At 43.2% G+C, this 576,716-nt stretch overlaps 1 protein-coding gene across 1 annotated transcript; it reads left to right on the top strand.

The window, feature by feature from the left end:
- The first annotated feature begins 205,078 nt into the window (after positions 1–205,078).
- On the top strand, positions 205,079–568,500 carry BANK1 (B cell scaffold protein with ankyrin repeats 1). The gene is made up of 20 exons (XM_075849764.1): positions 205,079–205,475; positions 224,649–224,782; positions 226,269–226,410; positions 233,480–233,622; positions 278,131–278,242; positions 298,037–298,233; positions 447,242–447,332; positions 449,187–449,417; positions 460,826–461,062; positions 468,077–468,325; positions 469,981–470,232; positions 471,522–471,776; positions 487,302–487,541; positions 531,405–531,461; positions 549,938–550,119; positions 551,702–551,765; positions 559,820–559,849; positions 561,267–561,340; positions 563,216–563,289; positions 567,673–568,500. Exons 1-19 carry the CDS (start codon positions 205,079–205,081, stop codon positions 563,285–563,287), a joined length of 3,159 nt encoding a protein of 1,052 aa, XP_075705879.1. The 3' UTR covers positions 563,288–563,289; positions 567,673–568,500.
- Positions 568,501–576,716: the final 8,216 nt, after the last annotated feature.

The following is a 576,716-nucleotide window of genomic DNA, read 5'->3' as shown; positions in this document are numbered from 1 at the left end:
CAAAAGCGGCCCGAAAATGCCTCCCGTCGATTTCAATGGGAGGCCGGGGCGGTTTTCTCCCGCGAGTAGTAAAACCGGCTCGCAGGAAAAAGAAGCGACATGCCCTATCTTCGGGCGTTTACGCCTCTGACCTACCATTGACTGCAATGGGAGGCAGAGAAAGCGTATTTCGCTGCGTTTTATGCCCGCAGCGCCCAATGGCCGCGGGCGAAAAACGCTGTGAAAATCGGCATGCAGGGAGAGGAAAATCTGCCTCAAACTTCCAAACGGAATTTTGAGGGAGAAATTCTGCCTGCAAAATACTCCGTGTGAACATAGCCTTAGGCTGGGTTCACACAGAGTTTTTTGCAGGTACAAAATCTGCCTCAAAATTCAGTTTGGAATTTTGAGGCAGATTTTCCACTACCTACACGCAGTTTTTCGCAGCGTTTTTCGCCCGTGGCCATTGAGCGCCGCGGGCATAAAACGAAGATAGGGCATGTCTCTTCTTTTTCCCTCCAGCCGTTTTTTCCGCTCGCGGGAAAAAACGCCTCCGCCTACCATTCAAATCAATGGAAGGCATTTTCGGCCGTTTTTTTACTCGTTTTTTGGCGCGTTTTGCGGTGCGGTTTCCACATAAAAAAACTGGCCAAAAAACTCTGTGTGAACTCCCCCTTATTGTAGTCATATTTTTTTATATTTTCAACAAATTTGTCATGCACTCAAAATCACCCGAAAGTCAAACATATCATAAAAGGCACTTACATATATCCATCACATAGAAAAACAAAATAGGAGTGAACTGTATTTCAAGATTGTGGCAAAGACATGATGGCTACATTCACACAACAGTGAAAAAAATGGCAATTAAAAACTGATCGACTGTTGGTTTTTCATGGTCGTTTTGCATCAGTGTGTCTCCAAATTTTCATCCATTTTCAGTCCGTCTGTCCATTTTTAATGGCGGTTGGTTATCCATTTGCCCTCCCTTTTTAATGGCCGTTAAAAGAAATGTATGGATTTAATTTGTCAGGGTTTTTTTATCCAAATCCCCTGAAAATACCACAATGCCCATGTAGTTAGTGCCACAATGCCCATGTAGATAGTGTTACACTGCCCACTGTAGATATAACCCAAATATATAGTGCCAGTGCTCACATAGTGCTACAGTGCCCATGTAGATGGGGCGCCACACACTGTCCATGTAGATAGCGCCACACTGTTCCCTCTAGATAGTGGCTATAAAGTACCCATGTAGATAGCATCACACACCCCACCCTGTGGATAGCCACCCATAGCTCACCCTGTGGATAGCGCTACACACCTGTAAAGGATCTGCCAGACACAGCTTCTGTGTCGACGCCCGTGGTAAATTAGTCTGCATCTGCTCCTAGGTCTGTTAGAGGGACTAGATATGCTACCACTCAGGCTGGTAGGCTGAGGAGTGGGAGAACCTATCACAGCCTGGCCAGACGGTTTTAACTCCCGCCCCCGGTCTATGTATACCTTCATTTGCTTCTTGTCTTTGCCTGTGATTCTTCCTTGTTTCCTGGCTCTGCTGTTCCAGCTATTACTATTGACCTCAGCTTCATTTTGACCCTGGCTTTACTGACTATGCTCCTGCTCTGCGTTTGGTACCTCGTACACTCCTGGTTTGACTCGGCTCGTTCACTACTCTTGTTGCTCATGGTGTTGCCATGGGCAACTGCCCCATTTCCCTTAGCTTGTGTGTACCCTTGTCTGTTTGTCTGTCGTGCACGTATTGAGCGTAGGGACCGTCGCCCAGTTGTACTCTGTCGCCTAGGACGGGTCGTGCAAGTAGGCAGGGACTGAATGGCGGGTAAATTAGGGCTCACCTGTCTGTCTCCTTACCCCGTCATTACAACACCCCTCCCGTGTAGATACCACCATTGGGGCTGCTTCTAGAAGCGGAATCCCCACAGCATTGCCGATAGTGATAGTGATATATGGATAGTGATGGCAGACGCCTCCTCCATGTGCAGAATCCCCCAGAAAGAGCACCGGCAACGATCTGGCCGGGAATTCCACTCCAGGAGGAGCCCCTGATATCACTCTCCATATATGGACGGTGACATCAGGGGCTCCCTCAAGAAACGGAATCCCCAGCCAGAGCGTCATCAATGCTCTAGCCGGGGATTCCACTCCAGGAGGATCCCCTGATGTCGCTATCCATAATTGGATAGTGACGCCAGGGGCTCCTCCAGGAGTGGACTTAACGACCAGAGCGTTGGAAATGCTCTGGCCGAGTTTTCTGCTCCAGGATAAGCCCCTGACGTCACTGTCCATTTATGGATAGTGATGCCAAGGGCTCCTCCAGGTGCGGAAGCCCGTGGGGGATCTCCCTAGGAGTGGAATACATTGTTGAAAATCTGCAGTGTATCTGGCCCCTGGGAACATACATACCCTAACATGTTGGTCTGTAAGGTTAGGGCCGCTTTGGCTTTTACTAGTCATTGCAGCAACTTTGTCCATGTGATCTCTTCTATCTCATTGGCACAATCAGTTTAATTGGGCTAAGCTACAACTCAGAGGCAATAACAAATGGAAGTGGGGCTCTTTCATGATGTCTATGAAGACTATTGTAAATTAAATCATTTTTTGCTTCTGGCAACCAGAGTTCAGATTTTTTTTAATAGCGTTTGGTTGCAATGGGCAACACCACTTAGTAATATTTGTTGAATGTTTTAGACTTTCCCGGATATAACCATATAAATAGAATACGCTTTTCAATATCCATGCAGGTTGGATTGATTTTGACGATCTACTATAAGCAGTATTTTAAACAAAAAAGTGAGAACAAAGAGTCACAAACCCATAGGTAAATAGAAAATAGTATACATTTTATTACAGTATCATAAAAAGACATACAATATAAAAACAAAAGCGAGGATCTAAGAACACAGTCTGTACGTGGACCACTCAAAGAATGATAATACAATCACGGGTAGATGTTACTATTGTACTCAGAATAAAGTGTGCACCATGCAGCTAAAAAGAACACCTTAATCAATTGTAAGTACCATTATAGTATCATAGTTCTAAAACATACAATGTAGTTTAGCAGCAGGTACAGCCTGTATGTCAGAACCTTTATGAAAAAAGGCAAGCTGCCCAGACTACCGGAAATGGGTCAAGGAGAGATGTCCTGAGATAACCTGGAGTATAAGTCTATACCCACCTGGTAAAACCAGGGGGGTCCGTGTCACAAATCTTTTCCATAGAGATGGAAGAATGGGGTGGTCCACAGAGTGATTGCAACGCCCCGACGCGCGTTTTTCTGGTACAGCTTCTTCAGGGGTTTCTGCAGACCCCCTGAAGAAGCTGTACCAGCGAAACGCGCGTCGGGGCGTTGCAATCAAATCAAATCAGTTAAGTGATTGTGACTAAGGCCTGGGACGTCTCAGATTCTAGTTGATTTTACTCTTTTCTTCTCCATCCGGTCCAGACCTCTATGATGACTTCTCCCAGTCACAGCCGATTGCTGCTGAACTATAAAAAGGGCTCTGCCCACTTGATCCTTGCCTGAGCGTTGTTGTATAAGTTTGTCTTGCAAATGGTTTCCCAGTGTTTTCCAGTTCCCAGTGTTACCCGTTCCTGCTGCCTGTACCCTGTATCCCATGCTATCGTATCTACAGTGAGAGTCAAGTCGTGTATTCCGCTGCATCTACTGAGCCATCTACAGTGAATGTCAAGTTGTGTTTCCGCTACTGTCTACATTGCCTCAGGTACCCGTTCTGGACTATAGACATTGTTTTGTACATAGTTGGCCAGCTGCTATCCCACTACGCGGTACGGCCCAGTGGGTGCACACCCCATGTCGTGACACCCTTGTAGATAGTGCCCCACATAGAGCCCCCTGTAGATAGCCCCCTGTAGATAGTGCTCCACATATAGCCCCACCCACTGTAGATAGTGCTCCACATATAGCCCCCACCCCCTGTAGATAGTGCTCCACATAAAGCCCCCACCCCCTGTAGATAGTGCTCCACATAAAGCCCCCACCCCCTGTAGATAGTGCTGCACATATAGCCTCCACATACAGCCCTGCCCCCTGTAGATACTGATGCACATATAGCCCCCACATACAGCCCTACCCTCCCTTTATATCATGCTGCACATATAGTCCCTCACACTTTTAGCAAAAAAAAAACAACTTTACAGACTCACCTAAACCCGTTCCCATGGATGTAATTGTATCTGAGTCCTAGAGAGGATTTACTAAATCTCACCCACTTTGCTGCTACTGTAAACGCTGCGGAGTTTCCGCATTACGTTGCAGAAATTCCACAGCGTTTATGTTACGTGGGAACCTGGCCTAAAGGGTTTAACCCCTTAATGGCCAGCCTATTTTAAACCTTAACCCCTTCCCGCAATTTCATGTACAGTTACGTCATGGGAGATGGCCCTTTCCCGCATCTCCACGTAACTGTACGTGATGGAGATGAAGCTGGCTCAGGAGCTGAGCCAGCGACATCACCGCCGGGTGACAGCTGTATGTTACAGCTGGCACCCTAAGGTATCGGCCAGGACCGGAGCTAGCCTCCGATCCGACCGATTAACCCCTCACATGCTGCGTTCAATAGAGATCGCAGCATTTGAGGAGTTTATAGCCACCGGCGCCCCAGCAACGTGATCGCTGGGTTGCCGGTGGCTGCAAAGGTGATCGGAGGGCTAATACTTACCTCCCGGTCCACCAGTAACGGAATCCTTCTATGCCCCGTCGTCGGCGGGGCCCAGGAGGCTTCCGGTACCATCGGCAAGATGGTGCCGGCTCAGCTTCCGGCTCAGAAGCTGAGCTGGCGTCATCAGCAGTGGGTGTCCACTGTATGTTACAGCGGACACCCCGATCTATCAGCAGGAACCGGAGCTAGCTCCGATTCCTGCCATTAACCCCTTCAATGTAGCGATTCAATGCAATCGCTGCATCAAAGTGGTTTGTATGCAATCGGCAGCCTTGCCATGCGATGGCAAGGCTGGCGACTGCTACTATGGCAACAGGATGCCTAACAACGGCTTCCTATCTGCCATTACGTTAGCCGATTAGGCCCCGCCCGGAGGCGGAGCCTGATCGGCTTGCTGTCAGTGAACAACTGACAGTTCTAATACATTGCACTACATAGGTAGTGCAATGTATTAGAACATCAAAAAAACAGTTGGACCTTCAAGTCCCCTAGTGGGACTAAAGAAAAGTGTAAAAAAAGTAAAAATAAAAGTAGTCAAAAATACAATAAAAGTTTCAAATAATAACACAAAACACAATCGCGCTTTTTCCCTTATCAAGTCATTTATTATTGAAAAAAATAATAAAGCCATACATATTTGGTATCGCTGCGACCGTAACGACCTGAACTATAAAAATATTACGCCGTAAAAAAAATAACTAAAAAATACTGACATAATTGCAATTTTTTGGTCACTTTGTCTTACAAAAATTTAAATAAAAAGTGATCAAAAAGTTGCATGTACCTAAAAATGGAATCTATAAAAACTATAACTCGTCTCGCTAAAAACAAGCCCTCATACAGCTCCATCAACGAAAAATTTAAACCCGTTATGGCTCTCACAACTTGGCGACAGAAAAAATCCATTCTCTTTACAAAAGTTATTTTATTGTGCAAAAAGTTGTAAAACATAAAAAGTGCTATAAATTAGGTATCACCGGAATCGGACTGACCCGCAGAATAAAGATAACATGTAATTTATAATGAATGGTGAACGCTGTATAAAAATAACTAAAAAAATATGCCAGAATTGCTGTTTTTTGGTCACCTTGCCTCCCAAAAAAAAAAGGATAACAAGTGATCAAAAAGTCACATGTACCCCAAAATGGTACCAATAAAAACTACAGCTCATCCCACAACAAACCAGCCCTCATACCACTACGTCTATGAAAAAATAAAATTAGTCAAGGCACCAAAAACCCAGGAAATAAAAATATGCAGTTGTGCCGGCCCGAGGGGAACGTTTCTTCTGTTTCAAGTGGCGAATTATCAAGGCCCCTAAAATTAGGGAACCAGGAAGGGGAGGGCCCAAACATATCTGCTGGAAGTGAGGTCGCCCGTATTATACCAGGACAACACTTTCCCAGCAAAATTCCCCAAACTTCAAAGGTGCGGAGTGCGGACCAAAAGGGGAATAAGTAAAGACCATTTATTAGTGCGACACCGGCCTGTGCAGAAAGGATTGTGTCACAGCGTAACACACATCTATGGATCATTTTATTGTTTTTTTTTACCCCACTATACCACCTGACTATGCCCCTTATATACTCAAAATTAGATTGAAGGATAGAGGTTTCCCCATGGGTGTAATCAGGAAGGCCTATGAGGGAGCGAGGGACGCAGACAGGCAGAGTCTCCTTGTTCCTAAAAAACGAAAAGAAGAACGAGTTACGAGACTCATAGGTACTTATGATTCGAAACAAAATGATATCATGCAAATCCTTAAAAGGTACTGGCGTATTCTCAGTGCTGATACAGATTTGGCAGACCAGATCACACAATGGCCCTCAGTCACGTATCGTAGAGGGAAAAACATTAGGGATAGAGTCATGCATAGTTGCTTCGACCCCATTATACCGAGGGGCACATGGCTGGATAGACAAACACCAGGTACATATAGATGTGGTAGGTGTAAGGCCGGCGACTTCATCCTTAAGGGAAACAAGTTTACGAGTGTCGCAACAAAAGAGGAGTACGATATTCGTGATTTTGTTAACTGCAAAACAGCGGGGGTGGTTTACCTTATCACATGTCCATGCCCCCTTAATTATGTGGGTAAAACGGTGCGACAATTTCGGCGCCGGATAAGGGAGCATGTTGGAGATATTGTCCATGCTAGGGATACCCCGATATCGAAACACGTACATGCTAAACACCAGGGTCGTGCAGAATGTTTAAAGTTTCAAGCAATTGAACTTATAAGACCTCCAAAAAGGGGAGGCGACTGGGATAATCTAATTCTGCGCAAAGAAGCCCAGTGGATCCACAGACTGGCATGTATGCAACCAGCGGGTCTAAACGAGCAGACTAATTATACGTGCTTTATTTAACATGCAACTATACTATCCATCTTCAAGCAGCCAGGTCAATATGGTTGCTTTGACGGGTGGGGGGGTGTTTGTGTAGTGCACTCTGTTTGATATGGCCAACTGGCTAGGTCGTGTGCAACAGGTTTTTAATCAAAACTTCATAATGTGAAGGACACCGCATTTATCTATCCAATATGTGGTTACAGTAAAAGAGTTGGTTTAAGGTAGTCCACTTGCGGTGTGGAACTGACCCGCAAGATATATCCTATATTCTATATCGTTCTGCTCTTACCTTGCTTTTTCTTGGCAGCATGGGCGATGTGTCCGTGGCTTCCACTGCGCCTGCGTGTTCGTTCTGATGCGGTCGATGATGGTTCCGGGCTGTCAGCTGACGGCCGGGAGTCACATGGACAGGCGTCACGAATTCAGGGGGAGCTGTGATTGGTTAGTTCGGACAGCGCCGCCAAGTACGAGGGGTGGAGTTTGGTGCTTATAGCAACTCAGTGCCCGAAATGAAGTATGCCGCTGACATCGACGCGAGCATCCTTCCGTGATGCACAGCAGAATACCTGCTGCTGAATATTTATCGCCGGTAATTAGGCCAGAGTGACCAAGATACAGACCCCTGAGGATGAGTATTTGAAACGCGTAGGGTCGTTTTTGTATGTGGGATTGTTGCATAGGGGACAGTAGCATTGTAGTGGACCCAGCACTAGGAGACTCCGGTGTTTGATCACGGACCCTGGTGTGTTCTTGGGGCTCGTACTATTGTTGTGCCCAGTTTAAATGCTGATTCCGGTGAATATCTATACAAACACTGAGATATACTTATCTAAATTACTCAGTGTTTATTGTTTAATACATTTTTTAATATACACGGTGGGGCTTTTTTCACAGTGGTGTGTTACCCCTGTTTTTAGCGAGTTACTATAATAAAAGGTATATTTTACTCAATTGTCACTTCAGTGAATTTAATAATTTTCTATATTGTGGGAGCACAATTATATACATCATTTAATACAGTGAATTTATATTAATCCATACAGTTCATTATATTTTACATTACATCTGGGTATGGCAGCCTTTGCACTCTCTGTGTTAAACACAGAAGGGTGGATAAGTGAAGCCAAAAGCGTCTTTTCTGAATGTGAACTGGTGTATACAGCACAGGGTGCGTCCCTTAAATCCACTTTCAAGAACCTGACTAGACTACATAAGGACTATACTAGGAGCTGGTGGGAGATTCAGAGTCTGGAGAACTATCTGAAAAACAATATAGTTCCCAGAGGCCTGAGAGTCCCTATTGTCCCAGCCTCAAGATTAAAAACCACTAACATTAAAGAGAGGTGGGAACAGGAGATTACAGGGAGTTCACTGAGGCTTATGCAAATTTTAGTTGAGGAAGAAAAAGTCCAGTTTGACTATATCAGTGTTGAGCTTAAAAAAGAAATTGAGACAGTCAAGTCTCTGGTTGACACCCCTGGCTTCGATAAAAAAGACAAAATCCTACAACAAACTCTAGAAAGGTTCACTAATCATCTAAAAGAGCGCAAGCACTTCCAGTTTCAGAGAGACCTACAGGAATTTAGGGAGAAAAAAGCTTACGATTTTGTTAACGCTCAACAACAGCAATATCAACAGTCAAATAGGGTACCAAGGGAATCTGACCCATCTACATCAGAGAGTGAAACAACAGACTCTGAAAGAGTGGGCCCTTTCTTTGGTGCTAGTGGTGGGAGACATAAATTTAGGGGAGGAGCCAGAGGTAGGAATAGAGGCCGTGCCAGAGCTTCTTCCAATAGTGGCAATAATTTTTTATCCAACAATCCCCCCATTTCCCGCTACATGCTGAGGGGACAAAAGGATTAGTGAAGGGAAAAGGTACGGATAGGCTACAAATTATAAACCTATCTGAACACAATCTGAGCGCATCTGAGACTATGTTACTAGAAAAGGGGCTTTCTTTTGTCCCCACAGTGAAGTTCGATTAATTTACCTGGATAAAAGACCTTAATTTGTTTGCTCGCAAGCTTAAATGGATTAAATTCTTCAAACACCATAATAGGAAAAAATGCATGGAAATGGGATTGGAAGAATCGGATATGGAAGGCCTTGAGGCCTTAGAGGGGTTACTAGAGGAATCTGGTAGAACCCCAGGTTTAGGCCCATTCACCAATCTTAAGATGAAGAGTAGGAAGCTGCCACCAATAGGAGACTTTACCAATGTGGATTTATTTGTAGACATGGTGGGAGACGAGATTAAAAGTCTTAGTCAGGACATGAGGGGCATAGACAACAATCTGTCTTGGTCCGAACAATTAGCTCTGACCACTCTGGAGAAAAAACAAAACATTGTTCTGAAAGCATCCGATAAGGGTGGGAACATTGTGGTTATGAGCAGGGATGACTATAAGAAAATGTGTGAGGACATTTTACTCAATCCTGACTGTTACACCATTTTAAAGGACAATCCCACAGCACTGTTCAAAAAGGAGCTTCTGGGCATTTTAAGTGATGCGAAAAGCAGATCCTTGATCAGTGCTAGTGAGTTTGGTTTTTTGTTCCCACAGTTTCCCATCATGGCATGTTTTTATAGCCTGCCCAAAATCCACAAAGTGTATCCCCCCTTACGTGGCAGACCTATTGTTTCAGGCATTAACAACTTAACCCAGAACGTGAGTACATATATAGATCAGGTGTTGCGTCCGTTTGTACTGGGTCTCACATCATATGTACGTGACACCATGGATGTTCTGAAACAAATTGAAGGTATTACTTTGGAACACAACACATTGTTGGCTAGCCTGGATGTAGAGGCGTTGTACTCGTCCATTCCACACAAACTGGGGTGTGAGGCGGTAGAGTACTTCCTTAGATCTAGGGGTACTCAGTTTGTGGCCCATAACCAGTTTGTTTTGCAGTTACTACACTTTGTTCTGGAAATTTTTTTATTTATCTTTGAAGACAAGATTTTTCACCAGCAATGTGGTACAGCAATGGGGAGTCCCACTGCTCCCACCTATGCAAATCTATTTCTTGGCTGGTGGGAAGAGACAATTGTCTTTGGGGATAAATTTGCCAAATGGACTTCGTCAATTGGAATATGGATTAGATATATTGATGACGTGCTGTTGTTTTGGAACTCAACAGTTGAGGAGTTCAATAGTTTTGTAGCAGCCCTCAATACCAATGATCTAGGGCTAAGGTTCACGTGCGAAATTAGTGACCAAGAACTGTCCTTTCTAGATCTGAAAATTATAAAAACAATGGAAGGCACAATTCGCACCAAAGTACACCGGAAGGAAACAGCAACCAATAGTTTCTTACAATGGAACAGTTGTCATCCCTATCCCCTCAAACGTGGCATTCCTAAAGGCCAATTTATGAGAGTGCGCCGGAATTGCAGCTCCATGGACGATTTTGAGAGTCAGGCACAGGAGCTCAAAATTAGATTGAAGGATAGAGGTTTCCCCATGGGTGTAATCAGGAAGGCCTATGAGGGAGCGAGGGACGCAGACAGGCAGAGTCTCCTTGTTCCTAAAAAACGAAAAGAAGAACGAGTTACGAGACTCATAGGTACTTATGATTCGAAACAAAATGATATCATGCAAATCCTTAAAAGGTACTGGCGTATTCTCAGTGCTGATACAGATTTGGCAGACCAGATCACACAATGGCCCTCAGTCACGTATCGTAGAGGGAAAAACATTAGGGATAGAGTCATGCATAGTTGCTTCGACCCCATTATACCGAGGGGCACATGGCTGGATAGACAAACACCAGGTACATATAGATGTGGTAGGTGTAAGGCCGGCGACTTCATCCTTAAGGGAAACAAGTTTACGAGTGTCGCAACAAAAGAGGAGTACGATATTCGTGATTTTGTTAACTGCAAAACAGCGGGGGTGGTTTACCTTATCACATGTCCATGCCCCCTTAATTATGTGGGTAAAACGGTGCGACAATTTCGGCGCCGGATAAGGGAGCATGTTGGAGATATTGTCCATGCTAGGGATACCCCGATATCGAAACACGTACATGCTAAACACCAGGGTCGTGCAGAATGTTTAAAGTTTCAAGCAATTGAACTTATAAGACCTCCAAAAAGGGGAGGCGACTGGAGTAATCTAATTCTGCGCAAAGAAGCCCAGTGGATCCACAGACTGGCATGTATGCAACCAGCGGGTCTAAACGAGCAGACTAATTATACGTGCTTTATTTAACATGCAACTATACTATCCATCTTCAAGCAGCCAGGTCAATATGGTTGCTTTGACGGGTGGGGGGGTGTTTGTGTAGTGCACTCTGTTTGATATGGCCAACTGGCTAGGTCGTGTGCAACAGGTTTTTAATCAAAACTTCATAATGTTAGGGACACCGCATTTATCTATCCAATATGTGGTTACAGTAAAAGAGTTGGTTTAAGGTAGTCCACTTGCGGTGTGGAACTGACCCGCAAGATATATCCTATATTCTATATCATTCTGCTCTTACCTTGCTTTTTCTTGGCAGCATGGGCGATGTGTCCGTGGCTTCCACTGCGCCTGCGTGTTCGTTCTGATGCGGTCGATGATGGTTCCGGGCTGTCAGCTGACGGCCGGGAGTCACATGGACAGGCGTCACGAATTCATGGGGCGCTGTGATTGGTTAGTTCGGACAGCGCCGCCAAGTACGAGGGGTGGAGTTTGGTGCTTATAGCAACTCAGTGCCCGAAATGAAGTATGCCGCTGACATCGACGCGAGCATCCTTCTGTGATGCACAGCAGAATACCTGCTGCTGAATATTTATCGCTGGTAATTAGGCCAGAGTAACCAAGATACAGACCCCTGAGGATGAGTATTTGAAACGCGTAGGGTCGTTTTTGTATGTGGGATTGTTGCATAGGGGACAGTAGCATTGTAGTGGACCCAGCACTAGGAGACTCCGGTGTTTGATCACGGACCCTGGTGTGTTCTTGGGGCTCGTACTATTGTTGTGCCCAGTTTAAATGCTGATTCCGGTGAATATCTATACAAACACTGAGATATACTTATCTAAATTACTCAGTGTTTATTGTTTAATACATTTTTTAATATACACGGTGGGGCTTTTTTCACAGTGGTGTGTTACCCCTGTTTTTAGCGAGTTACTATAATAAAAGGTATATTTTACTCAATTGTCACTTCAGTGAATTTAATAATTTTCTATATTGTGGGAGCACAATTATATACATCATTTAATACAGTGAATTTATATTAATCCATACAGTTCATTATATTTTACATTACATCTGGGTATGGCAGCCTTTGCACTCTCTGAGTTAAGCACAGAAGGGTGGATAAGTGAAGCCAAAAGCGTATTTTCTGAATGTGAACTGGTGTATACAGCCAGGGACGTAACTAGGAAAGACTGGGCCCCATAGCATACTTTTGACTGGGGCCCCCCCTCCCCTGGGTGTCACAGAACCCCCCCCCTTGTAGATAGTGCCTTTTTTACAGCCCCCCCCTGTAGATAACGCCATACAGCCCCCCCTCTGTAGATAGCGCCATACATCCCCCTGTAGAGAACGCCATACAGCCCCCCTGTAGAGAACGCCATACAGCCCCCCTGTAGAGAACGCCATACAGCCCCCCCTGTAGAGAACGCCATACAGCCCCCCCCTGTAGAGAATGCCATACAGCCCCCCCTGTAGAGAACGCCATACAGCCCCCCCGTAGGGAACGCCATACAGCTCCCCCCTGTAGGGAACGCCATACAGCCACCCCCCCCTGTAGGGAACGCCATACAGCATTCCCCCCCCTGTAGGGAACGCCATACAGCGTCCCCCCTCCCAAAAAAATGCGACCTACAGTGTGTCCTACAAAATACATATATCCCCTCTCCACAGTATCTCCACAGGATAGGGGATACATGAGTGATCGCTGACTGAAAGTCCCCTGAACTTCTCCATGACAAACCTCTGACTCCGGCGTCTGCGCAGCTCAATAAAATTGAAAGGAGCGCTGGTCACGCATGCGCACAAGCACGACCGGCGCTCCATTCATTTCTACGGAGCTGCCGACACAGACCCCGGAAGTCCGAGGTTTGTGATGGAGAACTTCAGGGGACTTTCAGTCCCCTGTTCTCCCTATCAGTGCCAGTGATCACACATGTATCCCCTGTCCTGTGGAGATCCTGTGGAGAGGGGATACATGTCTTTTGCTCTATTTTGCGCCTTCAGGACCAGACACCGTTTAGCCATTTTTAGCACGTGTTGGGCTAATGACGTAATTTTTGCGATGTTTTTTTCCGTAGATAATGCAGGTTTCTTTTTTTTATCATTTTTATACACACCTTTTTTGCTATTTTAGAATTTTTATTCATAAAGTTTAAAAATAATAGTAAAAAAATAAGCTTTTTTACATTTCAGCTATTTTTTTTTTGGTAATAACATAGTTTTACCCTAAAATAGACCTTTTATTTGTGATCGTCATTGTCTACCGTAAATTTTTATATATTACATGTCTATATTAGGGTAATTGGGTCAGCGCTAGCATTACAACAATGATTCGCAGGGGGGAACGTTTTTTTGGGGGGGTGGGTATTTTATGTGTATTTATTATTTAATTTTTTTTTGCACTTTACTTTATTATTTTTTTATTACTATGGTCTGTCCCTCAAAGGTCAAAAAAGACCTCTGGGGAAATTTACAGGGGAAATCAGCTCTCTCATAGTGACTATTGTCACTATTGTCATTAATAGGGCTGTGCTGGGTCTAGTAAGACCCAGCAGCAGTCTGCCACTAACGGCACCCGGCGATCATGTGACCAGTCACATGATCACCGGGAGGAATAGAGACAGCGCCGCTGCTGCTGTCTCTATTCCTGTACACAGCGCGCATTCAGCGCTGTGTACAAGTGATCAGAGAAGACAGAAGCAGCGAAAGCTGCTTCTATCCTCTCCTCAGGGTCCCCGGCAGTCACTGACAGCCGGAGACCCGACATTCAGCTGCCCGATCGCGCGGGCAGCAAGTTAAAACCCGAGCCGTAGAAAGTCTATGGCCCGGGTTTTAAGGACCCTGACCGCTGGCCGTAAAAATACAGCCAGCGGTCGGGAACCAGTTAATGGCAGAGCGGGGAGATACCTCCCTGCTCTGCTGTAGTGTTCAGTGGCGTCCCGCTGTAGCAGCCATAGCGGCTGCTAGCGGAGCCTCCGGCCATGGTGGGGGCCCGTGCCGGCGGGCGACACGGGCCCCCTCATGCCGCGGGCCCCGTAGCAGCCGCTACTGCTGCTATGGCGGTAGTTACGCCACTGTATACAGCACAGGGTGCGTCCCTTAAATCCACTTTCAAGAACCTGACTAGACTACATAAGGACTATACTAGGAGCTGGTGGGAGATTCAGAGTCTGGAGAACTATCTGAAAAACAATATAGTTCCCAGAGGCCTGAGAGTCCCTATTGTCCCAGCCTCAAGATTAAAAACCACTAACATTAAAGAGAGGTGGGAACAGGAGATTACAGGGAGTTCACTGAGGCTTATGCAAATTTTAGTTGAGGAAGAAAAAGTCCAGTTTGACTATATCAGTGTTGAGCTTAAAAAAGAAATTGAGACAGTCAAGTCTCTGGTTGACACCCCTGGCTTCGATAAAAAAGACAAAATCCTACAACAAACTCTAGAAAGGTTCACTAATCATCTAAAAGAGCGCAAGCACTTCCAGTTTCAGAGAGACCTACAGGAATTTAGGGAGAAAAAAGCTTACGATTTTGTTAACGCTCAACAACAGCAATATCAACAGTCAAATAGGGTACCAAGGGAATCTGACCCATCTACATCAGAGAGTGAAACAACAGACTCTGAAAGAGTGGGCCCTTTCTTTGGTGCTAGTGGTGGGAGACATAAATTTAGGGGAGGAGCCAGAGGTAGGAATAGAGGCCGTGCCAGAGCTTCTTCCAATAGTGGCAATAATTTTTTATCCAACAATCCCCCCATTTCCCGCTACATGCTGAGGGGACAAAAGGATTAGTGAAGGGAAAAGGTACGGATAGGCTACAAATTATAAACCTATCTGAACACAATCTGAGCGCATCTGAGACTATATTACTAGAAAAGGGGCTTTCTTTTGTCCCCACAGTGAAGTTCGATTCATTTACCTGGATAAAAGACCTTAATTTGTTTGCTCGCAAGCTTAAATGGATTAAATTCTTCAAACACCATAATAGGAAAAAATGCATGGAAATGGGGTTGGAAGAATTGGATATGGAAGGCCTTGAGGCCTTAGAGGGGTTACTAGAGGAATCTGGTAGAACCCCAGGTTTAGGCCCATTCACCAATCTTAAGATGAAGAGTAGGAAGCTGCCACCAATAGGAGACTTTACCAATGTGGATTTATTTGTAGACATGGTGGGAGACGAGATTAAAAGTCTTAGTCAGGACATGAGGGGCATAGACAACAATCTGTCTTGGTCCGAACAATTAGCTCTGACCACTCTGGAGAAAAAACAAAACATTGTTCTGAAAGCATCCGATAAGGGTGGGAACATTGTGGTTATGAGCAGGGATGACTATAAGAAAATGTGTGAGGACATTTTACTAAATCCTGACTGTTACACCATTTTAAAGGACAATCCCACAGCACTGTTCAAAAAGGAGCTTCTGGGCATTTTAAGTGATGCGAAAAGCAGATCCTTGATCAGTGCTAGTGAGTTTGGTTTTTTGTTCCCACAGTTTCCCATCATGGCATGTTTTTATAGCCTGCCCAAAATCCACAAAGTGTATCCCCACTTACGTGGCAGACCTATTGTTTCAGGCATTAACAACTTAACCCAGAACGTGAGTACATATATAGATCAGGTGTTGCGTCCGTTTGTACTGGGTCTCACATCATATTTACGTGACACCATGGATGTTCTGAAACAAATTGAAGGTATTACTTTGGAACACAACACATTGTTGGCTAGCCTGGATGTAGAGGCGTTGTACTCATCCATTCCACACAAACTGGGGTGTGAGGCGGTAGAGTACTTCCTTAGATCTAGGGGTACTCAGTTTGTGGCCCATAACCAGTTTGTTTTGCAGTTACTACACTTTGTTCTGGAAAAATTTTTATTTATCTTTGAAGACAAGATTTTTCACCAGCAATGTGGTACAGCAATGGGGAGTCCCACTGCTCCCACCTATGCAAATCTATTTCTTGGCTGGTGGGAAGAGACAATTGTCTTTGGGGATAAATTTGCCAAAAGGACTTCGTCAATTGGGATATGGATTAGATATATTGATGACGTGCTGTTGTTTTGGAACTCAACAGTTGAGGAGTTCAATAGTTTTGTAGCAGCCCTCAATACCAATGATCTAGGGCTAAGGTTCACGTGCGAAATTAGTGACCAAGAGCTGTCCTTTCTAGATCTGAAAATTATAAAAACAATGGAAGGCACAATTCGCACCAAAGTACACCGGAAGGAAACAGCAACCAATAGTTTCTTACAATGGAACAGTTGTCATCCCTATCCCCTCAAACGTGGCATTCCTAAAGGCCAATTTATGAGAGTGCGCCGGAATTGCAGCTCCATGGACGATTTTGAGAGTCAGGCACAGGAGCTCAAAATTAGATTGAAGGATAGAGGTTTCCCCATGGGTGTAATCAGGAAGGCCTATGAGGGAGCGAGGGACGCAGACAGGCAGAGTCTCCTTGTTCCTAAAAAACGAAAAGAAGAACGAGTTACGAGACTCATAGGTACTTATGATTCGAAACAAAATGATATCATGCAAATCCTTAAAAGGTACTGGCCTATTCTCAGTGCTGATACAGATTTGGCAGACCAGATCACACAATGGCCCTCAGTCACGTATCGTAGAGGGAAAAACATTAGGGATAGAGTCATGCATAGTTGCTTCGACCCCATTATACCGAGGGGCACATGGCTGGATAGACAAACACCAGGTACATATAGATGTGGTAGCTGTAAGGCCTGCGACTTCATCCTTAAGGGAAACAAGTTTACGAGTGTCGCAACAAAAGAGGAGTACGACATTCGTGATTTTGTTAACTGCAAAACAGCGGGGGTGGTTTACCTTATCACATGTCCATGCCCCCTTAATTATGTGGGTAAAACGGTGCGACAATTTCGGCGCCGGATAAGGGAGCATGTTGCAGATATTGTCCATGCTAGGGATACCTCGATATCGAAACACGTACATGCTAAACACCAGGGTCGTGCAGAATGTTTAAAGTTTCAAGCAATTGAACTTATAAGAGCTCCAAAAAGGGGAGGCGACTGGGATAATCTAATTCTGCGCAAAGAAGCCCAGTGGATCCACAGACTGGCATGTATGCAACCAGCGGGTCTAAACGAGCAGACTAATTATACGTGCTTTATTTAACATGCAACTATACTATCCATCTTCAAGCAGCCAGGTCAATATGGTTGCTTTGACGGGTGGGGGGGTGTTTGTGTAGTGCACTCTGTTTGATATGGCCAACTGGCTAGGTCGTGTGCAACAGGTTTTTAATCAAAACTTCATAATGTGAGGGACACCGCATTTATCTATCCAATATGTGGTTACAGTAAAAGAGTTGGTTTAAGGTAGTCCACTTGCGGTGTGGAACTGACCCGCAAGATATATCCTATATTCTATATCGTTCTGCTCTTACCTTGCTTTTTCTTGGCAGCATGGGCGATGTGTCCGTGGCTTCCACTGCGCCTGCGTGTTCGTTCTGATGCGGTCGATGATGGTTCCGGGCTGTCAGCTGATGGCCGGGAGTCACATGGACAGGCGTCACGAATTCAGGGGGCGCTGTGATTGGTTCATTCGGACAGCGCCGCCAAGTCCGAGGGGTGGAGTTTGGAGCTTATAGCAACTCAGTGCCCGAAATGAAGTATGCCGCTGACATCGACGCGAGCATCCTTCCGTGATGCACAGCAGAATACCTGCTGCTGAATATTTATCGCTGGTAATTAGCCCAGAGTGACCAAGATACAGACCCCTGAGGATGAGTATTTGAAACGCGTAGGGTCGTTTTTGTATGTGGGATTGTTGCATAGGGGACAGTAGCATTGTAGTGGACCCAGCACTAGGAGACTCCGGTGTTTGATCACGGACCCTGGTGTGTTCTTGGGGCTCGTACTATTGTTGTGCCCAGTTTAAATGCTGATTCCGGTGAATATCTATACAAACACTGAGATATACTTATCTAAATTACTCAGTGTTTATTGTTTAATACATTTTTTAATATACACGGTGGGGCTTTTTTCACAGTGGTGTGTTACCCCTGTTTTTAGCGAGTTACTATAATAAAAGGTATATTTTACTCAATTGTCACTTCAGTGAATTTAATAATTTTCTATATTGTGGGAGCACAATTATATACATAATTTAATACAGTGAATTTATTTTTACCCCACTATACCACCTGACTATGCCCCTTATATACTCCGTCCGCCTTACATGTGCCCCCCACATTTTAAACGGAAACACCAGTAAGACTCCAAACAAAACTACTACAAGCAAAATCCACGCTCCAAAAGCCAAATGGCGCTACCTCCCTTCTGAACCCTACAGTGTGCCCAAACAGCAGTTTACTTCCACATATATTGCATTGGCATACCCGGAAGAACCCTGTTAACAATTTTTGGGGTGTGTGTCTCCAGTGGCACAAGCTGGGCGCCACATATTGGCATATCTATTGAAAAACCATTTTCACTCTGCAACATCGCGTGCACACCAATTTCTGCCAATCACCTGTGGAGTTAATATGCTCACTACACCCCTAGGTGTACCTTGAGGGGTGTAGTTTCCAAAATGGAGTCACTTCTGGTGGGGATCCACTGTTTTGGTCCCACAGGGACTTTGCAAATGCGACATAGCGACCAGAAACCAATCCAGCAAAATCTGTACTCCAAAAGCCAATTGGCGCTCCTTCCCTTCTGAGCCCTACTCTGTGCCTAAACAGCAGTTTATGACCACATATGTGGTATTGCCGTACACAGGAGAAGTTGCTTTACAAGTGTTGGGGTGCTTTTTTCATTTATTTGTTGAGAATATGAAACATTTTCAGCTAAAACTACGTCTTATTGAAGAAAAAGGATTTTTTTTATTTTCACTGCCCAATTCTAATAACATCTATGAAACACCTGTGGGGTCAAAATGCTCACTACACCCCTAGATGAATTCCTCAAGGGGTGTAGTTTCGTGAATCGAGTCACTTTTGGGGAGTTTCCACTGTACTGGTACCTTAGGAGCTTTGCAAAAGTGACATGGTGTCAAGAAACCAATCCAGCAAAATCTGTGCTCCAAAAGCCAAACGGCACTCCTTCTCTTCTGATCCTTGCCGTATGCCCAAACAGCAGTTTATGACCACAAATGGGGTACTGCCGTACTCCAGAGAAGTTGCTTTACAAATGTTGGGGTTCTTTTATTCCTTTATTTGTTGAGAAAATGAAAAATGTTGAGCTAAAGCTACGTCTTATTGGAAAAAAAGGATTTTTTTTATCTTCACTGCCCAATTCTAATAAAATCTATGAAACCCCTGTGGGTTCAAAATGCTCACTACACCCCTAGATGGATTCGTCAAGGGGTGTAGTTTCCTAAATGGAGTCACTTTTTTGGTGTTTTCACTGTTTTGTCCCCTCAGGGGCTTTGCAAATGCGACGTGGTCTCCGCAAACCATTCCTGCTAAATTTGAGCTCCAAAAGCCAAGTGGCACTCTTTCCCTTCTAAGCTCCGCCGTGTGTCCAAACAGCCGTTTATGACCACATGCGGGGTATTGTTTTACTCGGGAGAAATTGCTTTACAAAAGTAGTGGTGCATTTTCTCCTTTTAGTCCTTGTGGAAATTAGAAAAAATTAGCTAAACCTACATTTTCTTTGAAAGAATGTAGATTTTAATTTTCACGGCCTACTTCCAATAATTTCTGCAAAAAACCTGTGGCGTCAAAATGCTCACTATACCCCTAGATAATTTCCTCAAGGGGTATAGTTTCCAAAATGGGTTCACTTTTGGGGGATTTCCACTGTTTTGGTGCCGCAAGAGCCTTTCAAACCCGACATGGAGCCTAAAATATTTTCTAATAAAAAGGAGGCCCCAAAATCCTCTAGGTGTTCCTTTGTTTCTGAGGCCGGTGCTTCAGTCAATAAGTGCACTAGGGCCACATGTGGGGTATTTCTAAAAACTGCAGAATCTGGGCAATAGATATTGAGTTGCGTTTCTCTGGTAAAACTTTCTGTGTTACAAAAAATATAGATGAAAAATGAATTTCTGCAAAAAAAAAAAAGAAATGTGAACATTTCACATCCACTTTGCCTTAATTCCTGTGAAACATCTAAAGGGTTAAGAAACTTTGTAAATGCTGTTTTGAATACTTTGAGGGGTGACGTTTTTAAAATGGGGTGACTTTTTGGGGGTTTCTAATATATAAGGCCCTAAAATCCACTTCACAACTGAACTGGTCCCTGTAAAAATAGCCTTTTGAAATTTTCTTGAAAATGTGAGAAATTGCTGCTAAAGTTCTAAGCCTTGTGATGTCATAGAAAAATAAAAGGATGTTCAAAAAACAATGCCAATCTAAAGTAGACATATGGGTGATGTTAATTAGCAACAATTTTGTGTGGTATTACTATCTGTTTTACAAGCAGATACATTTAAATTTAGAAAAATGCTAATTTTTGCAATTTTTCGCTAAATTTTGTTGTTTTTCACAATTAAATACTTAATGTATCGAGCAAATTTTGCCAGTAACATAAAGTCCAATGTGTCACGAGAAAACAGTCTCAGAATCGCTTGGATAGGTAAAAGCATTCCGACGTTATTACCACATAAAATGAAACATGTCAGATTTGAAAAAATTGGCTGTGTCCTGAAGGCCAAAACAGGCTGTGTCTTGAAGGGGTTAATGACCAAGCCATTTTTTGTTTTTCCATCGTCGCATTCCAAGAGCTATAACTTTTTTATTTTTGCGTCGACATAGCTGTATAAGGTCTTTTTTTTTGCACGTCAAGTTGTATTTTTCAATTTTGAGGTACATATTATTTATTGATTAACTTTTATTAACTTTTTTTTGGGGGGAAAAGAAAAAAACCTGAAATTTTGCCACACTTTTTTGCGTCCTAAATCAACGCTGTTTACCGTGTGGTATAAATAACACAATAACTTTATTCAGCGGGTTGTTGCGATTGCAACGATACCACATTTGTATAGTTTTCGTTTGTTTTACTACTTTTACACAGTAAAAGCACTTTTTTTTTTTTTAATTATTTGTTTTTGTGTCTCCATATTTGAAGAGCCATAACTTTTTTTATTGTTCCGCCGATGCAGTTGTATGAGGTTTTTTTTTTGCGGGAAGACTTGTAGTTTTTATTGGTACCAGTTTGGAGTAGGTGCAACTTTTTGATCACTTTTTATCACATTTTTTTAAGTCAGGATTCACAGAAAACAGCAATTTTTAAATAGTTTTTTATTTATCTTTTTACGGCGTTCACGGTGTGGATTAAATAATGTAATAGATTTATAGTAGGGGGCGTTACGGACGCGGTGATACCAAATATGTGAACTTTTTTACATTATTTTGTTTTTTAATAGTAAAGCATTTTGTAAGGGGAAAAAGTGGGTTTTTCATTTATTTTGTCAATTCTTTTATTAACTTTATTAAACTTTTTTTAAACTTTTTTACTAGTCCCACTAGGGGACTTTAATATGCGATCATCCGATCGCTATTATAATACACTGCAATACTTTTGTATTGCAGTGAATTACTGCCTGTCCGTTTAAAAGGAGAGACAGACACTCGGCGAACTTAAGTTCGCCGGGTGTCGGTGGAAGAGAGGGAGCTCCCTCCCTCTCTCCAAAACCACTCAGATGCGGTGCACGCTATTGAGCACCGCATCTAAAGGGTTAAACGGGTGAGATCGATACTAATATCGATCTCACACGTACGAGCAGGGACGCCCCCCTCTGGCAGGTGAGAGCAGGGAGATTTGACAGCTCCCTGCTCTGTTTATTTATCCTGATGCAGTGCCATAAAAAGGCTTATGCATCAGAATAAAGCCCGTTAGTGACCGACGTGAAAAGGCGTATTAGCGGTCATTAACGGGTTAACATCTGGAGTTGTCTGCAATCCCAACCATTGCAGCAAAATGTCAGCTGTGATATACAGCTGAAATCCACGGCCAATGACGCAGGCTGAGCCTACGGCATTACATCACCATACATGTATAAGTGTCGCCACGGTGTTAATAGGAGGGAATTCTTTGTGAAGAGCGTCTCTCTCTCTGAAGGACCTGGCTTGTTCCTGTATTAGGCCCTGTTCACATCATGTTTATGACGTCCAAAAATTAAGTTATCTGATTTATACTCATTACTCTTGTGCGGTCTGTGATAGAGCCGAACTAGTCTACTGATTTTGGTACGTTAAGGAGGTATGCCGCACATTATCAAGAACTGTGGGTTACCTCACCAGTTAAACCAGCCTCACAATTTGAAAAGCTATGGTGTACACTATTTTGCAGTTTGAATGTAGATATAATCTACGTAAAAAGTTGAGAAACTTTGTAAATACACTGCATTACTTATCTTCTACAGGTTTAATCTTTACAGCAGGCATTGTAGAGTGAAACGTTGTTGAAAATTCTGGATTTTTGTTACTTTCCATGACAAAAAGATCCAGAGAAAAAAAATAATCTTGTGGAAAACAGTTATAGCAGGTAAGAGGGAAAAAAATTGGGCGATTGTTGTGTCTATCAATGAACATGAGGAAAAAATAATTTTACAGTGAGTAACAAAAATCAATTTTTCGCATCTGTGTCATTTGTCACGTTCAAGAGCAGTCCCTTGGGGTGGGAAAAGAGACATGAGTACAATCCATGCACTGTTGCCTGTAAAAATCTGTGTAATGAGCTGTGAGTCGGAAAGGGAAAGCTCTAGCTTATTATGCAGTGCAAATGGCTATATTAAGCTGTGAAATTGTAGTAGTCTTGGACGTTATCCAGGGAGTTGAAATGATAGCCCACTGGTGGAAGGACACTGTTAGAGACAAAAAGGTCTGAATGCAGAGGACATGCCAGCTGCAAGCATATCCAGGTAGAAAACACTCCCTAGAATGGGAGAGACCACCTACAGCATAAAGGAGGGAACTGGACAGAAAAAGAAACTTCCAATTCAGACACATGACAAATGGAAGAGACACTTGCAAAGGCTACCTACAAAGAAGAAGTTGGGGAGAAAGCTCACCTAACTCAAGGGCCAGGAAGAAGTCTCCAGGAGTTCTGAAATGTTAAGGAGATCCGATTGGCGACCCCTCAAAGAAAAGTCCGGACGTCAGGGAGGAACTTAAGGCCAAGCCCAGATCTAAACCCAACTGGAGAAAAAAAGAAAAGTTTGGACAAGGACAAGAAAAGAGAAGGAAAGAGTCACTCCTCATAGTGGCGGGAAAAAAAACTTGTCGGTGCTGAGAGAAATACAAGATGGTAGCCTGAAACCTGAGGGAGCCAGGGGATGTAAAGAGGGCCCACCAGTGGCGTAACTACCGCCGTAGCAGCCGTAGCGGCTGCTTCGGGGCCCGCGGCATGAGGGGGCCCGTGTCGCCCGCCAGCACGGGTCCCCACCATGGCCGGAGGCTCCACTAGCAGCCGATATGGCTGCTACAGCGCGACGCCACTTAACACTATGGCAGAGCAGGGAGGTATCTCCCCGCTCTGCCATTAAACAAAAGACATGTATCCCCTATCCACAGGATAGGGGATACATGTGTGATCGCTGGCAGCGATAGGGAGAACGGGGGACTGAAAATCCCCTGAAGTTCTCCATCACAAACCTCGGACTTCCGGGGTCTGTGTCTGCAGCTCCGTAGAAATTAATGGAGCACCGGTCGCCAGCGTTCCTTTCATTTTTATTGAGCTGCGCAGATGCCGGAAGTCAGAGGTTAGTCATGGAGAACTTCGGGGGTCTTTCTCCCTATCGCTGCCAGCGATCACACATGTATCCCCTATCCTGTGGATAGGGTATACATGTCTTTTGTAGGACACACTGTAGGTCGCATTTTTTTGGTAGGGGGGATGCTGTATGGCGTTCCCTACAGGGGGGGGCTGTACGGCATTCCCTACAGGGGGGGAGCTGTATGGCGTTCTCTACAAGGGGGGCTGTATGGCGTTCCCTACAGGGGGGCTGTATGGCGTTAGCGCCATACAGCCCCCTCTGTAGAGAACGCCATACAGCCCCCCCTGTAGAGAACGCCATACAGCCCCCTGTAGATAATGCCATACAGCCCCCTCTGTAGATAACGCCATACAGCCCCCTCTGTAGATAACGCCATACAGCCCCCCCTGTAGATAACGCCATACAGCCCCCCTGTAGATAACGCCATACAGGCCCACCCTCTAGAAAACGCCATACAGCCCCCCTGTACATAGCGCCATACATCCCCCTGTAGAGAATGCCATACATCCCCCCTGTAGATAACGCCATACAGCCCCCCCTGTAGGTAACGCCATACAGCCCCCCTGTAGATAATGCCATACAGCACCCCCCATGTAGGTAACGCCATACAGCCCCCTGTAGATAACTCCATACAGAACCCCCTGTAGGGAATGCCATACAGCCCCCCTGTAGATAACGCCTTACAGCCACCTCTGTAGAGAGCACCTTACAGCCCCCACTGTAGAGAACGCCATACAGAGTCCCCCATGTAGATAACGCCATACAGCCCCCTCTGTAGATATCTACAAAGGGGGCTGTATGGCGTTATCTACAGGGGGGGCTGTATGGCGTTCTCTACAGAGGGGGCTGTATGGCGTTATCTACAGGGGGGAGCTCTAAGTAGTTAGGAACTGCATGTTTAGTTAGTGACCAGACGGCCTAGGATTTACTTTATGTATTCATTTGTTTTCTGCTACGGCTTTTTTACCTAATAAAACTGGCTGAGGCCAGTAGTACCACACTGTGACTGGACTGAAGTCTGTTCTTACTGTGCCAAAAGTGCCTGTCTACCCCAGGAGACAGTGATCCGGTGGGCTGCCCCTTTACAAATGGTGGAGAATGCGGGCACAGTAAGATCAGCATTGGCGCAAGAATCTTGCCAGTTTGATGTTCTGGGTTAAATCGACTGTTCTAGTTAAAAAGTCAAACACGGCAGATATGGAGGAAGCTGTTAAACAGCTGATCCAAGCAAATGCTCTGCAGCAAAAGACTAATACTAACCAGCAGGAAACAAATCGTTTGCTTCTAGAGTCTACACAGAGAGAGACTTTCAGCAGATCGGTGGGCGGATACAGTTGCTCCGTTTCTCACTGGAGAGCCCCAAAAAGCCTACTTTGACTTAAGTGAGAAACTGGAGTAAAAAACAAACAAAAAGGAGACTCATTAGAGAGCATTTGAATGAGCTGCTTATACTTGGAGCTGAACGCCACTATATGTGGAGTGGGTATTTTCCTGCCAAGGAAAATTGATCTCACCAATTTCATCAGTGGGTTCCAAACAATATGCCCTAGCAGGTCCAAAAAATTAGTGTCTGCCATTGGGATAAAGGAAGCCACGGACAGCCAAGAGATCCGCAGGCCTATCCTAGGCAAAGCAAGCTACTTGGCTGCTTTTTATATCTAGAAGTTAGAGAAACCCCTGTCTGAGGGCTTCAACTCTTTGAGAGGACGGTGTCAAAATCCGAGTGGTTAAGAAAAACATTGGAGACCTTATAATGCTCCAAAAGGGGAAAAACTCACTTTTGAAGTTGAGAATCCAGAGATCTTAATCTGGAGAAGCTCTAGGACTCCAGGGATAAAGTTGTCCACCGTTAAAAATATATTTTGGCTCTATTTAGCATTTAAGTCTGACTCGGAACCTCCCGTGCAATGAATCCTTTCCCTGTGGAGAGGATGTAACAGAGCCAACCTCTGGACGATGGAGAGAAGAGACAGAGGGTTAGAACTTTGGGCTTCTTCATGTTGTGTTGCGAGGAATGACATTCAACTAGTCAACTAGGGAATCGGTGAGAAGCCTTCTTTGAAGGGATTGGTCAGTTGGTAGACCGAGGATGGCCGTCATTTCTAGAAGGCTCAGGCACTGTCAGAAATAAGGAACGAGTCCCGGCCTGCGTAGCACAAGGGCGTCAATCTGGGGGTGCAGGACCACGGATGACATTCTCAGAGCCAGACAAGCATGGCAGAGGGGTCAAGACTGACCACATTGGGAATTAATGTTGCACCTAGGGCAAATAAAAAAAGAAGGTGGTTACGAAGACCTAGTGGGACAACTTACCGCTAGGTTCTGAAATTTCAAATTAGCAGTCAAATACAGCGTAGCAGAAAAGAGAAAACGCAAACAGTCTACCTATGGAGGAGGGTAATGTAACTATCTGATGCTTGCAACAACTGTGTAGCCGTGTCAGTTATAGTGACAAGCTGAAGATGGTAACTGCAAAACAAAAGGTAATGTAGCTGCCTGGTGCATGCAATATCTTCGTATAACCCATAGAGATGGTGATGTCTATGCTGTGGTCAAAAGCCCAAAGAGACTTATAAAGAGAGGTCCTCCGTAGAGTGGAACAACTGAGGAGTCACAAGAGGTTTGAATATTGCCCTAAGGCCCCATTCACATCGCGTTTGTGCTATCTGCCGAGCGTATAAGTTTTTAAACACTAAAAAACTATTGAAACATGTAGCTCGACATGTAAAGTTAGGTCCACAATTATTTGAACAGTGATACAAATTTTGGTATTTTAGCTGTTTACCAAAACATATTGAGTATACAGTTATATAATCAATATGGGCTTAAAGTGCAGACTCAGCTTTAATTTGAGGGTATTCACATCCTACTTTTAGAAAGGGTTTAAGAATTACAGCTCTTTAATATGTAGCTGCCTCTTTTTCAAGGGACCAAAGGTAATTGGACAATTATCTCAAAAGCTATTTAATGGTTTGCATGGGCTATTTCCTCATTAATCCATCATCAATTAAGCAGGTAAAAGATCTGGAGTTGTTTCCAGGTGTGGCATTTGCATTTGGAAGCTGTTGCTGTGAACCTACAACATGAGGTCAAAGGAGCTGTCAGTGCAAGTAAAACAGACCATCGTTAGGCTGAAAAAAAATGAAGAAATGCATCAGAGAGATGCACAAATGTTAGGAGTGGCCAAATCAACAGTTTGGTACAATCTTAAAAAAAATAAAAAATAAAAAAGCGTACTGGTGATTTCGTGAACTCCAAAAGACCTGGACTTCCACGGGAGACAACACTGGTGGATGATCGCAGAATCCTTTCCATGGTGAAGAAAAACCCCTTCACAACATCTACCCAAGTGAAGAACACAATCCTGGAATTAGATGTATCAGTATCTAAGTCTACCATAAAGAGAAGACTTCATGAGAGCAAATACAGAGGGTTCACCACAAGGTGCAAACCATTAATCAGCCTCAAATATACAATGGCCAGATTAGACTTTGCCAAACAACATCTAAAGAAGCCAGCCCAGTTCTGGAACAGCATGAAACTAAGCTCAACCTGTACCAGAATGATGGGAGGAAGAAAGTATGGAGAAGTCTTGGAACGGCTCATGATCCAAAGCACACCGCATCCTCTGTAAAACATGGTGGAGGCAGTGTGATGGCATGGGCACGCATGGCTGCCAAAGGCACTGGGTCACTAGTGTTTATTGATGATGTGACTGAAGACAGAAGCAGCCAGATGAATTCTGAAGTGTTCAGGGGTATACTTTCTGCTCAGATTCAACCAAATGCAGCAAGGTTGATTGGACTTCACTTCACAGTACAGATGGACAATGACCCAAAACATACTGCGAAAGTAACCCAGGAGTTTTTTTAAGGCAAAGAAGTGGAATCTTCTGCAATGGCCAAGTCAATCACCAGATCTCAACCCGATCGAGCATTCATTTCACTTGCTTAAGACAAAACTTAAGGCAGAAAGACCCACAAACAAGCAACAACTGAAGACAGCTGCAGTAAAGGCCTGGCAAAGCATCACAAAGGAGGAAACCCAGTGTTTGGTGATGTCCATGGGTTCCAGACTTCAGGCAGTCATTGCCTGCAAAGGATTCTCTACAAAGTATTAAAAAACCATTTTATTTATGGTAATGTTAACTCCTTGAATTAAATCTGAAAGTCTAAACTTCAATTGCATCTCAGTTGTTTCATTTCAAATCCAATATAGTGGCATTAAGAGCCCAAATCATGAAGATTGTGTCACTGTCCAAATAATTTTGGACCTAGCTGTACATAGATTATAATGGGTCAAACGTAAACAAAATAGCATCCGTTTGGTCTAAGTTTGTCATGGTTTACGTTGGGATACTGTTTTTTTAACCCCTTAATGACCAGCCTATTTTAGACCTTAAAGGGAACCTGTCACCAGCATTTCACCTATTGAACTTTACTTATACCTCACTGGCCGCTGCTATCAAAAGTTCATTGCCGTTATCCCCTCTCCTAAACTCCTCCTCCCACTGTAAATAACGGTCTGCAAACATTTTGCGCCTTTTATCGTAATAATCCGGTGTCCCTTTGTGCGCACCCACCAGAATAGGACATCAATGCACAAGCGCAGGATTTTGTGAGCTGGGGGAAAGCGAGGAGCTGTCAATCAAAAGTAAGGAGGCGGGGTAAATTCGGAAAGACTTGAGGAATGAAGATTTCACTATTTTCAAACGAAGATTTGACTCTTTTCAAATGAAGATCTGACTCTTTTCTGCTCATTTGCATACGGTGTGGGAACACTAAAAAACTGAATACTAAAGCTACAGAGCCGACTAAGAAGACAATTATAGGTTATATAGAAATGATTTTTCACCCACTACCACCAGGGATTGCTGGTTTAATAGGTGAAATGCTGGTGACAGGTTCCCTTTAATGACCCAGCCATTTTTTACGTTTTTCCATCGTCTCATTCAAAGAGCTATAACTTTTATATTTTTGCGTCGACATAGCTGTATAAGGTCTTGTTTTTTGAGAGACAAGTTGTAATTTTTAATAGCACCATTTTGGGGTACATATAATTTATTTATTAATTTTTTTTTAGGGGGAATAGAAAAAAACTTCAATTTCGCCACACTTTTTTGCATCCTAAATTTACGCCGTTTACCAAGTGGTATAAATAACACAATAACTTATTCAGCGGGTTGTTACGATTGCAACAATACCAAATTTATATAGATTCTGTATGTTTTACTACTTTTACACAGTGAAAAAAAATGTTTTCCAAAATTATTTGTTTCTATGTCTCCATATTTGAAGAGCCATAACTTTTTTATAATTTCGCCGATGCAGTTGTATGAAGGCTTTTTTTTTACGGGATGACTTGTAGTTTTTATCGGTACCATTTTGGAGTAGATGCGACTGTTTGATCACTTTGTATCACATTTTGTTTAAGGCTGAATTCAAAGAAAACAGCAATTTTTGCATGTTTTTTTATTTTATTTTTTAAGACGTTCACCGTTTGGGTTAAATGATGTCATAAGTTTATAGTTGGGGTCGTTACGAACGCGGTGATATCAAATCTGTGTGACCTTTTTACTTTATTTTGTTTTTTAATAATAAAGCAGTTTGTAAGGGGAAAAAGTGGGTCTTTCATTTTGTTTTATTTATTTATTTTTTTCATTTTTTTATTAAACTTTTTTTAAACTTTTTTAGTAGTCCCACTAGGAGACTTCACTATGCGATTATTCGATCGCATTTATAATACACTGCAATACTTCTGTATTGCAGTGTATTATGCCTGTCCGTTTAAAACGGACAGGCATCTGCTAGGACATGCCAGAGGCATGAACTAGCAGGCATTCACTACAGGCAGACCTGGGGGCCTTTATTAGGCCCCTGGCTGCCATTGGAGACACAGACACTCGGCTATCTTATCGCCGGGTGTCAGTGGGATGAGAGGGAGCTCCCTCCCTCTCTCCAAAACAACTCAGATGCGGCGCTCGCTATTGAGCGCCACATCTGAGGGGTTAAACGGGTGAGATTGATACTGATATCGATCTCACCCATTCGAGCAGGTATAGCTCTTCAAATATGGAGACACAAAAACACATAATTTTGAAAAAAAAGTGTTTACTGTGTAAAAGTAGTAAAACATAAGAAAACTATATAAATTTGGTATCGTCCCAATCATAACGACCCGCTAAATAAAGTTATTATGTTATTTATATCCCATGGTAAATTGCGTAAATTAAAGACGCAGAAAAAGTGTGGCGAAATTGCTGGTTTTTTTTTCTATTACGCCCCAACAAAAGTTAATAAAAGTTAATCAAAAAATTATATGTACCCCAAAATGGTGCTATTAAAAAATACAACTTGTCTCACAAAAACAAGACCTTTTACAGCTATGTCGACGCAAAAATAAAAAAGTTATAGCTCTTGGAATGCGACAATGGAAAAACGCAAAAAATTGCTTGGTCATTAAGGTTTAAAATAGGCTGCTCACTAATGGGTTAAAGCTCACTGGGGATCTGTGACAATGTATTTATGCCACTGTTCTGGCATAAATACAATAACAAATATGGCGTTTTGGCCGAATGCCATATTCATAAAACTATTGTGCCACTTTTTCTTACATGTGCAACTGTAATTCTGTAACTCAGGCGTAAACGAGGCGTATTATGCCTCGATTTACGCCTGAAAATAGGGCTACAATACGTCGGCAAACATCTGCCCATTCATTTGAATGGGTTTGCCGACGTATTGTGCAGACGACCTGTAATTTACGCGTCGTCGTTTGACAGCTGTCAAACGACGACGCGTAAATTGACTGCCTCGGCAAAGAAGTGCAGGGCACTTCTTTGCAACGTAATTTGAGCCGTTCTTCATTCAACTCAATGAAGAGCAGCTCAAGATTTACGAGCGTCACAGACGCCTCGCATAATACGAGGAGGAGGAATTACGGCTGAAACGAGGCAGCTGTTTTCTCCTGAAAACAGTCTGTCATTTCAGCCGTAAAAGCCTCTCATCGTGTGCACATACCCTTAGGCTGGGTTCACACGACCATGTTACGTCCGTAATGGACGGAACGTATTTCGGCCGGAAGACCCGGACCGAACACACTGCAGGGAGCCGGGCTCCTAGCATCATAGTTATGTACGATGCTAGGAGTCCCTGCCTCTCCGTGGAACTACTGTCCCGTACTGAAAACATGATTACAGTACGGGACAGTTGTCCCGCAGCGAGGCAGGGACTCCTAGCATCGTACATAACTATGATGCTAGGAGCCCGGCTCCCTGCAGTGTGTTCGGTCCGGGTCTTCCGGCCGAAATACGTTTCGTCCATTACGGACGTAACATGGTCGTGTGAACCCAGCCTTACAGATTTATTTTTTTTGCTATTTATTTCCTGTGGGACCCTATGATTTCTTTGTGTGCCCCTGCTACGTGATGCTTGCAATAACTGCAATATAGTGTACTGCATACACTATAGTCTATAGTCAGATATGGTGTACTGCATAGCACCATTAAGGTATGTTCAGACGGTTAACAAAATACGACTGATAATACGCAGCTGTTTTCAAGGGAAAAAAGCTCCTGATTTTCAGCCGCTTTTTAATCAAACTAGCGTTTTTCACGGCAGTTTTTGGAGCTGTTTTTCTATAGATTCAATGAAAAACAGCTCCAAAAACAGCTCGAGAAGTGACATGCACTTCTCTTGCCGTCTTTTTACGCGCCGTGTTTTGAAAATGAGGCGTAAAAAATGCCCCGTCGGCACTGAGCGCCATAACTTCCGATTTTTCTGCCGTTTTTCGGGACGTTTCACGGCCAAAAAAACGGCTGAAAATAGCCTGTGTGTACATACCCTTAGGCTGGGTTCACACGACCTATTTTCAGGCGTAGACGAGGCATTTTACGCCTCGAATTATGCCTGAAAACACGGCTCAAATACGTCGGCAAACATCTGCCCAGTCATTTTAATGGGTTTGCCGACGTACTGTGCCGACGACCTGTAATTTTACGCGTCACTGTCAAAAGACGGCGCGTAAAATAGCAGCGTCGTCAAAGAAGTGCAGGACACTTCTTGGGACGTAATTTGAGCTGTTTTTCATTGACTTCAATGAAGAACAGCTCCAAATTACATCCGTAATTGACGCCTCGCAAAACGCGAGTACGAGCAATTACATCTGAAATGCAGGAGCTGTTTTCTCCTGAAAACAGCTCCGTAATTTCAGCCGTAATTGTCGTTATCGTGTGCACATACCCTTACTCCGCATTTGGAAGGGGACAATGTAGCTGCCTGTGCTCACAAAAAGGGTATATTCACACGCTTATGTTTGAAGCAGACAAATACAAGGCTGATTTGAAGAGAAAACAGCCTCTGAATCCAGGCATGTTTGGAGCTGATTTTCAAAGTGTATTCGATTTTTGCAAGCATTTCTTAAACGTATTTTGAAGCATTTTACAAGCGTATTTTGTCTGAATGAGCCCTAACTCCTTGCAGTGCTGTTATAGGAAGAGGCAGTCTAAACTTTTTGGCACAGCTCAGTTGCACACTGCCAGTGTGTGAGTTGTGGGCAGGGTGGGGCCTTGCATGTTTTAAGAAGCCGGGGGCCTCACGCAGGGCTGGCCTTGGGGTGTGTGACCTGTGCCATTGCACAGGGTGCATCACTCCAGCAGGTGGAAGGGGGCGCTGCGCTGGCTCTCTTGCCCTGCTTGTTTTATAAGCGTCCATGCCAAGTGAATCAGCAGCTGTCTTTCCGCCCAGGCCCTTCTTCTCTCAGTGGCGTCGCTACCGCTGTAGCAGCTATAGCGACTGTTAGCGGTGATGCCGGGCTTAAGGACGCCCGTGCCGTCCGTCGGGATGGGCCCCCCTATAGCCGGCTGCACCTCTAGCAGCCGCATTCCATAGAGTCCTTAGGATGCAGGTACTATTGAATACTATAACAGAGCAGGGAGGTATCTCCCTGCTCTGCTATCTACTAGATCCACTGTAGCTCCTTGAAGGAGCGGAATCCCCGCGTGGCCAGGGATTCCGCTCCTGGACGGAGCGCTTGATGTCTGTCCATATATGGACAGTGACATCAGGGGCAACTCCTGAATCCCCGTCCACAGTGTTGCCGATACTGTGACCGGGAATTCCACTCCAGGAGAAGCCCTTTGTGGGGGCACTATATAGGCACTATATAGGCATTTTTTTATAATAGGGGTAGGGCGCCGAAAGATAATATCGCACGGGGCACCATCTATCCTAAGGCCGGCCCTGCCCTCACGAGGTGCAAAAAAAAACATGTGACATGACCACAGGAAGCGGACACGACCAGGGAATAGAAGAGAGATATCTAAAAAGGAGGGGAGCTGAGGAGGAGCAAAGGCCAGACAAGCAGAGTAAGTGTATTGATTCCCAGGAGCGCAAAAGAGCTGATTTTGTAAGTTTACTCACTCACTTGTAAGATTACTCACTCCATCTTCATCCTCTTCGATTTAGCTCCCCTGGGTGACCAGTAGGGTCACCACTTCAGCTACTTTCACTTGGTTATGAGCATACGCTGGTAGGAGGTGAGAAGGCAGGAACAGCGGATGAGCCCATTATTGGAGGGTAACAGAGGAGTTAGGCGGGATTCACACGACAGGGTCCCGCCCGAGCCCGAGTGTCGGCCGGTAAAATCGGCCATTTTGCGCGGCCGGTTTGCATACGTTTTGCATCCGTTCCGGGCCGGGCAGATCTGGACAGTGACATCAGCGGCAACTCCTGAAGGGGAATTCCCATGTGTTCGGGGATTCCGCTTCAGGAGTTTCCCCTGATGTCACTGCCCAGATATGGACAGAGACATCAAGCGCTCTGTCCAGGAGCGGAATCCCCGAAAATACGGGGATTCCGCTCCTTCAAGGAGCTAAAGTGGGGCTGGCACATAGCAGAGCGGGGAGATACCTCCCTGCTCTGCTATAGTGGCATCGCTACAGTAGTAGCAGCCGCAGCAGCAGCAGCTGCTAGCGGCGCCATGGAAGGTGTCGCCGGGCCAGGGCGCTTTTAAAACAAGCAGGGGAAGGGAGCCAGCGCAGTGCTCCCTTCCACCTGCTGTACACCCCGGCCCTGCCACACAGTGTTCAGTGTACAGCCATTCGTCCGAATGGCATGAACTCCTCCTCCTCACATGCACTATGCGCTGTGAGGAGGAGGAGATAGAGCGCAAGCGACGGAAAACCTGGCCATCACTCGGGACACATTCCGGTGATGGCCGTGTATTACCCGGCCCCATAGACTTCTATGGGAGCCCCGGCCGAAAATAGAGCATGTCCTATTTTTTGACGCCCGGTTTTCCCGGCCGTCAAAAAATCGGTCGTGTGAATAGCCCCATTAGGGGTTTATTATTCCTAATGCAGCCGGGTGCCGGCCGATTTATGAACGGCCGGCACCCGGCCGGGAAACCCTGTCGTGTGAATGAGGCCTTAGGCTGCTCTCTTCCCCTTTGTTTTCATGGGAGTAACAGCATGATTATGTTGACGCTGTTGACCTACATACTTGGGGACAACAGGGAGATTATGTCGTTCTGGTCTCCCACCTAGAATGAAAAAGAGATAAAATAACAAATGAAAATAGTTGAAGCAGATAAGACCTGGAAAAGCAGGGAGGTCTGCCTCCTATGGACACTAAGCTCGGCAGGAGGGTATAGCATGGTAGGAGGAACAAACACCTTATGTATTGTCCGACTCATAGTGGCAGTAGCTGTACCCAAGGTCATCATCTGTGTCCCCCAATGACAAAGACAAGAAAAATAAATCCCACAGAATGGATTGCAGTACAGATTATTACACAGGGTATTACAGATTATATCTATATATAATCTGTAAAATGGAGTTCAGAGGTGATCATAAACTTTAAATAAAATATTAATCATTCAATGTACAGTATTAATCATCCTACGTGCAAAACTAGTTGAGCAGAGTATGGTGGTAGCAGAAAACTATTTGTAACAAATTCTTAGTTGTAATAAAAATAAGGAATGTTCATTTAAATTGACACCTCTATATACCGGCTCTTCAGGCCACCTACAGAATTTATAAATTCACTAATGTTACTATTACTAAAACACGTTTTACAGGGGTATAACCATCAGAGAATGTTCTGGCATATCGCTAAGATTGATTCCTCCTGCTTTTCTCTTGCACACAGCCTCTGTGCTATAGTGCCTGCTCCATAGAAAAGCTAATGGTGCAGGAGCTGGGCTGTCTTTCTGTTCTTTATGTTTGTAATAATGTAATAATTAAACATCTTCTGCCAGACTCCTATACTGAACATCTCAGGGCAAGTTGGATTCAATGGGTTAAAAATTCAAAACCTTACCCGATACTCATAGACATGACGTTGTTAGTAGAAGGCATCTAAATTGCCGGTATCCGACGACAAAAGACTTACGTTACAGCATCTACTGCAGGGGTGCAAACCTTTTCTTTTCTGAGGGCCACATTCCAAGTGTATTACTTCCAAGGGTCGCAATAAAATTTAGATTAGCACTTTGAGTTAAAGGATATGTTCATACGGGCTATTTTCAGCTGTTTTTCCGGCTGTAAAAGTCCCAAAAAAAGCTGAAAAATCGGAAACAGAATTCCTACAAAAATCTGCCCATTGATTTCAATGGGAAAAACGGCGTTCTATTCCGACGGGGCGTTTTTTTACGCCTCATTTTAAAACAAAAAACGCGCCCAATAAAAAGAAGTGCATGTCATTTCTTGAGGCGTTTTTGGGATCGTTTTTCATTGACTCTTGAAAACCACTCCGTATTTTCAGACTTTTTTTGCTAAGCGTGTGAACAGACCCAAACTTATACACTTAGGCCTTGTTCACACTTTTTTGTAGTCAGAAAATATCTGCATCAGAATTCCTTCAGGAATTTTGAGGCAGATTTTGAAATGCCTGCACATATTTTTCCACATTTTTTTTAGCGCTTTTACACGCAGTCATTGGAGCTAGTGCAAGGACCGCAGACAAAAAATGCTGCGAAAAACACTTTTTTCTGCCTCCAATTGATTTTAATAGGACGTCAGAGGTGGAAACAGTGGCAAGAAAGGACATGCCACTTTTTTTTCCCACGATTCATCGATTTCAGAAGTTTTTTGGCACTGATTCCGACTCGGTATCTGCGCCAAAAAAAACTGTGTGAACTGGGCCATTTTGGCACAATTTGGGTCGTTTTAGTTTAGTCTAATTTAAGAACAGATTTTTGCGCCCCACTAGACCCTTTTAAAAATTGTCTAGAAAAGGGCTTATGGCATAGTGGGGAAGGTGGCTTATAATGCGCCAAAAGAAAACTGAGCCAACCAAGAGTGGGTATAAGGAAGAGAAAAATGTCTAGCAAGATACGCCAAATTTATCATACAGCGTCACATACACCACTATGTTACATTTAGTTTAGTTTAGTCTAAATTTATTCTGTCTAAATCTTAGACAGCTTAGTAAATCTGTCCCACTGTGTTATGCCTAGTACAGGTCCTACGATGCCAGTGCATGACACAGTGATTTAAAAAGTTCTAAAGAAAAAATCCCTGTGGCATGCACCGCCCCCTCAGGTCCCTTAAGTAGTTTAAAATAGTAAAGTGACATACACATTGCCCCCATAACAGTGATGGCTATAATGCCACCCCGTAAAAGTGACAGCCATAATGCACCTATTGCAGTGGCAACCACAGTGCCATCCCATAACTGTAACAGCCACAATGCCATCCATAACTAACAGCCAGAATGTTGCTCATTACAGTGAAAGCCCTATAACAGTGACCGCCATAGTGCCCATAACAAAGACAACCACAGTGCCCCATAACCGTGACAGCCTTAGTGTCCAGCATAACAAGGAAGTCTGTGTCTCGAAGATCGTGGGTTACACAGAAGAGAACGTTGCATAGGTTGAATGTGTTTATTTTCCATGGCATGGGTTTTAGAAGAAAAAGAAAAGAGCAAAATGGTGGGCCTCCGCTCCATTATCTAGGACTTGGCATGTCTAACAACTATAAGACAAGGGAATAATAATCTGCTTGCTGTATTGATTGTGTTTTTTTAGAATGCAAGCAGAAAGTACTCAAACTGCTTATTCTGCATTCTGACAAAAGCACTTACACAGCCTACCCGATATACATCAAGGAGAATATTTGGTTTCTAGAGTGGCTAATATTGTGCTAGCGCTATATACTTTTACTCATGTGCTACCTAATTTCATTCCTGTGATGTATTAGGAACGCATAGCACACAATAAGTTATATTATTCTCATCTTTTTAATTCTATATTACCCCGGACTAAGCGGGTATATCCCACGAAGCGTTGAGCTCTTTTACTTCATTTTATTATTTTTTTATGTTTTCATTTATTCAATAAATAATAGTAACTCTGATTGCTGAGTGAGACTGTTACTACCAACGAGCAAGCATTGCCTTGTGGACCATCACGATCGAAAGATCAGGACCACTTGGAATATAGCGAGGCCATTGTGTGCATCGCAGATGAGGAGATCGGAAGATCCAACCTCAATGTCTACGTCTGAGAACATTCCTCTGCTTATATGTGAGTACAGCATTTCTATACTGAATTCCTATCACCTATATATTACACTGTAGCGCGGGCGCTCTCTGCTTGATACTCCTTAGGGTATCGTAGTGTTTTCAGCCATTTTTCGGTCCGAAAAACTGTTGAAAAATCAGAAGCAGAACGCCTACAAACATCTGCCCATTTATTTCAATGGAAAATATGGTGTTCTGTTCTAACGGGGCGTATCGTAAAGTGCCTGGTCTTAATGCGCCAGTACGCACACATGCAGAATATCTGCAAATCAGCCCAGAATGCCTCTGCACTATAAAATTGGCTCTGCCCTTCTATTCATTGCCTGAGCATTGTTGTCGTTACGCTAGTTTGTCTTTGCAAATGGTCTCCTAAGTTTTTTCCAGTTCCCAGTGTTTCCCGTTCCTGCTGCCTGTACCCTGTGTCCCGTGCTACCGTGCTCCTGTGCCTTGAAGTGTTGGAGTCGTATTGTGCTCTCTGCTGCATCTGCTGTGTTGCACCCCGCTAGGTGTCTGTCTCCTGCCGGAGCCTCATCTCAGCCTGAAACCACCGCTACTATCTATGTTGCCTCAGGTACCCTTTCCAGAAGCTATAGACATTACCTATACCTGTTTGGCCAGCTGCTATCCCGCTACGCAGTACGGCCCAGTGGGTCCACACCCCGCGCCGTGACACCAAGTAGCACTCCTGCCATTCTGAGCCTTGCGGTGTGTCCAAACAGCAGTTTATAACCCCATATGGGGTATTGCCGTACTCGTGAAAAATTGCTTTACAAATGTTGTGGTGCTTCTCCTTTATTCTTGTGAAAATGAAAAAATTCAACATTTTAGTGGAAAAATTTAGATTTTCATTTCACTGCCTAATTCCAATAAAATCAGCAAAAAAAAAACTGTGGGGTCAAAATGCTCACTATACCGCAAGATAAATTCCGTGAGGGGTGTAGTTTCCCAAATGGGGTCACTTTTGCGGGTTTTGCACTGTTTTGGCCCCTTGGGGGCTTTGCAAATGTGACATGGTGCCGCAAACCATTCCAGCAAAACTTGAGCTCCAAAAGTCAAATGGTGCTCCTTCCTTTCTAAGCTCTGCCGTGTGTCCAAACAGCAGTTTATTACCACATACGGGGTATTTCTGTACTCGGGAGAAATTTCTTTACAAATGTTGGTGCTTTTTCTCCTTTATCTAGTGTAAAAATGAAAAATTCTGAGCTAAAACTACATTTTATTAGAAAATAATGTGATTTTCAATTTCATGGCCCAATTCCAATAAATTCTGCAAAAAACCTGCGGGGTCAAAATGCTAACTATACCCCTAGAAAAATTCCTTGGGGGTGTAGTTTCAAAAATGAGGTCACTTTTTGGGGGGTTTGCACTGTTTTGGTCCCACCAGGGCGTTGCAAACACGAAATGGCACTGAAAACCATTCCAGCAAAATCTGCGCTCCAAAATCCAAATAGCGCTCCTTCCCTTCTGAGCCCTGTCATGGGTCCATACAGCAGTTTATTACAATATATGGGGTACTGCCGTAATCGGGAAGAATTGCTTTACAAATGTTGGGTTGCTTTTTATCCTTTTATTCCTTGTAAAAATTACAAATTTATAATTTTTTTCAGAAAAAAAAGTAGATTTTCATTTTTACAGACTAATTCTAGTAAGTTTAGCAAAAAAAACTGTGGGGTCAAAATGCTAACTATACTCCTAGATACATTTCTTGAGGGGTGTAGTTTTCAAAATGGGGTCACTTTTGGGGGGTTTCCATTGTTTTGGCACTACAAGACCTCTTCAAACCCGACATGGTGCCGAAAATCTATTAAAATTATTATAAAAAAAAGGAGGCCACAAAATCCGCTAGGTGCTCCTTTGATTCTGAGGCCTGTGTTTCAGTCCAATAGGACACTAGGGCCACATGTGGGATATTTCTAAAACTGCAGAATCTGGGCAATAAATATTGATTTGCGTTTCTCTGGTAAGTCCTTCTGTGTTACAGAAGAAAAATTTATTACAAATGAATTTTGGCAAAAAAAAAAAAAATAGTAAATTTCACCACTAATTTGCTTTAATTCCTGTGAAACGCCTAAGGGGTTAAGAAACTTTCTGAATGCTGTTTTGAATACTTTAAGGGGTGCAGTTTTTAAAATGGGGTGATTTATGGAGACTTTCTTATATAAAAGGCCCTCAAATCCACTTCAGAACTGAACTGGTCTCTGAAAAAATAGCCTTTTGTAATTTTCTTGAAAATGTGAGAAATTGCTGCTAAAGTTCTAAGCCCTGTAACGTCGTAGAAAAAGAAAAGAATTCTGAAAAAATGATGCCATCATAAAGTAGACATATGGGAAATGTTAACTAGTAACTATTTTGTGTGGTATTTCTATCTGTTTTACAAGCAGATACGTTTAAATTTAGAAAAATTAAATTTTTTCCAAATTCTCTCTAAATTTTGGTGTTTTTCACCAAAAAATACAGAATTTATCGACCAAATTTTTTCAGTAACACAAAGTACAACATGTCAGGAGAAAACATGGGTAAAAGCATTCCAAAGTTATTACCACATAAAGTAACACATGTCAGATTTGAAAAAAATCTACAGTGTCCTGAAGGCCAAAACAGGCTGTGTCCTTAAGGGGTTAAAGGGGTTATCCGACGTAAAAGAAAAAAAAATGCATCAAACACCTCTAATATTGTTTTACACTATATTTATATTGTTTTCAACCCAAAAAAATGAATCCAAAAGTTCCTACTAGAGATGAGCGAACTTATCAAAAGTTCGGTTCGGCTAGTTCGCCGAATTTCACAAAAAAGTTCGGTTCGGACCGAACTAGTTCTGACCGAACCTGTCACTTACGTGCGCCGAGCATGCTACTGTCCAGGGTGCTGATAGAGTTAATGGGCTGCACTAACTCTTTCAGCAACCTTCACAGTACATGCTCGGCGCGCGGAAAATACCATTTAAATGTAATAAAAAAATAAAAATTATACGTTCGTACTTACTTTCCTCCTGTCCGGCCTCCAGCGATGACGTTTCATCCCTTTCGCCGCTGCAGCCAATCACAGGCTGTAGTGGCGGTCACGTACGTCAGGATGACGCTTCATCCCACGTGACCGCCTCTGCAGCCAATCACAGGCTGCAGCGGCGACATGAATGAAACGTCATCGCTGGAGGCCGGACAGGAGGAAAGTAAGTATGAACGTATTATTATTATTTTTTGGCATGTATGTATGTTGGCATGTATGTATGTATGTATATCTGTGCATGTATGTTTGCATGTATGTTGGCATGTATGTATATATGTGCATGTTTGTATGTATATTTGCATGTATGTATGTATGTATGTTTGCATGTATGTATTTTTGCATGTATGTTGTCATGTATGTATGTATGTATGTTGTCATGTATGTATATATGTGCATGTGTGTATGTATATTTGTATGTATGTATGTTTGCATGTATGTTTGCATGAATGTATGTTTGCATGTATGTATGCATGTTTGTATGTATATTTGCATGTGTGTATATATATATGTATGTATGTATGTTGTCATGTATGTATGTATGTATATATGTGCATGTATGTTGGCATGTATGTGCATGTGTGTATGTATGTATGTATATTTGCATGTATGTATGTTGTCATGTATGTATGTATATATGTGCATGTATGTTTGCATGTATGTTGGCATGTATGTATACATGTGCATGTTTGTATGTATATTTGCATGTATATATGTTTGCATGTGTGTATGTATGTTTGCATGTATGTATGTTTGCATGTATGTATGTTGTCATGTATGTTTGTATGTATGTTGTCATGTATGTATGTATATATGTGCATGTATGTATGTTTGCATGTTTTTATTTTTGCATGTATGTTTATATATATATATGTGCATGTATGTAATTATGTTTGCATGTATTTATGTTTGCATGTATATTTGTGCATGCTTGTATATATGTATTATGTATCTTTGCATGTTTGTTTGTATGTATGTTTTCATGTGTGTGTGTGTATGCATGTATGTATGATAGTTTGCATGTATATATGTGTGTATGTTTGCATGTATGTATATTTGCATGTATATATGTGCATGCTTGTATGTATGTATGTATGTATGTTTGTATATATGTATGTATATTTGTATATATGTATGTATGTATGGCCATGTATGATACTGTCTGCTGGCGCCCTGTATCTAAGTCAACTTCACGGCAGGCTTCTATACATGGTATAACAGTCAGTATCACACATTAAACTGAATCTAAGCCTACGACATGTTTTATTTCATTATTTTATTTTTTTACAGGTTTGGTGTTTGGACTACGTCGGTTTCGAGGACTACTTCGATGACGGTTTTTTTTCTACAATAAAATGGTTAATGAGGGTTGTGTTGGGGGTGCTTTATTTCAATAAAATATTTTATCTATATCTTTGTCTTTTTCTTTTCAAATTTTATTATTACCACTTTAGTAATGGCCGCTGTCTGAGTGACAACATCCATTACTAATGCGAGGCTTAGTGTTAGCCGGTGCAGAGGCTAACACTAACCACCATTATTACCCCGGTACCCAAAACCACCAGGGGTGCCGGGAAGAGCCAGGTACGATCCAGTACCCGACCATCTGTTGTGATGGTCGGGCTCTGGGGCGGCCGCAGGCTGGTATTATGAGGCTGGGAAGGGCCAAAAACAGTGGACCTTCCCACCCTTGTAATGCTAGGCTGCTGCTGCTGTGTTGTATCTGGCTGGTTATAAAAGTGGGGGGGACCCCACGTCATTTTTTTAAATTATTTATTTATTTACATTTTTTTTTTTTAAAAAGACATGGGGTTCCACCCAATTTATCATAACCAGCCACATACAACACAGTGTTATTAGCCTGGGAATGGACAAAACCAGTGGCCCTTCCCACCCATGTAATGCCAGACTGCTGCGGCCTTGTATATGGCTGGTTATTAAAAATGTGGGGGACCCGTCTATTGCTAAATTTGTTAAATTCCAAAAAAAAAACGACGTGGGGGTCCCCCCCATTTTTATAACCAGCCCGATACAACACAGCAGCAGCAGCCTAGCATTACAAGGGTGGGAAGGTCCACTGATTTTGGCCCTTCCCAGCCTCATAATACCAGCCTACGGCCGCCCCAGTACCCGACCATCACAACAGATGGTCGGGTACTGGATCGTACCAAGCTCTTCCCGGCACCCCTGGTGGTGGTGGGTACCGGGGTAATAATGGGTGGTTAGTGCTAGCCTCTGCACCGGCTAACACTAAGTACCGCCTTAATAATGGACGCTGTCAATCAGCCAACTGCCATTATCTAGGCACTAATAAAGTTTGAAAAAAAACCACAAAGACAATTCTTTTTTATTGAAATAAGAAATCCCCAACAAAACCCTCGTTAACCATTTTATTAAAATTTGAAAAAACGCAGATCTACGCAGTAGTCCAACGAATCGTAGATGTAGTCCAATCGGTACATCAAAATCTGCAACAACATAAAAAAACAGTTATCAATGTGAACAATACCAATACTTCTACTCTCCTACACACATATATACACGCACACACAAACAAACAACCATACACAGACACACATATATACACAAACACAACAAGATATACACACACACATAAACAGACAAACACATATACACGAACTCACACATATCCAAACACACACACACACACACACACAGTTATACACACATACACGAACACATATACACAAACACATATACAAACAAAAACACACATACCCAAACACACATATACACAAACACATATACACAAACACACCCATATATACACACAAACACACACCCATATACACACATATACACATATACAAAAACACACACAAACATCTACACACAAACATATACACAAATACACCCATATATACACAAACATATACACAAAACACATATACACAAACACACCCATATATACACACACACATATAAAAACAAAAACAGACAAAGTCACATACCCAAACACACATATATACACAAACACACATACACAAACACGGTTTCTTTTAAATGCTGCTTGGGAACCCGCTCGATCCACTATATAAGGCTGCGCTACAGTGCAGCATTTAAAAGAAACAGGATCCTGACCTGTCCATAGAGTTTAAGGCAGCACAGAGTATTTCAGGAGATGAGCGTGCAGATTCAGTGCTGCTGCGAACTCTGCTCTTACCATTACGTAGCTCTCAGTCTGTTACCTCTCCTCCACTCCTGTCCTCCAGAACACCTTCACATGATTGGCAAGTCACCACGTAATGGTAAGAGCAGAGTTCACAGCAGCACAGAGTATTTCAGGAGATGAGCGTGCGGATCTTGTGCGGGGTGGTGACTTGCCAATCATGTGAAGGTGTTATTGAGGACAGGAGTGGAGGAGAGGTAACAGACTGAGCTACGTAATGGTAAGAGCAGAGTTCACAGCAGCACTGAATCTGCACGCTCCTCTCCTGAAATACTCTGTGCTGCTGTGAACTCTGTTCTTACCATTACGTAGCTCAGTCTGTTACATCTCCTCCACTCCTGTCCTCTATAACACGTTCACATGATTGGCAAGTCACCACCACGCACAAGATCCGCACGCTCATCTCCTGAAATACTCTGTGCTGCTGTGAACTCTGCTCTTACCATTACGTGGTGACTTGGCAATCATGTGAAGGTGTTCTTGAGGACAGGAGTGGAGGAGAGATAACAGACTGAGAGCTACGTAATGGTAAGAGCAGAGTTCACAACAGCACTGAATCTGCACGCTCATCTCCTGAAATACTCTGTGCTGCCTTAAACTCTGTGGACAGGTCAGGATCCTGTTTCTTTTAAATGCTGCACTGTAGCGTAGCCTTATATAGTGGATCGAGCGGGTTCCCTAGCAGCATTTAAAAGAAACAGGATCCTGACCTGTCCACAGAGTTTAAGGCAGCACAGAGTATTTCAGGAGATGAGCACGGGCAGCCGTTCGTTTTTCCGAGCCGTGCTCCCATCATGCACACGACCGTAAAAACACCCGTTATTGCGGGTCGTAATTACGACCCGCAATAACGGGCTCATAGACTTCTGTTACCCACGGGTACCTTTCCGTATTCTCACGGGAAGGTGCCCGTGCCGTTAAAAAAATAGAACATGTTCTATTTTTCTATTTTACGGGCCGTGCTGCTATAATTATAATGACAGCACGGTTCGCAAAAGCGGCCGGCTGCCCGTGGCCGGCCGGCCGTGCTCGTAGTTACGAGTCGTAATTACGAGCACGGCCCGTAAAATAAAAAAATAGAACATGTTCTATCTTTTTAACGGCACGGGCACCTTCCCGTGAGAAAACGGGAAGGTACCCGTGGCTAACAGAAGTCTATGGGCCCGCTATTTCGGGTCGTAATTACGACCCGTGATAACGGGTGTTTTTATGGTCGTGTGCATGAGGCCCCGTAATGACGGGTGGCTACATGTGTGCACCCATCATTACGGCAGCGTTGCTAGGTGACGTCAGTAAGGGTATGTGCACACACACTAATTACGTCCGTAATTGACGGACGTATTTCGGCCGCAAGTACCGGACCGAACACCCTGCAGGGAGCCGGGCTCCTAGCATCATATTTATGTACGATGCTAGGAGTCCCTGCCTCTCCGTGGAACTACTGTCCCGTACTGAAAACATGATTACAGTACGGGACAGTTGTCCTGCAGAGAGGCAGGGACTCCTAGCATCGTACATAAGTATGATGCTAGGAGCCCGGCTCCCTGCACTGTGTTCGGTCCGGTACTTGCGGCCGAAATACGTCCGTCATTTACGGACGTAATTAGTGTGTGTGCACATACACTAAATAGTCACTGTTCAGGGTGCTGAAAGAGTTAACTGATCGGCAGTAACTGTTTCAGTACCCTGGACAGTGACTACCGATCACAGTACCTGTAAAAAAAAAGACGTTCATACTTACCGAGAACTTTCTGCTTCCTCCAGTCCGGTCTCCTGGCCGTTGCCTTGGTGACGCGTCCCTCTCGACATCCGGCCCGACATTCTTGATGACGATGCAGCCTTGTGAGCGCTGCAGCCAATCACAGGCTGCCGCGGCCTCTGCAGCCAATCACAGGCTGCAGAGGCCTCTGCAGCCAATCACAGGCTGCCGCGTCAGAAAAGGTCGGACTGGAGGAAGAAGAGGGACTCGTTAACAAGACAACGACCGGGTACGTATGAAATGCTTTTTATTTTATTTTTAATCAGCAGCCTCTTTTCTCTATCAGTGATTGATAGAGATAAGTGGCTGCCGATTTGTATAATGTTTTTGACCGGGTTCGGTCAAAACGGGTTCGGCCGAACCCGGTGAAGTTCGGATTCGCTGCGAACCGAACTTTACCGGAAGTTCGGACCGAAACCGGGTTCGGTTGTCCCGGTTCGCTCATCTCTAGTTCCTACCATTAGATCCTTATCTCAGCTTACACGCTGTGTTACTTCCTGGTTCTAGGCAGGACCTGAAGTTTTTTTTTAGTACTTCTCCTAGATGTCCCATGATGCTTTTCATTACTCTTCTCAAAGTTATCTCCGCCCCCAAGAAATCCCTCTGCCCTTCCTCCTTTATTCATCTGCCCTTTCTATCCTGAATGTGCCACATTTCTTTCATCCCTTTACCTCCACAGAAGAAATAGATGTCACATGTAAAACTTGTTGGTTATATTTGTTATATTTATTAGTGCCATGTGACGGATGACTCGACCGCCGTGTACTTTACGCTGCTGTCATGTCTCCTCAAGCAGGCGTTGACGATGCTCACTTCAAGCATAACATTGTCTAGCAGAGTAGGTGGCATGACTGACAATATATAGGGGTGGGCTGTGGTACAATCTACATGTGGTGCTTCTGTGTCACTATGTACAGGTGTTCACAATTTGAATGAGGGGGGCCATTGATGACACTATGTTCACTGGGCGGTTTGTGTGGCACAATATACAACTGGGTATACAATATACAACTGAGCTACGCTGTTTCCGTAAATCCCATAGAACTGAATGGTAGTTACAGAAACAACTTACTGTAGTTCGCATGTTACACTGCTTCCGTAACTGCCATTCACTACTATTGGAGTTACGGAAACAGTGTAGCTCAGCGAGCTACACTGTATCCGTAATTCATGGTTGGAAATCACACGATTCAGCCACAACACAGAGCAGTAGAATGGGGTTTAGGGGGCAGATAGGTGCAGGCCCCAGATTTACTACATATCCTGTGGATATGTCATAAATGTCTCTGGTGGGAAAACCCTTGTAATTGATCAGTAGAGGAGTCTGTGAGGCTAGGTTCACACTGCATTTTTGTTCTTGCGTTTTTAACATGCGTTTATTTTGTTTTGGTTGAATAACTCCCATTGAGATAAGAGTTTATCTACCAAAACTAAAAAAAAAACATGTTAAAAAACGCAAGAAAAAGCGCAGCGTGAACCCAGCCTTTGCCATCACACTCAAACCGGCGGTGTAATTGTTTGACAAAGAAAAGTGGTACGTAACCCACTGAATCACTTTCTGACTTACACCTCTTGCACACGATCGTGTTCGGGCCATGGAAAATGGTCTGTCTGTCGGCCGGATACAGGTGAATGGGACTCCTGGCATCATAGACATTTTTTGATGCTTGGAGTCCTTGCCTTACCGAGGAACTGCTGTTCCGTACTGAACTAAATGATACAGTACGGAACAGAAGTTCCGCGGGAAGGCAGACACTCGGACGCCTAGCATCATAAAATGTCTGATGGCAGGAGTCCCGTTCACCTGTATCATGGCCAGCCAGCTTGAAAACAGTTCATGAGTGGTGCCATCTTCAGGTTGGCAGCTCAGCATGATGTATTCAAATAGGACACCCCCCCCCCCGCCCCAGATATCAGGCTTGTATGCTCTGCAGCCTCAGACTCTCATCAGAAGCAGCTTTGCACAGTCTTGTTATTGCTGCACCCATGTATCTAATCCCATGATACTTCCGATAGTCCTTCTTATCTGGTATATCTAAGTCTATCTTGTTAATGTGCCACTGAGCCAGTGTATCTATTCCCTTTATACTTCAAATAATGCTGCTTATCTGGTAGATCTACACCTATCGTGTCACATTATCCTACTGAGCCAGTGTATCTAATCCCTTAATTAAGACAGTACAATTTTTCCAGTGTATCTGGATAAGGCAGTGTACCTAATCCTATAATGTGTGAAACTGTCTGCTGAGCCAGTGTATCTAAGCTTATTATATATAAAACTGTGCTGCGGAGCCAGAGTAGGGACCAATTGAGATCACGTTAATGGCCTCTGCTCAGTGTTTATCCTGGGGAAATCTACCGACATACTGTACACACTATAGGGGTTCCATTATCCCGATGGAGGCCAAAGAGTGTTCTTTTGGCTTCCGTCGGGCCGGTATGCTGAAAAAAAAGTATAAAAAAGAATTGCAGACTACGCTTTTCAATACATGGATATTCAGTAAAAAAAACGTATACTGCATTGTATAATTTTTTTTAAAATCACAATCCCTATCACCAGTCCACACATATACAAGTAACTGCAGCTATTCCAGCTAGTAAGTAATTTGGATTCACACATTGGAGAATATTTATCAATACTGTCTTAAGATATGTCAAGCTAGGAAAATGGTGCAGATAAAAATGGTCATCATGATAAAAATTGATGGACATGTTACACTCATTTCTCTTTTTTATGTCATCTCGTTGCTGCCATGCACGAACGCCAGTATTTTGCATCAAAAAATGGTGCACGTCTTTAATACCTATAGACCATTTTACTACTCTTCTTAGCCATATACTATTTCTAGACACTTTGAAAACTGTCGAGGAACCCTATACGCTGCATATTCAATGTTGTTTGCATTTTGCTTATTACATTGTTTTCCCTTTTTCACTATAGATGGCCTTTTATACAACTATTGTGGTGGTACATTTTAAGGCCCCATGCATGTAAAAACGCCCAAAATTACGGGCCCATAGACTTCTATTGGCCACGGGTACCTTCCTGTTTGCGTACGGGAAGGTGCCCGGGCCGTTCAAAAATATAGAACATGTCCTATTTCATGCCGTAATTACGGCATGGGCAGGCCCATAGAAGTCTATGGGGCTCCTGTAATTACGGGTGGCTACGTGTGTGCACCCGTAATTACGGGAGCGTTGCTGGGCGACGTCAGTGGATTTCAATTTTTGAATAAAGAGAAGCAGAGAAAATGGCGTCTGAGCGATCATGTGACCCTTTTAAGGGGTTTGGACATGATTGTGACATCACTTCCAGGCCCCCTTTTTTTACTGGTCCGTATATACGGGTGGAATACGGATGACAACGGACCCATATTTATGAGCACGTGTCTGTAAATACGGGTTAAAAACGTGTGACAAAGGACCCGTATTTACGGCCAGTATTTACAGGAGGGAAAAAATATGGTCGTGTGCATGGGGCCTAAATGTGTAATTACAAAAAGCTAACTGATCTCCTCATTCACATGTTCCGCACTTAAAAATGCCTGATGCTTGTTTTTGGGCACTTAACCAACAGTTTATATTATGTCTGGGTGGTATTGTAAAGTAGGTTTTATTCAAAGGGAGCTACCTAACATGTTCTCATGTCATCAACATGCCTGGTTTTATTGACCTTATTTTGTATTTTTTGCGTTGCTAAGAAATCTTATGTAAATAATTCTGTAAATATCATTTTGAATAACATAGGCTTTGCATGTTTTGTTCTTTGTATGTTCTTTATATTAATACTAAGGGAGCATTAAGTGTCCTCAAGCACCTCTGTAAAGAACTTAAGAATTCAGGATTTGTATTTCTCCTCTCCAGAGTGCTTGATGCTTTATTGTCAACACATACCATATGCCAAGTTTAGCAATTCCTTCAAAGCTGCTATATCTGTGCCAAATTACGAACATCTCCTAGCATCACCAAGAAACAAACAAGGAATATCACTTTTGCAAGTATCTGTCAGGCACTGAATCACGGCTAGCAAGAAACTCCTATATGTTAAATTATTCTTATTGGGCTAATCATATTGGGAAAATATAAGGATGAAATTATATGCATTGAAGCAAATATAAAATTGTTATATTATACTTTGAATGCAATGTTAATGATATAATAAAGTGTAATTACCTCTGGAGAAATGTATGGCCTTAATATTTTGCTAAATGATAATCTATATCGAAACATTATTTTCTACTAATCTGTTTTTAATTTTGGATTGTATATTTTGTATTCTATTTTCTATACTAATTATGAGGGCAGCTTTCTATGCTGAGTTGCTGGAACATCAGTTCTAGAGATTTGCTTAACAGATGGCACCTGGACATAAGAAAAATCAGTCAAATGTATTGGGGGGTATTTATCAAGACTGGCGTTTTCTACACCAGAAAACTGGTGTAGAGTGCTTAATAAATTCTTCCTATTGATTTCTATGGTAGAGTGTTGTGGGCATGCTCTGTGACCTGTGCAGGGAGTGTGTGCGTTTGTGGGGGGGGGGGGGGGGGTGTGGCTGAGTTCTTGCAAATATACAGTTACTGCAGTTTGATCTGCTAATGTATGCACTGCATATCTGCTATAAAAAGTCATTTCCTTATATATTTTCTTCTTTACTGTAAAAGTGTACTGTATATCCTACAATTTAACTGGTCATTGCACATGACTACTTAATTAAACAATCACTTGCATCATTTTTTTTGAATGCGCATGAGCTCTCCACTGATTTGAAAGGACTGTTTCACAAAGCAGTAATATAGATTCATGTTAGCGTCTATCTTACGGATGTAGCACAGAGCCCCCCCCCCACTCCCACATGATTCTACTGATCCGAACTTAGGTCACTATAGGTTTCCAAGATGATCTAAGTTTTGTTCAGTATAACCGCACGTTGTCCAGGTGTTGTGTCTTAATGCGGCCATATTGCAATAAATTAATATAGTTAGTCTACATCTTTGTGGAAATCCGGAGTTGTTGAGATATCAAGAAAATGACCTCTAATTTGACTTAAAATAGGGTTACTTTGTTTTTATATGGATCATTTATTCATTGTTGATTCATATATAGCACCGTATAGTTCTTTGCTTTTATGTTTGTCTCATAATCAGTAAGACAAATGCACGTATCCATCTTTTCTTAGACTGCCAATGTTTCTGTATTTATACAAAATCTATGAGCGTTTAATAAAAAAAATAAAAAATAAAAAAAATGTAAGCGCTATAGCTTTATATCAGTTGAGTACATTAAGGCTCCAGGACAAAAATGAAAACAGAGTCCTCTGTTGGTGCGGGTTAATTCCATTGAACATGATAGCTCAACGCCATCTCCCGATCTGGCCGCTTACTTGTCAGCCTCAATGCAAAATTCAGTAAAAAGCCATTCATTTGTTTTAACTGTTTGGGGGATGTGGAGACCCATTTCTTTAGGTCTACCCAGCTATAGTGATTTTCTGAGAATCAAACAGTAAAGTAAAAAAAAGAGACTCTCTGTACTTTTGCACATCCTCTCAACCGAGGCCCTGGGATTCACTACACCTGAGGCATACCCAAACTAGGATTATTGGGACATTAACCATTACATTTTTAGTTTAATGAATTTTAGACTATTGTGCTACTTTTTGGATTTATTTTTGTCCATCAGACAACTGAAGTGGTGACATCTGTAGGCTAGTACTGGGAACTGCACATATCCCTTCTATCTTTGCCATCACCTTCTCCCTCTCTTGCTTTAGCCTTAGTTCCATTTAACGTGTCCTGGAAGATTGGGAGTTCATTTCCCTTCGTAGCTGTTACCTGGAAATATAGTCACTTTTCCCTTCGCCTTACCACATTAAACAATATTGGGACTGTGGATACTAAAGAAAGTCTTCTCTTGAGCTACTACATTTATTAACAGGTGACACAATGTTACTCAAGACTTCAAAGAATGCATTGTGGAAATATTTTACTTTCATGGGTATTATCTCCAGAAAACATAGAATGAATGTATCTTGTGAATACATAGCTGTTAATCTTCTTCTCTATAATGAAGTGACTAATCTGTAACTAAACTTCAGTATTGTGTGTGCAAAGTAATCCATTCATTTGTACTGTTAAATATAGTGACTGATTTCATCAAAAGGCAAATAATCCCTTACATACGCACGGCGCGGAAAGTCTCATCTATCATCCGGCTCAATTAAGAATAGAGCTATTTGCTAACAACCCTAAATAACTTGTTGTAGGTTTATTTAAAGAGGCTCTGGCACCAGATTTTGCAACCCCTATCTGCTATTGCAGCAGATAGGCGCTGCAATGTAGATTACAGTAACGTTTTTATTTTTAAAAAACGAGCATTTTTGGCCAACCTATGACCATTTTCGTATTTATGCAAATGAGGCTTGCAAAAGTCCAAGTGGGTGTGTTTAAAAGTAAAAGTACAACTGGGCGTGTATTATGTGCGTACATCGGGGCGTGTTTACTACTTTTACTAGCTGGGCGTTGTGTATAGAAGTATCATCCACTTCTCTTCAGAACGCCCAGCTTCTGGCAGTGCAGATCTGTGACGTCACTCACAGGTCCTGCATCGTGTCGGCACCAGAGGCTACAGTTGATTCTGCATCAGCATTTGCAGGTAAGTAGCTACATCGACTTACCTGCAAACGCCGATGCTGCTGCAGAATCAACTGTAGCCTCTGGTGTCGATGTGTCCTCGCTCGTCTGACACGATGCAGGACCTGTGAGTGACGACACAGCGTGATCTCTCGAGAACACGCTGTGTGTCTGTGCACTGCCAGAAGCTGGGCGTTGTGAAGAGAAGTGGATGATACTTCTCATCAGAGCGCCCAGCTAGTAAAAGTAGTAAACACGCCCCGATGTACGCACATAATACACGCCCAGTTGTACTTTTACTTTTCAACACGCCCAGTTGTACTTTTGCAAGCCTCATTTGCATAAATACGAAAATGGTCATAACTTGGCCAAAAATGCTCGTTTTTTAAAAATAAAACCGTTACTGTAATCTACATTGCAGCGCCTATCTGCTGCAATAGCAGATAGGGGTTGCAAAATCTGGTGACAGAGCCTCTTTAAGGTAAATTATCATTGAAGGTGGGGATTCCAGGAAATTATAGCTTGCTGAGCAAACCATGGTCTTCATCCAACGGACTCATATTTTGTATGTACTGTTGATTCTGCTGAATTTAGATATACTGTAGTTATGTTACTTCCCCACAGTAGTTACCTACAACAGTAACACTTTTAAAAAACATATTTTATGCGTTGTTTTTTTTTCCCCCTCATACATATTTTGGCAGAAAGTGAAGTTTAAGACAATCCGATTTGGGGACACATTTGTAAGCAATTATTTGCCACTAAAGTCTATTTCTTATGGGATGATTCACAAATAACCTATTAGAATTCATTGATGATATGTCCAGTGTATACAATGATAACTGATGCAATTAAAAATAGATGTGCACATGTTCTGTACTTATGGAGGCTGGGCCCTCAGAATCATTTCCTCTGGTAGGGCAAGAAACCCCAATGCAACACTCGGAACAACATAGTTTGATATCCCAATGTGTTATTCGTGGTTTCCTATAAGACTGCATTTTAAGTGATTTTTTTTGTTTGTTTTTTCATTTTTGTTTTTCACTTGCCACCTTCCACGAGCCATAACATTTTTAATTTTCCAAGTGGTGTGAGGGCTAATTTTTTACAGGAGGAGTTTTAGTTTCTATTGTCACTATTTAACCCCTTAAGGACGCAGCCTAGTTTTGGCCTTAAGGCTCAGAGCCCATTTTTCAAATCTGACATATTTCACTTTATGTGGTAATAACGTGGGAATGCTTAAACCTACCCAAGCGATTCTGAGATTGTTTTCTCGTGACACATTGTGCTTCATGTTCGTGGTAAAATTTGGTCGATATATTCAGTGTTTATTGGTGAAAAATTGCAAAATTTTGCGAAAATTTTGAAAAAATTGCATTTTTCAGAATTTAAATGCATCTGCTTGTAAAACAGACGGTTATACAACCCAAAATAGTTACTAGTTCACATTTCCCATATGTCTACTTTAGATTGGCATCGTTTTTTGAACATCCTTTTATTTTTCTTGGACGTTACAAGGCTTAGAACATAAACAGCAATTTCTCATATTTTTAAGAAAATGTCAAATGCCTTTTATTTAAGGTACCTGTTCAGTTCTGAAGTGGCTTTGAGGGGCCTATGTATTAGAAACCCTGATAAAACACCCCATTTTAAAAACTAGACCCCTCAAAGTATTCAAAACAGCATTTAGAAAGTTTTTTAACCCTTCAGGCATTTCACAGGAATTAAAGCAAAGTGGAGGTGAACTTTGCAAATTTCATTTTTCTTGCGGAATTTCAATTTTATTCATTTTTTTTTCTGTAACACAGAAGGTTTTACCAGAGAAACACTACTAAATATGTATTGTCCAGATTCTGCAGTTTTTATAAATGTCCCACATGTGGCCCTACTGCGCTCGTGGACTAAAACACAAGCCCTAGAAGCAAAGAAGCACCTAGTGCATTTTGAGTCCTCTTTTTTATTAGTATATATTTTAGGCAGCATGCCAGGTTTGAAGAGGTGTTGAGGTGCCAAAACAGTAGGAATCCCCCAATAGTGACGCCATTTTGGAAACTACACCCCTCAAGGAATTCATTTATGGTTGTTGTTACCATTTTGACCACACAGTTTTTTCACAGCACCTATTTGAATTGGGCTGTGAAATGAAAAAATTTTCATTTTTTCCAATAAAATGTCATTTGTGATCAAAATTTCTTATTTTCACAGGGAACAAAATACCCAATTTGGTTGCCCAATTTGTCCTTAGTGTGGCAATACCCCATTTGTGGCAATAAACTGCCGTTTGGGCCCATGGGAGGCCTCAGAAGGGAAGGAGCGCTGTGTGTTCTTTGGAGTCCAGATTTTGCTGGATTGGTTTTCGGGTGCCATGTCGCATTTGCAGAGCCTCAGGGGTATCAAAGCAATGGAAACCCACCAAAAGTGACCCCATTTTGGAAACTACACCCCTCAAGGAATTCATTTATGGTTGTTGTTGTTAGCATTTTGAGCACACAGTTTTTTCACAGCACCTATTTCAATTGGGCTGTGACATTAAAAAAATGACATTTTTTCCAATAAGATGTAATTTTTTAGCAAAATTTCTTATTTTCACAGGGAACAAAATGCTCAATTTTGTTGCCCAATTTCTCCTGAGTGCAGCAATACCCCATTTGTGGCAATAAACTGCCGTTTGGGCCCATGGGAGGCCTCAGAAGGGAAGGAGCGCTGTGTGTTCTTTGGAGTCCAGATTTTGCTGGATTGGTTTTCGGCTGCCATGTCGCATTTGCAGAGCCCCAGAGGTATCAAAGCAATGGAAACCCACCAGAAGTGACCCCATTTTGGAAACTACACCCCTCAAGGAATTCATTTATGGGTAATGTGACCATTTAGACCCCATAGTTTCTTCACAGAACTTATTTGAATTGGGCTGGGAATTAAAAAAATATATATTTTTTCCAATAAAATGTCATTTTAACTCAAAAATTCTTATTTTCACAAGAAATAAAATACTCCATTTTGTTGCCCAATTTGTCCTGAGTGCGGCAATACCCCATTTGTGGTGATAAACTGCCGTTTGGGCCCATGGGAGGGCTCAGAAGGAAAGGAGCGCTGTGTGTTCTTTGGAGTCCAGATTTTGCTGGATTGGATTTCGGGTGCCATGTCGCATTTGCAGAGCCCCAGAGGTATCAATGCAATAGAAACCCACCACAAACGACCCCATTTTGGAAACTACACCCCTCAAGGAATTCATTTATGGGTGTTGTGACTATTTTGACCCCATAGTTTTTTCACCGAACTAATTTGAATTGGGCTGGGAATGAAAACAAAATTATTTTTTTCAAATAATATGTCGTTTTGGCTGAAAATTTCTTATTTTCACAAGAAACAAAATACCCCATTCTGTTGCGCAATTTGTTCTGAGGGCCGCAATACCCCATTTGTTGTGATAAACTGCCGTTTGGGCCCATGGGAGGGCTCAGAAGGAAAGGACCACCATTTGGCCTACTGGGGATTTTCTAGTGCGAAGTCATGTATGCAGAAGCACCTGAGGTACCACTACAGTTGAAACCCGCAAGAAGTGACCCCGTTTTAAAAACTACACCCTTAAGGCATTCATTTAGAGGTGTAGTGCGCATTTTGACCGGAGACCTACACCCCATAAACTGTAATGTTGGTTCTCCCGGGTATGGCAATACCCTACATGTGGCTGTTATCAGCTGCCTGGGCACACAGCAGGGCCCAGAGGGGAAAGACGAGGGGGGATAAGCTGTGCGGAGTACATCAGGGTAAGTAAAATTGGGGTAAATTATAAACCAAGGGATGTATGATAAATTTTAAAACACTCTTTCATACAGAGCTCTGGTTATTCGGGACACGTGTCACATTGATATATTGTGTCATCCCTTATCGCCCTCTTATAGCAGACTTTGCACCTCTTTTGACTTTTTCCCTTCTTGCCAGTTTGGGGAACTTCCCCTGGAAAGTGTTGCCCTGGTACGATGCGTGTGGCCCCGCTTCCAGTACTGGGTGCCCCCCCTTCTTGGTCCCTAAAGATTAGGTTCTTGATAATCACCTCTTGAAATTCCAGGAAAGTTCCCGTCTGGCCTGCACATCGACGTAGCACGTACGCATTGTACAAAGCCATCTGTATGATGTGCACGGCCAGCTTCTTATACCACACCGCATGGCGCTGTAGGGCTTCAGGATTTGATCTTACAAGTCCATCCCTCCCATGTACCTATTGTAGTCCAGGATGCAGTCTGGTTTGGGGGTGGCCTTTCCTTCATATATCCTAAACCTGTAGGTATACCCTGATGCACTCGCACAGCTTATACATCTTCACGCCATACCTTGCCCTCTTACCCGGCAGGTACTCGCGGAATTGAACCCTCCCTTTAAAATGTACCAGGGACTCATCAATAGAAATACACTTCTCGGGGGTGTATGCTTGGGAAAACCGGGCACTGGAACGGTCTAATAGGGGTCTCCGTTTATACAAACGGTCAAAACTGGGGTCATCTCGGGGTGGGCACGGCTCATTATCAGTATAATGTAAGAAGCGAAGTATTGCCTCATTTATTTATTTTTTTAGGTTCCAGTTCAGTTCTGAAGTTGCTTTGAGGGGCCCATATATTAAAAACCCCAATGAAATACCCCATTTTAGAAACTAGACCCCTCAAAGTATTCACAACAGCATTTAGAAAGTTTATGAACCCTTTAGGTGTTTCACAAAAATTTAGAGCAAAGTAGAGGTGAAATTTCCATTTTTTTTTTTTGTCAGAAAATCCTCTTTATACCATTTTTTTTATAACACAAAAGGATTTATCAGTGAAACGCAAATTAATACGTATTACCCGGATTCTGCAGTTTAGAGAAATATCCCACATGTGGCCCTAGTGCAGTAATGGACTGAAGCACCGGCCTCCGAAGCAAAGGAGCACCTAGTGGATTTTGAGGCCTCTTTTTTATTAGGCACCATGTCCGGTTTGAAGAGGTCTTGTGGTGCCAAAACATTGGGAACCCCACAAAAGTGACCCCAATTTGGAAACTAGACCCCTTGAGGAATCCATTGTAGTTTTCTTGGGGTGCATGTGGCTTTTTGATCAGTTTTTATTCTATTTTTAGGTGGCGTGGTGACTAAAAAACAGCAATTCTACTATTGTTTTTTTATTCTTTTTTTTTTTACTGCGTGCACCGTGCGCTATAAATGACACATTCACTTTATTCTGCGTGGCGATACGATTACGGCGATACCAGATGTTTATAGTTTTTTGTTATGTCTTATGGCGTTTGCACAATAAAATACGTTTTGTAAACAATCATTTACTTTTTGTGTTGCCTTATTCTAAGAGCCAGAACGTTTTTATTTTTCAATCAATAAAGCCGTGCGAGGACTTATTTTTTGCGTAACGAACTGTAGTTTCGATCAGGACCATTTTTAGGTACATGCGACTTTTTGATCTCTTTTTATTCCATTTTTTGGGAAGTGAAGTGACCAAAGAATTGTGATTGTGGTACGGTTTATTATTATTTTCTTTTACGGCGTTCACCGTGCGGGATAAATAACGAAATAGTTTTGTAGTTCAGGCCGTTACGGACGGGGCGATACCAATTGTGTATAGTTTATTTGTTTGTTTATATATTTTTATTAATAATAAAGGACTGATAAGGGAAAAGGGGGATTTTTAATTTTATTACTTTTAAAACTTTTATTTTCTTATTTTTACACATCTTTTTTTAACTTTTTTTTAACTTTATTACTTTGTCCCACTAGGGGACTTGAGGGCAGGAGGCCCTGATCGCTATTCTAATACACTGCACTACATGCGTAGTGCAGTGTATTAGAACTGTCAGCTACTCACTGACAGCAAGCATAGTGGGTCCTGACGTTGTCAGGACCCACTAGGCTTCCGTCTATGGCATAGCCGGACGCCATTGTTTGGTGTCCGGTTTCCATAGTCACCATCGCCGGCCGCTATCGTGTAGCAGGCTGGCGATTGCAGCTTAACCCCTAAAAAGCCGCGATCTCTATAGAACGCGGCTTTTAAGGGGTTAATCGGCGGGGACACAGCGATCGGTCCCCGCTGTAGGAGCTGTGACAGCTGCTGAACAAGACAGCAGCGTCACAGCTCCTGTATGTGTCGGGAGGACGGCCGAAACGGCCGTTACTCCCGTGACGTACTATTACGTCATGGAGCGCGAACGATACAGCTGCCATGACGTAATAGTACGTCAAGGAGCGGGAAGGGGTTAAAGTAATGTATAACAAACTGGGATACTGAAAAAAAATTCTTTGTGGGGTTGAATTTGATAAAACTGCAATTCATCCATTGTTTTTTGGGTTTCTTTTTTACGGCTTTCACCATGTGGTAAAAATGACAACTTAATTGCATTCTGCAGCTCAATACGATTACAGCAATATCAAATGTATATATAGTTTTTGAAGTTTTACTTTTGTGTCACCACATTCTGAGAGCCATAACATTTTTATTTTTCCGTCATTTGAGCAATGTGAGGGCCTATTTTTTGTGGGACGAGCTGTAGTTTTTATTGATACCATTTTTAGGTACATACAACTATTGATCACTTTTTATTAAAAAAATTTCGAGCGCTAAGGTGATAAAAAAACAGCGATTTTGGTGTTTTAAATGTTTTTTTTTTACGGCGTTCACTGTGTGAGTTAAATTTTTTTATATTGTAATAGTTTGTACTTTTACGGACGCGTTGATACACATTTTGTTATTTTTTTTTCTTTTTAACGTTACTTTAGGGGAAAAAATGGGAAAAGAGTCTTTTTTTGAACTTTTAATATTTTTTTATTTTTTGTACACTACTGAAAACTATATTTACCTGTTTTTAAAAAATTGTTAGTCCCCCTAGGGGATTTGCACCAGCGATCGTCAGTATTGCAGTATATTGTTATTTTTACAGGCTCCTGTTAAGACTTAAGAGACAGAAATAAGGCAGATCTGGGGGCCTGCATTAGGCCCCCGGGCTACCATGACATCCATCGGCACCCTGCAATCGCGACGCAGGGGACTGTTGGAGGGGGCCATCCCCTTTTTCCAACGGCTTAGATGCCGCAGTCGCTGTTGACCACGGCATCTAAGTGGTTAAATGGCCAGGATGAGAGCGATCTCTGTTGCTGCCCATTAGTGTGTCTGTAATACATGCTGACACCCACAGCATATCGAGCAGGCTCAGCACGTGAGCCCGCTTCATACTTCAACCCCAGCACTGCGATGTGCAGTTACGTCCAAGTGCGTGAAGGGGTTAACTCGCTAACTTATTATGGTGCTGAAATGAGACAGTTAATTCACCACACCAGCTCTGCTAAACCTGCACATTATTTTACTGGCCTTCAATAGATTGAGGCCATGAGAACTGAAAAACTAAGGCTTAAATGGATCACTAGCTGGTAGCCACATGAGATCTCAATTGATCTTTAATTAAAATGTAGGGTAGCCAGGAGCAAATAATATTAATACACTGATATTGGTGGGGACTGATGTATGGATCTACGTTTAAAAAAAATGGAACGCAAATGAGAGAACAAACTTTTATATACATTCAACACTGTATATCTATTAACATATAGATAAGTCTTCAGACAAAGTTCTCAGACAAACTCTCCATATATAGGATGCTCCCTGCTTATCGCTTTCTAGCTGCGCTATCACCAGATAATATCATGCACAAATCATAATTGGCTCTTGGCCATAATTGTCAAACTAGTCTTTAGACAAGTACAACATCGCTGCCACTTTATGTTTTACAGATTGAAGTTCAGTCGAATTTATAACCAAATTGTAGTAAATTGCTAAAACATTTATTGGAGTTGTCCCATAAAGACAACCCCTGTCCATATGACCTAATAGAAAAGGGTCCAGTCAATATGCTCTAAGAGCCAGAATGTAATATACCTAAATGAGTGGGTAGATGTTGCTCCCCTCTGGCGATAACAGCTCTTGGGGCCCCTGTTCTCTTGATCGGTGGGACTCCAAGCGATCAAACACATCACCTATCTTGTGGATAGGTGAGAAGTTGTTGTAGTGGGATAACCCCTTTAAAGGATCTGCTGCCTATGGTACGTCTTGGTGCCAGATACCACAGGAAACCTTAAGAGGTCTTGTGGAGTTTAAGCCTCGACTGGTCAGAGTTGTTTTGCAGGACTGAAGGGGAACCTACAAAATATTAGGCAGAGGTTTTTAAAATTATGTCTGAATGGTGTTACTGTACATCATGTTAGTGCTCAGTAGCTCTAGTGGTGGACCTTGAAGTATTATTCACTTACATTTCAGATTAAATAGGCACTGCACAAATTTCGCATAAATCTATAGTACAAGCAAATATAAGAAACTTTGATAAATGGAGAAAGAGGCATTTTTCTCTAATAAAATATATTACCGACTAACCCCCATTGTTCTCTCATTCTGAATTTACTTGTTTTTCGGAATTCTCAAGAGAAGACAAACAGCTTACTGTCAGCTCACTGAGGGATCAGGTTACAGCTGTCCATAGAAGTCTCTGGAGAGTGGAGGGAGATGGGAAATTAGGTGCAGAGTGAGAGACAGAGAGACAAGCTCAGGTGCTGATTAAGCTTCCTAGTAAGTGTTATATCTCACCCCAGTGCTGGATTCACAGCTACACTGCTCATTACTGCATTGCAATGTCCTCCATGCTGCTGCTGCTGCTGCTGCTTCTATATATATATGACAGACAGACAGATAGGGATAGGAGAGCAGGAGTCTCCTCATCTGTGTACAGTGTATGGCAGACATGATAGCCGTTAGGCTCTAACCACTTGCTCAGCGAAAACTGAGAATTAGAGATACAGCCTTCAGAGGGGAAAACTGCTAAAAAATGCAGGATAATATAATGGCCAGAAATAGTGTTATTCCTCATGTACACACATATGACAGCTTATTCTGAAAAGTCATCTTAAATTACAGGTATGCTTTAAGTTAAAAAAAATATATTGTATACTGTAGTAATACTGACACTATTTCACTTATATGATGCAAGTCATAGATGATTTACGAAGCAATAAACAATATATTTTAGAAGCACATTCTAGAAATGTGTTTGATTATTAAGTACTGTACAGTCACTGTAGTTTTATCTAAAATAGGTCATAGTAAAATAACCTCATTAGCTCTGTGCAAGGGAGCAAGCAGGGATTTGCATTAAGATAATACACTAGTAATGATCTACTTAGAGTTCTCAGTGCCTTTTAAAGCATAGAGTCACTTAGGAGGTATCTGTACTAAAAAGGGAAATTGGTTTAGGTGAAATATTTAGTAAACCAATTAGAACAGCATAATTAATTTTGAGATATGTTTAATAGCTATGTGATTTTAGGCCTGAAACATAATTGCAAAAACGAAATCTCTGAGAATAACAATATCCAATTTCTGCTATCAGTGTTGAATTATAAAAGGATGAGAACTGTATATTTATTACATTGTGTTAGAGGCACCTCGGTAAAGTAGCACTTAATAATCACACCTAAAATATTACTCCTGCAGTAAAGCCACTATATTCTTAATATATGCAATATACGATATGTTAAAGTGGACTTTGCAGATATCCCGATACTATATATATATTTTTGTTATATACAGGGTATTTTGGAAATATATGGGTTCATATTAATCCCTGGTCTTGGATAAATATTGCTCTGTGCTGGGCAGACAAAGAAATACAATATATCTAATATGGACAGCACGGTTACTCAGTGGTTAGCACTTGGGTCCTTGGTTTGAATCCAACCATCTGCATGTAGTATGTATGTTCTTTCTTTAGGTTGGTTTCTTTCCACACACCAAAAACATAATTTGCTTAGTACAAAAATGTTCCTAATTTGTATATGTCTGAGATAGGGGATATTAGATTGTGAGCCCCAGTGGGAACAGAGACTGATATGTATGATAGCAAGCATTGTACAATGATGAAGAATATGTTGTGGCTATATAAGCAACAGGAAAAAAATTGTAATGTCGGGGTAGGGAAACAGACAAGTGAGCCCTAATCTACCCGCCACTCAGTCCCTGCCTACTTGCAACGACCCGCCCTAGGCGACGGGGTACAACTGGGCGACGGTCCCTACGCTCAATAAGTGCACGACAGACAAACAGACAAGGGCATACAGAAGCAAGGGAAAAGGGGCAGTTGCCCACGGCAACACCGTGTGCAACAAGAGTGGTGAACAAGCCGAGTCAAACCAGGAGTGTACGAGGTACCAAACGCAGAGCAGGAGAGTAGTGAACAAGCCGAGTCAAACCAGGAGTGTACGAGGTACCAAACGCAGAGCAGGAGAGTAGTCAGTAAGCCAGCATCAATATGAAGCAAGGTCAAATAGTTCAAGAAGCTGCAGCAGGGCCAGGAAACCACACGAGAAGAATCACAAGCAAGGAGGAACAGGAAAGGCAGGTATAAATAGACAGAGGGCGGGAGCTAGCTCCGTCTGGCCAGGCCGTGATAGGCTCTCCCACTCCTAAGCCTGCCATCCTGAGTGGTGGAGGATGGAGTCAGTCTCACAGACATAGAAGCAGGTGCAGACTGATTACCTATGTGCCTGGCAGATCCTTAACAAAAGGGATGAATTGTTTACATCACTGGAAGATTTACAACACATTGTAATCTACCTTGAGCAACGATGAACTTCTGTGAATGTCAGAAGCATCTGCAACCAGCCTGATACATGTCCCAGAACATGAGATCAGGCAAGAATATTGAGCCGTTTGAAGTCAACTTATTCAACTTATTCAACACAAATCAGTTAAAAAGGGGCATTTACCAAGAAGTATGAATATTTGTATGAAATGTCAATTGTTCAAACGGACGCTAACTTTTCAAACAACTTCTATGGAGAGGGAACAATTAATTACATGTATACTGTACAGCTTTATTTAATTGGGTACTGTTGTAGAAATCAAAAAATATGAACAAAAATAGTTTTGAAGAAGGGTCCTATAGTTTCAGGGACGTTGTAAGAGCAAGGGTAAAGTCAAGAAAGTTTATAGGATATCGATCATTACGAACAAAAAGGATTTTTTGGTTGCCCCCATTAATATATGGTATATATAGAATTTTAGAAGCGGTTTTATTTGATGTATCAAAGTAGGAATAATTTGACAAAGCATGCTTTGCCGGTTGCAAGCATACCTAAGCTGGCCAGTTTGGGAACGTGTTAAAAATTTGAATCCCATCCCTGTCCTAATGAATAAATACATTGGGACATTTTTTTTTCACCTTACAATTAACCCCAAAACTTCTAAAATGCTATAACAATCACCCTAAGGCCCCCATGCTCATGACCATAGAAATGATCCGTAATTGCAGACTGTAATTACGGTCCGCAACTATGGACATGTCTATTCTTTTGCTTTTTTATGGGCCGTGCTCCCATACTTTGTATTGGAGCAGGGGCCGAAAATGAGGGTGGCTGTCCGCAGCCGGTCGTGCCCGTAATCGTGGGCCGTGATTACGGGCACAGCCGTGTGCATGAGACCTAATTCAGTAGTATTAACTATTAACTAAGGGCAAACTATTCTCCCATTTACCATTTTGAGATATGTATTACTTCTTCCTTAGTAGACAAAATCCAAACCTTTATTTGTATTTTACTCTCACCTGAGAATTTACAATTGTACTCTTATGATTGAATTACAGTGCTGAAGCATTTTCTATTTTCCTGCAGCTGAATTTTAATCGCCTATTCAGAATATACAATATTAAATAATATAATTTTCTCTTGTGAGAATTTTCCTCTTGATTTGTATTAGAAGCTGTTTTTTATTTCGGACAAATGGATTGCGTAGCTGAATATAATAATATTCTAAAATAATCTCTAGACAATGATGAAAGACATAGACAATTGATAATAATACTTGATAGTAATAATTCCAACTGGGGTTTTTTAAACTATCTATCTATCTATCTATCTATCTATCTATCTATCTATCTATCTATCTATCTATCTATCTATCTATCTATCTATCTATCTATCTATCTATCTATCTATCTATCTATCTATCTCATATCTATCTATCTATCTCATATCTATCTATCTATCTATCTATCTATCTATCTATCTATCTATCTATCTATCTATCTATCTATCTATCTATCTATCTATCTATCTATCTATCTATCTATCTATCTATCTATCTATCTATCTATCTATTTATCTTCTATCCATTTACTCACATGCAAAGGTATACCTTCGCCAACACACTTGTAGCGGCTGTTTACAGTATTACAGTTTTCTGGGAGAAGGCTTTAATAAAAGGCTGTAATGCTGTGAATCGCCGCTACAAGTGTGTCAGCTATTCACAGTACGAGCAGTGACAGGACTTAAGGGGAAGCTGATTTTCTTTTAACTGGAAAACCCTATAACCTATAATATAGAGATATTTTTCAAACTTTCATAGGGTTGCTTCAGACTTTTTACTGCTCAACAGTTTACAACATGGAGAAACCAGACAAGTTAACATGTAAGAAAATAAAAACAAAGCAGTCACATTGCAAATATGTATAAAAATAAACCTAAAAGCTGAAACGAGTCTTGTATCCAATCTCACTTATAGAATCACAGTTTATTTTGAGGTTAAACAGTAATATTATGGCATTATGGAATATAAGGAATCAAATGAACCTCCAACCCATTGCATATTTGAAGGAAAATAGCACAATATCTTGTTATCATTTTTAGGACCCTGATGTCCTGTTCTGTTTCTTCTCTCCTGTCTACATAGGCTGGTTTCACTGACTCACTCCAAAATATACCATTGTCTTACTCTAAACTGTGAGTAGGTTGCAGGACACCAGAGACATAGTTTAACCCCATAAGGACATGGACAGAACAATATTTTTAGGGTATGTTCACACGAGGGCGTCCGTAACGGCTGAAATTACGGGGATGTTTCAGCCTGAAGACATCCCCGTAATTTCAGCCGTACCGGCATGTGCAGGCGCTTGAACGCCACGTCAATTACGGGCGTAATTAGCGCTGCTATTCATTGGAGTCAATGAATAACGGCTCTAATTACGGCCAAAGAAGTGACAGGTCACTTCTTTGACGCGGGCGTCTATTTACGCGCCGTCTTTTGACAGCGGCGCGTAAATATACGCCTCGTGTGAACAGACAAACGTCTGCCCATTGCTTTCAATGGGCAGATGTTTGTCAGCGCTATTGAGGCGCTATTTTCGGGCGTAATTCGGGGCAAAAACGCCCGATTTACGTCCGTAAATAGGCCGTGTGAACATACCCTTATACGTATTTCCCGGCGCTCATAACTTTATTTTTTGTGCGACGTAGTATGAGGCTTAGTTTTTTGTGGGACGAGTTGTACTTTATGTAGGTACCATTTTTTGGTATGAATAAATTATTGTTTAATTTATATACATTTTAATTTTCGTGAAAATGCAGAAAGAAAAATAAAGCAGTTCCGCTGCAGTTTGATTGATTTTTGTTTTTCTTTACACTATACACAGATCAGAAATAATGTTATACATTTGTTGTACAGGTTGATACGGTCGTGGCAATACAAAATATGTATATTATTTAATGTTTTGGGATTTCTATTTTAAAAAGTTTATTCATTGTTAAAAATGTGTATTTGTGTATTTTTGTAACCATTTTTTTTATTTAACAATTTTTTTTTTTAAATTGTACTATTTTTTTTAATCCCATAGAGGGATTTTTGATATTTATTATTTAACTGTCTTGTACTGGCATATATCTATATACCAGTACACCATTATACCATGATTGTACACAGGCAGTTGTTAGGGCATACACAGGGAAAATTACAGCCGGTTTACAGAACCGGGTGAAGCGGGAAGCCGGAAGCCGGTCCCCTGCACTCAATTGTATTCATGTCCTTAGGACATGGGTACAATTTAATTCACTAGCGCTGCCCTGGCGAAGCACATGTTGCCTCGCCATTCGGCGTTTTAGTGATGATGCAGTCAGCGTGATGATGTCATCGCGCCGCTGCGTCATTACGCTGGACTGGTGGGCTGGAGGATGGCGCGGAAACGGGACAGGTAAGAATATAATGTTATTTTCCTTTTATTGTGGGCAGTGTTGGGAGCCTTAACTATAGGGGACAATAACTACAGGGGAGGACTGTATAGGGACAATAACTAAAGGGGAGGACTATATAGGGGACAATAACTACAGGGGAGGACTATATAGGGACGATAACTACAGAGGAGGACTATATAGGGGCACTAACTACAGAGAACGCTACTATCTACACAGGACACTATAGGGAGCACTATCTACAGGGAGCTCTATGAGAGACACTATAGGGGGTTTTACACTGGGCAACTATCAGGCAGATCAGCTTTCTTAGACAGGGTGTTGTATTTATGTACTTGGCTTGGTTCTGGTGTTGTATTTATGTACTGAGCTTTGTTCTGGTGCTGTATTTATGTACTGAGCTTTGTTGTGGTGTTGTATTTATGTGCTTGGCTTGTTCTGGTGCTGTATATATGTACTGAGCTTTCTTCTGGCAACGTATCTGTGCATTGGCCGGAAGAGTTGTCGTGGTTTATTGCATACGCTGCACTGTCCTCCACCCTTTTCACAGCCTAACTAAATGGGCTGAGCATGCTTAGGATATAGAATGTGCGCATACAGGCCTATACGTAATGGGTGAGTTTAATATAATGAGCGTCGGTAGGTAGGTAGGCATGTACACTTATGTAATTATATACATAGTGTGAAAATCCACACTAAAACATTCTGGACAGGGAATTTCTTTATTTAGAGTCCACTTTAATATAGGGCGTATTTGGAATATTGTAATTGCTTTATTTCATGATTAGAATAATTTTCCATGGCACGATACACCGCAAAACGCAGCGAACCCGCCCCCCATGCATATATCTTTGTCCACAAAACAGGGAACCTGTTGTTAAAAATTTGAATCCCATCCATGGGCATACCTCAGTAATCAATAATAGGGAATATGGACAATGGACCCCATGGTCCTTCAATGGACCCTGGGCTGTCTAGCCATACAAGTTATGAGCCATGATCGCATCACATGGATTTCCTGTGACGCAATTAAAGGGCAGTCCCCCCTTCTCCTATTCACTTTGAATGCCACGATCAGCTTTGAAGGGGTTAACGGTGGAGAGAAGATTAGTATTACAGCCATTGAAATGTAAGAAAAAAGGAAGTTTCTCGGCACATCCATAAAATATAAAAAAATCTTTATTTGGTCATCTTAAAAAAAAATCCATAGAGGACACAGGTAAGGCGTGTTACAGCTTACGCGTTTCAAACAAGACTGTTCTTACTTATAGCATACGTAACACATTCTATACATGTGTTTTAAAATCATGGTTAGCCAATCCTGAAACATCATCTCAGTAACAGCTCTACACACCACTTGAAAAAGAAGCAGGTTTCATGTATAACAAAATCACAATATATGTGTGTGCATATAGAAACCTATGAAAGTTTTACTTTGTAATGAGATTACATATAGTAAATTTTTTTGTTTCTAAATGGAATATAAGAACGAAATATATCGAGAAAAATACCATTAAACAGAAAATGTAAAAAATGTTTTAAGATTATCATTTGAAACAAAAATTTAGACAAAAAATTTCTGTGCATTTAGACACATTTTTGCTAGTATTTATCGGTATTAATGTATGAAACATTTTGTTATGGAGCTGTGCTGCTAAAGATTATAAGTTAAGGCCCCATGCACACGAACGTGCTTTTGCGGCCGCAATTCCCCGAAAATCCACGGGAGAATTGCGGCCCCATTCATTCCTATGGGGCCATGCACACGACCATGGTTTCCACGGTCCGTGCATCGCCCAAGAGCCCAGACCGCAGAAAGAATGGGCATGTCTTATTACGGCCGTGTTCTGCGGTCCAGGCTCATAGGAAATAATGGACGCGGCCATGTGCATGGCCCGCGATTTGCGGGCGGCTCGCGGGTGACCCGAAAATCACGGCCGGGCACATGGCTACGGTCGTGTGCATGAGGCCTTAGAGTGATAGAACTGCATGCATCCATTTTAAAGACAAACTTTCTGACTAAGATGTATTATATAGAATATATAGTGTCAACTATAAGATATGTTCAGGAGCGTTTATATAAAGAACACAGCTATTATCCCTATATAGGGCAGAGAAAAGCAAAAAGAATTCATATATCTTTCAAATTACAGGTTAGGAGGAGATAAAGGGGCCTCAATAAAGATATAGGAGGTCTCCTCTCCAATTTAACCCTTTGGGGTAACGAGTCTCGATTTGGAGAATCCAAAAGGCCTCCCTGTTAGAGATGTATTTTCCAGTCACCCCCCTAAGAGGTTTCCCTACTGACCCAATACCATAAAACCTGAAGAATTCAAGAGAGTTATTGTGTTTGTCAATGAAATGTTTAGCAGCACCAGAAGTTTTTGAAGTTCATAACTTATGAGAATAGAGAAGATGCTAGCAGCACTGAAGAAAATCAAAAATATTTGGTGCACGCCTGGAGGGTACCAGATTAAAAGTACCTTAGTAATAAATTCAAAGTCCAAGGTCAGGCAGCACTCAGTCAAAAAAGTGGTTTGTTTATTCCAAAAGAAGCGACGTTCATAACTTAGATGTGATCGATTACAGGTGGATCCTGCATGTCAGAGACACGTAGAACCCTCTGGCACTGAACCCATCAGCCGCACAGACCTGATGGATTCAGGTCTAAGCACACAATACAGCTGCTCTGTATACAGAATACAAAGCAGCTGTATCTCAAAAAATAAACAATTTTTTTTAATAAAAAGTATTTTGAAAGTAAAATGAAATTTTAATAAAGAGTATTTTGAAAGTTTCACCATTCAAACGAAAAAAATTTCAAAGGTGTACATGGCCTTTAAATACTTTTTATTTTAAATTTGGTGGGGTTTACATTTTTTACTATTTTTCCATGTAACTAGATAAAAAAAAAATTCTTGAACTCTTGCAGTTTTCATGCTGGCAACTGAAGCTCACAATAGACTGACACTTCCTGTTCTGTAGAGATCACTTCTCAGCAGTCATCTCATTATCATCACAACCAGGATTACAGAGACAGGTAACACCTCTATACAGATAACATAGGATTCACCTTGATAATAGGTGATGGTCACATCTCACCTCTTCCCCCTCCCGCCACAATGACTTCTACACAGGTCAAAGAGCATGCCTATAACTCTTTCCCATAGAAGGTTTCCTATGTCCATGTGGCTGCTGTAATGCAAATCTCTGAACTGCAGCTCAGACTAGAAGAGCAGCTCAAGCAAGATGGCTGCCCTCATAATTATGTACAAAAAATAAAAACATACAATCAAAACAGTGTACAAAAAAAAAAAATGTTTCAATATGTAGTTCTAGTAATAAAATTCTAAAGGTGATACATTCCCTTTAATCCCTTCCCACAAAATGACATGCCTGGTACGTTGGGATTGCAAGTGATTTAGTGCAATCCGACGTACCAGGCACGTCAGTACTTTAAACTGCCACTGTGTCAAGCGACAAAGTGACAGAACCGGCAACTCAGCTCTAAAGCAAAGTTGCCGGGCAGGAGATGCCTGCATGGGACCAATCAGAATGGTCCCGTGCTGGTGAGCCCTGTGATTGGCCAGTCTGTACTGGCTGGCCAGTCACAGCGCAGAAGGATCGCTTTGACGGCATCTCCTGCTCTGTCAAGCAACTTGTGTCCCGGAGCATGACAGAGCCAGACGCAGCCTTCAATAGAGTTAACAATTTAAAATAAATCTGGCGATCAACCCACTCACCTGCTGCAAAACCACCACAACCACCATGATCAGTGTCACCAGACTTGTCAGACCTGTCATGGCCTGTACCCAGCTGTATACCCCTAGATTGCCCACTGCCCGAGGTCCCGGTTAGATAGCAATGACACCTCTCATTTCGAATTTGGTAGGTAGGTAGGGTATCCTCACTTTCAAATACAGCAGGGTCACCTGACACAAATAGCATTATACAACGCCTTTGTTTTGGCAGATATGTTGGCAGTGGGAATACGTTCCTACAATTTCAGGAAAGGTTAATCAAATGCCTGTTATTTGCTTACCAGGAAGCAGAGGGCAGTACATCTAGTAGCAATTTCAGCAGGATTGTTTCCAGCCAACATTTCATCGCAGATGTCCCCCCACTGAAAAAAAACAAAGGCCCCCAAAAAAAATGCTGCATGTGAAAGATGCCGCGTGTGCTCAAAATAAGGCATCAGGAAGGACACAAGATATATGTTTGAAACATACCCCACAAACTCTGGATTGGGTCTTCAGTGTTTAAAATTTACCACACTTCTTTACATTTTTAATTTTCTTTTTTTTTTTTAATTCTTCATCTACCCTCCTATCGTGCATATTGGCCATAAAATTTTTTTTTTTCACTGACAAGCCCCTTTGCTCATTGTAATATTAGTAAAACCCCCAAAATAAACTAAGTATTCTCAGTATACCCAGTACACTATACCCTGTAGGCAGCTGGAATAGTAATGGAGTGAGTGTCCCTCTCACCCTGGTTGTAAAGCTGGTTGAGATGATAAAATGCAGAGTAGATGTGTTACCTCAGCCAAAAAAATTTGTGGAGGTTTTTAATACATTTCTTTTCTGGGCTGCATTTTATGGAATAGTGGGTAGGTTGGCAGTGGGACCTGCCATTCCACCTCCCTCCAGTGTGGGATTTCCAGGCGGCCCACTTCACACCTAATAATTCTCACTATACCACTAGATGAATACCATGAGAGGTGCCAATTCACAAACTAAAAATTCTCACTGCACCCCTCTAGATGAATACCATGAGAGGTGTCCGTCACATACTGACAATTCTCATTATACCCTTAGATGAATTCCTTGAGGGGTGTAGTTTCTAAAATTGGGTTACTTCTGTAGGGTTTATAATATTTTGACACCTCAAATCCTCTGTAATCATGGCCCAATGTGATAAATAAAAATGGGAACTCAGCCCTCCAAGGTATTATGCAATAAGTGATATTTTATTTCACATATAGAGAAAAGTAGTAATCCAAAATTGGTTTAAAATTTCGGTCCATACATCCGACCTTCAGACACTACGAAATAATAATATACACAGAAATCAAAAATAGTAAGATCAAATCCACAAATATATACATTCAATATTAATCTCCCTTAGGCTTAAGTGGAGATGAAAAAATGGAACTGAAGAGTACATATCTCTAAATTGGTCCACACCATGTACTCCAACTGGCCTAGTATGAGCAGTGTGTCAATTATAAAGTCAAGGAGTATATGATCCTGGATGTAAATGCTGCTTACCGGATTACGTCCAAGGATAGGGATATGCGGCGCTTGCGACCACGGTCGCTGTTAGGTAATGGCGCTGTCCAGGTCTGCACTCGTGTGCTATATATGGATCATGTCATGTGACCGCTAGCAGCTGTCTTGACATCGATTGCGTCAGTCCAGGTGTGACACGTCATATGTTTGGGGCAGGATGAGATTGCAGCATATCCTCTGATAGGATAAAGATTATGTCCATCAGAGATAGGGCAGGATGAAATTGCAGCGTGTCCTCTGAGAGGATAAAGATTATGTCCATCAGAGTGTGTGCCCTCTGATAGGATAAAGATTAAGTCCATGAGAGTTTGGGCAGTATGTGACTGCACTGTGTCCTCTGATAGGATAAAGATTATGTACATCAAAGTTGTAGGACAGGTGTTAAACCCTCCATTGCCGGAGATTAAAATGGTGATGGGATCCTAAGTGGAAGCATAGCTAGGCATGTTAACATATGAAAATTACACTTTAAACTTATACTAGATGTAGGATACACAGTTCATGTTGTATTAATACTTATACCACTGGTAGAATGGTCAGTATATAAGACTCGGAGGTCAATTTTTTTTTCTCTTTTCTTACGCAGCTAGGTCCATGTGGACTCTCAAAATAGGCGTAAACCCAGTATTAGCACATCTGCAAAGATAAAGTTGTATGTTCATGCTAAGCAATTATAATTCAAAGATCCAAAATCTATATTTATATATACCCTCCCATAAGTACACAGAATGTGATGCGATATACGGTCCACAATATGAAAAGCAATTTGAAGCATATTTTACATGAAGCTCGAGATTTCATATTCTCTGTTCAATACTAGTGGTTCTAATGATTGTAGTCGATGGATCCAAAAGGCCTCCCTAGTTTTAAGTCTTTTGATCCTTTCTCCACCCCTGCATGATCCTGGGACATGTTCTAGGACTTGAAAGAAAAGCTGTGCTTAAGTGTGTCTATCTTGATGGAAATGAGCTGGTAATGATAAGATTATTACAACAGATAGTGGACTTGTGTTGTGAGATCCTGTCCCTTACGTGTTGGGTGGTTTCACCCACATACACTCGGCCACAAGGGCATTTTATCAAATATACAACGTAGTTTCTGTCACAGGAGAAGAACTCGTGAATCAGGAAACCTTGGCCCGTCTGAGGGTGTCTGACCTTATCTCCTTTTAGAACGTTTGAACACTGCATGCAGTTGTCGACATGCAGAAGTGCTCTTCTTAGGGGTGCGCAGAAACATCTGTCTTGGTACAGATATATCAGACCGCTCATTAGCTTTAATTAGCTTGTCCCGTAGATTTTTTGGGCGTCTGTTACATGGGAGTATGGGACTACCAAACTCCTCGACTGTGAAATAAGCTTTCCCAAGGGGTTCCCAATGTCCACTGATAATGTTGAGGATTTTAACTGTAAATGGATGATAGGTGTGTACGAACGGTATTTGTTTATTAGTTTCTCTCCTCTCTATATCTGGGTTTTTGGGCCTCTCTGAGTATGTGTGATGGATAATCACTTTGTAAAAATCTGTGGGTCATTTCTTCCATGCAAACTATTTTCTGGCCTATCGTACCCACAATTCTATCTAGCCTGTCGTATTGTGATCTGGGTAGTGATTTTATGGTAGTGGCAGGGTGAAAGCTAGAGTATAGCAGTAGACTGTTCCAATCTGTGTCCTTAGTATAAAGGTCAGTGCTCAAGTGACCTTGTGCGTCCTTAATAACAAGTATATCCAAAAAGCTAACTTGACCAGGATCTATGTGTGCAGTGAATTGAAGTTCAGGCCAGATGTTATTCAAGTAATGGCAGAAAGTCTCCAAAGTCTCTCTGGGGCCCCCACATATGCAATTTTTTTTATCTATATAACGTTTCCATGTTGTGGCATGTTTATGGAATAGTTTGTTGGGGTATATGAATGTTTGAGTCACCAAGTAGTCTGTAGGCTTGATTGTTTTCGTTTCCCTGATTAAGTTTAAAAAAGCTATAGTGTCTAGTTGAAAATAATTTGTTTGCTTGACTAGAGGGTGTGAGCTTTCTGTACTAGTATGGACAGTGGTGATAAGATGGAATCCGTGGATGCCACGATCGGACATCCAGGGGGATTGTGTAATGTTTTATGGACTTTGGGGAGCACATAGAAGACTGGAATAATGGGATGGTCATTGGTCAGACACTCAACTGTTGAGTTAATAGTGTTTAGGGCCCTATGATGTTCGAGAGTGCGTTGGATTTTATCCCTGACCAATTGTGTGGGTTTATTAGGTAATCTGCGATATACCTTATTGTCTCCTAATTGTCACAAAATATAATCCTTCCTATCCATCACTACCAAAGGTCCTCCCTTATCCACCGGTTTTATTATGATATTTCTATCATCAGTCAATTGTTTTAGTGCTCTCCTGTCTAAGCTATTTAAATTGCTCTGACGTCTAAGGTGACCTCTGTTGATGTCTCCAGTGTATCTCTCGACATCACGTGTCACTAAACAGATAAAAGTCTCGACCACTGGAGAATTCCTCGGGGGCATGTAAGTACCCCTCTTCTTGAGACCTAATGATTTCAGGTTCACAAGTGAGAGATTGGGCGTTGAAGGGTGTGTCATGGTCAGATGGTTGGGGTCTGCGAAATAAACTTTAACCCCTTCCCCCTGCTTGCATTCTGGGCCTTAATGACCAAGTAATTTTTATAGTTTTTCCATCGTCACATTCGAAGAGCTGTAACTTTTTTATTTTTGCGTCAACATAGCTGTATAAGGTCTTGTTTTTTGTGGGACAAGTTGTATTTTTTAATAGCACCATTTTGGGGTACATATTATTTATTAATTAACTTTTATTAACTTTTTTTGGCGGGGTATATAGAAAAAAAACTGAAATTTCACCACTCCTTTTTGCATCCTAAATCCACGCTGTTTACCGTGTGGTATAAATAACCCAATAACTTTATTCAACGGGTTGTTATGATTGCAACGATACCAAATTTGTATCGATTTTGTATGTTTTTGTTATGGCAGGAAGGAGGGGAAGGGAACAAGTGAGCCCTAATCTACCCACCGCCCTGTCCCTGCCTACTTGCAACGACCCGCCCTAGGCAACGGGGTACAACTGGGCGGCGGTCCCTACGCTGACTAAGTGCAAGGGAATACAAACAGGGAACAAGCAAGGGAAGGGGCAGTAGCCCACGGAACACCGTGAGGAAACCAGAGTGGTGAACGAGCCAGTCAGGATCTGGATGTCACGAAGTATACGAACGCAGAGCAAGGAGCAGGAAGCAAGCCGGGGGCAGAGCGAAGCAGGATAAGCGGAAGCTGTAGCAAGGCTGAAGCAAGGAAGAAGCAGGCTGGAGCAAGGCTGTAGCAAGGCCAGGAAACCAGGGAGAATCACAAGCAATGAGGAAGAGAAAACGGCAGGTATAAATGGACAGGGGGCGGAGCTAACTCCGACTGACCAGGCTGCGATTGGCTCTCCCACTCCTGAGCCTGCCACCCTGATTGGTGGGAGCCGGAGTCAGTCTAAGAGGTCCGGCCTCAGGTCGATTGATTAATCCTGGGAGTATCCACAGACGTAGTGCCTGGCAGATCCTTTACAGTACCCCCCCTTTTATGAGGGGCCACCGGACCCTTACTAAGAGGACCTGGTTTAGTGCGGAAGAGAAGATGGAACCTCCTGACCAATACCCCAGCGTGAACATCTTGAGCAGGTACTCAAGTCCTCTCCTCCGGCCCGTATCCTCTCCAATGGACCAGGTACTGGAGGGAGCCCTGGATCATCCTACTGTCCACAATCTTGGCCACCTCGAATTCCACCCCCTCAGGGGTGAGAACGGGAACAGGAGGTTTCCTCAAGGGGGACCAGGACGGTGAGCAGCGTTTAAGGAGGGAGGCATGAAAGACGTCGTGTATGCGAAAGGATGGGGGCAGCTCCAGACGGAAGGATACAGGGTTGAGGACTTCAATGACCTTATAAGGCCCAATAAATCGGGGAGCAAACTTCCTGGACGGGACCTTAAGGCGCAAGTTCCTAGACGACAACCACACCAGATCCCCGACGACAAACCGGGGGTTAGCAGAACGTCTTCTATCAGCCTGAATCTTTTGTACGCTCTGGGACGCCTCTAGGTTCTTCTGAACCTGGGCCCAGACTGTGCACAGTTCCCGATGAACGTCCTCTACCTCGGGATTATTGGAACTACCAGGAGAAACGGAGGAGAACCGTGGATTAAACCCGAAATTACAGAAAAACGGGGAAACCCCTGACGAGTTACTGACCCGGTTATTCAGGGAAAATTCGGCGAGGGGAATGAATGAGACCCAATCAAATTGACAGTCAGAGATGAAACACCTTAAATATTGTTCCAGGGATTGATTAGTCCTCTCCGTTTGGCCATTAGTTTCGGGATGGAAGGCGGAGGAGAAGGACAGATCAATCTCCAACTTTTTACAAAAGGCTCTCCAAAATAAAGAAACAAATTGTACCCCTCTGTCAGAAACTATATTGACTGGGACCCCATGGAGACGCAGAATTTTTTTAACAAACAAAGAAGCTAACGTCTTGGCGTTAGGTAGTTTCTTAAGGGGCACAAAGTGGCACATCTTGCTGAAGCGGTCTACTACCACCCACACCACCGACTTGCCTTGAGATGGAGGCAAATCGGTGATAAAATCCATGGAGATATGGGTCCAAGGTCTCTGGGGAATGGGCAAAGAACGTAGTAAGCCCGCAGGTCGGGACCTAGGGGTCTTGGACCTAGCACAAACCTCACAAGCGGCGACGTAAGCCCTAACGTCTTTAGGCAACCCAGGCCACCAATAGTTTCTGGTAATGAGGTGTTTGGTACCCAGGATGCCTGGATGACCAGATAGTGCGGAGTCATGGTTTTCCCTAAGTACCCTTAGCCGGTATTGCAGGGGGACAAACAGCTTGTCCCCAGGGAGGTTCCCGGGAGCTGAACCTTGATCAGCCGCAATGTCAGAGACTAAATCAGAATCAGTGGCAGAAACGATTATACCAGGGGGTAAAATACACGCAGGATACTTCTCCGAAGGAGGATTGGCCATGAAACTACGTGACAGTGCATCAGCCTTAATATTTTTGGACCCAGCCCTATAGGTAACCAAGAAGTTAAATCTGGTAAAAAATAGCGCCCATCGAGCTTGTCTCGGATTAAGCCTCCGGGCAGATTCTAGGAAAACCAGATTCTTGTGGTCAGTAAAGACCGTTACCTGGTGTCTGTCCCCCTCCAGGAAGTGACGCCACTCTTCAAAAGCCCATTTAATGGCTAAAAGTTCGCGGTTGCCAATATCATAGTTACTCTCCGTGGGCGAAAACTTCCTAGAGAAGTAAGCACAGGGGCGGAGATGGGTGAGGGACCTGGTACCCTGGGACAAGACGGCCCCCACTCCCACCTCGGACGCGTCAACCTCCATGATAAATGGCTCCCTTTGGTTGGGCTGAACCAGCACGGGGGCCGAGATAAAGCACTTCTTGAGGGTCTCAAAAGCCTGGACGGCCTCAGGAGGCCAGTGGAGGACATCAGCACCCTTGCGAGTGAGGTCCGTAAGAGGCTTAGCGACGACCGAGAAGTTGGCAATAAATTTCCTGTAATAGTTAGCGAACCCCAAAAAACACTGTAGCGCCTTCAGGGAGGCAGGTTGGACCCATTCCGCCACAGCCTGAACCTTGGCAGGGTCCATGCGGAATTCATGAGGAGTGAGGATTTGACCCAAAAATGGTATCTCCTGTACCCCAAACACACATTTTTCGGTTTTCGCAAACAGATTATTTTCCCGGAGGACCTGGAGCACCTTCCTGACATGCTCCACGTGGGAGGACCAGTCCTTGGAAAACACCAGTATGTCATCAAGGTACACTACAAGAAAATTTCCCAGGTACTCTCTCAGAATTTCATTAATAAAATTCTGGAAGACGGCAGGGGCATTACACAACCCAAAGGGCATGACCAGGTATTGGAAATGACCTTCGGGCGTGTTGAACGCAGTCTTCCACTCATCCCCCTCTTTGATGCGGATAAGGTTATACGCCCCCCGTAGATCAAACTTAGAGAACCATTGGGCCCCCTGAACCTGATTAAAAAGATCCGGAATCAAAGGAAGGGGATACTGGTTCCTTACAGTGACCTTATTCAAGTTACGATAGTCAATGCACGGCCTTAGACCACCATCCTTCTTCCCCACGAAGAAGAAGCCAGCACCTACAGGAGAAGTCGAGGGGCGAATGAAACCCTTGGCCAGGCATTCTTGGATATATTCCCTCATGGCTTCACGTTCAGGACATGAAAGATTAAATATCCTACCCTTAGGAAGCTTAGCACCTGGTACCAAATCGATGGCGCAATCGTAATCTCTATGAGGGGGCAACACCTCGGAGGCCTCCTTAGAGAAAACATCAGCGAAGTCCTGAACAAACTCAGGTAGCGTGTTTACCTCCTCACGGGGAGAAATAGAGTTAACCGAAAGACGTGACATCAGGCATTCACTACCCCATTTGGTGAGATCCCCAGTATTCCAATCAAACGTGGGATTATACAACTGCAACCAGGGAAGACCTAATACCAGATCGGACGATAATCCCTGCATCAACAGTACAGAGCACTGCTCCAAATGCATGGAGCCAACAAGGAGTTCAAAAACAGGAGTATGCTGAGTAAAATAACCATTAGCAAGAGGAGTGGAGTCGATACCCACTACCGGGACAGGATAAGGCAAATCAATAAAAGGCATTTTTAGAGACATAGCAAATTCCACAGACATGATATTAGCAGATGAGCCTGAATCCACGAAGGCACTGCCGGTGGCAGACCGACCAGCAAACGAGACCTGAAAGGGAAGCAACATTTTATTGCGTTTCATATTAACGGGAAATACCTGTGCGCCCAAGTGACCTCCCCGATGATCACTTAGGCGCGGAAGTTTTCCGGCTGCTTATTCTTGCGCCTGGGACAGGTGTTCAGTTGATGCTTGTCATCCCCACAATAGAAGCAGAGACCATTCTTCCTGCGGAACTCTCTACGTTGTCGAGGGGACACGGAGGCCCCGAGTTGCATAGGTACCTCCGAGTCTTCCATGGAAGAACGAGGAGACGGGACCTCGGGGGGAATCGCAGGGAAGTCAGAGGGGAAAACACTGAAACGTTCAAGCTGTCGTTCCCTGAGACGTCGGTCAAGTCGTACTGCTAAGGCCATAACCTGGTCTAGGGAGTCAGAAGAGGGGTAGCTAACAAGCAGATCCTTCAGGGCGTTAGATAGGCCTAACCTAAACTGGCACCTTAGGACAGGGTCATTCCACCGAGAAGCTACGCACCACTTTCTAAAGTCAGAACAGTATTCCTCAACAGGTCTCCTACCCTGACGTAAGGTCACCAGCTGACTCTCGGCTAAGGCAGTCCTGTCAGTCTCGTCGTAAATGAGTCCGAGGGCAGAGAAAAAACGATCAACGGAGGAGAGTTCAGGGGCGTCAGGAGCCAAGGAGAAGGCCCACTCTTGGGGCCCTTCCTGGAGTCGGGATATAATGATTCCCACCCGCTGGTTCTCGGAACCTGAGGAGTGAGGTTTTAGATGGAAGTAAAGTCTGCAACTCTCCCGAAAGGAGAGAAAAGTCTTACGGTCCCCTGAGAACCGGTCAGGTAACTTGAGGTCAGGTTCTAGAGGTGAGGCGAGGGGTACTACTATGGCAGCGTCAGGCTGGTTGACCCTCTGAGCCAGGGCCTGGACCTGTAGGGAGAGGCCCTGCATCTGCTGGGTCAGGGTCTCAAGGGGGTCCATGATAGCGTAGAAGAAAGGGTAGACTAGGTATGGGCTTGTGATTATGTTATGGCAGGAAGGAGGGGAAGGGAACAAGTGAGCCCTAATCTACCCACCGCCCTGTCCCTGCCTACTTGCAACGCCCCGCCCTAGGCGACGGGGTACAACTGGGCGGCGGTCCCTACGCTGACTAAGTGCAAGGGAATACAAACAGGGAACAAGCAAGGGAAGGGGCAGTAGCCCACGGAACACCGTGAGGAAACCAGAGTGGTGAACGAGCCAGTCAGGATCAGGATGTCACGAAGTATACGAACGCAGAGCAAGGAGCAGGAAGCAAGCCGGGGGCAGAGCGAAGCAGGATAAGCGGAAGCTGTAGCAAGGCTGAAGCAAGGAAGAAGCAGGCTGGAGCAAGGCTGTAGCAAGGCCAGGAAACCAGGAAGAATCCAAGAAGCAATGAGGAAGAGAAAACGGCAGGTATAAATGGACAGGGGGCGGAGCTAACTCCGACTGACCAGGCCGCGATAGGCTCTCCCACTCCTGAGCCTGCCACCCTGATTGGTGGGAGCCGGAGTCAGTCTAAGAGGTCCGGCCTCAGGTGTCGATTGATTAATCCTGGGAGTATCCACAGACGTAGTGCCTGGCAGATCCTTTACAGTTTTACTACTTTTACACAGTAAAAACACTTATTTTTCAAAATTATTTGTATTTGTCTCCATATTTGAAGAGCCATAACTTTTTTATTGTTCCGCCGATGGCTTGTTTTTTGCAGGGCGACTTGTCGTTTTATTGGTACCATTTTGGAGTATGTGACTTTTTGATCACTTTTTATCACATTTTTTTTATTGTCAGGATTCAAAGAAAACAGCAGTTTTTCCATTGTTTTTTTATTTTATTTTTTTATGCCGTTCACCGTGCGGGTTAAATAATGTAATAGATTTATAGTTGGGGTCATTATGGATGCTGCGATACCAAATAAGTGTAACTTTTTTGCTTTATTTTGTTTTTGTAGTAAAGCATTTTGTAAGGGGAAAAAGTCGATTTTTCATTTTTTTTTTCACATTTTTTTTATTAACTTTATTAAACTTTTTTTTTTACTTTTTTTACTAGTCCTACTAGGGGACTTTAATATGCGATCCTCTGATCGCTTTTATAATACACTGCAATATTTTTGTATTACTGCCTGCCCATTTAAAACGGACAGGCATCTTCTAGGCCATGCCTCTGGTATGACCTAGCAGGCAATTACTACAGGCAGACCTGGGGCCTTTATTAGGCCCCGGCTGCTATCGGAGACACAGACACTTATCGCCGATCTTATCGCCGAGTTCCGGTGGGATGAGAGGGAGCTCCCTCCCTCTCTCCAAAACCACTCAGATGTGGCGCTCGCTATTGAGCGCCGCATCTGAGGGGTTAAACGGCTGAGATCGATACTAATATCGATCTCACCCGTTCGAGCAGGGATGCCCCCAGCCCACAGCTACCGCTGGTAGCTGAGAGCAGGAACATTTAATGGTTCCCTGCTCTGTTTACTTATTCTGATGCAACGCTGTGAAAAGGCTATTGCATCAGAATAAAGCCCACTAATGACCGCCGTGAAAAGGCGTATCGGCAGTCATTAAGTCTCAGGTTCCTATATAACCTTTGTAAGTCCATGTCCTGTTGAAAACCGGTATGATGGACAGAACGACAGCTCTTTTTGTAATAAAGTCATAAGGGCAGGGCTAAGTGATTAAGACGAAATATTAATTACTAATCACACCGGAGCCCTATTTTTCTAATCTGACATTAGTAACTCTATGTGGTAATAACTTTAGAATTCATTTCCATATCCAAGTGATTCTGAGATTGTTTTTTCATGACAATTTTGTACTTTATGTTGGTGGTAAATTTTTGGCATTATGCTTTGCCGTCATCTCTGCTGAACATTTTGCCACACATTTTAAATACAAGATTGGTAACATTAGAGAAAGCTTCAATCTACAGTACTTGCAGCCCCTATCCACAACTGCTTAGTGCTCTTCCCTCATAACCTGTTTCACCACCATTAATGATGGAAAGTTTTCCACCCTACTCTCCAAATCACACCTTACCAAATGTGAACTTGATCCAATTCTATCCTACCTCAACCCTAACCTTACTACTGTGTTTATCCCAGCCCTAACCCATCTCTTCAACCTATCACTAACCACTGACATCTTCCCTTTTTTATACAAACGTGCAACTAGAAGTCATCCCTTGACCCATCCTCTTTGTCCAACTATCGCCAACCCCACTTCTCCCATATGCTTCAAAACTCCTTGAATAGCATGTCTGCCTTGAACTGTCCTCTCACATGTAATCCAACTCTTTTTTTGACCATCTATAATCTGGCTTCAGACCCCATCACTCTACTGAAACAGCTCTAACCAAAGTGACTAAAGATTTTTTAATTGCGAAAGCCTCACAACATTACGCTGTGCTGCTCATTCTAGACATATCCTCTGCCTTCAAAACAGTCAACCACTCCCTCCTGTTACAAAGTCTTTTGGTATCACAGACTTGGCCCACTCCTGGATCTCCTCATACCTCACCAACTGAACATTTAGTGTCTCCCACACACAAACCATCTTCTCATCTCGACCTCTCTGTTGGAGTCCCTCGAGGCTCTGTTCTGGGACCCTTGCTCTTCTCCATCTACACCTTTGGCCTGGGACAGCTCATAAAATACCTCTTACTATACTGACAACACAAAAATTTACCTCTCCGGTACAGAGTTCCAGAATGTCTAAGAACTATATCCTCCTTCTATTCCTCCAGCTTCCTTAAACTCTACATGGAGAAAATTTAGTTCATCATCTTTCCCCCATCTCACTCAACCTCCTTACTAGATCAATCAGTTAGAGTTAATGGCTTCACACTTTCCCCAGTCTTAAAAATCTGCTTCCTTGGGATAACCATTGATTCCGCTCAGTCCTTCAAACTGCACATTCAAGCCCTTACCACCTCTTGCTGTCTCCGCCTCAAAAACATTTCTTATATTCGCTCTTTCCTCAACATTGAGTCAACAGAAATGCTAGTATATGCCCTTATTATCACCTTTCCAGACTACTGCAACATCCTTCTCTGTGGCCTCCCATCTAAAACTCTAGCACCTTTCCAATCCACCCTCAACTCTGCTGCCAGATTAATCCATCTCTCCTCTCTGCCAATCCCTGTATTGGCTACTCAATGCCCAGTGAATTCAGTTCAAAATATTACCAATGACATACAAGGCTGTCCACAACCTGTCCCCTTCATACATCTCAGCCTTAATATACCGATACTTCCCCACATGTAATCTCTGGTAATCACAATACTTTCTGCTCTCCTTTTATCTGCTTCTCATCTCATCGTCTCCAAGATTTCTCCTGTGCATGCCCCATACGCTGAGACTCTCTACCCCAATACATCAGACTCTCTCCCACCATCCAAACCTTCGAAAGCAACCTGAAAACCCACCTCTTCAGAAAAGCTTGCAACCTGCAATAACCCTGCTGCCACAACTCTACCAGATGAACAGCTTCTACCCTCACCTTCTATCTCCTTTCCCCTTGCCTTGTAGATTGTAAGCTCTCGTGGGCAGCGTCCTCTCTCCTTCTGTACCGGTCTGTGATTCATTAAGCTCATGTTTATTGTACTTGTTGTTTTCACTGTTTGATGTCATGTACTTAACCCCTTCCCGACATTTGACTTTATCCATACGCCAAAGTCGGGTAGGGGTAGTATGGAACGGGCACACGGAGTGAACCCCGCTCCATATGATGCGGGTGTTGGCTGTTTGTTACAGCCGACACTTCAGAGTAACGAACGGCATTGCACTCGAGCGAGATCCCGCTCGTTTAACCCGTTAAATACTGCGGTCAATAGCGACCGCAGCATTTAAATTGTTAGAGTGGGGCGACCCCCTCTAACAGCTCATTGCACCCCCCCCGCAATGCAATCGCGGGGGGGGGGGCGAAGGTTGCTATGGCTGCCTGGGGGCCTAATGAAGGCCCCCAGGTCTGCCATCTTTGTGCACCCTCCGGCAGGGCCTTTATAGTTGCCTGTCATAACCACGATATACTGATAGTATTGCAGTATATCGTGCAAGCGATCTAACGATCGCTGGTTGAAGTCCCCTAGGGGGACTAATAAAAAAAAGTAAAAATTTGTTAAATAAAGTTTGTTTTGTTTGTGTAAAAAAAAAATTTAAGAAAAAGTTAAAAAAAAAACCCTTTTCCCATTTTCCCCCTAGAGCATAGTACAAAAATAAATAAATAACCATAATTGGTATCGCCACGTCTGTAAAAGTCTGAACTATTACAATATATCTTTATTTAAGCCGCACGGTGAACGCCGTAAAAAAAAATTGTAAACGCCAGAATCTCAATTTTTTGGTCACCTAATCTCCCACAAAAAATGAAATAAAAAGTGATCAAACCGTCGCATGGTATTATTAAAAACTACAGCTTATCCCGCAAAAAATAAGCCCTCATACCACTTAATCGACGGAAAAATAAAAAAGTTATGGCTCTCGGAATTTGGCGACACAAAATAAATTTTCTTTTTTACACTTAGGTTATTACTTGTAAAAGTAGTAAAATATAGAAAAAACTATATATATTTGGTATCGCCGTAATCGCATTGACCCGCAGAATAAAGTTAACATGTTGTTTTAATTGGACAGTGAATTCTGTAAAAACGGCGCGAAAAAAAAAATGGAGGAATCCGTGTTTTTTTCATTTTCTACCCCACAAATAATTTTTTGCCCGTTTCCTAGTACATTTTATGGCAAAATAAATGGTGCTACGAAAAACTATAACTCATCCCGCAAAAATCAACCCCTTATAGTACTATAACGATGGAAAAATAAAGACGTTATGGCTTTTGAAAGGTGGGGAGGAAAAAACGAAAATGAGAATCTGAAAAAGGGCTGCGGCTGGAAGGGGTTAAACCCCTTTTCCTACGTACAGCTCCCAGTTTTTCTGCTCGCGGGATAAAAACGCCTCCGCCTCCCATTGAAATCATCGGGAGGAATTTTCGGACTTTTTTTGGCGCATTTTCTTGGTAAGTATTTTATTTTGCTAACTAGTTACTTATTTATATGGATAGTGATAATTTCCACAAAATAAGCTGTTCAGTGGATCCCACAATACATATGTCCTTAAATGATGTAATGTATATTTTTGTTTAAGAGTAGAGCGGCATGCACTATTTTGTTGGCCCCTCTTTCTCAAGCCATATGTTAAAACATCCAACACATTGTCAGCCATATGCAGTCTGTTAGCCATTATGTTATTACTCCGTGCTTTATAAAATATAGGGTAGGGATATAGTTAGTGGAAATATATAGTGCTTCCACAGCCTCGTCTTATCTAGCTGAGTTTATTTTAGGTGTTTTGTATTTAAAGATTCTTGTTATAATTTTTTAAGATTTGCATTTCTTCATCAGTGAAAACATTATGATTTTCTCATTAGGACTTACATAAAAACCTCATTATCACAGAGTATTAATTGTTTGTCTTCAGAGGTGGAAGAATCCAATGGCTAAAATTCCTCAATATGTCTTAAAAGGGGTATTCCTATCCTTTAAAAACATATTGCTAGGGTATGCATCACTAAATGATCCCTGGGACCCCTGTTGATCCTGAGAATAAAGGGACCGCAGCAGAACTGAAATGAATGGGGCACGCTGCAGTTCCCTGTGCAGCCTAGTGACGGGGAAAACTTAGGAGGGGAACAAAGTCCTAAGTGCTGCGGCCCCTTCATACTGCAGGATTCGCGGCAGAAATCCGAGGCTTATCTTGAATTTCTACAATGGATTTGCAGTTTGATGTTCAGCGTATTATCCAAGCAATAAATTAGCTACATCGCAATATCACAACAATACCCGGACACCTGTTTATTACAGCTGAATTAGCAATAATTAGAAATTGGAAGGTGCTGAATATGAATGCTGTTACAAGCTCCCTGAATACAACATATATATCTATATATATATCTATAGATATATATATAGATATATATGAACAAATGTGGGCCTATACAAATAATAACACTGTTACTACATTTGGTGGGGAATTCAAACTGTGGAAGAAGAATCCACAAACGTTTTGTAGCATGAAGGAATGGACTTATTTGACCCCTTAAAGAGGCTCTGTCACCACATTATAAGTGCCCTATCTCCTAGATAAGGAGATGGGCGCTATAATGTAGGTGACAGTAATGCTTTTTATTTTAAAAAAAAACAATCTATTTTTACCACTTTATTAGCATTTTTAGATTTATGCTAATGAGTTTCTTAATGCCCAAGTGGGCGTATTTTTACTTTAGATCAAGTGGGCGTTGTACAGGGGAGTGTATGACGCTGACCAATCAGCATCATGCACTCCTCTCCATTCATTTACACAGCGCATAGGGATCCTGTTAGATCTCTATGTGCTGTCTTATACTTACACATTAACGATACTGAAGTGTTTAGACAGTGATTAGACATTCCACGGAATGTCTATTCACAATCTCTGCACTTCGTTACTCTGTCTGTGGTAGTTACAGCAGAGGATGCGTAATCTCGCGAGATTACGCGGTAAATGACAGGTTACAATGAGATCACGCTTCCTCGGTTGTAACTACCATAGAAACAGTAACGAAGTACAGAGATTGTGAATAGACATTCAGTGGAATGTCTATTCACTGTCTAAACACTATCAGTATTGTTAATGTGTAAGTATAAGACAGCACATAAGGATCTAACAGGATCCCTATGCGCTGCCTAAATGAATGGAGAGGAGTGCATGATGCTGATTGGTCAGCGTCATACACTCCCCTGTACAACGCCCACTTGGTCTAAAGTGAAAATACGCCCACTTGGGCATTAAGCAACTCAGTAATATAAATCTAAAAACGCTCCTAAAGTGGTAAAAATAGATAGTTTTTTTAAAATAAAAAGCATTACTGTCACCTACATTATAGCGCCCATCTCCTTATCTAGGAGATAGGGCACTTATAATGTGGTGACAGAGCCTCTTTAAGGACACAGACGATTTTTTCAAATCTGACATGTGTTACTCTATGTGGTAATAACTTGAGAATGCTTTTACCTAGCCAAGCGATTCAGAGATTGTTTTCTCGTGACATATTGTACTTGATGTTAGTAAAATAATTTGGTCGCTAAATTCAGTATTTATTTGTGAAAAACACCAAAATTTAGAGAAAATTTGTAAAAATTAGCATTTTTCTTAATTTAAATGTATTTGCTTGTAAGACAGATAGTAATACCACACAATATAGTTACTAGTTAACATCCCCCATATGTCTACTTTATGTTTGCATTGTCTTTTGAACGTCTTTTTATTTTTCTAGGACGTTGCAAGGCTTAGAACTTTAGCAGCAATTTCTCACATTTACAAGAAAATTTCAAAAGGCGATTTTTACAGGGCCAGTTCAGTTTTGAAGTGGCTTTGGGGGCCTTATATATTAGAAAGTCCCCATAAATCACCCCATTTAAAAAAATGCACCCCTCAAAGTATTCAAAACAGCATTTAAAAGGTTTCTTAACCCTTTAGGCGTTTCACAGGAATTAAAGCAACATAGATGTGAAATTTACTAATTTCATTTTTTTTGCCAAAATTTATTTGTAATAAAAACATTTAGTACCACAGAAGGTTTTAGCCAAAAATTGCAACTCCATATTTATTAGCCTGATTCTACAGTATTTAGAAATATCCCACATGTGGCCCTAGTGTCCCCTTGGACTGAAACATGGACCTCAGAACCAAAGGAGCACCTAGAGGATTTTGGGGCCTCCTTTTTTTAGAATATATTTTAGGCACCATGTCAGGTTTGAAGAGGTCTTGTGGTGCCAAAACAGTAGAAAGCCCCCAAAAGTGACCCCATTTTGGAAACTACACTCCTCACAAAAATTATCGAGGAGTATAGTTAGCATTTTAACCCCACAAGTTTTTTGCTAAATTTATTGGAAATAGTTTGTAAAATTTAAAATCCACCTTTTTTCCTGAAAAAACTTAGAATTAATTAGTTATTTTTTACAAGGAATAAAGGAGAAAAAGAACCACAATGTTTGCAAAGCAATTTCTCCCGATTACGGCAATACTCCATATGTGGTATAAACTGCTGTTTGGACCCACGGCAGGGCTCAGAAAGGAAACAGCGCCGATTTTGGAGCACAGATTTTGCTGGAATGATTTTCGGTTCCATGTCGCGTTTGCAACGTCCTGGAGGTACCAAAACAGTGGAAACCCCCCAAAAGTGACCCCATTCTGGAAACTACACCCCTCAAGGAATTTATCGAGGGCTATAGTGAGCATTTGACCCCATAGGTTTTTTGCGGACTTTAGTGGAATTAGGCCGTGAAAAGGAAAATCGAAATTTTTTCGAATAAAATGTTGACATTTTTTATTTTTACAAAGCATAAAGGAGAAAAATCACCCCAACATTTGAAAAGCAATTTTTCCTGATTACGGCAATAGGCCATAAGTGGTCATAAACTGCTGCTTGGACACACGGCAGGGGTCAAAAGTGAAGGAGAACCATTTGGAGCTCAAATTTAGCTGGACTGGTTTTCGGGTGCCATGTCACATTTGCTAAGTGCCTGCAGGACCAAAACAGTAGGAACCCCCCAAAAGTGACCCATTTTCGAAACTACACCCCTTAAGGAATCTATCTAGGGGTATAGTAAGCATTTAGACCCCACTGGTCTTTTGCAAAATTCATTGGAATTAGGCTGTAAAAATGAATATCAGCGTTTTTTCCACTAAAAAGTAGAATTTTTGAAGGGATAAAGAGGAAAAATCACCCCAACATTTATAAAGCAATTTCTCCCGAGTACGGCAATACTCCATATGTGGTAATAAACTACTGTTTGGACACATGGCAGGGCTCAGAAAAGCAGGAGCGCTATATGGCATGCAGATTTTTCTGGCTTGGTTTTTGGGTGCCATGTCGCATTTGCAAAACCCTGAGGTACCAGAGTACAGTAGAAGACCCAAAGAAGTGACCCAATTTTGGAAACTACACCCCTCAAGGCATTTGATGTTTGCCTGGACATATGACAGAGCTCAGAAGTGAAGAGCAACATGCACATTTGAGGTCCATTTTGGTGATTTTCACAGCATTGGCCCACAATTGCAGGGCTCTGGGGTCAAATAGCAAAACAAACCCCCAAGAAGTGACCCCTATTTAGGAAACAACACCCCTTGAGGCATTTTAAGGGGTGTAGTGAGCATTTTGCCCCCACAGGTGTTTTTACATCAGTAATTAATGCGCAGCGGATGGTGCAAAGTCAAAATTGCAATTTTCCGCTGAGATGCCATTTTAGTGCGCAATATGTTGTGCCCTGTTTGTGTCACCGAAGACACACATCTCGTAAACTGCTAAACTGGTTCTCCCGGGTATGGCGATGCCATATATGTGGACGTAAACTGCTGTATGAGCACGCTGTAGGGTTCAAAAGGGAGGGAGCTGCATTTAGTTTTTGGAGCGCAGATTTTGCTTAGCAGTTGTTCTGTTTGGGGTTTTGCTGGTATTTCAGTTTATAATGTGGGGGCATATGTAATATGTGCGGTGTACATCAGGGCATAATAAGAGGGTATAATAATGCGGTAAATAAATAATATTTCAGAGATATCTGGCCGATGTCGCACTGATAAATGGGGCCAGACGTTATCCGCTTTTGGACACTCTGCACATTATGTGTCGCTATATTCTGAGAGCCAGAACTTTTTTTATTTTTCATTCAAAATAGCTGTCTAAGGGCTTGTTTTTTGCGTGACGGGTTGTAGTTTTTATTGGTACCATTTTGGGGTACATGCGACTTTATGATCTTTTTATTCCATGTTTTGTGAGGGGTGGTGATAAAAAAAAGTGACTCTGGCGGGTTTTCTTTTTGTTTTTTTGCGGCGTTCACCATGCGGGAAAAATAATATTATAGTTTTATAGTTTGGGTCGTTACGGACGTGGCGATACCAAATATGTGTACTGTTTTTAACATTTTCACTTTTTTCCAATAATAAAAGGCTTATTATAGGAAAAAGGCAGTGTTTTAACTTGAAACTTTTATTTTTACACTTTTATGAAACTTTTTTATTAACTTTTTTTTTTGTCCCACTAGGGGACTTGAGGTCCTGCACCTCTGATCTTTACTCTAATGCATTGCACTACCCACGTAGTGCAATGCATTAGAGCTGTCAGTCATTCACTGACAGCAAGCCTATTAGGTCCCGTCTGTGGGCGGGGCCTAATAGGCTATCGTACGTGGCAGACCAGGAGGCCATTATTAGGCATCCGGTTGCCATAGCAGCGAACGGATTCGTCACGATAACATCGTGTCAATCGATACAAACCACTGAGATGCCGCGATCGCGGCATCTGAGGGGTTAATGGCAGGGATTGGAGCTAGCTCCGTTCCCTGACGTTACAGCACGGTGTCAGCTGTAACATACAGCTGACACCAACGGCTGATGTCGCAGGTTTAGCTTCTGAGCCTGTGCCATCTTGAAATTGCGGCCGGGTGACCTTTAGGCCCCGCCTCTGGGCGGGACCAATCAGGCTTCCGTACTTGGCAGAGCAGTCATCGTTAACCCCACAACTTCATTGCAGGGTTCCGATAGGCTTGTAAACACCATATATGCAGCTCTCAGTTTTGAGGGCTGCATCTAAGGGGTTAATCGGCCGGATCGGAGGCTAGCTCCAGTCCTGGTCTTAAAGCAGTAATAGTGTTAAGCTATCACTGCTTTAAAACTGTGTCTACAGACATGTCGGCCGAGACAGTGCCCTGTTAATGCTGTGACGTAATAGTCCGTCAGTTTGCGTTAACAGGACAACTCCTATGACGGACTATTACGTCACATAGCGGGAAGGGGTTAAAGGGGTTTTCTGGAGATATCAAATTGATGGCCTGTCCTCAAAATAGGCCATGAATATCTGATTGTTGGGGATCCGACTCATGCCACTCCTGCCGATTAGCTGTTTAAAAAGCTTGGATTGTGGTAGAAGGCTGTAATACTGTGAACAAGTGTTTCGGCGTTTCACAGTATGGAGCATTGAAAAGAATGAAGGGGAAGTAGCGCTCACACGAGCTCATTGGCCCCGTCAAACAGCTGATTGGTGGGGGTGCTGAGAGTCAGACGCTCACCGATCAGATATTGATGGCCTATAGGAGGACCCAAATGTGGATTTATTTTAATGTTTACTTTCTATTCTTTTTATTTTTTATATTTTTCTTTTGTAATGTATTTATCTTCTACTTCAAACCCTATGGCCCTCATTTATTAAGGTGTTGATGCCAAAAAAAGTCGCAAACGTTGGCTGTCTTGCGCAAAAGTTTTTGACTTTTTCCCTTTTTACGCCGCTTCCAAAACTTTTACAAAAAGGGATGTGTGGTTTAAAAAGGGTCTGGTCCACCACATCCTGTCAGATTTAACTTTTACACCAGGGAGTGGTGTAAAGTCTAGCAGAAATCTACATCCGCCTCCTAATAAATTACTCGCATCTTACTGTTACAGCCTTCTGACTAATACTGGTATAAGAAACGCCAGTCTTAGCACATTTGGTCTGATGTTTCTTAGTTGTTGTTTTGACAGGCAAGAGTACATTTTGTCACTATGTATGTGGATCTTATTTTCTGGTAAAGATTGTCAATAGATTTAAGGCCTCATTTACACGAGCGTGTGCGTTTTGCGCGCGCAAAAAACGCTGCGTTTTGCGCGCGCAAAAGGCACTTGGCAGCTCCGTGTGTCATCCGTGTATGATGCGCGGCTGCGTGATTTTCGCGCAGCCGCCATCATAGAGATGAGGCTAGTCGACACCCGTCACTGTCCAAGGTGCTGAAAGAGCTAACTGATCGGCAGTAACTCTTTCAGCACCCTCGACAGTGAATGCCGATCACAATATACACCAACCTGTGAATAAAAAAAGATGTTCAAACTTACCATGAACTGCCTGCTTCCTCCAGTCCGGTCTCCCGGCCGTTGCCTTGGTGACGCGTCCCTCTCTCGTCATCCGGCCCCACCTCCCAGGATGACGCCGCAGTCCATGAGACCGCTGCAGCCTGTGATTGGCTGCAGCCTGTGCTTGGCCTGTGATTGGCTGCAGCCTGTGCTTGGCCTGTGATTGGCTGCAGCTGTCACTTGGACTTAACTGTCATCCCGGGAGGTCGGACCGGAGTTATCGGTAAGTCAGAACGTCTTTTTTTTTTTACAGGTTCATGGATTTTCGGAGCGGAAGTCACTGTCCATGGTGCTGAACCAGTTTAACGCTTTCAGCACCGTGGACAGAGACTGTCTCCTGACGTCGCGTACCCGAACATTTTTTACCGGTTTCGGGCAAAACGAGTTTTGCCGAACCCGGTGAAGTTCGGTGCGCTCATCTCGAATTTGACACTCCGTTTGGATGTTTGTAAACAGAAAAGCACGTGGTGCTTTTCTGTTTACATTCAGGAGTTTGACAGCTCTTGCGCGAATCACGCAGTTCGCACGGAAGTGCTTCCGTGCGGCATGCGTGGTTTTCACGCACCCATTGACTTCAATGGGTGCGTGATGCGCGAAAAACGCACGATTTTAGAACATGTCGTGAGTTTTACGCAACGCACGCGCACTGCGCAAAATTCACGCATCGTCTAAACAGCCCCATAGACTATTATAGGTGCGTACGACACGCGTGAAAAGCACGCGCGTCGCACGCGCGTATAATACGCTCGTGTAAATGAGGCCTAATACTGACTTTTGATGTAATACATTCTGTCAACCTGTTATGCATGTCAGTTATGATCCTGTCATAGTTTTCAGTTTTTTCCTCCCAACATTCTGCGACCATAATTTTTTTAATTTTTACTATACGTGAATACAGTATATAGCCAAAAATATGTGGAAACCCCTCCATCACTCGCTAAAAAGTTCCAAACTGCCACTGAAAGTAACATGAGCACAAGAACTGTGTGTCAGGAACTTTATGAAATGGGTTTTTATGGTCAAGCAGCTGTGCACAAACCTAAGATCAGCATGCACAATGCCAAGCGTCAGCTGAAGTGGGGTAAAGCTGCCTCTGGACTATGGGGCATTGGGAATTGAGGCCCCTAATTTCCAGTTTAGGGTAAGGTTTTTGTCACAGCATTTAAATATATTATAGACAATTGTATGCTTCCAACTTTGTGGGAACATGTAATGTGGTGATGCTGCCCCTTTAAATTGAACTGTCTGCCCTGTGCAGCCCCCATGTTTGTTGGTACCTACCTTGTGTTCCCTCCTGTGTGAGCTGATGTTTACACATATGTGTTATCCGTTGCATGAATGCCATGTTGTGTGCAGCCACTAGGAGTCACTGCAGTATGATTGAGATAGAGCTGCCTGGCAGGAAACAGGATGGAGTGTGTGTGTGTGTGTGTGTGTGTGTGTGTGTGTGTGTGTGTGTGTGTGTGTGTGTGTGTGTGTGTGTGTGTGTGTGCGTGCGTGCGTGCGTGCGGAGAGTGCGGCCTCCCAGCACCGGAACCTGGGAAGAAGCTGCAGGATGGAGGTCCTCCCTAAAAGAGAGGGACTGTGGGGAAACAAGGAGGTTACACTGTGAGTAGTAGGAAGGAATTAGAAATTGGTGTAAAGCAACGGCAACTATTTTGAGCAGTCCTTAAAGAGACGTACCCGATTCAAAGACTTGGATTAGAACTATGTACGCGTGTTACTCCGTGGCTGGGACCGTTCTCTGAATGTTGTGTGAACAGTACAAGACGTGCACGTTGCACGTACGCAGTCGAGGGAGTCAGAATCTATGAAGGTAGGGGCGTAGTGGCCACCGTGACCCACGGAGGCCCAGAGCATTCCTCCAAAGTGACTGGTGCACCCTAGGCATAGCAGGGCAGGCTGTGGGTAGAGGGTAGCCCCTCAGCAACCACTATCGGCACGGTGGGAATAGGCTGCGGAGCCTGCAGTCCCTTTGGTGCAGCCCGACCTGGTAGGAACTCCTCCAAAGTGGAGAGCCCAACCCCGGTTTAGGACCGCTCTTGTTGTTATGCCACTTGTTTAAATAAAACCCATTTAACACTTTGGCGTGTCGGCAAAATCACAGAGAAAAATGGAGCAGTCAGCAGTGGCTGATGACCGAAACATGATGTTCCTGGAATTCGCTAAAGAAATTGTGGACTTAGTGAAAGAGCTTGCAGCAGAGATTGACCGACTTAAATGGGCCGTTGCAAGTATTGGAGACCGCGCCCATAGATACAGGGGTAGTGCAGCTGAGCCTCCCTTGTGCTGGAGGTGCAATCGGCTTGGACATTTTGCCAGGGAATGCTGGGACCCAAGGGGCCATAGAGAACAAACGGCTCACATCAAACAAATAAGGACAACTGCTGTGGGCAGAGCGGTAGAAACCCCAAATAGAGACCAATCTACATCCTTGCACAGACTTTCTAGTCACTGCTCCATGGTACTGGCAGGTCAGCCGATGAACCGGCTGTTTAACCAAACCGGAAAGAGAGTTCTTGCCACCAAGGTACAAGGTACATTGAGGTGGTTCCACATATGCAAAGGATACGGCTTTATCCAACGGAACGATATCAATAGTGATGTGTTTGTCCATTGGACTGCTATAAAGCGAAACTATAAACGCAAGTGCTCTCATAACTTCTGGAGTGGAGAGCTGGTGGAGTTTGATGTTGTGGAAGGTAAAAGAGGAGTAGAGGCTGCCAATGTGACAGGTCCAGGTGAGGCCTTGGTAAAAGGGAGCAGAACTACTCCCAATAGAAGGCGGTTCTATAAGTGCTCGTTTCGGCTGAAGGCGGCTAGTGCTGCTGAGAGTCCAAGAGATAAAGACTTCACTGCTGCCGCCAAGCCGAGTCAACAAGTCACCCACTCGGGGCTGCTCTTGGAAGTACAACTGCCTAGTCGACAGCGGCTCTGAGCATAGGGTGATGGCCACATGCCACATTGACTCATCTGTTCAGCCCAGTGAGCAAAAGGTCCAGCCGTTAGCAGTTGCTCCACCGCCAGTGGAGGCTTCAAAGGTCATCAGAGTGGGGGAGCCATTGTGCCAGAAGGCTCCAATAGAATCTGCCCTCCTAGATGTTCAGCGACAGAGTCCAATGCCAGCAGATGCACAGACTGAGGTGCGGCTGCCGAAGGTGGGGAAGCCCCAGAACGACACTGAAGTGAAGAAATCTGCTCCACAAGAGTATGAGACTGTTACCGCAGCACAGATGAATGCTTGGTTCGCGTCTGTGAGTGCAAGGGACTGCACTCGAAAAGCCCTGGGGAAGTGTAAGGGGGTGATGCTGCCCCTTTAAATTGAACTGTCTGCCCAGTGCAGCCTCCGTGTTTTTTTGCTACCTGCGTTCTGTGTTCCCTCCTGTGTGAGCTGATGTTTACACCTATGTGTTATTTGTTGCATGAATGCCATGTTATGTGCAGCCACTAGGGGTCACTGCAATATGAGTGAGATAGAGCTGCCTGGCAGGAAACAGGATGGAGTGTGTGTATGTGTGTAGCACAGAGGGAAGTCATAGAGAACTGCTGCAGCTTGGAAGGGAGAGAGTGCGGCCTCCCAGCACCGGAACCTGGCAAGAAGCTGCAGGATGGAGGTCCTCCCTACAAGAGAGGGACTGTGGGGGAACATGGAGGTTACCCTGTGAGTAGTAGCAGACGCCTAGGAGGAATTAGAAAGTGGTGTCCATGTTGGAGTATGACCCAGGAGAGATAAGTGGGTAGATGGCTGTTGCCTGTACTCCTGCATTATTGAGAAGAGACCTGTCAATGGGTGAATTAATGTAAAGCAACTGCAACTATTTTGAGCAGGCCTTAAAGAGACGGTACCCAATTCAAAGACTTGGACTTAGAAATTTCTGCACGTGTTACTCCGTGGCCTGGGACCATTCTCTGAATGTTGTGTGAACAGTACAAGACATGCACGTTGCACGTACGCAGTTGAGGGAGTCGGAATCTGTGAAAGTAGGGGCGTAGTGGCCACCGTGACCCATGGAGACGCAGAGCATTCCTCCAAAGTGACTGGTGCACCCTAGGCATAGCAGGGCAGGCTGTGGGTACAGGGTAGCCCCTCAGCGACCACTATCGGCACGGTGGGAATAGGCTGCAGAGCCTGCAGGCATTGTGGTGCAGCTGACCTGGTAGGAACTCCTCCAAAGTGGAGAGCCCAACCCCAGTTTAGGACTGCTCTTGTTGTTATGCCACTTGTTTAAATAAAACCCATTTAACCCCTTCCCGCCCAATCACGTACAGTTACGTGATTAAAACTGGTGGCTTAACGCCTTTTCACGTAACTGTACGTGATGGAGATGAAGCTGGCTCAGGAGCGGAGCCAGCGACATCACCGCCGGGTGACAGCTGTATGTTACAGCTGTCACCCTGAGGTATCGGCAAGGACCGGAGCTAGCATCCGATCCGGCCGATTAACCCCTCAGATGCTGCGTTCAATAGAGATCGCAGCATGTGAGGAGTTTATACCCACCGGCACCCCAGCAACGTGATCGCTGGGTTGCCGGTGGCTGCAAAGGCGATCGGAGGGCTAATACTTACCTCCCGGTCCGCCAGTAACGGAATCCTCCTATGCCCCGTCGTCGGCGGGGCCAAGGAGGCTTCCGGTACCATCGGCAAGATGGGGCTGGCTCAGCTTCCGGCTCAGAAGCTGAGCCGGCGTCATCAGCAGTGGGTGTCCGCTGTGTGTTACAGCGGTCACCCACGATCTATCGCCAGGAACCGGAGCTAGCTCCGATTCCTGGCATTAACCCCTTCGATGCAGCGATCCATTGTGATCGCTGCATCCTAGAGGTTTGTAGCAAATCGGCAGCCTTGCCATGCGATGGCAAGGCTGGCGACTGCTACTATGGCAAGAGGAGCCCTAACAATGGACTCCTGTCTGCCATTACGTAAACTTCGGCCCCGCCCAGAGGCGGAGCCTGATCGGCTTGCTGTCAGTGAACAACTGACAGTTCCAATACATTGCACTACATAGGTAGTGCAATGTATTAGAACATCAAACAAACAGTTGGACCTTCAAGTCCCCTAGTGGGACTAAAGAAAAGTGTAAAAAAAAAAAGTGTAAAAAAAGTAAAAATAAATATTGGAAAACATACAATAAAAGTTTCAAGTAATAAAATAAAACACAATCGCCCTTTTTCCATTATCAAGTAATTTATTATTGAAAAAAATAATAAGCCATACATATTTGGTATAGCTGCGACCGTAACAACCTAAACTATAAAAATATGATGTTATTTATCCAGCACAGTGAACGCCGTAAAAAAAAACCCTCAAAAACACTGCCATAATTACTGTTTTTTTGGTCACTATCTTCCAAAAATTTAAATAAAAAGTGATCAAAAAGTCGCATGTATCCAAAAATGGTACCTATAAAATCTATACCTCGTCTCGCAAAAAACAAACCCTCACACAGCTCCATCGACGAAAAAATGTAAAAGTTATGGCTCTCACAACATGGCGACAGAAAAAATACATTCTCTTTCCAAAAGTAATTTTATTGTGCAAAAAGTTATAAAAAAGTTCTATAAATTAGGTATCGCCGGAATCGTACTGACCCGCAGAATAAAGGTAACATGTAGTTTATAACACATGGTGAACGCTGTATATTAAAAAAAAACAAAAAAAAATCTATGGCAGAATTGCTATTTTTCTGTCACCTTGCCTACCAAAAAACGGATAATAAGTGATCAAAAAGTTGCATGTACCCCAATATGGTACCAATAAAAGCTACAGCTCGTCCCGTAAAAAAACAGCCCTCATACCACTACATCTATGAAAAAATAAAATAAGTTAAGGCTCCAATAATTCAGGAAAGAAAAATATCCAGTTGTGCCGGCCCGAGGGGAACATTTGTTTCAACCTGTTTCAAAAGGCGATGTATCAAGGCACTAATATTAGGGAACCAGGAAGGGGAGGGCCCAAACATATCTGCTGGAAGCGAGGGCGCCCGTATTATACCAGGACAACACTTTCCCGGCAAAATTCCCCAAACTGCAAAGGTGCGGAGTGTGGACCAAAAGGGGGATAAGGAAGGACATTTATCAGTGCGACACCGGCCTGTGCAGAAAGGATCGATCACAGCGTAACACACATCTATGGATCATTTTATTATTTTTTTACCTAATTATGCCCCTGATGTACTCTGCCGAGCTCACATATGCCCGACATTATAAACGGAAACAACAGTGATAGTCCAAACAAAACTATTACCAAGAAAACTCCACGCTCCAAAAGTCAAATGGCGCTCCCACCCATCTGAGCCTTACAGCGTGCCCAAACAGCTGTTTACTTCCATAAATATGGCATCGCCATACCCGGGAGAACCCTTTTAACAATTCTTGAGGTGTGTGTCCCCAGTAGCATAAGCTGGGCACAACATATTTGACAATGAATTGGCATATCTAGGGAAAAATTTTAATTTGTACCTTCCGCAGCGGAATCATTTATGGAAAAGACACGTGGGGTGAAAATGCTCACTACACCCCTTATTAAATGCATTGAGGGGTGCAGTTTCCAAAATGGGGTCACTTCTCAGGGGTTTCTTTTATTTCACATCAAAGCCCGTGCAATTGTGAACCAATACTTTATATGTCGCCAAATTAGGCCTCAATTTTACATGGTACTCTTTCACTCCTGAGCCCTGTCGAATGTCCAGACAAATTAGATTAGGGCCACACGTAGGGTGTTTCTAAAACTGGGAAACACCGCATAATAATTGAGAGTTGTCTTGTTATGGTGGCACAAGCCGGGCACCACATATTGGCGTATCTAAGGAAAAATTCCCATATTCACTCTCCCACATCGTGTGCACACGAATTTCTGCAAAACACCTGTGGGGTTAACATGCTCACTACACCCCTAGGTGAATACCTTGAGGGTGTTGTTTCCAAAATGGGGTCACTTCTGGGGGGATCCACTGTTTTGGTCCCACAGATCGACTTACCTGCAAACGCTGATGCTGCTGCAGAATCAACTGTAGCCTCTGGTGCCGATGTGGCCGACACGATGCAGGACCTGTGAGTGACGTCACAGATCTGCACTGTCAGAAGCTGGGCGTTCTGAAGAGAAGTGGATGATACTTCTCTTCAGAGCGCCCAGCTAGTAAAAGTATTAAAAACGCCCCGATGTACGCACATAATACACGCCCACTTGGACTTTTACTTTTAAACACACCCACTTGGACTTTTGCAAGCCTCATTTGCATAACTACAAAAACGGTCATAACTTGGCCAAAAATGCTCGTTTTTTAAAAATAAAAACGTTACTGTAATCTACATTGCAGCGCCTATCTGCTGCAATAGCAGATAGGGGTTGCAAAATCTGGTGACAGAGCCTCTTTAAGTTCTAAGCCTTGTGACGTCATAGAAAAATAAAAGGACATTCAAAAAACTATGCCAATCTAAAGTAGACATGTGGGGGATGTTAATTAGCAACAATTTTGTGTGGTATAACTGCCTGTCTTACAAGCAGATACATTTACATTTAGAAAAATGCTAATTTTTGCCATTTTTCACAAAATTTTGGTGTTTTTCACTGATAAATATTGAATTTATCGACAAAAATTTTTCCACTATCATAAAGTCCAATGTCTCACGAGAAAACAATCTCAGAATCGCTTTGATAGGTAAAAGCATTCCGGAGTTATTACCACATAAAGTGAAATATGTCAGATTTGAAAAAATGGGTCTGGTCCTGAAGGCCAAAATGAGCTTGGTCCTGAAGGGGTTAAACTGCTGCCCTCTGTGATTATTGAAGAACTACCCTGTAACAAACAGTTTGGGGAAGAGCCTTTTCTGTTACATCTTGACTGTGCCCAAGTGCTCAATGCAAGGTCCATAAAGACATGATGTGATGAGTTTGGTGTGGAGGAACACGAGTAACCTGCACACCTTGACCTCAACCCCATCAAACACATTTGGGATATATTGGAACGCTGATTGTGAGCCAGGCCTTTTCCACCAACATCAATGTCTGACCTCACAAATGCTCTTTTGGCTGAATGGGCACAAATTCCCACAAACACATTTCCACTCCATATTAACGCCCATGGTTTTGAAATAGGATGTCCAGCAAACTCATATAGGTGTTATGGTCATGTGTTTAAATACTTTGACCCAAATAGTGTATTTGAGTACATGATTTTTTCATGGTCAAATGAGTCATAAATTATTTCGCCATCATTACTGTGTACATAAAGCATTCACCATTCACTTTAACTCCTTAACGCCGAAGGACGGATATATCCGTCCTCAGCAGCTGCTAGTTCGCGCAGGAGGACGGATATATCCGTCCTGTGATCGCACGGGTACTGTCACTGTACCCACGCAATCAGCGGCAGGAGCACGGCTGTTATACACAGCCTGGCTCCTGCTGCAACTGCCGGAATCGAAGCGCGCTCCGATTCCGGCAGTTTAACCCATTAAATGCCTTTGTCAATAGTGACAGCGGCATTTAATGTGTTCGACAGAGGGAGGGAGCTCCCTCTGTCACCCGATCGGCGCCCCCGCAAACAAATCGCGGGTCGCCGTCGGGTTTCCATGACAGCCGGGGGTCTAACAAAGACCCCCAGGTCTGTCTTCAGCATCTGCCTGTTAGGCGATGCCAGAGGCATGACCTAACAGATTGCCTGTCAGTTTTACACTGACAGGCAATAATGCTTCGGTATACTAAGTATACCAAAGCATTATATATGCGATCAACAGATCGCATAGTGAAGTGTCCTGACGGGACTTAAAAAAAAAATGACAATCAGTTAAATAAAGTTTGTGAAAAAAAAAAAAATAATAATTACAGTCAAAGTCAAATAAAACTATTTTTTTGGCCCAAAAAGTGGTTTTATTTAGTAAAACTGTCAAAACAAATCACACATACACATATATGGTATCCCCGCGATCGTAACAACTTGACCAATAAAATGAACACATTAATTAAACCGCCGGATGAACGGCGTCCAAAGAAAACGCAAAAAACTACGGCAAAATTCTCTCTTTTCTCCCATTCCCCCCATAAAAAATAAAATAAAAGTTAATCTATAAGTCCTATGTACCCCAAAATAGTACTAATGAAAACTACACATTGTCCCGCAAAAATAAAGCCCACATACGGCCACATCGACGGAAAAATAAAAACGTTACGGCTGTTGGAATGCGGCGATGCAAAAACAAGTAATATTTTTCTAAAAGGGTTTTTATTGTGCAAACGTAGGAAAAACATATAAAACCTCTACATATTTGGTATCTCCGTAATCGTGCCGACCCATAGAATAAAGTTAACATGTTATTTACGCTGCATAGTAAACGGCGTAAATTTATAACGTGAAAATTAATGCTGGAATAGCTGCTTATTTTCAATTCTCTCCTAAAATAAAGTTAATAAAAGTTAATCAATATGTTATAAGCATCTAAAAATGGTACAATTACAAAATACAACTCGTCCCGCAAAAAACAAGCCCTTATACGGCTATGTCGACGGAATAAAAAAAAGTTACAACTCTTGGAATGCGACCGTGAAAAAACAAAAAATAATCCTTGGTCATTAACGTGCAAAATGGCCCGGTCATTAAGGGGTTAAAGGGGTTATCCAGTTTTTAAATATGTGCAGATGGTTTACATACAGGAAGATGTTTCTCTTACTAATGCACTGTCTGTAGGTGAGATGTTGCCTAGTGTGAGGTTTGGTATCCTGAACACATGCTATGGTAATAGCATAGCCGCCTGTGTTGGTGTCAAGAAATTGAGTAATTACAGCACTACCTTACACGTTGTAGTAGAGAGGCATGCCGGAAGCTGTAAATATAGGTACTGATAGGAATATATTAAGACTGGAGTTTCAAACGCCAGTCTTAAACTAATTTACGTCAGCAGAAAATGCGTCAAAAATATTAAGAGGTGCACAATTCCTAATATATGGGGCGCATCTTTGGCTTTCCATGCAACATAAATGCAAATCTACACAGGTGTAGATTTGTTCCATAATGTACACCAGTTTCTGGCATAAATTTTGAGAAATCTGTCGTTCCGGTGGAGGCTCCGCCGCCTTCAGCTAAATTCCAACTTTTTTTTCTCACCACTTTCTGAAAGTGAAAAGTAAAAAGTTGCAAATCTTAGCGCAACTATGGCGTGCGCTAAATTTTAAGAAAACTGTCAGAAACCTTTTAATATAATGCCCACAATGTCTGTGAGAGGAAAGAAGAATCATAGGAACTGTAATCCTTTACATGATAATCCCACCCACGTCATCTCACCAGCGTCAAAACAGCAGTATTGCACAGAGCTGGGTAACTTAATGAAAATGAAAAATAATTACTTCTGAGCTACGGTGGCATCACCTGGTGACCATTCAGACACAAACAGGTACTTTTCTGTATGTTTCATAATCTCAGATATTTGTGCTTTTGAAATGCCCAAGCATCTGTTAGGGCATCCCTAAAGTTTGCCTAAAATATGCGCTAAAATGCATTAATACTGGACAGCCATGGGGTATTTTGCTAGGTCGAAGGCTGTCAGTATTAAACCGTCGGACATGGTAATCGCATCATTCCCTGATGATTACTTTTCTATTTACCTCAATTTAGATTCCTGAAGGAAAATTTTCATGTGCTGCACCCTGTAAACTTGGTTTTCAATAGCACGCGGAGTTTACAGGCAGCACATGTTTAACACATTTCCTCACTCCATCAGTAATGTCATTTCTATGTAATGTCTATGGCAGTTTTATGCAACTTAGAAAGAATTCTAAACCATTTAGTTGCTTGTAGTTAATAGTCTTTCTATTCTTAGGCCTTATTCACACGAACGTGTTAAACGTCCACGTGACAGCCATTAAAACAACGGCCGGCACACGGACCTATATAATTCAATGGGGCCGTACACACGTACGTTGTTTCAACGGACCATGTGAAGGGTCCGTGAGAAAATAGGACATGTCCTATTTTTTCACACTTTACACATCCCTCCATAGACTCTAATCTATGGGGGATGCGTGATATCGCATCCCGCAGCGCAGAGCACGGATGCACCTTGGACATGAAAAACAGCCATTTTTCCCATTCGAGATGCGCAAGGCCCCAGTGAATCTAGCCTTAATGTAGTGAAAATCAGCTCTACAGGTAATCACTTGCACCTGAACTTGTGGTGGGCTTGTGCAGTCAATACTAGCACATATAGCTGCAGTGTAAAGCATAAGGGACGGGGCAGAGCATCAACCTGAGCTTCTGATGAGACAGGAGATGTATTTCAGAATACTTCAGACCATTAGTAGACAATGCAGTTAAATTGTATTTCCAGGTCATAACATTATCCTTTAGGATAGTCCAGTAATGTGTGATTGACAGACCCTTTATTTCAGTACCTAACACAGTCGACATTAATGGGGCTGAGCTGCAGTACCATATACAACTGCATAGCATAGATAAGAGCATCAGTTTGGTGGCTACTGCAATAAAATGGACACTTTCCTCTTTCTGCAGGTAATACCGGGAGTCGGCCCCCACATTAATTTCCTATCTTCATAGATTTTAGGAAACCTCTTTCAGCTCTAACGTAAAGGAACAAGACTAAAAAGCAGCTAATAAAGAAAATAAATAGTCGGTTGTGATTTATTGGTATTTCACAATAAAAAGTTTATTTCAGGAGCTGTTTGAGGCATTGTTTCCTGTTAACTGTGATTGTGTACATTCTGCCCAGGGGGGTAGTCAGTGGCGGAACTACCGCCATAGCAGCCCGGCACATAACACTCATGCCGGGTGGCGTCGCTAGCCTCTGGCATCCGGGGCCCCAGGTGAATGCCACATTCAATTGTATCTGCATCCTTAGGACGCAGATACACTTGAAAGCTATGCTGGAGCTGAGAGCTAGCGCCCTGCTCTGCCATTCACTAGGCTACAGGACATGTTAGGCCTGCAGCCTATAAGGTGCTGAGACAGGATCACAGCGCAGGCCGGCGCGATGGCATCACTGGATCATGCCGGTCTATGCAAGGGTCCTGTCTCGGCATGCTGCTGAGGAGGCTGTGGAGCAGTTCTGTTTGTCGCGGGGAGGGGGGCCTAGTCAAAAGTTTGTACTGTGTCCCAGTCTTTCCTAGTTACACCCTGGGGGTAGTTATAAGGGGTGCCGTGGTAGCAGTCACACCAGACCTCTGCCACATAAGAAGATGCCAGTATTATAAATTAAACATGATAGGTGGGGGCTCTGTTAGAAATTTTGCACTGGGGCCCAGGAGCTTCAAGTTACACCTCTGATTCTGCAGCTTCCCTGCCTATAGTGGATACATACTTTGAAATCATTGGGGGAATTTATCAACCCTTCTATGTCCATTTTCTGTGCCGCCCTCGCCACTTTTAAAAACAGGTGCATGGCTTAACAAAAGGGACAGGGCTACTGCATTCTAACAAATTTATTAGAATTTACAATTGAAAACTGGCTTGAGTTATATTGGATTTCACTCTGTGTGGCATAGCAAGGTAGAGGTCCGTGAGGGGCCCTATACCTTGCCTCCCCAATCAGACTAGCCTCCTTATTCATTGGATAATAATAAAAAAAAATGTGCGCTCACATCGCCACTCCTTTTTGCTTTCCCCCTCTCGATTCCCCTCAGGCTCCGTCAGAAGGCCGCAACTCATACAATGTACTGACGTCGAGCAGCGTCAGGACGTTGTAAGTAATGCAGCACTGATGACGTTGAGGGCTGTGTCGCATATAAGACTCTGAAGCTGCTTGGCGGGTGAACCTTGTATGAGCTGCGGCATGCTGAGGGAGTCGGAGGGAAGAAGTTAAGAGGAGCAGTGAGGTGAGTATACATTCTTTTTATATTGTAGAAGAATGATCGAGGCACTCACCGAAGCTGGCAAAACAGTTTCTTTATTGCAAAAAGATCTCGGTCAGGATGTGGAATTGCCTACGGCCGTTTCACGTGCGTACACGCTTTCTCAAGGCCCTGGCGTCACTTCCTTCACCTGCCCTTTTATTTACAAATTAGTACACATTGTTACATAACAAAGAAAGGTTAAAAAAGACAGGAAAATGCACAGTATACTTTTGTGATTCATGCATCAAGAATATATATTCATCTTAGAATGACAATATTTTTATATTAAATTTTATTATTTTATCTAAAAACAACAAGGTTCATGTTAAGAACGAACTAAGATCGTTCCGGTCATTGAGACCGAGCTGTCCTAGCGCACCTGTCTGAGAAATTATCTCTGCCTCTTTTTGCAATAGAGATTTATGTCTGTCTCCTCCTAACGCCGATGGCTTAATGTGAACTATGCCCACAAATCGCATACATCGAGCGTTATTTTCATGTTTCTCCGAAAGATAAATTCATCCGAGATAAAGGAGATTTTGATACCGGTCATATCTTCAGCTGGGGTAATCGGAGGATATGAAAATTCAGATGTCAGAAGACCCGGCATAAATCAACTGATTACTGGACTACCGATTCAGGATCAGATTCTAGCCATGGGGAAGAGGTGACCAGGCATGGTCCGTTGATGGACATTTCTACAAGTCCTGTAACTGAGGGGAATAACAACCCTTTAGGAGGAACATCAGAAGGGGTCGCCAAAGGCAGAAGAGGCAATTACGCAGGTGTCAAGCGAAAGCAGGTCTCTTGGAGACAATAAGAGACTGCTCTTCTAATAATGCAATGTCTATATCTGGTTTAGATGTACCTGTTTCTACCAATGTAGTTACTGTGATTAACCTGTCTGATCTCACTTTAACTTCAGATTGCCTTTCCTTGCTTTCAAAGGGTTTGAACTATTGTATAAATTCCGAATTTGATTATACGAAATTTGAAATAGATCTTTATAAATCAATACGTAAGATGAATTTGCATCGGGTATTTTCTGGTAATATCTCTACAAAACTACCTCCTATTGGAGAAAGGAAGGTTACTGTAGGTACACTTGGTTTTAGTTTAAATGATAATTTTTCTGCTGAAGATAGAAAAATGTTACATATTCTAATGGATGTTCCTATAGAAGAAGTGGATTATGAATCACAATTGTATAATATGGAAACATTTCAGGGTGGGAAACCATCCACTTTTAACCCTCCTTTACCTGCCGGTTCACAATTGGATTTATTTCAAAAAGAAGTTTTACGTGATGTAAAATGTTTGATTTATCCATCAGCCACTCCTAATCTATCAGTAGATGAAAGGAAAGCATTAAAATGGCTAAGTTCTAACAAGAATGTTATTTTAAAACCGGCAGATAAAGGAGGGAACATAGTATTACTGTCCAAAGAATATTATATTCAGGAGGCCCATCGCCAGCTAGATGATAATATGATTTATGAAATCCTTAAACAGGAACCAACATCGTTATATCTTAGGGTATTGAGATCACTATTGAGAAAAGGGGTCGAGGGTGGTTTATTTTCTGAAAGTTTCGGAGAGAAATTAATTATACCATTCCCTAACAGACCATATTGGTACTTCATCCCAAAGGTACATAAATCAATTGAATCCCCTCCGGGCCGTCCAATCATAGCGGGAATTGGATCAGTTACTGAGCCACTTTCACGCTATTTGGATTGGGTTATGCGCCCATTATTAAAGCATATTCCCTCCTATTTACAGGATACACAAGATTTCCTGTCAATAATTATGGATTTTGGTTGGCAAAAAGATTTCAAATTGGCCAGCATTGATGTCGAGAGCCTATACACCCGTATCCCTCAGGATGCCGGTGTACAGGCTGTTAGACGTCAACTGCAGTATACTAAAAGTGATCACACGTTCATTGACTTTATCTCTGAAGTATTACAATATGTGTTGAGTCATAATCCCTTCCAGTTTGATGACATTTGGTATCGACAAAAGTCGGGAACGGCTATGGGTACTCCTGTAGCTCCGACTTTTGCGAACTTATTTTTAGCGGATTTTGAAGAACAAATGATATATAATCTATCAAATTCCTATGCCAAATACCTACAGCTATACCTGCGTTATATAGACGATATTTTTGTAGTGTGGTCAGGTACCCAGCAAGAGTTTCTAGATTTTGTAAAATACCTAAATACGAACACATCGAATATGAGTTTTACACATAAATTTGGTAATCAAGAAATTGAATTTTTGGATGTATACGTAACAATAGAAGGGGGTGCAATTCAGACTAAAGGTTATTGAAAACCTACAGCCACCAACACATTGTTGCGATATGATAGCTATCACCCTAGACATATAACTAAATCCTTACCTTATGCTCAATTTTTAAGTTTAAGACAAATTAATAGTAGTGATTTGACATTTTATGAGCAGGCAGATGAGATGAGTCAAAAATTGAAAGCAAGAGGGTATCCAGCACTATTGGTAAAAGAAGCTTTAAATAGAGCTAGCAAGATCAAACAGACATCGTTATTACACCATAAAAAACAGAGTCAAAAATCTCTTATTAAAAAAGATCAGAGATTTATTCTATCCTTCGGTTATAGCCCAATGAGTGATGTTATTCGAACCAGTATCCGTAAAAATTGGCATCTAATTGAAAACGAACCATTACTCATGGAGGTCGCAATTAGGAAACCAATAGTATCCTTTCGTAGATGTAAAAATGTAAAAGACATATTGGTTAGGGGCCGTTTTTGCCAAAAAGAAAAGTGTAAAGAGAATTGGCTGACAGCTAATAGTCCAAAGGGTAATCACAAATGTGGACAATGCAATTATTGCAATTCCATAATACGTACAAGGAACCTGACTTTAGGGGGCATTACGTTTGAAATTAATGGATTAATAACCTGTAGGACCCAATATGTTGTATATGCAGTGATCTGTAATTGTGGTAGATTTTATATAGGAAAAACTATACGACCTATGTATATAAGATTTCGTGAACATATACGATCACTAATTACATGCGAGGGATGCCCTAGGTTGATACAACACATGCAGGAGAAACATGAAAATAACGCTCGATGTATGCGATTTGTGGGCATAGTTCACATTAAGCCATCAGTGTTAGGAGGAGACAGACCTAAATCTCTATTGCAAAAAGAGGCAGAGATAATTTCTCAGACAGGGGCGCTAGGACCGCTCGGTCTCAATGACCGGAACGATCTTAGTTCGTTCTTAACATGAACCTTGTTGTTTTTAGATAAAATAATAAAATGTAATATAAAAATATTGTCATTCTAAGATGAATATGTATCAGATGCAAGAATCACAAAAGTATACTGTGCATTTTCCTGTCTTTTTTAAACTTTATTTGTTATGTAACAATGTGTACTAATTTGTAAATAAAAGGGCAGGTGAAGGAAGTGACGCCAGGGCCTTGAGAAAGCGTGTACGCACGTGAAACGGCCGTAGGCAATTCCACATCCTGACCAAGATCTTTTTGCAATAAAGAAACTGTTTTGCCAGCTTCGGTGAGTGCCTCGATCATTCTTCTACAATATATTGAGCTGGTTGTGCTACACTTTCGATGAGCAACTCCGTGGCAATTTTCCTGCATTTATCCAAATAGAAAGAAAAGCCATTCTTTTATGCTCCCATTCCGATTGTGCGGTTTTGGCAGTGCCAGCCTTTTTCCTTCTTCCCATTTCATTGAATACATTCTTTTTATTATATGTCTGAAGTGGGGGGGGGGGGGGTGTTGGATGGTGCCTCTTAATAAATGCGTTGCATCTTACGCCAACAAATTGTTTATTAAAACTGACAAATGAAACACCAGTCTTAATAAATCTTCCCCTATGTATCTAATGTCAGCATGTCTGCATAAGCAAACCCTACAAAAAGCGCTAGTTTATACCAAAGAGGGTTTAGAACACTTATACCATATTGATTATAGTGCATTATGGTTAGTACGAAGCAACTGCAAAATTTGTAAATGCTCATGAAATTTCCCCATAGGTGGCGGTTTCCTTCATTATGCAAAAGGAAATTATTTTATTAACTGTGTCTCATGTCTGAAGCTCCTAACATTTTATTGTGTAATTCAACATTGTATCATTCTGTGTGGTTAAGGGTATGTTCACACGGCCTATTTACAACCGTTTTTCAGGCCGTAAACGCCCCGAAAAATGGCTAAAAATACGGAGGTTGAATGCCTTCAAACATCTGCCCATTGATTTTAATGGGAAAAACAGCGTCCTGTTCCCACGGGAAAAAAACGGCCGTAAAAAAACGGCTCGTAAAAAGAAGTGAATGTCACTTCTTGACCCGTTTTTGGCCGTAAAAACCGCTTGATGCATAAAAAACGGCTGAAAATCAGAGGCTGCTTTCCCTTGAAAACAGCTCTGTATTTTATAGCCGCTTTTTTTTAAGCGTGTGAACATACCCTAATTGCACAAAAATGACTCAAGCTTGCTTCATGACTTCTCAGTAATGTATCAATCTGCAACTGTGCAAGAGAGACCTTGGATAATATACTTATCTGCTTCCACCACATTACCTGCACTGTGTTCATGGTACCACTGGCAGACATTACCCAACAAAGCAGGCTAGATATACAGTGAGTGTATTAAATATATTTAGAATTGTCGAAAATGAAAAACATTTCTGACTGCTCAGTTATGATTTCAGTGACCATGGAAACATGCAGTATATTGTTTCTTGATTCAAAAGCTTACCACCCTTCTGAATGTAACATCTATCAGCTACTACAAAGCACAATATACTGTATTTATTTGCCAAAAAAGACATGGAAGCACGAGGAGATTTATCAAAATTAGTGCATGAGAAAAGTAGAGTTGTCCATAACTACTAATAAAATGTAATCTCTAATTTTTCAGAAGCCTTTTGAGATATAAAAATAGTAACCTATGGGTGATTGGTTTCTATGGGTAAATGGGTAATTGGTAAAACTTTTGATAAATCGCCCCCCTCTATTGAGTGCAAATAAATCCCCCTCCCTTCTATGGGATTCCCTGAAGCAGTGGCCTCACTTATGCCGCTGCTATGGGGCCCGGGCTACTTGTCACCACTTTCAATTGTATCTGCATCCTCAGCAGTGGCGGATTAAGTAGCCCATAGGCCCTGGGCTGTTCCACAAACTTGAGCGCCCCTTCCCCACTCTGCCGTGTCTATAGTGAACACCACCTTTCTGTGCGAGCATTGGCAAACGGGTGTTACAATTTCCCTTGTCAAAAGGCTGTGTCCCTACATACTGACAGTCTCCAACCATTGCTGACAGTATCACACTGTGTAGGGACATATCGTCTTGACAATGGGAATGGTAACATAAATTTGTCTATTAGTCCTTGGTACACAAAGACTTCATGTAGAATACAAGGATTTCCTACAACAGACATGTCAGGAGAGGGGACAGATCCTCTATAGATCCAGTGACTCACAAGTGATGTCTTCTCTGATGGGAGTCGTTTTCTTTTCTTCTCCATCTGACGCAGAACGTTATGGCGACTTCTCCTGAGCCATTTCCAGCCTCTATAGAAACACACAAATTTAGACATGAAGACCCAGGCCCATACATTAAAGGAGTTGTCCAGGCACGGACCGTTTTTTTATACTGATGACCTATCGATGTGCCCGGACAACCCCTTTTACTCAGACTAATATATTCGGACCCCAGACCAGATCCTAGAATACATACAGACCCCAGACCTTCTAAACTATTGCAGTCCCCAGACCAGACCCCCCTAAACAAATACAGACCCCAGAACAAGCACCCTAAATAAATAAAGACCCCAGTACAAGTACCCTAAATAAATATAGACCTCGGACCACACCCCTAAATATAGGCCCAAAACCTCACCCTCTACACTAATAATAACCCCAGGCCTGACCCCCTACACTAATAATGACCACATTCCTGAATCCCTTAAGTAATACAGACCCCAGACCGACGCCATAAGCTAATACAGACCCCAGACCCCCTAAATACAGACCCCTAAATAAAGACCCCTAAACTAATATAGACCCCAGACCGGGCCCCCTAAATACAGACTCCATAAACTAATACAGACCTCAGACCAGACCCCTAAATACAGACCCAAGACCAGACCCCCTAAATACAGACCCCTTAAACTAATACAGACCCCAAACCAGGCACTAAAGGGGCATCACTACTTTTTGGGGGCTACTAAGGGAGCATCACTTCTGTATAGGGAGCACTAACAGGGAATTACTACTTTGTGGAGCCCACTAAATGGGCATTACTACTGTGTGGGTTCACTAACGGGGCATCCCTACTGTTGGGCAGTAAGGGGCATCATTACTATAAAGGAGGCACTAAAGGAGCTTCACCACTGTATGAGGGCACTGTTACTGTGTGCCACACAAAGAGGGCACTATGAAAGTAACACTATTACTGTGTATTAATTGGCACTATTACTGTGTAAGGCACTAAGGGGTCACTATTACAGTGTGGGGCACTGTCTGTTTTCCACTTTTATTTTGAGGGGCACTATCTGTGCATCACTACATTTGCAGCACTGGGATACTGTTAAAGGGGACAGTGGATGGGAAGTTTGAGGTAAAGGGTGAGGAGTGTACTGGAAAAGTGAAGATAAAAAATAAACTCCAGTTCCACTAAATAAGGTACATTCATATATAGAACCAATTCTGTACAGTTTGACAATTATGGAACTACATTTATTCTGTCTGTGTTAACATTTTAGCTACATTCACATGACAATGAAAAAAATTGGCTATTAAAAAACTGATCAACTGTCAGGTTTTCCTGGCCGTTTTGCATCAGTGTGTCTCCAAATTTTCATCCATTTGCAGTCCATCTGTCTGTTTTTAATGGCCATTTGTCATTCGTTTTCCATCCGTTTTTCATGGCCGTTAATTTGTGAGTTTTTTTTTTATCCAAACCCCCTGAAAACACCACAGTGCCCACGTAGATTGTGCTACAATTCCGCTGTAAGATAGTGTCACAGTGCCCACTGTAGATAGTGCCCACATAGTGCCACTGCCCACATAGATAGTGCCAGTGCCCACATAGATAGTGCCAGTGCCCACAGTGCTACAGTGTCCACTGTAGATAGTGCCACAGTGCCCACATGGTGCCACATTGCCCACATATAAAGTGCCAGTGCCAAAGATAGTGCCGCAGTGGCGACGTAGTTAGTGCCACACACAGTGCCCATGTAGATGGAGCCACAGTGTCCTCTTTAGATAGTGCCCATATAGTTCCAAAGTGCCCATGTAGATAGTGCCACACAGTGCCCATGTAGATAGAGCCACAGTGTCCTCTTTAGATAGTGCCCATATAATGCCACAGAGCCCATGTAGATAGTGCCGCACCCCTTTGAAGATAGCATTACACACTCCCCTCTGTAAGGAGCGCCAGCCCCCCTACCGATAGTGCCACACGCCAACCCCTGTAGATAGAGCCACATTTTCCCCCTGTAGATAGTGCCTCATCCCCCTGTAGATAGTGTTATACACACCCTACCCCTGATGTTGCTGTCTATATATAGATAGTGACGCCAGGGGTTCCTACAGGAGCGGAATCACCGACCAGTGCATCTGCAACGCTCCGGCCAAGGATTCCGCTCCTGGAGGGAGTCCGTGAAGTCACTGATGTCAGGGGCTTCCACTAGGAGCGGAATTCCCGGCCAGAGCATCAGCAACCTTCTGGCAGGGGATTCCGCGCCAGGAAGAGAGCCTGGCGTCACTGAAAATATATGGACCGTGATGTCAGGGAATCCCTCTAGGAGCGAAATACCCTGCCAGAGCGTCGGCAATGCTTTGGCCGATGATTTTGCTCTTGGAGGAGCTTCTGACGTCACTGTCCATATGTGGAGAGTAACATGAGGGGCTCTCTCTAGGAGCGGAATCCCTGGCCAGAGCTTTGCCGACACTATGGCTGGGGATTCCGGCATCACAAAGGCCCCAACGTCACTGTCCATATATTGACAGTAGAAAGGAAAAGGAAGCAGCACTCCAGAAAAGATTTCAGGAATCCAGTTTTATTCTCCCATATGTGAAACAGAGATGATGCAATGTTTCAGCTGCACAATGCAGCCTTTGTCAAGCAGGCTGCATTGTGCAGGTGAAATGTTACATCATCTCTGTGTCACATATGGGAGAATAAAACTGGATTCTTAATCTTTGCTGGAATGCTGCTTCCTTTTCCTTTTTGCATCTACATTTTGGGCATCTATCAGTCGGATTCCTGGAAGCTGGCACCCATTTTGACCTTGGAGGTTTAGTTCTGCTGGGCTGCACACATTTCTACTTTTTTGCCATATATGGACAGTGTTGTCAAGGGCTTTCCCAAGACAGGAGTCCCCTGCCTGAGAGCTTGCAATGCTCCGGCCAGGGACTCCATAGTTGAAAGCCATGATATCACTGTCCATATATGGACAGTGACGTCAAGGACTTCCCTGGGTTCAGCGCAGAAAGTAGCGTTGTGCCCAGGAAATCCTCTTGTGAGGGCCAGGATCAGTTTTTAACGGCCGTCACAAGGATTGATTCCTGAAAAAAATCTATTGAACTCTATGGGGCCCGTCTGGCCGTGAATATGGCCAATAATAGGACATGTCCTATTTTTTAACAGCCGATATTCACGGGCTGTTAAAGGAACGGCTGTGTGAATACATCCGTAGAACTACATTGTTCTGAAAACGGCCGTGTGACAGCCGTTAAAAAAGCGCCCAACACAAGGCTATTTGTCCCAATCGTGTGAATGTATCCTAACTAAATGGTGACATTAGCACAAACAGTAGGCATCGTTACCAAGAGCTTGTGGCAACTTGTAATTCGCTTTGGGCCACTGAGCCTCTTCTCTTTTATGTGGGATTTTAAATGAAATGTGTTCACACGAGATAGTGATTTTTTTTTCATAAGTGCTATATTTTGTGGCACCATGGAGAAAGCTGCAGTTGCTGGCAGGAGGGAAAGTACGGCATTCACTTTTAATCCCAGTTAAAAAAAGACACATTGATTTCTTCTATTACAATTTTCATTATTTCATCAAATGCTAGTCACCTGTGGCGAGGTGCAGATTGTTCACAATATAATTATTCTCTTTGCTTCTATGATGTATAATACCAAAATAGCAGACTTAAATGCACATTATTTATCAAATCGACATAAAAATAACTGCTTATAATTTTTATAATGTTAGCTTTGCCTGTTGTTAGCAATCTTTGGTTACATATGGGGTATAGGGTATCAATAGCAGATGTTTACATTTTACCTTTAATTCAGAATTTGACATTCGTGTTATAAATATTTATATGAGATTTCAAATGTCAGTGATATATATAATGCGATCAGTGTTGTTTATATGACACATTTGTTTTAATACTAATAACCCTGAACCTGAAATATACTGTAATCATGTTTTCAGCGCGTGACAGTAGTTCCACGGAGAGGCAGGGACTCCTAGCATCGTACATAAGTATGATGCTAGGAGCCCGGCTCCCTGCCGTGTGTTCGGTCCGGGATTAGCGGCCGAAATACGTTCCGTCCATTACGGACGTAATGTGCTCGTGTGAATCCAGCCTAATTCCTAAGTTCAGGTGTTCCATCCACACCCATATAATCAAGCACACAGCCATGCACTCTCAATAGACAAACATTGCTAGTCGTTTGTGTCATACTGAACAGCTCAGTGACATTAAACTTGGCACTGTCATAGGATGCCACCTTTGCCACCAGTCAGTTCATGAATTTTTTTATCTGCTAGATAAACCCAGCTCAATTATAAGTGCTATTATTGGGAAGTGGTTGCATCTAGGAGTAAGAACAGTTCAGCCATGAGACCATGCAAACTCACAGGGTGCCCTCGAGTGTTAAAGAGCTTGGTGCATAAAAATAGCTTATCCTCTGTTGCATCATTACAAAAGTTCCAAACTGCCTCTAAAAGGAACTGTGTGTTGGGAGCTTCATGAAAAGTGTTTCCATAGTCAAGCAGCTGCACCAAGTCTAAGACCACCATATATAATGCCAAGTGTTGGGTGGAGTAGTATAACCCCTTCCCGCTTTGGCCACTTTTGACCTTCTAGACAGTCTTATTTTTCAAATCTGACATGTTTCACTTTATGTGGTATTAACTTCGGAATGCTTTTACCTATCCAAGCAATTCTGAGGCTGTTTTCTCATGACACCTTGGACTTTAAGTTAGTGGTAAAATTTGGTCGATACATTCAGTATTTAATTGTGAAAAACAGCTAAATTTAGCGAAAAATTGCAAAAATTAGCGGTTTTCTAAATTTAATTGTATCTGCTTGTAAGACAGATAGTGATACCACACAAAATAGTTGCTAATTAACATTTCCCATTTGTCTACTTTAGATTGGCATCCTTTTTGACCATCCTTTTCATTTTCCAGGACGTTACAAGGCTTAGAACTTTAGCAGAAATTTCTCACATTTTCAAGAAAATTTCAAAAGGCTTTTTTCACAGGGACCAGTTCAGTTGTGAACTGGCTTTGAGTGGCCTATACAATACAAACCCCCATAAGTCACCCCATTTTAAAAACTCTCCTCAAAGTATCCAAAACAGCATTTAGAATGTTTCTTAACCCTTTAGCCGTTTCACAAGAATTAGGGTATGTTCACACGTAGTCAACCAAGGGAAAACAGACCCTGCTTTTCAGACGTTTTTTTACCAACTCGCATTTTTCGCGGTGTTTTTCGCGCCGTTTTCGCGGCGTTTTTTACGTCCGTTTTTGGAGCTGTTTTCATTGGAGTCTATGAGAAAACAGCTCCCAAAACGTCTGAAAGAAGTGTCCTGCACTTCTTTTGACGAGGCTGTATTTTTACGAGTCGTCGTTTGACAGCTGTCAAACGACGACGCGTAAATAACAGGTCGTCTGCACAGTACGTCGGCAAACCCATTCAAATGAATGGGCAGATGTTTGCCGACGTATTGGAGCCGTATTTTCAGACGTAAAACGAGGCATAATACGCCTCGTATACGTCTGAAATTTGGCCGTGTGAACATACCCTTAAAGCAATGTGGAGGTGAAATTTACAAATTAAATTTTTTTTGCAGAAATTTATATTTAATAAAAAAATTCTGTAACAGATGAGGTTTTATCAAAGAAACACAACTCAATATTTATTGCCCAGATTCTGCAGTTTTTAGAAATACCTCAGATGTGGCCCTAGTGTGCTAATGGACAGAAGCACCGGCCTCAGAAGCAAAGGAGCACCTAGTGGATTTTGGTGCCTTCTTTCTATTAGAATATATTTTAGGCACCATGTCAAGTTTGAAGAGGTCTTGTGGTGCCAAAACAAAGCAAACGCCCCAAAAAAAGACACTATTTTGGAAACTACACCCCACAAGGAATTAATCTAGGGGTGTAGTGAGCATTTTGACTCCACAGGTGTTTCATAGATTTTATTAGAATTTGGACGGGAAAATTAAAATGTACATTTATTCCAATAAGATGTCGTTTTAGCTAAAAAAAAACAACAATGTCTAAATGTCTACAAGGAATAAAGAAGAAAAAGCCCCATAACATTTGTAAAGCAACTTCTCTGGAGTACGGAAATACCCCATTTGTGGGCATAAACTGCTGTTTGGGCTCACGTCAAGGATCAGAAAAGAAGCAGCTCCATTTGGCTTTTGAAGCATAGATTTGCTGTATTGGTTTCTTGACACCATGTCACGTTTGCAAAGCCCCTAAGGTACCAGTACAGTGGAAACTACCCAAAAGTGACTCCATTTACGAAACTACACCCCTTGAGGAATTCATCTAGGTGTCTAGTAAGCTTTTTGACCCCACAGGTGTTTCATAGATTTTATTAGAATTGGGCAGTGAAATCCTTTTTCTTCAATGAGACGACGATTTAGCTCAAAATTTTTCATTTTCTCAACAAATAAAGGAAAAAAATGCACCCCAACATTTGTAAAGCAATTTCTCCCAAGTACGGGAATACCCCATATGTGGTCATAAACTGCTGTTTGGGCACACAGTAGGGCTCAGAAGGGAAGGAGCGCCATTTGGCTTTTGGAGTGCAGATTTTGCTGGATTGGTTTCTGTGAGCAATGTCGCATTTGCAGAGCCCCTGTGGAACCAAAACAGTGGAATCCCCCCCAGAAGGGAAACCCCCCATTTTGAAAACTTCACCCCTCAAGGTATTCACCTAGGGGTGTAGTGAGCATGTTAACCCCGCTGGTGTTTTCCAGAAATTAATGTGCACTCGATATTGCAGAGTGAAAATGGGATTTTTTTTCCATAAATATGTCAATATGTGGTGCCCAGCTTGTGCCACCATAACAAGACAGCTCACTTATATGCTGTGTTTCCCGGTTTTATAAACCCTACATGTGGCCCTAATCTTTTGCCTGGACATTCGACAGGGCTCAGGAGTTAAAGAGTACCATGCGAAATTGAGGCCTAATTTGGCGACACAATTGCAGAGGCTCTGATGTGAAATAATAAAATAAACCTCTGAGAAGTGACCCCATTTTGGAAACTGCACCCCTCAAGGCATTTATTAAGGGGTGTAGTGAGCATTTTCACCCCACAGGTCTTTTCCATAAATAATTGCACTGTAAAATGAAAATTTTTCCCTAAATATGTAATTTCAGTGGCAAATATGTCGTGCCCTGCTTGCGCCAATGGAGACTGACACCCCAAAAATAGTTAAAAGGGTTCTCCTGGTTTGGCTGCATATGTGAAAGTAAACTGCTGTTTTGGCACGCTGTAGGGCTCCGAAGGGAGGGAGCGCCATTTGGCTTTTGGAGTGTGGATTTTGCTTGGTAGTAGTTTTGTTTGAGTATTGCTGGTGTTTTCAATTATAATGTGGCGGTTCATGTAAGCTGGGCATTGTACATCAGGGGCATGGTCAGGTGGTATAATAATGAGGTAAAAAAAAAACAATAAAATAATCCATAGATGTGTGTTACGCTGTGAAGCAATCCTTTATGCACAGGCCGGTGTCGCACTGATAAACAGTGTCCTTTTTATCCCCCTTTTGGTTCACACTCTGCACCTTTGCAGTTTGGGGAATTTTGCTGGGAGAGTGTAATACAGGCACCCTCACTTCCAGCAGATATGTTGGGGCCCTTTCGCTTTCGATCACTGCATCTAAGGGGTTAATGGCAGCTATCGGAGCAAGCTCCAGTTCCTGCCGTTATAAGCAGATGAAGGCTTCCATACCAGGCAGAACGGGAGGCCAGTATTAGGCCTCCGGTTGCCATTTCAGCCACCGGCGGGTGGCGATAAGCTGCAAATCCCTTAAATGCAGCGATCGCTATTGACGGCTGCATTTAAGGGGTTAATAGAAGGGATCGGAGCTAACTTTGGTCCCCGCCATTACAGCAAGGTGTCAACTATAAGATACAGTTGACATCCGGGGATGGTGCCACTGACCCAGTGTCCACCATTTGTCGTATGGATACGGCAAAATCCGGGAAGCACTAGCTTTCCATGACGTATCCATACGACAAATGTCGGGAAGGGGTTAAAGCATGCCACGCTGGGCTTGTGGAAACGTGTTCTCTGGAGTGATGCATCAAGTTTCACTATCTTGCAGTCTGATCTTTGATTCTGGGTTTGGCGGATTTCAAGAGAATGTTATCTACTGGAATGCATAGTGCCTGCTATACAATTTGATGGAGGAGGGATAATGGTCTGGGTTTCTTTTTCAGGGTTTGGGCTAGGCCTTTTGTTTCTAGTGGAGGGTAAGGTTAATGCTACAGCATAAAAAGATGTTTTAGACAATTGAATGCTTCCAAGGGTAAAGCACTTCCCTCTGTCAGCAGGACTGTGTCCCTGGGATCAAAGCGTGATCCATAAAACATGATTTGATGAGTGGACCGCACAGAGCCTTGACCTCAACCCTATCAAATTTGGGATAAACTGAAACGCCAGTTGTGAGCCACACCTTCTCATCCAACATCAGTGCCTGATCTCACAAATGTTCTTTTTGCTGAATGGACACAAATTCCCACAGACACGCTCCAAAATCTTGTAGAAAGCCATCCCAGAACAGTGGAGTCTGTTATAGCCGCAAAAGGGGGACCAACTCCATATCAATGCCTATGGATTTAAAATAGAATGTCCAATAAGCTTATATAGTTCTGATGTTCAGGTATCCACATACTTATGGCCATATAATGTATTTATGAAAATGCCATAAGACACTTCATACTCTTAAGTATTACACCTTCTACAACATTTCTTGGGATTAATAGGTTTAAATCTGAGGGGAGCAATGCCATTATCAGTGACAGTGTGTAGGTCAGTGAACTCTCCATGCTTTTTACTTTATACTCTCTTCGGGCCTGGCTTCGAACTAAGCATATGTTGCACTCTCTAATACAACATAATGCCACTTTTGCTGCACTTCAATTTCAAAACTGCATTTGGGTCTGTATTTTTGCTAGAATTTGTAGACTGTCCTGCACAGTACATTCAACTAACGCTTCGTTCAAGTCTGTGTCGGGGTTCCGTTCATGGGTTTCGTCGGACCTTTCCGTCAGGGGAACCCATGAACGGAAACCAATCTGAAACAAACTAAAACCAAAGGTTCCGTTTGTTACCGTTCTGTAAGGTTTCCGTAGGTTTCACGGAATCAATAGCGCAGTCGACTAAGCTATTGATTCCGTCAAAACAACAGAAACCATACAGAATGGTGACAAACAGAAACCATTTTCAAGGGATGCATTACCATTGAAATCATTGGTAATCAAAACAGAAAGCTATGGTTTCCGTTTGTTTCAGTTTGGTTTCCGTTCATGGGTTCCCCTGACAGAAAGATCTGATGGAACCCACGAATGGAACCCCGATGCAGAAGTGAACGAAGCCTAAAAAGTCATTAGTGGGCTAAGCAAAACACAGGTGGCCCACAATCAGACTATTCTACCTACCAGGTTTATGGTGGCGATATTAACATATTTATTTAGACTACAGAGATAAGGGGTTTCATGGGAGTTTAAAAAATATAGGCAAACAGCAGGAAATGTGATGAAATAAAAAAATAACCATTACCCTTTAAATCCCTGTCGCACCAGCATCAATACCCCAGTTATCTCTGTGGTCTTTATTTACTTTGCTAAATGCAAGCATCAATGCACAAAAGCCAATAAGACTTGAAAATGTGATCATTTGCAGATCTTAGCGACACCTGCTACTTCCTCGATTTGCGTAACCTTTATGGTTATTAGTCTTTATTAAAAATGTGTTTTACTTTTTTAGATACAGCTACTCTGTATTCTCTATACATAGCAGCTGTATCTTTCGTTTTGACCTGAGTCCTGCGGACCTGACGGGTTCAGTGTCAGCGGGTCAGGATCCACCTGTAATCTATCATATCTAAGTTATGAACTTAGATGTGATGGATAACACGTGGATCCTGCGTGTCAGACACACAAAGGACCCGCTGTCACTGAACCAGTCATTCCCTGAAGGGTACAGGATTTAGCGATTGATACAGCTGCTCTGTATACAGGATACAGAGCAGCTATATCTCAAAAAGTTAAACTATTTTTTAATAAAAAATAATTATAAAGTTACACCAAATACACTGACTGACCTTTTTATTTAAAAAAAAATTAAAAATAAATGCCACTCAAGGGTTTACATAGCCTTTAACTGTTTGTTACACTTTTTCTAACCCTGTAACTAAAGGTTAATAAGAGTACACTTGACAGGTTAGCTGTATTTTTACATTGCACACAGAACTGATAAATGTTCCTTGTCGGAAGGGTGTGGGGACGTTGGTTGTTGGAGGGGCCCAGTCAAAAGTTTGCTATGGCGCCCAGTCTTTCCTGGTTACGCCCCTGATCCTCCTAAATGCCAAAATGAATGTGTATCATTGTCATTTTGATCCACTAGCTACTGTGAAAAGTTTGTAACATGAAAATGAAGTGTCCCATTTTGGTTGACCACTCTTAATTAACATTTTAGGGTCATTTCCACATTAGCAAAAACAAAATGTGGCAAGTGGTTTTATGAGTGCTAACAGCAAGAATGGAGTTCTGCTTATTTTTATTGTTTGGTCTAGGAAGGGCTGTTATGATTTGCTTTTTCTGATTGTTAAAGGGATTTTCCCATCAGGGACATTTATGGCATATCCACCTATGAGACCCACACCTATCTCTAGAACGGGCCCCCTAAACCCCCATGTGAGCTACTGTGTTTTTTTAACTGCCATTCACTTCTATGGGAGTTACGTAAACAGCGTAGCTCGTAGAGCTACACTGTTTTCTACTTACATGGTCAGAAATCACAAGTGGCAGCGGGAACACAGAAAGGTAGAATAGGGTTTAGGGGGCCCCGTTCTAGAGATAGGGGCGGGGCCCGCATCTATCTGAAATTTATGGCACATCCTGTGGATATGTCATAAATGTCCCTGATGGGAAAACCCCTTTAACACTAGCGCTCAGGAGACAAAATGGGACAGCTTTACTCAATTTAGACCAGGCAGTCAGAAGTGTTGCCTGCTGTATGATAAATGTGCTCTATTCATAGAGACTTTTCTCCTACTTATACCACCTTTCATTTAACTTAATTTGAAATAGAATTTTGTGCCAGATCTTCGGCGCTTTTTTGCGCAATTTGGCCGATTTGAAGTCACGCCACTTTTCACTAAGCTCCGTTTTTTTAACTTTTTTTTAAAGTGTCTAGAGAGCAAGGGCATAACTAGGAAAGACTGGGCCCCATAGCAAACTCTTGACTGGGCCCCCCAGGTGCCACAAGCAGCCCCCCTTATAGATAGTGCCCCCTGTAGAATGTGCCATACAGCCCCCCTGTAGACAGTGTTATACAGCCCCGCCTATAGACAGTGTCACACCCCACTTGTAGATAGCGCCCCCAGCTCCCCTTGTAGATAGTGCCATAAAGCCCCCTGTAGATATCGACATAAAGCCACCCCTATATATAGCGCTATACAGTTCCCACTGTATATAGTGCCACACAGCCCCCTCCCTTGTATATAGTGCCACACAGCCCCCCTTAGTAGATAGTGCCGCACAGCCTCCTCTTAGTAGATAGTGCCACACACAACCCCTGTAGATTGTGCAACACACAGCCCCCTGTAGATAGAGCCACAGCCCTCCCCCTTGTAAATAGTGCCATACAGCCCCCCTAGTAGATAGTGCCACACATCCCCCCTTAGTAGTGCCACACAGCCCCTTGTATTTAGTGCCACACAGCTCCCCATGTGTATAGTGCCACACAGCTCCCCCTTGTGTATAGTGACACACAGCTCCCCCATTTGTATAGTGCCACAAAGCTCCCCCTTGTGTATAGTGCCACACAGCTCCCCCTTGTGTATAGTTCCACACAGCTCCCCCTTGTGTATAGTGCCACAAGGCAATGGTGCACCTGAGAAAGTTGTATCAGCCAGGGGGATGTCAATCAAACATGGAAAGTTGGGTTTGGAGGCATGACTATGTGACTCTTCAGGATAAGGCACCACCCCATGACCCTTTAATATAGTGTGCGCCGTTTTAAAAGTGGATTTGAAAGATTTTGCTGCATCTGAAAAAAAACATACATTTGGAAATATTGTCAGGTCATGTATTACCACATAGTGGTGGTTCAAGGGGTTAAAACTACCAGACACGTTCCCATGAAATATACAATGAATTGAGAACAATTCCATCTGCCCTGCAATTTTGTTATTATAAATATATTCTATATAATTACAGCTCCAGAACCAAGCTCTGACATATACAGCTCCAGAACCAAGCTGTAATGGCAGGAAGGAGGTGAAGGGAAAGTGAGCCCTAATCTACCCACCGCCCTGTCCCTGCCTACTTGCAACGACCCGCCTTAGGCGACGGGGTACAACTGGGCGGCGGTCCCTACGCTGTCTAAGTGCACGGGAGAACAAACAGGGAACACGCAAGGGAAGGGGCAGTAGCCCACGGAACGCCGCGAGGAAACGGAGCGGTGAACGAATAGTCAGGACCAGGATGAAGTGGAGTATACCAACGTGAGCACGGAGAAGGAAGCAAGCCAGGGGCAAAGCAAAGCAGGTAAAGCGGAACTGCAGCAAGGCAGAAGCACGGCAGAAGCAGGCTGGAGCAAGCAGCAGTGGGGCCAGGAATCCAGAAGAATTACAAGCACTGAGGAAGAGAACACGGCAGGTAATAAAGGACAGGGGGCGGAGCTAACTCCGACTGACCAGGCCGCGATAGGCTCTCCCACTCCTGAGCCTGCCACCCTGGTTGGTGGGAGACGGTGTCAGTCTAACAGGTCTGGCCTCAGGTGTGGATTGATTAATCCCAGGAGTATACCTAGACATAGTACCTGGCAGATCCCTAACAGTACTCCCCCTTTTATGAGGGGCCACCGGACCCTTACTAAGAGGACCCGGTTTAGTAGGGAAGAGAAGGTGGAACCTACTGATCAATACCCCAGCGTGAACATCACGGGCAGGTACCCAAGTCCTCTCCTCCGGCCCGTATCCTCTCCAATGGACCAGGTACTGGAGGGAGCCCTGGACCATCCTACTGTCCATAATCTTGGCCACCTCGAATTCCACCCCCTCAGGGGTGAGAACGGGAACAGGAGGTTTCCTCGAGGGGGACCAGGACGGGGAGCAGCGTTTGAGGGAGGCATGGAAGACGTCATGTATGCGAAAGGATGGGGGCAGCTCCAGACGGAAGGATACAGGGTTGAGGACTTCAATGATCTTATAAGGTCCAATAAATCGGGGAGCAAACTTCCTGGACGGGACCTTAAGGCGCAAGTTCCTGGACGACAACCAGACCAAATCCCCGACGACAAACCGGGGGTTAGCAGAACGTCTACTATCAGCCTGAATCTTTTGTGCGCTCTGGGACGCCTCTAGGTTCTTCTGAACCTGGGCCCATACTGTGCACAGTTCCCGATGAACATCCTCTACCTCAGGATTATTGGAACAACCAGGGGAAATGGAGGAGAACCTTGGGTTAAACCCGAAATTACAGAAAAACGGGGAGACCCCTGACGAGTTACTGACCCGGTTATTCAGGGAAAATTCAGCAAGGGGAAGGAATGAGACCCAATCGAATTGACAGTCAGAGATGAAACACCTTAAATATTGTTCCAGGGATTGGTTAGTCCTTTCCGTTTGGCCATTAGTTTCGGGATGGAAGGCGGAGGAGGACAGATCAATCTCCAACTTTTTACAAAAAGCTCTCCAAAATAAGGAAACAAATTGTACCCCTCTGTCAGAAACGATATTGACTGGGGCCCCATGGAGACGCAGGATGTGTTTCACAAACAAAAAGCTAACGTCTTGGCGTTAGGTAGCTTCTTAAGGGGCACAAAGTGGCACATCTTGCTGAAGCGGTCTACTACCACCCACACCACCGACTTGCCCTGAGATGGGGGCAAATCGGTGATAAAATCCATGGAGATATGGGTCCAAGGTCTCTGGGGAATGGGCAAGGAACGTAGTAGGCCCGCAGGTTGGGACCTAGGGGTTTTGGACCTAGCGCAAACCTCACAAGCGGCGACGTAAGCCCTAACGTCTTTAGGCAACCCAGGCCACCAATAGTTTCTGGTAATGAGGTGTTTGGTGCCCAAGATGCCAGGAGGACCAGATAGAGCGGAGTCATGGTTTTCCCTGAGTACCCTTAGCCGGTATTGCAGGGGAACAAACAGTTTGTCCCCAGGGACGTTCCCGGGAGCTGCACCCTGATCAGCCGCAATATCAGAAGCTAAATCAGAATCCGTGGCAGAAACGATTATACCAGGGGGTAAAATACAAGCAGGATCCTTCTCGGAAGGAGGATTGGCCATGAAACTACGTGACAGAGCATCAGCCTTAATATTCTTGGACCCAGCCCTATAGGTAACCAAGAAATTAAATCTGGTAAAGAATAGTGCCCACCGAGCTTGTCTAGGATTAAGCCTCCGGGCCGATTCTAGGAAAACCAGATTCTTGTGATCCGTAAGGACCGTTACCTGGTGTCTGGCCCCTTCCAGGAAGTGCCGCCACTCTTCAAAAGCCCATTTAATGGCTAGAAGTTCGCGGTTGCCAATATCATAGTTACTCTCCGTTGGCAATAAATCTCCTGTAATAGTTGGCGAACCCTAAAAAACACTGTAACGCCTTAAGGGAGGCAGGTTGGACCCATTCCGCCACAGCCTGAACCTTGGCAGGGTCCATGCGGAATTCATGAGGAGTGAGGATTTGCCCTAAAAATGGTATCTCCTGTACCCCAAAGACACATTTTTCAGTCTTAGCAAACAGATTATTCTCCCGAAGGACCTGGAGCGCCTTCCTGACATGCTCCACGTGGGAGGACCAGTCCTTGGAAAACACCAGTATGTCATCAAGGTACACAACAAGAAAATTACCCAGGTAATCTCTCAGGATTTCATTAATAAAATTCTGGAAGACAGCAGGGGCATTACACAACCCAAAGGGCATGACCAGGTATTCGAAATGACCCTCGGGTGTGTTGAACGCCGTTTTCCACTCATCCCCCTCTTTGATGCGGATAAGGTTATATGCCCACCGTAGATCGAACTTAGAAAACCATTGGGCTCCCTGAACCTGATTAAAAAGATCCGGAATCAAAGGAAGTGGGTACTGGTTCCTTACGGTGACCTTATTCAGGTTACGATAATCAATGCACGGCCTAAGACCACCATCCTTCTTCCCCCACGAAGAAGAAGCCAGCACCTACAGGAGAAGTCGAGGGGCGAATGAAACCCTTGGCCAGGCATTCTTGGATATACACCCTCATAGCTTCACGTTCAGGACATGAAAGATTAAATATCCTACCCTTAGGAAGCTTGGCACCAGGCACCAAATCGATGGCGCAATCGTAATCTCTATGGGGGGGCAACACCTCGGAGGCCTCCTTAGAAAACACATCGGCGAAGTCCTGAACAAACTCAGGAAGCGTGTTTACCCCCTCCCGGGGAGAAATAGAGTTACCAGAAAGACATGACATAAGACATTCATTACCCCATTTGGTAAGCTCCCCAGTAACCCAATCAAACGTGGGATTATGCAACTGCAACCAGGGAAGACCTAATACCAGATCAGACGATAATCCCTGCATACCAGTACAGAGCACTGCTCCAAATGCATGGAGCCAACCAGGAGTTCAAAAACAGGAGTATGCTGAGTAAAATAACCATTAGCAAGGGGAGTTGAGTCGATACCTACTACAGGGATAGGATAAGGTAAATCAATAAAAGGCATCTTTAGAGACATAGCAAATTCCACAGACATGATATTAGCAGATGAGCCAGAATCCACGAAAGCACTGCCCGTGGCAGACCGGCCAGCAAACGAGACCTGAAAGGGAAGCAAAATTTTATTGCGTTTCACATTAACGGGAAATACCTGTGCGCCCAAGTGACCTCCCCGATGATCACTTAGGCGCGGAAGTTTTCCGGCTTTTTATTCTTGCGCCTGGGACAGGTGTTCAGTAGATGCTTGTCGTCCCCACAGTAGAAGCAGAGACCATTCATTCTGCGAAACTCCCTACGTTGTCGAGGGGACATGGAGGCCCCGAGTTGCATAGGTACCTCCGAGTCCTCAGTGGAGGGGCGAGGGGACGGGACCTCGGGGGGGATCGCAGAAAAGTCAGAGGGGAGCACATTGAAACGTTCAAGCTGACGTTCCCTGAGACGTCGGTCAAGTCGTACTGCTAGGGCCATAACCTGGTCAAGGGAGTCAGAAGAGGGGTAGCTAACCAGCAGATCCTTCAGGGCGTCAGATAATCCTAACCTAAACTGGCACCTTAGGGCCGGATCGTTCCACCGAGAAGCTACGCACCACTTTCTAAAATCAGAACAGTATTCCTCAACCGGTCTCCTACCCTGACGTAAGGTCACCAGCTGACTCTCGGCTAAAGCAGTCCTGTCAGTCTCGTCGTAAATCAGTCCGAGGGCAGAGAAAAAACGATCAACAGAGGAAAGTTCAGGGGCGTCAGGAGCCAAGGAGAAGGCCCACTCTTGGGGCCCTTCCTGGAGTCGGGATATGATGATACCCACCCGCTGGTTCTCGGAACCTGAAGAGAGGGGGTTTTAGGCGGAAATACAGTCTGCAACTCTCCCGGAAGGAGAGAAACGTCTTACGGTCCCCTGAGAACCGGTCAGGTAACTTGAGGTCGGGTTCTAGAGGTGAGGTGAGGGGTACTACTAAGGCAGCGTCACCCTGGTTGACCCTCTGGGCCAGGGACTGGACCTGTAGGGAGAGGCCCTGCATCTGCTGGGTCAGGGTCTCAAGGGGGTCCATGATAGGGTCAGCGTAGGAGAATGGTAGACTAGGTATGGGCTTGTAATTATGTAATGGCAGGAAGGAGGTGAAGGGAAAGTGAGCCCTAATCTACCCACCGCCCTGTCCCTGCCTACTTGCAACGACCCGCCCTAGGCGACGGGGTACAACTGGGCGGCGGTCCCTACGCTGTCTAAGTGCACGGGAGAACAAACAGGGAACACGCAAGGGAAGGGGAAGTAGCCCACGGAACGCCGCGAGGAAACGGAGCGGTGAACGAATAGTCAGGACCAGGATGAAGTGGAGTATACCAACGTGAGCACGGAGAAGGAAGCAAGCCAGGGGCAAAGCGAAGCAGGTAAAGCGGAACTGCAGCAAGGCAGAAGCACGGCAGAAGCAGGCTGGAGCAAGCAGCAGTGGGGCCAGGAATCCAGAAGAATTACAAGCACTGAGGAAGAGAACACGGCAGGTAATAAAGGACAGGGGGCGGAGCTAACTCCGACTGACCAGGCCGCGATAGGCTCTCCCACTCCTGAGCCTGCCACCCTGGTTGGTGGGAGACGGTGTCAGTCTAACAGGTCTGGCCTCAGGTGTGGATTGATTAATCCCAGGAGTATACCTAGACGTAGTACCTGGCAGATCCCTAACACAAGCTCAATACTTATATACAGTGGAGGAAATAAGTATTTGATCCCTTGCTGATTTTGTAAGTTTGCCCACTGTCAAAGTCATGAACAGTCTAGAATTTTTAGGCTAGGTTAATTTTACCAGTGAGAGATAGATTATATAAAAAAAAAATAAGAAAATCACATTGTCAAAATTATATATATTTATTTGCATTGTGCACAGAGAAATAAGTATTTGATCCCCTACCAACCATTAAGAGTTCAGCCTCCTCCAGACCAGTTACAAGCTCCAAATCAACTTGGTGCCTGCATTAAAGACAGCTGTCTTACATGGTCACCTGTATAAAAGACTCCTGTCCACAGACTCAAATAATCAGTCTAACTCTAACCTCTACAACATGGGCAAGACCAAAGAGCTTTCTAAGGATGTCAGGGACAAGATCATAGACCTGCACAAGGCTGGAATGGGCTACAAAACCATAAGTAAGACGCTGGGTGAGAAGGAGGCAACTGTTGGTGCAATAGTAAGAAAATGGAAGACATACAAAATGACTGTCAATCGACATCGATCTGGGGCTCCATGCAAAATCTCACCTCGTGGGGTATCCTTGATCCTGAGAAAGGTGAGAGCTCAGCCGAAAACTACACGGGAGGAACTTGTTAATGATCTCAAGGCAGCTGGGACCACAGTCACCAAGAAAACCATTGGTAACACATTACGCCGTAATGGATTAAAATCCTGCAGTGCCCGCAAGGTCCCCCTGCTCAAGAAGGCACATGTACAGGCCCGTCTGAAGTTTGCAAATGAACATCTGGATGATTCTGAGAGTGATTGGGAGAAGGTGCTGTGGTCAGATGAGACTAAAATTGAGCTCTTTGGCATTAACTCAACTCGCCGTTTTTGGAGGAAGAGAAATGCTGCCTATGACCCAAAGAACACCGTACCCACTGTCAAGCATGGAGGTGGAAACATTATGTTTTGGGGGTGTTTCTCTGCTAAGGGCACAGGACTACTTCACCGCATAATGGGAGAATGGATGGAGCCATGTACTGTCAAATCCTGAGTGACAACCTCCTTCCCTCCACCAGGACATTAAAAAAGGCTTGTGGCTGGGTCTTCCAGCACGACAATTATCCGAAACATACAGCCAAGGTAACAAAGGAGTGGCTCAAAAAGAAGCACATTAAGGTCATGGAGTGGCCTAGCCAGTCTCCAGACCTTAATCCCATCGAAAACTTATGGAGGGAGCTGAAGATCCGAGTTGCCAAGTGACAGCCTCGAAATCTTAATGATTTACAGATGATCTGCAAAGAGGAGTGGGCCAAAATTCCATCTAACATGTGTGCAAACCTCATCATCAACTACTAAAAATGTCTGACTGCTGTGCGTGCCAACAAGGGTTTTGCCACCAAGTATTAAGTCTTGTTTGCCAAAGGGATCAAATACTTATTTCTCTGTGCACAATGCAAATAAATAGATATAATTTTGACAATGTGATTTTTTTTAATTTTTTTTATATAATCTATCTCTCACTGGTAAAATTAACCTAGCCTAAAAATTCTAGACTGTTCATGTCTTTGACAGTGGGCAAACTTACAAAATCAGCAAGGGATCAAATACTTATTTCCTCCACTGTATATATCCCCAGAACCGAGCTCAGTACATATATACAGCCCCAGAACTAAGCTCATTACATAAATACAGCCCCAGAACCAAGCTCAGTACATAAATACAGCACTAGAACAGAGCTCAGTACATATATACAGCCCCAGAACTAAGCTCATTACATAAATACAGCCCCAGAACCGAGATCAGTACATATATACAGCCCCAGAACCAAGCTCAGTACAGATATACATCCCCAGAACCAAGCTCAGTACATATATACAGAACCAGAAGAGAGCTCAGTACATAAATACAGCACTAGAACCGAGCTCAGTACACATATACAGTACCACAACCAAGCTCAGTTAATATATACAATACCAGAATAAAGATCAGTACGTAAATACAGCCCCAGAACCAAGCTCATTACATATATACATCCTCAGAACCAAGCTCAGTACATAAATACAGCACTAGAGCCAAGCTCAGTACATATATACAATGCCAGAAGAAAGATCAGTACATAAATACAGCCCCAGAATCAATGTTTCCCTGGTGACGCGTCCTGGGATTCACGCATGCGCTGATGAGCTGCGGCGTCCGGCGGTGGAGATCTCGCGTCTCCCTGTTAAATCACGCGCATGCGCCGTAATTCCCGGTAGGGATTGGCCAGCGATAGACCACATGATCACCAGGGTTTAGGATTTAAATGGGGTCCGGACATGGAAACAATACCCCCTGAAGAAGCTGTACGCGAAACGCGCGTCGTGGCATCACTTTATCCATTGGGTCATATTACTACACTACTGATTATGGGTAAGCATATGACAACGGCCTTGTCAGGTCTTACACACAGCTAGTGTGACGTCTGTGTTCACTAGATGATAATCGTCATTTTCAACTTCTCACTCTTTTTCTGCTCTGACATATGCCGACCTATATGAGTATATTACTAACATGTGCTACAATAGATGAGTGACTTTTCATGCCATATATTGTCTATACCTAACTCTCATTTGTGCCATATATTGCCTATACTCAATTCCTACTTAATGTATATTCATTTTTTATCCAGTTATTAACGTGTTTTAGATTCCCATGTGTTTGATCAATAAAGATTTTGTATTTTCTCAATATTGGATATCTTTGGACTCTTTTTCTCAAGTTTATATATCACCATATATATACAACGCCAGAACAGAGCCAAGTACATGAATACAGCACCAGAACAAAGCTCAGTACATATATACAGCACCAGAACAAAGCTCATACATATATACAGCACCAGAACATAGCTCTGTACTTAAATACAGCATCAGAACCAAGCTCAGTACATATATACAGCCCCAGAACCAAGCTCAGTACATATATACAACACCAGAACAAATACAGCTCAATTTAGTGCAACCTCTGCCATATAGGTTTGTACGGCGTAAAACTACAGCTCCCAGCATGGCCCGACAATAGTAAGGATATGCTGGGAGATGCTGTTTCACAAAAAAAATTATACCAAATGCACTGATTGGCAGGGCAGGGCAGAATGACGTCATCGCGCCGCTAGCGTCGTTGAAAGGCGCTGATTGGCGGGGCAAGTCATTTTGCCCCACCAATCAGCGTCATTGTAAGGCGTTGAATGGTCGGGCACGGAACATGCCCGGCCATTCAACGCTAATGCAATGTATTTGTACCTGCTATAGACGCAGGTACAATTACTGCAAGAGGGGGTGGCTGTCGCTAGCACCGGGGCCCCCTCCGGTGCTAGAAACGGCCCTAGGCATGAGGGGGCCCGTGTCACCCGGCCCATAAATGTTAGAGGCTCGGCGGCGCGGGCCCCATAGCAGCGTCGCTACAGCTGTAGCATCCATAACAGCTGCTGGCGGCGCCACCGGACATATGGGGGGGCGTGTTGGCAGGCAGCACGAGCCCCCTCAAGCCGCGGGTCCCGTAGCAGCCGCTACGGCTGCTTTCCCGGTAGTTACGCCACTGCTAGAGAGGTGCAAACATCTGTTGTAAAGCGAATTGCGCCAAATTGTGTTGTATTTTTCTACACATTCTAGGCGCAGACACATAAGTAAATCTGCCCCAATAAGTGTACCCTCAGATTGGAGGGGCAGAGGAAGCCATATAGAAAAGGGTTCTAAAAAATGGACAATACCTTTCATCGTGAACTAATAGTGGTTGTCTTCACTTAACTTCTAGTAACACTACCAGGTCCACCACAATGTGAAGGAATAAAGAGATCTCTTAATCTTGGTTTGAATACACCGATGAGCGATAACATTAAAACCACCTGCCTAATATTGTGTAGTTCCCTCTCGTGCCGCCAAAACAGCTCTGACTCATCGAAGCATGGACTCCACAAGAACTCTGATGGTGTACCGTGGTATCTAGCACCAAGACGTTAGCAGCAGATTCTTCGGTTCTGGCCTCCATGGATCGAACTTGTTTTTCCAGCACATCCCACAGTTGCTCGATCGTATTGAGATCTGGGGATTTTGGAGGCGAAAACAACACCTTTTTGTCATGTCCCTCAACCATTCCTGAACACTTTTTGCTGTGAGGCAGGACGCATTATCCTTCTGAAAGAGGCCACTGCCATTAGGGAGTACCGTTGCCATGAAGGGGTTTACTTGGCCTGCAACAATGTTTATGTAGGTGTTACTTACCAAAGTAAAATCTACGTTAATACCAGGAGCCAAGGTTTCCTGGCAGAACATTTCCCTGAGCATCACACTGCCTCCGGCGACTTGTCTTCTTCCCCAGCACCTGGCTGTCCACATAATGTAAAATAAAATGTTATTTATTAGGCCAGATGACCTTCTTCAATTACTCCTTGGTCAAGCTCTAATGTTAACATGCCCATTGTTGGCATTTTTGGCGGTGGACAGGCTTCAGCATGGGCACTCCGACCGCTGTACACCTACGCAGCCCCAAATGTAGAAAACTGCGATGCACTGTGTGTTCTGACACCTTTCTATGATAGCCTTCATTATCTTTTTAAGCAACTTGTGCTACAGTAATTCTGTGGAATTGGACCAGACAGGCGATCCTTAGCTCCCCACTCGCGTCAATGATACTTGAGCGCCCATGACCCTGTCACTGGTTGTTCTTCCTTCAACCACTTTTGGTAGGTACTAACTACTGCATACCTGGAACTCATAACAATAGTGGCTGTTTGCTCAGATTCGTTGCTCAGATTCGTTTGCTCAGATTAGTTGCTCAGATTATTACGTTTGCCCGATTTCCTGCATCAACTTCAAAAACTAACTGTTTAACTGTTCACTTGCTGCGTAATATTTCCCACCCCTTGACAGGCTGTAGTCTAATGAGATCATGTTATTCACTTAACGCAATTCACGAAAAGATAAGGCTGGACACATTTGTATGGCTGATATTTGAATATTCTAAGCTTATATTATTATTTGAAATAATAACTTTTGTTTATTTTTTTTATTCAACTTTCCTTTGTTCACACCATTTATTTTCTATATAGATAATACACTCCACTGCATTTTGTTGTTTCATAGTTGACTTTTGTTGACAGTAGGTAGTAGGACAAACTGAACTGAATGAGCCTGTCAAAAATGAGCCTGCCAAACAGATGCTGCACTGTTTATAACAATTTATTTTGTGTAGTGTATTCTAGAAATTTCTCAACAAATTATATGTGCAAATCATTAGTGATAGAGGTAAATAGTAAAACACAGAGGGAAAAGAATATATTTAGAAAAAAGATTGGTTAAAAATAATAAGATGGCAGGAAAATGCTGATAGGTCTCTGTCACAATAGTGCTACTGGCAATTGTACAAATATAGAAGAGTTGAGTATGTTTTGTGGCACCAAATTCAGCCTTATACCTGCCAACAATTATCTAATGTGTATCAAGGGTCAGTCTTAGTTTGTATGGTGCACTGTGCTGTACCTTCTATTGACGAATGTCGTGTAGTAGCAAAATCATATAATTATATGGCATTTTAACATACATACTATTGCTCTAAGATGCTCAAAACAACACTGCCTGACTGCATAACACTGCCCAATCATAAACTAGGAAATGTACTGTAGCTATATCCTAAAGGAGCCCTCCAAGGATCCAAATGGTATGAGTAGTTGCAAACCTGTTCTAAGCTGCTCTTCCTAAGGAAAGTAATAGTATAGAAATGGCTGTTGCTATCCAACTAGATACCAGACTATGACCCTTGCATCTATGACTCTTTTTAGTCTGGGTTCAGAAAAAAACTGTACAGAATTAACACTCAAAAAAGTACTAAATGATCTGCTCATGGCAAAAAGACAGTGGCAAATGCACTATTCTAATCCTAGATTTTTCATCAGCATTTGATACAGTTGACCATAACATCCTAATACATAGACTTCAGGAGTTTGTTTTTTAAATTGATGCCACAGTTCTTTAGTGCTTTAGTTCCTTCCTTGCTGGCAGACCACAAAGAGTATCTCTTGGCTCATCCTTCTTCACCAATTTCCTCAAAATATGGAGAACCACAGGGCTTGGTTCTATTCCAAATGCTATTTGTGGTTTACATGCTACCACTAGGCAAAATAACCCAGAGCCACAGTCTGGCATACCATTGAGATGCACGCGATACCTAACTATACCTGTCCTTTAAGCCCAGAGTCAATGACCAAACTATATTTTCCTGCTTTAAATTCCTGTTTGGCTAAACAACAAGAATGGATGAATGTCAGCTGGCTAAAACTGAACCCGGACAAAACTGAAGATCCCTGGCTCGGAGATCAGCATCTAACAGAAAATGGAAACTTACACATCCAACACTTCTATCCTTGGGAAACACAATCCTACAAAGCTCAGATCATGTGCACAATTTGGGTTTAGTTATTGTTGGGGAACTGCTGTCTCTCAAGGAACCAAATATATATATAATAAATCTTCATACTTCCACCTGAGGAACAAGAATTAAACACTTCATTGCACCAGAAGATCTTTCAACACTAGTATATATATATACCTTCATAACCTCACAGCTTGACTACTGTAATGCCCTATAGGTACCGTAGGCCTCCCAGACAAAGCGATACACCACCTTCCGTTAGTTCAAAATGCTGCAGCTGGGTTAATAACCAAACAACCTCAACCTTCTTCCATAACACCAATCTTTCACTGCACTGTTTGCCCATATAATGGAGTAGAATTTGCTATCTGACCATGAACCTCTTCACGCAAATGGACATTTCATTATGTCCTCATTGCGGTATTCTTACTTTAATATGACATAATGGTATGTCTTGTTAGACATTTTAGACACTTTCCCCTTCTTTGTGCAACCTCTTGGTTGTCTTAGTTTACGGCAGGAATTTTGTCACACGTCGGTGCATTTTAAGTTATGCCCCCTTTTTGCTAGATCATCCACTTTCCTACTAAGCCACGCCCCCTTGTAGAGCACAGCACAAAAAGTGTCTATAACAGTTCATAAATGCACAGCGTGTTCGCCAGAATTTTGTCTCAATTTGGTGCATTTTGAATAGTAAATCTGCCCCATTAGTTATACTGCATGGTGCATTTTGTTGTTTTGTTTAAATGCAAAATACTGCAGTATTGTTTTCACATTGCTCCACCAAAAAAGAAAAAAATTTCAATCAATTATATGTACCCCAAACTGGTGGCAATAAAAAACTAGAATTCGTTCTGCAAAAAATCACAATATTATAAAGCTTTTCTTAGACGAAAAATAAAAAAGTTTTGCAGTAGCTCTTGGAAGGCGCTGTTGAAAATCCCTTAGTCCTGACCAAACCTGCGTCGCTGGAGGATGGTGCGGGAACGGGGAAAGGTGAGCATGTAATTTTTTTTGTTGTTGCTTTTTTTAAGTGGGCAGTGTTGAGATCACTATCTACAGGGGGACATTATGTACAGGAGGCACTATCTACAGGGGACTCTCTGGGGACACTATCTACAGGGGATTCTATGGGGGGTGCTATCTACAATGGGCCCTATAAGGGCACTATTTACAGGTGGCTCGATAGGGGGCACTATGTATAGGGGAACTATCTGCAGGGGTCTCTATGGGGGCACTATCTACAGGAGGCTATATGGGAGCACTACCTACAGAGGGCTCTATAAGGGGCATTATCTATAGAGTGCACGATCTACTGGGGCTTTTTTGTGAAATAGCAACTTCCAGCATATCCTTACATTGTTCAGAAAATGCTGGGAGCTGTAGTTTTATGCCGTAAAAACTTTTATGGTTAAAGGGGTCGTCCAGGCATTGGGTAGTTTTACATACTGATGACCTATCCACAGGATACTGATGACCTATCCACGTTGTGCAGTGTTCGGTGCCGGAAGCAGAAGGCTCCAACCACTGTATAGCAGCCATACTGCAGTACTGCAGCTCTGCTCCTGTTCACTTGAATAGGAGCAGAGCTGCAATGTTGCAGCACATATGCTATATAGTAGTCGGAGCCTTCTGCTTCTGGCGCTGACCACTGCATACCTTACGGTGCTGGAGGCAGCCAGAACAACTACTCAGCACGGGGTCCGGGTGTCGGACCCCCACCAATCAAATACTGATGACCTATCCTGTGAATAGGTCATCAGTATAAAAAAACACCCTGAAAAACGTAATTTGCAAATGATCTCTGTACTGAGCTTTATTTGTGCTGGTGCTGTATATATGTACTGAGCTTTGTTCTGGTGCTGTATTTATGTACTAAGTGTCATAGCTGTGGTGAATGTGGACCCACTGGGCCAAGGCGTAAAGTAGTAGCAGCTGGTCAAAGAAAATGTCAATGACAGTCACTAGGGTGAGAGTACATGGATAGCTGGCTTGTGCTGGATAATCGGAAGCTGGCTTGTACAGGATAATTAGACTTGTCTTGGATACAGGACATGGGAACTGTAGATGTCACGGACACTAGACTTGTCACGGACACCGGACAAGGACACTGAAGTCATCACGGACACTGGACTCAACACAGACATCAGACACAGATACTGAAGTCGTAATGGACACTGTGTGAGGGAATTACTAGTTGAGCAATTCCGCAGAGTGCAAGTTATGGAATTGCTCTGTGAGTGATTCCCTAAAGGCAGCTGGAGACTGTCTGGATAAAGCGTGTTTTAGGAAAACGCCTGTTCTCTTAAGATGACCATGACTACAGTTCTAGTTTATGGGCGGTTCTGTTTTACTTTGAACCTATCTCTTTTATCTGTTTTTCTGCCAATTAGGTGTGGGGTTGTATTTATATCTGGCTTCCTCCACCTGGTTTTGCTTGTGATTTTCCTAGTCGTCTGGTGTTCTGATCAAGCTCTGACACTCCCTGTACTTCTGACTTCTGGACTTCTTGGAAACTGACCTCGGCTTGTCTCTCGTTAACCCCTTATTTACTGATTTTGATTATCTGCTCCCGGCTGGTTCTGACCTCTGCTGTACCTGATTTCCACTTTAATACTGTTTTGGACGTTCTGTTTACCCTCTGGCTGTTTGGTTATCCTGTTCAGGTTTGCCTGCATTGCACCTCTTATCCAACAGTAAACTCTGCTAAGACAACATGGGTTCTATGCAGCAAAGACCTTCCCACCTTGCGGACGGCTCTGGCGAAAACGTTAGAGTAGCCTTAGACTCTGTTGATCAGAGTTGTGACGGATTTGAGGTTGCGGTTTTATTTGCACGCTCTCCCGGCAGTCTCCAGCAGCCTTTGGGCAATCACTCAACTTGCAATTCCATAATAGCGTGCAGGTAATTTGCTACCTCAAGTCCGTCACTACTCTGATCAGCATAGTCTAAGGCTACTCTATGACCTTCACCAGAGCCCACCGCTCTGGATTTGGCTGCATAGAACCCAAGTTGCATTAACAGAATAAAGTGTTGGACAGGACGTGCAATGCAGGCAATACCAGAACAGTAGCCAGACAGAGGGTAAAGAGCAAACAGAGTACACAAGCAGGAGAGACTGTGTCACGATCTGTGGGTATGTGGACCCACTGGGCCATACCGCCGTAATGGGTTAGCAGCTGGCCAACAGGATACCAAGTCAATGTCTATAGTTCGAATAAGGGTACCTGTGGTAAGGTAGGCTCAGATGGGACCTTGGTAGCAGGCAGACACCAGGCATGGTGTAACACGGCGGGCGTAGTATACTGCACAACACGACTCCAGCTCTCTATGGCACAGGAACAAAGTAGCATGGGATACAGGTAGCAGGTACGGGAACACTGAGAACTGGAAAACACGGGACCATTTGCAAATACTAACACGGGTAAACACAACAACACTCAGGCAATGAAGGAAGAGGCAGGGCCCTTCTTATAGTACAGGGTGATCATGGGCTAAATAGACATATAACTCATGTGTGCGCGCTGGCCCTTTAAGGCCGGGCACGAGCGTGTGAGCGCACCCTACGGGTCACAGCAGAGTTAAGCGGAAGTGAGTGCTGGCATCTCCTGAGGAGGAGATGCGGGCCAGCTCTCAATGATCCATGGCTGTGGCTGTCGGGGTGTGAGCAATCCCGACAGTCCGCGGCCATGGGTGTCACAGTATCCCCCCACTTACGCCCCCTCCTATTGGGGCTAGAGTGGGAGAGAAGCTTCTTCGCAAGAGTAGGTGCATTGAGGTTCTCCTCTGGCTCCCAGGACCTCTCTTCTGGACTAAACCCCCTCCAATCCACCAAATAAAAAGTTCTTCCTCCCACTTTTTTGGTGTCCAAGATCTCCTTAACCTCGAATGAATTTGATGAACCGCTGGGGGCAACTGCAGGACTAGGAGTCTTGGTGTAGCTGTTCAGGACCACAGGCTACAGGAGGGAGACATGAAAAGAGTTAAGGGTCTTGAGGGTGGGAGGCAGCCGAAGCTTGAGGAGACAGGGTTGATCTGCTGTAGGATCTCGAACGGTCCGAGGAACCCAGGAGCAAACTTGTATGACAGCACCCTCAGCCGGATATTCCTAGAGGACAGCCAGACCTTGGTACGCGGATTAAACTGAGGAGGCTCTCATCTCCTTGTGTCTGCCTTTCATTTCATGTGGTCGACCGCCAGCAGAATAGAGGATCGGGTTTGCTGCCAGATCTGCAGGAAGTCCCTGAATTCAGAGTCAGCTGTGGGCACCTGGGACGTAGCTGACACCGACCGGGAAAGGAATTTGTGGGTGTTGGCTGTAAACAATGAAGAACGGTGTGGCAGCAGTGGACTCGCTTGTGTGGTTGTTATAGGAGAACTCGGCCCAAGGAAAAAGCTGCACCCAGTCATCATGCTGCCTAGAGATGAAGTGTAGTAGATAGTTCTCCATGATTTGATTGATCCTCTCGACTTGACCATTGGTATGGGGATGGTAGGCTGAGGAAAATTCCAACTTCACATCAAGGAGTTTACAGAGGGCTCTCCAGAACTTTGAGGTAAACTGAAACCCCCAATCAGACACGATATGCAGAGGTAAGCCATGCAGGCGGAAGATGTGTTGGATGATGGGGTTGGCCAGTCGAGAAGCAGAAGGTAGGCTGGTCAGCGGAACAAAATTAGCCATTTTTGAGAATCGGCCCACCACCACCCAGACCGTACTGCATTTAGCAGAGGTAGGCAGATCCGTGACAAAGTCCATTGCTATATGCTGCCAGGGAGCATTGGGCACTGGCAGCGGCTGGAGCAGGCCTGCAGGCTTGGAGCGAGCGACCTTGTTAGCCGCGCACACCGTGCAGCACGAGACAAAGTCCATTGTGTCTTTCGGCAGCATGGGCCACCAAAAATGACAGGCAATCAAATCTCGGGTTTTACGGGCACCCGCGTGACCTGCCAGTTTGGAATCGTGTCCCCAGCGAATAATTCTTCTTCTGTCCACCAGGCATACAAAAGTCCTCCCCGCAGGAATGTCTCATCTTGCAGGGGGTTGACAGAGACAATGCAGGATGGATCAATGATGTTTTGCAGAGACTCCATGGCGTCCTCAGTCTCGAATGACCTGGACAAGACATCGACCCTTACGTTTTTGTCGGCAAGACGGTAGTTGAGCTCAAACTGGAACAAAGAACAGAGAGCACTTGGCTTGACAGGGATTCAGCCGTTGGGCCGACTGGAGATAGGTGAGGTTCTTGTGGTTTGTAAATATCAGAATAGGATGAGCTGCTCCCTCCAGTAGATGACTCCACTACTCCAGAGCCAACTTGATGGCCAGTATCACCCGATCCCCAATCGAGTAATTGCGCTCTGTGGAAGAGAAAGTTTAGAATTATAGCCGCATGCCACTGCCTTGCCTTTGGGACCTCTCTGGAACAGAAGTGCGCCTACACTAACCGAGGAGGCATCCACCTCCAACGAAAACTGTCGCAACACACCGGGTTGAGGCTCACGTGAAGGCACTCTTCAGGCTATTAAACGCAGATTCTGCCTCTGGAGTCCACACCTTTGCATTCATGACCTTTTTGGAGAGGGAAGAGATGGGTGCTGTCAGTGAAGAGACGTTTGGGATGAACTGCCGGTAGAAGTTGACGAATCCCAGAAAGCGCTGTATGGACCTTAAGGCTTGAGGGCGTAGCCATTCCGGATGGACTTTACTTTCTCAGGATCCATCTTGAGACCTTGATTCCAGATGATGTAACCCAGGAAGGGTATAGAATTTCTTTAAAATACGCACTTCTTCAGCTTGGCATATAAGCGATTCTCCCTTAATCGCAGCAGAACCTGACGGACGTGTCTCTGATGAGTCATCAGAAGAAACAGATAGAAGACCCTTAGTGGCTGTCAGGGATAAATTTATTCAACACAAAAAATAGTATGCCTAGGCATAATGGTCCCAATTTCCCAACCAGTAGAAATTGTATATGGTAATTAAAATATAACTTTTAATAACACAGTTTAAATAGGGAACGTACAACAAAAAAGAGGGTTAAAATTATACAAAGACGGCCAGCACATCATTAAGAATGGGATGTGTGTATATATCGTGTTGCTATGGTGCAGTATGACTGACTCGGTCAGCAGCTGCAGACTGCCGTTTAACCAGGTCACACTGAGGTCGGATAGATTGCTAAGCCGCCAGTGAAATATTAAAATAGCGATAGCCCCCCCAACATGTTTCACTGCAAAATCAGCATTCTCAGGGGATAAATCAGGACTAGCTAATAGTTTTTGTGTCTGATGAGTCGTCGGGTCAGGAGAAAATATCAAGATTTCATCGAGGTTGACCACGACACAGACATAGAGGAGACCTCGGAAGATGTCATTGACAATCTCTTGGAAGACCGCAGGAGCGTTACACAGGCCGAAGGGCATTACCAGGTATTCATAGTGCCCATCTCGGGTGTTAAATGCCGTCTTCCATTCGTTAACCTGGCAGATCCAGTAGGTCTAGCTTGGAAAAAATCTTGGCTCCTCGTATATGGTCATACAGTTCAGAGATTTGTGGCAATGGATATCTGTTCTTGACCGTGATCTGATTGAGAGCCCGGTAGTCGATGCAAGGTCGAAGAGTTCCGTCTTTCTTCTTGACAAAGAAGAAGCCGGCTCCGGCCAGGGAGGGGGACTTTTATATAAAACCCCTCTCCAAATTCCCCCAGATATAAGCAGACATAGACTGGGTCTCTGGCAAGGAGAGAGGGTTTACTCGTCCACGAGGAGGGGACGCATCAGGAACCAGTTCAATGGGGCAGTCATACGTCCGATGTGGGGGCAGCGTCTCAGCCTCCTTTTTGCTGAAGACATCTATAAACTGTGAGTAGTGATGGGGTAATCCTGCCAACGACTGAGGCAGAGAAGGTTGGGCCAGTTGGATCTGTCCCAGAGAGTGGTTGAGATACTTGGGGCCACACTGGAGAACCTCACCGGAATTCCAGTCCAGGACTGGGGCATGTAGTCGAAGCCAAGGCAGACCCAGCAGCACAGCGTTGACGGCCCTGGGCAGGACGAGAAAAGAAATTAGCTTTGAGTGAAGAGCTCCAACTTGGAGCCTCAGCGGTTTGGTCTTAGATACGACTGAATCAGGCAGAGGCAAACCGTTCATTGAGGCAACAGCCAAAGTTGTCTCCAGGGGAACTGTGGGCAACTGGAAGAGATCCACTAGGTACCTCTGGATAAAGTTGGCTGCAGTCCAGATAGGCAGAGACCCAGAGGGTCTTCACGCCGGACACTATGGTCACGGGGATGGACAGTTTTGAGGAGAGTTTCTTTTCCAGCACTGTATCGCCTTGGGTTGTCTCCCCAACCAATCCTAGGCATTGGAGTTTCTTTGGCTTTTGAGGGCACAGATGCACAACATGGCCACCGAGGCCGCAATACAGTCAAAGTCCCTAAGTGCTTCTGCGTTGTTTCTCCTGGACAGATAACTTAAGCTGGTCCACCTGCATGGGCTCCTCAGGTGGGCCAACTGGCGAGAGCAACAGGGATTGCTGGAAGGTGGGGGCCAGGATAGGGATTTGCCCATGCTAGGGCTTTGCCAGTAAGGAGAGAGATGATGAAAGTGACACTTGCGCCATGAGAAAATGCTCTGGCGTAGAGGCTGAAGTGGATCTGGCACTGGTTCAGAAATCCCCTGCAGGTCCTCGCGTCTCCATCATAGCAATGAGGTAGTGTCAGAGAAAATCAGGGGTCAGCACTGCCAGGAGTTGTAGCTGGGGGGTCAGTACTGCCAGGAGGTGTAGTAGGAGGAACAGCAGAGGCAATAGGAGCAGGTGCCGGAGGAACCGCAGCTTGCGTATCCAGCCGATGTGCAATAATGTTCAACGCCTAGAGGAGTTGGCCCTGTCGATACCGGAGGTCTAGCATATCCGCCCGCATCACCTTTGACGTCGTCATGGTCTTGGGTTGACCAGCGGGGTCCATGGCCCCTGAGCGTACTGTCATGATCTGCGGGTATGTGACTGTCACAATCAATGGGTATGTGGGCCAACTGGGCCGTACCGCCGTAGCGGGATAGCAGCTGGCCAAACACCTAGTCAATGTCTATAGATCGGGTAAGGGTACCTGTGGTAGTTCAGGCAGTAGTGATGGTTAGGCTCGGATAGGACCTTGGCAGTAGATACCAGGCATGGTGTAACACAGTAGGCGTGATCGGTAAAACAACACCACTCCAACTCTCTAAGGCACAGGAACAAGGTAGCACGGGATACAGGTAGAAGGTACGTGAACACTGGGAACTGGAAAACACTAAGGGACCATTTGTAAAGACTAACGGGTAAACACAACAATGCTCAAGCACTGAAGGAAGGGGCAGAGCCCTTCTTATAGTCCAGGCTGAGTATGGGCTAATTACTGATTTTTAAATGTGTGCACTGGCCCTTTAAGGCCGGACATGAGCATGCGCGCGCACCCTACGGGATCCAGCGGAAGTGAGCGCTGGCGTCTCCTGAGTAGGAGATGCGGGCCAGCGCTCACAGATCCATGGCTGCGGCCGTCGGGAGGTGACGGTCCGTGGCCATGGGTGTTACAGGCAGGACAAGAAACGAGGCTAGAATGAAGTGCCCCCACTTGGAGCCTCAGCGGTTTGGTCACAGGTACAATTGGGTCGAGCAGAGGCAGTCCATTCACCGAGGAAACGATCAATGGCCTAACCAGGGGGGTTGTGGGTAACTGGAGAAGATCCACCAGGTCTTTCTGAATAAATTTAGCTGTGGATCCAGAGTCCAGATAGGCAGAAACCCGGTGCGTCTTTTCACCGGACACTATGGTCACGGGTAGAGATGAGCGAACTTATGAAAAGTTCGGTTCGGCTGGTTCGCCGAATTTCACGGAAAAGTTCGATTCGGACTGAACTAGTTCTGACCGAACCTGTAATTCAAGAAAGCCCCTAAAAATCGTGTATAACACTGTTTAAAAGCCCTAGAAGCCCTGTATAACACTCTTAGGTCACCCATGAGTGTATCCAAGTACTTTTGAGCTGTCTTTAAGGCAAAGTTAGTGTCAAAGTTACGCCAACATGTATGGCTATAGGAAAACGGATGGGACACGGTGATAACTAACAGAAAACACTGCACTTGTGCATATTGTATTCTTAATGCATTGTTAAAAAAGGTACAAAAATTAACCATTTATGGTGGCAGATGCCTGCCAGGGTTCATACATATAAGGTGGTAAAAGAAGAAGCAATGGCTTTTTTTACCCTTTTTATTGGCAGATGCCTGCCGGGGTTCATCCATACATGGATGTAAAAGCAACAAGCAATGGCTTTTCACAAGCCCTCCAAAAATGTACCCTTTTTATTGGCAGATGCCTGCCGGGGTTCATCCATACAGATACATGGATGTAAAAGCAACAAGCAATGGCTTTTCACAAGCCCTCCAAAAATTTACCCTTTTTATTGGCAGATGCCTGCCGGGGTTCATCCATACAGATACATGGATGTAAAAGCAACAAGCAATGGCTTTTCACAAGCCCTCCAAAAATGTACCCTTTTTATTGGCAGATGCCTGCCGGGGTTCATCCATACAGATACATGGATGTAAAAGCAACAAGCAATGGCTTTTCACAAGCCCTCCAAAAATTTACCCTTTTTATTGGCAGATGCCTGCCGGGGTTCATCCATACAGATACATGGATGTAAAAGCAACAAGCAATGGCTTTTCACAAGCCCTCCAAAAATTTACCCTTTTTATTGGCAGATGCCTGCCGGGGTTCATCCATACAGATACATGGATGTAAAAGCAACAAGCAATGGCTTTTCACAAGCCCTCCAAAAATTTACCCTTTTTATTGGCAGATGCTTGCCGGGGTTCATCCATACAGATACATGGATGTAAAAGCAACAAGCAATGGCTTTTCACAAGCCCTCCAAAAATGTACCCTTTTTATTGGCAGATGCCTGCCGGGGTTCATCCATACAGATACATGGATGTAAAAGCAACAAGCAATGGCTTTTCACAAGCCCTCCAAAAATTTACCCTTTTTATTGGCAGATGCCTGCCGGGGTTCATCCATACAGATACATGGATGTAAAAGCAACAAGCAATGGCTTTTCACAAGCACTCCAAAAATTTACCCTTTTTATTGGCAGATGCCTGCCGGGGTTCATCCATACAGATACATGGATGTAAAAGCAACAAGCAATGGCTTTTCACAAGCCCTCCAAAAATTTACCCTTTTTATTGGCAGATGCTTGCCGGGGTTCATCCATACAGATACATGGATGTAAAAGCAACAAGCAATGGCTTTTCACAAGCCCTCCAAAAATGTACCCTTTTTATTGGCAGATGCCTGCCGGGGTTCATCCATACATGGATGTAAAAGCAACAAGCAATGGCTTTTCACAAGCCCTCCAGGCCTGCTTGTAGCTGACGGCAGTGGAGGTGTATTGGTGGTAGTAGAGGTAGCCAACGGATAGCAAGGGTGGTAGTAGTAGTAGCAGTAGCAGCACATTAAAAAAAGAGACTGGACAGTCACAGGACAAAGCCCTCTGGTGGGGCAGGCCTTAGGCCTGCTTGTAGCAGACGGCAGTGGAGGTGTATTGGTGGTAGTAGAGGTAGCCAACGGACAGCAAGGATGGTAGTAGTAGTAGTAGCAGCACATTAAAACAGACTGGACAGTCACAGGACAAAGCCCTGTGGTGGGGCAGGCCTGCTTGTAGCAGACGGCAGTGGAGGTGTGTTGGTGGTAGTAGAGGTAGCCAACGGACAGCAAGGATGGTAGTAGTATTAGTAGCAGCACATTAAAACAGACTGGACAGTCACAGACAAAGCCCTGTGGTGGGGCTGGCCTCAGGCCTGCTTGTAGCAGACGGCAGTGGAGGTGTATTGGTGGTAGTAGAGGTAGCCAACGGACAGCAAGGGTGGTGGTAGTAGTAGTAGCAGCACATTAAAACAGACTGGACAGTCACAGGACAAAGCCCTGTGGTGGGGCAGGCCTGCTTGTAGCAGACGACAGTGGAGGTGTATTGGTGGTAGTAGAGGTAGCCAACGGACAGCAAGGATGGTAGTAGTAGTAGTAGTAGCAGCACATTAAAACAGACTGGACAGTCACAGACAAAGCCCTGTGGTGGGGCAGGCCTGCTTGTAGCAGACGGCAGTGGAGGTGTATTGGTGGTAGTAGAGGTAGCCAACGGACAGCAAGGGTGATAGTAGTAGTAGCATCACATTAAAACAGACTTGACAGTCACAGGACAAAGCCCTGTGGTGGGGCAGGCCTCAGGCCTGCTTGTAGCAGACGGCACTGGAGGTGTATTGGTGGTAGTAGAGGTAGCCAACGGACAGCAAGGATGATAGTAGTAGTAGCAGCACATTAAAACAGACTGGGCAGTCACACGACAAAGCCCTGTGGTGGGGAAGGCCTGCTTGTAGCAGACGGCAGTGGAGGTGTATTGGTGGTAGTAGAGGTAGCCAACGGACAGCAAGGGTGGTGGTAGTAGTAGTAGCAGCACATTAAAAGAGACTGGACAGTCACAGGACAAAGCCCTGTGGTGGGGCAGGCCTCAGGCCTGCTTGTAGCAGACGGCACTGGAGGTGTATTGGTGGTAGTAGAGGTGGCCAACGGACAGCAAGGGTGGTAGTAGTAGTAGCAGCACATTAAAACAGACTGGACAGTCACAGGACAAAGCCCTGTGGTGGGGCTGGCCTCAGGCCTGCTTGTAGCAGACGGCAGTGGAGGTGTATTGGTGGTAGTAGAGTTAGCCAACGGACAGCACGGGTGGTGGTAGTAGTAGTAGCAGCACATTAACAGACTGGACAGTCACAGACAAAGCCGTGTGGTGGGGCAGGCCTCAGGCCTGCTTGTAGCAGACGGCACTGCAGGTGTATTGGTGGTAGTAGAGGTAGCCAACGGACAGCAAGGGTGGTGGTGGTAGTAGTAGTAGCAGCACATTAACAGACTGGGCAGTCACAGGACAAAGCCCTGTGGTGGGGCAGGCCTGCTTGTAGCAGACGGCACTGGGGGTGGATTGGTGGTAGAAGTAGTAGCAGCAACAACAGCAGCGGCACATTAAAAAAAGAGTGGACAGGACAGAATCCCGTAGTAGCAGGCGGCAGTAGCAGGCGGCAGCAGCAGCAGCAGCAATGTCAGATCTAATCAGTGGCATCAGGCACAGGGGTTTTAAAATCCTCACTGATCCACGCTTGATTCATTTTCAGAAACGTGACATTTTCCAAGCTGTTGGCGGACAATCTTGTTCGCTTAGGGGTGACGAAGCCCCCTGCCGCGCTGAATACCCTCTCTGACGCTACACTGGAGGGTGGACAAGACAGTACACCCATGGCCAACTGGGCCAGTTCTTGCCAATGATCCAATCTGCTGACCCAGATGTCCATGGGTAGAGATGAGCGAACCGGGACAACCGAACCCGGTTTCGGTCCAAACATCGGGAAAAGTTCGGTTCGCAGCGAACACGGTTTGACCGAACCCGGTCAAAAATATTATACAAATCGGCAGCCACTTGTCTATCAATCACTGATAGAGAAAAGAGGCTGCTGATTAAAAATAAAATAAAAAGCATTTCATACGTACCCGGTTGTTGTCTTGGTGACGAGTCCCTCTTCTTTCTCCAGTCCGACCTTCTTTTCTGACGCGGCAGCCTGTGATTGGCTGCAGAGGCCTCTGCAGCCTGTGATTGGCTGCAGAGGCCGCGGCAGCCTGTGATTGGCTGCAGCGGTCACATGGGCTGTAACGTCATCCAGGAATGTCGGGCCGGATGTCGAGAGGGACGCGTCACCAAGGCAACGGCCAGGAGACCGGACTGGAGGAAGCAGAAAGTTCTCGGTAAGTATGAACGTCTTTTTTTTTTTTACAGGTTACTCTATATTCTGATCGGAATTCACTGTCCAGGGTGCTGAAACAGTTACTGCCGATCAGTTAACTCTTTCAGCACCCTGGACAGTGACTATTTACTGACGTCGCCTAGCAACTCTGCCGTAATGACGGGTGCACACATGTAGCCACCCGTCATTACGGGGCCTCATGCACACGACCGTAAAAACACCCGTTATTACGGGTCGTAATTACGACCCGAAATTGCGGGCCCATAGACTTCTGTTAGCCACGGGTACCTTCCCGTTTTCTCACGGGAAGGTGCCCGTGCCGTTAAAAAGATAGAACATGTTCTATTTTTTTATTTTACGGGCCGTGCTCCTATACTTTATAATGGGAGCACGGCTCGGAAAAACGACCGGCTGCCAGTGGCCGGCCATGCCCGGCCGTGCTCATCTCCTGAAATGCTCTGTGCTGCCTTAAACTCTGTGGACAAGTCAGGATCCTGTTTCTTTTAAATGCTGCTGGGGAACCCGCTCGATCCACTATATAAGGCTGCGCTACAGTGCAGCATTTAAAAGAAACAGGATCCTGACCTGTCCACAGAGTTTAAGGCAGCACAGAGTATTTCAGGAGATGAGCGTGCGGATCTTGTGCGGGGTGGCGGCTTGCCAATCATGTGAAGGTGTTATTGAGGACAGGAGTGGAGGAGAGGTAACAGACTGAGCTACGTAATGGTAAGAGCAGAGTTCACAGCAGCACAGAGTATTTCAGGTGAGGACCGTGCAGATTCAGTGCTGCTGTGAACTCTGCTCTTACCATTACGTAGCTCTCAGTCTGTTACCTCTCCTCCACTCCTGTCCTCAATAACACCTTCACATGATTGGCAGAGTTCACCACCCCGCACAAGATCCGCACGCTCATCTCCTGAAATACTCTGTGCTGCCTTAAACTCTGTGGACAGGTCAGGATCCTGTTTCTTTTAAATGCTGCACAGTAGCGCAGCCTTATATAGTGGATCGAGCTGGTTCCCCAGCAGCATTTAAAAGAAACAGGATCCTGACCTGTCCACAGAGTTTAAGGCAGCACAGAGTATTTCAGGAGAGGAGCATGTGATTGGCTGCAGATGCCGCTGCAGCCTGTGATTGGCAGCAGAGGCCGCTGCAGCCTGTGATTGGCTGCAGAGGCGGTCACGTGGGATGAAGCGTCATCCCTGGAGGCCGGCCTTCTGACGTCATCCTGATGTGCGTGACCGCCACTACAGCCTATGATTGGCTGCAGCGGCGACATGGATGAAACGTCATCGCTGGAGGCCGGACAGGAGGAAAGTAAGTATGACATTTTTTTATTTTATTTTTTTATTACATTAAAATTGTATTTTCCGCGCCCCGAGCATGGTACTGTCAAGGTTGCTGAAAGAGTTAGTGCAGCCCATTAACTCTTTCAGCAACCTGGACAGTACCATGCTCGGCGCACGGAAATTACAGGTTCAGTCAGAACTAGTTCGGTCCGAATCAAACTTTTTCGTGAAATTCGGCGAACCAGCCGAACCGAACTTTTCATAAGTTCGCTCATCTCTATCCATGGGGTCTGGGATCAGGATTTCTGATGGAGAAAGGGCACAGTCCAGGTACGTGTGAACCTGGTTGGTTAGGTGCTGGTGATGGTGAACATCCCTTTGGTGACTACGATGTGTGTCAGGTCGGGGTATTGGATGTAAAAATGTTGTCATCATATTTTCCAAACTGAATTGGCTGCTGCTGCTGCTGCTGCTGCCGCTGCTGCCGCCTATTGCAGAGGTAGCTCTGCCAGAGGCGGTGGAACGATGAGACAGTGGGGAGCGGAGAGTGGCCCCCCGGTCAGACATTCTTGCAGCAGGTGTTTGCCGTTTGAAAGCCGTGACAAGCTGGCTGCATAGCTTCTCTCGATAATAAGCCAATTTTGCCTCCCTCTCAGAAGGCGCAAAAAACTCCCCCATTCTGGCTTTATACCGAGGGTCTAAAAGTGTGGCTATCCAGTACTCATCTCTTTGCTTCATGCTAACAATACGACAGTCAGCGCGCAAGTAACGAAGCATACAGCTCGCCATCCTGGCCAGCGTTTCAGAGGGCCCGGTTGGTTCCATCTCCGCCCCATACTGCCATGGTTGTCCATCATCAAGGTCGTCGTCAGACTCGTCATCAACATCACTGTCATGTTGTGCGGCTGCCTCGTCCCCTATCCCTTCCTGTGATTCCATCTCCAAATCCAGCTCCTCTTCAGGTCCTGTTTCCTCATCCTCATCCTCCTCCTCCTCCTCCTCAACATCCATAGCCAGATGTGATCCTTCCTCCATCCTTTGCTGAATCATCGCTGTGAGTGTTTGCTCCATAATGAATATCAGCGGCATAACATCGTTCATTCCGCTAGCGTCACGGCTCACAAATCGTGTGGCCTCTTCAAAGGGCCTCAAAACGCGACATGCGTCTCTAACCAGCTGCCAGTGCCTGAGCTCGAAATTACACTGGCTCCAAACGCTGCCCGTCTGCTGCATCAGGAAATCATTCACGGCTTTCCGCTGTTCGTACAGACGGTCCAACATGTGCAGGGTGGAATTCCAGCGTGTTGGAACGTCGCAAATCAGGCTGTGTTCTGGGAGATTGTTTTGACGCTGCAAGTCCAGGAGGGCGTGCTTAAATGCATACGAACGTCTAAAGCGAACGCAAACCCTCCTGGACATGGCCAGCACACCCTTCAAACCAACATATGACTTTAAGAAGCGTGTTATGACCAGATTGATCACATGTGCCATGCAAGGAGCGTGTGTCAGGTGACCTAGACGCAGTGCAGCCACAACGTTCTTCCCGTTATCAGAGACAACATTGCCCAGTGTTAGGCCTCATGCACACGACCGTAAAAACTCCCGTTATTACGGGTCGTGATTACGACCCCTAATAACGGGCTCATAGACTTCTATTGGCGACGGGTGCCTTCCCGTTTTCTCACGGGAAGGTGCCCGTGCCGTTGAAAAAGATAGAACATGTCCTATTTCAGGCCGTAATAACGGCACGGACAGTCCATAGAAGTCTATGGAGCTCTCGTAATGACGGGTGGCTACATGTGTGCACCCGTCATTACGGCAGCGTTGCTAAGCGACGTCAGTAAATAGTCACTGTCCAGGGAGCTGAAAGAGTTAACTGATCGGCAGTAACTCTTTCAGCACCCTGGACAGTGACTACCGATCAGTATAAACCTGTAAAAAATAAAAATAAAAGACGTTCATACTTACCGACAACTTCCTGCTTCCTCCAGTCCGGTCTCCCGCCCGTTGCCTTGGTGACACGTCTCTCTCGACATCCGGCCCGACGTCCTGGATGACGTTTCAGGCCATGTGACCGCTGCAGCCAATCACAGGTCAATCACAGGCTGCAGCGGTCACATGGACTGCCGCGTCATCCAGGGATGTCGGGCTGGATGTGAAGAGAGGGACGCGTCACCAAGACAACGGCCGGGTAAGTATGAATTTCTTTAACTTTTATTACAGAAAAGGCTGTCCCTTCTCTCTATCCTGCACTGATAGAGAGAAGGGGCTGCCGATTAGTGCAGTGCTATTTTGCCGCCAAAAACGTGCTCGTAAATACGGGTGGAATACGTGTGACACCGGACCCATATTTACGAGCACGGGTTCGTAAATACTGGTGCAAAACGGGTGGAATATGTGTGACACCGGACCCGTATTTACGCCAGTATTTACGGGTGGGAAAAAATACGGTCGTGTGCATGAGGCCTCAGTTTCAGAGGAGACAGCCAGCGTGCGATTTCCTCCTTGATGCACAGCAGCAGCTCCTGCCCTGTGTGGCTTTTCTCGCCCAGGCTCAGCAGGTGTAAGACAGCGTTGTGGCGCTTCACCTTGCACCTATGAAAAGAGGAGGGAGGAGGAGTGGAAGATACGCTGTGTCCTGTCGGGGACGGGAAGACCTCCATTGAGGAGGGCAAGGAGGAGGAGGAGGAGGATGGTAGGCGCCTGGTGTCCTGGTGTCATGTGAACGGCCCCATTGAAATACGTGAATTTGTGTGTCACATGGATTAGTTGCACGCTCGTCTGAATGAGCCCTAAGTGCTCCTTACATCCTCGCAAGTGCTTCACCTTCTCTTAAGGCGCCCTCCATATTGTGCTATCGCCCTACATTTAGTGTGTACGTAGGAAAAGCTCCCAACGTACACATTAAATGTGTTCATAGGGCTCCATTTTGTCATTTTGGTCTCCGTCGGGTTGGCATACTTCGGTACACCTTTTTTTTTGAAGGATGGAATAGCATAGTAGACTATGCTATTCCATCCTGAAAGGTCCCACAAAAAAGCCTATACCGCTCCTGACATTAGTATGTGGACAGTGATGTCAGGAGCTTCCCAATGCCGGAGTCCTTAGGCAGAGCATCACAAGCACTCTGTCAGTGGACTGTGGCCCAGGGAAAGCTCCTGACGACTTTGTCCATTTAAGAACAGTAACTTCAGGAGTTTCCCTAGGGCTATTCCCCAGGCGACGTATCCCATTGTATGCCATACAGTGGGAAACGATTTGGCTGAATTCGATAAAATCCAGGGTATCAAATGGTCACTGACTGCTCCATGGTTTCGTTCACTGTAACTACACGTCAGTAACAAAATCAGTTACTGCGTATAGCGTACAAACGTGAGCGCCACACTTTGCATTGCCCACCTACAGTAATGGAGGGCGGGCCCCAATCTCTTTGGCTGTATGGGGCCCAGAAATTCCTGATGGCGTCCCTAGATACAGGCTACTGGATAATGCTTCGGAACCTTTGCAGACCAACACAAAGTTAGACACAATATTGCTCAGGCAATGAGGAAGTTCTTTTTAGTTCTTTTAGGGGTGCTGTTCCAGGTGCGTGCGCTAGCCCTTTAACACCAGGGACGAGCACGCGCGCAAACTACAGGCATCAGCCAGCGCCGTATTTACCACTAGGCACTGGGGGTGCAGTGCCTAGAGCATCCAGCAGGGGGGGGGCGGCTGGAGGATCATATTCTTTTTTTATTAAAAACTTAACCTGTGACCAGACCGGCCAGCGCTCAGGTCACTCACAGGGCAGGGGGGTGTGTGCTTCACTAGTGCTCTTTAGTCTGTAAGACACATCCACTGTTAATGGATTGGCTATAGCAGCTGTGACCAATCCGAGAACAGTGGGCATATATTAGACTCAGTCTAAGAAGCTCTGTAGGGGGAGCAGACGGCAGAGCAGGACAGGAGGGCACCGCAGCAGGTCAGGTAAGTATTACTCTATGTTTAATGTAATGTAGTGTAGTGTTCGGTTGCCTGATGCATCAATACTTTTTCGATGTCGTGCACCCTCAAATGGTTCAATACCGTTAATATATGTATTGTGATACTAAGCTGTGCGACCGCACAGCTTAGTATTTTTATACATGTATGTAGTGAGCAGGGCTGCGGCTGTGTAATGCATCCATTGCATAAGCCATTGCAGAGCCAGAAGATTTACTGTACCGGTTGGGGACCACAGACTTCAGGAGGAACACATGGAAGGAATTGGGAATCTTGAGAGTAGGGGGTAGACATAGTTTGTAAGACACAGGGTTGATTTGTTGCAGGACTTCAAAGGGACCAAGAAATCTGGGAGAGAATTTGTAGGACGGAATTGTCAGATGAATATTTTTAGAAGATAACCAGACTTTAACTCCAGAAAGAAACTGAGGGTGGAGCCTTCTCTTCCTATCGCCATATTTCTTCTTGCAATTCACTGCCTGCAGGATTGCAGACTTGGTTTGCTGCCAGAACTGAAGAAAGCTTCCGAAAGAAGAAGTAGCTGCAGGCACTTGAGATTTAGCCAGTACAGGAAAAGGAACACGTGGATGTTGGCTGTAAACAATAAAAAATGGAGACGGAGCAGTAGACTCGCTTGTGTGATTATTGTAAGAGAATTCGGTCCATGGAAGAAGATGCACCCAATTGTCGCATTAAATAGATATAAAATGACGAAAATAATTTTCTAGCACTTGATTAATCCTTTCAACTTGACCGTTTGATTGCGGGTGGTAAGCAGAAGAAAAGTCCAATTTTACATCCAAATATTTACACGGGGCTCTCCAGAGCTTAGACGTGAATTGTACACCCCGATCAGCACGATAAGGAGGGGCAATCCGTGCAAACGAAAAATACGTTAAACAAATACATTTGCCAGGTAAGGAGCAGAGGGAAGGCCAGACAGAGGAACAAAATGTTCCATCTTGGAGAAACGATCCACCACGACTCAAACAGTGGTACATCCAGCAGAAGAAAAATCCATGGCAATATGTTGCCAGGGACCATCTTGAACAAGCATAGGTTTGAGTAGACCCGCAGGCTTGGAATGGGTAGCTTTGTTTTGGGCACAGTTTGTACTTGAGGAGACATAGTCCACAACATCTTTGGGCAGCGTGGACCACAAGTAGTGAGGAGAAAAAAAGTCCTGAGTCTTACGAATAACAGAATGCCCTGCCAACTTGGAATTGTGACCCCAGATGAGAATTCTCTTCCTGTCAGTAGGACAAACAAAAATGTTTCCAGGAGGAATGTCTTTTATCTGCAGAGGGTTAACAGAAATAATACTAGAAGGGGCAATGATATGCTGAGGATCCTCTTCAGAGTCATCTGTCTCAAACGACTGATATTTTTATCAGCAGGGCGGAAATGGAGTAGGAATTGGTATCTGACAAAAAATAGCGACCATCTGGCTTGATGAGGGTTCATTCCTTTTGCAGACTGTAAATAAGTGAGGTTCTTGTGATCAGTGTAGATAACAGGGTAAGCAGCCCCCTCTAGCAAATGCCTCCACTCTTCTAAGGCTAATTTGATGGCAAGTAACTCACGGTCCCCAATGGAGTTGTTTCTTTCTGCAGCAGAGAAGAGTTTTGAACAGAAGCCACAGGAAACCACCTTACCTTTGGAGTTTCTTTGAAAGAGAAGTGCTCCAGCACCAATGGAAGAAACGTCAACCTACGCCGAGAAATGCAGAGAAACATTAGGATGGTGAAGAACGGAGGCAGAAGTGAAGCCTCTCTTGAGGTTGGTGAATGCCGACTCTGCCTCAGGGATTCAGACTTTAGTGTTCACTCCCTTCTTGGTGAGAGCAGAGATAAGAGCGGTGAGAGAAGAGAAGTTCGGGATGAATTGGTGATTACTCCCCCTTAACCGCGACAGAAGTTGGTGAACATGCTTCCGGTGAGGCGTCAGATCTGTTAACTAAATCATGACATCATCCAGATATACCACCACACAGACATACAGTAGATCCCGGAATATGTCATTTACGAATACCTGGAACACAGCTGGAGCGTTACACAATCCAAAGGGCATCACGAGATATCAGTTGTGACTATCTCTGTGTTAAATGCAGTTTTCTATTCGTCATCTTTGTGGATATGGATCAAATTATAAGTCCCGCGTAGATCCAGCTTTGTGAAAATCTTGGCCCCACGTATTCTGTCGAAGAGCTCTTGACAGTGATTTAGTTGAAACCATGATAGGCGATACAAGGCCGGAGAGATCCATCTTTCTTTTCCACAAAGAAGATTCCGGTTCTGGCTGGAGAAGTAGATTTCCTAATAATCCCCCTCTCAAGGTTCTACTTGATGTATGCCGACATGGCTTGGGTTTCAGGCAAGGAGAGAGGATAAACCCATCCATGAGGACGTGAAGCTTTGCGGTGCAATTCAATCGGACAATTGTAGGGACGATGGGGAGGCAGTACCTCAGCCTCCTTCTTGCTGAATACATCCACATAACAGGCATACTGTGGAGGCAAACCAGAGAGTGACTGTGGTACCGGGGAATAGACCGGATGAAGCTGAGGCAGGCAGTGGTGAAGACTGCCCCCATTGAAGAACCTCTCCGGAATTCCAGTCAACTACAGCGTGCTGGCGAAGTCATGGTAGTCCCAGCAGTATAGGGTTAATAGCTTTAGGCAGAACATAAAAGGCTATTTGTCTGGCAGAGGTTGACCATTCGCAGAAGCAACTGCTAGAGGTTTCTCCAGAGTAGTCGTAGGCAATTGGAGACGGTCTACCAAGGTCAGATGGATTATGTTGTTCGCAGCCGCTCCAGAGTCCAGATAAGCGGAAACAGAGTGCAATTCTTCTCCAGAGGAGATTGTCACAGGAATCATAATTTGGGAGAGAATCTCGCAGAAGGGGTCGGTCCACCTAGGGAAGTCTCTCCTATCAACCCTAGATGCTGGGGTTTCCTGGCTTCTGGGGACATTGACTGACAAAATAACGCTTGTGTCCACAGTACAAACATAGGCCAGCGGAACTATCCACCTGCATAGGCTCTTCAGGGACAACAACCGAAGGAGGTAGCAGAGTTTTCTGGAACTTAGGTGCAAGTCTGTGGGACTTTCTACACTGAGCTTGACACGGACCCCGGACACGGATACTGAAGTTGTCACGGACACTGAATTTGACACCGAACACGGATACAGGATAATGATAGGGTACCTTTGCAGACCAACAAAGGATTATACACACTATTGCTCAGGCAATGAGGAAGTGGGGAGAGTTCTTTTTAAAGTCCTGGGTGTGCTGGCATTGGTTAGGGGTGAGGTTCCTGGTGCGCGTGCTATATATGGACAGTGTGTCAGGGTCTTCCCCAGAGCGGAGTCCCGGGCAGAGCGCTAGTATCGGCTCTGCTCCGGGACTTTGTGGAATTGCCTGACGTCAGTGTCCATGTTTGGACACACGATGTCTGGGGCTTCCCCAGAGCCGGAGTCCCGGGCAGAGCGCTAGTATAGGCTCTGCTCTGGGACTCTGGAGAAGCCTCTGACATCGCTGTCCATACATCGACAATGATGTCTGGGGCTTCTACAGAGCAGGAGTCCCAGTGATGTCAGGAGCACAGCTGGAGTCCCAGGAAGAGTCTACTAGTGCTCTGCCCGGGACTCCAGCTCTGGGTTGGCCCCTGACATCTCTGTCCATATATGGACTGTGATGTCAGGAGCAGAGCTGGAATCCCAGGCAGAGTGCTAGAAGCGGCTCTGCTCCGGCACTCCACCTCTGGGCAAGCCCCTGACATCACTGTGGCAGCATCTGCGGAGGGCACTGTGGCAGTATCTGCGAAGGGCACGGTGGCAGCATCTGCGGAGGGCACAGTGGCAGCATCTACGGAGGGCACTGGCAGCATCTATGGAGGGCACTGTGGCAGCATCTACAGAGGGCACTGTGGCAGCATCTACAGAGGGCACTGTGGCAGCATCTACAGAGGGCACTGTGGCAGCATCTACAGAGGACACCGTGGCAGCATCTATAGAGGGCACTGTAGCAGCATCTACAGAGGGCACTGTGGCAGTATGTACAGAGGACACTGTGGCATTATCTAGGGGTGTGTTGCATTATCTACAGAGGGCACTGTGGCATTATCTACAGAGGGCACTGTGTCATTATCTACAGAGGGCATTGTGGCAGCATCTACAGAGGACTCTGTGGCAGCATCTAAAGAGGGCACTGTGGCAGCATCTACAGAGGGCACTGTGGCAGCATCCACAGAGGGCACTGCGGCAGCATCCACAGAGGGCACTGCGGCAGCATCCACCGAGGGCACTGTGGAACTATCTAAAAAGGGGCTGCCCAATCTTGACATGTGTGTCTGCCAAACGCTGCTAACTGAGCCGCCGGACTGCATTTAGCGACACTTAAACTGGAAAACTGGATTATTGAAATAAACACGTGGAGAAATATCTCAAATTTTAAACCTAGCGGTATTATTATAGTAATGTAGTATTATTATAGTAATGTTTTATTATTATTATTATTATTATAGTAATATAGTGTTATAGTAGTTCAAATAACTAATTGATTAACAATAATTTTGTATTGTATCAAATTTGAAAGTAATGCGGCCCGCCAACTTCCCATTTTCACTTACCCGGCCGAGTTTGAGACCCCTGCTCTAGGCAGTTCTGCTGGGAAAGGTCTTGGAATTCATGTTGATATTACTTTGACACGTACTACCTACATAAACATTGTTGCAGACCAAGTACACCCCTCATGGCAATGGTATTGTCATGTCCATGGCCGCAGGCCGTCAGGCTCACTCACCTCCTGACGGCTGCTGCCATGGGTCTGCAAGTGCTGGTCTCAGTCTCCTCCTCAGGAGGTGCCAGTGTTCTCTTCCGCTCACCTTGGCCGGGTCCTGTAGTTTGCGTGCGCGCGCGCTCGTGCCCGCTCTTAAAGGGGCAGCGCAAGCACCGGACTTTAATGTAAAATTAGCTCGTCGGGAGGGAGGCCTTCCTAGTCCAGTCTCACCCTTGCAGCAACCTCTGCTGTCCTCAGATGCCGATCCTCCTAAGGAGTCTGTGAGGATGGACCAGTGTAAGCTATCTACCCAGGAGAAACAACGCAGACGCACTTCGGGTGTCTATATTGCAGCCTTGGAGGCCATCTTGTGCATTTGTGTCCCCAAAAGCCCCAAAGCCTAGGGTTGGTAGGAGAGACAACTTTGGGTTAAAAAGGACTTCCGTCTAAATTGTCCATACCCGTGACCATAGTGTCCAGCGAGAAAACGCATCAGGACTCTGGATCCGCTGTCAATTTAATTTGTAGAGACCTGGTGGAAAGTCTTCCTCCACGTCAGGAGCCGGGTTCTTCTTCTTCAAGAAAAAGGATGGTTCTCTGCGTCCATTTATCGACTACCAGGGTCTCAACCAGATCTCGGTAAAAAATAAGTATCCATTGCCATTGATCTCAGAACTATTTGATCGTATATGTGGTGCCAAGATTTTTTCAAACTAGACCTGCGTGGGGCTTACAACCTAATTCGGATTCGCCAGGGTGACGAATGGAAGACTGCATTTAACACCCGTGATGGACATGGACTGTCTCCTAAAATTAAGGATGAACTTGCCACTCGAGACCTGCCTGGTGGACCTCATCCTTCTGGTTGCCAATGGGCCAATGTAAGCTATCTACCCAGGAGAGACAACGCAGACGTATTTCGGGACTCTGTCTTTATTGCGGCCTCGGAGCCCATCTTGTGTGTCTGTGTCCCCAAAAGCCCCAAAGCCTAGGCTTGGTAGGAGAGACAACCTTGGGCAAAGAAGGACTCCAGTCTAAATTGTCCATACCCGTGACCATGGTGTCCGGTGAGAAAACGCATCAGGTCTCTGCGTATCTGGACTCTGGATCCGCTGCTAAGTTCATTTGTAGAGACCTGGTGGAACTTCTTCAATTACCCACTGCCTCTCTGGAGAGGCCGTTGAGGGTTGCATCGGTAAATGGACTACCTCTGCCAGACCCAGTTATAGCTGTGACCAAGCCGCTGAGGCTCCAAGTAGGGGCTCTCCACTCCGAGCTTCTATCATTCTATGTCCTATCCAAGGCCGTTAACCCCGTGCTGCTGGGCCTGCCTTGGCTCCGACTACATGCCCCAGTCATGGACTGGAACTCTGGAGAGGTTCTTTAGTGGGGCCCCGAGTGTCACAGCCATTGCCTGGTGCAGATTCGTTCGGCTCAACCTCCTCTGCCTCGGTCATTTGCAGGATTGCCTGGTCATTATGCTGCATTTTCGGACGTCTTCAGCAAGAGGGAGGCCCCCACACCGGGCGTATAGCTGTCCTATCGAGCTGATTCCTGGTGCACCCCTTGCCCGTGGTAGGGTATATCCTCTCTCCTTGCCATGTCCGCCTATGTTAAAGAGAACTTGGAGAGGGGCTTCATACAGACATCTTCCTCTCCGGCAGTAGTTCTTCTTAGTCGAAAAGAAGGATTGCTCTCTGCGTCCTTGTATTGACTACCGGGGTCTCAATCAGATCATGGAAAAAATAAGTATCCGTTGCCTCAGAACTGTTTGATTGTATACGTGGTGCCAAGATTTTTTCCAAACTAGACCTGCGTGGGGCTAACAACCTAATCCGGATTCGCCGGGGTGACGAATGGAAGACTGCATTTAAAGGAACAGTGTCACCAACATTTTTTTTTTTATATCAGTTTTATGTTAGGGTTTTATTAAAAACGTTTATATTTATTTGTGTGTTTGTGTGTTACTTTTTTCTATTTTTACACTTTTTCTTCCCTATGGGGGCTGCCATTTTTTTTCCATTTCTGTATGTGTCGATTAACGACACATACAGACATGGAATACGGCAGCTCCAGTCCCATAGGGACTGCGAACGGGGCCCGTTCCAGCCACTTTGGTGTACGCCGTGTGTGTGGGAACGGCGCATGCGCCGTTCCCACACAGTCCGATTTGAAATGCACGCCGTCCGGCGCCATTTTCCTGTGGAACGGAAGTCGCGGCCGGGCAGTAAGATTACTACTTCCGGTCGCGGCTTCCGGACTTGTGCACATGGAGCAGCGGCAGCAGACGGAGCGGACGGACCGGAGGGAGCGGCGGCGACTGGAGCAGGTAAGTGATTTCTATGTATGTTCGTGTTTCAGTGTGGTTTACTAGTGTATGTAAACCTTCTACACTGTGTGTTAGCTCAAAAAATGGCGACACACAGTGTAGGAGGTTAGACCGTTCAAACCCCTCGTTTCTCCCGGCACTAGCCAGGATAAAGGAGGGGGGGATTCTGAGAGCTCACTAGAGCGAGGGATTTTTTCCCAATTTTGCAGCGTAAAGCAATGTGGTTGCTTTACCACATGCAATGCTGCAATTTTGGGAAGTGCTCCATCTAGTGACCAGTGCTGGGAAATATTATAAATTGAATCCAATTTATAATATTTCCTGACTCGTGAAAAAAATAAAAAAAATTAGAACAATGTTTAATCACCTACACACTAATTGTTTAACTAAAAAAAAAAAAAACATGTTTTGCTGGCAACACATTCCCTTTAACACCCGTGATGGAAACTATGAATATCTAGTAATGCCCTTCGGCCTGTGTAATGTTATCGGGGTCCTCCAGGAGTTAATGACATCTTCTGTGACATCCTCTATGTTTGTGTAGTAGTCTATCTTGATGACATCTTGATTTTTTTTTCTCCAGATCCTATGACTCATCAGAGTCATGTCCATCAAGTTTTGCTGCGGTTAAGGGAGAATCGTCTGTACGCTAAGTTGGAGAAGTGCGTGTTTGAGAGAGATGCTCTACCCTTACTGGGCAACATCATCTCGAATCGATGTCTCAAGATGGATCCTGAAAAGGTAAAGTCTGTCCTGGAATGGTGGAAGAGTGCCTTCACGTCAGCCTCTATCCTCCATCATCCAGATGTTTTGCTACAGTTCTCGTTGGAGGTGGACACCTCCTCTGTCGGTGCTGGTGCACTCCTGTTCCAGAGAGGTTCCAAGGGCAAGTCAATGGTATGTGGATATTTCTCTGAGCTCTTCTCTTCCACAGAACGCAACTACTCGATTGGGGATCGGGAGTTACTGGCCATCAAATTGGCTCTGGAGGAGTGGAGACATCTACTAGAGGGCGCAGCTCATCCCATCCTGATTTTTACGGACCACAATAATCTCACCTATCTCCAGACGGCTCAATGGCTGAATCCTCGTCAAGGCCAGGTGGTTGCTGTTCTTTACCAGGTTCCAGTTTGAGCTCCATTATCGCCCGGCTGACAAAAATGTGAGGGCCGATGCCTTGTCCAGGTCTATCGTGGCAGAAGACACCGTGGAAATTCCACAGAACATTATTGATCCGTCTTGCATTGTCTCTGTCAACCCCCTGCAAGTTGGGGACATTCCTCCAGGGAGGACTTTTGTGGGCTTGGCTGACAGAGGGAGAATCCTCCGCTGGGGACATTCCTCTAGACTGGCAGGTCACGCGGGTACCCGTAAGACCCGAGATCTGATTGCCCGTCATTTCTGGTGGCCCACGCTACCCAAAGACATTATGGACTTTGTTTCTTCTTGCTCAGTGTTTGCAGCTAACAAGGTCGCTCACTCCAGACCTGTTGGCCTGCTCCGTCGCAGCATATAGCTATGGATTTTATCACTGACCTGCCTCTCTCTGCTGGATGCAGTACTGTCTGGGTGGTGGATCGATTTTCGAAGATGCCCCACTTCGTTCCTCTGACCGGTCTTCCTTCTGCTACTCAACTGACCAAGCTTTTCATCCAACACATCTTCTGCCTGCATGGCTTGCCGCAGCATATTGTGTCTGATCGTGGGGTTCAGTTCACCTCGAAGTACTGGAGAGCCCTCTGCGGACTCCTAGGTGTAAGGTTGGACTTTTGCGCAGCCTTTCCTCAGTCCAATGGTCAGGTCGAGGGGATCAATCAGATCTTGGATAACTACCTACGCCACTTCATCTCCAAACACCATGATGACTGGGTGCAGTTGCTCCCATGGGCTGAATTCTCATACAATAATCACACCAGTGAGTCCACAAGGAATACACCGTTCTTTATTTACTTTGGCCAACACCCACAAATTCCTCTCTCGCTGCCTGATACGTCAGAGGTACCAGCTGCTGACACTGCTTTTAGGGACTTTCTGCAGATCTGGCAGCAGACTCGATCCTCCATCCTGCTGGCGGTCGACCGCATGAAACGGAAGGCGAGCACAGGGAGAAGAGAACCTCCTCAGTTTCTCCCTGGCACGAAGGTCTGGCTGTCCTCCAGGAATATTCGACTGAGGGTGCCATCATACAAATTTGCTGCCAGGTTCCTCGGACCCTTCGAGATTCTGCAGCAGATCAAGCCTGTCGCCTACAAGCTTCGGCTGCCTCCTACCCTCAAGATCCCCAACTCCTTCCATGTCTCTCTCCTGAAACCGGTGCTTCTGAACCGCTTTACCAAGACTCCTAGCCTGCGGTTGCCTCCAGCGGTCCTTCAGACACCTTCGAGGTTAAGGAGATCTGGGACACCAAGAAAGTAAAAGGTAAGACTTTTTATTTGCTGGATTGGAGGGGGTTTGGTCCTGAAGAGAGGTCCTGGGAGCCAGCGAAGAACCTCAATGCTCCTACCCTTCTGAAGAAGTTTCTCTCTCGCTCTGGCAGCAAGAAAAGGGGAAGTAAGAGGGGGGATACTGTCATGGCCGTGGGCCGTCAGGCTCACTCACCTCCTGACGGCTGCAGCCATGGGTCTGCGAGCGCTGGTCCCAGTCTCCTCCTCAGGAGACACCAGCGCTCACTTGCGCTCACCTCGGCCGGGTTCCGTAGGATGCGCGCGCTCGTGCCCGCTCTTAAAGGGACAGTGCGTGCACCGGACTTTAATGTAAAATTAGCCTATGAGTACCCTGGACTATAAGAAGGGCCCAGCCCCTTCCTCCGATGCCTGAGCATTGTTGTCGTACCAAAAGTTTGTCTATGCAAATGGTCTCCTAGTGTTTTCCAGTTCCCAGTGTTTCCCGTACCTGTGTCCTGTATCCTGTATCCTGTATCCCGTGCTATCCTGGTCAAGTGCTGTGCTTAGCTGTAGTTGTGCTGTGCTGCATACCATGCCTGTCCTGCTATACCACGCCTGATGTCTGCCTGCTGCCTAGTCCCAGCCGAGCCTGCCTTGCTACTGTCCGAGATGCCACAGGTACACTATACGAACTATAGACTGTTACCTGCGCCCTAATGGTCTTTCTGCAGGATAATACGCCCTGACACACTGCAAAAATTGGTTCGAAATGGTTTGAGGAACATGACAAAGAGTTCATGGTGTTGACTTGGCCTTTAAAGGGAAGGTGTAATGATTTTTTTGATTTTTTTTATCATATTTGCTTTTCATATAATATTTTCAAAAATGTTATTTAATTGTGTTCGCATGTTTTACTTTTTAATGTATTCTTACTTTTACTTCTCTATGGGGCTGCCATTTTTTTTTCATCTCTGTATGTGTAGATTAACGACACATACAGAGATGCCATACGGCACATACAACCCCATAGGGAATGCGAACGGGAGCCGTTCCATTCTCAGTTGCATGCGCCGTCTGTGTGGGAACGGTGCATGCGCCGCTCCCTCACAGACCAAAACGAAGCTTGATCGTAGAGGGAAATCCGGTGCCATTTTCATGTGGACATGTGGACCGGAAGCCGCTGCTGGACAATAAGATGACGATATGTTCAATGAAGCGAAGGCACAAGGCATGGGAGCGTAGACCAGCGGAGGCGGCGGCAGGAGCAGGTAATTTATGTTCGTGTATGATGTGTGTATTATGTTCATGTATGTTTGTGTTATACTGTCTGCTGTGCCCTGTATCTAATCCTCCTAGCACTGTGCAGTCACTCAGAAAATGGCGGCACACAGTGTAGGAGGTTTGAAGACATTGAAACCCTTCCTTCTCCTGGCACTAGCCAGAAGAAGGGAGGGTGGATTGTGTGAGGACACTAGAGGAGAGTGTGTCCACCCCAAATTTGCAGCATAAATCAATGAGGTTTGCTTTACCACAATGACCATGCTGCAATTTTGGGAACTGCTCCCTCTAATTTATAATATTTCCTGACTTGTGAAAAAATTAAAAAAATTAAAACAATGTGTAATCACTTAAATACTAATTGTTTAGCTGAATAAATATAAGAAAATTTCTAGCGACACATTCCCTTTAAATTACCCTAATCTCAATCCGATCGATCATTTGTGGAATTTGTTGGAAAAACAAGCTTGATCCATGGAAACCCCATCACACAACTTACAGGACTTAAGGCATCTGCTGCAAACGTTTTGGTGCCAGATACCACAGGACACCTTCAGAGGTCTTGCAGAGTTTATGCTTCGAAGGGTCAGAGATGTTTTGGTGACACAAGGGGGACCTAAACAATATTAAGTTTTAATGTTAAGGCTCAACCGTGTATATGATAGTTCTGTCACATAAAAAAAAATTGTATTGAAAATGTAATCTATATGCATATGCAGTAAGCATAAAATGTAATGTGCTGATCGTGGTATTGAATGGGAGAGACTGAGAGGGGAACCCCCCTTTGAGCACATCCCAGGGTAGTGCAGATAATGTTCTATGTGACAGGTTCCCTACAACAGATGTGCAAATTTAACTGTCAGTGCTCAGAAGCAGCATGTCTGTCTCAGGAGCACACAACTGGATCACTTTTGATCATGCTCTTACTGGACCACCATGAACCACATGAACCAGACACCCACCTAACCACTAATCATTGCTGAAACAACTTAATTCAGTGTGAAAATTTTGGTGTTCGACAATTGATGGTAGTTCATAGTGGATCAAAATAGATGAACCGTTCCATATGAAACGAATACACCAAAAAAGTCCCCAACAATTCAACACAATTTACACAGAATCTCATGGTAATCCAAAAAATTTATTCTAAAAACGAACCAAATTTTTTTTTTATCCAAGATTATTGGTCATTAAAATAAGATATTAAATAACAATATATTTAACCTAAATTTGCTGGCTAGATAACATTTCAGTTTTGGAAACATCTGTAAAATGCATGAGGGTTCTTAGATGTAGATAAGTTTCCTTATTAAAATTCTTTGTTCTCCTTATCTAATGAGCAGAGAAGATGTTAAAGCTGACAAATTGTTCTGTTTACAAAACAAAAAGTGATGACATAATGGAACAGCTTTAGTCTTTAGTATACAAGGAAATAGAAAAGAAAATTCCTGCTAACATGTTTTAGACTGTAATATTGGAATTGCTTTGATTAAAATGTGTTTGACTTGCTGTAGCTCATTATAAGTCTTGTTGTATTATCTAAAATGTCCTTTATTACTTTAACGGTCTATTGATTTAATTTAGTAATTAAAATCTCAGTTGTCCAAGGGCAACTTGACGATACAGTAGATATGTACAAGGTATTAAAGTTAAATAATACATAGTAAAAGTATTTAGTCCATCAGCATGACTTGTATGACATAATTCAAAGGAAACTAAGAATCAAATAAGAAGCAGTACGCAAGAACAAAATGAGGAAACAAGAAGAGGGCACGAATAAATTGGGAATAGAAATCTCATTAATATGAGAGAATCAATATGTCAGAATCTGGAATGGAGAAGGCTGGAGTATTGTTCAACTTCTTATAACAATTGAAAATAAGGTCTCTTGCGAACCAGTCCCTAAGAATCTGCTTTGTGAGTCACAAAAGAAAAGATCTGGTGTTTCAAGTAGATTTTTATATGAAGAGAAAGATTACCAATGGTATCGAATTTAAACTACAGCTCGTTTCGCAAAAAACAAGCCCTCACACTGCTCAATTGATGGAAATATAAAAAAGTTATGGCTCCCAGAATATGGTGACACTAAATAATTAGTTTTTAACAAATAGTTTTTTCTTCATAAAAGGGATAAAACACAAAAAGCTATATCAATTTAGTATTGCTGTAATCGTATTGATGCACAGAATAAACTTAACAAGTTGGTTTTACAGCACAGTGAACATTTAAAAAATGAAGCTCAAAAACAATGGAGAAATCTAATTTTTTTTTAATTTCACCTTTTTTTTTTCTTTTCCCAGCACGTTATATGGTACCTTTTAAGGGTGCATTAAAAACTGCAACCCGCAAAAATCAAGCCCTCATACGGCTATGTCCACTGAAAAATAAAAAAAAGTTATGACTTTTGGATTGAGGGGAGGAAAAAATTCAAATGAAAAATGAAAATTGCCTGTGTCTCGAAGGGGTTAAAGCAATAAAATCAATCCTTTTATCTCGACATCTGAGGGACAAAGTCTAGACTAGATGACAGTTTGCATGTATAGTAGAATATTAACTCATGCAACACAAACTCTGCCAGAGTGGGATCTGTTAGTGGCTCTCCACATGTTCTTGGAAACCCATAATATCGTAAAAGTGAATCTTGACAAGCATGTCCCTCTAGAGTGTAACATATACAGTATGGTTTTAGGCTTTAAGATGTGATGCATTCTGTCAATTGTAAGGTCTTAAAAGGAAGCATGAAGCATCACTATAGCCATGAGATCATATAAGTAAATTCCCAGTTCGTCAGCTGGGACGGTTTATGGTCTCAGTCAACATTCCCAAATCTAGTGGGTCTTTTGAAAATTGCTTCTGCATAATTTCCCAATGATTTCACATGTTTTCATATACCGTATTAGGGAATTCTGAGTTAATAGAGGTGGGACGACTGTTTAGGATCTTCACCTCTTGGCTAGATTGTAGAGTTAGTACAAGAACGTCTCTCGATCAGGAGGACCTGTCCTATCCTGCATTACTCAGACATCCCATTGATGTGAATGAGAAATGTGTAATGCCTAATTTGCCTTGTGGGGGAGCTGCAGGGATATTGAATATTTACTGGCAGGTTTCACCACTGATTAAGGACCCTGCATACGACCTTCCCCGTGCCGGAGACATGACCTAGCAGATGCCTGTCCGTTTTAAACGGACAGGCAGTAATACACTGCAATACAAAAGTATTGCGGTGTATTATAATAGCGATCGGAGAATCGCATATTAAAGTCCCCTAGTGGGACTAGTAAAAAAGTTTAAAAAAAGTTTAATAAAGTTAATTAAAAAAAAATGGGAAAAAAAATGAAAACCCCACTTTTTCACCTTACAAAATGGTTTACTATTAAAAAACCAAAATAAAGTAAAAAAGTTATGCATATTTTCTATCGCCGCGTCCGTAACGACCCCGACTATAAATCTATTACATTATTTAAGCCGAAATTGCTGTTTTCTGTGAATCCTGACTTTAAAAAAATTTGATAAAAAGTGATCTACTCCAAACTGGTACCAATAAAACCTACAAGTCTTCCCGCAAAAAAAAGCCCTCATAGAACTGCATCGGCGGAACAATAAAAAAGTTATGGCTCTTCAAATATGGAGACACAAAAACAAATAATTTTTAAAAAAAAGCGTTTTTACTGTGTAAAAGTAGTAAAACATACAAAAACGATACAAATTTGGTATCGTTGTAATTGTAACAACCAGCTGAATAAAGTTATTGTGTTATTTATACCACACGGTAAACGGCGTAAATTTAGGACGCAAAAAAGTGTGGTGAAATTTCAGGTTTTTTTCTATCCCGCCCCCCAAAAAAAGTTAATAAAAGTTAATCAATAAATAATATGTACCTCAAAATGGTGCTATTAAAAAATACAACTTGTCCCGCAAAAAACAAGACCTTATACAGCTATGTAGACGCAAAAATAAAAAAGTTATAGCTCTTGGAATGCGACGATGGGAAAACTTAAAAAATGGCTTGGTCATTAAGGTTTAAAATAGGCTGGTCATTAAGGGGTTAAAAGCAGTCTTCCCCTCGTCACCTCGACGAATCCGGATCAGATTGTAGGCCCCCCGCAGGTCCAGTTTAGAAAAAAAATTGCCCCCCGTATGCGATCAAACAGTTCTGAAATCAAAGGCAGTGGGTACCTGTTCTTCACCGTGATCTGGTTGAGGCCTCGGTAGTCAATGCAAGTTTGTAGGGATCCATCTTTCTTTTTGACAAAGAAGAACCCAGCTCCAGACGGGAATGAGGATTTACAAATGAAGCCCCTCTCCAGATTGTCTTTAATGTAGGCCGACATAGACTGGGTCTCTGGCAAGGAGAGAGGGTATACTCTACCGCGAGGAGGAGACGACTCAGGAACCAAGTCGATCAGACAATCATATGCTCGATGTGGCGGCAAGGTCTCAGCTTCCTTCTTATCGAAGACATCGGAGAACATAGAGAAACAAGAAGGCAACCATTCCAATGACTGAAGCGGAGGTGGCTGCGGTGGCTGGATATGACCCACAGACAGCAGTAAAGACACTTCGGGCCCCACTGGAGAACCTCTCCAGAGTTCTAATCCAGGACTGGGGTGTGCAAACGGAGCCAAGGCAAACCCAGCAGCACGGGGTTGACGGCCTTGGACAGGACAAACAGGGAGATTAGCTCAGCATGAAGAGCTCCCACTTGAAGTCTTAATGGCTTGGTCACAGACACAACTGGGTCAGGCAATGGCAGTGCATCTACCGAGGCAAAGATCAACAGCCTTTCCAGCAGGACAGTGGGCAACTGAAGAAGATTCACAAGGTCTTGGCAGATGAAATTGGCTGCAGAGCCAGAGTCCAGGTAGGCAGAGACCGGATGGGGCCTCTCACCAGCATTGATGGTTATGGGAATGAACAGTTTGGAGGAGAGTTCTCGATTAAATGCAGTGGCGCCCAGGGTTGTCTCTCCAACCAAACCTAGGCGCTGGTTTTTTTTTTGGCTTCTGAGGAAACAGACGCACGACATGGCCAGCGAGGCCGCAATATCAACAGAGTCCAGAGGTGCGCCGGCGCTGTTTCTCCTGGACGGACAATTTTAGCCGATCCACTTGCATTGGAATCTCGGACAAAGTAGTAGAAGGAGGCAAGAGGGGTTGCTGGAAGTTGGGCGCCAGTCTAGGAAGCCGTCTCTCCTGATGAACTTCATGAGAACTCTCCCTCAGCCTTATGTCCACCCGAGTGGCAAGCAGAATCAAGTCGTCCAAGGCAGGTGGCAGATCTCAAGCGGCCAGTTTGTCCTTGGTCTCAGACGATAGACCATGCCAAAAGGATGCCACCAAGGCCTCATTGTTCCAGGATAGTTCTCCTGCCAGGGTCCGGAACTGGATGGTGTATTCGACCACGAATGTGTCCTCCTGGCGAAGGTTTTAAAGATAGCAGTGGCTGCCAAAGAGACTCCTCCTGGCTCTTCGAAAACAGTCCGGAATAACCGCACTAACCCCTGGAAGTCTTGGGTCTCGGGTCCCTGATGTTCCCAGATAGGGTTTGCCCATGCCAGGACCTTGCCGGCAAGTAGAGACATGATGAAGGCGATCTGGGTTCCGTCCAACGGAAATGCTTGGGCGTGCAAGGTAAAATGGATATAGCATTGGTTCAGAAACCCCCGACACGTACTGGTGTCTCCATAGAACCGAGAAGGTAATGGCAGCGAGAACTGAGGATCCGAGCCGGAACTGCCAGGAGGTGTAGCAGGAGGGTCGATCTGAGGAGCTTGTATAGAGGCAGAAAGAGAAGCAGCTAGCGTCCCTAACTTCTGTGCCATGGAGTCTGCTGCCACAAGAAGTTGATCCTGTCTAGCTCGAAGATCCTGCAGGTCCGCCTGCATGGCTTGGCAGGGTGACATGCCCTTGAATTGACCAACGGAGTCCATGGCCTGAGCGTACTGTCACGGTGCGGGGTGTGGACCCACTGGGCCGTACCGCGTAGCGGGATGACAGCTGGCCAAACAGGTAAAGTACAGAGTCAATAGTCCATGTAGACAGTAGCAAGGCAGGCTTGGCAGGGACCAGGCGGCAGGTAGACGTCAGGTCTGGTGTAGCAGAACAGGCGTGGAATGCAGCACAACACGGCAACAGCTCAGCACGGCACTAGATCTGGATAGCACGGGAACAGGATACAAGATACAGAAACAGGGAACACTAGGAAACTGGAAGACACTAGGGGACCATTAGCAAGACAAACTTTGGGTAACGAACAATGCTTAGGCAAAGAACAAGAGGGCAGAGCCTCTTTTATAGCCCAGTAGCATTCTGGGCTAGATTGCAGACTTCCTGCAATTATGCACGCACTGGCCCTCCAGAGACAGTCTCGATACCCGGAAGTGAGTGGTGGCGCCTCACAGGAGGACAATGCTGCAAGGAGCTTGGATGACCATGGCCATGGCCGTCGAGGGGTAAGTCAGAACGACAGGCCGTGGCCATAGACGTTACACCTTTTTATAGAACCTATGTGTAGGCAAAAGTCTAAAACTTAAGTCTAAAGGCTTTATCAAAACAAAAGACATGAGACTTCTACTAATACTGAGCTGGTCACACACAATTCACTTTCTTCAGTGTGGCCGAGACCTATTTCAGTTCATGCAGCCAATAAAACCCCCACATTTTTTATATTGCACAACTATAAACTCATCTGATTTTGTTATTCCGGTTAACTGGATCATTTATTGTATGTGTGTGTTGTGAGAAGATAACTGGCTACACAACTTAATATAGTCTATCTGCTGTTACAGTATTTCCTGTCCTGTTCTGATAATAGCGCTCTTCCTTTTTTTTAAGAGGATGATTACTGGTCACGATGATCCATTTGAAGGCAAACTACTTTGCTACTTTAACCCTAAATCTTACCCTTAAAATAATATTGCAATTTAGCAGTGGAATATAGTATAAAGCATGCAGATCCCTAAAATCATTTTGGCTTCGTAGGCAAAAGTGGCGTAAAAAAGGTCAACGCTATGACACAATTGAGTTGTTTACATTGTTAGCCTAAGACAAAAGAACAAAATATTTATTGAAAGTTAAGATATAATGATGTAATGCAAATAAAGTGTTTTGTGTTTACTTGGGATACCTAAATGGGACTGAGTTGCATTTCCAGGCAAGGTTGCAACTATATATACATAGCTGTGCCTATGTAAATAATGAAGTAAACACAGTGCTAGCTGGATTTCGGGGGCCCTTATACTCTACTGATCAGCTGAGATCTTTGTGTTCCCTTTGTGCTGGTTGTCCTTCAGTTGCTGCTGTCTGTAGAGCTGTTGGTGTAAGAATGCAGTTTATGGCTCTTACTCATCTGACTGCCCTTATATGACACTAGCCATGTTTGCAGGAATTCCTGTCATGCAAGCAGCTGTTTGCTCTCATGGCTGAGTTTTTGGTGGTACAATTCCTTGTGCTAGCGGATTCTGAGTCAATTTCATGGTGCTGGCTCAGCCAAGTTTGAAGATCCCAATCCCCATTCACAGGACCTAACGATAGACTGAGACTTGGACGCATCTGCCATGAGACGAGTTAAGCATCTCCTCTCAGACGGCAACCTGCAGTATCTCTTAGGGGGCAGCACTGGGACTGAGTACCATGGGCCAATTCCCCTGCTGTGCCTGGCCTGCTGACATAAGTGCCTTACAGCAGAACCAACAGCTGAAGCCATGCCTCCCCTGCTACCCAGTGGTCCCGTTGCCGACGTGAGACCCATAGACTTACATAGAGAAACTGACCTCTGGTCCACGCTGCAGATACTGTAGGATTCAGGTAGAGTGTGGATCACATAACAAGCGGTGGCCTGGTAGGGAGCGGTTAACTTTTTTTTCGATATAAATCTTTTTATTCTCACTTTTTTATTTTTTTATGTGAACAATAAAAACAGCATGAGTTCATATCCCAGTCAAGAGAATAACATGATAAACCCTATACCCCTCACCCAAACCCACAAGAAAATAAACGTTGCTACCTTTCACCTAATCAAGTTTACAAAAGGAGAGGGGAGAAAATTTTTTGCCGGAGAGCCTGGTCTGTGGTCATACAAAAGAAACCTGTATGTTATATACAGTTAGGTCCAGAATTATTTGTTCAGTGACACAAGTTTTGGCATTTTAGCTGTTTACCAAAACATATTGAATATACCGTTATATAATGAATATGCGCTTAAAGTGCAGACTCTCAGTTTTAATTTGAGGGTATTCACATCCTAATATGAGGAAGGGTTTAGGAATTACAGCTCTTTATTCTATTAGGCTATTTAATGGGCTGCATGGGCTATTCCCTCGTTAATACATCATCAATTAAGCAGGTAAAAGGTCTGGAGTTGATTCCAGGTGTGGCATTTGCATTTGGAAGCTGTTGCTGTAAACCCACAACATGAGGTCAAAGGAGCTCTCAATGCAAGTAAAACAGACCATCGTTAGGCTGAAAAAAAATGAAGAAATCCATCAGAGAGATAGCACAAATTTTAGGAGTGGCCAAATCAACAGTTTGGTACATTCTTGAAAAAAAAAGAGCGCACTGGTGATCTTGTGAACTCCAAAAGGCCTGGGTGTCCATGGAAGTCAACATTTATTTAGGGCTTAATAGAAAAACAAAAAGAGAGAGAATGGCACTCCTCTAAGGTAATACCTTCGGGAATATTGTGTGGAAAAGATAGGTGAATCTGGTTTGACCCACCTGACGAAGTTGTGCGGGATTGTCGGCACAACTCAACTTTGGAGCAGATCATGATGCTGTCCCACTGTTTTTGGCACTCTCATCAGGCCTCCAGAGTTGACCCTCGGTGTATGGCTCCGTAAATGGAGATTTCCCCAATAATATGAAGACAGTATGAAAAGTACTCCTTTGTGGGGCGCTCTCATGCATGATCTTGCACGAGAGTGTCCCACAAAGGAGTACTGTAATGGCGGTGTAGGGAGACAGACAGGTGAGCCCTAATCTACCCGCCAATCAGTCCCTGCCTACTTGCACGGCCCATCCTAGGCGACGGCGTACAACTGGGCGACGGTCCCTATGCTCAATAAGTGCACGACAGACCAACAGACAAGGGTACACAGAAGCTAAGGGAAATGGGGCAGTTGCCCACGGCAACACCGTGAGCAACAAGAGTAGTGAACGAGCCGAGTCAAACCAGGAGTGTACGAGGTACCAAACACAGAGCAGGAGAGTAGTCAGTAATGCCAGGGTCAATTTGAAGCAGAGGACAATAGTACAAGCAGGAGCAGCAGAGCCAGGAAACAGACAGAATCACAGGCAAAGGAGGAGCAGGAAATGAGGGTATAAATAGACAGAGGGCGGGAGCTAGCTCCGTCTGGCCAGGCTGTGATAGGTTCTCCCACTCCTCAGCCTCCCAGCCTGAGTGGTAGCAGATCGAGTCACTCTAACAGATCTATGCACAGATGCATGCTGATTAACCACGGGCGTCGACAAAGAAGCTGTGTCAGGCAAATCCATTACAGTACCCCCCCTTTTATGAGGGGCCACTGGACCCTTCCTAGGTGGACCTGGCTTGTTGGGGAATCGAAGATGGAACTTCCTGAGCAATAACCCGGCGTGAACATCCCGGGCGGGTACCCAAGTCCTCTCCTCAGGCCCGTAACCTCTCCAATGGACCAGGTACTGGAGGGAGTCCTGGACCATCCTGCTGTCCACAATCTTGGCCACCTCGAATTCTACCCCTTCAGGAGTGAGAACAGGGACCGGAGGTTTCCTCGAGGTAGCCAAGGACGGGGAGCATCTTTTCAGGAGGGAGGCATGGAACACGTTGTGTATCTGAAAGGACGGGGGTAACTCCAGCCGGAGAGAGACAGGGTTAAGGACCTCAATGATCTTGTACGGCCCTATATACCGGGGAGCAAATTGTTTGGACGGGACTTTAATGCACAAATTTTTTGAGGACAGCCACACCAGATCCCCGACCACAAACAAGGGGTTAGTAGAACGTCTCTTATCTGCCTCAGTCTTTTGGATGCTCTGGGACGCCTCAAGGTTCTTCTGAACCTGGGCCCAGACTGTGCACAGTTCCCAATGAACGACATCTACCTCGGTATTGTTGGAACCACCAGGTGAAACGGAGGAGAACCGTGGATTAAACCCAAAATTACAGAAAAAGGGGGAGACCCCCGACGAGTTACTGACCCGGTGTAGCGTCCATGGCCACGGGCCGTCGGGTTTACTCACCTCCCGACGAACGCAGCCATGGATCCGTGAGCGCTGGCCCCAGTCTCCTTCCTAGGAGACACCAGTGCTCACTTCCGCTCCGTCCTGCTGTGTCTAGTTGGGTGCGCGCGCTCGCTCACGCACGGCCTTAAAGGGCCAGCGCGTGCACAAAAGGATCGTCATCATCATCAACTGCCATGATTTCCTGGTCTATAAGAAGGCCCCAGGCCTACTAATCCTTGCCTGAGCGTTGTTAGTCTATCCCAGTCTGTCTTGCAAATGGTCCCTTAGTGTTTCCCCGTTCCAGTTGTTACCCGTGCCCTGTTACCCGTTCCTGTCTTCCGTATTGTTCTAGTTCCTGTGCCTACCAGCGTTGGAGTCATGTCTATTGCACCTGCTGTCGTTTGCATCGTCCAGTGTCGTTTGCCATGTCCAGTGTCTTCTGTGGCAGTGTCTTCTGCCACGTCCAGTGTCTTCTGCAACGTCGTGTCTTCTGCCACGTTCAGTGTCTTCTGCTACATCGGATACTGCCCGCCACGTCTGGCGCCACCTGCCGCACCAGCCTCCATCCGTGCTGAAGCCACAGCCACCGTCTGGACTATTTCAGGTACCCAAGCATTACTGTCTGCCATTGACTTTCGCATAGACTGTGACCTGGTCAGCTGCCTCCCCGCTACGGCGGAGCGGCCTAGTGGGTCCACATACCCTGTGTCCGTGACAATTCTACTATAAACTGCACAAATATCCTGCTCATTTCAGGTCTATCAAGCACAGGAAAATAATTGCGCATTTGTTTCTATGGAATATGTGTTAATTCCTCTATAGACTGCACATATATTCTGTTCATTCCAGGTCTATAAAGCACAGGAAAATAATTACACATCTGTTTCTATGGAATATGTGTTCATTCTACTATAAACTGCACAAATATCCTGTTCATTCCAGGTCTATCAAGCACTGGAAAATAATTACGCATTTGTTTCTATGGAATATGTGTTCATTCCACTATAGACTGCACATATATCCTGTTCATTCCAGGTCTATAAAGCACAGGAAAATAATTACACATCTGTTTCTATGGAATATGTGTTCATTCTACTATAAAATGCACATTGATCCTGTTCATTCCAGGTCTATAAAACACAGGAAAATAATTACGCATCTGTTTCTATGGAATATGTGTTCATTCTACTATAAACTGCACAAATATCATGTTCATTCCAGGTCTATCAAGCACAGGAAACATTTTTACAAATCTGTTTCTATAGAATTTGTTTTTATTTTCTCATTAACTACAAAGAAAATCTTGTCATTCCGTCTTTTCGAAAGATAAAAAACTCATTATCTTGTTTTATATATTCGCCCATTACTAATATTGTTCATTCTTTTTCTTCATTCTTTTTATTATGTCCCCGGAGGTGGCTATGTTTAAGAGTAGTCCCAAAGAACTCTTTTCAAAATATACACAGATAAATATATACTTAGCCGCTCCGACGACCCAATTGCACTGAAGGTGTCCTCCTTTTTTTTTCTATAATCCACCTTGAGGAAAGGTAAAAATATAAAGGTTGTCAATGTTGGCTTGGCTTTGTAGCTTTACAGCCGTCCCTGGCTTCTTCAGATGTTTTCCAATAAGCCTACTATAGGGGAGACGACAAATCGAGTAGCACTGCCAGTAACTTGTGAAAAAGCATAAGGTATTTATTTCTACTCACAAACAAAGTTTGTGCCCTGGATACGGCAAAACCCAGGGTCGGGCTGACTTGGCGTGCCACGTTTTTAATTACATGCTGTTTTTAAAACTTTGTTTGTGAGTAGAAATAAATACCTTATGCTTTTTCACAAGTTACTGGTGGTGCTACTCAATTTGTTGTCTCCTCTATAGTAGGCTTATTGGAAAACATCTGAAGAAGCCAGGGACGGCTGTAGAACTACAAAATCCAGCCATCATTAACAACTGCTGCACCAGTACCAGTGTTTTTACCTTTCCTCAAGGTGGATTATAGAAAAAAAAAGCGGACACCTTCAGTACTATTGGACTCAGTTTATGGATTCACTGGGTCGTCAGAGCGGCTAAGTATATATTTATCTGTGTATGTAAACCTTTGATTGATCTTTTTATTAAAAAAAAATATGCCAGTCAGTGTGATTGGTGCAACTGTATAAACAGTTTTTATTAAAAATTAACCTTTTGAGATACAGCTGCTCTGTAGTCTCTATACAGAGCATCTGTATCTTTCGCTAAATCCTGCTCCTGTCAGGTCCGCGGGACTGACGGGTGTAGTGAAAGCAGGTCCTGCGTGTTTTTGACACACAGGATCCACCTGTAATCTATCACATCTAAGTTCATAACTTATATTTAATATTCATAAATATACTTATATTTAATAAATTCGAATTTATTTAGCATTCATACATATAAAATGTATATTGTGTGCGTGTATATATATATATATATATATATATATAGATCACATAAACAACAAAAATTTGAACAGCACATTCCAACTAAATGATACAAAATGTATGCAGGTGCAGGAACACCTGTGACTGCAAATATACAGCAGAAAAAGAATGGCGACAGCACACTGCGACACTAATGCCACCTAAACTACTAAATATAAATAAATATGCACTAAAGCTAAATCTACTTATAATAGGGAGGTTCTTAGTGCACATTTTGATCAAAAAGTGTTTGCCCACCTGCCACGACAAGGCGACCTCTGTAAGGTGGGAACCTACGCTGCACATACACCCAGAACTGGGACTAAGCCTACATATATACCTGGGGATGGTAGGATCCAGCATTGAACTAATTAAAATCACCCAGGGCAGAATGGGAGGAATGCAAGAACAAAAATGGAGGCAGTCACTAACCCCACATATATGGATACCATAAACAACAAAAATTTGAACAGCACATTCCAACTAAATATTATAAAATGTGTATGCAGGTGCAGGACACCTGTGACTGCAAGTATATAGCAGAAAAAGAATGGCGACAGCACACTGCGACACTAATGCCACCTAAACCACTAAATATAAATAAATATGCACTAAAGCTAAATCTAGTATATCATTTAGTTGGAATGTGCTGTTCAAATTTTTGTTGTTCATGTGATCCATATATGTGGGGTTAGTGACTGCCTCCATTTTTGTTCTTGCACTCCTCCCATGTTTGAGCGGGACTGTTTGAACCGGTCCACAAAACATATGCCACGGACGCATGCAACTGTAAGCCTATAGAGTTGCATATGTCTGTCATGGACTCCCTTAAAAAAAAGTATACTGTGAAGTATACATTTTTAGCAGAATCTTTCCTGTAATAAAAAAAATGCTGTTGCCTATGACTTTCAATACAGCTATCAAAGGTATACCAATGTATATATAGACTTCCTAGATAATGGTACAATATTATCATAAAGAGGTTTCAAAGATGAGGCTATGCTTATAATCCTGTATACGTTTCACTGCATTGTATGTTCATGCTGACATTAGACTGTGGCTTTTTTTATTTTTAGCCTTTAGAATTTCAGAAGAACTTCTTCTTTGCTTTGGTAAATGACTTGAGGAAGTACGTTATAACATCATGGGGTTAAGAGCACCATTAAAGGCAACTACAGATTTCCTGCAAGACAAGTCCAGTGAACCCCGTACATAGTCCCTCTTACCCTATGCACTCTCTCTGGCGTCTAGTTCCCAAGATCTGGTGAGAGTAAAAGAGCAGGTAAGTGTCCCAATTGTATAAATAGGATCCCGTTGTTTTTATAGGATCAAGTACACATTGTAACAACAAACTGAAGACACTTCTTTTCCTGTGACTAGAATATGTCCAGAAGCAGATAGAGATGTCCTGCACTATTATTATAACTTTTGTCAGCTCTCACTTTAATACAGATGGCAAAATAGAACTGTTGCTTATATAGTATGGTAAAGATAAAATGAGAAGTCACACATGTTATGCATATTTATATCCATGTGTAAATGTTTGTGTTATCTATGTGATTATATGTGTGTGTATATACAGTATGTCTACATGTGTGTGTATGTTGGTCTAGATATATATGTCTATATTTATGTGTACATGTGCATTTATGTCTGCGTATTTATATATATATATGTGTGTGTGTGTTTATGTATTTGTGTTTTCATGTATAAATGTCTGTTTGTGTTTATGTGTGTACAGTATATGTATATATTTCTGTGTGTGTGTGTGTGTGTGTGTGTGTGTGTGTGTGTGTGTGTGTGTGTGTGTGTGTGTATACACAGATGTAGCAATCTTAAACTTAACACTTAAAGGAGTTATACGGGATGTGAATTTTTTTATTAGGCTCTGCAAATGAAATAAATAAATAAACCAAAAAAGCAATACTTACCTGTCCTTGCCCCCGGCGATGCAGCGCTGTCGCTCTGGTGACACTCCCAGTGGTTGTTTGCATCCATGTAGCACGTACACGATGCAGCCAATCAGAGGGCTCAGTGGGGCTGACATGTGACGAATCGTATTTCTGGCATAATGCCAGAAATGCAACATATGGCTGCTGAGCCCCCGCTGAGCTCTATGATTGGCTGCAGCAGCCACATGCTAACAACCACCGGGAGTGGCGCCGAAGCAACAACACTAGATTGCCGGTGGCAAGAATAGGTAAGTATTTTGGGTTATTAATTTCATCTCCAGACCCTAATAAAAAAAATGGCATCTCGCATAACCCCTTTAACGCGTTTAAACTTTTGTTTGACTTTTTTTTATGGCTTTTCTATGGCTTTTGTTGTGTTATCAGGCTGCAGCAAGCTATCTGTGTCAAGTTAAAGTTTGCTACATCTGTATATACACTGTTCAGCCATAACATTAACCCCTTCCCGCCGCAGCCCTTTTTCAGATTTTCATTTTTGTTTTTTCCTCCCCACCTTCCAAAAGCCATAAAGTCTTTATTTTTCCGTCTATATAGTACTATGAGGGCTTGATTTTTGTGGGACGAGTTGTAGTTTTTCGTAGCACCATTTATTTTGCCATATAATGTACTAGGAAACGGTAAAAAAAATATTTGTGGGGTAGAAAATGAAAAAAAACAGCGATTCCTCCATGTTTTTTTGCGCGCCGTTTTTATGGAATTCACTGTGCAATTAAAACAACTTGTTAACTTTATTCTGTGGGTCAATACGACTGCGGCGATACCAAATATATATAGTTTTTTCTATATTTTACTACTTTTACAAGTAAAAACCTAAGTGTAAAAAATAAAATTTATTTTGTGTCGCCAAATTCCGAGAGCCACAACTTTTTTATTGTTCCGTCGATTAAGTGGTATGAGGGCTTATGTTTTGCGGAATAAGCTGCAGTTTTTAATAATATCACTTTGGTGTACATGCGACGGTTTGATCACTTTTTATTTCATTTTGTGTGGGAGATTAGGTGACCAAAAAATAGAGATTCTGGCGTTTACAATTTTTCAGACTTTTACGGTCGCGCCGATACCAATTATGTTTATTTATTTATTTTTTTACTATGCTCTAGGGGGAAAATGGTAAAAGGTTTTTTTTTAACTTTTAATATATATATTTTTTTTTTTACACAAAAAAAAACTTTATTTAACTCATTTTTACTTTTTTATTAGTCCCCCTAGGGAACTTCAACCAGCGATCGTTAGATCGCTTGCACGATATACTGCAATACTAATGTATTGCAGTATATCGTGATTCTGACAGGCAACCTTTAAGCCCTGCCGGAGGTGTACAATGATGTCGGACCTGGGGGCCTTCATTAGGAACCCCAGGCAGCCGTAGCAACCATCGCCCCCCCCCCCCCCCGCGATTGCGTTGCGGGGGGGCGCGATGAGCTGTTGGAGGGAGTGGCCCCCCTCTTTCTAACGATTTAAATGCTGCGGTCGCTATTGACCGGCAATTAACGAGTTAAACGAGCGGGATCGTTACTCTGAAGTGTCGGTTGTAACAAACAGCCGACACCGGCATCGTATGAAGCGGGTTCACTCCGTGAGCCCGCTCCATACATCCATACATCCCCTAGCCGACTTTGGTGTATGGATACGTCAAATGTCGGGAAGGGGTTAAAAACATTGTGGCTGTGTTCATATGTCACAGTCAATTTTTGTAATTTGCAGCAGTTTTCGCAAAACCGCACCTTTTTGCTGAGATTTTCTCAAAATCACTGCATAAAAACAAAAATTTACCACGACACTTGAGCACAGTCTGACAGGTAAAGTGAATAAGATTGATTATCTCATTACAATGGCGCCTGTCAAGGGGTGGGTTATATTAAGCAGCAAGTGAACAGTCAGTTCTTGAATTTGCATAGATATATAGGTTTAAAAAAGGCACAGGTCCATCAAGTTCAACCTTTCCCAATCATTTATACGTTACTCATTGCTAGATTAATGATAACCCTATATGTCAATCGTCACTAGATAAGCATTTAGACTTTTTTTAAAAGCTGACATAGTGTCTGCCATCACTACCTCTTGGTAGGGCATTATATAGTTTGACTGCTCGAACTGTAAAGAACCTTTCTTCCACACACAATAAATCTCCCCTGGTCCTTTGTAAAGTACTTGGAAAGAACAAATCATATGCTAGTTCTTTGTATTGAACACACATATATTTATACATGTAAATGACTTCACCTCTAAGACGTCTTTGTTTTTAAAGCTAAACAAGCTCAATTTTACTAGTCTTTCATTATGAGAGAGACGTTCAATCCCATTTAATTATCTAGTCACCCGCATTTGAACCCTCTCCAGCTTTACTCTTTTTTACAATGTGAAGCCCAATACTTAATCCCATATTGAAGAAGTGATCTTACAAGGGATTTATAGAGAGTTAGGCTACATTCACACGGCCATTTTCAGAACAATAGAGTTCTACGGGTGTGTTCACATGGCCATTTTTTTAACGGCCCGTGAATATTGGCCGTCAAATAATAGGATATGTCCCATTTTTTGCCATTTTGACGGCCCCACGGCTCTCATAGAAGAAACTGGGTCAGTTTTTACCGGCCGTTTTTCAGGAAACAATCCTTGTAACTGCCGATAAAAACTGATCCTAGCTGAGGATTCCCCGCACACAGCGCTACTTTGCCATATATGGACAGTAATGTCAGGCTTTCAACTATGGAGTCCCCGGCCAGAGCATCGCAAAATCTCTGGCCATAGACTCCAATCTTGTAGATAGCACCCCCCTGCCTGAAGATTGCAACACCCCCCCATCCCCTGGAGATAGCGCCACTGTATCTCCCTGTAGGAACGTAATCCCCGGCGGCCAGACCCGCTCTGGCAGAGGATTCTGCTCCTGGAGAAGCCCCCGGTGTCACTATCCATATATGGACAGTGACGTCAAAGGGTTGCTCCTGGAGTGGAATCCCGGCCCGCTCTGGCAGGGGATTCTGCTCTCCTGACGTCACTGTCCATATATGGACAGAGAGGTCAGGGGCTCCGTCTATGAGCGGAATCCCCTGTCTTGGGAAAGCCCTTGACGTCACTGCCCATATATGGACAGTGACGTCAGGGCGGAATCCCCAGCCAACGCTCTGGTTGGGGGATTCTTCTATAGGAGAAGCCCCTGGCGTCACTGTCCATATATGGATAGTGCCGACAGGGACTTCCTCTAGGAGAGGAATCCTCGGCCAGAGGGATTCCGCTCCTACACGGAGCTACAGTGGCGCTATCTACATCGGGGTGGTGTAATTTATGGGGGGGTGCTTTCTACGATGGGGGTGCTATCTACAGGGGGTGCTATCTACGGTGGGCATTGGTGCTATCTACAGGGGGTTGGTGCTATCTACAGGGGTGTTGGTGCTATCTACAGTAGTGGGTTGGTGCTATGTACAGGGGGGTGCTATCTATAAGGAGGGTGCTATCTACAAGGAGGGTTGTTGCTATCTACAGGGGGTGTAGCACTATCTACATGGGCACTGTGGCACTATATGGGGATGTGACACTATCTACAGGGGACACTGTAGTGCTATCTACATGAGCACTGTGGCACTAGGAGGACACTGGCACTTTATATGTGGGCACTATAGCAATGTCACTTTATATGTGGGCACTGTGGCACAATCTACAGTGTGCAATCTGTGGCACTGTGAAGGCACTATGTGGGCACTATCTACAGTGGGCACTGTGGCACTATCTACAGGGACATTGTGGCACTATCTACATGGGCACTGTGGTGTTTTCAGGGGGTTTGAACAATAAAACCAACAAATTAAATCCATCATTTTTTTTTAACGGCCATGAAAAATGGATAGCAAGCGGCTGACAAACGGCCATTAAAGGGAACCTGTCACCAGCATTTCACCTATTGAGCTTTACTTACCCCTCACTGGCCACTGCTATCAAAAGTTCCTTGCCGTTATCACTTCTCCTAAACTCCTCCTCCAACTGCAAATAACGGTCTGCAAACATTTTGCGTCTTTTATCGTAATAATCCGGTGTCCCTTTGTGCGCACACACCAGAGGAGGACATCAATGCATAAGCGCAGGATTTTGTGTGCTGGGGGAAGGTGAGGAGCTGTCAATCAAAAGTAAGGAGGTGGGGTTAACACGGAAAGACATGAGGAATGAAGATCTGACTCTTTTCAAACGAAGATCTGACTCTTTTTCAAACGAAGATCTGACTCTTTTCTGCTCATTAGCATACTGTGTGGGAACAATAAAAAGCTGAATACTAAAGCTCAGGAGCCGACTAAGAAGATAAATATAGGTTATATAGAAATGATTTTTCACCCACTACCACCAGGTATTGCTGGTTTAATAGGTGAAATGCTGGTGACAGGTTCCCTTTAAAAATCAACAGACGGACTGAAAATGGATGAAAATTTGGAGACACACTGATGCAAAATGGCCATGAAAAACTGACAGTTGATCAGTTTTTAATGGACATTTTTTTTCACTGTCGTGTAAATGTAGCCTAAATATTACATTTGAATCACAAGTTTTTATCTCTGATGTGTTGGAAGCAGGAAAAATGGGCTAGCATAAGGATTTGAGCAAATTTGCCAAGGGCCAAAAGACTGGGTCAGGGCATCTCCAAAACGGCAGGTCTTGTGGGATGTTCCAGGTGTACAGTGGTAAGTGCCTCCCAAAAGTGGTCTGAGGAATGACAACTGGTGTACTGGAAAAAGGGTGATGGCCACCAAAGGCTCATTTTATGTGCGTGAGGAGCGAAGGCTAGCCAGTCTGGTCCAATCTCACAGAAGAGCTACTGTAGCACAAATTTCTAAAAAAGTTAATGCTGACTATGAGCTTGCTACGTTTGGGGCTGTGTAGCCGCAGACTGGTCAGAGTGCCCATACGCCTACAATGGCACATGAGCATCAGAACTGGACCATGGAGCAATGGAAGAAGGTAGCCTGGTCTGATGAAACACATTTTCTTTTACATCATGTGGACGGCCGGGTGCATGTGCGTCACTAACCTGGGGAAGAGATGGCACTAGGATATACTATGGGAAGAAGGCAAGCCGACGGAGGCAGTGTGATGCTCTGGGCGAAGTTCTGCTCGGAATCCTTGGATCCTGGATTTCATGTGGATGCTACTTTGAAATGTACTACCTACCTAAACATTGTTGCAGACCAAGTAAACTCCTCTATCACAATGGTATTCCGGAATGGCAGTGGCCTCTTCCAACAGGATAATACGCCCAGCCATACTGCAAAAATTGTTCAGTAATGGTTTAGGAATATGACAAAGAGTTCAAGATGTTGATTCACCCTCTAAATTCCCCAGATCTCAATCCAATCGAGCAATTCTGGGAAGTGATGGAAGAACAAGTTCAATGAATGGAGGAGCTACCTCACAACTTACAGGACTTAAAGGACCTGCTGCAAACATCTTGGTGCCAGATATCACAGGACACTTTCAGAGGCCTTGTAAAGTCCATGCCTCGACGAGTCAGAGTTGTTTTGGTGGCACGAGGTAAAGCTACATAATAATAGGCAGGTCGTTTTAATGTTATGACTGAATGGTGTATAACACAATTACAGGTGTTCCTGTATAATGTTCCTATAATGTGGAAAAGCAAAGCGGGGTTGATACCTATTTAGATGAATTTAGACGCTTTGGAATTGTTGTGGATTGTCACTGCAGAATCTGAACCAAAAATTTGCAACAAGTGTACAGTGCATTGCAAGTAAATAGGGTTTATGAAAACCTAATTCTCCCACTTTGAGGGCATGTTGGGGAACTCCATAAAAAATTACTACTAAAATTGTAAGCTTTTTGTTTATCGAGTTTTTTGTGCCATTTTTACAAGAATATTTTTTTTGTACGTTTTTTTGATGCACTTTTTTTAAGATATATTAAAAAAACCGATTGAAGTCTATGGAGAAAAACGCCATGTAAAGCATTGTACGTAGATCATGCTGCATCACTAACTACAAAAACACCCCAAATCTGCCTCAAACCATGTTGTTGTGTGTGTAGAAACATTCATATGTTCCTATAGACAAAAAAAAACACTGCAGCCACATTTTTCTTGTTCGTTTGTTTTTTTATATAAAAATGTAAATTATATATATTTTTTGGATCTATGTGTATTAACCCCCTTTTTAAAGTTATTATTGTAACAATAAAAAAATGCTCTGATAATGAAGTCAGGGAAATGGGTGACTGTAGTTCCCAATGGGGAAATGCACACTAAAATACTACAAGATTTACATTACCATTCATCTGTAAATGTTAAACATACCGCTAAAATACGTAAAAATGTAAAAAAAAAAAAAAGTTCCTCAGTGGAGCACAAATTTACATAGCAAGCCTAGTGACCACAAACTAAGTAAAAATTTTCCTTGTTCTGTAAACCTTTCTTCTCTACTAGGCTATGGTATTCTCTTTGCAACTATAGGTTATGTTTTTTGCAGAGTTTTTGTGTACACTAAATACTCAATAGTATAAAAATGAGATTAGAATAAAAATACCCTTAGCAGGCCTGTGTGTTTAATGGGTGTGACTCAACAAGCAACATCCCATGGGACGAAATTTTCCCCAGTACCTCTACCACATTACTGTATTTGCATATTGACCACTCATGTGTGAAATGTCTTTGTCACCTGACTGCTGTCTGTGGACTGTACAAGAGCATCAATATAAACCTGCATAGTTGGGGAACTTACACTTTGTTTAAATTATAATGGAGTATACAGTACATCTCCATAAGAGTTGGCTTTGAATGACTCTATATTATTTACAGAATACCAAAATATAACTAAACTAGATAATACAAAAAATGTATGAGTAACCAGGCAACCAGATGATTGCGTTCCTCCTCATTTCTGAGTAGTAATTTGACCAGTAAAAGTATATAAGGGGACTGCACATTGGTTCCTTAGGCATTTTCTTTCCAAAACAGCGCCAATGCCAACCAGGTGCTGTGTTGGGAATTGTAACACAGCCCTATTTAAAGGGAACCTGTCACCAGCATTTTAGCTATAAAGCCAGCAATACCTGGTGAAAGTGGGTGAAAAATCATTGTCATCTAAGCTATAAATATGTTCTAAGTAAGCTCTGTAGCTTTACTATTCCATTTTTCAGTGGTCCCACGCCGTATGCAAATGAGCAGAAAAGAGTCAAATCTTCATCTGAAAAGAGTCAGGTTTTCATTCCTCCAGCATCTCAGAGTGGACTCCGCCTCCTTCTTTTTGATTGACAACTCCTTAGCCAGTCAGGGCTGGACAGGTGGTGGCAGTGGGCGTGGTTAAGAAGCTGCATCCCAGAGGGAAAAATAATTACCATAAAAGGCGGGAAAAGTTTAAACGACGATATTTACAGACAGAGGAGGACTTCAGGAAAGAAGAGAACAGGAACGCACTCTGGACAGCTGCGGCCATTGAGGGGTCAGGCGAGTTTAACAGGTAAGATGTTGATGACAGGATCCCTTTAAATCATACCTCCCAACCGTCCTGGATTCAGCGAGACATTCCCGGATTCCAGGCGGTGTCCCGCTCTCCCAGGCTGCTGGTTGTATATCCCGGTTTCAACTGTGACCGCATCCTCAGGATGCAGATACAGTTGAATCCAATGGTGAAGCATGGAGCTCCCTCTTCTCCATTCACTATGTAACATCGGCCGTGAGCAGTCCGGCAGAGACAGGCCCGATGCAGTGACATCACCTCGCCTGTTTGCGCCGAGCCACTCATAGCACAAAGCAGAGGAGCAGAGGGATCTGCTCCACTCGTCGTGGGAATGGGGCAAGGTGAGTATTTATTTTAAAAAATTTTTATTAGGCGCTATTGGAGCATTATACTGTATGGTTGCAGCTAAGGGTGCATTATACTGTATGGGGGATGCAGTGGGGGGCATTATACTGTACGGGGCAGCTATGGGGCATTACACTTTATCGGGGCAGCTATGGAGGCATTATGCTGTATGGGGCAGCTGTGGAGGGCATTATATTGTATGGGGGCAGCTATGGGGCATTACACTGTATCGGGGCAGCTATGGAGGCATTATACTGTATGCGGCAGCTATGGGGTATTATACTGTATGGGGCAGCTATGGGGGCATTATACTATATGGGGGCATCTGTGGGGCAATATACTGTTTGGGGGCATCTATTGGGCATTATACTGTATAAGTGCATCTGTGTGGGCATTATACTGTATGAGGACATCTGTGCGGGCATTATACGGTATGAGGGCATTTATAGGGGCATAATACTGTATTGGGGCAGCTATGGGGCATTATACTGTGTGGGGGCAGCTATTTGGCATTATACTGTGTGGGAGGCACTATGGGGCATTATACTGTGGGTGGGGGCTTTATGTGGTCATTATACTGTGTGGAGGCCACTACGGGGCATTAGACTGTAAGGGGGGCACTATGGGGCAATATACTGTTTAGGGGCAGCTATCGGGTCATTATACTGTGTGGGGGGGTTCTATGGGGGCATTATGCTGTGGGGAGACACTATCAGAGCATTATACTGTATGAGGCAGCTATAGGGCATTATACTGTATAGGGGAAGCTATGGGGTCATTATACTTTATAAGACAGCTATGGGGGCATTATACTGTATGGGGGCATCTATGGGGTATTATACTGTATGGGGGCATCTATGGGGTATTATACTGTATAGGGGCATCTGTGTGGGTATTATACTGTATGGGGGCATCTGTGTGGCCATTATACTGTATGGGGGCATTTATGGGGCATTATACTGTATGATGGCAGCTTTGAGGGCATTATGCTGTGTGTGGGCAGCTATTTGGCATCATACCGTGTGCGGGCACTATGGGACATTATACTGTGTGGTGGGCAGCTATGGGGTCGTTATACTATGTGGGGGTTCTATTGGGGCATTATACTGTGTGGGGGGCATCTATTGGCTCATTATACAGTGTGGGGGTTCTATGAGGGCATTATACTGTGGGGAGGCACTATGGGAGCATGATACTATGTGGGCTGAACTGGGTGTGTTTGGGCGGGAATAGAGATGTGGCTTAGTAGGACAAAATAAATTGCCACACCTTTTGTCCCTCTTTGCAATACTTGAAAGTTATGAGGTATGTTTAAATGAATGGTACTGTGTTGCAAAACTGACAAAGTGCTAGGATGGTAGTGGCGCTATTCACTCTAGGCATCTCTGTGGTCCACTCTGTGGGCCCAAGTGGATGGACCTCCACCAATCTGACATTAATGACACATCTAATCAATATACCATTTATGGCTATCATGGGAAACACTTTTCACATTTAAAAAACTTTTGTCACCAGACATACCTCTTCAGCATCTACAAACTTGCGTTGCTAATTGGCCCCATCTAGCTGCTCATACTCATCCAGTAGGAAGCATCAAGAATGCATCTTTCTTCGGTTCATTTAGTGGGTGCTCTCACGTTCCTTTAGCAGAGAATCTTATAGCTGTCCTAAAAATAATGAGCCCTGTCTGATGATAGATGCTCTGTAAGCCAAACATCTCTAATATAAAGGTATGCTATGATCTTCGCACATCATCTGCTTCATTTGTACCTTTATCTACAAAATGTTTCTATTCTTTTTTAGCAATTGTACATCATTGAGACTTGGGTTTTTTCGCTAATTCATTTTCCTTTTTGTTACATAAAAAAATGAATTGTGACAGAACTGTTGTCTGTTTCCATTTATTTTCATTGGGTTTAAATTTATGCCAGAATGCATCACCTGGTATCCCGTCTATCGGAATTAGTGTGCTTTACTTATGGGACCTGTAAAAAAAATAAAAAATAAGAAAATTACATAAAGGTAACTTCTCGCTACTCTTTTTTTATGAAAAGATGCTCTAAACCAAACTAAAAGGGGTTGTCCACTATTGGACAACTAATGTCTTATCCACCTGAATTCTGAGCAAAACGGTTGGAAATTTTGAATTAAACCCAATTACAGAAAGTTTTTTTTAATCAAATAATAAATATTGATGCAAAGGTGTCCATAGCCTTAAACCTGATCCAAAGTGTCACATCTTGCCTGAGCCACTAGGTTCTTTGCATCCTGTTTATTTGTGAAGGTGTTTGTTGTTTTATATTCTGCATTTGACCTGGAATGTCTCCTGACTCTGCCTTGGGATCACTGTCTGCCCTGACCTATATCCAGAAATGGCAACCTGGTAGAGCTCTTCACAGGGTTATACTCAAGCAGCAGGTAACGGCACAAAATGGAAGTGGCCCTTTTGAGATGTGTAGATTATATAAAATGGTATGGCTAAATATAATCAGACCCCCTATATTAATATCAGACCTAAGCCCAAACACCAGTGGCGGATTAAGTAGACCATAGGCCCTGGGCTGTTCCCCAAACTTGGGCCCCCCTTCCCCACCGCCGCTCTGCCATGTCTATAGTGAACACCACCTTTTTGTGCGAGCATTGACAAATGGGTGTTATGATTCCCCTTGTCAAAGGGCTGTTTCCCTATATACTGACAGTTTCCAACCATCACTGACAGTATCACACTTTCTCTTGACAATGGGAATGGTAACACGCATTTGTCTATTAGTCTTGGGTACACAAATATATGTAGAATACAAGGATTTCCTACAACAGACATGTTGTAGCGTCCATGGCCGCGGGCTGTCCGGTTTACTTACCTCCCGACGCCCGCAGCCATGGATCTGTGAGCGCTGGTCCCCATCTCCTTCCTAGGAGACGCCAGCGCTCACTTCCGCTCCAGTCTGCTGTGTCCCGCAGGGTGCGCGCGCACGCTCGTGCCCGCTCTTAAAGGGCCAGCGCGCGCACATAAAAACAATCATCATCATCAACTCACATGATTTCCTGGACTATAAGAAGGCCTCTGTCCTTCTGATCTTTGCCTGAGCGTTGTTTGTCATATCCTAGTTTGTCTAAGCAAATGGTCTGCTAGTGTTTTCCAGTTCCAGTGTTCCCTGTTCCTGTATCCTGTATCCCGTGCTATCCTGGTAGAGTGCCGTGCTGGGCTGTAGCCATGCTGTGCTGTATCTACACCTGTCCTGCTGCTCCACACCTGACGTCTACCCGCTGCCTAGTCCCAGCCGAGCCTGCCTTGCTACTGTCCGAGCTGCCACAGGTACCTTTAACAAACTGTGGACTGTTACCTGCGCCCTGTTGGCCAGCTGCGTTACCGCCAAGGCGGTATGGCCCAGTGGGCCCACGAACCCAACGTGAAAGTACGCTCAGGCCATGGACCCCGCTGGTCGATCCAAGACCATGACGACGTCACAAGAGATGCGGGCGGATATGCTAGACCTCCGGTCTCGACAGGACCAACTCCTCCAGGCCTTGAACATTCTCGCACGTCGGCAGGAGGCACAAGCCGCTGTTCCTCCTACTACACCTCCTGGCAGTACTGTTCCTCAGACTACACCTCCTGGCAGTGTTGATCCTCATTTTTCTTTGCCACTTCCTGACCGCTATGATGGAGACGCAAGTACCTGTCATGGATTTTTGAATCAGTGCCAGATCCACTTCAGTCTGTATTCAAGGGCATTTTCGTCTTATGGCGCAAGGGTCGCTTTCATCATCTCTCTTCTTACTGGCAAGGCGCTTGCATGGGCGAGCCCGATCTGGGAGAGACAAGGACCAGAGACCCGTGACTTTCAGGGGTTCCTCCGGACATTTCGCACAGTTTTTGAGGAGCCTGGACGAGTCACCTCTGCAGCGGCTTCCTTGCTGAACCTACGCCAAGGAGATATCTCTGTGGGCGAGTACGCCATCCACTTCCGCACCCTGGCGAGAGAACTGTTGTGGAACAATGAGGCCCTGGTGGCTACATTCTGGCATGGACTGTCTCCTAAAATTAAGGACGAACTTGCCGCTCGAGACCTGCCATCTACCATGGATGACCTCATCCTACTGGCTGCCCGGATGGATAGAAGGCTCCGAGAACGGCTCTAAGAGGTTCGTCGGGAGGGAGCTTTTCCTAGTCCTGTCCCTACCTTGCAGCAACCCCTGCGGTCCTCAGATGACGATCCTCCTAAGGAGTCTGTGAGGATGAACCAATGTAAGCTATCTACCCAGGAGAGACAACGCAGACGCACTTCGGTACTCTGTATTTATTGCGGCCTCAGAGGACATCTTGTGTGTCTGTGGCCCCAAAAGCCCCAAAGCCTAGGGTTGATAGGAGAGACAACCTTGGGCAAAGAAAGACTCCCGTCTAAATTGTCCATACCCGTGACCATAGTGTCCGGTGAGAAAACGCATCAGGTCTCTGCGTATCTGGAGTCTGGATCCGCTGCTAATTTCATTTGTAGAGACCTGGTGGAACTTCTTCAATTACCCTTCTACCCCTCTGGAGAGACCGTTGATGGTTGCATCAGTAAATGGACTACCTCTGCCAGACCCAGTTATAGCTGTGACCAAGCCGCTGAGGCTCCAAGTAGGGGCTCTCCACTCCGAACTTCTATCGTTCTATGTCCTGTCCAAGGCCGTTAACCCTGTGCTGCTGGGCCTGGCTTGGCTCCGACTACAGGTGCCAGTCCTGGACTGGAACTTTGGAGGAGTTCTCCAGTGGGGCCCCGAGTGTCACAGCCGATGCCTGGTGGAGATTCGTTCGGCTCAGCCTCCTCTGCCTCGGTCATTGGCACGATTGCCTGGTCATTATGCTGCATTTTCAGACGTCTTCAGCAAAAGGGAGGTGGAGACACTGCCCCCACACCGGGCGTATGACTGTCCTATCGAGCTGATTTCTGGTGCATCCCTTCTCCTTGCCAGAGACTCTGTCTATGTCCGCCTATGTTAAAGAGAACTTGGAGAGGGGCTTCATACGGAAGTCTTCCTCCCCGGCAGGAGCCGGGTTCTTCTTCATCAAAAAGAAGGATGGCTCCCTGCGTCCTTGTATTGACTAACGGGGTCTCAACCAAATCACGGTGAAAAATAACTATCCATTGCCACTGATCTCTGAATTGTTCGATCGTATAGTATGGTGCCAAGATTTTTTCCAAACTAGACCTGTATGGGGCTTACAACCTAATCCGGATTCGCCGGGGTGATGAATGGAAGTCTGCATTTAACACCCGTGACGGACACAATGAATATCTAGTAATGCCCTTTGGCCTGTGTAATGCTCCTGCGGTCTTCCAGGAGTTCGTTAATGACATTTTCCGTGACCTCCTCTATGTTTGTGTTGTGGTCTATCTTGATGACGTCTTGATTTTTTCTCCAAATCCTATGACGCATCAGAGACATGTCCGTCAAGTTTTGCTGCGCTTAAGGGAGAATCGTCTGTACGCCAAGTTGGAGAAGTGCGTGTTTGAAAAGGATTCTCTACCCTTCCTGCGCTACATTGTCTCGAATAGAGGTCTCAAGATGGATCCTGAAAAGGTAAAGTCTGTACTGGAATGTCTACGTCCTCAAGGCTTTCTGGGATTCGACAATTTTTATAGACAGTTTATTCCAAACTTCTCCTCACTGACATCTTCTATCTCTAAACTCACTAAGAAGGGCATGAACGCCAAGGTGTGGATTCCTGAGGCAGAATCCGCATTCAGTAGCCTGAAGAGCGCCTTCACGTCAGCCTCTATCCTCCATCATCCAGATGTGTCGCCACAGTTCTCATTGGAGGTGGACGCATCCTCTGTCGGTGCTGGTGCACTCCTGTTCCAGAGAGGTTCCAAGGGCAAGTCAATGGTATGTGGCTACTTCTCTAATCTCTTCTCTTCCGCAGAACGCAACTACTCGATTGGGGATCGGGAGTTACTGGCCATCAAATTGGACCTGTAAGAGTGAAGAGATCTACTAGAGGGCACAGCTCATCCCATCCTGATTTTTACGGACCACAAGAACCTCACCTATCTTCAGACGGCCCAAAGGCTGAACCCTTGTCAGGCCGGGTGCTCACTGTTCTTTACCAGGTTCCAGTTTTGAGCTCCATTATCGCCTGGCCGCCCTAAATATACAGACCCTAAACCTCTTAAACTGTTACAGAACTCAGACTCCCCGGCGGCTGTGTGGCACTAGCTGGGAGGGGGGCTATGTGGCACTACCAGTGAGGGGGGCTGTGTGGCAGTACTTATGAGGGGTGCTGTGTGGCAGTACCTATGAATGGGGCTGTGTGGCAGTACCTATGAGGGGGCTGTGTGGCAGTACCTACGAGGGGGTTGTGTGGCAGTACCTACGAGGGGGTTGTGTGGCACAATCTACAGGGGGCACTGTGGCACTATCTATATAAGGCACTACATTTATGGGGGTACAAACTAGGGGCCTAAATTCTATATAGGGGCACAAAGTGATGTTTTCTGACATTTTACTGCCGCCGTGAGTTCCCCTGCAAAGGGGCACACTAAGTCTGTGTCGCTGAAAGGCCCACATAAAGATGGAGCCGGCCCTGTATTCAATGGCAGATGGATCTGTTTTAAGTAAAAAAAACATATTGTATGTCTCACCACAATACAATACCAGCAAAGTAAATGAGATCTCCAGTAATCTCACCTACACTTTGCAGAATTTTTCTACACATAAATTGACGTGTGGTGCGGATTTTATATTCTGTAGCCTTGCAATCTCACCTTTCTATCTAAGAATTGTTCCTGTCAAGCATATAACCTGCACCTATTTCTGCATCAAATAGGAAATGTGCATCTAAAAATGCATAAAAAACTCAATTTTAAGTGCGGATTTGAGATGTGGAATTTATCTGTGGTATTGATGCGAATTTTCCCACATGAAATTCCACAACGTGTACATTTATCCTAAGAGTAAAAGACAGATTAGGGTATGTGCAGCGAGACAAGGATCCAAAAGAAAAAGCAAGTCTACATATGAATTATTGAGGAGAAACAAAATTAAAGTGCTGGATTGGCCTTGTCAAAGTACTAAGGTGAAATTTATATGCTGGTATTCACATATTGCGTATTTGTTGCAGATTTTGATTCAGATGTTTTAATCAAAGCCAGAAATGGATCCAGGTGGAAGGAGAAGTATACATTTTTCCTTTATATTTCCCAGTCCTTGTGAAACCACTTCTGGCTTTGGCTCAAAAATGTGCAACAAAATCTGCAACAAATACACAATGTGTTAATGCAGCCATAGAGATCATGTGGTAGAAGCAGAAATTGTGAAGGTTATGCATATGCTATGAATGTGTCTGAAATTTAGAAATTCTGTAAAGAACATTGATCTAAAATTATCCTCAAAACGGATGTGAAAGACTGATACCAAATTATAGGAAGTGTTTGTTTAAAATTACTACTGCTAAAAATGACACAAACTGTTATTAAAGAAACACTCTGCAAAACCTAAACACTGTGTGTACCGAGTGCAGGGTCTGGTGCATGGAATTTAGAGAACGCCAACAATCACACTGCTTTTATAAATCACTTTTTCACATGGGTGATATCTGTGTTGGATAGCTTTGTTCCGTAAATAAATGTAGAATTCATTTAAATTAACATTTATTTCAATTTTAATTTAAACCCTAATGTAAATATTACATCTGAAACATTTCTAAAGTGTTCAGGGAAACAATTCTATCAGTCATTCAGTGAAGTGCTGTCCAAGTTATTTCTAAAAGCCTCGTTGGAAATACAGATAAGTGAAAAATCCTTGACATTATATGTACTGGAAAAGCTGTTACTTATTGCAACAAAGAAAAAGCTTTTTTCCCCAGTAATATTTATTTTAATAAACCTTTACAGCTGTAGGGAAAAAGCTCTGTAAACCTTTACAAATACTTGGTGCTTTATTTGTCATTCCTTTGTTAAAAAGAAAATTCAGTTTTTCTGTCTTCAGAGCAATCATTACAGAATCTTATGAGAAATAGATTATTCTTTATATTATGTGAATGTGATTTTCTTCCAGTAGCTTACACTGCAACTGTCCTAAATTTTATGTATGTATCTTAAAAAAGTGTCTGCTGATGAATATTTATTAGGGGTTTCTCACTTGTCCAACCATCTTAGAAAACAGGATTTAGCTGTAAATTGGTCGATCATGCCACCTGACCTATTCTGCTAAATCTGATTGGTCAATGCCCTTACTGCATATCTAGCCTTCGGATTTAGTAAAGTTATAAAAAATTGTCACAAAGGAAAAAGTAAAATATATAATTTACTGGACTATCCACAGGATATGGAACTCAAAGAATTTTATGGGCCCATACTGTTCTGTGAGAATCCACAAGAAAAATAGTTGTAGCAAGCTCCAACGCATGCCATAATATGGAGGTATTCTACCCTAGAAACATTGCTTCTAGAAGGGTACGAACGCGTAGGCACTCCCTGTGGATAGTCCGGTTAATTATATATTTTACTATGAAACTTTACCACACAGGTATTAATATAGGTTATTTTTTACACTCCTGAATAGCAAACCAGCCTGGTTAGGAAGGAGTATAAGGACACAAGATCCATCACTTCACCCCTACTGTAGGCAGATTTGCCATTCAGGAGTGAGAAAAATGTAGTGGTAGCCATGTAGAAATAAGTTACAGAGAAGAGAACAACTAACTGATTTATAGTTACAGGAATTTTTGGGTGTAAATGGTCCATAGCATACATCGGTAATACCAAAAACAAAAATAAATAAAATATTCAATCCAATATTTTACAGTGTCAGAAAGTGAACGTTTTCTTTAATGGTTGCTCATTGGTAAATCTGTTTTGTTGACTGGTGCTAGCAAAACAATTTACTCATTCCCTCCTAATCGAACATATATTGTGTCAATGACACAAACTGCTAGAGAAACGTGTATGTAGAAGTGGTCAAGATGGCTAGGAAATATAATGTTCTCTCACAGGTATTTAGTTCTATGATAACCAAAGCAGACATTGCTGCATTCAAACATGTATCAGCCTAAGGCCTTATTCACACGAACGTGTTTAACGTCCCTGATACGCGCGTGAAAATCAAGCATGTCGCACGGACCTTTGTTAGTCAATGGGGCCGTTCAGACACTCCGTGATTTTCACGCAGCGTGTGTCCGCTGCGTAAAACTCACGACATGTGCTATACTTGGGCGTTTTTCGCGCATCACGCACCCATTGAAGTCAATGGGTGCGTGAAAATCACGCGCAGCACACAGAAGCACTTCCGTGTGTCGAGCGTGATTCGCGCAACAGTAGATCAAGGAATGAAGGGAAAAATAAAACCACTTCCTTCATTTCTTTTTCTAAACATTAAAACCGCGTGTCATAAGGATGGCATATGTGTGAAAATCACTCAGCCACGCAGCAAACACTTATGACACACGTAACTGCAACGCGCGCAAAACGCACACGTTCGTGTGAATAAGGCCTAAAGCTTCATGCACACAGCATTTTGCTTGTACAGAGTTAAACAAAATCCCTGCTGCTCTGTATAAAGGCGCTCCATGTGCCGTCGTGTTATACCCATGTACAGCACCGTATTTTGGAGATATTATCCCCTAGACGCAATATGTCTCAGTGAGAATACCTCCATAATACTGCATCAGATGGAACATTGTACAATTTTTTTTGGGCCAGATTCTGTATGACATGTACTTATGTATTATACGTATAAAAAAAAAACTCTGTGTTCCCCTGCATGAAAACAGAGGCATGTGGAATTACAGTATGGATTTGTAATGGTGTATATTACAACTCGATGCAAGTTGGTTTGTGTGCATGAGCCCTAAAAGTAACATAAAACATGGCTTACATGACTTGACAAGAATTTATATGTAAATAGAAGGTTTCCCACTAATGACAAATGAAATGAACAGAAGCTTGAGCAGAGATAAAAATTTCTCTGCCATAGTACAGTTTAAACTGACTACACACAATAGATTTATGTCAGGCAATCCCAGGGGTGGCATTCGGCTGCTTCTGCCTGGTTCTTCCAAACTGGTTGTTAGAAAACGACCAGTTCGCAGAATTAGGGAGAAGTTGGATGCCGACCCATTTCCCCCTAGTTTCAATAGTGTCCACGTCCTTAAGTCGCGGATGCAACTGAGTAAACATCAGACGCTATGCTCTCTATCCCGCCATTCAGCGCCTTTCTGTGATGCAGGCAGCACAATAACAATGGCGGAGGAACAGGGACAGGTGAGTGTATATATTTATATATATCTATATATATGTATATATATATACACACACACACACACACACACACACAGTATATACACCGTCGAGTTACATTATTATGACCACCAGCTAATATCGAGAGTAACCGCCGTACGCAGCATGGACAACATCTGGACAGGCTGGGGGTGACTCACTGAGGTGCTGGTAAGTTGTCTCCGGTATCTGGAGCCATGCTGACTGCAGTGCATTCCACATTTTCTGGGGGGTGCGTGGGGGAGGATCCATACAACGAACAAGATGATCGAGATGGTCCCACAGATGCTCAATTGGGTTCACGTCTGGTGAATTAGGGGGCCAGGGAAGTACTTGGAAGTCGTCATCATGCTCTTCCAACCACTGTCAGACATTTCTAGCCGTGTGACGTGTCGCATTGTCTTGCTGGAAGATTACATCTGCCCCAGGGAAGACAAACAGCATGTATAGGTGGACATGATCTGCAACAATGGATTCATACCCAAATCGGTTCAGTGTGCCTTCCACATGGTTGAGTGGGCCCAGAGAATGCCATGAAAAAATTCCCCAGACCATAACGCTGCCACCAGCAGCTTGTATTCTTCCAGCAATGGTTGCAGGTTGTTTGTTATCTGATATTTCTCATCTGACACGCCAACGTCCATCTGTTCGATGATGCAGAAAACGTGACGCATCGGAGAAGGCAACTCTTTGCCAAACATCGGTGGTCCAATTCCTATACTGCCGTGCAAATTGAAGCCTTTTTCCGATGCACCTTTGTTGGCATAGTAGCAGTGACCATCCGTCTGCTTCGGAGCCTCATACGCAGTAGGGTTCACTGAACTGTAGTTTTAGACACACGTTTGGTAGCCCCTTGGTTGATTTTCACGGTGACCTGCTCCAATGTAGTGTTTCGTTCGGCCCTCGTGCACCTTCGTAGCCAACGTTCACAGTGGCGGATTAAGTAGACCATGGGCCCTGGGCTGTTACCCAAACTTGGGCCCCCCTTCCTCACCGCCGCCCTGCCGCGCCGTAACTATTTTTAACACTACCTTTTTGGGCAAGCATTAACAGTGTTACGATTTCCATTGTCACAGCGCGGTGTCCCTACATACTGACAGTATCACACTGTGCAGGGACACAACCTCCTGACAAGGGGAATTGTCTATCAGTCCTGGACTGCAGAAAGACTTTTTGTGAAATACAAGGATTCCTATAATAAAAATGTCAGGAGAGGTGACAGATTCTCTATAAATCTAGTGACTCACAGGTGACGACGTCTCAGATTCTAGTAGTTTTTTTCCTCTTTTCTTCTCCATCCGGTCCAGCGCTCATGACGACTTCTCCCGGCCATGACTCATTTCTGCAGAATTTGCCACTCAGACGTCTCCTCACTTTTCCAACATTTCCACACCTATAAACGAAAATAAAGTTATCATGGTGCCACATACTGTACCCCTAAATATAATAGCACCAAACACTGCGCCTGAATATAATAATACCACACACTGTAAAACACCACATACACACAGCCCCCTGTACATAGTGCCACACACAGCCCCTGTAGATATTACACACCCCCATAGATATCGCCATACACAGCCCCCTCTATATATCACACATCCCCCCCCATAGAGAGCGTTACACACAGCCCCCTATAGATAGTGCCAAACAGCCCCCCTGTAGAGAGCGCCACACAGCCCTCCCCCTTGTAAATAGCACCAAAAAGCCCCCCCTATAAAGAGCGCCACACACATACCACTGTGGATAGCACTACACAGCCCCCCTCTTGTATATAGTGGCACACAGCGCTCCCCCTTGTATATAGTGACACACAGCGCTCCCCCTTGTATATAGTGGCACACAGCGCTCCCCCTTGTATATAGTGGCACACAGCGCTCCCCCTTGTATATAGTGGCACACAGCGCTCCCCCTTGTATATAGTGGCACACAGCGCTCCCCCTTGTATATAGTGGCACACAGCGCTCCCCCTTGTATATAGTGGCACACAGCGCTCCCCCTTGTATATAGTGGCACACAGCGCTCCCCCTTGTATATAGTGCCACAAGGTTATGTACACATTTAAAAACTTTATATTATAATTATATATATATATATATATATATATATATATATATATATATATATATATATATATATAAGTATGTGTGTGATTGATTGATTTCATTAAAAAATATTTTCACTTTTTGAGATACAGCTGCTTTGTATCCTGTATCCGTCAGGTCAGCAGGACTGACAGGATCAGTGACACGCAGGATCCACCTCAAATCTATCACATCTAAGATTAGAATTTAGCGCAGGGCCCGTTTCACTGATCCCGTCAGTCCTGCTGACCTGACGGATACAGGATACAAAGCAGCTGTATCTCAAAAAGTGAAAATATTTTTTAATAAAACGTAATTACAAAGTTGCACCAAACACACATTTTTATATAAAAAAAAAAAAAACGACGTGATTTTTACGACGTTTTTTCCGTAGACAATTGCTATTTTAGAATTTTTATTCATAAAGTTTGAAAATAATAGTAAAAAAATAAGCTTTTTTACGTTTCAGCTATTTTTTTTGGTAATAACAGTTTTACCCTAAAATAGACCTTTTATTTGTAATCGTCATTGTTTACCGTAAATTTTAATATATTACATGTCTATATTAGGGTAATTGGGTCAGCGCTAGCGTTACAACAATGTTTGGCGGGGGGGGGGGAACGTTTTTATTTTGGGGTGGGTATTTTATGTGTATTTATTATTTCTTTTTTTTTTGCACTTTACTTTACTATTTTTTTATTACTATGGTCTGTCCCCCAAAGGTCAAAGAAGACCTTTGGGGAACTTTATATATATTTTTTCTTTATTTTACACCAGGTTTTTCCACTGTAACTGGGGCTGCACAGCAGCCCCAGTTACAGGGGAAATCAGCCCTCTCATAGTGACTATTGTCACTAATAGGGCTGTGCTGGGTCTAGTTAGACCCAGCAACAGTCTGTCACTAACGGCACCCGGTGATCATGTGACCAGTCACATGATCACCGGGAGGAATAGAGACAGCGCCGCTGCTGCTGTCTCTATTCCTATACACAGCGTTCATTGAACGCTGTGTAAGAAGACATCGGAGAAGACAGAAGCAGCGAAAGCTGCTTCTATCCTCTCCTCAGGGTCCCCGGCAGTCACTGACAGCCGGAGACCCGACATTCAGCTGCCCGATCGCGCGGGCAGCAAGTTAAAACCCGAGCCGTAGAAAGTCTATGGCTCGGGTTTTAAGGACCCATCCCTGACCGCTGGCCGTAAAAATACAGCCAGCGGTCGGGAACCAGTTGGGTAGGAGGATAACTAACCTCAGCGCCGGTGACCGCCCGGCTCTTCTCTTCTCTTGCAGCTTTGGAGTAACAGAACAGCCGTCCGTCGCTGTTCTGTTACTCAATGGCGCACTTGTCAGGGAGGCGTGTCCTACCCCTTTCCCGGCCAATTCCCTGCTCCTCCCCTCCTCATCTTCGGAAGTTAGCAGCGCTAGCGCGCTGAATAGGTTTGGAAGATGTGCGGTTCGGGCTGCCATGGGCCCCCTGGGAGCCTCGGGCCCCGGGCGGCCGCCCGAATCGCCCATATGATAATCCGCCACTGAACGTTCACCTCTTGCAGTTTCCACATCGGTTATTCCCAATAGTGCCATTTGTCCACTCACGATACACTTTCACTACAGCAGCACGCGAATAGTTCACAAACTGCGCTGTTTGAGAAATACTGCCCCCCTTTGCTCGAAAACCAATAATCATCCCTTTTTGCAACTCTTATTGCCCATTTTACCCATGGCAACAGCGAGTGATATGTGTTAAGATAGCCTATTGCACACCTTATATATACACACCAAGCCAGCCCATGAGACATAACTTTCTTCATGGGCTACGCGCTGTCGATGTCGAAAGTAGGAGGTGGTCATAATAATCGACTGTGTGTGTATATATATATATATATATATATATATATATATATATATATTTATTTATTTTACTGGGGCAGCACAGTGTGTCTTCATCTTCAGCTGCCACTTTTTTAGGGGAATGATGTGTGGCGCCTATTTTTCAGTAGGCACTAGGGGGGCCTTATTTTTCAGGGGGCACGAGGTTAAGCACTTATATTTTAAGGCCACCAATTTTTAAGAGGTAGTACACTGTGTGACACTGTTGGGAAGCTCCATGTGTGGCAGTATTATATTCAGCGTGCACAGTGTATGGCCGTATTATTTTCAGACGGCACAGTTTGTGGCACTTTAATTTTCAGTGGGCACGGTGTGTGGCAGTATTGTTTTTAGAGAGTACAGTGTGAGGCATTGTTATATTCTGCGGTCACCATGTATTCAGGGAACATAGGGTGCGGCACTATGAGGAGTTTGTCTTAGTATAAGAATAAGGGTAAGGATATGCAAAACTAAACAACCAAAAACAATTGGAAGGCAAACCATGCAAAGACCAGTTGTGGCCGGGAGAAGTCGTCATAGCGTTCTGGGTCAGATGGAGAAGAAAAGGAAGAATGACTCCAATCAATGAAGACGTCACTTGTGAGTCACTAAATGTAATTGTTTATTCTACTTCTGACTGCGCCTGATTAATACTGAATTCAATACTATATTAATACTGTGTTGGTAGGTGTTACCATTCTTCTTTGTAAAATAACTCCCATAGTAACCCTTACCATTGTTTATGTCATACTGGGAGCTGTAATCTCTCATGGTACAAACATATACAGCATTAAGCTTGAATCTGCTACTCTGTCTCTACCATGAATATGTATTTAGTGGGTGTGTCAAAAATCCGGGAGATTTGAGGTGCTTCGTGCACGGCACAGCTCTCCAGTCTCCACCCTTCTCACAGTGCACATATAATATTTACTTAGATTATACATCAATATGTAATATATTTGAAATATTGGTATTGTTTCATTTAATTATTGGTTTAGGGTTAACATTCTGTGCCGTGCTACACCACAAGCACCCTGCATGCACCCAGCATGCATATTTTAGGCAGCCAGGTAGAGAACCTGTTGTTAAAAATTGTATTCCCATCCCTGGCCAATCCCCTCCAAACACCAATCCTGCCTTTTGGGGGCTTATACCCCTTTTCCTATTAAAACAAGAATACGCACATAGACATTCTGAACATGCATGTTTATAGGAGGGTCAGAAGAGATAGCTGATCAGCTGTCATGTGCGTCATATCACCTGCTTTATTGATGTTACCACATAGGCATGGTAATACCTCATAATGTGAGCTGTTGATTGTTAAAGTGTCAAATACTAAAGGCATAGCAAAAAAGTAATCCTTACCACAGATGACTTGAAAGTGGCATTCCTGGGCCTTTTTATCAGCATCGGAGGTTTAGGCTGGACAGAACAAAAATGCTGGAGGTTTTTTGCAGTGTTTCAGTAGCATTTCTGCAGCAAAAGAAACACTTTTACATTGAAAAGGCTGAAATCCGCAGCGAACATCCGAAACACAATGAGCATGCTTGCTGCAGTTTTGAAAATCTGGAGCGTGATCTGATTTCCGCCCAGAAAATGTTCAGCAGCATGTGGGTGGGATTTGTTTAATCCACTGAGATTTTTTCACACGGAAATTCTGCATGGAAATTTGTAGCATCCTGTGTAAATCCAGCCTTATGGGCCCTTAAGCTGCCATGCCTTTGGGCACTGCCTGACTGCCCAACCTGTCAGTTTATCAATGCTCTTTGTTATTGGATAAAGCACAGTTTTAAAACACAGTTGTATTTATATAGCAAATCTATGGTGCATCCAAGGATAAAGAAAATGATGAAATTGTATTGTTGAGAGGTACAAAAACAAAATATGGGGATAAAACTAGGTATTTCTTGTGAATTAAATGTCTTTTGAACTATCTGATTTAACTGTTTGGCTTGAGTCACACGAGCATGTTCGGTCCGTAAAGGATGGAACGTATTTCGTCCGCAAGTCCCGGACCGAACACACTGCAGGGAGCCGGGCTCCTAGCATCATAGTTATCTACGACGCTAGTAGTCCCTGCCTCTCCGTAGAACTACTTTCCCGTACTGAAAACATGATTACAGTATGGGTCAGTTGTCCCGCAGCGAGGCAGGGACTCCTAGTGTCGTACATAACTATGATGCTAGGAGCCCAGCTCCCTGCAGTGTGTTCAGTCCGGGACATGCGGCCGAAATACGTTCCGTCCTTTACGGACCGAACATGCTCGTGTGATCCAACCTTTAACATGAGCTTCATTTCAATGCCTCATACAATGAGTGTCATGAATGATGCAATAATGAGTCATTGAGTCAAAATATAACATGGATTTGTATAAACAACAGTTCTGCTTTCTTTTATGTATTAAAGTTTCATTAGAAAAGTGTAGTTTAATTATGTAATTAAGGGAACATTAACTATGGATGAAATTTTGTAGACATTATATTACCCAGAATGTGTAGGTGCAATTCTATTTCAGTCTTCGGCATCATTTGTCTTGTGTTTTCAGGCTACAATTTAATGGTTTACTTTCTTCAGAGAATATAATAATTAAGTCAATTTTCCAAAATGTTTGCATCTTTTTTTTTTTTTTTACAGTTCTCCTAAACTAAAAAAGCCTTAAAGCGGTTGTCCGAGATACCATCATATTTTCAAAAACCCCTTTAATGCATGTAATCTATAAATGTAAATACATTTGTAATATACTTACATTTTCCAAAATGGCCCCGTTTTCAGATCCTGCCGTGGGGAACTTGACTGGTGATGTTACTCTCTGCACTGGCTCTGCCGCTTTGTTGATCTTGAATTCTTTGCCGGGTATACGACACGTCACTTGTCACATGGTGTATATCGGCTTAATGCAACATCTGAAATATATAATACACTCAGTTCAAGTAGAACTTACATAACCCTACATTCTCAATCATGATACTAATGCAGTTACTAAGTTGAGAATACGCAAGTGAAAACACAAATAACAGAATGGGTAGCAACCACTCCTACTTCCGGCTTGCGTTGCAAAGGGACAACAACAGTGGAACGCACTCAGGAATCAGCTGTACTATACAGACCAGGATAAATACGAGACAACGCGCGCTATTCAAAAACAGACACCACAGCCAAGACTAAGGATGCAGGAGCATCCGAAACGCGTAGGCTTTTGAGGACATTACCGCCCGCTTACCCTCACATCAGGACTATTCTTCTGGACTATTTTAATTGAATACTATTAAACTTGGAAACCTGCTTCCATTTTAACTACTTCATACAGCGCTGGAACAACTCCTTCTCTTTCTCTGTAGTGGTTAGTACCTTCCAAATATTTGGTCCAAGGAAGGACAACCTGTAAACTGGCCATTGGTCTATGTGCACCTAAAGCTTTAAAAAATTCAAAAATAAGTGTCAGAGCTTGATCATAACACCAGAAGACTAGGAAAATCACAAGCAAAGACCAGGTGGAGGAAACCAGATATAAATACAACCCCACAACTAATTGGCAGAAAAACACTTAATAGAGATAGGCTCAAAGTTAAACAGAATCGCCCAGAAGCCAGAACAGTAGTCATGGTGATCTTAAGGGAACAGGCGTTTTTCCTAACAGGGAGGAAACAATGAAAATGAAAAAAAATGAAAAATGGCTGTGGTAGCAAGGGGTTAATGCTATGACTGCAGTGCATATAGATCTCGATAATTACAATTTAATTGCAAATTAGAGACAAAATTAAATTAGTGGGTGGTTAAAAATAAGCCCTGCAAATAACAACCACCTATCTGGTACCCTAATGTTACATTGAGTAGTTGTTACCCAAAAGGTAATGAGGAGGAGCAGGCTAAGAGAAATTTTGAATGTGGAGCCCTGTCTTAAAGCACCAGGTTTATGAAAATGATGTCAAAAACGACATCCATACATGGATGTGGAGATCCCCTATCATCCTTGATCAAAAATATGTGAAATAATTAAGCAATTCCAAATTCTATACTTTATGTGTTGGCCCAGAAAATACTAAAATCAATTAAACCTCCACTTTTGAAGCCACTTCAGTGATTATATTAGCAATATATGTGGAGAAAGCAGCTTCATTTAACAAATAATATAACAAAATATAACCCATCCAATAAAACTTTTTTGGAACATAATTAACAAGCCCAACAATCAGCACCGATCACACGTTGAGGGCCTAAGTATAGGGTCCAATATTTCATTGAACAGTAAATGCTGCAAATATTTCTTTTTTGCAGTTACTGGTGTTTTACTACTAGTGTGAAATCACAAACAGTAAGTCACGGAAATAGGGACATAGATATTGAGACTTCTGATCATTTATTTTTCGAGCGCGGATCCCAGTAAAGATGAACGCTTAAGAATTTGTTCAGAACACGCTTTAGATTCATTGCTTTATTTTTAGTGACACAGACTGGCAGAACTTATTTTTTTTTTAATAAAGAACTCTGACTTGGGTGATGTTTCAAGATCTCCTGACAGCAGTTTGCAATTGACAGAAGGATGTAATATTCTTCCATTTAAAAAAATTGGGACAGCTCAATACCATTATAACTGTAAAAAGAAAGTTGTGTATCTGGTACATATAACTAAATGAAAGTTAAAAGAAAAAAAGTTTCCATTACTTTACCCACTAAACATTTCTTAGACCAGTTTTCTAGGTTCCTTAACAAACGTGAAATGTTTTCTGAAGGTAAGAACAGTATAAACTTTTCAGCATTGCAAGCATTCAATGTATCATTTTTTTGCCAAAAGCATTTCAGTCTATTCCTTTCTGCTTTTTCAGCCACAGTTAGCATGAACGCAAGAGGAAATTCTTGCACAAGAATAAGAGGAAATATAAGTCCCCACTAATGATAACAATTGAGGAATTGTCGCTACCAGTTAAAATATTTCTACATTTCTATTAAGCCCAGTAGACATTTCGACAGGACCAGGGGAAAAGTAGTGGACGGAGTATACATCTCACCCAGGTTCCTGTCCTATACATTTTAAAACAACCAGGGAATTGAGCTAGAAGGAAAATGTGTTTTCCTTGCTCAAGGGTTTTCTGGAAAATCTGGGTAAAAGGGCCTGGCTGTTGGAATAGGGAGAGTTGGGAGGGTTCCTTTTCCACTAGCCACTTCAGGTATTGCATTGTGGGTAATTACCTGCACAGCTGAGGTGTGCTCTAAATAGAGGCAGAGTTCACAGTCTCTCTCTCTGCTCCTGGGAAAGCTGAGGAGAACACTCTGACACTGGCGGTGTGAGTGTCCCCGGCTCCCCAGCAATCTGCTCACTGATAGCTGAACCAATTGCTTCGGCTTCTGAGCATGTGATCACCATGATTAAGAAATCATGGTGATCTCTGAAAAGTTAGTTTCATTTAGTTGTTCTGCTCCTTCAGAGGAGCAAAACAAGGGAATAACTTAACCAATGGACACTGCCAGTTGTCGACAGAACCCGTTGACTTTAATAGGTTCTGTCGGCTTTCCGTCGGTGTGTCCGTGATTTTACAGCTGGACTAGAAATAGAAACTATGACAAATATCTTAAAATATGGCAAAAATGGCTCGATTTTCAAAAATTGCATCAGATAAATCGTTTATCAATATGCAATGATGATCTTGTTTAGGAATGCTTCATTAAGTTGGGCTTGAATAAGAAATGCTTAATTTTAATTTGTCATTTGGACCTCACCGGCCACCGTAATGTTTACAATCGCCTTGACTACGGCCACTGCTTATGTTATATGGATCAGTCTCATCGATCCAAACCAATTATCCACTCATATTTTACATACTTATCGTTCTTTTTCATTTCCATGTAATATTACCTCCGTGGTTTTAACAAAAAAACACTTTTTTTTTAAATTGTCATAAATACCTGCACAGAATTCTTGTATTAACTATGCAATGTTTTTATTTTCCTAATTTTCATCCAGGCAATTCTCATACTACGTTGCATTACCGGATCACTGTATCATACTACGTATCATGCTGTTATTATGTATATTCTTTCTCTTTGTATGTTCTGAACTTTGACCTGCCTGGTTTTGGCGGTTTTTTTGGTCAATTGCCCTGTCTGAATTGGCCCAATTAAGACTATCACATTTGTGTATATATACATGCCTATTTCTCTGTTTAAACATGCCTGATGAAGACGCCAGTTCGGCGTTGAAACGCGTAGCCACTCTGTACAAATAAAACTCATTTATATAGGACCGAATCTTTGTGATTTTTCCTCAATTATTCCACGCAGCAGCGCCATCAAAGATCCTTACTTTTCTATTCACTTATTCATCATAATTTTAACTTGTATCTCTTTTCCTTAAGTTTTTTTTTATGGAAACAAATTATAATTTTAATTATGATTATTGATGTTCTATTTTACCTTTTTAGAAATGACAAAGAATCTCCTGGTAATTTATGAAAAGAGTGGAGAAGAATGGGCTGCATATCTGACCAATTTGCTGACATCACATTTACAAATTGATGACGTATTTCTTTATAATGTGAACTGTGAATCAGTTGAGATGGAGGAAAACCTCACTGGATCTGTGTGGCAATGTAAACTCTTAGTCTTGACAAGAGATATTCTGAAAATTTTCCATGGGAATCAAAGTACCAAATTCTTTGAACTTTTACAGCCCTCACACAGAGTGGTCCTAATGCTTTGTGGAGTCAATTCACCTAAGGAAATGTATGAACTTTTTCATTTCGAAAGAGATTGTCATGTCATCCTGCCAGATCAAGATCCCCAGGATTACATCTCCATTGTGTCCACTGTTATAAATGAAGGTAACTTGATGTTATAGTAACAGATCAAAAAGTCTGATTTAATTTGATAGTATGTGAGTGAAAATGCTCTATGAAATAACTGTAATAGGGAATAATTATTGTTTTTTGTAGCAGACCAGCATTGTAGGTGTCACGGGGCCCGTGGATAATGAGACTTTCACGGGACCTACAGAGGATGGTGTAAACCCAGTGTGTCACCAAGGGATTTGGATCGGGGCTAAACCGGGGAGTGGAGTCTAAGGAGGCTCCAAGTACATTAACCCTTTAACCCCTATACAGGGATGTGGACTTCGCTGCTGGGGAACCCCAGGTCGCTACCCTCAGAGTAGTCTCCCTTGGCAATGACCGATGTTAACAGGCATGGTACAGAAACAGCAGACGGAATGCAAGATCAGCTTTAGAATGGGTCAGGGCATGCGGCAGACGTGCAATCACCGTTGGTAAAGCCAAAGGTCAGGGCAGCCGGCAGAGGTTCATCATGAGTAACAAGCAAAACGTCAGGGCAGACGGCAGGCAAGAATAGTCTAAGGTACAGTCGGAGTCAAAACACAGAAAATCCTAAAAATAATAAAGCAGTGTATAACTAGCAAGCTAGGAGGAACCTTTTTGCTTAGGCAATGGTGGACAATGGGATGTCCCTTTTATACCGTGGAAAAGCTGGGTAGATTGGCGGGCGCTGGCCCTTTATGATGTTTGAAATTAGCGTGTGTGCACTAGAAAGTGCAGGAGGAGAGCAGCAGGGATTGAAAGTGCAACCAGGAGCCAGAAGACGCATGGAGAGATTAGTATACAGAGGCCACGAGGAGTGGCAGCCGTTAGAGTAGGCAGCACAGGCATCCAATGAAAACTGAATTAAACAAAAAGTGATCATTTCATTACAGTTTATCACTTTCATTTCTATAAATGGCAGATAGATTCGTAATAATATATTCAGTATATAATTATATGTGTCATTTCTAGAAGTGAAACACGTAATTTTTTTTCAAGTATAAGACTAGTTTCTCTGTGTTACGAGTAAATCTCTTTTGGCCTACTAGTACATACAGTATATTTTTGGAAACATAAATTATCTATTAAAATAAACTTCACATATTCTCAAAATATACAGGCATGTATCTACAAGAGTAGATGATGCCACAATGCAGAAGTGAGGTACAGTAAAATATCCTGAGGGGGCCTCCATCATGCCCTGTTTAACCCCTTAAGGACGCAGCCTAGTTTGGGCCTCAAGGCTCAGAGCCCATTTTAGAAATTTGAAATATTTAAGTTTATGTGGTAATAACGTCAGAATGCTTAAACCTATCCAAGCGATTCTGAGATTGTTTTCTCGTGACACATTGGGCTTCATGTTCATGGTAAAATTTGGTTGATATATTCAGTGTTTATTGGTGAAAAATTGTAAAATGTAGAGAAAATGTTGAAAAAATAGCAATTTTCGGACTTTAAATGCATCTGTTTTTAAAAAAGACGGTTATACCACCCAAAATAGTTACTAGTTCACATTTCCCATATGTCTACTTTAGATTTGCATTGTTTTTTGAACATTCTTTTATTTTTCTTGGACGTTACAAGGCTTAGAACATAAACAGCAATTTCTCATATTTTAAGAACATTTCAAAAGCCTTTTTTTAAAGGTACCTCTTCAGTTCTGAAGTGGCTTTGAGTGGACTATGTATTAGAAACCCCCATAAAACACCCCATTTTAAAAACTAGACCCCTCAAAGTATTCAAAACAGCATTTAGAAAGTTTTTTTTAACCCTTCAGGCATTTCACAGGAATTAAAGCAAAGTGGATGTGAAATTTGCAAATGTCATTTTTCTTGCTGAATTTAAATTGTATTACATTATTTTCTGTAACACAGAAGGTTTTACCAGAGAAATACTACTAAATATGTATTGTCCAGATTCTGCCGTTTTTAGAAATGTCCCACATGTGGCTTTAGTGTTCCCGTGGACTAAAATACAAGCCCTAGAAGCAAAGAAGCACCTAGTGCATTTTGAGGCCTCTTTTTTTTTATTAGAATATATTTTAGGCAGCATGCCAGGTGTGAAGAGGTGTTGAGGTGCCAAAACAGTTGGAATCCCCCAATAGTGACCCCATTTTGGAAACTACACCCCTCAAGGAATTAATTTATGGTTGTTGTTATCATTTTGACCACACCGTTTTTTCACAGCACCTATTTGAATTTGGCTGTGAAATTAAAAAAATTTCATTTTTTCAAATAAGATGTCATTTTTTATCAAAATTTCTTATTTTCACAGGGAACAAAATACCCCATTTTGTTGCCCAATTTGTACTTAGTGCGGCAATACCCCATTTGTGGTGATAAACTGCCGTTTGGGCCCATGGGAGGGCTCAGAAGGAAAGGACCACCATTTGGCCTACTGAAGCTTTTCTGGTGCTAAGTCATGTATGCAGAAGCCCCTGAGGTACCAGTACAGTTGAAACCACCGAGAAGCGACCCCATTTTAAAAACTACACCCCTTAAGACATTCATATAGAGGTGTAGTGAGCATTTTGACCCCACAGGTACTGTGTAAAAGATAATGCGCAGCAGATGGTGCAGAGTGAGATTTGCAATATTCTATATATATATGCCATGTCAGTGTCCGATATAGTGTGCCCAGCATGTGCCACCGTAGATATACACCCCATAAGCTGTAATGTGGGTTCTCCCGGGTACGGCAATACGCTACATGTTGCTGTTATTAGCTGCCTGGGGCTCAGAAGGGAAAGATGAGGGGGATAAGCTGTGCGGAGTGCATCAGGGTAAATTAAAAATTAAGGGATGTATGATAAATTCTAAAACAATCTTTCATACAGAGCCCTGGTTTTTCAGGACACGTGTCGCATCGGTATGTTGTGTCCTTCCTTATCCCCCTCTTTGAGCAGACTCTGCACCTCTTTTGACTTTTTCCCTTCTTGCCAGTTTGGGGAACTTCTCCTGGAAAGTGTTGCCCTGGTACGATGCGTGTGTCCTCGCTTCCAGAAGTACTGGGTGCCCCCCTTCTTGGTCCCTAAAGATTAGGTTCTTGATAACCACCTCTTGAAATTCCAGGAAAGTTCCCCTCTTGCCTGCACATCGACGTAGCATGTACGCATTGTACAATGCCATCTGTATGATGTGCACGTCCAGCTTCTTATACCACACCGCATGGCGCTGTAGGGCTTCAGGACTTGATTTGACAAGTCCACCTCTCCCATGTACCTATTGTAGTCCAGGATGCAGTCTGGTTTGGGGGTCTCTGTACTGGTACCTCGTACAGGTACATGGGTACTGGTGTGGCCATGTATTGTTGTCAATACAAGGACATCTCTCTTGTCCTTGTACTTGACACACAATATGTTGCTGCTAGAATGTGCCCTGCTCTCACCCCTTCTGAGTGTTTGCCCAAGCAGAGTCTTAGGGAGGCCTCTCAGATTTTTTTCTAGCAGTGCCACATGCCGCAGGACTTCTGGAAGCGAGGCACTTGAATAGTGGGACGCTGGTATAAAAATGATCCAGGTAGAGGTGGTAACCCTGGTCCTGCCGTGGGTGCACCAAATCCCACACAATTTTTGCATTAATTCCCAGTAAGGGGGGGCATTCTGGGGGCTGAATATTGCTGTCCTTCCCTTCATATATCCTAAATTTGTAGGTATACCCTGATGCACTCTCGCACAGCTTATACATCTTCACGCCATACCTTGCCCTCTTACTCGGCAGGTACTGGCGGAATTGAAGCCTCCCTTTAAAATGTACTAGGGACTCATCAATAGAAATACACTTCTCGGGGGTGTATTCTTGGGCAAACCGGGCACTGAAATGGTCTAATAGGGGTCTCAGTTTGTACAAACGGCCAAAACTGGGATCATCTCGGGGTGGGCACCGCTCATTATCCGTATAATGTAAGAAGCGAAGTATTGCCTCATAACGCATCCTGGACATGGACATACGGTACATCCGGGTGTGGTATAAGATGTCCGTGCTCCATTAGGTCCTAATGGATGGGTTTTTCAGAAGCCCCATGTTCAAGTTATGTCCCCAGAACTTGCCCAACTCTGCTGCATCTACTGGGGTCCACCTGTGGGATTGGGCATAAAATGATGTGGGGTTCTTAGTAATATACTGTTGGGCATATAAATTCGTCTGGGAGACCATAAGATCTATAAAGTCATCAGTGAAGAAGAACTTGAAAAAGTCCATTTCACTGAGCCCTGCCTATTAAATTTTATCCCTGAGCTACCCGTGTACTCTGGGATTTGGGGCTCATAAATGTCTGGTGTGGGGGTCCAAATGGGGTCACTTCGCTCGGGTGCTTGAACTGTGGCGGGGTCATCTCGCTCGGGGGCTTCAACTGTGGTGGTCGTCCTGGGGCGTCTCCTAGGGGGTTCCTCTTCTTCATCACTGGATGAGGAGGTGGATAAATAAAACAGAGTCTCACCATCCGACGACTCTGTGTCAGAGGCAAGAAATGAATATGCCTCTTCGGCACTAAATGTCCGTCGGGACATGTTTGATTGCTTCCCTAACTAGGAACAATAGGCTGCTACCTAAACCAGCCAAAAAAATTGGTGTTTTTATAGAACGAGTGGGCTTCCCTGAGACTAAATCTAACTACGGCGACTATTCCCTGACACTAAACCTAACTAGATTATTCCGAGCTTCCCTAACACTAAACTTAACTACGGTGACGGGTGCCTGACACTAAAACCTATCTAGATTATTCCGAGCTTCCCTGACGCTAAACCTAACTATGGTGATGGACCCCTAACGCTAGATCTAACTACGGTGACGGATTCCTGACGCTAAATTCCCTGACGCTATACCTAACTACGCTTTTTGACGGTTCCCTGACACCAAATAACCCTAATACTAAACTAACCAGTAAAATTTCCTAAATTAACTGTTTTTTTTAGTTTTTAAAATGTTTATATATTTTTTTGTTTTATATGTTTTTTATAAAGAAAAAAAAGAAAAAAATAATCCCCAGGGACCAAGAAATTGGTCCTGAAGACTAAGGCTGGGTTCACACGTGGCGGAATTTCACTTGAATTCCGCTGCGGACACTCCGCAGCGGAGCCGTTTCTCCATTGACTTCCACTTAAATTTAGAAGTGTTCGTTTAGACGATGCGTAAAATTCCGCTGCGGAGCATAGGCTGCGGAGCGGAATTTGGTGTCCGCAGCATGCTCTGTCTGTTGCGGAGCAGTGGTGGACTGGTTGCGGACTCATGGCGGAATTTCTCCATTGACTTCAATGGAGATTCTAAATTCCGCAATGAAGTCCGCAGCTGTCATGCACATGTTATGTGTGCTGCGGATGCGTCTTGCTTTTTTAACATGACATTTCTTCATTCTGGCTGGACCTATGTATTTCTAGGTCTACATCCAGACTGAGGAAGTCAATGGGGCTCCCGGAATTACGGGAGCGTTGCTAGGAGACGTCAGTAAATAGTCACTGTCCAGGGTGCTGAAAGAGTTAAGCGATCGGCAGTAACTGTTTCTGCACCCTGGACAGTGACTACCGATCCCAATATACAGCAACCTGTAAAAAAATAGAAGTTCATACTTACCGAGAACTCCCTGCTTCTGTCTCCAGTCCAGCTTCCCAGGATGACGTTTCAGTCTAAGTGACGGCTGAAGCCAATCACAGGCTACAGCGGTCACATGGACTGCCGCGTCATCCAGGGAGGTCGGGCTGGATGCCGAAAGAGGGACGCGTCACCAAGACAACGGCCGGTAAGTATGAAATTCGTTTACTTTCACTAGGGAAAGTGCTGTCCCTTCTCTCTATCCTGCACTGATAGAGAGAAGGGAAGCACTTTTTCCACAGTCCGCAGCAGCTAGTCCCATCAATTTACTGCACATTTTGGGCAGATCCGAAGCCGTAATCCGCAACCCGGATTAGGTGCGGCATTGATGCGGACAGTTGCGGAGGAAATCCGCCACGTGGGGGCATGCCCTAAGAAGTGGTCAGTGATAGGTGATCACTGACCAAAAACGTGGGGGGAACACAAGAAGGAAGGGTACAGGAATGGGTAGTGGATGGGAGAGGTGTGATGCCGAAAAAAGTTGTTTTTTTTTTTTACTTTTTTTTTTACTTTCTCTTCTCTCTCTCTTTCTCACAACCGCTCTGAATGCCTCACTATCTCCAACAGGGGCGTTCAGGGCGGGAGCGGCAGGATGTGATGTCAGGGAGAGGAAGTGAAGAGACCGATCGCCACTATTGGACAGTTACTCACTAACTGACCAATAGTGGTGATCATGGAGGCGGGAACATCGCGACAGGTCCCGGCGTATTGAGCTGTGATAGCCTGCTGTCGGAAACAGCAGCTGTCACAGCTCGTGCACGCGCCGGTGGAAAATGGCGATGCATTTTCCCTGCGACGTACTATTCCGTCGCTGAGCGCGAACGTGTCGGTCAGCGGGACAAAATAGTAAGTTGCTGAGCGCGAAGGGGTTAAACATGAATATTTTGAACTTGCAGCCCCCATACAACACCAAGAGTTTACTCGTTTTCCCATCACTATCTATGTTAGGGACAGGGTACTACCCACACCAGCACCACTTGCATATACCGTATGTTTTATTTTCTTTCTGGAGGAGCCCACCTAATATTTTTCCCAAAGGTATCCACCTAATTGATCTTGGGCTGAATGCACATTGCATAATTTTTTTTTATTTTTATGAAAACCTGACTGAAAAATTATCATTTTTGAACCATGCCCAATCCTTGCCACTCTTGTGCTAATATCATATCAATCTCAGTATGATATAACCCCATCCATGATAACAGAATACTTATTTCTATATATTATAAGCTGGATTCACACAGGATTGAAATGCTGCAGATCTTTCTGCAGCATCTCCGCAGCTGTTCCGCAGCAAATTACTCATGTTTTATGTCTGTATTTTGCTGCGGATTTCACCCCTTCTACATTAAAAAGGCTGAAATCCGCATGCTGCATTTTTGGAAAAACGCAGCATGCTCTTATTTCTATCAGAAAAATATTCAGCAGCATGTGGATGAGATTTGTTCGAATCTCATCTACATGGCTGGGACTGTAATAGGCTGCAGATTTATTGCACGGAAAATCTGCAGCATTTCCGTCCTTTGTGAATCCAACCTAATAAAGGATTATATCTAGAGAGCATGTGGCAGGTATGGGTTCTGAAGACAGGGGCACATGGTTGTCTGTCTCAGAAAGAAAAAGTTAGGAAATGACTGACCTCAAAAACATTTGAGTATATGACTCTTACTAAATACTTTTTCTTTTGTATATAATGTGTAGGCTCTGGATGTTGTACGTATATGGATAAGAATCCAATGTCCAAGAGTCCATGTAAATTATTTTATAGGTTCATGACATTTCTAGATATGTCTATCCTTAGCAAAGGCATACAGTACATACCATACAGGCAGCCCATGCAGTGACCATGGTCCCTCTGCAGAGAGGCGACCCATTCTAGATTAGTCTTGCCCCCATTTTAATAAGGGGTTAGAATCTGCACAGGGATGTGGTCTCTACAGGGGATGCAATGTTAGCAAACAAAGAAGATGAACATCTACTAGAGTCAAGAAAACGGGATAGGGGCATAGGGACCTCCTCTGTAAACGCCACTCTTTATTGGTACTGTATTCATACATTAGTAACAACTTTGTAGAACATTTGGGATTAATAAGGATTCTAATAATTATTACTATACTAAAAATGTTTCCTAATATTTAAATATCTGCATTAGATCAGTCCAAAGTTAGAAAAAACATGGCAAGTGTTAACATAAGGAGAAGTAAAACTATGATATGGACAGCCGAATTACCGTACCAGAAAGTATGTTGTTCGCTGTAGGGGATTCCTATTTACCGGTGGGAGAAAAAAAGCATAGCATTTATTTCACTCAGCCTCCAGCTGATTACTTTGGCCAAGCGTCATTAGAAGTTGGAAATGATTCCTAATATGTAGTTGTAGCTCAATTCCGCACTCACTACAGGCTTTTTGCTTATAGCGTCTTACACCCAGCAGATACTGTACGCCCACACAATATGCAACAAGACGTTGGAATAAGCATGAGGGATTTTGTTCACACACCAAATTATTAAATGAGGATTTTTTTTTTTTGCTCTTAAGAGACATCATGCATAATTTACAGACATAATGTATAGATTTGCAGCAGTATTCCATATGATTCCGTAAATATACTAAAGAGCTACAGTGCAATGAATAAGTGCCTTAAATGTCTTTAGTTTATCTAATCCTTTTCATAAGTAGGAAGCTAGACTTACTATAGATGCTGATGTCAAGTGATTCATTATTTGGCATTGCAAAAACAAAATGACAACAGGGTCTGGGTAGGCAATAACATGTCATCATGCGCTCAACAAAACTTAGGTCACACAATCCAGCGTGCTCCTTCTGTGTGACAGAGCTGTGCGCTAGTACTAGTGCAGCAGTTACTCTGCAGTCTATGTAACAGGTGACCTGTGAGTGTCTATATAGCATGTGCCTTATCCACACTGGCTTCATGAGTACTGTTTTTAATGGGTCTGCCATTTTTCTGTTTATTATTTTTACTCTGTAGTATGGCGATTTTGCCCTTTAAGGGTAATGGAAACTTGACAGTACAAAACCATGACACTCATGTGAATGTACCAAAATATTGAGTACGTCAATATCTATATTTATATCAGTAATTCCAGACTTTTTACATTTCATTTTAGATATTGACTGACGGCACAATGCAAGTTACAATTTAAAAATATATTGCCACTATTCCAAGGATTGTTTTATAAATTTTTTCTTCAATTTTGGTGAATATTGCTTAGAGATTCAAATGATCTGTTTAAAATATTTTTTAAAAAAGTTTATTGACGCCAGGGTTGTCACGATACCAAAATTTGGACTTCGATACCGCAGTATTGCGATACTCGATACCAAAACGACACTTTGCCAACAATAGTAAAAACAAAAGTTCTCAATTTTCTGATGTGAGGCACGTGATGTGATGAATTTTTAACCTCCATATGCCTCACATTAATAGTGATTAACCCCATCATGTTCATAATGGACCACATTGGGTTAATGTGTGAGGTACATGATGGGGTTAATTACTATTAATGTGAGACACATGGAGGTTCAAAATTCATCACACCTCGTGCCTCACATTAATAAGTGAAAGAAAGCCGTTTTTATTTTATAACAGCGTAAACATGAATGACGCTATAAATTTATTACAGTCGCGACCATACCGAATACGTGTATATTTTATGTATTGAGACTTATTTTAATGTTTATTGTAAAAAATGCATGTATTTTTTTTAATTTAAAGTGTAGCTAAACGTTCGACAAACTTCTGACATGTCATAGTGACATGTCAGAAGTTTGGATTGGTGGGAGTCCGAGCACTGAGACCCCCACCAATCGCTAGAACGAAGCAGCTGAAGCACTCGTGTGAGCGCTCAGCTGCTTCGTTTCTGTCCGGCTTTTTCCGGAAAGCCGATGTATCGGAGTACTGGCTCATAGACTTTGTACTGAGTCCGTACACCGATACATTTATTTCCGGAAAAAGCCGAACAGACACGAAGCAGCTGAGTGCTCACACGAGTGCTTCAGCTGCTTAGTTCTAGCGATTGGTGGGGGTCTCCGTGCTCGGACCCCCACCAATTCAAACTTCTGACATGTCACTATGACATGTCAGAAGTTTGTCGAACGTTTAGCTACACTTTAACATTACTTTATTTATTTACTTTTCATTTTTAAACTTTAATGCACTGGCACACATCTATATGCCAGTACATTAGCCTGTACACAGGCAGTTGTTAGGACATACCTAAATTTGCGCTAACAAACTAAATATGGTCAGACAGCCCTGGGGTTCGTCATTCAACCCTGGGCTGTCTGCCCAAATATGGTATGTCCCTCGATCGCATCACAGTGATTCCCTGTAACGGGATGCAAAGGGCATCCCCCCTTCTCATTTTCCCCTTGAATGCTGCGGTCAGCTTTGATTGCAGCAGTCAGGGGAATAGCGGCGGGGATGAGAGGTTTCTCTGATCTCCGCCTTTAGAGCAGAGCTGCGGCTGTGTAATACAGCCATTGCCCTGCGCGCAATCAGCATGAGGTGATGTGGCCGGCGGCGCAGACACTGAAGACAAAACATTGGGGTATTTTGCAGTGCGCCCACCATGTTCTGTCTTCAGCGCCGGCGCTCATTAGTGCAACGCTAGTCGCATCACCTCCTGCTGAATGCACGCGCACAATTGTCAGGACTAAGGAGCGGGGCAATGGCTGTATCACACAGCCGCAGCCCCGCTCTAACAACATTCATGTGTTACTATAACATTAATTCATGTATTTCGATACTAAGCTGTGCGGCCACACAGCATAGTATCGAAACACATGAATTCACAGTATTGAACTGTTTGAGGGTACAAAGTATCGAAACAGTATCGAAATTTGGATGCATTGTGCAACCCTAATTGACACAGAATAAGATATTCTAGATTTGTAGAGACCAGTCAGTTTACATTTTTAGACAGACATTCAGACATTATGTCCTAAAAATTTGATATTTGCTTCTATTTACAAATAATTAATTATTTACCCCAATGAATGAGTCAGTATATCTTGGATATACAGCAGCAAGCACTAAGCTGTTACATGGTGCCTGTGGATTGTTCATAGGATGCAGTGCTTGGGATACATCGTAAGACTGTAATATGTAAGTCTCAGTTCACATCTGTGTTGTGGCTTCCGTTTATAATGGAAGCCATAACTCTGTGATGGATCCATCGCACAATGGACACAAGCTGTGCTCGACGGACCCTATTTACTCCATTGAGATCCATAGGGTTCCACTGCTATTTTTCCTGTCAAAATACAACAAAATCTGCGAAAGGAGATCTTAACAGAGCCTTCTATACAGATGTGAACATAGCCGAAGAGTAAGTTAACATTTGGTTTAGAGCCGCAGTTGAAGATTTTGTAAAATTTGAGGTGAAAAATAGCGCTGAATGCAGTGCTTTTTTCCCCCATCAAAACAACTTCTTCAGTGACTTCTTCAGTCAGTATGACAGATCTGTGAGTTGCGACTTCTGTTATAAATGAAAGCCATGACGCAGTAGTGAACATATCCTAACAAACAGGTTCGGGACCGAAATTTCGGTCCCCCGTCGCGCTGCTTGTGAGATTTCAATAGATTCTTAAAGCACTGGCGGGGGACCGGAAGCCTAGTGGCACAGTCTTTCTTCATGACGATATGACTCTTTGTCATGTGACCATCCCCAGTGTACTCTATGTACAAGCAGTAGCAGTAGTACAGCGATTACATAGAGTACAGCGGGGGCCGGTCACATGACGAAGAGTCGTGTCAACATTAAGAAAGACTGTGCATCTAGACTTCCGGTCCCCCGTCAGCACTATAAAAATCTATAAAAATCTCATAATCAGAGCGACAAGGGACCGGAATGTATATTAGCAAGTGTACTCACATACTGCAGTGAGTACACTGCTAATACTTTACGGTCCCCACAAAACCCCTTTAAGTGAACACAAAAGAGTAATAGGGAGAAACATGGCAGAGAATACAGTAGGTAATGTACACAAAGCATTATGTGAGAAAGATGTAGAATACGAATTTGATAAGAATGTTCTACTGACAGTTGTCTATCTTCTCATCCCCTTTGTGCATGTTATCTTTAAATATAATCTCCATTTGTATAGATCACTGGTAACATTATAGTTACATAGTTACATAGTTACAAAGTTAGTACGGTTTAAAAAAAGACACATGTCCATCAAGTTCAACCAAATGATGGGAAAAGGGAATTAAAACATTTCTACACATAGGAGCTAATATTTTTTTGTTCTAAGAAATGATCTAAGCCTTTTTTAAAGCCATCTACTGTCCCTGCTGTGACGGCTCCTGCGGTGACTATTCCATAGATTCACAGTTCTCACAGTAAAGAAGACTTGTCGTCTCTGCAGGTTGAACCATTTTTTCTCCAGACGGAGGGAGTGCCCCCTTGTTTTTTGAGGGGGTTTTACATGGAACAGGATTTCACCATATTTTTTGTATGTGCCATTATTATATTTATATAAGTTAATCATGTCCCCCCTTAGTCGTCTTTTTTCATGGCTAAATAGGTTTAATTCTTTTAATCTTTCCTTATAACTTAGATTCTCCACGCCCCTTTGATTGTCATTACATCATAACTGACTGTTTCCAATAAAAGGATAGGCAAGGGATACACAATTTGCATCCTCTTGCTAAAAAAAACATTATTCTTTTCTATTTATTACTAATTTCTCACCCTTTGTTATGAAAAAAGAGCTTTATATGTCCTGTTAGAGAAAAAGGTACATTCACATTATAGTAAGATAATGGAGCTTGCATTTTGTGTTTAGTCCACATTTTATGAATGGGAATTTGTACTTGAGGTTGTGAGGTCTGGTTATTGTGGCATTTTAAATGTAAAATAATACACCATTAAAAAAACCCACAAAAGTGTCTTATCTGAATACAGCCTAAAACTTTAAATGGACATTACCTTTAAATAAAGCATATGCTAATCTTATAGTATACCTCATATAGATCAATACAAATCTTTGGAGAGGGGAGTGGAGAGCAGGAGGCAGGAGCAGAGAGAAAAAGAGACACAGACACACGGCTCATAGAAGTCTATGAAGGGGGAGCAGGAGCACATAGAGAGAAAGAGACACAGACACGCTGCCTTTACAAGTCTATGGAAAGGGGGAAGCAGGAGGAGGGAGAAGGAGCAGATAAAGAGACACAGACACGCTGACCATACAACAAGTTGTTGGAGTGGGGAGAGGGGAGCAGTAGCAGAATAAAAAAGTTTTACTGTTCATCCCAGTGCTGGATTCTCAGCTAGACTGCTTATTACTGTTGTATAATCTCCTCTATTCTGCTGCTTCTATATATATATATATATATATATATATATATATATGTGTGTGTTTGTGTGTGTGAGCGTGCGTGTGTGTGTGTGTGTGTGTGTGTGTGTGATAGAAATAGAAGAGCAGGATTCTCCTCATCTCTGTGTGCAGTGTATAGAAGACATAATAGCAGTTAGGGCCTGCCCACACGTGGCGGATTTCCTCCGCAACTGTCCGCATCAATGCCGCACAGAATCTGCGTTGCAGATTCTGCGGCGGATCTGCCCAAAATGTGCAGTAAATTGATGCGGACTAGCTGCTGCGGACTGCGGTAAAAGTGCTTCCCTTCTCTCTATCAGTGCAGGATAGAGAGAAGGGACAGCACTTTCCCTAGTGAAAGTAAACGAATTTCATACTTACCGGCCGTTGTCTTGGTGACGCGTCCCTCTTTCGGCATCCAGCCCGACCTCCCTGGATGACACGGCAGTCCATGTGACCGCTGCAGCCTGTGATTGGCTGCAGCCGTCACTTAGACTGAAACGTCATCCTGGGAAGCCGGACTGGAGACAGAAGCAGGGAGTTCTCGGTAAGTATGAACTTCTATTTTTTTTACAGGTTGCTGTATATTGGGATCGGTAGTCACTGTCCAGGGTGCAGAAACAGTTACTGCCGATCGCTTAACTCTTTCAGCACCCTGGACAGTGACTATTTACTGACGTCGCCTAGCAACGCTCCCGTAATTACGGGAGCCCCATTGACTTCCTCAGTCTGGCTGTAGACCTAGAAATACATAGGTCCAGCCAGAATGAAGAAATGTCATGTCAAAAAAGCAAGACGCATCAGCAGCACACATAACATGTGCATGACAGCTGCGGACTTCATTGCGGAATTTAGAATCTCCATTGAAGTCAATGGAGAACTTCCGCCATGAGTCCGCAACCAGTCCGCCACTGGTCCGCAACATCCATTGTATGCTGCGGACACCAAATTCCGCACCGCAGCCTATGCTCCGCAGCGGAATTTTTAGCCTCGTCTAAACGAAGCCTACTAAAAAGAAGTGGAAGGCAATGGAGAAACGGGACCGCTGCGGATTAACGCTGCGGAGTGTCCGCAGCGGAATTCAAGAGCAATTCCGCCACGTGTGGCTTTGCCCTTATGCTTCACCCGCTAGCACAGAGACAACTGAGAATTAGAGATAGACCCTGCAGAGGGGAATACTGCTTAAAGAATCTCTGTCACCAGATTATCAAATCCCTATCTCCTATTGCATGTGATCGGCGCTGCAATGTAGATAACAGTAACGTTTGTTTTTTTTAAAACGATCATTTTTGGCCAAGTTATGAGCAATTTTATATTTATGCAAATGAGCCTTTCTAATGGACAACTGGGCGTGTTTTCTCTTATTTCCAACTGGGCGTGTATTGTGTTTTTAGCAACTGGGCGTGTTTACTTCTTTCACTTCACAATCACACTGTGCTGTGGATCATGCTGGGCTGGAACAATCAGAAGTGTATGACACTGATTAGTCACTGATTGGTCAGCCTCATACACTCCTCTGTACAACACCCAGTTGGTAAAAAGTAAAAACACGCCCAGTTGTCCATTGAGAAACTCATTAGCATAAATGTAAACTAGCTCATAACTTGCTCAAAAATGATTGTTTTTCAAAATAAAAACCACTGTTGTTATCTACATTACAGCGCCAATCTGATTATGTAGGAGATAGGGCATTTATAATCTGGTGACAGAGTCTCTTTAAGTAATACCATATACAAGTCATATAATGGACAGTAATAGTGTTAATCCTCATGTACACACATTTGACAGCTTATTCTAATAAATCATCTGAAAAGTTAGGTATTCTTTTAATATGTAAAGTATCAAATTTAGCTTTCTTTAAAAGGAGAAAAGAAACCCTCATGTTGAGGTGTGCAACAACTGTTAGTTTAATTTCACAAAGATTACTTTTTTACTCGGATAAATTCACCTCTATGTTCAGATCATGTATTTTCTTTATTCCTTATTAGCAAAAAATGTCATTCTTTTTTGTGCCCCGTTAATTAGATATTGTAGCACATGTATTTTGTTTGTTTTTTTTAATAGTATACAACATTTCCTCAATACATGAAATATGGTAGATGTTTACTAGCTGTCATAATCCTACCATGTTGTAATCTGTGTTATTTCTTAACATAGCATCGGACTAGCCATTACAGCTACACATAGGGAAATATTTTACTAACTGATAAAAAATGTTGCTGGTGTCAAATTGCATTACTAAATCTGCCCTACAGACTTTTGTTGTGTCACAGCTTCAAACTGCCAAGCATCTTGCATGTGATTTGAACTCAACTTTTTTCTTCCGATGACTTTCTTATATACTAGTCCTTCTCAATGAATTAGAATATCATCAAAAAGTTAATTTATTTCAGTAATTCAATTCAAAATGTGAAACTCGTATATTATATAGATTCATTAGACACAGAGTGATCTATTTTCAGTATTTTTTTATTTTAATGTTGATGATTATGGCTAACAGTTGATGAAAATCCAAAATTGAGTCTCTCACAAAATTAGAATATTGGGTAAAAGTTCAAGATTGTAGACTCATGGTGTCACACTCTAATCAGCGAATCAGCACAAAACACCTGCAAAGGTTTCCTAAGCCTTTAAATGGTCTCACAGTCTGGTTCAGTAGGCTACACAATCATGGGGAAGACTGCTGACTTGACAGTTGTCCAGAAGACAGTCATTGACACCCTCCACAAGGAGGGTAAGCCACAAAAGGGTAAGCCACAAAAAGCCACACTTTTTTCTTCCTCTCAACTTTCCATTAATATGCTTGGATACAGCACTCTGTGAACAGCCAGTTACTTTAGCAATGTCCTTTTGTGGCTTACCCTCCTTGTGGTGGACAGTCAATGATTGTGTCTTCTGGACAACTGTCAAGTTAGCAGTCTTCCATAATTGTGTAGCCTACTGAACCAGACTGTGAGACCATTTAAAGGCTTAGGAAACCTTTGCAGGTGTTTTGTGCTGATTCGCTGATTAGAGTGTGACACCATGAGTCTACTATCTTGAACTTTTACCCAATATTCTAATTTTGTGAGAGACTCAATTTTGGATTTTCATCAACTGTTAGCCATAATCATCAACATTAAAATAAAAAAAATGCTGGAAATAGATCACTCTGTGTGTAATGAATATATATATAATATATGAGTTTCGCTTTTTGAATTGAATTACTGATATAAATTAACTTTTTGATGATATTCTAATTCATTGAGAAGGACCTGTATTTTCATGAAAGTGCTCCACTTCCAACATATCCAACATCTACACTAGTGTTCAATAGCTTTACATAGAATTGTCACGTAATTCACATCCCATAGCTTCAATAGTTGCTGCACAACTTTTCACCCGATGTCTTTCTCATTTATATTTTTGTCGAGTGACAGTAACTTTTAATTAGTAATATTTAATATCTGAGATGTCATTTTATAGAAATTCTGTATGTAGTCTATCTTATATTATGTCTAATCAGTGTAAACAGTTCATTACATAAGGTGCTTGATGTTGGACTGAGTTATCGATGACCTGTTATAGTAGCTCACCCGACATTTCTGTTTTAATAAATATTTCCCATAAATTATCAATGCTAAAGTATCTTTTCTAAGAAAGAAACTGCGTTGCCGTATGAATACATTTGACAACTGGATGTTACCATTTACCTTGTGAATGAAGCTTATCCCTATCCACTGTCCAAGCAGTGTTGAATGTGTAAGACTGTATAGGGACACACCCTACTGACAAGTGCAATGGTAGCGCCAAGTAAGTTTATTTATATATTTCCAGGAGGAATAACAGAGGAATGGCACAATATAAAATTCTAAGAAAAGATGCCCCAGCATTGTTGTTTCATGGAAAATGCAAGTATTTGCTAAAATAGACATGTCAGGAGAGCACACAGTGTGGCCTTACACATCGGCTAAATGCCAGCAGGTAGTCTAATGTATGTAATGAGCAGATCTACTGCCCCTGAAATATGCCATCGGAGGAAACACAGATTGCGCATCATATGTTCTACTGGGAGATAAGCTGCTGTCAGAGGTATCTGAAATCAAATAATCTCCCTCTCCATAAGGAAATGAACATGCACCCAAGTATGCATGTTTATGGTGGAGTCGGGAGAGATAGCTGTCGGCTATCTCATATGTATGGGTGACCTTATGGTAAACTACCTACACTTTGCTGTGATATATAAACTGTGCTGGACACTGAAGTTTCTTCTTTAAATCAAACACAAGCAGAAAAGAATCGTGGGTTAAGAATAACAACGTATAGAAAAGGCCTGTAAACTATTCATAATGCAAAAAGTTGTATGTCAATTATTAATAATCAGTGTAGCTTTTTTTCCTGTAACCCTTGAGCATTTTAAGGCTAATATTTCATTTATGTATAGTCAATAATGGAGTCTCCCTTGGGAGCGCGCAGCTTTTAAGCAGGCTGCTCTGTTTTTCTTGCCACATAAGCACACACTATATGGATCATATATTTAATATAACACTCATTTGACATTCATTTTATTAACCAAGGAAGATGTGGTTGGAATAATTAAATATATTTATTGTATAGCATTTATTTATTCTAAAATTGTGTGAATTGGATCATATATATAAAGATACGTTGTATTGAAGAAAACAGCTTAATTATATTGTTTAAAGGGGTTGTCCAGGATATGAAAAATGGGTCGGCCTTTTTTTTTTCCGGAAAAAGTGCCGCATCCGTCCATGGACTGTGTGTGGTATTGCAGTTGAACCACATTCACTTAAAGAAACACGCCGTTCCCGGGACAACATTTTTAATATGATGGTGTGTATGGAGTAATATTACTTGGTGCCCTCCAGCTGTGCCCCCTCTGCCATGGATTCGCCGTTTTAGCTGTCCCAAAATGACTACAGCGCTTATTAGACTACGAGTCGGAGACACTCCCACAGTTCTCGAATTGGCCAGAGCTGCTGACGTGAGAAGTTCTATCCAATCCGTAATAGAGGGAGTGTCTTAGACTGTTTACATTTTGAGGCAAAACTGAGGGGATCCTGAAATGGTGGATCCATGGCATAGGGGGGCAACTGGAGGGCACTAGGCAATATTACTCCATATACCCCATCACATTTATAATTTTGTCCCGAGACCAGAGGTTCGCTTTAAATAGGGATGAGCTGCAAAACCAGCCCGTGGACAGATGTGGCACTACTCCTTTAACATGTGCTTCAATGTGGCAAAAAAAATAAATAGAAACGACAAATAAATTACAAATTTTCCAAGCATGTGAAATCCCCAAACAGGAGGAAGCAGTTAGTGGAAGAGAATGCTGGGCTCACCTGCAAGAAATATTGTTATTGGCCAAGGGCTAAAAAAACAAGATCAATATTGAGGTCCACTCTTCTTTTCACTTTCAGTCTCTCTACAAGCATCCTTTTCACTATACAAACCAAGGGTTTTATTTTCTTTCCTTTTATCCTGTATTTTCTATTGCTTTTGCTGCCGACTTGATTCCTTTCCTACTGGCTTAGCGGATAGGAGAGCAGCATGTTCTTATTCCCTATTATATTTCCATGCAAAGGGGGACATTTTACTATAAAAGTATCATTAGCTAAGGTATCACTAACTGATTTATATTTCAGAATGAAGTGCTAGCAGAGGAGTCAGGGTTTGTTTGTTTTTAAAAAAAAGAAACATTTTACCGAGAAACAAAATTGTCAAGTGTTCATGCCAATAATGTGACCAACATTTTAGCAAAATACTATAGAAGTATGTGGAGGACAGGAAGGAACTAACACTGTGACAATTCTGCATCTAATGGCATCTTGTGGGTCCTGCAAAATTTTTCATGATTAAATACAAGAGAAAAGATTGAACATAACTTCATTAATGTTATTACCGTAAAATACTTGAGTTTCTTACCTACTGTAGTGGCACATTAGTACTTTACCAGCTAAGAAGATATTGCTGAATTATTTGGTGACAATACAGTAGCTCTAGCACTGACAAGTGATGAAGAGTCGTCCTCCATGTCTCATCTGCAAAAAAGTGAATTGCTGCCTTGTGTTGTGTGGACATGAAGAATACTGGGTACCACCATGAATGACGATTGCTGAATATACTGCCAATCTACCCAAGCATATTTTGATATATATTGTATATGTATACAGTAATGCCATGTTATATTACTCTACAGTGCATCTAACTTTTTCTATACCGTACCTAAAAAATGCCTTTAATTTAATCTTAGACTACGATGATAGTAATGTAAACCCATCAGTGAAGACAAGAGAACCTTCTACCTGGAGCAATAGTGAACAAGAGGAAGAAAAAAATGTTCAACCGTCTTCCTTAGTAGTACTACCAAAGAGAATACCATGTGAGGTAGGAGATGTAACAATGTCAATTTACTAGGACATATTTATTTCATCTATCTATCTATCTATCTATCTATCTATCTATCTATCTATCTATCTATCTATCTATCTATCTATCTATCTATCTATCTATCTATCTACCTATCTCTATCTATCTATCTATCTATCTATCTATCTATCTATCTATCTATCTATCTATCTATCTATCTATCTATCTATCTATCTATCTATCTATCTATCTATCTATCTATCTATCTATCTATCTATCTATCTATCTATCTATCTATCATCTATCTATCTCTATCTACGTCTCTCACTCTCTCTTTCTCTCTCTATCTCTCTCTTTCTCCATATAAAATGGAAAAATATCTGGAGACTACAGATGTAAATAGGTGGCCGGGTCAGTTGTCAAGAATGAAAATGAAGAAGGGCAACAATCTAACTCAATTGATATGTTTTTTTGTATTTTTTATTTCATCTACTACCAGTCAAGGTAATTGCAAAGACTGAATAACTGGCAGGTCATGTTATATAGAGTGTAGCCCAGTCTAATATGACATGAATAATTAAAAGGCAAATACCATTTTGTTATAAAAGAAATTCCCATGCATACCGTGTATATATATATATATATATATATATATATATATATATATAGGGTGAGCCACAGGTAGCTCATGGGCATCTTTGATGTGGATTCTATCTTAATCCCATGCCAAAAAAGTTTCCTGATTTCTTCGCACTGTCACAAAAAAGAACACATCTGTGATCCTTTCCACATAACTTGAACTGATCTCTTACTGCAGACATTGGAAGAAGAGATACTTAGAAATAATTGGCTGCTGATTGGCTGCTTGCAAGAGGTTTAGAGAGCAGTTCAGGACCATGTTGATAATTTTTGGGGTATTTAGGGGCACTGAGGCTGGCACTTTTGTATGGGCAATTCTCTTGCTGCCACTTTTGTACAGGTACTGTTGTAGCAATATCTAGTTTGTGAGCATTATGTGATTTCAACTATTATTTATGGGCTCGGAAACGTAGCTAGCACAATCATATGAGAAATTTTCTGTGTTGAAACGAATGTTGAAACGAATGGTGTGGGCAATTCTGTTTCTAAATGGCACCTACCTATTATTGTCACTCCCTAAAGGATGTTAGCGGACTATCCCTGGCATATACAATATATACTTTATTCTGATGCAGCGGCGTAAAAAGGCCAATGGGCGGTCACTAACGGGTTAAAATTTATTATGTACAGCATAAGTATCATCACTGCATTTGCAAATAGGCTATGTAAATAATGTAATTTAAAAGTACAACATTTTACAGAAGCTAAAATCATGTAAAAGTAAAGATTATTATTATTATTATTAGCTTATCTGCTAAACTAATGCCAAATAAATGTTTGCTTACTGATTCTTAAAATGCGGACTTACATTGTGCCTATTATTATTATTTATATTATAACTCATTAAGTTATTCTCATTATGCAGAATCCCGGTGAAGTGTTTATTATTCTGTCAAAGGAAATACCAAAGAATACAGAAGTAGAGGTTGAATTTTATACAGAAAATCAACTTGTTAGGAAAAAGGCAAAACAGTGGAGTGAAAAAATTCTTTGTCTGAGGGCTCTGGGTAAGAAAGAGTTTTTGTGCTTTTTTAGTTATTTATTATTATTACTACTATTATAAATAAAATGACCACAGTTTCTGTTCACACTTGCATTCAGGGGTTCTGTCAGCCTTTTTTGGTATTTTTAATGGCAAGAATAGCACAGTTTGCAGCACTATTTTGCCTCCATTGGTCCCATGATCACCAAAACCATGGTCAGGTAACAAAACTGCTGAGTCTAACGAGACACAGCATAGCCCTAAGGGTATGTTCACACGGCAGCGTCCGTAATGGCCGAAATGACGGGGATGTTTTCAGGCGCTTGAACGCCGCGTCCATTACGGACGTAATTGGCGCTGCTTTTCATTGGAGTCAATGAATAACGGCTCCAATTACGCCCAAAGAAGTGACAGGTCACTTCTTTGACTCGGGCGACTATTTACGCGCCGTCATTTGACAGCGGCACGTAAATATACGCCTCGTGTGAACAGACAAACGTCAGCCCATTGCTTTCAATGGGCAGATGTTTGTCAACGCTATTGAGGCGCATTTTTCGAACGTAATTCGGGGCAAAAACGCCCGAATTACGTCCGTAATTAGTGTGTGTGAACATACCCTATAAGTGATGAGAATCTAAATGATGTAGCAGTCCCTATCTTGACTCTGAAAACTTGCTGAAGCCTGATAACATAGGGTATGTTCACACAGCCTATTTTCAGCCGTTTTTCAATGGGAAAAACGGCAGTTCGTTCCGACGGGGCACTTTTTTACGGGGCCGTTTTTCATTGGGTCAATAGAAAAACAGCTCCAAAAACGACTGTAAGAAACGCATCAAAAAATGCTTAATGCTTTAAAAATGGCTGAAAATCAAGGGCTGTTTTCCCTTGGAAACAGCTCAGTATTTTACAGCTGTTTTTAGTTTGCTGTGTGAACACACCATTAAGTCATTAAAATAGTCAAGTTAAAGTTTGTTGCCACAGTGTATTTAACATGTATTTAAAAGGTAGGGCTGGGTGATTTTGCTAAAAAATAAAATCTAGATTTTTTTCAACGCTTTTTTTCTGTTTATTTAACAGTAATACCAAGAGATAATTTAATACATTTTCTCTATATAAAATAACTTTTTAACATATATTACTATAATTATTGTACGTAACTTCACAACTTTTAACCTCTGCAAATAATTTTTTTTTAATCATAAATACAATTGGAAAAAATTCTATCTAATTGATTATAACTTCTGTGTTCCCGGCAGGGAACAGGTTAACAGAATCTATAAAAAAAACGTTTTCAGCTACAAACACGGCTGAAAATCAGAGGCTGTTTTCTCTGAAAACAGCTCCGTAATTTTCTGCAGTTTTTGACTTTGCATGTGAACATACCCTCCAGGTAAAGATAGATCTATATGACTTTATTATGGGGATTGTTAGTGGGTCTGGGTCTAGCAGAGGACAACCCACCACAATAGTAGGCTGCACTTATGGAAAAGCAATACACTAAACGAAATTAAATGTATACATTACATTACTGTGCCGAGTCTGACAGCATCAGAGCTTAAATGGCATCGCTCCTGATAAAAAGTGCTTAGACATGCTGTTTTCTGCAATGCAGCTGAATACTTTTTATCTCTAGGAGAACAATGTGTAAATAATTTACAAATAAAAAAGAAACAACTTGTCAATTCATCTGTGTTTATGACCTTCAGCTCACTGTTTCTTTATTTTCAAGCATATTTATTGAGGATTCATACTTATACTGCCGTTTAAATGGAAATTTCCATAGCTCATGTTTATTAAAGAGTGTTGATGTATAAGTAAGTATATTTTTAGATTTAGTATGATAAGGACTAATGCACGCGGCAATTCAAGGACCCTGGGTGCGGAGATATGGAATGTCTATTGGTCTTTTTCATGGACCTGTAGACACTCTGTGTGCCGCTGTTTGTGCCGCTGTTTGTTGCCTGTGAGAAACTGTACTTGGGTCTTTTGGGATCTGTGTAAAATGGATCTCCAATACAGTCATACAGTATGCATGCCAAAAAAATGTGTTGATAGTTAACTCACTGTGCAGCGCATCGAGCATTCCGGTTCAGTAGAATATGAAAAATGTACAAAACTGTTCGTATTGATACTATTGAAATTAAATAATTTTTATTTATAATTAAAAAATGTTTCCAATACAATACATAATAACACATCGCACATATACCTCTACCCACCCTCCCTGAACAATTACTCCCTTCCCACTTTGGCCACTTTTGACCTTCCTGACAGAGCCTCATTTTTCAAATCTGACATGTTTCACTTTATGTGGTAATAACTTCGGAATGTTTTTACCTATCCAAGCGATTCTGAGATTGTTTTCTCGTGACACATTGGACTTTACGTTACTGGCAAAATTTGCTCGGTACATATAGTATTTAATTGTAAAAAAACAGCTAAATTTTGCAAAAAATTGCAAAAATTAGCATTTTTTTTTACATTTTAATGTATCTCCTTGTAAAACAGGCAGTTATACCACACAAAATAGTCACTATTAAACATCCCCCAAAAGTCTACTTTAGATTGGCACCGTTTTTGAACATCCTTTTTTTTCTAGGACGTTACAAGACGTAGAACTTTAGCAGCAATTTCTCACATTTTCAAGAAAATTTCAAGAGGCTATTTTTTCAGGGACCAGTTCAGTTGTGAAGTGGCTTTTAGGTACATATATTAGAAACCCCCCATAAGTCACCCCATTTTAAAAACTTCACCCCTCAAAGTATTTAAAACAGAATTTATAAAGTTTCTTAACCCTTTAGACGTTTCACAGGAATTAAACCAAAGAAGAGGTGAAATTTACAAATTTCATTTTTATTTTTTTGTAGAAATTCATTTTGAATCCATTGTTTTTGTAACACAAAGTTTTACCAGAGAAACGCAACTCAATATTTATTGCCCAGGTTCTGCAGTTTTAGGAAATATTCCACATGTGGCCCTAGTGTGGTAATGTACTGAAGCACAGGCCTCCGAAGCAAATTATTAGACTTTTTATTAGAATATATCTTAGGCACCATGTCAGCTTTGAAGGGCTTTTGCAGTGCCAAAACAGTGGATATCCCCAAAGAGTGACCCCATTTGGGAAATTACACCCCTTAAGGAAATGATCTAGGGGTATAGTGAGCATTTTGACCCTACAGGTTTATTGCAGAAATTAAGATAGAAGTGATAGAAATGAAGTAGGCCGTGAAAATTAAAATCAACATTTATTCAAAGAAAATGTAGGTTTTGTTAATTTTTTCTCATTTCCACAAGGACTAAAGGAAAAAAGCACCGTAACATTTGTAAAGCAATTTCTCCCAAGTAAAACAATACACCATAGGTGGTAATAAACAGCTGTATGGACACACGGCAGGGCTCAGAAGGGAAAGAGCGCCATTTGACTTTTGGAGATTACATTTAGCAGGAATAGTTTGCGGAGGCCATGTTGCATTTGCAAAGCCCCTGTGGGACCAAAACAGTGACAACTCCCAAAAAGTTACTCCATTTGGGAAACTACACCCCTTGAATAATTCACGTAGCTTTAGCTCAAAATTTTTCATTTTCTCAACTAATAAAGGAAAAAAAGAACCCCAACATTTGTAAAGCCACTTCTCTGGAGTATGGAAATACCCTATATGTGGTCATAAACTGCTGTTTGGGCACACAACAAATATCAGAAGAGAAGGAGCTCCATTTGGCTTTTGGAGCACAGATTTTGCTGGATTGGTTTCTTGACACCATGTCGCTTTTGCAAAGCCCCTAAGGTACCAGTAAAGTGGAAACTACACCAAAGGGACTCCATTTGGGATACTACACCTTTTGAGGAATTAATCTAGGGTTGTAGTGAGCATTTTGACCCCACAGGTGTTTCATAGATTTTATTTGAATTGGGCACTGAAAATAACAATTAATTTTTTTTCCAATAAGACGTAGCTTTAGCGCATAATTTTCACAAAAAATAAAGGAGAAAAAGAACCCCAACATTTGTACGGCAATACCCCATATGTGGTCATAAACTGCTTTTTTTGGGCACACGGCAGGGTTCAGAAGGGAAAGAGCGCCATTTCGCTTTTGGAGTGCATATTTTACTGGATTGGTTTCTGGGCGCTATGTAGCATTTGCAATGCCCCTGTGGGACCAAAACAGTGGAGACCCCCCAGAAGTGACCCCATTTTGGAAACTACACCCCTCAAGGTATTCACCTAGGGGTGTAGTGAGCATGTTAACCCCACAGGTGTATTGCAGAAATTAGTGTGCACTCGATATTGCAGAGTGAATATGGGATTTTTTCCATAGATATGCCAATATGTGGTGCCCAGCTTGTGCCACGATAACAAGACAGCTCTATAATTATTATGCTGTGTTTCCTGGTTTTAGAATCACCCTACATGGGGCACTAATCTTTTGCCTGGACAATCGATAGGGCTCAGGAGTGGAAGAATACTATGCAAAATTGAGGTCTAATTTGGCAACTTACAAAGTATGGGTTCACAATTGCAGAGGCTCTGATGTGAAATAATAAAAAGAAACCCCTGAGACATGAGCAAGAAGTAGAAACTACACCCCTCAAGGCATTTATTAAGAGATGTAGTAAGCATTTTCACCCCACAGGTCTTTTCCATAAATGAATGTGCTGCGGATGGTGCAAAGTAAAAATTAAAATTTTTCCCCAGATATGCCAATTCAGTGCCAAATATGTCATGCCCAGCTTATGCCACTGGAGACACACACCCCAAAAATTGTTAAATGGGTTCTCTCGGGTATGGCGATGCCATATACTGCTATTTGGGAACGCAGTAGGGTTCAGAAGGGAGGGAGCACCATTTGGAGTAGTTTTGTTTGGAGTTTTACTGGTATTTCAGTTTATAATATGGGGGCATATGTGAGCTGTGCGTAGTACATCAGGGGCATAGTCAGGTGGTATAATAATGGGGTAGACAATTAAATAATCCATAGATGTTTGTTACGCTGTGAAGCAATCCTTTATGCACAGGCTGGTGTCACACTGATAAATGATGTCCTTACTTATCCCCTTTTTGGTCCACACTCCGCAACTTTGCAGTTTGGGTAATTTTGCTGGGGAGTGTTGTCTTGGTATGGTTTATCGCTTTTTGGTGTTATACTCTTACCCTTATTGATACTATTATATCTAGGTTTGCATTTTTATATGTATTCACCATTCATGTTTGCGTACCTATAGCTGTACATTTTGGGCTTTGGACCCATGCTGTCTTCTACAGCAACATATGTTCTTACATTACATGGTGGTTCTGGATATGGTATAGTCTGTTTTAGATGGGTTGTTCTGTTTACCCTCTGGTATAATCACATCTATACCTCTCTGATGCTGCTCTTCGAATGTGACCTATTTTATTGTATATATATATATATATACTTTTTGATATTACGTATTGTTGTCTATTATGAACTAATAAAGATTTACATTTTTTGATGATACGTGTCAGTTATATATTTATACTTTTATATTTGGGTGCTATGTCCCCTATGTTTTTTGGTTGTTCAACTTTAAATATAAGACACCTATGGAAAGTTCAAGTGATACGTTTTTTCCTACATTACTATGAAAAATTATTTGCTCCCTTCCAGATGTAACATTTGACAAGAGGGACTTGAGTAAACATACAGTCATTTCAATAAAGTTGTAGGCAATGTATCCCTAGCAACCAGTCTAGCTGAGATTTACCAGGTCTTCAGCTCTATTCACATCTGTGTCGTGATTTCCATTAATAATGGAAGTCACAAGATAGTGCCCGATACGTCGCATGAACGATACCACAGGCTCACGTCAAACCCCCTTTAACTTGAAATGAGATTGGTTGGGTACCGTTGTTTTAATGGTAAAATTAACGCTGCATGCATTTTGAATTATATTAAAAAATAGATGAAACATTTTATTATATTATACAAGATTAGATAGGAATTTTTATTTTTAGCATATAAAGTAATGACCATGAGATGTCTTAAGATGAAGAAATAGCCGCAGAGTCTCAAAATAGATTGACATTCACAATGTCTTCAAATATAGTGACTGTCCGTCCCCCCAGTATAATTTCCTTAAATCTGCGGGTCGTTATGATAGTTTTTTTATTTTTACTACTACTTCTTCACAACAATTTAAAAAAAAAAAAAGTATTTATTTTTGTGTTGCTAAATTCTAATAGGCATAACTTTTTTCTGCCGATGTAGCTGAATGAGGTTGTTGTTTTTTTGGGACAACTTGCAGTTTTTATGGTACCGTTTTGGGGTACATACGACTTTTTTAGAACTTTTACTGCATTTTTTGCAAGGCAGGATAAACAGAAAACAGAGATGTTGGCATTGTTTTTTATGACGTTCACCGTGCGGGTTAAATAACATAACAGTTTTATAGATCGGGCTGTTACGGACGCCACGATACCAATTATGTATAGATTTTTGGTTTTCTATTTTTTTTATAATAAAGCATTTTATAGGGGGAAAAAGTGTTTTTTTCATTTTGTTTTAACTTGGGATTTTTCATTTTTTATTATTAAACATTTTTTTTCCTTTTTTTTTTAGTTCTAATATTGGACTTTATAATGCTCTGCAATACTTCTGTATTGCAATGTATTATGTCTGTCAGATTAAAACTAACTTAGTTTTATTTTATAACATTTCATGCATCTACTGTAATTTCTAAAACTTTTGGAAAACCCCTTTAAGATGACAGATTTAAAGTGTAGCTAAACGTTTGACAAACTTCTGACATGTCATAGTTACATGTCAGAAGATTGGACTGGTGGGGGTCCGAGCACTGAGACCCCCACCAATCGCTAGAACGAAGCAGCTGAAGTGCCTGTGTGAGCGCTCAGCCGCTTCATGTCTGTTCGGCTTTTTCAGAAATAAATGTATCGTGTACGGACTAAATACAAAGTCTATGAGCCCGTACTCCGATACATCGGCTTTACGGAACGGAGCCCTGACGCAGATGTGAAAACGTCACCCTTTCTTTGTTTCGTCTATTGTAACAAGTACTGTATATGTACATATGTTAATCATTTACGTATCCATGTTTTTGTGTATTTTATTATAAGATTTTCCTCCGGGTGAAGTTACGGTGAATGTTTGCTGTGGAAAAGTCATTATAGCATCAACACAGATTGAATACTTCTCAAAAAATGAAGACCTTAAACATCTGCTACTAAAAACCGTTGATCCAGTAGCATTCATTTGTCAGGTAAAAGTACAACTATGGGATATATATATATAGTAAATGGATTGGTTACATATTTGTAGATGCAGATAAAAATACAATATTGTGCGGAGAGTCAGTGGACTTTAGGGCCATGAGTAAGGCTGGGTTCACACAGTGCAGATTTGCTGCAGATTTTGCACGTTTTTTTTAAGCCAAAACCAGGAACACAACCTAAACAGAAGAAATACATCAAGAAAGGCCTTATAGGTCTGTTCTCCTGAAGCCATTTCTTAAAAAAATGCATGCAAAATCTGCCGCAAAACTGCACTGTGGGAATCCAGCCTAAAGATACATATTCATCTGCTAGGTCCCTATTGACCTAGATGCATATTGTTTAAACCCTTTGGTATCTACATTTCCCATGAGTTCACCACCCAAATTTCCCTCTCATAATGTACACGTGAGTCACAATTTTTTTTGCCCGGTTATATTTCCTTGTCTTTTGTGTTGGTTTGAACTTTTGGCGATATCTTATTATCTGCCCTGGTGGTCTGTGTACAGCAACTCAAATATCTGGGGATCACTAAAATACAAATAGCAACATGTAGGGTATGGCGTGTCAGCAGCACTGGAAGATGGCTGATTGCTAGGCAACAGGAATAAATGGCAAATACAATATATACTGAGGAGAACCCACAAGAAGAAAAGTAAGGGTATGTTCACACGCAGGGTTTTCAGGCGTAATTCGGGCGTTTTACGAGGATTCTGATCACTGCTTTCTGTCTTTGACCCACTACCTTATAGCATCCTGTCATTTTTGGTGCAATAGAATTTGGGCAGGACAATTCATGGACATGAATGCGTTTCTTGGAACAGTATTGTGATGCTCTACACTCAGAACACAAATGACAAACACATTTCTATGTGGGACGATCACCGGGTTTTATGTACTAATAATAAGACTGTATGGTAAAATTACTCTCACGACCGAAGCGATGCAAAATCAGTATGAAGCGGGTTACAACTCCAACACAAACAAATAAAACAATAAACGTTTGCGCAGCTCACGGTTTACACGTGAAATCACTAGATCGTCCACAGGTTTTTTTTTTTCCTTTTTTGTGGAGATAGTTGTAGATGTCTCCTTGTAGAAGAACACGTTGCCATTCTGGGATTCCGTTTAACCGTTAAATACTTTATCCATCGCCAGAGCACATCTTCCCAAGTTTTTAGGTAGAAATAGCATAAATTATAGAAGAGAGATGCAGACAGGCTTTGTCCAAGTTGGGCCACTGAGTGATATAATATCAAGTGATTAACTTCCAATATGGATATAGGGATTATTTATTGCAAATTTAAAATTATAATGTGTTTCTTGGCCATTATTGAGTCCCCTTCTTAAAGAGGATCTGTCACTAGTTTATTAATTTCCTATCTCCTATCTAATCTAATAGGCGCTATGATGCTGATAACTACAATGTCATTTTTTTTCAAAAACTTTTATTATTTGCAAAGGTATGAGCATTTTTCTAAATATGCTAATTTGGCTATACTTGCCAAATAGGAGGTAACTCTTTCTTTTCTTCACTCTGGGCGATGTAATGTATTCTGTATGACGCTGTCCAATCAGCATACAGCTTCTCCTCTTCCCAGCCCAACAACAGTGTCATCTTATAGTATACAGCTTCCAATCCCGACTGTGTTTTCAAATGGTAGTTTCACAGCTAGATACTGCACTGCGATCCTAGTGTCACATGAAAGACTAGAATCTCCTCTATCATATGCCACCAAAACCACTGGTGATATGGCTATTTGAAGTGACCTCCCTTCCCTCCAGCCTCAGTCTCTCACACTGTGTGAAGCAGCTTCATGCTGATAGGACACCATGATAGGCTGTGAGGTAGCTCCACCTCAGGAGAATCGCTGCTGTTTACACCCACTTGTCTAGTATAGCCTCATTTGCATATTTAGAAAAAAGTTCATAACTTTTAAAATAAATGTTTTGGGACACATTTTCACTACAATTATCAGTGTGACAGCGCCTGTTAGATTAGCTAGGAGCATTACTAAACTAGTGAGAGATGCTCTTTAACCCCTTCCCGCTTCGACTACATTTGACCTTCCTGACAGAGCCTCATTTTTAAAATCTGACATGTTTCACTTTATGTGGTAATAACTTCGTAATGCTTTTACCTATCCAAGCGATTCTGAGACTGTTTTCTTGTGACACATTGGACTTTATGTTACTGGAAAAATTTGCTCAATACGTTCAGTATTTAATTGTGAAAAACACCAAAATTTATCGAAAATTTTCAAAAATTAGCATTTTTCTTTAGATTGGCATCGTTTTTTGAACATCCTTTTATTTTTCTAGGAAGTTACAAGGCTTTGAACTTTAGCAGCAATTTCTACCATTTTCAAGAAAATTTCAAAAGGCTATTTTTACAGGGGGCAGTTCAGCTGTGAAGGGGCTTTGGGGGCCTTATATATTAGAAACCCCCAAAAAGTCCCACCATTTTAAAAACTTCACCCCCCAAAGTATTCAAAACAGCATTTAGAAAGTTTCTTAACCCTTTAGACGTTTCACAGGAATTAAAGCAAATTAGAGGTGAAATTTAGACATTTCATATTTTTTTTGCAGAAATAAACTTTTAATCCATTTATTTTGTAACACAAAAAGTTTTACCAGAGAAATGCAACTCAATATTTATCGCCCAGGTTCTGCAGTTTTAGGAAATATCTCACATGTGGCCCTAGCGTGCTACTGGACTGAAACACCGACCTCAGAAGCAAAGGAACACCTAGAGGATTTTGGGGCCTTATTTTTATTAGAATATATTTTAGGCACCATGTCAGGTTTGAAGGGCTCTTGCGGTTCCAAAACAGTGGAAATCCCCAAAAAGTGATCCCATTTGGGAAACTACACACCTCAATGAAATTATCTAGGGGTATAGTGAGCATTTTGACTGCACAGGTTTTTTACAGAGAAAAAGCACCGCAAAACTTGTAAAGCAATTTCTCCCGAGTAAAACAATACCCAACGTGTGGTCATAAACGGCTGTTTGGACACACAGCAGGGCTTAGAAGGGAAAGAGCACCAATTGGCTTTTGGAGATCACATTGCCTGGACATTTGACAGGGCTCATGAGTGAACGAGTACCATGTAAAATTGAGGCCTAATTTAGCAAAGTATTGGTTACAAAGTATTGGTTCACAATTGCAAGGCTCAGATGTGAAATAATAAAAAGAAAGTGACCCCACTTTGGAAACTACACCCCTCAAGGCATTTATTAAGGGGTGTAGTGAGCATTTTCACCCCACAGGTCTTTTCCATAAATGATTGTGCTGCCGATGGTGCAAATTAAAAATTTATATTTTTCCCTAGATATGCCATTTCAGTGGCAAATATGTTGTGCTCAGCTTGTGTCACTGGAGACACACACCCCAAAAATGCATTTGTCATATGGATACGGGAAAATGCGGGAAGCACTAGCTTTCCATGGGATACCCATACGTCAAATGTCGGGAAGGGGTTAAGATATGAAGAGAGAGATAAAAAACACAGCTAAATTTAAACGCAGAAATGGTGGCAAAAAAAACATACCTAATTTATGGATATGGCATAACATTTTGCAATATTTACTTACCTGGCAGGGGAGATACCATGATCACTAAGGCCAGGTTCTTGCTCCTCGATCTTTTGGCTAAGATCGTGTAGTAGTTAGTAATAATCTCTGCCGGTGAGGTGACGGCCATCGTAGAGGGATGACGGAACGACGAGGAGAGGGGCAGAGAACCACACGGTCAACTGGAAAGTCCGAGTTGCTAAGTGCCCCAGGAGGGGTGACCCTGGGGTGCCCGAACTCACTGGGGGTGGGATCCCACTGAGTGATGGCACATTTGCACGCACTTGTCTTTCACACTAATTGAGCACACACCTTTATTTTCCCAGCCTTCTGGCTGGGAAATGAGGAATTTTTCTATCTGGCGAATGACCAGGCTGTATCACGGCGCACATTCACTTATTTATTTTTGTTTTTCACTGTGTGTATGTCATCTTTGTCACAAGGATTCCTGGGATGCGGTCCCCTTTTGGGACCCTCCTGACGTCTAGGGGGAAAATGTGTGGCCATATGGTTCCTTTTTCCCCTGCAACCCGGCCTCCCTTCTTCTTCTGAGGAGGGGAGGTGCAAACCGGATACAGGCTCCTAGGTGGACACTGGGGGGGCAGCCCAGGTAGAAGCCTAGGCGTGTTGTTGGGTCTTCCGGAGCTTCGGCGAGGGAGGACCATCGATTCTCGATGCTTTAGGCCACGGTTCGGAGGGTCGGGGAATGGATATGCGGGGCCTCTCTCCTTTAGGAGAAGGGCTGCGATAGACCGCATCTTTTGTGCACCTTTTTAGTGTGGCACCTCTGCACTTTTTTTGCACTTTGGGTGACAGAAAGCATGACTCGGACAAAAAAAAAAAAAGACAATAGCATTATGCAATATAGTCAGTTAATGTGCAAAAGTAACACAACTTGAACTGAATAACTAGTTTATTGGTTACTTTGAGAATCTTTAGCTTTTATACGGTATAAATAATTGATGTGCTTTAAGTATGCTATTTCAATTAAAAGGAAATTATGTCGTATTACTCTTAGACTAAAAATATCCAGCACACGTGCGAACGACCAGGCGCGCCGCCGAGAGGGAGGCGGTGCGCCCGCAACACAAGATCTAGGGGGAAGGACAGCCACACTGGACAGCGGCGCAGTCTACTTACCTGCTGGCCCGCCTCCGACTCGTCCTCCTCGTCCGCCTCCGACTCAGCCTCCTCATACGACTCCGCCTCCTCCTCCTTCTCCAGAGCGTGGCTGCGTAAGGAGAGGGGGAGGAGTCTAGTTGTTGCGCGGCGTCAGTTCTACGATCCCCGCCATTTTCTGGAGCCTGGAGCCTGGAGGTGAAGGACGACATCTGGACCGAAGACATCGCCTGATGAGGACTGGAGTGGGAGCAGCTCTTCTGACACGGTGAGTAAAGTGTCTCAAAGTGCTGTTTATGTATGGCCCTGTTCACACAGAGTATTTTGCAGGCCGAAAAAATCTGCCTCAAAATTCCTTAAAGAATTTTGAGGCAGATTTTGACCTGCCCACACTATCTTGCCGCATTTTTTGCTGCGTTTTTTGCCCGCGGCGATTGAGGACAACAGACAAAAAACTCAGGGAAAAATGCATTTTCTGCCTCCCATTGATTTCGATGGGAGGTCAGAGGCAGAACCGCGGCAAGAAAGGACGTGCTACTTTTTCTTTTTTCTGCGACTGGCTCCCATTGATTTCAGATTAAATCAATGGGAGGCGGTTTTGGAAGTTTTTTGGTGCTGATTCTGACGCAGTGTCCGAGTCAATATCAAGGCCCAAAAACTCTGTGAACTGGGCCTTATTGTTAGGGCTTATTCAGATGAACGTGTAATACGTCCGTGCAACGTGCGTGATTTTCAGGCGCCTCGCACGGACCTATGTTACTCTATGGGGCCGTGCAGACTGTCAGTGATTTTCACGCACCTCGCACGGACCTATGTTACTCTATGGGGCCGGGCAGACTGTCAGTGATTTTCACGCAGCGTGTGTCCGCTGAGTAAAACTCACGACATGCAATGGGTGCCTGAAAATCACGCCCAGCACTTCCGCAGCCGTATAAACTATGAATGAAAACAGAAATGCACCACAAGCTACAAACATACAAAAAGAGTGTCATAATGATGGCGGCTGCGCGAAACTCACACAGCCGCGCATCATACGCTGCTGCCACACGGAGCTGTTATGGACATTTTGCATGCGCAAAACGCCACATTTTTGCGCGCGCAAAAAGCACACGCTCGTGTAAATCCGGCCTTAGGGTAGGAACACGCTAGGCATGAACACTGCGGATTTTATGCAACACATTTTATTGTGGAAAATCCGCAGCGTATCACAGTCGCAGCAGAGTGGATGAGATTTGAACAAATCTCATCCACACGCTGCAAAAAAAATGGACCTGCAGTGTGGCTTTTTAAGCCGCAGAACGTCAATTTATTCTGTGGAATCGCTGCTCCTTTGTTGCGGAAATGCTGCGGTTCTGCCGCAAAAATCACAAAAGAGAAAAAAAAAAGGTACTTTTTTACATTTATAAAAAAGTTTAGACTTACCCCGGCCGTAGTCCTGGTGACGCGATCCTCTATTCTTAGCGCAGCTCAGCCTCCTGTCATGACGTTTCATACCATGTGACTGCTGCAGCGGTCACATGGTCTACAGCGTCATCCCAGGAGGCGGGGCTACGTTCAGAAGAGAGAGACGCGTCACCTAAACTACGGCCGGGGCAAGTCTAAACTTTTTTTTCCCTGCAGGATTCCCGCAGCAGACAGGCCTCACGAAACCTGCGCCACTATTTGGTGCGGTTTTGCTGTCGGAATTCCCTGCGGCTACCGGGGCAGATAAGCTGTGTAGTTTTACTCAGCATATCCGCCTAGTGTTGTGTCCCTTATGATGTCGCTCCTGGAGCTGCTGCCGGTCTCTAAATAGGCAGTTGGTCCAGTAGAATTTGGAATATTTTTTTTTGTGAACCAGCTTAAAAAAATACAAAACTTTTGTGTTAGGGCCTGTTCACATCACCGTTCGCTTCCATTCCGGGGTTCCGTCTGAGGTTTCCGTCGGGTGAACCCCGCAACGGAAAGTGAAAGTGACAGCACAGCTTCCGTTTCAGTCACCATTGATCTCAATGGTGACGGAAACATCGCTAATGGTTTCCGTTCGTCACCATTCCGGCTGGTTTTCGGACGGAATCAATAGCGTAGTCGACTGCGCTAATGGTGACGGAAATGGAAGCTGTGCTGTCACTTTCTTTTTCCGTTGCGGGGTTCACCCGACGGAAACCTCAGACGGAACCCCAGAATGGAAGCGAACGGTGATGTGAACAGGCCCTAACACAAAAGTTTTGTATTTTTTTAAGCTGGTTCACAAAAAAATATAATTCCAAATTCTACTGGACCAACTGCCTATTTAGAGACCGGCAGCAGCTCCAGGAGCGACATCATAAGGGACACACTAGGCGGATATGCTGAGTAAAACTACACAGCTTATCCGCCCCGGTAGCCGCAGGGAATTCTGCCAGCAAAACCGCACCAAATAGTGGCTCAGGTTTCGTGAGGCGTGTCCGCTGCGGGAATCCTGCAGGGAAAAAAACGTTTCGACTTGCCCCGGCCGTAGTCCTGGTGACGCATCTCTCTCTTCTGAACGTAGCCCCGCCTCCTGGGATGACGCTGTAGACCATGTGACTGCTGCAGCAGTCACATGGGATGAAACGTCATGACAGGAGGCCGGGCTGCGCTAAGAATAGAGGATCGCGTCACCAGGACTACGGCCGGGGCAAGTCTAAACTTTTTTATAAATTTAAAAAAGTGCCTTTTTTTTTTTTCTCATTTGTGATTTTTGCGGCAGAACGGCAGCATTGCCGCAACAGAGAAGCAGCGATTCTGCAGAATAAATTGACATGCGGCTTAAAAAGCCACACTGCAGGTCCATTTTTTTTTGCAGCGTGTGGATGAGATTTGTTTAAATCTCATCCTCTCTGCTGCGACTGTGATACGCTGCGGATTTTCCACAATAAAATGTGTTGCATAAAATCCGCAGTGTTCATGCCTAGTGTGTTCCTACCCTAAGGCCGGATTTACACGAGCGTGTGCTTTTTTGCGTGCGCAAAAACGTGGCGTTTTGCGCATGCAAAAGGTCCGTAACAGCGCCGTGTGGCAGCAGCATATGATGCGTGGCTGCGTGATTTTCGCGCAGCCGCCATCATTATGACACTCTGTTTGTATGTTTGTAGCACGTGGTGCTTTTCTGTTTTCATTCATAGTTTATACTGCTGCGGAAGTGCTGGGCGTGATTTTCACGCACCCATTGACTTCAATGGGTGCATGATGCGCGAACAATGCACAAATATCGGACATGTCGTGAGTTTTACGCAGCGGACTCACGCTGCGTGAAAATCACTGACAGTCCGCATGGCCCCATAGAGTAACATAGGTCCGTGCGAGGCGCGTGAAAATCACGCGCGTTGCACGGATATATTACACGTTCGTCTGAATAAGCCCTAACAATAAGGCCCAGTTCACAGAGTTTTTGGGCCTTGATATTGACTCGGACACTGCGTCAGAATCAGCACCAAACAACTTCCAAAACCGCCTCCCATTGATTTAATCTGAAATCAATGGGAGCCAGTCGCGGAAAAAAGAAAAAGCAGCACGTCCTTTCTTGCCGCGGTTCTGCCTCTGGCCTCCCATCTAAATCAATGGGAGGCAGAAAATGCATTTTTCCCTACGTTTTTTGTCTGCTGTCATCAATCGCCGCGGCCAAAAAACGCAGCAAAAAACGCGGCAAGATAGTGTGGGCAGGTCAAAATCTGCCTCAAAATTCGGTGCGCGGTACCAGGCGGTCGCCGGTGCGCATGCGCGGGAGTTTGCGGGTGCGCGCGATCAGTCGCACGGGCGGCGGTGTTTGTCGGCCCCCATGACGACCCCCATGCTACCCAGGTCCGCCATCAGGAGGGGTATTAGGGGTACTGATGTGAGAAGCCCGGCCAAACCTAATTGAAAGGGGGGCCCGCAGCTCATGACATTCTTTTTGTGAAAAAAACGGGCCCCATTGCAGGGGCCTGTTTTTTTTCTACCAAAGGCAAGTCGCGGCAGTTTGCCGGGCCCCCCTTTCAATTAGGTTTGGCCGGGCCTCTCACATTAGTACCCCTAATACCCCCCCCTGATGGCGGCCCTGGGTACCATGATATAGTGCTGGACGGAGTACCGTTAACAGGCGGTGCCACGGTAGGGGGGCCCAGAAAATGTAGCTGTAGGGGGCCCTGAAATTCCTGATGGCGGCCCTGATTGCAGGCTTCGTTAGGGGCCTCCGTCGCAGATCTGGCAGAGATTACTGGAGACAATAGCGCAGTATTCTTTCCGGTAAAATCATGGACACCCCGGTGGAAAACCGATGTAACCCATTAAAGTCAATGGGTTCCGTTGGGCGCTGGTTGTCTCCGGCATTTTCGTCGTTCTCCTCCTCTGATGGAGCAGAACAACGGAATGCCGGACACAGATGTCAACAGGGCCTTAGACCGCTGAACGGTGAAATGTGTTGGACTTGCTGGGGGAGATTGGGCATGGTATTTGGAGAATAAAAGCAGCAACCTATTTTTTTGCTTTGGGCAATTACTCCTCTTTTCACTTGCACTAGATTATACAAGTTTCCCATTATATTTTATCAGTCCCAGGGCTCAGGCACACGACCGTATTACGGCTCCAACCTCTGAGTTGTATGTAGCTATAATATAGCACCCATTCAAGTCTATGGTGCTCCACTCTAGCTCTATATGCCTCCAATTTCATACGGAGGCAAAGGATTTTTGCAGGTCATAGAATGCCTGTCATCTCCTCAGACCCTTTAAAGGGCTGCCTGATTGATGAGTAAGGAACACCATCACCATTAATGAACTGATACTGATATTTATCATGGATCAAGAGCTCGCTTTGATGTGACAAAAGGGAAGAATAAGGCAAATTTCCTAGTCTTACTACAAGCCGTGTTACTGTTAGGGGCGCAGGTTGGAGGACCACTAAGTAGGAGATGCTAGAAGAGGAGCTTGACAGGCTTCTTTTCCAGGTGGAGGTAGAACAAGAGGAAAAGGCCGCCTTGTCGCAAGTGCTACAGGGTTAGGGGGGATTCACACGAGCGTGTATTCGGTCCGTGTGGGCCGCGTGATTTTCACGCGGCACGCATGGACCAATACAAGTCTATGGGGCAGTACAGACAGTCCGTGCTTTTTGCGCAGCGTTTGTCTGCTGCGCAAAAAGCGCGACAGGTTCAATAACTCTGCGTATTTCACGCATCACGCACCCATTGAAGTCAATGGGTGCGTGAAAACCACGCAGGTTGCACGGAAGCACTTCCGTGCGAACTGACTGAAACAGTGCACCAGCTGTCAAAAGGATGAATGTAAACAGAAAAGCACCACGTGCTTTTCTGTTTCCGAACATCCAAACGGAGTGTCTTTGCGATGAGCGAAGCCGGACAAGCGAACCGAACTTCACCGGGTTCGGCCGAACTCGTTTTGGCCGAACCCGGCAAAAAAATTATCGGTACGCGACGTTAGGAGATAGTCACTGTCCATGGTGCTGAAAGAGTTAAACTGTTTCAGCACCATGGACAGTGACTTCCGATCCCAATATACATGAACCTGTAGAAAAAAAAACGAAGTTCTGACTTACGATAACTCCCGGCGTCTTCCTCCAGTCTGACCTCCCGGGATGACAATTCAGTCCAAGTGACAGCTCCAGCCAATCAAAGGCCAAGCACAGGCTGCAGCGGTCACATGGACTGGCGCGTCATCCAGGGAGGTGGGGCCCGATGTCGAGAAGCGCGTCACCAAGGACGCGTCACCAAGGACGTGTCACCAAGGCAACGGCCGGGAAGTTCTCGGTAAGTACGAACTTTTTCTTTTTTTTCAACAGGTTTTTCGATATTGTGTTCGGCATTCACTGTTGAGGGTGCTGAAAGAGTTAGCTCTTTCAGCACCTTGGACAGTGACGGGCGTCGACTAGCCTCATCTCTATGATGGCGGCTGCGCGAAAATCACGCAGCCGCGCATCAGACACGGATGACACACGCAGCTGTCAAATGGTTTTTGCGCGCGCAAAACGCAGCGTTGTTTGCGCGCGCCAAAACGCAAGGTTCGTGTGTATCTGCCCTTAGGGAGAACAACACCCATGGAATATAAACAAAGGCATGTGTACTACATAATTCTTTAGGCGAACCAAAATAAATAGTTGGAAATGGCAGGAAAATTACCTGGTTTTTGCTAACTGTGCATAAATTTACAGAAAGTTGACAACGCTGGTGGGTGCAGGTGCATCACTAGGTCAACTTTTTGGGGGCATGTGTTAGATGTCAATCAAAGGGGGGCCTCGCTTTAATGACTGTTTTGGAAAGAAGCATCTGCTATACCTCTAAACTAAAAAAAGCAAAAATAAAACAAACAAAAGACACAAAAAAAATTACCTAAAAGTAAAACTCATATATACTTTCTGTATGAATTCCTCACAATTTCAAGACCTTTGCTTGCTATTATTCAATAGGAAGCTTCATTGTTTACTACAAGTGAATAGTAACCTGTCTTGGTCATGTGATGGATTGGAATGAGCACAGTTATCAGAGTTGGGTTTTGTAACAAGCCGTTCACATTTGTGTCAATCACATGGCCGTGGACAAATTGTTATCCCCTGGATATAAACAATGAATGTTCCCATTGAGTGATGGCAAGCAGAAATATTCAAAACCATTGAATTGATACAGAAAGTATATTGGGAAACTTTATAATTTTTCATAGTACAAAGGATAACAACAACTGTAAAACCATGTTTATTCACCCTAACATTCGGATTATCTAAAAAGCTTTGGAATTTTTTCTGTAAAAATAAGTAGAATATGAGAAATTCTGACACCCTGATGCATCAGACGGGATTTGAGCTACAGAAACTCTGATCCCAAGCATTTAACCCCTTAGATACCGCGGTCAATAGTGACTGCAGCACTTAAGTGGTTTTACAGAACGAGAAGGTACCCTCTGTAAGCCCATTGGCCATGCTAATGGGTTGCCAGCCTAAGGCAGGACCTAATAGGTTGACAGGTGAATTTACACGCGGCACATTTGTTGCAAAAAATTCTGTCCGTCATCTGAATGGGGCTTGCAGTTAACTAAGTACTTGTTCCAGAAACCACCCCATGTATGGAACTGATTTTCAGTCACAGAAATTTCTGCAACAAATCTGCCGTGAGTGAATGAGCCCTAAGGGTAAGTTCCCACAGGCAGGGAAAGCTGCAGATTTTCTGCAACAAAAAATCTGCAGTGGAATCTAAAAAAATCACTCACAGAAATCTGCAGCAAATGGTGCGTTTTTCCTGCGAGAATGCTGCAGATTTTATGGAGCGGTTTTACCTGCGAATTTAGAGTGAAGCATTGATTGTAGCAAACTTTATGTGCACCTGTGAATTTCCAGTTGTTTTTACTGCATTTCCACTGCATAAGCATTGTACAAAACTCAACTTGGAGCGTTTAGTGCGGAATTTATTTTTTCCATTCAAGTCTTTGGCCCAAACATGCAGCATTTCTGCACAGAACTCGCAGCATATGGGCACGTTCAGACGTGGCGGAATTGCTGTGGAATTCTGCTGTGGACAGTCCGCAGTGGAATTCTCCAGCGGCCGTTTTTTACATTTGTTTCTATACATTTTTAGGAAAATTAGTTCAGACGTTGCGGAAAACTCTGCTGCGGACCATAGGCTGAGGTGTGGAATTTTCCCTCCGCAGCATGCACTGTCTGTTGCGGAGAAGAAGCGGAATTTCACTGCGGATTTCAGCCTTTGCAATGCAAAAACTGAAATCTGTGGCAAGTCCACTGTGTTTTCTGCAACGTCTGAATTACCTGTCAAATATGCAAATGTTGGTGCAGATTCGTTGCGTAATTGCCCCAAATCTGCACCAACATTTGCAGCGGAAAAACTCTGCCACGTCTGAACGTGCCCTTAGGGCATGGCCAGACGTGGCGGATTTCCTCTTGAATTCCGCAGCGGACACTCCGCAGCGTTAATCCGCAGCGGAGCCGTTTCTCCATTGACTTCCACTTTTATTTAGCAGTGTTCGTTTAGACGATGCGTAAAATTCCGCTGCGGAGCATAGGCTGCGGTGCGGAATTTGGTGTCCGCAGCATGCAATGGCTGTTGCGGAGTTGTGGCGGACTGGTTGCGGACTCACGGCGGAATTTCTCCATTGACTTCAATGGAGATTCTAAATTCCGCAATGAAGTCTGCAGCTGTCATGAAAATGTTATATGTGCTGCGGATGCGTCTTGCTTTTTTGACATGTCATTTCTGGCTGGACTTATGTATTTCTAGGTCTACAGCCAGACTGAGGAAGTCAATGGGGCTCCCGTAATTACGGGAGCGTTGCTAGGAGACGTCAGTAAATAGTCACTGTCCAGGGTGCTGAAAGAGTTAAGCGATCGGCAGTAACTGTTTCAGCACCCTGGACAGTGACTACCGATCCCAATATACAGCAACCTGTAAAAAAAATAGAAGTTCAAACTTACCGAGAACTCCCTGCTTCTGTCTCCAGTCCGGCTTCCCAGGATGACGTTTCAGTCTAAGTGACGGCTGCAGCCAATCACAGGCTGCAGCGGTCACATGGACTGCCGCGTCATCCAGGGAGGTCGGGCTGGATGCCGAAAGAGGGACGCGTCACCAAGACAACGGCCGGTAAGTTTGAAATTCGTTTACTTTCACTAGGGAAAGTGCTGTCCCTTCTCTCTATCCTGCACTGATAGAGAGAAGGGAAGCACTTTTCCCGCAGTCCGCAGCAGCTAGTCCGCATCAATTTACTGCACATTTTGGGCAGATCCGCTGCAGAATCTGCAACGCAGATTCTGTGCGGCATTGATGCGGACAGTTGCGGAGGAAATCCGCCACGTGTGGGCATGCCCTTAATTGACATGCTGCGGATTTGAAAGCCGCAGTACACTATTTGCACAACTTTTCTGCATTTTTTCTGCATCGTATGGCTATCGTGTGGCTGAGATTTGCAGAAATATCATGCACTTTGCTGCTGCTGTAAATGCTGTGAAATCTCCACGCATAATTCCGTTGCGATAATTCCACAGTGTTTATGCTGTGTGGGTATTCAGCCTTAGGCCACACAGTGCAGATTTGTTGCAGATCTTGCCTCTATTTTTTTTAAGCCGAAACCCAGGTCCAAAGCAAAAATATATAATTTACCTTTATAGGTCTGCTATACTTGATTCAATTCTGGATTTGTCTTGAAAAACTCCTCAACTCAGACAGATTTCTCAATTTCTTTCATTGCAAAATATTTTTCCCATCGGCTTACATTGTAAAGTTTTCTGCAGCGTATTTTTACACTGTGAAAATTCAAGGCAAATACGCCACATGTGACTGTACCCTAAGGGCATGTTCAGGCGTGGCGGAATTTTTCCGCTGCAAATTTGGTGCAGATTTGGGGCAATTACGCAACGAATCTGCACCAACATTTGCATATTTGACAGGTAATTCAGACGTTGCAGAAAACACAGTGGACTTGCCTCAGATTTCGGTTTTTGCTTTGCAAAAGCTGAAATACGCAGTGACATTCTGCTTCTCCTCCGCAACAGACAGTGTATGCTGCGGAGGGAAAATTACGAACCGCAGCCTATGGTCCGCAGAGGAGTTTTCCGCAACGTCTGAACTAACTTTCCTAAAAATGTATAGAAACAAATGTAAAAAACGGCCGCTGGAGAATTCCACTGCAGACTGTCCGCAGCGGAATTCCACAGCAATTCCGCCACGTCTGAACATGCCCTAACACTGACAGTCATAATAAACTGCAATACAGGAGAATTGCAGTGTATTTTTAACTAAGCGATCAAACTATTGATTTTTCAAGTACTGTACTAGGATTGAAAAAATATTCTAAAAAAGTTCAATAAAGTGTACTGAAAAAAATAAACAAACATTTTTTTTCCTCTTACAAAATGCTTTATTATGGGAAAAATAATTTAAAAAAGACGTAAAAAAACATACAAAATTGGTATTGCCACATCCATAACGACCCTTACTATAAAATGATCACGTTATTTATCCTGCACGGTGAAGGAAGACATAAGAAAATACCTAAAAAGGAATGACGGCATTGCGTTTTTTTGTTTACCCCACCTACCAAAAAAGGAACAAAAAGTAATCAAAAAGTTGTATGTAGCCCAAAACGGTACCATTACTACTGGGGGTAGACAAATTATTTATTTTATGACTGTTGGAATGCAGTGACGCAAAAACTAATGATTTTCTTAAAAAAAAAGTGGTTAATTGTGAAAAAGTGGTAAAATATAAAAAAAAGCTGTATAAATTTGGTATCGCTGAAATTGTAACAACTTGCAGAATAAAGTTAACACATTATTTATACCGCACAGTGAATGCTGTAAAAGCAAATCTCAGGAAACAATACCTGAATTGCTGCATAAATAAATAAAATAGCTAATCAATACAATACATTTAACCCAAAATGGTGCATTAAAAAATACAGCTCGTACCACAAAAATCAAGCCCTCATACAGCTATATCTACGGAAATAAAGAAAAACTAGTTGCGTCCTTAAGGGGTTAATGTCAATATATATTCTGACTTGTTCTTCGATTTTTCAGAGAGCTGCTAGAAAATGGTATGTTGTCTCTAGGGATATACTATAACATAACAGTATACAATGTTAGCAATGACTTGTTTTCAGTGCATTTCCTTAGCTAAAATTGCACTGTTACAATGTTAAATACAATGTTATAGAAATTGCCCATGTTTCTGTACCAGAGAAGAAATGACAACACTACACAGGTCCCGCCATGTCATAAAGCACGTACTATCATCTGCAGAGTGCTGTGCCCTAAATTGGCGCCTCACAGCTGAGTGCCCCAGGGATCATTAGCAGGTGAAATTGCTGTCACTAGCTTATTATTTTTTTCAATCTATGTTGGCTTAACTACAGTGGCAAGTTGCATTAGGTGATATACTGTATCATATCATGGGCTACATAGCATGTCATTGAATAGATGCCAGATCTACATTGAAGTTACCTGTATACTCTTCAATAAGAAATGTATCCTTCTCTCCTTCTTGAACAAATGATGGATAAACGGTATTGGTTTATTTCAAAAGGGTTGACCAGCATAATTAAAGGGGTTGTCCCAGAATTAACATTTATCACCTAACCCCCCATTCCTCCTCAGTGATCGACTGCAGTGGTGAGGATATTGAATGAAGCGGAGGACAAGCATGCGCACTGCCGCTCCATTCAAAGTCTATGTGACTGACGGAAAAAGCCAAATACAGCGCTGAGCTGTTTTCATCAGTCCCGTAGACATTGAATGGAGCGGCAGGCGCATATTTGACCACTGCTCAATTCAAGATCCTCCTCACTGCGGAGGGTGCAGTGAGGAAATCATTATTTCCTCACAGTTTTTAAGATCCCTGCTTGTTGTCATAAAATTTGAACCTTCCTCTTCCAGTGTATAAAATTCTGTCCATCGTCATGTGATGGACTTTGGTTACAGTATGTGTATCAGAGCTGTGTCTTGTAACAAGCCATGCACCTAGTGTGTCTATTACTTGACCAGGACTAATTTTAATCCATGTGGGAGTAAACAGTGGAAGTTCCTTTTAAATGACTGCAAGCAGAGATCTTGAAAACAGTGACGAATTGATACAGAAATTACTGTATAGTATACAACTTTATAACGTTTAATTATGCAAAGGATAAGGGCCCATTCATATGAACGTGAATAAAGTCTGTGTGCTGCACATGGAAATCACGCGCAGCACATAGACCTATTGATTTCAATGGGGCCGTTCTCACTGCATGTCCTATATTGGTGCGTTTTCAGGCACCAACGCGCCAAATGAAGTCAATGAGTGCGTGAAAACCACGCACCACACACGGATGCACATGCGTATGTGGTGCGTGATTGACGCATCAATTAGATTGAAAAAATAATAAAATAAAAAAAAGACGTGCTTTGCGAGTGCGTGAGTAACGCATGCCCCTCGCAAAGCACACTGATGCATAACGCAACACACACAGACCAGATTCTCGCGCGTTTTTCACGCGTGTGAATGTAGCCTAAGGGTATGTTCGCACGCTTAACCAAAAACATCTGAAAATACGGAGCTGTTTTCAAGGGAAAACAGCTCTTAATTTACAGCCTTTTTTTAAGCCACTCACGTTTTTCGCTGCGTTTTTTTACGGCCGTTTTTGGAGCTGTGTTCAATAGAGTCTATGAAAAATGGCTCCAAAAATGGCTCCAAAAACGTCCCAAGAAGTGACCTGCACTTCTTTTTCACGGCTGTTTTTTTACGCGGCCGTTTTAAAAAAACGGCCTGTCGGAGCAGAACTATTGAAATCAATGGGCAGATGTTTGGAGGCGTTCTGCTTTTGATTTTTCAGAAAAACAGCCGAAAATAGGCCGTGTGAACATACCCTTACAGTTCTTTGATGAAACTATCCCTTTACTATGGTTTTCAGCACCTCTTCCTAGATAAGATGGGTAATCTTATTGGCATTTAGCTTCCCTCGAGTCTTCTGCACAAGTTGAAAGGTTTTGCTGGAAAGAAGGGAATGAGGCTGCAGAACTAAACAAATAAATAAATAAATAAATAAAGGTGTTCTGGCACTCAGCTGAGAGGTGGTTATGTTTGCAGGCATAAAGCTAGGCTTTCCTTCACCCAGGGCAAAGATTTTATTTTGTGCACTTGCCCTTCCCCCAACAAAGTAATAAATACACATCACTTGATCAGGGGACTGTAGAGTGCGTACACTCCTATAAGGGTCATGTTACTTCCCACTCCCCCTTCCCCCCATTAGTGGCCATACCCTTTACCAACCCCCATCCCTATAATCAAACTCGGACACTTGGGTTGGATAAATTCGGCCACAGCAGCCATTTTATTTACAAAAAAACATAATGAACAACAATTTACAAATAAGAATAACAATGGAAGGGGAGTTCTCGGAGCTACAAAAGTCTGTCACCAAACAACCCACCTGCATCGTATTTTACTCGCAGCCGTCACCCTACTGGCTCAGGTTCACCGTCATACCTGCAGTTGGTTGACTAAAACCGCAACTGCTCCCCGGGACAACACCCAGCAGGAGCCCAAATTGACCAGACTACCAACCATAATAAATTAGGGAGGGACCATTACCACGATGAATTCACCCCCCACCGTAATTTACCACCAACTCCAAGGACCCCCAATCCGCCATACAACTGCTGTGACATTGCAAAACCGCTCCACAGCATCCTCAGGTACCTGTGAAGAAAAACAAAACAACGAGCAACAAAGCAAAATAACAAAATTGCCAACACACCGACGAAACAAAACATTTTAGGGAGGGAGGGCGGGACAAGCTTTCCTGTGCTGCATAGAGTAATGGCGTCCTTCCTCTCTGCCCACCCTTAAATATCCTAGCCTCGCCCCACTAGCCTCTGCCCCCCACTACTTCCTAATCACCCCTCCTAACTCCCTTAACTCCTTCCCTGCCTACATCCCTGATCATGGTGGCCTCCCCCCAGGACATTCTGCCGGGTCCAGCCTGTACTTGATCAGGGGACTGTAGAGTGCGTACACTCCTATAAGGGTCATGTTACTTCCCACTCCCCCTTCCCCCCCATTAGTGTCAATACACTTTACCAAACCCCATCCCTATAATCAAACTCGGACACTTGGGTTGGATAAATTCGGCCACGGCAGCCATTTTATTTACAAACAAACATAATGAACAACAATTTACAAATAAGAATAACAATGGAAGGGGAGTCCTTGGAGCTACAAAAGTCGCATGAAGATGTCCCCGTTCCTCACTACAAAACCCGAAACCGCCCGATTGACATTCACCCGGGCCTTATTTAACTGTGCCACTGACCTGGCATGCTGCCACACCTTCCGCGGGACAATCTCCGACCATACCACTTTATCCCCCGGGAAACTGGACCACAACCTAAGTAAATTGTACTTTATGTCCCGAATCAATTCCCGGAAAGGGCGACTACCCAAATCATTACCCCCCACGTGCAAAACCAGGACATCCGGAGCTCTATCGATCTGAGAAAACCTGTGTATATCAGGCAACACCCGACTACACACCATCCCTCTACTCCCCAGCCACCGCACCAATACCTCCTCCTGCCGAAAACCCAACTGCCGCCCATCTGGACAAACATTGGCCCGCTCTGCCCCCTAATGAACGTACGAATGCCCGACGATCCACACCAATCGGCAAGGGAGACCTAGGACAATAAAAATGAAACAAATTAAAATCAAAGCTATGCACAGACGTTAGAGAAGAGGAGGGAGGAGAGAGGGAGGGAGGGAGGGAGGAGGGGGGAATTCAGAACTTCACACACAAAATCATCATAAAAACTGTGGGCGCACGTATAATTGGAAACGGCGGGAATCCCATCGACCTATCCGCTTCACCACCTCTGCCCCCAACCCCCATGACACCGCCTCCGTCGCCGCCCCAATACGAAATGAATGTGGGGAAAACAAAGACACGTCCAATCCCAACTGCCGCAAACACCTACGAAAAACCCAAGTAAACTGGTACCGAGACAGAAAGGACCTGTCCACGTGACACAACAACTGCCCACTCATCAGCGGCCAAACCTCTCTGTACCCTGCAAAGCATGCGACCGGGCAAATCCTGGCCCCCTGGCAGCCCCCAACACCACTCTCTTACCCTGACCCCCCTGATTCGTCTTCGAACGCCGATTCCAGAATTCCACACTCCTGTCCACCAACAACACATCTTCCATCTTCAACCCCCCAGCCCTCCTAGTGCTGGGTGCCACCAGATTCCCCACCGTCAGGACCCCAAAAAACGCCCACGAGAACGCCAACCTATATAGAGTCACCTCAAAACTAGAAAAACAAACCTCACCCAACACACCCCACAACTGTTCCAACAACACAAAAGACACCGGGCGGCGATGATCCGGTAACAGTCTCCCCTTTCTATAACCCGTCAGGGCCTGGCCAACCAAAAAAACGTTTGTAATATCCCTGTACCCCCGGAGCTTAAAACCAAAAGCCAGGCCTACCACAAAACGACTAACCTTGGACACTGACCAGCCCGCAATGGAGACCTGTCCCAGAAAAACCAGCAACGCCACCACCCGATCGTCATCTGTCCTTACCCCATCCAGCGCTGCCAGCCAATTTTCCCACTCACGCCATGCAGAATCATAAGCAGCCCAAGTCCCCGGAGCAAGAGGCCCGAATCAATCCTCCCACTGCTCGTAACCCAGCCCCCACAGCCACTCCGGACAAGAGAACCCTTCCGCATCTGCGTCCGGAGCCATCATCTACCCCTGCTACACCCCGGCAACCCCGTAGGAGCAAGTGAACACCCACCCCCGGGGACCGAAATATAGCAGGCAATGAAAAAGAAGGAGACATCAACTCACCGGGCTGCATAGGTGCTGTGTCCCCACCAGCCGGGGCGAAGGATTCATCCAGACGTCCATCCTGTCCACCGACCTCCCAGTCGTCAACTTCATACGGACCAGCCGGCCCCGGACAAGCGCCACACGACCGACACCCACAACTTTCCAAGGAAGCACTCTGGACTAGCGCGGACGAACTGGGCCTCTCCGCCCATCTGTTGGGGGCCTCGTCCAACCCGCGGCCCGCAGGTAGCCGCCCACCTGCCCGCCGTGTCACCACCGACCGTGGTACACGCCTGGAACTTGTGACATCCTCCTGTGGACAGGCGGGTCACCCTACTGGATCATCGCCAGCACGGCCCGCCGCAAATCCTGGATCCCGTCGTCTGGAGGCAGAGGGCGGTCCCAGCTGCAAGGGAGCCTGCCCCCCACCTCCGCTGTGCCAGGCCGGCTGATAGGATTCCTCTCAGACCGCGCCGTCCCTCGTGGGGCTCCTTACCCGGTGCCTGGCTCGCGGCATGACGTCTGGGCTCAATCTCTCCAGAGGCCTCGTGCGGCGAGACCGCTGCCGAGGAGGAGGAGATCATGTCACCGCCTGAGCCCCGGATCCAACCACCGACGCCTCCTCTGCTCCTGCCGCCGGAGCAGAGGGCTCCACCCGCTCCTCGCCTCGTCCACTCATAGCAGAGCTCGAAGCCGCCGACAGCGGGTCGGATAGCCCCAGCCCCTCCGCAAGCCAAGCCATGCCTCATTCTGCCACGGCCGCACGGAGCTGAGTAAGTAGGGAATCCATCTTTGAAGTACTGGCTGAAGGAGTGTCTGACCTAAACCGCAACCGCTCCCCGGGACACCACCCAGCAGGAGCCCAAATTGACCAGACTACCAACCATAATAAATTAGGGAGGGACCATACCCCGATGAATTAACCCCCCACCGTAATTTACCACCAACTCCAAGGACCCCCAATCCGCCATACAACTGCTGCGATATTGCAAAACTGCTCCACAGCATCCTCAGGTACCTGTGAAGAAAAACAAAACAATGAGCAACAAAGCGAAATAACAAAATTGACAACACACCGACAAAACAAAACATTTTAGGGAGGGAAGGAGGGAGGGCGGGACAAGCTTTCCTGTGCTGCATAGAGTAATGGCGTCCTTCCTCTCTGCCCACCCTTAAATATCCTAGCCTCGCCCCACTAACCTCCGCCCCCCCCCCACTACTTCCTAACCACCCCTCCTAACTCCCTTAAATCCTTCCCTGCCTACATTCCTGATCATGGTGGCCTCCTCCCAGATCATTCTGCCAGGTCTGGCCTGTACTGTATGCTGACAAGTTTATATTGATTTGTCTGCCTGTTAGGTTAAGGCCACACGGTGCGTCATTGACGCAGTTTTGTTGCGGTTTTGTTGCGGTCTGCTGCATGCGTTTTTTTGTCTCTGTCATGCTGCAGTTCTGTTGCCTTTTTAAAGGAAATAATTGATGGACATAGTTTTCACCTGTGTTGAAGTTTGTTAGGTGCGGCCTGTATATAGTTCATTACAATGCATTGCAGCACTGTTAGGGTATGTGCACACGACCTATTTTCAGATGTAATTCAGGCGTTTTACGCCTCGAATTACGCCTGAAAAGACAGCTCCAATGCGTCTGCAAACATCTGCCCATTGCTTGCAATGGGTCTTACAATGTTCTGTTCAGAGGTGGTGTCATTTTACGCTTCTCTGTCAAAAGACGAAGCGTAAAATTACGCTCGCGTCAAAGAAGTGCAGGACGTTTTTGGAGCAATTTTTCATTGACTCCAAGAACCGCTCCAATTACGTCCGTAAAAGACGCCGCGAAAAACACGAGTACATACAAAAACGTCTGAAATTCAGGAGCTGTTTTCGCCTGAAAACAGCTCCGTAATTTCAGACGTATTTTGCATTTGCGTGTGAACATACCCTTAGCAAAAACGCAAGCAGTTCAGCAACAACTTTGGCAGCGCGGTCATTAACTGCACGCGGTCAGACATTATGAAGATGCAGTTAACTGCACTAAAAACACATTGTAATATAATAGCAGCAGTCTGTCCATAACAAACATTTCACCATTGACTTCTATTGAAAAATGACTTGCTACGGTTTAACAACGCAACATAAACGCACCGTGACAGCACTGTGTGGCCTTACCCTTAGGGAGAGAAAACAGGAGACCACACCAGGGAAATTGTAGATTGATCATTACTGAACACTTCAAAAAGCAGATCTTGCAAAGCATCTTAATCCCGGGGCAGGGTGGTAAAACCAAGGTTTGCGATGTCGACCATGCAGGAATTAATCTCGAGAGTGTTTGTGCGCATTAGAGCCCGTTCTGCCTTCACCAGTCTCGGTGGGAGCTAACCACTACTGAGCAAAATCATCAAGGGTAAAAGCTACGCCTTCGGCCCTTGGCTGAATTGTAACAGTTGTACTCTCCGAGACATAAACGCCTCTGCGGGTCCTCGCGGTTTCTAACCGCTATTTTTCACTTAATTGTATGCTATAGCGAGGCTGTGGGGCTTGTACTTGACTCTCTGGGCTGCAGCAGAGTGTCCAGCCTCACATGTAGTTTACATGCTTCACACACTGCCCCTTCCTCTGGGACCCCTACTACTAATCTCTCTACTGGCCCCTTCGTGGAGCGCCGCTACTTGTTTCCTCTTCTACAGCCAGCGGAGCTCCATTGCCTGAGGATGATGTTGCCATATTAACTTTCAACGCCACCAGGGTGTGACCTGGCCTCATTCTGCTGTCGCTCTCTCCTCCTGCATGCAAAAGGGAGGGAATTCCAGACAGACACACCAGGAAACAACTCTACTATTCGGGCAGCAGAAAGATAAAGAAAGGAGGCCAACTCTTGCCCCCACCAGACAGTCATCCTAGGCTGGTTAGGGACTGGTACTTTGGCCCTGTTACATGCCCTGTCCACATCACTACTGCTGGGTCGTGGCCCCAGTCTTTTTCGCCATACAGTTTATTTCCAAAATAGTATGTATGCCCATTATTATGAAAACTGTATTATTAGCTCTTGCTACTAGTGCCGGTTGGGCCCTCTTGCACCCACGGTATATACACCGCCAAATTTCCCAGCTTCCCTAGTTACAACACTGACGTATGTACAAATACATAGTTACATAGTTACATAGTTCGTACGGTTGAAAAAAGACACATGTCCATCAAGTTCAACCAAGGGATGGGAAAGGGGAAGTCAAAAATTTCTACACATAAGAGCTTATATATTTTTTTTTCTATTAAATTATCTTAGCCTTTTTTAAAGCCATCTACTGTCCCTGCTGTGACCAGCTCCTGCGGTAGACTATTCCATAGATTCACAGTTCTCACAGTAAAGAAGGCTTGTCGCCTCTGCAGGTTGAACCTTTTTTTCTCCAGACAGAGGTAGTGCCCCCTTGTTTTTTGAGGGGGTTTTACATGGACCAGGATTTCACCATATTTTTTGTATGTGCCATTAATATATTTATGTAAGTTAATCATGTCCCCCTTAGTCGTCTTTTTTCAAGGCTAAATAGGCTTAGTTCTTCTAATCTTTCCTCATAACTTAGATTCTCTGTCCCGCGGGTCCATGCCTCTTTTAATACACGACAATATCTTGCTGGCATTTGAAGCAGCTGATTGACATTGCATGCTGTTATTTAGTTTATGATTTACAAGTACACCCAGATCCTTCTCAACCAGTGACTCCCCCAGTGTAGCTCTCCCTAGGATATATGATGCATGCAGGTTGTTCGTACCCAGATGCATAACTTTACATTTATCTACATTAAACTTCATTTGCCACTTGGACGCCCAAACACTCAGTTTGTTTAAATCCGCTTGCAATTCACGAACATCTTCCATAGACTGAACATTACTACATAGCTTGGTGTCATCTGCAAAAATAGAAATAGTGCTATTAATCCCATCCTCTATATCATTAATAAATAAGTTGAATAATATTGGTCCCAGCACTGAACCCTGGGGTACACCACTTATAACTGGGGACCATTTAGAGTAGGAATCATTGACCACAACTCTCTGGATACGGTCCTTGAGCCAATTCTCAATCCAATTACAAACAATACTTTCTAAACCTATACTCATAAATTTACCCATTAGATGTCTATGAGGGACAGTGTCAAATGCCTTTGCAAAGTCCAAAAACACTATAACCACAGCGGCCCCTCTGTCTAGGCTACTGCTCATCTCTTCATAAAAACAAATCAGGTTGGTTTGACATCTTCTGTCCTTAGTAAAACCATGCTGGCTGTCACTTATAATACTATTTATTGTCGCATAATTCTGTATATAGTCCCTCAATAGCCCCTCAAACATTTTCCCCACAATGGATGTTAAGCTTACTGGTCTATATTTACCCGGGGAAGACCTAGAGCCCTTTTTGGAAATAGGCACCACATTTGCCAGTCCCGTGCCAGTCCCTTGGCACTATACATGTCACTAGAGAATCTCTAAATATTATGAAGAGGGGGACAGAAATAACTGAACTAAGCTTCTTAAGAACTCTAAGGTGTAACCCATCTGGTCCTAGGGCCTTGTGTACATTTATTTTGTTTAATTTAGCTTGCACCATATCTACATTCAGCCAATTCAGTATATCAACTGATATATTAACAGCACTGGCTACATCAGCTGCTCTTTCTTCTGTTGTATATACAGAGCTGAAGAACCCATTTAGTGACTCTGCCTTCTCTTGATCCCCTGTTACCAACTCCCCATTACCACTATCTAGTGGTCCCACATGTTCAGAACGTGGCTTTTTTGCATTGATATATTTGAAGAAGTTTTTTGGGATTTGTTTTACTATCCTTGGCCACCAGCCTTTCATTTTGTATTTTTGCTGATTTTATTACCTTTTTACAAATTTTATTAAGCTCTTTATAATTTACAAAGGCTACAGCTGTACCCTCAGATTTGTATTTTTCAAATGCCCTTTTTTTTGTCATGTATTTCCCTTTTTACTGAAGGTGTAAGCCATATGGGGTTTAATTTTAGTCGTTTATACTTGTTACCCATAGGAATAAATATTGCACTATAATTACCGAAAGTAGATTTGAAAATCTCCCATTTATCATTTGTCCCATTATTTGTCATTAGTTCTTCCCAGTCTATATCCTGAATTGCAGCCCTCATCCTGGGGAAATTGGCCTTCTTAAAATTAAGTGTTTTTGCCCTCCCAGCCTGTGTTTGTTTTTTACAGTATAGGTAAAATATAACTATATTATGATCACTGTTACTGAGGTTTTCACGAATACTGACGTTCCCAACAAGCTCTGCATTATTATAAATGAACATATCCAACAGAGCTTCACTTCTAGTCGGGTCTTCCACAAACTGGCCCATAACATTTTCCTGCAACAGGTTAAGGAAATGTCTCCCCTTTGCAGTTGAAGCCGATCCATGACACCAATTAATATCCCGGTAATTAAAATTTCCCATTTTCACTACTGTACCAGCCTGTGCAGCCTGCTCCATCTGTTTATATAGCTAACCTTCCATCTCTTCAGTTATATTGGGGGGTCTATAGAGTACACCAAAAGTAATTTTTCCAGTGTTTACCTCCCTTTGTAATTTCACCCACAAGGTTTTAACCTTCTCACAATCTTCACCCAACAATGTCTCTTTCACACTGACCTTCATATCACTTCTCACATACAGACATACACCACCGCCTTTCCTATTTGTCCTGCCTTTCCAAAACAGTGTAAAACCCTGTAGATTTACAGCCCAGTTATGAGAATAGTCTAGCCATGTTTCAGCAACACCAACTATATCTATATGTTCCTCCAGTATCAAGGCCTTCAGCTCCCCCATTTTGCTTGCTAGACTTCTGGCATTTGTAAACATACACTTTAACTTGCCCTTAAATGTTTCACTTTCAGTATCAGAAATGTGATTATTTGACATTATTTGGGCATTTTTATTTTCATTTTCATTGCTGTTTTGTAACGAAAGGATCTCCTTATCCTGTTGTCTAGTCCTCTCCCCACAGTCTGATTCTCCCCCCACCGATATAGTCTGACCCTTCTCTAACCTGACTACCCCTTTATTTTCTACATTAGCCTCCCTCCTCAGCCCTAGTTTAAATACTCCGCCACCCCAGCTAGAATTCTCTCCCGCAGCACAGCGGACCCCCTTCCATTTAGGTGCATTCTGTTCATTGAAAAGCAGTGAAGTGTCATGTGCAATAAATATCAGCAACGAACGAGCTATAAGCTATAAGTAATGCTTTAAAAAAATAGACCGAAAGACAGTAATAGGTATAAAAATAGTCTTTGTGCTGTCAGTAAAAATGATGCAAAGTTTACCGGATGTGTGCCAAATTAACTAAAGTGTTACAACATTGTAGTTCGCTCTTGCTTTTTTTTGTAGAATGTTTTTTCATTGGCAAATCTTGAAAACTGAAAAACTGACAACAGTTTTTTCAATCAGGCACCCATTGACCTCCGAGTTTTTAAATAATGTGATCATGATGGAGCTGATAGAGAGGCATGCAAACTGTTGCACTTAGGTATGAGCTTATGTTCCCCTAGAAATTAATAGGATCTGATCCGTCATGTTCTAACATGCTACCATCCCCCCCCTCCAAAAAAAAAAAAAAGCATGTATAAATGTGCCCCACATTTAACGCACATCAGTTTTGGAGCATACTCGCTAAAGCCCTAAAATGTTGCTCAAATGCTGCTCCTGAAGTCTACTCTGAAAACTCACTTGTGAGCCATTTATGAGAAGCGGATTATAACTATAAAATTATTACTTCCGCCACTAGGGGAGCTCACTACATATGGATCTGTATAAATCGCTATGCAGTTACATCAACCTAGTGGTAGCTGCAGACAAACAGAATTTTATCATGAAACTTTATGGCTGTTTGAAGGTAAGAAGAAAATGTGGAGCCTTGTACTAATTGTCGTGTTTTATAAGGCATTTTGGCATCTTCACCGTGGGCGCTTGGAAACCCTCCTTTAAAAATCCTGCATTTGCTCCTGCTTTTACCATAGTATAGTAGCAGAATGATGTTTTAAAAACTATGTCTATAGGAAAATTGTCGCTTAATTCCAGCTTCCTGTTTGTTTTTACAGTCCTCCATGCCAGTATTCCATAGTAACAGGCGTTTCCCACAAGGTTCACGTACAAATGCTTTACACAGATCCGTCTAAACAGTACTCTGTGGGCAAAAATGTACAACCTTACAGTGTCCGACGGGGCGATTTCCTGTACCTAGATGAATTCGGAATCTTTTAGATGCGGTACTCATGCACATTACAAATATGGTCATGTTCCTGAGGGAAAACAGGAAAAAAACTGGAGGGCAGTCACAAAATGTGCATGTAGGTGGGCCATTTTCAGCACCATATTTATTAATTGTCTAGTATAAAGCAAGGAAAACGAAACTATAGAAACAGTATATATATCTTGTTACAGTATTTGTACTTGATAAAAAAAGAAGCAAAAAATACCCCTCTTTTTAAATATGTCAAGATTTAGATAAGTATACCAAAAGATAGGTATAAGCAGACATCAACTAAAATGAAGGGATCTCAGATTGGTGAAATTTCTGCTGCAGAGTTAGGACACTGGAACATGAAATGTAGGAACATGTTTGAGCTTTTACCAGGAGGTCCAATGCAGCTGTAAAAGGTCACTGAGAATCCTGTCAATCTAACAAAAGCTGCGCTTGCTCATGACAGTAGAATTAAATAATGAATATGTTCTTGCAAACTGAAAATGTTCTACATACAGATGAGTTGGGAAAAAAAGCAGCTTTAGTTTTTCCAGTTTATTTTCGGATGAGCCATTGACGTGATTGCAAATAACATGATATTGATTTTTAGCAGGGAAAAGGGTAATTTTACACGTTTATTATATTTATCACCTACCAGCAGTACTGCTTTTTACAAAACGCTTGGGCCTTAGACCAACCAATACCTCCCAACTGTCCCGGATTAAGCGGGACATTCCCGGATTCTGGGCACTGTCCCGGGTGGCCGGGGATATGTCCCGCTCTCAACTGTATCTGCGTCCTCAGGACGCAGATACAGTTGAGCCCAATTCTGAACCGTACTAACTATGTAACTATCAAGCAGGGAACCATCAGCTCCCTGCTTCGGAATTAGTTCAGAGCAGAGGAGCAGCCTCCACTTGCCGAGGACTCCCCAGGCACAGCGCTACTTTAAGCGCTGTGCTTGGGAAAGTCCTTGACGTCACTGTCCATATATGGACATTGGCTGCTGCTTGAGCGGAATCCCCGTTGCTGATAATCTGGCTGGGGATTCCGCTCCTAGAAGAAATGCCTGAAGTCACTGTCCAGAGTTGGCAACGGGGATTCCGCTCAAGGAGTAGCCACTGACATCACTGTCCATACATGGACAGTGACATCAAAGCTTCCCTCTAGGAGCAGAATCCCCGGCTTCTGCTCTGGCTGGGGATTCCGATCCTAGAGGGAGTCCCAATGGCGCTATCTACAGTGGTAGGTGGCACTATCTTCAAGGGGATGGGGCACTATCTACAGGGACACTGTGGCACTATATAGGGGCACTATCTGCAGGGGACACTGTGGTGCTATCTACATGGGCACTGTGTCACTATCTACAAGGGCACTGGCACTAGGGGCAGCTAAGGAGGCATTATACTGTATAAGGGCAGCTAGGGGGCATTATACTGTATAGGGGCAGCTATGGGGCATTATGCTGTATGGGGGCAGCTTTGGGGTCATTAAGCTTTATGGGGGCAGCTATGGGGCTTTATACTATATGGGCTAGCTATGAGGACATTATACTGTATAGGGGCATCTGTGTGGGAATTATACTGTATGGGGGCATTATACTTTATGGGGCAGCTATGCTGTATGGGGGAATTTGTTTGGGCATTATACTGCATGGGGGCATATGTATGGGCATTATACTGCATGGTAGAATCTGTGTGGGCATTATACTGTATTGGAGAATCTGTGTGGGCATTATGCTGTATTGGGGCATATGTGGGCATTATACTGTATGGGGGCAACTGTGTTGGCTTTATACTGTATGGTGGCAGCAATGGGGGCATTATAGTGCAAGGTTGCAGCTATGGGGGCATTATACTGTGTGGGGGCAGCTATTTGGTATTATACTGTGTGGGAGGCACTATGGGAGCATGATGCATTGTGGGCTAAACCGGGTGTGTATGGGCGGGGATTGGGTAGTATTACAGGCATGGCTTAAAAGAAAAAATAATTGACGCGCTGCGCGCGAACCATCGATTGTCCCTCTTTGTGATACTTGATAGTTAGGAGGTATGCCAACCCACCAAAAGTATATATATATATATATATATATATATATATTAAAAAAACTGTTGTCGTTTTTACATGCAGTTGGCCATATGTGCTTTTCTGTGGGATACAGGTCTGTGAACATTTCACAGCTGTGTCCACACTTTCTTCCAAAGTTGTACAGCAGTCGTCCCCAAAGGTAGTCAATGTGATCCCACAATAGGAATGAGAGTACTATCACCCATGTTCCAAAAGTACAGGATCATATCCCTCTCCTGCTAGTATTATAACCAGCGCACCCCACCCCTTCTTCACTAGTTACAGGCTCACAGCATTGCCTCGATATCTTTACCCACTGGTCATAGAAGTGCTTTCCCCTTGTTTTCCCAGTAATCACAGCAGTGCCCTTACCCTCTTTCCTAAGTAGTAACAGCGGTTCCTTCTACCGTTCACCCCATAGTTACAAGAGGTTAGATATTCAGAAAGGACACAAGCGAAGAAGGAAAAATTAGAGAAACGCTGCTTAGACTAGAGGGGCAGTAGTTAGGGAAGGGTGGCCCTGCTGTTATAACAAGTAGAAAGGGAGACAGAGGTTGCGTCCACTGGTGGGATAAGAAGGCCCTACTGTGGCTTGGTAATTAGAGAATGGAGAGGACGTACTGTTGAAATTTCTGGGGGAAGATGGGAGCTCTGCTGGGACTGCTGGGAATATCCTTTTTTTATTTGTACCATTTTGGGGTACATATAATTTAGTGATTGCGCATGGGAGTCCTGTGCTCTATTCATACTTCTCCTAAATGTGAGGGGGTGCAGTGATGAGAAACGGGGGGTTCGGGACACCCGTTCTAGTGCTAGGTGGGGCCCCCAGCGGACAGATATTTATCACCTATCCTGTGTATAGGAGATAAATATTAAACTTGGGTATACCCTTTTAAAGAGGAAGTTGTCTTACAAAACCTATTTTCAAATATTCTACTAGCAAATTATGAGTGAAAGGGGTATTCCCATCGTCTGACGTCTGGGATCCCTCTGGGTACTGTGTAATACTTAGTTTTTCCTGGCACTGCTGAGAGATTCCCCCACAGATTACAGACGATTGCAGCGGCTCTTGGCAACTTGAGACCTGGTGATCTGCTTATTGTTGGGGTAGCCTTCTAATAAAAAGGAATTATTTAAAGTGGACATTGGACAACCTCTGTAAATAAATGCCAGTCTTTGTATATATAAAAAAATCCTTTTGTTCAGATAAAAGTAATAAGATGATCAGCCATGAATTTGAGCTATTGAGGTATATAAGGATTCTACATTTGCTAATATAAGTACTAAATCTTCTGCAAACACAACTCCTCTCAAACTTCATAGTACCTTATTTGAATGCTTTGCATAGGAAGTTAACATTTCCATCAAAAGTTGCAATGCTTTGTATTATGTTTTCTTGTATTTTTTTTTTTATCACTATAACTGTCCATAAGGGTTGTCTACTCACCCTTGTTTATGTTCTGTGGGGCACTGAGAGCCTTTTGGCCGGTTTCCCCATCGCTGCGGAATTTCCGCAACAGAATTCTGAATCCGCAGCAATTACAGTAGCAGCGAAGTAGATGAGAATTATAAAATCTCATGCCCACGCTGCGAAAAAAATGCAGCATAACCGTTAATAAATTGACCTGCGGTGCGGAATTTAAATCTGCAGCATGTCAAGTTATGCAGCGTTTTCGTTGAATTTCCGTTGCGGGTTTTCCGCATTGAATTCAACAGAGAGCCATATTGACCCTGGCTTACTGACTACTCTCCTGCTCTGCGTTTGGTACCTCGTACACTCCTGGTTTGACTCGGCTCGTTCACCTCTCTTGTTGCTCACGGTGTTGCCGTGGGCAACTGCCCCATTTCCCTTAGCTTCTGTGTACCCTTGTCTGTTTGTCTTCGTGCACTTATTGAGCGTAGGGACCGTCGCCCAGTTGTACCCCGTCGCCTAGGGCGGGTCGTTGCAAGTAGGCAGGGACTGAGTGGCTGGTAGATTAGGGCTCACTTGTCTGTTTCCCTACCCCCATCATTACATAATCACAAGCCCATATGCCTAGTCTACCCTGGTCCCTCACACTACTATGGACCCCCTTGAGACCCTGGCTCAGCAAATGCAGGGTCTCTCCCTACAGGTCCAGGCCCTGGCTCAGAGGGTCAACCAGCCTGATGCTACCATGGTAGTGCCCCTCACCTCACCTCTTCAACCCCACCTCAAGTTGCCTGACCGGTTCTCAGGGGACCAGAAGACTTTTCTCTCCTTTCGGGAGAGTTGTAGGCTCTATTTTTGCTTACAGCCCCACTCCTCAGGTTCTGAGAGCCAGCGGGTGGGTATAATTATGTCCCGGCTCCAGGAAGGGCCCCAAGAATGGGCCTTCTCCTTGGCTCCTGACGCCCCTGAACTTTCCTCCGTTGATCTTTTCTTTTCTGCTCTCGGACTCATTTATGACGAGACTCACAGGACTGCCTTTGCCGAGAGTCAGCTGGTGACCTTACGTCAGGGTAAGAGACCTGTTGAGGAGTATTGTTCTGACTTTAGGAAGTGGTGCGTAGCTTCTCGGTGGAATGACCCTGCCTTAAGGTGCCAGTTTAGGTTGGGTCTGTCGAATGCCCTGAAAGACCTGCTAGTTAGCTATCCCTCTTCTGACTCCCTAGACCAGGTGATGGCTTTAGCGGTACGACTTGACCGACGTGTCAGGGAATGACAACTTGAACGTTTTTGTGTTTTTCCCTCTGACTCCCCCATGATGCCTCCCGAGGTTCCGTTGCTTCGCTCTTCCACGGAAGACTCGGAGGTACCTATGCAACTCGGGGCCTCCGTGTCCTCCCGACAACGTAGAGAGTTCCGCAGGAAGAATGGTCCCTGCTTCTATTGTGGGGATGACAAGCATCAAGTGAACACCTGTCCTAGGCGTAAGAATAAGCAGCCGGAAAACTTCTGCGCCTAAGTGATCATCGGGGAGGTCACTTGGGCGCACAGGTATTTCCCGTAAATATGAAACGTAATAAAATCTTGCTTCCCTTTCAGCTCTCTTTTGGTGGTAGGTTTGCTACCGGCAGTGCCTTCGTGGATTCAGGGTCTTCTGCTAATATCATGTCTGTGGAATTTGCTATGTCTCTAGCTATGCCTTTGATTGATTTGCCTAAACCTGTCCCGGTAGTGGGTATCGACTCCACTCCTCTTGCTAATGGTTATTTTACACAGCATACCCCTGTTTTTGAACTCCTTGTTGGCTCCATGCATTTGGAGCAGTGCTCTGTACTGTTGATGCAGGGATTATCGTCCGATTTGGTTTTAGGCCTTCCCTGGTTGCAGTTGCATAATCCCACGTTTGACTGGAATACTGGGGAGTTTACCAAATGGGGTAATGAATGCTTGACGTCATGTTTTTCTGTTAATTCTATTTCTCCCCCTGAGGAGGTGAACACGCTACCTGAGTTTGTTCAGGACTTCGCTGATGTTTTCTCTAAGGAGGCCTCCGAAGTGTTACCTCCTCATAGAGAATACGATTGCGCTATCGATTTGGTACCAAGAGCTAAGCTCCCTAAGGGTAGGATATTTAATCTCTCTTGTCCCGAACGTGAAGCCATGAGAGAGTATATCCAGGAATGCCTGGCCAAGGGTTACATTCGCCCCTCTACTTCTCCGTTAGGTGCTGGCTTCTTCTTCGTAGGAAAGAAGGATGGCGGTCTTAGGCCATGCATTGACTACCGTAACTTGAATAAGGTCACTGTAAGGAACCAGTATCCCCTTCCTTTCATTCCTGATCTCTTTAATCAGGTTCAGGGGGCCCAATGGTTCTCTAAGTTTGATCTACGGGGGGCGTATAACCTTATCCGCATCAAAGAGGGGAATGAGTGGAAGACTGCGTTTAACACGCCCGAAGGTCATTTTGAATACCTCGTCATGCCCTTTGGGTTGTGTAATGCTCCCGCGGTCTTCCAGAATTTCATAAATGAGATTTTAAGAGATTACCTGGGGGCATTTCTTGTAGTGTACCTTGATGACATACTTGTATTTTCCAAGGACTGGTCCTCCCACATTGAGCATGTCAGGAAGGTGCTCCAGGTCCTTCGGGAAAACAAACTGTTTGCGAAGACAGAAAAATGTGTGTTTGGTGTGCAGGAGATACCATTTTTGGGTCAAATCCTCACTCCTCATGAATTCCGCATGGACCCCGCCAAGGTCCAGGCTGTGGCGGAATGGGTCCAACCTGCCTCCCTGAAGGCGTTACAGTGCTTCTTGGGGTTCGCTAATTTTTACAGGAGATTTATTGCTAACTTCTCGGTCATCGCTAAGCCTCTTACGGACCTCACTCGCAAAGGTGCTGATCTCCTCCACTGGCCTCCTGAGGCTGTCCAGGCTTTTGAGGTCCTTAAGAAGTGCTTTATCTCGGCCCCGGTGCTGGTTCAGCCCAACCAAATGGAGCCATTTATCGTGGAAGTTGACGCATCCGAGGTGGGAGTGGGGGCTGTCTTGTCCCAGGGTACCAGGTCCCTCACCCATCTCCGTCCCTGTGCCTACTTCTCCAGGAAGTTTTCGCCCACTGAGAGTAACTATGATATTGGCAACCGCGAACTCTTAGCCATTAAATGGGCATTTGAATAGTGGTGCCACTTCCTGGAGTGGGCTAGGCACCAGGTAACGGTCCTTATCGACCACAAGAATCTGGTTTTTCTAGAATCTGCCCGGAGGCTAAACCAGAGACAAGCTCGATGGGCGTTATTTTTTACCAGATTCAACTTTTTGGTTACCTATAGGGCTGGGTCTAAAAACATTAAGGCTGATGCACTGTCGCGTAGCTTCATGGCCAGCCCTCCTTCGGAGGAAGATCCTGCTTGTATTTTGCCTCCAGGTATAATCATTTCCTCTATTGATTCTGATTTAGCCTCTGAAATTGCGGCTGATCAAGGTTCAGCTCCCGGGAACCTTCCTGAGAACAAGCTGTTTGTTCCCCTGCAATTCCGGCTAAGGGTACTTAGGGAAAATCATGACTCAGCACTATCTGGTCATCCAGGCATCCTGGGTACCAAGCACCTCATTGCCAGAAACTATTGGTGGCCTGGGTTGCCTAAAGATGTTAAGGCCTACGTCGCCGCTTGTGAGGTTTGTGCTAGGTCCAAGACTCCCAGGTCCCGACCAGCGGGCTTACTACGTTCCTTGCCCATTCCCCAGAGACATTGGACCCATATCTCCATGGATTTTATCACCGATTTGCCTCCATCTCAAGGCAAGTCGGTGGTGTGGGTTGTAGTAGACCGCTTCAGTAAGATGTGCCACTTTGTGCCCCTCAAGAAACTACCTAATGCTAAGACGTTAGCTACCTTGTTTGTCAAACACATCCTGAGTCTCCATGGGGTCCCTGTCAATATTGTTTCTGACAGAGGGGTACAATTTGTTTCATTGTTTTGGAGAGCCTTCTGTAAAAAGTTGGAGATTGATCTGTCCTTCTCCTCTGCCTTCCATCCTGAAACTAATGGCCAAACTGAGAGGACTAATCAGTCTCTAGAACAATATTTAAGGTGTTTTATCTCTGACTGTCAATATGATTGGGTCTCATTCATTCCCCTCGCCGAATTTTCCCTTAATAACCGGGTCAGTAACTCATCAGGGGTCTCCCCCTTTTTCTGTAATTTTGGGTTTAATCCACGGTTCTCCTCCGTTTCACCTGGTGGTTTCAACAATCCCAAGGTAGAGGTCGTACCATCGGGAACTGTGCACAGTCTGGGCAGAAGAACCTAGAGGCGTCCCAGAGCATACAAAAAACTCAGGCAGATAGAAGACGTTCTGCTAACCCCTTGTTTATGGTCGGGGATCTGGTGTGGCTATCGTCAAAGAACTTGCGCCTTAAAGTCCCGTCCAAGAAGTTTGCTCCCCGGTTTATAGGGCCGTACAAGGTCATTGAAGTCCTCAATGCTGTCTCCTTCCGACTGGAGCTGCCCCCATCTTTTCGAGTACACGACGTGTTTCATGCCTCCCTCCTTAAACGCTGCTCCCCATTCTTGGCCCCCTCGAGGAAACCTCCTGCCCCCGTTCCCACCCCTGAGGGGGTGGAATTCGAGGTGGCCAAGATTGTGGACAGCAAGATGGTCCAAGGCTCCCTCCAGTACCTGGTCCATTGGAGAGGATACGGGCCTGAGGAGAGGACTTGGGTACCCGCCCGGGATGTTCACGCTGGGGTATTGGTCAGGAGGTTCCACCTTCGTTTCCCCACTAAACCAGGTCCACCTAGAAAGGGTCCCGTGGCCCCTCATAAAAGGGGGGGTACTGTAAAGGATCTGCCTGGCACAGCTTCTGTGTCAACGCCCATAGGTAATCAGACTGCACCTGCTTCTATGTCTGTGAGACTGACTCCATCTTCCACCACTCAGGATGGCAGGCTTAGGAGTGGGAGAGCCTATCACAGCCTGGCCAGACGGAGCTAGCTCCCGCCCTCTGTCTATTTATACCTGCCTTTCCTGTTCCTCCTTGCTTGTGATTCTTCTCGTTTGGTTTCCTGGCCCTGCTGCAGCTTCTGAACTATTTGACCCTGCTTCATATTGACCCTGGCTTACTGACTACTCTCCTGCTCTGCGTTTGGTACCTCGTACACTCCTGGTTTGACTCGGCTTGTTCACTACTCTCCTGCTCTGCGTTTGGTACCTCGTACACTCCTGGTTTGTTTCGGCTCGTTCACCTCTCTTGTTGCTCACGGTGTTGCCGTGGGCAACTGCCCCATTTCCCTTAGCTTCTGTGTACCCTTGTCTGTTTGTCTTCGTGCACTTATTGAGCGTAGGGACCATCGCCCAGTTGTACTCCGTCGCCTAGGGCGGGTCGTTGCAAGTAGGCAGGGACTGAGTGGCGGGTAGATTAGGGCTCACTTGTCTGTTTCCCTACCCCTATCATTACAGTCAGTGTGAGATTGTGAGTCAAGCGTTATCATCGCGGGGCACAGCAAACCCACTCTTTCAGATGCGACTGGAGGGAAAGGGGGCTTCTGCCCCGGACTCCCATGCAATACTATAGGAGTGCTTTGTATATGGTCACTTAACTACTATATGGGGGAACCTAATTACTATATGGGGGCACCTATCTACTATATGGGGCAAAAGACGACTAATACTGTGTGGGGGCACATAGGGTGACTTTACTACTGTATGAAAGCACTATTACTGTGTGGTGTACTAAGATAAGCCCTATTTCAGGTCGGGGCCTAAAGGGGGCACTAATAATGTTTGAGAATAGATGGGGACAATTCTGGAAAATTAAGGAGCCAAAGATGTCTGTACTGTAAATTCTGCAAAGATAAGTCATGGCTGGTAGAAGTCATGATGGTGGTCTTAGCCAGATGAGGAAGAAAATGAAACTGAACAACTCCAATCTGAGAAGACGTCACCTGTGAGTCACTGAATGTAACTGTAGTGTATTCACTTAAATGGTCTGCAGAGCGCATGTGTAGAACTGGTATTTACCACTATATTGTCACTGTATGGTGTTAATATGTTAATATTGGTCTTTGTATAGTGATTTTTATTCAGTAACAGAATGGTAATATTATTCAGTCACTATGTGGTGGTAATATGTGGTCATGGTGTGGCGCTATTATTCAGTTACAGTATCGTGGTATATTTCAGTCACTATATGGTGGTAATATGTAATAATGGTGTGGAGGTGTTATTCAGTAACAGTATGGTAGTATTATTCAGTCACTATGTGGTGGTGATATGTGGTCATGGTGTGGCGGTATTGTTTTTGTCCCTTGTATAGTTGTATCATTGGTAATATTGGCCTTGGTATACTGGGTTTTGTTCAGTAACAGTATGGTGATATTTTTTCCTAGTAGAGTGGATAGTGGTATTAGGTAACTGTATGACTGTATAATTTAGAGGTATGTAATCATGCATAAAAAATTGCATTATAGCTATGTTGTCTTTAAGACTAACAATACCACTGGGGCCCGCGCATCCAAGCAACATGTGGGAAGGGGCGGGTCCATGTGCAAAATTTGCCCTGGCACCCAAAGGAATCTGGTTATGCCCCCACGTGACTGCACAGCTGTATTACTTGTCACAGTGAGACTAAGCCATGATGGGACGCTTGCATGGCAACCTTCTGAGATGAAATCATTTTATCCCATGTACGGATGTAGCCATCTTTAACTTGACTCTGATAACTTGCTGCAGCGTGATATCACACAACAAAAGCCATTGAAAAGTCAATGAAAAAGTCAAGATAAGGGATCTAGCCACTGTTTATTTAATGCGTTAAAAGTCAAGGTAAAGACGCCTACGTCTGTAACTACTTCAGCCAATCACAGGCTGCAGCAGACACTTGGCACAAAACTACGTAATCTCAGGAGGCCGCCAGGGACACAATGCAGCAGTGGTCACATGGCTGAAAGCCATGTGACCATCTTCTCAAGAGGCTGTCAAGGACGCGCCACAACGGGGGACCGGAAGAGGGGAGCGTGGTATTTTTTTTCTTTCAGGGATGAAATCACAAGTGCCCTGATTGCCCTATTTGACTGTCCTAGAAGACATCAGAGAGCCAGACCATAACCACATAGTGACTGAATAATACCCCCATACTGTTACTGAATAATACCACCACACCATAACCACAAAGTGACTGAATAATACCACCATACTGTTACTGAATAAAAACCACTATAAAAACCACTATACAAAGACAGATATTCCTACCATATAGTTACCATATAGTGTAAGATGCCAGTTATACACAGGAGCTCTGCATATAATTGATTACAGCACATTTATATCTAGTAACTCACAGGTGTTGTCTTCTCTGATTAGAGTTGTTCACTTTCCCTTGTTTTCTCCATCCGGCCCAGACCACTGTGCCGACTTATTCCAGCCACGACTCGTCTCTGCAGAATTTGACACACAGACATGTTGGCATCTCGCTTTTCCAGCACCCTCCACACCTATACACCATCCTTTAAACAAACTCGTAATCGATAGTGCCCCAGATGGTAATAATGATCCCTTAGTGCTTGACACAATAAAAGTGCCCCATTAGTAACCATGCCCCCTTTGTGCCCCCACAGTAAAAATGCCCCTTTGTGCCTCCTGTAGATAGCGCCCCACACAGCCCCCTTGCAGATAGCGCCACAGTCCTCCCCCTTGTATATAGTGCCACACAGCCACCCTTGTATATAGTGCCACACAGCCCCCGCTCCCTTGTATATAGTGCCACACAGCCCCCTGCTCTTGTATATAGTGCCACACAGCCCCCCTTGTATAAAGTTCCACACAGTGCTATACAGCGTACACCCGCCTTGTATATAGTGCTACACAGCCCCTCCTTGTATATAGTGCCACACAGCGCTTCCTCACTTGTATATAGTGCTACACAGCGCTTCCCCCTTGTATATAGTGCTACACAGCGCTCCCTCTGGTATATAGTGCTACACAGTGCTCCCCACTTGTATATAGTGCTACACAGCACTTCCCCCTTGTATATAGTGCTACAAAGCACTCCACCCTTGGCAATAGGGCTACACAGCAATTCCCCCTTGTGTATAGTGCCAAGCAGCGCTTCCCCCCTTGTGTATAGTGTCACACAGCGCTCCCCCCTTGTATATAGTGCTACACAGTGCTCCCACCCTGTATATTGCCACACAGCCCCCCCCCCCCCGAAAAATAATATTGTATTTACCTTGCCCCGTTCCCACAAAGGACGGAGCACTGTACAGGCCCAGCGCCTTATAATATGGCCTGCAGGCTATAGTATTCATTTGTATCTGTGTCCTTGGGATGTAGATACAAGTGAATGTCGCTGTCGCCAGCACCGGGGCCCCCTCCGGTGCTAGCGATCCCACCAGGCATGAGGGGGCCCGTGCGGTTCTGCTGGCCATGGGCCATGATGATCCGCCACGGCCCGTCAGGTCCACAGGACTCATGGATTCAGTGAATAGCGCTAGATACAGCTGCACTGTATAGAGAATACAGAGCAGCTGTATCTCAAAAAGTAAAACACATATTTAATAAAAAGTATTCACAAATGTGTTTGCCTTTCAAAGGTTTACATAGCCTTTAGGCCGGGTTCCCACGTAGCGTAAATGCTGCGGAATTTCAGCAACGGAATTCCACAGCATTTCCAGTAGCAGCAAAGTGGATGAGATTTAGAAAATCTCATGCCCACGCTGTGGAAAAAAACCTTAATAAATTGACCTGCGGTGCGGAGCATGTCAATTTATGCTGCGTTTTTATTGATTTTCTGTTGAGGGCTTTCCTCATTGAATTCAATGGGGATCCAAAATCTGCAACAGAAAGCCAATTGTTGCAACTTTTGCGGTGTAATCGCAGCGCTTACACCGCAAAAATCGCAACTCCGGAAAAAAAAAATCATACTTACCCAGAACGCCTTCCTTTTTCCTGCAGTTAGGCCTCCTAGGATGACGTTTCATCCAATATGACCACTGGAACCTGTGATTGGTTGCAGCGGTCACATGGCTTGCAACGTCATCCTAGGAGGACGGAGCGAATGTCAAAGGAGGGAGGGGGTAAGTATGAGCAGCTGAAAATTGTGGTGCGATTTTTCGGACGGAAGGTCCTGGCCTTAAAGTTACAGTGTGTATCAGAGCGGTTTCTTCTAACAATCCCAGCACCTGTGTGTAATCACATGACCATGGGTAGAATTTTATCCACTGGAAGTAAATAATGAATGTTCATAATGAATAACAAGCAGTGATTTTGAAAACTGTGTGGAATTAATACAGAAAGTATATCGGAAAATGTTATAACTTTTACTTATACAAAAAATAACAATAATAATAATTTGATGAAAGACCAAGCTATTTTTTTTTTCATTTTTTTTTTCATTTTTCTGTTGATTTGCTTATATGAGGGCTTGTTTTTTTTGCGGGACACTTTGTATTTTTTAATGGCCCCATTTAATTCATTTATAATTGAAATTTTTTTTTGTGAATGCAAAAAAAAAAAGGCGTTTATTTTCTCTGTTTGGCGTTCCTTAAAAATAACAAGTTTACTTTATTCTTTGGGTCAGTACGAATACGGCGATACCAAATAAGTTTTTTATTTTTACGTTTTAGTACTTTGCACAATAAAAACATGTTTTATGGAAAACTACATTTGTGTGTCGCTGCATACCGAGAGCCATAACTTTTTTTATTTTTTTTTATGGGTTGATTTCTTTATTTGTACGAACTGTACTTTTTTTTTATTTTTTTTTGCTGCAACAAGTTAACTTTATTCTACACTCTAAAAATGTTTTTTAGAGTTATTTTTTTAGAGACCTTTTTTTGGGTTCACCCTACCATAATCAGACTAGGTAGGGACATGCCATTTGACAAGGGTAAGGGTATGTTCACACGCAGTGTCCAAAAACGTCTGAAAATACAGAGCTGTTTTCAGGTGAAAACAGCTCCTGATTTTCAGCCGTTTTTGTAGCAACTCGCGTTTTTCGTGGCGTATTTTACGGACGTTATTGGAGCTGTTTTTCAATGGAGTCAATGAAAAACGCCTCCAAAAACGTCCCGAGAAGTGACATGCACTTCTTTTTCGCGGGCATCTTTTTACGTGCCGTATTTTGACAGCGACGCGTAAAATAACACCTCATGGGAACAGAACATTGTAAAACCCATTGAAAGCAATGGGCAGATGTTTGTAGGCGTAATGGAGCCGTTTTTTTAACCATAATTTGAGGCGTAAAATGCCCAAATTATGTCTGAAAACAATGCGTGTGAACATACCCTAATTGTTACACCCATTTATCAATTTATTCCAGGTGGAATCGCAGAGAAACGGCACAATGCAAAGTTCTTTGAAAAGATGCTCCAGAATTGTTATTTTATGGGGAATGCAAATATTTACAGGCATGTCAGGATAGATGACAGGTCTTCTGTAACCGCTTCCCGACATCCGCCATATATATATGGCGCACGTCGGGTGGGGAGTATAGAGCGGGTTCATGGGCTGAGACAGCTCCATAAAACGAGTGTGACGGCTGTAGCTTACAGCCGACACTTCTATGTAAGGAGCGGGATCACGCCCGAGCATGATCTTGCTCGTTTAACCTCTTTGATGCTGCGGTCAATAATGACCGTGGCATCTAAGTAGTTAGAAACAGGGGGGCACCCCCTGTAACTTTTCAACGGCCCCCCTGCGACGCGATCGCGGGGTGCCGATGGTTGGCATGGCATGATGAAGGCACCCAGGTATACCATTTTTGCACTCCTATGAAGCCTTGTTTCTGACAGGGCTTCATAGGAGAGTGTCAGTATAACAATATACTGCAATACATTAGTATTGTAGTATATAATGCAAGTGATCTAACGATCACTGGTTCAAGTCCCCTAGGAGGACAAGTAAAAAAAAGTCAAATATTTATTTATTCCCATTTACCCCCAAGCACAATGTAAAAAAAAAAACTAACATAACTGGTAGCGCCACATCCATAAAAGTCCAAACTATTGCAATATATCATTATTTAGCCCCCACGGTAAATGACATAAGAAATAAAAAATTTAAACGCCAGGATCGCTTGTTTTTGGTCACTTGATCTCCCTCAAAAAATGGAATAAAAAGTGATGAAAAGGTCTTATATACCCCAAAATGGTACCAATAGAAGCTACAGCTTGCTCCGCAAAGAATAACCCTTCATTCCGCTCAATCGACGGAAAAAAAAAGTTATGGCTCTCAGAATGTGGCGACAAAACTTACATTTTATTTTTAACAATCAGTTTTTTCCTTTTAAAAGTAGTAAAACATAAAAAACAATATAAATTAGGTATCGCCATAATCGTATTGACCCGCAGAATAAAGTTAACATGTCGTTTTTACCACACGGTGAACGCCGTAAAAGCAAACCCCGCAAAAGTTTGAGGAATTGCGTTTTTTTTCCTAATCCACCCCACAAATAATTTTTTTCCAGTTTCCCACTACTTTATATTTAACAATAAATGGTGCCGTGACAATCTAGAACTCGTCCTGCAAAAAACAAGCCCTCATACGGCTATAACGATGGCAAAATAAAAAATGTATGGCTTTTGGAATGTAGGGAGGAAAAGACTAAAGTGAAAATCCGAAAAATGGCTGCGACGGGAAGGGTTTAAACAACTTTTTGGGATTTTCATATTCTACTTACTGTAACCTTACAGAGTAACCTGTGATGGTACTTCACAAGCCCTACACCACAGAAGCAATAGTTACCACATCTTGCACTGACTATGGTTGAGAAGCCTGAAGTTGTTGTATCCATGATAAACTTAAAGGCAGTATATAAACTATACACCATTGTTTCTGAATGCATTTTCCAGTTTTTCGTAAAAAAAAAAAAAAAAAAAAAAAGCTTAATAATTGTATCATGCAAAATTATGTAACTTTCCAATATACTTTGTTTCTATTCATTACCATTTTCAAAATCACTGCTTGCTGTCAGTGAATGGGAAATGATGGTAAGATGCAACATAACTTCTGTTCACTGGAAATTTTGTGCATACATGACACAGCTCTTGCCTACTTGTTGAAGAAGGCCATGTTCTGAATGGATAACCTGAAAGCAGGCATTTTGTAAATGGAAAATTAAATGCTAGAATTACTAATACTAACTATGGTATTGTCTCCCACTAAATTGTTTCCCTAGAAATTCTGTTTTATTAAACAGCAATTTACTAATTATCGTGTTGCTTATTATTCATCAAGCTTTCCCCATTAGTTATTAGAAGAATGTCAAAAGGTTATAGTACAAAGTCTAATGAAATTTTCCACAAACCTGTCAATTTATCCAGCAATATGATGAATCTATCTCATTATATTACATTATTACTACATGAGGCCAATACTATCTGAAATCAATTACAGTAACATGCCTTTATCTAACACCTAAAGGTCAACAAATCTAGTTGGTTTGGTATACGCTGAAAATACCCAAACCAAATTTTAATGTGAAATTATTTGATTATTCAGAATTTTTAGGGTCTGTTCAGAGAGATCAAAGTATTAGGAGTATTGTACCTGGAACATGTAGTCTAGGATTTCACAAAAATATAGTTTTTTTTTATGATGACTTGCTGTAAAATCACAGCATTAGGACTTATTTACACGAATGTGTGCGTTTTTTGCACGTTGCAGTTCCGTGTGGCATCAGTGTTTGGTGCGTGGCTGCGTGTTTTTTGCGCATATGGCATCGTTATGTTTAGAAACAGAAATGAAGGAGGTAGTTTTATTATTCCCTTCATTTCTTCAACAACTGTAGCGCGAATCACGCACAGCACACGGAAGTGCGTCCGTGTGCCATGCACGGTTTTCACGCACCCATTAACTTCAATGGATGCGTGATGGGCGAAAAACGGCCAAGTATAGGACATGTCGTCAGTTTTAAGCAGCAGACATGTCTTCTGTTGCGCATCTTGATGTACAGCTCAGGCAGGAAACTGGCTCTCATTGAAGAGACCCAGAGGATGTATGGAGACTTATTTGCAGGCAATGCTCCATGGGAAACAAAATATGCAAATTAGCTCATATCAGTCAAATCAGACTCCTCCAAAAGATGGGTCTCTCGTCCTTTTGGAAGAGTCTCTGTTTTGACTGATACAGGGACATAGGTGAAAGGGCCCTTGAGGCTGGGTGCCAAGGGGGTGCCAACAAGCCACTTTTCCTTATTTAGATATAGGGATGGGGTCAGCAAACTGAACATTTGCGGAATAAATTTGAAGAAAAGACTAGCTACAGCTGTGGGCTGATATAATCTAATTTTCAATTATTTTTGTGTACAAAAGGCCTCTGTTCACATTATGTTTGAGCCTTCTGTTGGAGGAATGTGTTGGGAAAGACCACATATGGAAGTCGTATAGGGCATACATTGCAAATGACTCTCATAGTAAAAAAAAAAAAAAAAAAGGATACAGTTCGGTATACGTTTTTTTCTCCATTGCTCTGTAAAGAATAGTGTAATCTTCTATGCTGTTCTATAAAGCAAAAAAAAAAAAAGGTATGTAGGCACATACCATACTTGCGTATAATAGAAAGGAGACTCTATAGACATACACAGGGGCCCCAATGGATATGTTCGGTGTATGTGGCGCGCACTTTCCCAGAGCATACGCCAAACTTAGTTCCCAGAAGTGATGTGAACAGAACCCTTGATGTTCCATGTTATATCTTGGTAGTTGATAAACATAGTATACATTTTATGAGTTGCTAATTGTTACGTTTTCATTTTTATGCTGTACTTTGTTGATTTCAGGCATTTAATGTGTATACTTTGGAGAAACTCGATAAGGTGCTGACAAAGTCATTAAAAAAAAAGATTTCATCTTGTGAATACAACCTTCATGAGCTTACCCAGCACACAATAAGTAAGTATTTTTTCTATGCCTTATCAGGTTAGTTTAGGTTGTTCTTAGATGATTTTCCAGGTAAAGGTCCTTTTATATTGCCCGATATGGGCTGTAAAAGTTTGTTTGCTCCATTCACAAGGAACTATGATCGGTAATATATGGTGACGTACTATCGTTACTGCAATCTTTGGTCCCGATACATTTCCATTATGTCGGCAGCACATCTCCCTGTTTACACAGGAAGATGTGCTACCGACTAGAGACCATCTTATTGGCCGCATAAATGAGCCAATCAGCTGATAAATGAGCGTTTGCTCATTCATCAGCTGATCGTTGTCCTATATACACAGGACAATGATCGGGGTCGAGCATTCAGATGAACGCTCACTTGCCCGTATAAACGGGACTTTATACAAAGCTAATTAAAATTTCAGTGAGTGGCTGAGGGTTGTGATGGGCTATTGGCAGGAAAGCGTGTTTAATGAATTTGTCTTAACAACTTGGGCGAAAAGTACTTAAACTGTTAGGGCTTATTCAGACGAACATATTAATTGTTTATGTAATGGGCGTTTCTTTTAACGGCCGTCACACGGCTGAATGTATTTCTATGGGGCTGTTCTCACGGTCGTTGTTTTAACTGACCTTGTGAAGGGCCCGTGAAAAAATAGGTCCTATTTTTGACAGTTTTCACGGAACCTTCAATGGACTCAAGTCTATGAGGGATCTGTGAAAACGTGTCGTGTACGGGTGCGATCCAGACGTGAAAAACTTCATTTTACACTCGCCCGTTTGAATAAGCCCTTAGTGTTTAGTTATCGTTTTCTTAAAGGCTTTGGACACCTTTGGGGCAAATATTGTATTTTTATTTTATTGTATGTGTTTTGGGCTTAAAATGTTTTTAGTATTTGCCTTTTATCACAAATTCTGAACCGTGTTCGTTCTGCAGCCTGCCCGTATTCCATTCACTGTGAAATCCGCCAGTCGGGCTTTCCTGACGACTCGATCTCCAGAGGTTCCTGTAAGATTCTAAATGCTAAACTAAGCTGAATTTTGATCAAATAAATGTTGACATTTTTTTTATTATATAAAAACCCATTACAAAAATTATTTTTAGCCCTAACTACGAGGAATAAATGAAAATAAAATAAAAAAATCTGTACCCCAAAGCTGCCCATAGCCTTTAACTGCCCTGGACTCTTGCAAGAAGACAATTTTCTCAGAGACAGTTTGATACTTGAGACTATATGTTAATAGGTCATTAGTTTGATACTTGAGACTATATGTTAATAGGTGATTCTCTGGTACTTGCATTTGTACGTTCTATTCTCCATTTTCATTATATGGAAAATCTGTTTGCAGAAAGTTTTTAAATGGAGCTACGGTCGAATATGAGCACTTCCGCTCCATTTAAAGTCTATGGCACAAACAGCCAAGCCCCATAAAAGCGATCCTAGAGGTCAGTCCCCCCACCAGGTTCATCGCTAGCACCGGACCTCTGGGGTCCAAGCCCCGGTTCTTTGGTCTAGTACCCCGGATCCCCGGGCGACTGCTGCTACAGGGGTCGCAGTGGTCGCAATTGCGACAGGGCAGCAGTCACGAATGCGATCGGGCTGCGGCCCCCGCACCGCAATAGAAATTTACTATGGTAACTGGGGTCTATTTAATATAATACACGGGCCCCTGTTAATATAGTAACCACACATACTTACCCTCCTTCCCGAGCGCCAGGGTAATAATGGGGGTAAGTGTCAGCCTCTGCACCGGCTAACACCAAGCCACTTCTTAGTAATGAACGCTGTCAATCAGACAGCAGACATTACTAAGGCGGTAGTAATAAAGTTTAAAAAAATACAAGGACATAGAAAAAATATTTTATTGAAATAGAAAACCCCTACACAACCCTCATTAACCAATTTATTGAGAATAAAAAAACTGTAATCGAAGTAGTCCTCGAATCCGACGTAGTCCAATACTGAACCTGTAAAAACACAAATACACCAAAAAAATTAGTAACGTATTAAAAAGCAAAACAATTATTATTCTTACCTTTCCTGGTCCAGCACTGGAGCCGCAATATCAGCGGTCTGGGCCCTATATCTAATTCTATCATGTGTGGTACTGTCTGCTGAGCCACTGTATCTAATCCAATCATGTGTGATACTCTTCTGCTGAGCCACTGTATCTAATCCTATCCATAGCTATAGGTCGTAGTGCCATATATATATATATATATATATATATATACACACACATATACATACACACACACACGCACACACATACATACGTACGTACGTACGTACGTACGTACGTACGTACGTACGTACGTACGTACGTACGTACGCGCACACACATTTTTTTTGGGGGGGGTGAACATATGTTAGTACAAGGATACTTGCTGCTGGGGCCCTTTATCTAAGTATCAAGTGTGACACTGTCTGCTGGGCCATGTATCTAAGCCTATCATGTGTGACACTGTCTGCTGGGCCATGTATCTAAGCCTATCATGTGTGATACTGTCTGCTGGGGCACTGTATCTAAGATTATCATGTGTGATACTGTCTGCTGGGGCACTGTATCTAAGTCTATTATGTGTGATACTGACTGCTGGGGAACTGTATCTAAGATTATCATGTGTGATGCTGTCTAGTGGGCCATGTATCTAAGCCTATCATGTGTGATACTGTCTGCTGGGGCCATGTATCTAAGCCTATCATGTATGATACTGTCTGCTGAGACAAGGTGGATATGTGGGACTACCTACAGGGGTCTGCATGGCACTGTCTACAAGGGGGATGTATGGCAGGGGGACTGTGTGTGGAACCAAACAGGGTGTTGTGAGACTATATACAGGGGGCATCGTGTGGGTAACTCTCTACAGGTGTCTTTGATTAGAGCCCCGAGACATAACTTTGCTTGAGGCCCCAGAAATGCCAAATTTGCCCCTGAGGGTTAGTACAAGGATACTTACTGCTGGGGCCCTGTATCTAAGGCAACATTCACACGAGCGTGACATATTTACGTGCATAAAAAACATGCGTAAATCTGGTCGCGTGCGTTGCATTTTGCATCAGTGTGCTTTGCGTTTGGCATGTGTTTTTCACGCACTTGCAAGCATTTTTTGTTTTCAGTGTAAATGATGCGTGAAACACGGACAGCACGCGGATGTCGTCCGTGTGCTGTCCGTGGTTTTCACGCACCCATTGACTTCAATGGGCGGCTAGGTGCGTGAAAACGCACTAATATAGGACATGCAGTGAGTTTCACGCAACGGACACTCACTACGTGAAAACTCACACATGTGTGAATGGCCCCATTGAAATCAATGGGTTTTAACGCACAGCACTCGGATGAGAATCACGCTTGTCTAAATGAGCCCTAAATCTATCATGTGTAATGCTGTCTGCTGAGACAATGCATCCAATTCTATCCAGCGGTGTAGCTATAGGAGCCTTAGTCTTATAGATATGCTATCTCCGATATGTATTTAAAAATGTATTTTTTTGGGGGAGGTGGGTTGTAAATATATGTCTCGGGGCTTGTGCCCCTAATCTTTGAAGACCCTAGCAACGCCCCTGCCCCCCACCAATCTAACATTTATCACCTATCCAGTGGATCATCACTGAAGTAAGCTGCAGCCAGAAATGTGAAATGTAGTATTAGGTGCTGACGATTCAGTAAAAGCCTGACCATGTACTATATGGAAGGGCTGGGTTTGCCAAAGCAAGTGCCCTCTTTGTGAGCGACTCTTCACTCTGACTAATTGAGAGGGTCCTAAATATATGGGACTATTTATGATGTTAATGGGCCCTTATGGAGCATATGGAAAGGGGAGTTCATCATGAGCTAACCCCTTTAATTTGAACACCTTAAGAAAATCAATCCCAATGCTGTTACTTGTAGAAATTTATGTGAAGGCATACAAGGGTGCATATCTGTGTGGTTTGGACATGTGTCCATACTGTAGCCAGTTGCACCTTTGCTTGTGGTCAAATGAAACCTGTTGCCATGCTACAACCTTTGGAGATTGCCTTCATTGCAGAAATATGATTTACATTACAGTAACTTGTGTTTTATATCTACAGTTCATGTGGTATGATGATAACAGAGATGCACAAAATAGATTTGGAAAGTTGCTCATATAAGAAAAAAGTTAAAGAACTCTAAATGAGGTCAATTTGCTGTTTGATGATAAACTCTAAGTAATGGCTCAGTGTAAGACTGTAAAATTTTAGCTTGAGGCACACAGTTTTCCCATCAAAATGCGTTGTGTAATGATTTGGCTCAGAAGTTAGAAGCATTAATGGTTGAAGCTTTGCTTTGAATAGTATGCTCAGAATAGCATCTCAACATATGTTCCCACACTTACACAAAATATATAGGTTTTTAAAGGTCAACAGTAATAATTAAATGCAAACATAGTGTTAAAATCTGAATAAACAAATGTAAATACTGTCTATTCACTGCGTAAAACACCGGTATATTTTCATCTTTTGTTTAATAAGCGAACTACATATTTTGGATGTGAAGGTTTGTTTTTTTTAGAATGGAAACATAATTGTGTTCATTAAACCAACGAAAGGGAATTTATATGCTGGACAGATTTACAGGTTAAATGTGTAACACTTCAAGGGAAAATCTACCTTTTCTGTAAAGAATTATCTTTGTGCCTGTATAAAAATGAGGTTTGATGTCTTTATTTTATCATTTACCTTAAAATGTAGCTAAACGTTTGACAAACATCTGACATGTCATAAGTTTGGATTGGTGGGGGTCCGCCGCTTTGTGTCTGTCCGGCTTTTTCCGGAAAGCCGATATATCGGAGTACGGACTCATAGACTTTCTTTCTATTTCTGGAAAAAGCTGAACAGACACAAATCAGCGCTTCTGCTGCTTCGTTCTAGCGATTGACGGGAGTCTCAGTGCTCGGACCCCCACCAATCCAAACTTCTGACATGTCACTATGACATGTCAGAAGTTTGTCAAACGTTTAGCTACCCTTTAAGCACAAAAGTATATGGTAACTAAGAAATAGTTACAAATAGTTAGAATTCTACAAAAGAACAACTGTGTTGGATTTTACCAGTTATGACAATAACTTAACGGAGTTACATTTTAATCAGAGCTGATCCATTTAGTACAGTCATAGGGCTCCTTAGGGAAAGACCTTCTCTAGTCAGTTAGTTTCATTACAATTATTTTTAGTGAATTTTAGTTATCATTTTTAAGATAGTTGTTCCAATATCTATACATTAAAGTTAAATACTATAGCAAGTGTAGTCAGATTTATACTTTTAACTGTAATGTAATAGCCACCGTCCTGCCTCTCTGACATTACAACCTACGGTACCATCCTTTCTGTTGGTATTCTGTGACTACTACCAAACACAGGTCATAGGTTTTCTGAAGAAGTAATATTAAATTCGGTAATTCTTTTCTCCTCGCAATTTATATCTTTGGTTGCCTAAATCTGGGTTTAGGGTTCCCTTTATCCTTCGCGGATAACTGACTCATTTTAGATCAAACCAGCAGCCTAGTTGCGAGACTTCAGGCAATAATCTCTGGGGGAAAAAATATGCCAAATAATTACAAGGCTAGGTCAACATTTCATACTAGAAGTAGTACTAGAAGTAGTCTTAAAACATGACATTGACCTACAGGGTAGCTTTGCAGTCATGACATTGACCTACAGGGCAGATTTTGTTGTAGAAATGTCAGTTTAATTCATAAATGGAACTGATTTTCCGTCGCAGAAATTTCTGCAACAAAATCTGCCACGTGTGACTGCCCCCTAAATGTCACATTATACAAATTGACTGTCCTCCAGAAGAAAGAAAACTATCTCTCTAGTGCCACCTATAGGTAGCTATCCTGTAAAACAAAGTCTGACCCATTAACCCCTTGCGTACCTTCGACGTAATAGTACGTCGCTGGCCGCTTATTCCAGCGTACCTTCGACGTACTATTACGGCGCAGGAATAAACTGTCACTATGTGAAATCACATAGTGACAGAACAGCGGCGGCAGCTGTCATTGACAGCTAACCGTCTCTGCTACCGGCCTGGGGACCAATTAGCAGTCCCCAATGCCGGCGATTGCTGTGATTGGTCAGTCTCTGAAGACTGACCAATCACAGCCGTCTGTGACGTCGTCTGCAGGAGAAAGCTCCTGTCACTTTCTCTGATCTCCTCACTTCTGTGAGATACGTGAGGAGATCAGAGAAAGCGGTGTAAAAAAACAAAACACTATTTTTATTAACCCCTTCCCGAAAATGGGCGTATAGTAACGCCCTGAGGATGAAGCGGGCACAGGAGCTGTGCTCGCTCCATCTTCATCGAATGTCGGCTGTAATATACAGCCGACATCCCACTGCAACTACAGCGATCACTGTCCTCTCCGATCGCTGTAGTTTAACCCCTTAAATGCCGCTGTCAATAGCGACAACGGCATTTAAGTGATTGATACAGAGGGAGGGGGCTCCCTCTGCACCCCATTGCCCCCCCCCGCGAAAAATCGCGTTGTTCTGATGGATGCGATGGCAACCAGGAAGCCTAGCAACGGCTTCCTGGTTGCCAGGTACGGGAGCCTATTAGGTCCTGCCCAAGGCAGGACATAATAGGCTCAACTGTCAGTTGTAAAGTGACAGTTACAATACACTGCACTACATCAGTACATACAGAAGTAGTGCAGTGTATTGTGCAGGGGATCAGAAGATCAGATCTTCCAGTCCCCTAGTATGTGTAAAATAAAAAGTGAAAAAAAAGTTAAAAAAAAGTTTTAGATAAATAAATAAATACAAGTTTTACATAATGAAAACAATAATCATCTTGTTTCCCTGATCAAGCCCTTTATAATTAGAAAAAAAATGAAAAAAAAGACAAAAACTAGACATAATAAGTATCGCCGCGTTCGTATCGGCCTGACCTAAAAAAATATTATATTATTTATCCCGCACGGTGAACACCGTAAAAAAAATACCATAAAAAACAATGGCAGAATTTCCTTTTTTGGTCACGTTGTTTCCAAAAAAATTGAATAAAAAGTGATCAAAAAGTCGCGCGTAGCCAAACATGGTACCAATAAAAACGACAGTGTGTCACGCAAAAAATGTATATACTCCGCACAGATTACATATGCCCCCACATTATAAACTGAAACACCAGTAAAACACTAAACAAAACTACTACCAAGCAAAATCTGCGCTCCAAAAGCCAAATGGCGCTCCTTCTGGGCCTGGCAGTGTGCCCAAACAGCGGTTTATGACCACATATGGGGTATTACCGTACTCTGGAGAACCGCTTAACAATTTATGGGGTGTGTGTCTCCAGTGGTACAAGCTGGGCCCAATGCATTGGGCACTGAAATAGCATATATGTGGAAAATGTCAATTTTCAATCTGCAACATCCACTGTGCACTAATTTCTGCAAAACCTTTGGGGGTCAAAATGCTCACTACACATCTAGATGAATTCCTTGAGGGGTGTAGTTTCCTAAATGGGGTCACTTCTCGGGAGTTTTCACTGTACTGGTACCTCAGCGCAATGCAACATGGCGTCAAAAACCAATTTTGTAAAATCTCCACTCCAAAAACGAAATTGCACTTTTTCCGTTTAGACCCTTGCCGTATGTCCAAATAGCCATTTACAACCACATATGGGGTATTTCCGTAATCAGGAGAAATTGTGTAACACATTTTGGGGTGTCTTTTCTCCTGTATTCCTTGTGGAAATGAAAAATTCTGAGCTAAAGCTACAGGTTATTGGAAAAAAAAATGTTTTCATTTTCACGGCCCAATTCTAATAAAATCTATAAAACACCTGAGGGCTCAAAATGCTCACTACACCTCTAATTTAATTCTTTCAGGGGTATAGTCTCCAAATTGGGATCACATCTGGGGAATTTCTACTGTACTGGTACTTCAGGGACTCTGCAAATGCGACATGGCCCCCAGAAACCAATTCAGCAAAATCTGAGCTGCAAAATCCAAATGGTGCTCCGTCCCTTCTGAGCCCTGCCATGGGTCCAAACAGCAGTTTATGACCACATATGGGGTATTACCGTAATCAGGAGAAATTGCTTTACAAATTTTGAGGTGCTTTTTCTCCTTTATTCCTTATAAAAATTAGAAAATTCTGTGTTTTTTCCAAAAAAAAGTCTCTTTTCATCTTCACAGACTAATTCCAATAAATTCAGCAAAAAACCTGTGGGGTCAAAATGATAACTATACCACTAGAAAAATTCCTTGAGGGGTATAGTTTCCAAAATGGGGTCACTTTTGGGGGGATTCCACTGTTTAGGTCCCTCCAGGGCGTTGCAAACGTGACACGGCACTGAAAACCATTCCAGTAAAATCAGAGCTCCAAAATCCAAATGGGGGTTATTCCCTTCTGAGCCCTGCTGTGGGTCCAAACAGCAGTTTATTACCACATATGGGGTATTTCCGTAATCGCGAGAAATTGCTTTACAAATGTTGGGGTGCTTTCTTTCCTTTATTTCTTGCAAAAATTACAAATTTTTACGTTTTTCTAGAAAAAAAGTAGATTTTCATTTTCACAGACTAACTCCAGAAAATATAGCAAAATACCTGTGGGGTCAAAATGCTAACTATACCCCTAGATAAATTCCCTGAGGGGTGTAGTTTAAAAAATGGGGGTCACTTTTGTGGGTTTCCACTGTTTTGGCACCACAAGACCTCTTCAAACCTGACATGGGGCCTAAAATATATTCTGAAAAAAGGAGGCCCCAAAATCCAAGAGGTGCTCCTTTGCTTCGGAGGCCTGTGTTTCAGTCCATTAGCGCACTAGGGCCACATGTGGGATATTTCTAAAAACTGCAGAATCTGGGCAATAAATATAGAGTTGCGTTTCTCAGGTAAAACCTTCTGTGGTACAGAAAAAAATGTATTACATATGAATTTTGTAAAAAAAAATGAAATTTGAATATTTCAGCTCTACTTTCCTTCAATTCCTGTAAAACGCCTAAAGGGTTGAAACACTTTCTGAATGCTGTTTTGGATACTTTGAGGGGTGCAGTTTTCAAAATGGGGTGTTTTATGGGGGTTTCTAATATATAAGGCCCTCAAAACCACTTCAGAACTGAACTGGTCCCTGAAAAAATCGCTTTTTTAAATTTTCTTAAAAATATGAGAAATTGCTGCTAAAGTTCTAAGTCTTGTGAGGTCATAGAAAAATAAAAGGATGTTCAAAAAACGATGCAAACATAAAGTAGACATGTGGGGGATGTTAATTGGTAACTATTGTGTGTGGTATTACCATCTGTTTTACAAGCAGATGCATTTAAAATTGGAAAAATCATAATTTCTTCATATTTTCGCTAAATGTTGGTGTTTTTCACAAATAAGCAATGAATTTATCGACCAAATTTTTGCACTAAACTAAAGTAAAATATGTCACGAGAAAACAATCTCAGAATCAATTGGATAGGTAAAAGCATTCCGGAGTTATTACCACATAAAGTGATACATGTCAGATTTGAAAAAATGGGTCTGGTCCTCAAGGCCAAAATGAGCTGGGTACTCAAGCGGTTAAAGAGCCTTCAAACATGACTAGGGATATTTAGCCAAACCAGAGACACCCATCTGTTTGAGAGTTCTTGCTCCTTGTCAGTATACAACAGTTGTAGTTGGCTGGGTGAGATGCCCCCGAAAATAGCCCACGAGCGTAAATGCCACATTGAAAATATTTACTTTCTATTTGCAAAATGCCATTAAAAATTGATTCTTCTATAAAGTGTCAATTTTTTATTTCCTTATTTCCGAGATCCCTTAAAAGCTCATGTATATATGTTGTAAATAATAATATAGCTCTTATATATAATCTATATAGCTCATTTCTGCAAGATTTCTTTCTCTCCTCCATTCTATTACTCCATTGTCTTTGCTCCCTCATACTGGTATAAATTATAAGCTTTCCACCCACTTCTTTTATGATTATAAGCTTCTCATAATTAATCACGTACATTAGAAATTAGTGAATACAGGCAAAACAACTTAAAAGTGGTATCGTTGAAAACATGCAGGAAATGTTATATTAATATTTTTTAAAAAACATACTGTTTATGAGTGAACAAGACACCTTGTGCTTGGTAAATCTTCTCTCTATTTCCTCCTATCATCTCCCGCCTTGGTTACAGGAACATTTGCTTGACAGCTATTATATATACAGTGTACAGAGTAAACAAAAGGATAAATCTTACCGCCCCAATAAAAGTGTGCGTTATATTCTATTCATAAAGAATAAATCTTAACACTCCAATAACAGGATTCTCTATATTCTTCTCATAAATATGCAGCAATTCTGTTCCCAGTATTCATGTAGGGTTTGCTTTATATGTTCCGATCCTATCTTAGCAATAGGAGGACCTTGTATTTTCAAGGCCAATAGATCTCAGTCATAACATCATTTTAATTCATTCCAGGTTACAGGAGTGAAATAGAAAGAAGCATGAGTTTACATTCAGAATATTGCAACAATTACAGTGGCTATTGATTATTCCAGGAAGAAATCCTGAAAGACAGCAATTCTTAATCTGTCAAGCTGTGATCAGCCTAGGACTTCTAAGTGCTTCTGGTCTGATTGCTTCTGTTTAATTAACATTCTTTGAATTATTGATCACTCATTGAGAGGTTACCCGTCTAGAAATAGCGGCGTTGTACATAAATGTAACTGTGAACAGCGTATTTTCTTAGTCATGAGGAATTTAGATAGTATAGACACAGTTTCCCATAGTGTCTCATTATCTTCAAATGTTTTAGACTATCGGATGCTGTAAAAATATTTACTCAGACCATAGATCACGTTTATCAAATATCCAGTCTATGTAGTCATTAACATTTCCTATTATTGGTAGTGCAGCAACTTTGACCATTGTTCTCATGCTCCCACGCTGGAAATGTTCATATCTTAAAATTCAGCATTCAGACTATGTTATATTTTTCAAACATTAGTAGTGTAATAAACTAAGCTTGCCCCATAGATGTCCTAATGTTCAGACCACTCTGCTTTCCCCAGTGAGGCCGCCTGTGTATAATTTAGATTGCCCGACTGCTCTAATTGATTGTAACCCCTGTGTATTTCATCTGGACTGGTACCTACTATGTTTGCTCAGCATGGCAAGTTTTGGACCTTGTTATTGTTTGTGCCCCCCTGCTTTTGTCTTCTGTTTCCCTCTGTTCTGACCCAAGCTAGTTTTGTGACTATGCTTTCTCCTAATCCTTTGGCACAGATTTAAGTCATTTTGGTTTTTACCCAACTAGTTGACTATGAGAACCAGGCACAAGTTGGGGAAGGGAGGACAGTGGATAGGAAAGGGGGACAGGACGAGGACACTGGTGTTGCATGTGCTCCAGGTGCTAAGTGGCAGGCGGGTGCCAAAAAGCCACTATTTAGTGACAGGGCTAGGGCAGCAAAATAAATGTCTGCCTTAGGTGAAGGAAAACTTAGCTAGGACTCTAATGAAAACCCCTGTTGCAACTAGAAAACACTCACTACTTTATATTCTCCTAACTTGGTTTCTCTACACATTATCCAGAGATTTGACTACCAGAAAACTAATAAGCACTGAAGTTCTGGGGCAAACTGAGCACCAGAACCCTAATCAACTTTGCAGGAATTGGGGTTGCTATAGGTGAAGTGTGCAGCCTGGTATAGTGTTTTCTCCGGGTATCTCAGAACCTGTGTCTTTGTTGAGACATTCAACAATATTGATTCTTGTAATAGCAAATGTGATACAGTACAAATGAACATACATTATTCAGTGGAAGGGAATCACAACAGGAAAAGCGAAGTAAAATGTTTATTGCATAATCCCTACTCCCTAAACAAAATATGAAGTTATTGTAAGATGTCTAATATATATATATATATATATATATATATATATATATATATATATACATAAATGCAAAAATAGGCAGCACACCATAGATAAAGTGAAAAAAAGAGGGTACTTTATTGGCCCCAAGTGCGACGTTTCAGCTCTATCCACTAGAGCCTTTCTCAAGCCCTTGAGAAAGGCTCTAGTGGATAGAGCTGAAACGTCGCACTTGGGGCCAATAAAGTACCCTCTTTTTTTCACTTTATCTATGGTGTGCTGCCTATTTTTGCATTTCTGTTGATATTGAGAGCTTGGTCTGCTCTCTGGGATCTGCACCCACATCTTCTTACTCACCGATGCTGCTGGATTTTGTTTTTTTGTCTATATATATATATATATATATATATATATATATATATATATATATATAAAAAAAAATATATATATATATACATATATATGTATATGTATACACTACCGTTCAAAAGTTTAGGGTCACTTAGAAATTTCCTTATTTTTGAAAGAAAAGCACAGTTTTTTTCAATGAAGATAACATTAAATTAATCAGAAATACACTCTATACATTGTTAATGTGCTAAATGACTATTCTAGCTGCAAACGTCTGTTTTTTAATGCAATATCTACATAGGTGTATAGAGGTCCATTTCTAGCAACCATCACTCCAATGTTCTAATGGTACATTGTGTTTGCTAACTGTGTTAGAAGGCTAATGGATGATTAGAAAACACTTGAAAACCCTTGTGCAATTATGTTAGCACCGCTGTAAACAGTTTTGCTGTTTAGAGGAGCTATAAAACTGACCTTCCTTTGCGCTAGTTGAGAATCTGGAGCATTACATTTGTTGGTTCGATTAAACTCTCAAAATGGCTAAAAAAAGAGAGCTTTCATGTGAAACTCGACAGTCTATACTTGTTCTTAGAAATGAAGGCTATTCCATGCGAGAAATTGCCAAGAAACTGAAGATTTCCTACAACGGTGTGTACTACTCCCTTCAGAGGACAGCACAAACTGGCTCTAACCAGAGTAGAAAGAGAAGTGGGAGGCCCTGCTGCACAACTAAGCAACAAGACAAGTACATTAGAGTCTCTAGTTTGAGAAATAAACGCCTCACAGGTCCTCAACTGGCAGCTTCATTAAATAGTACCCGCAAAACGCCAGTGTCAACGTCTACAGTGAAGAGGCGACTCCGGGATGCTGGCCTTCAGGGCAGAGTGGCAAACAAAAAGCCATATCTGAGACTGGCTACTAAAAGGAAAAGATTAATATGGGCAAAAGCACACAGACATTGGACAGAGGAAGATTGGAAAAAAGTGTTATGGACAGACGAATCGAAGTTTGAGGTGTTTGGATCACACAGAAGAACATTTGTGAGACGCAGAACAACTGAAAAAATGCTGGAAGAGTGTCAGACGCCATCTGTCAAGCATGGTGGAGGTAATGTGATGGTCTGGGGTTGCTTTGGTGCTGGTAAAGTGAACCCTTGAACCGCCACCATGCAGTAATACATGACCTGACAATATTTCCAAACATTCCCCTGTATGTTTGTTTCAGATGCGTATGGCCTGCGTATGGCGTATGGCCTGCGGTGGGCCTGTGTGCTTAAAAATGCCAGGGCTGATTGTAAGTCCCAGTCCGGCCCTGCTCGTCCCATACGTTATTATCATGTCGGCAGCGCATCTCCCTGCCGACAACGATAATATTTAACTTTTTTAGAACTATATGATCAGCAAATGTACGAGCGTTTGCACGTTCACCTGCTGATCGCTGCCCTGTTTACACAGGGCAATTATCGGCAACGAGCGTTCTATGAACGATCGTTTGCCCGATATTTTCCCAGTGTAAAACTCCCTTAAATCTCCTGGCTCGGTAAAGTTGCTAATATTAAGATGTTTATTCTTTCTGTAATTTTGCATAAATTCAGAACAGTGGTGATACCTCTCCCTAGCTCATACTATGCAAAACTTCAGAGGATCATCAAGAAATGTATATGGCAAAATAGAAAAGCCAGGATAAACTTTGCTACTATAAAGTACAGTGAAGTTTACCGCTCAGACGGCACTGGTAACAGTCCAATATCATTCAGTATGGGCTGTTAAACTTCACTGTACTTTATATATGTTATTTAGGGTATTTGTTGGATCATACCCAATTTAGTTTTGCCTGCTCCGGTCTGAGAGAGATTTTGTGGGTATTTGAGCCAAGAGAAACCACCATTATATTTGTAAACTTTGCTACTATTTCTAGACCCTGGAATATGGGTGTATTAAAGGGTAACTAAAATTTCTGAAAATTTCTGACATGTTATAGTGTCAGTAGTTTTGATCGGTGGGGGTCTGAGAACTGAGACCCCCACCAAACACTAAAACAAAATGGCAGAAGCGCTGTGGTCACCTTTTCTCGGAAAGTTGAGGTAACCGTGTACGGACTCAATAGAAAGTCTATGAGCCCGCACACCAATTGCTTGGCGTTCTGAAAAAAGCCGATCAGAAACGAAGCGGCTCACTGCTCACCCGAGCTCTTCTACCGCTTAAGTTTAGTGATCAGATGGGGTTTCAGTGCTCAGACCCCCACCGATCAAAGCTTCTGACATATCACTATGGCATTTCAGAAGTTTGCTGAATGTTTAGTTACCCTTTAAGCATACTGAACATTAAAAAATGCCATCAAGATGCGGTTTTGGCTCAGACCCTAGATTGGTGGCTGTCAGTATCAGATAAAAAAATGTGTTAAGCTTGCATTCAGACTGATAGGATGTCCGCAACTTTCCCTAATATAAGATATGTATTCCAAATCGAACTCGACTGCAAAATGATTGCGTACTGTTGTTCTTAGGCTGGGTTCCCACGTAGCGTAAACGCTGTGAAATTTCCGCAATGGAGTTGTGTGCGGAAATTCTGCAGCATTTACAGTAGCAGGAAGGTGGATGAGATTTAGAAAATCTCATGCCCACGCTGTGGAAAAAAACCGCTGTGTAATAAATTGATCTGTGGTGGGGAATTTATTTCCGCAGCATGTCAATTTATGCTGTGTTTTTGTTGATTTTCTGTTGTGGGTCTTCTCTATTGAATTCAATAGGGATACAGAACCCGCAACAGAAAACCAAGTGTTGCGACTGTTGCGGCGTAATTGCAGCGATTACGCCACAAAAACCGCAACTCCAGGAAAAAAAAATCATAATTAATTGGAACGCCCTCCTTCTTACTGCAGAATGGCCTCATCGGATGACGTTTCCTTCCATATAACCGCTGCAGCCAATCATCACATGGCCTGCAACGTCATCGTAGGAGGCCGAACTACGCGCAGAGAAGACAGAGGGGGTAAGTATGAGCGCTTTCTGCCGCAGTCAAAATTCTGTTAGAAAAACCACCGATTTTTCAGACGGAATGTACTGTCGGTTCCAGGTCGAACACGCTGTGTGCTTTTTACGCAGCATATTCGACCCGTGGGAACCCAGCCTTAGTGTCCCCAGTACCCTCAAGTCTTGGAGAGACTTCCTTATATCCCAAAACGACTGTCCCAATGTGCAAATATCCCAGTTGGAAAACTGCCTCTGACCTATTTATGGGAGACCTACTGATATCACTCAATCATTTCTACAATATAGAACATCCATTCACCCTTTAATGGGGTTGCTTAACCACTTACCACTCGAAGCGGTTCACACATATTTAATTTAGGCTATGTTTTATATTGATGATGACAAAATAGTTGTTGTCTTACTTAATACCTAGGCTGTGCTCTGTTATGTTACATACAGTAAGGCTATTTCTCCATTAGTGAGCCGTATTCTATTTGATGGCGTCGCAATAAAATGTCTTTATTGATAAGTTGTGTTCTCTTGTGATGATGTCACAGTAATGTTTGCCAATTCTTGCGTTGATTTCACAATAGAGTTTATCTTTATTCATATGCTCTATTTTATTGTGATGAAGTCACAATAGTATTTTGTTTTTATTGCTAGCTGTATTATACTATGATGATGATGATACAATACTCTCTGTCTTCATTTTTAATCTGTGTACTAATCTGATTGTCACAATGGCCTGTGTTTTCAAATATAAGGTGTGTTCTATTTTGATAATGTTACAACAGACTATGTTTTCAATCAGACCATGTATTTTGTTGTGATGATGTCACAATAGTGTTTATCTTTATTCATAGACTGTGACATGATTAAAATAGAATACAACCTACATTAGGAGTAAAGACAAACACTATTGTGACATCATCACAATTGAATACAATGTCTGAATGAAAACATAGTCACATGATTACAATAGAACTTCATAAGTGTTTGGCCCTGTTCACACAGTTTGTTTGCAGGCAGAAGAAATCTGCCTCAGAATTCCATCATCAGTTTTGAGGCAGATTTTGAACTGCCCGCACGTATTTTTTTGCGTTTTTTGCGGCGTTTTTCGCCCGCGGCCCTTGAAGTTAATGCAAGGACCGTGGGCAAAAATTCCAGAAATAAACGCTCAGAAATAAGCGCCGCAGGTTTTTTCTGCCTCCAATTGATTTCAATAGGAACTCAGAGACGGAAACCGCAGCAGGAAAGCCGCCCAGGAAAAAAAAAATGCCTCTGCGATTTTGGACAACTTTTGGCGCTGACTCCGACGCGGTTTCCACATCTACATCAGTGCTAGAAAACTCTGCGAGAACTGACCCTTTGCCTTTACCCCATGCCTGGATCTTTATCTTTATACTAGAACCAAGCTGATTACATATATACAAGACCAGAACAAAGCTCATACATATATACAACACCAGAATATAGCCCATTACATATATACAGCACCAGAACGAAGCTCATTACATATATACAACACCAGAACAAAGCTCATACAAATATACAACACCAGAACCAAGCTCATTACATATATACAGCACCAGAACAAAGCTCGTTACATATATACAGCATGTATGTTTTGGGTCATTGTCATGCTGGAAGACCCAGCCACGAGCCATTTTTAATGTCCTGGTGGAGGGAAGGAGGTTGTCACTCAGGATTTGACGGTACATGGCTCCATCCATTCTCCCATTGATGCGGTGAAGTAGTTCTGTGCCCTTAGCAGAGAAACACCCCCAAAACATAATGTTTCCACCTCCATGCTTTACTGTGGGGACGGTGTTGTTTGGGTCATTTCTCTTCCTCCAAACACGGCGAGTTGAGTTAATGCCAAAGAGCTCAATTTTAGTCTCATCTGACCACAGCACCTTCTCCCAATCACTCTCAGAATCATCAAGATTTTAATTTGCAAAGTTCAGACGGGCCTGTACATGTGCCTTCTTGAGCAGGGGGACCTGGCGGGCACTGCAGGATTTTAATCCATTACGGTGTAATGTGTTACCAATGGTTTTCTTGGTGACTGTGGTCCCAGCTGCCTTGAGATCATTGACAAGTTCCCCCCGTGTAGTTTTTGGCTGAGCTCTCACCTTCCTCAGGATCAAGGATACCCCATGAGGTGAGATTTTGCATGGAGCCCCAGATCGATGTCGATTGACAGTCATTTTGTATGTCTTCCATTTTCTTACTATTGCACCAACAGTTGTCTCCTTCTCACCCAGCGTCTTACTTATGGTTTTGTAGCCCATTCCAGCCTTGTGCAGGTCTATGATCTTGTCCCTGACATCCTTAGAAAGCTCTTTGGTCTTGCCCATGTTGTAGAGGTTAGAGTCAGACTGATTCATTGAGTAAGTTGATTTGGAGCGTGTAACTGGTCTGGAGGAGGCTGAACTCTTAATGGTTGGTAGGGGATCAAATACTTATTTCTCTGTGCACAATGCAAATAAATAGATATAATTTTGACAATGTGATTTTCTTTTTTTTTTTTTTATATAATCTATCTCTCACTGGTAAAATTAACCTAGCCTAAAAATTCTAGACTGTTCATGACTTTGACAGTGGGCAAACTTACAAAATCAGCAAGGGATCAAATACTTATTTCCTCCACTGTATATACAGCACCAGAACAAAGTTCATTACATATATACAGCAGCAGAACAAAGCTCATACATATATACAACACCAGAACCCAGCTCATTACATATATACAGCACCAGAACAAAGTTCATTACATATATACAGCAGCAGAACAAAGCTCATACATATATACAACACCAGAACAAAGCTCAGTGCATATATACAGCATCAGAACCAAGATTAGTACATATATACAGTGCCAGAACCAAGATCAGTACATATATACAGCACTAGAAACAAGCACAGTACTTAAATACAACACCAGCACAAATACAACTCAATTTAGTGCAACCCCTGCCATATAATTTTGCACTAAATTGTACACAGCTCCCAGCGTGGCAAAAACAATGGTAAGGATATGCTGGGAGATGCTGTTTCACGCAAAAAAACAAAACATACCACCCATCATGACGCTGCAGATTATACAGTGACTACAGTGCTGAGTAGATGCAGAATAAACATTTACATGAAGTGACTCACAGGTCTCGTCAGATTCTAGTTGTTCTTTTTCTCTTTTCTTCTCCACCTCTATGACGACTTATCCCGGCCACAGCCAATTTCTGCAGTTTGCAACTCAGATGTCTTCAGCTTCTCACTTTTCAAACATTTCTGCACCTATAAACAAAGATAAAGTTCTCATGGTGCCAGACACTATGCCCCTAAATATAATAGTGCTATACACTGCACCTCTAATTATAATAGCACCATACACTGTGTCCCACACACGCACCTGGCCCCCTGTAGATAGTGCCCCCCATACAGCCCCCTGTAGATAGTGCCCCACATACAGCCACCCCTGTATATAGTGCCCACATATAGCCACCCCTGTAGATAGTGACCTACATATAGCCCCCTGTATATAGTGCCACACATATAGCCCCCTCTGAAAATAGTACCCCACATGTAGCCCCTTTTAGTTACGCCCAGGGAACATGCTCTGCCTGCCCCCCCCCCCCCAGCTACGCCCCTGCCTTCAGGGACCTTCAGATTATGTGGTTAATGCAAAGAGGACATATAGGACATATTCACTGGAAATGCATATCCATAGTCTCTGGCAAATCCACAGTTCTCCAACTCCTGTTCTGCAAGCCAAGGTGGTCATTGATGGCCACATACAGGAGAAAGCTAATGGTGAAGTGGCTGCACATGTGTACGGATATCTCTGTTGAAATATTCAGTTCATCCAGGTGTTTTCTGTAACTCCCATAGACTTCTATGGAGAGAGCCGCACTCAGGTGTGCACAGTAGAATGGAAATGAGGGGCCCCAGCTCTCCAGAAAGGTATAGGTCTCAGAGGTGAGACCCAAATGTTTCAAGACATTTATGGCAAATCCTTTATTTATAGTCCTGCCTAGAAAAACGTTAAGAGTAGTTTTATTCGTATAGTATTAAAAATAGGGCACTAAATGCCAAAAGTACTGAGTGTAGGCGTAGGCGTAGACCTAAGCAAATATAGATGTGGTCTGGTTACCACAGTAAAGCAACGTAACCAGACCACATCCATATTTGCTTAGGTCCCCTGTGCATGTCCAGAGTGTGGCACGTCTGTTTCTATGTGCATACAGGACATTTCAAGGAGGCTTGTTTACCTTTGCATCGCTATGGCAAGCGATTGAGGAGCACTACTGCTACCCCTGTCTTGTGTCATATCGATTGAAAAGTTTTTCAATATCACCTGTTTCCTGACATTTATCAGGGACCGTGGATCTGTGTGCCTACGCCTACACTCAGTACTTTTGGCATTTAGTGCCCTATTTTTAATACTATACGAATAAAACTACTCTTAGCGGTTTTCTAGGCAGGACTATACATTTATTAATTAACGTTTACTATTTACACAGATTTTTTGGAATTTAACAAATCCTTTATTTACTGTAATTATTTAAAGGGAATATGTAATTGTTTTTTTTTTATTATTATAAACTACCAGTACAAATGGTGATTTAAATGCAAATCAATATTTTTTTCCTTTTTAGGCGATAGTATAGAAGAAATCCCTACCTTACTGCATTGTGCAGCAAAGCTTGGACTTAAAGAGGTTGCACGTTTACTAATGCAAAGCCCAGCGGCAGATTACATTTGTCAAATTACTAACAAATATGGGGATGATCCAGCTAAAATAGCTGAAAAATATGGTCACCGAGATATCCATGATATCATTTATCAACTAACAGTAAGTGCAGAAAACTTCATTCAGTTGCTTTTGTATGGCTGTGCAATAACATTACTAGACATATCATCCAGTTTTCTGGTTTGCTGCACTATATAGTTCCATATGACTTTATGGTGCTTTTTCTTTCTAATTATATATTTTGTACAATATTTAGAGTTGTTAATTATAGCACTGCTATGCTGAAATTAGATGTCATGTACATCAGACAAACACTTGGATTGGATAAAAGAAAGTTTTCTTCACCAATAGAGTCTTATAGGAATGTCTCCATTGCAAAGTTATAAAATATGATATAATCGAAAAAAAAGTTCACAGTCATAAGCACATTCATGATAAAACCAGAAAAGATTTAGCCTGGCTCAGAAGAAGAATTTTCCCATTATACTATGAGAAACCGAACATTATATTAAAGTTTCCCATTTATCTCTGCTTTATTTTATGTTCCAGGGTATGACTACACTAGCTCTCCTTTGCGCTAAGTCATCTGGCATAGTTATCTGCAGGTCTGCAGTAGCAGTGGTTGTGAGTAATGGTGACGTAACTCTGTTCCAAGATAGCCGCTGGCAGCGTCGGACTGGTGTTCCTTAGGCACACCGGAGGAGATGATTTTGAGGGCCCTCCCCCTATTTAGAACATGTACATGTCCACTTTTACTTTCATCATAGTACTTGTTGTTATCATTGTACGCATAGGACATATCATCAATAAGGTCTAATAGGTAATTTGTGAATCATCCCATAAGAAATAGACCCTAGTGGCAAGAGATTGGCTCCGAAGAGCTCCAAATGGGGTTGTCCATTGCTGGACCTTTAAGGCCCTTAACTGTGTTAGTGCCTGGGCCCCCAGGAGGATCCTCTGGTTCTCTAGGGGGCCAGTGCAACCCTGGCCGCTGGCCCCTAGATATGTCACTAACATTATCAGGAAAGTAGTTGTTGCCATGTGCAACCCCTCGGTAGTTCAAGATCCTGTGTAGGAGGCACTTGGTTATACTTCACATAGACACCTACTACTACTCTGGTTATACTTCACATAGACACCTTTCTGATATTACCCCTGACCGATGGACTGCTAAAAAAAAAAGGGGCTAAACTTTTTGTAGAAAAATGACATAAAGCTTGTTTCATGGTTTATAGGCAGATCTAGACATCACAGTCCTGAACACAACTTAATCTATGTAGCACACATTTTGTCACACAATACTCATCTCACATATTAAGTTTTACTTCTCTATATTTATTTTTATTTTTTTTACAAAACGCTTAGCAAATACTTAATTTACTTCCTCTGAAAATTGTTTCCAGTACTTCTGCTTTTTAAGCACATAGCATTGCAGGAATGTACGTTGAATACTTCCTCTACCTCTAGAGAACTAAAGGCGGTTTCATAACAGCAACATCATGTCTACATGCTGCACTGCATCATATGTCATATATTGTATGTGATGAGTAGTACAAGTACGTGTAGGTGCAGATGTCAAATATTAAAGTTAAGCACTATACCACAGAGACACCACCTAGATTGCCTTATAGGTAATTTAGGATTGTGCATAGAAATAACAGATTGGACATTAATATTATCTAGCAAAGGTATACAATAATAAGGAGTACTGTCACAGGGTGCTAAACATGATCAGCCTGTTATAGGCCAGTGATTGACTGACTTTTTTTTAACTTTGAGCTCCTGTGAGCCAACTTAGCATAAGAAGCCATGGGCAGGTTAAACAGAGTGTCCTCTTGGACAAAAATTTTTGTGTGCCCTAAAGTTAATAGAGATCCAATACTAGCCACTTTTGCTCAGGAGAACGACTGGTGTTTGTGCTTTTCTAAACGCTCATTGATTTCAATTTTAGACAGTGAGCGGCTCCCCTGCTGACAATAGCTGACTGAAAAAAGTCCCAGCAATGACACTACCTATCAACAGCCAGTTACAGGGGAAACTGATTACTTAAAGTTGTTCTCCAGTTTAGAAAACCCACTTTCATATATCCTATTAGGGAATTCTTAGTTAATAGATGGAGGTCCCCCAATCAAGATTCTCATCTTTTGGCCAGGGTGGAGAGTGGTTACAAATAGTGTCTCTCACTCTGGAGGACTTGTCCTGTCCTACAATACACAGAAAATCCGTTAATTTGAATGGGCACTGTGTAATGCCTAATATTCCCTGTGGTGGTGCTGCAGGGAAATGAAACACTGCCAGACTTCCCCACAGATTACATATGTTCGCTGGGGGTCCCAGCAGAGGGAAATTTGTGATCATATTATTGTCAAAGGACCTTTCTAACAAGTAAGGATTGACATGGGTTTTCCAAAGTGGACAATTTCTTTAACTGTGTCCATAGTACAAAGTGGTCCTCATTCTACCACACACCACCTAGCTAACTCCCTCACAATTACACCTCACCACATATACACATTTCAGTGATGGAGCAATGAGATTGTATGTGTGAGAGAGTGTGTGGGAGAGTGCATGTGGTAGGAGTCTATTTTTGACTGAAATACAAAGGTAACAACAATGCACCGGAGGAAGTTACTTTTTACCACAAAAAGAGCTCTAATGAGTTTGCTTGGCCATTGCACTGCAGAGACAGCGCACAAAGAGATTTTATCCTTCATTATTACTTGAAAGATTGATTAGTTCATTATATTTATTTAATTAAATACATAGATTTGAAAGTTCTATACATATTAACCAAAGTGGGACCGCCTAACTGACATTCATGGCATGGCTCAGATAAATGTCTAATGCTTCATTCACATCTGCGTCGGGACTCCGTTCATGGGTTCCGTCGGACCTGTCCATCAGGTAACCTGATGAACATGAACGGAATCCAAACTGAAACAAACAGAAACCATAGGTTTCCATTTGCATCACCATTGATTTCAATGGTGACGGATCTGGTGCAAATGGTTTCTGTGTGTCACCTTTTGTTTAAGGGTTTCGTTGTTTTGACGGAATGAATAGCGCAGTCGACTACAGTATTAATTCAGTCAAAATGACGGAACCCTTACACAACATTGACAAACGGAAACCATTTTGTAGCGTCCATGGCCACGGGCCGTCGGGTTCACTCACCTCCCGACGCCCACAGCCATGGATCCGTGAGCGCTGGTCCCCGTCTCCCTCCTAGGAGACGCCAGCGCACACTTCCGCTCCGTTCGGCTGTGTCCCGTAGGGTGCGCGCGCACGCTCGCGCCTGGCCTTAAAGGGCCAGCGCGCGCAAATAGGAAATCGTCATCATCATCAACTGCCACGATTTCCTGGTCTGTAAGAAGGCCCCTGGCCTTCTAATCCTTGCCTGAGCGTTGTTAGTTTTCCCAGTCTGTCTTGCAAATGGTCCCTTAGTGTTTCCCGTTCCTCTTGTTTCCCGTGCCTTGTTCCCCGTTCCTGTTTCCCGTGCTGTGCCTTAGTATCAAGTCGTGCCACGTCCGGTGTCTTCTGCCACGTCCGGAGGAATAAACCACATCCTGTGTCATCTGCCACGTCCTGTGTCATCTGCCACGTCCAGAGGAATCTGCCATGTCCTGTGTCATCTGCCACGTCCGGAGGAATCCGCTACGTCCTGTGTCATCTGCCACGTCCGGAGGAATCCGCCACGTCCTGTGTCATCTGCCACGTCCGGAGGAATCCGCCACGTCTGGCGCAACTTGTGGCTCCTGTGTCATCCGCCACGTTTGGCGCTGTCTGCTGCAACCATCTCCATCTGTGCCAGAGCTGCGGCCACCGTCCGGACTATCCAGGTACCCTTGTGCGGGACATTGTATCTCTGGGGTTTCCTGTGGTTTGGCCAGCTGCCTCCCCGCTACGGCGGTACGTCCTAGTGGGTCCACTAACCCGCTTCGTGACACATTTGCACCAGTTCCGTCCTCATTGAAATCAATGGTGATGCAAACGGAAACCTATGGTTTCTGTTTGTTTCAGTTTGGATTCCATTCATGAGTTCCCCTGATGGAAAGCTCTGATAGAACCCATGAACGGAGTCCCGACCTGGTTTTGAACGAAGCCTTACATGGAAAAACCTCTTCAAAGCTAAAAGTTGCGACCAACATTAATGGCATGATTTTGTCACTTGCTCTACTTGTCCTCCTGTGAAAGTGATAAAATCTTCCTCCAGATGCTATACAGCATCTGTCTCCAACCTGTTATTCTCCAGCTGTCAGAGAATGCTGGGAGTTCTATATGACTGCTTTAGAGAATGTATAGAGCATTCTGGAACTACAGCTTGCCTGCATCCGACCACCTATGTATGACTTGTTGACAAAGAACATGTGTGCCATAGATGTAGCCCATGCAGATGTTAAAGAGCCCATGTATAAGCTGAGGTCCATATAAGGTTGGCTCAATTCACATTACTCATGGGTTATTAGAACCTGCAACAAGACAAGAGGACGAATCAGCTAGTGGATCGTGCTCTTCTCTTCTACCACAGGGTTTGGGGAGGCGATGCAAACAAGCTCACACGTGATCTAGGTTAGAGCGGGAGGGGCGCTATTTAAGCTCCTCTTGACTATATATACACTACTGCCTTTGACAGAAGACCTGTATTGCCCTTATATATAATGCTATAAGCAGTTGAGTTTAGTGTATGAAAGAAAGATTATTTATCATCCTCTATTATTACTTGATAATAGAAAATTTTAGTCTTCTACTGAATTGTGACAAGTTGTTGCATTCAACTGGATTTCAAGATAGAAGGAAATGGCATAGGGATACTAGACATAAGGATATAGGCCCTATAGTCTGCTGGACCACTATGGAGTTTCTGCATTGTACAATGAGCCCCCAGAAAATTATGTTGTATTATTTCTGTTTAACCCCTTCAGGACACAGCCTGTTTTGGCCTTGTGGGCGCAGCCAATTTTCTCAAATCTGACGTGTCACTTTATGTGGTAATAACTTGGGAATGCTTTTACCTATCCAAGCGATTCTGAGATTGTTTTCTCGTGACATATTGTACTTTGTTAGTGGAAAAATGTGATCAATAAATTCAGTATTTCTTTGTGAAAATCAGCAAACTTTAGGGAAAATGTACAAAAATTAGCATTGTTCTAAATTTAAATGTATCTGCTTGTAAGACAGATAGTAATACCACACACAATAGTTACTAATTAACATTTCCAATATGTCTACTTTATGTTTGCATCGTTTTTTGAACATCTTTTTATTTTTCTAGGACGTTACAAGGCTTAGAACTTTAGCAGCAATTTCTCAAATTTTCAAGAAAATTTAAAAAAACTATTTTTATAGGTACCAGTTCACTTCTGAAGTGGCTTTGAGGGCCTTATATAATAGAAACCCCCATAAGTCACCCAATTTTAAAAACTGCACCCCTCAAAGTATTCAATACAGCATTTAGAAAGTTTCTTAACCCTTTAGGTGTTTCACAGGAATTAAAGCAAACTAGAGGGGAAATTTACAAATTAATTTTTTTTGTCAGAAAATCCATTTTAATTCATTTTTTTTCTGTAACACAAAAGATTTTACCAGAGAAATGCAACTCAATATTTATTGCCCAGAAATATCCCACATGTGGCTCTAGTGTGGTAATGGACTGAAACACCGGCCTCAGAAGCAAAGAAGTACCTAGGGGATTTTGGGGTCTCCTTCTTATTAGAATATATTTTAGGCACCATGTCAGGTTTGAAGAGGTCTTGTAGTGCCAAAACAGTGGAAACACCCCCAAAAATACACCATTTGGCAAACTACATCCCTCAAGGAATTCATCAAGGGGTATAGTGAGCATTTTAACCCCACAGGTTTTTTGCTGAATTTAGTGGAATTAGTCTGTAAAAATGAAAATCTAAATTTTTTCCAATAAAACTTGTTTGTAAAGCAATTTCTCCTGATTACGGCAATACCCCGTAATAAACGGCTGTTTAGACACACGGCAGGGCTCAGAAGGGAAGGAGCACTATTTGGCTTTTGGAGCTCAAGTTTACTCAATTGGTTTTAGGGTGTCATGTCACATTTGCAAAGCCCCTGTGGGACCAAAACAGTGGACACCCCCCAGAAGTGACCCCATTTGGGAAACTACAGCACTAATAACAATTTGTCTAGGGGTATAGTGAGCATTTTGATCCCATAGTTTTTTTTGCTGAATTTAGTGTAATTAGGCCATCAAAACTTCTATTGTTATTTATTGTTTTTTTTTTTACGGCGTTCACTGTGCTCTATAAATGACATTTAATTTATTCTGTGGGTCGATGCGATTACGGCGACACCATATGTATATAGGTTTTATATGTTTTACAGTGTTTGCACGATAAAATCACGGTTTTAAAAAAAAAATTGTTTTTGTGTCGCCATATTCTAAGAGCCACAGTTTTTTTTATTTTTCTATCACGAAAACTGTGTGAGGACTTGTTTTTTGCGGAACAAACTGTAGTTTTTATTGTTACAATTCTTGGGTACATGCAAATTTTTGATCCCTATTTATCCAATTTTTAGGAGCTGAAGTGACTAAAAATAGCGATTCCGGTATAGTTTTTTTATAATTTATTTATGGCGGTCACCGTGCGGGATGAATTACATTATATTCTTATAGCTCAGGCCGTTACGGACGCGGCGATACCAATTATGCATAGTTTTTGTTTATAATAATAAAGGACTTTATTTTTTTAAATTTTATTATTTTGACGTTTTACTTTTGTACGTTTTTTCTGTACGTTTTTTAAACTTTTTTTTTTTTAGTCCCACTAGGGACTTGAAGATCCAATTGTTGGATCGTTGTTATAATACCCTGCAATACTTATGTATTGCAGGGTATTATACTTGTCAGTTACACACTGACAGGAGGCATATTAGGTCCTGCCTCTGGCAGGACCTAATCGCCTCCCATAGATGGCAGACCAGAAGCCTTTATTAGGCTTCCGGTTGCCACAGCAATCGCCCCCCACAACAATCGGCCCCCGCAATCGCGTAGCGGGGTGCTGATGTTGCTATAACAACTCAAATGCGGCGGTCGCTATTGACTGCCGCATTTAAGGGGTTAAGCGGTTCGGATCACCGCTGTGATCCGACCCAAGGTTTTCCCCCAGTACTAGGGCTGCTAGTAGCAACTTGTATTGGGAGATGCCGGGCTGCGGGGACCGCCTGTGTGCTCTGTTAGGAGCACATGTAGATTAACGGGCTGCAGGTACAAGGACCAGTGCTGCAGCCCGTTAATCTACGTGTGGTGGTCAGGAAGGGGTTGAGGCATACCCCCAGCTTCCCTGACCAAACATAACCCCTCTTATTTTTGCCCACCCCAAGACGATTCCAGTGATATATGACTTTTGCCAATTGCAGCTCTTTTCACACAGATACAGCTTTTTATTGTTTTCATTGTATTAATTTGCTTCCGTGTTATGACGACAAGTTGTACTGGAACTCTGTATGACACACCTTTCCATTACTACCCATGTTTCCCTGTGCCACTCCTATTGATGACATAATCCCGTTTAGCTAATGAGCATACACCATGTTCCAAATTATTATGCAGATTGGATTTAAGTGTCATAAACATTTATTTATTCATTTTTCAATTAAACTCATGGATGGTATTGTGTCTTAGGGCTCTTTAGATCATTGTAATCAATCTCAGACACCTGTGATAATTAGTTTGCCAGGTGTGCCCAATCAAAGAAAAACTACTTAAGAAGGACGTTCCACATTATTAAGCAGGCCACAGGTTTCAAGCAATATGGGAAAGAAAAAGGATCTCTCTGCTGCCGAAAAGCGTGAAATAGTGCAATACCTTGGACAAGGTATGAAAACATTGGATATTTCAAGAAAACGTAAGCGTGATCATCGTACTGTGAAAAGATTTGTGGCTGATTCAGAGCACTGACGGGTTCGTTCAGATAAAGGTATAATGAGGAAGGTTTCTGCCAGACAAATTAATAGGATTAGGAGAGCAGCTGCTAAAATGCCATTGCAAAGCAGCAAACAGGTATTTGAAGACGCTGGTGCCTCTGGAGTCCTGCGAACCTCAAGGTGTAGGATCCTCCAGAGGTTTGCAAGTGTGCATAAAGCTATTATTCGGCCACCCCTAAACAATGCTCACAAGCAGAAACGGTTGCAGTGGGCTCAGAAATACATGAAGACTAATTTTCAAACCGTGTTGTTTACTGATGAGTGCCGTGCAACCCTGGATGGTCCAGATGGATGGAGTAATGGATGGTTGGTGAATGGCCACCATGTCCCAAAAAGGCTGCGACGTCAGCAAGGAGGTGGCAGAGTCATGTTTTGGGCTGGAATCATGGGGAGAGAGCTGGTAGGCCCCTTTAGGGTCCCTGACGGTGTAAAAATGACCTCAGCCAAGTTCGTAGAGGTTGACTGACCACTTTCTTCCGTGGTACAATAAGAAGAACCGTGCCTTTCGTAGAAAAATTATCTTCATGCATGACAATGCACCATCTCATGCTGCAAAGAATACCTCTGTGTCATTGGCTGCTATGGGCATAAAAGGAGAGAAACTCATGGTGTGGCCCCCATCTTTTCCTGACCTCAACCCTATTGAGAACCTTTGGAGCATCCTCAAGCAAAATATCTATGAGTGTGGGAGGCAGTTCACATCAAAACAGAAGCTCTGGGAGGCTATTCTGACATCCTGCAAAGATATTCAAGCAGAAACTGTCCAAATACTCACAAATTCAATGGATGCAAGAATTGTGAAGGTGATATCAAAGAAGGGGTCCTATGTTAACATGTAACTTGGCCTGCTAAGTTTTTTTTGATTGAAAGAGCTTTTGATTTCTGTAAATATGACCTCCTGATGCTGCAAATTCAATAAATTACCGTTTTAGTTCTCTTTACAACCTTTAAAATGTTTTGATCTCTGTTGTGCATAATAATTTGAAACAGTGCATTTTGAGTTTTTTACTTCTAAAAAAAATCTGTTATCATTAGGAGATTTGTTCAATAAAATTCACATTATACTCCAACGGTTGATGGCTTGAAGATTATACTGACTGTCATTTGCATCGACTATTTAGGAAAATCAACTAAAAATAACATTTGCATAATAATTTGGAACGCATTGTACAATCCGTCTCTCTCCTCATCTGCTCTATGTTGAAGACAAGCTGACGCGTCTCTTGATGATAATGTCAGTATGCCTGATGCGTGAATCTTCCCACTGCATTTTGGGGCACTGCCTCTGCCCTTGCTATTACTAGTAGATCATATGCAAATTTCATTAGCACTGCATACGGTCACCAGTAGGCAGCAAACTGCGTCTATTAACTCGGCTAAGGTGGAAGATGAACGAAATATGAAGAAAGAGGGAGGATTAGCTGCTAAGCGGCTCAACATACACTAATTAAACTAATTGCAGAAATTATTTTTTACATATGTGCTATTGAAATGTAACAAAAAAATTCAACTCGAGGTACACTTAAGGCTCTATGCACATCCCGTTTTTTGCCTACGTTTAACATTTATGTCAGGAAAAGCCCCCAATGTATACGTTAAACGTAGGTTGTGACAAATGCCTATCAGTGGTATCTGAGATTAAAAAAAAGGTTAAAAAACATAAATGGCGCACATAGTGCAACATCCAAGAGAAAAAGGAGAAAAGACAAGTGATCAGTTCTGCTGACCTGGTTTTGATGTGCTTGGAGCACAAAATCCAAGAGTGCCTCTTTGTATGTAAGTGGTGAGGCTGCAGCCTGGGCTGTGATGTGGGCGGCTTGTGTCCAGAGATATAGGTATATTTTGGTGGAGAGAAAACAGATTCGGAGATACCACTTGGCGCTGCCCGATGTTTGGTTGGTTTGTGATGAATTATCCCAAACACTTGGTAGATACAAATAATTTGATTTATTAGAAGATGTGCCAACGACGTGTTTCGAGTCCTCAGGCTATACTGGTAATGGGCTTTGCACTGTATTTTAGTCATTAGCTAGTAAAGACTATAACAGACAACAATCATTCCATCCTGTTTGTTGTATTTAATACCTATATTACACATTTAACACCCATATTAATTGTATGAGGTAACTGTATGATACGTAATAAATGTCTGATAGGGGAGGGGGTCTCACCTGTGGGACTACCACCTATTATAAGAAATGGAGTCCCTTAATCCCTATTGTGTCAATCAAAATGGCTGATGGCAAATGAGTAAAGGAGAAGGGAAAAGGAGAGGGTAGTACTCTCCACTTCAGTGTATGAGTGTTCACACGGATTACGAAATACGCTCTCTCTGCCTCCCATTGATGTCAATGGGAGGTCAGAGGCGTAAACACGCGAAGATAGGGCATGTCCCTTCTTTCTTCCGCGAGGCGGTTTTACCGCTCGCGGGAGAAAATCGCCCCCGCCTCCCATTGAAATCAATGGGAGCCATTTTCGGCCGGTTTTTGACGAGTTTTGCGGAGCGGTTTCCGCTCCAAAAAGCTTGTCAAAGTACTCCGTGTGAACAGGGCCTAATTCAGCAATCACTGTTGAAATAGTAAATAGCACTGTGCCATCTTTGGTGGAAGCACTACTTTACTTGTCACTCGCCGTACATACCCACTAGCCAGTATCTTATATAAATTGTACTATTAATTTAAAAATCAAGTTCATTTGCAGAACTGCTGGTGGCAATATGGCCTTTTCAAGAGATACATGAAGAGTCTATTGTAGACAACATGATTGAGAACATAAATCACTATTATGCTTGATTGAATCTTGACTTATACTGCTAGCAAGATGACCCTGGAGTAGACTGATGATCATTCTATTGGAGATTACCCTATGCCACGCAGTTGAGAAATCCTATTACTATCATTCTTAACGAAAAAAAAATTTGCCATACCTGTACTTGGTCTTGAATTTACTTAGATTAAGTTTAGTTGGTCTTGGACCTGTAATTATTCTGTATTTGTCTATCGTCTGTGATATGTATAAATTCATAAAATGCTGTAAATTGGTCGTTTATAAGGGTAATTAATGTTCTATATCAGATTTGGTTCACAAGGGGGTGATAATATCACATGAAATATGAACAGCATGACGGATGCATCAATATTTTTCAGCATGCTTGTGTATTTCTGAGGATGGTTTGTAGTAATGGTCGGCCGCTGGACAATTTATGTGCATTTATACTTAATTTGTTGTGTATTGACAGTTATGTATTCAATTCATGTTTTTAATTATTTAAAGGGCATAAACTGCATATTCAAACAGTCTGTAACAAATGATTGAGCACGCAGCCTTTAAAGCATTTTATCAACCGTATGTAATAGGAAGCTCCTAATGATATATTGTGTGTGACTGGCTTCTTTACTAAGTGCATAGAGCAATGTTCTAAAACTTTCTTTAAAAGATATTATTATAAACCTGTTTAGAAAGTTCACAGCTCTAAATCATATTAACCCACTGGTGTATCTTTCAGAAAACTTAGAAGTTTTGATCGATGGGGGACTGAGGCATGGACACCCTTACCGATCGCTAAAATGAAGCGGCAGGAGCGCTCGGGTGAGTGCTGAGCCGCTTAGTTTCTGATCAACTTTTCCCAGAAATCCGAGCAATTGGTGTACGGGCTCAATAGAAAGACTATGAGCCCGTACACCAATGAGCTTGTACACTAATTGCTCGGCTTTCTGTGAATAGCCGATCAGAATCTAAGCGGATCAGGGGTCACCCGAGCGCTTCTGCTGCTTCGTTCTAGCGATCGGCGGGGTTTTCAGTGCTCAGACCACAACCAATCAAAGCTTCTGACATGTCACTATGACATGTCAGAAGTTTTCTGAAAGTTTAGTTACCCTTTAAGCATACTGGACATTAAAAAAATACCATCAAGATGCGGTTTTGGCTCAGATCCTAGATTGGTGGCTGTCAATATCAGATTAAAAATGGGATAAGCTTGCATTTCAGACTGATAGCATGTCCGCTACCTTCCCTAATACAAGATATGTATTCCAAATCGAACTCAACGTCAAAATGATTGCGTCCTGCTCTTCTTAGGCCGGGTTCCCACGTATCGTAAACGTCACTATGATATGTCAGAAGTTTTTTTAAAGTTTAGTTGCCTTTTAATTCAGTCTTTATCCAGATATGTAAATCCAGATCTGAATGTACATATATGATGCCAGTCCATCTCAGTAAGCCTTACAATAAAATAAAATAAATATTATTTTCTGGATCAGTATAGAATTACACTTAATTGCCAATCGTCAAGCATTGCAACATTATCCATTTGCTATGTAGCGTACTGAACTGCTATATGTTTCCCTGTATTACTTCTGGTAGCTCACCGCCACTGTGCTGAGCAGGAAAAACTTCCGTGTTTTTTTGGTAATAAGTTGCGCCGTATGCGTCTTGGAACCCACCCCTCTCTTTTTCGGACACTTTGCAAGTTTTAGAAAAAATGGTGCAGAGCTTGATAAATATGGTGTTCAGCCTGATTCTTTTTCAATGTAATGGTGCCAGAAGACAGGCATATTTGTGCTGATAATATTTGGGCATATTTGTGCTCCACTGTGCTTCACTGCATTCATAAACTGGGAAAAATGCAGCATGGAATACTGCAAGTGAAAACTATGACATTCTCAGAATCGTTTGGATAGGTAAAAGCATTCCAAAGTTATTAGCACATAAAGTGACACATGTCAGATTTGAAAAAATCAGCTTCATCTTTAATGCCAAAACAGGCTCAGTCCCGAAAGGGTTAAGGATCATATATCAATAGCATCAGTTGCCTTTTTATTGTTACACCAGTGTAAACAGAACTGCAATTTCATTTTTCTTGGAGCTGAAAAATGACACAAAAGACCAATAAACATGACGCTTATGCTGCGCCATTGTAACCAATGGTCAAACCTTCTGCCTACCAGCCTACTCGCGCTTTACTTTCTGCCAACGACCTTAGATTAAAATCCTCCATAATCCGAACCTCCCACTCCCGTCTCTAAGATTTTTCTCATGCTGCACCAGTCCTGGAATGCGCTACCACAGACAATCAGATTAATTCCCAATATCCACAGTTTTAAACGTGCCCTGAAAACACACTTTTGGTGTAATCTATAGACCCCCCAATATAACTGAGGAGACACACTTTTGGTGTAATCTATAGACCCCCCAATATAACTGAGGAGATGGAAGTTCAGCTATATAAACAGATGGAGCGGGCTGCACAGGCGGGTACTGTAGTGATAATGGGAGATTTTAATTTCCGGGATATTAATTGGTGTCATGGTTCGGCTTCAACTGCAAAGGGGAGACATTTCCTCAACCTGTTGCAGGAAAATTTTATGGGCCAGTTTGTGGAAGACCCGACTAGAGGTGAAGCTCTGTTGGATCTGGTCATTTCTAATAATGCAGATCTTGTTGGGAATGTCAATGTTCGTGAAAACCTCGGTAACAGTGATCATAATATAGTTACATTTTACCTATACTGTAAAAAACAAACGCAGGCTGGGAGGGCAAAAACATTTAATTTTAAGAAAGCCAATTTCCCCAGGATGAGGGCTGCAATTCAGGATATAGACTGGGAAGAACTAATGTCAAATAATGGAACAAATGATAAATGGGAGATTTTCAAATCTACTTTGAGTTATTATAGTGCAAAATTTATTCCTACAGGTAACAAGTATAAACGACTCAAATTAAACCCCACATGGCTTACACCTTCTGTGAAAGGGGCAATACATGACAAAAAAAGGGCATTTAAAAAATACAAATCTGAGGGTACAGCTGTAGCCTTTGTAAAATATAAGGAGCTTAATAAAATCTGTAAAAATGTAATAAAATTAGCAAAAATACAAAATGAAAGGCAGGTGGCCAAGGATAGTAAAACAAATCCCAAAAAATTCTTCAAGCATATAAATGCAAAAAAGCCCAGGTCTGAACATGTAGGACCCCTAGATAATGGTAATGGGGAGTTGATCACAGGGGATCAAGAGAAGGCAGAGTTACTAAATGGATTCTTTAGCTCTGTATATACAACTGAAGAAGGAGCAGCTGATGTAGCCGGTGCCAGTGCTGTTAATATATCAGTTGATATACTGAATTGGATGAATGTAGAGATGGTCCAAGCTAAATTAAATAAAATAAATGTGCACAAGGCTCCGGGACCAGATGGGTTACACCCTAGAATTCTTAAAGAGCTTAGTTCAGTTATTTCTGTCCCCCTTTTCATAATATTCAGAGAATCTCTAGTGACTGGTATAGTGCCAAGGGACTGGCGCAGGGCAAATGTGGTGCCTATTTTCAAAAAGGGCTCTAGGTCTTCCCCGGGTAATTATAGACCAGTAAGCTTAACATCCATCGTGGGGAAAATGTTTGAGGGGCTATTGAGGGACTATATACAGGATTATGTGACAATAAATAGCATTATAAGTGACAGCCAGCACGGTTTTACTAAGGACAGAAGTTGTCAAACTAACCTAATCTGTTTTTATGAAGAGGTGAGCAGAAGTCTAGACAGAGGGGCCGCTGTGGATTTAGTGTTTTTGGACTTTGCAAAGGCATTTGACACTGTCCCCCATAGACGCCTAATGGGTAAATTAAGGACTATAGGTTTAGAAAATATAGTTTGTAATTGGATTGAGAATTGGCTCAAGGACCGTATCCAGAGAGTTGTGGTCAATGATTCCTACTCTGAATGGTCACCGGTTATAAGTGGTGTACCCCAGGGTTCAGTGCTGGGACCACTATTATTCAACTTATTTATTAATGATATAGAGGATGGGATTAATAGCACTATTTCTATTTTTGCAGATGACACCAAGCTATGCAATATAGTTCAGACTATGGAAGATGTTCATGAATTACAGGCAGATTTAAACAAACTAAGTGTTTGGGCGTCCACTTGGCAGATGAAGTTTAATGTAGATAAATGTAAAGTTATGCATCTGGGTACCAACAACCTGCATGCATCATATGTCCTAGGGGGAGCTACACTGGCGGATTCACTTGTTGAGAAGGATCTGGGTGTACTTGTAAATCATAAACTCAATAACAGCATGCAGTGTCAATCAGCTGCTTCAAAGGCCAGCAGGATATTGTCGTGTATTAAAAGAGGCATGGACTCGCGGGACAGGGATGTAATATTACCACTTTACAAAGCATTAGTGAGGCCTCATCTAGAATATGCAGTCCAGTTCTGGGCTCCAGTTCATAGAAAGGATGCCCTGGAGTTGGAAAAAATACAAAGAAGAGCAACGAAGCTAATTAGGGGCATGGAGAATTTAAGTTATGAGGAAAGATTGAAAGAATTAAACCTATTTAGCCTTGAAAAAAGACGACTAAGGGGGGACATGATTAACTTATATAAATATATTAATGGCACATACAAAAAATATGGTGAAATCCTGTTCCTTGTAAAACCCCCTCAAAAAACAAGGGGGCACTCCCTCCGTCTGGAGAAAAAAAGGTTCAAGCTGCAGAGGCGACAAGGCTTCTTTACAGTGAGAACGGTGAATTTATGGAATAGTCTACCGCAGGAGCTGGTCACAGCAGGGACAGTAGATGGCTTTAAAAAAGGGTTAGATAATTTCCTAGAACAAAAAAATATTAGCTCCTATGTGTAGAAATTTTTCCTTCCCTTTTCTCTTTCCTTGGTTGAACTTGATGGACATGTGTCTTTTTTCAGCCGTACTAACTATGTAACTATGTAACTATGTAACATCTTTTTAGACAGGCCTATAAAATTCCATAATCGGACTCCTTTCCTTGGCCCTATTAGTCATCAGAATATGATTCCCTCACACTCCTTGCACCCTAATGCACTTCATGTCCGTCATACACAGATACTGGCTGGTGACCGGCTCATGCAGCTTTATGTGTACCACCCCATGTGTATAAATGATGGCCAGACCATTGTACTGAACAAACACTTTTACACTTTGTGTCCCCCTTATTTCCTCATAGATTGAAATTAATGGTCAGATGTTTGTAGGCATTCTGCTTCCGATTCTTCGACCGTTTTTCGGCCGTTTACGGCCCGAAAAACGGCCGAAAATAAGCCGTGGGAACATAGTCTTAAAGTACAGCCCAATACTACCAATAAAACTCTGTGTAGGACCGTGTAGTGCTATCAATGACAATCACTTAAATTATTGGGCTTCAGACACAGGAACCATGCCATTCGCCCGTTAATTTATGTTGGACGGACGGGAATTTGTTAAAAGGGAAAAAGTGTTTAATAAATATAACCGAGCCTTATGGGGCTTAAACAGTGATATAGTTTTGAGCTTGATGCCAAGTTCTAATAATGCTATGAAATCCCTGGTGCCACAAGTGCATAATAGTATCTGCAGCTACCCCAGCAGAGAACCCACCTCATCAACCTTTAGTTTATTTCTAATACCTGACCCTGTATAGTACTCTGTACGGCACCATATTACAAAGTTATTATCCAATAGAAAAAAATGTTGTATGACATTTGAGGCATATGAAGGGACAGTATGCCCCATACACATCTATGGATGCCGTATTATAATCCATACATCTAGGAGGTTATACAGAGCCATAATATAGTATGGGCCCTTAGATTGTAAGTTATTTTGACTTTGGCCCCTTTCTTCTGATTTGTCTTTTTTCTTTACATGTATTTTGTATCCCTTCTGTTGTGTATTATATTTGCAATGCATGATATGCAGAAGTGCCATTGTGCCTGGTACTACTTTGGCTGGCATGGCAAAGCAGGGCACTTTTAAAAGAGGCCAACTGTGCCTTGCCAATTTGAAGTGTATCCGCATAGAAAACACTGAACTGAATACTATGTCAGATACTACGAATACTATGTTCTCCAAACCATCCCTATCCATACACTGTGACCCCCCCCCCTACCAGCGCTAGGCCGAGTCCCTCCTCTTTTCAGGCGGCCACTTAGAAGCCTGGTCTTCCAGCAACCGGCAAAGCTATCAGCATTCAGCGTGGACACCGCATGTCTCAGTCCACCAAGAAGAAACATGAGTAGAGTAAGCAGGACAACACAAAACGCAGGGGGGGGGGGACATGGACAAGACACAACAGGTAAAGAAAACAATTGACACACACAGAGGCAGATTCAGACAAACAAGGAAAGGTGAGAAATGAGGACACATATGAAAAGTATGGCAGACTGGACAAGGACAAACAATGAACCTAGGGTTACCTGCTCCTCCTCCCATGCTCCAGCCATTAAAAGGGCACTTTTACTGCGTTTGCACTTACTTAGATGGCATGTTACTATGTGGGAGCACTAAGGCCCCCTACACACGGCCATAGTCGTGTGCACAGCCAGTGAATACAGGCACGACCGGCCGCGGACAGCCGTGGACAGTCACCCACATTTGCGGCCCGTGCTCCCATTATAAAGTATGGGAGCACGGTCTGTAAAATCCAAAAATAGGACATGTCCTATTTTTTACGGATGCTTTCTACAGCCCAGACAACATCCCGTAAATATACGGGAAGGTGTCAGTTGGCCATAGAAATTAATGGATCAGTATTTTGATTCGCAATTACGGGTCCGTAATTGCAGATCAAAATTACAGTCAAGTGCATGGGGCCTAAAGGAGCACTTTTACTTTGTTGGAGCTTACTTAGGGGCACTATTACTGTATGGGGCACAAAGATGAACACATTACTGTGTGGGGCACTATTGTTATAATTTTTTTCGTTTTCTCCAGTTTCTCCTCTTCCTTTTCCAGACTCTTCCCTCCACTATTCTGCCTCTCCTTCTCAAATCCTCCTTTAAGCTCCTTCTCCTCTAAATTCCTATACTGTAATATTTTTTCACAAATATCAAGCTAATTTTCTTTCTATAAGTTGCGCTCTCCTGTCTCTTGAGTCTTTTCCACTAAGACTTTAAAATTACTGCCCTGGCACCATGACATCATGACATCCCTATAATAACCTGCTTAAACCTGTTTACAACCAGTACTTTAATTTCAGTAATTTTCTTTTCTCTTTTTGCATGAACCCTCAGCTTAGAAATAATGTAATACCGTACCACATTCACTATTTGCATAACCATGCCCTTTATTTTCATGACCATGCCGCCCATACATATGGCACTAACCAGACAGCTACGCCTTTTCTGCTAGCACCATCTCCAATGCTTTACACACTAAGGGCAGATACAGACGGACGTTGAGTTTTTGCGCGCGCAAACAACGCGGCTTTCGCGCGCGCAAAAAACATTTGACAGCTGCGTGTGTCATCCGTGTATGATGCGCGGCTGCGTGATTTTCACGCAGCCGCCATCATAGAGATGAGGCTAGTCGACGCCCGTCACTGTCCAAGGTGCTGAAAGAGCTAACTCTTTCAGCACCCTCGACAGTGAATGCCGAACACAATATCGAAAAACCTGTTGAAAAAAAAGAAAAAGTTCGTACTTACCGAGAACTTCCCGGCCGTTGCCTTGGTGACGCGTCCTTGGTGACGCGTCCTTGGTGACGCGCCTCTCGACATCGGGCCCCACCTCCCTGGATGACGCGCCGATCCATGTGACCGCTGCAGTCTGTGCTTGGCCTGTGATTGGCTGGAGCTGCCACTTGGACTGAATTGTCATCCCGGGAGGTCAGACTGGAGGAAGACGCCGGGAGTTATCGGTAAGTCAGAACTTTTTTTTCCACAGGTTCATGTATATTGTGATCGGAAGTCACTGTCCATGGTGCTGAAACAGTTTAACTCTTTCAGCACCATGGACAGTGACTATCTCCTGACGTCGCGTACCGATAATTTTTTTGCCGAGTTCGGCCAAAACGAGTTCGGCCGAACCCGGTTAAGTTCGGTTCGCTTGTCCGGCTTCGCTCATCGCAAAGACACTCCGTTTGGATGTATCTTCGGAAACAGAAAAGCACGTGGTGCTTTTCTGTTTACATTCATCCTTTTGACAGCTGGTGCGCTGTTTCAGTCGGTTCGCACGGAAGTGCTTCCGTGCAACCTGCGTGGTTTTCACGCACCCATTGACTTCAATGGGTGCGTGATGCGCGAAATACGGAGAGTTATTGAACCTGTCGCGCTTTTTGCGCAGCAGACAAACGCTGCGCAAAAAGCACGGACTGTCTGTACTGCCCCATAGACTTGTATTGGTCCGTGCGTGCCGCGTGAAAACCACGCGGCCCGCACGGACCGAATACACGCTCGTGTGAATCCCCCCTAAAACCGTGGCACTTGGCTGTACTTGTGGGAATCTAATGTCTTATGGTTATAGCAAGTTTACTGCTTCTCAATTTATGTCAGCACATGCTTTTTATTCATTTATTTTTCTATAATACATTGTCTGTGTTTTGAATGTACAAGGACAAGTGTAGAAGAAAACATTGCAAGGCATTAGTTCAGTTTTACAGATGATTTCACTTAATGCTCTTTACAGAAAGAAATCAATTCATTTTTTTCTTAATTGATCTATTATCACAGAAATAACCATTCAGTACTTTTCAGCAATTTTGCCTAAATAATTGCTTATGTTTTTAACTGGATGACATTAAAATTACTAATAGGAAAAGTAGGGAGCTCCAGGAGCTTAGAAATAAGTGAAGAAATCTGCATGATACTGATAATTTGTAACCAAAGTGTAACGACGGGGGTAGGGAAACGAACAAGTGAGCCCTAATCTACCCGCCACTCTGTCCCTGCCTACTTGCAACGACCCGCCCTAGGCGACGGGGTACAACTGGGCGGCGGTCCCTACGCTCAGTAAGTGCACGAGACAAACATACAAGGGAATACAAAGCAAATGGAAAGGGGCACCGTGAGCAACCAGAGTGGTGAACGAGCCAAGTCAAACCAGGAGAGCACGAGGTACCAAACGCAGAAAAGGAGAGTAGTCAGTAAGCCAGGGTCAGTATGGAGCAGGATCAAATAGTTAGGAGCTGTAGCTGGGCCAGGAAACCACACGAAAAGAATCACAAGCAAAGGAGGAACAGGAAAGGCAGGTATAAATAGACAGAGGGCGGGAGCTAGCTCCGTCTGGCCAGGCTGCGATAGGCTCTCCCACTCCAAAGCCTGCCATCCTGAGTGGTGGAAGATGGAGTCAGTCTCAGAGACGTAGATTCAGGTGCAGACTGATTACCTATGGGAGTTAACCCCGGAGCTATGCCTGGCAGATCCTTTACACAAAGATGCTTTTATACATTTGATTCAGGGCACAAACGCAATGCACTCAGTCATGAATTTAATAAAAATGTGGTTGTCTAGAGCAAATCAATACTCTACTTCATATTTCTTCAGGGTGATGGCATTAGATCTAAATCAAAACATAAAACTAACAGACAACAAAGTATCTATATTTTGCGACAATATGGAGAGCAATGGAGTGAGGCGCAGCCATAGCAGAAGGCGACTTGACTAGGGTAGAAGCAGGGAGGCTTTCAGTATAGGAAGGGTTAAGTTCAGGATAATTACATGAAACGTCCAGGCCACTAGGTGGTGTAGGAGTGCACTGCTGAGGCGTGGTTATATAAGGCAGAGCAGGGGAAGGGGTAGGCAGTTAGCGCGCAGACAGAGAGAAAGTTAGTTGGAGTCAGTGGGAGCTGTGATCTGTCTGCACCAATGGCATCTTCTATGGAGGATTTTCTTGCTGCTGTGAGGGCATCTGTGACCCTGCAAGGCCAGGACTGGGTTCAAGCCACTCTGATGGCTGCCGTTACGGACGGCGGGAGTGTGGTGGCAGAACCTGTGACGCGGGCACGGGCCCGTCGTTCTCGGCCACCAGAGCTCCTCTTCCCCCCACTACTTTTCGTCTGAGAGCAGCAGGGAGCAGAGACCCCTGGTGAGGAAACAACCAGGGGGGCGGCATTGCAGGGAATCGTCCCTGGGCAGGGAGGTGCGCATTAACAACGGTGCGCGAGCTCCCGTGGGGAGGAGATCGACGTGATCGTGACAGTTCCCATTACAAGTGTTTTGGGGAGTGCTGGACCTACTGAGCTGGCGGTACAGCGACGCGGCCTTCGCAGGAGCAAAGGCGGGCAGCCTGCGCGGGAAAGATCCGAGATGGCGGGTGTTTCTTTTAGCCCCGCACCGGGGGAAGATGGCGTCGGCTCATTGTCCAAGGACTCACAGGAGGAGGATGAGCTGCAGGACGTGGCTGGAGAAGTCTTTCCGGATGTGCCTCCGGTGCAGGGTGTACACTCCACTTTGACGGCCGGAGCTTCGTGGGACGGCCGGGAGGACGACAAGTCACAGCTGCGGCTGCTTGGAGTCCTTCCCAGGGACAGCCAGGTGGGAGCGCTTCGGCGCAACTGAGCTTGTTGGGGGTTGGGGGGTCATTACTACCGGTTGGGGTTGCTGGAGGGCTGGGGTTGGAAAGGAGTGTGCAGAATGTGTTGTCTGGGGTGTTGATGGGGCTGGTGCGCTTAGTGGGCAATATGCAAGGTGATTTGGGTGGCCCTACGGCTGTGTGGTCTGCTGCGGGACAGAATGGTGTAAGGCTTGTGAGAGTGCCTGGGGGGATGTCGGCTGCTACCGGGGTGGCTGTGGATAACTCTGCTGATGGGGTGCCTGTGGTGGGTGCTGTTGGGGCGGCGGTTGTCGGTGGTGTGGCGGCGACTCAGGCTGAGGTGGCTATGGGTACCGAGTTGAAGGATGGGGGTGAGGCTGTGAAGGCTAAGAATGGGGATGAAGTTTAGCTGACGGATGCTGCTAAGGGGAAGGTGTATGTTTATTTTGAGGGGCCGCTAGAGACCCACTTGAAGGAGATTATGGAGAAGATCTGGAAGGATGACTATGTAGAGATCTTCTTTTTATTGTTCTTGAAAAAATTTAACCTGGATAGGGTGAAGCCGGATGAAAGTAAAAAGGACGAGGATGAGAAGCGTCGGTATCGCTTGATTCCTCGAACTTTTTCAAATTGATTGCAGGCTTTTGCGATACTGGTGAGCGTGGGGGTGAAAAGGCCCCTGAGAATTGCTCGGCGCTATTCTCTTACCTGGATTGGTGAGGCGTATCGCGTTTACGGGGGGTGGCTTGGCTGCGTTACGATGAGCAGTTTCGCCAGAGAAAATTGGTCCGGCCTAGTCTGCGGTGGGATCATAAGGACATTAGTTTGTGAATGAAGCTGATGGCGGCGCCAAAAGGGGGAGGACAGTCATTTCCGGGGGCACCGTGGCTGCGGGGTCCTCAGCCAGCGCTAGAAAAGGCTGCTTCAGGCAATTTAATGAGGGGCGCTGTAAGTTCTTGTCAGACTGCCGTTAGAAGCATGAGTGCTCCGGCTGTGGAGACTGCCATAGCTTGTTGCGTTGCTATAAGCGAGGAAATGGTAAGGAGCAGGATGCTAACAACAAGAGGGGCGACGCCGGTGAAAGTGGAAAAGATGCTGCCATTTCTCGAGAAGTATCCCGATGGGGCGGCGGCCGAATTGTTGCTGTCCAGGTTTGCGGATGGGTTCTGCATCCCTTATCCGCGGGGCGGGGGGCTTTGGTCACCAACAATTTGCTGTCCGCATTGGCCCGTCCAGGGGTGGTGTAGGAGAAGATAGATAGGGAAATAGCGTTGGGGAGGATAGCGGGCTCGCTCGTTTCCCCCCTGGGTTGATATGTAAGGTTTGCTGCTGGGGGTTGGTTCCAAGGAAGGAACCAAATAATTTTTGCCTTATTCACCACCTGTCTTACCCTGCGGGTGGGTCGGTTAATGATGGCATTGATCCTACTCTTTGCTCTTTCATATACCTCGTTTGATTTGGTGGTTACGTGGGTTCGGAAGTTTTGGCAGGGGGCCCTTTTGGCCAAGATGAATATTGAAGCGATTTTCGGCTGCTGCCTATACATCCGGACAGTTTTCTGGAAGGGCTTTGTTGGCAGGGGTCGTTTTACGTTGACGTTTGCCTGCGCATGGGTTGTTCCATCTCGTTTTCTTATTTCAAGGCGTTTAGTACTTTTTTAGAATGGGTAGTGAAGCAGGAGACCAGATGGTTTCCAGTGCATCACTACCTTGATGATTTTTTGTTCCTGTGCCCCACGGGTTCCAGGATTTGTTTGGTTTTATTACAAAGGAGCGTGTGGCATGTTTGTTTGGAGTCCCTCTGGCTCCTGAGAAGACCGAGGGACCAGCGACGTTGGTGCGGTTCATGGGTATAGTTATCAATACCATTAGCATGGAATGCCGGTTGCCGGAGGATAAGTTACTGGATTTAAGGTGGATCGACTGCGGGGCGCTCGTAACGCGCAGCTCAGACAGGTTCAGTCGCTGCTTGGGAAATTGAATTTCGAATGCAGAATTATGCCCATGGGGTGGGCAGTTCCCTAGCATTTCATTTGGTTGTCGGCTGATGTCCGGGCGGACTTAGATGTGTGGGCAGAATTTTTGGGTTTGTATAATGAGAAGTCTGCGTGGATGGATGCGGTGGTGACTAGTGTGGATTAGAGTTGTACACAGACGCGTCAGGGGCGCATGGTTTCGGGGCATATTTGCAGGGTGAGTGGTGCGCTGGTGAATGGCCGCTTTCTTGGAGAGAGTATGGTTTGGTGAAGAATTTTGCACTACTAGAGTTGTTCACGATAGTGATAGCGGCAGAAATTTGGTGTGACTGTTTTTGCAACAAATGAGTGTGTTTTTGTTGTGATAACTTGGGAGTGGTGCAGGCCATTAATAAGCAAATGGCCAATTCCCCCCAGTAATGCGCTTGTTGTGGAGGGTGGTGTTGCGATGTTTGCAGCAGAATGCTTGTTTCGTTGCTGTTCATGTGCCAAGTATTTCTAATGACATTGCTGATTCTCTTTCTTGGTTTCAGTGGGACAGGCTTCGCCGGCTGGCGCCGGGCACAGAGCAGCTGGGGAAGTCTTGTCCATTGGGGCTGTGGGACGTGGTCTTAGGGTGTCAGCAGCTTCGATTCGACGGTCTGTGACTACTGGTACGTGGTCGGGATATTCTAGGGTATGGGCGCAATGGGAGGAGTTGCTGTTGCAGGTGGGTGCGGATGAGTTGGAGGAGGCTTTGATTTCTTCATTACTGTACTTTGTAGATTTGTCTTTCTGTGATGGGGCGTCTTTCTCTGCTGCGTCTCAGCGGGTGGCCTTTTGGTGTAAACTGAGGGGTTTTGTCTAAACTGAGGGCCTTTTGGTGTAAACTGAGGGGTTTTGTGGATGTTTCTAAATCTTTTTTAGCACAACTGGCGCTGCGTGGGTATCGGAAACAAAGCATCAGAGGTGACTTGCGGCAACCTGTTTCATTTGAGCTTTTGGGAAATCTGTATGTGCGGTTGGGGACCGTGTGTGTATCGGATTACGAAGTGTGTTTATTCAGGGCTGCATTTACTTTGGCATTTTTTGGTGCGTTTCATGTTTTGGAATTAGTGTCTCCGAGTGGGGTGATGTGTGGTGGCCTACAGGTATGTGACCTAGCAGTTTCGGCGGGGCATGAGGCCTCTGCGTCTAAAACTGATCAGTATGGTAAGGGGATGCGTGTAGTGTTGGCCCGTCTTGCGGGTCTGATTTTTGTCCGTTTTTTTTGTGTTGAGAAGTTTTTGGCTTTGCGGCTTAATGGGGGTTTGCCACTATTAATACATGCAAATGGTACATTTTTGTCCCGCTCCCAATTTGTGGCTGTTTTTCGTAGGTGAGTAGTTGCTTTTGGTTTGGATGCTAGGGATTTCTCCTCTCATTCCTTTCATATTGGGGCTGCCACGGAGGCAGCTCGTTGGGGGTTGACTGATTCAGTGATTAAGAAGATTGGGAGGTGGGAGTCTACCAAGTTTAAGGGGTATGTTCGCCCTCAGTTATTGTGTTGATTACAGTATGTTTGCTGGGTGTGTGGTTGTTTCCTACGGGTGTGTTGCATGTTGTTTTCATATTTTTGATGTCTTTCAGGCTCCACGGTGTGTTTGGCATGGATCATCGGCCACTCATTTGTTTATTGGGGTGCCCTTCAGGCTGAGGTTCACCCTGATGGTTGGCAGTTGGGTTTTCATAGGTCGGTGATGCAGGGGCAGTGGTTGGGGCTTAGTGGCATGTTATGGAACAGGCTCCTTTCTGAGGTTCAGTTTTATGCTGCAATGGAGAGACCCCCGCACGTTTTAGTGATTCACGCGGGGGGCAATGATTTGAGCTTGCGGCCCTTTAGGGAAATCGTTAGGGATATCAAGTTGGATCTACTCCGGCTTTGGTCTACTTTTCCTGATGTTATAGTGGTGTGGTCGGATATGGTGGCTCGGAGGACGTGGTGATACCCATGGTCCATGGATGGCATGAATAAAGCCTGGGCTAAAATTAATAAGGAGGTGGCCCGTTTTGTGAGTAGGAATGGTGGTGTGGTGGTCCGGCATCGGGACTTGGAGAGTCCTTCTTCGGAGTTTAGGAGCGGTGAAGGTGTTCACCCTAATGCTATAGGCATAGATTTGTCCTTGGAGGCAGAAAATAATGGACAGGTGCACGTAAATGGGTCATGCATCTGAAGTGTTGTCAAAAAACAACAAGTTGAGCTCCTGGGGGGATGGAGTCCTCAGGAGCAGCTTTCATGTACTTGGTGCCCTTGGGTCAGGTGTGGAAGACCATAGGTAACGTGATTTAGCTCACATGACAAGTGGGGAGATAATGGAGACTGCCTTCAAGGATCATTTATTCTCCCATAGGTTATAGTTTACAAGAGGAGAGCAGGGGAAATGTTTGACTGCAAAGTGTTTGTAATATTTGCATAATATTAGTGCATATGTTATTCATATGACATTTATATGTTATTATTTATGTTTCCCTGTCAATATTTTGTGGAATTATTGTTTAATAAATGCGGCTGCTATGGCTTTCGCCACAATAAGAGTCTGAGTCTTAGGCGAAATTCACACGAACGTTACATAGTTACATAGTTACATAGTTAGTACGGCTGAAAAAAGACACATGTCCATCAAGTTCAACCAAGGGAAGGGAAAAGGGAAGGAAAAATTTCTACACATAGGAGCTAATATTTTTTTGTTCTAGGAAATTATCTAACCCTTTTTTAAAGCCATCTACTGTCCCTGCTGTGACCAGCTCCTGCGGTAGGCTATTCCATAGATTCACAGTTCTCACTGTAAAGAAGCCTTGTCGCCTCTGCAGCTTGAACCTTTTTTTCTCCAGACGGAGGGAGTGCCCCCTTGTTTTTTGAGGGGGTTTTACAAGGAACAGGATTTCACCATATTTTTTGTATGTGCCATTAACATATTTATATAAGTTAATCATGTCCCCCCTTAGTCGTCTTTTTTCAAGGCTAAATAGGTTTAATTCTTTCAATCTTTCCTCATAACTTAAATTCTCCATGCCCCTAATTAGCTTCGTTGCTCTTCTTTGTATTTTTTCCAACTCCAGGGCATCCTTTCTATGAACTGGAGCCCAGAACTGAACTGCATATTCTAGATGAGGCCTCACTAATGCTTTGTAAAGTGGTAATATTACATCCCTGTCCCGCGAGTCCATGCCTCTTTTAATACACGACAATATCCTGCTGGCCTTTGAAGCAGCTGATTGACACTGCATGCTGTTATTGAGTTTATGATTTACAAGTACACCCAGATCCTTCTCAACAAGTGAATCCGCCAGTGTAGCTCCCCCTAGGACATATGATGCATGCAGGTTGTTGGTACCCAGATGCATAACTTTACATTTATCTACATTAAACTTCATCTGCCAAGTGGACACCCAAACACTTAGTTTGTTTAAATCTGCCTGTAATTCATGAACATCTTCCATAGTCTGAACTATATTACATAGCTTGGTGTCATCTGCAAAAATAGAAATAGTGCTATTAATCCCATCCTCTATATCATTAATAAATAAGTTGAATAATAGTGGTCCCAGCACTGAACCCTGGGGTACACCACTTATAACCGGTGACCATTCAGAGAAGGAATCATTGACCACAACTCTCTGGATACGGTCCTTGAGCCAATTCTCAATCCAATTACAAACTATATTTTCTAAACCTATAGTCCTTAATTTACCCATTAGGCGTCTATGGGGGACAGTGTCAAATGCCTTTGCAAAGTCCAAAAACACTAAATCCACAGCGGCCCCTCTGTCTAGACTTCTGCTCACCTCTTCATAAAAACAGATTAGGTTAGTTTGACAACTTCTGTCCTTAGTAAAACCGTGCTGGCTGTCACTTATAATGCTATTTATTGTCACATATTCCTGTATATAGTCCCTCAATAGCCCCTCAAACATTTTCCCCACGATGGATGTTAAGCTTACTGGTCTATAACTACCTGGGGAAGACCTAGAGCCCTTTTTGAAAATAGGCACCACATTTGCGCTGCGCCAGTCCCTTGGCACTATACCAGTCACTAGAGATTCTCTGAATATTATGAAAAGGGGGACAGAAATAACTGAACTAAGCTCTTTAAGAATTCTAGGGTGTAACCCATCTGGTCCCGGGGCCTTGTGCACATTTATTTTATTTAATTTAGCTTGGACCATCTCTACATTCATCCAATTCAGTATATCAACTGATATATTAACAGCACTGGCACTGGCTACATCAGCTGCTCTTTCTTCAGTTGTATATACAGAGCTAAAGAACCCATTTAGTAACTCTGCCTTCTCTTGATCCCCTGTGATCAACTCCCCATTACCATTATCTAGGGGTCCTACATGTTCAGACCTGGGCTTTTTTGCATTTATATACTTGAAGAATTTTTTGGGATTTGTTTTACTATCCTTGGCCACCTGCCTTTCATTTTGTATTTTTGCTAATTTTATTACATTTTTACAGATTTTATTAAGCTCTTTATATTTTACAAAGGCTACAGCTGTACCCTCAGATTTGTATTTTTTAAATGCCCTTTTTTTGTCATGTATTGCCCCTTTCACAGAAGGTGTAAGCCATGTGGGGTTTAATTTGAGTCGTTTATACTTGTTACCTATAGGAATACATTTTGTACTATAATAACTCAAAGTAGATTTGAAAATCTCCCATTTATCATTTGTCCCATTATTTGACATTTGTTCTTCCCAGTCCATATCCTGAATTGCAGCCCTCATCCTGGGGAAATTGGCTTTCTTAAAATTAAATGTTTTTGCCCTCCCAGCCTGTGTTTTTTTTTACAGTATAGGTAAAATGTAACTATATTATGATCACTGTTACCGAGGTTTTCACGAACATTGACATTCCCAACAAGATCTGCATTATTAGAAATGACCACATCCAACAGAGCTTCACCTCTAGTCGGGTCTTCCACAAACTGGCCCATAAAATTTTCCTGCAACAGGTTGAGGAAATGTCTCCCCTTTGCAGTTGAAGCCGAACCATGACACCAATTAATATCCCGGAAATAAAAATCTCCCATTATCACTACAGTACCCGCCTGTGCAGCCTGCTCCATCTGTTTATATAGCTGAACATCCATCTCCTCAGTTATATTGGGGGGTCTATAGATTACACCAAAAGTAATTTTTTCAGTGTTTACCTCCCTTTCTAGTTCCACCCACAAGGTTTCAACCTCCTCACAGTATTCACCCACTATTGTCTCTTTCACACTCGCCTTCATATCATTTCTCACATACAGACATACACCACCACCTTTCCTATTTGTCCTGTCTTTCCGAAAAAGTGTAAAATCCTGTAGATTTACAGCCCAGTCATGTGAAGAGTCCAGCCATGTTTCAGCAACACCAACTATATCTATATTTTCTTCCAGTATCAAGGCCTCCAGCTCCCCCATTTTGCTTGCTAGACTTCTGGCATTTGTGAACATACACTTTAACTTGCCTGTCAGTTTTTCACTTTTATTATCAGAAATGTGATTTGACATTAATCGGGCCTTTTTATTTACACTGATGTTTTGTAACGAAAGGATCTCCTTATCTTGTTGTCTAGTCCTCTCCCCACATTCTGTTTCTCCCCCCACCAATATAGTCTGACCCCTCTCTAACCTGGCTACCCCTTTTTTTTCTACATTGACCTCCCTCCTCAGCCCTAGTTTAAATACTCCGCCACCCCAGCTAGAATTCTCTCCCCCAGCACAGCGGACCCCCTTCCATTTAGGTGCAAATCATCTGCAGAATACAGTTTGTACCCCAATGAAAAGTCAGCCCAGTGCTCTAGGAACCCAAACCCTTCTCCTCTACACCAAGACTTCAGCCATGCATTTAACTCCCTGAGCTCCCGCTGTCTTTCCTGTGATGCGCATGGCACAGGCAGTATTCCTGAGAATACTACTTTGGAGGTCCTTCCCTTCAGCTTGTAGCCTAGTTCTTTAAAATTATTCTTAAGGCTCCTCCACCTACCATTTATTCTGTCGTTGGTACCGACATGGACCACGACAGCTGGATCATGACCAGCCCCTCCCAGCAATTTGTCCACCCGTTCCACCACATGCCGAACCCTGGCACCAGGGAGACAGCAAACCATTCGGTGTGCGTTTTGCGCACGCAAAAAATGCAGCGTTTATTGCGCGTTGCAGTTCCGTGTGTCATCAGTGTTTGGTGCGTGGCTGCGTGATTTTTGCGCATATGGCATCCTTATGACACGCGGTTTTGAGGTTTTGAAAATGAAATGAAGGAGGTGTTTTTATTTTTCCCTTCATTTCTTGAACAACTGTTACACGAATCACGCGCAGCACACGGAAGTGCGTCCATGTGCTGCACATGATTTTCACGCACCCAATGACTTCAATGGGTGCGTGATGCGCAAAAAACGCTAAAGTATAGGACATGATGTGAGTTTAACGCAGCGGGCACGCGCTACGTGAAAAACACGGAATGTCTGAACGGCCCAATTGACTAGCATAGGTCCGTGCTATGTACGTTATTTTCACGCGCGTATCACGGACGTGAAATACGCTCGTGTAAATAAGGCCTTATTACAAGGGGAAGAGGGTGTTGGTCATGGTAAGCCGAATGACAGCCTTCTATCTTTAAAGTCAGTGAATGTGACATTTTCTCTAATCTCTTTGAATACCACCATTACAATAATACCAGTATGGGGGCGTTGCCTGTTGATGTCGCCAAGCGGACGTGCAGTTTGAAAGCTCTGCTACAGACCGTGCTTCAGTGCTGACATTAGCACACTCTTTTCACTGAGGTTATGTTCACACACTAAACAAAAAATGGCTGTAAAATACGGAGCTGTTTTCAAGGGAAAACAGCCCCTGATTTTCAGCCTTTTTTGAAGCATCAAGAGTTTTTTAATGTGTTTTTTACGTATGTTTTTGGAGTTGTTTTTCTATTGAGACAACGAAAAATTGCTCCAAAAATGGCTCAAGAAGTGACAATGCACTTCTTTTTACAGGGTGTTTTTTACGCACCATTTTTTCAAACAGCCGCGTAAAAAAATGCCCCCTGGGAAAGAAACACCGTTGTTCCCATTGGGCTGTAAATCTACAGGGTTTTACACTTTTTCGGAAAGACAGGACAAATAGGAAAGGTGGTGGTGTATGTCTGTATGTGAGAAGTGATATGAAGGCGAGTGTGAAAGAGACAATAGTGGATGAAGACTGTGAGGTGGTTGAAAGCTTGTGGGTGGAACTAAAAAGGGAGGTAATCACTGAAAAAATTACTTTTGGTGTAATCTATAGACCCCCCAATATAATTGAGGAGATGGAATGTCAGCTATATAAACAGATGGAGCGGGCTGCACAGGCGTAATAATGGGAGATTTTAATTACTGGGATATTAATTGGTGTCATGGTTCGGCATCAACTGCAAAGGGGAGACATTTCCTCAACCTGTTGCAGGAAAATTTTATGGGCCAGTTTGTGGAAGACCCGACTAGAGGTGAAGCTCTATTATATCTGGTCATTTCTAATAATGCAGATCTTATTGGGAATGTCAATGTTCGTGAAAACCTTGGTAACAGTGATCACAATATAGTTATATTTTACCTATACTGTAAAAAACAAACACAGGCTGGGAGGACAAAAACACGTAATTTTAAGAAGGCCAATATCCCCAGGATGAGGGCTGCAATTCAAGATATAGACTGGGAAGAACGAATGTTAAATAATGGGACAAATGATAAATGGGAGATTTTCAAATCTACTTTGGGTAATTATAGTGCAAAATTTATTCCTATAGGTAACAAGTATAAATTGGTTGGTCACAGGGGGATCAAGAGAAGGCAGAGTTACTAAATAGGTCCTTTAGCTCTATATATACAATAGAAGAAAGATATGGTCCAAGCTAAATTAAATAGAATGAATGTGCACAAGGCCCCGGGACCAGATGGGATACACCCTAGAATTCTTAAAGAGCTTAGTTCAGTTATTTCTGTCCCCCTTTTCATAATATTTAGAGATTCTCTAGTGACTGGTATAGTGCCAAGGGACTGGCGCAGGGCAAATGTGGTGCCTATTTTCAAAAAGGGCTCTAGGTCTTCCCCGGGTAATTATAGACCAGTAAGCTTAACATCCATCGTGGGGAAAATGTTTGAGGGGCTATTGATGGACTATATACAGGATTATGTGACAAAAAATAGTATTATACGTGACAGCCAGCACGGTTTTACTAAGGACAGAAGTCAAACTAACCTGATCTGTTTTTATGAAGAGGTGAGCAGAAGCCTAGATAGAAGGTCCGCTGTGGATATAGTGTTTTTGGACTTTGCAAAGGCATTTGACACTGTCCCTCATAGACGTCTAATGGGTAAATTAAGGACTATAGGTTTAGATAGTATAGTTTATAATTGGATTGAGAATTGGCTCAAGGACCGTATCCAGAGAGTTGTGGTAAATGATTCCTACTCTGAATGGTCCCCGGTTATAAGTGGTGTACCCCAGGGTACTATTATTCAACTTATTTATTAATGATATAGAGGATGGGATTAATAGCACTATTTCTATTTTTGCAGATGACACCAAGCTATGTAATATAGTTCAGACTATGGAAGATGTTCGTGAATTGCAAGTGGATTTAAAGAGTGTTTGGGCATCCAGTTGGCAAATGAAGTTTAATGTAGATAAATGTAAAGTTAAGCATCTCGGTACCAACAACCTGCATGCATCATATGTCCTAGGGGGAGCTACACTGGGGGATTCACTTGTTGAGAAGGATCTGGGTGTACTTGTAAATCATAAACTAAATAACAGCATGCAGTGTCAATCAGCTGCTTCAAAGGCCAGCAAGATATTGTCGTGCATTAAAAGAAGCATGGACTCGCGGGACAGGGATGTAATATTACCACTTTACAAAGCATTCGTGAGGCCTCATCTAGAATATGCAGTTCAGTTCTGGGCTCCAGTTCATAGAAAGGATGCCCTAGAGTTGGAAAAAATACAAAGAAGAGCAACGAAGCTAATAAGGGGCATGGAGAATCTAAGTTATGAGGAAAGATTAAAAGAATTAAACCTATTTAGCCTAGAAAAAAGACGACAAAGGGGGGACATGATTAATTTATATAAATATATTAATGGCACATACAAAAAATATGGTGAAATCCTGTTCTATGTAATTACCCCCTCAAAAAACAAGGGGGCACTCCCTCTGTCTGGAGAAAAAAAGGTTCAACCTGCAGAGGCGACAAGCCTTCTTTACTGTGAGAACTGTGAATCTATGGAACAGTCTACCGCAGGAGCTGGTCACAGCAGGGACAGTAGATGGCTTTAAAAAAGGGTTAGATAATTTCCTAGAACAAAAAAATATTAGCTCCTATGTGTAAAATCTTTTCAATTCCCTTTTCCCATCCCTTGGTTGAACTTGATGGACATGTGTCTTTTTTCAGCCGTACTAACTATGTAACTATATGTAAGTATGTTTGGAGGCGTTCAGTCTCTGTATTTTCAGCCATTTTCGGGGCTTTTATGGCTCGAAAAATGGCTGAAAATAACCCTTAGAACGACACCCTAATGATCAGGAGAATGCATAACCTCATTGGCACTCCATCTAGGGATCGACAGGACTCCTCTACAGCCAGTATTCACCGGTACTCTGCTGATACAACTCGGGGAGCTAACTCCAAAATGGCGCCGCCGGGCTCTGACCGCCGGACAAGAGGAGCTGGTTGTGCCGAGCAGGATATTTCTGCTCCAGCCTCCACAGCATCTAATCGAGCAGTATCTCGGGTTCCCTCCTCACCTGATAAGAATGTCTCAGCTATCTCTTTGACTGTGCCTACGGCTACAGTGATCTCAGAATCCCATGACATGCTTTTGGAATTGAAACAACTTTCTGCTGTTCCTACTAGAGGGGATATGAAGTCCTACGTTCACAGGTTAGAAGCTGCTTAGAAATCTGAAATACAAGCCCTGACCTGCAATCTCTCCCAACTTACAGATCAATTTCAGAGAATTGAGGGCGCTACTAATGTACAAACCTCTCAACAACAAACCTTGGAACAACATAATCAACAAATGCAGATGTTGTTTAACATTGCAAAGGACCATGAAAACCGCAACCGCCGCAATAACTTGCGGTACCTGGCCTACATGAGACTTTTTTTACAGCCTCCCTTATTCCTACGCTTAAAGGGAATGTGTTGCGAGTTTTTTTTTTTTTTTAATTGTACAGTTAGTGTAAAAATGATTAAACAGTGTTCTAATTTTTTACTTTTTTTCACTAGTCAGGAAATATTATAAATTAGATTCTAATTTATAATATTTCCCAGTGCTGGTCACTAGATGGAGCAATTCCCAAAATTGCAGCTTTGAATGTGGTAAAGCAACCACATTGCTTTATGCTGCAAAATTTGGGAAAACTCACTCGCTCTAGTGAGCTCTCAGAATCCCCCCCTCCTTTATCCTGGCTAGTGCCGGGAGAAACGAGGGGATTGAACGGTCAAACCTCCTACACTGTCTGTCGCCATTTTTTGAGCTAACACACAGTGTAGTAGGTTAACATACACTAGTAAACACACAGTAAAACACGAACATACATAGAAATAACTTACCTGCTCCAGTCGCCGCCGCTCCCTCCACTCCGTCTGCTACCGCCGCTCCAAGTGCACAAGTCCGGAAGCCGCGACCGGAAGTAGTAATCTTACTGTCCGGCCGCGACTTCCGGTCCACAGGAAAATGGCGCCGGACGGCGCGCAGTTCAACTTGGACTGTGTGGGAGCGGCGCATGCGCCGTTCCCACACAGACAGCGTACAGCATAGTGAATGGAACGGGTCCCGTTCGCATTCACTATGGGACTGTAGCTGCCGTATTCCATGTCTGTATGTGTCGTTAATCAACACATACAGAAATGGAAAAAAAAATGGCAGCCCCCATAGGGAAGAAAAAGTGTCAAAATAAAAAAAAGTAAAACACAAACACACAAATAAATATAAAAGTTTTTAATAAAACACTAAAACCAAACTGATGTAAAACATTTTTTTTTCGTGACACTTTTCCTTTAAGGGTCTTTTCAATTCCCTTCTTGATAGGGACCCTGAAGCAGACCTGGAAATAGATGGGACTCATCATACCCTTGGTCCATGAAATCCAGACTCGGACAAACCATGAAACGTACTATGTGGCATTCACTATTTCACTATTAAGGAAATACATTCTGCATAAGCCAGAGACAAAAGGAGATATCATGCTAGATGGCATTGAACTACAGCTTGTCTCTGGCCTTTCTAAAATGACCCTGGATAAACGCAGGACATTACACCCCTTGTTGGATATCCTTCGGGAACGTGGAATTTAATACTCATGGGGTCATCCTTTTCAACTTCAAGTTAGGAAAGACGGATCTCTTATATTTGTCCGGGACCTTAAGGAAATTCCGGAGTTTTGTGCGGCCCTTGACCTACCAAGAGTCCCCATCAAGAGGCTTTGTCAGAGGTATGCCCTAACAACTAATATAGGTTTATGCCAGTACTTCAAATATAAAAAATCAAAATTAAAAATCCCGCTATGGGATGAAAAATTAATGAAAAAAAAAAGTTACAAAAATCTGTAAAAAAAAATACACAGAAATGCACATTTTTTACAATTAATAATCTTTACAAAATATTAGTCACAAAACATAAAACAATATACACATATTTGGTGTCGCCATGACCGTAACAACCTGTAAAACAAATGCATAACATTTTTTATAATAAATAAAGGAAAACTGCAGCAGAACTGCTTTTTTCCTGCAATTTTACCAAAATAAAAATGTATATAAATTAAATAATAATGTTAATGTACCAAAAAATGGCACTTGCATAAAGTACAACTCGAGCCGCAAAAAACAAAGTCTCATACAGCTAAGTCGAACCAAAAATGTTCGCCGGGATGCAAAGAGGGAAATATAAAAAAATTGGAATTGGTCCAGGAATACATTTTATTTATATTTTAACTTAATTGTACATATGTAAGTAACTTTCTAATATAATGTCTATTTACCTCTGTCTTCGTTACTTGGTTCTGATTTTCGGTCACGTGACCGCACCCAGGGTAAGTTTTCTATTTCCTCTGACGTTCCATGTCTTTGCTTAGCACTTCCGGCTGAAGAAAGGCACGGCGCATCATCAACTACATTTACGGGCAGTGGGCCGGGTGGATGTTTCATGAGCCCTTCAGAGCTCCGCCTCCTCTGGTCCCGCCGTCTGTAAACATAGTTGAAGACTTGTCGTTCCTCTGCTCAGCTGGAAGTGCAGGCTGAGCAAAGACACGGAACGTCATCAATCATAGAACACGCCCCCTCCTCCTCCTCTTGTCCCGTCATCCACGCCTCCTCCTCCTTCACTCTTGGAGCTCCCGCACTGCCTGTAAAGGTAGTTATGACCCGCCGTGCCTCTGTTCAGCCGGAAGTTCTGGCTGATCAAAGACACGGAGCATCGTCTCTCCTAGTACACGCCCCCTGCTCCTTCTACTCTCTGATGTAGAAGGAGGAGGGTGCGGCGTTGTTAGTCCTCGATCTCCGCGCGCCCCGATGGTTACATAAAGACAGGGCTGATGGGGTTACATGACATCCATCATCCCTGTATGTGACCCCCATCATCCCTGTGTATTACCCTCAACATCCCTGTGTATCACCCTCAACATCCCTGTCTATTACCCTCAACATCCCTGTCTATTACCCCAAAAAACCCTGTCTATTACCCCCATCATTCCTGTATATAACTGCCATCATCCCGGTATAGGATGATGAGGAAAATACACAGGGATGATGGTGGTTATATACAAGGATGTTCGGGTTATACACAGGGATTTTGGGGGTTATATTCAGGGATGATGGTAGTTATACACAGGGATGTTGAGGGTAATTTACAGGGATGATGGTGGTTATATGCAGGAATGATGGGGGTTATATACAGGGATGATGGGGGTTATATACAGGGATGATAGAGTTATACCCCATTATCCTTGTATATAACCCCCATCTTCCCTGTGTTTTAACACCATCATCCCTGTGTGATTATTACTGGGTGTGTGTAACTGTGCAGGGAGTTGGGTGCCTGTAATTAGATCAAGGAATGACCTGTGAACATAAAGGGGCGTGACAGTATGCAAATAGCTAAGATGCTGTGGAGGGAAGAAGGGGGATGTAAAGTATCTCCTCAGATGCAGCAATGGATCATGGGTATGGTGGGTTACAAGACAGGAAACAGCCAGAACCAGAAGCAAGGGATGTAAACAAACAGAAAGAGCCGCAGTGACGATGGAGATCAAACAGAAACTGGTTAGAAAGTATGTAGGGGGTTTTAGGGAAGGCAAACCAAGGCTGGGGACCCTTTTTAGAAAATATTTTTTCCTGGCCAACCTCTTCAAGGGGTTAAGGAAAAGAGAAAGGAAAGAAATACCCTTGTCCTTTTTTCTTTCTCTTCCCTTTGCCCTTCCTGTTGTTTTCACCTACTTAATTATTTTCTCTTAATCCAGGAAGGATGACATTGCTGAAGATGAGTACTCTAAATGTTAGGGGGCTTATTAACCCAGAAAAGTATTCACAGGTCCTTTATAACATGCATAAGGATAGGATTCAGCTCCTATTTTTGCAGGAGACCCACTTCAAAACTAACCATGTCCCTTAATGCCTTAATACCAAATACTATTCTATATGGCATCACAGTACAAATCCAGAGTCCAAAAGAAAAGGTGTTAGCATAGGAATTAATAAATCTCTTCCGCATGAGGTATTGGCTACGCGATCGGACGCGGAGAGATGCTTTATCTTTGTTAAGATCTTTATCCATAACAAAACGTACTCTTGCCAATCTTTATCTCCCTAACCAGGACCAGGCTCGTGTGTGTAGGTCATTTTTGCGGAGACTGGAGGAATTTTCAGAAGGTATCTCAGTGATTGGAGGAGACTTTAATCTTGTTCTCGACATACACCTTGATTCTTCCTCAGGTAGAAGCTCTTTTACTAAAGCTCACGTGGCGGCTCTCCCATCTACACTACATTCTTTAAATTAATTGACATTTGGAGGATTCATTAATCAGCAGCAAGGGATTATACTTAATTTTCTGCTCAACATAACTCATATATCTAACGTCTGTGGTTACTGACCACGAACTCCTTCCATCCAGTCGACGCCCCTCTCTCCAGAGATCTCTGCACATGCGGCCGTCCTGTTCCACATTGATCACCAGGGTGCGCTTGCGAGCTCAGTCCAGACTTAAGGAGCCAAAGCGCACAGAGGTGGGAGATTGAGCTGATTGCTCCCAGAGCACCCTGGGCTATAAGAAGGGCTGTGCCCCTGCCTGCAATGCCTGAGCATTGTTGTCGTACCCTAGTCTGTCTAAGCAAATTATCTCTTAGTGTTTCCCAGTTCCTAGTATTTCCCGTTCCTGCTACCTGTAACCTCTATCCCGTGCTATCCTGGTCAAGTACTGTGTTGAGCTGAAGTCGTGCTGTGCTGTATACCACGCCTGTTTTGCTACACCACGCCTGGAGCCTGCCTGCTGCCTAGTCCTAGCCGAGCCTGTCTTGCTACTGTCTGAGCTACCACAGGTACACTATACAAACTATGTCCTGTTGGCCAGCTGCCATACCGTCAAGGTGGTACGGCCCAGTGGGTCCACGTACCCAACGTGATAATATAGTAGGATTGATATGTTCCTTCTCAGTCACCACCTACTGACATGGCGACCCACATCATTGATAGGCAGTGCAATTTGGTCTGACCTCGCTCCGGACGCATCCCATACAGGCCGAAGCATTTTAGACACTGGAAGTTAAATGTTAACCTCTTAAATTATGGTGTTTGTGCGACGGCCCCTAAAGATTCTATGCAGTCTTTCTTTCACACACACATTAGAGACAGCACAGCCAATGGGAGGCTTTGAAATGTGTACTAGGAGGGGTTCTTATTCAACAAGGGGCTCGCTTGAAGAAAGAGAAAAGTGTAAATATGACAAGACTATTAAACAAAATCAGAGAACTTGAAACTTAACATAAACGTTCACAATCCACTTCCACACTCTTGGAACTCGCAAACACAAGAGATCAGCTTAGGTCTCTTCTTGATCAATCCCATACTAGATACAGGGACAGAAATCGTTAAAAAATAGTAAAACAATGACTTTTCGGATAAGCGTGGACACCCTCTAGCAAGGATACTGCATCCCAGATCACATTATGCCTATATTACAAAATTGCAATCTGCAACGGGACCTGATGTTACTGATCCAGAAACTATAACTCGATGCTTTCAGCAATATTACTCGTCCTTTTATAACATTAAAGGACAACTCCATGATATGCCCACTGAATCCCTATAGGTTAAAATGGACATGTATATAAATGAGACCCCTCTCCCTACCCTCACTCATTCAGTCTCTATGAAGCTAGAAGAGGCTTTTATGGAAACTGAAATCACGCAGGCCCATAGGGACTTCCCTTTGGGAAAGAGCCCTGGGCGTGGTTTCAATAATACATTTTCAGGAAAAATTGACATTCTTAAGAAAAGTCTTTAATTCTGTCACCCTGACGTGCCCATTTGTGCCTCAATTCATGGAGGCACACGTAAAGTTACTACCAAAACCTGGGAAGGACCCCACCTCATGCCCCGTTTTTCATCCCATTTCTTTGATTAATGTAGACGTCAAACTATATGCAAAAGTCATTGCTTCTCACATTTTTCCTATCCTTCCTTCCCTTATACATGACGATCAAGTTGGGTTTATTAGCTGATGGGAAGCTAGGGATAATACTAATAAAACCTTTCTCCTTGTGTCTCATGCGCAAAAACAGGGAATTGTCTACGTCCATTGGACGCTGAGAAGGTCTTTGACAGGGTCAGATGGATGTTTCTCCAGAGGACTCTGTCACAAATTGGCCTAGGTCAAAGCTTGATGGGGAAAAATAATGTCCTTATGGATACCATAGCTAGAGTATGTGTCAACGGTCTTTTTTCAGATCCTCTACACATATCCAATGGAACTAGACAAGGCTGTCTGCTTTCTTTCATTCTCTACATCCTTACAATGGAACATCTGGCTGTTGCACTTCAGCATAATCAAACTGTTAAGGAAATACAAGTAGGGTACCTCCATCCTAAACATGCTATATTCGTGGACAACCTTTTTCTCTATATCACCGATCCAATTGTTTCATTACATTCTATACTTGAGGCAATGATACGCTCTTCCTCCAGTCCCCTGCAACTTAAATATGTACAGGCTTGGGAGCGTGAATTGGGATTTCACATATCGGAAGAGGATTGGCACAAAGCCTTTCTTTTTACTCATAGAATGCCAACTGCCTGTTATGCTCAGGAAAAAAATAAATAAGATACTCACCCATTGGTATTGTTACCCGGTCATGCTACTCAGAGCATATGTCTCTGTGTCCGATCGATGTTGGAGATGCCTCACTTCTTCCCGAACTATGCTACATGTCTGGTGGGATTGTCCCATTCTTTTTCCTTTCTGGGAAAACTTTTTCTCACTTTATAATGTGCTCTCAGGATCTCACCTTCCCTTGGTGCCATCTATTGGCATATTTTCCCTCATTCCGGGTCATGAGGCAGTTTAATACATCGTTAGACATTTTTTTCAGCTGCCAGAAGTGTGATTCCTTGGCACTGGAAATCCACACTGTGCTCTTTTTTACAAGAATGGGTCTCAGAGTTAAACCACATTATGAGAACGGGGAGTCTTTTGGCGAGTGACATGGGCAAGACTGATAAATTCCTCCGTGCCTGGACATGTTGGATTATGTTCAGAGATAGTGACACTCTTCCTCGTTGGTTGGAAGATCATACCTAAATCCAGTTCTCTTCCAGCTCGTCTTCAATGGGTGCTCTCTTTTATACTACCTTCATCTCAGCTCCCTTTCACCCTTTCTCTTCCCTTCCTTTTCCCCTCCCCCCGTTTTTTCTCTTCCTTTTTGCTTCTTCTCTTTTTTTGTTTTATTTGAGGATTACTATTACCATTATGCGACTCTCTTCAATATGCAGTTTGTTATTTTGCTCTGAATACCTCTCGTATAGTTTTTCTTTACGTGCTTTATATATATATATATATATATATATAGATATATATATCTATATCTATATATATATATATATATATATATAGCTTACATCACTTGTATTTTCTAATGTGCTACCACTTATATTTTTCAGTCTGCTTTTTTTCCTGTATGCGATTGTAATTTTATTGTTCTATTCTTAGAATCTGTTAATAAGCTTTGATAATGAAAAAAAACACAAAAAGAACAATAATACTAGTACTACACATGTTATATTTGGCACAAAACTGAAAAAAAATTCATAAGGAAAAACTCACTGTACAGGTTTAAATGAAGGTCTTGCAATGAAACAGTGAGCTTCCTCTATTTTCATATAGTGTACCTCCCACCTGCACACTACATGTCTTCTATGACGTTCTGCTACTGCTTTTAGGACTCCATAATTGATTTTAAAAAACTACTCACTATTTCTCCTAGTTTGCTATGTATGGGTGGTTCTGATCAAACTGCCTGTTTTACATCATTACAGTATTTACCGGTTGTTGAGCTTTTGTAGTTTACAACGGTTCATCCAATGTTCTCTCCCCTCTAGGCTAAGCTTTAGACCGCTCTCGATTGGTTTATGTATATGCATTGCAATAAACTCAGAAGCTGTGGGAGAATGCTGAAGACTAGTCAGGACATGTTTCCATTCTCTGAATTTAAGTAGAAAATATTTCCATTCACTGTCTGCAAGCAAAAAAAAACACAAAATATATTGGCTGGTTCCAGATTTAGGACTGCTTACAGCTAGGCTCTGTTCACACTGCGTTTGAGCACTATGTCAGATATATACAGTTAGGTCCAGAATTATTTGGACAGTGACACAAGTTTTGGCATTTTAGCGGTTTACCAAAACACATTGAATATACAGTTATATAATCAATATGGGCTTAAAGTACAGACTCTCAGCTTTAGTTTGAGGGTATTCACATCCTAATTTGAGGAAGTGTTTAGGAATTACAGCTCTTTAATTTGTAGCTGCCTCTTTTTCAAGGGACCAAAAGTAATTGGACAATTATCTCAAAAGCTATTTAATGGGCTGCATGGGCTATACCCTCATTAACCCATCATCAATTAAGCAGGTAAAAGGTCTGGCGTTGTTTCCAGTTGTGGCATTTGCATTCGGAAGCTGTTGCTGTGAACCCACAACATGAGGTCAAAGGAGCTATCAGTGCAAGTGAAACAGACCATCGTTAGGCTGAAAAAAAAATAAAGAAATCCATCAGAGAGAAAGAGCACAAATGTTAGGAGTGGCCAAATCAACAGTTTGGTACAAACTTGAGAAAAAAAAGCGCACTGGTGATCTTGTGAACTCCAAAATGCCTGGACGTCCATGGAAGACAACAGTGGTGGATGATCGCAGAATCCTTTCCATGGTGAAGAAAAACCCTTTCACAACATCTACCCAAGTGAAGAACACTCTCCTGAAAGTAGGTGTATCAGTATCTAAGTCTACCAGAAACAGAAGACTTCATGAGAACAAATACAGAGGGTTCACCACAAGGTGCAAACCATTAATCAGCCTCAAAAATAGAAAGGCCAGATTAGACTTTGCCAAACAACATGTAAGGAAGCCAGCCCAGTTCTGGAACAGCATGAAACTAAGATCAACCTGTATCAGAATGATGGGAGGAAGAAAGTATGGAGAAGGCTTGGAATGACTCATGATCCAAAGCACACTACATTCTCTGTAAAACATGGTGGAGGCAGTGTGATGGCATGGGCATGCATGGCTGCCAAAGGCACCAGGTCACTAGTGTTTATTAATGATGTGACTGAAGACAGAAGCAGCCGGATGAATTCTGAAGTGTTCAGGGATATACTTTCTGCTCAGATTCAACCAAATGCAGCAAGGTTGATTGGACGTCGCTTCACAGTACAGATGGACAATGACCCAAAACATACTGCGAAAGCAACTCTGAAGTTTTTTTTTAAGGCAAAGAAGTGGAATATTCTGCAATGGCCAAGTCAAACACCAGATCTCAACTCGATCGAGCATGCATTTTACTTGCTTTTGACAATACTTAAGGCAGAAAGACCCACAAACAAGCAACAACTGAAGACAGCTGCAGTAAAGGCCTGGCAAAACATCACAAAGGAGGAAACCCAGCGTTTGGTGAGGTCCATGGGTTCCAGACTTCATTCAGTCATTGCCTGCAAAGGATTCTCTACAAAGTATTTAAAAAAAACATTTTATTTATGGTAATGTTAATTTGTCCAATTACTTTTGAGCCCCTGAAATGAGGAGGCTGTGTAGAAAAATGGTTGCAATTTCACAAGATATTTTTGTTCAACCCCTTGAATTAAACCTGAAAGTCTTCACTTCAATTGCATCTCAGTTGTTTCATTTCAAATCCAATGTGGTGGCATGCAGAGCCCAAATCATGAAGATTGTGTCACTGTCCCAATAATTCTGGACCTAACTGTATGTAGAGAGCATTGTCCAGTATACCTCTGATGGAAGGCACCGAGGTAAGCCACTGTATACAGTAGCATATGTCCCGCATAAACTCCCATGTGAAGAAAAAGTATACAGCGCAGTATAATTTTTTATGCAAATAACTCTTTATAGAAAAGCATACAGTACTTGACTATGCTTTTCTTTCCAAAAAAAAAAAGTATAATAACGTATACAAGTCCAACACTGGCCAAAAGGAGACCTTTTGGCCTCCGTCCGGGGAATGGAGCCTTATGGATACTTCCGGCGTATACGTCGGGAGCATTTCTGAGTGTGTATGTCAAACTTAGGGCTCAAATGCAGTGTGAACAGAGCCTTACAGTTTGTGTATCAGAGTTGTGTCTTCTAAGGCCCTGTTAACATTGATTTTATTTACACGCTTTTTGACACGGAAACCGCGTCGGAAAATGCGCCAAAAAACTTCCGAAAATGCCTCCCTTTGATTTTAATGGGAGGTGTTTTTTCCCCGCGAGCGGTAAAACTGTCTCGCAGGAAAAAGAAGCGACATGCCCTGTCTTAGGGCATTTACGTCTCTGACCTCCCATTGACATCAATGGGATGCAGAGAAAGCGTTTTTCGCATCGTTTTTGCCCGCGGCGCTCAATGGCCGTGGGAGAAAAACGCAGCGTATAACGCCGCGAAAAACGCCGCAAACGGCATGCAGGCAGATTAAAATCTGCCTCAAACTTCCAGACAGAATTTTGAGGCAGAATTTTCTACCTGCAAAAAACTCCGGGCCAAACGATCCCAGCACCTGTGTCCATCACATGACCAGGACAAATTTTTACCCACTGGAAGTAAACCGTGAAGGTTCCCTTTGAATAATTGCAAGCAGAGACCTTGAAAACCATGAGGACATGATACAGAATGTATATTGGAAAATGTTCTAACTTTTCATTATACAAAGAATAACTTTTATTTGCTGAAGTCGGAATACCCCTTTAAAGCGTGTAAACTGGAGCCATTCTACACCATAACAGGCAGCTATATTGCCCCAGTATTAGCCTGTAAAGTCCAGTCCCCGTCCCCCTCCATAACAACCAGCTATACTGCCCCTGTCAGTGCTTGCATGGCCAGTGGTGCTCTCAGCCACTTACTTGGCAGGGAATTGCAACACGACTCCTTTCAAGTGAAAGGGGCAGTGTTGTAGTTCCATGTACAGTGAAAGTGTCACTCTGCAGGGGGTCAAGGAAGGCGGACCCCCACCAATCAGTAAAGTTTAGCATATTCTAGCATTATGTCATCACTTACTATGATGGAAAACCCCTTTAACATTCGCTAGTAGAGCACATATGGAGGCATTATCTAAAAGAGACAACCACTTTAATGTACACCTACTCTTTACTTATTTTTAGAAAAATGTTGCATTACCAAACAAGACTATAGACTTATATTACCAGTACTGATTGTGCAAAATATGAGCACCTCCATTTCCAAAAAGTCTATTGAGAAAGCTTTCATGCTCATAATTCACAGACGTTGCTATTAACTGCCAGCTAGCACTTCACTTTACAGCAAATTGTGAAGTTTAATTTCCTTAAATGCAGCGATGAATTAACTAATGCACATAGCACATACTCTTGTCTGGTAAAATGCTGAGCAGCAGTATAAAATAGAGACTAGCATCATTACTGGTTTTATTGTATTTGGAAATGTTTGAATCAATTGACAAGTGCATAACGGATTTCTCTCCCCTGCATTTCTACTTAAAAAAAAAAACCTGTATTAACCCCTTGCCAACATTATTTATAAGTATATGTCATGGTTCCCAAGAGCTTCTTGCAAATTGTCATATAGTTACGACAAAGCGGAAAGGGGTCACTGTGTGAAAATACACAATGACAAAGTAAAGATGGCTGCTGTACATGTCCCCCCTCCCGCGTTGGCGACCGCTGTGATTGGCCGGTCAATAACCAACTTCTGATTTTAGTAAGTGTTCATTTGTAATTATTTTGTGTGGTTTAACTATCTGTCTTACAGGCAGATATATTCAAATTTTAAAAAAATCTCAGAATCGCTTGGATAAGTAAAAGCATTCCAAAGTTATTACCACAAAGTGAGACATGTCAGATTTGAAAAATAAGCCTGTGTCAGGAAGGTCAAAACTGTTTGCAGCAGGAAGGAGTTAAAAACTGCAAAATCAAAACCGTTTATGAGATTAAGCATTTAGAATTTTTACTGCTTCTTTACGTACAAAGCAGAAACCCCCTTTAAAGGAATCGAAGTGTGAAGATAGAATGAACTGCTACATAGAAGTTTGAAATATCTTATACGGTAAAATTATGGATCCACATTTGCTTAGACAGTTATTTTATTATTCCCATCGTATTCTAAAGATTCATACATTGACTATTGAGTATGTTATTATGCTAATACATTTTAAGTAAAAAATAAAGTTGTAACCAAAAGTTATCCCTTAATGGGATTTAAAAAAAATGTAACAAACAAAATAGAAAAATAAAAAGTCCCAAAAAATGTAGTTATTTTTCATAAAATATATTTTTATTGCACATACATTACATAAAAACAGAAAAACTTCTCATATTAGGTGTCTACACGACTGAAATAGACTGAACAATTCATTTAACAGGTTATTTAACGTGAAACATGAACGGGATAAAAAATAAACAAAAAAGGACAGTGCCGAGAATCGCTTTTTCCTATATTCATGTTGTAAAAATAAATTATATATGTAGCGTCCATGGTCACGGGCCATCGGGTTTACTCACCTCCCGACGCCCGCAGCCATGGATCTGTGAGCGCTGGTCCCCATCTCCTTCCAAGGAGACGCCAGCGCTCACTTTCGCTCCGTTCTGCTATGTCCCGTAGGGTGTGCGCGCACGCCCGTGCCCGTCCTTAAAGGGCCAGCGTGCGCACATCAGGAAATCATCCTCAACTGCCCATGATTTCCTGGTCTATAAGAAGGCGCCAGTCCTTCTGATTCTTGCCTGAGCGTTGTTAGTTTATCCCAGTCTGTCTTGCAAATGGTCCTTTAGTGTTTCCCGTTCCAGTTGTTACCCGTGCCCTGTTACTTGTTCCTGTATCCCGTACTGTTCTTGTTCCTGTGCCTACCAGTGTTCGAGTCGTGTCTACTGCATCTGCTGTCGTTTGCACATCCCGTGTCTTCTGCCATGTCCAGTGTCTTCTGCCACGTCCAGTGTCTTCTGCCACATCGGATACTGCCCACCACATCTGGTGCTGCCTGCTGCACCGGCCTCCATCCGTGCTGAAGCCACAGCCACCGCCTGGACTAGTTCAGGTACCCAAGCGTTACTATTTACTATTGACTTTCATATAGACTGTGACCTGGTGATCTGCCTCTCCGCTACGGTGGAGCGGCCTAGTGGGTCCACATACCCTGTGACCGTGACAATATAACTTACACAGTGAATTTTTTTCTTCACCTAAACAGCGCAAAAAAATATATACAATTTCTCTCGCATAAAACATTTAGCTGGTCATTAATCCCTTAAGGACGCAGCCTAGTTTTGGCCTTAAGGCTCAGAGCCCATTTTTCAAATTTTTCACTTTATGTGGTAATAACTTTGGAATGTTTTCTCGTGAGACATTGGGCTTTATGTTAGTGGTAAAATTTGGTTGATATATTCAGTGTTTATATGTGAAAAATAGCAAAATTTAGAGAAAATGTGAAAAAAATAGAATTTTTCTGAATTTAAATGCATCTGCTTGTAAATAGTTACTAGTTCACATTTAATATATGTCTATTATATATTGGCATCATTTTTTGAACATTCTTTTTTTTTTCTAGGACGTTACAGGGCTTAGAACATAAGCAGCAATTTCTCATATTTTTAATAAAATTTCAAAAGCATCTTTTTTTAGGTACCAGTTCAGTTCTGAAGTGGCTTTGAGGGGCCTATATATGATAAACCCCAGAAAACAGCCCAATCATAGAAACTAGACCCCTCAAAGTATTCAAAACAGCATTTAGAAAGTTTATTAACCATTTAGGTGTTTCACAGAAATTTATAGCAAAGTAGAGATGAAATGTACAAATTAAATTTTTTTGGACCGCAGCGGAGTTTTCCGTAACGTGTAAACGAACCTCACTAAAAAGCTGAGGAAAGCAATGGAGAAACGTGTACGCTGCGGATTTCCGCAGCGGACTGTCCGCAGCGGAATTCCAGAGCAATTCCGCCACGTCTGGTCATGCCCTTATTACCCCACCAAACAATAAGATCAAGTTCTGAAGTTCACCAAATTGCCAGTGAAGCAAATATTCAAAAGTTCACAAAAAAACAAGCAAAAACATTATTTACGTCCAATAGTGTATTTTACATATAAAGTTAGCCCCATAAGGTACAGAACTTTCAGTGATATCATAATCGAAAGGTATGAATGGGGGGAGAATATCTGCATAATATGGTAGCTGATTTTTTGCACGCAATTTTTTTTGCTGTCAGATTTATACGGACAGCGTGGCCCCATAGACTGCTATAAATTCCATATTTGTTGTCCTATGCATGGAGCCTTAAAGTCTGAAGCACAAAAAAAAATTGCCTGAATAATAAGAAAGTGGAAAAAAATCTTGTTTTATCATGAAAATTAGAATCACATATTACAGAAGCTCTGACGAAAAGAAATTCTGCAAATTAATAAGAAATAAAAATGGTCAGTCTACATTTAATTTCCAAAAATGTATCTCCAGAAAAATGATTTACTCAGCGTGAACATATGCGTGCACAAGATTAATACTTTGGTAACAACAATATGAATCTTACAGGCACAGCATGAATTCTGAAAAAAATTAAAAAATAAAATAAAATTGATTTTGTTAATTAAAATTTGATGTTTGGGAATGTTTACTTTCTTCATACTAGGGTCCCACTTTTGATTTTAAAAGATGCAAAAGAGAGCAGATTTCTCCAATGTATTGTCAAGGCAGTCTAAGGGATCTATGGTGCTGTACTGTAAGTTCAGTTCAATAGAACCATGGGAGATCTGGGTGTTAACTGTCTACATTCTGGATGTAAGTACGAGTAACAGTATAATATATAGCTGTCCTTAACCACTTCCTGACCAGAGACTTTACCCTCTTCCTGACCAGGCCCATTTTCAAGTCTTAGCCATGTGCAATTTTAAAAGCAAATTGTTCTTCTATTACTATTCCAACCTACATGTATTTGGTCTTGATTTTTTTTTAGAACATGTTGAGGTTCCATATTTTGTAAAAAAAATAATATAAATATTTTACTTTTTAAAAAATGTAAAAGGAAAGGTGGGAAATAAATGTTCAAAAAAATGTGAATATGTGAATTTTGATGATGATTTTTGACATCTGGTGGATGCCATTGGGTAAGCACACCTGAATACATATTTGGCAACTTCTGCCGATTCCAGCGATACTAAATGTGTTCACATTTCTTACACACTGGGCATAAGGCGGAGCTTACAATGAATGGTGCGCAAATGGGCTTTTGGAGAGCAAACTTTCCAAAGCTGGTTTGCTGACACCATAAGACCATTACAGAGGTTGTGAAGTGCTAAAACACTGTTAAAATCCCTAAAATTATACTCTTTTTAGGAAATTAGACCGCCAAGGTATTCGATTAGTGACATACAAAAGACTTTAGCTCTCTATTTTGTTTTAAGACAATTCATTGACTTTGATGGAAAAAATTAAAACTGGCATTTTTTTTCTTCCAAATATGTGAATTTAGGTGATCTTTTCTGACATCTGGTGCATGCTACTGGGTAAACACACCTGAATACATACTTGTCAACTTATATGAAAGATATAGATAAAGAGATAGGTGGATAGAAATAATAATTTATATATATATATATATATATATATATATATATATATATATATATGAATGAAGATATAATAATCTATTTATCTAACATCTATCTATCTATCTATCTATCTATCTATCTATCTATCTATCTATCTATCTATCTCCTATCTATCTCATATGTCTGTCTCATATATATTGATATATAGTATAGTTCTAGGCTGGGGCTACATGACGACTTTGGCCACGACACAGATAGATAGATAGATAGATAGATAGATAGATAGATAGATAGATAGATAGATAGATAGATAGATAGAGGGGAAAGTGTGTGTTTTATTATTACTATTATTATTCTGCCTCCCTGACAGCCTACCAGGAGAGGGGGAAGTTACAGCAGGGGAGGTCACATGAGTGGGGGGCGAGGGGGCAGGGGGAGATGTCGCAAGTATTGGAAAGCGCTACCGACGGGGATAGTATTGTGATCAGTGACAGGTTGTCACAATGATGACATGTCCTGACACCACGCTGATTGGTCTTTGGGCAGAGCTCCATGAAGTCTGGAGACAGCTGTATCATGGAGCTCAATGCCACCACATTGCGGAAAAATGTATAACTGGACGTACTAGAACAGCCCTGCAGAGTTAATTGCGGACTGCTCGGACATTTATAGTCTATGGGCATCCGCAAGTGGTTAAAAGCAAAAAGTAGAAAAGGGATACAGAGATTGTATCTCTTTAAAGCGTACCTGTCATTTTAGATGACTTTTCAAAATAAGACTTGTATATATGGCATTGTTTAGCAGTTTTCCCCTCTGCCGGCTCGATCTCTATTTCTTAGTTTTCCCTGAGCTAGTGGGTAGAGCCCAACTGCTATTATGTCTGCCATACATTGCACACATTTAGAAGAGAACATCCTGCTCCCCTATCTCTTTGTAGCATACCCTCAGAAACAGCAGAAACATGGAGGACATTACACAGTAGTGCTGAGCAGTGTAGATGTGAATCCAGCACTGGGGTGAGATACAACACTTACAAGAAACTGCAGCAGCGTCTCTGTGTCTCTGTCTCTGCCTCTCCCTCTCTGCTCCTGCTTCCTCCTCCCTCTTCATAGACCTCTATGGGCAGCATGTAACATGATACCTTGGCGAGCTGATCGTCTCATCTCTCAAGATGGATTTAACAGTAAATTCTGAGTTAGTGAATAGTTTAGGAGGAGGGAGGAGGTAAGGGAAATGTTAGCAGAGAAAGAGGCATTTTTTATTATTAAGATATATAGTATGACAAAGTTTTGTATATTCGCTTAAACTATTGATTTATGCAAAGTTTATTGAGAGTGCCTATTTAATGTATCTTTTATCAGAGGCTAAATTTGATTGTAATTGTCTCTATTTACCTAATATTTATGCATTTATGCAACTCTACGTATTGGAATTAAAAAATATTTATGGGATTAAAAAATGTAATACAAAAAAAGTGTTAACATTTTTTTATCCAATAAATGTTATTGCTCACACTTCACACAATAGCAAATGACATATATTTGGTATCCCACTGGTCGAAATAAACCGAACAGTAAGTTATTTAAGGTGAATGTTGTAAAAATAAAACCTATGGCAGGAAGTCAGTGCATGGGGATCTAATATATACTTAAAGAGGCTCTGTCACCAGATTATAAGTGCCCTATCTCCTACATAATGTGATTGGCACTGTAATGTAGATAACAACAGTGTTTTTTATTTTGAAAAACTATCAATTTTGAGCAAGTTATGCACAATTTTAGATTTATGCTAATTACTTTCTTAATATACAACTCGGTGTGTTTTTACTTTTTTACCAACTCGCGAGATTATGCTGTACTATCACATACTCACACATTAACTTTACCGATGTATCTTGAGAGTGAATAGACATCACCTCCAGGCATCACCTCCAGCCACGCAATGTCTATTCACACTTCCGACAATTCGATAAAGTTTCTGTGAATGACAGCACATGTGATCCCGCGAGATCACGCTGTGCTGTGTGAGTAAGTCCCCAAGAAACTTGTGTATCCCAAAATTGTGTGTACCCCAAAATGGTGCCAATGAAAACTACAGATTGTCCCGCAACAAATAAGCCCTCACACAGCTCCGGTGGAGAAAAATAAAAAAGTTCTGGCTCTCAGAATATGACAACACAAGATGTACAGATCGTTCCAAAATCGGATAACATTGGGCACCATTTATCAGTGCGACACTGGCCTCACATCTGCAGATTATTATTTATTTACGCATTATTATACCCTCTTATTATACCCTGATGTTCTCCCCACAGCTTACGTATGCCCCCACATTATAAACTGAAATATCAGCATTACCCCAAACAGAACTACTACCAAGCTAAATCTGCGCTCCAAATGCCAAATGGCACACCCTACCTTCTGAACCCTACAGCGTGCCCAAACATTAGTTTATGTCCACATATATGGCATTGCCATACCCTGGAGAACCCGATTAACAGTTTATGAGGTATTTGACTTCAGTGGCAGAAACTGAGCACAACATATTGTGCACTAAAATGGCATATCAGTGGAAAATTGCAATTTTCACTTTGCACCATCTGCTACGCATTCATTTCTAATGAAAAAAAAACCACCTGTGGGGTCAAAATGCTCACTACATCCTCCTTAAATGCTCTAAGGGGTGGAGTTTTCAAAATAGGGATCACTACTTGGGGGTTTGTTTTACTATTTGACCTCAGAGCCCTGCAATTGTGGGTCAATGCCGTGAAAAATCACCAAAATAGACCTCAAATGCGCATGGTGCTCTTCACTTCTGAGCCCTGTCAAATGTCTAGGTGTATTGCCGTAATTGGGAGAAATTGCTTTTCAAATGTTGGGGTGCTTTTTTGCCTTTAACCCCTGTAGAAATTAAAAATTTCAACATTTTTGTAATGACGGGGTAGGGAGACAGACAGGTGAGCCCTAATCTACCCGCCACTCAGTCCCTGCCTACTTGCAACGACCCGTCCTAGGCGATGGGGTACAACTGGGTGACGGTCCTAACACTCAGTAAGTGCACGACAGACAAACAGACAAGGGTAAACAGAAGCTAGGGAAACGGGGCAGCTGCCCACGGAGACACCATGATCAACGAGAGTAGTGAACGAGCCGAATCAAACCAGGAGTGCACGAGGTACAAAACGCTGAGCAGGAGAGTGGTCAGTAAGCCAAGGTCAATAACAAGCAGAGGATCAGTAGTTCAAGCAGCAGCAGCAGAGCCAGGAAACAAGCAGAGCAGAAGCAGAGCAGAATCACAGGCAAAGGAGGAACAGGAAAGGCAGGTATAAATAGACAGTGGGCGGGAGCTAGCTCCGTCTGGCCAGACTGTGATAGGCTCTCCCACTCCTAAGCCTGCCATCCTGAGTGGTGGAAGATGGAATCAGTCTCACAGAAATAGGAGCAGGTGCAGACTGATTACCCACGGGCGTCGACAGAAGCTGTGTCTGGCAGATCCTTTACAATTTTAGTGGAAAAAATGTTGATATTCATTTTCACGGCCTAATTCCACAAAAAACCTGTGGGGTCTACATGCTCACTATACCATTCGATAAATTCCTTGAGGGCTTTAGTTTCGCAAATGAGGTCACTTTTGGGGGTCTCCACTGTTTTGGTCCATCAGGGGCTTTGCAAATGCGACATGAAACCATTCCAGCAAATCTTGAGCTCCGAAAGCCAAATGGTGCTTCTTCCCTTCTGAGCCTTGCTGTGAGTTCAAGCAACAGTTTATTACCACATGTAGGGTATTGCTGTAATCGGGAGAAATTGTTTTTCAAATTTTGGGGAGTATTTTATCCTTCTTTCCTCGTAAAAATTAAATTTTTCCACATTTTATCAGAAAATGTATTTTTCAATTTCACAGCATAATTCCACTAAATTCAGCAAAAAATAAAACTGTGGAGTCAAAATGCCCACTATACCCCTCGTTAAATTCCTTCAGGGGTGTATTTTCCCAAATGGGGTCACTTTTGGGTGGTTTCCACTGATTTGGTCTTGCAAATGTGACATGACGCCGCAAACCTTTCCAGCTAAATTTGAGCTCCAAAAGCCAAATGGTGCTCCGTCCCTTCTAAGCCATGCCGTGGGTCCAAACAGCAGTTTATCGCCACATATGGGCTATTGCTGTACTCAGAAGAGGATGCTTTACAGATGTTGGGGTGCTTTTTCCCCCTATATCTATTGTGAAAATGGAGAAATCTGAGCTAAAACTACATGTTATTAGAAAAAATTTAGATTTTTATTATCACAGCCCAATTCCACTATATTTAGCAAAATTACTGTGAGGTCAAAATGCTCACTATACCCCTTGATAAATTAATTCAGGGGAGTAGTTTCCTAAACGGGGTAACTTTTGGGTGTTTTCCACTGATTTGGTCCCGCAGGGGCATTGCAAATGTGACATGGCACCCTAAAACCATTCCAGCAAAACTTGAGCTACAAAGGTCAAATGGTGCCTCTTCCCTTCTGAGCTCCGCAGTGGGTCCAAACAGCAGTTTATTACCACATATGGGGTATTGCCATAATCAGGAGAAATTGTTTTTCAAATGTTTGAGTGGTTTTTCTCCTTTATGCCTTATAAATATTGAAGATTTCTACATTTTATAGGAAAAAGTTAGATTTTAATTTTTACATCCTAATTCCACTAAATTCAGGAAGAAAACTGTGGGGTTAAAATGCTCACTATACCCCTTGATAAATTCCTTGAGGGGTGTAGTTTGCCAAATGGAGGCCTCCAAATCCAGTAGGTACTCCTTTGCTTCGGAGGCCTGTGTTTCAGTATAATAGCACACTAGGGCCACATGTGGGATATTTCTAAAAATGGCAGAATCTGGGCAATAAATATGGAGTTAAAACAGATTTTCTGCAAAAAAAAATTCCATTTATAAATTTCTCCCCCACTTTGCTTTAATTCCTATGAAACACCAAAAGGGTTAAGGAACTTTCTAAATGCTGTTCCAAATACTTTGAGGGGTGCAGTTTTTAAATTGGGGTCTTTTATAGGGGTTTCTAATATATAAGGCCCTCAAAGCCACTTCAGATCTGAACTGGTCCCTGAAAAAATAACCTTTTCAACTTTTCTTGAAAATGTGAGAAATTGCTGCTAAACTTTTAAGCCTAGTAACATCCTGGAAAAATAAATGAATGTTCAAAAAACAATATGGGAAATGTTAACTAGTAACTATTTTGTGTGGTATTACTATCTGTTTTACAAGAAGATACATTAATATTTCGAAAAATGCTAATTTTTGCTAATTTTCTCTAAATTTTGGTATTTTTCACAAATAAACACTGAACGTATCGACCAAATTTTACCACTGACTTAAAGTACAATGTGTCACGAGAAAACAATCTCAGAATCGCTTGAAAAAATAAAAGCATTCCAAAGTTATTATCACATAAAGTGACACATGTCAGATTTGAAAAAAATGGCCTGGTTCGTTAGGTCAAAACGGGCTGGGTTAAGTGACAGTATGTACCTTTTTTGGTCAACATTGCTGGGATTATGTTTGAACATATAGTACATTGTATAGGTAATATGTTTATATGAATACCTTGGTTTTTACATTAGATTTTTAAGGGCTTAATGATGAAAAATATAAGAGCATTTGATGCCATATCTTAGCGAATACTTTGATGCAAAGTTGGATTTTTCAAACCACTTTTTGCTTAGAAAGCTTGGACATGGTTTCTACTTGGGGAAAAGAGAGACTGTAGGTGCAGATTACAAAATCTAATTCGAGGATCTACAACCTATGGCTGCCAGGGCAGACTGTTAGTTGTAGTTCTAAACATATGGAGAGCCATAGGTTGAAAGTCACTGCTGAAAGACATAAATAAAGCAAAAGCAACATATTGCAAAACGTAATTTGATTGTAACCAATATCTCTAAATAGCGAGGGAGTTGAACATTGTATAAACATATCAATTCAATTAATTATCAGTTTTCCACTATGCACCTCAGCTGTCACCGCAGATAATTTTGGAAATGAAGAATTGCACCTGAAGATTTTTAATAAAAAACATATTTGGATCCAAAACAGAGCATAAGCCTAATGAGAAACGAAGGGAGGAAACCCTAAGCCTAATGCTGGCCATACACTTAAAGGGGTTGTCCACTTTCTGAAAACCGATGTCATATCCACCTGATAGGTCATCAGTATATGATCGGTGCGTGTCCGACATCTGGACCCGGCACCGATCTGCAACTCCGGCTGCCTCTGTGCACCGGATGTTTGTAACGGGATGCAGTAGTTGGAGCCGGAAGCAGATGGCTCCGACCACTGCATAGCGGCCGTTCGGCAGAACTGCAACTCTGCTCCTATTCACTTGAATAGGAGCAGAGCTGCAATACTGCAGCTCGGCCGCTATTCTTTGATCGGAGCCAACTGCTTCCAGCAACATCGTCCGGCGCCCGGAGGCAGCCGGAGTGGCGGATTGGTGCGGGGGTCGTACACACACTGATCATTTACTGATGACCTATCCGGTGGATAGGTCATCACTTCTCAGAAAGTGGAAAACGGCTTTAAGATAGCTTGCTCAGCCGATAGTTATTCCTCTGGTCTTTGACTTGTTTCAATGGGAAGGTGGAATAAACCATTGGAGGACCCCTATGGCAACATCGTATCTCCTGTCGGAACAAAGGATCGGGCATATTCAAATCCAACAGGCCGTCTTTTTCTTTCCTCTTGACATCTGCCGTCAGGGGAGAGTCAGGAGACCCCGATACACATTAGAAATGAGAGAGTTTGATCTACTTTTATCTAATGTATAGGGTCAGATTAAAATCTTCATTTTTATCCTGTTTTGGCTACAGAAAAACATGCGGCAAATGTGTTACAACCACTATGTGGCCTATATAAAAACATACAGAGACCTCATTGCCAATAGATAAGTAACTACATATACAATAGATCACAATGTGTTCTCATCATTAAGAAAGTGGTTGGCCAGAGGGCTGAATGTAAGGAAAGGTCATAGGTTTATACTGATATGCTGCTATAGCCGCAGGGGATAAATATCAGGACAAAAAACAATGTTATAACACACATTTTATGAAATACAAACTTTAAAACTTTAGCTCTCTTAAAAATAGAATGTATTTCAAGAGAGATTATTTTATGTTAATATATGCATTTAATACAGTGCTGGGATTTAATGCTGTCCTTTGTAGTTACTATAGTAACCTTTGTAGTAATTACATAGATTCGGTAAGTTATAATATTCAGCAGCATTTTACCAATTACACAGTAAACACCATTGTAGTAAATATCACCTCTTGGCCCACAATGATTCTAGCACTTTTAAAACTGCCCTATGATTTGAATAGACTAATTAAAAAAAGAATTCCTAGTATTTTATTAAATCATAATCTAAGCTGTACTTTTTTCTTTTTTTAAAAGAGGCACCAAGTGTCCATGCTTAACTTCTGGACAACCCATTGTAACCTAGCAGAATTCTTTGAACTCCTGCCTCAGCAATACAGTCAGTCATCTGCAGCTACAGCCAATAGCTGCAGAGCAATGACTGAGGAAGGGGCATGGATTCAGCAACCACTGCTGTACTCCATGAATAGTAACAGCAGAGGTTGCTTTACCTATAAAGGCACAGACTCTTATAAAGATACTACCTCTACACAGTGAGCACTTTGGAAGGATTAAGGTGAGCTGAATGACCAAGACTACATTTTTTTTACCAATGTGGCATGGCACATTGCTATAAACATGTAGAGTTACCAGTAATTGATTTACATCTTAGGCACTTTAAGGGACAGATTGTCTGGTTCCCTATGCTCCACCCATTAAGTAGGCCACACATTTAGGCCCCATGCACACGACCGTATTTTCATCCATCCGTAAATACTGTCCGTAAATACGGATCCGTAGTCACCCGCAACTTATCCGCATATACGGAACGGTATCCGCAAATACGGTCCGTAGTGCATCCGTATATGCGAATTCGCAAATAGAAGAACAAAACCACAAATGATGTGTAACATCTGCAAACTTAGCGTCACCTAGCAATGCTTCCGTAATGACGCACGGCTACGGGTGCACATCCGTTGCCATCCGTAATTACAGAAGCGCCCATAGACTTCTATGGGGAGTACGTGCCGTAATTACAGACATGAATAGGATATGTTCAATATTTTACGGATCATTTTTACGGAACTCACACCCATCCGTAAAAATGCGGAAAGGTGTCCGTAGCCCATAGAAAGTAATGGGTTCGTAATTACGCTGTAATTACAGATGAAAAATACGGTCGGGTGCATAGGGCCTAAGACTTGTATGGCTTTAAAATGTTTGTATCCTGTTACAGAATAAATCTTCTCGGAACATCTAATATCCTCTGCCGCCCTTCCCTTGCCCCTCCCTGGGTGTCCCCCCCCCCCTCACAGCTCTGTGATCACCTACACTCATAATAATATACATAATTTACACATTAATAAATAATGTTCAGGTCTACCGTTCCTATTAGTAAATCCAACCCTCAGAATTACAGTAATGAAAATTAAGTTGGAGCCGATTTTAATAGATGACATTGCACAAAATACTGGAACAAACCCTACACTATTTGTACCTGGAGAAGATGAGGAAAGAAAAAAGAACTGGATTGAAAATAAGAATAGCCAAAACATAAGATGCAATATCTAGACTGTAGGAATAATGATTGACAGGGTTAATTGTTTCTGTCTGTCATTCTGTTGTAACCTTAGCAACTGTTCACAGCATTGGTAGAATGAAAACACAAAAATAAGCAAATGAAAAAAGAAAAAAATTATGTTGTAAAACAAATACTGTAGGAAATAAATATTACTATATAATACAATTCTGCGGAACTAGTTTGAGAAGTACCGAAAGAAATCGGGTAAAGCGCATACGACCGATGCCACTCCCAGTATCATCTTGGCCAATTGTAACTTACTTTACAAATTATTCAATAAACGTCCGTTTTAGAGGTAGGCATGTTTGGAACACTAAACCCCAGTTCTATAACAGCTCCAAACCTACTGACAGGTTCCCTTTAAGTCATGTAAGTTGTGGTTGGGCCTCCGAAGATTGGTCCTGATATTCCAGCATGTTCCACTGTTGCCGATCGGATTGTGATCTGGGAAATTTCGCCTTCCTGGAACCAGTTTTGATAGGTAGTAACCACTGCATACCAGGAGCACCCCACAACGCCTGCCGTTTTAAAACATACTCTGATTTAGTCATATAGCTATCACAATTTGGTCCTTATCAAAATTTGCTCAGATCCTTACGTTTGCCAATTTTTTCTGCTTCCAATACATGAACTTCAAGAACTGACTGTTCACTTGCTGCCTAATATAGTCATTGTAACAAAATAATCAACCTTCTTTACTTCACGTGTCAGTGGTTTTAATGTTATGGCTGATCGGTGTATATTTCAGGGAAGAATTGGGATTCATAGGATCCCTTTCTTTTTTTGAAGCAGGGCTTTATTCTTCAGGGTATGTACACACGGCTTATTTTCAGCCATTTTTCAGGCCGTAAACGCCCCGAAAAACGGCTGAAAGGACGGAAGCCGAATGCCTCCAAAAATCTGTCCATTGATTTCAATGGGAAAAACGGCATTTCGTTCCGACGTGGCGATTTTATAGGTGGCCGTTTGTAAAAACGGCACGTAAAAACATGCCCTGTAAAAAGAAGTGCATGTCACTTCTTGAGCCGGTTTTGGAGCCGTTTTTCATGGTGTCAATAGAAAAACAGCTCCAAAAATGTCCGTAAAAAACGCATTAAAAAACGCTTGATGCTTTAAAAACGGCTGAAAATCAGAGGCTGTTTTCCCTTGAAAACAGCTCCGTATTTTACAGACATTTTTAGTTTAGCGTGTGAACATACCCTTATAGAAACTAATTCAACATAGTAGCAGAACCCTATCTGCAAAACACATAAATCTTTAAATCTTGGTGATACACAGAGTTACCATATTTTTCAGACTATAAGATGCAGTTTTTAGAAAGAATAAATCTTGCTAAAAAGTCCCTGGGTCTTAGGCCTCATTTACACGAGCGTATTATACGCGCGTGCGACGCGCGTGCTTTTCACGCGTGTCGTACGCACCTATAATAGTCTATGGGGCTGTTTAGACGATGCGTGATTTTTGCGCTGCGTGAGTGCGTTGCGTAAAACTCACGACATGTTCTATATTCTTGCGTTTTTCACGCAACACGCACCCATTGACTTCAATGGGTGCGTGAAAACAACGCATGCCACACTGACGGTCCTGCGTTGCATGCGCGAAAATCACGCAAGAGCTGTCAAACTCCTGAATGTAAACAGAAAAGCACCACGTGCTTTTCTGGTTACAAACATCCAAACGGAGTGTCAAATTCGAGATGAGCGCACCGAACTTCACCGGGTTCGGCCAAACTCGTTTTGACCGAAACCGGTAAAAAATGTTCGGGTACGCGACGTCAGGAGACAGTCACTGTCCACGGTGCTGAAAGCGTTAAACTGGTTCAGCACCATGGACAGTGACTTCCGCTCCGAAAATCCATTAACCTGTAAAAAAAAAAAAAAGTTCTGACTTACCGATAACTCCGGTCCGACCTCCCGGGATGACAGTTAAGTCCAAGTGACAGCTGCAGCCAATCACAGGCCAAGCACAGGCTGCAGCCAATCACAGGCCAAGCACAGGCTGCAGCCAATCACAGGCTGCAGCGGTCTCATGGACTGCGGCGTCATCCTGGGAGGTGGGGCCGGATGGCAAGAGAGGGACGCGTCACCAAGGCAACGGCCGGGAGCCCGGACTGGGGGAAGCAGGAAGTTCTTGGTAAGTATGAAAGTCTTTTTTTATTCACAGGTTGGTGTATATTGTGATCGGCATTCACTGTCGAGGGTGCTGAAAGAGTTACTGCCGATCAGTTAGCTCTTTCAGCACCTTGGACAGTGACGGGCCTCGACTACCTCATCTCTATGATGGCGGCTGCGTGAAAATCACGCAGCCGCGCATCATGACACACGGAGCTGTCAAATGCCTTTTGCGCGTTTAAAACGCAACAAGGCTGCGTATACGCAGTGCATACGCCATACAAACGCGCGCAAAACGCAGCGTTTTTTGCGCACGCAAAACGCACACGCTCGTGTAAATGAGGCCTTATAGTCGGCAGTCAAAGGGCCCGACACCGCTCCTTAATTAACTCCTTCCCGACCCATGATGTGCTGGCACATCATGGAGCAGGGAGGCGATGATATTTGGAGCAGGCTCACGCGCTGAGCCCGCTCCATACACTGCAGGTGTCTGCTGTGTTTTACAGCAAACACGCTGCTCTAACGGCAAGGAACAGTGATGGCGCTGTTCCTGGCCGTTTAACTAGTTAAGTGCCGCGATCACTAGCAACCACAGCATTTAGAGGGGTCTTCCCATAAATTTCAGATAGATGCGGGTCCCCTAAACCCCGTCCTAGCTTACTCGCTCTGCTGTCTTCCGGCCACTTCCTGGTTAGGTAATCAGGAGTTACGGAAACAGCCAAGTGCTCGCTGAGCTACGCTGTTTCCGTGACTCCCATAGAAGTGAATGGGAGTTACGTTAACAGTGTAGCACCACGAGCTATGCTGTTTCCAGAACTCGGTAGCTACGAAAACAGCGTACATGGTCGAGTTACGGAAACAGCGTAACTCACTGAGCTATGGTGTTTCTGTAACTGCCATAGAACTGAATAGTAGTTACGGAAACAGCGTCGCATGCTAAGCTGCTTCTGAAACTGCCATTCACTACTATGGGAGTTACGGAAACAGTGTGGCTCAGCGAGTTATCCATGTATTGCATTGTATTAGCGATCTAATGATCGCTGGTTAAAGTCCCCTAGGGGAACTAATAAAATGTGTAAAAAGATAGATACATTTTCAGGAGTGTAAAAAAATATTAAAAGTTAAAAAAAAAAAACTTTTCTCATTTTTCCCCAAGCACAATGTAAAAAATAAAAAAAAAGGATTGAAATAAAAAGTGATAAAATAATCATGTACCAAAAAATGGCTCTCAGAATGTGTTGAAACAGAACAAGTTATTTTTTTAACAAATAGCTTTTGCTTTGTAAAAGTAGTAAAATATTAAATTTTTTCCTATTTTCTGTTATCTAAGACCTTTGTGCGTCTTATAATTAGGTGCGTCTTATAGTCCGAAAAATACAGTATATAAATTGAGCCCACAATGGTAAAAATGTACCATATATAATAGGAAAAAATTATTTACATGATTTAAACAAGGAAAACTTCTCCTCCCAATCCTAAAACCCGTGCGCTCAATCCCTTTTCTGCCCCGTCTCTCAGTTCCCATATTTTGAAGTAAACATAATAAAACACTTTGGAAAAAACATTTGCTATTGTGCTGCTCGGCTTTTGTCGAGTGGATTTTCTGAACGTCCTGTTTAATTCAAGAGTTTAAATTGTTCTGTCCAAACCTTTGTTTTCATATGAAAATGAACCTCACGCTATAGAGTAAATAATAAAAACGTTCACTCAGATACGTTTACGTTTTTGCTTCTTTAGGAACAAATGATCAAAGCTGAAGTGTGAGAAGGGTATTCCATTTAAATGTAGAAGAGTGGATGGTGTTACTAGGCAACAGAAGAATTAGGAGTGTGTTCAGACCTGTAGGGGATTAATACGACAAGGCTAACAGACATGGAAATGGGAACATTTCTTCCAGGTAGTAAATGAGTAATCCTACAATCCTTAAGACATAATTATAATCAATATTATATATATATATATATACTTTATGGCCAAGAGAGTGTAATTCTGCATTTTCTGTGAGTCTGATAATTCATCTGCAAAAAGGAAGGTTGCCTGCAAGCAGCCAAGCCCAATTTCCCAATTTTCATCTGGTGCATCAAATGCAATTAATCTGACTCCGATACCGTACATGCTGGTGACAAATGTATTTTATCATAGGAAACAACACTAATGATGATATGTACAGTACTCTGTTTAACCCCTTAATACCGGGTGTATTTGGGAACTTAAAACGGCCTACATAGTTTTTTTTATTAAGCCATAAGTCCCCATTTAACAAAAAGATGTTTCTCTTTATTGAAAATTGTTTCCTTTTTTATTACCTCTGACATCCTCTGGCTGCCCAAGGCACCATGTAAACAACTCCATACAGTGGCCCTGTGACCTCATTATGTGGCTGCTTCATCCAATTGATCAGGCACTGTATTTCTAAAGTGCCCGTTTTTCTTTTACTATTAGCGGCCGTACTATATGATGAGATCACATGGATACTTTCTATTAATACTTTTTTTTTTATTAACATAAAGAAACCCTAAAACACAATTTAACCCCTTCCCCCTGCTTGCATTCTGGGCCCTAATTGCCATTTTCTACATTTTTCCATTGTCACATTCGAAGAGCTATAACTTTTTATTTTTGCCTCGACATAGCTGTATAAGGTCTTGTTTTTTGCGGGACAAGTTGTAGTTTTTATTGGTACCATTTGAGAGTAGATGAGACTTTTTGATCACTGTTATCACATTTTTTTAAAGTCAGGATTAACAGAAAACAGCAATTCTTCCATAGTTTTTTATTTTATTTTTTACGGCGTTCACAGTGCAGGTTAAATAATGTAATTATAGTCGGGGTTGTTACGGACGTGGCGATACCAAATATGTGCAACTTTTTTGCTTTATTGTGGGTTTTTTTAAATAGTAAAGCAGTTTGTAAGGGGAAAAAGTGTGTTTTTCATTTTTTTTTTTTTTCATTTTTTTTTAAATTAACTTTATTCAAATTTTTTTAACTTTTATACTAGTCCCACTAGGGGACTTCACTATGCGATCCTCCGATCGCTATTATAATACACTGCAATACTTTTGTATTGCAGTGTATTACTGCCTGTCCGTTTAATATGGACAGGCATCTGCTAGGTCATGCCGGCATGATCTAGCAGGCATTCACGACAGGCAGACCTGGGGGCCTTTATTAGGCCCCCGGCTGCCGTTAGAGACACAGACACTCAGTGATTTCATCGCCGGGTTCAGTGGGATGAGAGGGAGCTCCCTCCCTCTCTCCAAAACCACTCAGATGCGGTGCACACTATTCAGCACCGCATCTGAGGGGTTAAACTGGTGAGATCGATACTTATATCGATCTCACCCGGCAGAGCAGGGACGCCCCCAGCCCTCAGCTGCCTCTGGCAGCTGAGAGCACGGAGATTTGACAACTCCCTGCTCTGTTTACTTTATTGTAATGCAGCGCCGTGGAATGGCGGCGCTGTAGAATAACGCCCATTAATGAAAAGGCTAATCGGCGGTCATTAAGGGGTTAAATTTGTGTCTATTGTTCCCTACCATTTATTTTGATATAAAACATGGCCTATTTAGAGGGTAAAAAATAGCCTTGTCAAGTAACAACAGTCACAGCTGTGTCACTTGAAGCTATCCCGACGACCACGTGATCACTGGGTCCAATAGAGGCAGCAGCACCAGGGTTTAAAAAAAAATAACAATTATGAGATACATTTTCAAGTAAAGAGAACAATAGCCTTAGTAAGACTTTTACAGACACAATCAACTTTTTAATTTGTCAGTGAAAAGGGAACGTGGCCCTCCACTGATAGAATTGGATAGGTTAACAATGCCCGGTGAGAACTAGTGTTCAGTAGTGAGGGATCTATTCTCCAACATTCATACGATACCTAATTATATCTTACTCGTATTTCCGCATATTTTTATACAAAGTGTTACCCCTAGATAAAATGACAAGAAATGGAACTGGCCCCCAAATGTACAGGCTTAAGTCTCCTTTGAAAGTGGTGGGATGGTAGATTGTGCTCTTCAAATAATATAATCAAATAGTTAAGATGAGGACTGGGCTTAGAATCTCCAGTCTGTGTTCCATCAGTAGCAGAAATGAAGCCTAGAAAGTTTGTCAAAAATTGACACATGTAATTTGAATCTGTGAAATAGTTACAAAAATATTAAGGTTCAAAGCACAGGCATTACCATTTTACTGACAGATCAAGCCTCACTGTTTCTACTCAACAGCTCAAATAGGACGTGGATATGTCGAGCTTTTTACAGAAACCTACACATTTCTCCACATAGGGTCAGCTCAGGTAAACTCTGGCTTTTATTCCATGCAAATATGGTTGTGGTCAGATGCCAATAGATATGATGTAAAATTCGGATCAAGTGAAGATTATGTCCCCTCCTTGATTGAACAAATGCCGATTATGTCCCCCTGCTTCCTCGGTGACATTGGGGGAGATTTAACAAGCTGTTTTATAGTAAGAATGCCCTTTGTTGCCCATAGCAACCCCACAGCTTTCATATATTAATGAGCTCAGGTAAAATGAAAGCTGAGCTCTGATTGGTTCCTATGGGCAACAAAGGAGATTCTTACTATAAGACAGCTTGATAAATCTCCCCCAGTAATTGCAAATTTTTATTGCCCTTAACCCCTTCCCAACCTTTGTCGTAAGTATACACCAGTGCTTTCCGCAAAATGTCGTATACTTACCTCAAATGGATGGATGGCACCGGCTCAGAAGCTGAGTTGGTGCTATCGTCCGCGGATGTCAGCTGTATCTTACAGCTGACACCCTGCTGTAATGGCGGGGAACAAAGTTAGCTTCGATCCCCACCATTAACCCCTTAAGTGCAGCGGTCAAATGTGATCGCTCCATTTAAGGTGTTTGCAGCTCATCGACACCCCAGCAATGAAATCACCGGGGAATCGGTGGCTGCAATGGCAACCGGAGGCCTAATAGTGGCCTCACGGTCTGCCTAGCATGAAAAACTTACAGGCCCCGGCCGGAGACGGGGCTTAAAAGGCTTCTATAGCCGTCAGCAAGATGACACCGGCTCAGGAGCTCAGCCGGCATCATCATCGGTAGATGTCAGCTGTATGTTACAGCTAACATCCACCTGTAATGGTAGGAATCGGAGCTAGCTCTGATCCCTGACATTAACTCCTTAGATGCAGCGATCAAAAGCGATCGCTGCATCTTTGTGGTTGTCAGCAGATCGGCAACCCTGCCATGCAATCAGGGCTGCGGACTGCTACTATGGCAACAGGAGACCTAACTATGCCCTCCTGCTCTGCCATTATGTAAGCCGATTAGGCCCCACCCGGAGGTGAAGCCTAATTGGCTTGCTGTCAGTGAATGACTGACAGATCTAATACATTGCACTACATAGGTTTACAATATCACTCTGCAGAGGCGTAGCTAGGTTCTCCAGCACCCGGTTCAAAGATTCAGTTTGGGGCCCCACCCAATCTCTTTCCCGACATCTCCTTCCCCCTCGCCATGTTTGTTTTCTCTACCAATCAATGACGTGTCATTTCTTTTGCACATTTTTTAAGTAACTCGAGCATAAAAACATTTATACATTTTACAAGCAATATAGTTCTATACACAACACAAGAACAGTTCTATACACAACACAAGAACCAAGCTCATTACATATATACAGCACCAGAACCAAGCTCTGTACATAAATACAGCCCCAGAACCAAGCTCAGTACATATATACAACACCAGCACAAATATAGCTTAATTTAGTGCAACCCCTGCTGTATAGGTTTGCACTAAATTGTTTCCAGCTCCCAGCATGGCCCGAACAATGGTAAGGATATGCAGGGAGTTCCTGTCTCACAAAAAATAAAAATCATATCATAATCATACCACCCATTATCTCGCTGCAGATCATACAGTGACTACAGTACTGATTAGAGGCAGAATAAACATTTACATTAAGTGACTCACCGGTGACGTCTCAGATTCTAGTTATTTTTCTCCATCCGGTCTAGACCTCTATGATGACTTCTCCCGGTCACAGCCCATTTCTGCAGTTTGCCGCTCAGATGTCTTCAGCTTCTCACTTTTCAAACATTTCTACACCTATAAACAAAGATAAAGTTCTCATTATACTACACACTACCCCCTAAATATAATAGCGCCATGCACTGCACCTCTAATTATAATTGCACCAAACACTGTGTCTCACACACACACCGTGCCCCCTGTAGATAGTGCCTGCCATAGAGCCCCCTGTAGATAGTGCCCCCATAGAGCCCCCTGTAGATAGTGCCCCCAAATAGCCCGCCCCTGTATATAGTGTTCCACATATAGCTCCCCCTATAGTGCTCCACAGATAGCCCACCCCTTTATATAGTCCCCCTGTAGATATAGCCCACCCCTGTATATAATGCTCCACATATAGCCCACCCCTGTATATAGTGCTCCACAGATAGCCCACCTCTGTATTTAGCGCCACTGTAGATATAGCCAACCCCTGTATATAGCGCTCCATATATAGCCCACCCCTGCATATAGTGCTCCACATATAGCCCACTCCAGTATATAGCCCCCCCGTAGATGAAGCCCCCCCATAGATAAAGCCCCCCCCTGTAGATAAAGCCACCCCCTTGCCTAAAGCCACCCCCTGTACATAATGCCACACACTTTTTTATTAGGATAAAAAAACAAACTATACAAACTCACCTTAATCCCATTCCCGCACCGTCTGGCGGCAATGGATACCTGCTCTCTTCTGCGCAGGTCTCCTGGGGTTGAACAACGCAAGTAGTGCGATGACGTGATCGTGCCGCTTGAGTCTATGAAAGGTGCTCATTGGCAGGGCAGAAAGACTTTCCCTGTCAATCAGCGCCTTTCAACGACACAAGCGGCGCAAAGTGTCGTGCCGCTTCACTAACATACCTGGCCATTCATTGCTTCTAATTGTACCTGTGTACTATAGATGCAGGTACAATTATAGTGCAGGAGGGGGTGGCGGTGGCTGGTTTCAGTGGCGCCGCCGACCCCTCAGAGAGGCAGCAGGCCGCCGTCATGGACGGTGCGGCCCTGGCGCCCCCTCTGAGTTGCGCCCGAACACCTAAGTTGCGCCCCTAGCTACGCCCCTGCACTCTGATAGCAAGCCTATGAGGCCCAGCCAGTGGCTGGTCCTCATAGGCTTCCATACATGGCAGACCCGGAGGCCGTTGTCTGGCCTCCAGTTGCCATGGTAACCCCCACGATTGCATGCGAGCTACCGATGTGCTATAGACCCCCTAAATCTGGCGATCACAATTGATCGCCGCATCTAATGGGTTCATTGGCAAAATCAGCGGCGATGAGCCGCTGATCGGCAACACTGGAGTGTCAGCTGTTGGGGACAGCTGACCTCCCAGTTCCCTATGCACACTGTTGCCGACATTGTGCATCGGAAACGACACAGTAACTTCCTGTCACTCTGACAGGAAGCCTATCAGGACCAGCCGGAGGTTGGTCCTGATAGGCTTCCATCCATGGCAGACACGGAGGCCATTGTTTGGCCTCCATTTGCTATGCTAACCATCGGCAAACCCCGGCAAACCCCGCGATTTCGGAGCGGGGTCTGCCGATGTGCTAGAAATCCCTAAAATGCGGCGATCGCAACCGATCACGGCATTTAAGGGGTTAATTGTCAAAATCAGCGGCAAAGGACCGCTGGCCGGCAAGAGTGGAGTGTCAGCTGTTGGAGACAGCTGACATCCCGGTTCCCGGTGCACACTGTCGCCGATAGGGATAGGGGAACGACTCAGTAACTATATGTCCTCGTGCGGGAAGTAACCTCCTGCGACGACGAATAGTTACTGAGTGGTGCGGCTAGGGCTTAAATGACCCTTCAGTATTAGGAGCTTTAAATCTGCCAGTCTGTGGTCTGGTCCAGAGAAGTGTTTTCCCATGGGTGTATCCACCTCCTGTGTTATTGTATGTCTGTGCAGATTCATAATGGTTTGTAGTTTTTGTTTTGTTTCTCCAATGTAGATACCTTTGTTGATGTACCTTGTACACAGTATCATGTACACTACATTGGAGGATGTACATGAGAACGTGCCAGTGATTTTATAATCCAGGTTTCAAAAGCTTATTTTTTTAGCGACCAGTTCAGTTCTGAAGTGGCTTTGAGGGGCCTATATATTAGAAACCCCCATAAGTCATCCCTCAAATTATTCAAAACAGCATTTAGAAAGTTTATTAACTATTTATTTATTTATTTATTTATTTATTAACTAGGCGTTTCACAGGAATTAAAGCAAAGCGAAAGGGAAATTTGCAAATTTCAGTTTTTTGTAGAAATTCCATTTCAATCCATTTGTTTCACAGAAGGTTTTTACCAGAAAACACAAATCAATATTTATTGCCCAGATTCTGCAGTTTTTAGAAATATCCCACATGTTGCCTTAGTATGCTAATGGACTGAAACACTGGCCTCAGAAGCAAAGGAGCACCTAGTGGGTGTCACGATTGGTGTATGGACCCACTGGGCCGTACCGCCGTAGCGGGATAAGAGCTGGCCAAACAGGATACCAAGGCAAAGTCTATAGCTCGAATAAGGGTACCTGTGGCAATACAGACAGTAGCGATGGCATCCTCGGATGGGACCTTGGCAGCAGGCAGACACCAGGCGCGGTGAAATACAGCAGGCATAGTATACGAACACAACACAACTCCAACTCCCTACGGCACAGGAACAAGGTAGCACAGGATGCAGGTAGCAGGAACTGGAACACTGGGAACTGGAAAATACTAAGGGACCATTTTCAAAGACTAACACGAGTAAACACAACAGTGCCCAGGCAATGAGTGAAGGGGCAGGGCCCTTCTTATAGTCCAGGGTGATCTGGGAGCAATCAGTCAAATCTAGAATATATGTGTGCTCTGGCCCTTTAAGGCCGGGAATGAGCTCGAGCGTGCACCCAAGTGGTCACTGCAGGACAGCACGGCCGCATCTGCTGGCATCTCTGGGGAGGAAGACGTCTGCAGGATGATAGGAGTCTGCGGTCTGCGTCCACGGACGTTACAGTGGCTTTGGGGGCCTTCTTTTTATTAGATTGTATTTTAGGCAACATGTCAGGTTTGAAGTGGTCTTGTTGTGCCAAAACAAAAGAAACATGCCAAAAAATACCCCATTTTGGAAACTACAACCCACAAAGAATTCATCTAGGTGTGTCATGAGCAGGTGTTTCATGGATTGTATTAGAATTTGGACATGAAAATGAAAAATTTACATTTTTTCCAACAAGATGTCGTTCTAGCTAAAGAAAAAAACAATATTCCCAAGGAATGAAGGAGAAAAAGCTCCCCATCATTTGTAAAGCAACTTCTCCAAAGTACGCAAATACCCCATATGTGGTCATAAACTGCTGTTTGGGAACATGGTAGGGCTCAGAAGGAGCACCATTTGGCTTTTGGAGCACAGATTTTACTGGATTGGTTTCTGTATCAGTACAGTGAAAACTCCCCAAAAGTTGCTCCATTTGGGAAACTGCACCCCTTGAGGAATTCATCTAGGGGGGTAGCGAGCATTTTGACCCCACAGGTGTTTCATGGATTTTATTAGAATTGGGCTGTCAAAATAAAAATGTTCTTTTATTTCCAATAAGACGTAGCTTTAGCTTAAAGGGAACCTGTCACCAGCATTTCACCTATTAAACCAGCAATACCTGGTGGTAGTGGGTGAAAAATAATTTCTATATAACCTATAATTGTCTTCTTAGTCGACTCTGTAGCTTTAATATTCAGTTTTTTAGTGTTCCCACACCGTATGTTAATGAGCATAAAAGAGTCATATCTTCGTTTGAAAAGAGTCAAATCTTCATTCCTCAAGTGTTACCGAGTTTACCCCGCCTCCTTACTTTTTATTGACCGCTCCTTGTCTTCCCCCAGCACACAAAATCCTGCGCTTGTGCATTGATGTCCTCTTCTGGTGTGTGCGCACAAAGGGACATCCTCTTCTGGTGTGTGCGCACAAAGGGACACCCAATTATTACGATAAAAAGCGCAAAATGTTTGCAGTCCGTTATTTACAGTCGGAGGCGGAATTTAGGAGAGGGGATAACGGTAATGAACTTTTGATAGCAGAGGCCAGTGAGGGATAAGTAAAATTCAATAGGTGAAATGCTGGTGACAGGTTCCCTTTAAAATGTTTCATTTTTTCAACAAATAAAAGAAGAAAAAGAAACCCAACATTTGTAAAGTAATTTCTCCCGAGTACAGCAATACCCCATATGTGGTCAGAAACTGCTGTTTGGGCACACGGCAGGGCTCAGAACGGAAGGTGGGCCATTTGGCTTTTGGAGTGCAGATTTTGCTGGATTCGTTTCTGGGCACCATATCGCATTTGCAGAGCCCCTGTGGGACCAAAACAGTGGAAACCCACAGAAATGACATCATTCTGGAAAATACACCTCTCAAGGTATTCACCTAGGGGTGTAGTGAGCATGTTAACCACCCAAGTGTTTTCCGGAACTTAGTCTGCACTCGTTGTTGCAGAGTGAAAATTGCAATTTTTCCATTGATATGCCATTTCGGTGTCTATTATGTTGTGCCCAGCTTGTACCACTATGAAAAGGCAGCTCTATAATTATCATGCTCTGTTTCCCGGTTTTAGAAACACCCTACATGTGGCCCTAATCTCTTGCCTGGACATTTACAGGGCTCAGGAGTGAAAGAGTACCATGCAAATTTGAGGCCTAATGTGGCAATTTACAAAGTATTGGTTCACAATTGCAGAGACTCTGATGTGAAATAATAAAAGAAACCGCTGAGAAATGACTCAATTTTGGAAACTGCACCCCTCAAGGAATTTATTAATGGGTGTAGTGAGCATTTTGACCACACAGGTCTTTACCATAAATGATTGCACTGCGGATGATGCAAAGTAAAAATTGAATTTTTTCCCAACATATGAAATTTCAGTGGCAAACATGTTGTGTCCGTTTGTGCCACTGGAGACTGCTGTTTGGGCACAGTGTAGGGCTCAGAAGGGAGGGAACGCCATTTGGCATTTGGAGCCAATGGCGGATCATCATTTGGGCGTTTTTGGTGGCCGCCCAAAGTACAATGCAGTTTTGTTGTGTTCTTGCCGTGATTTCACCTCGAATTGCGGCAAAAAAACTCGACAAACTGCATTGTGTATGTTCTGCAAAAGGACCTGCAGATATAAGGTCACATGACCTTATATAGCGTCCATGGCTACGGGCCATCCGGTTTACTTGCCTCCCGACGCCCGCAGCCCGCAGGATCTGTGAGCGCTGGTCCCCATCTCCTTCCTAGGAGACGCCAGCGCTCAAGTCCGCTCCGGTCCGCCGTGTCCCGTAGGGTACGTGCGCACGCTCGTGCCCGCTCTTAAAGGGCCAGCGCGCGCACATGAAAACAATCATCATCATCAACTCACATGATTTCCTTGACTATAAGAAGGCCTCTACCCTTCTGATCCTTGCCTGGTTGTTGTTTTTCTTATCCTAGTTTGTCTAAGCAAATGGTCTCCCAATGTTTTCCAGTTCCCAGTGTATCCTGTAACCTGTATCCCGTGCTATCCTGATCAAGTGCCGTGCTGTGCTGTAGTCGTGCTGTGCTGTATTCTACGCCTGTCCTGCTACTCCACACCTGACGTCTACCCGCTGCCTAGTCCCAGCCGAGCCTGCCTTGCTACTGTCCGAGCTGCCACAGGTGCCCTATATGAGCTATAGACTTTGACCTGCGCCCTGTTGGCCAGCTGCCATACCGCCAAGGCGGTACAGCACAGTGGGTCCACAAACCCTACGTGACACCTTATGTCTGCATTTCTTGTTACTGTTTAGAGACCTGCTGGTCACAAGACCGCAGGTCCTAGAACAGCAACAAGACTCCATAGAGGAGACTTTGATGTGAGCTGCTAGGTAAGTTTAAGGGGATGGATTTGTTTAAGGGGTCTGTATTTAGGTGGTCTGGTCTGTGGTTTCTATTTAAAGGGTCTGGTCTAGGTTCTGTATTTAGAGGGTCTGGTCTTTGGTCTGTATTAGTTTAAGGGGTCTGTATTTAGGGGGTCTGGGGCTCTGTATTAGTTTAACGGGTCTAGGGTCTGTATTTAGGGGGTCTGGTCTGGGGTCTGTATTATTTTAAGGGGTCTGTGGTCTGTATTTATGGGATCTGGCCTGGGGTCTGTATTTAGGGGTCTAGTCGGGGGTCTGTATTAGTTTATGGGGTCTGTATTTAAGGGGCCTGGTCTGGGGTTTGTATTAGTTTAGGGGTCTTTATTTAGGGATCTGTATTTAGGGGGTCTGTATTAGTTAAGGGTTCTGGTCTGGGGTCTGTATTAGTTCCGGGAGTCAGGTCTGGGGTCATTATTAGTTTAGGGGGTCAGGTCTGGGGTCTGTATTTAGGGGTTTGGTCCGAGGTCTGTATTTTCGGAGCTTGTTCTGGGGTCTGTATTTGTTTAGGGGGGGTCTAGTCTGGGGACTGGAGTAGTTTAGAAGATCTGGTGTGGGGTCCGAATTTATTAGTTTGAGTAAAAGGCATTGTCAACCCCTTTAATGTATGGTCCTGGGCCTTGGTGTCTGAATTTTTGTGTTTTTATAGAGACTGGAAATGGCTGCAGAAGCGAGGAGCAAAGATGTCTTATCAGGAGAAGTCGCCATAACGGTCTGTGTCAAATGGAGAATAAGAGAGAACGACTCCCATCAAATAAGACATCACTTGTGAGTCACTGGATCTATAGAGTTTCTGTCCCCTCTCCTGACATGTCTGTTGTAGGAAATCCTTGTATTCCTTGTTACCATTCACATTGTCTAGAGGATGTGTCCCTACACAGTGTGATACTGTCAGCGATGGTTGGAGACTGTCAGTATGTAGGGACACAGCCCTTTGACAAGGGGAATCGTAACACCCATTTCTCATTGCTCGCACAGAAAGGTGGTGTTCACTATAGACACGGCAGAATAGTGGTGGGGAAGGGGGCCCCAAGTTTGTGGAAAAGCCCAGGGCCTATGGTCTACTTAATCCGCCACTGTTTGAAGCGCGGATTTTGCTTGGTTGTCATTTTGTTTGGAGTATTACTGGTAATTTTCATTTATAATGTGGGCACATATGTAAGCTGTGTGGAGTACATTAGGGTATAATAATGGGGTAAAAAAAGATAATAAAATAATCCATAGTTGTGTGTTACACTGTGAAGCAATCCTTTGCACAGGCCAGTGTCGCACTTATAAATGGTTCCTTTCTTATCACCCTTTTGGTAGACATTCTGTACCTCTGCAGTTTGGCGAATTTTGCCGGGAAGTGTTGTCCTGGTATAATACGGGCACCCTCACTTCCAGCAGATAGGTTTGAGCCCTCCCATTCCTAGTTCCCTAATTTTAGGGACTTGATAAATCGCCTCTTGTAACAGAAGAAATGTTCCCTGTGTGCCTGCACAACTGCATATTTGTTCTTTTTCGACTTATGGGAGCCCGCGTCATCTTCCCGCTGATATCAGAAGCCTTTTAGAAAGCCTCCAGGTGGGGTCTAGGAGGCTTCCGTACTCGGCAAAACGGAGGCAACTTTTAGGTCTCCATTTGCCATTGCAGCCATCAGCACCCCAGCGACGAGATCCTCGGGGTGCCGACGGCTGCAATGGCTGCAAACACCTTAAATGCAGTGGTCGCTTTTGACTGCTGCATTTAAGGTGTTAATAGCGGGGGTCGGTGCAAACTTCTGTACTTCCCATTACAGCATGGTGCCAGCTGTAACTCCCCTGCATTTAAGGGGTTAATGGCGAGGATCGGAACTAACTTCGGTCCCCGCCATTACAGAAGGGTGTCAGCTGAAACCTGCGGCTAATGGCACGGACTCAGCTTCTGAGCCTGTGCCATCCATTTGTCATAAGTATACGACAAATTTCCGGGAAGCATTTGCTTTCTATGACGTATACTAACAACAAATGTTGGGAAGGGGTTAAAAGTAGTTTGATGATTTGAAACATTCAAGTGTGACAAATATGCAAAAATAGAAGAAATTGGAAAGAGGGCAAAATGTGACCAGTTATGGGTCAAACATTTTATCATCAATATATGTGTAGCGTCCATGGCCGCGGGCCGTCGGGTTTACTCACCTCCCGACGCCCGCGGCCGTGGATCTGTGAGCGCTGGTCCCTGTCTCCTTCCTCCGGTCCGATGTGTCCCGTAGGGTGCGCGCGCAAGCTCGTGCCCACTCTTAAAGGGCCAGTGCGCTCACATGAAAACAATCATCATCATCAACTCACATGATTTCCTGGACCATAAGAAGGCCCCTGCCCTTCTAATCCTTGCCTGAGCGTTGTTAGTATATCCCAAGCCTGTCTTGCAAATGGTCCCTTAGTGTTTTCCCGATCCAGTTGTTACCCGTGCCGTGTTACCCGTGCCGTGTTACCTGTTCCTGTATCCCTTTCTGTGTCCTTGTTCCTGTGCCTACTAGTGTTGGAGTCGTGTCTACTGCACCTGCTGTCATTTGCCATGTCCAATGTCTTCTGCTACATCCAGTGTCATCTGCTACGTCCAGTGTCTACTGCCACATCTTGTACTGTCCGCCACGTCTGGTGCAACTTGCTGCACCTACCTCCATCCATGCTGAAGCCACAGCCACTGTCTGGACTAGTTCAGGTACCCGTGTGTTACGAACTGCTATAGACTCTTGTATAGAATGTGACTAGGCCAGCTGCCTCTCCGCTACGGCGGAGTGGCCTAATGGGTCCACATACCCTGTGACCGTGACAATATGCACAAAGAGAATTAACAGGGATTGATTTTTTTTGGTATCTTTTTCAAAGCTAGTTGCAAATTTATTTGAAAGCTTGTTGATGAAACATCTTCATGAAAACTGCACGTCCAGCAATTTAAAAGGGTTGTCTCAGATGGGCGACCCTCTGTCTAAATAGGGATTCACTGGCAATAAGCTGATCACCATGGCTCCAACAGATGAAACCTCCAGCGATCACTGAATCACCGGGGAAAGCTGCGGGCAATCACACCTTTTTTCCTGTCGCTTTTTTCTGATACAGAGCTCCGAATCCACTTCTTCCCTGCACACAGCCATAGAACTAAATAGATTAAATTAACTAAAAGTCCGGGTGCCAGCAGCTGCCACTTTGGAGACCTTACTGTATATTATTTTTTGATTATTATGAATTTGTTTATGATTGTGCAGAAAATTTGGAGCTCCGATCCTTATAATGATACATTGTGAAATTAATTAGCACAGAAATTTGGAAATATTAAGTTTAAAAAAACGAACTTGTCTGGCTAATGGCGCTTTAAAAACCGCATTGTGTGATCTTGGCCTGAAGGGGTTTTCCCACAGCAATGTATTATTACGTAGCAATATGAGATGTCCTCAAAGATTGAGGTGGGAAAATGTATCTAACCCCTTGACATCCAGCGCCATATTAGTCTGGCGGTGGTAGGAGTTGTCACCAGACCAGCGCTGTACTATTACGGCGCTCTAATCGCATGGGCACTGTCTCTGTGACCGCGTGATCAGCATTTGGACAATGGCTATATAGCTGTAATACACAACCATGGCTCTGCTGCAACTGCCGGGATCAGAGATACTGGCAGTTTAACCCCTTAGATGCTGTGGTCAATAGCGACCATGGCATCTAAGTTGTTTGACAGAGGGAGGGGACTCTCTCTCTCTCAGCCCATTGTCGCCTCACACTTGTGGGCCGCTGTTAAGTTACAATATAAGTAGTGAAAAATTCATAGACTCACAATGAAGAGAAAATAATTATATATTGTTATTCTTTCTTCATTTTTATCTGTCTCGTACTTTATTACAGTGACTCATGTCCTATTTAGTTTTGGGTCCCGCAATAAGATAAAAACTGTAAATTATCTGGTACATTAACATCATTTTTTTTTAAAGATGGCATATCAGCATTTCTGGAGCTGACTTTAAAGTATGGCTTAGGGCCATCCATTTGAGATTGCTGTGCAGAGTCTATTAATTTCAATTTCTGAGTCCTGGTTTAGTTTTTGTCCTCAATTTTCTCACTTTATTGAGACAAAAAAATAATAATACAAAGAGGGGTTGAAATCAGAACTTAAATTCTGCATTCAGTAAATATGGATGGGGTCTTTTACTTTCACTTAACATTATTCCGTTTTTAAAGGTGTTATCCAGGATTTCAAGCCTAAGGATAGGGCATTAAAGGGGTTTTCCAGTCCCTAAAAATTGATTGCTCTTGTCAGACTCCCGGGACCCCCCGCCGAACATCCATTTTGAAGGGGGTATAGCGCTTGTACGAGTGATGCTTCCCCTTCATTTTTAGTTGCTCACTGTGAATCATCGACAGAAATGTAGGGGTGATTCAAAGTATTGCAGCCTTTTCCCATTCACTTTAATGGGAGAAGGCTGTAATGCTGTGAATCGCCACTACATACATTTTTAGGGACTGAAAACCTCTTTAATATTAGATCGTGGGGGTCCAACTGTCGACACCCCCGCTGGTGTAAAGTATTGCAGCGCTGTCCCATTCACTTGAATGGGATAGCGCTGCAATATTTTGCACAGCTGCTATGAAAGTAATGGTGTGCATGTACGGAGAGTCTGAAACCTGAGGTACACAATGAAAAGGCTGCAGTGATCTGGGAGCTGTTTTTTATAACAAATGTATTTATATTTTTAAAGGATTTTTTTTATCAAATTAAGTTGTCATATCTAGTATTTTTAATTATCTCATGAATTGTAGATCGCACCACCACCCCCCTTGCATATCGCATCAACCCCCCCCCCCCCCCTTGTAGATTGCACCACAGTAGCTCCCACTAGGAGCTGAATTCTCAGCCAAAGCGTTGGCAACCTCTGGCCAGGGATTTAGCTCCTAATGGCAACCAGAGTGGCGATATCTACAAGGAAGAATGGGGCGTGCGATCTACAAAGGAGTGGGGGTTGTGCTGCGATCTACAAGGGGGTGGGGGTGAGACCTATATGTGGGGTTGCTATCTAGAAAGGAGGAGGGTTGCTGCGATCTACATGGAGGGGGGTGGGGGTGCTATCTGCAAGGGTGTGTGGCACTATCTACATGGGCACTGTGGCACTATATTGGGGTGGCACTATGTGGGCACTGTCACTATATGTTGGCACTGTGGCACTGACTATATGGGCACTGTGGCACTGACTAAATGGGCACTGTGGTACTATGTCACACTATGTGGGCACTGTGGCACTGTCACACTATGTGGGGACTGTGGCACTATGTCACTATATGTGGCCACTGTGGCCCTATGTCACTATGTGGGCACTGTGGCATTATGTCATTTTATGTGGGCACTGTGGCACTATGTCACTATATGTGGCCACTGTGGCACTATGTCACTATGTGGGCACTGTGGCATTATGTCATTATATGTGGGCACTGTGGCACTGTCACTATATGTGGGCACTGTGGCACTGTCACTTTATGTGGGCACTGTGGCATTATGTGGGCACTATGTACAGGGACAGTGCGGCACTATAATGGAATAATTCAAAAACCCTGACAAATGAAATCCATCCTTTTTTTTTTTTTTTTTTTTTTTAACGGCCATGAAAAACAGGCAGACGGACTGGAAATGGATGAGAATTCGGAGACACTGATGCAAAATGGACATGAAAAACTGACGTTTGATCAGATTTTATAGGCCAATTTTTATTTTTAACTGTCGTGTGACTGTAGCCTAAGCCCTTATTCACATGACAGTGAAAAACGGCCGTGTGATGGCCGTCCTTTTAACGGCTTTCACATGGCCATTTTCAGAGCAATGATATTCTATGGGTGCATTCACACGGCCGTCAAAAAATAGGACATGTCCTATTTTTGGGCCGTTTTAACGGCCTGACGGCCCCCATAGAAGTCAATGGATCAGTTTTTAACGGCTGTCAATACATGTAACAACCGTTAAAAATGGATCTGTTACATGGGGATTGGCAGGGGAACTACTAGTTCCCTTGCTGGCTATCGTTGGCATACTCACTGTTGCAGCGCTTCTTCAGGTGTGGTCACTCGTCTTCACGGGTTTGAAGGCGCCGAGATGACGTCATCGCCCCGTCGCGCTGCCTTGCCAGATCCCGTGCAGACGAGTGACCACACCTGAAGAAGACAAGAGACGGCGCTGCACCCGTGAGTATGTAGGCAATGATCTACAGGGAGGCTGGTGTGGCACGATCTGCAGGGAGGCTGGTGTGGCACGATCTACAGGGAGGCTGGTGTGGCACGATCTACAGGGAGGCTGGTGTGGCACGATCTACAGGGAGGCTGGTGTGGCACGATCTACAGGGAGGCTGGTGTGGCACGATCTACAGGGAGGCTGGTGTGGCACGATCTACAGGGAGGCTGGTGTGGCATCATCTACAGGGAGGCTGGTGTTGCATGATCTACAGGGAGGCTGGTGTGGCACCATCTACAGGGAGGCTGGTGTGGCATCATCTACAGGGAGGCTGGTGTGGCATGATCTGCAGAGAGGCTGGTGTGGCATGATCTGCAGGCAGGCTGGTGTGGCATGATCTACAGGGAGGCTGGTGTGGCATGATTTACAGGGAGGCTGGTGTGGCATGATCTACAGGGAGGCAGGTGTGGCATGATCTACAGGGAGGCTGGTGTGGCATCATCTACAGGGAGGCTGGTGTGGCATGATCTACAGGGAGGCTGGTGTGGCATCATCTACAGGGAGGCTGGTGTGGCATGATCTACAGGGAAGCTGGTGTGGCATCATCTACAGGGAGGCTGGTGTGGCATGATCTACAGGGAGGCTGGTGTGGCATGATCTGCAGAGAGGCTGGTGTGGCATGATCTGCAGGCAGGCTGGTGTGGCATGATCTACAGGGAGGCTGGTGTGGCATGATCTACAGGGAGGCTGGTGTGGCATGATCTACAGGGAGGCTGGTGTGGCATCATCTACAGGGAGGCTGGTGTGGCATGATCTACAGGGAGGCTGGTGTGGCATGATCTACAGGGAGTCTGGTGTGGCATGATCTACAGGGAGGCTGGTGTGGCATGATCTACAGGGAGGCTGGGGAGGCATGATCTACAGGGAGGCTGGTGTGGCATCATCTACAGGGAGGCTGGTGTGGCATGATCTACAGGGAGGCTGGTGTGGCATGATCTACAGGGAGGCTGGTGTGGCATGATCTACAGGGAGGCTGGTGTGGCATAATCTACAGGGAGGCTGGTGTGACATGATCTACAGGGAGGCTGGTGTGGCATGATCTACAGGGAGGCTGGTGTGGCATGATCTACAGGGAGGCTGGTGTGGCATAATCTACAGGGAGGCTGGTGTGACATGATCTACAGGGAGGCTGGTGTGGCATGATCTACAGGGAGGCTGGTGAGGCATGATCTACAGGGAGGCTGGTGTGGCATGATCTACAGGGAGGCTGGTGTGGCATCATCTACAGGGAGGCTGGTGTAGCATCATCTACAGGGAGGTTGTGTGGCATCATATACAGGGAGGCTGGTGTGGCATCATCTACAGGGAGGCTGGTGTGGCATCATCTACAGGGAGGCTGGTGTGGCATGATCTACAGGGAGGCTGGTGTGGCATGATCTACAGGGAGGCTGGTGTGGCATGATCTACAGGGAGGCTGGTGTGGCATGATCTACAGGGAGGCTGGTGTGGCATAATCTACAGGGAGGCTGGTGTGACATGATCTACAGGGAGGCTGGTGTGGCATGATCTACAGGGAGGCTGGTGAGGCATGATCTACAGGGAGGCTGGTGTGGCATGATCTACAGGGAGGCTGGTGTGGCATCATCTACAGGGAGGCTGGTGTGGCATCATCTACAGGGAGGTTGTGTGGCATCATATACAGGGAGGCTGGTGTGGCATCATCTACAGGGAGGCTGGTGTGGCATCATCTACAGGGAGGCTGGTGTGGCATGATCTACAGGGAGGCTGGTGTGGCATGATCTACAGGGCGGCTGTGTGGCATGATCTATGGTGCGGCTGTGTGGCATCATATACAGGGGGGTGTGTGGCATCATATACAGGGAGGCTGTGTGGTATCATATACAGTGAGGTGTGTGGCATGATCTACAGGGAGGTGTGTGGCATAATATACAGGGAGGTGTGTGGCATGATATACAGGGCGGCTGTGCGGCTGTGTGGCATGATCTACAGGGAGCTGTGTGACATCATATACAGGGAGGTGTGGGGCATCATATACAGGGAGGTATGTGACATCATATACAGGGGCACTGTAAATAGTGTCTAGGTGAACATGTGACCTTCCTTTGGGTGTTTTCAGGGGGCTGGGACAAAAAAAACCTGACAAATGAAATTCATCAGTTTTTTTTTAACGGCCATGAAAAACTGATGTAAAATAGATGTCAAACGGCCATTAAAAACGGACAGACGGACTGGAAATGGATGAAAATTTGGAGACACACTGATGCAAAATGGCCATGAAAAACTGGCAGTTGATCAGTTTTTAATGAACATTTTTTTTCACTGTCGTGTGAATGAGCCCTAAATGTTTGATGCCATGAGTCCCGTTCACATGTACCGTGTTTGGGCTGTGAAATCCGGCGGATACACAGACAGTTTTTCATGGTCCAATCACGGTCATGTGAATCCGGCCTTAATGTCATTTGTTTAATACCCCATGGTGGGGCCGGTACTGCACAGGGTCCTGCTCAGACTTCAGACACTATAATGTAATCTCGCACCAGAGTGACCTACTCTACCCTGGTCCCTCACACCACTATGGACCCCCTTGAGACCCTGGTTCAGCAAATGCAGGGTCTCTCCCTACAGGTCCAGGCCCTGGCTCAGAGGGTCAACCAGCCTGATGCTACCATGGTAGTGCCCCTCACCTCACCTCTTGAACCCCACCTCAAGTTGCCTGACGGGTTCTCAGGGGACCGGAAGACTTTTCTCTCCTTTCGGGAGAGTTGTAGGCTCTATTTTTGGTTAAAGCCCCACTCCTCAGGTTCTGAGAGCCAGCGGGTGGGTATAATTATGTCCCGGCTCCAGGAAGGGCCCCAAGAATGGGCCTTCTCCTTGGCCCCTGATGCCCCTGAACTTTCCTCCGTTGATCTTTTCTGCTCTCGGACTCATTTATGACGAGACTGACAGGACTGCCTTTGGCGAGAGTCAGCTGGTGACCTTACGTCAGGGTAAGAGACCTGTTGAGGAGTATTGCTCTGACTTTAGGAAGTGGTGCGTAGCTTCTCGGTGGAATGACCCTGCCTTAAGGTGCCAGTTTAGGTTGGGTCTGTCGAACGCCCTGAAAGACCTGCTAGTTAGCTATCCCTCTTCTGACTCCCTAGACCTGATCTCCTCCGCTGGCCTTCTGAGGCTGTCCAGGCTTTTGAGGTCCTTAAGAAGTGCTTTATCTCGGCCCCGGTGTTGGTTCAGCCCAACCAAACGGAGCCATTCATCGTGGAGGTTGACGCGTCCGAGGTGGGAGTGGGGGCTGTCTTGTCCCAGGGTACCAGGTCCCTCACCCATCTCCGTCCCTGTGCCTACTTCTCCAGGAAGTTTTCGCCCACTGAGAGTAACTATGATATTGGCAACCGCGAACTCTTAGCCATTAAATGGGCATTTGAAGAGTGGCGCCACTTCCTGGAGGGGGCTAGGCACCAGGTAACGGTCCTTAACGACCGCAAGAATCTGGTTTTCCTAGAATCGGCACGGAGGCTAAACCCGAGACAAGCTCGATGGGCGTTATTTTTTACCAGATTAAATTTTTTGGTTACCTATAGGGCTGGGTCTAAAAATATTAAGGCTGATGCACTGTCGCGTAGCTTCATGGCCAGCCCTCCTTCGGAGGAAGATCCTGCTTGTATTGTGCCTCCAGGTATAATCATTTCCTCTATTGATTCTGATTTAGGCTCTGAAATTGCTGCTGATCAAGGTTCAGCTCCCGGGAACCTTCCTGAGAACAAGCTGTTTGTTCCCCTGCAATTCCGACTAAGGGTACTTAGGGAAAATCATGACTCCGCACTATCTTGTCATCCAGGCATCCTGGGTACCAAGCACCTAATTGGCAGAAACTATTGGTGGCCTGGGTTGCCTAATGACGTTAAGGCCTACGTCGCCGCTTGTGAGGTTTGTGCTAGGTCCAAGACTCCCAGGTCCCGACCAGCGGGCTTACTACGTTCTTTGCCCATTCCCCAGAGACCTTGGACCCATATCTCCATGGATTTTATCACCGATTTGCCTCCATCTCAAGGCAAGTCGGTGGTGTGGGTTGTAGTAGACCGCTTCAGTAAGATGTGCCACTTTGTGCCCCTCAAAAAACTACCCAATGCTAAGACGTTAGCTACCTTGTTTGTCAAACACATCCTGCGTCTCCATGGGGTCCCTGTCAATATTGTTTCTGACAGAGGGGTACAATTTGTTTCTTTGTTTTGAAGAGCCTTCTGTAAAAAGTTGGAGATTGATCTGTCCTTCTCCTCTGCCTCCTCTTCCTTCCAAAACATCCATTTTGAAGGGGGTATAGCGCTTGTACGAGTGATGCTTCCCCTTCATTTTTAGTTGCTCACTGTGAATCATCGACAGAAATGTAGCGGTGATTCAAAGTATTGCAGCCTTTTCCCATTCACTTTAATGGGAGAAGGCTGTAATGCTGTGAATCGCCACTACATACATTTTTAGGGACTGAAAACCTCTTTAATATTAGATCGTGGGGGTCCAACTGTCGACACCCCCGCTGGTGTAAAGTATTGCAGCGCTGTCCCATTCACTTGAATGGGATAGCGCTGCAATATTTTGCACAGCTGCTATGAAAGTAATGGTGTGCATGTACGGAGAGTCTGAAACCTGAGGTACACAATGAAAAGGCTGCAGTGATCTGGGAGCTGTTTTTTATAACAAATGTATTTATATTTTTAAAGGATTTTTTTTATCAAATTAAGTTGTCATATCTAGTATTTTTAATTATCTCATGAATTGTAGATCGCACCACCACCCCCCTTGCATATCGCATCAACCCCCCCCCCCCCTTGTAGATTGCACCACAGTAGCTCCCACTAGGAGCTGAATTCTCAGCCAAAGCGTTGGCAACCTCTGGCCAGGGATTTAGCTCCTAATGGCAACCAGAGTGGCGATATCTACAAGGAAGAATGGGGCGTGCGATCTACAAAGGAGTGGGGGTTGTGCTGCGATCTACAAGGGGGTGGGGGTGAGACCTATATGTGGGGTTGCTATCTAGAAAGGAGGAGGGTTGCTGCGATCTACATGGAGGGGGGTGGGGGTGCTATCTGCAAGGGTGTGTGGCACTATCTACATGGGCACTGTGGCACTATATTGGGGTGGCACTATGTGGGCACTGTCACTATATGTTGGCACTGTGGCACTGACTATATGGGCACTGTGGCACTGACTAAATGGGCACTGTGGTACTATGTCACACTATGTGGGCACTGTGGCACTGTCACACTATGTGGGGACTGTGGCACTATGTCACTATATGTGGCCACTGTGGCCCTATGTCACTATGTGGGCACTGTGGCATTATGTCATTTTATGTGGGCACTGTGGCACTATGTCACTATATGTGGCCACTGTGGCACTATGTCACTATGTGGGCACTGTGGCATTATGTCATTATATGTGGGCACTGTGGCACTGTCACTATATGTGGGCACTGTGGCACTGTCACTTTATGTGGGCACTGTGGCATTATGTGGGCACTATGTACAGGGACAGTGCGGCACTATAATGGAATAATTCAAAAACCCTGACAAATGAAATCCATCCTTTTTTTTTTTTTTTTTTTTTTTAACGGCCATGAAAAACAGGCAGACGGACTGGAAATGGATGAGAATTCGGAGACACTGATGCAAAATGGACATGAAAAACTGACGTTTGATCAGATTTTATAGGCCAATTTTTATTTTTAACTGTCGTGTGACTGTAGCCTAAGCCCTTATTCACATGACAGTGAAAAACGGCCGTGTGATGGCCGTCCTTTTAACGGCTTTCACATGGCCATTTTCAGAGCAATGATATTCTATGGGTGCATTCACACGGCCGTCAAAAAATAGGACATGTCCTATTTTTGGGCCGTTTTAACGGCCTGACGGCCCCCATAGAAGTCAATGGATCAGTTTTTAACGGCTGTCAATACATGTAACAACCGTTAAAAATGGATCTGTTACATGGGGATTGGCAGGGGAACTACTAGTTCCCTTGCTGGCTATCGTTGGCATACTCACTGTTGCAGCGCTTCTTCAGGTGTGGTCACTCGTCTTCACGGGTTTGAAGGCGCCGAGATGACGTCATCGCCCCGTCGCGCTGCCTTGCCAGATCCCGTGCAGACGAGTGACCACACCTGAAGAAGACAAGAGACGGCGCTGCACCCGTGAGTATGTAGGCAATGATCTACAGGGAGGCTGGTGTGGCACGATCTGCAGGGAGGCTGGTGTGGCACGATCTACAGGGAGGCTGGTGTGGCACGATCTACAGGGAGGCTGGTGTGGCACGATCTACAGGGAGGCTGGTGTGGCACGATCTACAGGGAGGCTGGTGTGGCACGATCTACAGGGAGGCTGGTGTGGCACGATCTACAGGGAGGCTGGTGTGGCATCATCTACAGGGAGGCTGGTGTTGCATGATCTACAGGGAGGCTGGTGTGGCACCATCTACAGGGAGGCTGGTGTGGCATCATCTACAGGGAGGCTGGTGTGGCATGATCTGCAGAGAGGCTGGTGTGGCATGATCTGCAGGCAGGCTGGTGTGGCATGATCTACAGGGAGGCTGGTGTGGCATGATCTACAGGGAGGCTGGTGTGGCATGATCTACAGGGAGGCTGGTGTGGCATGATCTACAGGGAGGCTGGTGTGGCATCATCTACAGGGAGGCTGGTGTGGCATGATCTACAGGGAGGCTGGTGTGGCATCATCTACAGGGAGGCTGGTGTGGCATGATCTACAGGGAAGCTGGTGTGGCATCATCTACAGGGAGGCTGGTGTGGCATGATCTACAGGGAGGCTGGTGTGGCATGATCTGCAGAGAGGCTGGTGTGGCATGATCTGCAGGCAGGCTGGTGTGGCATGATCTACAGGGAGGCTGGTGTGGCATGATCTACAGGGAGGCTGGTGTGGCATGATCTACAGGGAGGCTGGTGTGGCATCATCTACAGGGAGGCTGGTGTGGCATGATCTACAGGGAGGCTGGTGTGGCATGATCTACAGGGAGTCTGGTGTGGCATGATCTACAGGGAGGCTGGTGTGGCATGATCTACAGGGAGGCTGGGGAGGCATGATCTACAGGGAGGCTGGTGTGGCATCATCTACAGGGAGGCTGGTGTGGCATGATCTACAGGGAGGCTGGTGTGGCATGATCTACAGGGAGGCTGGTGTGGCATGATCTACAGGGAGGCTGGTGTGGCATAATCTACAGGGAGGCTGGTGTGACATGATCTACAGGGAGGCTGGTGTGGCATGATCTACAGGGAGGCTGGTGTGGCATGATCTACAGGGAGGCTGGTGTGGCATAATCTACAGGGAGGCTGGTGTGACATGATCTACAGGGAGGCTGGTGTGGCATGATCTACAGGGAGGCTGGTGAGGCATGATCTACAGGGAGGCTGGTGTGGCATGATCTACAGGGAGGCTGGTGTGGCATCATCTACAGGGAGGCTGGTGTGGCATCATCTACAGGGAGGTTGTGTGGCATCATATACAGGGAGGCTGGTGTGGCATCATCTACAGGGAGGCTGGTGTGGCATCATCTACAGGGAGGCTGGTGTGGCATGATCTACAGGGAGGCTGGTGTGGCATGATCTACAGGGAGGCTGGTGTGGCATGATCTACAGGGAGGCTGGTGTGGCATGATCTACAGGGAGGCTGGTGTGGCATAATCTACAGGGAGGCTGGTGTGACATGATCTACAGGGAGGCTGGTGTGGCATGATCTACAGGGAGGCTGGTGAGGCATGATCTACAGGGAGGCTGGTGTGGCATGATCTACAGGGAGGCTGGTGTGGCATAATCTACAGGGAGGCTGGTGTGACATGATCTACTGGGAGGCTGGTGTGGCATGATCTACAGGGAGGCTGGTGAGGCATGATCTACAGGGAGGCTGGTGTGGCATGATCTACAGGGAGGCTGGTGTGGCATCATCTACAGGGAGGCTGGTGTGGCATCATCTACAGGGAGGTTGTGTGGCATCATATACAGGGAGGCTGGTGTGGCATCATCTACAGGGAGGCTGGTGTGGCATCATCTACAGGGAGGCTGGTGTGGCATGATCTACAGGGAGGCTGGTGTGGCATGATCTACAGGGCGGCTGTGTGGCATGATCTATGGTGCGGCTGTGTGGCATCATATACAGGGGGGTGTGTGGCATCATATACAGGGAGGCTGTGTGGTATCATATACAGTGAGGTGTGTGGCATGATCTACAGGGAGGTGTGTGGCATAATATACAGGGAGGTGTGTGGCATGATATACAGGGCGGCTGTGCGGCTGTGTGGCATGATCTACAGGGAGCTGTGTGACATCATATACAGGGAGGTGTGGGGCATCATATACAGGGAGGTATGTGACATCATATACAGGGGCACTGTAAATAGTGTCTAGGTGAACATGTGACCTTCCTTTGGGTGTTTTCAGGGGGCTGGGACAAAAAAAACCTGACAAATGAAATTCATCAGTTTTTTTTTAACGGCCATGAAAAACTGATGTAAAATAGATGTCAAACGGCCATTAAAAACGGACAGACGGACTGGAAATGGATGAAAATTTGGAGACACACTGATGCAAAATGGCCATGAAAAACTGACAGTTGATCAGTTTTTAATGAACATTTTTTTTCACTGTCGTGTGAATGAGCCCTAAATGTTTGATGCCATGAGTCCCGTTCACATGTACCGTGTTTGGGCTGTGAAATCCGGCGGATACACAGACAGTTTTTCATGGTCCAATCACGGTCATGTGAATCCGGCCTTAATGTCATTTGTTTAATACCCCATGGTGGGGCCGGTACTGCACAGGGTCCTGCTCAGACTTCAGACACTATAATGTAATCTCGCACCAGAGTGACCTACTCTACCCTGGTCCCTCACACCACTATGGACCCCCTTGAGACCCTGGTTCAGCAAATGCAGGGTCTCTCCCTACAGGTCCAGGCCCTGGCTCAGAGGGTCAACCAGCCTGATGCTACCATGGTAGTGCCCCTCACCTCACCTCTTGAACCCCACCTCAAGTTGCCTGACGGGTTCTCAGGGGACCGGAAGACTTTTCTCTCCTTTCGGGAGAGTTGTAGGCTCTATTTTTGGTTAAAGCCCCACTCCTCAGGTTCTGAGAGCCAGCGGGTGGGTATAATTATGTCCCGGCTCCAGGAAGGGCCCCAAGAATGGGCCTTCTCCTTGGCCCCTGATGCCCCTGAACTTTCCTCCGTTGATCTTTTCTGCTCTCGGACTCATTTATGACGAGACTGACAGGACTGCCTTTGGCGAGAGTCAGCTGGTGACCTTACGTCAGGGTAAGAGACCTGTTGAGGAGTATTGCTCTGACTTTAGGAAGTGGTGCGTAGCTTCTCGGTGGAATGACCCTGCCTTAAGGTGCCAGTTTAGGTTGGGTCTGTCGAACGCCCTGAAAGACCTGCTAGTTAGCTATCCCTCTTCTGACTCCCTAGACCTGATCTCCTCCGCTGGCCTTCTGAGGCTGTCCAGGCTTTTGAGGTCCTTAAGAAGTGCTTTATCTCGGCCCCGGTGTTGGTTCAGCCCAACCAAACGGAGCCATTCATCGTGGAGGTTGACGCGTCCGAGGTGGGAGTGGGGGCTGTCTTGTCCCAGGGTACCAGGTCCCTCACCCATCTCCGTCCCTGTGCCTACTTCTCCAGGAAGTTTTCGCCCACTGAGAGTAACTATGATATTGGCAACCGCGAACTCTTAGCCATTAAATGGGCATTTGAAGAGTGGCGCCACTTCCTGGAGGGGGCTAGGCACCAGGTAACGGTCCTTAACGACCGCAAGAATCTGGTTTTCCTAGAATCGGCACGGAGGCTAAACCCGAGACAAGCTCGATGGGCGTTATTTTTTACCAGATTAAATTTTTTGGTTACCTATAGGGCTGGGTCTAAAAATATTAAGGCTGATGCACTGTCGCGTAGCTTCATGGCCAGCCCTCCTTCGGAGGAAGATCCTGCTTGTATTGTGCCTCCAGGTATAATCATTTCCTCTATTGATTCTGATTTAGGCTCTGAAATTGCTGCTGATCAAGGTTCAGCTCCCGGGAACCTTCCTGAGAACAAGCTGTTTGTTCCCCTGCAATTCCGACTAAGGGTACTTAGGGAAAATCATGACTCCGCACTATCTTGTCATCCAGGCATCCTGGGTACCAAGCACCTAATTGGCAGAAACTATTGGTGGCCTGGGTTGCCTAATGACGTTAAGGCCTACGTCGCCGCTTGTGAGGTTTGTGCTAGGTCCAAGACTCCCAGGTCCCGACCAGCGGGCTTACTACGTTCTTTGCCCATTCCCCAGAGACCTTGGACCCATATCTCCATGGATTTTATCACCGATTTGCCTCCATCTCAAGGCAAGTCGGTGGTGTGGGTTGTAGTAGACCGCTTCAGTAAGATGTGCCACTTTGTGCCCCTCAAAAAACTACCCAATGCTAAGACGTTAGCTACCTTGTTTGTCAAACACATCCTGCGTCTCCATGGGGTCCCTGTCAATATTGTTTCTGACAGAGGGGTACAATTTGTTTCTTTGTTTTGAAGAGCCTTCTGTAAAAAGTTGGAGATTGATCTGTCCTTCTCCTCTGCCTTCCATCCTGAAACTAATGGCCAAACCGAGAGGACTAATCAGTCTCTAGAACAATATTTAAGGTGTTTTATCTCTCACTGTCAATATGATTGGGTCTCATTCATTCCCCTCGCCGAATTTTTCCTTAATAACCGGGTCAGTAACTCGTCAGGGGTCTCCCCCTTTTTCTGTAATTTTGGGTTTAATCCACGGTTCTCCTCCGTTTCACCTGGTAGTTCCAAAAATCCCAAAGTAGAGGTCGTTCATCGGGAACTGTGCACAGTCTGGGCCCAGGTTCAGAAGAACCTAGAGGCGTCCCAGAGCATACGAAAAACTCAGGCAGATAGAAGACGTTCTGCTAACCCCTTGTTTATAGTCGGGGATCTGTTGTGGCTATCGTCAAAGAACTTGCGCCTTAAAGTCCCGTCCAAGAAGTTTGCTCCCCGGTTTATAGGGCCGTACAAGGTCATTGAAGTCCTCAATCCTGTCTCCTTCCGACTGGAGTTGCCCCCATATTTTCGAGTACACAACGTGTTTCATGCCTCCCTCCTTAAACGCTGCTCCCGTCCTTGGCTCCCTCGAGGAAACCTCCTGTCCCTGTTCTCACCCCTGAGGGGGTAGAAGTCGAGGTGGCCAAGATTGTGGACAGCAAGATGGTCCAAGGCTCCCTCCAGTACCTGGTCCATTGGAGAGGATACGGGCCTGAGGAGAGGACTTGGGTACCCGCCCGGGATGTTCACGCTGGGGTATTGGTCAGGAGGTTCCACCTTCGTTTCTCCAATAAACCAGGTCCATCTAGAAAGGGTCCGGTGGCCCCTCATAAAAGGGGGGGTACTGTTAAGGATCTGCCAGGCACAGCTTCTGTATCCACGCCCATAGGTAATCAGTCTGCACCTGCTTCTATGTCTGTGAGACTGAATCCATCTTCCACCACTCAGGATGGCAGGCTTAGGAGTGGGAGAGCCTATCACAGCCTGGCCAGACAGAGCTAGCTCCTGCCCTCTGTCTATTTATACCTGCCTTTCCTGTTCCTCCTTGCTTGTGATTCTTCTCTGTTGGTTTCCTGGCCCTGCTGCAGCTTCTTGAACTACTTGTCCCTGCTTCGTATTGACCCTGGCTTACTGACTACTCTTCTGCTCTACTTTTGGTACCTCGTACACTCCTGTTTTGACTCGGCTTGTTCACTACTCTCCTGCTCTGCGTTTGGCACCTCGTACTCTCCTGCTTTGACTCGGCTCGTTTACTACTCTTGTTGCTCACGGTGTTGCCGTGGGCAACTGCCCCGTTTCCCTTTGTTCTGTGTTTCCTTGTCTGGTTGTCTGTCATGCACTTATTGAGTGTAGGGACCGTCGCCCAGTTGTACCCCGTCGCCTAGGGCGGGTCATTGCAAGAAGGCAGGGACTGAGTGGCGGGTAGTTTAGGGCGCAGAAACTTGTCTGTTTCCCTATCCCTGTCATTACACTATGACTTTACAATCAACCTATAAGCAGCGGGCCTTAAGAAATAAAGATTATTTTCATATTAAAACATTTTACCATTGCTTTTTTTGCCCCCAGAAGAAGCAACAACGAAACGTGCGTTGGGGAAAAGTTTGCCATCTTGGTTTGTATGCTATTAGGCCCCATAGTATGTGAATAATCTGGTAGATTGACCATTGGGGATACTTATTCAGTTGCATACTTAGGCCTCATTCACACGACAGGGTCCGAGTGCCGGCCGGGAAAATCGGCCGTTTTTGGCCGATTTTCCCGGCCGGTTTGCATCCGATTTGCATCCGTTCCGATTCCGTTCCGGGCCGAGTTGCCGTTTTTACCGGCCGATTTGGACCCGATTTGCATCCGTTTTTTCCCTGTCCGTTTTAAAATCGGATGAATTTCATTTAAATTTGTTGCCACACACAGCCCTTTGTAGATAATGCCACAGCCCCCCTGGTAGGTAATGCCACCCAGCCCCCTGTTGGTGATGCCACACAGCCCCCTGTAGGTGATGCCACCCAGCCCCCTGTAGGTGATGCCACCCAGCCCCCTGTAGGTGATGCCACCCAGCCCCCTGTAGGTGATGCCACACAGCCCCCTGTAGGTAATGCCACCCAGCCCCCTGTAAGTAATGCCACCCAGCCCCCTGTAGGTAATGCCACCCACCAGCCCCCTGTAGGTGATGCCACCCACCCTGCCCCCTGTAGGTGATGCCACCCACCCTGCCCCCTGTAGGTGATGCCACCCTGCCCCCTGTAGGTGATGCCACCCTGCCCCCTGTAGGTGATGCCACCCAGCCCCCTGTAGGTAATGCCTCCCAGCCCCCTGTAGGTGATGCCACCCAGCCCCCTGTAGGTGATGCCACCCTGCCCCCTGTAGGTGATGCCACCCTGCCCCCTGTAGGTGATGCCACCCTGCCCCCTGTAGGTGATTCCACCCTGCTCCCTGTAGGTGATGCCACCCTGCCCCCTGTAGGTGATTCCACCCTGCCCCCTGTAGGTGATGCCACCCAGCCCCCTGTAGGTGATGCCACCAAGTCCCCTGTAGGTGATCCCACACAGCCCCCTGTAGGTTACACCCATCCCCCCCCCCCTTCCAGGAGAAGTCACTGACTTCAATGTCCATATATGGACAGTGGAGTCACTGACTTCTCCTGAAGAGGAATTCCCTGCCACAGGTCGGGAATTCCGCTTCAGAAGTGAGTGACGTCACCGTGTCCATATATGGACAGTGTAGTCACTCACTTCTCCTGTAGCGGAATCCACGGCCATAGAGTCGGGGATTCCGCTGCAGAAGTGCGTGACTTCGCTGTGTCCATATATGGACAGTGCAGTCACTCACTTCTCCTGTAGCGGCATCCCCGGCCATAGAGTCGGGGATTCCGCTGCAGAAGTGCGTGACTTCGCTGTGTCCATATATGGACAGTGTAGTCACTCACTTCTCCTGTAGCGGCATCCCCGGCCATAGAGTCGGGGATTCCGCTGCAGAAGTGCGTGACTTCGCTGTGTCCATATATGGACAGTGTAGTCACTCACTTCTCCTGTAGCGGCATCCCCGGCCATAGAGTCGGGGATTCCGCTGCAGAAGTGCGTGACTTCGCTGTGTCCATATATGGACAGTGTAGTCACTCACTTCTCCTGTAGCGGCATCCCAGGCCATAGAGTCGGGGATTCCGCTGCAGAAGTGCGTGACTTCGCTGTGTCCATATATGGACAGTGTAGTCACTCACTTCTCCTGTAGCGGCATCCCCGGCCATAGAGTCGGGGATTCCGCTGCAGAAGTGCGTGACTTCGCTGTGTCCATATATGGACAGTGTAGTCACTCACTTCTCCTGTAGCGGCATCCCCGGCCATAGAGTCGGGGATTCCGCTGCAGAAGTGCGTGACTTCGCTGTGTCCATATATGGACAGTGTAGTCACTCACTTCTCCTGTAGTGGCATCCCAGGCCATAGAGTCGGGGATTCCGCTGCAGAAGTGCGTGACTTCGCTGTGTCCATATATGGACAGTGTAGTCACTCACTTCTCCTGTAGCGGCATCCCCGGCCATAGAGTCGGGGATTCCGCTGCAGAAGTGCGTGACTTTGCTGTGTCCATATATGGACAGTGTAGTCACGCACTTCTCCTGTAGCGGAATCCCCAATCCCCAGCCGGGGATTGGGGATTCCGACTCCTACAGCGAGCAATAAAAGATCCTCCTCCTCACATGCACTCTGCACTGTGAGGAGGAGGAGGAGAGAGAGTGCGCGAGCGACGGTAGACCCGGCCATCACTCGGGACACATTCCGGTGATGGCCGTGTATTACCCGGCCCCATAGACTTCTATGGGAGCCGGGCGGCCGGGCACCCGGCTGAAAATAGAGCATGTCCTATTTTTTGACGGGCGGTTTTCCCGCCCGTCAAAAAATCGGTCGTGTGAATAGCCCCATTAGGGGTCTATTATTCCTAATGCAGCCGGGTGCCGGCCGATTTATGAACGGCCGGCACCCGGCCGGGAATCCCTGTCGTGTGAATCCCGCCTTACATTTATTAAACTAGTAAAAATAACAGAGGAAAAAGGAAATGGGAGGAAACCTCCAGCTCACCAATCTAACACTCCTGTGTTTGTAGTCGCCCGGATCAGCCGCGACGGCACACGGCAGCAATTGTAGAAAAAACCAGAGGAGATCCAGCGATTGAAATATCAATAGGAAAGACTAAGTTTCCACTTTATTGAGGTACAAGCTAGGTGCTTGAAAAAAACACCAGGAGGAAAAGACAAGGTGGTGATATGCGGCAATAGATAGCCTACGCGTTTCAGGCACTGGCTGTGCCCTTAATCATGGCTAAGTCGAGTGACTCACTCTCTGTTTTTTTCAAGCACCTAGCTTGTACCTCAATAAAGTGGAAACTTAGTCTTTCCTATTGATATTTCAATCGCTGGATCTCCTCTGGTTTTTTCATTTATTAAACTACTTTGTGGAGCCATTTGTATATTATCTGACTTTGATATTTATCTTTGCACTTTTTTTATTTTTAAAATGCATATGTATCTGTCTTAATGGCTGCTGCCTTTGGTGTGTGATGTTAAATCTCCATTTTTTAAGCTTTGCATTTGATTATGTCATTTTTTTTATAAACCTTTTATGATAGAACCATTTCTGTCTGTATACACTTTTTGTCGGAGTGTTCTCTGGCTATACAGTTGCACACACGCTATTGACTCTCAGGAACATAAACATATACCACTCAATAGCACGGTCGACTGTGCTTCCAGTACTTTTGTATTACTACCGAAACTATGCTAAAAGGACATTTGTTTGACAATATAACTGTTTGGGCAATATAACTCAATGGGCATGTTAGACATATTTGTCAGGGGTATTTCTGAAACACAGTGTGAATAGAGCCTAAACTGTGCAGTTTTTAGCTTTAGCTTTTTTTTTATCTCTCCCTTGGTTTTTTGGGGTATTTTCCAACATTGCCTTCAATAGGTATAAACGGCAATACTGAAAAAGAAAAAATCCTTTAGGACCAAGGGCATACATACAGACCATGCGGCTGCTATGGTTGCGCTTGGAGATAGGGAACCCAGCCCTGGTTGGTCTACTAGCTGGTGGGAATCTGTGCAGAAATCCCATCTCTAGAAGAACTGCATTTTTAGCAAACAAGGGGCTGGGCAAAAGGTCTAAGGGTTATTGGAAGACGGAAACAAGACCTGGCACCATAATGAGTGGTCTTTTTTGATCTTTGCTATTGGAGCCTTCTCTCTTCTATGTACACCACTGCCTTGGACAGTTATAGAACTGCTTTCTAGAATGTAATTCTTTACAAAAACCTGACACACTATCACAGCAAAGACCTTCTAGGTTCCATAGTCAATGACTATTAGCAATAGACAAATAATATATCATTTAAATGCCAATATGTCTTCCTTATTTGATGCATTTACTAGAAGATGGCTAATTAATTTGTTGTGTAGCATTAAATTGTATCCGTAATATAAAGTAAATGTCAGCACCTTCCTAAGGTAGAAAATTGTTGCTTATGTATCATTTGCACAATACAAGGGTGTTAAAAATGCATAAGGCATTGCCAATGCTGCAACTTAAATGTATTACATTTATTTTAATATACATTAAAAGTAGTTTTTCAATTAACTTAAATAATGTAATAGCTTTAAAAGAGTAATTAAAGTCCACCGCACACAGACAATAACGTGGAAGACCGGATTTTAACTAGGTCTTATGGTAATAATTGCATGCAGAATGTGATCTAGATTTCTGAGTTCCTTTTCATCCTTAAAAAGGGATCAGGGTTGAAAATGAACAATTAGAATTTTAATTAGTAAATAGTTTTCCTTAATATTAAGCAAAGACTTGTGAATTAAAGACATTTATCAGGAACTATTTGAGATGGCATACAAAGGTCGACAGTCATTTCTTACTATAAGATAATGCTGTACTATGCTTTGAATAATTAATTTTTGTTAGAAGGCCCCACCAACGATAAGCTGATCGTAAGGAGTCCAGCTGCCAGGACCCCTAGTGATCAGCATTGATCTGTGGGGAAACCTGACAGCAATTGTTAGATTGCCCTGCAGCACCCCCAAAGAGGAAATTAAGCATTACAGAGCTCCAACTAAAATCAGTGGGCTTGCCATGTAATGCACACATGTGTTTAGGCTCCAGAGCAAGAACACTTTTTGCAGCAGCTCACATCTATACCTTAGGCTATGTTTGACGTATACGTTGAACACAAGCTGCAAAGGATGCCTAAGGGTATGTTCACACGCAGTGTTTTTTGCGTAATTCGGGCGTTTTACAGCTCCATTACGCCTTCAAACATCTGGCCATTGCCTGCAATGGGATTTACGATGTTCTGTTCCCACGAGCCTTTATTTTACGCGTCGCTGTCAAAATACGTCGCGTAAAATGACGGCTCATCAAAAGAAGTGCAGGACACTTCTTGGGACGTTTTTGGAGGCGTTTTTCATTGACTCCATTGAAAAACAGCTCCAAAAACGGCCGTAAAAAATGCAGCGAAAAACGCGATTTGCTACTAAAACGTCTGAAAATCAAGAGCTGTTTTTGCCTGAAAACAGCTCCGTATTTTCAGACGTTTTTGGTCACTACGTGTGAACATACCCTAACAGTTCAAAAACCAAGAATGGCCAGGAATACCGCCTATCTATGGAGTGCAAAGTCTATACCCTAAAACAAACAACTAAAACTACCAGAGAAAGTAGGGCAAAACAAATTTGACCTGCTCCTCCAAAATTGCATCAAAACAGTAACAACATTTTTATTGACACCAAAAAGGAGAAGACAAACAAGTTAAGGTATGTTCACACGGCAGCGTCCGTAACGGCTGATATTACGGGGATGTTTTCAGGAGAAAACATCCCCGTAATTTCAGCCGTAACGGCATATGCAGGCGCTTGAACGCAGCGTCCATTACGGACGTAATTGGTGCTGCTTTTCATTGGAGTCAATGAATAACGGCTCCAATTACGCCCCAAGAAGTGACAGGTCACTTCTTTGACGCGGGTGTCTATTTACGCGCCGTCATTTGACAGCGGTGCGTAAAAATATACGCCTCGTGTGAACAGACAAACGTCAGCCCATTGCTTTCAATGGGCAGATGTTTGTCAACGCTTTCAAGCCGCATTTTTCGGACGTAATTCGGGGCAAAAACGCCCGAATTACGTCCGTAATTAGTGTGTGTGAACATTGTATACAAAAATTCAAACAGTGATCCATAATAAGATACATCGTAAAGTGCGCACAGCCCCAAACTAGCTCAGACCTGCTGGACACATAAATGGCCCTAATAAGGATCCCACTTCCATACATGTGGTAATTCCTAAAATAGGATAAGATCATGAATAAATGTGACATACAATGCAAAAAGGCACATACCTAAAACATCATAAGAATAAGACAATAACTTACAAGCCGGGCAGAGGGGCGCACACTTAAAAAACAAAGTATGATACAGTATGATGAATGTGGGCTGTTTTTTGTATTTTAGTGTGTGCCCCTCTGCCGGTCTTAGACCTACTGTCTGAATCTTACTATGGTTTAGGTACGTGCTTTATTGTATTGCATGTCACAATTCCTATGGTCTAAATATTTTTAAGGAATTGTTTTGTATTGTAGTGGGGCCTGTATTGGGTTTTCCCACATAGTGGGGCAGGGCTTATTCAGATTGGGGTTTACACACTGTTGTTCCCACGGTCACTGACTGCCGGCACGTCCTGCTTAACGGCAGCCGCGACCGCAGGACACTTTCTTCATGATGGCGACTCCCTCCTCAGAGACGCCGGCACACATGACTGCATCTCCCCTCGGTGTCCTGTAGGGTGCGTGCTCACTCCTGGCCTTAAAAGGCCAGAACGCGCACCTGTTTTTAGTTCCCTAGCCAATGCCTTTACATCCTGGACTATAAAAAGGGCTCCGCCCTTCCTCTCCTCGCCTGAGCGTTATTGTGTCTTGCTGTGTTCATTTAGCAAACGGTCCCTTAGTTGTATCCTGTTCCCTGTGTTCCCTTGCCCTGTTTCATGTATCCGTATCCAGTAATTGTGTTTGTTTCTGAGCGAAGTCTAGTGTTGGAGTCGAGTACATCCTCTTTGCCATGCCAAGTGTCATCTGCCACGCCAAGTGTCATCTGTGCCAAGGAGTCTGCTATGCCACGTTTCTGTCAGAATTTCTGTACAGAAACTGTAGTTCTAAAGACTTTGATTGACTGTAGTTTGGCCAGCTCCTTATCTGCTATGGCGGTGCGGCCTAGTGGGTCCAAATACTCGTGACACACACACTTTACAGTGTATCTTATTGTGGATCACTGATTGTACTTTTGTATACAATGTTTTTAAATTTGTTTATGTCCTTTTTTGGTGTCAAATAAAATTTAGTAACATCTTTGATATATTCTTGGATGTGTATATCATTTTTTTTTTGCCCTACTTTTTCTGGTAGCTATAGTATGCCATACAGTGACACATGTAAACTATAGGCTCCCATGTGAAAAAAACATATACCATGCGGGATCCCACGGGATGGAATACCATAGTCTACTACGCTATTCTACTATTTAAGAAGAAAAATGTATACTGATGTATACCAGCCTGGCAGAGGCCAAATGACAAACTTTTGGCCTCTGTCTGGCTATCGGAGCCTTATGGACACGTTTAGTGTGTATGTCAGGATTTTTTCCGATGTACAGTATACAGTGAGCAACGGTCCAAAATAGGATGGGAGCAGATGAACAACCTATTAGATTATCGTGATTCTGCCCTCTGTTAACCCCTTAATGACCAGCCTATTTTTTACCTTAATGACCAAGCTATTTTTTATGTTTTTCCATCGTCGTATTCCACGAGCTATAACTTTTTTATTTTTGCGTCGACATAGCTGTATAAGTTCTTGATTTTTTGCAGGACAAGTTGTATTTTGTAATAGCATCATTTTGGGGTACATAGAATTTATTGATTAACTTTTTTGGTGGGTGGGGTAATGGAAAAAAAACATACATTTCGTCACTCTTTTTTGCGTCTTATATTTACGCCGTTTACTGTGTGATATAAATAACATAATAACTTTATTCAGTGGGTCATTACAATTGTGGCAATACCAAATTTATATAGATTTTGTATGTTTTGCACAGTAAAAACACCTTTTTTTTTCCAAAATTATTTGTTTTGTGTTGCCATGTTTTAAGAGCCATAATTTTGGAGAGAGCAGGAGCAGAGGGAAAGAGACACAAAGGGGAGAGAGAGAGAGAGAGAGAGAGACAAAGACACTGCTGCAGCTTCTAGTTAGTGTTAAATTTGCTGGAATCATAGCTACACTGCTCATTACTGCTGTATAATGCTCCCCATGCTGCTGCAGCTTCTATATACAGTGGATATAAAAGTCTACACACCCCTGTTAAAATGCCAGGTTTTTGTCATGTTACAAAATCAGTCCAAGATTAATCATTTCAGAACTTTTTCCACCTATAATCTGAACAATTGTATTGAAAAACAAACTGAAATCTTTTAGGGTGGAAATATAAAAATAAAGAACAGAAATAATGTGGTTGCATAAATATGCACATCCTTTAACTAATACTTTGATGAATTACCTTTTGACGTTATGACAGTATTCAGTCTTTTTGGGTAGAAGTCTATCAGCATGGCACATCTTGACTTGGAAATTGTTGCCCAGTGCCCTATATCTGTCAGATTGCAAGGACATCTCCTGTGTACAGCCCTCTGCAGGTCAGCCCACAGATTTTCAAAGAGATTCAGGTCTGGGCTCTGGCTTGGCCATTCCAAAACTTTGATCTTCTTCTGGTGAAGCCATTCTTTTGTTGATTTGGAGGTATGTTTTGGGTCGTTGTCGTGCTGAAAGGTGAAATTCCTCTTCATCTTCAGCTTTTTAGCAGAGGCCTGCAGGTTTTGTGCCAATATTGAGGGCTATTTGGAACTGTTCATAATTCCCTCCACCTTGACTAAAGCCCCAGTTCCAGCTTCAGAAAAACAGCCCCAAAGCATAATGCTGCCTCCACCATGCTTCACTGTGGGTGTGGTGTTCTTTTGGTGATGTAAAGTGTTAGATTTGCGCCAAACATACCTGTAGCGTCCATGGCCGCGGGCCGTCGGGTCTGCTCAGCTCCTGACGCCCGCAGCCATGGATCTGTGAGCACTGGTCCCGATCTCCTTCCTTGGTGACGCTAGCACTCACTTCCGCTCCAGTCCGCTGTGTCCCGTGGGTGCGCGCCCATGCTCATGCCCACTCTTAAAGGGCCAGCGCGTGCACATCTTAGAAATCATCATTATCTACACACATGATTTCCTGGACTATAAGGCTATGTTCACACTGAGTATTTTGCCGAGTTTTTTGACGCGGAAACCGCGTCGCAAAACTCGGCAAAAACGGCCCGAAAACGCCTCCCATTGATTTCAATGGGAGGCGTCGGCATCTTTTTCCCGCGAGCAGTAAAACTGCCTCGCGGGAAAAAGAAGCGACATGCCCTATCTTCGGGCGTATACGCCTCTGACCTCCCATTGACTTCAATGGGAGGCAGAGAAAGCATATTTCACGGTGTTTTATGCTTGCGGCGCTCAATGGCCGCGGGCGAAAAACGGCGCGAAAATCGGCGTGCAGGGAGAAGAAAATCTGCCTCAAAGTTCCAAACTGAATTTTGAGGCAGATATTCCTCCTGCAAAATACTCCGTGTGAACATAGCGGGACCCAGCCCATCTGATCCTTGCCTGAGCATTGTTAGTTATCCCTAGTCTGTCTTGCAAATGGTCCCTTAGTGTTTCCCATTCCAGTTGTTACCCGTGCCCTGTTACCTGTTCCTGTATCCAGTGCTGTGTACTTGTTGGAGTCGTGTCTACTGCACCTGCTGTTGTTTTCCATATCCTGTGTCATCCGCCATGTCCTGTGTCATCTGCCACGTCCAGAGGGATTCACCATGTCTGGCGCAACCTGCGGCACCTGCTGTCATCCGGCACGTCTGGCGTTACCTGCTGCACCCATCTCCATCCGTGCCAGAGCTGCAGCCACTGTCTGGACTATCCAGGTACCCTTGTGCGGGACTTTGCATTGCTGGGGTTCCCTGTTGTTTGGCCAGCTGCCTCCCCGCTACGGCGATGCGGCCTAGTGAGTCCACATACCCACAAACCGTGACAATACCTTTTGGAATTATGGCCAAAAAAGTTCAACCTTGGTCTTATCAGACCATAACACGTTTTCACACATGCTTTTGGCAGACTTGATGTAGGTCTTTGCAAAACATAGCCGGGCTTGGATGTTTTTCTTTGTTAGAAAAGGCTTCCATCTTGCCACCCTACCCCACAGCCCAGAAATATGAAGAATATGGGAGATTATTTTCACATGCACTACACAACCAGTACCTGCCAAAAAGTCCTGCAGCTCCTTTAATGTTGCTGTAGGCCACTTGGTAGCCTCACAGACCAATTTTCGTCTTGCCTTTTCATCAAGTTTTGAGGGACGTCCAGTTCTTGGTAATGTCACTGTTGTGCCAAATCCACGTGTTGATGAGCATCTTCACTGTGTTCCATGGTACATCTAATGCCTTGGAAATTCTTTGGTGCCCTTCTCCTGACTGATGCCTTTCAATATCAAATCCCTTTGATGAAGCTCTTTACGGACCATGGCTTTTGCTGTCACATGCAACAAACAAAATGTCAGGAAAATCCTAATAGAACATCTGAACTTTATATGGGGTTACTCAGAATCACTTTAAATAATGGCAGCTGTGTACTGACTACTATTTAACATGAGTTTAAAAGTGATTGGATAATTCTGAACACAACCACATCCCCAATTATTATATTTTTATTATTCCTCTCTAAATGATTTCAGTTTGTTTTTCAATGGTATTGTACAGATTATGTGTCGCATTAAAAGTGGAGAAAGTTCTGAAATTATTCAACTTGTACTTATTTCTTGAAATGACAAAAACCTGGCATTTTAACAGGGGTGTGAAGACTTTTTATATCCACTGTGTATGTATGTGTACATATATATATATATAGATAGATAGATAGATAGATAGATAGATAGATAGATATACACTACCGTTCAAAAGTTTAGGGTCACTTGGAAATTTCCTTATTTTTGAAAGAAAAGCACAGTTTTTTTCAATGAAGATAACATTAAATTAATCAGAAATACTCTCTATACATTGTTAATGTGCTAAATGACTATTCTAGCTGCAAACGTCTGTTTTTTAATGCAATATCCACATGTAAACAGTTTTGCTGTTTATAGGAGCTATAAAACTAACCTTCCTTTGAGCTAGTTGAGAATCTGGAGCATTACATTTGTGGGTTCGATTAAACTCTCAAAATGGCTAGAAAAAGAGAGCTTTCATGTGAAACTCGACAGTCTATTCTTGTTCTTAGAAATGAAGGCTATTCCATGCGAGAAATTGGCAAGAAACGGAAGATTTCCTACAACGGTGTGTACTACTCCCTTCAGAGGACAGCACAAACAGGCTCTAACCAGAGTAGAAAGAGAAGTGGGAGGCCCCGCTGCACAACTGAGCAACAAGACCAGTACATTAGAGTCTCTAGTTTGAGAAATAAACGCCTCACAGGTCCTCAACTGGCAGCTTCATTAAATAGTACCCGCAAAACGCCAGTGTCAACGTCTACAGTGAAGAGGCAACTCCGGGATGCTGGCCTTCAGGGTAGAGTGGCAAAGAAAAAGCCATATCTGAGACTGGCTAATAAAAGGAAAAGATTAATATGGGCAAAAGCACACAGACATTGGACAGAGGAAGATTGGAAAAAAGTGTTATGGACAGACGAATCGAAGTTTGAGGTGTTTGGATCACACAGAAGAACATTTGTGAGACGCAGAACAACTGAAAAGATGCTGGAAGAGTGCCTGACGCCATCTGTCAAGCATGGTGGAGGTAATGTGATGGTCTGGGGTTGCTTTGGTGCTGGTAAAGTGGGAGATTTGTACAAGGTAAAAGGGATTTTGAATAAGGAAGGCTATCACTCCATTTTGCAACGCCATGCCGTACCCTGTGGACAGCGCTTGATTGGAGCCAATTTCATTCTACAACAGGACAATGACCCAAAGCACACCTCCAAATTATGCAAGAACTATTTAGGGACGAAGCAGGCAGCTGGTATTCTATCTGTAATGGAGTGTCCAGAACAGTCACCAAATCTCAACCCCATAGAGCTGTTGTGGGTGCAGCTTGACAGTATGGTAGAAGTGCCCATCAAGCCAATCCAACTTGTGGGAGGGGCTTCTGCAAGCATGGGGTGAAATTTCTCCCGATTACCTCAGCAAATTAACAGCTAGAATGCCAAAGGTCTGCAATGCTGTAATTGCTGCAAATGGAGCATTCTTTGACGAAAGCAAAGTTTGAAGGAGAAAATTATTATTTCAAATCCAAATCATTATTTCTAACCTTGTCAATGTCTTGACTATATTTTCTAGTCATTTTGCAACTCATTTGATAAATATAAGTGTGAGTTTTCATGGAAAACACAAAATTGTCTGGGTGGCCCCAAACTTTTGAACGGTAGTGTATATAGATATCTATATATATGTGTGTGTGTGTGTGTGTGTGTGTGTGTGTGTTTGTGTGTGTGTGAAAGATAGAGCTAGGAGGACAGGATTCTACTCTTCTCTCTGTGTGCTATGTATGGCAGACGTGCTAGCAGTTAGGCTGCGCCCACTAGCTCAGAGAAAACTAAGAATCAGATATAGATCCTGCAGAGGGGAAAACTGCTAAAAAAAAAAAATGCAGGATGCAAGTCATATAATGGCCAGAAATAGTGTTATTCCTCATGTACACAAAGCTCATTCCGAAAACTCACCAGAAAGATTAGGTACCCTTTAAGTATGCTATAAAAATTTACTATACTGTACGTCAACTACTGTATTTCTAAAACAAAAACAAAAAAAAACCTTTAGGATTATTCTAGATGTCTCTTGGAGAGATCTGTAATGATTTGTTTAAAGTTATAATAAAGTTGATTGAATTCAAACAATCTGAGCGCGCATAATACATGATACCATAAATTGAGGGTTAGGACAGGGCTGCATCTCATGGATCACACGCCTAAATCCAATTGACTGGATCAATATAGTTTCTTTATTGACTGTACGCTGGACGCTATTGCTTACATTATCAATCACACTAAAGTGTAATACTAAACATTTCCAGAGTCATTGATTTTCCTGAGGTCAGAAAATGTTTAAAACCGAAATCGAATGCTTCTTAATTAATTTAATCAAAGAGATAAATTATTCCTCAGTATGAGGAATCTGTCATAACATGAAATACAAAATATAAACTAAATATTTCCTTAGTTACTGCAGATACAAAATCATCAATAAAATTTCAGTAGCATTTCCCTTCCTTCATTATCTATTCCAACATAACTGGAATGTTTAAACGGCCTAAAGTTTTTGGAATTGTTAGGAGGGGTATGAATGCATGCAGAGATAATTAGTGAAATGTATATATTCTGGTTCTACAGCAGTGCTGTACATAGTACGAGGCTCTTGTGATATGATGTAGCCACAGGATGGTCTTAGAATTATCTCTAGGCTCATGGTGTCTATCGGGCAGAAACAACTATGGTGCTAATCTAGATCTAAAAGGACATAAATAAAACTAAACAATGTGGTACGTCAGGATGCAAATTAGGACAGCACTTTAATAGCACCACTGCCTCCCCGATCAGTGGGGTTTACAGAGGACGGACCCCAGATGACTGGACATGTTTTTGACATCCCCTTAACGAAGTTCCCTAATATATTTATACTTTACCTTTGAAAACTATAAGTGGATGTTCACACAATCTATTTTGCTGAAAATGTGATGCTGAAACGCTGATAAAACGACACATATGAACATAACCAAAAGTATTTGTATTTCATAACCGAACCTTAAATTTGTATTCTTCAACATCTCCATACCACTACAGATAATCCAGTGCAATTGAATTACATTAAATATTTATTAACATGAATTATTAATGTCTTAAATTTAGATTATTTAATTGTATAGTCTTCTATATCAAATCCTAAATAATTAATGCATGAAAAAGTGATTATGTAACCAATGAACATGAATTAAGAATACAGAGTTTCCTTTGTGCTTTCACGCAATTCATAACCGAATACTAAAAGGCGGTACAAGGCTCAACAAGTCAAGGTACAGATATATTACATATGTTAGAAAGACTGGGATCTCTCTAGTTTGTAGTATTTGAAAGGGTTTCCTTGAATGGGTCTGAGCTGTTCTACCAGGCACCGCTACATGTATGGAAAAGCCTCTGTGCCTGGATAAACTTTGAAGATATCTCTCCTATCTCTTCATGTTGTCATTACCTTTAAATGGACACTAACTTTTTTAACCCCTTAAACATGGCCAATTTTCATTTTTTTCATTTTACTTTCTTTCTCCCCGCCTTCCGAAAGCCATAACTTTCTATTTTTTTTGTTTTTTGTTGACATAGCCATATGAGTGCTTGTTTTGTCGGGATAAGCTGTAGTTTTTCATGGCACCATTTAATGTTCCATATAATGTACTGGGAAACGGAGAAAAAATAATTTGTAAGGTGAAATACACAAAAAACAGAGATTGTGACAATTGTTTGGAGTTTTGTTTTTACGGCGTGTGGTATATTTACAGAAACTGCTACTAGCAGGCAAATTCCTCTTGCCCCAACTGTCATAGATAAATAAATAAATGAACTAACTTTATTGCGCTTATATTTAAGCAAAAGGACTAATTACACTTATTGATTAAAAAGTTATAACATATCCTCCGTTTGGAGAGTAACGTTGAGCAGTGCAAACAAGACCATGTGTGTGTTCAGTCAGTGTTGCCCGGCGGCTGCAGAACGGCGTGTGGTAAAAACGACATGTTCACTTTATTCCACGGGTTGATATGATTACGGTGATACCAAATTTATATGGATTTTTATGTTTTACCACTTTTATTAAAAAAAAAATATTTGTAAAAAACAAACAAATATTGTTTTGTATCGCCCCATTCTGTTGTTTTAACAGTGTTTTTATTGGTACCATTTTGGGGTACATGCGACTTTTTGGTCACTTTTTATAAACATTTTTTGCAATACTGATGTATTGCAGTATATAGGGATTTTGACAGGCTCCTATTAAGCAGTGCTTAATAGGTGTACAATGATGGCAGACCTGAGGGCCTTCATTAGGACCCCAGGCTGCCATGATGACTGTCGGCACTCTGTGATTGTGTCGCAGGGAGGCGATGGCATGTCAGAGGGGCCCCACCTCTAATTTTAACACTTTAGATGCGGCGGTCACGATTGACCGCAGCATCTAAGAGGTTAAACGGGTAAGATCAAAGTGATTCCATCTATTGCAGTAAGTTGTCGGCTGTATTGCACAGCCGACACTCGCTAAGTATGGAGCTCGCTCAGCCCGTGAGCCTGTACGTACATGTACGTGGCATGTAGTTAAGGGGTTAGACAACTTATTGTAATCTAATAGTATACCTGATATAAAACAACTTTCTAATTTACTTACTGTTAAAATTCTGATATTTTATCCATGCAATTTCTGTTTGAAGTTTCTGTCACTAGGTGTCTCCCTTCCTGTAATCAACTGTCCACCTCCTGTTGTCAAGCATTAGCCGTCCCTGGTTACAGACGGGCTGCAGAAGTTTGGGGTGTGTCTCTTCACTGCCTGGCTATAACTTTCTATTGAGAGGGGAAGGGGAGCAGGAGGAGGGAGCAGAGAAAGTGTGACTTAGCAACACATGCTGCATGTAAGTCTATGGTGGGGGGAGGGGTGAGCAGGGGGAGGAAGTAGGAGCTGCATGAAACATACAGACGTGATGGTAAGATTTGGATATCACACCAGTGCTGGATTCTCAGCTATACTACTCATTACTGCAGTATGATGTCCTTCATGCTGCTACAGCTTCTATATTTATGTCATAGATAGGAGAGCAGGATACTCCTTATGTGTGCTGTGTGTAGAAGACATGATAGCAGTTAGGCTCCGCCCATTAGCTTTGAGATAACTGAGAATTAGATATAGCCTGCAGAGGTAGAAGAATGCTAAAAAATGCAGAATAAGTCATATAATGGCCAGAAATAGTGTTAATTCTTATGTACCCTCATCTGACAGCTTATTCTGAAAAATCACTTGAAAAGTTACGCACGCGTTAACCTTTTCTCTTCCTCTTCTTTGCACTTTCTTACTAATTTTGCTATCCATACAGTCAATAACATTATTAAACTCACAGATTTAATAAATTTGCAACAGATCTCATAAACTAGAATAAAAGATGGTCTGAATTTTCCATTTAGCAGGACAGACCTTAGGAGATTTGACTATTGTTTTACCATGGCACTAAGAAAGGTCAAAACTATTATGAGTCATGGTTAGCCATCCAGCACAAGGAGTAAAGCATGCATGCCTTGTTTCCTTAGTAATATTCCCGGTCACAGTATGCTCTTGTGCTTTGCATCATGACTGATGTCACCAGGCAGACTGATTTCTCCACACTATTAAAGCACTACTTCCTTTAGCATATTCATTATTATATACTATATCATACGATAGCTATCAATAAATACCATATCCATAAATGATTTATTTTTCATCCCACATATCCTGTAGTAATTTCTTGCATATGTCTAATCTCTATATAAATTAGCAGTCTAAAGTGTACAGAGGTCAATTTCTCATCATTAGATGTTGGTGTGATCTACATTACAGCGCCGATCACATTATGTAAGAGATAGGGCACTTATAATGTGGTGACAGAGCCTCTTTAAGCAAGACGTATACTAATTGTAAGTTGTAGTATGAAATACAAAAAGGAAGAGGACGGCGCTCCTCTAAGGTAATATAAATTAGGTGTAAAACATGAAAACGAACATGAATACAGCACGGGATACAGGATACAGGTAACAGGGCACGGGTAACAACAGGAACGGGATAACACTAAGGGACCATTTGCAAGACTGACATGGGATAAACTAACAACGCTCAGGCAAGGATCAGAAGGGCAAGGCCCTTTTTATAGTCCAGGGAATCATGGGCAGTTGATGATGATGATTCCATTTGTGCATGCGCCGACCCTTTAGGGCCGGGCACGAGCGTGCACCCTACGGGACACAGCGGACTGGAGCGGAAGTCAGCGTCTCCTGGGAAGGGAAGGAGATGCGAGCCAGCGCTCACAGATCCATGGCTGCGGCCGCCGGGGGATGAGTAAACCCGACGGTCCGCAGCCATGGACACTACTATATATACATATATATATATATATATATATATATATATATATACACACTACCGTTCAAAAGTTTGGGGTCACCCAGACAATTTTGTGTTTTCCATGAAAACTCCCACTTTTATTTATCAAATGAATTGCAAAATAACTAGAAAATATAGTCAAGACATTGACAAGGTTAGAAATAATGATTTTGATTTGAAATAATCATTTTCTCCTTCAAACTTTGCTTTCGTCAAAGAATGCTCCATTTGCAGCAATTACAGCATTGCAGACCTTTGGCATTCTAGCTGTTAATTTGCTGAGATAATCGGGAGAAATTTCACCCCATGCTTCCAGAAGCTCCTCCCACAAGTTGGATTGGCTTGATGGGCACTTCTTGCGTACCATACGGTCAAGCAGCTTCCACAACAGCTCTACGGGGTTGAGATCTGGTGACTGCACTGGCCACTCCATTACAGATAGAATAACAGCTGCCTGCTTCTTCCCTAAATATTTCTTGCATAATTTGGAGGTGTGCTTTGGGTCATTGTCCTGTTGTAGGATGAAATTGGCTCCAATCAAGCGCTGTCCACAGGGTATGGCATGGCGTTGCAAAATGGAGTGATAGCCTTCCTTATTCAAAATCCCTTTTACCTTGTACAAATCTCCCACTTTACCAGCACCAAAGCAACCCCAGACCATCACATTACCTCCACCATGCTTGACAGATGGTGTCAGGCACTCTTCCAGCATCTTTTCAGTTGTTCTGCGTCTCACAAATGTTCTTCTGTGTGATCCAAACATCTCAAACTTCGATTCGTCTGTCCATAACACTTTTTTCCAATCTTCCTCCAATGTCTGTGTGCTTTTGCCCATATTAATATTTTCCTTTCATTAGCCAGTCTCAGATATGGCTTTTTATTTGCCACTCTGCCCTGAAGGCCAGCATCCCGGAGTCGCCTCTTCACTATAGACGTTGACACTGGCATTTTGCGGGTACTATTTAATGAAGCTGCCAGTTGAGGACCTGTGAGGCGTCTTTTTCTCAAACTAGAGACTCTAATGTACTTGTCTTGTTCCTCAGTTGTGCAGCGGGGCCTCCCACTTCTCTTTCTACTCTGGTTAGAGCCTGTTTGTGCTGTCCTCTGAAGGGAGTAGTACACACCGTTGTAGGAAATCTTCAGTTTCTTGGCAATTTCTCGCATGGAATAGCCTTCATTTCTAAGAACAAGAATAGACTGTCGAGTTTCACATGAAAGCTCTCTTTTTCTAGCCATTTTGAGAGTTTAATCGAACCCACAAATGTAATGCTCCAGATTCTCAACTAGCTCAAAGGAAGGTCAGTTTTATAGCTCCTCTAAACAGCAAAACTGTTTACAGCGGTGCTAACATAATTGCACAAGGGTTTTCAAGTGTTTTCTAATCATCCATTAGACTTCTAACACAGTTAGCAAACACAATATACCATTAGAACACTGGAGTGATGGTTGCTGGAAATGGGCCTCTATACACCTATGTAGATATTGCATTAAAAACCAGACGTTTGCAGCTAGAATAGTCGTTTAGCACATTAACAATGTATAGAGTGTATTTCTGATTAATTTAATGTTATCTTCATTGAAAAAAACTGTGCTTTTCTTTCAAAAATAAGGGAATTTCTAAGTTCTAAGTAACCCTAAACTTTTGAACGGTAGTGTATGTATATATATAAATATATATATATATATGTATATATGTATATATATATATATATATTTATTTATATGGAATAGATACAGATAGAAGAGCAGAATTCTCCTCTTATCTATGTGTGCAGTATAAGGCAGACATGACAGCAGTTAGGCTCCATCCACTAGCTCAGGGAAAACGGAAAATTAGAGATAGAGCCTGCAGAGGTGAAAACTTCTAAAAGATGCATTATATAAGTCATATAATGACCAGAAATAGTGTTTTTCCTCATGTACACACATATGATAGCTTATTCCGAAAAAGTCACTTGAAACGGCACGTACTCTATAAGTCATTTTTGGGTTGCGTCACACCAGTTACTGAAAGCATAAATATGCAGACGTTAATTGCAGGATCGTTTGATGGTAGTAAGTCCTTTTATTGTGATTTATTGAGTTGTCTTTATCCATTGTTATGATCTAAATGATCTGATCACAATATGTATGTTATATAATTGGTATTAAAAAAGAATTAAGGAAATTTTATAGCTCCATCAAGCATTCTAGAATTAGTTTCTTGTTGCACCCAAACTACTTACTGTAATGGACGCTGCTGCCATTGTATACTCACCAGTCCCCAGCATCTACTGGCTCCGAGTCGGCGCCAAGCCTCTCTTCCACTCAATGCTGCTGCTTTGCAGCCACTTTCCTTCAGCTCCCCTGTCAGCCTCTAGTGTGCATGCACTGATTCTTCCCTTTTTTTAAAGGGCCAGCGCTCACCAAATTTACCCACCTTTCTTGAGTACTTGAATTACCCTCCCCTATTTCTCTTTGTCCGAGCAATTAGGTTCTTTAGTCTAAATTGCTATGTACTTCTGTGTATTCAATGGATTATCTACTACTGATCCAGCTTAAACTTGACCATCCCTATCTGCCGCCTGCCATGACCTTTTGCCTGTTTTTTGTGACGATTGTCTGCCGCCTTCCCTAACCTCTGTCTTTGCTAACCGTGAGTGAACACCTGCCACCTGCACTGACCTACTTTGGTACTGGACATTGGATCTTATCTGCTGTTTAGTATTCTGCCTGTCAATGTCAGCCGCTGGCAATGGAGTCTACTCTGGAGGTAGTGAACAGGGAATTCTAGCGGCCTAGTCCAAATGTCCGTTAAAGTGTAAACACCAAGCCATCTTTTCGACTCAGCCAAACAGTTTAGCCCTATGACAAATCCGTTGGTAACACAGTGGATCCATACCATCATCTGTAGGCCCCCGAGACATTTTTTACGGGCTTTGTGATACTTACATTGAGTACCTGACAAAAAACCTGTGTTAATAAATTGTTTGTCTATAACCTGCAAAGTGAATCAATGGTTAAATATTGTGACATGATCATTAGGGAAACAAAAGTGAAGTTTTAATATTTTTTATTTTCTCAGTTTTTACCCGCACCCAAGTATCTTTGGTCTTTTGCTTATCATAAAGAGCAGCATGAAGCAATTGAATACAAAAAAAACACCAGTGTAAGCATTTTTGTCATCTGCTAGTCTTCTTAGTCACAAAAAAGGACAGCAGTCAGGGGATGCTCCATTGTTTGTTTCTAATATGTCATACAAATAACATATACTCGTATGTTCCTAAATATTCACAGTAGCTGTCGCTATTACCAGTAGATCGTTTTTAATCACTATATCATGGTTCTTGCTAACACAATGCTGACATAGATGGTAGGCTCCAGTTGACAATCTGTGGTCACATAGATTTTTGGCAAGAACTTGAAGACTGAAGACAAGAATCTATGATATACAGTAGTCAGGACTATAGTTCGAATAATTACTCTATTTAGTCCAATGAGTCCAACATTTTATTGGGCAAAATCTCTTCCCGACATCCTCCGTATACATACGGCGCTGTCGGGGAGGGCTTCCCGCAAAGCACAGTACTATTATGTTGAGGTGATAGTGCGGGCTCAGGAGCTGTTGATTGCTGGGTTGCCAGTGGCTGCAATGGCAACCGGAGGCCTAATACTGGCCTCCCGGTCTGCCGGCAATGGAAGCCTCCTATGTCCCGCTCGGAGATGGGGCCTAAAAGGCTTCCGGTACCATCGGCAAGATCGTGCTGGCTCAGATTCCGGCTCAGAAGCTGAGCCGACGTCATCAGCCTGCCTGCTGTATGTTACAGCTAAAACCCTACTGTAACGGCAGGAACCGGAGCTAGCTCCGATTCCTGCCATTAACCCCTTAGATGCAGCGATCGAAAGCGATCGCTGCATCTTATTGGTTTGTAGCAAATCGGCAGCCCTGCCATGCGATGGCAAGGCTGCTGACTGCTACTATGGCAACAGGATGCCTAACAATGGCCTCTTGCCTGCCATTGCGGAAGCCGATTAGGCCCCGAACGGAGGCGGAGCCTGATCGGCTTGTTGTCAGTGAACAACTGACAGTTCTAATACATTGCACTTCAAAGGTAGTGCAATGTCTTAAAACATCAATCAAGCAGTTGGACCTTCAAGTCCCCTAGTGGGACTAAAGAAAAGTGTAAAATAAAGGTAAAAAAAGTATAAATAAAAGTTGTAAAAAATAAAATAAAAGTTTAAAGTAATAAAATAAAACACAATAAAGCCCTTTATTCCTTATCAAGTCATTTATTATTAAAAAAAATAAAATAAAACCATACATATTTAGTATCGCCACGTCGGTAACGACCTGAACTATAAAAATATTATGTTATTTGTCCCGCGCAGTGAACTCCGTAATAAAAAAACTAAAATATACTGCCAGAATTGCTATTTTTTTGGTCGCTTTGTCTTCCAAAAATTGAAATAAAAAGGGATCAAAAAGTTGCATTAACCAAAAATGGTACCTATAAAAACTATAGCTTGTCTCGCAAAAAAGCAGCCCTCATACAGCTCCGTCGACTAAAAGATTTAAAAGTTATCGCTCTTACAACATGACGACAGAAAAAATACATTCTTTTTACAAAAGTAATTTTATTGTGCAAAAAGTTGTAAAACATAACAAAGTGCTATAAATTTGGTATCGCCGGAATCGTCCTGCCCCGCAGAATAAAGTTAACATGTAATTTATGAGGCGTAGTGAACGCTATATAAACAAAACTAAAAAAGTATGCCAGAATCGCTGTTTTTTGGTCACCTTGCCTCCCAAAAAAAAGGATAAAAAGTGATCAAAAAGTCGCGTGTACCCCAAAATGGTACCAATAATAACTATAGCTCATCCCGCAAAAAAACAGCCCTCATACCACTACATCTATGAAAAAAATAAAATAAGTTAAGGCTCCATTAAGTCAGGAAAGAAAAATATGCAGTTGTGCAGGCCCGACGGGAACATTTCTTCTGTTTCAAGTGGTGATTTATCAAGGCCCTAAAATTAGGGAACCAGGAAGGGGAGGACTCAAACATATCTGCTGGAAGCGAGGGCGCCCGTATTATACCAGGACAACACTTCCCATCAAAATTCGCCAAACTGCAAAAGTGCAGGGTGTGGACCAAAAGGGGGATAAGAAAGGCCATTGATCAGTGCGACACTGGACTGCGCATAAAGGATTTCTTCACAGCGTAACACACACGTATGGGTTATTTTATTGTTTACCCGATTATTATACCACCTTACTATGCCCCTGATGTAGTCTGCCAAGCTTACATATACCCCCACATTATAAACTGAAATACCAGTAATACGAAAACAAAACTACTACCAAGCAAAATCCATGCTCCAAAAGCTAATAGGCGCTTCCTCCCCTCTGAACCCTACAGTGTGCCCAAACAGCAGCTTACTTCCCCATATATGGCATCTCCATACCTGGGAGAACCCTTTTAACAAATTTTGGGGTGTGTGTCTCTAGTGGCACAAGCTGGGTATTACATATTTGCCACTGAAATGTCAGATCTAGGGCAAAATTTTAATTTTTACTTTGCACCTTCCGCAGCGCAATCATTTATGGAAAAGACCTGTGGGGTGAAAATGCTCACCTAACCCCTTAATAAATACTTTGAGGAGTGTAGTTTCCGAAATGGGGTCACTTTTGGGGGGTTTCTACTGTTTTGGTCCCACAGGGGCTTTGCAAATGCGACATAGCGACCAGAAACCAATCCAGCAAAATCTGTACTCCAAAAGCGAAATGGCGCTCCTTCACTTCTGTGCCCTGCTGTGTGCCCAAACAGCAGTTTGTGACCACATATGGGGTATTGCCGTACTCGGAAGAAATTGCTCTACAAATGTTGTGGTTCGTTATTTCTTTTATTTGTTGAGAAAATTATAAATTTTGAGCTAAAACTACGTCTTATTGAAGAAAAAGGTTTTTTTTTTTTACTGCCCAATTCTATTAAAATCTATGAAACATCTGTGGGGTCAAAATGCTCACTACACCCGTAGATGAATTCTTCAAGGGGTGTAGTTTCGTGAATGGAGTCACTTTTGGGGAGTTTCCACTGTACTGGTACCTTAGGGTGCCAAGAAATCAATCCAGCAAAATCTGTACTCCAAAAGCCAAATAGCACTCCTCTTCTGATCCTTGCCGTGTGCCCAAACAGCAATTTATGACCACATATGGGGTATTTCCGTACTCCAGAGAAGTTGCTTTACAAATGTTGGGGTTCTTTTTTTCTTTTATTTGTTGAGAAAATGAAAACTTTTGAGCTAAACCTATGCCTTATTGAAGAAAAAGCATTGTTTTTATTTTCACTGCCCAATTCTAATAAAATCTATGAAACACCTGTGGGGTTTAAAATGCTCACTACACCCCTAGATGAATTCCTCAAGGGGTGTAGTTTCCTAAATGGAGTTACTTTTTGGGATTTTTCTCTGTTTTAATCCTTCAGGGGCTTTGAAAATGTGACATGGCCTCCGCAAACCATTCCTGCTAAATTTGAGCTCCATAAGTTAAATGCCGCTCTTTCCCTTCTAAGCCCTGCCGTTTGTCCAAACAGCCATTTAGGACCACATGTGAGGTATAGTTTTACTCGGGAGAAATTGCTTTACAAATGTGGTGCTGCTTTTTCTCCTTTAGTCCTTGTGGAAATTAGAAAATATTTGCTAAACCTACATTTTCTTTGAAAGAATGTAGATTTTAATTCTCACGACCTACTTCCAATAATTTCTGCAATAGACCCGTGGGGTCAAAATGTTCATTATGCCCCTAGATAAATTCCCAAATTGAGTAACTTATGGGGGATTTCCACTGTTTTGGCAGCCCTTCAAACCTGACATGGTGCCTAAACTATTTACTAATAAAAAGAAGGCCCAAAATCTACTAGGTGCTTCTTTGCTTCTGAGTCCGGAGCTTCAGTCCATAAGCATACTAGAGCCACATGTGGGATATTTCTAAAAATGGCAGAATCTTGGCAATAAATGCTGCATTGCATTTCTCTTGTTAAACTTTCTGTGTTACAAAAAAAATGAATTCAAAATGAATTTCTGCAAAGAAAAATGAAATTTGTAAATTTCACCTCTACTTTGCTTTAATTCCTGTGAAACGTCTAAAGTATTAAGAAACTTTCTAAATGCTGTTTTGAATACTTTGAGGGGAAGTTTTTAAAATGGGGTGACTTATTGGGGGTTTCTAATATATAAGGCCCTCAAAGCCACTTCACAACTGAACTGCCCCCTGTAAAAATAGCCTTTTGAAATTTTCTAGAAAATATGAGAAATTGCTGCTAAAGTTCTAAGCTTTGTAATATCTTAGAAAAATAAAACAATGTTCAAAAAACGATGCCAATCTAAAGTAGACATATGGGGGATGTTAGTTAGCAACAATTTTGTGTGTTAATACTGCCTGTCTTACAAGCAGATACATTTAAATTTCGAAAAAGCTACGTTTTGCAGTTTTTCACTACATTTTGGTGTTTTTCACAATTAAATACTGAATGTATCGAGCAAATTTTGCCAGTAACATAAAGTCCAATGTGTCATGAGAAAACAATCTCAGAATCGCTTGGATAGGTAAAAGCATTCTGAAGTTATTACCGCATAAAGTGAAACATGTCAGATTTGAAACATGAGGCTCTGTCAGGAAGGTTAAAAGTGGCCAAAGCGGGAAGGGGTTAACATCCAGATTTCAATTTCCTAAACTGCATATAAAATGGATATGCTTCTATGAGCTACAGCACATGTGTAAACCTTACACATTTAGTTTAAGCTTCATTACCTCACAATGCTTAAGGATATTTTCAGTTGCCAATACAGCGTCTCACATTTTTCTAGGATTTTGGACCGTAGCGCTATGTGAAGTTATACTGAAGTACATTATAGCATTCAGCCACTGTTGTCATTTGATGCGAATCTGTACTAAAAATAAATCTGAAACATAAAAGGGTTTAAAGACCATTCAAATGAATAATAGTGGAGTGTCCCTTGTAACCTTCCTGCTTTTAATTACATTTATATTTCCACATTGATGTAACCTATTGCCCGGGCAGAAGTCTGCAGCACTGGAGAAGTGAGCAGGAGTTTTGATCAGTACATTTCTTTACAGAGTTTTGCTCATAATGAGATTTCTGTTTCAATATTTTGCTGTAACAGCCAACTACAGCTGCTAAACTTTCCCATCGACAGTTAAATGATCTAGAGTAGCCTGGAATTGTTGCAAGAACTGGCACCCTACATATCCTCTACTCTATTTCTTGGGGCGTATATTCAATGCTACCAATTTTCGCACGTTTTTGATCTGCAGCTAAAACAATTATCAGAAATATTACCAATATAACTATTGGCAAATGGCATACGGCATGAAATGACATCAAATGACAAAAGCACTGACTGACTTACTATATATCATTGTTTTTCTCAAGACTGAAGGCAAGGTAACTGAGGGACATTCATATTTTTTTTTATTTGTTGTATAATTCTTTGATAGAGATTCCCCAAAATATAAAAGGAAGTATGGATTTGTGTATGTGCAGAATTTACAAGGACAAAATAAAAAGGACATAATCTGATATTTTGCAAACAAATATTTGTAGAACATTTAATCTAGAAGAGAGTAAATAAATTAAAAGGAAATTTCCATTAGGGATCTGCTGTACAGAGCTCTTGCTCCTATAGGGTCTGCGAGCATGCTACTGTATGCGATATCCCTAGATGTCACATGAGAGGAAAGGTGCCACATTTTCATTCTAATACTGGTAAGTCAAAATATCTTGCTACAAAACGTCTCTCTGCCTGACGTACCCTGAATGCAGAAGTGTTCTCCTCCCTGAACACTTAACACTTAAAACCGTTTCCCACAAGCAGGGCTGTGCTCCTGGCAGTACCGGTCCTACTGCTGTCAGGGGTCCAGTCTAGGAAAAGGCCCAGCTTAATATTTTTGCTCGCACTTGCGATCCAGTAGTCATTTAAACAGACGACCCCTATTAAATTGCCAATAGTGTGCAAAAATGGGGGCAATTTATTTAATGTAACTGAAACTGCTAAAACCCCATTAGTTTTATGTTTCCTTCTTTACCAGAGGCCAAGACACTTCTGGTTACAGCCTTTCCTGCAAAGACCATTGCTAGTCACGCCTGCAGTCTTCGCTCCTCACGCGTATCAATGTGCCTAGGAGATCCATGACCCTGTCACTGGTACACCGATTGTGCGTCCTCGGATCACTTTTAGTAGGTACTAACCACTGCATACCGGGAACACCCCACAAGACTCGTAATTTTGGAGATGTCATCGAGCCATTACAATTCGACCCTTGTTCAAGTTACTCAAATTCTTACGCTTGAAAATTTTTCCTGCATCCAACATGTCAACTGCAAGAACTGACTGAGATGATCAATGTTCTTCACTTCACCTGTCAGTAGTTTTAATGTTATGGCTGAAAGGTGTATGTGTTAATACGTGCAGATTATTGCTGCTTCTTGTGTTCTTGTGCTTGTCCTTTCAGCTCATTTCTCCTTTGACTACAGAATAATTAGTCCTTAATTTCATTGAAGTCCTGACTACAGCATAATTGTTACTAGTGTCTTGGCATTTCGGTATTATGTGTACTCATAAGCGTGTCTCGCTAAAATTCCTGGCTTTGTCAGAAACAAACCTCCTACAGTATTGGTAGTTTCTATGGCAACACTCAATGTCAGGAGAAACTAAAAGAAAATGCATACAAACATACAAACATGCAGATATATTTTAATAACATTACACCCTTCCTTCTTATTATGGTGCCACTTCTTGTATTACTTCTTGAGGAAATTCTTCATAACATCATCTGTTTGGCATATTGTTGCCTTCATATGACAAAATAGATGTTTGTGGTTAATACAGTGAATGATCATTAAGAATTATATTTTAGCTATTAATTTGCAACGTAAACACGTGTTTTTATCATGGATATTGCAACCACAGCAGCTAATAAACTAGTATATTTAATACATGGTAAGATGCAGTATGGAGCATGTGGGTTACAGCATGAAGTCTGATGGGATGCAGCATGAGGCATGATGAGATGAAACATATAACAATGCAGGCGGCGGTGTGGTGGGATACGGCATAAAACATAATGGGATTGAACATAGGACACGATGGAAAGCACCATTGGATATAGTGGGTACATGGTGGAGGCAAAAAGATCATGATTGTCTGTTCTATGGGAGGGATGCAATGTAGGATATGGCATGGTAGGATGCAGTATGTGATGTGGTGGAATGCAGAATAGGGCATGATGGAAAGCACCATTAGATATTGTGGGGTGCAGTAAAGGACATTGTGGGATGCAGAAATGAATATGATTGGATACACCATGGGATATGGCGGGATGTGGTAGGATGCTACATAGTGGGAACCAGCATACATTACAAAGATGCTACTGTACATAAAATCTGCTATGCAGAGGATGATGGATATCATCACACATGATTTCTATTGAAAAATGGGAGGAATTTGGTTTCAAATCATACAAGTCCCATCACGAAACTGAAGTGCAGTAGTTTTATTCTGAATATGTGAGCAAAAGCAGTAATTTAGTGAACAGACACAATATTCAGTATACTGCGGAGGAATATTCATAATGGTTCATGCCTGAGGATGAGCATGATGAAGTTTGAAGAACTGTATTTAATATACAGGCATACTAGAGGATGGCCAATTTTAAGAGCAGTTCAGGAAACGGAATCTGCCAGGTTTTTCCATTACATTTAGGGGGGATTCACACGAACGTGTATTGGGTCCGTGCGGGCCTCGTGGTTTTCACGCGCCACGCACAGACCAATACAAGTCTATGGGGCAGTACAGACAGTCCGTGCTTTTTGCGCAGCGTTTGTCCGCTGCGCAAAAAGCGCAACATGCTCAATATCTCCGCGTATTTCGCGCATCACGCACCCATTGAAGTCAATGGGTGCGTGAAAACCACGCAGGTCGCACGGAAGCACTTCCGTGCGAACCGACTGTTTCGCGCACCAGCTGTCAAAAGGATGAATGTAAACAGAAAAGCACCACGTGCTTTTCTGTTTCCAAACATCCAAACGGAGTGTCTTTGAGATGAGCGAACCCGGACAACCGAACCGAACTTCACTGGGTTTGGCCGAACTCGTTTTGGCCGAACTCGGCAAAAAAATTTCCGGTACGCGACGTCAGGAGATAGTCACTGTCCAGGGTGCTGAAAGAGTTAAACTGTTTCAGCACCCTGGACAGTGACTTCCGATCCCAATATACATGAACGTGTAAAAAAAAAAAGAAGTTCTGACTTACCGATAACTCCCGGCTTCTTCCTCCAGTCTGACCTCCCGGGATGACAATTCAGTCCAAGTGACAGCTCCAGCCAATCACAGGCCAAGCACAGGCTGCAGCGGTCACATGGACTGCGCGTAATTCAGGGAGGTGGGGCCCGATGTCAAGAGAGGCGCGTCACCAAGGACGCGTCACCAAGGCAACGGCCGGGAGGGAAGTTCTCGGTAAGTACGAACTTTTTCTTTTTTTTTTAACAGGTTTCTCGATATTGTGATCGACATTCACTGTCGAGGGTGCTGAAAGAGTTACTGCCGATCAGTTAACTCTTTCAGCACCCTGGACAGTGACTGACATCGACTAGACTCATCTCTATGATGGCGGCTGCACGAAAATCACGCAGCCGCGCATCATACACGGATGACACACGCAGCTGTCAAGTGGTTTTTGCGTGCGCAAAACACAGCGTTTTTTGCGCACGCAAAAACGCAACGTTCGTCTGAATCAGCCCTTAGTCATATAAACAAATGGAAGAAGAAGATATTGTGGTAGAGAACCTTAACCAATTAGTGACCAGCCTATTTGAGGCCCTAATGACCAAGCTATTTTTTTCATTTTTCTATAGTCGCATTCAAAGAGCTATAACTTTTTTATTTTTCCGTCAACATAGCTGCATGTTTTTTGAGGGATTAGTTGTACTTTTTAATGGCACCATTTTGCAGTACATAGCATTTTTTGATTAACTTTTATTAACTTTTTTGGGGGAATAGAAAAAAAACCCTGAAATTCTGCCATTGTTCAATGCGTTTTAATTTCACGCCGTTCACAGTGTGGTGTAAATAACATGTTACCTTTATTCTATTGGTCGGTACGATTACAGCGATACCACATATGTAGAGGTTTTTTATCTTTTACTACTTTAGCACAATAAAAACTCTTTTGAACTAAAATGATTTGTTTTTGCATCGTCGCTTTCCAAGATTTTTCCCATTGAAATCAATGGGCAGATGTTTGGGGGCTTTCAGCCTCCACATATTTAGCCATTTTTTGGGGTGTTTACAGCCCGAAAAATGGCTGAAAATAGGCCGTGTGAACATACCCTAAAAATGACAGACATCTATTAGTACATGCCTCCGGCACACCCTAAAAGGAATATGTCCTGGGCAGACCTGGGGTCCTTTATCAGGCCCCCAAGTGCCATGGCACCCCATCGGAGGCCCGCGAGTGCATTTGCGGGCCGCCGATGGGTGACAGAGTGAGCTCCCTCCCTCTGTAAATGATTTAAATGCCGCGGTCAATATTGATCGCGGCCGTTGGAGAAGGAGCCCGGCTGTCATCAGTCACCCGTGCAGGACTTAGACTGGGCCGCCGTGAAAAGGCAACGGCCCAGCCTAATGCCTCTTAGTGACCGTGAAAAGTCATCTTGGTGGTCACTAAGGGGTTAAAAACTATCAATACAATTGATATGGCAAAATTCTGATATGAAGTTTATACAACCTACAAAACAAGTCTCTCTAAACTAGATGAGCTCCTTTGTCTATAAAACCAAAAGAGACCACAAGGAATGCAATCGTCCAAGGTATATAAATGTATTAAGTTTATTTAATAATATATCAAATATCAAAAAGTTTCAACACCACAATAAATTAAAAGGAGAAAAAAGTGGGCATATGATGACGTAGCACTTACACGGAAAATTACAGAACACACCTCCGAGAGACCCAAATCACACAGTAAAGTTTGATATTTATTTATAATGTCACAATAGCGTACATACACAGTCATTGTCAAAATATGATGAATCAATAATAACCTACTGATTAGAACGTCTCAGGCAAACCACCATATAACTTCAATATGCTCATAAAAATATACAGCATTCAAAATTAAATGCCTATGGAATGTGGCCACATAGATAGATATGTCAATCTGTGGCAATACATGATTCTAACAATTTATGGGTGAATTAAAGAAGTAGTATAGTGTCAAAAAGCAATTTAGTATCCCCACAGCAATCCACTATGCCTAATAGGCATCATGAATATTCACCAAACTTTAGGGCCCTCCTCCCTAGACATCCTCTACTGTGTGTGGTATCAAGGACACCAATAACCTTTAGGCTGGGTTCACACAAGCATTTTACGTCCGTAATGGACGGAACGTATATCGGCCGCAATTCCCAGACCGAACACACTGCAGGGAGCCGGGCTCCTAGCATCATAATTATGTACGATGCTAGGAGTCCCTGCCTCTCCGTGGAACTACTGTCCCGTACTGAAAATATGATTACAGTATGGGACAGTTGTCCTGCAGCGAGGCATGGACTCCTAGCATCGTACATAACTATGATGCTAGGAGCCCGGCTCCCTGCAGTGTGTTCGGTCCGGGACTTGCGGCCGATATACGTTCCGTCCATTACGGACATAACATGCTCGTGTGAACCCAGCCTTACACATGTTTCGTTAAACCTGTAGCTTTGTCAGGAGACTTGGTATGCAGTTTATAACCTGCTCCTGGTTTCACTTTTCTCATGTGGATGTGTCCTTCCCAGTTACACATTCAGTCTGTGAATCCAGGATGCTGCTGCCTTCACTAGCTCTCATGTATCAGCACAGCTTCCTTTCAGTACTGCTTTTCCCCTTCTATAGCCCATGAGGGATTTATTCATGATGCTAAGGAGGGTGTGATTTCCCCCTCTTTTCCATGCACAGTCTGCCGTGCATACTCTCCTATCACTTTACACAGATACACTGTCTGTGTGATTCACCTCCTCTCCCTGTGTGCTTTCTTCCCTATCTATACTTTTAGTACAGCTTGTGTCATCTGCCCTCCCAAAAAACTTGGAAGTTTTCTCCCCTCTCTACACTCTGGTCTATATCTCAGTGAAAGAAGGGGAGAGCAGAAAAGACCCGACACAGCTAGGAGCAATTATGTCAGAAACAGCAGGACAACCAGCTAGGTGAAGGAGTTACAGAGACTCTACAGCAGCAAAATAGTAGGACATTTTAATTGAAGACTATTAAGAAAGTGCTTAATGCAATTGCCGTACTTTTTGAACTAGTGGACATACATTTTGTCCTAAATACTTTGCTGTAATCTTCTGGTGCGTCTAATAGTCCGAATGCAGGCAGCTGTCAATGTATGAAGAAGCAGGAGACTGAGCTATGTGATTCAAAAAGGTCCTTGCAGTGCACTGTTATGGAAGTAGCATGTCCTGTGCTATGTGCAAGGCCAGCCTTAGGTTGGATGGCGCCCTGTGCGGACTCTCTGTTGCTGCCCTCCACAAACCAAAAATTAACCACATATATAGACACACACATACTGGAAGATATATACTGTACGTATGTAAAGGCAGATATTTTGACAAACAGGCAAATATATATACACATATTCTCGAATATATATACACTACCGTTCAAAAGTTTGGGGTCACCCAGACAATTTTGTGTTTTCTATGAAAACTCACACTTATATTTATCAAATGAGTTGCAAAATGACTAGAAAATATAGTCAAGACATTGACAAGGTTAGAAATAATGATTTTTATTTTAAATAATAATTTTCTCCTTCAAACTTTGCTTTCGTCAAAGAATTCTCTGCAGCAATTACAGCATTGCAGACCTTTGGCATTCTAGCTATTAATTTGCTGAGGTAATCGGGAGAAATTTCACCCCATGCTTCCAGAAGCCCCTCCCACAAGTTGGATAGGCGTGATGGGCACTTCTTGCGTACCATACGGTCAAGCTGCTCCCACAACAGCTCTATGGGGTTGAGATCTGGTGACTGCGCTGGCCACTCCATTACAGAAAGAAAACCAGCTGCCTGCTTCTTCCCTAAATAGTTCTTCCATAACTTGGAGGTGTGCTTTGGGTCATTGTCCTGTTGTAGAATGAAATTGGCTCCAATCAAGCGCTGTCCACAGGCATGGCGTTGCAAAATGGAGTGATAGCCTTCCTTATTCAAAATCCCTTTTACCATGTACAATTCTCCCACTTTACCAGCACCAAAGCAACCCCAGACCATCACATTACCTCCACCATGCGTGACAGATGGCGTCAGGAACTCTTCCGGCATCTTTTCAGTTTTTCTGCGTCTCACAAATGTTCTTCTGTGTGATCCAAACACCTCAAACTTCGATTCGTCTGTCCATAACACTTTTTTCCAATCTTCCTCTGTCCAATGTCTGTGTGCTTTTGCCCATATTAATCTTTTCCTTTTATTAGCCAGTCTCAGATATGGCTTTTTCTTTGCCACTCTGCCCTGAAGGCCAGCATCCCGGAGTCGCCTCTTCACTGTAGACGTTGATACTGGCGTTTTGCGGGTACTATTTAATGAAGCTGCCAGTTGAGGACCTGTGAGGCGTCTATTTCTCAAACTAGAGACTCTAATGTACTTGTCTTGTTGCTCAGTTGTGCAGCTGGGCCTCACACCTCTCTGTCTACTCTGGTTAGAGCCTGTTTGTGCTGTCCTCTGAAGGGAGTAGTACACACCGTTGTAGGAAATCTTCAGTTTCTTGGCAATTTCTCGCATGGAATAGCCTTCATTTCTAAGAACAAGAATAGACTGTCGAGTTTCACATGAAAGCTCTCTTTTTCTAGCCATTTTGAGAGTTTAATCGAACCCACAAATGTAATGCTCCAGATTCTCAACTAGCTCAAAGGAAGGTCAGTTTTATAGCTCCTCTAAACAGCAAAACTGTTTACAGCGGTGCTAACATAATTGCACAAGGGTTTTCAAGTGTTTTCTAATCATCCATTAGCCTTCTAACACAGTTAGCAAACACAATGTACCATTAGAACACTGGAGTGATGGTTGCTGGAAATGGGCCTTTATACACCTATGTAGATATTGCATTAAATATATATATATATATATATATATATATATATATATATATATATATATATATATATGCAGCTAGAATAGTCATTTACAACATTAACAATGTATAGACTGTATTTCTGATTAATTTAATGTTATCTTCATTGAAAAAAACTGTGCTTTTCTTTCAAAAATAAGAAAATTTCTAAGTGACCCTAAACTTTTGAACGGTAGTGTATGTATATATATATATATATATATATATATATATATATATATATATAGCAGACAAAAAATGGCGACAGCACCCTGCGACACTAATGCCACCTAAACCACTAAATATAAATAAATATGCACTAAAGCTAAATCTACTTACAAATAGGGAGGTTCTTAGTGCACATTTTGATCAAAAAGTGTTAGCCCACCTGCCACGACAAGGAGACCTCTGTAAGGTGAGAACCTACGCTGCACATACACCCAGAACTGGGATTAAGCCTACATATATACCTGGGGATGGTAGGATCCAGCATTGAACTGATTAAAATCACCCAGGGCAGAATGGGAGGAGTGCAAGAACAACAAGTGGAGGCAGTCACTAACCCCACATATATGGATCCCATAAACACAACAAAAATTGAACAGCACATTCCAACTAAATGATACAAAATGTATGCAGGTGCAAGAACACCTATGACTGCAGATATACAGCAGACAAAAAATGGCGACAGCACCCTGCGACACTAATGCCACCTAAACCACTAAATATAAATAAATATGCACTAAAGCTAAATCTACTTACAAATAGGGAGGTTCTTAGTGCACATTTTGATCAAAAAGTGTTAGCCCACCTGCCACGACAAGGCATATATATTGCAGTGCACCTCCAAACTGGAGATACACTTTAAAGAGTTTATTTCCATGAATTAATTTCCATGAATTTGTTTTATAGATTACCTTATATGAAAATGTGGTGTTTTGCTTAAGATGAAGCATAGTATATAGGGGGCAGTATAGATATCTTTATTTTATTTGTTCTACTTTAATACTGTACACACTTACAAAAATACATATAAACACATGCAGACACATATATAGACACATAGGCACATATATACACACATACTGCAACATATAAACACAGAAACTTATATACACACACACACACACACACACACACACAGACAAACATACATAAGCACTTACCATCTCTCCATGCTGACAGGCTTACAGGTTTCTTGCAGGTCAGGCTGTGGGTGGAGCTTTCTCATCTCCTCTGCCTTAGTATGTACACACGTGGCAGAATTTTTTTGGCAGTTTACGGCTGCAACATACCATGGTTTTCACTAAATTGTAGTAAAACCATTGAATTTTGCAAAAAAATTTCAGTAATTGTGTCAATAAACCGGGATTTGACCACAATGTGAAAACGTACTTTAAGACATTCTTCTCGAGTAATAATCGTTGTCACTATGACTGTAGTGTGTAACTGGTATCGCTAGATAAGCGTACAGCAGATTTTACACTTAAAATTGGTTACGGACAGGATAGGGGCAATGTAAAATGTATAAGCTTTATTGATGTTTGTGTGTTTGTGGTGGGAGTGCTTGGTAATAAATCAACAAAATGCTTATAAATAATAAAGTATTTTATACAGAAAAAAATTCTGATCCTTATAAACTAGTGGTTTTAGAAATAAAAATCAATAAGCTATTTGGAAACATGTTGCTTATCTAATTCATATATCGCAATTATAGTCCATTTGTAGCATAATACGGCAACATTTTAAGATTCTTTCTCCGAAAGCTTCTCAGGTGGCAGATGTTCATATTAAAGAAAATGACTGTGTCATCCCTCATACAGCTACCATTATGAAGAAAAATGAGTTTGCTGATTCCAAGTTCTCTAAAAGATGTTGACAGAGAACTATTGTTTTCTTTCCAATTTTGGTATCAAACAAGTGTGGAAAACACAAGTAAAAAAAAACGAAAATAAAAATCACCCGAATCAGCTTAGTCATGTGCAGGAATAAAATCTATTGCATCAGCATCCAAGACAAGAGGGAGTAATGAATCAGACTGAGACTGGTTCAATAACCATTAGCAATTGAATTGCTGCCCTATTCTGATTCATTTCTCTGAGAAACAAAACAAGGCAAACAAATAATCTTAGAGGAATTATTTCTACACTATAAAAATTTTAATGTGATGTGGATATGCAGATAAACATAATTTTGAATAGATAAACTGGGGCAAATGCCTGGTCGGATAATCTACTCTAAAACTCCACGTAAGATTCTTATGCATTTTATGTATTTAAAGGAAAACATCTCCTTAAATTCACTATAAAAGTACAGTACACTAGGCCATTACATCTTCTGTTATATTGTTGGTATCAGAAACACTCCCTTTACAAACAGCTTTCTGATATTAACCCTTCAGGGCAGTAGGGAATTTGTTTCACTGACATTTCGAATTGTGGGAGAGATTCGGGGGGGGGGGGGCATACACATAGGATCAAACCTTTATCCAAGGGTGCATCGAAAACTCATCCAGAAGGCCACCATACATCCCAGAAGACTCTCCAGCCTCAGCTAAATTCAGTGTACTTGAATCCTCAATAAGAGATTAGGTAAAATTACGATTCATGAGTAACAAGCTCAATTCACGTTTGCAAAGACAAACAATCTTTAAATAATTTGAGATTATGTTTTGTGGGCTAATTAGTCAAAAGTAGACAACACATACAACTTATCCCTTTTGCACAAATTGGCATTTGCCCATACCCAGTATTTGTGTGAGCACAATGATATTGCCGAAACCAGTAGGACAGAAAATTCGGCCATCGAATACAGTCATATCCTGTCTGATGGCTAAGATCAGAATATCTGGTCTCTGTTCTTTAACTTGTTAAACATAGCAGGATAAAGAGTAAAGTGATCTCCGCTTTGATGTCATAGAGAAAATTCTGATGACATCATGAACTAGGATTTCCTCCATCATTGACAGCCATGGGTACTAGTCTGGACCCTAAGGTTTACCATTGACAATTCTGTATGTTAAGACATAGGTTACTATTTATTAACATAAGCGTAAATATATAATATACCTAGGCCAATGTAATTGCATAGTAACCTCTGCCATGAAGTTAAATTGCAATTAAAATATAAATAAAAAAATGTTCTAACAGCATCATAAAGTGAAAGAACAATTTTTTTGGGCTAGAACTTAATGTAGAGTGTCTGAATCAAAACAGTTCTAGAAAAAAAAGAGTGGGATAAAATGTATCAATCAATAATAGGTTTTATCAGTGATCAATAACAGGTGTATCCTACGCTTCAGAGACATGCAGGACCCGCTGCCGCTGACCTGACTGATTTAGGTCTCAGCGCAAAATACAGCTGCTCTGTATACAGGATATAAAGCAGCTGTATCTCAAAAAGTAAAAATTATTTTTAATAAAAAGTATTTAGAAAGTTGCATAAAACACACTGATAGACATTTAAAAAAAAAACTTATTCAAAGGTGTACATAGTCTTTAAAAGTTATGTTATTTCTGTATCCAGGTTTTTTTTTTTTAGTCTAAAGGGGCTTTTCCGTCTTGTAAAGTGATGGCATATCGCTAGGATATGCCATCACTTTCTGATTGGATTGGTGTGGGTCCAACCTCTGTAACTCCCACTGTTCCTGAAAATGAGGGGGCATCAGCTCTGCTTTAGCGCTGCACCCCTTCAAAGTTTCCCCTGCACAGTGGTGCTCCCGGCCACTGGCTGTGCAGGGAGTGGCAGCATGGCCACATTCACTTGAATGGAGCCGTGCTGCAGTTTGTGCTGCAGTTCCCTGCACAGTGGGTTGTTGACAGCAGCGCAAAACAGTGAAGGGGCCACAGTGCTAAACGGCCCCTCATTCTGAGGATCTTAAAGCGTAACTAAACGTTCGATCAACTTTTTATTTTCTAGCAGCATGTGTAATATAAATATGTTTTGTAATATACTTTATTAATGAATTTGGGCTCCTTTTTGTGTTATATGTGTTTTAAATGGCCACTCTGACACTTTTCTACGACATACATAATATTTCTTGTATTTCTCCTGTTGCTAGCAGAAATCCGTACACCATTTGAATGTATCAGTGTACGAATTCTGCTGCCTATGAGTACGGGTGGGTGGTGGCCCCATCCTGACGTCAGATGTGCACGCCCCCATCAATCATGACGTCAGGAAGGTCTCTGCCTCTATACACTACACAGTTCTCTAGCAGCAGAGCACATGGAAGCGACTGTGTGCACTGGTCTCTGTGACTGCATGATTCTTCCCCCTTCCCTCCGGCAAAGACTGTCAGGACACTAATCTGAGCTGCTAATTAGCATCAGATAAGACTAGGACGGCTTCGTCCGTCCGTCCCCCCCCCCCCCCCCAATCACCCTGCCGTCCTGTCTTATCTTCCCTGCACTTGCCAGGGAAAGTGAAAAGAAGAACTCTGATTGCTTTCTTCTGGAGTGTGCAGAGATATTTACATCTCTGTATATAATGTGTTGTGCTGTGCATAGCTCTGTGCACGCTCACAGTACTGTAGTTATACCTCAGAGTTCACTGCCCATGAAAGATACAGACAAATCGTAACATCACACACAGTAAGACATGCCCCTAGACACGCCCCTAGCAACTGGCCAGAATCAGGAAGTGTGAGAAAATAGATGTGGACGGTTTCGCAAGAAAAAAAGCTGCAAAACAGGTACTTTGAAGGGAAAAAAATTGCTAGGAGTAATGAAGTCACATAGAGGGACATAATAGCAGTTTAAATATTTTTTTTTGTGAACGTTTAGCTACGCTTAAGAGCTTAAACAGTCAGAAAGTCATGGCATATCCTAGCAATACGCCATCACTTTATAATATGGGAACAACCCTTTAAAGGGGTTGTCTCAAGATGAACATGTATTAAATATCTTGTGGATGTCCGATCCATGATACCTAGAATGGGGGTCCTGATCCCCCCATTTCTTCCCACTGCACGACCACAATGAGGAGCACTAAGTGGAGTGACAGTCGAGAATGTGCGCTATTGCTCCATTCAAAATCGACGTATAGGACTGACAGAGACAGCCAATTACAGTGCCCCCATGATCAGAAATCCACAGGATAGGTGCAAAAAATTTGATCTTGGATCAACACCTTTAATGATCTATGTGGCAAATATACAATAATAGGGAGCATTCGGAAGAGGGAAAATACTTTTATGTCACTGTCATTTCGCTTTAAAGAAGCTTTACTTTAGAAATATATATTTTCTTAATTGAAAGATTATGGTTGTGAAACTCTTATTTATGCTGGTTTTGGAAATGTGTGTGAATCAAATCATATATTATATGAGGTTTTCATAGTCATGATTCTAAAATGATAATATTCACATGCAATGAGAGAAAGGTGTACGTCCAATAACGTCTGTCTATTTTGAACACTGCTTCATGAAATTCTCTGAATATGACAGATACAACTGTATTTTCTTTATTCTACTCTACAGGCTGCTGGGAGATCTGCAACATCTGAATGAGATTTTAGTTTAATTGCTTTCTTGCTCTGTATAAATTGCTGTTTATGGTTTTTAAAACCAACCTTCAGTACACGATTTCTTACTTATTTCTGTGTATAAACCATAAAATGAATTCATTATAACCCAGCCCTGGAATACACAAAAAAGTAACACTGAAAATGTCTGCAATATTGACCTCCCCAAATACTTTGATGGGAGTTGAGTATCTGATTTTTTTTTCCTGCACTCCATAGAAGCCAAGATTTAACTAAGCTCGCTAGCGCCATCTTATGCTTCTATAAGCATATGTATATACACTGTATGGACAAAAGTATTGGTTCAGCTACTAATTAGGGTATGTTCACACAGAGTTTTTTGCAGGCAGAAAATTCTGGCTCATTGATCTGCCTGCACGCCGTTTGCTGCATTTTTTGCCTGCGGCCATTGGGCGCTGCGGGCAAAAAACGCAGCGAAATATGCTTTCTCTGCCTCCCATTAATGGGAGTTCAGAGATGTAAACGCCCGAAAATAGGGCATGTCGCTTCTTTTTCCCGCGAGACGATTTTTCCGCTCGGGGGGGGGGGGGGTAAAAACGCCTGAAAACAATGGGAGGCATTTTCGGATATTTTCATGCGCATTTGACGATGCGGTTTCCGCGTCAAAAAACGTGTCAAAAAATTCTGTGCTTTTATGACATCCCATTCTAAATCCATAGGCATTAATATGGAGTTGGTCCCCCCTTTGCATCTAAAAAAAAAAAAAGCTTCCACTCTTCTGGAAAGGCTTTCTACAAGCTTTTGGAGTGCGGGAATTTTCGCTCATTCATCCACAAAAGCATTTGTGAAGTCAGACACTGATGTTGGACGAGAGGGCCTGCCTCGCAATTTCTGTTCTAGTTCATACCGAAGGTGTTCAATGGGGTTGAGGTGAGGGCTCTGTGCAGGCGAGTCAAGTTCTTCCAGACATAACTCACCAAGCATGCCCTTATGGACCTTACTTTGTGTACTGGGGCACAGTCATGCTGGAACAGAAAAGGACCTTCCCCAAACTGTTCCCACAAAGTTTGAAGCTACAATTGTCAAAAATGTCTTTGTATGCTGAATCATTAAGATTTACCTTTACTGGAACTGAGGGGCCTAGGCCAACCCCTGAAAAACAACCCCATAGTATTATGCAGTTAGGCAGGTAACGTTCTCCTGGAATTCACTAAACCCAGGCTCCTCCATCAGACTGCCAGGTAGAGAAGTTTGATTCGCCACTCCACAGAACAGAATCCAGTGGCGGCCTGCTTTAAACCACTCCATTTGACACTTGTCATTCTGCTTTGTAATGTAAGGCTTCCATGCAGCTGCTCGGCCATGGAAATCCAAGTCATCAAGCTCCAGGCGCAGTTTTTGTGCCGCTGTCAATGCCAGAGGAAGTTTGGAACTCTGCAGTTATTGAGTCAGCAGAGCGTTGGTGACTTTTATGCACTATGTGCCTTAGCACTCTGCGACACCGCTCTGTAACTTTACGTGGTCTGCCACTTTGTGGCTGAGTTGGTGTGGTTCCTAATCGCTTCCCCTTACAGCTGTACTAACAGCATCATAAGTATCATTGATTTTGTAAGTTCGGGTCATTAGATTCACGGTCAGGCTGAGACATGTGGCTGCAATACCGATTCTGTTAGTTCCAGTCATTTGACCCTGCAGTACAGCCAAGACTTGCAGCCATAGCACAGACATTAAAATGTCTTAGACAGCGGCCTATCAAAGCTCATTGCCCAGGTACCAATCACAGTGGTCCACAGTGGTAAGTAGCCGTGACTGTAATTACCTGGCACTGGTTTTTCCATTAGCAAATGCTCTGAACATTTTAGTTTTGTGAGTCATTCAGAGTGGTTGTATAGGAGACTTGTGTGCCTCAGAGCTGTTTTTTGTGCTTGATTCTTGCTAGATTATCGCCAGATCGGTCTTCCATACCCATCCTTACCCCTTCCTAGTCCCCATCTTCCTGATTGTGTACCCCACATTTTTTTTTTTCAGGGATCCCCTGATCAGGGATATATATATATATATATATATACATACACACACTACCGTTCAAAAGTTTAGGGTCACTTAGAAATTTCCTTATTTTTGAGAGAAAAGCACCGTTTTTTTCAATGAAGATGACATTAAATTAATCAGAAATACACTTTATACATTGTTAATGTGCTAAATGACTATTCTAGCTGCAAACGTCTGGTTTTTGATGCAATATCTACATAGGTGTATAGAGGCCCATTTCCAGCAACCATCACTCCAGTGTTCTAATGGTACATTGTGTTTGCTAACTGTGTTAGAAGGCTAATGGATGATTAGAAAACACTTGAAAACCCTTGTGCAATTATGTTAGCACCGCTGTAAACAGTTTTTCTGTTTAGAGGAGCTATAAAACTGACCTTCCTTTGAGCTAGTTGAGAATCTGGAGCATTACTGTAAAGGATCTGCCAGACACAGCTTCTGTGTCGACGCCCGTGGGTAATCAGTCTGCACCTGTTCCTAAGTCTGAGAGAGTGACACGATCTTCTACCAGTCAGGCTGGGAGGCTGAGGAGTGGGAGAGCCTATCACAGCCTGGCCAGACGGAGCTAGCTTTCGCCCTCTGTCTATTTATACCTGCATTTCCTGCTCCTCCTTTGCCTTTGATTCTTTTCTGTTTCCTGGCTCTGCTGCTCCTGCTATGATTATTGACCTTGCTTCATTTTTGACCCTGGCTTTACTGACTATGCTCCTGCTCTGCGATTTGTTCCTCGTGCACTCCTGGTTTGACTCGGCTCGTTCACTACTCTTGTTGCTCACTGTGTTGCTGTGGGCAACTGCCCCATTTCCCTTAGCTTCTGTGTACCCTTGTCTGTTTGTCTGTCGTGCACTTATTGAGCGTAGGGACCGTCGCCCAGTTGTACGCCGTCGCCTAGGACGGGCCGTTGCAAGTAGGCAGGGACTGAGTGGCGGGTAGATTAGGGCTCACCTGTCTGTCTCCCTACCCTGTCATTACAATTACATTTGTGGGTTCGATTAAACTCTCAAAATGGCTAGAAAAAGAGAGCTTTCATGTGAAACTCGACAGTCTATTCTTGTTCTTAGAAATTAAGGCTATTCCATGCGAGAAATTGCCAAGAAACTGAAGGCTTCCTACAACGGTGTGTACTACTCCCTTCAGAGGACAGCACAAACAGGCTCTAACCAGAGTAGAAAGAGAAGCGGGAGGCCCCGCTGCACAACTGAGCAACAAGACAAGTACATTAGAGTCTCTAGTTTGAGAAATAGACGCCTCACAGGTCCTCAACTGGCAGCTTCATTAAATAGTACCCGCAAAACGCCAGTGTCAACGTCTACAGTGAAGAGGCGACTCCGGGATGCTGGCCTTCAGGGCAGAGTGGCAAAGAAAAAGCCATATCGGAAAAGATTAATATGGGCAAAAGCACACAGACATTGGACAGAGGAAGATTGGAAAAAAGTGTTATGGACAGACGAATCGAAGTTTGAGGTGTTTGGATCACACAGAAGAACATTTGTGAGACGCAGAACAACTGAAAAGATGCTGGAAGAGTGCCTGACGCCATCTGTCAAGCATGGTGGAGCTAATGTGATGGTCTGGCGTTGCTTTGGTGCTGGTAAAGTGGGAGATTTTTACAAGGTAAAAGGGATTTTGAATAAGGAAGGCTATCACTCCATTTTGCAACGCCATGCCATACCCTGTGGACAGCGCTTGATTGGAGCTAATTTCATCCTACAACAGGACAATGACCCAAAGCACACCTCTTTTCATAGAAAACACAAAATTGTCTGGGTGACCCCAAACTTTTTAACGGTAGTGTATTCATTTATATAAATCTATATATATATGTATATATATATATATGGTATTGCTGTAGGTGGATAGTTCCACAATTAAAATCTACACATTTTCTTCACGGAGTGAAGACAGATGCTGTACTTTTAGCTGGAGGCAAAGGTAGTGCTTATCAAGTGTCCTCAAATGGCTGAATCCCTTCTTCATTTTAACACAGCACATTCCCTTCTCGTAGCTGATTAAATTGGAGTACTTATGAAATGCTCTGCAGGGCTGATTCATTGAGGAGTAAAACAGTAGCTGATACAGCCTTGAACACTGCATTATTCTGCAGCATCTTCCCTGCTCTCAGAAGCAGTGTCCCGTTAAAGCACTTTTTCAAAGATCAAAGTGAACAGATGCCAATTTCATATTGGTAAGGTCCTTTCTGGATTATTGTCACTCTCATACATTATGGAATGTTTACACAAAGTATATAAGGTACTGGTATCATTATAAAATGTTAACATTGTTTGTTAGCAAAAATTGCTGCTTTCAAAGTGCAAATCTTTACATAGTTACATAGTAAGGTTGAAAAAAAATCCTTACTTTAGAACCAAATAATAATAATAATAGTAATAAATAGTTTTTTTTGTCTTCTTCCATGTCTGGTAATCCCTCTGTTTTATTGTGCCAGTTATATGTGCAGTTATATGTCGATTATAGATTCATAGATAGATAGGTTTGCATAGGAGCTGCATACACAAAACGGTAGAATATTTTTACTCAAGACTTTTTGCAAAGCTGCTTCTTACTTTTCAGGGCATGGACTGATGTAGTTTGGCCACATGTGGCCAAAACTCTGCTCACTTGCGGTGGCTAATGACCACCGCAAGTGAGCAGAGTTTCAAGCACAAGCGGCCGTTGCTATGTCAGTCTGTACCCTTTTTTTGGGTGCATTAGAACAATAAAAAAAAGTTGGTTTCAAATGTGAACATAGGCTTCAACCCCTTAACGTTATCAAACGTACTATTACATCGCTGTCATTAAGGACTTAACGTAATCGAACGTATGGGTATATTGGAACACTAAGCGGTCAGCATTTCTAAAGACAGCAGGACATCTTTACTCTTTACTCACCACCCAGGGTAGTGGCGCCCCCCCCCCCCTGCATTGGTGATTGCTGCGGTTGGCCGGTCAATTCAGACCGACCAATAGCGTTATTTTGTGCCTTTAACCTATCACTGTGCCACAGAGCACAGTGATACAGTGGGAAATGGTGCTGTCTAGACAGCACCAATCCCTGCCATGTACTTATGGGGCGGTGGCGGTGGTGCCACCTCCCCGATCACTACCATTGAACGGCCTGTATAGACTGACCAATCGCAGCCATGGCGGGCTCATTCCGGTTAGGAACGGTGAGCAGACCTGGTGTGTGACCATCTGTGAGCCATCCTCTTCTACATCCTGTTGTGTTATCACTCATTGAGTGATCATCGTCCTCAACTGTGCTGCTGCTGATTTTTTTTTTTTATAACAGCAGCACTAGATCTGTCCCTAAATTTTCCTGTCCCAGTTCCCAGCCCCTGTTTCTGTAACTTTATAGTTTTAGTCTAAATTTACTATAGTATAATTTTTATACTACAGGTTTTTCAGCACTAATATAAAGGGTTACAGACATTCCGTTTTTTTTTTTACTGAAGTTCATTCACTAAATTTTACATAGCGTAGCTTTATAGTTTTAGTGTAAATTTACTGCAGTATAATTTTTATACTACAGTTCTTTTTAGCATTAATATATAGCGTTACAGGTTCAGCGTCACTAAATTTTAGTTAATGTCAGGTAGTCAAGAAATTCTTTACAGTTTTATATTTCCTTAATATTTTTTTACTGAGGTTTGTTCAGCAAATTTTTTATACTACATCTTTTTTATAAACTTTTATTTTCTTTTTTTCTTCTCTTCTCCGTTTTTTTTTTTTATTCTCCAGCAATTTTGATATACACGTGTAAAAGCACAACACACACAACCCCCTGTCTAAAAATGAATTCAGTATTACACGTGTTCAAGCACTACACACTCCCCTAATAAAAATGTCCCAATCATCCAAAAGGGTCATATTCCCTCCTGGCCTCTGACACTTGGCCAGCAAGGGAGATGAGAAATTTGCCCAATACATCTTGCCCTCCTCCTCTTCCTCATCGTCCAGTGATTAGGAACCCCCTGCAAAGGCGACCCAGGACATCAGCTGAGGCAACCCTCCAGATAAGTGATCCCATCCCCTGAGAATTTTGAGCCTCATATCCCTGATTTCCTAGGCAACTTATTTTGAGACTGAAGGCCTCACAGAATTCAATTTGTTAAAGGTTTTTTTCAGTGAGGACTTTGTGAATTTAATGGTGGCCCAGACCAATTTATATGCCAAGCAATTTATTGCCCAGAACCCCACATCATCATATGCTAGACCATTCAAGTGGACCCCTGTAGATGTAGCGGAGATGCAAAAATTTGGGGGCCTTGTGCTACTTATGGGGCTAGCAGAGAAGCCACAGATCAGGCAATACTGGAGTATATATATTTTGTACAACACCCAAATTTATTCCATTTACAATTGTATAAGAGACCCTAAAAGGCCCTGTTCACACAGAGTATTTTGACGAGCTTTTTGGAGCGGAAACCGCTCCGCAAAACTCGTAAAAAACCATCCGAAAATGCCTCCCATTAATTTCAATGGGAGGCAGGGGCGGTTTTCTCCCACGAGCGGTAAAACAGCCTCGCGGAAGAAAGAAGGGACATGCCCTATCTTCGCGAGTTTTTTGCCCGTAGCACTCAATGGGTGCGAGCGAAAAACGCAGCAAAAAATGCGGCAAAAATCGCGGCAAACGCCGTGCAGGAAGGACAAAATCTGCCTCAAAATCCCAAATGGAATTTTGAGGCAGAATTTTTCTCCTGCAAAAAACTCTGTGTGAACACAGCCTAAAAGTTGGCGAGCAAAAAACTTTAAATTGTGCAGAAAAATTGCCAAAGGCAATAGAAGTCTGTTTTTTTCCCAACTACTTATTGACTGATTAAACTAGTTTATAATATATTACATAAATTTATTACAGAACAAAAAGGAACATACAATATATGGGAAGAGGAAAGGGAGATTTCAGAGACTTGAAGTTTATTATAAGATGTAATTCTTTTTTAAAAACCTACATAGGGGTAACTCATAATATTATAATTTTTGGAATCTCCCTTTCGTCTTCCCATATATTGCTATTTACTTAGTATAACATCGCTTGCTTGCAATGTGTCCAGGCATGCACAGTGCGGCCACCCGTAAAGTCCTGTGACATGCGCATTGAGAGTGAACTTCTACTTAGTCTCGGTACACACCTTATGCACAAGTGCGCAGACGCGGGCGTCCGTCTCTGATTGGCCGCATCGTGCCGGCTTCCCATTGGACACTTGGTATGTCCATCAAGTAGGGAATGGGGCTCGTCCTCTACACGTGACTCAGATTGGTCAGGGATACTGGCACACCATCTTCCACCCTATTTGAACTTTTAAAGAGGCATCTTTGTACGGAGCACTCCATCATTAGCCCCAAAAACCCCTGTAGACTCTACGTTCGTAGCAAAACATATGGGGTGGGTTGCATTAATTCTTCTAGCTCAATGCTTCTTTAGCTAGCAATTACAATGGATCACTTCACAATTTAGTCGCTGACACCTAGCAGAAACCACTTGAATTGGGTCTTACCAAATCTTAATTATATATAGGACTGTCAGTGCATATATCCTACTTGCTAGCACGCATTGTCATTTTAAATTCATGTTGTATGTCCCTTTTTGTTATGTAATAAAGTTATCTAATATATTTAAACTAGTTTAATCAGTCAATAAGTAGTTGGGAAAAAAACGGGCTTCTATTGCCTTTGGCAATTTTTCTGCACAATTTACATGACCCGGACACGCTTTGAAGCTTTTCTTACATTTTTTTGCATGATAATGCACAGTGCCCGCCCTGTGATGACCCCACATATGACTGCATATTCAAAATCAGGCCAGTCATTAATAATTTCTGCACCAAATTTCAACAAGCGTACACGCCCCAAAAGAACACTGCAATAGACGAGTCCCTTGTACGTTTTAAGGGGAGGCTAAAATTTCGCCAATACCTTCCCATTAAGAGGGCAAGGTATGGAATAAAAATGTACAAGGTCTGTGAGATTAGCTCAGGGTACACCTACGGGTTTCGGGTTTATGATGGGAAGGACTGCAGGATTGAACCCCCAGAATGTCCCGCCGTCCTGAGAGTTAGTGCGAAAGTAGTGTGGGATTTAATGCACCCACTGCATGACCAGGGTTACCACATTTACGTGGATAACTTCTATACCAGCATCCCACTATTTAAGTGCCTCTCCACAAGAAATACTGCAGCATGCGGCACGGTGCACAAAAACCAGGGAGGCCTCCCTAAAACATTGCTTGGCCAATGTGTCAGAAGGGTTTAAATACCTGTGGGGTTAATATGCTCACTATAGCCCTCAATAAATTCCCTTTGGGGTGATTCCACTATTTTGGTCCCTCAGGGGCTTTGCAAATGCGACATGGCACCCGAACACCAATTCAACAAAATCTGAATGTCAAATAGCGCTCCTTCCCTTCTAAGCCGTGCTGTGTGTCCAAACAGCCGTTTATTACCACATATGGTGTATTGCCGTGCTCAGGAGAATTTGCTTTATAAATGTTGTGGTGCATTTTCTCCTTTATCAATTGTGAAAATGAAAAAATCTGAGCCAAAACTACCTTTTAATGGGAAAAATTTAGATTTTGATTTTCGCTACCTAATTCCACTAAATTCAGCAAAATACCTGTGAGGTTAAAATGCTCATTATACCCCTCAATAAATTCCTTGAGGGGTGTAGGGTCCCAAATAGGGTCATTTTTGGGGGCTTCCATCGTTTTGATCCCTCAGCGGCTTTGCCAATGCGACATTGCGCCCATAAACCACTCCTGGAAAATCTGCGCGCCAAACAGCACTCTTTCCCTTCTGAACCCTGCTGTGTGTACATTTTATTACAACCTATGGAGTATTACCATAATTGGGAGAATTGACTTTACAAATGCTGGGGTGCTTTTTCTCCTTTAATTTTCACTAATTTCAATAATTTCTGCAAAAAATCTGTGGCGTCAAATGCTCACTATACCCCTCAATAAATTCCTTGAGGTGTGTAGTTTCCAAAATAGGGTCACTTTTGAGGTGTTTCCACAGTTTTTGCCCCTCCGGGGGCTTTGCAAATGCAACATGGCCTCCGCAAACCATTCCAGCTAAATTTGGGCTCCAAAAGCCAAATGGTGCAGTTTATGACCACATATGGGGTGCTTTTTCTCCTTTACTCCTTGTAAAAAAATTAAATTTTCACGTTTTAGTGGAAAAAAATTTGATTTTCAACTTGACGGCCCAATTTCACTAAACTCAACAAAAAAACTGTGTGGTCAAAATGCTCACTATACCCCTCGATTAATTCCTTGAGTGGTGTAGTTTCCAAAATGGGGTTACTTTTGGGGGGTTTCCACTGATTTGGTCCATGAGGGGCTTTGCAAAGGTGATGTGTCGCCACAAACCATTGCAGCAAAATTTTAGCTTCATAAGGCAAATGGTGCTCTTTCCCTTCTAAGCCCTGCCGTTTGTCCAAACAGCAGTTTATTACAACATATAAGGTATTGCTGTTCTGAGAAGAGTTTGCTTTACAAATGTTGGAGTGCTTTTTCTCCTTTATCTATTGTGAAAATAAGAAAATTTTAACTAAATATAGATTTTCATTTTCCACTAAATTCTGCAAAACAACAAACCTGTGGGGTCAAAATGCTCACTATACCCCTCAATAAATTCCTTGAGGGTGTAGTTTGCCAAATGGTGTCTTTTTTGGGGAAGTTTCTACTATTTTGGCACCACAAGACCTCTTCAAACCTGACATAGTACCTAAAATATATTCTAATAAAAAGAAGGCCCCAAAATCCTCTAGGTGCTTTTTGCTTCAGTCCTGTAGCACACTAGGGCCACAAGTGGATTGTTTCTAAAAACTGCAGAATCTGGACAATAACTTATCAGTTGTGTTTCTCTGGTAAACTGATTAAAATAGATTTTCTGCAAAAAAAAAAATGAAATTTGTAAATCCCCCCCCCCCCCCCTTTGCTTTAATTCCTGTGAAACGCCTAAAGAGTTGAGACTTAAGAGGCAGTTTTTTTTAAATGGGGTGATTTATGGGGGTTTATAATGTATGGGCCCCTCAAAACCACTTCACAACTGAACTGGTCCCTTAAAAAATAGGCTTTTGAAATTTTCTTGAATATGTAAAAAATTGCTGCTAAAGTTCTAAGCCTTGTAACGTCCTGGAAAAATAAAAGTACGTTAAAAAAAATCTATGTCAACATAAAGTAGACATATGACAAATGTTAACTATTTTGTGTGGTATTACTATTTCTCTTACAAGCAGATACATTTAAATTTAGAAAAATGCAAATTTTCCCACATTTTCTCTGAATTCTGGTGTTTTTAAATGATGCTAAATGATGCTAAATGACGGCCCAGACTCATTTTTTATGTCCAGTAGAATTTCACTAAATACCCCACATTGTCATTTGCTTGACCACACAGTTGGCCCCTGTAGATGCAGCGGAGATGAGCAAACTTTAGGGCCTTGTGCGGCTTATAGGGCTAGGTAAGAAGTCAAATATAAGGCAATACTGGAGCGCAGATATTTTGTATAATACCCAATAAACCCGGCCTGTGCATAAAGGATTGGTTCAAAGCGTACCACACCAATCCATGGATTATTCATTCACCCCATTATTAGATCATCCTATTATGACCTGTTGCACTATGCCCAGTTTACATATGCCCTGATGTACTACGCCTAGCTTACATATACCCTGATGTACTCCGCCCAGTTTACATATACCCTGATGTACTTCGCCCAGCTTACATATGCCCCCACATTATAAGCTGAAATACCAGTAAAACAACAAGCAAAATCTGTGCTTCAAAAGCCAAATAGTGGTCCAACTGAGCCTGACAGTGTGCCCAAACCGCAATTTATTACCACATATGGGGTATTACTGTATTCTGGAGAACCCGCTTAACAATTTATGGGATGTGTGTCTACGGTGGTACAAGCTGGGCACAACACATTGGGCACTGAAATGGCATATCTGTGGAAAACAGCAATTTTCAATCTGCAACATCTATTGTTTACTCATTTTTGCAAAACACTTGTGCGGCCAAAATGCTCACTACACCCCTAGATAAATTCTTTGAGGGATCTAGTTTCCAAAATGGGGTAATTTTTCGGGAGTACCACTGTACTGATACTATAGCTCAATGCAACATGGTGTCAAAAAACGAATCTTGTAAAATCTCCACTCCAAATACTAAATGGCGCTCCTTCCTTTAGAGCCTTGCTGTGTGTCCAAATAGCAGTTTATGACCACATGTGGGGTATTTTCCTACTCTGGAGAGAATGCTTTACAAATATTATGGTGCTTGTTCTCTTTTATTTGTTGAGAAAATGAAAAATTTTGAACTAATGCTACGTGTTATTGGAAAATAATGTAATTTTTCATTTTAACTGCCCATTTGTAATAAAATCTATGAGACACCTGTGGGGTCAAAATGCTCACTACCCCCCTAGATGAATTCCTCAATCGGTGTAGTTTGCCAAATGGAGTCACTTTTGGAGGGTTACCACTGTACTGGTACCTAAGGGGCTTTGCAAAAGCGACATGGTGTAGAAAAACCAATACAGCAAAATCTGCTCGCCAAATGGCGTTCCTTCCCTTCTGAGCCCTGATGTGTATTCATACAATGGTTTATTACCACATATGCGGTATTTCCGTACTCTGGAGAAGTTGCTTTGCAAATGTTATGGTGCTTTTTCTCCTTTATTTGATGAGAAAATTAAACATTTTGACCTAAAGCTACATCTTAGTGGAAAAAAATTTAATTTTTAATTTTTACTGCACAATTCTAATGCAATCTATGAAACACCTGGGGGGGGTCAAAATAATCACTACACCCCTAGATAAATTCCTCTAGGGGTGTAGTTTCCAAAATGGAGTCACTTTTGTGGGGTTTCCTTTGTTTTTGCACCACAAGACCTCTTCTAACCTGACATGGTGCCTGAAATATAATTTAAGGAAAGGAAGGCCCAAAAATCCTCTAGGTGCTCCTTTGCTTCTGGGGCTTGTGTTTTAGTCCAGTAGTGCACTAGGGCCACATGTGGGATATTTCTAAAAACTGCAGAATCTGGGCAATAAATATTAATTTGCAAATTTCCCTTCAACTTTGCTTTAATTCCTGTGACACGCATAAAAGGTTAAGAAACTTTCTGAATGCTGTTTTGAATACTTTAAGGGGTGCAGTTTTTAAAATGGGGTGATTTGTGGGGGTTTCTAATATATAAGGCCCTCAAAGCTACTTCAGACCTGAACTGTTCCCTAAAAAAATAGCCTTTTGAAATTTTCTTGAAAATATGAGAAATTGCTGCTAAACTTATAAGCCTTGTAACGTCCTAGAAAAATGAAAGGATGTTCAAAAAATGATGCAGACATAAAGTAGACATATGGAAAATGTTAATTAGTAACTATTTGTGTGGTATAACTATCTGTCTTACAAGCAGATACATTTGAATTTAGAAAAATGCAAATTTTTTCAAATTTTCTCTACATTTTGGTGTTTTTCACAAATAAATATTGAATTTATCGACCAAATTTTTTCACCAATATAAAGTACAATATGTCACGAGAAAACAATCTCAGAATCGCTTGGATAGGTAAAGGCATTCCGGAGTTATTACCACATAAATTAACACGTCAGATTTAAAAAATGAGGCTGTGTCATATGGTCCAAAAGTGGCTTCGTCCTTAAGGGGTTAATGCTTGTAAGGTTTGTAATAGTACTATGGTTTGTAATTGTATGCAAAGATAAATACTGTACACTTGTTTACACAATGCCATAATGTTCATTGAACTGAGGATAATTGGAATAATGTGCTGTAGAGCACAACAATAACATTGCTAAGATTCACTTTATTCATAGCATCTGCCCTAGCAATTATTTTCTGGAACGGTCATTTTTCGCAAAATGTATGCTACAAACCACAGGTGCATTTCTGTGCTGAAATGAAACCAAATAATGACCTACTAAACTTTAGTCACTCTTTTGGGCAATTTAGTGACTGGAATTTCATGATGAAGTGAAAATTGACCATCTCAATCTAACTGACAGTGAAGCTGTGACCTTCCTTTAAGTGCCTTGTTATGTAATTTTAAATTTTATATAACATCCACTAGTGCATTCTGGATGTTGTTTTTAAAATGCAAAATCTTAAATGGCACGGGGGAGGGGGGTCGAGTGGGGGCTCATTTGATAGCTCTTTTCAATACAAAAACAATGCCGAAATTTTGAGATAGGATTTTTTTTCGCTGATATATTTAACTTTAAAGTTATCATCTTCATTATCGGCTACCGCCGGTGTTAGCATTACCCAAAATGTACCGCGCGGATAAAATCCTAAATGTGTGTGGGCGCGTGTGCGTCTGTGTGTGAGCTTGGGAATGTCACATCAAGGTGACTTTAAATTACGTATTATTACAATCGGCCTCGGCGATACAAAATGGACCTTGTCTACGATTGTAACATGATTTCATGTGTACACATTTTGGTAGTCGCTTGTGAATTTCAGAGAGCGCTAATTCGGAGAGTAATTTTCATTTTGGTACATTTTGTCATATCACAAAATGCATTTGACTGAAACGGAAAGGATCCCTTTATTGGTGATGAGAGGGTATGGCGAAGAAAAAATAAGATCCTATCGAGACGTAGCGGCTTTATTCAATGCCGTTTATCCTAATACGTGTTCCAATTTCATTGTCAACTGTTGTTAAAAGAACAGTTCATCGTTTCGAAATAACTGGTTCAATTAAAGACGCACCAAGATCCAGAAGACCCAAACATGCTAGTAATGATGAAAAATCTTTAGATGTTCTGCTCACTGTACATGATAATCAGTGGCGTAGCTATAGGGGTCGCAGCGGTCGCAACTGCTACAATGATTCCTCTGCATTGCTGGGTCCCTGCTGGGGTACAAAAGACACCCAGTAATGTATTTTAAAGCATTGGTGGCAGCAGGGGGCGTAACTAGGAAAGACTGGGCCCCATAGCGAACTTTTGACTGGGGCCCCCCCTCCCCTGGGTGTCACACAACCCCCACCCTTGTAGATAGTGCCTTTTTTACAGCCCCCCTGTAGATAGCGCCATACACAGCCCCCCAGTAGATAGCACCATACAGCCCCCCCTGTAGATAACGCCATAAGCCCCCTTTGTAGATATCTACAAAGGGGGCTGTATGGCGCTATCTACAGAGAGGGCTGTATGGCGTTATCTACAGGGGGGGCTATATGGCGTTATCTACAGGGGGCTGTATGGCGCTATCTACAGAGGGGATGTATGGCGCTATCTACAGAGGGGATGTATGGCGCTATCTACAGAGGGGATATATGGCGCTATCTACAGAGGGGATGTATGGCGTTATCTACAGAGGGGCTGTATGGCGTTATCTACAGGTGGGGCTGTATGGCGTTCCCTACAGGGGAGGGCTGTATGGCGTTATCTACAGGGGGACTGTATGGCGTTATCTACAGGGGGTCTGTATGGCGTTCCCTACAGGGGGGGTCTATAGGGAACGCCATACAGCCCCCCCTGTAGGGAACGCCATACAGCCCCCCCCCCTGTAGGGAACGCCATACAGCCCCCCCTGTAGGGAACGCCATACAGCCCCCCTGTAGGGAACGCCATACAGCCCCCCCTGTAGGGAACGCCATACAGCCCCCCCTGTAGGGAACGCCATACAGCCCCCCCCTTTAGGGAACGCCATACAGCGTCCCCAACCCCCCCAAAAAAATGCGACCTACAGTGTGAAAAGACAAAAGACATGTATCCCCTATCCACAGGATAGGGGATACATGTGTGATCGCTGACAGCGATAGGGAGAATGGGGGACCGAAAGTCCCCCCAAGTTCTCCATGACTAACCTCTGACTTCCGGCATCTGCGCAGCTCAATAAAAATGAAAGGAGCGCCGGTCACGCATGCGCAGAAGCGCGAGTGGCGCTCCATTCATTTCTACGGAGCTGCCGACACAGACCCCGGAAGTCCGAGGTTTGTGATGGAGAACTTCAGGGGACTTTCAGTCCCCCGTTCTCCCTATCAATGCCAGCGATCACACATGTATCCCATATCCTGTGGATAGGGGATACATGTCTTTTGTTTAATGGCAGAGCGGGGAGATACCTCCCTGCTCTGCCGTAGTCGTGTTCAGTGGCGTCCCGCTGTAGCAGCCATAGCGGCTGCTAGCGGAGCCTCCGGCCATGGTGGGGGCCCGTGCCGGCGGGCGACACGGGCCCCCTCATGCCGCGGGCCCCGTAGCAGTCGCTACGGCGGTAGTTACGCCACTGGGTGGCAGCTCGGCGGTGAAATAGTCATTGCACGGAGGGGGAAGACTCTTGCCCGCCCACTGTGCTGTCCACTCAATCAGCTCGCTTCTAGCTGTTTCCCTCTTCCTCGTGGCCTGTGCAGAGGGAAAGGCAGTGGCGTAGCTATAGGGGTCGCAGCGGTCGCACTTGCGACCGGGCCCCTAAGCCTGGGGGGCCCACGGGCCCCCGTTGCCATACTGTATGCTTCCCAAAAAAATCTTCTGTGCCGTAAAGCCGGCACTTCCTGGTTACGGTCACATGGTACACGTGACACGTCTTCCGGACAGTGGAGTGGAAGAGTCGGTGCCGAGGACTCCAGGTGAGCTGCAGTCTGTGTTGTAATGTATTGTGATGTAATGTGTTGTGTTGTGATGCCTTGTAATGTATTGTGTTGTATTGTGCTGTTTGCGGTGGAGAGGGGGGTGGCCGTTAAATCACAGCCCCCCCTCCTCTCTCCACCGCAAACTTCACAATACAATATATATATATATATATATATATATATATATACAATACAGTATAGTACACATGACTATGAGAGCGGGGCTGCGGCTGTGTAATACAGCCATTGCCCCGCTCCTGAGTCCTGACATGTGCGCGCCGTCAGCATGATGTGATGCGGCCGGCGCTGGCACCCCCATGTTCTGTCTTCAGTGCCTGAACTGCCGCTCATTAGTGGAGCGCCGGCAGCATCTCCTCATGCTGACCGCGCGCGAACTTACTGTCAGGAGCGGGGCAATGACTGTATTACACAGCCGCAGCCCCGCTCTATAACGGCGGAGATCAGAGGAACCTCTCATCTCCGCCGCTATTCTCCTGAATGCTGCAATCAAAGCCGACTGCAGCATTCAGGGGAAAATGAGAACGGGGGGATGCCCCTGGATCGTGTCACAGGGAATTCCTCTGACGCGATCGAGGGCCATACCATATATGGGCAGACAGCCCTGGCGTCTATTGAAGGACCCCAGGGCTGTCTTACCATATTTCCTGTTAGGGCATACTGAGGTATGTCCTAACAACTGCCTGTGTGCTATCTGTCCATAGGCTAATGTACTGACTGTATCTGATATATGCCAGTACATTAAAGTTTAAAAATAAAGTAAAAACAAAGTAATGTTAAATAAAAAAAACACACATTCACCTTTTTTACAATAAACATTAAAATAGGTCTCAATACATAAAATATACACATATTGGGTATTGGCGCGGCCGTATTAACCTGCACAACGATTTTTTTTTGCATTATTTGTGATGTGTACTCTGTAAAAAAATAAAATAAACTGCTTTCTATCACTTATTGTGAGGCACGAGGTGTGATGAATTTAACCTCCATGTGCCTCACATTAATAGTAATTAACCCCATCATGTACCTCACACATTATTAACCCATTATGACTGAGAAACATGACGGGATTAATTACTATTAACGTGAGGTACATTCAAAATTCATCATCACACCTCGTGCCTCACATTAGAAAAAGAAAGAACTTTTTTTTTTATTACAGTAAACGAAGTATCGGTATCGAAGTCCAAATTTTGGTATCGTGACATTCCTACACTGTGGGTCGCGTCCCCCTGGGGGTTCGTGTGAAGACCTCCGGGGGGTCGCGAGTCACTCACCGAGGTCCCGGTTACATTCAATCCTGGAGCAAGGAGCTGGCATCTCCTTGATCCAGCATTCACTGTGCCCTGAGCGGCTCGACGCAGGCAGGCGGGATGTAGCGACATAATCGCGCCTGTCTGCGCTGAGTCACTCATAGCACAGACCGGAGGAGGCGAAGGATCCTGCACCCGGCGTGGCAACGGGGATAGGTAAGTAATTATGCTATTTTTTTTATTATGCACATATGGGGGCATTATACTGTATGGGGGGGCTGATATTGTGTGGGGGGCATTATACTGCATGGGGGGCAGATATGGCATGGGGGCTGATAAGATGGGGGGCATTATACTGAATGGGGGCTGATTTGGGGGAATTATACTGTATGGGGGCTGATATGGGGAGCATTATACCGTATGGGGCTGTTATGGGGGGCATTATATGTTATGGGGCATTATACTGTGTGGGGGCAGCTATGGGAACATTATACTGTGTGGGGGCATTATACTATGGGGGCTGTTGGGCAAAGCGTCTGGGCATAGGCACGCACAGGGGTCTGATGATAATGATGATGGTGGTGTTGGGGAGTGGTAGGGGGGCCCAAGCTGAATTCTTGCACCCGGGCCCATGAGCCTTTAGCTACGCCCCTGGGGAAAGGAATGGCTACAGCAAGAAGATCGTGTGCATGTCTGCTCCTCCCAGGAATCCTGACTCCTGCTGCTCTCTGACCCCACACCCGATGTATGTAAGTAACACCTTCATTGTGTGTAAGTCTGTCAAATCTATCTATCTATCTATCAATCTATCTATCTATCTATCTATCTATCTATCTAGCAGACAAAAAATGGCGACAGCACCCTGCAACACTAATGCCACCTAAACCACTAAATATAAATAAATATGCACTAAAGCTAAATCTACTTACAAATAGGGAGGTTCTTAGTGCACATTTTGATCAAAAAGTGTTAGCCCACCTGCCACGACAAGGCGACCTCTGTAAGGTGGGAACCTACGCAGCACATACACCCAGAACTGGGACTAAGCCTACATATATACCTGGGGATGGTAGGATCCAGCATTGAACTGATTAAAATCACCCAGGGCAGAATGGGAGGAGTGCAAGAACAACAAGTGGAGGCAGTCACTAACCCCACATATATGGATCCCATAAACACAACAAAAAGTTGAACAGCACATTCCAACTAAATGATACAAAATGTATGCAGGTGCAAGAACACCTATGACTGCAGATATACAGCAGACAAAAAATGGCGACAGCACCCTGCAACACTAATGCCACCTAAACCACTAAATATAAATAAATATGCACTAAAGCTAAATCTACTTACAAATAGGGAGGTTCTTAGTGCACATTTTATCTATCTATCTATCTATCTATCTATCTATCTATCTATCTATCTATCTATCTATCTATCTATCTATCTATCTATCTATCTCTCATATATATCTATCTATGTATCTCTTATCCAATCGCGGTGTGTCGGCGATTTACAGAGTGAACAAGTGACCGGAATGAAGGGGAAGCAATGCTCGTACGAGCACTGCTCCCCCTTCAAAATAGCTGATTAGCCGGGGTCCCGGCGGGTGTCTGCTAGGCACTGTATCTAAGCCTACAATGTGTGTTACTAATGTTTTTTTTGTTTGCTTGTGTTTTTTTGCAGGTTCGGTCATTGGACTACGTCGGATTCGAGGACTACTTCGATGACAGCTTTTTTTATTTTGAATAAAATGGTTAATGAGGGTTGTGTGGGGGCGACAATTACGAAGGTGGTAGTAATAAAGTTTAAAAAAAATACAAATATACAGAAAAAATATTTTATTGAAATAAAAATAAAAAAAAAGAACCCTCATTAACCATTTTATTGAGAATAAAAAAACGGCGCCATCAAAGTAGTCCAACATCCGAACCTGTAAAAAAACACAAACCCAAAAAGAATTTGTAACACATAAAAATGCAAAACAATCCTTATACTTACGTTTCCTGGGTCCAGCGCTGGAGCCGCAATGTCAGCGAATGGGCCCTGTATCTAAGCCTATCATGTGTGATACTGTCTGCTGAGCCAATGTATCTAATCCTATCAATATCTATAGGGTCGTAGTGCTATAGATATGCTGTCTCATATATATATATATATATATATATATATATATTGCCCCTGATATTTTAAGACCTTAGTGACGCCCCTGGCTGCTAGTGTTGCATCATTGAGTCACTTAGGAGACCCATTGATGCAGCTGAAAGCTGCGGACCGTCGACCATGAGAAGAAATTTGGGGGGGCCCAAGAAGAACTTTTGCACCAAGGCCCATGAGCCTTTAGCTACGCCCCTGATGATAATCCTCATACATCTGTCTTGAGTGGAGCACAACAAAATGATATCAGCGCCACATCAGTCCGTCGAATTTTGAAGAGGCATCATTATCATCCTTATAAAATACGTCTAGTTCAGGAGCTATCCGAAGATGATTATGACAGAAGAGAGGAATTTTGCGATACAATGATGACACGATTTGATGATAATCATCAGCTTTTCAACTGGACCTGTTTTTCGGATGAAGCTACGTTTGAACTAAACGGTTCTGTAAATTGACAGAACATGAGGTATTGGGCTTACGAAAATCCACATTAGATGAGATACAGTCATACCCAGTATCCTCAGAAGGTTAACGTTTGGGCCAGAATATTGTAGGACCGTTTTTCATTGAAGGAAACATATATGCAGAAAATTATTGCAATTTGCTAAGAAACCAAGTGATGCCGGCTATTCAAAATATTGCTTGAGAAGCTTTCCGCAATGTTTGGTATCAGCAGGATGGAGCTCCGGCTCATTTTTCTCTGCGAGCTCAAAATCTTCTGAACGATAATTTTCCTGATCAATCGATTGGTAGAAGAGGCCCGATAGAATGGCCACCGAGATCACCAGATATGACCTCATTAGACTTTTTTTACTGGGGGTATTTAAAAAGTAAATTCTATGAGACTAGGATTGCAAACTTAGACGAGCTGTGGGAAAGAATAGGGAACATTTCGAATTCAATCACACCAGATGTTATAAATAACGTTATCGACACGTTTTACGTTCGCTTAGGACACTGTCAAGTTCTTGAAGGACATCAGTTCGAACATTTGATTTAATACAGTAATTGTTATGTTTGTACTAATACACATAATACATGTCCTTGGTCTTGCTTTGGTTGGCCGGACAACACACGCACACACACACACACACACACACAGCGCAGAGAGGGTTTGGAGTCGTTAAATACCGGGGGGAATGACGAACCCCTCGGTCCTTATCTCGGTCTGTGTACACACACACGCACGCGCGCGCACACACATACACACACAAAAGTAAGAGGCAAGGGGACACACATTAATCTAGCACCCCGATGAGATGTAAATCTGACCGTGCGACCTCCGCGTGGTACATTTTGGGTAATGCTAATACCGGCGGTAGCGGATAATGAAGATGATAACATTAACGTTAAATATCTCAGCGAAAAAAAATCCGATCTCAAAATCTTTTGCAGCATCATTTTTGTATTGAAAAGAGCTTTCAAATGAGCACCCAGTCAAACCCCCATGCCATTTAAGATTTTGCTGCCCCCGCCCACCACACCACTCCCAAGGGGGTGGGGGTGTTTTTTTTTTGTGCATTAACTGGTAGATTTTATAACCCCATTAAATCCCACCAAATTTCAACCCTCTACCTCGAGCCGTTCAAAAATTATGAGGGTCTTCTGGAACTTTTGGTGGGCACTGTATATAAAAACATTGCAACAGCACTCTGCGAATGCTAAAATTACTAGATGCACTGCATCTAAATTATTTTGCATTACTGTTACGTTTATTTACAGATGTGAGGTTATTAGTGCACATTTTGATCAAACTGTGTGAGCCAACCTACCATGACAAACAAGACGACCCTAACCTAAGTGGGTCCCTAACCTAAAAAGATACCACTCTCCTGGGCCTAAACAGAATAAACTCAGGGTAAATGGGAATCAGACTTAATCTAATTAAAAACACACTTGGGCAGAATGTGTTTTATATATATATATATATATATATATATATATATATATATATATATATATATATATATATATATATATACAGTATATATATATATATATATATATATATATATATATATATACATACACACACACACATTTCTACATTACATCCGCATACACTTAAGTAATAATAGAAAAAAAAGCAATGAACTTGTACTTGCATTTTCTTATCAAATGTTGTTATGTCCAATATTTTTCTGCTGCTGACAAAAAACTTTCTTACAATTTTCTAGGAAAAACAGAAAGGTAATCAGACTGACATTCCTGGGGAACCGGTGGAGTTTGAACAAGAAGATGTTTATGTGGACATGGTCGAGTGTGCTGGTAAATCACATCAATTTCACTTTTTCTGTCTGTGTGCTAGATTGTTCTAAAATATTTTTTTATTATTATTTAGGGGCCTGCTCATTGTAGCATTGAAATGTTGGCAGAATTTACAGTTTATTTATATCTTCCCATACTTTTCACTTAGTACATGTCAAAACACTAAAGGATGACAAAAAAGGAAAAGCTTTTAGGCTTCCTAAATAACTGTAATTTACTTTGTGTATAAAGTGTTTGAATTGTCCGTTTTTAATGTGAAAATGTCTCTTTTGATACTTATATATTGAGATTTATATTGAAAGCTAATATAGTTTATTCTTTTTATCAGCTTTAGAAGCTAAATTTCCTTTGGGATTCTGAGATTTAATATTAATATAGTATAACATATTGTATTACGTTTGATTTGTCAAAGCACTCCATTTTATTTGAACACAAAATTCTCTTTTTTCTGTAATCTCCAATTTTAACATGATCAAATACTAGTATTGTTGTAAAATATGATGTAGAATTATGTAAAATGTTCCGCATTGCTTTGTTCATATTTGTGGATATAAAATATCTAAAATAATCAGATATTTCTATTGCACTCTTATATAGTTATACATAGTATTTAAAAGACAAGGCATACGCCCACTTGTCCAAACATCTAGGGCCAGTTGTTCGCTCACTTATCCAGAGATCTAGAGTCAGGGATGCTCTCACTCACTTGTCCTGTGATCGAGGATCAGACGCATGAACACTTGTCCAAGGATTCGGGGCAGGACAAGTATTCAGTTACACACCTCAACATTGAAATTGGAACACCAAGAAGGAAAAGTTTTGCAATTGTGAAAAATCATAAGATCGATAGACATGTTAATGATATGCAAATGAGAAAAAAATGGAAACAAAATATTCTAAACATCCTGATTTATTCAGTATCGAGTATGAGCGCCAAGCAGAAATACACGCACTTACACACCTTGGCATGCTATCAATGAAGTTATTGATGGTTGTCTGAGGAATTTTATGCCACGTTGAATGCACTTAGGCATGCAAATAATCAAGATTGGCTGCTGGCAGCTCCCTTTGCAATTACCAACCAATGACATCCCAGATGTGCTCGATGGGAGACAAGTACGGAGACTCTGCGGGCCATGGTAGTATATTTAGGCCATGCAGGCTGCTCACAATAGCACGAGCAACATGTAGCCTGGCATTGTCCTTTGAAAAATGTCTCCTGAGACACTTTGGAGAAATGGCCGTACCACTTGTTCCAAGACCAAATCACTGAAACGCTGAGCTCTCTGTTTTCCCTTTAATGAAGACTAGAGGGGTATGGCTCCCATACATTATGCCACCCCACACCATAGTCCCGGGAATAGGACCGGTGTGACGTTCCCTTGTGAAGGCCTCTTTATGGCGTTGCCCACATGATCTCCAGACCAGTCTCCGGCTATAATTGCGTCCGAGACAAAAGCGGGACTCATCGCTGAAGAGTATAGACCTCCATTTCAGCCTATGAGAGTGGTGGTGTGTGGTCAATGGAACACTTGTAGCTGGACGTCTGGCTCGTTGCCCAATGTCGTGCAAACGGCTTCTGATGGTTTGTGTCTACACTGGTCAACTAGTTGACTGTGCTATTGGTCCGTCAAAAAACGGAAACCTTACAGAACGGAGACAAACGGAAACCATTAGCAACGGAAGCATTATCATTGAAATCAATAGGCAGAAAGGTCTGACGGAACCAATCAACGGAAACCAAACCCTGATTTAAACCGACCCTAAGGCACAATTAAATTAAATGTACATGTGTAAATGTCTTGTTTACATTATTATAAAATGTTTATCTTTATGTTAAAATCTTAAAAACAGCCCATCAACAATCTTCAAGAGATTCAGAAGGTAATGAAGATGTAACTAAAGTGGACCTAGTTAATGAAACTGAGGAGGATTCGCATGAATACGCTGTAGAAGAAAACAAGGAATACGTTGAGGAGCTTTTTGAGTATAATGTTTCAGACAGTATGCTGGACATGAGTGATGATTATTGTCGTATAATCCCTGCTGACAGTCCCACAAAAATTGATGATACTTGTTTGCAAGGTAAAAAACAAATGTCACATAAATGAATAGCAAGTTATAAATGTGGGACCGCTATGTGTTGCATAGGTTTTAGCAACTCTTTGCAGTGGATCATAAAATCTCATTATAGATGGGAACATAATTAAAAATTGCTAAATAGAAAGAGCTGAAAAGGTAATTTACTTGATGTGATGGGTTGTAAAATATGATTGCAGTCAAAAAAATCTAGTCATGTCGCATAAATTACATTATGTTTGAAGTGTTGTTGTATTTATGTTAGTTTGACATCATTATTTGTAATAACTGGAAGACTCAATTTACTAGCATAAGTGTTATGGACCTCTATACTTTATACCATTGGCCATTCTTTATAAAAGACATGATGACACCCTTTTGAGACCTACCCTTATGCTATTTAAAGGCTATGTACACCTTTGTAAGCAATTTTTTTTATTATATCAATGTCTTTTGTATTTTTAAGCAACTTTAAAATTTCACTTTTTATGATATAGCTTCTATGTATCTTGTACACTTAAAAGCTGTATCATTCGCTTTCAGCTGAGCCGTCCATTCAGTTCGTAACTTAGATGTGAGCAATATTAGCTGAATCCTGTGTGTCAGAGACACGCAGTACCCCCCCACGCAGTACCCCCAGTTCAGCTGAACTGATGGATTCGGCTAAGAGAGAACGATACAGCTTCTATGTATACAGGATACATAAAAGTAAAAAGTAAAAAAAATAATAAAAGTCCATTCAAAAAGTGCTTAAAATCCCAAAAACATTGATTAAATAAAAACAATTGCTTACAAAGGTGTATATAGCCTTTAAGGCATAAAAGACAAAACTTAACACACTACCATACATTGGAGTTTTGTGGCTGATGTACGTGGGCTTGATTGCACCCCACCCTCCAAATTAAAAAAATTAGTTAAGTAATATTTGTATTACAAATCCTGCTGTACAGTCCTCATGTACTATAGTATAGAGAATAACACTATACGTTGCTCAAAATAATGCCATAATACAGTGCTTTAAAAATACTGTCATGTAGTACTAGACTACATATTACTGCCATGCAATCCTCATATAATACAGTTGCATATTGCTCAACTAGTATTGCCATACAGAGCAAAAATAATGCCGCCATATAGTACTCAAAAATGCCACCATACAGTGCTAAAGTAATAGTGCCATACAATTTCACAAAAAACTGTGATATAGTTTCAAGAGTGCTGTGCAGTGTACCGCAGATGTATATTGCCACAGCATGTCCAGTCAGTGCCATGCAGTATCCAGTTAGCGGAATATATTCTCCATTCTCCATTCTAAATATTGTCATAATGTGTCCAGGCAGTGCCCAAATAAATATAAAAATTATATGACACCTACTTAGCACTGTTTGTTTTATCTGGATGCTGTATGTACTATTTATCTGGGCTCCGAATGGCAACATTTGAGGAAATTGTGTATTATTATTTTTTTTAACCTACATATGGGGTAATTAAACTAAACTATAAGCAAAATTCTTCTACCAAGATATGTAACAGAGTCTCTAACTGTTTACAGGAAGGCAATGATCCCCACTTAAAATGATTTAAGAGAGTCTTATCTAAAATATTTATTATATTAAATAATATAGTTTGGATATATCCAACTTTTTTGTCTCATCTAAGCTGAGCACGCTAATGTTACAGCAGTATTGGCAACAATTAGTTTAAAATATAAAAATTTACACCAGATCATTTACTATTAGCATTGGGTTATTTTCTGCCATTTTTCGGGCTGTAAATGGCCCAAAAACGGCCGAGAAATCGGAAAAGCAGATTGCCTCCAAACATCTGCCCATTGATTTTAATGGGAAAACGGCGTTCTGTTCCGACGGTCCATTTTTTTACGCGGTGGTTTTGAAGCTGTTTTTCATTGACACTCTAGAAAAACAGCTCCAAAAATGGCAGTAAAAAACGCAGCGAAAATCGCAAGTAGCTTAAAAAACGTCTGAAATTTAGGAGCTGTTTTCCCTTGAAAACAGCTGTGTATTTTCAGCCGTTTTTTATTTTGTGTATGCACATACCCTAAGCCTTATCCCAAAGTTAGAAGGCCCTTTTATCAATGAATACAATCTATGCATCTTTAGTTAACATTGTTTAATCTGATGTTATTTTAAAACGAGGAAGATTTATTGGTTCCCACCGTTAACTTATTTGATTTGACTTTCCTGACAAAAGCTTAAAACTTAATTAACTCGGTTGGAAATCCAATTTGTTTGAATGTTGTCTCTAGAAAGATAATATGGGATCAATATGGTTCATCACAGCCCTGGCCTTACAACTCATTTCAGGCAATTCTTGACATTCGGATGGCAATCATTCTTTCTAATTTCACACCCACTCAAGTATTTTCGATAATTTTCCTACAGGTCAAGCATATAGATCATTTATATGGCCATAGCAATGTCAGTAACACCTCTGTAATATTGGCATTAAGAGCTTTGTTACAAAGCCCAATTACGGGTTTGATGATTAGGCCAGGCAAAAACAAGTAATAAAAAAAATCCTTTATGTTCTATTTAAATAAAATAAGTAGCTTCTCTAATAATGCTACTCTTTAGATTGCTTTTATTTTCATCTTTTTTCCAAAAAATATGTCTGTGTAATGTTTTATGAGAAGCTAAGAATGGATAGGAGAGGACCATTATTTACCATTTAATGGATATGTACAATTTTTCAACTAGTTTTTATAAGTCGAATGTATCTAAAATAAAAAATTAAATGAAGCAACTTTGCAAATTTTCTTGATTTAAAATACCCTGCCGTTTTAAGTAAATTGTTCTTATGCAGAACTATGTGTCCTCATGGTTGCAGACTACAATCAATTCCTATGTATAGTCTGAACATTGCTTCTCTCAATAGTCCCTAATGCTAAAGTAATTCTTCTTCTCTCTGCTACCTTTTATATGACTGTAGGTTACAAAAGATGGGTCGGAGGAAGTACTGTAGAGTAAGATATGATTGCAGTATCTGACTACACACAGGGTTTGTTTGTTCATAACCATAGAGAAAAGATATGTTTGAATAGGAGAAGTAGATCCAAAATGGCAGAATATTTTGAATTAAAACTGTTTACAAAGTTGCTTCATTCCTTATTTTAGTTACATTGGAGATATATAGCATTTGTAGCAAAGAAGCACACAATCATTAATGATGTTTTTTTCCTTAACCTTTGATACATAATTTGGTGTTATTAAAGAAGTATAGAATAGGTGGAAGTGCTATATTAAAGTTCAGTTTGAATTAGTAGCTCTTTATTACTCTTGGCCATAATCTGATTTTGAGCATGGACATTTTTTCACTGTAATGTACAATACACCAATCAGTCATTAAAAACATATAAATAAAACTACTGACAAGTGAATAACATTGATAATTTCATTACCTGTCAAGGTGGTATATTTGGCAGCATGTCAACAGTCAGTTCATAAAGTTGATGTGTTGGAGGTAGGAAAAATAGAAAAGCGGTAAGGATCTGAGCAACTTTGACACCTGTGAGAAAAACAATTAAAAATCCATTGACGCCGCGCCCCACAATTTACAGGCCTTAAATAGGCGTTGCACTTTGAACAAACTTTGCATAAATCAATAGAAAAAGCTAATATAAGAAACTTCATAATATATCTTGTTAGAGAAAATGCTTCTTTCTCTACTTAGCAGTCTCCTTTCCCTCCAACCATCCCTCTTAACTGTTCACTTACTCTGAATTTACTGCTTTCTCCGTCTTGTCTTAGACAAGACAGACTCTAAGCTCACTGAAGGCTCAGGCTTGCAGCTGCCCTTAGAAGTCTATGGAGGGGGAAGGGGGAGGGGGACAGCGTGTGAGAGAGGCAGAAAGATACAGATGCTGCAGCTGCTTATAGTTAGAGTTATATCTCACCCCAGTGTGGAATTCACAACTACACTGCTCATTGCTGCTGTTTAATGTTCTCCATGTTGTTGCAACTTCAATATACGTGATAGATAGAGATAGGGGAGCAGGATTCTCTATTTCTCCGTTTGCAGTGTATGGGAGACATGATAATAGTTAGGTTCCACCGGCTAGCTCAGAGAAAACTGAGAATATTGATGGAGCCTGCAGAGGGGAAAGCTGCTAAAAAAAAATGCAAAATACAAGTCATGCAAAGGCAAAAAATTGTGTTATTCCCCATGTAGATAATTTGGACAGCTTATTCTGAAAAGTCATCTAAAAGTTTAGGTACACTTTTAAAGATCTGCTTCTAACATCTTATTGCCAGATACCACAGGATACCTTCAAAGATTTTGTGGAATACATGCCTCGACAGGTAAGAATATTTTGGGCAGTGAGATCTACACAATATTAGGTGGGTTGTTTTAAAAGGGTATTCCCAACTTAGACATTTATGGCATATCCACAGGATATGCCATAAATGTCTGATAGATACAGGTCTCAACTCTAAGACCCGCACCTGTATCAAGAATGAGGTCACCCAACCTCCCGTATTGCCTGGCGCGGAAGCCTCTAAGTGCAGATTCCAGTTGGGTGCTAGTGGACAGTGAGCCGAACAGGTGTGCGGTGCTTTCCATTCTGTTGTATGTAAGTTACAAAAACAGCCGAGCAGCGCTATTTCCGTAACTTCCATACAACAGCATATGCAAAATAGGTACGAGTCCCATAGCTGGGACTAGTGTTCCCTATAAGGTGCAAGGCTGCGGGACCGTGCACCTTCCACAGTCCCGCTCACTAAAGTTTAAGGCCCACGCACTGTCATGGATGGCGGGCGGATGCAGTAGCGTCGCTGGCATCGGAGGGGGCTCCGGTGCTAGCGACAGCCACATTCACTTGTATGTGCATCCTTAGGACGCAGATACAAATGAATACTATAGGCTGCAGGCCACGTTAGGTGTGCGCATGCGTTCCGCCCGAGAGGCAGTGTAGTGCTCTGTCCGTCGTGGGAGCGGGGCAAGGTAAGTACAATCTTTTGTTTTTTGACGGGGCTGTGTGATAATATACAGGGGGGAATTGCTGTGTGGTAATATACAGAGGAGGTTGATGTGTGGTAATATACAGGGGGAGATTGCTAAAGGGAGGGGGAGTTGCGGTGTGGCAGTATATTCAATACAGGGGGGGAATTTCTGTGTAGCACTATATACAAGGGGTAGGGTGGGCTGTGTACCAGTATGACGCTATCTGCAGGGGGTCTCTGTGGCGCTATCTACAGGGAGCGGGTGTGACACTATCTACAGGGGGTGTGTGCGGCACTATCTACAGGAGTCTGTGTGGCGCTATATATAGGGACAGTGGTGTAATTCTTGGGATTCTTTCATTGATGCCTATAATTGGTGTTTATAACTGTCTATCTTACTGCTGTACTTGTAATATTATAATATTTAAAAAAGTAATTAAAACAAATTTAATATAAGTATTCTCTTATTTAGTACGCTATATTAGCGTTTACTGGGGATATTACTTTTGGTCATCAGATCGCCCACCATTGATGTAGATTTGCCCTGCTCCCTAACTGCCCCGCTCAGGAGCTGCCAAGACTTAGAGGGAACATTGGCTGGGACACACATCTATCAGACATTTATGGCATATCCTGTGGATATCCCATAAATGTCTAATTTGGGAATACCCTTTTAATGTTATGACTGATCGGTGTATATTCCAATGCGGTCTGAGATTGAGATTTCTTGACTGCAGGACAGTGCTATGTTTATATACATTTAGACAATTTACTTCCTATCCATAGATTGTAGGCTGTATGGACTAGCGTGTATGTACACAAACACAGCTACTGCCCCTCAGTTTTTTAGCTTAGGAACCAAATTTGTAAAAACACATTGTAAAAAACATTGTGCCATAAATATTTGTGGTCATATGATCACAAAGTTAAAATGTACAGAACACCTTTTTGTCCACCATTGTAATGACAATACAAAACATTCTTATTTTTATTGAATAAACAATACAGAAATATAGCAGGCAACAAGAAAACATGTGATGTTAGAGGATCGCCTTTAGCAGATTAAGGGTAAATCTTATTTTTTATTTATTTTTTAATATTTGAATTTCTAGTAAAACAATATACATTTTTTACATGACTTAAATTATGGTGCAATGTTAATCAGAAGTAGCAAGTAGACATCAGACCTCCACTGACTCGCCGTTTAAGGCCCCATGCACATGAACGTGCTTTTGCGGCCGCAATTCCCCCGAAAATCCACGGGAGAATTGCGGCCCCATTCATTTCTATGGAGCGATGCACACAACCGTAGTTTTTACGGGCGTGCATGGCCAGGGAGCCCGCACCGCAGAAAGAACGGATCTGTCTTATTACGGCCGTCTTCTGTAGTCTGGGCTCATTGAAAATAAGCATGTGCATGTCCCGCGATTTGCGGGCGGCTCGCGGCTGACAGTCCGCTGCCGGCCGACCCGAAAATCACGGCCGTGCACATGACTATGGTCGTGTGCATGAGGCCTAACAGAAAGTCAATAAGGGGGATTTATCATCTGAGTAAAAAAAAGTCACTTTTGAAAGAGTGTATGCTCTGAGAGTCTAGTTTATGAAATTGCGCATGGACATTCATACATTTGCACCCGCTATGTTTGTTTGTTTTTCATGTAAATCAGTTCTTTTTGCGCCTAGAATAAACTTTTCGAATGTGCGACTTTCCACTCCGAGCCAGTTGAATATGAACAAAGTCAGTTATTTAAAGATTTAGCTTTGTTGAGGCTCTGGCGGCACCATTGCATGGGACATAGTTAGTTCACGAGCAGTCTAGAGCTGTGCATCAAATAATCACTGATGTGAGCATGAACAATCACATCATACTGCCTGTTGGCGGGTTATTGCACACCATGATGAAGGGCAGTAAAGTCCACAGCCATGGTAAGAAAAGTGCAAAGATCCAATTTAGGGGTGCTGTGATGTCTGAGCTGCTTGCAGAAGGAGTTTGAGGTGTGGGCTGCGTTTGTTTTTTTTTGTATAGTGCCCCGCATATTTTTGAGTTTTGCGCCTTTGAACATGCCTCAAAAACACTTATTTAATACAGAAGATTGAAGTATGTATGTGAAACAGGAAAGCAAATTTGTAATTAAATAAAAGATCAGGGTAGAAATGTATTAGATAGACATGTACTCCACTTATTTACTGTAGTACAATTGCGCAATTTATTTGCAACTTTTTCCAAAGGCGCATTTTATAAATTCAACTTGATTGCATGCTCAATTTAATCCATGCCTATTTTAACCATCAAAAATGAAATTGAGAGATAAAGCGAATCATGAAGAAAAAAAAGGCACAAATCTTTGCTATAAAAAAAATAAATAAAATGCAATATTTCACCTCACCGCTCAGAACGGTGTTCATAAAAAAGAGAGTTTTTTGGCGTTTTTAATGCTTGACTGCCTCCCCTTTCATTAGAAAGTGGCCAACCCCATTGAGCATAAACTGACTTCTCCTTATATTACTCCGGTAACCACTGTAATATATATATACCTAAAAGAGCAGAAAATAAATTAGTTGTGCTATATTTCCTGACTGTCCTTTTGCTTAACAGAATTCAGATTCAACAAGTGGCATTTCTGTTGATTGTTATATTTTTGCACATTGTCAAACAGTCGCAATCTTCAGACCCACATATATGGCTTTAGGTCTGCGTATATCTCTTTTCATGAATGCATTGCCCCTATTTTAATCAAAGAGAACCTGTTCCTACAAACAAATTTGCAAAGAAGATGTATAGGCTAAACCGCCTAGACAGTAATCAATAGGTACATTGATAAATTCATTTCAAATTAAAGGAAACATCAGCTTTGTGGGACTGCATGAAAATAGTAGACTTTTTTTTAATGTTTTAATTACAGTAATTCATGATTTTACTGATTAGAAGTCTAATCAGCCAATAAAAATTGCTCAAAAACTCCCAAGGTTACAAAGCATTCACATTTCACAGTTCTGCGACGTATGATATATGACTAAATTCACATGAAGTCAAACTACATGGACCCATGTGCACCAAGATGCTTAAATGGCTATTCCAATCTCTGACATTTTATGGTATGCTTACAGGGTGTGGCATAAATGTCTGATAGATGCCGGTCCTACTTCTGGGACCCGCACCTATCTCTGGAAAGGGGACCCCTGATCCCTTGTCCTACCTTCTGCCGCAGTCGTTGGGCACCGGCTACTAAGTTTTGAGGTGGCCAGGTTTTCCAAAAACAGCTGGGTGCATTTTGCTACGCTGTTTCCGGAACTTCCATTATAGTGAATAGAAGTTACGGAAACAGAGTAGCAACACGTTGTTTCTGGAACTCGGGAGCAACAGAAACATCGTAGTGCACTTGGCTGTTTCCTGAATACGTGGCCAACTTATTAGTCAGTGGCCAGAGCCCAGCCACAGAAGCTGGGGTCAGGGACCCCCGTTCTAGAGATAGGTGCAGATCCCAGAGGAGGTAGCTGCATCTATTGGACATTTATGGCATATCTTGTGGTGCTATAGATGTCTGAGATGGGAATAACCTTTTAAGGAAACCAAGACTATTTGACCTTACCTGAAACAAGTTAGATACATTTCATTTTAGATGGAAACTTTTAATACTTTGTTACATTTCTGCGCAATTATTCCTTGATGAGGAGAAGCAGCGTTCTTGTTAAAGGGTAACTAAATATTCAGTAAACTTCTGACATGTTATAGTGACATGTCAGAAGTTTTGATTGGTGGGGGTCCGAGCACTGAGACCCCCACCCATCGCTAAAAAGATTTATGCTAATTAGTTTCTTAATGCCCAACTGGGCATTTTTTAACTTTTGACCAAGTGGTCATTGTAAAGAGAAGTGTATGATGCTGACCAATCAGCTTCATGCACTTCTCTCCATTCATGTCCATCTGTATTCACTGCACAGCGTGATCTCGCGAGATCACGCTGTGCTGTAACATACACCCACATTAACTTTACTGGTGTCTTGAGAGTGAATAGACATTGCCTCCAGCCAGCATGCGATGTCTATTCACACTCCCGACACTTCGGTAAAGTTTCTGTGGAACTTACTCACAGCGCAGCGTGATCTCGTGAGATCACACTGTGCTGTGAATACAGATGGACATGAATGGAGAGAAGTGTAAGACGCTGATTGGTCAGCGTCATACACTTCTCCACTTGGTCAAAAGTAAAAAAACGCCCAGTTGGGCATTAAGAAACTAATTAGCATAAATCTAAAAATTTTCATAACTTGCTCAAAAATTATCTTTTTTTTTAAATAAAAAACTGTTGTTATCTACATCACAGTGCCGATCAGATTATGTAGGAGATAGGGCACTTATAATCTGGTGACAGAGCCACTTTAATAGAGAGTCTATGAGCCTGTACACTGCTACATCAGCTTTTGCCACTTCGTTTTAGCGATTGGTGGGGGTCTCAGTGCTCGGACCCCCACCAATCAAAACTTCTGACATGTCACTTTGACATGTCAGAAGTTTGTTGAACTTTTAGTTACCCTTTAAGTATACTGACGGAAAAATAGCTGATTTTGCCTTTCACTTTGGATGTACTGTACATTCCATTTCTAGTCATGTCAAAATAAGAAAAATTACAATTCTACTATCTATTGTTATTGCATTAGTTCTTATGACCCGTGAGCTGCAGTAGGTAGTTGTATCCGTTTTATGCTGAAAATTCAATCAATGATAACTTGAGTGCATTGACTTTTTATTTTGGTGTATGACTCATATATGCCCTTTCCTTCATTATTTCTATGGGACTAGTGTCAACCTCTTATAATGTCTTCAAGACAATAATGCGGTTCCTACCACTAAATCCAGCTTCTATGTGAACTTAATTTGAAATTTGGTATGGTTTAGAAATTTGATATTGGTTAAAGGTGGACATGGAAAATCAGTTTGCAATTATCTTTGAGTGGATTTATTGCATCCTTATAAAATTGCTCTTCCATGTCATACTGAGTCTTTAGTATGTTACATTTCAGAAGATTAGAAGAAGCGCAAGAATTATAGTGTACTCAGAAAAGTCAATTATAAAAAAGATCCTTACATATTAAGATGTTTCCTACAGCAAAGGGTAAATATTTTTATTTTTTTTGCATTGAATATTTGTATTCATTTTCAAGATATGAAAGTGAGAGGTAAAACTAACATCAATTAACAAGGGACGTGGGGGAGGGGGGGGGCTGGACCGCACAGCCACTTTGTTATACAATGATCTATTACTACTAAGCAAACTAAAAATTATATGAACATGAGGTTCTTAGTAAACATTTTGATCAAACTGAATAAGCCCACTAACCACTTCACAGTGACCCCACATCATTTAACATTATTTCAAATCAGGGCATTAATCACATTCAAAACTACAAAACAGAAGGGCGCTGCCCACTATAGTGTTAAGACTATCATTAACACATCAATTCACTGGTCAAAATCTATTAATTACATAATATCAACAATAAATTACCCTTCAAAGAGAAAGAAAAAAGAAAAAAATATTTTTTTTGTATAATAAAAAGTGAAACAATTTGCCTACATACCAGTGCCATCTGACATAAAGAAAAGCGAGAGTGTTAACTGCCTCCAAAGACTTCACTGATGCCTATTATTAGTTAGTAAATGTAGGGGGTGTGCAGAGGAATGGGACATCAGTCACATGAGTTTGCATGCAAGATCCAGTCTACATAACTGGGAGTAAAAGGAGACCCAGTGCAATATATTAAATGTAGAACAAAGCTAATCTCCAGTATACACTCTTGTATGGATAGGTGTACTGTTGTCATGTTTTACATTAGAATACCGTGGCCTTTTTACAAGTAGGAGAATTGTACTTTTTGTGAAAAATGAACATGATGTCATTGTGTGTAAACATTATATTTGGTAACTAGTTAGGCTTTGTTCACATCAGAGCTAGGGCTTTGTTCCGACTTTCCGTCAGAGCTTTCCGTCGGAATGGAGCCCTGACAGACACAAACGGAAACCATAGGTTCCGTTTCCATCACCCTTGATTTTAATGGTGACGGATCTGGTGCCAATGGTTTCCGTTGTGCAAGGGTTATGTCGTTTTGACGTAATGAATAGTGCAGTCGACTACGGTATTGATTCCGTCAAAACGACGGAACTCTTGCACAACGGAGACAAACAGAAACCATTGTCACCGGATCCATCACCATTGAAATCAAACTATGTTTTCCGTTTGTGTCTGTCAGGGCTCCGTTCCGACAGAAAGCTCAGATGGAATGTAAGATGGAGCCCTAGCGCAGATCTGAGCAAAGCCTTATCTTGTCCCATCAGGAATCACAGGGTTTATGAGCATGATATTTTCTATAATATACTGTATTTCTTAATTTTAATATTGCTTCTTTAAGTAATTTTTAAATAACACTTTACAAAGTATTTATTCTAATCTTTAGATGAGACATACAAGTCAGATGAAGAGGAAGAATGGTTTGAATTTAGCTCCGAAGACAATACAGACTGGCAGAATATAGAATGTGTTCAGACTTCTAAATGCCTTCATGAAAATATGTATGTTCCTTTGCCTGTTCATTCCACTACTGAAGACCTGCCAAGTAAAGAAGACAATGAATGTTTGACTGCAACTCTGCATCCAGAACAGGATCTATTAGTGCAGCAAGGCTACTCCCAAGGTAATGTCTGCTTACTCACATAGTGTAAAAAGATGGTAATTTTTGTATACCTCTTTTTTTGTTTGTTAACCCCTTGCGTACCTTCGCCGCAATAGTACGTCGCTGGCCGCTTATTGCAGCGTACCTTCGCCGTACTATTGCGGAGAAGGAATAAACTGTCACTATGTGAAATCACATAGTGATATAACAGCGGCGGCAGCTGTCATTGACAGCTAACCGTCTCTGCTACCGGCCTGGGGACCAATTAGCAGTCCCCAATTCCGGCGATTGCTGTGATTGGTCAGTCTCTGAAGACTGACCAATCACAGCCGTCTGTGACGTCGTCTGCAGGAGAAAGCTCCTGTCACTTTCTCTGATCTCCTCATTTCTGTGAGATCCGTGAGGAGATCAGAGAAAGCGGTGTAAAAAAAAAAAACACTATTTTTATTAACCCCTTCCCGAAAATGGGCGTATAGTAACGCCCTGAGGATGAAGCGGGCACAGGAGCTGTGCTCGCTCCATCTTCATCCGATGTCGGCTGTAATATACAGCCGACATCTCATTGCAACTACAGCGATCACTGTCCTCTCCGATCGCTGTAGTTTAACCCCTTAAATGCCGCTGTCAATAGCGACAGCGGAAATTAAGTGATTGATACAGAGGGAGGAGGCTCCCTCTGCACCCCATTGCCCCCCCCGCGAAAAATCGCGGGGTTCTGATGGTTGCAATGGCAACCAGGAAGCCTAGCAACGGCTTCCTGGTTGCCAGGTACGGGAGCCTATTAGGTCCTGCCCAAGGCAGGACGTAATAGGCTCAACTGTCAGTTGTAAAGTGACAAATTACAATACACTGCATTACACAAGTACATACAGAAGTAGTGCAGTGTATTGTACAGGGGATCAGAAGATCAGATCTTCCAGTCCCCTAGTATGTGTAAAATAAAAAGTGAAAAAAAGTAAAAAAAAAAGTTTTAGATAAATAAATAAATAAAAGTTTTACGTAATAAAAACAATAATCGTCTTGTTTCCCTGATCAAGCCCTTTATAATTAGAAAAAAAATGAAAAAAAAAGACAAAAACTAGACATAATATGTATCGCTGCGTTCGTATTGGCCTGACCTAAAATAATATCATATTATTTATCCCGCACGGTGAACACCGTAAAAAAAATACCATAAAAAACAATGGCAGAATTTCCTTTTTTGGTCACGTTGTTTAAAAAAAAATGGAATAAAAAGTGATCAAAAAGTCACGCGTAGCCAAACATGGTACCAATAAAAACTACAGTGTGTCACGCAAAAAACAAGCCCTCACAAAGCTCCGTCGACAAAAAAATAAAAAAGTTATGGCTCTCAGGACATGGTGACACTAAAACATTTTATTTAGAAAAAAGTGTTTTTATTTTGTAAAAGTAGTAAAACATATAAAAACTATATAAATTTGGTATTGCCATAATCGTATCAAACCGCAGAATAAAGTAAACATGTTGTTTATACTGCACAGAGAACGCCGGTAAAAAATTATAAAAAAAATAGTGAAAGAATTTCTGTTTTTTTGTCTCCTCACCTCAGAAAAAATTGAATAAAAACTGATCAAATTATCGCATGTACCCCAAAATGATACTAATAAAAACTACAGCTCGTCCCATGAAAATCAAGCACTCACATAGCTCGTCAACGGAAAAATAAAAAGTTATGACTCTTGGAACGCAATAATGCAAAACGACGGCCCAGACTAATTTATATGTGCAGCAGTTCTTCACCTAAAACCCCACGTCATCATTTGCAGCCCCCACTGGTAGACCCTGTAAATGCAGCGGAAACGATGAAATTTTGGGGTCTGTGCTACATATGGGGCTAGTGAAGAAGTCAAAGATTAGGCAATACTGGAGTGTGGATGTTTTGTACAATACCACGGACACCCTTTAGAAGTGCGACTCCTGCACCCAATAATCCGGCCTGTGCATAAAGGATTGGTTCAAAGCGTACGTCACTATCCATGGATCATTTTATTATTCATTTTCCCCATTATTACATCATCCTATTGCACTCCGACCCAGCTTACATATACCCTGATGTACTCCACATAGCTTACATATACCCTGATGTACTCCACATAGCTTACATATACCCTGATGTACTCCGCACAGTTTACATATACCCTGATACACTCCGCCCAGCTAACATATACCCTGATTGTTAAGGATCTGCCAGGCACAGCTTCTGTATCCACGCCCATAGGTAATCAGTCTGCACCTGCTTCTATGTCTGTGAGACTGACTCCATCTTCCACCACTCAGGATGGTAGGCTTAGGAGTGGGAGAGCCTATCACAGCCTGGCCAGACGGAGCTAGCTCCAGCCCTCTGTCTATTTATACCTGCCTTTCCTGTTCCTCCTGGCTTGTGATTCTTCTTGTTTTTTTTCCTGGCCCTGCTGCAGCTTCTTGAACCATTTGACCCTGCTTCATATTGACCCTGGCTTACTGACTACTCTCCTGCTCTGCGTTTGGTACCTCGTACACTCCTGGTTTGACTCGGCTTGTTCACTACTCTCCTGCTCTGCGTTTGGTACCTCGTACACTCCTGGTTTGACTCGGCTCATTCACCACTCTTGTTGCTCACGGTGTTGCCGTGGGCAGCTGCCCCTTTTCCCTTGCTTCTGTGTACCCTTGTCTGTTTGTCTGTCGTGCACTTATTGAGCGTAGGGACCGTCGCCCAGTTGTACCCCGTCGCCTAGGGCGGGTCGTTGCAAGTAGGCAGGGACTGAGTGGCGGGTAGATTAGGGCTCACTTGTCTGTTTCCTTACCCCCAGTCATTACACTGATGAACTCCGCCCAGCTTACATATACCCTGATGTACTCCGTCCAGCTTACATATACCCTGATGTACTCCGCCCAGCTTACATATACCCTGATGTACTCCGCCCAGCTTACATATACCCTGATGTACTCCGCCCAGCTTACATATACCCTGATGTACTCCTCACAGCTTACATATACCCTGATGTACTCCGCCCAGCTTACATATACCCTGATGTACTCCGCACAGCTTACATATACCCTGATACACTCCACCCAGCTTACATATACCCTGATACTCTCCGCCCAGCTTACATATGCCCCCACATTATAAACTGAAACACCAGTAAAACACTAAACAAAACTACTACCAAGCAAAACCTGCGCGCCAAAAGCCAAATGGCGCTCCTTCTGGGCCTGGCAGTGTGCCCAAACAGCAGTTTATGACCACATATGGGGTATTACCATACTCTGGAAAACCGCTTAACAATTTATGGGGCGTATGTCTCCAGTGGTACAAGCTGGGCACAACACATTGGGCACTGAAATAGCATATCTGTGGAAAATGTCAATTTTCAATCTGCAACATCCACTGTGCACAAATTTCTGCAAAACCTTTGGGGGTCAAAATGCTCACTACACTTCTAGATGAATTCCTTGAGGGGTGTAGTTTCCTAAATGGGGTCACTTCTCGGGAGTTTTCACTGTACTGGTACCTCAGCGCAATGCAACATGGCGTCAAAAACAAATTTTGTAAAATCTCAACTCCAAAAACGAAATTGCACTTTTTCCGTTAAGACCCTTGCCGTATGTCCAAATAGCCGTTTACAACCACATATGGGGTATTTCCGTACTCAGGAGAAATTGTGTAACACATTATGGGGTGTCTTTTCTCCTGTATTCCTTGTGGGAATTAAAAATTCTGAGCTAAATCTACAGGTTATTGGAAAAAAAAAAATTTCAATTTTCACGGACCAATTCTAATAAAATCTATAAAACACCTGAGGGCTCAAAATGCTCACTACACCTCTAATTTAATTCTTTCAGGGGTATAGTCTCCAAATTGGGATCACATCTGGGGAATTTCTACTGTACTGGTACTTCAGGGACTCTGCAAAGGCCCCCAGAAACCAATTCAGCAAAATCTGAGCTGCAAAATCCAAATGGTGCTCCGTCCCTTCTGAGCCCTGCCGTGCGTCCAAACAGCAGTTTATTACCACATATGGGGTATTACCGTAATCAGGAGAAATTGCTTTACAAATGTTGAGGTGCTTTTTCTCCTTTATTCCTTATAAAAATGAGAAAATTCAGTTTTTTTTCCAAAAAAAAGTCTCTTTTCATCTTCACAGACTAATTCCAATAAATTCAGCAAAAAACTGTGGGGTCAAAATGCTAACTATACCACTAGAAAAATTCCTTGAGGGGTATAGTTTCCAAAATGGGGTCATTTTTGGGGGGATTCCACTGTTTAGGTCCCTCCAGGGCGTTGCAAACGTGATACGGCACCGAAAACCATTCCAGTAAAATCAGAGCTCCAAAATCCAAATGGGGGTCCTTCCCTTCTGAGCCCTGCTGTGGGTCCAAACAGCAGTTTATTACCACATATGGGGTATTTCCGTAATCGGGAGAAATTGCTTTACAAATGTTGGGGTGCCTTCTCTCCTTTATTTCTTGCAAAAATTTGAAATTTTTAAGTTTTTCCAGAAAAAAAGTAGATTTTCATTTTCACAGACTCCAGAAAATATAGCAAAATACCTGTGGGGTCAAAATGCTAACTATACCCCTAGATAAATTCCCTGAGGGGTGTAGTTTAAAAAATGGGGGTCTCTTTTGGGGGTTTCCACTGTTTTGGCACCACAAGACCTCTTCAAACCTGACATGGTGCCTAAAATATATTCTGAAAAAAGGAGGCCCCAAAATCCAAGAGGTGCTCTTTTGCTTCTGAGGCCGGTGTTTCAGTCCATTAGCGCATTAGGGCCACATGTGGGATATTTCTAAAAACTGCAGAATCTGGGCAATAAATATTGAGTTGCGTTTCTCAGGTAAAACCTTCTGTGGTATAGAAAAAAATGTATTACATATGAATTTTGTAAAAAAAAAATGAAATTTGAAAATTTCAGCTCTACTTTCCTTCAATTCCTGTAAAACGCCTAAAGGGTTGAAACACTTTCTGAATGCTGTTTTGGATACTTTGAGGGGTGCAGTTTTCAAAATGGGGTGTTTTATGGGGGTTTCTAATATATAGGGCACTCAAAACCACTTCAGAACTGAACTCATCCCTGAAAAAATAGCTTTTTGAAATTTTCTTAAAAATATGAGAAATTGCTGCTAAAGTTCTAAGCCTTGTAACGTCCTAGAAAAATAAAAGGATGTTCAAAAAACGATGCAAACATAAAGTAGACATATGGGAAATGTTAATTAGTAACTATTTTGTGTGGTATTACTATCTGTTTTACAAGCAGATACATTTAAAATTGGAAAAATCATAATTTCTTCATATTTTCTCAAAATTTTGGTGTTTTTCACAAATAAGCAATGAATTTATCGACCAAATTTTTGCACTAACCTAAAGTACAATATGTCACGAGAAAACAATCTCAGAATCAATTGGATAGGTAAAAGCATTCCAGAGTTATTACCACATAAAGTGACACGTCAGATTTGAAAAAATGGGTCTGGTCCTCAAGGCCAAAATGAGCTGGGTACTCAAGGGGTTAAAGGAACACTCTAAGCCAAACTGATGGGCTATATTATTCTAAGTGCCGGCCTGAGGAGGCGGGGCATGACACAGATTAAATGAACGTCAAATAAAGAATTCCTGTGTTATCTACCAACCCCCTCAGGCCCTACACTAAGCATAAGGGTCAGTTCACACGGCGACAAAATCCGCCGCAGAATTATTCCTCCTCCCATTCCCTTTAATGGAAGCATTGGGCGAAATCTGCCCAATGATTGGGCTGGACGCTTCTTTTTACCACTAGCTTAGAATTTTGATGCAAAAATGTTGCCGTGTGAACATACCCTAAGACGGTATAATAGTTTTTCCTGAAGGGTTACTTTAAAACAGATTATTGTGGATCCATTGACTTATCATCAATTAATTTCTAAGTGTGCTTAGATATTGATTATTTATTTTCATAGGATCCAAAATTTTGTTGAACTGTATTTAAATGGGAATTCTTGCCAGAAAATAAACATTTTACCAACTTAACAATGCTGGGGCCAGAGGAGATTGGGTAGCAATGATGTCACTGCCCTGCAGTTACAGCTAATAGCTGAACGGCACTGACTGAGATGAATGGGACTTGGCAAATGCTACCGCTCTCCCTGAACTGATGAGCAGGTTGCCAAAAGTAAAAGGGGAATAAGGGCTACTGCCTTAACACTTAACCTAGAAAATAAGCATGTGGGGACAAGGAGCTAAAAAAAAATTATGCCTATGTTTATTGACCCAAGTTGGGTCCATTTTGTAAAATTGTAAAATTTAAATTTATAATTGAAAATATGTATGAAGAGATCATTTATATAATATTATTATTTTTTATATAACAAACATAGCAAAGCCAGAGCGAAGGTATTTACATGCTCCCTTCCAACACATATCCACACAACAAGGTAGTAAATCCTCATTCTGAGATAGTACAAGGAGCAGGCAAATTATTCCTTTATGCCCTTGGTGGCCAACTGTGCAACCAGAACTGTTGGTGTATAGCACAGATACAGCATAATTAGTATAAAAGACATTTATTCTAACTTACATACAACTATGGCGCGCACATTAACCTTCATCAGCACAATCTATAGATACTATGACTGTATGGCGGTAGGGCTTTGAAGGTCCCACTACTTGTTGCGTATTCACTATATACAGTATATATTATAGTAAGGATAAAGTAATAAATTAATAGGAAACACATATAATTTGAATGTTTATAAAAAATAAAAGCTTCATTAGAAGTGTTTCATACGGCATTCTTTGTATGTTACATTCATATACGCTAAATGGCCAAACAAATGTAATTTCTCTTCTGCCATTGATTGTATTGAAATGTGGGCACTGACATTAAGCTTTGATGTTTTTATCATTCAAAGCCCCTTTTTTCTGAGGAGCAATAAAACAATGAAAAGCATTTCATACATGTCAAATAATACAAAATGTTTAACAATGAATTAGAGATACAATGTAAACTTTAACATTAAAATAAGTGCAAAAATAAACGGAATTTTTTACTGTGACAGAGGAAGATAGCGACAAAGAGAATATGTCACAAGGAGCACAAGGGGCATATCCAGAGGACCAAACATTGAATGAATATGATGAAGAACCAGTTCTAATAGATTCCACCGAGGACAATGTGTATATCATATTTGAAAACCGTATTGAAAATACAGAAAAAGAAAAAAAACCTTTTATTCCACACAACCAGGCTACTCCAGAAGCTTCATTAACTTCAACAATAGCAAGTGGCACATCCTATATCTCCCAAGGTAATACTGATACCGTATATTATGTCTGAAATGCATTACATTCTACTAACATATGTATTATGTTTATTTGTTCACTTAGAACAGTGTCTTCCAATTGTACTACAGCTCGAGAATTTTACAGTTTAAATAAATAAATAAAAAATCTGAAAATTGAGTCTAAATCTGCATTCTACGTTGTTTACCATTTATTTTAATATATAATTTGTCCTTTTAAGGTTGAGCCCATCAGGTGAGCACATGGAATACATCTGGGGGGGGGGGGTAGGGTTGTATTTTCATATTTCTTATTCTTTCTTTTTATTGTTACTTTTTATTATAATGTTATTTTCTAATAAGTCATAGAAGACTTTCAGAGGACATGAGCATTATATATCCTGTATTATTTGTTGCATGTTTTACTAAGAGGTGTTGGGTGTCAGTCCTGTATGGTACTTGTATTTAATATTTTGAAAAAAAATAATTTGGTGGATTCACAATGTTACCTCCTGAACTGAGAGCTTGCACAAGGAACCACAGTAAAAATGTACAGGAATTTGCAGCAGGGGATTTTCTGGTCATGTCTCTCCCAGCACCCTTTTTATCATGCAGCTGAAACAGGTCAGGATGAAATACTGTTATAGTCAGCTATAACCAAAGGTCAGGGCAACTGGCACGGGTTGTGGTTCAAAGATAAGTCAAAGGTTATGGTAAAAATCAGAGATTAAAAGCCAAGGGCTCATAAAGCTATGTATACAGTAATGAGACCAGGGAAGAATAATGGAGCACTAAAAGTAATGTAGTCTCAGGCGGCTGAAGGAGGCTTAAAGGTGTTATGACCTATTGTTAGGCCATGCTAAAACTCGCTCAATGGTCCAACCACTAGGAACTCATGATCACTAGAATGAAGAGGCTGCAGCCCCTTTGGCATTTTTTCTTAACATCACCTCTCCCAACCAGACTGTGATATCAAATACCTGCAATAAAAACTCAAACAACCTACTATTGGTTAGCATTTAGACCTATAATAAGAACAGTGCACTGTCCATAGACCTATATTGATATTAATGGACACCACAGCTAATATGTAAGTGAGAATTAACATTGATATTACCCTGGTGATAGCAATTGATTGCAGGGCCATCTAGCAGTTATGACCAACTGATTCCCCATGATCAACTTTTCCCTAGGGGACCCACATTTTAGAAATTAGCTGTCCAAAGCTAAATATTTCATAGTTATGGCTGCTGCTGGCAAGTAGCACATTATTTATTGCAATAATTGTATTTTTCCACAGTTGATCTATGGTGGCAATTCCCCTACTCATCAGCCTTTAAGTTAGAGGGGCACAGAAAGAATAAAAAGGACCACACATGGACAGCTTCTGGTCAGTGTTACACAGAGGCAGCCATTCTGTCCATGCAGAAGAGTTGTCTGTGTGCAACGTAAATTTTTGTCTTTGGAAATAGGGGGCTTCCATAATATGATGCACAAGAGCAGTCAGCCTGTCACCTCCTCACCATGAACATTACTTCATCAGTATAGTGTCCACTTGTAAAGAAAGAATTTTACTGTCTACTATAAGTTTCAGCAAAAATAATGTATGTTCCAAAAATGCTTGAATTTGTGTCAATAAAAGTTATTGGATATTCTGTTAAACTGAATTTTTACTGTTACAGAAGCAAGAGCAGATGACGATGAAAATGTCTTGCATGGCGAACTGGATGAATATCCAGATGAAGGGAATGATCATGAACATGATGAAGAGCCATCAATAGTTGCTTCCACCGAGGACGATGTGTACATAGTATTTGAAACCAGTATTAAAGATAAACAATGGGGACAATCATCTTTTATTTCTCATAGCCCAGCTCCTCCAGAGGTCACATCAAATTCTACTATAGAAAGTGGTGCTTCATACATTGGTCAAGGTAACAGTAATATGCTTTCTTTATTATAGCTTAGACTTTATTTAGAAATTAATTAATTTACTGAACATTCAATGAGGTAAAACACAATTTAAATCTTCCTTCTGTATAAAGTACATATTTACACAGACTATAGTTCTCGATAAGTTTGATGTGTCACATAACCCTCTTCCCATTGAAAAAACTAAAGTTGGATACAAAATGGCCAACTTCAAAATGGCCACCATGGTCAACACCCAGCTTGAAAAGTTTCCCCCCTCCCATATACTAATGTGCCACAAACAGGAAGTTAATATCACCAACCATTCCCATTTTATTTAGGTGTATCCATATAAATGGCCCACCCTCAGTGCAAAGTAATAGCTAAAATAGAATATAATACGAAGTATTAGTTTGTTTTCTGTAGACCCTGTAACCAGTTATATTTATTTCAAATGATTTTGATGTTTTATATATGTTTAGCATATTTGTTAATATATCAACACTAAATAGATTGCTCTCTAATATATGTTTGATGTTCTTTAGTTCATTTAAAAAAAAATAATATTAAAATATAACATGGGTGTAGCATCTCAAAGGCCGTATTAAAAGTAGTATAAAGCTAAAAGAAAATAGAGCCTTGACTCTCGTTTTTCTAACTTTATAACCATTAAAGGTACATTTAAAGGAATTTTCTGGGTTTTATATTGATAGCCTATCCTTAACACACATAAATGGGATCAGTGGGGGTTAACCCGCAATGTTCCCTTCAATCAGCTGTACGTAGTATATTCTGCTGAGCACTGGGGTTCCCAGAGAAAAATCCCTCTAATTCCGCATTGATGCTCTATACTAAGATAGGCTGTTCATATTAATAAATGGCTGTAATAATTGTATTTTTCTGCAGTTCATCTATGGTAGCAATGCCCCTACTCATCAACCTTTAAGTTAGAGGAGCACAGAAAGATTAACAGCTTCTGGTCAGTGTTACACAGAGGTAGCCATTCTGTCCATGCAGAAGAGTTGTCTGTGTGCAACGTTCATTTCTGTCTGTGGGACAAGGGGGCTTCCATAATATGATGCACAAGAGCAGTCAGCCTGTCACCTCCTCACCATGAACACTATTTCATCAGTATAGTGTCCACTTGTAAATAGCAAAAATGTTAATGTCTACTATAAATCTCTGAGAAAATAATATATGTTCCAAAAATGCTTGAATTTATCTCAATGAAAGTTATTGGATCTTCTGTTAAACTGAATGCACTGATAACGTTTGAAATGTACAGTTGTATAAATAATTTTTACTATGACAGAAGCAAGAGCAGATGACGATGAAAATGTCTTGCATGGCGAACTGGATGAATATGGGATGAGTGAAGGGAATGATCATGAACCTGATGAAGAGCCATCGATATTTGCTTCCACCGAGGACGATGTGTACATAGTATTTGAAACCAGTATTAAAGATAAACAAAGGGGACAAACATCTTTTATTTCTCATAGCCCAGCTCCTCCAGAGGTCACATCAAATTCTACTATAGAAAGTGGTGCTTCATACATTGGTCAAGGTAACAGTAATATGCTTTCTTTATTATAGCTTAGACTTTATTTAGAAATTAATTAATTTACTGAACATTCAATGAAGTAAAACACAATTTAAATCTTCCTTCTGTATAAAGTACATATTTACACAGACTATAGTATTTTCAGTGCAAAGTACAAGCTAAAATCAAATATAATAAGTATCATTCCTTTTCCTGTAGACCCTGTAACCAGTTATAATTCTATTGAATGATTTTATGGTTGAATAGATAGATAGATAGATAGATAGATAGATAGATAGATAGATAGATAGATAGATAGATAGATAGATAGATAGATAGATAGATAGATAGATAGATAGATAGATAGATAGATAGATAGATAGAATTTTTTTCTAATCTATCAAGATTAAATAGGTTACTCATTAAAATGTATGAAGTTCCTTAGGCTTTATTCAGACGAACAATGTTCACATCAACGTGCTGTCCGAGTGTATAACTAACAGCACATTGACTGACACTCAGGGCCACACCTGCCATGAGGCAAGGTGAGCCTGTTGCATCAGTGGCGCCACCTAGCTAATAAGGGGAGGGCTGCATTTTGTGCACTATTTTGATTTTGTGCACTTGTGTTTTGATCCCAGTGAGGAGCCAGGGACGGGCTGGGCTGGGGGGTGGGTTGCGGCGAGGGGGGGTCGTGGGGGAAGTGTCATGGCAGGGGGGTGTCACGGGGGGCCATGGTAGGGGGCGGGGGGTGAGGGCAAAGCAACACTTATTTAGCAGACATGCGGTACGATAGGTTCACGTCTGCTAGAATACTCCCCCTCTCTGACGATGCACGCACCGCCAGAGAGGAGCAGGTCAGCAAGAGGAGCAGAGCGGCCTGTGATTTGAAAGGTGAGGCTAAACCCACAGGCAGAGTGCCACTTACTGCGCTCAGCCTCCTGCCCCCACTAATTTAAAAGTGATCGACTCTGAGGGGAATTATACTGCAAGGTGGGGTCTGAGCATCTTGCTGACTGCAGAGGGCTCTATGGGGGAGATCTCAAGTGACGGCCGGGGACTGGGGCGGCCGCAGGCTTGTATTATCAGGCTGGGAAGGGACAAAAAACGTCCCTACCCTTGTAATTCTAGGCTGCTTTATTGTATCTGGCTGGTTATAAAAAAAATGGGGGGAAACCCACGTCATTTAAAAAAAAAAATATAATAATTGAAAATAATTTTTCAGAACCAGCCAGACACAATAAAGCAACAGCAGCCTAACATTACCACAATGGAAAGGGCCACGGTTTTTGTCTCTTCCTAGCCTGATAATTCCAGCCTGCAGCTGCCCCGATGCCTGGCCATCACTCCAGTTGGTCGGGTACTGAATCGTACCCGGCTCTCCCCGGTACCCCTGGTGGTGATGGTAATAATGGGGGGTTATTGTTGGCCTTTTTACTGGCCAACACTAAGCCCCAGCCTTAGTATTGGAACGCTGTCAATCAGGCAGCGGCTATTACTAAGGCGGTAATAAAGTATTAAAAACACAAGACATAACAATTTTTTTTTATTGAAATAAAAATTCCCTCATGCAAGCCTCTTTCACAATTTTATTCAAAAAACCTTAGATCATCAAAGTAGACCAATGACTCTACGACTTAGTCCAAACGGTCCAGCAAAACCTACCAAAAAAAGAAAAGTTAGCAGTATGAAATTTTTTCTGTTTTTACATAGTTTTATTTTATTTTTTTTAATTTACAAGTGTGAATGATCCAATAGAGGTTGGCTACTTAGATTTCTTATGTTTTTTTGCGGATAGGAGGGGGCGCCCTTTCTTTTTTCGACGCAGGCAGTAGAAAAGCTAGAATCGGCCCTGCTGACACTGAGACATTAAAGTCAATGGACCAATTCACATGTCCGATTTTCTGCAGACATTTGGTTCCAGCAATGAAAATTGCAGCACACAGTAGTTTGGTCCGATTCCCACACTAGACTCTCCCATTCAAGTCAATAAAGTCAGTAAAAAACAAAAAATCTGTCAGCACACTGATGCCATCGAAGTGAAGTTAGTTCTTCACTGTTGGGTTGCTAGTAGATGCTGAAAAGAAAGCAGAAAGTACTTCCAGAGCAGTATCAGTTTTCCACTAACATGAAAAATTGTTGATCACTACACGGACAGGAAAAAACTGATACACTGAACGCACTCTGATGCAATGATGATTGAACTCTAATGTAAAATCCTCGGTTTTTCCCTGATGAAATACTGATTAGTTTTACATCGTTCGTCTCAGGGGCGTAACTAGGAAAGACTGGGCCCCATAGCAAACTTTTGACTGGGGCCCCCCCTCCCCTGGGTGTCACACAACCCTCCCCCTTGTAGATAGTGCCTTTTTTACAGCCCCCCCCTGTAGATAGCACCATACAGACACCCCCTGTAGAGTACGCCATACAGCCCCCCTGTAGATAACGCCATACAGCCCCCCTGTAGATAACGCCATACAGCCCCCCTGCAGAGAACTCCATACAGCCCCCCCTGTAGAGAACGCCATACAGCCCCCCTGTAGGGAACGCCATACAGCCCCCCCTGTAGAGAACGCCATACAGCTCCCCCCTGTGGGGAACGCCATACAGCTCCCCCCCTGTAGGGGACGCCATACAGTGTCCCCCCTCCCAACAAAAATGCGACCTACAGTGTGTCCTACAAAATACATGTATCCCCTCTCCACAGGATCTCCACAGAATAGGGGATACATGAGTGATCGCTGGCAGCGATAGGGAGAACGGGGGACTGAAAGTCCCCTGAACTTCTCCATGACTAACCTCTGACTTCCGGCGTCTGCGCAGCTCAATAAAAATGAAAGGAGCGCTGGTCACGCATGCGCACAAGCACGACCGGCGCTCCATTCATTTCTACGGAGCTGCCGACACAGACCCCGGAAGTCCGAGGTTTGTGATGGAGAACTTCAGGGGACTTTCAGTCCCCCATTCTCCCTATCAATGCCAGCGATCACACATGTATCCCCTATCCTGTGGAGATCCTGTGGAGAGGGGATACATGTCTTTTGCTCTATTTTGCACCTTCAGGACCAGACACCGTTTAGCCATTTTTAGCACGTGTTAGTTAAAGAGGCTCTGTCATCAGATTTTGCAACCCCTATCTCCTATTGCAGCAGATCGGCGCTGCAATGGAGTTAAGAGTAACGTTTTTGTTTTTTTTAAACGAGCATGTTTGGCCAAGTTATGACCATTTTTATATTTATGTAAATGAGGCTTTCTAAAGTACAACTGGGCGTGTATTGTCTTTGTTACATCTGGGCGTTTTTACTTCTTTTACTAGCTCGGCGTTGTGTATAGAAGTATCATCCACTTCTCTAAACAACGCCCAGCTTCTGGCAGTGCAGACACACAGCGTGTTCTCGAGAGATCACGCTGTGACGTCACTCACTTCCTGCCCCAGGTCCTGCATCGTGTCGGACGAGCGAGGACACATCGGCACCAGAGGCTACAGTTGATTCTGCAGCAGCATCAGCGTTTGCAGGTAAGTAGCTACATGGACTTACCTGCAAACGCTGATGCTGCTGCAGAATCAACTGTAGCCTCTGGTGCCGATGTGTCCTCGCTCGTCCGACACGATGCAGGACCTGGGGCAGGAAGTGAGTGACGTCACAGCGTGATCTCTCGAGAACACGCTGTGTCTGCACTGCCAGAAGCTGAGCGTTGTGTAGAGAAGTGGATGATACTTCTATACACAACGCCCAGCTAGTAAAAGAAGTAAAAACGCCCAGATGTACATACACAATACACGCCCAGTTGTACTTTTACTGTAAACACGCCCAGTTGTACTTTAGAAAGCCTCATTTACATAAATATAAAAATGGTCATAACTTGGCCAAAAATGCTTGTTTTTAAAAAAAAAAAAATGTTACTCTTATCTCCATTGCAGCGCCGATCTGCTGCAATAGGAGATAGGGGTTGCAAAATCTGGTGACAGAGCCTCTTTAAATGGCTATAACTTTTTTATTTGTTTGGCTAACGACGTGATTTTTGCGACGTTTTTTTCCGTAGCTATTTTAGAATTTTTATTCATAAAGTTTGAAAATAATAGTAAAAAAATAAGCTTTTTTACGTTTGAGCTATTTGTTTTTGGTAATAACATAATTTTACCCTAAAATAGACCTTTTATTTGTGATCGCCATTGTCTACCGTAAATTTTTATATATTACATGTCTATATTAGGGTAATTGGGTCAGCGCTAGCGTTACAACAATGTTTGGCGGGGGGAACTTTTTTTTTTTTGGGGTGGCTATTTTATGTGTATTTATTCTTAAAAAAATTTTTGCACTTTACTTTATTATTTTTTTATTACTATGGTCTGTCCCCCAAAGGTCAAAAAAGACCTTTGGGGAACTTTATACATTTTTTTTCTTTCTTTTACACCATGTTTTTCCACTGTAACTGGAGCTGCACAGCAGCCCCAGTTACAGGGGAAATCAGCCCTCTCATAGTGACGATTGTCACTAATAGGGCTGTGCTGGGTCTTGTAAGACCCAGCAACAGTCTGCCACTAACGGAGGAATAGAGACAGCGCCGCTGCTGCTGTCTCTATTCCTGTACAAAGCTGCTTCTATCCTCTCCTCAGGGTCCCCGGCAGTCACTGACAGCCAGAGACCCGACATTCAGCTGCCCGATCGCGCGGGCAGCAAGTTAAAACCCGAGCCGTAGAAAGTCTATGGCTCGAGTTTTAAGGACCCTGACCGCTGGCCGTAAAAATACAGCCAGCGGTCGGGAACCAGTTAATGGCAGAGCGGGGAGATACCTCAGTGCTCTGCCGTAGTGTTCAGTGGCGTCCCACTGTAGCAGCCATAGCGGCTGCTAGCGGAGCCTCCGGCCATGGTGGGGGCGCGTACTGGCGGGCAACACGGGCCCCCTCATGCCGCGGGACCCGTAGCAGCCGCTACTGCTGCTACAGCGGTAGTTACGCCACTGGTTCGTCTGAGTAAGGCTTTAGTCAAATTTAAAAAAATCATGAAAATTAAAATATAACACTGGTGTAGCATCTCAGAGTCCTTATTTAAAGAGGCTCTGTCATCAGAATAAAAATGTTCTATCTCCTACATCAGTTTATCGGCGCTGGAATGTAGTTACTAGCAATGTGTTTTTATTTTAAAAACGATGTTTTTTAACAAAGTTATGGCGCTTAGAACATTTATGCAAATTAGGTCCTTAATGCCCAACTGGGCGTTTTTTAATTTTCAACCAAGTGGGCGTATGACAAAGAGGTGTATGACGCTGGCCAATCCGCATCATACACCTCTCTGTACACCCAAGCAAGATTCACTGAGCAGCGCGGTCTCGCGAGACCGCGCTGTGACGTCACTTCCGCCCACAGGTCCTTCATCCCTGCGTCTGAAGACAACATCTTTCGTCTCCCTCCAGGCTTCTGCTGCTACTACCGATCCGACGACTGGGACTTCTCATCGGCCTGGGGGTCCCAGCAGTGGGACCCCCAGCGATCTCACATGTAGCCCCTATCCTGTGGATAGGGGATAAATGTGTTTTATGGCAAACCCCTTTAACTAGTTAAATGCTGTGGTCAATAGCGACTGTGGCATTTATAGGTTTTTTTCTATGAAGGACATTTATGACATATCCACAGGATATGTCATAAATGTCAGATAGATGCAGGACCCGCACCTATCTCTAAAACGTGGCCCCCTAAACACCGTTCTAGTTTTCTGCGCTCTCACGGCCACTTGATTGCATGTGGAGTTACTGAAACAGCGTAACTCGCGGAGCTACGCTGTTTCCGTAACTCCCATAGAACTGAACAGTAGTTACGGAAAGCCGCGTAGCTCGCATGCTATGCTGCTTCCGTAACTGCCATTCACTACTATAGGAGTTAGGGAAACAGCATACTCCACATGTAAAAAAATAAATATTAAAAGTTAAAAAAGAAACCTTTTCCCATTTTTCCCCAAGCACAATGTAAAAAATAAAATAATATGGCATCGCTGCGTCCGTAAAATTCCAATCTATTACACTATACCATTCTTTATCTCGCACGGTGAGTTTAAAAATTGAAACCATCAAAATCGTTTTTTGGTCACATTAGTGCTTAAAATATGAAGTAAAGAAAAAAGTGATCAAAAAAATAGTATGTACCAAAAAATGGTGCCAATAAAACTACAGCTCGTCCCGCAAAAAATAAGCCCTCACACCGCTCAATCGATGAAAAAAATCTTTAAAAAAAGTTGGCTCTCAGAATGTGGTGAAACAGAATAAATTATTTTTTAACAAATAATTTTTTTCCTATTTTCTGCTGTCTAAAACCTGGGTGCGTCTTATGGTCAGGTGCGTCTTATAGTCCGGAAAATACGGTAATATAATAGAGAAAGGTGTGCTCCAGCGGTAAACAACTAAAATCACTCTTCTTAAATGAGTTTCCAACAAATAACTTTTATGACCTCTCAATCAGACATGTCCTTGGAGTGACATTGGTGGAAAACTTGGAGCTGGGACCCACACTAATGGGAATTTTTTGTGGACTGGCCCATCTCTGCGTGAACATTAAAGAGACTCTATCACCACATTATAAGTGCCCTATCTCCTACATAAGGAGATCAGCACTGTAATGTAGGTGACAGTAGTGCTTTTATTTTGAAAAACTATGTATTTTTACCACGTTAGGAGCGATTTTATCTTTATGCTAATTAGTTTCTTAACCCCTTAGTGACCACTAATACGCCTTTTCACGTCGGTCACTAAGGGGCCTTAGGCTAGGCTGACGCCTTTTAACGTTCGCCTAGTCTAAGTCCTGCACGGGTCTCCCGTGCATGCTGGAGCCGGGGCTCTGCTGTCTGATGACAGCTGAGCTCCTCCTCCAACGCCCGCGATCGAAGTTTACTTCGATCGCGGCCGTTTAACCCGTTAAATGCCGCCGTCAATAGCGACCGCGGCATTTAACTTTGTTTACAAAGGGAGTGAGCTCCCTCTGTCACCCATCGGCGGCCCGCGAATGCAATCGTGGGTCTCCGATGGGGTGTCATGGCAGCCGGGGGCTTGATAAAAGCCCCCAGGTCTGCCCTGGACATATGCCTGTTAGGACGCGCCGGAGGCACGTCCTAACAGATTGCCTGTCAGATTTACACTGACAGGCAATAATGCTCTGGTATACGAAGTATACCAGAGCATTATATCAGCGATCTGAAGATCGCACAGTAAAGTCCCCTAGTGGGACTAATGAAATAAATAATAAATGTGAAATAAAGATTAATAATAAAAGTTACACTAAAAAAATAAATAAAACCATTTTTTTCCATAAAAAGTGGTTTTATTTAGTAAAAGTGTAAAAAATAAATAAAAGTACACATATATGGTATCGCCGCGACCGTAATGACTCCATTAATAAAGTTAATATGTCATTTAAACCGCAAGGTAAACATCGTAAAAAAAAAACGCAAAAAACAATGGCGAAATTGCTATTTTTTTCCATTGTTCCCCAAAAAAGTCATAATAAAAATGAATCAATAAGTCCCATGCACCCCAAAACAGTACCAATCAAAAACTACGTCTCGTCCTGCAGAAAACAAGCCCAAAAAATCACTACATTGATGGAAAAATAAAAAAATTACGTCTCTTGGAAAGCGACAATACAAAAACAAATAATTTTAGTTCAAAAGTGTTTTTATTGTGCAAAAGTCGTAAAACATAAAAAACCTCTACATATGTGGTATCGCCGTAATCGTACCGACCCATAGAATAAGTGTAACATGTTATTTATGTCGCATAGTGAACGGCGTCAATTTAAAAGCGCATAGAACAATGGCGGAATTTCAGGTTTTTTTTTATAATCCCCCCAAAAAAAGTTAATAAAAGTTAATAAAAAAATTATATGTACCCAAAAATGGTGCTATTAAAAAGTACAACTAATCCCGCAGAAAAAAAAGTCCTCATACAGCTATGTAGACGAAAAAATAAAAACTTTATAGCTCTTTGAATGCGACTATAGAAAAACGAATAAAATAGCTTGGTCATTAGGGCCTAAAATGGGCTGGTCACTAAAGGGTTAATGCCAAAGTGGGCGTGTTTTTACTTTAGACCAAGTGGGCGTTGTACAGAAGAGTGTATGACGCTGACTAATTATCGTGATACACTCCTCTGTACAACGCCCACTTGGTCTAAAGTAGAAACACGCCCACTTGGGCATTAAGAAACGATTTAGTATAAAGCTAAAATCGTTCCTAACGTGGTAAAAATAGATCGTTTTTATAAATAAAAAGCACTGCTGTCACCTACATTACAGCGCCAATCTCCTTATCTAGGAGATAGGGCACTTATAATGTGGTGACAGAGCCTCTTTAATGGGAATTGTGAAATTCTACAAGTGCTCTTATTTGTATTTCTGAGCACTCTCACACAGGTTTTTGTGACTCGAAGCAGGCCATTATTTATCTTGTCATTAAAATTGCTTGGAAAATTCCTTTAAATCTCCTCAATACATGAAGAAAACCAAAGTAACACACAGTAAATGTAAGGTATGTTCAGGACTGAATTTACCAAAAAGCACACTAGGCCTGTTCTTTTAGGAGTCCCTGGGAGTAGGTCGTCTCCTGAGTGGGACATTTACATATCAATACAGTGAACAGGGTGTATTTGTATGTAAATCATATGTATGTATATGTTAATGAGGTACTCATTGTGCTATGGAAATGAGAAGAGGACAAGGGGAGGGCCGCAGCGGGTGCTAGATGTTAATAGAAATATGCTGCAATGTTATACCTTATTTTCTATTAGTAGATATATATATTTTAATGGCATACATGTCTTAGGGTATGTTCACACGGCGTAAACGTCCCAAAAAACGGCTGAAAAATCGGAAGCAGAACCGACAGGGCTTGCTTTACGCGGCCGTTTTTCAAAACAGCGCATAAAAAAACGCCCGCGAAAAAGAAGTGCATGTCACTTCTTGAGCCGTTTTTGGAGCCGTTTTTCATTGATTCTATAGGAAAACAGCTCCAAAAACGGCCGTAAAAACCGCAGCGAAAAACGCGAGTTGCTAAAAAAATGGCTGAAAATCAGTAGCTGTTTTCCCTTGAAAACAGCTCTGTATTTTTAGACGTTTTTGATTTTGTGTGTGCACATACCCTCAAAATACGGAGGCTGAACGCCTCCAAACATTTGCCCATTGATTTCAATGGGAAAAACAAAGTTTCGTTTCCACAGGGCGTTTTTTTACGTGGCCGTTTATAAAAACGCTGTGTAAAAAAGAAGTGCATGTCACTGCTTGAGCCGTTTTTGGAGCCGTATTTCATTGTCTCAATAGAAAAACAGCTCCAAAAACGGCCGTACAAAATGTAGCAAAAACGATTGATGCTTAAAAACAGGTGAAAATCAGAGGCTGTTTTCCCTTGAAAACAGCTTCATATTTTACGGGCGTTTTTCGTTTGCCTACACGATAGAGTCTAAAGGCCCTTTTACATCGGCCGATAAGCGGCGGGTGCAGCGAGCAGCCGATCAACGAGACATCGTTGATCGGCGCTTGTTTGCTCCTGTCACACAGAGTTATGGATGGAGACAAGCGGTCGTTACTCGCTCGTCCCCATACATTTTTATCATGTCGACAGTGCATCTCCCTGCCGACAACAATAATCTTTTACTTATTTAGAACGATACGACCAGCAGATGATCGAGTGTTTGCTCGTTCATCTGCTGATCGTTCCCCTGTTTACACAGGGCAATTATCGGCAACGAGCGTTATATGAACGCTTGTCTGTACGATAATTGCCCAGTGTAAAACCCCCTTAAGACACCAGACACACTGAGCCTACAGGTTCTTGAGATAATCTGGCACTGGAAGATTGTAGTTAATGCCTCATCAAAAGATCACCTGTAAAAATAAATCCTTGTGTTTTCTTCTTCTTTCAAGTAGTTAAAATTCCATTCAGCCATTTCTTAACCAATACAACCTAACTTAAACTAACTCCCTAAAGTGTAGCTAAACGTTCAACAAACTTCTGATATGTCATTGTGACATGTCAGAAGTTTGGATTGGTGGGTGTCCGAGCACTGAGACCCCCACCAATCGCTAGAACGAAGCAGCTGAAGTGCTCGTATGAGCGCTCAGCTGCTTCGTGTCTGTTCGGCTTTTTCCAAAAATAAATGTATCGTGTACGGACTCAATAGAAACTTTATGAGCCCGTACTCCAATACATCGGCTTTTCTGAAAAAGCCGAACAGACATGAAGCGGCTCAGCGCTCATACGAGCACTTCAGCTGCTTTGTTCTAGAGATTGGTGGTGATCTCAGTGCTCGGACCCACACCAATCCAAACTTCTGACATGTCACTATGACATGTCAGAAGTTTGTCAAACGTTTAGTTACACTTTAAAGGGATCCTGTCATCAACATCTTACCTGTTAAACTCGCCTGACTCCTCAATGGCCGCAGCTGTCCAGAGTTCGTTCCTGTTCTCTTCTTTCCTGAAGTCCTCCTCTGTCTGTAAATATCGTCGTTTAAACTCTTCCCGCCTTTTATGGTAATTATTTTTCCCTCTGGGATGCAGCTTCTTAACCCCGCCCACCGTTGCCACCTGTCTGGTCCTGACTGGCTAAGGAGCTGTCAATCAAAAAGAAGGAGGTGGAGTCCACTCTGAGACGCTGGAGGAATGAAAATCTGACTCTTTTCAGATGAAGATTTGACTCTTTTCTGCTCATTTGCATATGGCGTGGGACCACTGAAAAACGGAATACTAAAGCTACAGAGCTTACTTAGAACATATTTATAGCTTAGATGACAATGATTTTTCACCCACTTTCACGAGGTATTGCTGCCTTTATAGCTAAAATGCTGGTGACAGGTTCCCTTTAATGACAAATCTGGCTTGTTATGCCTTTATACATCCCACATTCTCATATTTATGTTTAACCTATTTGCAATAGGTTAAATGGGTTTTCCCATAATCAATATTTATCGCCTATCTACAGGATAGGTGATAAATATTTGACAGTGGGGGTCTGACTGCTGAGACACCCACTGATCCGGTGAATGTGCTTACCTGGCTGTCCCTGTGCTCCCCAATATGAATAGAGCGGTACTACACATGTTCGCTGCATTCACTTTCTATAAGGCCAGAGAAGCGTTTTCTCGAGATCGGTGTGTCCCAGCGGTCAACCCCCACAGATCAAATATTTATCGCCTATCCTGTGAATAGGTGATAAATATTGATTATGGGAAAACCCTTTACCAGAAAAGGGCAATCAAATCATTTCTATTTATAGGTGTTTTTCTTTCCAACTTAAAAATTGATGGTGAGTTCTTCAATGTTTGAAAAAAATGAAAAAAAAAAAAACTACCTTTTATTTGTGAACAGATTTTCCCTTTCTTTTCACCTGTTAATGACCACACACCGTTAATGTACAGCAAGTGGTCCTGGGCTTTAAAACAATACCATTGTAAATGTACAGTGAGGGTTTAATAGGAGCCAGCAAAAATCGCAATGTACTTCAATACATTAGTATTGCAGTATATTGAACAAGTGATCAAATCACCTAGGGGGACTAATAAAAAGATGAAAAAAGATTTTAAAAAAAACGTAAAATAAAGATTTTTTTTTTAATATGCCCAAAAAAGTATTAAAAGTAAAAAAAACTCTCCTTTTTACATCCCCCCCCCCCCAATTATTGTAAAAAAACAAAAAACTAAAACATAATCGGTATTGCCGCACCTGTAAAAGTCTGAACTATTACAATATTACATTGTTTTATGAAAAATAAAAAAGTTATGGCTCTCCGAATATGGCAACACAAAAAAAATATTTTTAACAAAATGTTTCTATTTTGTAAAAGTAGTAAAACATAAAAACTATATATATTTGGTATCGCTGTAATCGTATTGACCCACAGAATAAAATTAACATAGCATTTTTATGAAGGGTGAATGCCATAAAAACAAAACCCAAAACACATTGCAGAAATTGCCAAGTTTGTTTTTCGATTTCACCTAACAAAATATTTTTTCTAAATTTTCCAGTACATTACATGCTACATAAAATGGTGCCATTAAATACACCAACTCGTCCCGCAAAAAAAGCCCTCATATGGCTATGTCAACGGAAAAATAAAAAAGTTATAGCTCATGGAAGGCAAAAAGGGAAAATTGTAAATAAATAAATGCCCTAACCTCTTAAACCGTTAGTGACCGCCCCATAGTGTTTTTACGGCGGCCACTAATGGGCTTTTTTCCGATGCAATAACCTTTTTACGGCGCTGCATCAGAATAAATAAACATAGCAGGGAGACGTTAAATCTCTCTGCTCTCAGATACCAGAGGTAGCTGACGGCTGGGGGCATCCCTGCTCTAACGGGTGAGATCGATATCAGTATCGATCTCACCCGTTTAACCCCTCAGATGCGGTGCTCAATAGTGAGCACTGTATCTGAGTGGTTTTGGAGAGAGGGAGGGAGCTCCCTCTCATCCCACCGGCACCCGGCGATAAGATCGCCGAGTGTCTGTGTCTCATATGGCAGCCAGGGGCCTAATAAAGGCCCCCAGGTCTGCTTGTAGTGTGTGCCAGAGGCATGGCCTAGCAGATGCCTGTCCGTTTTACACTTATTCCCACTTATTCCCCACTTATACAAACTGCTTAATTATTAAAAAACAAAATAAATGAAAAAAAAGTTACACATATTTGGTATTGCTGCATCCGTAACAACCCCAACTATAAAGTTATTACATCATTTAACCCATTATTTTAACGTCGTCAATTTTTTTATAAAAAACAATGCAAAAATTGCTGTTTTCTTTTAATTCTGCCTTAAAACAAATTTGATAAAAACTGATCAAAAAGTCGCATCTACTCCAAAATGGGACTGACAAAAACTACAAGTCGTCCAGCAAAAATAAGCCCTTATACAACTGCATCGGTGAAAAAATTAAAAAGTTTTGGGTCTTCAAATATGGAGACACAAAAACAAATAATTTTTTATTTTTTTTATTTTTACTGTGTAAAAGTAGTAAAACATCCAAAATCTATATAAATTTGGTATCGCTGCAATCGCAACAACCTGCTGAATAAAGTTATTGTGTTATTTATACCACACGGTAATCTGCGTAAATTTAGGACGCAAAAAAGTGTGGTGAAATTGCAGTTTTTTTTCTATTCCCTCCCAAAAAAAGTTAATAAAAGTTATTCAATAAATTCTATGTACCCCAAAATGGTGCTATTAAAAATTACATCTTGTCCTGGAAAAAACAAGACCTTATACAGCTATGTCGATGCAAAAATCAAAAAGTTATAGCTCTTTGAATGAGACGATGGAAAAACGTAAAAAATTGCTTGGTCATTAAGGCCTGAAATAAGCTGGTCATTAAGGGGTTAAGGACACGGCCAATTTTGGCCTTGAGGACCGAACAATTTTTTTATATTTCCCTCTTTGCATCCCGGCGCTCATAACATCTTAATTTTTCGTCCGACGTAGCTGTATCAGACTTTGTTTTTTGCTGGACGAGTTGTACTTTATGTAGCTATATATATGAAGGTAGGTACCATTTTTTTGTACATTTACATTATCGTTTAATTTATATAAATTCTTATTTTGGCAATAATGTATAAAAAAAAGCAGTTCCGCTGCCGTTTTCTTTATTTATTTTTTTACAATACACCGATCATCATAAATAACTGCACACTTTTATTGTACTGGTTGTTACGGACGTGGCGATACCAAATATTCATATATTATTTCATGTTTTGGGACTTATATTTTGAAGAGTTTATTTATTGTAAAAAAATTGTATTTCTGTGTATTTTTTTGTACTATTTCTTTTATTTAACAAAACTTTTTTCTTTTATTAACTTAACTTTTTTTTAATCCCATAGAGGGATTTTTCATTTTGATTTTTTAATTTTAATGTACTGTCATATATATATATGCCAGTACATTAGCCTGTGTATTGATTGTACATAGGCAGTTGTTAGGGCATACCTCAGTATGCCCTAACAACAGGGAATATGGTCAGACAGCCCTGGGGTCCTTCAAGGGTTAAAATTGGTTATAAAGGATAAGCTATTCTTAAAGAGGCTCTGTCACCAGATTTTCAAACCCCTATCTCCTATTGCAGCAGATCGGCGCTGCAATGTAGATAACAGTAACTGGGTTTTTTTCAAAAACGAGCATTTTTGGCCAAGTTATGACCATTTTTATATTTATGCAAATGAGCCTTTCTTATGTACAACTGAGCGTGTTTAAAGTTATGTCCAACTGGGCGTGTATTGTGTTAGTTACATCTGGGCATTTTTACTTGTTTTACTAGCTGGGCATTGTGAATAGAAGTGTATGATGCTGACGAATCAGCATCATCCACTTCTCTTCGTTACCACCCAGCTTCTGGCAGTTCACAGACACACAGCGTGTCCTCGCTCATCCGACGCGATGAAGTTCCTGTGGGAGGAAGTGAGTGACGTCACAGCGTGATCTCGCGAGGACACGCTGTGTGTCTGTGCACTGCCAGAAGCTGGGTGGTAACGAAGAGAAGTGGATGATGCTGATTCGTCAGCATCATACACTTCTATTCACAACGCCCAGCTAGTAAAACAAGTAAAAACGCCCCAGATGTACACACACAATACACGCCCAGTTGGACATAACGTTAAACATGCCCAGTTGTACATAAGAAAGGCACATTTGCATAAATATAAAAATGGTCATAACTTGGCCAAAAATGCTCGTTTTTGGAAAAAAACAACTTTACTGTTATCTACATTGCAGCGCCGATCTACTGCAATAGGAGATAGGGGTTTGAAAATCTGGTGACAGAGCCTCTTTAACACAATGACTAGTAGACATTCTCAGACTGAGCAACCAAAATGTTTACATATTTAGACACATTTTTATGTTAAGTAACCACTTAACCTGAAGTTAAAAAAAAGTTGCACTAAGTTTCAGGCTGCAATATTCATTGCCTTATTCATTTTCAGACCCCTTGATATTCAATTTGCAAGCTGCTCTAGTTTTAGACTTTTCTCATGTGGGTGTGTCCCTCCTAGTAATACATGCTGGATGTGAGGTCTGTGTGTCCAGGATGCTGCTGCCTTTACTAGATCTTATGTATCAGCACAAATTTCTCTCCACACTGACAGCCTGTGTGATTCACCCTCTGCTCTCCACTCCATCTACACTCTGGTACTGATAGCCTGTTCGATGTTTGATCTGCCCCCCCCCCTGAACCCTTGGAAACACTCTCATCTGCCCCCCCCCCCTGAACCCTTGGAAACACTCTCATCTGCCATGTACAACCTCGTCCCTCTTCTTGCTGCTATCTCTAACACTAAGAGAGGGTGGGTGGAGAGAAAACCCATCAGGAAAAGTGGACTGTCGGATTTGAGTTAGAAGCAGCAACACATCCAGTTATCTACAGGAGATACACAGACAATACAACAGCAAAATAGTAGGACATTTTTCATTAAAACTATTAAGAAAGTTGATTAATTTTGCATTTAGGAAGCAAATGAGCATTAAAAAAAAATCTAACTAAAATAATAATAATATCAAAAATAAATGTTACTTTCTATTTCAGCTGAGGGAAGAGATGAAAATTTCAGTACACAGTTGTTTTGGGATGAATGTGAGGACAACGAAGAAGACCCATATAGTTTAATTTATAGTGAAGATGAACTGTACATTGAGTTACCCTTTGAGACTGCAGATGAAGAGAACCCAAGAGGAAAACAATCATTTATTGTTCACAGAGCTCCAGCGCCTGCACCACGTCCAGAAGCTACAGGTCCTGATATTGAAGACTCGTACATCTCTAGAGGTAACAATAAAACATTTAACTCACGAAATATATTTTATTTTTAATTGTCCATTATAAGAACGTTTTGGCATTACCTATCTGTAGCAAATACATATATATTAGAAATAAAACAAAAACAAAAACGTCAGACTCTCCAAATATAATATATATTACTACATCCTCTTTGCAAAAAAAATAGATTTGAAGTAACCCACATGAGGACTTAGTTTTATTAATAATGAGATATCTAAATAAATATAAAATATACAATCAAATATAATTGTTGTAAAGTGGCCACATACCATTGCCATATAGTGCCCAGGCAATACTAAGACATATTTTCAAAATAACACTACTAAACATTGTGAATAACAGTACCATCCAGGACCCAAAGAATACTGCCACACACTGCCCAAATAATAGTGCTATAGCATTCCCAAATAATATTGCCATGTTATCCTGAAATAATATACCACCACACAATGCTGAAAATAATACCGCCATGCATAAGCTGCAGCCTTTGTTTTGACGGATTTGCATCAACAATCCAATACAATACCAATCTTTTGATAAGAATATATTAGAGAATTTATATTCATGCAATGTTATTACAAACTAACAAGTGGAAGATCCCAATTTAAGAAGGTCTGCAGATCACCATCCCAATACAGACCAGACAATGGAATAGTAGTACTCAGATGCAGACAAAACAAAGTCTAATAAACAATAGAAACCAATAACTTAAATTCATTGTAATAACAATTTTTCTGTTTCCCCTCCATCTGTCCCGAAGAGATTTGGTTATGGTCAATTCCGCTAGTCATGTTGTGGCCTCTTTGTTTTCACCTCTTTGACTTGGTATGCATGCATGCAACTCTGAGATTTAAAAGATCAGTAAAGAAGATTTTCTGGTGTGGGGCTGATCATGTCAACCATGTTTTACTCATATATTTTGGCCAAGAATATCGCACTAGTTTTTGGGTTAGGCCCCAACCGTGAATAAACTCCGTAATTGTGGACCGCAATACCATTATGTTATTTGAACACTGTTTGAGAGCATTATTAATATACTGTATACTGGTATTATTTGGCCACTGAATGACCGTATTATTTAGGCATGGTATAGTGGTATTATTTGGGTACTATTTGGCACTTTTATCTTTTTGGATTTCCTCAATTCCTTGAATGCTTGTGGGCAGGGCCACCGTCAGGAATTTCTGGGCCCCATACTGCCAAAGAATCAGGGCCCCCAATAATGTAAGAAAAGTTGTAACCCTGGCACAACCGTATAGTCATTCGCCATTGCAGGTAGGCATGTTTTCATACGAATACGGCTGCCATTTGTATGTTTTCACCTTTATTGGTCCTTCTTCTTGTTCCCAATGGCGCTTTTTATAAAACTATGCCATATGTATTAATAGGTTCGTTTTTTTTTTATGTTTTTTTTTTACAGAAAACAATATCTGAAACCTATTGAAGGGGCTAATTAAAAACTAATGTTTTAGAGCCTATCCACAGGATAAATCTTAAAAGACTGAATGGTGAGTTCTGACCGCTGGGCCCCACTGATCCTGAGGAAAGGGAAAGCCTAGAAAGAGCGCACTCACTAGGCTGTTTCCATATCTATCAGATAGAGAGTGACCGTGCATGCTCAACCACTTCTCCGCCAAGACCCTTGTTTTCTGGATTGGTGGAGCTTGCAGCAGTCAGACGCCACCATTCTGGATTTTTTGGGTCAATATAGTGGATATACAAAGGGGGTACAATCTAGAAGAGGCAAAGGGCCTTGTGGAGATAACAGGCACAAACTATCAGGGACAATTTCTCTATGGGGGAGAGGGGGCAATATCTACCAAGGGAAAAGGGCTCTGTAGGTACAAGGGGCCAATCTACAAGCGGTCAAGGTCTCTGTGGTGGAGGAGACCCAATTTACCAGGACCAAGATCTCTGTGAAGGGAAGGGACCCAATCTACCAGGGGCAATGGGTTCTATAAGGGTGGGACACAAGGGCTCTGTAGGGACAGGAGGGAAATCTAACAGGGGCCAAGGGCTCTGTGGTGAAAAGGGCATCCATTTTGCATGACTACCCAAATGTTGCTGCTGGTACTATTTCTTACCATACAAGCAGCTCCAGACCATTCTTCTGCTCCTTTTTCAATGTGCAGGTGTTTGGACTGCAGTATAACTCTAAACTTTTCTCTTCCCGTGGTCTTTTCCTCTCTGGCATCGCAGCTGTCATGGTAGTGAAGGGGCATCATAGATTTGTAATGCCCAGCTAGGTAGCTTGATTATAAACTTCTGGGGCCCATGTAGTTTCCATTAGATAAAACTAAGAGAGCAGTACGGAACTCCCGCTGCCGATTCATAAATTAGGACTCTGCCGCTTCCTGCTCCCCTCCCCACACACGGCTACGCAGTGCAGACACATTACATCGTGGACGAGGAGAGTATAAGAAGAGGCAGTCCGGCCGGGGTATTGGCAATGATACAACCAGCGGCAGTTGTTTGATTGGTCAGTTCCCGATGCTTTTCATTTGGTAAAAAGAATGGGAATTCACAATGGTGAAAGCATGGGAGCCTGGGGCTTTATTGCAAAGGATCAATGCAGGGCCGGATTTAGACAAAGTGTGGCCCTGGGAAAAGTTAAAAGTGTGGCCCCAAATGCTGAAATACTATATCAATAATGCAGTCAATTCAGAAGGCGGTGTGTAGAGAACTGCATCGCTGATTTCTAGCACGTCCAGGAGTGCTGCAGGACCCAAAGCTTATGTCCACCTCTCTCACAAAAACATTATATACATACACAGTTATTAAATCATATCACTATACAGATTAAATATTACCTGCATACTGTTACTGAACACAACTCACTATTATAAGACCAATATTACCAATAATAATACAATATAAGGTCCACATAATACCACACACCATAACCACATAGTGACTGAATAATTCCCCCATACTGTTACTGAATAATACCGCCACATCATAACCACATAGTGACTGAATAATACCCACATGCTGTTACTGAATAATACCGCCGCACCATAACCACATAGTGACTGAATAATACCCTCATACTGTTAGTGAATAATACCGCCACACCATAACCACAGTGACTGAATAAAACCCCTGCACTGTTACTGAATAAAAACCACTATACAAAGACCAATATTACCACCATGTAGTGACCGTATAGTGGTAGATGCCAGTCCTACACAGGAGCTCTGCAGACGATATAAGTGATTACAGCACATTTATATCCAGTGACTCACAGGTGATGTCTTCTTTGATTATAGTCATTCACTTTCCCTTTGTTTTTCCATCCGGCCCAGACCACTGTGAGGACTTATTTCAACCACGACTCGTCTCTGCAAAATTTGACACACAGACATGTTGGTTTCTTGCTTTTCCAGCATCTTCCCCACCTATACCCCATTCTCTAAACAAACTCGTAATCTACAGTGCCCCAGATGATAATAATGATCCCTTAGTGCTCGACACAATAAAAGTGCCCCATCAGCAACAGTGCCTCCTTTGTGTCCCCACAATAATAATGCCCCCATTGTGCTCCCTGTATGTAGCACCACAGCATCCCCTGTAGTTAGCGCCATACACAACCCCTGTAGAAAGTGCCACACAGCCTCCTGTAGATAGCGACACACACAGAGCCCCCTGTAGATCGGGCCACACACACAGCCCTCTGTAGATAGCGCCACACACAGCCCCCTGTAGATAGCGCCACATACAGCCCCCCCTTAGTAGATAGCGCCACACAGCCCCCTCCTGGTATATAGTGCCACACAGCTTCCCCCTTGTATATAGTGCCTCCCAGACCTCCCCCTTGTATATAGTGCCACACAGCCCTCCCCTTGTATATAGTGCTAATCAGCCACCCCCCTTGTGTATAGTGCCAGACAGCCCCCTGTATAGAGTGCTACAAACAGCCCCCTGTAGATAGCACCACAAAGCCCCCCTTAGTAGATAGTGCCAAACAGCCCTTCCCCTTGTATATAGTGCCACACAGCTCTCCCCCTTGTATATAGAGCCACACAGCCCCCTGTAGATAGTGCCACACAGTCCTTCCCTTGTATATAGTGCCACACAGCCATCCCCTTATATATAGTGCCATACAGCGCCATGTAGAGAGCACCACACACAGCCCCCTGTAGATAGTGCCACACAGCTCCCTACTTGTATATAGTGCCACACAGCCATCCCCTTGTATATAGTGCCACACAGCCCTCCCCCTTGTATATAGTGCCACACAGCCCTTCCCCTTGTATATAGTGCCACACAGCCTCATGTAGATACTGCCACACAGCCCCCCTTGTATATAGTGCCACAGCCCCACCTCCCTTGTATATAGTGCCACACAGCTCCACCCTCCCTTTGTATATTGTGACACATAGCTCCCCCCTTGTATATAGTGCCACACAGCTCCCCCTTGTATATGGTGCCACACAGCTCTCCCCTTGTATATAGTGCCACACAGGCCCCCCTTGTATATAGTGCCGCACAGCCCCCCTTGTATATAGTGCGACACAGCCACCCCTTGTATTTAATGCCACAAAGCTCCCCCCTTGTATATAGTGCCTCGCAGCGCCCCCTTGTATAGAGTGCCACACAGCTCCCCATTGTATATAGTGCCACAAAGCCCCCTCCCTTGTATATAGTGTCACACAGCTCCCACTTGTATATCGTGCCACACAGCTCCCCCTTGTATATAGTGCCACACAGCCCCCCCTTATATATAGTGCCACACAGCCCCCCTCCCTTGTATATAGTTCCACACAGCTCCCCCTTGTATATAGTGCCACACAGCTCCCCCTTGTATATAGTGCCACACAGCTCCCCCTTGTATATAGTGCCACACAGCTCCCCCTTGTATATAGTGCCACACAGCTCCACCTTGTATATAGTACCACACAGCTCCCTCTTGTATATAATGCCACACAGCCCCCTCCCTTGTATATAGTGCCACACAGCTCCGCCTTGTATATAGTGCCACACAGCCACCTATTGTATATAGTGCCACACAGCTCCCCCTTGTAGATAGTGCCTCACAGCTCCCCCTCGTATATAGTGCCACACATCTGCCCCTTGTATATAGTGCCACACAGCTCCGCCTTGTATATAGTGCCACACAGCCACCTATTGTATATAGTGCAACACAGCTCCCCCTTGTAGATAGTGCCTCACAGCTCCCCCTCGTATATAGTGCCACACATCTCCCCCTTGTATATAGTGCCACACAGCCTCCTCCCTTGTATATAGTGCCACACAGCTCCCCCTTGTATATAGTGCCACACAGCCCCCTTGTATATAGTGCCACACAGCTCCCCCTTGTATATATTGGCACACAGATCCCCCTTGTATATAGTGCCACACAGCCCCCCTCCCCTGCATATAGTGCCACACAGCCCCCTCCCTTGTATATAGTGCCACACAGCTCCTTCCTTGTATATAGTGCCACACAGCTCCCCCTTGTGTAAAGTGCTACACAGCGCCTCCCTTGTATATAGTGCCACACAGCTCCCCCTTGTATATAGTGCCACACAGCTCCCCTCCCTTGTATATAGTGCCACAAAGCCCCTCTCCCTTGTACATAGTGCAACACAGCCCCGCCTATCTTGTATATAGTGCTACACAGCTCCCCCTTGTATATAGTGCCACACAGCCCCCTTGTATATAGTTCCACACAACCCCTACTTCCTTGTATATAGGGCCACACAGCTTCCCCCTTGTATATAGTGCCACACAGCTTCCTCTTGTATATAGTGCCACACAGCCCCCCCAAAACGTAAAAAAAAATTGTACTTAACTTCCCCCGTTCCCACGACGGATGGCGCTTCTCAGCCTCCGTGCGGGATCCTTGCGCAGGCCAGCGTGATGCAGTGACACATCACGCCGGCCTGTGCAGGGATTCTTCACAGCACCTTATAGACTGCATGTCTAATGTGGCCTGCAGCCTATAGTGTTCAAATGTATCTGTGTCCTGAGGATACAGTTGCTGTCACTAGCATCGGGCCCCCCCCCCGTGCTAGCGATGCCACAGGTCATGAGGGGGCCCGTGCCGCCCAAACCATATGTGGGCAGAGGCGGGTGACAGCAGTTAACAGCGGCGGGCCCTTTATTTATTTTTTCATTTGGTCCAGGCCCCTGACAGCTTGTTTTTGTTGTTATTATTATTATTAATATAATAATAATAATTATTATTATTATCATCATCCCGTGCAGTAGTTGTATGGTTGCAACAATTAACACTGCTATTATTGTTGTTATGATTACTATAAGGATCAGCCTCATTCATGTTTCATTTGATAGGTATGTACATTTTGCAATAATCTTGTATTATTGCAACCCTTTTACAGTATTAGAGTTTCAAAGGCGACCAAACAACAAATGATGGTCCACTAGAGAAAAGGCAGAAAATGTGAGAAATTCAGTCATAGGGATTTCATAGCATTGTAGCTTTTTCATCTAGTTACGAGGTAAAACCTTTCAAGCATTCTCCTGTGGACATATAGGTTGATACATAAAATCTCAGCAGCTAATTAAAGAGTACAGTTCAGGAGCAGAACACTAAGCTGTCTCACCAGCATCTGTCTCACACTCCAGGGAGCCTGTAAAAAAAAAGACAAAGAGAATTTTCACAGTATCAAAAATCCCTGATTTCACAGCATCAACAATCTATGTTTTCTAATACAAAGAAAGATTCAAGCAGCTGTCAAAAGCAGAAATCAATCTTTAATTTGACAGTTTTCAGTTCAAAGACAAGTGAACATGTTTAATACAGGAACATAAGGAACTTGCCTGCAAGTTGTAGAGTATAAAAGGACCATAGGAAAAAAATATATATCTCTGTCCGTCCAACTGGTCTATTTTTGTGATTTAAGATTCCCCTGTAAGTACAATTAGAAGATTACCACATGCGAATATGAACAAGTAGTGGCCCTACCCTCCTTCTTCACAGAATGGGTACAACAAGATATAGTATATGTCATAAAAACAAAAGAGGTTCTTTACCTTTATTAAGGGTTTTTTAAAAGAAAAAAAAAGTGGACTGATAATGTAGCCTTAAAGGCTATGTACACATTTGAAAACTTTTTTTATTATAATAATAATAATAATAATAATATTATTGTGTATCGGTGTGTTTGGTGCAACTTTCTAATTACTTTTTATTAAAAATTATCTTTACTTTTTGAGATACCGATGCTTTGTATCCTGTATACAGAACAGCTGTATCTAGCACTGAAACCTGTATCCGTCAGGTCAGTGGGACTGACAGGTTCAGTGGCAGTGGGTCCTGTGTGTCTCCGACATGCAGGATCGAGCGGTTACTGATCACATCTAAGTTCATAACTTAGATCAGGGGTCTCAAACTCAGCCGTGTAAGTGGGCCACATATAGAAAAAAATGGGAACTTGACGGGCCACATTACTTTCAAATTTGATACAATACAAAATTATTGTTAATCAATTATATATTTGAACTACTATAACACTATATTATTATAATAATAATAATACTAGATTACTATAATAATACCGCTAGGTTTAACATTTTAGATATTTCTCCACATGCTTATTTCAACAATCCAGTTTTCCAGTTTAAGTGTCTCTAAATGCAGTCCGGCGGCCCAGTTAGCAGCGTTTGGCAGACACACATGTCAAGATTGGGCAGCCCCTTTTTAGATAGTGCCACAGTACCCTCGGTGGATGCTGCCGCAGTGCCCTCTGTAGATGCTGCCACAGTGCCCTCTGTGGATGCTGCCACAGTGCCCTCTGTAGATGCTGCCACAGTGCCCTCTCTAGATGCTGCCACAGTGCCCTCTGTAGATAATGACACAGTGCCTCTGTATATAATGCAACACACCCCTAGATAATGCCACAGTGCCCTCTGCAGATAATGCCACAGTGCCCTCTGTAGATAAAACAACACACCCCTAGATAATGCCACAGTGTCCTCTGTACATACTGCCATAGTGCCCTCTGTAGATGCTGCCACAGTGCCTTCTGTAGATGCTGTCACAGTGTCCTCTGTAGATGGTGCCACAGTGTCCTCTGTAGATGCTGCCACAGTTCCCTCTGTAGATGCTGCCACAGTTCCCTCTGTAGATGCTGCCACAGTTCCCTCTGTAGATGCTGCCACAGTGCCCTCTGTAGATGCTGCCACAGTGCCCTCTGTAGATGCTGCCACAGTGCCCTCTGTAGATGCTGCCACAGTGCCCTCTGTAGATGCTGCCACAGTGCCCTCTGTAGATGCTGCCACAGTGCCGTTCGTAGATGCTGGCTCAGTGCCCTCCGTAGATGCTGCTACAGTGCCCTCCGCAGATGCTGCCACAGTGCCCTCCGGCAATGCTGCCACAGTGCCCTTCGCAGATGCTGCCACAGTGATGTCAGGGGCTTGCCCATAGCTGGAGTCCCGGGCAGAGCGCTAGTATGCTCTTCCTGGGACTCCAGCTGTGCTCCTGACATCACTGGGACTCCTTATCTGGGGAAGCCCCTGACATCATTCTCGATGTATGGACAGCGATGTCAGAGGCTTCTCCAGAGACCCAGAGCAGAGCCTATACTAGCGCTCTGTCCGGGACTCCGGCTCTAGGGAAGCCCCAGACATCGTGTGTCCAAACATGGACACCGATGTCAGGGAATTCCACAGACCCGCAGCAGAGCCTATACTAGCGCTCTGCACGGGACTCCGGCTCCGGGGAAGCCCCAGACAGCGTGTGTCCAAACATGAAAACCGATGTCAGGGAATTCCACAGAGTCCCGCAGCAGAGCCTGTACTAGCGCTCTGCACTGGACTCCGGCTCTGGGGAAGCCCCAGACATCGTGTGCCCAAACATGGACACATCTGTCAGGGAATTCCACAGAGTCCCGGAGCAGAGCCGATACTACGCTCTGCCCGGGACTCCGCTCTAGGGAAGACCCTGACACACTGTCCATATATCGACATCGATGTCAGGGAATTCCACAGAGTCCCGGAGCAGAGCCTATACTAGCGCTCTGCACGGGACTCCGGCTCTGGGGAAGCCCCAGACTCCGCTGTTCATATGTGGACAGCGATGTCAGGGAATTCCAGAGTCTCGGAGCAGAGCCTATACTAGCGTCTCATGCTTGAGAACCCTGACTTAGATGTTATCGATAATAGGAGGATCCTGCATGTCAGAGACAAGCAGGACCCGCTGGCACTGAACCCATCAGTACCGCTAACCTGATAGATTCATTATGAGATCAAAAATTAGTGGGGGCAGCAGACACCCCTGCACGTGCCATTAAAGTTGTGGAATAGTCTAGACAAGGTGCCTGTTGTGCAGATTTGTGCTAATGGGGAGGAGTAGAGAGGCATTATGGTTTGAAGGCTGTGACCCTTAATTTTTTTTTGCAGAGGATGGCATCAAAGATCTCCAATGAACAATGTTGAATGCCTTCTCCATGTCCAATGTGAAAAGCAGAGAAGGCATTTGAGTCTTATGGGTAGAGATGAGCGAACTTATGAAAAGTTCGGTTCGGCAGGTTCGCCGAATTTCATGAAAAAGTTCGATTCGGACCGAACTAGTTCTGACCAAACCTGTAATACAAGAAAGCCCCTAAAAATCGTGTATAACACTGTTTAAAAGTCCTAGAAGCCCTGTATAACGCTCTTAGGTCACCCATGACTGTATCCAAGTACTTTTGAGCTGTCTTTAAGGCAAAGTTAGTGTCAAAGTTACGCCAACATGTATGGCTATAGGAAAACGGATGGGACACGGTGATAACTAACAGAAACCACTGCACTTGTGCATGTTGTATGCTTAATGCATTGTTAAAAAAGGTACAAAAATTAACAATTTTTATTGGCAGATGCCTGCCGGGGTTCATCCATACATGGATGTAAAAGAAACAAGCAATGGCTTTTGACAAGCCCTCCAAAAATGTACCCTTTTTATTGGCAGATGCCTGCCGGGGTTCAACCATACATGGATGTAAAAGCAACAAGCAATGGCTTTTGAGTGCAAGCCCTCCAAAAATGTACCCTTTTTATTGGCAGATGCCTGCCGGGGTTCATCCATACATGGATGTAATGTAAAAGCAACAAGCAATGGCTTATGATAAGCCCTCCAAAAATTTACCCTTTTTATTGGCAGATGCCTGCCGGGGTTCATCCATACATGGATGTAAAAGCAACAAGCAATGGCTTTTGAGTGCAAGCCCTCCAAAAATGTACCCTTTTTATTGGCAGATGCCTGCCGGGGTTCATCCATACATGGATGTAATGTAAAAGCAACAAGCAATGGCTTTTGATAAGCCCTCCAAAAATTTACCCTTTTTATTGGCAGATGCCTGCCGGGGTTCATCCATACATGGATGTAAAAGCAACAAGCAATGGCTTTTGACAAGCCCTCCAAAAATGTACCCTTTTTATTGGCAGATGCCTGCCGGGGTTCATCCATACATGGATGTAAAAACAACAAGCAATGGCTTTTGACAAGCCCTCCAAAAATGTACCCTTTTTATTGGCAGATGCCTGCCGGGGTTCATCCATACATGGATGTAGAATCAACAAGCAATGGCTTTTGACAAGCCCTCCAAAAATGTACCCTTATTATTGGCAGATGCCTGCTGGGGTTCATCCATACATGGATGTAAAAGCAACAAGCAATGGCTTTTGAGTGCAAGCCCTCCAAAAATTTACCCTTTTTATTGGTAGATGCCTGCCGGGGTTCATCCATACATGGAAGTAAAAGCAACAAGCAATGGCTTTTCACAAGCCCTCCAAAAATTTACCCCTTTTATTGGCAGATGCCTGCCGGGGTTCATCCATACATGGATGTAAAAGCAACAAGCAATGGCTTTTGACAAGCCCTAAAAAATTTACCCTTTTTATTGGCAGATGCCTGCCGTGGTTCATCCTTACATGGATGTAAAAGCAACAAGCAATGGCTTTTGACAAGCCCTCCAAAAATGTACCCTTTTTATTGGCAGATGCCTGCCGGGGTTAATCCATACATGGATGTAAAAGCAACAAGCAATAGCTTTTGAGTGCAAGCCCTCCAAAAATGTACCCTTTTTATTGGCAGATGCCTGCCGGGGTTCATCCATACATGGATGTAATGTAAAAGCAACAAGCAATGGCTTTTCACAAGCCCTCCAGGCCTGCTTGTAGCAGACGGCAGTGGAGGTGTATTGGTGGTAGTAGAGGTAGCCAACAGGCAGCAAGGGTGGTGGTAGTAGTAGTAGTAGCAGCACATTAAAAGAGACTGGACAGTCACAGCAGGACAAAGCCCTGTGGTGGGGCAAGCCTCAGGCCTGCTTGTAGCAGACGGAAGTAGAGGTGTATTGGTGGTAGTAGATGTAGCCAACAGACAGCAAGGGTGGTAGTAGTAGTAGCAGTACATTAAAAAAAGAAACTGGACAGTCACAGGACAAAGCCCTGTGGTGGGGCAGGCCTCAGGCCTGCTTGTAGCAGACGGCAGTGGAGGTGTATTTGTTGTAGCAGAGGTAGCCAACGGACAGCAAGGGTGGTAGTAGTAGTAGTAGTAGTAGCAGCACATTAAAAAAAGAGACTGGACAGTCACAAGACAAAGCCCTGTGGTGGGACAGGCCTGCTTGTAGCAGACGGCAGTGGAGGTGTATTGGTGGTAGTAGAGGTAGCCAACACAGACAGCAAGGGTGGTAGTAGCAGTAGCAGCACATTAAAAGAGACTGGACAGTCACTGGACAAAGCCCTGTGGTGGGGCAGGCCTCAGGCCTGCTTGTAGCAGATGGCAGTGGAGGTGTATTGGTGGTAGTAGAGGTAGCCAAAGGACAGCAAGGGTGGTAGTAGTAGTAGTAGCAGCACATTAAAAAAAGAGACTGGACAGTCACAGGACAAAGCCCTGTGGTGGGGCATGCCTCAGGCCTGCTTGTAGCAGACGGCAGTGGAGGTGTATTGGTGGTAGTAGAGGTAGCCAACAGACAGCAGGGGTGGTAGTAGTAGTAGTAGCAGCACATTAAAAGAGACTAGACAGTCACAGGACAAAGCCCTTTGGTGGGGCAGGCCTCAGGCCTGCTTGTAGCAGACGGCAGTGGACGTGTATTGGTGGTAGTAGAGGTAGCCAACGGACAGCAAGGGTGGTAGTAGTAGTAGTAGTAGTAGTAGTAGCACATTAAAAAAAGAGACTGGACAGTCACAGGACAAAGCCCTGTGGGGGGGCAGGCCTCAGGCCTGCTTGTAGCAGACGGCAGTGGAGGTGTATTGGTGGTAGTAGAGGTAGCCAACGGACAGCAAGGGTGGTAGTAGTAGTAGTAGCAGCACATTAAAAAAAGAGACTGGACAGTCACAGGACAAAGCCATGTGGTGGGGCAGGCCTGCTTGTAGAAGACGGCAGTGGAGGTGTATTGGTGGTAGTAGAGGTAGCCAACACAGACAGCAAGGGTGGTAGTAGTAGTAGCAGGCGCAGCACATTAAAAGAGACTGGACAGTCAAAGGACAAAGCCCTGTGGTGGGGCAGGCCTCAGGCCTGCTTGTAGCAGACGGCAGTGGAGGTGTATTGGTGGTAGTAGAGGTAGCCAACGGACATCAAGGGTAGTAGTAGTAGTAGTAGCAGCACATTAAAAAAAAGAGACTGGACAGTCACAGGACAAAGTCCTGTGGTGGGGCAGGCCTGCTTGTAGCAGACGGCAGTGGAGGTGTATTGGTGGTAGTAGAGGTAGCCAACACAGACAGCAAGGCTGGTAGTAGTAGTAGCAGCACATTAAAAGAGACTGGACAGTCACAGGACAAAGCCCTGTGGTGGGGCAGGCCTCAGGCCTGCTTGTAGCAGATGGCAGTGGAGGTGTATTGGTGGTAGTAGAGGTAGCCAACAGACAGCAAGGGTGGTAGTAGTAGTAGCAGCACATTAAAAGAGACTGGACAGTGACAGGACAAAGCCCTGTGGTGGGGCAGGCCTCAGGCCTGCTTGTAGCAGACGGCAGTGGACGTGTATTGGTGGTAGTAGAGGTAGCCAACGGACAGCAAGGGTGGTAGTAGTAGTAGTAGCAGCAGCACATTAAAAAAAGAGACTGGACAGTCACAGGACAAAGCCCTGTGGTGGGGCAGGCCTCAGGCCTGCTTGTAGCAGACAGCAGTGGAGGTGTATTGGTGGTAGTAGAGGTAGCCAACGGACAGCAAGGGTGGTAGTAGTAGTAGTAGTAGTAGTAGCAGCACATTAAAAAAAGAGACTGCACAGTCAGAGGACAAAGCCCTGTGGTGGGGCAGGCCTGCTTGTAGCAGACGGCAGTGGAGCTGTATTGGTGGTAGTAGAGGTAGCCAACACAGACAGCAAGGCTGGTAGTAGTAGTATCAGCACATTAAAAGAGACTGGACAGTCACAGGACAAAGCCCTGTGGTGGGGCAGGCCTCAGGCCTGCTTGTAGCAGACGGCAGTGGAGGTGTATTGGTGGTAGTAGAGGTAGCCAACGGACAGCAAGGGTGGTAGTAGTAGCAGCACATTAAAAAAAGAGACTGGACAGTCACAGGACAAAGCCCTGTGGTGGGGCAGGCCTCAGGCCTGCTTGTAGCAGACGGCAGTGGAGGTGTATTGGTAGTAGTAGAGGTAGCCAACAGACAGCAAGGGTAGTAGTAGTAGTAGCAGCACATTAAAAGAGACTGGACAGTCACAGGACAAAGCCCTGTGGTGGGGCAGGCCTCAGGCCTGCTTGTAGCAGACGGCAGTGGACGGTGGTAGTAGAGGTAGCCAACGGACAGCAAGGGTGGTAGTAGTAGTAGTAGTAGTAGTAACAGCACATTAAAAAGAGAGACTGGACAGTCACAGGACAAAGCCCTGTGGTGAGACAGGCCTCAGGCCTGCTTGTAGCAGACGGCAGTGGAGATGTATTGGTGGTAGTAGAGGTAGCCAACGGACAGCAAGGGTGGTAGTAGTAGCAGCACATTAAAAAGAGAGACTGGACAGTCACAGGATAAAACCCTGTGGTGGGGCAGGCCTCAGGCCTGCTTGTAGCAGACGGCAGTGGAGGTGTATTGGTGGTAGTAGAGGTAGCCAACAGACAGCAAGGGTGGTAGTAGTAGTAGCAGCATATTAAAAGAGACTGGACAGTCACAGGACAAAGCCCTGTGGTGGGGCAGGCCTCAGGCCTGCTTGTAGCAGACGGCAGTGGACGTGTATTGGTGGTAGTAGAGGTAGCCAACGGACAGCAAGGGTGGTAGTAGTAGTAGTAGTAGCAGCACATTAAAAAAAGAGACTGGACGGTCACAGGACAAAGCCCTGTGGTGGGGCAGGCCTGCTTGTAGCAAACGGCAGTGGAGGTGTATTGGTGGTAGTAGAGGTAGCCAACACAGACTGCAAGGGTGGTGGTAGTAGTAGCAGGCGCAGCTCATTAAAAGAGTCTGGACAGTCACAGGACAAAGCCCTGTGGTGGGGCAGGCCTCAGGCCTGCTTGTAGCAGACGGCAGTGGAGATGTATTGGTGGTAGTAGAGGTAGCCAACGGACAGCAAGGGTGGTAGTAGTAGTAGTAGTAGCAGCACATTAAAAAGAGAGACTGGACAGTCACAGGATAAAGCCCTGTGGTGGGGCAGGCCTCAGGCCTGCTTGTAGCAGACAGCAGTGGAGGTGTATTGGTGGTAGTAGAGGTAGCCAACAGACAGCAAGGGTGGTAGTAGTAGTAGCAGCATATTAAAAGAGACTGGACAGTCACAGGACAAAGCCCTGTGGTGGGGCAGGCCTGCTTGTAGCAGACGGCAGTGGAGGTGTATTGGTGGTGGTAGTAGAGGTAGCCAACACAGACAGCAAGGGTGGTAGTAGTAGTAGCAGCACATTAAAAAGACTGGACAGTCACAGGACAAAGCCTGTGGTGGGGCAGGCCTCAGGCCTGCTTGTAGCAGACGGAAGTGGAGTGGAGGTGTACTGGTGGTAGTAGAGGTAGCCAACGGACAGCAAGGGTGGTAGTAGTAGTAGTAGTAGCAGCAGCACATTAAAAAAAGAGACTGGACAGTCACAGGACAAAGCCCTGTGGTGGAGCAGGCTTCAGGCCTGCTTGTAGCAGACGGCAGTGGAGGTGTATTGGTGGTAGTAGAGGTAACCAACAGACAGCAAGGGTGGTAGTAGTAGTAGCAGCACATTAAAAGAGACTGGACAGTCACAGGACAAAGCCCTGTGGTGGGGCAGACCTCAGGCCTGCTTGTAGCAGACGGCAGTGGAGGTATATTGGTGGTAGTAGAGGTAGCCAACGGACAGCAAGGGTGGTAGTAGTAGTAGCAGCACATTAAAAAAAGAGACTGGACAGTCATAGGACAAAGCCCTGTGGTGGGGCAGGCCTCAGGCCTGCTTGTAGCAGACGGCAGTGGACGTGTATTGGTGGTAGTAGAGGTAGCCAACGGACAGCAAGTGTGGTAGTAGTAGTGGTAGTAGCACATTAAAAGAGACTGGACAGTCACAGGACAAAGCCCTGTGGTGGGGCAGACCTCAGGCCTGCTTGTAGCAGACGGCAGTGGACGTGTATTGGTGGTAGTAGAGGTAGCCAACGGACAGCAAGGGTGGTAGTAGTAGTAGCAGCACATTAAAAAAAGAGACTGGACAGTCATAGGACAAAGCCCTGTGGTGGGGCAGGCCTCAGGCCTGCTTGTAGCACACGGCAGTGGAGGTGTATTGGTGGTAGTAGAGGTAGCCAGCGGACAGCAAGGGTGGTTGTAGTAGTAGTAGTAGTAGTAGTAGTAGCAGCACATTAAAAAAAGAAACTGGACAGTCACAAGACAAAGCCCTGTGGTGGGGCAGGCCTGCTTGTAGCAGACGGCACTGGGGGTGGATTGGTGGTAGAAGTAGTAGCAGCATCAACAGCGGCACATTAAAAAAAGAGTGGACAGGACAGAATACCGTAGTAGCAGGCGGCAGTAGTAGGCGGCAGCAGCAGCAGCCATGTCAGATCTAATCACTGGCATCAGGCAAAGGGGTTTTAAAATCCTCACTGATCCACGCTTGATTCATTTTCAGAAACGTGAGATTTTCCAAGCTGTTGGCGGACAATATTGTTCGCTTAGGGGTGCCGAAGCCCCCTGTCGCGCTGAATACCCTCTCTGACGCTACACTGGAGGGTGGACAAGACAGTACACCCATGGCAAACTGGGCCAGTTCTTGCCAATGATCCAATCTGCTGACCCAGAAGTCCATGGGGTCTGGGATCAGCATTTCTGATGGAGAAAGGGCACAGTCCAGGTATGAGTGAACCTGGTTGTTTAGGTGCTGCACCTGGTGATGGTGAACATCCCTTTGGTGACTACGATGTGTGTCAGGTCGGGGTATTGGATGTAAAAATGTTGTCATCATATTTTCCAAACTGAATAGGCTGCTGCTGCTGCTGCCGCTACTGCCGCCTATTGCAGAGGTAGCTCTGCCAGAGGCGGTGGAACGATGAGACAGTGGGGAGCGGAGAGTGGCCCCCCGGTCAGACATGCTTGCAGCAGGTGTTTGCCATTTGAAAGCCGTGACAAGCTGGCTGCATAGCTTCTCTCGATAATAAGCCAATTTTGCCTCCCTCTCGGAAGGCGCAAAAGACTCCCCCATTGTGGCTTTATACCGAGGGTCTAAAAGTGTGGCTATCCAGTACTCATCTCTTTGCTTCATGCTAACAATACGACAGTCAGTGCGCAAGTAACGAAGCATACAGCTCGCCATCCTGGCCAGCGTTTCAGAGGGCCCGGTTGGTTCCATCTCCGCCCCATACTGCCATGGTTGTCCATCATCAAGGTCGTCGTCAGACTCGTCATCACCATCACTGTCATGTTGTGCGGCTGCCTCGTCCCCTATCCCTTCCTGTGATTCCATCTCGAAATCCAGCTCCTCTTCAGGTCCTGTTTCCTCATCCTCATCCTCCTCCTGCTCCTCAACATCCATAGCCAGATGTGATCCTTCCTCCATCCTTTGCTGAATCTTCGCTGTGAGCGTTTGCTCCATAATGAATATCAGCGGCATAACATCGTTCATTCCGCTAGCGTCACGGCTCACAAATCGTGTGGCCTCTTCAAAGGGCCTCAAAACGCGACATGCGTCTCTAACCAGCTGCCAGTGCCTGAGCTCGAAATTACACTGGCTCCAAACGCTGCCCGTCTTCTGCATCAGGAAATCATTCACGGCTTTCCGCTGTTCGTACAGACGGTCCAACATGTGCAGGGTGGAATTCCAGCGTGTTGGAACGTCGCAAATCAGGCTGTGTTCTGGGAGATTGTTTTGACGCTGCAAGTCCAGGAGGGCGTGCTTAAATGCATACGAACGTCTAAAGCGAACGCAAACCCTCCTGGACATGGCCAGCACACCCTTCAAACCAACATATGACTTTAAGAAGCTTGTTATGACCAGATTGATCACATGTGCCATGCAAGGAGCGTGTGTCAAGTGACCTAGACGCAGTGCAGCCACAACGTTCTTCCCGTTATCAGAGACAACATTGCCCAGTGTGAGTTTCAGAGGGGACAGCCAGCGTGCGATTTCCTCCTTGATGCACAGCAGCAGCTCCTGCCCTGTGTGGCTTTTCTCGCCCAGGCTCAGCAGGTGTAAGACAGCGTTGTGGCGCTTCACCTTGCACCTATGAAAAGAGGAGGGAGGAGGAGTGGAAGATACGCTGTGTCCTGTCGGGGACGGGAAGACCTCCATTGAGGAGGGCAAGGAGGAGGAGGAGGAGTAGGAGGAGGAGGATGTTAGGCGCCTGGTGTCCGGAGTTGAACCAGAAAGATACAAGCGTGGAGGTGGTAATGCCTGGCATTGCTGCGGTGGTGCATCGGACTGCAAAATATTGACCCAGTGGGCCGTGAAAGACATGTACTGTCCCTGCCCATAGTTGCTGCTCCACGTGTCGACGGTGGCATGTACCCTGCTGCACACGGATAATTGCAAGGATTGGCACACCTTTTCCTCCACGTGCTTTTGCAAGGCAGGGACAGCTGTTTTGGAGAAGTAATGTCGGATAGGTATTCGCCACCTAGGCTGAGCGCACGCCATCAATTGCTTGAAGCCGGCGGAGTCGACCAGGTGGTACGGCAGCGACTGCACCACCAACAACTTAGCCAGGTGTGAATTAAGCCGCACGACAAGTGTATGACTGGGTATATGTTGTTGCTTATTGGACAACGATTCCGTAATGGATAACTGACGGGACGTAGGAGGAGCACTAGTGATGATGATGATGAAAACGACATGGTGGATAAGGCCTGGCTACTACTTAGATGACAGGGACTCGGAGCAGCATCAGCAGCGGCAGAGGGGTCTTCATTAGATGTGCATGATGGTGGGGCATGTCGATTGTCCCACATGGCCTTGTGATTCCGCTCCATGTGTTTACGTAGAGCGGTAGTTCCTACATTGCTGCCCTGCCCACGCCTTACTTTCTGCTTGCAGATACGGCACTGTGCCATGTTTTCGTCCTCCGGAAAGGTACAGAAAAATTGCCACACGGCAGAGTACCGTAAAGAGGTAGTACCACGTCCACAACCACCACCACCACCACCCGAGCTTGCCCCTTGTCTGGCAAGCTTTTTTCGGGAGCCTACACCAGCATCAGTGTCGCCGTCACCGGCTCCTGAGCTGACCCTACCGCTGCAGAGTTTTGCAGATTGACTTCTGCCCCTACCTCGGTTTGGCTGTTTATCACGGCTAGTGCCGCCACTACTACCCTCCTCCTCTGACGCCATCATCACCTCGTCACCTGGTTCCCACGTCCTGTCTAAAACAACATCATCATCATAGCCCTCCTCATCAACCCCGCAGCCACTTCTGTCACTGTGTTGTGAATGTGATGTGACATCATGGCGGGCTCCATGCCCCCCCTCATTACTGCGTCTGCCACCACGGCTACCACCACCAACACCCCCACTACCACAGCTATGCGTCTCGGACACCGCTTCCACCTCCACCACCGCCGCAACACACTCCGTTGGCTGACTCGCGGAAAACAAATCATCATCATCACTATGTTGTTCAGTATCTTCCTTCGCACCCGAGGAGATGTCTCTTAGGAATCTCAGGAAAGATGGCTTCCCGCTAGGAAGGGGGAGTGAAGACATAGATGATGGAATGGAAACGCTAGAAATACCTATATTACTACTGTCACTGTGCCAAGAAACTGTAGAGGATCTGGAATCCAACGAAACCTTGCTTGAAGCCAGATCGTCAGAGTCTTCCTGCTGAGATGACCGCGAGCCAGCCAACCAGTCCACAATGGCCGTATTGTCTAAAGTAACCCGCCCACCGGAGGAGATGGACAAGTCTGGCTTGCTGATACTGCTACTACTACCAGCAGGCACATGGCTGCTGCTACTAGTGGAACTGGGCACATGTCTTGTGCCACAAATGCTGGTACTGGGTCTTGCACTAACAGAACCAACATTTGGACTGGAAGAGGACACGGCATGGGTGTTTTTTCCTCTACCCCGTCCTTTCACAACCTTTTTTTTACCAGATATTTCACTGCTGGAGTGCAGCAAGTTGAATCAAAACCCGGGGGATTAGCCCCTTCTAAAAGTGTATTCACACTGATACTGGCTTGGCAAATGGCAATGAATGAGAATTTATATCAGCCACGCCGCAGTGCACTCAGGGAATGCTGGGCCTTATAGTACTACTACAAAGGATGCCTGTATTGCAAGTTGGATTGTTATTTATGTTAACGGCCGGGGATGAGCCCCTTCTAAAAGCGTATTCACACTGACACTGGCTTGGCAAATGGCAATGAATGAGAATTTCTATCAGCCACGCCGCGGTGCACTCAGGGAATGCTGGGCCTTGTAGTACTACTACAAAGGATGCCTGTATTGCAAGTTGGATTGTTATTTATGTTAACGGCCGGGGATGAGCCCCTTTTAATAGCGTATTCACACTGACACTGGCTTGGCAAATGGCAATGAATGAGAATTTCTATCTGCCATGCCGCGGTGCACTCAGGGAATGCTGGGCCTTGTAGTACTACTACAAAGGATGCCTGTATTGCAAGTTGGATTGTTATTTATGTTAACGGCCGGGGATGAGCCCCTTCTAAAAGCGTATTCACACTGACACTGGCTTGGCAAATGGCAATGAATGAGAATTTCTATCAGCCACGCCGCGGTGCACTCAGGGAATGCTGGGCGTTGTAGTACTACTACAAAGGATGCCTGTATTGCAAGTTGGATTGTTATTTATGTTAACGGCCGGGGATGAGCCCCTTCTAAAAGCGTATTCACACTGACACTGGCTTGGCAAATGGCAATGAATGAGAATTTCTATCAGCCACGCCGCGGTGCACTCAGGGAATGCTGGGCCTTGTAGTAGTACTACTACAAAAGATGCCTGTATTGCAAGTTGGATTGTTATTTATGTTAACGGCCGGGGATGAGCCCCTTCTAAAAGCGTATTCACACTGACACTGGCTTGGCAAATGGCAATGAATGAGAATTTCTATCAGCCACGCCGCGGTGCACTCAGGGAATGCTGGGCGTTGTAGTACTACTACAAAGGATGCCTGTATTGCAAGTTGGATTGTTATTTCGTTATGTTAACGGCCGGGGATGAGCCCCTTCTAAAAGCGTATTCACACTGACACTGGCTTGGCAAATGGCAATGAATGAGAATTTCTATCAGCCACGCCGCGGTGCACTCAGGGAATGCTGAGCCTTGTAGTACTAAAACCAGGGGCGTAGCTAGAGGCTCATGGGCCCCGATGCAAAAATTCTTACTGGGCCCCCCCCCCCCCGCAAACTTCTTATGGCCGACGGTCCGCTTTCAGCTGCATCGCTGAGTCTCCTAAGTGACCCAACAATGCAGCACTAGCAGCCGGGGCGTCACTAAGGCTGGGTTCACACACACTATTTACGGACGTAATTCAGGCGTTTTAGCATTGAATTACGTCCGAAAATGCGGCTCAAAAGCGTCGGCACACATCTGCCCATTCATTTGAATGGGTCTTACGATGTTCTGTGCCGACGGTCATTTTTTTTTACGCGCCGCTGTCAAAAGGCGGCACGTAAAAAAGTGCCTGTCACTTCTTCAGACGTAAATGGAGCCGTTTTCCATGGACTCCATGGAAAACCAGCTTCAATTACTTCCGTAATGGACGCAGCAAAAGACGCCTGCACATGCCGTTACGGCTGAAATTACGGTGCTGTTTTCTCCTGAAAACAGCACAGTAATTTCAGCCGTAACGGACGCTGCCGTGTGAACATACCCTCAGGGCTTAAAATGTCAGGGAAATAGCCCCAATACATATGTGTCCGCCCAAAAAAAAGTGTGTATAGGAGACAGCATAGCATATCTATAGCACTACGACCCTATAAACTATGGATAGGATTAGATACAGTGGCTCAGAAGGCAGTATCACACATGATAGGATTAGATACACAGCTCAGCAGACAGTATCACACATGATAGGATTAGATACAGTGGCCCAGCAGACAGTATCACACATGATAGGATTAGATACAGTGGCTCAGCAGACAGTACCACACATGATAGGATTAGATACAGTGGCTCAGCAGACAGTACCACACATGATAGGATTAGATACAGTGGCTCAGCACAGTATCACACATGATAGGATTAGATACAGTGGCTCAGCAGACAGTACCACACATGATAGGATTAGATACAGTGGCTCAGCAGACAGTATCACACATGATAGGATTAGATACAGTGGCTCAGCACAGTATCACACATGATCGGATTAGATACAGTGGCTCAGCAGACAGTATCACACATGATAGGATTAGATACAGTGGCTCAGCAGACAGTATCACACATGATCGGATTAGATATAGGGCCCAGCAGACAGTATAATACATGATTGGATTAGATACACAGCTCAGCAGACTGTATCACACATGATAGGATTAGATACAGGGCCCAGCTCGCTGACATTGCGGCTCCAGCGCTGGACCCAGGATAGGTAAGAATAATAATTTTGCTTCTTTATGTGTTACTGATTATTTTTGTGTGTTTGTGTTTTTTTACAGGTTCGGTTGTTGGACTTCGGATTCGAGGACTTCAATGACGGCGTTTTTTTTATTCTCAATAAAATGGTTAATGAGGGTTGTGTTTTTTTATTTCAATAAAATATTTTTTCTATGTGCTTGTATCTTTTTAAACTTTATTATCACCGCCTTAGTAATGGCCGCTGGCTGATTGACAACCTCCATTACTAAAGCGGGGCTTAATGTTAGCCGGTGCAGAGGCTACACTAACCCCCATTATTACCCTGGTACCCACCGCCACCAGGGGTACTGGGAAGAGCCGGGTACAAACCAGTACCCGACCATCTGTAGTGACGGGCAGGCACTGGGGCGGCCGCAGGCTGGTAGTATTAGGCTGGGGAAGGCCAAAAACAGTGGCCCTTCCCACCCTTGTAATGCTGCCTGCTGCTGCTGTGTTGTATCTGGCTGGTTATGAAAATTGGGGGGGACCCGACATCGTTCTTTCCAATTTTTTTTTTAAATGACGTGGGGTCCCCCCCATTTTCATAACCAGCCAGATACAATAAAGCAGCAGCAGGCAGCATTACCAGGATGGGAAGGGCCACTGTTTTTGGCCTTTCCCCTCCTGATAATACCAGCCTGCGGCCACCCCAGTGGCCGACCATCACTACAGATGGTCAGGTACTGGATAGTACCCGGCTCTTCCCAGCACCCCTGGTGGCGGTGGGTACCGGGGTAATAATGGGGGTTAGTGTTAGCCTCTGCATCCGCTAACACTAAGCCCCGCCTTAGCAATGGATGCTGTCAATCAGCCGGCGGCCATTACTAAGGCGGTAGTAATAGTTTAAAAAAAAACCACAAAGACATAGAAAAAATATTTTATTGAAATAAAAAAAAAAACACACAACCCTCATTAACCATTTTATTAATAAAAAAAAAGCTGTCATCGAAGTAGTCCTGGAATCCGCCGTAGTCCAACGACCGAACCTGTAAGAAAACACACAAAAAATGATTAGTAACACATGTGTTAGGGTATGTGCACACACACTAATTACGTCCGTAATTGACGGATGTATTTCGGCCGCAAGTACAGGACCGAACACAGTGCAGGGAGCCGGGCTCCTAGCGTCGTACTTATGTACGACGCTAGGAGTCCCTGCCTCGCTGCCGGACAACTGTCCCGTACTGAAAACATGTTTACAGTATGGGACAGTTGTCCTGCAGCGAGCCAGGGACTCCTAGCATCGTACATAACTATAATGCTAGGAGTCCGGCTCCCTGCACTGTGTTCGGTCCGGGACTTGCGGCCGAAATACGTCCGTCAATTACGGACGTAATTAGTGTCTGTGCACATACCCTAAGGCTTAGATACAGGGCCCATGTGTGATACTGTCTGTGGGACCCTGTATATCTAAGCCTACCACAAGGTAGGCTTAGATACAGATTCCAGCAGACAGTAATCTTATACAGTATAAGATTACTGTGTGCTGGGGCCCTGTATCTAAACCTACAGTGTGGTAGGCTTAGATACAGGGCCCAGCAGACAGGATCACGCATGGGCCATGTATCTAAGCCTACCATGTAATTGGCTTAGATACAGGGCCCAACAGACAGGATCACGCATGGGCCATGTATCTAAGCCTACCATGTGATTGGCTTAGATACAGGGCCCAGCAGACAGGATCACGCATGGGCCATGTATCTAAGCCTACCATGTGATTGGCTTAGATACAGGGCCCAGCAGACAGGATCACACAATCTGTGATCCTGTCTTATGGGCCCCCTAAGCCTGATACATCGTAGGCTTAGGGGTTGCACAGTCCCTAAACATTGATGGCCTATCCACAGGATAGGCCATCAATAGCTGATGTGTCTCTCGGGACCCGCAAATCAGCTGTTTTGAAGGGGCCGCAGCACTCGTACGAGAGCTGCTTCCCCTTCATTTCACTACTCGCTCACACTGTGAATCGCCGACACCGATTCACAGTGTGACCGGAATGAAGTGACAGGAATGAAGGGGAGCAGCTCTCGTACGAGTGCTGCGGCCCCTTCAAAACAGCTGATTGGCGGGTCCCGGGAGTCGGACCCCGCCAGTCAGGGCTAACCTCACCTTCCTCTTCGGCCGCGGCGGGAGTTCTGTAGTCTCGATGCTGTGCGCGGCGGCATAGTGCTGTGACGTCATGCGCTGCGCACAGCGCTTGACGTCAGGACCTCCGCTGCGATCCGGAACCAGGAAGGTAAGTAAAGTATGTTACTATAGTAACAGGGGCCCGCGGCCCGAGTTATTATAGTAACTTTTTATTGATGTGGTGCGGGGGGCCGTGGGCCCCCCTGGCTTCGGGGCCCGGTCGCAATTGCGACCGCTGCGACCCCTATAGCTACGCCAGTGACTAAAACTACTACTACAAAGGCTGCCTGTATTGCAAGTTGGATTGTTATATCGTTATGTTAACGGCCGGGGATGAGCCCCTTCTAAAAGCGTATTCACACTGACACTGGCTTGGCAAATGGCAATGAATGAGAATTTCTATCAGCCACGCCGCGGTGCACTCAGGGAATGCTGGGCCTTGTAGTACTACTAGGCTGCCTGTATTGCAAGTTGGATTGTTATTTCGTTATGTTAACGGCCGCGGATGAGCCCCTTCTAAAAGCGTATTCACACTGACACTGGCTTGGCTGAATGAGAATTTCTATCAGCCACGCCACGGTGCACTCAGGGAATGCTGGGCCTTGTAGTAGTAGTACTACTACTACTACAAAGGCTGCCTGTATTGCAAGTTGGATTGTTATTTCGTTATGTTAACGGCCGGGGATGAGCCCCTTCTAAAAGCGTATTCACACTGACACTGGCTTGGCAAATGGCAATGAATGAGAATTTCTATCAGGCACGCCGCGGTGCACTCAGGGAATGCTGGGCCTTGTAGTACTACTACTACTACTACAAAGGCTGCCTGTATTGCAAGTTGGATTGTTATTTTGTTATGTTAACGGCCGGGGATGAGCCCCTTCTAAAAGCGTATTCACACTGACACTGGCTTGGCAAATGGCAAGGAATGAGAATTTCTATCAGCCACGCCGCGGTGCACTCAGGGAATGCTGGGCCTTATAGTACTACTACAAAGGATGCCTGTATTGCAAGTTGGATTGTTATTTCGTTATGTTAACGGCCGGGGATTAGCCCCTTCTAAAAGCGTATTCACACTGACACTGGCTTGGCAAATGGCAATGAATGAGAATTTCTATCAGCCACGCCGCGGTGCACTCAGGGAATGCTGGGCCTTGTAGTACTACTACTACTACAAAGGCTGCCTGTATTGCAAGTTGGATTGTTATTTCGTTATGTTAAAGGCCGGGGATGAGCCCCTTCTAATAGCGTATTCACACTGACACTGGCTTGGCAAATGGCAATGAATGAGAATTTCTATCAGGCACGCCGTGGTGCACTCAGGGAATGCTGGGCGTTGTAGTACTACTAGGCTGCCTGTATTGCAAGTTGGATTGTTATTTCGTTATGTTAACGGCCACGGATGAGCCCCTTCTAAAAGCGTATTCACACTCACACTGGCTTGGCAAATGGCAATGAATGAGAATTTCTATCAGCCACGCCGCGGTGCACTCAGGGAATGCTGGGCCTTATAGTACTACTAGGCTGCCTGTATTGCAAGTTGGATTGTTATTTCGTTATGTTAACGGTCGGAGATGAGCCCCTTCTAAAAGCGTATTCACACTGACACTGGCTTGGCAAATGGCAATGAATGAGAATTTCTATCAGCCACGCCGCGGTGCACTCAGGGAATGCTGGGCCTTGTAGTACTACTACAAAGCCTGCCTGTATTGCAAGATGGATGCAACGGGGATGAGCCCTTTATAAATGCGTATTCACACACTGGCTGAGTAGTGAGTAGTGGATGAGCCCCTTCGATTGCTGGATTCCTGGCTTTTAGATTCCTAAAGCTTTCGCTAACTGCACAGAGATGCTATCCCTACAGCTCCTGTCTGTAAAATCGCCGCTGAGCTCCGTGCATAGACTTTTATTGCAGGCTTGAGCCCGCCCCTATGCTGCCTCCCGATTGGCTGGGAGAGCCGTTTGCAAGGCATTATGGGGTAGCCTGATGTCAGGTGATCTTACATCTAACATGTGGCAGGCGCCAAAATGTAGCCGGGTTCGGTCAAAACGGGTTCGGCCGAACCCGGTGAAGTTCGGATTCGCTGCGAACCGAACTTTTCCCGATGTTCGGACCGAAACCGGGTTCGGTTGTCCCGGTTCGCTCATCTCTACTTATGGGCTCCCCTATAAATTTTTATAAAGCGTCTGGTTTCATCCAAAGTTTGGCGACCCTTGACTAAACCAACCTGGTCGTAAGATATCGGGGATGGGAATATTGAAGCTACACTATTTGCAATAGTAGAAAAATATAAGTTTAAGTCTGATTTTAACAATGATATTGGATGCAAATTGACTTGGCTGTCAGGGGGTTTACCATGTTTAGGAAGAGTTTTCACCAGAGCAATGAGCATTTCTTTTGGGAAAGGAGAGCAACATCATTAAACATTAAGGGCCAAAAAAATGTGCCAGTTTGTAGCTATATTATTTATAATAATCATTTATCAGCACGTCTGGACTAGAGGATTTGTTGCCCTTCAAGGATTTTATGAACTCCATAATTTCTATGGATGTAAAGGGGCGGGAGAGCTTCTCTACCTGTTGGTCAGTTAGGAATGGGAGAATTATGTTGTTGATGAATTGTTCAATACCACCCCCAAAATGCTGTGGCGTGGGGAAGTAGATTATAAATTGTTTAGATCAGAATAGTAATCAGCAGGTGCGTAACTAGGAAAGACTGGGCCCTCCTCCCCTAGGTGTCACTATCTTGTAGATAGTGCCTCCCTGTAGATTTTGCCACACAGCGCCCCCTGTAGCTAGCACCATACAGGCCCTTGTAGATAGCGCTACACACAGCCCCCTGTAGATAGTGCCATACAGCCCCCTCCCTGTATATATCGTAATACAGCCCCCCTGTAGATAGTGCCATTCAGCCCCCCTGTAGATAGTGCTATACAGCCCACCTGTAGATAGCACCATACAGCCCCCCTGCAGATAGCGCCATAAAGCCCCCCCTGCAGATAGCGCCATACAGCCCCCCTTGAGATAACGCCATACAGCCCGCCTCCGTAGATAGTGCCATAGAGGCCCCTCCATGTATATAGCGCCATACAGCCCCCCTGTAGATAGCGCCACACACAGCCCCCTGTAGATAGCGCCATACAGCCCCTCTTAGATAGCGCCATACAGCCCCCCTTTAGATAGTGCCATACAGCCCCCTCCATGTATATAGCGCCATACAGCCCCTCCCGGTATATAGCGCCATACATCCCCCCTGTAGATAGCACCATACAGCCCCCCTGTAGATAGTGCCATACAGCCCCCTGTAGATAGCACCATACAGCCCCCTGTAGATAGTGCTATACAGCCCCCCTGTAGATAGCGGCATACAGCCCCCCCATCAGATAGAGCCATAAAACCCCCCTGTAGATAGCGCCATACAGCCCCCCTTTAGATAACGCCATATAGCCCCCCTCCGTAGATAGTGCCATAAAGGCCCCTCCATGCATATACCGCCATACAGCCCCCTGTAGATAGCGCCATACAGCCCCCCTGTAGATAGCGCCATACCGACCCCCTGTAGATAGTGCCATACAGCCCCCCTGTAGATAGCGCCATACAGCCCCCCCTGTATATAGCGCCACACAGCCCCCCATAGATAGTGCCTCCCTGTAGATTCTGCCACACAGCGCCCCCTGTAGATAGCGCCACACAGCCCCCTGTAGATAGCGACACACGCAGCCCCCTGTAGATAGTCTCATACAGTTCCCTTTAGATAGCGCCATACAGCCCCCTCCCAGTAGATAGCTCCATACAGCCCCCCCTGTAGATAACGTCATACAGCCCCCCTGTAGATGGCACCATACAGCCCCACTGTAGATAGCGCCATATAGCCCCCCTGTTGATAGCACCATACAGCCCCCCTTTAGATAGCACTATACAGCCCCCTGTAGATAACATCATTACAGCCCCCCTGTAGATAGGGTCATAAAGCCCCCCCTGTAGATAGCATCATACAGCCCGCTATAGATAGCGCCATGCAGCTCCGCCTGTAGATAGCGCCATATAGCCCCCTTGTAGATAGCACCATACAGCCCCCTGTAGAAAACGTCATACAGCCCCCCCTGTAGATAGCGTCATACAGCCCCCTGTAGATAGCGCCATACAGCCCCCCTGTAGATAACATCATTACAGCCCCCCTGTAGATAGGGTCATATAGCCCCCCTGTAGATAGCACAGGGGATAGCGCCCTGTAGATAGCGCCACACACAGCCCCCTGCAGATAGTGTCATACAGCCCCCCTGTAGATAGTGCCATACAGCCCTACCTGTAGATAGCGCCATACAGCCCCCCTGTAGATAGCACCATATAGCCCCCCTGTAGATAGTTCCATACAGGCCGCTCCTTGTATATAGCACCATAAAGCCTCCCTGTGGATAGCTCCATACAGCCCCCTGTAGATAGCGCCATACAGCCCCCCTGTAGATAGCACCATACAGTCCCCCTGTAGATAGCGCCATACAGCCCCCCTGTAGATAGCACCATACAGCCCCCCTGTAGTTAATGCCATACAGCCCCCTGTAGATAACGCCATACAGCCCCCCTGCAGATAGCGCCATACAGCCCCCCTGTAGATAGCTCCATACAGCACACCCTGTAGATAGTGTCATACAGCCACCTGTAGATTGCGCCATACAGTCCCCTCTGTAGATAACGCCGTACAGCCCCCCTGTAGATAACGCCATACAGCCCCAATCCCCCCAAAAAAACATAAACAAAAAAAACGGCCTGTAGCCTATGGGTTGTCCCACAAAACACATGTATCCCCTATCCACAGGATGAGGTATACATGTGTGATAGCTGGGGGTCCAACCGGAGAACGGGGGACCGAAAGTTCCCCGAAGAGCTCCATGAAAAACCTTGGACTTCCGGGGTCTGTGCCCGGCAGCTCAAGAAAAATGAAAGGAGCACCGGCCACGCATTCGCACAAGCGCGACTGGCGCTCTATTCATTTCTATGGAACTGCAGGACACATACCCCGAAAGTCCAAGGTTTCTCGTGGAGAACTTCGGAGGACTTTCGGTCCCCCGTTCTCCTTATCACTCCTCCTGTGGATAAGGGATACATGTGTTTTGTGGGACAACCGTTTTAATGGCAGAGCATGGAGATACCTCCCAGCTCTGCTGTAGTGTTCAGTGGCGTCGCAACCGCTGTGCCAGCCATAGCGGCTGCTAGTGGAACCTCCGGCCATGGGGGGCCCGTGCCGGTGAGAGGCACGGGCCCCCTCATGACGCGGGCCACGTAGCAGCCGCTATGGCTGCTACAGCGTGTCACATTGGATGTGTGGACCCACTGGGCCGTACAGCATAAAAGGTATGGCAGCTGGCCGACAGGACACAGGTCAAAGTCTATAGTTGAAATAGGTGTACCTGTGGCAACTTTGGACAGCAGCAAGACAGGCTTGGATGAGACTTTGGCAGCAGGCAGACACCAGGCGTGGTGTAACAGGACTGGCATAGCACTTAGCGCGGCACGACTCCAACTCAATACGGCACTTGGTTCTGGATAGCACGGGGCACAGGATACAGGGAGCAGGAACGGGAACACTGGGAATTAGGAAACACTAAGGGACCATTTGCAGAGACCAACTTAGGTAACGACAACAAGGAGGAGGAGATGGGGACCAGTGCTCACTGATGCATGGCTGCGGCCGTCAGGAGGTAAGTAAACCTGGCGGCCCACGGACATGGGCATTACACAGCGGTAGTTATGCCACTGGTAGTCAGTACGGATGTTTGTAATACTCTGGGGGTCTAAACTGCAACTGAGCTTGACGCTTGATATTTATTTAGCTCTGATATGGCAGAAGGAAGATTTCTTTGATCCATGTAGGGTTGTTAATTTTTTTTATACGTTTTAGTATTTGAGATTGTCTCTCCTTTTTATCTTGAGAGGCGGCCTGAATATAGTGACCTCTAATGAAATCCTTATGTGAGCACCAAAGGGTAGAGGACTGAGTTATTGTCATTATTGTAAAAGTACTTTTCTAGGGAAAATTTTGTGCGAATGGAGTATTTAGGCAAATGGAGAATATAATTATTTAGTCTCCATATAAAATTTTGAGTTGAGCTATATTGCTCTGAAATCTGGACATTGATTGGAGCATGGTCTTCCCATGTAACTCCTATACTAATGGATAGAGTTTTATCAGCCAGAAGTTTAGCAACCAGGAAAATGTCTATTTGTGTATACATTTTGTGTGGATGTGACAAAAAGGTGAAGTCTTTTTCAGATTGGTGTTGTAGTCTCCAGATATCATATAGGCTTTGCTTATAGATAAAGCCAAAAAGGTGAGAATCCAAAGAAGGCCATGAAGTCAAGTTAGAGTACCCAAGTATTATAAGAGAACCCTCCTTATGGCGATTAAGGGTTTTGAAAAATAAATTTATTACACTGCGATATTGTAAAGGTTATTATTTATAGTACATATTATTATGAGATAGCGGACACTCTCATCAACCATTATATTTAAGGCCAATGACTCCTTAAAAGTTATTGCTAGCCCCTCCCTTCCTTTGGGGGATGAGGGCAAGGTATACGTGAGGACATTTTTTTGTAATCTTTGAATGTCCCTCTGAAGATGAGCCTCTTGGAAGCATAAGATATCCAAGGAAAAGGATCTAGCTTCCCTTCATAGTAGTAAGCTTTTAAAGGGAGAGTGTACTATCTTCGCATTTACAGTTGTAATTTTAATAACCATGAAGGGCAAATAGAACAGGGTGGTTGGTATATCAGCTAGATCTTTTAGTTGGGGTTATATCATAGTGTTTTTGTGAATATGAGGTAGAAATGTACCTTCATTTTGGCGTGTTCAGGCCTGCCTTGAGTAGAGCAGTACCTGTTGTAATATCCCCAAAGGTAAAGACAGCAGAAAACAACATTTGAGCAATAGTAAACATTATTCCAAACATGGACAGAAACAAAAAAATTACTGAAATAGAATCAGGAACAAAAGATCAAAAACCGGTGAGGGGGAAATAATGGTAAATCAACAAATCAAAGTCATTGCCACCCTTGTGGCTTAGAAGAGGAATATTGGGTGACATATCTCACTGAGTTCCAACATGCATTGGCAGAACATTGGACAGTAATATTAAAATCCAATACTTTAAAAATGTAGGAATACTTTTAATCATACCTACCAACATTTCTACATTAGACAGTAAAATTAAAATCTAAGTACTTCAAAAATGTGGGATTATTTTAATCATACCTGCCAACATTTAAAACCCCTTTTGAGGGATATTTTAAGCTCCTCCCCCAAGAAAACCAAAAATGTTTGTTACTGGTATAACAAATTTCTATCAAGGACTCACTACTTGAGCAATTCCCCTGAGTGAAAGTGTAAGGAATTGTTATACGAGCAATTCCTCAAAGGAAGCTGGAGACTGTCTGGATCAAGCATACAAGTAAATCAGCTACCTCAAGTCCATCACCACTCTGGTCAGTAGAGTCTAAGGCTACTCTATGGTCTTCACTAGAACCTGCCACAAGGCAGGTTGGATTTGGCCGCATAGAACCTTCTTTTACAAAATAAGGTGTTTGACAGGAGGTGCACTTTCAGGCAATACCAGAATAGCTTGTCAAGGCGTGGGGTGTGGACCCACTGGGCCGTACCGCGTAGCGGGATAGCAGCTGGCCAACTAGGTACAATACAATGTCTATAGTCCAGAAAGGGTACCTGGGGCAATGTAGACAGTAGCGGTGACACAACTTGACTTTCACTGTAGATGGCACAGTAGATGCAGCGGAAGACACGACTTGACTTTCACTGTAGATGGCACAGTAGATACAGCGGAAGACAGGACTTGACTTTCACTGTAGATGGCACAGTAGATGCAGCAGAAGACATGACTTGACTTTCACTGTAGATGGCACAGAGGCGCGGTAGCACGGGATACAGGGTACAAGCAGCAGGAACGGGTAACACTGGGAACTCGAAAACACTAGGAGACGATTTGCAAGACAAACTTTAGGTATACAACAATGCTCAGGCAAAGATAAAGTGGGCAGAGCCCTTTTTATAGTCTAGCAGCATTCTGGGCTAGTTACTGAGTTTTAACAACTGGACGCGTACTGGCTCTTTATGGCGGTGCACATGCAGGCGCGCGTGCCCTGCGGGAAACAGTCTCAGAACCTGGAAGTGAGTTCTGGCGTCTCCCTGGAGGGAGATGCCGCCAAGAACACAGACGTCCATGGCCACGGCCATCAGAGGGTAAGTCTAAACGACGGTCCATGGCCATAGATGTTACAGTATCCCCCCCTCTTACGCCCCCTCTTCTTGGGGCCAGAGCGGGAGAGAAATCTCTTCATGAAGACAGGGGCATTGATGTTCTCTGGCACCCCAGACCTCTCTTCTGGACAAAATCCCCTCCAATCCACCAAATAAAACGTCCTTCCTCCCACTTTCTTGGTGGCCAGGATCTCCCTCACTTCGAAAGTCCCTGATGAGCTGCCAGGAGCCACTGCAGAACTAGGAGTCCTGGAGTAGCGGTTCAGGACCACGGGCTTCAGCAAGGAGACCTGGAAGGAGTTAGGGATCTTAAGGGTAGGAGGCAGCTGAAGCTTGTAAGACACAGGATTGATTTCTAGCATAATCTCGAAGGGTCCGAGGAACCTGGGAGCAAACTTGCAAGACGGCACCCTCAGCTGGATATTCCTGGAAGACAGCCAGACCTTCGTACCTGGAAGAAACTGGGGAGGTTCTCGTCTTCTAGTGTCTGCCTTTCTCTTCATGCGGTCCACCGCCAGCAGAATAGCAAATCGTGTCTGTTGCCATATCTGCAGAAAGTCCCTGAAGGCAGAGACAGCTGCAGGCACCTGGGACATAGTAGAGACAGGAAGAGGTATACTAGGATGTTGGCCGTAGACGATGAAGAATGGACTGGAGGTGGTGGACTCACTAGTATGGTTATTATAGGAGAACTCAGCCCACAGGAGCAGCTGCACCCAGTCATCATGCTGTCTGGAGACAAAGTGGCGCAGATAGTCCTCCATAATCTGGTTAACCCTTTCGACTTGTCCATTGGACTGAGGATGATAAGCCGAGGAGAAGTCCAACTTTACACAGAGGAGGCCGCGGAGTGCTCTCCAGAATTTCGAGGTGAACTGGACCCCTGGATCTGAGACAATATGCAGAGGCAAGCCGTGCAGCCGGAAGATGTGTTGAATGAAGAGATCAGCCAGTCGAGCAGCAGAAGGCAGGCCAGTCAGTGGAACGAAATGAGCCATTTTAGAAAATCAATCCGCGGCCTCTGCCTCCGAAGTCCACACCTTGGCATTCATGCCCTTTTTGTTAAGTGTAGAGATGGGAGCAGTCAATGAAGAGAAGTTGGGAATGAACAGCCGGTAGAAGTTGGCGAATCCTAGGAAGCGTTGTTTAGCCCTTAAGCCTTGGGGGCGTGGCCATTCCAGGACAGCCTTTACCTTCTCAGGATCCATTCTGAGGCCTTGATCGGAGATGATATAGCCCAGAGAGGGTAGTGACTTTCTCCCAAATACGCACTTCTCCAGCTTGGCATAAAGATGATTTTCACTTAATCGCGGCAGAACCTGGCGGACATGACTCTAATGAGTTACTGGATCTGGGGAAAAAAAATCTAAATATCCTTGAGATACACCACAACACAGACATAGAGGAGATCACGAAAAATGTCATTGACAAATTCTTGAAACACCGCAGGGGCGTTACACAGGCCGAAGGGCATAACCAGGTATTCGTAGTGCCCATCACGTGTATTAAACGCAGTCTTCCACTCGTCACCCTGTCGAATCCGAATTAAATTGTAGGCCCCCCGCAGATCTAGTTTAGAAAAAATGTTTACCCCGAATGCGATCAAAGAGTTCAGAGATTAACGGCAATGGGTATCTGTTCTTTACCGTTATCTGGTTGACACCCCGGTAGTCAATACAGGGTCGGAGGGATCCATCTTTTTTCTTGACAAAGAAAAACCCGGCTCCGGCCGGGGGTGAGGATTTCCGTATGAAGCCCCTCTCAAGATTCTCCTTAATGTAGGTCGACATAGACTGAGTCTTTGGTAAGGAGAGAGGGTATACTCTATCGCGGGGAGTAGACAAGCCAGAAACTAAGTCGATAGGACAATCATAAGCTCGATGTGGTGGAGTCTCTGCTTCCTTCTTGTCGACGACATCCAAGAACAGAGAGTAACAAGGAGGAAACCCTGCCAATGACTGAGACAGAAGAGACAGGCGGATCGATATGCCCCAGGCAGCGGTTGAGACACTTGGGACCCCACTGGAGAACCTCTCCAGAGTTTCAATATAGGATTGGGGCGTGTAGACGGAGTCAAGGCAAACCCAGCAGCATGGGGTTGACGGCCTTGGGCAGGACAAACCGGGAGATGAGCTCAGAGTGAAGAGCTTCCACTTGAAGTCTCAACGGCTTGGTCACCGACAAAATTGGGTCAGGCAGTGGCAGTCCATCTACCGAGGCAACAATCAACTGCCTTTCCAGCAGAACAGTGGGCAAATGAAGAAGGTCCACCAGGTCTTGGCAGATGAAATTGGCCGCAGAGCCAGAGTCCAGATAGGCAGCGCCTGCGCTGTTTCTCCTGTACTGTCAGCTTGAGCCTATCCACCTGCATCGGAACCTCGGGTAAAGCAGAAGAAGAAGGCAAGAGGGGTTACTGGAAGTTAGGCACCAGTCTAGGAAGTAGTATCTCTTGTCTCACTTCTTGAGACCTCTCTCTGAGCCTCATGTCCACTCAAGTGGCAAGTAGAATCAAGTCATCCAAGGAAGAAGGTAGATCCCGAGCAGCAAGTTCGTCCTTGAACACGGATGATAGACCATGCCAGAAGGAAGCTACCAGTGCCTCATTGTTCCAGGACAGTTCTCCTGCCAGGGTCCGGAACTGGATAGTGTATTTGCCCATGGAGGCGTCCTCCTGGCGAAGGTTCAACATAGCAGTGGCTGCCGATGAGACTCGTCCAGGCTCCTCGAACACTGTATGGAATATCTGCACGAACTCCAGGAAGTCTTGGGTCTCGGGTCCCTGTCGTTCCCAGATTGGGTTCGCCCATGCCAGAGCCTTGCCGGCAAGCAGGGAGATAATGAAGGCGATCCTGGCTGCGTCTGACGGGAATGCTCTGGCGTGCAGGGTAAAGTGGAAATGACACTGGTTAAGAAATCCCCTGCACGTACTTGCGTCTCCATGAAAACAAGGTGGCAATGGCAATGAGAACCGCGGATCAGGACCAGAGCTGCCAGCAGGTGTAGCAGGAGGATCAATTGGAGGAGCTTGAACTGGAGCAGGGAAGGAAGCAGCTAATGCCCCTAGCTGTTGTGCCATGGAGTCTACTGCCACAAGAAGTTGATCCTGTCATGCTCGCAGATCATGCAGGTCCGCCTGCATGGCATGGGAGGGTGACAGGCCTTTAAATTACCAGTGGCGTCAACACCCCACACCGTGACAGTACACTCAGGCCATGGACCCCGCTGGGCCGTACCGCGTAGCAGGGTAGCAGCTGGCCAACTACGTACAATACAATGTATTTTGTCCAGAAAGCGTACCTGAGGCAATGTAGACAGTAGCGGTGACACAACTTGACTTTCACTGTAGATGGTACAGTAGATGCAGCGGAAGACACGACTTGACTTTCACTGTAGATGTTACAGTAGATGCAGTGGAAGACACGACTTGACTTTCACTGTAGATGGCACAGTAGATGTAGCGGAAGACACGACTTGACTTTTACTGTAGATAGCACAGAGGCACGGGATACAGGGTACAGGCAGCAGGAACGGGTAACACTGGGAACTGGAAAACTCTAGGAGACCATTTGCAAGACAAACTTTAGGTATACAATAACGCTCAGGTAAAGATCAAGTGGGCAGAGCCCTTTTTATAGTCCAGCAGCATTCTGGGCTAATTACTGATTTTTAACAACTAGACACGTACTGGCCCTTTAAGGCGGTGCACGCGCGGGCGCCAGTCTCAGATTCTGGAAATGAGTGCCGACGTCTCCCTGGAGGGATAGCCGCTGAGAACACAGACGTCAGAGGGTAAGTCTGAACGACTGTCCGCGGCCATAGACGTTACACTGATAACCAGAAAGCCTGAGAGGTGGTCAAACCAGGAGAGACTCAAAGTCCAAATTGCAAAACAGATGAATACCTTGAGTTGCAGAGGTCGAAACCAGCCATGAGCAGAATATCCAAATCAGTGAGAAGAGGGTAAATCTAAAGACAAAGCCGAAGTTCAGTTCAAAGAGTTTAAGTAGCCAAGGTGATTCAGGGTGTAACCAGGATCTTGATCAGACACATGCATTCACAAGAAAATCACAAGCAACAAAGAGAAAACTGAATGCACTCAAATACTCCACCCTTGGCCCTGATAGGTTGCAGACAGAGAAATAAGATTGGCTATGCATCTCAAACCAGGGCCACCCAGAAGCTTGGCTTGTAGTCATGACAACCTAAAAGTGACAGACGTTTCCTAACAATTTTACTTTTATTTAATCAGAATGTCTCTAAGAAAAAATAGGCATAAGATAGGAAAAATATGTAATTATGATGAAAGGAGAGGAGTAATATATTTTGTAAATCCCACAATAAGCGTTACAAAATGGTCCGGCCAACACCTAACAGAAATCAAAGGCATAGCTTAGAAATAAATTAATGTCACAGACTACAATATGATCATTTTACCCAATCTTTTTATTAATTTGTTAAAGATTAGTAGTATAGACACAACAGTTTGACAGTCTATCCATATGACCCAATGCATTTATGGTTTAATCAGTCATCAGGAAATAGTGATATTAAAGTTGAATGAAGAACAGATAACATTTGTATCATTAAGCTCAATAAACCCTACTGAAAATTATTTTCTGTTGTCCCTTTCCTGATGAAAATTAGAGTGTATGTAAGGTAATACATATTTGTTAAAAACCTACTATTCTAATTTACGTGCCTTCAAGGGTCTTACACCATTAGAAAAAACATGTCCTGCTACTCCTGTTGTCATTCGCCATGTCTGGCGCAACCTGCTGCACCCACCTCCATCTGTGCTGAAGCCTCTGCCACTGTCTGGACTATTCAGGTACTCTTGTGCTGGACTTTGTATTGCTTGGGTGCTCTGTGTTTGGCCAGCTGCCTCCCCGCTACGGCGGTGCGGCCTAGTGGGTCCACATACCCACAGACCGTGACAGTACGCTCAGGCCATGGACCCCGCTGGTCAACCCAAGACCGTGACCACATCACAAGTCATGCAGGTGGATATTCTAGTCTGCCTATTAAGCCAGGACCAACTCCTCCAGGCAGTGAACGCCATTACACATCGCCTGGATGCACAAGCTGCAGTCATCTCAGCATCTGTTCCTGTTGCTTTGGCTGTTCCTCCTGCTACACCTCCTGTCAGTACCTGTGCTGACCCCGATTCTCGCTGCCACTACCTCCTCGCTACGATGGAGACGCAAGGACTTGCAGGAGATTTCTGAACCAGTGCCAGATCCACTTCAGCCTACAAAGCATTTCCGTCTGATGGTGCAAGGATCGCTTTCATCATCTCGCTTCTTACTTGCAAGGCCATCAGGGACCAAGACCCGTGACTTCCAGTGTTTCCTACGGACTTTCCGCTCTGTATTTAAGGAACCTGGGCGAGTCTCATCTGCTGCATCTCTGCTGACGCTTCGCCAGGGGGACATCTCCGTGGGCGAGCATGCCATTCAGTTTCACACCCTGGCGGCAGAGCTGTGCTGGAACAACGAGGCCTTGGTGGCTACATTCTGGCAGGGACTGTCCGACATTAAAGACAAGCTTGCCGTGATCTGCCACTGACCCTGGATCACCTCATTCTCACAACCCAGATTGACATGAGGATCCGGGAGCGATCCCAAGAGGTTCGTCGGGAGAGAATACTTCCCAGGCTGGTTTCTACTTTCCAACAATCCCTGTTGCCCTCACCAGTTGTTCAACCAGAGGAGCCTATGCAGGTGGACCGGCTCAAATTATCCGTCCAGGAGAAACAACACAGACGCACTTCGGGAATTTGTCTGTATTGCGGCCTCGAAGGCCATGTTGTGCGTTTGTGCCCTCAGAAGCCAAAGAACTCCAAATGCCTAGGATTGGTTGGAGAGACAACCCTAGGCAATACAGCACTGAAGAAAACACTCTTTTCAAAACTATCCATCCCCGTGACCATAGTGTCCGGCAAAAACACGCATCGGGTCACTGCCTATCTGGACTCTGGATCCCCAGCTAACTTCTCCAGTTGCCCACAGTCCCTCTGGAGATGTCTTTGGCTCTTGCTTCAGTGAATGGACTGCCTTTGCCCGATCCAATTGTATCTGAGACCAAACCGCTGAAGCTCCAAGTTGGAGTCCTTCATTCGGAGCTAATTTAATTTCTTGTCCTGCCCAAAGCCGTCAACATTGTGCTGCTGGGCCTGCCTTGGTTTCGACTACATTCCCCAGTCCTGGACTGGAATTCCATAGAGGTTCCCCAATGGGGCTCCAAGTGTCTCAATGCTGTCTGTTGCAGATCCATCCGGCCCAGCCTCCTCTGCCTCAGTTGTTGGCAGGATTACCTCCTCATTACTCTCAGTATGCGGATGTCTTCAGCAAGAAGGAGGCTGAGACGCTGCCTCCACACTGAGCTTATGACTTCTCTATTGAACTGGTTCCTAATGCGTCCCCTCCTCATAGACGGGTCTACCCTCTCTCCTTGCCAGAGACTCAGAATCTGGAGAAGGGTTTCATACAAATGTCCACCTCCCCGGCCAGGGGCCGGGTTCTTCTTTGTCAAGAAGAGAGACGGATCTCTTCGGGCTTGCATCGACTACCGGAGCCTCAATCAAGTGACGGTCAAGAACAAATATCCGTTGCCACTAATATCCGAACTATTTGACCGAATACGAGGAGCCAAGATTTTTTTCTAAATTAGACCTGCGTGGGGCTTACAACTTGATCTGGATCCGCCGGGTTGACGAATGGAAGATGGCATTCAACACCCGAGACGGGCACTATGAGTACATGGTAATGCCCTTTGGTCTGTGTAACGCTCCCCCGGTCTTCCAAGAGTTTGTCAATTACATCTTCCGAGATCTCTATTTCTGTGTTGTGGTCTATCTCGATGACATTTTGATTCTTTTCTCCAGACCCAACGACTCATCAGAGACTTGTCCATCAAGTTCTGCTGCGATTAAGGCAGAATCGCCTGTATGCCAAGCTGGAGAAGTGTGTGTTTGGGAAGAATTCTCTACCCTTCCTGGGCTACATCAGCTCAGATCAAGGCCTCAAGATGGATCTTGAGAAGGTAAAGTCCATCCTGGAATGGCCACATCCTCAAGGCTTGAGGTCCATACAGCGTTTTTTGTGATTCGCAAACTTCTGCCGGCAGTTTATCCCAAACTTCTCTTCACTGACAGCTCCCATCTCTACCCTCACCAAAAAAGGTATGAATGCCTAGGTGTGGACTCCAGAGGCAGATGCTGCATTTAATAGCCTTAAGAGCTCCTTCACGTCAGCCTCAACCCTCCATCATCCTGATGTATCTCGACAGTTTTCGTTGGAGGTGGACGCCTCCTCTGTTGTTGCAGGTGCACTTCTGTTCCAGAGAGGTTCCAAAGGGAAGGCAGAGGTATGTGGCTGTTATTCTAGACTTTTTTCTCCTGCATAGCACAATTACTCTATTGGGGATCGGGAGTGGCTGGCTATCAAATTGGCCCTGGAGGAGTGGAGACATCTACTAGGGTGTGCAGCTCACCCATCCTGATATATACCGACCACAAGAACCTCATCTATCTCCAGTCGGCCCAACGGCTGAACCCCCGTCTAGCCAGATGGTCGCTGTTCTTCACCCTGTTCCAGTTTGTGCTCCACTACCGTCCTGCTGACAAAAAATGTGAAGGCCGATGCCTTGTCCAGGTAGTTCGAGACAGAGGACAGCGTGGAGTCTCCACAAAGTATAATTGATCCATCCTGTATTATTTCTGTAAACCCTGTGCAAGTTAGAGACATCCCCCCGGGGAGAGCTTTTGTGCGCCTGGCAGACAGGAGGAGAATCCTTCACTGGGGGCACAGCTCCAAACTGACTGGGCACGCGGGTGCTCGTAAAACCCGAGATCTGATTGCCCTTCATTTCTGGTGGCCCACGCTGCCCAAAGAAATTGTGGACTTTGTATCGTCCTGCACTGTGTGCGCTGCCAATAAGGTTGCTCACTCCAAGCCTGCTGGTCTGCTCCAACCTCTGCCTGTGCCCAATGCTCCCTGGCAGCATGTAGCAATGGACTTTGTCACAGACCTTCCTTCCTCTGCTGGATGCAATACGGTCTGGACCGGTTCTCAAAAATGGCTCATTTTGTTCCGCTGACCGGTCTACCTTCTGCTTCCCGACTAACCTCTTCATCCAACACATCTTTCGCTTACATGGCTTGCCTCTTCATATCGTGTCTGATCGGGGGTTCAGTTTACCTCAAAATTCTTGAGAGCCCTCTGTAAACTCCTAGATGTGAAGTTGGACATTTCCTCAGCCTACCATCCCCAGTCCAATGATGAAGTTGAGAGGATTAACCAAATCATGGAGAATTATCTATGACACTTCATCTCCATGCAGCATGATGATTGGGTACAGCTTGGGCCGAGTTCTCATACAACAAACAAACAAGTGAGTCCACTGCTCTACACCGTTCTCCATTGTATTCGGCCAACATCCACAAATTCCTTTTCCTGTTTCAGCTACCTCTCAGGTCTCCGCAGCTGACTCTGCATTCAGGGACTTTCTACAGATCTGGCAGCTAACTCGGTCCTCTATTTTGTTGGCGGTCGACCGCATGAAGCGAAAGGCGGATACTAGAAGAAGAGAGCCACCTCAGTATCGTCCGGTTACCAAAGTTTGTCTGTCCTCAAGGAATATCCGTCTAAATTTACCTTCGTACAAGTTTGCTGCCAGGTTCCTCAGACCCTTTGAGATCCTACAGCAAATCAAACCTGTCTCCTGCAATCTTCGGCTGCCTCCTACCCTCAGAATCCCTAACTCCTTTCATATGTCTCTCCTGAAGCCTGTGGCCCTCAACCGCTACACAAAAACGCCTAGCTCTGCAGTTGCTCCCAGCAATGCCTCTGATGTATTTGAGGTTAAAGAGGCTCTGTCACCAGATTTTGCAACCCCTATCTGCTATTGCAGCAGATAGGCGCTGCAATGTAGATTACAGTAACGTTTTTATTTTTAAAAAACGAGCATTTTTGGCCAAGTTATGACCATGTTTATATTTATGCAAATGAGGCTTGCAAAAGTCCAAATGGGTGTGTTTAAAAGTAAAAGTCCAAGTGGGCGTGTATTATGTGCGTACATTGGGACGTTTTTAATACTTTTACTAGCTGGGCGTTCTGATGAGAAGTATCATCCACTTCTCTTCAGAACGCCCAGCTTCTGGCAGTGCAGACACAGCCGTGTTCTCGAGAGATCACGCTGTGTCGTCACTCACAGGTCCTGCATCGTGTCAGACGAGCGAGGACACCGGCACCAGAGGCTACAGTTGATTCTGCAGCAGCATCGGTGTTTGCAGGTAAGTAGCTACATCGACTTACCACTGTTCCAGTGAGATGGGTTTTATTTTTCATGTCATCTCAGATAACAGTCAATATCAGATTTCAATTTTAATTGCAAGGTACAATAATTTTAGCTCCTCAGTCTATATTTTATATAACAAGCTTATTAAATAGTGTGTGCTTCCATTATGTTGCCATTTACATTTTTAGCGACTCTTCTGTCTAGGGGAAATGCTGGTTTTTTTTTTTAAATAGGAAAAACATATGCATAAAAAAAAGTCATAAACAATGTATAATTTATAAGTAAATGTATTTTCCCCAGTGTTGAAAAAGCATGTATTATTCAGTATTAGCCTCTCAAGGAATCATAAGGCCTCAACAATGGAAATTTACCAAGTAAGTGGGTATTGAGGGATTTGTATCCATATAACACACTAACAATTCAATTGTAGTTTTCTGGCTTTCTTGATCTAATCAGCAGGATGAAAATGTAAGGTAGCAAGTAATTGACTCTTGTTTGCTATTGGACCAACTCTCCTTTTGTACATTTTATAGTATTTATACAGTAATCTCCATATAGCCCTTTTGTTATAAAACACACAGAACCAAATATGATCAAAAAATGTATGGATTGTTGTTATTTAGACCATTGCTGCCTTTATTCCTACCCAGGGGTTATATATAAAAGTATTGAAACACCAAGTTTATTCATTTTATTGTCCTGTTACCTACAATAGATTCAGCATTCCTATACAAAGATTGATATTACACACATCAGTACCTGTTCACACTAGGGCCAATGTTATAAAAATTAAATAAACCTATCTGTATATGGAGTGTGGGATAAAACCTGGATAACCTGTAACCCGCGCAAAGTCCAATGTTGCCCTTGGAGGAATTTGAACCTGGGATCCCAGTGCTGTAATAAAACATTGCTAACCGCTGAGCCACCATGCTGCCAAAGGGACAGTTCCTAAAATAATTTACTGAGCTTTTTCTATACTGCATATAGCAGCAAATGTTTTAATTACTCAAGAGGTAGCCAGATTATATTTTGTGCAATTTCTTAATGGAAGATTCAGGGCAAAATTAATATACTAGGGCAAATTTACTAAACTAAGAGTTAGACTGCATAAACTTAGACCAGTCAGTCTAAGGCCCTGTTCACACAGAGTTGATTTTGACGCGGAAACCGCATCGTAATCAGTGTTGAAAATGTCCCCATTGATGTCAATGGGAGGTAGAGGCGGTTTTTTTCCCGGGCTTTTAGCCGCTCGTGGGAAAAAAAAGCAGCATGCCCTTTCTTGTCGCGGTTCCGTCTCTGACCTCCCAGTGAAAACACTGGGAAGCAGAAAAATTCTGCTGCGTTTTTCGTAGCATTTTTTTGCCCGCGGTCCGTCCATCCAATGGCTGCAGGCAAAAACCGCCTCAAAAAAGTGCAGGCAGGACAAAATCTGCCTCAAAATTCCAGAATGAATCCACCAAATTTTTCAGTGTGCATGCTGTATGATAAATTTGTCACCTGTTGCTTGACATGCTAGGCACTTGTTTGGAGCACTTTGGTACATTTTATTTTAGACCAATTTAAGAACAGATGTTATCGCCTCACTAGACACTTTTAAAGTGTTTAGAAATAGGGTGGCCTAACAGGAAGAGGTGTAGCTTAAATGTGCAAAAGTCTTCCATACAAAAACGAACTAAGCCAACTAAGACTTGGTATAAGGAAGAGAAAAGAGTCTAGAATGTCTAGCAAGATGCGCCAAATTTATCATTCAGCGTGCACCACTGTGATAAATTTAGTGCGTCTTCAGACTGCCTGGTCTAAATTTATGCTGTCTAAAACCTACAAAGCTTAGTAAATCTGCCCCATGGAGTTTTGCTGGATTTCATATTGTCAACAATAATTTTATTCAAATAGTTCATTGAATCTTTGAAGATTTGTAGAATTTCTATATTGAACTGTGCTGTGGTTTGTTTCCTGATGATGCCTCACATTCCTCAAACCCTAACGTTTTCTTAACCCCTTTCTTGCTAGTATGACTTTTTAAGTGTTTTATGTATGCATTGCGGTACATCCGATTCTGTGGAGATCCAGCTTGTAGGGAGTCTTTAGGGCATTGTTCTAGAAGAAAGAATACAGTCACTCTAGTGATAGAGTGGCTTCTTTGTAATATTTACTTACAGGTTAGCCACTAGAAGGACAACTTTCTTCTTTCTGGAAGAGAGCTATTTTGCATTTTTAATTTTCTTAAAATAATGATGAATTTAAAGAAAAGTGTTTAATTACTTAAATAAATGTAATGTCTTTGCACAGTATTTCGACAGAAAGAAGAAGAGGAAAAGAAAATATACAGCACTGGTCACTATCAAGGTAAGCTTATTTATTTTTTTTAAAGATATTTACAACACAATTTTAGGTTAATCTTTATTTAAATATGTATTTTATACTCTCCTCACCTCATAAAGACTAATTCTTGGGCTGGACTATGTTAAATTTATATATGCAACCATAATGGGATATTTCATATGCCTGCATCAATGAATAGTTACAGGTACAAATTATATATATTTTTTATTTGAAACTTACCCAACTTTTAGAATTAGCTCAGTAAGCCACTGTACCCATGAAATGGGAGGATATCCGTTTTAGGATAAAAGCCCAGCAGTATCAAACAATAATTTACAAGTGGGAATCATCACATCCAAGTCTGAAATAAAGTCTGAAAACTTTAAAATCTTAATGTCACATATATGTCAGTGGTTTAAATGAGCATAAGTAAAGGGTTACAGAGAAATTGTCATTTGGACAACTAGCTCAGTGTTGCTGTTATTTTGTGACAGGCTCCCGTTACATTCAAATTTGCTTTACCAATCTATTTTTTACTAAAAATATTTTCCTGATAGCAAGACTAACCTACTAATAACTGGTAATAGAGACTTGTACATGTCCCTCTTCTTTTCCCCTGAGAACATAGTAGTTTTTCATTTAAATCAAAATATATAACATTGCAAATCCAACTAGTCAATGGCAAAAAGTGTCGCTTAAAATGTAATATGTGGGATTCTGCTAGGTTCCAAAGGGTCTCATAGACATAAACTTTAAAATTCAAATTGTTGGCAACATCATTAATGGTAGTAACGGAAACAACATAGCTCGCATGCTACGCTGCTTCTGTAACTGCCATTCACTACTATTGGAGTTACGGAAACAGCGTAGCTCAGCGACTTACACTGTTCACGTAACTGATAACCATATAAAATTTTTCATGGTCAGAATTTACCTCATTCAGCCGCAATACACAGAGGCTGAACGGGGTTTAGGGGGCCCCGTTCTGGAGATAGGTGCGGGTCCCAGGGGTGGGACCTGCACCTATCTGACATTTATGACATATCCAGTGGATATTCAGAAAAAGCATAGTGAACAGCAGCACACGTCTCCCAAGTTTCAATCAATAAGTTATTTTATTGGTCAAACATCCAGTAAAAAATGACAACGTTTTGACCCGTGACAAGTGGAGGGTCTTTCTCAAGCCTGTCACGGGTCAAAACGTTGCCATTTTTTACTGGATGTTTGACCAATAAAAGAACTTATTGATTGAAACTTGGGAGACGTGTGCTGCTGTTCACCATGCTTTTTCTGAAGATTACATTACGTCAGACTGGGTTTGTCTGATCTTACAGCGTGACACCGCTCCTCATAACGGGATTTGAGCTGCTTCAAATATTGCATTTCTTGGATTATATCCTGTGGATATGTCATAAATGTCTCTCGTGGGAAAACCGCTTTATGTTTTGGCCTTCAGCACACAGCCAATTTTTTCATATCGGACATGTGTTAATTTATGTGGTAATAACATTGGAATGTTTTTACCTATCCAAGTGATTCTGAGGTTGTTTTCTCGAGGCATGTTGTACTTTGTGTTAGTGAAAAAATTTGGTCGATAATTTCGGTATTTATTTCTGAAAAACCCCAAAATTTAGAAAAAAATGTGAAAAAATTAGCATTTTTCTAAATTTAAACGTATCTGCTTGTAAAACAGATAGTAATACCACGCGAAATAGTTACTAGATTAAAATTCCCCATATGTCTACTTTATGTTTGCATAGTTTTTTGAATGTCCTTTTATTTTTCTAGGACGTTACAAGGCTTAGAACTTTAGCAGCAATTTCTCATATTTGATAGAAAATTTTAAAAGGCCATTTTTTCAGGGACCAGTTCAGTTCTGAAGTGGCTTTGAGGGCCTTATATATTAGAAAATCCCCAGAAGTCACCCCATTTTGAAAACTGCACCCCTCAAGGTATTCGAATCAGCATTCACAAAGTGTTTTAACCCTTTAGGCGTTTCACAGGAATTAAAGCAAAGTAGAGGAGAAATGTACGAATTTTATTTTTGTTGCCGAAATTCATTTCTAATAAAAAAAAAATTAGAAATATCCCACATTTGGCCCTACTGCGCTAATGGACTGAAACACAGGCCTCAGAAGCAAAGGACCACCCAGTGGATTTTGAGCCTCCTTTTTTTTAGAATATATTTTAGCACCTTGTCAGGTTTGAAGAGGTCTTGTGGTGCCAAAACAGTGGAAGCACCCCAAAAGTTACCTTATTTTGGAAACTACACCCCTCAAGGAATTTATCTAGGGGTGTAGTTAGCATTTTGACCACACAGGTTTTTTGCTAAATATATTGGAATTAGTCTGTAAAAATGAAAATCTACTTTTTTTCTGAAAAAACGTTTTTACAATTTTTAATATTTACAAGGAATAACGAAGAAAATGCACGCCAACATTTGTAATGCAATGTCTCTCGATTACGGCAATACCCCATATGTGGTAATAAACTGCTGATTGGACCCACAGCAGGGCGTAGAAGGGAAGGAGCACCATTTGGATTTTGGAGCACGGATTTTGCTGGATTGGTTTTTGGTGCCATGTCGCGTTTGCAACGCCCTGGAGGGACCAAAACAGTGGAAACCCCCAAAGTTACCCCATTTTGGAAACACCCCTCAAGGAATTTTTCTAGGGGTATAGTGAGCATTTAGACCGCACAGGTCTTTTGCAGAAATTTTTGGAATCAATGAATATATCAATTTTTTTCCACTAATGTTTTTTTCCACCAATTTTTGTAAAGCAATTTTTCCCGAGTACGGAAATACCCCACATGGGGTCATACATTTTTTTCATTAGAAATTTATTAACCCTTTCAGGACTGATCCATTTTTTGCTTTCTTATTTTCATTTTTCACTCCCCGCCTTCCAAGAGCCATAACTTTTTTCTTTTTCCGTCAGTAGAGGAAGGAAGCGGAAGGAATTGTAGTTTCTATTTACAACAATGTACTGGATATGGAGAAGAAAAGTTGCAGTATTCAGGACACGGCGCCTGACAGGTAAGTGTTCAAAACGAAGTATTTTTCAGTAGATTTTATTGTAATAGACACTACGCGTTTCAGGACCGGACAGGTCTCTTCCTCAGGCACGCTGCAGGGCTCGGAAGGGAGGGAGCGCTATTTTGCTTTTGGAGCGCAGATTTTGCTTGCTAGTAGTTCTGTTTGGGGTTTTGCTGGTATTTCATTTTATAATGTGGGGGGCATATGTAATCTGTGCGGAGAACATCAGGGCATAATAAGAGGATATCATAATGTGGTAAAAAAATAATAATTCATAGATGTGTGTCCAGTGACGCACTAACAAATGGCGCCTGATCTTATCCAATCTTGGAACACTCTGCAAATTTTGCATCGCCATATTCTGAGAGCCTCCTCCTAGGCTTCCGTACATGGCAACTCGGAGGTCATTGTCTGGACTCCGATTGCCACGACAAGCATCGGCAGCCCTAACAATCACTTAGTGGGGGCTGCCGATGTACTTCAAACCCCTTAAATGCGGCGATCGCAATTGGTAGCCGCATTTATGGGGTTAATTGCCGAAATCACTGGCCGGCAAGACTGAAGTGTCAGCTGTCGGGGACAGCTGACGTCCTGGTTCCCGGACACTGTCCATTAGGACAGTTTGTGCCGGGAACCGCTCCGCAACTGTACGTCCTGAAATATCCCACATTTGGCCCTAGTGCGCTAATGGACTGAAACACAGGCTTCAGAAGCAAAGGACCACCCAGTGGATTTTGAGCCTCCTTTGTTTTTTAGCAAGCCCGATGGCTCAGTGGTTAGCACTCTTGCCTTGGGGGGTCCTGGGTTCAAATCCAACCAAGGACAACATCTGCATGGAGTTTGTATGTTCTCCCTGTGTTTGCGTGGGTTTCCTCTGGGTACTCTTGTTTCCTCCCACACCCCAAAAACATACCAATAGGGAATTTAGATTGTGAGCCCCAATGGGGACAGTAAAAAAGAGGACCTCTGTACAGTGCTGCGTAATATGTTGGCACTATATAAGTAACTGAAATAAATAAATAAGCCCTCTGCAGGATGTTCAGTTGCGGCACAGCGCGTGAAGAGGTTAAGCAAGTGAAATGCATGTTTGATCAGGTTGAGAGGTGGTGATTGACTTGGCCAATGCAGAATATTCCACTTCTTTGCCTTAAAAAAAACTCCTGGGTTGCTTTCGCAGTATGTCTTGGGTCATTGTTCATCTATAGAGATGAGCGAACTGGGACAACCGAACCCGGTTTCGGTCCGAACATCAGGAAAAGTTTGGTTCGCAGCGAATCCGAACTTCACCGTGTTCGGCCGAACCCGTTTTGACCGAACCCGGTCAAAAATATTATACAAATCGGCAGCCACTTGTCTCTATCAATCACTGATAGAGAAAAGAGGCTGCTGATTAAAAATAAAATAAAAAGCATTTCATACGTACCCGGTCGTTGTCTTGGTGACGAGTCCCTCTTCTTCCTCCAGTCCAACCTTCTTTTCTGACGCGGCAGCCTGTGATTGGCTGCAGCGGTCACATGGGCTGTAATGTCACCCAGGGATGTCGAGAGGGGCGCGTCACCAAGGCAACGGCCAGGAGACCGGACTGGAGGAAGCAGAAAGTTCTAGGTAAGTATGAACGTCTTTTTTTTTTACAGGTTGATGTATATTGTGATCGGTAGTCACTGTCCAGGGTGCTGAAACAGTTACTGCCAATCAGTAGACTCTTTCAGCACCCTGGACAGTGACTATTTACTGACGTCGCCTAGCAACACTGCCGTAATGACGGGTGCACACATGTAGTCACCCGTCATTACGGGGCCTCATGCAGACGACCGTAAAAACACCCGTTATTACGGGTCGTAATTACGACCCGAAATAGCGGGCCCATAGACTTCTGTTAGCCACGGGTACCTTCCCGTTTTCTCACGGGAAGGTGCCCGTGCCGTTAAAAAGATAGAACATGTTCTATTTTTTTATTTTACAGGCCGTGCTCCTATACTTTATAATGAGAGCACGGCTCGGAAAAACGACCGGCTGCCCGTGGCCGGCCGTGCTCATCTCCTGAAATACTCTGTGCTGCCTTAAACTCTGTGGACAGGTCAGGATCCTGTTTCTTTTAAATGCTGCTGGGGAACCCGCTCGATCCACTATATAAGGCTGCGCTACAGTGCAGCATTTAAAAGAAACAGGATCCTGACCTGTCCACAGAGTTTAAGGCAGCACAGAGTATTTCAGGACATGAGCGTGCAGATTCAGTGCTGCTGTGAACTCTGCTCTTACCATTACGTAGCTCTCAGTCTGTTACCTCTCCTCCACTCCTGTCCTCAATAACACCTTCACATGATTGGCAAGTCACCACCCCGCACAAGATCCGCACGCTCATCTCCTGAAATACTCTGTGCTGCTGTGAACTCTGCTCTTACCATTACGTGGTGACTTGCCAATCATGTGAAGGTGTTATTGAGGACAGGAGTGGAGGAGAGGTAACAGACTGAGAGCTACGTAATGGTAAGAGCAGATGTAATGATGGGGGTAGGGAAACAGACAAGTGAGCCCTAATCTACCCGCCACTCAGTCCCTGCCTACTTGCCACGACCCGCCCTAGGCGACGGGGTACAACTGGGCGACGGTCCCTACACTCAATAAGTGCACGACATACAAACAGACAAGGGAACACAGAACCTAAGGGAAACGGGGCAGTTGCCCACGGCAACACCGTGAGCAACAAGAGTAGTAAACGAGCCGAGTCAAACCAGGAGAGTACGAGGTGCCAAACGCAGAGCAGGAGAGTAGTGAACAAGCCGAGTAAAGCCAGGACAGAACGAGGTACCAAACGCAGAGCAGGAGAGTAGTCAACAAGCCAGGGTCAATACGAAGCAGGGACAAATAGTACAAGAAGCTGCAGCAGTGCCAGGAAACCAACAGAGAAGATTCACAAGCAAGGAGGAACAGGAAAGGCAGGTATAAATAGACAGAGGGAGGGAGCTAGCTCCGTCTGGCCAGGCTGCGATAGGCTCTCCCACTCCTAAGCCTGCCATCCTGAGTGGTGGAAGATGGAGTCAGTCTCACAGACCTAGAAGCAGGTGCAGACTGATTACCTATGGGCGTTGATAAAGAAGCTGTGCCTGGCAGATCCTTTACAGCAGAGTTCATAGCAGCACTGAATCTGCACGCTCCTCTCCTGAAATACTCTGTGCTGCTGTGAACTCTGCTCTTACCATTACTTAGCTGAGTCTGTTACCTCTCCTCCACTCCTGTCCTCAATAACACCTTCACATGATTGGCAAGTCACCACCCCGAACAAGATCCGCACGCTCATCTCCTGAAATACTCTGTGCTGCTGTGAACTCTGCTCTTACCATTACGTGGTGACTTGCCAATCATGTGAAGGTGTTATTGAGGACAGGAGTGGAGGAGAGGTAACAGACTGAGAGCTACGTAATGGTAAGAGCAGAGTTCACAGCAGCACAGAATCTGCACGCTCCTCTCCTGAAATACTCTGTGCTGCCTTAAACTCTGTGGACAGGTCAGGATCCTGTTTCTTTTAAATGCTGCACTGTAGCGCAGCCTTATATAGTGGATCGAGCGCGTTCCCCAGCAGCATTTAAAAGAAACAGGATCCTGACCTGTCCACAGAGTTTAAGGCAGCGCAGCACAGAGTATTTCAGGAGAGGAGCATGTGATTGGCTGCAGAGGCCGGTGCAGCCTGTGATTGGCTGCAGAGGCCGCTGCAGCCTGTGATTGGCTGCAGAGGCGGTCACGTGGGATGAAGCGTCATCCCTGGAAGCCGGCCTTCTGACGTCATCCTGACGTGCGTGACCGCCACTACAGCCTGTGATTGGCTGCAGCGGCGACATGGATGAAACGTCATCGCTGGAGGCCGGACAGGAGGAATGTAAGTATGAACGTATTTTTTTTTATTTTTTTTATTACATTAAAATTGTATTTTCCGTGCGCCGAGCATGTACTGTCAAGGTTGCTGAAAGAGTTAGTGCAGCCCATTAACTCTTTCAGAACCCTGGACAGTACCATGCTCGGCGCACGGAAATTACAGGTTCGGTCCGAACTAGTTCGGTCCGAATCAAACTTTTTCGTGAAATTCGGCGAACTAGCCGAACCAGACTTTTCATAAGTTCGCTCATCTCTATTCATCTATACTGTGAAGCGATGTCCTATCAACCTTGCTGCATTTGGTTGAATCTGAGCAGAAAGTATATCCATGAACACTTCAGAATTTATCCGGCTGCTTCTGTCTTCAGTCACATCATTAACACCTTAAAGCACCATGACGTAACTGTACGTCAAGGTGAGCAGTAAGTTTGCGCACCTTGACGTGCAGTTACGTCTGTGCTTTGACAGTTAACCGCGGCGTGGCGCTACACCGCAGCGGCGGTTAACTGTGCAGGGTGTCTGCCCTGCATTCCCCGTTGCCGATCAGCGGCCCATCACCGCTGATAACGGCAGTTGACCCCTTAATTGCGGCGCTCGATTTTGAACGCCACAATTAAGGTGTTTAGCGCTAATCGGCAGCCCCCACGTGAAATCACGGGGGCTGGCGATGGTACCCATGGCAACCGGACGCCAGACAATGGCTTCCGGGTTGCCATGTACAGAAGCCCATGAGGACCACCCGGAGGGTGACAGTTGGAATGTCACAATGGACAGTTGGACGTCACAATGACAGTTGGAATGCATTACACTACGTGTGTAGTGTAATGTACTCTAGCAGCGATCAAAGCTGCAAGTCTAAGTGTCCCCTAGTGGGACAAGTGAAAAAAGTAAAAAAAAGAATAAAAATGTTTTATAAAAAGTGTAAAAATAAAAGTTATAAGTGATATAAACAAGAACTGCTTTTTTTCCTATTATAAGTCTTTTATTATAGGAAAAAAAATGAATACGTAAAAAAAATTACACACATTTGGTATCACCGCGTTCGTAACGACCCCAACTATAAAACTATAATATTATTTTTCCCGCACGGTGAACACCGCAAAAAAAATAAACGAAAAACAATGCCAGAATCACTATTTTTTGGTCACCACCCCTCCCAAAATATGTAATAAAAAGTGATCAAAAAGTTGCATGTACGCCAAAATAGTACCGATACAAACTACAACCCGTCCCGCAAAAAACAAGCCCTTACACAGCTTTTTTGACTGAAAAATAAAAAAGTTATGGCTCTCAGAATATGGTGACACAAAAAATAATTTATTTTCTAAATAAGTTATTTTATTGCGCAAACGCTGCAAAACATAAAAAAACGTATATACATATGGTATCGCCATAATCGTACCGACCCGCAGAATAAAGTATAATAGTCATTTATAGCCCAGGGTAAACGCCGTCAAAAATAAATAAAAATCATTGTCAGAATTTATGGTTTTTGGTCACCTGGCTTGCCGAAAAATTGAATAAAAAGTAATCAACAAAATTGCATGTACCCCAATATGGTACCAATGAAAATTACAGATTGTCCCGCAACAAATAAGCCCTCACACAGCTCCGGTGGTGAAAAAATAAAAAAAGTTCCGGCTCCCAGATTATGGTGATGCAAAATGTACAGAACGTTCCAAAAGCGAATAGGATCGGGTGCCATTTATAAGTGCGACACTGGCCACATATCTGTGGATTATTATTTATTTACCCCATTATTATACCCTCTTATTATGCCCCTGATGTACTCTGCCCAGCCTACATGTGCCCCCACATTATAAACTGAAATACCAGCAAAACGCCAGAGCTACTACCAAGCAAAATATGCGCTCCAAAAGCCAAATGGCGTCCCTCCCTTCTGAGCCCTACAGCGTGCCCAAACAGCCGTTTACGTCCACCGATATGGCATCGCCATACCCGGGAGAACCCTGTTAATATTTTATGTGGTATTTGTGGCACAAACTGGGCACAACATATAGTGCACTAAAATGACACATCAGTGGAAAATTTTAATTTTCACTCTGCACCATCCGCTGCGCATTAAACCCTTCGCGCACCATGACTTAATAGCATGTCGTGGTGTGGGGGGTGATATATGGAGCATCTCACGCGCTGAGCCCGCGCCATACGCTGCGGGTGTCAGCTGTGTATTACAGCTGATACCCGGGACTAACGGACAGAAACAGCGATCACGCTGTTACAGGAGCCTGTAAAAATCACAATATACTAACGATCGCTGGTTCAAGTCTCCCAGGGGGACTAATAAAAATATGTAAAAACAAAAGTAAATAGTTATTATCAGTGGAAAAAATTAAATAAATATTTAAAGTCCAAAAAGAAACCCTTTTCACCTTTTTTCTCTAAAGTAATGTAAAAAAAATAAAAAAAATACACAAAATTGGTATCGCTGCGTCCGTAAAAGTCCAAGCTATTAGAATATACCATTATTTAACTCACACGGTGAACGCCGTGAAAAATAAAGAATTTTAAACTGCAAAATTGCAGTTTTTTGGTCACCCTGGCTCTACCAAAAAATGTAATAAAAAGTGCTCAAAAAGTCTTATGTACCAAAAAATGGTACCAATAAAAACTACAGCTCGTCCCGCAAAAAATATGCCCTCACACCACCCTATTGACGGAAAAATAAAAAAGTTGTGGCTCTCGGAAAGCGGGGAGGAAAAACGAAAATCAAAAAGCAAAACATGAATCAGTTCGTAAAGGGTTAATTACTTTCTAATGAAAAAGCATTTATGACCACATGTGGAGTATAGCCGTACTCGGGAGAAATTGCTTTACAAATGTTGGGGTGCATTTTCTCCTTTATCCTTTGTGAAATTGAAAAAATGCAACATTTTATTGGAAATAATGTTGATATTCATTTTCACGCCCTAATTCTAATAAATTCTGCAAAAGACGTGTGGGGCCTAAATGCTCACTATACCCCTAGATAGATTCCTTAAGTGGTGTAGTTTCCCAAATGGGGTTACTTTTGAGGGGCTTCCACTGTTTCGGTCTCTCGGGGGCTTTGCAAATTCGACATGGCACCCAAAAACTATTCCAGCTAAATTTGAGCTCCAAAAGCCAAATTCCGCTCCTTCCCTTCTAAGCCCCGGTGTGGGTCCAAACAGCAGTTTATTACCACATATGGGGTATTGCTATAATCGGAAGAAATTGCTTTACATATGTTGGGGTGTTTTTCTACTTTATTCCTTGTAAAAATGTAACATTTCTACGTTTTTTCACAAAAAAAGTATATTTTCATCTTCACATACTAATTCAAATAAATTTATATAGTTATAGTTATAGTTTCGAAAATAGGGTCACTTTTTGGGGGTCTTTACTGTTTTGGTACCACAAGACCTATTCAAACCTGACAAGGTGCCTAAAATATATTCTAAAAAAAGGAGGCCCCAAAATCCACTAGGTGCTCCTTTGCTTCTGAGGCCTGTGTTTCAGTCCATTATCACACTAGGGCCACATGTGGGATATTTCTAAAAACTGCAGAATCTGGGCAATAAATATTGAGTTGCATTTCTTGGGTAAAACCTTCTGTGGTACAGAAAAAATGTATTACAAATGAATTTTCGAAGAAAAAAAATGAAATTTGTAAATTTCACCTCTACTTTGCTTTAATTCCTGTGAAACGCCTAAAGGGTTAAAACACTTTATGAATGTGGTTTTGAATACTTTGATGGGTGCAGTTTTCAAAATGGGGTGACTTCTGGGGACTTTCTAATATATAAGGCCCTCAAAGCCACTTCAGAAATGAACTGGTCCCTGAAAAAATAGCCTTTTGAAATTTTCTTGAAACTATGAGAAATTCCTTCTAAAGTTCTAAGCCTTGTAACGTCCTAGAAAAATAAATGTTCAAAAAACGACGCAAACATAAAGTAGACATATGGGAAATATAAACTAGTAAGTATTTTGTGTGGTATTACTATCTGTTTTACAAGTAAATACATTTAAATTTAGAAAAATGCAAATTTTTGCTAATTTTCTCTAAATCTTGGCGTTTCTTACAAATAAATATTGAATTTAACGACAAAATTTTTTCAGTATCATAAAGTACAACATGTCACGAGAAAACAATCTCAGAATCGCTTGGATAGGCAAAACCATTCTGGAGTTATTACCACATAAAGTGACACATGTCAGATTTGCAAAAATGGGGCTGGTCCTGAAGGCCAAAACAGGCTTAGACACTAAGGGGTTAATAAACACTAGTGACCTGATGCTTTTGGCAGCCATGCATGCCCATGCCATCACACTGCCTCCACCATGTTTTACAGAGGATGTGGTGTGCTTTGGATCCTGAGCCGTTCCAAGCCTTCTCCATACTTTCTTCTTCCCGTCATTCTGGTACATGTTGATCTTTGTTTCATCTGTCCAAAGAATGCTGTTCCAGAACTGGCCTGGCATCTTTAGATGTTGTTTGGCAAAGTCTAGTCTGGCCTTTTCCATTTTTGAGGCTGATTAATGGTTTGCACCTTGTGGTGAACCCTCTGTATTTGCTCTCATGAAATCTTCCCTTTATGGTAGACTTAGATACGGATACACCTACTTCCAGGAGAGTGTTCTTCACTTGGGTAGATGTTGTGAAGGGGTTTTTCTTCACCATGAAAAGGATTCTGCGATCATCCACCACTGTTGTCTTCCGTGGACGTCCAGGCCTTTTGGAGTTCACGAGATCACCAGTGCGCTCTTTTTTTTCAATAATGTACCAAGCTGTTGAATTGGCCTCGTCTAACATTTGTGCTATCTCTCTGATGTATTTCTTAATTTTTTTCAGCCTAACGATGGTCTGTTTCACTTGCATTGAGACCTCCTTTGAACTCATGTTGTGGGTTCACAGCAACAGCTTCCAAATGCAAATTCCACACCTGGAATCAACTCCAGACCTTTTACCTGCTTAATTGATGATGGATTAATGAGAGAATAGCCCATGCAGCCCATTAAATAGCTTTTGAGATAATTGTCCAATTGTCTTTGGTCCCTTGAAAAAGAGGCAGCTACATATTAAAGAGCTGTAATTCCTAAACCCTTCCACAAATTAGGATGTGAATACCCTCAAATTAAAGCTGAGAGTCTGCACTTTAAGCCCATAACTGTATATTCAATGTGTTTTGGTAAACAGCTAAAATGACAAAACTTGTGTCACTGTCCAAATAATTCGGGACCTAACTGTATTACGTTATTGCATTTACTTATATGTGTATTTCTGTATAAAAAATAATTGTGTATAAAATAATCTGAGGTTCAAAGCAGATTATTACTGAGTTAGTACTTAGGGACTGAGGCTTGGGAAATGCACAAGAGCCATGAAGCATTCAATAATGTTGGAATTAGATCTATTCATGAACGAAACAATAATAGCTAATTCTGCAAGAAAATGTTCTTAGAAAAACCTGGATAACTTTGGAGCTTGTAATGCAGATGTATGATGTATGACTGTCATTGTAGTTAAATGGAAGGTTGTCATGACAGGTATGATTATTAATATCCCACTGCTTCCTAATCTAGGTTTCAACCTATAGATGGAAGTACTAAGGAAACAGACAGTATGGATATAAAAAATAAAAGACCTAATTTACAGAAATGTTAATACAACAACTCATCATAGTTCATGACCCTCTATGACTCATAGCTACACTCTTATGAAGAAATAAATGCCAGAATCTCTAAGCCTTTCTCTAATTACCATTTATTAACCGTGAGGGCTCTCCATCTGTAGCTATATAATGGTGTCACTTGAATATCTCAACATTTCATGATATGTCTGTGTTCAGTGTGTAATGCAACACGCTCATGTATTCTGCTTATTAACCCATGAGGACAGTTCTTCCATAAATTCAAAATCACCTGCTAATATCATTCTTTGTTTACAAATTTGACTATTCAGCCAGTAATATCTCAGGAGCTGATCCGGCGTCAACAGCGGTGGAAGTCAGCTGTATGTTACAGCTGACATCCACCTGTAACGGCAGGAACTGGAGCTAGCTCCGATCCCTGCCATTAACCCCTTCGATGCAGCAATCGAAAGCGATTGCTGCATCGTAGCGGTTACTAGCAGATCACCAGCCCTGACAGGCAATCAGGACGGGCGACTGCTGCTATGGCAACAGGAGACACAATGGCCTCCTGCTCTGCCATTATGGAAGCCGATTTAGGCCCCGCCGGGAGGCGAAGCCTAATCGGCTTGCTGTCAGTGAATGACTGACAGATCTAATACATTGCACTACGTAGGTAGTGCAATGTATTAGAAAAAAAAAAACTGACAGTTGGACCTTCAAGTCCCCTAGTGGGACTTGAGAAAAAGTGTAAAAAAAAAGTAGAAAAAAAGTGAAAAAAATAAAAGTTTGAAAACAATAAAAGTTTAAAGTAATAAAATAAAACACAATCCCCCTTTTACTCTTATCAAGTCCTTTATTATTGAAAAATACTAATAACTATAAATATAGTGTGAATGGCCCCATTGAAATGAATGGGTTCAGGGTGCTATCAGTGACAAAAACGGATAGCACCCTGAAGGAAAAAACTGAAGTGTGCATGAGGCCTAACTACAGCTCGTCCCACAACAAACCAGTCCTCATACCACTACGTCTATGAAAAATAAAATTAGTTAAGGCTCCAATAAGTCAGGAAATAAAAAAATATGCAGTTGTGCAGGTCCGAGGGGAACATTTCTTCTGTTTCAAGAGGTGATTTATCAAGGACCGAAAATTAGGAAACCAGGAAGGGGAGAGCCCAAACATATCTGCTGGAAGCGAGGGTACCCATATTATACCAGGACAACACTTTCCCAGCAAAACTTCCACAAACTGCAAAGGTGTGGAGTGTGGACCAAAAGGGGGATAAGAAAGGACGCCATATATCAGTGCGACACCGGCCTGTGCAGAAAGGATTGCTTCACAGCGTAACACACATCTATGGATTATTTTATTATTTTTTTACCCCATTATTATACCACCTGACTATGCCCCTTATATACTTCGCCGGGCTTACATGTACCCCCACATTATAAATGAAAACACCAGCAATACTCAAACAAATCTACTACCAAGCAAAATCCGCTCTCCAAAAGCCAAATGGTGCTCCCTCCGCTCTGAACCCTACAGCGTGCCCAAACAGCAGTTTCCTTCCACATATATGGCATCGTCATACCCAGGAGAACCCTTTTAACAATTTTTGTGGTGTGTGTCTCCAGCGTCATAAGCTGGGCATGACATATTTGCCACTGAATGGTACATCTAGGGAAAAAAATTAATTTTTAATTTTCACCATCCACAGTGCAATCATTTATGGAAAAGACCTGTGGGGTGAAAATGCTCACTACACCCCATAATAAATGCCTTGAGGGGTGCAGTTTCCATAATGGGGTCACTTCTCAGGGGTTTCTTTTATTATTTCACATCTGAGCCTCTGCAGTTGTGAACCAATACTTTGTAAATCGCCAAATTAGGCCTCAATTTGACATGGTACGCTTTCACTCCTGAGCCTGGTCGAATGTCCAGGCAAAAGATTAGAGCCCCATGTAGGGTGTTTCTAAAACCAGGAAACCTAGCAAAATAATTAGAGAGCTGTCTTGTTATGGTGGCACAAGCTGGGCACCACATATTGGCATATCTATGGAAAAAAATCCCATTTTCACTCTGCAACATCGAGTGCACACTAATTTCTACAAAACACCTGCAGGGTTGAAATGCTTACTACACCCCTAGTTAAATGCATTGAGGGGTGTAGTTTCCAAATTGGGTCACTTCTGGGGGGTTCCCACTGTTTTGGGCCCACAGGCAGCCAGAAACAAATCCAGCAACATCTGCACTCCAAATGGCGGTCCTTCCATTCTGAGCCCTGCCGTTTGCCCAAACAGCAGTTTATGACCACACATGGGGTTTTGCCGTACTCGGGAGAAATTGCTTTACAAATGTTGGGTTCTTTTTTTACTTTATTTGTTGAGAAAATGAAAAAATTTGTGCTAAAGCTATGTCTTATTGAAGAAAAAGGATTGTTTTTATTTTCACTGGCCAATTCTAATAAATTCTATGAAACATCTGTGGGGTCAAAATGCTTACTACACCCCTAGATGAATTCCTCAAGAGGTGTAGTTTCCTAAATGGAGTCACTTTTTTTTTTCATTGTTTTGTCCCCTCAGGGGCTTTGCAAATGTGACCTGGCCTTTGCAAACCATTCCTGCTAAATGTGATCTCCAAAAGCCAAATAGTGCTCTTTCCCTTCTAAGCCCTGCTGTGTGTTCAAACAGCCGGTTATTACCACATGTGGGGTATTGTTTTACTCGGGAGAAATTGCTTTACAAATTTTGTGGTGCTTTTTCAACTTCAATCCTTGTGGAATTGAGAAAACATTAGCTAAACCTAAATTTTCTTTGAAAAAATTTAGATTTTTATTTTCCGGGCCTACTTCCAATAATTTCTGCAAAAAAACTGTGGGGTCAAATCGCTCACTATGCCCCTAGATAATTTCCTCAATGGGTGTAGTCTCTAAAATGGGGTCACTTGTGGGGGGGTTTCCACTGTTTTGTCCCCTCAGGGGCTTTGCAAATGTGACATGGCCTCCGCACACCATTCCTGCTAAATGTGAACTCCAAAAGCCAAATGGCACTCCATCCTTTCTAAGCCCTGCCGTGTGTCCAAACATCCGTTTATTACCGCATGTGGGGTATTGTTTTACTCGGGAGAAATTGCTTTACAAATTTTGTTTTTTCTCCTTCAGTCCTTGTGGAAATTATAAAAAATTAGCTAAACCTACATTTTCTTTGAAAAAATTTAGATTGTAATTTTCAGGGCCTAATTCCAATAATTTATGCAAAAAACCTGTGGGGTCAAAACGCTCACTATACCCCTAGATAATTTCCTCAATGGGTGTAGTTTCCGAAATGGGGTCACTTTTGGGTGGTTTCCACTGTTTTGTCCCCTCAGGGGCTTTGTAAATGTCACATGGCCTCCGCAAACCATTCCTGCTAAATTTGAGCTCCAAAAGCCAAATAGCGCTCTTTCCCTTCTAAGCCCTGCCGTGTGTCCAAACAGCCGTTTATTACCACATGTGGGGTATTGTTTTACTCGGGAGAAGTTGCTTTACAAAATTTGCAGTGCTTTTTCTCCTTTAGCCCTTGTGGAAATGAGAAAAAAATCGCTAAACCTACACTTTCTTTGAAAGAATGTAGATTTTAATTTTCACGGCCTACTTCCAATAATTTCTGTAAAAAACCTGTGCGGTCAAAATGCTCACTATACCCCTAGATAATTTCCTTGAGGTGTGTAGTTTCCCAAATGGGGTCACTTTTGGGGGATTTTCACTGTTTTGGCACAGCAAGAGCCCTTCAAACCTGACATGGTGCCTAAAATATATTCTAACAAAAATAAGGCCCCAAAATCCTCTAGGTGCTCCTTTGCTTCTGAGGCCGGTGCTTCAGTCCAGTAGCACGATACAGACACATGTGGGATATTTCCTAAAACTATAGAAACTAGGCAATAAATATTGAGTTGCATTTCTCTGGTAAAACCTTCTCTGTCTTAAAAAAAAATGTATTAAAAATTTATTTCTGCCAAAAAATAGGAAATTTGTAAATTTCACCTCTGGTTTGCTTTAATTCCTGTGAAATGTGTAAAAGGTTAAGACATTTTCTAAATGCTGTTTTGAATACTTTGAGGGGTGAAGTTTTTAAAATGGGGTGACTTTTTGGAGGTTTCTAAAATATAAGGCCCTCAAAGCCACTTCACAACTGAACTGGCCCCTGTAAAAATAGCCTTTTGAAATTTTCTTGAAAATGTGAGAAATTGCTGCTAAAGTTCTAAGCCTTGTGATGTCATAGAAAAATAAAAGGATGTTCAAAAAACGATGCCAATCTAAAGTAAAGATATGGGGGATATTAATTAGCAACAATTTTGTGTGGTATAACTGCCTGTCTTACAATCAGATACATTTAAATTGAGAAAAATGCTAATTTTTGCAATTTTTCGCTAAATTTTGATGTTTTTCACAATTAAATACTGAACATATCGAGCAAATTTTGCCAGTAACATAAAGTCCAATGTGTCACAAGAAAACATTCTCAGAATCGCTTGGATAGGTGAAAGCATTCCGACGTTATTACCACATAAAGTGAAACATGTCAGATTTGAAAAATGAGGCTCTGTCAGGAAGGTCAAAAGTGGCTAAAGAGGGAAGGAGTTAATATGTCCCTTTTTTGGGGGCGGGGAGGGGGATAAACATTGTTTTGACAATTTTTTTTTGTTCAGACTGATCAAAAGGTATACTGTTCAAATGACCATCTGCCATAGACTTCTATTATACAAAAATTATACAAATAAACACCTTAAAGGTGTATTCCCATCTCATACTTTTTTTAATGGCATATTCATAGAAAATGCCATAAATGTCTGATAGATGCTGGTCCCTACTGTATCTCTAAAACAGGGGCTCTTGACCCCCCTTCCTACCGTCTGCCTCTATCGCTGGGCTGTGACAACTGAGTTACGAGGTGGCCGTTTTTTCCGACAGCATCCGAACGTGTTTTGCTGTGCAATTTCAGGAACTCCCATAAAAAAAAACTTTAACTAATTTCTTAAACAATTTGGTATAACACTATTGGGCACATTTACTATACAGATTGAGCCAGAATTCTGGCTCACATGTTGTGCGCCTCATGTATTTTTTTGTGTTTTAGACACTTTTTGTGCCTCGTTCAATGAGGAGGTGTGGCTTATTAGAAACTGACATGTTCGCCAGAGGAAAGGGGTATGGCTTAATTTGCACCACATTGCTACAACATTTTGCTTCAAAACATTTGGTCTAATGTAAGCCAATCCACCAACGGGCATCTAGTTAGAGAAAAGTTGCATTCAATTTATCATAGAGCGTGAGCCACTGTGATAATTTTGGCGCATCTAGTCTAGTTTTAAGTGGTCTAAATTTAAGACCGTATTAATAAATCTGCCCTATGTATTTATCACTATCTCTATTAAAAATTGCATTTTTTTTCCTTTGTTTTGATTAAGGGTATGTGCACACGCTAGCTACCTTTTACGTCTGAAAAGACAGACTGTTAACAGGAGAAAGCAGCTGCCTCGTTTCAGACGTAAAAGCTCCTCCTCGCATTATACGAGGCGTCTTTGACGCTCGTAAATCTTGAGCTGCTCTTCATTGACTTCAATGAAGAACGGCTCAAATTACGTTGCAAAGAAGTGTCCTGCAAGTGTCCTGCAAAGAAGTGTCCAGGCAGTCATTTTACTCGTCGTCGTTTGACAGCTGTCACACGACGATGCGTAAATGACAGGTCGTCTGCACAGTACGTCGGCAAACCCATTCAAATTAATGGGCAGATGTTTGCCGACGTATTGTAGCCCTATTTTCAGACGTAAAACGAGGCATAATACGCCTCGTTTACGTCTGTAAATAGGTCGTGTGAACCCAGCCTAATTGTCATTTTATTTGTTTGTTAGTTTCCCAATTGTAAAGCGCTTTGGAATATGTTGGTGCTATATAAATATAGATTATTCTTATATTAATTCATCTACTAATATATGTATTGCAGATAAAGTGCATTTGGCTAAACATGAGCCTCAGATTCCAGCTCAGCAGTATGCACTCACTGGTCAGGATGAGCTCATATTACTACAGGAAAAGGTGAAAATGGGCATTATCAGTATGGATGAAGCTCTCCAAAAATTCCAGCAGTGGCAGACTGAAAAGAGTGGTCTAGATCGTCTTCAAAAGGTAAAGAAAAATCTCAATGTAATGTTCACCTTCACACGTCTTATGAAATATCAGTGCGTTACAGTATGTCAGACCTGTGACCCCCATGTACTGATAGAATAAAGGGGCCGCTGCACTCTCCCAAACAACGTGCTTCTTTGTTTTATAAGCTCTTCGGAACAATAAGCCTGGATGGCTGGTATTCTGATGACCTGTGTTAATCAAATATTACTACATATATATTTGCGTCAATTTTATTTTATTTCAGAAAATAAAAATTATTTACCAGATGAGTCTAAGGCCCCATTCACACATTCCGTATGAAATTTGTATCTAATTCGCCTCCGATTGTTTTCAGCGCAGATTTAAAATCTGCTAGAATAAGTGATATATAAGGACTTGTGCATTCCGCGTAGAAAAGCCACAGGATTTCTACAGGCGGTTTAGCCCCATTGAATGAGGCTAATCCACAAGTGAATCTGCCCCACATCAAACTGCAAGTCAATGGCAGAAATCTGGGAAAAAGGCTCAGATTTCTTCAGTGGATTCATGGGTTAAATTTGCCTATAACAAATCTGACCCATGTGAACATAGTCTATGTCTACCTGTGACGAACTTTTATAGCATCTAAGATATTTATCTTGTCAGCCTAAGACTGTTCACACTGCATTTGAGACCTACGTTTCGCGTATATGCCTGCAAAAGCACCCAGCAGATATGCCAAACGTATCTTTAGGGCTCCATTCACCCCAAAAAAAAAGTGTCCTTTTGGCTTCCTTCCGTATACCTTTTTTTTTTTTTTTGCTGTATAAGGAGGATAGTCGACTATACTTTTTTTTGCAGAGGTATCCTTTAAAAAAACCTGACCAGCATGTTATATGCATTTTTAACATAGGAGCATGTGGGAGACTTCTGTATATCTATGCCTTTTGTTTGTACGGTATGTGTGGGACGATAAGTATGTATCATTTGTTTGACTGACCAGTGTAGGTTTTTAGCCTTTTTCTGATTTCAATCTTTGTTAACCCTTAGGCTGGGTTCACACGACCTATTTTCAGACGTAAACGAGGCGTATTATGCCTCGTTTTACGTCTGAAAATAGGGCTACAATACGTCGGCAAACATCTGCCCATTCATTTGAATGGGTTTGCCGACGTACTGTGCAGACGACCTGTAATTTACGCGTCGTCGTTTGACAGCTGTCAAACGACGACGCGTAAACGGACTGCCTCGGCAAAGAAGTGCAGGACACTTCTTTGCTACGTAATTTGAGCTGTTCTTCATTGAACTCAATGAAGAGCAGCTCAAGATTTACGAGCGTCTCAGAGCGTCTCAGACGGCTCGCAAAATGCGAGGAGGAGCATTTACGTGTGAAACGAGGCAGCTGTTAACAGTCTGTCTTTTCACACGTAAATGCCTCTCATCGTGTGAACATACCCTTACCTTTGTCTATTCTATATAATACATAGAAATTATATACATTTAATAGTACTCTCCTAATTACATTTTAGATTCACCTGATATACCATTTATATTTACACCTTCTGGACAGATTCAACTAAAAACAAATATTACAAATTGTACCATTTTTGTACCCATATAGAAAAAGCTGCAGCAGTTACGTGACAATATTATTGGAGATAAAACAGATGATGAAAAAGTTTATGGTAAGACTTGAAAACATGAATCTGCTTCTTTTATTTTTTAGATAAAAAGAAACTTCTCTTAATTTGGCCTTTCCAATTACTTCACTTGCTGCTTAATTGTGAACAATTCAATATAATACTTTAATAGCCGATAAATTAACAAAACTGAGGAGCGCAATATGTATTCTCTGTCCAGTTCCATAATTAATGATGTAGGAAATATATTGTTGGTGTATCTGTGGTTATGCCAGATGACAAATAGGGAATATTTGAATAAATGTTTAATGTTGAAAAACATGAATCATACAAGTAATGGCTACTGTAAAAGATTAAAGTAAACTTCTATCTTTTAACGCCAAGTTGTCCAGATTTCTGCATATTTTGTAATGGCTGCTGGAGCTTAATTTTTTTATACAGTGCTCCAAATACCATGCATTGACATAGACTTAAAATAAATATCCTGATTTAGAAAAATAATTGACAAACTTGCTATTTTTCATTCTAAATTAATAAAAGGTGGCCCGTATTTCAGGACCTTCATCAATAGTTGGAGTGGAGAGTGGCTGCAAAGAGCGTCTTCAGTCTGTAATACTCAACGTGTTCATGGATTACATAAACAGCCCATTGATATCAATAGGAACTGTATAATGCTTAATTTGCCCTTTGGTGGCGCTGTGTATGGAACTCAGCAGCAATTGTTCAATACGCCTGCAGTGGATTAAAGGGGTTTTCCACTTTCTGAAAACTGACCGGATAGGTCATCAGTATATGATCGGTGCGTGTCCGACACCCGTACCCCGCACCGATCCACCACTCTGGCTGCCTCCGTGCACCAGATGTTTGGAAGAGTATGCAGTAGTTGGAGCCGAAAGCAGATGGCTCTGACCACTGCATAGCGGCCGTTCGTCAGAACTGCAGCTTGGCCCCTATTCACTTGTGTCACAATCTGTGGGTATGTGGACCCACTGGGCCATACCGCTGTAGTGCGATAGCAGCTGGCCAAACAGTGTACCAAGTCAATGTATATACGGATGTAGACATCTTTAACTTGATTCTGTTAACTTGCTGCAGCATGATATCACACAACAAAAACCGTTGAAAAACAATTGAAAAAGTCAAGATAAGAGATCTAGCCATTCAAGGTAAAGATGGCTACATCTGTATAGTCCAAACACAAAGGTACCTGTAATAGTTCAGACAGTAGCAATGACTAGGCTCAGATAGGACCTTGGCAGCAGACACCAGGCGTAGTGTAACACAGCAGGGGTGACTGGTGGCACAACACGGCTCCAAATTTCTATGGCACAGGAACAAGGTAGCACTCGATACAGGTAGCACGTACGGGAACACTAGGAACAGGATAACACTAAGGGACAATTTGAAAGACTAACACGGGTAAACACAACAACGCTCAGGCAAGGAGTAAAGGGGCAGGGCCCTTCTTATAGTCCAGGGTGATCATGGACTAATTAATGATTATTTTTATGTGCGCACGCTGGCCCTTTAAGGCCGGGCACGAGCGTGCATGCGCACCCTACGGGACAAAGCAGAACGGAGCGGAAGTGAGCGCTGGCGTCTCCTAGAGAATAGATGCGGCTAGTACTCACAGATACATGGCTGCGGGCGTCGGAGGTTATTCTGACGGTCCGCAGCCCCTCTCCTTGGGACCAGAGCGAGAGAGGAACTTCTTAATGACGGTAGGAGCATTGAGGTTCTCTTCTGGCTCCCAGGAACTCTCCTCTGGACCAAAACTCTTCCAATCCACCAAATAAAATGTTCTTCCTCCTACTTTTTTGAAGTCCAGGATCTCCTTAACCTTGAACACATCGGCAGAACCGCTGGAAGCAACTGCAGGGTTAGGCGTTTTTATGTAGTGGTTCAGGACCACAGGCTTCAGATGGGACACATGAAAGGGGTTGGGGATCTTGAGGGTAGGAGGCAGCCGAAGTTTGTAAGAGACAGGGTTAATTTGCTGTAGGTTCTCAAAAGGTTCGAGGAACCTGGGAGCAAACTTGTACGAAGGCACCTTTAGATGGATATTCCTTGAAGACAGCCAGACTTTGGTACCCAGAAGATAGTGAGAAGATACTCTCTTCTTCTTGTATCCACCTTTCACTTCATGCGATCGACTGCCAGCAGAATATAGGTTTGCTGCCAGATCTGTAGAAACTCCCCGAATGCAGAGTCAGCTGTGGGCACCTGGAACGTAGCTGGAACAGGAAGAGGAATTCGTGGATGTTGACCGTAGACAATGAAGAACGGTGTAGAAGCAGTGGACTCACTTGTGTGGTTGTTGTATGAGAACTCGGCCCAAGGAAGAAACTGTACCCAGTCATCATGCTGCATGGAGATGGCTCTCCAGAATTTTGAGGTAAACTGAACCCCAGACACGATATGAAGGAGCAGGCCATGTAAACAGAAGATGTGCTGGATGAAGAGTTTTGCCAGTTGAGGAGCAGAAGGTAGGCCGGTCAGTGGGATACAATGTGCCATCTTGGAGAACCGATCCACCACCACCCATAACGTATTGCATCCTGCTGAGGAAGGAAGGTCTGTGACAAAGTCCATTGCTATATGCTGCCAGGGAGTGTTGGACACAGGCAGATGCTGGAGCAAGCTGGCAGGCTTGGAGTGAGCAACTTTGTTGGAAGCACACACAGTGGACAAAATCCATAACATCTTTGGGCAGCGTGGCCCCCCAGAAATTATGAGCAATCAGATCTTGCGCCTTACGAACCCCCGCGTGCCCAGCTAGTTTGGAGCTGTGTCCCCAGAGAAGGAATTTCCTCCTGTCTGCCAACCGCAGAAACGTCCTCCCCGGAGAGATGTCTCTAACTTGCAGAGGCTTAGCAAAAATAATGCAGGACGGGTCTATGATACATTGTCCTCTGTTTCAAATGACCTAGACAGGGCATGGGCCCTCACATTTTTGTCAGCGGGACGGTAGTGGAGCACAAATTGGAAACGGGTGAAGAACAGCGACCTCCTGGCTTGACGGGGGTTCAGCCGTTCAGCCGCCTGGAGATATGTAAGGTTCTTGTGGTCGGTGTATATCAGGATGGGGTGGGCTGCGCCCTCTAGCAGATGTGTCCACTCTTCCAGAGCCAAATTAATGGCCAGTAACTCCCAATCCCCAATAGAGTAATTGTGCTCTGGGGTGGAAAAAAGTCTTGAATAATAGCCACATACTAATGGCTTTCCTTTGAGGCCTCTCTGGAACAGAAGTGCACCTGCACCAACAGAAGAAGCGTCCACCTCCAATGAGAATTGTTGAGAGATGTCAGGATGATGGAGGATGGAGGCTGAGGTAAAGGCATTCTTGAGGCTATTAAATGCAGATTCTGCCTCTGGAGTCCACACCTTGGTGTTCACACCCTTCTTGGTAAGGGTAGAGATGGGAGCCGTCAGTGATGAGAAGTTTGGGATAAACTGGCCGTAGAAGTTTGCGAATCCCAAAAAATGCTGTATGGACCGCATGCCCTGAGGATGTGGCCATTCCAGGATGAACTTTACTTTCTCAGGATCCATCTTGAGACCTTGATCCGAGATGATGTAGCCCAGGAAGGGCAGAAAGTTTCTTTTAAAGATACACTTCTCCAGCTTGGCATACAGACGATTCTCCCTTAAACGCATCAGAACTTGATGGACATGCCTCTGATGAGTCGTTGGATCAGGAGAGAAAATCAGAATATCATCGAGATACACAACACAGACATAGAAGATCTCGGAAGATATCATTGACGAATTCCTGGAAGACCGCGGGAGCGTTTCATAGACCGAAGGTTATCACCAGGTATTCTTAGTGCCTGTCTCAAGTATTAAATGCCGTCTTCCACTCATCACCTTGAGTCTAATTTTGAAAAAATCTTGGCTCCTCGTGTGCGGTAAAATAGTTTGGAAATTAGTGGCAACGGATATTTGTTCTTGACTGTGATTTGATTGAGACCACGGTAGTCAATGCAAGGCCGAAGAAATCAGTCTTTTGTCTTGACAAAGAAGAACCCGGGCCTGGCCGGGAAGGTGGATTTTTGTATGAAACCCCTCCCCAGATTCTCTTTTATATATGCCCGATATAGACTGAGTCTCTGGCAAGGAGAGAGGGTTTCCCCCGTCCACGGGGAGGGGACGCATTTGAAACCAGTTCAATGGGGCAGTCATAAGTCCGGTGTAGTGAAAGCATCTCAGCCTCCTTCTTGCTGAAGACATCCGCAAACTGAGAGAAATGAGGGGGTAATTCTCCCAATGACTGAGGCAGAGGAGGCTGAATAGGATGGATCTGTAACAGACAGCGGCTGTGACATTTGGAGCCCTATTGGAGAACCTCCGGCATGTAGTCGGAGCCAAGGCAGGCCCAGTAAGACAGGATTGATGGCTTTAGGCAAAACAAGAAATGAGATTAGTTCAGAATGAAGGGCTCCAACTTGGACTTCAGCGGCTTGGTTTCAGATACGATCGGGTCCGGCAGAGTCAGTCCATTCACTGAGGCAACAGCCAGAGACAACTCCAGAGGGACTGTGGTCAACTGGAAAAGATCCACTAGGTCTTTTTGGATAAAGTTTGCTGCAGACCCTGAGTCCAGATAGGCAGAGACCCGGTGCGTCATTTCTCCAGACACTATGGTCACGGGAATAGACTGTTTCGAGGAGAACTTTCTATTTAGCGCCGTTCCACCTAGGGTTGTCTCTCCAACCAATCCTAGGCATTGGAGTTTTTTAGGCTTCTGAGGGCACAAACGCGCAACATGTCTTCTGAGGCCGCAATACAGACAAAGTACCGAAGTGCGTCTGTGGTGTTTCTCCTCGGCAGACAGTTTGAGCCGGTCCACCTGCATAGGCTCCTCTTGTGGAACAACTGGTGAGGGCAACAGGGATTTCTAAAAGGTAGGAGCCAGCTTAGGGAATCTCCTCTCCCGACGAACCTCTTGGGATCGTCATGTCAATCCAGGTGGCTAGAAGAATGAGGTCATCCATGGTAGGTGGCAAATCACCAGCGGCAAGCTCGTTCTTAATTTTAGACGGCAGTCCATGCCATAATGTAGCCACCCAGGCATCGTAGTTTGAGGACAGCTCTGCCGCCAGGGTGCAGAACTGAATGGCGTATGGAGGTGTCCCCCTGGTGAAGGCTCAGAAGAGATGCAGCTGCTGAGGAGACTCGTCCAGGTTCCTCAAATACCATGCGAAAAGTCTGTAGGAAGCATTGGAAGTCACGGGTCTCTGGTCCCTGACGTTCCCAGATAGGATTCGCACATGTTAGGGCCTTGCCAGTAAGGAGTGAGACTATAAATTCGATCCTTGAGCCATCAGAAGAAAATGCTCTGGCATGTAGACTGAAGTGGATCTGGCACTGGTTCAGAAATACCCTGCAGGTCCTCGCGTCTCTGTCGTAGCGAGGAGGTAGTGGCAGCGAGAATCAAGAATCAGCACTGGTACTGACAGGAGGTGTAGCAGGAGGAACAGCCGTAGCAACAGGAAAGGGTACTGTGATGACTGCAGCTTGCGCATCCAGCCGATGTGTAATGGCATTCACTGCCTGGAGGAATTGGTCCAGTCGTAATCGGCAGACTAGCATATCCGCCTGCATGACTTGTTATGTAGTCAAGGTCTCGGGTTGACCAGCGGGGTCCATGGCCTGATGGCGTCTCCTAGGGAGGAGATGCGGGCCAGCTCTCACAGATCCATGGCTGCGGCCGTCGGGGGTGAGTAATCCCGATGGTCCGCGGCCTTGGACGCTACAACTTGAATAGGAGCCGATCATATACTGATGACCTATCCGGTGGATAGGTCATCAGTTGTCAAAACGTGGAAAACCCCTTTAAAATCTGTCTGCCCTCAGCCACACCTAGAAGGAGATTAGAAGATCACTGTATACTGTGCTATTATTGAATTTAATGTACAAATAATATACAGTAGCTCCTAAGCTTTCTCTAGTTATGGCTTCAGGCAGATAGAATTTATCTTTTAACTCGGTCTACTGTATGCAGATGATTTGGAGCTCTGTATTACGAAAATGAAACTCCAACCACTATAAAGGTATATTAAGAAATGAATCAACGCAGAATTTTGGACCTATTACTTTTACGATTTTAAAAGATAAATATATATTATTTAAAATGTTTCAGTTTAGCTCTGCACAAAAGGACCTTTTCAGAACTTAACACTGTCATATGTATTTTTTCTTTACCATTCATATCTAAAGTAATAATAATAAAAAAAATAAGTAAATCTAGTCAAAGCTATGTTGTAATATGTCATAGCTACATGTGAAAATTGCTGAAGACTTGTCTTGAACCACCACTTATTTCTACAATAAAGGGGCTGTATACAGACATTTCTGTTACCGAAATTCTAACACAACATTGTAGCGATGCTCACTGGAAAAGTTGAGTCTGTCAGCTGCAATTTGTTCAGCACTGGCTAGTCTGAGGTCCGGAGTGTAAGGAATCTACCCTTTCTTTACCCTTAACCCCTGCAAGGAGGTATGGACTTTTCCTGGTTGGTTTTCGAGGTTGCTGTCAAGAAAAAATCGTCACCAATCAGGTGGCGGCGGGTGCACTGTAGAGGAGTCGGGAGCACAGCCAGGAGTCATCAACGGATTTGTAGTCAGGAAGTAGCAAGCCAATAGATCAGTTAAGCTAGGAGATGATACCAGGAGTAGAGCCACAGGAAGCAAGTGACAAATCCAAAGGGCAAGACTGGAACGTCATCCAGGAACAAGGTCAAGGTCAAGGTCAGGAACAAAGTCAGGTTAGGCAGTAAAAATAGCAATAAGGGCAATAGTCAAACAAAGGATGTGCCTTGATCTGCAGGGAAGTCATGGCAGACAGAATACACTTTAAATAGGCTTGTAGGCATGATGTCATCAGCTGGTCTGGCCATGGTAAAGCGAAGAGCCGTTGCTGGAACCAGCAAGCTGAGAACGGGATCAGAGGAGGAGGCGTCCAGTTGCCTATAAACCGGACGTAGCCGTCAGCAGGAGCTGGGACTGCTGGCCTGGACTCATTGCTTTGGTTGGAAGAGATGAAACATAATTCTAAGCAAAGGACTATTACAATCAATGACAGCTGGAGTGTTGTATAAAATTTTTAATAACATCAATTTCTTAGCAGTACCAGACAGTGCCTGTGATATATTAGAAGATAATTTTGACTGGATTTGCCCTGTAACGTAATACACTGAGCTCTGCTAACAGGAATCCAGCAGAATCTAGAATTTGGCTTCATGTCTTAATGGAGAATACAGAATCATTAAAAACAGCACAAGTAAAGTGAAGCATTTGCAAATGTATTAATATATATATTTTTATTAGAAAAAAAAATCCATCCAACACTTAAGTTGTTGGAGCATAGCCAAAGTTTGGTACATATGTCTTATTTACTTACAGAGATATTTGTTTTTTTAATTCTCTCTTAGCACACATTTTTACAAAAGTTACCACAGGAAGTGCAGTCATATTTGTTTTCACTTTTGAATGATATCCTCAGAAACTTAAGGTAAAGCTGTTAAAACATTCTGACATGGCTGCACATCATGCTGTCAATTCTTAAAAATGCCAACTTAAAAAAAAACAACAGAAAAATACCAATCTCTCAGTAAGTAACTAAATTATATTTACCAAACTTTGGTAATTGCTCTAACTTGTGTTTTACTAATATAAAGATATATAGATGTTATATTGATTCAGTGGAATTTTGTAAATATGTTGTGCAAAAGTAGTTTTCCTTTAAAATTGTTGTTTAGACTTTAAAATAACAATAATAAAATTCATTCTATTTATTTATTAAATTACATTTCCTAACTTTAAATAAGGTTTGGCAGATATTGTTGAATAAATCATATCTATCCCAAGAGGAAATCAACATGACATCTGCAAGCCACAAAAGCATCTAACATAAAATCCAAATAGAAAAGTCTAAACATAGAAAACGAGCTTTTGAATAACGGTGAAAGGGCTGATGACATTAAATCAAAGTTTTCACATTTGTAAAATACATTTTGTCTATGAAATATCAACATTTCTATATTTCGTAAGCATAAAAAATGTAATGTAATAATATGGATTTTATTTTGTTTTAATAGATAAGATTACTATTGTTCATCAACCAAATGGTAAGTTCACATAGAACAAGAGAACATGCAGTCCAAGATAGTATTTCCTGTCCAAAGTCAAGGGCTTCTTGAACGCCTATCGGTCTCTGCATTAGCGGGCCTCACAGATATACCCTACATGTCTTCAGTGTGAGTGCAGATAATCAAACGCCTACAGAAATTAACATCTCACAGTAACTGAAAACATAAAATTTACTCATTTCAGTTATGACCTTTGTACATTTATATTTGTATATATTGTGTTATGGATTTTCTGTCAGTACATTGGAATAAGCCACAGAGTTTATTACAATAACGGAAGTGATTTATAAAATACATAAACGAAAGAGTTGACTGTTTCACTGGTACGTCACTGTTCTACCTAGATACATAGATGGGGAACACAGAATCCCTATGGGGATTTCAAGGCCTTTAGGCAGGTCAGATGGTCATTATATATCATGCTATGCATTAATGTTCATACTAAATTAAGAAGTACTGGAGTCATTCTGTATTTAAACATCATTGGTTCATCCATGACTGGAGATCAATTTACCTTCATCTTATTGTCATATTATGTAAGAGTAACGTTACTCAAAAAATTGTAAAAAAATTAAAGTTCAGAAAACAGCTGATCGTGAGTGTACAAGTAGTGGGACCTGCTTAAATAAAATGTGTTGTCCAAACTGGATCTATTTACATAAATGCACCGCAACAGTAATTCAATGGTAATCTTTTTACCATAGGGGAAGCCATAGAAAAATAGTTCCCGTCTTGGAGAACCTTAAGGGTATGTTCACACGATGAGAGGCATTTACGTGTGAAAAGGCAGACTGTTTACAGCTGCCTCGTTTCACACGTAAATGCTCCTCCTCGTAATTTACGAGGCGTCTGTGACGCTCGTAAATTTTGAGTTGTTCTTCATTGAGTTCAATGAAGAACGGCTCAAATTACGTTGCAAAGAAGTGCCCTGCACTTCTTTGCCGAGGCAGAAAATTTACGCGTCGTCGTTTGACAGCTGTCAAACGACGACGCGTATATTACAGGTCGTCTGCACAATACGTCGGCAAACTCATTCAATTGAATGGGCAGATGTTTGCCGACGTATTGTAGCCCTATTTTTAGGCGTAAAACTAGGCATTATACGCCTCGTTTACGTCTGAAAATAGGTCGTGTGACCCCAGCCTTACGACTAACCCATTCTTACTGAATGAGTGACAACACCTTCTGTTGCTCACTTTGAGGGAACCTCTGACAAGGTTCTAAGGAACTCTGATTGGGTAACACTAAACTAGAAAGTCTTTTTACTTACTAATTACTAATACATCAGATTAGAGAGAACCAAGTAAAAACCATCTACAGACCAGTTTGTAATTGCTATTTTACTCTTAATAACATAAAAGACTGCAAAGTAGGCCTCATATGTTTCTTTTTTCAGCATTACCTGGGAAAAAGAAGACAAATTATGGAATGCTTGAAAACACCATCTACCAAATGCCAAATAAACCACCAGTAAGTTTTGTTCATTCATTCCTATTTATCAATATGTGATATTAGTGTTCATTTTTCTACGTATTTTCCTCCCCACAAAAGTGTAGTGTACTTTTCACCGACTAGAGAATGTAATTTTATTCCCCAAGTACCAATTTTTGCTTTATTTTTCACTGAACAGTCATCGTGAATGATGATATTGTGTGGTTAAATCATAACCCTTAATGCTTTATTGTTAAAATTATATAAAGCTGAAACAATTTACTATGCGAAATATATACGTGAAAAACTGGCGCACCTTGTATTGACAGTTTCATATTCTAGGGTATTTTATACAGATTGTATGCATTGAATAGTTTGTATTATTGTTTTATTATGGAGCCTATTAGCCCTACAGATTAGCTTAAGCTGATTTATATATCTGGATATTAGTTTTGGAGTCAATTTGCCCCACTATCATAGACCTCTTTAGAGTGAAGTGGTCCACCTAAAATAGGTCCCCTGTTTATGGCTCCAGCCCTATGTATGACCATCTTTCCTGCCACATTTATGGCTGGTAGACAGGAAATCAAGTATCAGGGGAGCTGTCGTTTGTCATTTTTGTAATGCAGCAAACAGAACTGTCTGTCGATACCCTTTCAGCCCTACGCGTTTCTTCACTAGTTTTCACTCTGATGTGAATAGTCAGGGCCATGCAGAGAAGGTAAAGCTGTGTCTCTGACAATAAAGACCAACATGTGTGCAATACACTGACATACAATCATGTGGCGTGACTATAATTGCGAGCCACTGTTTGCGGCTTGTAGCTCCATTCTATAAAGGGGAAGAGCCCTCCCCTTTATGAGGTCACATCTGCATTCAGCCACTAGAACGACCCTATGCATCTGTTCAGTGAAAAACAAAAGTGTAGACAGCTGTAAATAAAGTTTTGTTATAGAAAAAAAGTTGGGCATCACCACTAATGTAGTTCATAATAAACATTGAAAAAAGGGGTGCTGCATACTGTATGTCTTTACTATAAATTGTTGCACTGTCAAGAAAAAACGCGTGCAAAAATATGGGTGTGCACGTTTTTGCATGTGTTTCTTGTTTGACAGTGTAATACGGTAGATCGAATGCAGATAACTAAAACATCTATGCTTGTTATCTGCGTACTAGAAAAAAAGCTAGATGACGATATGCGAATCGAATCAGTAGTTAACAACATTCAGCTTTCTTATACGATAGAACATGATGTATGTGCATTGCAGGTAACATTGTATCTGCAGTGCACTGACAAAATACATGTAAATATGTCTGTAGTTTGCTTCTGCCAGGCAAGTACAGAGAATTGAAAAGTCACCATAGCTTGCAGGTTATTACAAGGCTCCTACTTCTTTAGGAAGTGTTTTTTATATACATTTTTGGATCTATAACCAACTTACCTGAAGAGTTGCAAGGCTTAAATACCCATTCTATATATTTGTAGTGGAAAATTTTTGTTTTATAGCACAACATTTATATATAATATTTAGAGAACCTAATAACGATGAGATTCTAGGAAAATAAATCATAACATAAAAATCATGAATTGGAGCCTAAAGCGAAGACACAAATTTATAAATAATGAAGAATACAGAAGTCGTGAATCATAAGTTGGTGTGCTGGAAGCCTATTATGACATCTTGTGCATTTTAGATTGTAAGATTTCTGTGTGGGTGTCTTAACATTGTGTTGATTAAACATTATGTTTTATGTTCTATACACAATACTAGAGATAGTTATTGAATTAATATGCAGTGTTAATACTTAAAATATTTCATTTATAACTTCCTTATATAAATGCAATTGGTAATAATTTCAATGTTTCTAATCAGGAAATCACATAAATGAAATATTTCACTTTTGACGTTTTAGAATGTATCTTCTCCTCATCATCCAATAAAAAAAGACAATGAAACAGCTGGGAAATTGCCACATACAAAGTAATGGTGAGTAGGTGGTGCTCTGTCACTAACAGCTGCATTAATGTTTTATTTTGCCGTAATATATTATCCAATGAAATCGCAACGTACTACAGCTACAGGTTCGTACTCCTAGTAGCAGATCGATCCAAAGCAATGTTGTGCCTTTTGGTTAGTAGGATTGCTAAAAAAATACAGCGGATTCATGGCTCTCCCCACCACTTTGCACCTCTCCCGCTTCTCTCTGTGGTGAATGAATACAGAGCAACCTGTCAACCAGCGGCCTAAGGGGAGTTCCCAATATTTAATCTACCGACATGTTGACAGGTTCCAGTACTGATTTTATTGAATTACGGAAGGTGCACAGTCACCTATAAACTAAGGTCAAGGGGAGACATGAAAACATACAAGTAAGAAAATTTGTCGTTTTCTATAGCTCTCATTTATAAGTAAGCAAATGGTCATGCATGCACTGTTATCTCTCTGCGTTTATGCTCCAGAACCTTGACCAAAGTGACATAACTAGGGTCAGATTTCCCATTAGGTAGAAGATGCCTATTCTGTTGGATGGCCCTGCAGTTAAGGGTGTATACTCCTCAGGGTCAGGGCCGGATAATAGTTCATGCAGTGGGAGTTGGTGAAGTAGTCTACAATTATTATATACATGTTAAGTAGCTTTTGCTTTAGCACTGAGAGCAAAATATGTAGTTGTACTGCATTCGGCCATGTGCTGTCAAGTATTGACTTATTTAATACATTTATTTAATATAGTGCCTAAGGTACTGTACTTTAGCCCATATGTATCAATATTGGTTTATTCTGTGTCACTTTTATTTTCTTTGGTCGCAGTTTTTTCAGTTTACGATTGAACATGTTATAATGGGAAGACCCTTTTAATTCTGCAATATACATTTTTTTCCTTTACATTGTAGACAAGTTGTTTTTGATCGAAAAAGTTTGTTAACTATAAGTAAATATAACTTTGCCTGCTAGATGATACATCTGACACATGTAGTTTGTGTAGGAAATGATGAAGTTCACATACTGACAATTTATAGTCAGCCCTCCATGCTAGTTGTACATTATAAAGGTAAACAACAGTCATATGAAAACACTCATCTCGCTTAGGCCTTATTTACACGCAAAGCTGCGCATCTCAAACGTGAAAAACTGCAGTTTTTCACGACCGAAGTGCATCAGTGCTCAGCACTGCGGGACGCGATGTCTCACATCCCCCATAGTTCAGAGTCTATGAAGGGATGCGTGATGCGCGAAAAGAACGGACATGTCCTATTTTCACACGGACCCTTCACACGGTCCGTTGAAACAACGGCTGTGTGAACGGCCACATTGAATTACATAGGTCCGTGGGACAGCCGCTGTTTCAACGGCCGTCCCACAGACGTTTAACACGTTCGTGTAAATAAGGCCTAAAAGTACAATTTCTCGCTATTAGTCCTTATTTACATGAACGTGTTAAACATCCGTTGGACGGCCGTTGAAACAGCGGCTGTCCAACGGACCTATGTAATTCAATGTGGCCGTTCACACAGCCGTTGTTTCAACGGACCGTGTGAAGGTCTGTGCTAAAATAGGACATGTCCGTTCTTTTCGCGCATCACGCATCCCTCTATAGACTCTCAACTATGGGGGATGCGTGACATCGCGTCCCACAGTGCTGAGCACGGATGTACCTCGGACGTGAAAATCTGCAGTTTTTCACGTCCGAGATGCGCAGCGTTCGTGTAAATAAGGCCTTACACTAACTTAGTAACTACAATTGTAAAGGCTGTCAATGTGATCCAGACTGCAAACTATTGTAATTTAGGAAACAGTAGACTGTTGTCTGAAGTCGAGAGGGGAACCACAGGGACTTTGAATGGCCCTGGTGACAAAGTTTGTGTTTTCGGGTTTCTTTGTTTCTTAACAGGCACGACTACAATCTGATCTATATTTTGTTAATTGCAATCTAGACAAATTTGTCATAATTTGTAGAGCTACTCTATATATATATATATATATATATATATATATATATATATATGGCACATATAGAGTGGAGGATTAAGTAGACCATAGGCCCTGGGCTGTTATCCAAACTTGGGCCCCCCTTCTCCACCGCCGCCCTGTAACTATTGTTAACACTTCCTTTTTGTCCAGACATTAACAAATGGCTGTTACTACTCCCCTTGTCAAAAGGCTGTGTCCCCACATACTGACAATCTCCAACCATCGCTGATAGTATCGCACCGTGTAGGGACACATTCTCCTGACAAGGGGAATAGTAACACTTTGTCTATCAGTCCTGGACTGCACAAAGACTTTGTGAAATACAAGGATTTCCTATTATAAACAGGTCAGTAGAGATGACAGATTGTCTATAAATCTAGTGACTCACAGGTGACGACGTAGTTTTTTTCCTCTTTTCTTCTCCATCCAGTCCAGACTTCATGACGACTTTTCCCGGCCATGACCCATTTCTGCAGAATTTGCCACTCAGATGTCTTTGGCTCCTCACTTTTCCAACATTTCCACACCTATAAACAAAGATAATATTATCATGGTACCACACACTGTGCCCCTAAATATAATAGCACCAAACACCGCCCCTGAATAAAATAGTACAAACACTGTGCCCCTGAATATTATAGCACCATAGACTGCGCCCCTGAATATAATTGTGTCAAACACTGTAGATAGCACCACACACAGCCCCCTGTAAATAGCGGTACACAGTCCTCCCCCTCTGTAAATAGCGTCACATAGCCCTCCCCCTCTTGTATATAGTGCTACACAGCAATCCCCCTTAGATATAGTGATACACAGCGCTCCCTTCTACATAGTGCTATACAACAATCCCCCCTTGTATATAGTGCTACACAGCGTCTCCCCCCTTGGACATGCAGCTCTTGTAATTGCTCACTATAATGTCCCCCATAGCTGCCCCCACAGTATATTCCCACCCATAGCTGCCCCACAGTATAATGCCCTTCATAGCTGCCTCTACACAGTATAATTTTCCCCTTAGCTGACCCTACACAGTATAATGCCCCCATAGCTGCGACACAGTATAATGCCTCCATAGCATGCGACACAGTATAATGCCCCATAGCTGTGACACAGTATAATGCCTCCATAGCTGTGACACAGTATAATGCCCCCATAGCTGCGTCACAGTATAATGCCTCCATAGCTGCGACACAGCATATTGCCTCCATAGCTGCGACACAGTATAATGTCCCCATAGCTGTGACACAGTATAATGCCTCCATAGCTGCGACACAGTATAATGCCCCCATAGATGCTACACAGTATAATGCCTCCATAGCTGCGACACAGTATAATGCCTCCATAGCTGCAACACAGTATAATGCCCCCATAGCTGCGACACAGTATAAGGCCCCCATAGCTGTGACACAGTATAATGCCCCCATAGCTGTGACACAGTATAATGCCCCCATAGCTGTGACAGTATAATGCCCCCATAGCTGTGACAGTATAATGCCCCATAGCTGCTACACAGTATAATGCCCCCATAGCTGCTACACAGTATAATGCCTCCATAGCTGTGACACAGTATAATGCCTCCATAGCTGTGACACAGTATAATGCCTCCATAGCTGTGACACAGTATAATGCCCCCATAGCTGTGACACAGTATAATGCCCCCATAGCTGCGACACAGTATAATGCCCCCATAGCTGTGACACAGTATAATGCCCCCATAGCTGTGACACAGTATAATGCCCCCATAGCTGTGACAGTATAATGCCCCATAGCTGCTACACAGTATAATGCCCCCATAGCTGCTACACAGTATAATGCCTCCATAGCTGTAACACAGTATAATGCCTCCATAGCTGTGACACAGTATAATGCCTCCATAGCTGTGACACAGTATAATGCCCCCATAGCTGTGACACAGTATAATGCCCCCATAGCTGCGACACAGTGTAATGCCCCCATAGCTGTGACACAGTATAATGCCCCCATAGCTGTGACACAGTATAATGCCCCCATAGCTGTGACAGTATAATGCCCCATAGCTGCTACACAGTATAATGCCACCATATGTACGTACCTAATAAATAAAAAAACATAATTACTTACCTATCCCGGTTCCCACGACGGTGGGAGATGCTTCTCCTCCTCTGCACTGGCCCGTGAGTGACTCCGTGCAGACAGGCGCGATGACGTCACTACATCGCGCCTGCCTGCACCGAGCCGCTCACGGCAGAGTGAATGCTGGAGCGAGGACAGCACGGCAGCTAGCAGCGCTGCATAGTTTTTTAAGATTGTGTGCGGTTCGAGCCCCCTGGGAGCCTTGGGCCCCTGGTGGCCGCCCGAACCGCCCATATTATAATCCGCCATTGCACATATATAATCAACACAATCCTTTTTACTTTATAGGTTTTGGCTGACGGAAGATATGATCTACTGAAAAATCAAAGGAAAAAGCTCCAGTGTTGAAAACAGAAATATTTTTCAAGACTTTCAAAAATACTGACATGAAGGGGGCTAATGATTTTATTGAAATAAAATTTAAAGGTATTGTCCAAAATTAGAAACACATAGGATCTTCTAAAAACAGTCCCACTCCTGTTTGTGTGTGGTATTGCAGCTCAGCCCTATTCACTTTAATACCACACACAGCACATGGACAGGTGTTGTGTTATTTTTTGAGGAAATCCACCATGTTTTTCTATTTCAGAACAACGCCTTTTGTCATTGTATAGTGAAAAGTTCTGCAACTTTCTACTACTCTTTGCTTTTTTTATCACTATTTACAAAACATACCTTTTTTTGTTATATAATGGTTAAGTTACATTTACATAAAAGTGAAAGCCCCTTTAAGTGTCTTTTTATAGTTTTCATAACCATTTTTATAGTTTTACTTGGCACTAAAATTGTGTGAAACTATTGCAGACAACACTCTGCTTTTCATGACATCCAATTAGATTCAAGCTGTTATTTTGCATATAAAATTTTAAAATGAAAGGAAGTTTTAGTACTTGACCTTCATGGTCTCATTGAGAGGATTGCTATTTTGCATGAATTGCATCTGCATTACGTAGCTTGTCTTTGTAGGATCTCTAGAACTTTGCATTTTGAAATAGTTTAATGTTTTATTTTTAATATCTAGTTCTACTTTACTCTCCAAGAAGGCTTAAAGAGGCTCTGTCACCATATTATAAGTGCCTATCAGCGTCATACACTTCTCTTCATTCATTATTAGCAGTACTCGCAACACAGCGTGATCTTGCGAGATCACGCTTCGCAGTCACATACTCCCAATTTAAAGTTACCGAAGTGTCTTGGGAGTGAATAGACATCACTTCCAGCCAGGACGCGATGTCTATTCACACTGCCGACACTTCGGTAAACAATACCGAAGTGTCGGGTGTGATGAATAGACATCGCGTCCTGGCTGGAGGTGATGTATATTCACTCCCAAGACACTTCGGTAAAGTTAATATGGGAGTATGTGACTGCACAGCGTGATCTCGCGAGATCACGCTGTGTTGCGAGTACTGCTGAAAATGAATGGAGAGAAGTGTATGACGCTGATTGACCAGCGTCATAGCCTTCTCTTCACAACGCCCAGTTGGTAAAAAAGTAAAGACACGCCCAGTTGTCTATTAAATTTATTGTTTTTCAAAATAAAAAAACACTGTTGTTATCTATTAGATAGGGCACTCATAATGTAGTGACAGAGCCTCTTTAACCAAAATGTTATTTAATGCTAAATATACCTAAACTTATAGGGGTCTTTCTATAATAAACTAGTAAGACAACCAGATCTGTCAGATCAAACGTTTCTTTTGCTTCCTTTTTAATAGAGGAGGGCCAAATGCAAAGTGCGACTTGTCATCCACTTATTATTAAGATTGGCGAGGGTGCAGTGACTGAGAGGTTGGGTTGGCTACTTCACAATAAAAACCTGCCACCATCCTTTTATGAAATATCATAAAAGTGAATTATAAGAAAACCCCATTAACGTAAATATGATGTGTGCTTGAATAAAAAATAGAGTAATAGAATACATTTTTTATAGCAATAAATAAAATTGCACTTGAAAAATCAGACAGCAACATATAGTCATATACATATAGTAAAAACATAAGACAGTCATTTATTTATTAGGACTTTTGCAGAGTTATCTATTGATCATCTATGAATGATATGAATTGATATTTGTGTAATAGTACAGGATATTTTTGTGAAAAACTATTCATATGATCTCCAGGATTTAAAAGGGACTCAGGGGCAGGACCAGTGTTAGAAAAAATGGGATTTCTGTTGTCATTTCAAAAGCTACACAATACCACCATATAGTACCAAAATAATACTACCATACATTGCCATTATAATAAACTGCATTTCGCGTAAGGTCAATCGCCACAACGTTAGAATTTGGGGCTCAGAAAACCATGTTCCCTTACGGTCCCTTCTTTTTTGCCAAGGAGAGTGTCACTGGCCACTCCTACCTGGACATGTTAAAGGAATGGCTTATGCCACAGATAGAAGATCTGCCAAACGTAGTCTATGAGCAGGATAGTGCACCTCCACATTTTCATTTGGATGTTCGCCGATACCTGAATGAAACTGTACTGGAATGTTGGATCCGCCACGCCGGAAACAATCCACCAATGTTGCGCTGTCCTTCATGATCGCCAGATCTAACACCCTGCGTCTTCTTTCTGTGGGGCTACATCAAGGACTCGGTGTATCTGCACCCCCAGCCACAGGATCTCAATGACCTGAGACAACGCATCACTGAAACAGTGGAGTCCATATCTGAGGATATGCTGGCACAAGTCTGGACAGAACTGGACTATTGCCTAGACATCTGCCGTGTCACCAATGGAAATCACTTTGAACATTTGTAGTATATGGATAAAACTTGAATAGAGAGTATCATCGGTTATGAATACTGAGGCTATAATTTTGCACCATCCTTTTTGAATCACCCTGTATATTGCCATTTCTATTGATGGCACTACCCCTTTAAGTATAGTGTTCAAGGAGAGTCTCTGCTTTCTGTTTAGAACAGGCCTGGCACTAAGGAAGAATTCGAAACACTGGAGAAAGTGACATGCAGCCAGCAGATGCTGAATACACTTTGGAGACAATATCGTACACAGGAAGCTCCCCAGCGAGTAATCTGACTAGAAGACCAATCAATATGTGAACAGTAAAGTCTGAGACAGGGTAGTCCAAAAAAGTACTGAAAGGTTAGAATAATGCGGAATCAGAAAAAGAGATTTCTTTAGAATGGAGGACCACGATCTGAAGGCAAATGGGAATTATTCGGTAAAAGACGTGACCTTGGGGAATAAGCAAACTATTAATAGAAGTGAGACGTTGACATCTTTGAAAAGACAAGAGAGCAAATGCCCTGCAGATTCAGAGTCCACAAAGGCCTGGGATGATTCTTGATGGCCCTCAAAGACTACAGTAATAGGTACATTTAATTTTTCTTCAGGGAAAGATAGAGTCAAGACCCTCAGAGCAGCATTAATCTAAGCAGGTTCTAATGAGTACACACTTAAGTGGTGTACTGAACGACCGTGGAAACTCTACATCAGGTGTAATAGGTCCATAGCAGCTCAAAAGGTAAGACCTGACTCCTCAAAGACTCTTCGGAAAGTAACAAGAAAGTAGACAAGGAAGAGACAATCGGGTCATTACAATCCCTTAAAGGTGACGCCCAGGCAGAGGCTTCGACCCAAAGTAACAAAATTATATACGCCACCTTTGTTGGATCTGAACAGAATTCCTGAGGACAGAATTCAAACTATATGGTACACTGGTTAATCAAGTCCCCATTGAAACGCAGTGGCGAGGGAAGATGCAGAGGAGGAATGAAAGTGGACTGCACCAGGGAAGAAGCTACCACAGCTGTTTGTTGGATCACAGAAAAAGCGGACAGCATAGGATTAGCAGGCTGCAAGGTATCCAGGTAACTGGAAATTTCCCAAAGCTCCTGAATAGCCTCTTGCTGATGAAAATTGTGCTTTGCCACTGTGGCTACAGTGCCAAGGCATGCTGGAAATGGTAGTTTTGCAACAGTTGGTGAGCCACAGGTTGAGGATCACGATATATTGTATCTGATCCTCTCCATCTTCAAAATGCTAGATCTGGTGCTACATAATACAATATCCTCATGTCGGGTTACTTGCATAAACACATAGGTCTGAGACAAGAATGAGCATTTATAGGCTGATTACTAATTATTTTAGTTGTCATCTGTCATGGGGTTTGTTAAGTTAATACACGATCAACAGAGCCAGTGATGACAGGGCAACTCCAACAGGGTTTATTGTATCCAATGCTGACAGAACAAGTAGCCTTCAATGCAGGAACAGCACAGTCCACAAAATAAGGTAATCACAGGAAACTCCTCAGAGCGCTGGCTTCAGCTCTCAGTAAAGTCTACATCCAGGAGATCTCCATCCTCCCCAGGACAAGCCCTTATATACCCCTCAGGGGAGGAACATCTTGGCAATTTATAGTCACCATCATTTGTTATAATGACTTTAGTTTGTATTTCTACTGTCTGTATGTGAGTTGTGTCCTTTGTACTATTATGTGTATTGCCCGTCTATTGTCCGGGATGAGGACACAGTGGAGGAGATAATTGGATCTGCTTGGTTTGCTGGTCTGCAGTCTAGATGAGTGATGGTGGTGCCTCCTGATGATCCCCTGGAGACTGGACAATGAGGACACTTTATGTCTTGTGGACCTCACCACTGACTCATCTGATTGTCTATAGGCTGGAGACACGACCTATGGTACCTGATTACAGAGTCATTCCTCTCTGCTGAGGGCTCACAATAAACCACACATAATGCACCATCACATGACCTATCTCATTTCTTATGTTCTTTTATGAAGGAATGCATTTCTATTGGAGCTATAGACAGGACTTAAAAGAAAGAATATTTATGTAAGTGTAAATTACACATTTGTGAAAATGTCTGGTAGACTTCGTATCAGATTATGTGAGGTAAAGTCATTATAATTAGTTTTTTACAGTAGAGACTGTTGCAGAAAATTTGACATAAATACATAATGTCGCTTCTAAAGTTGTCATATATAAATTATATAAAGACCTTCAATATAAGTTAGCCTAATTAGTTCTGTTAACTATTGTGAAGCTTTTTATGTCAATGGTCTTCATGAAGTCTATTATTAAAATTGCATTACAGATTTTAGTAAAAAGCATATCACCTGAGGACATGCAATTTTTATACCAATAATTGTAATTAATGTCAGTGCCATGATTAGTATGCTTCTCTCCCTGGGAAATCAAGACTGAAGGGATAACAACTACCCAGAAATTGCAGTAGTAGTCCTCTCATATTTGCTTGAAAAAAAATAGTTGATTTTTTTTCCCATTACTAGGCTATTGTTAGAGAATGAATTAATGAAAACGTTTTTGTATTTAGGACATAGACTAAACCTTCATATATAAAACATAAATTTTACAAAATGTATGCTGCTACAAACTGCACTCTACTCTTCAAGGTCAAAATCATACCTCCTCTCTAGCCAATTCTTATGCACACAATATTTTCTTCTCTATCCAGTTTTTTTTTCGAGAAAATTTAATAAGTTAATACTCTACATAGCCTAAAAAAACAGTACTATTTTTTGTGAAGTATCCCTCTAAAGCAGGGGTAGGCAACCTTTTTTGTATGGCGTGCCGATGAAAAAAAAAATCAATGATAAGGTAGTCAGTGTGCCATGCAAGCATAAAAGTCATATAAGACAAACTGTTACCAAGTATGTAATATAAACCAAGTAATCAGTTAATTAAACTTACATTTCAGTGTGGCCCTTGTCCCTGACTTTCTTTGCAAAGGTGATCCATCTGTGGTTCATACAAAGGCTACTGAACACTGACTGGGGGGGTGCACATAGGAGAGACCGCGACTACCAGGGTTGCCAACTGTCTGTAAATTCCTAGATAGTCTGTAAAAATGAGGGTCTTTTTTGCAGTGTCCGTAAAAAAAAATTATGCGTCCGTGATTTTTTGAAGTTGAATGAGTTTATGACATTTATTGGTATTGTAATTATCATTGGTAGAGGTCACAGCACAAACTGCTAATGTGTTCGTATCACTATTCTAAGCTATTGACATATATTACTTATAATCTTTATGATTCATTGTGGTTTTTCAAATTGTCCGTAAAAAATGTCTGCTGTACGTGATTTTTGGTTTTCAACCTTGGCGAACACCAGCTAGGCGGAACTGCAAATAGGGAAACGCTAGCCGGGGGGAAGCACATAGGAGAGACCGCGGCTACTGAACATCAGTTTGGGGGGATAAACATAGCAGAGATCACAGCTACTGAACACCAACTTGGGAAGGGTGCACATAGGAGAGAGAGTTGCCAACCTTTGCTAATTTTTTCTTATACAGAGCAGTTACTGAACTCCGTCCTTGCGGTGCTGATCACCAGGAGAGTGCAGCACTTCATTATGCGCTTGGCAAAGCTGAACAACAGGAGAGAGAGAGCAGTGCTGCATTGTGTTCTGTTGCAACAAACACAATAAAGCACTGCTTTCTCTCCTGGTGATCAGTGCGGCCAAACAAACAACGGCACTGGACACATGGAGAGGAAAATGTGCCAGCAAACCATGCCCCATGCGCCAGCTGTTGCACGGGTGCCAGAGGTTGCTGATCCCTGCTCTATAATAAGCTGGTCAGCCATAGAGCAACTATAATAAGCCAACAGAAAGTGGTAAATTCCCCTGCAGTGCTCCCACAGGGGGAAATTAGGCATTACATAATTCTTATAAAAATCAATGGGCTGTCTACGCAGACGTACTGGGTTGTCCAGATTAGAAGATGCTCTTTGTAGTTACTGCCACTCTAGCTGATAGATAAGGGTCCTGAACAGAGGAGCCTATCTCTATTAACTCATAATTCATCAATAGGGTGTTTGAAAATGGGTTTCCTAAATCAGACAACGCTTTTAACTGTGATGCTGTCACGTAGGGTTCGTGGACCCGCTGGGCCGTACCCCCTTGGCGGTATGGCAGCTGGCCAACAGGGCGCAGGTCAGAGTCTATAGTTTATATAGGGTACCTGTGGCAGCTCGGACAGTACCAAGGCAGGCTTGGCAGGAACTAGGCAGCAGGTAGACGTCAGGCGTGGAGAAGCAGGACAGGCGTGGCATACAGCACGGCAACAGCTAAGCACGGCACTAGATCAGGATACAGGGTACAGGAAACAGGAACAGGGAACACTGGGAGCAGGAAACACTAGGGGACCATTTGCAAGACAGACTTGGAATACGACAACAAAGCTCAGGCGTGGGAGGATGGGGCTGGGACCTTCTTATAGCCCAGGGTGCACTGGAGCAATTAGCTAAATCACCAGCATGCGTGCGCTCTGGCTTCTTAAGTCTGGACTGCCCTTGTGAGCGCACCCTGGTGGTCACTGTGGAGCAGGATGGCCGTATGTGCAGACATCTCTTGAGAGAAGGGCGTCGACTGGATGGAAGGAGTTCGTGGTCAGCGACCACGGACGTTACAGATGCGCATGTTGTGCAAGAGACTGTTCTCAAAAGTTTTTGGCTATTGTCAGATTGATGTGCTGCACTATTTCTGTAACTTGGATTTTATTTCCGGAAAACCCACCCACCGTGTAATTCATTGTCCAGAGTCTAGTGACAGCTGCAGTAGATAGGACAGTTGTCAGAGCACCGCATCTATCAGACTTTTATAGCATATTCTGTGGATATGCCATAAATGTCCAACATAAGGTCAAGAAGAGTACACATTAAATAACTGTCAGTCAAACGTTCATTTGGCCAACAGCTTCTTCCGGCTTCCGCATAAACAGAAGATTATCTCCTGTGGGAACAGAGGATGGGGCATATTGAAATCCAACATGCCAGATCCTTCTTTCCCCCCAACATCTTTCATTAAGGGAAACTAAGGAGGCCCCCATACACATTAGATTGTTGCCCGATCCCACCAAATTCAGTGCCTTAGGGTGAGGGGACATTAACAGATAAGGAAGACCTTTTATAAGTTCAGCGCTACTAAAGTGCATCTAGAGGAGACGTCTAAGAGGATCTGTACAATATAATCTATTTCTGGTCAAATTGCCTAAAGATACTTCCATTGGTCCCCATTGGTTGAGGAATACTAAAGGCCCTTTTACACAGGCCGATAATCGGCCGATGCGGCGAAACATTGTTGATCGGCGCTTGTTTGCTCCTGTCACATGGAGCTATGGATGGGGACGAGAGGCCCTTACTCCGATCGCTCATCCCCATACATTATTATCATGTCGGCAGTGCGCCTCCCTGTTGCTGCCGACAATGATAATATTTTACTTTTTTAAAACTATACGACCAGCAGATGATCGAGCGTTTGCTCGTTCATCTGCTGATCGCTGCCCTGTTTACACAATTATCAGCAACGAGCGTTCTATGAATGCTCGTCTGCCCAATAATCGCCCAGTGTAAAACCCCTTTAAAGGCATGGTGTTGCCAGAAAAACATGTTTTTTTTTTTTAATTAAACATTTAGTGTGTGGGTGATTAAACATTGTTCAAATTTTTTTTATTTTTTTCACGAGTCAGGAAATATTATAAATTATTTCTAATTTATAATACTACCCATTTTTGGTCACTAGATGGAGCTATTTCCCAAAATTGCAGCATTGCAACATTGGGTTAAAAGCCCTCGCTCTAGTGAGTTCTCAGCATCCCCCCCTCCTTTATCCTGGCTAGTGCAGGGATAAACGAGGGGTTTGAACGGTGTAACCTCCTACACTGTGTGTCGCCATTTTTTGAGCTAACACACAGCGTAGTAGGTTTACATACAGTAGTAAACACACACAACACGAACATACATTGAAATCTCTTACCTGCTCCTGCCGCCGCGGCTCCCTCCGGCCCGTCCGCTCCGTTTGCTGCCGCTGGTCCAAGTGCACAAATCCGGAAGCCGCGACCGGAAGTAGTAATATTACTGTCCGGCCGCGACTTCCGGTCCACAGGAAAATGGCGCCGGACGGCGCCAATTTCGAATTGGACTGTGTGGGAGCGGCGCATGCGCAGTTCCCACACAGACGCCGTACACTGAAGTCAATGGGACGGGAGCCGTTCGCAGTCCCTATGGGACTGTGGCTGCCGTATTCCATGTCTGTATGTGTCGTTAATCGACACAGACAGAAATGGAACAAAAAATGGCAGCCCCCATAGGGAAGAAAAAGTGTAAAAATAAGAAAAAGTAAAACACAAACACACAAATGAATATAAACGTTTTTAATAAAGCACTAACATCTTTAACATATAAAAAAATAATTTGTGATGACACTGTTCCTTTAAGTCTCTATATACCATACCCATTTCAATTGCAATGTTTTGAGGTTGTTTTTTTGTTTTCTCACTCTCCTGGGAAATTGTATTGTCAGTTGGAGTACTATACCAT

Source organism: Rhinoderma darwinii, chromosome 1 (genome assembly GCF_050947455.1).
Source record: "Rhinoderma darwinii isolate aRhiDar2 chromosome 1, aRhiDar2.hap1, whole genome shotgun sequence".
Classification (NCBI taxonomy): domain Eukaryota; kingdom Metazoa; phylum Chordata; class Amphibia; order Anura; family Rhinodermatidae; genus Rhinoderma; species Rhinoderma darwinii.
Note: the sequence above shows the minus strand (reverse complement) of the source record. Positions and strands in the feature narration are given on the sequence as shown.

Bases quoted from the DNA above. Each gene is read 5' to 3' on its own strand.
- BANK1 (XM_075849764.1), top strand. From the start codon at position 205,079: ATGACAAAGAATCTCCTGGTAATTTATGAAAAGAGTGGAGAAGAATGG. The intron at 226,411-233,479 runs GTAAGAAAGAGT...TTTTATTATAAG, and splicing joins TCTTTGTCTGAGGGCTCTGG to ATTTTCCTCCGGGTGAAGTT. The intron at 298,234-447,241 runs GTAAGTGCAGAA...ACAATTTTCTAG, and splicing joins ATATCATTTATCAACTAACA to GAAAAACAGAAAGGTAATCA.